This window comes from Rousettus aegyptiacus, unplaced genomic scaffold (genome assembly GCF_014176215.1).
Source record: "Rousettus aegyptiacus isolate mRouAeg1 unplaced genomic scaffold, mRouAeg1.p scaffold_m13_p_6, whole genome shotgun sequence".
Lineage (NCBI taxonomy): Eukaryota > Metazoa > Chordata > Mammalia > Chiroptera > Pteropodidae > Rousettus > Rousettus aegyptiacus.
The window spans coordinates 47,701,626-48,278,341 of NW_023416309.1; the positions used below are offsets into that span (position 1 = coordinate 47,701,626).

At 41.1% G+C, this 576,716-nt stretch overlaps 5 protein-coding genes, 4 long non-coding RNA genes and 4 pseudogenes across 58 annotated transcripts in view; 9 read left to right on the top strand and 4 right to left on the bottom strand.

Moving 5' to 3' along the window:
* Positions 1 to 11,567: 11,567 nt before the first annotated feature.
* Positions 11,568 to 37,693, bottom strand: LOC107518270. Of its 6 annotated transcripts, none has more exons than XR_004951528.1 (5): positions 18,172 to 24,402; positions 16,757 to 16,949; positions 14,426 to 14,539; positions 12,839 to 13,369; positions 11,568 to 12,414 (listed from the first exon to the last, which is right to left on the bottom strand). It is a non-coding gene; the product is annotated as an uncharacterized LOC107518270 (long non-coding RNA). The 6 variants fall into 6 exon arrangements; XR_004951529.1 differs by having other exon boundaries at positions 12,839 to 13,011; positions 13,265 to 14,539; XR_001598803.2 differs by lacking the exon at positions 18,172 to 24,402 and adding an exon at positions 37,523 to 37,693 and having other exon boundaries at positions 12,839 to 14,539.
* TECTB (tectorin beta) lies at positions 16,848 to 33,693 on the top strand. The gene is made up of 10 exons (XM_016159769.2): positions 16,848 to 16,923; positions 17,704 to 17,894; positions 19,227 to 19,369; positions 19,475 to 19,547; positions 25,067 to 25,170; positions 25,312 to 25,395; positions 28,998 to 29,160; positions 30,509 to 30,581; positions 31,616 to 31,648; positions 32,826 to 33,693. Exons 1-10 carry the CDS (start codon positions 16,848 to 16,850, stop codon positions 32,873 to 32,875), a joined length of 990 nt encoding a protein of 329 aa, XP_016015255.2. The 3' UTR covers positions 32,876 to 33,693.
* Positions 37,694 to 41,150: 3,457 nt separating the features above from the next.
* LOC118604535 lies at positions 41,151 to 41,268 on the top strand (annotated as a pseudogene).
* A 126-nt stretch (positions 41,269 to 41,394) lies between these two features.
* Positions 41,395 to 45,848, bottom strand: LOC107518260. Its single transcript, XR_001598792.2, has 3 exons — positions 44,482 to 45,848; positions 43,391 to 43,583; positions 41,395 to 41,673 (listed from the first exon to the last, which is right to left on the bottom strand). It is a non-coding gene; the product is annotated as an uncharacterized LOC107518260 (long non-coding RNA).
* Positions 45,849 to 54,268: 8,420 nt separating this feature from the next.
* Positions 54,269 to 65,263, bottom strand: LOC107518262. The gene is made up of 3 exons (XR_001598793.2): positions 65,041 to 65,263; positions 54,905 to 55,009; positions 54,269 to 54,395 (listed from the first exon to the last, which is right to left on the bottom strand). It is a non-coding gene; the product is annotated as an uncharacterized LOC107518262 (long non-coding RNA).
* LOC118604478 lies at positions 57,456 to 57,574 on the top strand (annotated as a pseudogene).
* A 13,182-nt stretch (positions 65,264 to 78,445) lies between the features above and the next one.
* On the top strand, positions 78,446 to 120,405 carry ACSL5 (acyl-CoA synthetase long chain family member 5). 5 transcript variants are annotated; one of them, XM_016159753.2, is made up of 22 exons: positions 78,446 to 78,583; positions 95,563 to 95,747; positions 98,590 to 98,698; positions 102,129 to 102,193; positions 102,305 to 102,406; positions 103,919 to 104,018; positions 104,980 to 105,158; positions 105,919 to 105,951; positions 106,039 to 106,090; positions 106,899 to 106,972; positions 107,529 to 107,606; positions 109,356 to 109,490; positions 112,306 to 112,440; positions 112,962 to 113,057; positions 115,056 to 115,128; positions 115,385 to 115,473; positions 115,781 to 115,897; positions 117,460 to 117,603; positions 118,197 to 118,298; positions 118,801 to 118,872; positions 119,251 to 119,397; positions 120,104 to 120,405. In XM_016159753.2, the coding sequence occupies exons 2-21, from the start codon at positions 95,592 to 95,594 to the stop codon at positions 119,389 to 119,391; spliced, it is 2,052 nt and encodes a 683-aa protein (XP_016015239.2). In that variant the 5' UTR covers positions 78,446 to 78,583; positions 95,563 to 95,591; the 3' UTR covers positions 119,392 to 119,397; positions 120,104 to 120,405. The 5 variants fall into 5 exon arrangements, with proteins under 5 accessions (XP_016015239.2, XP_016015238.2, XP_016015240.2 ...); XM_016159752.2 differs by lacking the exon at positions 78,446 to 78,583 and adding an exon at positions 80,482 to 80,652; XM_016159754.2 differs by lacking the exon at positions 78,446 to 78,583 and adding an exon at positions 80,495 to 80,749.
* On the top strand, positions 108,415 to 109,349 carry LOC118603805 (annotated as a pseudogene).
* A 1,252-nt stretch (positions 120,406 to 121,657) lies between the features above and the next one.
* ZDHHC6 (zinc finger DHHC-type palmitoyltransferase 6) lies at positions 121,658 to 136,039 on the bottom strand. 3 transcript variants are annotated; one of them, XM_016159757.2, is made up of 11 exons: positions 135,819 to 136,039; positions 134,352 to 134,827; positions 132,825 to 132,916; positions 131,472 to 131,631; positions 130,080 to 130,241; positions 129,476 to 129,529; positions 125,414 to 125,581; positions 124,397 to 124,438; positions 123,589 to 123,734; positions 123,455 to 123,501; positions 121,658 to 122,265 (listed from the first exon to the last, which is right to left on the bottom strand). In XM_016159757.2, the coding sequence occupies exons 2-11, from the start codon at positions 134,616 to 134,618 to the stop codon at positions 122,162 to 122,164; spliced, it is 1,242 nt and encodes a 413-aa protein (XP_016015243.1). In that variant the 5' UTR covers positions 134,619 to 134,827; positions 135,819 to 136,039; the 3' UTR covers positions 121,658 to 122,161. The 3 variants fall into 3 exon arrangements, with proteins under 3 accessions (XP_016015243.1, XP_036077932.1, XP_016015244.1); XM_036222039.1 differs by lacking the exon at positions 135,819 to 136,039 and having other exon boundaries at positions 131,472 to 131,541; positions 132,827 to 132,916; positions 134,352 to 134,534; XM_016159758.2 differs by lacking the exons at positions 132,825 to 132,916; positions 135,819 to 136,039 and having other exon boundaries at positions 134,352 to 134,534.
* A 123-nt stretch (positions 136,040 to 136,162) lies between these two features.
* Positions 136,163 to 456,018, top strand: VTI1A (vesicle transport through interaction with t-SNAREs 1A). 7 transcript variants are annotated; one of them, XM_036222044.1, is made up of 9 exons: positions 136,163 to 136,599; positions 146,982 to 147,040; positions 150,914 to 151,024; positions 203,841 to 203,918; positions 210,269 to 210,289; positions 215,013 to 215,097; positions 324,574 to 324,644; positions 325,249 to 325,321; positions 452,395 to 456,018. In XM_036222044.1, exons 1-8 carry the CDS (start codon positions 136,506 to 136,508, stop codon positions 325,312 to 325,314), a joined length of 585 nt encoding a protein of 194 aa, XP_036077937.1. In that variant the 5' UTR covers positions 136,163 to 136,505; the 3' UTR covers positions 325,315 to 325,321; positions 452,395 to 456,018. The 7 variants fall into 7 exon arrangements, with proteins under 7 accessions (XP_036077937.1, XP_036077933.1, XP_036077936.1 ...); XM_036222040.1 differs by having other exon boundaries at positions 325,249 to 325,310; XM_036222043.1 differs by lacking the exon at positions 452,395 to 456,018 and adding an exon at positions 387,061 to 387,306 and having other exon boundaries at positions 325,249 to 325,310.
* LOC118604224 lies at positions 256,708 to 256,827 on the top strand (annotated as a pseudogene).
* Positions 256,881 to 314,363, top strand: LOC118603780. Its single transcript, XR_004951242.1, has 2 exons — positions 256,881 to 282,836; positions 283,305 to 314,363. It is a non-coding gene; the product is annotated as an uncharacterized LOC118603780 (long non-coding RNA).
* Positions 456,019 to 555,227: 99,209 nt separating the features above from the next.
* The window catches only part of TCF7L2 (transcription factor 7 like 2), a 187,437-nt gene continuing 165,948 nt past the window's right edge, over positions 555,228 to 576,716 (top strand). For 5 of the 33 annotated variants that reach the window (XM_016146303.2, XM_016146309.2, XM_016146306.2 and 2 more), the window contains exons 1-4: positions 555,229 to 555,950; positions 556,232 to 556,298; positions 556,511 to 556,635; positions 568,423 to 568,491. In XM_016146303.2, coding sequence (XP_016001789.2) covers positions 555,762 to 555,950; positions 556,232 to 556,298; positions 556,511 to 556,635; positions 568,423 to 568,491 — 450 coding nt within the window. In that variant the 5' untranslated portion in view covers positions 555,229 to 555,761. Of the gene's footprint in view, positions 555,951 to 556,231; positions 556,299 to 556,510; positions 556,636 to 568,422; positions 568,492 to 576,716 lie in introns of all 33 variants that reach the window. The other 28 variants (XM_036223105.1, XM_016146332.2, XM_016146316.2 and 25 more) reach the window with 12 other exon arrangements.

A 576,716-nucleotide genomic window follows, 5' to 3' on the forward strand; every position in this document is an offset into this window, starting at 1 on the left:
ACATCTGAGCAAGGAAGCGACTGACACTTATTTGGCCATAGAAAAATTTTACAAAATCTGGCCGCCCCTACAATCTCTTTTTCTTAAGTATGAAACGATGTCTTCCCTCTAATTAAACCAGGAGACTGCAGTCCGAGGAGGAGCCGTGGGAGGCTGCTGCCCCTTTGTACTGGGACAGCTGGAACATGGGCCCAAATCAGCTTCACCAACTCACTGACTTGCCGGTGTCCTTTTTGCCTAGAGCCACTTTCTTGTTACCCTCCCTCCCTCTCCCCATCTCTCCCCTGCCCCCCGCTCCATCCCTCCTTCACATACCGATGTGTAAGCCACCTCTAACGGGCCACCTTGAAATTATTTAATATGAGTTCCAAAAAGCCTGAGACAATGAAGCCCACTCCATGGGAGATGATGCTATCACCTCCCTTGAAATCACAAACGTAGAAAAACAGGGATTGCCCGGAAAGATGATGGGTTCAGCGTGTTCGGAAAAGGAGACTCTGGCATGAAGTCATGGGCCTGAGTGATGTGGAGGAGAGAATTCCGACCATTCAGGATAAGCTTAAGCACAGACAGGAGAGGTCAACGTTTGCAATTATCCAGTGGCCATTCGATAAGGAACTTCTACTGGGCCCTGAGAGATTCCGGTGGGTGGCTTAGTCACCTTGCTCTCATCCCCACCCCGATCCCTTTCACCAACTGGAAAATAAAGATTTTTACTGTTGGTCACCCCTCTCTGGATGGTAATGAGGCCAAGTGAGGTGATTCTCTGAGGCTCCAATTCCTCAAACTCTACCTGGGAGGAGGTGGAGAAGGACAGACGAGAAACAGAATCTTGAACTGCCCCTCTTGCTCCATGGTCTGGGGATCAGGACACCCTTGGCAGTTACAGGTACATGTCTGAGGTTTATCGACTATCCACAGCTGATCCTGAACATCCACCACATGGAGCCGTTTGTTCTTTCTGGTCATGTGAATTTGACTTTCAAGGAGTTATGGAATCCAGTTCCAGTTAACAGGCCACGGCGCGATGCAATTATTATTACACACATACTAGTCCATGGAGAGCAGAGGGAAGTAACCACGAACAGAGAGTAAACTGCTGGCCAAACAGGAAGAGAAGTTTTATTGGAGAAATTATATTCTACATAAGTGTCAACAAATATAGGGATTCAAGAAGGTCCTGAGATCTATCCCTAGAGATCATCTAAGTTCTACTATGATCCCATTAGAAACGAGGGTGGGCAGGATACCAAACTTTCATGAGGAGTAGGCTTTCCATGATATTTTTTTAAATGAAGAGTTAACATAACAGTAACAACAACACAAGAAAGGAAATAGATCAGAGTCTTAGGGGTTGCCTCAAGGGGATGGAGCTATGCATTTTTGTCTTTAAGATTTAACAAACTCTAGATTCTACAATAATCAAGTATGACTTCTACAGTAAGAACATTTAAAAAAAGGGGGGGGGAGGGGGAGGATGAAGCCAAGAAATATGAAAGGAAGAGTTCAATAGAAGATGAGCTTAAGAAAATATCTCGACCTAATCCCAGCCATGCAAACCACAGCTCAGTCACCGCTTGAGGCCCATCTCTACTTGCACATACAATAAATGTCTAACGGAAGCCTTTCTTCAAGATGAAAACACAAGGCCATCTTCACTAATAGAAATGGTGGTCTCTAGTAGTGCCTGCATGGGTATATGTGACCTTATAGTTTTGAAAATGCTTTCACAACTTCTACTTATCTGTCTGTCTCTCTACTTAGTAGCAAGGGATGTCTCAGAGCAGAGAGAGAGAGAAAAGAGAGATTTTGCATAATTCTTAAACGTAACTATATACTTCGATATATAACTTCTGATTTTGTGCCTCTCCTCTGGCCTTCTTCACAACCTTTTAAGGCTCTTGATAGAAATGAATGGCCAGAGAAGCGAAGCCATTGCCCAAGGTTATGTAATGGGTTAAGGGCAAAACCAGAACTGGGGAAGAGGGGAGTTTCCCCCAGGGAAGACCGCATTGTGTTGTGGTTATCTTGGAGTGTGCCCAGAGCCACAAATAGATTTTCTATCAATTTTGACTGCCTTTTGGCTTCCAGTGACTTTTCCATAGAAATGGCCTGTCTTGCCTCATACTGCAGTTTCCTAAAATTTCTCAAAGGTTCACCAAGCCCGAACAAGCAGCATCTGGCCTCAATGTGCCCAGTACCTCTTGCTGAGCAGTCCCAAGCCCAGCACTAGTGGTAGCTGGCCTTGGTTCCCAGCTTGGCCTCTTGAAGCACCTCTAAGCCCAGCATGGGTGGTGGCCATCTGTGGATTGCTTGGTGATTCTTCCCAGGTGGCCCTGGGGAGAACACAAATTGCTACTGAACTAGGCCTGTGTCGGGGGCCCCTCCCAGGAGACCCTGGGCCTGGCACACCCGGTAGCTGGCTTCAGACTGTGCTGGAGTACCAACTGGGGCCATATCTAAGGATAATACACCCAAAGGCAGATTGAACAAGCACCAGAGCCCTGCTGAAGCAAATCTTGCTTCATAGGGTCAGCCCCTTACCAGCCAGTCTTCAAAATCAATCAGCCTGAGGGTCATTTCCTCCTACCGACATGCAAACGGTAGCCAAGGCTCAAATAAAACAAGAGGGCATATACAACCCACACAAGGGACATGCCTGGAGCACCCAGCTCAGGTGACCATGGAAAACTGAACCCTTGGGCCTACTTTATAAGCTACTCTACTAAGATCAGGAGGCAAAAGAGTTTTACCTAATACATAGAGACAAACAGAGAGAAGCGGCCAGAATGAGGAGATGGAGAAACATGTCTCAAATGAAAGACCAGAACAAAGCTCTAGGAAAAAAACTAAACCAAACAGAGACAAACAATCTGCCAGATGCAGACTTCAAACACTAGTTATGGGAATGTTCAATGAACTTAGGGGAAAAATAGATAAACTCAGTGAGAACTTTAACAAAGAGATAGAAAACATAAAAGCGGAGACAGAGAACATAAAAAAAAAAAAACAGTCAGAAATGAAAAATACAATAACTGGCATGAAGAATACATTAGTGGGAAACAACAGTTGATTACATGAGGCAGAGGCTCAAATCAGCGATTTAGAAGACAAGGTAGCAGAAAACGCCCAATCACAACAGCATGTAAAAAGAATCCAGTAAAATGAGAAGAGTTTAAGGGGCCTCTGAGACGACATCAAGCATACCAACATTCATATCTTAGGGATTCCAGGAGAGAGAGAGAACACGGAACTGAAAACCTATTTGAAGAAATAATGATGGAAAACTTCCTTGCCCTGGTGAACGAAATAGACATACAAGCCCAGGAAGTGCAGTGAGTTCCAAACAAGATGAACTCAAAGAGGCCCCCATCAAGAAACATCATTGTTAAAATGCCAGACGTTAAAGACAAAGGCAGCAAGAGAAAAGCAATTAGTTACCTGCAAGTGAGAGGCCGTGACAGTGTCAACTGATTTCTCGACAGAAACTTTGAAGGCCAGAAGGGATGGGACAGGAAATATTCAAATTGATGAAAAGTAAGGACCTACAACCAAGATTACTCTATCCGGCAAAGCCATCATTTAGAATGAAAAGACGAATAAAGAGCTTCTCAGACAAGAGAAAGCTAAAGAAGTTCATCACCACCAAATGAGTATTACAAAGGAATGTTAAAGGGATTTCTTTAAGAAGGAAAACAAATTATCAAAAATATGAATAATATAACAGCAATAACTACATATCTATCAACAATTACTTTAAATGTAAGTGGATTAGATGCTCCAATCAAAATTTAGGGTGGCCGAATGGATAAGAAAAACACAACCCTTAATATATCTACATTAACACAACCAATCTATAAGTGACTCACTTCAGATTGAAAGACATGCAGACTGAAAGTAAAGAGATAGAAAAAGATAGTTTATGAGAATTGAAATAAAACAAAATGAAGCTGGGGTAACAACATTCATACCAGACAAAATAGACTTTAAAACAAGGTCTATTATAAAAGACAAAGAAGGACCCAGTAATTCCATTTTCGAGTATTTATCTAAAGAAACCCAAAACACTGCTTTGAAAGGACATGTGTGTACATATGTTCATTGCAGCATTATTTATAATAGCTAAAATATGGAGGAACCTGGGTGTCCATCAACCAGTGAATGAATAAAAAAGACATGGTACTTATGTACAATGAAATGTTACTCGGCCATAAAAAAATAATAAAATCTCGCCACCTGCAACAACATGGATGAACTTAGAGGGTGCTGTGCTAGAGGAGTAAGTCGACAGAGAAAGACAAATACCACATGATTTCACTTACATGTTGAATCTAAAGAACAAAATAAATAAACAAAACAGAAACAAACTCATACATACAGAGAACATTTTGATGGTTGGCAAAAGGGAGGGGAGTTGGGGTGGCTGGGTGAAAAAGGGGAAGGGATTAAGAAGTACAAATTTGTAGTTACAAAACAGCATAATAAATAAAAGCATAAGGAATATAGTCAATAATAAATTTTTTTTGTATTTCAAAATCAATTTTATTACAGCCAAAACAATGGAATTAACTGTACATAATGAACTCTTCTATATATACACATTCTAAGTTATAGGGAATAAAGTTTATTTTGGCAGACAGTGTTAAACAAAATTAAAGTAGCATACATTAGTAACATAACTCAACATAACTATGTATGATGTCAGATGGATACTGGATTTATCAGGATGATCACTTTATAAGTTACATAAATGTTTAATCACAATTAAACATTTGCACACCTGAAACTAATACAATATTATATGCCAATTGTGATGGAAAAATTAAAATTCTTTAAAAATTTTTCAGTAAATTAAAAACAAGAAAAAAATAATTGATCAAATATTAAATAAGCCCCAATAAAACAATTTTTAACCATCTTTTAAGTCCACTGGAAAGGATCGATTTCCATAGCTTTTTAATACGACTGTAAGAGAGCGGAATTGGTTTCAAACCAGAAACTAAAACAATGTAAATGGTTTAAAGTAACTAGTAAAGGTTGTAAGATACAAAGATGAGAGCATGAAATGACAGAACTCGCCTACATTTGTCATACTTGGAAAGCATTGCAGGCCTAACCACGTAGCTCCTAAGTTGCTCAAATTCAAATTCTTAGGCTATGTAGTTTTCTTTTTATCTTCTAAAAGAAAAAAAAAAAGGTCATTGCACTATATTCTCCCATAAAGTATCTCACAGCTGTGCATACATGAACACAATTCTGGATGGTTCCAGAATATCAACAGTATTATTTGGGCCAACCTACTGGCTCACTGAGTCACTGCCAGATAAAGCCCTTTGGCGGTGAATTGTTAATGAGTTGGGGAAATATTCAGTAACTACAAAATCACTAAATCAATTGGCTCTGTAAAGACAGCCTATAAAGATGAAAGAAAATGGGAACGGAACCAGAAAGATGACTCATCTGTGTCCCAATCTGCAGGTGAAAGGTGGTAGGGGTTGACTTAAATTTCTCCTGCAAATTCTGATTTCCTGCTTTACCCTGATTTCCCAAACACATGAGCAGACACAAACTGATAAGATAGCTAGCTAAATGGTCTCATAGGATGTGATGTAAATGCAAAGTCAGCGTCAGCAAGACTGTGCTGGGGGCCAGAAGTACTTCACTCTTGACACACTCATACTCTTGAAGGTAACTGTGCTGGCACTGTGCTAAGGTAGGCCCCCAGCTCTTCATACAAGTGAGTCTCTGGGTTCATCTAGTAGAAGGGCTAAGGGCTCAGATGAAAGGTGTTCTTTAAGTGAAGGGAACTGAATCCCATAGAAGAAGGAATCAGATAAAACAATCCTACTGGGATTTCGAGAAATGATAAGATGATAGCAACAGCTACTATTCATTGAGTACTTGTTAGGTGTAAAGGACTTTGTCTGCCTTATCTCATCTAGTCTTCCCAACAACCCTTGGGGGTAAGTGTCATTACCACCTTTTTCCAAATAAGGAAAATAGGCAAAAAAGAGATTAAGTAGCTCACCCACAGACACTCAGCGGGTCTGTCTCTCTTTCATGCTCCGCCTCCTAACCACCGCACATGCCTTCCCGTCACGACGGCCCCTCCCCCTCATTACTGAAACAATTGCATCATACTTCTTGATACTCACTGAATTTTCTGATGAGATATCGGTGATCTTAAGGGATGCGATTTTTTATATTTGTATGAAATGTGTCAACTTTTGAAAAATCTGCATAACTCAGTGAACTAATATCTTTCAAAAGACTAATGCATAGTATTATCACGCATGGGTAAAAGAGCCATTAACGTGTAGTATAAAACAATTTGTATTTGAAGGAAAAGGAAGCCAAAATTCTATTATATATGATCACCGTACTGTATCCATCTTGAATTTCACCTTCTGATCTCAGCAGATTAGACCAAGGGTTTGTCCATCGATTGGCTGGTCTGGCAAAAGAGCTCTGTCAATACGGTACTGGCTTACCAATCAGATCCTCTCTTAGGGTGGATCAGTCATCCTCAGAGGAACTTAGCAGGCAGCAAAGCTGGCAGACATCTGCTCTGGGCATGAGAAGAGCGTTGTGCCAAGATGAACTGGTTTGGCCAGATAATCACCCAAATCCCCGCCTACCTTGAGTAAGAAGGTCTAGCTACTCCGAAATGTGTGCAGTCTTTGCATTGAACCCTATCCCCATGATCTCTGTAGGGCGTGCTCTTCATATTTCAACAGCGGAGGACAGAAAAGGGAAAATGAGCCCATTCGCTGTTTGTTTGTTTGATGTTTTTTTCCCACATAGTTGGCTGCCATCAAAGAAATCGCAACACTGTCTGCAGTTCTGTTAGGACAGGGCCCAGAAGGGTGGCTGGGGTTGTCAGGCATAACCTTGCAGTGTTGCCAAAGGAAGCAGGGCTGGAAATACGAGGTGAACGAGGAGGAGCAGGGAATCTAAGCACTGCAAAAAGTGTTTCTTAAACAGCAGTGCAAAATAGTAGAGAAGGTCGGGGGACCTCAGCTTGTCTATAACCTATCATTCAGCCTCCTACGTGAACAACTGAGATTTTTTTCAGTTGCATATAAGTTACCTTTAATCACTCAATTATCCCATTTTTCAACTAGATTGCTGCCTTAAATCCTTATAGAAAACCTACTGCCGCCATTGTGCATAAACTAGTTCTTCCAGGCAAATTATTGGATTGATGAAACAGAGCCCCTACACGGGCTCTGGGAACTTCTCTCACACTTCCCCTGCCCACAGCCAGTGTAGAGGCTGCAAAGAAATGGATTCAAGGGCTGTGCAGTATGTCCGAAGGAAATTTCTCCTCTCTTCCTTCTCCCCTGTCTCCTCTCTCCTCTCTCTGCCAAAGACCGAGGCCTGTGTGGCTAAATCTAGAGGTTTTCAAGGACTAAGCTATCTAACCATTCCTAGAGTGATATCAGGAAAGATGTCATTCTTTAACATCCCAGAATCTATGTTTCTGAGCGCAGCCTTCTCTAAGGCAAAACATACGATTTTAGGACATTCTGGGACCCAGCGTATACTCTCACACTGTTTCCACATACGTCTCTAATCTCGGTCCTTGAACCAAGGCCAAGACCTTTGCTTTTTATTCATTAGGCAGTCAGTTAACAAATATTTACCGAACATGTATTAAATATGTTCAGGCTTCGAATTGATAAGATTAGTGCTGTGTTTTAAGAAGAGCAAGTGACACCCTATTAATAATTTGCCTGGTTGACTGACATCAAGGAGCACAGCTTGAGACTATTATAGAATTATAGAAGTTAAGTTAGGATGTTGTGAGGCCTGAATAAGAATGGTGACAGGTAAATAGACAACAGTGGAATAGTGTAAGAAATAAAGTTAGTAAGTAATTATAGTGTGATGACTTTAAAACCATACAACCATGGGTTAAATTCGAGCACCAGCACTTACCCCAGCAAGTGACTTAATTTGCCCAAGTTTCAGTTTTCTAACTTGTAAAATAAGAATAATAGAACCCACTGTCAGATTGATAAATAGATAGACAGAAACACACACACACACACACACACACACACACACACACACCCTTCCAAAAGGTAGTTATATATATTCGATTGCTATCTGTTCACCAAAACCCACTTTCTCTACTCCTTGGGCAAAGAGCTGCAATTAATATTGTCACATGACTGAGTTTTAGCCAATAAACTGTGAGTAGAATAAAGTTGCCACTTCTATGCCTGGCCTTTTCAGATCCCTTCATACTCTTTCTCTACTTGCTGGCTCAATACAGCGATCTCTTAACATTCAGAGGAGAACAGAGCCATAAGATACAAGAAGCTCAAGTCCTTGGATAACCAGATAACCATGGGATGTCCACCTACCAGCTGGGAATAACACATGACGTTTTATGTGTTAGAGACTTCCTATGAGTGAGAAATAAATTTCTATCATATTAAGCCACTAAGATTTGGGGCTTTATATCTTTCTATTCGTGCACAGAACCAGATATCATAATCCCTCAAAACATGACTATTCTGACATTCGTTGGTATTATGGGAAATATAAAAAACTACAAGTTCTCAGTTTAAGAAGACATCCACGTAGCACACACTAGACATCATATGTATGAGGCAGACAACAGAAGTTCAGTCTCCAGAGGCAGGAGGATCTGAGATGGCTTCACATAGCAGGTAGTCTTGAGCTTGTCTTTAAAGGTTGAGTATGAATTGTCTGGATAATGGAGACTCCATTTAGTCATCAATCTTTAAAAACCTCAGTGAGCGATCCCCCATGATCCAGTATCCATTCCCATGGTCTGTAGAATACTTAGGCTCTTACCCAATATTTCTTCGTTGCTCATGTCTTCTGACAATGATATCCAATGTGGTCTGGCCCTGATTTCCATGCAATGGCCTTCAGTCACACACAACATTCTGAAATCATCTAATATCCATTTTCTATCCCCAGAACGCCTGACCAAAGAAAGGAAGAAACTCCAGCTTCAGAATTTTTGATACTTTTCCCCTTGTGTCCATCACAGCTCTAGGTTTGTGGCTTTAAGAAAACGGCTAGTAAATGAGACTAATTATTCATGTGTATTGATTGCTCTAGCATTTTTTCTTGTTTTTGCAGCTGTTGATCAGTTAATCCATTTTAATTACCATTTCCTTCTGGCTATCCTAGCAAAAGCGTCATTTCAGAAATCAAAAGACTGATCAATCCAAAGAAAGGGTTCTGTATTTTAATCATTACCATGCAGTGAAAGTTTGCAACATAAACTGACTGCTCTAATTTCCCTCTACCAAATAATGAATTCTAGATGATATGATAGAAATTCTGCCATGATTTATAACTTGCTCTAATCAACACTTTTGCCCTTTATTCTTCAAAAACTGTTAGGATGCCTATTTTATATGAAAAGTAGAAACTACCTTTGTAACTTCCCAGGTTTTCGACTTTCCCAAAATATTTAACCCAGATGTTGTAACTCTCTAGGTTCAGAAACACACAATGTATTCATTGAGATGTCAAGTAGACTATAAAGTGTCACATGGCATTCTGCCAGTTTATTTAACAAATGAGACCCACACTTGCAGGGTCAGGAAAAAAAGAAAAATGTACTCAGAATTTGGTACATGAGATCATTTAAAACTCATATCATCACACTGTCAAATACGCATTTTGCAGAGAGTGCTAATGGAGCTGCAGGTTTTGAAAACCTCCCTCCTCTGACCCTAGGATACACTTTGGTTCTTCGAGCAAAAAGAAAACACTGGCAGGTGCATACACTACAGTTATACAGAAACCCCTTTGATGTGGTATGGAAATGGCCTTTTTTTCAGATACAGTTAAACAACGATGCCTACAGGAGCTGCAGTCCACACAACTAGTACCGAGAACTAGTATTGACTGCAAATATCTGAATGAAAGAACATCAGAGAAGCACATTTTGTGGGCTTCAGAAAGAGTCCAACCAGGTCTTTATATACTAATTGGCCCAAATCTAATTGACTTCAGAAGGAAATAGAGAATAAGACACCAGCTGAGGCTAGTGTTTGAGCGCAGTTGACTTTCAGACTGGAAGAGTTCTTTGGCTTTTTCTAAAGAACAACTTTGTGTCATCCATTCATTCAGTATATATTTTCTATATCAAGCTAGGAGTTTAATGCCAAATAAACCGCAGATGTAAGACTCACCACGATGGACTTTCAGTCTGGTGAAGGGGGCTTCGTGTGAAAACTTGAAGCTACATGGTGAGGAATGCGGGTAGAAGGGCACTGTCCTAGAAGCAGTGTCATTGCTTATATCAGAGATAACCAATGAGTTTCAACTCATGAGCTAATTCCAATTGATTATTAGTGTCTGTTCGAAGTACCATGTTGAGAATGCTTCTGAGGTCTTGTCTGAGGTCAAAAAGGGAAGAGTGTCTTGATTAGTGATGTGTGGCATGGGTGCAGAAAGGGAAAGTGGAAGTACGTGTGACATGTATCCGACATGCCTTGTGTCCATCTGGAGCACATAGGCATTTGATAACAAAGTGAAGTATGATTACAATTGCACAGTCCTCTAGCAGTATGCAAAAGGTAATCACATAGCTTCTTTTTTCTGCTGCTTCTTCCTTCTTCCTCTGTCTGACTGAGAGCTGGACTGGCCAGCATTTCTACAGTAAACTGTCACAGACATGAAGGAAAATGAAACTCACTCCATCTCTGACATAATTACGAAGGCATCAAGCTTGGTTGGACTTCAGCTGGGAGTCAAGAAGAAGCCATAAGTGGCTCATTGGGTAAGAGAATGGCTTCCCATGAAGTTCCTGGAAAGAAAATTCAGTCAACCGAGACAGGCATGGGCCCTAAAGGGGCCCATGTTATCCGTCTTGATGTTATCCGTCTGTGCATTCGTTCTAGTTTCTATAAATCCAAGAGACGATTACTCTAATCTTAATTGCAAATATATAACTAAAGTAACACTAATTTTTTAAACAGGAAAAGAAATCTCAAGATGGCATTACCCACCAAAGGTGGGCATTCTCATGGTATGGAAGTTAAACAGGAAAACTTGCTTGGGTGTCTGGGAAAAGAGCTTTAAAAAGAAAAGTGTGCACAGGTTAGGGAATGTATTATCCCCATCCTACATCAGAGCCTCCTCGAGTGCCATAGCCCCTGCCTAAAATATTCTGCCTCTACAGAAACACTCACCCAAGCATGTGTGTACACACATGCATTCATCTCATCGGCACCCACCTTAATTCCTTCTCGTCCTTCAGGCTCCATCTTAAGTCTTTTCAAAAAGATTTCCTTGACCAGTCTGTCTAAATTAGATGCTTCTTCTCTGTCCCATTATTCTTTTCATGCAAAACCTGTTTGTGTCATTCCTTACTTAATATTCTTATATTAAGAATAGATCGTACACACACACACACACACGCGCGCGCGCGCGCGCGACTAATTCTGTCTTGAAGCTAATTTGCCATCTTGACTCTTGCCATCCCACTCAGCACCCCCCCCGCCCCACCCCCACTCCCAGATCTGTATTGTTTCTGGAGTGAGATGCCCTCGTTGTTATCCGTCTGTTAACCAGCTCTGATGCCAGAGCCTCTTGGCACCTGGTGGTCCCGCTCTCCTTAAACACACATTCCTGTCTGGGGATGGGAAGCACAGAGAATAACCATGTTGCCTTGCTGCCTCCCAAGATGAGCCCCTCTGTATGTTCCCTTAATAAACTCTTAATATAATAATGATGGAGTTGTCAGCCTCTTCCTCTGGTCTGTCAGCCCTGGGAATTTCACATTTTTTGATAGAAAGATAAGTAGATAGATACATATGTACTTATGTATCTATCTATCTATTTATATATGCATATGTATTTGATCACTACCTAGTACATAATGGATACTCATTAAATATTTGGTGAACTAGTGATTGAGTAAATGAATGAAATAATAAATGGATGTTACTCTGAGACATTTAGAGAACAGACTAAATTATTCACCGTGACTTGACCGGCAACGAGAGATCCCTGGTCTTGATCTGAAGAGAAGCTACTTTTTATTCTCCAGTCTTATGATTAGAGATGAGAACAGTGATGGGGAGACAGGCAAAGGAAGGGCTGCTGGGGGCTCGATAGGTCCTACTTTTCTGAGAAAGAGGGCAAGGCTTTACCCTCTGCCAGATAAGACTCCAGAATCTCTTGGAGGGGTCAGTTGATCTGCTTGGGCCAATCTTGTTCTCCGAGGCTGCTGACTGTGATGTCCGGAAAGGAAGAGGGGAGGCAGAGCTCCTTGCTCTGAATTCCTGATGCGCTATCAGCAGAGGGTCTTTTCTCACTTCTCAGTTCTCCTGTATAAAGTGCATTTTCTTTGAGAGGAACACCGCTTTCTCTGGAGAACTGTTAATTCCCGGAGGAGGAGTAAGCCATTGAGGCCTGCATGGGAACACCCACTCATTTGCAAATTGGCAAACAGACTCTCCCACAAACTAGAAGAAGGCTTAATTCAGGGCTTAGAGGAAACAATGAAGCCCATTTAACAAAGCCAACATTTAATGAACTCAAAACAATGCACTTCAAAAAATAAGTTAATAGAGGAGCCTTTTAAACTTGAATGCATGTTTATTAGCTTTATTTTAAAGTACCATCTGTTCACTTAGTAAGACTACTCATTTATCATCATGATTCATCACCTATATAATTCCCTGGTGATAAATGAAAACGTTGATTGGAGTTTTGCAAAGGATGACCTTTTTGCGCCTGAGCCAGCTTTCACAAATCATACAAGACCTTCAAATAGAAGGCTACCTTCTATTGCCTGACAATTTGCCAAAGAAAGATACGGGAGAAACAAGCTCACCTTTCAGATGAGTCTGTCTTAAAACCCTTTTATGGTCTTTCAAGATCCTGGGATTGTGAAAAATCTTCTCATCAGTTTTATTTGTGTGTTCTACAGAGAAATAGTAATGGGTCGCAGAGGGAGATGTTGCTTTTGGATCTCTCCCAGTGGCAGCCTCCACTCCATCTTCATCTCTGGAAGGGGGAGGAGTGGCAGAAAGTGGAGAGGGAATGGGGTAAGGCAGTGGAATGGTGAGTAATTACCAGGAAAAAAAAATAAGAGCCTCCTACCTTTGATCAGAGCGAGTATCAAATACTGCTTGGCCCAAGTACATTTTGTCCCATTCTGTTTCTTATGCAAATGAAACATCTAGAAACCAGCCTGCCACAAAAGTTGACTCTACTTCCCAACTTCATTCAACTTGCCCACAAAAGGAGTATCATGTACCTGATTGTGAGTTGGGTCTCCCTTCCAAGAAATTGTAGGCGAGATTTTATCATCATCGGGCTTCTCCAGAAATCAAAAGCACCTGCTCTTTGTTCAGGTGAGCTTCTAAAGAAAGAAATATTCCCACTGGAAAACACCCAGAGTTCATACGGGAACATTACTGACATGTCCTTCCAGCCTGAGGATACCAACCTCAAACAAACAAACTTTACAGCAGCAAACCTGTATTGAGGATTTACCATATGCCAAGCACTATTCAAGCAATTTACATGTAATGTTTCATTAAGTCCTTGCAGCAGCATAGGAGATAGAAAGTCTTTTTAGAGATTTGCAAACTAAAGGCTTAGAAAAGTCAGGTTACTTGCTCAAGATTACACAACTGGAAATGTGACAAAACCATGATCTCTTAATTCCAGAACCTATGCTCTGAGTTACATATGCATAATTAAGCTCTGATGACAATAACGCATGCTATAGGAATCCCCTCTTTGGATTTCCCAAGCAGAATTAAGCATAAAACAAAAATCTTCCCTGATGCCCTGCCCCTATAGAGGAAGACGAGGCATGCCTATGCAAAGTCATTTTTAGTAGGCCCCTTTTATCCATAATTTCACTTTTTGTGGTTTGTTACCCACTGTCAACCACAGTGCAAAAATATTAAATGGCGAATTCCAGAAATAAACAATTCGTAAGTTATAAATTTCACACTGTTCTGAGTAGTGTGATGAAATCACATGGCCTCCCACTCCATCCCTGTCTCCATCATATCAGTGCCTTATATACTACCTGTCTATTAGCCACCGAGTAGCCATCTAGGTACTAGATTGATTGTCACTGAATCGCGGTGCTGGCGTTCAAGTCACCCCTACTTTACTTAATAACGTCCCCAAAGCACAAGAGTAGCAATGCTGGCAATTCAGATATAAGTGAAATAGGTATGAAAGCATAGGAAAAAACATAATATGTACTATATAGGATTTGGAACTATCCATAGTTTGGAGCCTCCACTGGGGGTCTAGGAATGTACCCCACACAGATAATGAGATACTGAATATCTCATTTAATACTCTGAGTAACACTATATCATGGGCATGATCATACCCTTTCAGGAGAGGAAAAGTTAAGGCTCAGAGAACCTCAGTGACTTGCCTAAAGACATACCGCTAAGAAGTGGTAAAACTGGGCTTTTGATTTCAGTCCGACTGCAGGGTCCATCTGCTTGGTCTGACCCTAAACTCCTTCACAGCTTCTTGCCAGTGTCCATCAGACAGTCCTCTGGAAGACAGGAAAGGATCAGAAAGGTCGTTCCTTATGCGGCTTGGCTGTTTTAGGCCTCTGAGATTTGGCTTACTTGTTTACTTCCTCTGTCAAGCATATTGACTCTCCCTTTTTCCCCTCTTCTCCATCTCACATTCCCAGTACAGGCTTCCATCGCTCGATGTATCCCCCAACCACCCACCCAGTTCCTAGTTCCACTGCCTTGCCTCAGTCTTCACAGAGCCTAGTCCAGTGCCTGGCATATTGCAGGGGCTCAATAAATGTTTTTAAAAATGATGGAGAAGAAAAGGCTCAGAGTTAGTGCTAAGTATTAGGGAAGAGAAGCTCAGAGAATTCACACATAACTCGTGAGATTCACGTGCCTTTTTTCTGCTCCAGAAGTAATACCTATGATAAACTATGGAGATCAATTTAAACGTGGTGATATTCCCAGGCCACACTAAACTCAATCCTAGTGTAAAAAAGACAATTAATAGGTTGTCTCCTCCTCTCTCCTTCAGCCCATTTAGTCTTTATCCATAAACTATATTGTATGCATTATACAATACAGGTATGTCTCATGGTACATCAATCTACAATGGACACTTTGTGGGAATTTTGAAGAAAAGGAAAATACCTCGGGGACAAATACATCTTGCCGGAAGTGGTTAGTTCTCTGTTTATTTATCTAGCACCTTATAGTTTACAAGAACCTCACTCACGTCATTGCTCTGTCACCCTGTGAGGTGAGCCTAGGGCTACAGCCTCTGTTTACAGAGAACGAAACTGAGTCACAGAAATTTTTAATGGCTTGTTATATGGCTATTTCCTCAGTCCTTAGACACCATCATGGTAAGACATACTATCAATTTAACCATAGGTTTCGAGAAAATAAGGAAATTCTTGCATATTGCCTATAAAATGCATCGCCGTGTTTCTGAGACACTAAATTATATGGGTTTGGAGGGAGTAATGTGTACATGTATCTTAATACCAAAGAAATATAATAAGTAGCAAAACAATGACTTAACCCCATAGTCTGAGTCAATGTGTGTGTGTGTATATATTTATATATATAACTTTGTTTCTCAGCTACATTATAAAGCCCTGCAAGACAGGACATTTTTCTACAATTTTTACATCTGTCTCTCAAAGGGCTTAATATAGTGGCTTCTGTACGATATACTCAGTTGAGGGATAAAAGGGCCTGCTTCCTCCAAAAACAAAAATTAAAACAAACCCTGATTTCTTATTCTACACTTCTGAGTGCTAAAAATCCCCAGGAAATATATTTGGAAACTCCCCAGAAGCAGAATTTTATTTTGCTTTTCGGTGGGATCTTGTTTGGTGACTAAAGATTGACTCATAAGTTTGCCTTTCTAAGTTCCTTCTTCCAATGTCATTGCTCTGGGAGACTAACAAAACTTTAGACGCCTGGAGATCTACGATCAGAAGTTATTTTTCAGGAGGAGTTCTAGAGAAACTTTAAGATGAAACTCTAGCCATTCAGAGTTTAATTTTTAAAATACTAGAAAAAGGCTTTAATGTTTGTGTCACATAAACAGCCTGTTTTTTGTTTATCGCTGCCGAACTTGATAAGTTCGAAGTTTAGACAGCCCACATAGAAAAATAAGAAAGCAGGAAATAAAGCAAAGAAAGCAAGACATAAAGAAAAAAAATTGTCGCCTGGAACTGTGCGGAAATTAGTTTGCCTCCAATCGGAGTTAGTTTTTGTACGAGGGGCGAAAAAAAATCAACTTTTTTATTTCGATCTTGATAGAAATGGTTAAAAAAAAAAAACTTTTTCCAACTCTGTAAAGTAAAAGAAATTAGACTCAAGTGGCCGTAACTGAGCTTCCCATCAGATTATTGTGCAAGGTCTCCTTTATTCCCCCCACAGTGGATAATGCATGTTCATTGTGACTTATCTGGAGCCGGTTTCTTTTACACCCTCGGTCTATATAAAGTCGAGCCGGAACTGGGGCTGGAGATTTGGGCAGCATCTGGGAGGCAGCAGCATCCACAGTCCAGAGAGAATGAAACAGTTGGGAACATGAGCAATCGCATGGGTCATTGACACCCCCAGCGGTATGAGCCCCACTTTTTGTCTCCCAGTGCAGACCAGAAGCCATTCAAAATGGGGACGAATGGCATTATCCATCTACCTTGGAAATTCCCCTAAGACTGTGTGTGTTGCTTCGTTCTTGATTTTAATTTCTCACGTGTGTTTCTTACCTAGAATGATCGCGGCTCGGGCCACAGCAGGACAGTGAACATTTGGCCAGCTCGGTTTGGTCACCTGGCAATGACCAGATTCGGAGAAGCAATGGTGATGAGGGCCTTTGTCCTGCTGGCCATCTTTGTGGAAGCCTCTGCGAAATCATGCACTCCAAACAAAGCAGGTATGCCCTGGGGCTAGCCCCTTTTCCTGGAAAGAAAGGTTTCCTGAAGCTTCGCTTCGCAAAGCTCAAAGTTCTGTGCTGATATTGTTATACAAATGAATAATGTAGCCAAGTAGAAGCACTTAAGCCTCACTCCACCCCAACACCCCCGGCGGCACCAACCGGACTTTTCCCACAAGAAGTAAAAATGTTTTAGATCAATTTAGACATTTTTACAATTAGAGAATGCTGCATAGATGGATAAATAGAAAATCTCCACGTATTTTTCTACTTTCTACTTGACTATTGCATTTCTGTGCCAATACCGTTTTACAGCATTGTGCATGTAATGAAGACACTTCTTATTTTGTTATATGCTCATTTTTATGGGATTAAAAAATTTGTATATATGTAATTACATATGAGAGATATATATTATATATGAGATATGATATATAATATCATACGCGCGCGCGCGCGCGCACACACACACACACACACACACGTATCTTTAATCTATCCAGTCTGGCTTCATAGATTATTCCTTAAAGGAGATTAAAGTTTAAAAGTAGACTAATTTTCAATACATATTTAGTACAGATATTCCACAGATGTAGCAAAAACTATATAAAAGTGGAATTTCATTGACAGATTTGGTGAAAACTTTTAGCACAGCTCATGAAGAATAGTGGGGAAAGTGTTTTTAACCAATTGTTTTGCATGTTCAGATGTGGCTGGAACCGCTATTGTTTATGTAGATTAGTAGGATGACCATATCTGATTTGTGTATCGTCTTTCCAGATGTCATTCTTGTGTTTTGTTATCCCAAAACCATCATCACCAAAATCCCCGAGTGTCCCTATGGATGGGAAGTGCATCAGCTGGCACTCGGGGGAATGTGTTACAACGGGGTCCATGAAGGAGGTTACTACCAATTTGTGATCCCAGATTTGTCACCTAAAAACAAGTCCTATTGTGGAACTCAGTCTGAGGTAAGTCCAGGCCATACAATAAGGAGTCGCTAAAATGTGACAACTGGGTCCAAGAATAAGACATCTGCTGTTCACCCGTCAAAAGATGCAGAATTCACCAATTTCCTTTTAGGAATCGATCCTGACTCTTATTCCTGAGATGTTAGTGTTATTTCAATTCTTCTCTTCCGCCTAGTTTCGGTGACTCTTTGGATTTGAATTGTGTTCTCTTAATGTGTTGCTAGGGGCAGCTAGGTCCCCGTCTGCGAGTAGAACAACATGCATTCCCCACCTCTACCTTGCTTTGAGTTCTGAGCATGTGCTCACAAGCTGCCATCCTTCCTGGGTTGGATGGGAGGGACATCCTCTGCCTGAGACTTTAAAGTGGTGATACATTGCGTTTGGAAGGGCATTTTAAGTGAGTAACCAAAGCATAACACAATTCATAATTGGGTCTTGTGAAATATCCAGGAAAGGCAGTTGGGATTAAAAGGAACCACAGACAAACTCTTGCCAATATCCTACATGATAGAGGAGAAATCTGAGACCTCCCAAGGAAGTCACTAGTCCGAGGGTGCAGAACCAGCAGGAAGGGAGTCCCGAAGGGAGGCTGCTCCACTGACAGTGTCCAGTGTCCCTACTGCCTTGACTGGGGAAGACTTGACAGCAATCGGGGCTCAGAAAATGGGACCAAAGAGCTCGTAAGACCCTGCGAGGATTCAGAGAGTAAGTGGAAAGAGCCATGGGCATGATTAACAAAAACGTCGTGCCTTCGAGTTCCCTGGTAAGGTGAACTAGAAATTATGTGCGTTGTCTCAGGCTTTTCAGGTGGACATTCGAGATTCCTCTTGTCTCTAATATCCTGTGACTTTAGCATTCAGCAAGTCAGAGGGAAGCTTCTCAGGAATCACGCTCATGACTGGAAGAAGGATAGAGCAAATAATTAGACAATAATGTTCTTGAAATGGGGGAATTCTAGAAATCACTCTAACTGGGTGAAAGTATTCACATAAGATCATGTAGGCAGGTGAAATGGGTAAAATGTTGATGTTGGGAAAGAAAGACTCCTGAGCCAGTTCTTTTTGGCCAGAAGCCTAGTGGGTAAATGGATTTCTTTTAAGTGTACAACAGTCAACTCAGACTATATTAAACGATCTTAGGTGAACAGACTCCGGAACTCTTTACAAAAATGGTCAGCCCACCAGACAAAAAGCGTGAGTGCTACTCTCAATTGGAGACATTCCTGTCTCCCCAAGGGGCTTTTCTCAGAGCCATCTTTAATTACTTTTCCCAGAATCCTTATTCTCATCATGGGGGTACAGGACTACCCTAATGCCTTCTTCCTTTCTCCAGTACAAGCCCCCCATCTACCACTTCTACAACCACATCGTTTCCAATGACAGTACAGTGATTGTAAAGAACCAGCCCGTGAACTACTCCTTCTCCTGCACCTACCACTCCACCTACTTGGTGAATCAGGCTGCCTTTGACCAGAGGTAAGTTGCTCTGAGCGTGGAGCACGGGATGCTCTGTGTGTGTTCTACAGTCCCTGTCAATCAGGCATGTTTCAGTCCTTATGCAAAATTCTCTCCCCTTTCCAGAGTGGCAACTGTCCATGTGAAGAATGGGAGCATGGGCACATTTGAAAGCCAGTTGTCTCTCAACTTCTACACTGTAAGTGGTATCTTCAGGTTCCCATCACTGCCCTCTGGCCTTTCCAGGAAATGAATGGGTTGGATGTGATGGGTTGCTTCCTTGGGATTTGCTCTTGTATAAGCTCTATGCAGAAACCCACTCTTGAATTCAAGTTGAGACATAAGCTTTGGTCTAGCTTTAAACCTCTTTAAAAACTAAACACAGAAAGCCAAATTTATAAATGGGATAGAAGAGCTGAAAGTACCCCACACACAAAAAGAGATCACTCTTCCCATTCTTTAGATGAAAAAACTGAGGCAAGAGGAATCCTATGAGCTGCAAAGGTCAATAGACAGTAGACAGCCAATGTCTCTTTATCTAGATTAGTTTCTACTGCAACCTATTCTAGAGATTTATAGTAAGATGTAGCTCTCGTTAGAACATTTGCAGAGAGTAGCGAGCTTCCTACCTAAGACAGGGCCAAGGAGAGAGTTTGGGTTTGACCTCTGCTGCCTAGTTCTCTGGTCGCCAAACCCTTCACTTAGCGGGCTTCCCCCACCACCACCCTGTTTCATTTGGGCATACTGCCTATGTCGACATCCAGGCCAAAGGCACATTTTGGTCTCTCTCAAAATAAAATGCTCCAGAGAAATGAAAAATACAATGGCCTTTAGCCCAGCTGCCATCCTGTTTAGAAGGTAGAAGGGGAGCTTTGTTTTTTAAACCTGCAGCTTCCAGCGAGGAGAAATACACATAGCACACTAGCCCAGCTGGCTGGAGGAAGACGCGAGCAGAAATAGAAATCTTTACATAGAAATTAGAGCTAGAATTTATCCTTAGAAGCCATCTCACGTCCAACCCTTTCATTTCATAAAGAAAACAACTATATTAGCTGGAGCACCACTACTTTGGTACTCTTTAAACTGGTTTTATTGGGTCCCTGGAAGCTATTGACCCTGCAGGACTCAGAAGGTGAGAGCTAGAAGGGACTTTGGAATCACCTAGTCCATTTTACAGCCCAGGAGGAGGAAGTGATCTGCCCCAGATCCCACAGGTAGCTTGGAGTAGCACCCAGTCTGAGACACAGTCCTCCTAACCCTGTTCTCTGAGGGAGACTTACTATGAAAAGAATGAAGCTGAAGTTTCACGGCCCCTCGCCTGCACAGGCTCCGCTCAAGGCTCTGTATCTAACTTTGTATTCAAAAGTTTGATTCTTTTCATTAAAGAGGGCTCTCCAAATTAGATAAGCTTTAAGGTCCCATGAAACCTAGATCTTCAAGGTTCCACAAAACCCTGCCACATCCCACTAGAGGTTAAGTCCTGAAAAACAAGGAATCCCATGTGGCCCCTGGACGTGTAATCAGGAATGCTAACACAGGGCGAACAACCAGGGCGGTGAAGGGGAAGCATAACCACTGTAGAAACTGATGAGGCGCGTCCAGAGAGAAAAACGGGCTTCGTGTATTGACAACAGTCTCAGGGGACGTCCTGGTGACAGGCTGTCTTTACTACTGTGTCCTCGTCCGGAAGAACATGACTGTTATTTTAACTAGATAAAATTATGGATATGAACCTATGAAGATTTTTACGACAGTTGGAACTGGAGAGGCACCGGGATTGTCGAAAATCATCATCCACCGTCAGCCATGTTGGGCGAAGTTTCAGACATAAATATCAAATTTTAGAACTAGAAAAAGCCTATTCTTTTTTCATAAAAAAAAAATAATAATACAAGGCATGTCCTCGGCATCACCCAGGCCATCCTCTGGGCTGGACAGACAGACTTAACAGGATGCCCCCTTGGACTGTTCTAGAAATGAGGTTGAGACCTACCTCCCCAGGGGACTACCAAGACCCTTACAGGACAATCGGACTCAGCAAAGACAGGGCTCTGATACCGCGACAGAGAATTTATACTGATTAATATTCCCGCCATGGGCTTGGTTTCCTAAGCCTGACCCACATGGGTGGTATTTTCCTTCTCTTCCTTCTTCTGCTTTGAGAGCATTCTTGTGTGTTTCTGAAGCAACAGTTGCTCCCTGCATATATTTCCATCAAATTACCAGCCACCGAGCTGTGCCCTAGATGGTACAATGAAATGAACACACTGCTGATAGCTTAGGATTCCGAGAACTCCAAATGCTGGGCTCTGAAACCACCAGTTCTACTCAGGGAGCTTCTTCTCTTCTCTCTCTATTCCCTCCCACTCTTGCAACGGCCCATGGCTGGTATTTGTGTCAAAAAGTTATTGTGCCTCCCAATCCAAAATAAAGGAAAGTAGTCAGTTTGCCGGAGTAGCCTAGCACCGTGGTAAGAAAATAGGCCTTAACATCGGACAACTGGTTCCTCCATTTACTAATTGTGTGATCTTGGACAAGTTAGTAAACCTCTCTGGGCCTCCACCTACACATTTGTTAGATGGAGATAATAATAGCACTTACTCCATGCATTTGTTATGAAGATTAAACGAAATAATCCCATGAAGCACTTACCACAGTGGCCGGCACAAGGTAAGTACTGTGAAAGTAGCCATTCTCATTATGTTAGCCTTTGACCCCATTTAAAGGGGAGACTCTGAGAGCTCCTAGCACTAGCATTGTTGTCTTTATAGAATTGAATATCAATGTCCATATGGGATTAGGTTGATTTATACTCAATTAAAATAGTACTGACCATTTCTTGTGGCTAAAGATAAATGAAAGAGCTTGGGATGAAACAGATGCAAGCAATAGAGGCCAAAATTTAGACTTCCAGAGCCAGAACAAACCTCAGAATCGATCAACCTTGACCTTCCATACAAGTTTAAAACCCTACTGCAAGACTGCTGAGGGGCGGGCTTCCCACCTCTTCCCAGGACAGTGGCAATGTTGGCCTTCCCGTTTTAGATCAGTATGATAGCTGACATCTTGAACTCCGGCCCATTGGTCTTGATTCCAGCTTCTAAAATAATACTGCGCAATAATGTTGCCGACAGTCCTTCGCCTGTCTCAAGTTTGTCTTTCCCACGTAAGACATCCTCCAACTGCCAGTGGGCCATTTGTCATCCCAGTTACTCTGCTCTGAGTATGACCCACTTAGTCCATGCCCCTACTGAAAAGCAGAGCTCAGAATTGAAATGTTGTATTCTAGACCCTGTCAGACCAATGCAGGGCATTGTGAGTCAGAGGTGACCCTCTAAGTTCTAGCAGATTCTAGGGACATGTTCTAGGATAAGATTCGCTTTGGGCAGTTTTCTTTCACTGCTGTCTCGCATTGAGCTTGTGAGCAGAAGCGGCTCCCAGATCTTGCCCACACGACCTGCTGTTAATTTAGATGTACCGATCCCCACGTGTGTGACTAGCTAGTTGTGACTCAACCTTTTGGTCAGGTGAAGAGTCTGGATGGCAGGATTTTTTGAGGTGCTCTTCCATCCTGTTTAACGAATGAGTAGTTTACGTGGCGTTTCTGGGTTTCCACGAATGCCGGAACAGACTCTACAGGTACCATAGGGTGAAGCTATCTGGAAATAGGAATCTAATTTTCATGTTATAAAGAAAGTAGGGGGATAGCATGCTGGGGATTGCCTTAGCTGTATGATGAGAAGTGAAGAAACTGACCATTAAAGGTGTTTTGCTTCAGAAATTGAATTAACAGCGCTTTGAAACAGAATCGGGCAGTTTCCTCTGGGAGTAGAAGCGTTATTGCAATATTTCGAGATTCTGCTGGCTGGTCCCTGGGAGATGGAGCTGGGAGAAGCGCCTCTGGCTCGGCCGGAGACTACGTTACGGCCCCCGGTCTAGGTCTCGCACTTGAAAACGGTCTCCTGAAATATGAAAAATCTCAGAAAATAACAAGATACATTTAAAAACCACTTCAACCTGCTAGTAAATCACTTGGAATTAAGAACATTTTTGTTTCATTACTGCAACCATTTAAATGGTGCGGGTAGCTTACATATGGGAGGAAAATGTCTGACTTCCAGGTGACGGAGTCCAGGAACCTGGCCAGACTTGCAATCAGTAAAATAACATAAGAGGCCCTAGAAGACAACTCTGAGGCCTCTCGGCAATTCCCTGAATTTGACCTTTATGAGGTTAAAGTCCATTTTAACTAGATATCCTTGCTACAGTATTTACCTATTGCAGTTCTGCAAATCTCTAAGTCCATGATCCTTAATGTTTTATCTAGTATCCTGGTTTAAGCTTTATGCTTCTATTACGTAAAACCACCATCATAAAAAAAGTTTTGTGTAAGATAGAAGAAGGCAAAGGTTATTCCCCTTGTGTAAATGGGGAAATTGAGGCCTCAAAGGCTGACTCTGTGTGCCGCGTTAGTGGTGGGACCTAGGATTTGCTCAGGGTCCTTGTTCTTCCATCATGATGCTTTGGTCTCTGGAAGCTAAACTTTGAGAGTAGATAAAGGTCGTTACTAGAGTTGAATGAACCCAAGACACAAAGAATGGAGAAATCGGCCTTCTTCGGGTAAGTCAACTGGAAACACTGCTATTATTCCTAATAACTCATCCAGAATTGCCTGACGAAAATGACAGCCGAAGACCACACACACCAGGCCAGTGGACAAAGGATGCTGCTTCTGTGCTCAAGTCATGGCCATGACCTCCTATTGCACTTAGAGTTGAAACCACAGTCATCTGGATCCACCTCCGTGGCCTCTCTGGTTCATCTCCTGCCCCTACTCACTTCCTCCCTCCCTACCACTTTCCCCCTCGACTCAGTCATGCTCTAGCACATTTGTCTCCTTACTGTCCTGCCAGCCACATCCTCACTCACTCCAGGGCCTCCGCCTTGGCTGAAACACTTCCTTGGATACCTACATGCAGGTAGAAGGGTTTCTTAGTATCAGTACTTAGCCTGGAAGTGCAGCCCTCGTCAGCTCCCTCAAGTCTTGGTTCAAATGTCACATCCTCAATGAGTCTTCTCCACCTACTCTATTTATAATTGCAGTTTACCCCTCCTTGGACTCCCAATCCACCTTGCCCTGCTCTGATTTTATATAGTTTTTCTATATAATGTACTATAGACTATTCTAACATACTATGCAGCTTACTTACTTATTGTCTATCATCTCTTTCCCCTGCTAGAATATTGGGTGGTTAGAGACAGAGATCTTTACTTTGTTCCTCAGTAATCTCAAAAGACAGAACATCCTGACATAGAACAGTGCCTGCCACATAGTAGGTGATTGATCAGTGAGTTGTTGTTATTGTCATATTTGTTAACTGAGACTCAGATCATTAACTTTCCAACCCAGGCTGGAAACTGCTCAGACACATAATAGAGGAGCAAGTCTTGTTCCTCTTTGGCCCAGATGAGACATATATTATGTGTCTCCTTGTGACCAGCAAACCCGGACATGTGATGTCCTATCACTTCTAAGATGGCACCAGTGTCCTAAGGGGCAGAACATCTCTGGTCCTGGAGGTTTCTCCCTGTGGTCTCGTGAGCCTGTGCCTTTTGTGTTGATTCTTACCCCCACCCCATCCCAATTCATCTGCTCCTGTCCATCCCAACTGCTCAGTCTGAGAGGTCATAATGCCTAGTGTCCATTTCCTTCCAAAGAACGCCAAGTTCTCCGTTAAGAAAGAAGCCCCTTTTGTTCTGGAGACATCCGAAATTGGTTCAGACCTGTTTGCAGGAGTAGAAGCCAAAGGGTTAAGCATTAGGTAAGTAGATTTACTTTGTGTTTATATGTTTAAATACAAAGTGAAGGGGGAAAGATCAGCAAGAGACTTTTCAATCACCAGACATTTCTAGGCATACAACACTCTGGCTCAAAGTAATAACTTTTTTTTTTCCCCATCCAGGTTTAAAGTGGTTTTGAACAGTTGTTGGGCCACACCTTCAGCTGATTTCATGTATCCCTTGCAGTGGCAGCTGATCAACAAGGGGTAGGTACAGCTCTGGAGCCCAGGGCTGACAGACAGAGCTAAATAGATTCAGGGCTACTCTGGCTTGGGAGGAAGAGGCAGAGCTTCTTGATGTCAGAACAGTGACATCCTCTGTGCTTCCAGACTGAGTACTGACATTAGCAAACATTTATAGAGTGCTTTCTGGTACCAGGTAGTGTTCTGAGACTTTTATCACATATTAATTCATTTGCTTTACAGGGAAAGGTGGGAGGCGGAAAGAGGCGGTGGCAGCAAATGTAATAATATCTGAACTGAGCTGGAGCCAGGTGAATGAGTAGATCATCCAGGGGAGGGAGAAACGATTAAACAACAACAACCTCTGCAACCCACTGGATATGAAAGGAGGGAAGGGCAGGGCAAAAATCTGAGGAACATGTGACAAAGATGACTTTGCGTTGTTGAGTCTGTGGATTGTGAAGTGAGGACTTCTTTGCCACTGCCTCCCTAGCCAGAAAGCCCAGGGGACATTATGTTCTTCTAGAGCTCAGGAATGCCATGCCGAGCTTGAAGTCGTGATTATCCAGAAATACTGAGAATTATAACTTTGGAAAACAGGGGAGATTTAGAGCTAGGCTGGAGCGGTGGGCATTGTCCGTACCACGAACAGCAATCACAGAAGAGATCATTCCCCAAACCAAAGCAGACTGGTGTGACCTTGTTATTGCCACAATCCATCAGGGCTTAGGTCAACATTGGGGCCAGGGACAAAAAGGATTAGATAGCAAAGGTCGAGCCACTTTGGACCTTTAACTATTTATTTTCATTTAACGAACACTTGTAAAGTACTTTCAACATAGCAGACATTGCTTTAGGTAGGTGCTTTACAAATATTAATTTCTTCACATTTCATTAAATCCCTATCAAGTAGGTAGTATAATAATCTCTGTTTTATAGCTGAGAAAACTAAGGCCCAGACAAGACTGAAACTTGCTCCAAGTCTAGAGCTAGTAAGGGGATGGATGGTCTTGGGGTTCAAACTCAGGTAGCTGATCTCCTGAGTGGCATGGGTAGGACAGGCCAACAGAGCCACATCTGAGCCACTCAGCAAAACCTCCTGCAGAGATGGGAGCTTAGTTCGGGTGTTTATTTCACATGTGTTACTTGGCGAGTCATTTAGGATGTGTCGATGATGGTCCAATCAAATGACTTCAGAGAGATACAGAAATCAATCATTGACCTACTGGTACCTGGAAGTATCATGCGGCATTGGTAACCTCTCCCAGACGGTGGCCACGCAGGAGCAAAGTACTTTGCCACGCGATGGGATCACTTCCCTGCAGATAGTTCTGGTGCTGTTGCTTTCATCTGACAGATGTGTAAAATAGCAGAAAAAGGAAAGCTTGTGGCTTTGGGGTAGTTGATACAAGCATCCTTCCAACATGAGTGTGCACAGACGTTACCGAGGGCGCCTGTGACACATGGAGGCGCGCTGTGAGCCTGGCACACCAGGTTGCTGAGCGAACCCTGGGAATCTGCATCTAAGTGCAGTCATGTGGAAGAAGTTCTAATCTATTTCCATATTCCGCTTAGTCGGAATGACCCCTTGAGGTTGGAGATACATGCACGAAGACCAGTGCCAACCAGGAGGATGAGGAAATCCACCCCCACAACCTTCCAGATGCTTTCGATTCACTCTAGGCCTTTTTGGAGGAATATCTAGTGTTCAGAGTGCCTGGAGAGATGAGAGTAGTTATGTCATCAGGAAGTTCGATCCTGTACAGGGAAGGAGTTTCCTGTAGCAACGACGTGAACACCTCCCTATGGGTGTTCTGTCATCCGGGGTTTTCTGTCTCAGCCAGGCAGGGGCTGCAGCCAGCACCCAGAGGCACTTGCCTCCTCTCCTCCCCAGACAAAGCTCTGCTTACATTGTTTTCCAATGGCTGACATCAGGCTTTGGGCACTCCACCTGCAAAGAGCTGTTTTAAGGACTCACATCTGAGCTTGTACAAGAATCTTGGGTGTATTGACCAAATGATTCCCTGAGAGTCTTATTTCGCAACTCAGAAAATGCCTCCAGATCTGTCACTGCTCAAAGGCCACCACAAACAGAGGCCAGCTGCAGACCCCCGGTCCACATCTAAGGCGCAGTATTCGCTTCTGATTTCGCTCACTAACTCCGAGAGCTAACGTTGCTGCAGTCCTGTCTCTAATTTGGCCCTGAAGGTCTGGTTCCGGTGGAATGAGGTTGAGGAGAGCTTACTGTGAAGGTCCTCAGGGTAGCTAGACCGTCCCCTGGCGTGCGTGGAGTCTGACTGACAGTAGAGCCAGAGACACGCTCTGGCGAGGAAGAGAGCTAGTGATGCGTTAACTCGATGACCCATTGTGGTACTGTCCACTGGTCTTGAGCTTTTGAGCCCAGAGGTCTTTTTCTATAGAGGACAGATTCCGATGCTCCTGTCACCTGCAGACAACAGCGCCCCCCACCCCCTGCTTGAGCGGGCCTCGCTGTACGTTCCCAACACCTAGTCGGATGTCTGGCATTTCCATAGGGCATCATCGGTATGTGTTTGGTAAAGGAGGAAGCGTCTTGCTTAAACCAGGGCCTCTCGGTCTCAACAGCATGGGCGTTTGGGGCTGGATCACTCTTTGTTTGGGAGGATTGGTCGGGTCTGTCCCGAGCATTGTGCAGTGTCGTGCACCCTTCTTGGCCTCTACTCACAAGATGCCACTAACGCCTTCCCCTCAGTCATGACAACCACCATGCCAAATGTCCCCTGAGCGGGAGGGGCGGGGCAAATGGCTCCTAAATGAGAACAAATGGCTTCAACTCAGGCCTATCTGTGTCATTATTTTTTCTTTTACTACAACTTTTACATTTGGGACTTTGGAACTTCCCAGATATTACATTCTCATTATAGAGAAATTAGGAAATACATAAAAATACAAAGAAAAAAACAAAAGTTGTTCATAATTCTACCACGCCATAACGGCCAGAGTTAACACTGAGATGGCATCCTTCCAGTCATTTTTTTCTGTGCTTTATTACAAATGTGACCATATTGCTACAAAGGTAATTATGTAATATAATGTAGAATTTAAGTAGTAAATTCAATTTCCTAGAGGCAAAACCTCATAATACACAGGGAAAAAAATGCGTTGGATGTGACCTGGGTTAGGTGGCTGTGCCAGCACTTTGGGAAATGCTGTTCCCAGCACTATCAACTTTACCTTGTACACTTGCTGAGAGTCTGTACAAATCCTAGTTTGGAGGGGGGCGGGGGGTGGCGCTTTATCTCTGGGATTTCACTTTTTTGGGACAGAGGTGTGGTGACTTACTAGGTGTGTGGCTCTAAGTCCCCTTACCCTCACCCCCACCCCCCACCGGGGTAGCCTGACTGCAGAATGGGGATGACCACGCCCATCTCCTCTCTCCTCAACTTGCCACTTTAGTAGTAGAAGTAGTAGTCATTAGGATGGGTGAGATACCGCCAAACTGCCTCGAAAGGGTAGCATGCTGTGTAAAAAAAAAAAAAGCCCAAGGGAGTACTTGGTGGTGCTGCTCGGGAACCGCCCCCAGAAGCCCGCGCTGTCATTCACGAGGTGACATTTTTCTCTCCCATTCCCACCCCCGTGTGCTTTAGCTGCCCCACGGATGAAACGGTCCTCGTGCACGAGAACGGGAAAGATCACAGGGCGACCTTCCAATTCAATGCTTTCCGGTTCCAGAACATCCCCAAACTCTCCAAGGTTTGGTTACACTGCGAGACATTCATCTGTGACAGCGAGAAGCTCTCTTGCCCAGTGGTAAGCCACCTCGCTCGAGTGAGGCTGTCACCCCCGGGCTGGGCGGGGCGCTGGTATTTGAGAAGCTGCGTTTTTAGCTGGGAAACTGTAGCCAAACCAGGGTAGGTGCGCGCTGAGGACATTCTGGAGGAAAGGTCACGGAATATGGTGCAGACGTTCTGAGCCCTGCTCACGCTGCCACCGGCGAGCTACACAGTCTGGCACGTGTCACTTCACCTCTGAAGCCTGGCTTTCTCGTCTTTAAAGACAGGGCGGTGAGCATGTAAAAGGAAAGCAGTAACAGACATGGAAGGGCTTTTAAAAAGTTAAAAGCACAAGAGAAAATAATAATAAAAAAATCTCAGTGGTAGCAACAGGTCCTGCACGGAAGTCAAAAGGCGCGTTATTTTCAGCTCTTGCCTACTAGGCTCCCCTCCCCGCCCCCACCGAGAAGTTGCTGCCGCTGCGATCGACATGCGCAGTAAATGCGAGTGGGAAACAGTTTTCTGCTGCGACCTGGTCCTTCAAGCAGCTGCTTGCGGAACGGTGGTCTGTGGCAGCTTCAGAATCACTTGGGGACTCGATGTAAATACTCAGCACGCTGCGACCACCTGATTCTGAAACTCCCCGCATTCAGGAGCCCTTAGGGTGATTCCGAGGCGTGCTGAAGTTTGAGAACCTCTGCCTTAGAGGCCGGAAAGTGTTAAATCCCAAATTGTCACCTCCTCTGGTCTATTTGGACTAGAGATCTCAGTGAGGAGGGACATGGTATTTCTGAAAAGGGGCCCTGCTCACGTCGCCTATAGTAACCAACAGATACAAGAATATACTCTCTAGTTCTATTGATGCATTTAGCCAGGCAGTGGTCACTTATGAGCATAAATAGACAAGGGGAGGGAGCAGAGAGACATTTAACAGCTGATGGAAGGATAATTATTGGCAGGGGATTTTAAAAAGAGAAGAAAATGAACCAGAACACATTGCAAGGGTCCACTTCTCAAATCCCTGTGATGAGCGTGGCTGAGGTAAAAGCCTTACTTCTGACCCAAAGAAATTGTCAGTCCCTCCCACACCCAGTGACCTCATCTAGCACGAGTTCTTCCAGCCTGAAGCACTAACAAAGTTAAAGCTTTCTTCCTTTTTCTCAAGTTAAAGAAGGGATAAAAAAAAAAAAAATGTTTCTCTGGGTATTAAAAGAAAAAAAAATAAGGTAATTACTATCTGTTAGCTGGGGAATTTTGACTCTTTCAAATTTGTGTTTTTTTGTTGTTGTTTTTTTTTAATCTCGTCTTTCTCTCTTTTCTCTCCTGGGTCATTTCTCATCCTACCTCCCGTCCTCCTCTCCCCTCTGCTTCTCCTGGGTCTTCAGACTTGTGACAAACGGAAGCGCACTCTCCGGGACCAGACAGGAGGCGTCCTGGTGGTGGAGCTCTCTCTCCGGAGTAAGCGACCCTGTTTTCCAAATGGTTGAGTCCTCTTTGGGCTGCATCCACAGGCACAGCCAGTTGGAGCATTTTTGCTGAATTGCCAAACCAGTTGTGCCTGTAGACGCAACCTTCACCTGCAACTCTATAGTCTTCTTAACTGGGACCAGGTAGCTCATGTGAAATCAAGGAGTCGAGGTTAGTTAACTACCCTGAGAAGCTCCACCTGTGGCCTAGATTCCAATGCCCCCAAGGAATTAGGACATGCCGAGCTTCCAGGTGAAGCCTGCCATCAACAATCATGATAGAGACGTGTGCTGGGAACATCCGGTGCAAGTCAACAAACCTTGCACTGGGCTGGGCCCTGGGGTTTCAGAAATAAAGGAGTCCCACGTGGGCTTTTAACATCTAGCAGGAGAGAGGTGTTAAATGCTGAAGGGAAGGAATATGCTGTCAGGGCCGGGGCGGGGAGGGGGTGTGCTATGGGAGTATGTGACAAGGAGTTCAACCTAGTTCAGGACTTAGGGAAGACCTCTGTAGGTCACCAAACTATGGCTAGGGACCGGGTGGCGGTAACCGAGGCTGCCACCGGACTTTGTATCACCTTCAAGCGAAGAACAATTTTTACCTTTTTATGCAGTTGAAAAAAAATCAAAAGAATGATATTTCATGATACATGAAATGATATGAAATTCAAATGTCAGCGTCTATAAAGAAACTTGATTGGAACTCGGCCACACTCGTTCATCTCCGTGTTGTTTCCAGCTGGCGCTAACGAGCAGTTGCAACATGACCCGCAAAGCTGAAAATGTTTACTCTCCGGCCCTTTGCGGGGAGTTTGCCAACCCTTGTTTTAGAGAGTTGAGAAAATGGTGTGAGATGACGCCTTTGTAAACCTTGCTACAAACTTTGTTCCAAAGACGAGGGAGAGCCCGCTGGTTTAATCAGGGGAGAATACAGTCGGGTTCGCGTTTGAGAAACATAGCTATGAGATGTCTCCTTCCATGATCTTTCTGTAAACCTTCAGCATTCTCCCTCTTTACTCACTACAGGCAGGGGATTCTCGAGTCTCTATAGCTTCTCAGGTAAGGAAACAAGGCACCTCTGGGGAACGTCATGGGGCGACACTTCTAATAGGCAGATAGGTGTTTTAAAAGAAGCTCACCTTCGGCCCACGCGAAGCTGTTAAAAACTGACAACGACTCTTTAAAGCACACCTGAGTGGGGCAGAGGGTGATGGAGGTAGAGAGGTCTCTCTGCAGCCAGCCCCTGAGCTCCGAAGGGAGGGAGTGGGTGGGGACAAAGTGGATGAAGCAGAACTGGATCCCACAGGTCTTGACAAAGACATTGCCAGGTGGCCTCGCTTTGTTCTTGCATTTAGAGAATGTGAATTTCGAGGACCCGCTCCTTCAACAAATATTTGAGCTTTCTCTATGACTCTGTCCCCTCCCCCATTAACTGAGTGACCTTGGGCAATGACCTCACCCTCCCATTCTCCAATTTCCTCTATGAAATTGGGCTAATAACTGTCCCCCATCACACATGGCTGTTGTTTAGATTAAATATTACAGCTGAGGGTACCAAACAATGCCCAGCACATGGCAAACATCCAGTAAGGATCAGCCAGAATTACTATGACTCTGTACCAGGCACTATTCTAGGTGGTATAGTTATTGCAGTGAGAGGCAGGCAAAGTTCCTGGCTTTCCTAATACACGTGAAATGTTGGGGTCTGGGAGGGAAGGACACTGTAGATAGAAGCCAGGAAACTCTGGCAGGAAAAAAACATTTCAGCTAAGACCCAGGATCTCACCTGAATGATGAGAAGGAGGCAACTAGGCAACTGTACAAGGAGATGGGGTGAGACGGTTCTGTTTGCTAATCGACTCACAGATGTGGACTTTGCTCACTCAGAGGAAATCATGTAAACTAACTTTTTTTTAAGGCTCCTATCCAATCCCAGATTCTAATTTTTTAAAGGCAGTTCTACAGCTAAAGTCCTACAGTGAGATGTATCATCATTGTATTATTGAAGTTCGGATTCCCATCCGTCAGAGGTCCGTATCCTAGGTTTATCTGTTGGGTTCTGATCAAAGTCAGCTACAAAAACCCCAGAAGATGAACGAAACTGACTTCACATAAAATGTAGCATTTATGAAAAGCTGTTGCTTCACACCCCTGGTTTGACTCTTTTGTTGAGTTGTCCTTGCTCCTTGTAGAATTGTTCCTGAATGTGCTGTCTTCTTTCCTGTCTGGTACTTAGATGTTCTCTACCACGTCATCGTGATGCTGGGGATTTGTGCCGTGCTGTAGGAAGGCGGTAGCCAGGCAGGCAGCTGCAGCTCCTCCATCCATCGTCATCTCCTCTGTCAATGACAAACTCACACTTTGTGTGTGTGTTGCCAAAAAGAACAAACAGACGGCCGTATTGTTGGGGAACAGACAGTAGAGCTTTGCCAAATATGTGTTCCAATGATTTTTGTGAATTTCAGAGACTGTTTTTCTTTGATGGCCCACTTTCTCTTTTTACTTCCTGTGGATGCTGTAGTCTCTCCTGCAGCTGTTGGAGACATCTTTCCCCAAACTCAAGTCAGGGCTGCAGTGGACTCCTTCAAAAGCTATTATTTCTAATTTTAAAAGACTAGCACACCCGACCAAGTGCAGCTGAGCATTTTGAGGAGAATAACCACAAAGTCAGTGCTAAGAATGCACAGGAATAGCCAATTATGCTGAAAGAGCCTTTGCTGTCAACGCCGTGCAATTCTAATCTGAGGACTACAGCTCAGCCACCAGGCAGGGGTTCCAATCTTTCAAATGAAGATGTGGGAATCAGAGAGGAATATAATAGTTTTGCTCAAATCCGAGTTATGTAAAGGAAAACAGTTCCTGAGGGCCCAAACTGCTAACACAATTTATTTGATCTTAGGGTTTCTTGAATATGTATAAACATTATATAGGTATAAACTCCATATTTTTATTGCTGATATGTAGTTCTAAAATCAAAAGAAAATTACAGATTAAATAGGAATAAAGCTACAAAAAGAATGAAACTCACCATGACAATTCACCATCATAATGTGGCACTGACTAAATGAAACTGCTACTTGCACCATGACTGCAGGGTGACTGCCATAATAGGTCCTCGGAAGTGCGTCAATCCCATCCTACCATAGGCCTGCCCAGCTCTCTACTTTTTTCTATCTGGCCTAAGAAATCTTCATTTGTAGAGAATGGTCTGACCTCATTTAGCCTTTACTTCAACATTCAAATTCATAGTTGTTTTTAATCTCATGAACTTACGATCCTGAAAATGGAACCAACAACAACAACAAGGAAAGCAATTACAAACATGGCAATGGAATCACTCGGTGCCACACCCTGACAGCATCGCCACCCCAGGGACCCAGAACACATTAATATTAGCAATTTACACGGCTAACAAAACAAATACTGAATAAACCAATCCCGGCCGAGAATGGGCAGATCCCTGAGAAGGCACCATGGACCCCAGTTTGAGGCTAGAAGCCAGAGTAAGATAGGAAAAATCAGAGCTCTAAATTCTTTCCTTAGTCTTGTACAGGCTTCCTGAGTGGGCTTATGATTAGATACACCTCAGTTTGTATCTCTGCATTTTATGTATTTGAGAAGCCTTGAGATTTGTAGTTTGATGGTTCTTTTACACCAGGAATGTTCTCAAATCTCTGGAGCCGTGAAGTGCATGTTTGTTTCACAATAGGCTAGATCAAAATGACTCCGTATGCTGTACACTGGTCTCAAAGCTGGCCTCAAACCAGTACGGTGTCTCTTCTTCCTCTAAATTTAAAATTTGTGTAGTCAGGAAGGACAAAAGACACTTTATTGGTTCTAGTGAAATAGTGTATTCATAGCCATAATCAAAGTCTTTGGCTGTCAGAATAAAACAGTGTTGTATTAGGTCCGCTCTATTTTATCATAGTGTTTAATGATCTTGTATCTCTCCCTGGTGCTATGGGATAAATAAAATGCCTTGAAATGAATAACCATGACTATTGCTTACAATGGTAATATCTCATGTCGATTCTTCAACCCTCCCAATGCTTTCGACAGCAAGAGCTTCTTAGACTCACATGCATACCACTCAGACTTTACATTTCGAAAATTCCGGTACTGGGTTTCTGATGCAAGGAGATAAAGCCATTTCATATGATTAACATTGTGGGAGGGGGGTTCTTTTTGGTCACTTCTGTCTCTAAAGCCCTAATGTCTCTCACCAGCAACCAGATGTGTTTTGATTTGAAGTTAACTAATGGCCCCAGGATGTTCAGTTGCTCTTCATGCCTCATGACTTCTCTGTTGAGTTAAGAGAAAATGCTCTTAAAATAGTCTCTCTTGCAAATTCCCATTAGTGCTAAACATAACAGAGACATTAGAGAAAGAGGAAGACTACGTTCTTCCTCAGGTATCCTTGGTTGGCATAGAAAAAAAAAAATACTGGATATAGATTTTAGGAAATTGTTCTTAGCAAAATTCTTGGTTATCATCCCTAAAGACTCTCTCAAACCTTGAGTACTATAAAAATATATACATGTTTAGATATGAATATATAGTTATACGCACATATATACTGAGTACACATACCACATAAACCTCTATTGATCAATTCATAAATATAAAGACATATAGATATACGGATATATAAATATAGGTGTACGTATAGGTAGGGATATAGATAGATATAGATTTATATGTTTGTATTTAACACATACATATGTGTATCTATGCATCTAAATACATATATACATGCATATGTGCGCATATGATATCTGTGTATGTGTATGCACATGTATGTATATATGTTTTATGTGTATGTATGTGGTTGGATGCCAAATATTTATATTAAAATATTCAACAAAAAGGGCAGAAGTATTAAAGTTTCTATTATATGAATATAACTTCTGTAAGCATGTGGGCCAGCACACACATACACACGCGCACACACACACACTCCACACAGTTACAAAGATGGGATCATAATAGACAGTTGCCATATCCCATCCCATTCCTACATCTGTGTATCATTTTCTAATGCCCTTTTGATGTAACAATATTTGATTGCTTAGTTACTTTTACACTTTTGGACATATCTCTAGTAATCTTGAATATATTATATTACTACTATTTATGCCTCCTCGCTCCAACTAAACTGAGAGCTAAAGATCATAGAAAGCTTAATATTCCCTTGTATCCCCCATTGTGGTAACTGGCACAGAGTAAGTGTTCAATAAATAGTCCCTGAATTAATTAAATGTTCATGCAAATGGATGAATGGATGGATGGATGGGGACTGGCCCATTTCTCTAAGAGACCTCATAACAGAGGCTGCCTTATTCCCTTTCATGGCAAAGTAAAGTGTGTGGGACCCAGAAGCCTTGGTGCCAAACGAGGGAAGAAGTTATAAAGCACAAGAAGATACATTTTGTCCCATTCTCTCCATGCTAGGGTAGCAGGGGAGTCTCCCCTGTCATCTTCATATAAATGCATTTTACCTTCCCTCCTCTGAGCATCAGTCAAAAGCTGTCAACGCTCGCTGCTGAAGGCCTTTGGAAAGGTGTGGAGACTATCACAATTAAAATAAAATTGTGGTACAGAAAATGGAGTCTGTGCAGGGCTTAGATTTCAGCTGCCTACCTCTGGGCAGATGAAAAATTCTGCCGACAGCAACCCTTGGGGACTAGGGAGAGACCCTTTGTAAAGTGCTTCCCTTGGCCCCTATTACTATCTTTCTTCCTGAAGAAAGGCAAAAATTCCACCAAACCTTTTGTAAAATCGGGTATTAAATGCTCTCGACCCACCAAAAGGTCACGTGTTTCCCTGTACAGAGCTCAAAAATATCTCCACAAAGGCAGCTCAGTGATCGAGCAAAAAAAGAAAACACTCCCAAGACTTGCTAGGTTTCCCTTCTACAGTCATGGGACATTCAACAGGAAAAGGTCTCAAATATGATCCATCATTCAGATGGCTCTGCCGTATTCAGGGGCAGCCACACGGAAGAGAATCTGGATGTGAGGACTTGCAAGGGACAAAAAAGTGTTGTAAATGTATTAATGCTTCAGTAAATCTATTACAAGAACCACTGAATAAAACAACTTGGAATCTTATTCTTTGTGTAAAGGGGAAAATACTCACGGCAGAATGGACGGGCTCATCTTTGTCTGCCGGAAATTACCAAAAAATATTAAACATGTCATGAATGGATGAAAATTCCTACTTAGAAGTCAAGCCTTGATTGCATCCTTTGCTCCGTAGATGATAGGAAAGCAATTAAACCATAAATTGAGAATGGGACATTATCCATTTGGAAGCTGCAGTGCTCACAGAAGCTCTGGAGCCAGGCCTCCCCACGGCTGTCTGCGGGGGTCCTGTCTGCTCGGAGCGGCCTTGTCCTCCTGGATTTCAGTGATCACTCGCTCACACCTTAGGTAGAACTTTAAACCCTAAAAACATCTCTGAGGTGCCTTCTGAGGTGGGCTTCTCTCTCCTTGCAGGCTGAGTGACCGACAAGGAAAATAAGCATGAAAGGTGAGGGAACGGCCACTTTGCAAAGGAAGGTGGTGGACCTGTGGGTGGCCCCCCATTTCCTTCTCCAGCTTTTCCTTCTCTCAGAATGAAATTGGGTTCACTGCCAATGCACAAGCTAATGAGCCAGAAATATCTGGCAGCTTGGGCAGGCTCACTGGCAGGCCTGGGAGCGACAGCTCAACCTTTGTCCCCCAGAAAACGAGTTCACTATATACAGCTCATCCAATTCCTTAGTCGCTTCAGGCCACAGAACTCTGGACTAGGATGAGGCAGCCAGCTAGATGGCTTCCCCTACTGGGACACCGACTCAGTACCCTGGAACTACCCAGCCGAATGGTATATTTAATGCTCCCCACAGACTTTCGTGGGCTGCCACAAACATCTTTAAAAGAAAATGCTCACCTCAGAGGCTCTTTGGGACTTCAGCTTCCTCCTCAGTAAATTTGGGAAGTGGAATAGTGAAGTCTTTTTTGCTTTCGACCAGAAAGTTGCTTGTTCTCCTTTGCCCTGAGGGAGGCGAAGGAGACAGCTTTTCAGTCACAGAGGAGGGGCCGCTTTTGATGTTTGGCCTCTGAGCAGGCAACTCAGGTCTCCTTCATTTGCTTACTGAAGTGTTGTTTGTAGCCAGAACTGTTGCTGCTGGGCATGAGCTGCTTCAGAGAGGAAAGGCCTTAGTACACAGGAAAACTTGATGATTTCTTTGGACTTTGCTGAGAAGCCTAGATGGACAGTAATAAATGACCTAAAGGATGAAGGCTGATGGAGCTTAAAGTTGGTTGCCAAGAAATCTTAAGAAATAATAATATTTTTGAGCTCTTACTATAATATTTTTGAGCTGCTACTATGAACACCTGGGAAGGCAGTATTATCACCATTCCTGTTCTACGGATGATAAAACCAAGCCAACAAATCAGACAGCTAGATGAGCTGTATATAGTGAACTCGTTTTCTGGGGGACAAGGGGACAGGATTCAAAGCTAGGTCTACACTGCTGCCTTCTAGAAAAATCTTCCTCTACTTGAAGTCAGTTGATCAATACGGCAACCAGGAGCAGAGTCAACAAATGGGGGAGTCGATGACACCCCCTTCCCTCTTGCTTCTTTTCCTGGACCCCACCACCCACCAAATACCCAGCGTCACAGGCACCACCCACCCCTCTGGCTGTGACAGCGCCAAGATTTTCTTGAGAGTGTCTCAAAAGGAGAACCCCGCCTCCCAGAAAAGATAATGTTTATCAGAAGGATGAAAAGGTATCATGATATGTTTCTGTGACCAACTGAAGGCCAGGATGGAGGAGAAGACAGAGGGAAAGGGAAGACATATTTAAATGTATCGAGGTGAGGTCCTAGTTGCCCCAAAGCGATGGGTTCCTGTCCCCTCTAACTGGGCATTTTAGACTCGAGAGAAGGCGCAGAGAGGAAAGCAGACATTATGATGCCTGGGCTTGTATTTGCTGTTTCCTCACGTGGGAGACTAGATCAGGGTATTCGAGTGAAGCCACGAGACCATGTGGCCAAGAGAAAGGAGGCACCCGCAGGGGCCAGTGCAGGGGGGAGATAAGCTCTTATCGCAGATTCCACATGTGACCGTTTGAGGGGACAGTAGTCCTCTCTGAAGGAACAAAACTCGGCATCATGAGCACCTCCTCGTGGACCTTAGGGGTCCCTGCCCAACGCAGCCAGAGGATTGACTCATCTAGTTACGTTCCTCAGTACCTCCATCAGAGACCCAAATGGGGCAGGTGGGCACAGCTGGCCTGGTCTTACCTTGACTGGAATGGAGCCCGTCTTCTGAGAGCTGTGAATCCAGAGAGCTGCCATAAACCCGTTATTGCCTTGTTATCGCCTTGGTTGTCTCTCTGAAGCAGATGTCAGTGGGGGAAGGGCTGTGGTGGAGAGGGAATGCTACTCATTAGCAAATCATAGGCAACTCCCCTGCTTTGAGGCCCCGTACTTCTAAGACCCACACTTGAGCTGGGACCCTCCCCTCAACCATCCACGCATTGCTGACGCTTGGTGGTTGCTGCTTGGTCTTTGATATGATCAGTTTAGAATCAGAGAACAAAACTGACTCCATGTGCAAGTGGGTCCTCGTCATGGAGGGAGGTGAGCTGGGCTCCTCAGGCTTCCTGGGGTGGCCCCAGAGCTGGGACATACACAGAAATGTTGTTCGTAACCAGAACTGCGACTCGAGTCAGGTTTGGAGCCTATGTCAGCATTTCCGCTTTCAAAATTTATCCTTAAAATCTTTCCTTACAGGCTAAAAGAGAGGTCTTACAATGCAGTACAATTACTGTGAAGCAAAAAATATGATGTCCCCTGGAGTGCCTGGCCATAGATTCCTTCCACAGCACCAAAACAATATATCAGAGATGGGTAAATTACCACCCACAGGCCAAATTGAGCCCACCACCTGTGTTCGCAAATAAAGTTTTATTGGAACCTAGCCACACCCGTCATTTACATATTATAAAAGGCTGCTTTCACACACAACAGAAATTATGATCCCCATAAACCTAAAATATTTACTCTCTGGCCCTACCTAGGAAAAGTTTGCCGACCCTTGCTCTTCTTTAACTGATCTTATTATACATGTGTCTGACTATTTGGAATGAATAGTCTTGGGAGGAGGCAGTCATGCGTGTTTGCACAGCTCCATAGAGAGGACAGGGCCAAGTGCCCTCTACGAAGCTTGTGATCTGTACTATCTAAAGTGGATAATGATCTTGTCCTTCAAATGGAAACCAGTGGACAAAATGCAAATGGGTCTTCTAAAAATACCCTCTGGTTAAAGGTAGTGGCCTAGAGGGACAGCGATACTGTGTCTGCAAACTGCCGTAAGTGATACCCACGCAAACTGCCACTTTCCTTTCTGGATGCCATGTTCACAGTGTCTCTAAACAGACAGTATCTGGGCGTGGTGATTCCCACCACGGCGGCCACCGCAGGACCTGGAAGGGAAAGAACAGACAGGCAATAACCAGTCTGCACATCCCAAGGGATGGACTCCACGACACGCATCGAGTCGACAAATGCACTTCAGTAAGTATGTGCGACGTGCCCTCTCAGGGCAAAGCTTCGCAATGGATCTTGGGGTTTGCAAAGAGGCAAACTGTATAACCCACAGACTTCCGTTGGAAAGCGACATCATCGATGACTATGGACCGAATGTGTGTGTCCCTTCCAAACTCACATGCTGAAGCCCTAATCCTCACTGTGCTGGTATCAGAAGGTGGGGTTTTGGGGAGATAGTTAGGTTTAGATGAGGTCATGGGAGTAGGACCCTTATGCTGGGGTTAGTGTCCTAACAAGAAGAGGAAGAGACACCAGAGCTCTCTTCCCTTCTCTCCCGTGTGCACACAGCCAGATGGTGGAGGTCTGTAAGCCAGAAAGCGGGCCCCACCGGCGCACGATCATGCTGGAACCCCGACCTCAGACTTCCCCAGCTCCGGAACTGTGAGAAAATAAACGTCTGTTGCTTAAGCCATCCAGTTTACGGTATTTTGTTACAACAACTGAGCTGACTAAGAAAGAAATTAATGACAATGTTATTTGTGCACTAGAGATGTAAAAAAACCCAAACAAACAAAAAACAAACAAACAAACAAACAAACACAAAAAGAAACAGGAGCAGCACAAACATGAAAGTAACTCATTCTGATTGGAGTCGCTTTTATTTTAATTAAGCCATGGGAGACAGGCAGGAGCAGGTCTGGCTGCATAATTTGCAGGGCACAGTCTAAAATAATAATAAGGAACCCCCCCTTATTTGAAAATTATTAAGAATTTCAAGACAGTGACAAAAGAGCATTAAACCAGGTGCAGGTGACTTCTGCACAAGTCACTTGCCCATGAGATTGAAAAAAACACAGAACAAATCAAAAGGCATCTGTCACAGAATTGTAGAAGAATAGCAGTCCAATAGAACTGTCCTGGTTTGGGTCTCTTCCTCATTTGTGGTCCAACACCTCAGAGTCTTTGTGTGTCCCTGCTGTTACCAAGCAAGCTGGCTAACTAGAAATATGTATGCAGCCTATGGCCATGCCACCCTGAATGACCCGATCTCATCTGATCTCAGAAGCTAAGCAGGGTCAGGCCTGGTTAGTATTTGGATGGGAGACCACCTAGGAAGACCAGGTGCTGTAGACTTAGAAAATAAGGGATTGTAAGCTGACAAGGTCCTTGCAATCTGTGAGGTCAACCGAGGGTTGCCTCGCCTGAAATAAGAAGAAAAAAAAAAGAAATATGCATGCAAAGGAAGTTTGACCTTTTTATTTCCTTGTTTCAGGGTTCCTAAAAGCCTAGAACCCCGGACTTGAATTTAAGACTACCTGCCGCCAGACCCGGACCGTAAGGCCACCTGGCGCCAGTGTGTCTGCCTGTGTGCAGGCCAATCCAAAGCTCGAGCTTCTCCTCGGGCATGTGCCCAGTCTGGAGGTGGATGTTGGCACTGAGGAAATGCAAGGACGTCGTGGCAAGCCCGTCCTCATGCTCGGTTCCACTGCGGATGGGCAGTCTGCTGGCCACCACGGAGGCATCCCCAACGGTTTCAACCTAAAAATAAAGTGAGAGAGTGGCCCGGTATCCTCCATGAGTGTGGGAGTGGGGTCAGAGACCAAGGCCCCTCATTGCTGGCACCTGCTTTGAGGCCCCATGCCTAGAAGCATCGCACACCCTGACCTCTGCTCCATCCAAGTTCCAGCATCCCCTCAAGTTTGCTCTTGTCCTGGTTCTTCCACAAAGCCTTCCTTCCCTGAGCCCTCCTCTCCACAGTCACTGCTTCCTCCTCCGATAGTGGCAGTAACCCTATTTTGACAACCAAAGTTCAAAACCAGTTAGACAGGCAGCAGCGTAATGATGGAGTAAATCCCGAAGGATCATATGGAGCCATTATTGAACTGTCTTCATTCCACACAAAGGTTCTTATATTCACGTATATGTATACATTATACAAAATGTAGACATTTATGCACGTGTGTAAATGCATATATCAGCTCTATCTGCCCTGCCCTATTCTCTCTTGATCCTTTTTAAAAAATTAGGTTTCGGATCCTTCATTCACAACCGAGAATAAATGACGAGCATAAGCTTAAACTTATAGCCCTTTCCAGATACATTCGTGTTTTAGCAGAATCCAGAGATGATGTGATAAAGGCAGAATTTTGAGCTTTAGCTAGGCAGTAAGGATACCTTCATCTCCTGGTGACCCTACCATTACACAGAGTCAACCTCCTCTAGCCCACCTTTCCCCACTACCAGCATATCCTTCAGAAATACGAATTGATTTTTTTTTTAAGCATTAGCCCATATAAAACATAACTGAGAACTTAGCACTAAGAGGAAATCCCAGAGGCCCTCCTGAGCCAAGCCGCTTCCCTTTTTGTTGGGTACATGTGCCCTGCTCTTGAAAATTATCCACACCATCACTTCCTTCACCGTCGAACAGAGGCAACATATTTGGTGAATGTTGGGGGATAAGCATTGAGGACATGTCACTGAGGGACATGACCACAGTGTCCCCCCAAATCTCCCTGGCCCCAGGGCCACAGGCTGATCCCTGGAATCATGGTCAGAGCTGAGGCACTGTGGCTGCCCACCAGACATGCAGGAACACAGACAACCTAAAGTCAGGATCCAGTGCCATCTGAAAAGCCAGAAAACACATCAAGTGAAGCGGCCGTCGTCACCACCACCTGAATGAAGCCACTTTATCAGTTTTCGCTGTCCTCCCTACTGCAGCCCCAGCCATTTTTACTCCAGGTGACCCTGTTCATACATCCCCAGAGTAACACTGGACAGGTAGACGTCTCACCTTTAGCCACAGGTCTGACAGTCTAAACTTGGCTGGCTAGCTTCCCCTGAATTGCTAAAGATCACGGTAACAGAGGTGAGACACACAAGATCCAAAGAGAACAACAAATAGGAGACTTTCCAAATCTGAAGGAAATATTCAGGAGGCAACTAAGGGAATTAGTCAGTAGAAGGTTAATGCTTCTTTTAGAAATGCATTTACCGTGAGATAAAATAATGGAAGGAAACAGAGAGAACTACTGATATTTCTTGAAAAGTACATACATTTGTGATTAATCAAGACCTTTTCCAAGAAAACAAACAGGGATAAAATATTGAGTTTCTGCCATGAATCGAGCCAGCCTGAAACAGAGCCCTCATCCCGGCCGATGTCTAGCAGCGAGTTCATTCTCACTCACGCCCAGGAGACAGACAGCAAGGAGCACGTGTTCCCTTGCAACCCAGGAGCCAAGCATCTCACCTCACACACATCATATGTCTTAATGATGTGATCCAATCAACCGTACAGGTCATCGAGGAGCTTTACGACTTGCAAGGGGCAGCTGAGAGAACAGAGTTTTGTGAATCCAACAATGTCAGAGAAAAAGATGGTCACGGACTCAAAATATTCTGGTTCCACGGACCTTCCAGCTATGAGCTATTCTCCAATAAAGCTGAAACCAGACAAAAGGGTTGTTTTTGAAAAGTATCATATTCATTTTGTCTCCTACAGACTCCTACAAAGTCACCTAGTAGATCCTTTTGCTTTAGTGGGTTAGGTTATTGGTAAACAAAATCCATCATCTGGAGGGATTTGTTTGACACTTGTTTCTCCACCTGCATTTTCTCTAAAGAGAGAATTTAATTGGTGGATATAAATTGGGGGTGGGGAAACCACCAGGTCACATAAATGCCTTTACGAAAATATCTTTTTTTCCTGAAGCTATTTTTCATTTTCCTCTATTGGTTATAGGGTTTGATTATAAAGACTCGGCCTGCAGGTGCGGAAGCAAATGTAAGCATTCACTGATCCCTAAATCAATACATTTGCTTCCATCAACCAATCTCGCAGTAATAACATTCAAATACCCAACCCATTTCTTTTCTCAAGACAAATAGGAAGGGTGAAGAAATTTTAACAGCAGATGCTTCTGCCAAGTGTTTATAGAGAGAACAGATGAAGACAGAACCAAAGAAGAAGGAAGTTTTGAATCTAAAGCCATGGGTACATATTTTATAGTGCAAAGGTTTTGGAGTACAATCTGAAAATCCTGGGAAGTTAGCAATTAACCAGACTCATGGGACTCGAGCGCCATCTGGTGTTCGGTCTCCTTTGCTGCAGCCATCATCTTTCACGTGAAAGACAATACACCCTCGTTTCCTGAGGACTTGGAGAGCCTTTGTCTCTATCTCCCTTAACGGGATACACTACATTGCATGCAAAATGTTTAATCCACTTTAGAAGAACTTGATGTCCTCTTAAGAAAAGAACAAAGAAAATATTCTTTCCATTTGGGGATTCTTAGAAGGCAATGCTGTTCCTTTGTCAATGCCCCCAGTGCTCTGCAATACCTGGGAAGTGTTGTGGAGAGAAGCTTATCGACCTTCCTCTTCTCTGCTAGCAGCTGGTTGGTCCTCTCTTCCACCACCTTCTCCAGGTGATTGGCGTACACCTCCAGCTTGCTCACCATACGATGTAGTATGCTTACGTGGTTTTAAAAGAACACAGAGACTAACGCCTATTTCCAAGAACTTTAAGGCCACGGTAGAGTACAACTTACAACTATACATTCCTAGAAAACATGTGTCACCCTCGAGGTTTCCTACATAAGGCTTGCCAAAGGCCAGCAGTGAAATGACAATGGCAATGATGCCATATGGCAGGACAGAACCTGCCCTTCACCGGCTCTGTGATCTTGAGCTACACCCTTTATTCCCCTGAACCTCAGTTTCTTTATTTGGAAAACGAGGATACTAACACATACCTTGCAGGGTTGTTCTAAGGATTCAGGGAGATAATGGGTACAAAGGAGTCCAGCAGGCACTCAACAAATGGTGGCCTTCACTGGCCCTCCCCCACTTCCCAACATGCTTCATACCTTCGTCACGGCCAATCAGAACCGTTGGTTTTAGGACAAGTCAACCTTTTCTTTTCAGGTGACGACATCATTTCTTTTCAGATAAAAGCTATAAGAAGCCCTTCTAAATCTTCAGAGAAATCATTTAAATTCCCCATCTTTCAGATAAGGAGACTGAGGCTCTCATGGGAGGTAAACTTGCCTTAAAACTAGGGACCGTGTTATCTGAGTAAAAGTCATGACATAGCAACTGACCTGAGACATACCATTTAAAACTATTTCGATATGGAAAATACAAAATACAGGACCATCGTGTTAAGAATGCCTAGCAAAATGGCCAGATTAGGAGTAGACAGACACCTGACTCCCAGCACAGGGCCCCTTCCGCCAGCTCAAGCTACTTCTAATGTGGTTGTGCCTTCCTATGTTCAATATGACAAGAGGTGATAAAATTACCCCGATTTGTAGCAAGTTACTACTGAAAAAATTATTTGAGAGGCATGAATAATTTAAGTGAATAGCCTGCTTTAAAGTTGGTGAACCATTTCTTATGGCATAGTTCAAGCCCACTTGATTCTGAGGCCATGGTACATCTCCCCGGGAAAGAGGACCTTGATTGATTAGTGATGTCTGGACTGGAATGAGAGGGGTAAAGGGCATACGAATGTCCGATCTATTTTCGTAACTTTGAGAATTTATCACTCCTCTTCACCAGCATGTAGCATGGTGCTTTGCGTGTGGTAAGCACTGAGTGCATGTATGATGAAGGAAGGAAGGAAGGAATGCAGGAGTGTACGTAGGGAGGAAAGAATGGATGGGAGAATGACTGAATAAAGCAAATAAGCCACACAGAACCAAACCCCAGTCATGTAGCGGCAAAATTCTAATGTTAAATCATTAGGAGGAAATGCCTTGTTCCACACCTAACTCACCCTTTGGGACTGGCTTCTCGTAAAATCTTCTTGATGGAAGGGAATGTGGGCCTTTTCCCTGGGGATTCATCCCAACACGCCCTCTCCAGGACTGTGATCTTTTTATGGCCCTCCTCCTCTGACGGGGAAGGTTGACGTGGAACAGATGCCAAGGGGTCTCTAATTCAGCTGATGATTTTTGAAATTCATTTTGGGTTCAGATAGCCAAATGTCTGGACCCCGTGCCGTTTGGCACTCTTCAGTTTAAACACATGTGCTCTTAAATTTGTAAACTGAATTTCCAAGTAAATTGAACAGATTAGGATTTGAATGTTTTACAAGAGAAATCCGAATATTTTACGAGAAATATTCTGAATCATTCTGGAAAAATGAAGAATTTTCATGTAAATCATATAACTGCTCCCTGATTAATCTGTTTTTAGATTAAGTTTTTTTCTAATAGAACTTTTCTTAAAGTGAAGCATGTCTCCATATGATTTCAGTAGTGTATAAGCATTTGTTATTAAAAATCCCCAAAGTATGCTTTATCCAATTTTGTGTTTCATATAATATGCTATGTAAGAGATATTTTAACAAATAATAAATGTAACCATCATGTTCTGGCTCTGCGTCCACCTTGGTAAAACTACTTTCTTCCATTTCTGCATTGGCCTCTACCAAAATTTGTAAAACAGTCTAACTAGGCTTTGGAAAAGAAATAATATTTTGAGAACAATGTATGGCATGTTTTGGTATAAAATATTGTAGGTGTAACAACATGGATAAATCTTAAAAGTATATTACTAAGTATAAAAAGCCAGTCTGAAAAGGCTATATACTGTATGATTCTGTTAACATGACATTCCAGAAAAGGGAAAATTATAGAAACAGAACACAGACCAGAGGCTGCCAGGAGTTTGGGGAGGAGACAGGATTTAATAGGTGAAGGACCGAGATTTTTTTAGGGTGACGAAACTATTCTGTGTGATACTGTAATGGTGGATACATGATACTCCCTATTTGCCAAAAGCCATAGAACTTTACAGCAGAAAGAGCAAACCTGAAAGACGCTAATGTTTAAAAATATCAGTTGGGAGAGTGGGCGACCCCAGGATAGAATGCAGACTTGTGACTACGGACTCTAACTGCATCACAAATGCATGACATGGACTCTAACTGCATCACAAATGCATGACATAAACTCACCGAAGAGGGTGCGGGGAGAGTGTCAAGTTAAGTTAACTTCTGAAATGACTAAGGTGATAAGACTAAATCCAAAAGGAACTATCCATAATTACCCTATTCCCGTCGTTAAGACGGCTTCTCCCAGAGGTATAGATCAGCAAACTCGGAAAGGACGACGCACATGTATTGTATAGCCCTTAAGACAAAAGAAGACAAATTTGTACGTGCAAATACGAGGTGGAAGAATCCCAGGTGGAGGAAAATACACGTGCGAAGGCTCTGGGGTGAGGATGTGTCTGGCGCATACAGGCGTCCAATGTGATGGAATGGAGTGAGCCATGGGAGGTGAAATTAGGAAGGTGTGGTGGCCGCAGCAGAAGTAGGAACGGGGATTCCCCCATGAGATATGACCATGTCCTAATTTCCAGAATCTGACTTATTTGGGGGTGGTGGGAAGGAATAATAATAATAAAATAATAATGTCTTTGCAGATATAATTAAATAACTTGGGTTCTGAAGATCACCTTGGATTATCCAGGTGAGCCCTAATCCAATGACAAATGTCCTTATGGGAGATGGACAGAAGACAGATATTCAGAGGAGGAGGCCAGGTGAAGATCGAGGCTGAGATTGGAGCGACGCGGCCACAAGCCCACGAAGGCTGCGACAGCCACCAAAGATAGAACCGATCTATCTTTGAGCTTCTGAAGGGAGCACGACCCTGCCGAACCCTGGTGTTGACTTCCAGCCTCTGGAACTGTGAGAGAATAAATTTCTGTTGTTTTAAGTCAACAGGTTTCTGGCAATTTAATACGGCGGCACCAGGGCACGAATATAGAAGGTCGCTGAGGCCAGTTTAGAGGCCTTCGGTGGGCCGTTGTGAGAACTTAGTTTTCATCATTCCCCAAATGGCAGGCCAAGGGAGGATGCGATGTAGACCAGCAACATGTCCTGACTCATTTTCCAACAGGATCTGGCTGCTGTTATAGACTAAATGATGTAATTCTGAGTTCTTGTCTTTTTCTGGCTGAGTTAGTTCACTTAGCATGATACTCTCAAGATCCACCCATGTCATTGCAAATGGCAATATGTCATCATTTTTTATGGCTGAGTAGTGTTCTACTGTATATATGTACCACGTCTTTATCCAGTCATCCACCCAGGGACACTGAGGTTGTTTCCATGTGTCACTGTCTTTCTGACTCACTTCCCTTAACAAGCTTTGCTGAGTAAGCGTATATTCCTTATCATATTTATAACATTTTTTTTCCTTATAATTTAGAGTGGGTATTTACTTTATGTCATGCACCACCCTGTGAGGTAGGAATCATCGTCACCTGCGCTTTGATGAGAAGAGCGAGGCTTACAGGGGTAGGGTCACTTGCCCTCAAGTGGTAGGGCTGAGATATGAATTCGGGAGTCTGACGCAGCCCCTCACCCAAGGGGTCAACCTGGGCATGACACGCAAAAGGGAGAAAACGATTTCTAGCTTCTCAGTGTAGAGCCGTGAAGGCAAGGCCAACTTAAGATAAATACAGCCTAGTGTTTACCAGAGAGGAAGGGGCAGGGCCATGGCAAAGAGGGTAAAGGGGGGCCAAATGCCTGATGGTCAAGGAGAGGAGACTTTGGGTGGTGAGCACACAAAGCATTATACAGATGATGTCTTATAAAACTGCATGCCTGAAACTTACATCATGTTATTAACCAATGTTAATAAATTTAATTTTTTTTTTTTTTAAGAAAGAAAGGTAGTGATAATTTTCATTCAACAAGGAGATGAGGGCACAGTGGGGCTTAAAGAACGACCTAGAGCTGAGGAGAGAAAAAATTATTTGGGGAGTAGAAGCGATCCATTTGGAACAAGAGAACTGTCATATCTGAAATGTCATTTGAGAGACAGACGTTTGTATTTCTTACTCTTTCCAAGGACAGACCTAGAAGCCGTGAAATGGAAGTTGAGGAGAGAGGGCAGGCTGCATTTCAGAAGCCAACTGTAGCAGTCAGTGGTGGAGGGGACCCATTCTTTGCCGTTTTATTTTTTTTTATTTGCCTACCTTCCTCGAGGAAGCGTTTAAATAACAGTTACTCAATATTTCCAGTTTCTTGGAATTAAAATACTGACACAAAGGCTCCCATGTCTTTAATCTGAATCCCTGAATCATTCGTTTTCGGCATGCTTTGTTTGGAAGCTGGAAGGGAACTGACAGCCTTGGTATGTCCTAGGTTTGGGGTTGCCACGGAGCCATTTGACCTGCCCTGTCTGGGCAGCCTGGGCCTCCTCACACCTGCCTCGGCAAAGACATTTCTAGGCAAAAGCAAAAACGGCAAAGCCTCTCTCGCAAGGTTGATCCTCTCGAGGACGTTTTCTTTTCTAAGTTTAGAGTGCTAGCCTTATGCTAGGTTCCAACCTAAGTCCCTTAATGTAAACTGGCTCATATAACCCTAATGACCTTGTGGTGGTAGATGGCATTATTGTCAACCTCATTTTATGGATGAGAAAAGGAAAAAAAAACAGAGACATAAACCTGGCCCAGGTCACATGGCTGGCCAGCGGTGGGGCTGGGCCAGGAATTCTGTGGTGAGATTCCTGAGTTCACCCCCTTGACGCAACTGCCCTTTTGCCGATGAAAGAAATCTATGAAGCGCAGAGAGCGAGCTATCTCATTTTAGCCACAAGGTTCCGTGGACATCTGTACTGTAATATGGATTTGTGATAGCAAATAAATAACAAGAAAACTTTTTTTGAGACTTACTTGGCACTGCACACGGAAGTGCTGGGAACAGGATACCTTAAACACATTATCACATTCAGGCTTTCCAGAGGGAGGTTAATATTCTCATTCTCTGTTTCACAACCAGGACACTAAACCGCTCCCAAGGAGCGGGGGCAGAGCCAGGACATAAGCCCAGGCTGAGTTGCCTTGGAAGCACAGCCACTTGTAAACCACTAGATTTTACTGCTTCCGGTGTCCTAGGTAATTGCAGAGGAGGAGGAAAAAGTGTGTCAAAACACACCTATTCCCCCAGTACTTTTATAAAAGAACACCAGTGCAGGGACTCACCTCTTCCTCCAGCAGGGATGACAGGCTGAGTCCCTGTCCTGTGTTAGCAACAGCCCTGAGCAAATATTGCACTAGAAATATAAGCTACTATAGGCCAATGGATACACCATGCTTGCACCCTCCCCACGCCCCTCAAAAAATCAGGAGGTCATGTTTCTTCATCAATGTGGCTTGTTTGTTTCTTGAGATAATAAAGGTGAATTTCATTTTGGAAATGCAACCCACTCCACTGGACGTGGATGGGCCTGGCTGAGGCTGTCTCTAGAATTTTTCCAGGGAGGATCCAACTGGCAAGGTCTAATCTTGAAATCTATGGAGAACTGTGTCAACTCAAGAGTTCTCCCTGACCTCACGGGGACCTCTCCATGCTGCTGGCCTGCCCCCAACACACGTGACTGTCCCTGTCCTTGCTAGTGCCAGCTCACCCCAAGCCTGAGACATTTTACATTCTGGATGCCGCCGAACCCCACCCCACCCCCCACCCCGATACCCAGGGATATTAGCAGAGTTCATTCTATTAGAGCATAAGTGACTTGTTTGGGGACACTCAGAAAATCCTATCTATGTAGTCCTCCCTAGGACATAGGACGTATCTCTTTGTTATTGCTTTTCTATCTTGATGGACATGCGTAACTCCACATATATTATCAGAGAACAGATAGAACTACGAGAGGTGCGCCATTTTGGTAATTCTATCACCTGCCCTTCTGCTAGTTGCATTGATTTCCCTGCCGGAACGTTGGAGGTGGTCCACAGAGCTCCTGTCTCCGCATCCCGCACCGGTGCTCTCTCGTACGTGGCGAGGATGAAGCAGAGCATGGAAGAAAGACTCAGCCTGTGGAGACAGACTGGCTGCGAGCCTCATTCTGCCTCTTATCCGTTGGGCAGATTACTTTACCATGCTAAACCTCATTTTTTCCCCCCCTTGAAAGGGAGTAAATAGTAACGTTAATATTGGAGTTGACGAATTCATAACGAAGATAATTGCTAATTACTTAGAGCATGGTTCGAGCGAAACATAATACAAGCCACATGGATCATTTTTAATTTTTTCATTAAACAGGTACAATTAATTTTAATAATATCTTTTATTTAACCCAAGGTATTAAAAAAATCTTATCATTTTAACATGTGATCAACATAAAAATATTAGAAATCTTTTTTTGTTTTTGACATAGCACTTTTCAATTTGGACTAGTCACATTGTCACTGTATAGTAGTCACATGTGGCCAGCAGGGCCTAAATGTGCCTTGACCTTGCTATTATATTTGGATAGTGCAGACTTATCCTGTAGGACTGTCGGCGGGTGAAATAAGAAAGTATATGTTTATTAGTCTTAGTAATGGAGTTACCTTTGATGACAGTAATACTGCTATCCCTCCTAATCCTAACAACATTTATTGATACCTGTGACGGGGTAGGCACAGTGCTAAGCAAGTTACATACCTATTCCTCATAACAACCCTGTGAGGTAGGTGCTGCCATTGCCTTTATTTTATTCATGGGGAAACTGAGTTTCAGGGTAGTTAAGTAGCACAGCCAGGGTTCGAATCAAGATAACTTCTGTGCCAAACTGTCCTTCACCCTCTTAATCCATCAAGAATTCTCTTACTTATAAAAAAAGGCTCATCTCTAACTCAAGAAGAGTATTATACTCTCCGAAGTTGCTTCCCAGGCCAGCCACACTGGGTTGAACTCCTTGGGGACAGGACAATGAGCCTTATTCCTCCTATGTACCCTCAATGCCCAGAAGCAGGTTTGACCACAATTAGGTACTCCATCAATACACTTTTGCTATCTTGAAAAGTCTGTGGCATCTCAGAATCTCTCCACTACCTGGTACAGAGGAAGTTCTGATCAAATAGACATCAGGAGAGGAATCATTTTTATGATTAGTATGTGACGGGCAGAAGGGCGAGCTCACTCACAGAGCTTAGCTCAGTTCCCAGGTTCATTCAAAGTCACCATGGCAAAGCTTGAAGATGCTGCTGTGAAGTTTCTGTTACTCTGAGTTCCTTTCAAGGAATGCTGGCAGGGCCTAAACGTACGTTGACCTGGCTCACTGTGACTTCCTAACCCAGTTCCGTGATGCGCACATTCCATTTCAAGAGGCGGCAACCCTTCCAAAGCAGGGGGTCAACATGTCCTTCTGGCATGGAGCAGGGGACACTCAGTGAACTAGAGTAGCTAATAACCAACAGGGAGATTTTCCCCTTTGTCATTCTTGCCCAGCCCAGAATTTCTTTAGAGAATCTTTTGGCTTAAATGCAGAGGTCCCCAACCCCCAGGCATGGACCGGTGCCAGTCTGTGGCCTGTTAGGAACCAGGCCACACAGCAGGTGAGTGGCGGGTGAGCAAGCAAAGTTTCATCTGTATTTTCAGCCGCTCCCCAGCACTAGCATCGCCGCCTCAGCTCCATCTCAGACCATCAGGCATTAGATTCTCATAGGAGCACCGGCCCTTGGGGTCGCAAAGGTTGGGGACCTCTGGCTTAATGCTTCTTGAAAGCCAAATGCCCACGCTGAAAAGACTAAATCTATTGAGTGTTCATACCTTGGTGAGAATTTACTAGCTTTCTCTTCACATCCCTTATAAATGATGTCGACTGTTTTTGAATGAAGCAGGAGAAGATTCCTGGAAGTCTAGAGCACCTCCCTGGGCTTGCCGGGAAGGGAAGGGGAAAGCGGTTGAAGGGAAGGAGAGAGGAGCCCAGAGTAGGAGAGGAAGCCACCTCAGATTCTCCTACTCTGTACCTGTACCACTGCCATTTAAATGATTTTATATGTACGTTTCCTGTTTTTTTAATTTCTCTCTCTAGTTAGATTTTAAGTCATTTAAATTTGGAAACAAGTCCTTATCTTCCTACAAAAAAATGCCCAGAGTAAGACAAACCATTAACCGATGCTCAGTAAAATGTACCGAAATAATCACAGAGGTGGTCCAGGGTTGTCCCTGGAGACGCAATCACAAGGCATCCGTTTGTCTAAACTTGCTTGGTTACGACATGCTGGCTTCCCACTCAGGCCTAGAAAGTCAAAGTCTCACAAGGCCATCGAGATTCAGCTTCTCAGAAACCAAAAAATGCCAATCAGGCCAACCTTATCTATCAAACCTACATGGAGGCTGAAGTCCAGAGAGGGGATCAAAAATCTAAAGTCATTCGATGAGTCACTGTCCCTATCCTCCAGAATGACAGAGTTTACGTTTCACCATTGTGTCCCTCACCACACCCAGGCTGCGTCTCGCCCACAGGAGTCTACTGGTTAAGGGATGGACTGTTGATTGATAGATGATAACCAGCCCTTGCCTGGCTGCCCACGTGTCAGTCTGAGGGGCTTCTTCACCAGAACCCACTCCCACGTCAGTTGCTTGACCCCCTCTTATGGTAAAAACAGATGCAGTGAGTGTAGGAAGAGCAGCTGTATTTTAGTCCAGGTGGAGGAGATCAGCCTCAGGATGCTGGTTCATACCGACATTGCCCACCTGACTTATCTCCCATCTGTGAAACAGGAATAATAACAGCTCTACCTTACATTTTGTTATGATCATTAAGTAAATTATTATATACAGAGTGCTCAAAAGTTTTGGAGCCAAAGTAAGCACAAAATATAGTTGAGTAATTATCATTATTTATTATTGTTGTCATTATTCTCCCCTTTTTTTGCAGCCACCACAGCCCTCTTTGCCCAAAATAAAGATTCTGCCTGCTTATATACCTTCACAGATCTATATCTCTTGTGTAACAGCTTTGTGGTTATTGTCATACTGATCCAATTTTCTGGGGAAAGGAATCTGGGACTAGGGAAAAGAAAGAGATATTAGGAATTCCTCTCTCCAGCTTGCTTTACGGTCTAGTAATTAGATTTTCTTTGGGGTAAAAAGTTCTACCCTAAAATGTAAACACCCTGCTCTTTCCTGATTGGATAAAGGTAGTACCCCTTGTAACTTTAGTGTAAAATACTTTACTCTCTTATATTTACTTGAGATCAGGGAGAGAGAAAATATGGACAATCTGAAGTAGTAGATTTTAGAAGTGGGACCCCACTTCATTTGAAGAGAAGGTCTGAGGAGAACCAGAATTTTCTGGAATGATTGCAGTTTGATTTTAATCCAGTACACAGAACAACTCAAAAGCACTATGGTATTTGTTCTTTAAATAAGTTTATGCTATACTCACATTGACTATGTCATACGCCAATGAGAGCTTGAATATCCAATCCGTTTAATTATCTGAGTTTCTCAAAACATCCTGAAAAACACAGTTATTCAAAATATCACCAGTGATTCAACCTGAAGCACAGTGAGCTTCATATGTGGAATGAATTTGGTTCCAATACACTGGGTAGTTTTGTCCAAAACTAATACAACCTGAGACAGAGCACTCTAAATCTAGTAACTGGGTATTTTCCCTGGGAAAGACCACAAATGTGATTTAATATTGAGAAAGTTATGCAGTCTTGAGTTTTATGAACTTTTCCTTGCTCTTGACATAAAGCTAATGGTCACACATGGTAGGTAGGATGGTCCCAAGAATGCAATTTGGGGGCAGTTGTGACAGCTTAAGGGATGAAACCAAGCTCAGAGAGGTATCCACCCAGAACAAAGGAAACCAGACACTTAGCCAGCTCCGTGACTGTCCAAAGCTATAATTCAGGTTTTGCAATGAACTGTTATCGGATGAAGGGGCAAAGGCATTGATAACGTTCTTTACCAGCTGCTGCTTATCAAACCTAAGGTAAGATGTGTTGTTTCGCTTACCTTAAGACTTCCTTTTTTACAATACTGGGTGATGATACAGGTGTTGGGTGCTTTTGTGCAAATACCAAAGAAGGGAATAATGTTTTCATGCCTTAATTCGTACACCTGAAAATAATAATGGGAATAATAGCTTATGATTATAATATGTCTTCTGTGCTAGAGACTATGCTGTATGCTTTACAGACTTTCAATTAATTCTCACATAGACTGTGTGAGATAAGAACCGTGATGCTTGCAGTTTACAGATGAGGAAACTGATGCTCAAAATGTAAAGTAACATGTCAAAGATCATACAATTTATTAGTGGCAGAGTTGGAAGGCAAATCCAGGCAGTCTGCCACCAGCAAATAAACGAGAGGACTGATCAAAGTCCAACCTTAGTCATGGGGATTAACTAAAGTCACGTCACAGTAAATAGACCAGCCCTGGTGCCAATGCCAGTATGTGGGTCATGACAGATCATAGATTCAGAGCAAGAAGTCAGATCCCATAAACCTGACTCCTTCAAGGACCAGGTTCAAGGGAAGTGAGCAGCCATCACAAACACAAGGATGAAGAGGCACAATGAAGGCCAGGGAGAATTAAGGGGAAAAAAGAAAGGCTAGGAGGCAGTCCAGGCTTCGGGAGCCTGAGTCAGGCCAAAGGGCCTGAGGTCTAAAGTCAGGGGCTGCCAGGGGACAGTAAAGGTAGGTCCAGTTAAGGGAAGCTGCTTTCCACCCTTATTCCTTTGGACTAGGGCCACCCCAGATGGGAATGGGGAATTGGCAACAGAGGGCCAGAGAACACCACCACTTTATCTCCTCCCAGGGACGGAGGCCTTACCAGCCGGATTTCCTGCAGCACAGATGGCTTCCTGATCCCTAGCAGATGGCCACATGGTTTCCCTGGAACCAGAGACAAAGTGGAAAGTTCTTAACCTAAGATGATCCAGAAAAAGCTCTACTCAGAAAGAACTAGGAAGGGAAGCAGGAGGACCAGGAAGAAACCAGCCTATGATTACCAAGTTCCTCACTGCCCTGATCAGCCCTGTGTCCAAGCACTGAGCCAGCTAGTCAGCACAGTATCACAGTCCTGCAAGGTGGAAATAGTTAACTCCTTTCCAGATGGGCTCCCAAAGGTTAGGTAACTTGTCTAAGGTTATACATTTGCAGGTGGTGCAGCAAGAATTTGAACTGACTCCAAGACTACACTCTTTTTACTATACAATAATGTCCTTTTATCCTTCAAAGGAATAGTGAATGGAGGTCACAGAATAAGTCTGGAGTCAGATACTTAGTTCTGAGCCCATTTCTACCACTCACTACCTGCATAACCTTGAGCAAGGGATTTAACTCCTCCAAGCCTCTATCTCCTCACCTGTATGATGGAGATTAAAAATAATATTTATCTCATAGGGTTGTTTCAAGGATTAAATCAGTTAAAATATTTAACACTGTTAATTCAATGCTTGGCACGTATCAAGTTTTCAGTAAGTGGCGTATCTTATTGGGTAATATACCTCAATTGGTATATTGAGTCTGCTTTTGGAAAGTCACTGATAATCATCACAAAACTATACAACCACCTGGGAAGATCTAGATAGAAGAAGGGATAAAATCTGGACACAAGAGAAGATAAATCTCAGTAGGATTTAAATATCAAGCCAGGATGTGCTACTTTTAGTTGGAATTAATTACAAAGTACTCAGGATTGTGATGGGAGTTCCAAAAAGTAAGGGACTCCTGTGGGATGAAGGAAGAAGTGACTCTTCAGCTGAACCTTAAAGGATAAGAAGGTTCCAGACTGGGGGGAGGGAGAGGGAAAGGCAGCCATGGCATTGAGGATGAAACATAATACATGGCAGAATCAGCAAGACCAATTAATTAGATGACTATAGGATTTAGGCCTAGGGGGAAAAAAGTTTCTGAAAGTAGATTGGGGCTAGGCAGTAGAGAGCCTTAAGTCCCTTGTTAAAGAGTTTGGAAACTTTCTTATAAACAACAGACATGGGGAACCCAGTGATGATATTTGACGGAGATGAGGAAAAACATTTTAGGAAAATTAACCAACAGTGATATGCTATAGATTGTTGGCTCCCCGCTCTAAATGTCTAGTCGACCACAATATACAGTTTTGTATGAATAGAGATCCTTAGAGTTTGATGGGTGGTAATAACTATGGAGGTTTTTCATAGTTTGAAAAGTCAAGTAAACATTTAGAAAAACTAGATTTAGATGCCTAGGGAATGATTGGGCTCTAATCTCTGCTAAAGCCAATTTAGAGCAAGGAACAGGTCTTCCCTCACTTGGAGCTTTCCGCCCTTACTCCCTAAGACTTCCATTTCAAGAAATAAAAATAGATTTTTCTTTTCTTTGTGAAAATTTGCCCCAAGGAACTTAACCTTCCAAAGGAGTGCTAAGCACAGGTAGCCATAATGGTCCAGCGTGTGCAAGAGAGGGTAAGAAAGGGCAGGCAGGAATTACTCTGCAGGCTTCAGCAGCTGCCACTGTTTATACTGTAAAAGCATAGATATCCACGAGTGATTAATCAGTGCTAAAAGTGCCAGTGATGAGTCTACTGCCATGCCACCCTGAACAAACCCAATCCCATCTGATCTTGGAAGTTAAGCAGGGTCAGGTCTGGTTAGTACTTAGATGGGAGACCACCTAGAGAGACCAGGTGCTGTAGGCCTAAAAAATAAGGATTTTAAGCTGACAAGGTCCTTGTAATCTGTGAGGTCAACCAAGCGTTGCCTCATCTAAAAATAAATAAATAAATAAAGTGAAATAAATAAATAAATAAATAAATAAATAAATAAATAAATAAATAAATAAATATAAACGAAGCGCCGATGATGAAATAATCCGTGCTCTAGGACTACGCTGTCTAAAAAGATAGCCACCGGCCCCATGGGGCCAATTAAATTTAAATTAATTAAAAGTATATAAAATTTAAAATTCAGTTCTCCAGTCACACTAATTTTAATAGTCAGCTCATGGTAGGAGCTACAATATCAGACTGAGCGGACTTGGAATGTTACTATATTCTTAGAGTGTTCTGCTTGATAAAGCTGAGTCTAACATAGAGGCCAGCACAGGAATCACCCAGGAGTTTGTTAGTCAAAATGCAGTCTCAGGCCCCATGCCAGATCTGCCTAACCAGAATCTGCATTTTAACAAGAGCGCCAGGTGATTCATATGCATACGAAAGTTGAGAAGCACCAGTCTGGAGTCACAGGACTACAGGCTTTTACTCGGAGAATGTCCCCCTATTCAGAATGTCTTGCCTGACAGAAAGGACCCGCAGAGAATGGAACAGAGACACATACCAAGCCCTTCGAGCAGCCACCTTGCCCTCAGAAGTACCTGGTAAAGCCCTACCGGGGCCTAAAAGAGCTCTTGCCCCCTGCTAGCTCTTGACAAAGGAGCCGAAGTCCCCAGAAATCATCACGCTAGATGAGCTGCTGCTGTTCCCTCTCGATATTGATACATGTGTGCCTCTCTAGGGTGGCTATAAAACAGGACACAATTCAGTCGCTCTCAGTAGCATGATGAAGTACTGAACAAACTATGCATTTTATAGATGAGAAAAATAAATGCCAAGGCCACACAGATAATAAATGGGGCAGTTAGGACTTGAACCCTGATCGCTCTGACCTGAGGTGATATGAGTGCCTAGCCAGCCAATTCATGCATCCTTCTTGCATCTGCACCACATAGGTAGTGTGAGGGCTAAGAGAGTGGGGTCGGACCACCCAAATTCAAGTTCCAGCTCTGGCCCTTGGCTAGATAGATGTGTGACCTGATGCCAGAATTATTTTCCTAAATGAACATTTAACCACATTATTTTCTGTTTAATATCCCCAGCCCTACAGAATGTCTTTACAGCCGAGGAACCCTGTTTTTCAAAGAGAGTTTCTCCTGGAACCTAACATGGAAACCAGGGAGATTGAAAAGAGAGGGCTCAGAATTCCTCCCCACCACATCTGCATCCTTAACTATTATTCACCCCAAGATTAGACCAGTGAGCCCCAGAATCCCCAGGGACATTTGAAATGACTTATTAATGAAGCCCCATCTCCTGATCTTAGCATGTTGAAGCCTCCGGAGTTGATACTTACAAAGTCATCATTTTACTTATTTATTTTTTGAAGGTCATAACTAATTTATTAAATAATAGTATATACATAAACCCCAAGGAAAGGAAGCTAATTCTACAAACTACAATTCTGAAAATAAAGCCAATGTAACAGGAACAAGATCGATACATTATGAAAGGAATGTCTGATTTTGACCCATAATGCATTCCTTATCATTACCATTAACCTAAATGTCTGTTAGAACAAACCTGTATACCTGGGTCTGAATTTGGGGCTTGTTTAGCAAACAATGACATTCTAGAACAAATTTCTTTTGCTTTGCGATGTTCAAGATTCACACATTTGTTGCAGTACATTAATTTCGATTCAACAGTAGATCTGCATATTTTGTCAATCTCTTAATACTTGAGTATCATTCGCTCCTGAGCAAGTACTATCTGAAATAGTAAAATTGCTGATCTTTAGTTGTAGGATGTTAATAAATTGAACTGAAAGTAACATTTACCCCCTCCATACCCCTCCTCCCAAGAATAAAGGGCTCTTACTGAAGTATATAAACTCAACTCTTTTAACTCTAAAGAACATTGATTGCTTAAACATTTCTAATAAGACAATAAATGCTCCAGAATAATCAACATATGCTTACAAAATTTACACTGTTTAATTGTAACAACAACAACAAAAACAAAACAAAACAAAACAAAAAAAAAAAGTAAAAAGAAAGAAAAGACAGTTCAAAATTTCAAGCTAAAATATGTGTAAAGACAAGTCATGGCAGTACTTTTTGAAGTTATGTAAATGTCATGTACTTATCAAATAATGTAACCCTTATTAAATGTGTGCCAACCCTCCCAGTTATGAATACTCCACATCTTGGCATACTCTGTGTTATTTCTCTTCTGTTCACCACAAGTGAATTCAGTCCTCCCAAATGTCACCTCCTCTCTGAAGTCTTCACGATGCTGAGACATTTAATTCCTCACCTGCAAGGCTTCTGTCTTGCCTGGTAGACATCTCCTGAAGAATCTCATGTGTAGTGTATCCCCACGCCTTGCACTACACTTGGTCTGCAGTAGATGTGCAACACGTGTGTTGAGCAAACGAACCTTATTTTAGTCATCAGATTACAGGAGTTAATGTGGTTTGGAAGATGACTAGATAGTTTCCAGAAGACAGCTTTAATATTTCAGCAGGATATAAGAATTTTTACAGCCAAACGCTAATAAAGCTGAAGGGAACTTGAGAGATTATCTGATCATTTTTATATATTCAGTAACTGAGGCCCAGAAATGACATTCTCAGAGATATTCAGCAAGGAAATGGTAGGCCCAGAACCAGAATTCAGGGCTTCAGACTTCTCACTTTATAAACAAGTCAGCCTCTGCTCTCCTAAGCTCCTAGATGAAGTCCGCTCCACGAGTCACCAGCAGTGAACCGGAAAGATGTCTGGGCCAGGTGTGGCCTCAGCTTGTTTTGAGGCAGAATAGTGATGTCATCATATCTGATTCGCCACTAAACGTCTTTATTTTGCCTCAGCAGTTTTCCCCTCTGCATCTTTAAAATCAGACGGACGATGGCAGCGTCCAAGGCAGTAATCAGGAGGGTGGTGGTGAGAATCACAGCAGTCACACCGAGAGGGCAGAGACATGCCACCACTCAGGCCTGCCGAAAAGAAGCGAGCACATCCTGGCACTGCCAAGCAGATGCCGCAAAAGCAGCCAGGTGTGAGTCCAAGTTAAGACACACCGAGACCTCTTGGACTTGTCTTTTTTTAGAAATACTTTTCTGACCTCCTCTCTGGTTCCCATGGCAACTGCACTCACCTTCCCGTTTGTACAGAAAGTTCCTTTGTAGAGAAATAACTTCTAATATCACCACCGCCTTTTATTAAACATTTACTATGTGCTCTCCTTAAAGGTGTTCTCAGGTAAAATCCATCTCATTCCAGGGCTGGACTACCAAGCATCAGGTAACACCACCCCCCGCCCCTTCCAGACTCTTTCTACCGCCTTAGAAATGAAATTCGGGATCCTCAAATCTCAGGAGCCAGTTTCCCCTAGAGCAGAGGTTCCCATCAGGGGAGGTAGGCGATGTTGCCTCCCTGGGGATATTTGGTAAAATGCCTGCAGACATTTTAGTTTGTTACAGCTAGAGAATGCCCCTGGCATCCAGTGAGCCACTGGCATCCTAGCAGCCTACAATGCAAAAGACAGCCCTCCCCTGCCCCCCCCCACACACACACACGAAGCTTGTCCCACCCGAAATGTCTGTAGCACTGCTATAGTGAATCCTGCCCAGGTACCTTCCTCAAGCACCCGCGCTGACCTAAAAAAGTAGGCTGAGCTTCACAGAGCTCACTGTAAAATCCACAGCCAGGTCTGCCTTCAGGAAGGGAGCTGTGGAGCCAAGTAATAGTGGAGAAATTCCTCACAGGTCTTTTAAAAAAGAGAATTAAAGGTCCGTGCCCACTCGATGTATTCTACTTGTCTCTCTCTGCCTCAGGTATAACCGAGGCGAATAAAACACACATGTCATTTAAAAAAGCAGGCCTTGGTCTCTTAATCCACATGTCTGCTGACCCATCCAATTTTCCCACCTCACCTAGACTCTTCGAATCCAGTCTGCAGGTAATGTAATTCATGGAAAAGCAATATCTTTTTGCAGGGTAGAATAATTGACTCAATCTTTTGATTGAAACCATGGCACTTCTGATTTAAAAGATGATGTGTCAGTTCTCCAGCATTGCTGGGAGTTTCTCCCATGTTTGGTGTAAATCTCATTACAGAGCAGAGCACCTTGACACTTCACGGGCCAAAGCATCTCCCCCTTCATGGAGAACTCTTGTTTCTACAATCTTGAGGACCTAGTGTGTCATGGTTATTTTATTCCCTGGGCCCACCCATTTTGATACATTTAACTTCGTAAGAGTAGGAGAGAAGAAAGTATCATATCAGATCTGGATTGGGGGTGGTGACCGGGGAGGCAAGTAGAAATTGAATTAAGCTTTAGGTTTCCTTTTGGCTTTATCTCTGTTATGGCTGAGAGAACAAAAACAGATTTTTTTTTTCCCCAGAGATTCCTGAGTCCTGGCCAGGGCCTCTCTGCCTGAGACCATGGGCTAGTGTGACCTGCCTCAAAGGAGGACCAGGCCCCTGTGAAGGTACAGTTAAGTGTGCTGTGTTCTAAACTAGAGTCTGAAGTGACCAAGCCATACTCACAATCAAGGGTAAGATCACTTTAAAGGCCCAAAGCTGATCTTTTTTGAGTTCACAGAGCGCTAGACAGTGTGGGGTGGATCCCAAACTGGCCTCCCAGCAGGACCCCCAGCCCTCCCACTCCTCCCAGGTCTCTTCCTATAGCATGAGCTAAACTCGAAGAAATGTCCCACCGGTACCTGATCACTTTCTGATAGCTGTGATAGTGGAGAACAGGAAGAAAGAGAGACCCGTTTCTGGATTTCTGTAGGGCAGGGACTGAGTAATCCATATACCTTCCTCCCTGGGAGTCCACCAACACCGGCTGGTGACTCCCGGAAAGAGAGAAGATTGCACACAGTAAGAAAGACAGAGAGGAACTCAGAACTCAAACTCCTATGGGCGGAGCCCCCTCCCTAGCAACCCTCAAAACCCGGCTGTAAGGCCATGTCAGGGAATATGACAGAGTGTCTAGGAGAAGAGCAAAAAAAAAAAAAAAAAAAAAAGGAGCGCAGAGCAGGTACCCTGGTGGTGGCGCACTTTGGGTTTTGCTACGCCTATGCTGGGGAGGCCCACGCAGCACTAAAAAAAAACGTTTCCAGTTAATTTTACATTAAACTCAAAGTTTATGTTTCCCTAGAACAGTGAGATATGCCAAAAGGAAGCCAAATGGCATGGGGGCAGTTGGATGGGACTGGGAACAGCTACTTCCTCCAGGCTCCTACCCTCCCCCCCACCACACTCCCTCCAAAATGTCAGGCTCTGAGACGCGAGTTTGCAAGCTCTGCGCTCAGAGCAGCCCCTCCCTCCCGGCTGCGGTTCGCACTGGGGCATCGGCCTGGCCTGGCATTAGGTCTGGCGTTAGGTCTGGCGTTTGGTCCGCACCCAGGTGTGCTTTTTGTTCTCGCTTAGGATGTGCTCAACCCCACAAAAGGCACATCTGAGATCCCCCAGGAGTAAAGGACAGCTCCTACACACCCCATACTAGGACCTGTGGTCTGACACAGGAGTTATTGCTAATTCGTTTCCACTGGGGACAGGACACAAAATTGCCATCTATTAAGCACCTACTACGTGCCCAGCACTGTGGGTTGTGATGACTTCACAGGTCCAGTTCCCGTTGACCTTGCAGAGGAGGCACCATCACCTACTCCTAACAAACAGCACGTGGAGGTAAGACCCGCCCACTGCTCCCAGGGACAGGAAGAGGCAGGCCTATTGGGCCCCAAGTGCCATGTTCTTCCCAGAGCCGTGCTGTGTTGCGCACATGCGCACTGGAGCCCTGAATGCGAGGCTCAAGCACAGGGCCTTCCAAGGTTGGTACAGGGAAGGGGCTGGAGCTAACGTAGCAAACCAGAGTTGCTGGTCTTGGTCTACAGTTTGTTCACTGCACGAAGAGGGGATGAGGCCTTGTTTTCTAATTTGGCCTCCTTCCCCGGGGTCCTCTTCCCAAATGGTGGAAAGACCTTTGGCACTGACCGGTTCTATGGCTGTGGTCCTGGACACCATGGCAGAAATAAGCACAAGAAGCTAAAACAAATATCCTGAATCAGTCCTGCAGCCCATGAGCGAGCAGAAGCCAGTTTGGAAGGTGTACGGAGTTTCCCAGGCACCAGGACCCCAAAGTGAGAGGCCATTGGCTCTCTTAAAGGGCCTCGCTGCCTTTCACACTTGCCCTTAATTTCATCATTAGGAATTTCTAAAAGGGCGGGAAAGAGGGAATAAATCGGTCTAGCAGAGGAAAATAAACTGAGAACAGGAAGACAAATTCCCTCCCCTTTTTTTTTCCAGGCAAATGCTTCGGGGTTGAGAAGAAAAGAAATGAGGAATGTGGGTTAAAATTTCTCCTTAGAAAAAGTATCGATGCGGTAGATATGAACTGAGTTTATGAAAACCCCAAAGAGCTGGGCTTGGCTGTCCTCTTCAAATTTTACTCCAAAGTTTAGGTCATCATTTATTAGTGAATGAGAAGCCAAAGAAAAGATACACCTAGCTACCATGTAACGAGCGCATATTATATGCTAAGCCCTGGGTGTCTTTTAATTTCTCTTTAGTGTTACACGACAGTGAAAAACATGAGTGCTGGAGAAAAGTCTCATTTGGAATTCTGGCTCCACCATGTAGCAATGTTGTGACTTTGGACAAGCCCATAAAGGTTTCTACTCTCAGTTTACCCAACTGGATAACATAATACAGATAGAAGCAGTGCTACCTTATGAGTCACGTGATAATTAAATGCAGTAACACACAGCAGCTCTTGGCACCTCGACTGATATAAGCTCTCATCAATGCTGGCTATTATTATTACATGTCGTGGGAGGTATTATCTCTGTCTTACAAATGAGAAAACTGGAGAACAGAAAGATGACAGCAGTTGGTCAGCTCCCAGGGTGATTCTAAAACAGTTCACATCCAAGCTTAGCCTCACCCTGGCCAGGAGAATAGAATAGGATATAGGTCCCATCTTTGCGGGCTGACAGTTATGAATGAGGCCCAATGCCTCACCAGGGAGGACAGGGGACGGGAAGGGTCATGGAAGTGACCCCAGCAGACAGGTCCCACTCTCTCAAGTTTTATTCCTGATGTACCAGTTTGCAAGGAGCTGTGGGAGAGACTCTGGGAGGAGGAGGGTTTAGGGGATGAGGCGCCGCAGAGGCAGCCTTCTAGACAGAGCAGGAATTGGAGACTATGGCAGCTGGGAGGTTAAACTTCCACCACCTTCCAGAAGACCGAATTCCCACAAGAGGGAGGAATTCTGTGCCTCACTGTGAGTTAGGCCCTAAAAGAGGCTTTAATTCCAGAGCTCTACTGACTGGAGGGGCGGGCTCGAGTTCCAAAAACCCACCAGCAGTCAAGCCACTTACCCTGCACCGCAGTCTGGTTAGAACCTTTCAGAGTTCTGAGCAGCCACCGCCTGTCCCGGCCTTTATCACGTCCTTCACAGCCTGTGCATCGAGGGGGACCACGTCCTGAAGGTATGCAGCACAAGAGCTCCCCTTGGATGAGGGAAGCAAATGCAGGGTTTAAAAAGACCCACAGTCTCCTGAGTCACAGCCCTTAGCTCAGGCGGAATTACTCTCCATCTGATAACGGTATAACACAGCAAGTGTTCTCCACCCCTTCTGTAGGAAGCAGAGGAGCGGGGAGGAGGGGGTGGCGAGTCCTCCATGAGCCTGGGCCTGTGTTATTAACCTAGATATCACGGTCTTTGCTTTTCCTCTTTAGGCCTTGTTTTATCAATTAAATCACATGATCCTTCAGGCTCGGAACAGCCATTTGGGCCGTAGACACGAGCATGGTTTAATTGAAAGAGGATAGATTTTGGAGCTAGGCTGGCTCTGCTACTCACTGGCTGTGAGACTTGGGGTAAGTTCCATAACCTCTGAATCTCTCTGATTCCCAGTTCATGCATTTATAAAATGGGCATAAAGCCACTGTCCTGCATGCAAGGATAGTTAAATGAGGCAGGATAGGTATCCTACCTACTGCCCTCACTACCCGGCACATAGTAGGTCTTCAATATCTATTCTCATCTATTAATTTAGTCAACAAACATACTACTAAGTTCTAGACACTGTTTTCCTTATGAGAGCTGGTACAGGGCTGGCACTTAGCAGACATCCCCCCGAATATTTGTTGAATGATCATCCCCAATCGGCCACCTTATTCCTAGTGGAACTCGTGTCAACTGTGATCGCTGTCAAGCTCAGCTTGGCCTCACAATAGAAGCAGCTCCGGCCCGTGGTCTCTCTATAACAAACTCTCTATGAAAGCAGACCCTTGCCCCATCATTCCGCACACACTGGGACCGCCACTGTCATGGCCTGAGTGCCACTGGTTTCTCTTCCGCTGCTTCCACGTGCTGTTCCTGGGTACTCAGAACCGCAGCCTGGAGGCAGGCGCTGTCCTCAGTGCCATCTTTCAGGTGAAAAGACTGAGGTGCAGGGAGGTTAAGCAATTCACCTCGAAGTCCCACGGAGAGTAAACAACAGAACTAGAATGGGGGCCCCAGAGTCTCTGACTCCAAAGGCTACCTTGTCTCTCACCTGGCAACCTCTGTCCTCCTCTGTGGTGCTGGGACGCGGATTGTACGAGACAGTGTCAGACCGCTGTTTGTTCTGGGCTGTGGAAGATGAGGGTGTTCGTGTGTGTGTGTGTGTGTGCGCGCGCGTATGTGTGTGGACATTTTGCATAAGTAATATTATATTATAATGCAGTTTTGCAGTGTGATATTTTGCCCCCACTTAAGCTTATTCTGGGAACACTTTTATTGAATGGATCTATGTGATTCTTTTTCAAAGCAGCATGAATTCAATTGCACGAACATTGAGTGGTATAATTTTAGTTCTATATTCTTTCTGCCACTACAAACCAACTGGAATTTGATCAACAGGTTTGGGCAGAGAGCGACTAGGGAGCTGGAACGGCGTCCCTCCCAGTGGTAAGACTTGGCCCATTCCCTCCTCCTCTCATCTGTCTGAAGGCAGAGATGAGAGGACAAGTGAAGAGAAAAGGGTGGACAGCAATGAGAAAGGATGGTAGGAGGATGTTCTGGAAAGTTTGGTACAGGTTTAGAATCCCCACTGGCTGCCCAGAGTAATGAGACACTTGTGACAATCCAAACTAAGTCATGATAAAAAGATAAAAGAAATCTGGAACATTATGATACATCTTTCTTTACTCTCTTTTGTCCCATTTCAGCTTCTTAGAATTATATAAAACAAGCTTATTTTAGAAAGATAAAACTGCTGGAAAAATTATACGGCATGCCCATAGCGTATTGCAAGTGTCTTTTTTCAGAAGCCTACTAGTGTGGAGTGGTCCTTAAGTGTACAGACACCGAAGCCAGCCAACCTGGGTTTGAATACAAGCGTTTCCTCCTACTAGTCGTGTGGCCTTGGGCAAGTTATTTCACCTCTCAGGGCCTCAGTTTCCTTGTCTGTAAAATGAAGAAAATAAAAGTATCTCCTCACAGGGTGGTTTGAGCAGAAATAAGTTTTAGTATATTAAATGATCCCAGTGGGTCCTTGCACCCAGTAACGCTCCATAAGCTAGAGCTGATGGGGGAAGAGACTCAGTCCTAGAGTTTAAAAGTCTTGGTTTGGAAGACTAGCTATGCCCCTCAGGAGCTCTGAGATCTCAGATACGTTACTTTACTTATTTAAGCCTCAATTTTTTATCTAGAAATTGGAATGCTAATAATATCTACCTTACAAGGCTGTTGGAAATATTGAATGTGATGACGCATGCAGGTAATGCATGGAAGATCTACCTCGCGGGGCTCTTGGAAATAGCAAATGCAACATCATATGTGACACGTGTAACTCAGTCCCCACACGAAGCACACGGTATGTCGTAGCCATTCCCATCATTACCAAAAGAACCAAATCACCCATGAGTTGCCTCATCAAACCAATGTGTTGCTCTCTTCGGGCCTTTGTTAGAACTCCAACAGGGACACAGGGAGGTGGCCATGGAAGAAAAGCAGGTGAGAGCCACTTGTGTTTGAAAGTCCTCTGGGGAGGTCTCAGCTAGCTGGTAGGGGTGACAGTGTTTCCTCAGCTGGTGTTTGCTGAGCAGACTACAAAGGACCAGTCTCCAGAGCCAGCAGCCTATTTCAAGGTCTGGCTCAACCTCTCACTAACTGGGCAGAAGTACCTAGGGCAAGTTCTTTCAGCTTAGTCTCCCCATTGTAAGATAAGGACACAAGAACGCATGCCTAATAGGGTTGTGGCCAGTCTTCAGTGAGCTAATTCATCTGGCACCTGGTAAATGTTCCTGACTTCCTACCTCTTACTGCCAGAGCCATTCCAGGGGTCATCGACACCCACCTCCAACTGCTGCAAAACGATGAAAACAAATTCTCCTGTGTTGAGTCCCAGGTTCTCTGCAGCCAGCAGAATAATGTTTGCATCTTCTGAGCTGCAGATTAAGATGATAACTGCAAGAGAAAACAGAGTCAGCCAATCGCGCATGATCACATGCACACATGCATGTGCGCACACACACGTTTTAAAGTCTAGCCTAAAACTCCAAATGAGACATGAACTTGCTCTTTCCCTGAGCAAGCTTTAGAACAGAGGAATACCTCAACTATTCCCAGAGTGTATACTTCTTGAACCACCAGTGGTATACAAAGTAGCAGCTTTGCTACTTTGAAGGAAAGTCTTCGAAGCTGCTCTCTCCTGAAGTCAAAAAACTCCAAAACCATTTCTGTGCTCTACTTTCTCTGTTTCATTGACTCAGAACAACAGATCTGGCTTGCTAACCTTCTGCCACACGGGAGGAGTCGACAGAGGCCCTAGAATTAGGAACATGCAGACTTCTTGAGTTGGAATGTGGGGAAAGGATTAGACCATACCTCTTTTATTCCCCCCAAACACATCCACATGCATTTTGAGGGCACACAAATGAAAGAGGTAAATTATCATCTCTTTGAGCTCCAGCCATGTGTCAGGCACTGCACTAAGCACAGAGTACAGCAGTGAGCAGGACAGAAGGTCCCTGCCCTCAGGCAGCCAACAGTCAGCCACTGTACAAGTGAATCATGGGGTACAATTGCTGGAGCCAGCCGGCTCAAGTCGATCAGTATCTGAAAGAGGGGGGTGAAGCCTAAGGGAAAAAAGAGAAGACAGGAATGATCTTTCCGGGAGGGCATACAGTCAGAGCTGCAGCCCCGAGTTTATTTAGCATAGCCTTTTTATGTGATTTTTGAATACCATAATCAATCGCCACGTTACCATAGCAAAGCACACCATACATATCTAAATCAATGCTTGTCAATTACATAAGATCCTACATGTTCTTGTTTCCATGGTAGTATAACATTCCATTACCTTACAAGGTGACTTTATGAGGCTTACCAAGGTGATCATTGTATTAAACTCATCAGCCATACCATGGCTTTTAGCTACGGGACTTCTTCAGTGCCTCATAATGGCTTCTCAAAATGGCTCCAGACACCGATTCTCTACCTGTCTTCCTCAGTAGCCTTAGCACTGGCCTGTCTCAGAGGGCCATTTCTAACCCTGTGAGTTACAGGGATTGCTTTTCTCCAAAAGAAATTCACCATAACTGCTTCTTCACTGATCTTCAGATTCTCTCTCTCCTCTGCTAAGACAGTATAGCATCGATTTGCAAAGTCATCTGAGTCTAATCATAGGTAGAATTCCATGGGTTTTTAATTTTTTTTTTTTCAGATCAGAAGCATACTAGATGTATGTAGCCTTGGGCAAGTCAGTTAAACCTGTGCCTTAGTTTGTTCGACTTCAGAAAAAGTTTAACAATGCCCTTCTCAAGGGATATTGTGAAATTATGTAATTACTTAGCACAGTGCCTCACATTTAGTAGAAATTCAGTAAAAGAGTGCTCTCAATGGAACTCAAACTAGGATTCTGGGAACAGTATTTTATTATATATTCTATGTTCCCTCTCCGCCTTCCATATATAAACTTCTTAAAATCTGTACTCCCACTCTGGATAATTCCAGATTCTTTGTGTTTATAGATTTTCTTTCTCTGAGAATCTTTGAGGCCAGGTGACTGCCTGTTCCTCTTGGATCTTCAGATCCAGCACAGTTTGGATTATTTTTTGTTTCGTTGTTGTATTCGTAAGTGCTCACATGAGCATGGTCAAAACCAGAAGAAAAAACTGCTGACATTCAGCATTGGTGAGAGTTTAACAAACTGACGCACACTGCTGATAGGAGTGTTAATAGCCATTTAAAAATATATATATATCCAAATATATATATATATATATGCATCTTTGACTCATAAACTTTAACTTTGGAAATTTATCCTAAAGGAATAAGATCATGCAATAAGATTTTATCACAGTACTTTCTTATAACAGTTAAAAATTAAACACGAACTTTGTGTCCCACAGCGAGGTCCTGAATAAATAACATATAGTGAATCCATGTCACTGAAGACTAGGCTGTCATTAAAAATGAATGCATTTATTGGCTTAGATAGTCAAAATGTATTAATCAAGAAAGCACACTATAAAACAACATGTATAGTATTTCATTTTTGCTGTTTTTTAAAAAAGCATGTACAGTTGAATGATAAGATTACATACACCAACTCACTAAAAGTGACCCTCTTTTGATGATAGGAATTATGAGTGCTTTTTCTTCTCTTCGCTTACCTTAATTTTCATATTTTTTGTCTTAATGGTGGCAATAAGGAATAAAAGTGAAAGTTTTAATTAAAAATAGACCCTGCAGATTTGCATTTGTGGAGTGAAAGCATGGGGGTTAAACTCCCGCTTTTGGAATTCTTAGGTGAGAAGCATCTCACGCTGGCCCGGGGCCTCACACTCCTCACACTCCTCACACTTGGCTGACCTCTGTGGCCTCTAATTATTCTCTGCTGAGTTCAGCCCCTTCCATTTCTCCATTGCCCTCAGAGAAGGAGAGAGAGAGATGTTGTGATCCAGGTAATGGTGATCATCTGGGAACCATTGCCATAGTAACAGGCCCATCCACTTTGCACATACTTCTTCATTGGCTTGAGAGGAAATGTCTGAGGTTAAAACCAATTTAGCGGGATTTATAGGGACTGAGGCTGCTAGAGGGAGCATGGTGTTCTCAGCTTTATTTCTCTAGTCCTCTTCTCCTCTAGGAGATTCTCGTGCCCACGAGTTACTGGAACCATGGTGATTGAGGGAAGAGGTCTGTGGTTTCATAGGACAATGCCTTGGAACAAAGGCAGTCTGTGCTTGGCCAGCAGAAGTGCAGAGCTCGGTTCCCTGTCCGTGGGGGCAGTGCTTTCGTTCCTAGCTACTCTATCCCATCCCTGCTTCCTGAAGAGACCATTATTACAGAGGGAGGGTTCCGTCTGCCTGATTTATGGTTTCCTTGGTGCTAACCAGCCTAAGCCAGCAACCAGACACATGACAGCTGTTAAGTGTCCAAGATCAGAAAAAAAAATTAGCTTATTCAGGGTAGTGGGGTTTTCATAAAACCTCTAGCATTTTCCTAGCTGCCTGTCCTCCCCTCCTGCTTTCCCTTTGTATCCCTTCCATTCGTAAATCAGTGATCTGACAATGTTTAGAGAAAAAGTGAAGGTGAGGGGCGGTAAAGGTATATGACCTACTTGGAATAGTGAGATGAGCCTGTAACATCTTGGAGGGAAAAACTAAGGGAGAGGCAACACTTCTCGTGAAGTGTTCTGGGAAAAGGCATCAGCCTCAGGCTTCCCCATGTGAATAAAACGGTAATTGAGCCTTTTTCCTTTTCTATGAATTGGGGAAATGGCAAGGAACAGAGGCCTCTGACCTTACCAGCTTCTTGCCCTAAAATCCTAGGACTCTGGTGGCTTTATCACCAACTATGTACTCCACACTTGGTGGTGGCAATGAGTTTCTTTCCAGGTTTTGCTTACAGACTCCTAAAGGGAACATTCCTGAAGTTGTGGCACACCTGCACTGACCATCCGAGAAGTAAGAGCAACAATCTGTCGGGGTGCAGACTTCAAACTTCCCCGTTGCGTCCACAGCTCTTGCAAATAGCAGAGACACCTTCCCTGAATATGAAGCTCCTGGTGAGTAAACATTTGAGGGGCCATGAGAAAGTGGAGCAAAGGTCAAACTTGTATAAAGCAGGAGATCGCAGTTCTTAGATCTGTAACAAAGCAACTTCCTGGGATCCAAAAGCCACTCCTTTAGGTAACCATGCACACACCCTTCCTAGAAGGCGGAGGATGGGGCACTGGCCTTAATTTTCTGATGAGGACATCCCTCCTGTTTCTGAAGAGCTTTGTATGAGGGAAGAGGATCCTGCCTCCTGGGAACTCTACCTGACTCTTAAGCACTTCAACTACCTGGTGTTTATCCCATGCTGCTGACAGAGCCCCTGGGCCCTCAATACATCATTAGCATAAGGAGCAAAAACTTCCCAAAAGGACTGGGGAGGTGGGGCAGCTGCCTGCTCCCGGCTACTCAGTAACTAAAGATACTAAATGATTAACAGTGATAGAATTACTTCCCAAACCACTTTCCACAAAAATTCAAGTTTTCCAAAAACACCTTCATTGTCACAGTCTCTCAAACACTGAGTGAATAAAGAATGTGTTCTTGCCTTAATGCTTATTTCTCTGCTGATTGCATAGTTTTAACCCATGAAAATGATATGCTTCTCCATCCCAGCCAGTCAGGGACCTGTGTGGCCCTAGGCTTAGTGTCTCCGTGGCTTCTCCAAAGCAAGGGGAGATGTCCCTTCTGACTCCTCCACCATCCTGAGCTTCTTGTCTGGAGAGACCAGAACCCTTCCCATTTCCTGTCATTTCCACTCTGCTCTCATTCAATTCTCCCAAACAGCTCATTTAGTATCTTTAGTTACTGAGTAGCCGGGAGCAGGCAGCTGCCCCACCTCCCCAGTCCTTTTGGGAAGTTTTTGCTCCTTATGCTAATGATTTATTGAGGGCCCAGGGGCTCTGTCAGCAGCATGGGATAAACACCAGGTAGTTGAAGTGCTTAAGAGTCAGGTAGAGTTCCCAGGAGCAGTCAGAGTTGCTCTCTACAGTGCGAACCCAGGATACCGAGGGTGCGATGCAGAGGATGACATCTTTAAAGGCTCGATGAAGAGGGAGGGGTTGGAATGACCCCCAAAGTGTTGATGCTCCTACCAGGAGTTTCTCCCACACCTCCCTGCAAGGGAGCAGCTTAATAGAATGGTTAGGAGCACAGCTTTGAGATGAGACGCAAGCTGGTTTGGACAAGTTATGTACTTACATGAACCTCAGCTTCCTCATTCGCAGTCACCCTGATGAGCTCACTCAAGGATCAGATGAAATAACAGAGGCGGAGCACACAACAGCCTGCCTGATGTGGATCGACAGTCTGTGAGCGGCAAGAGTTTCAGTCAAAATCATACGCTCCATTCAGTGGATGCTGTGTCAACCCAAGGTGACAAACCACTGCTACTGCAGAAACCAGAAGAACAGGTTAAAGGCATGCTATCTTCAAGTTCACCTGGAGCAGTTACAATGTGTTCACTGCTGCTGCCAGGACTACTACCTTTTACTTAATCCTATAGGCATTAAGGCAGAGAATCTTCAGTCCAAATCGGTGTTGTCGAAGAAAAACAGAGTGTGGGCCACATAAGTAATTCAGAAATTGTCAGCAGACATAGTTTAAAAAGTAAAAGGAACGGGTAAGATTACTTACCTAGTATATCTTAAATATTATCATTTTAATATATAATGAATATTCTTAAATTGAGTTCGTTATTTTCTTCATACTAAGTCTCTAAAATTTGGTGTGTATTTTGTACTTAGATATATCTCAATGCAGACTCACCTCGGTTCAAGTTCTTGTAGCCACACGTAGCTGCTGGCTATGATACCGGACTGTACAGGTCTGTATCTTCACTCTGAGTCACCCTCCTCACCTGCACACAGATAGTGCTGTCTCCTGTGTGATTGTTGAAGGTTCTGGGACTTTAGAGCTCATGTCTCTCTCAGCGACCTGTACACTTTCCATCTGATTCTTAAACGCTCTTGGGAAGTTCTTGCTGATAAAGGAGTAGGTTGCCTTTGTCACTATGTTCTAACCTTGTTGACATCACGACCCTGAGAATAATAGTAGTTATATGGCACACTGAGACCTGGCCACAGATGAGGCCATCCATGAGCATGCCCTGCCACTCCGAGGGCTGAGGGGTTCAGTATCTCTTAGCCCACCAGTGTGCCATGGTTCGCCAGTTGGGAGGCTCAGATCAGATCTAAGTCTACAAAGCCATTTGCTCCGTGTGTGTGTTGGAGCAGGGAGAGTTTCTGGAGACGGGAGAAAGTTTTTGTTGCAATCTGTGCAAACACTTTTTTTGTCAAGCAAGTGCTCACACTTGAGCAACACTTCCTTCCCACAAAGAATGAGCCTCAAGAGTTCATGTGCCCAAGCAGTTGCTGTCAGAGACCTGAGTGAAACAAAACAAGCTGCTGCAGACGCCGAGTTGTGGGGCTGGTTTCTCCCCTGCGCGCTGTGAAGCCCCACGGAGCGGCCTTGACAGTGCAGCCCAGCATAGAGCTGTGGGCCCTCACAGTGCAGCGGAGAGCTGAGCAGAAAGAGCTGGGGCGGGGGGAGGGGGCGCAGTGCAAGGCTGAATATGCCATGTGGTGTCACCCTCCAGCTGACTGAAGCGAGGCTCTGTGTGGGACGCGAGTTCCGTGGTAGGAAGGCTGTCCAGGCAGATGGGATGCCCTTCTGTGGAGGGAAAATGAACCCTTGGCATCAGGTTCGTGTGACTGGAATTGGGACCTGCTTCCCCTAGGATAATGATTCTTAATTTTCTTTGAGTCGTGAATGAAAGTTCCAGAGATAAATGTATATAAAAATACACCGGATTGCAAAGGGTTTATGGAATGAATCATAGTCAATCATAGATATATTCTTGGACTCTGGACTCAACTAGTTGGACTCAAAATCTGACTCTGAGACTGTGCCAGCTTGGCCTTTCTTAGCTTTCCCGCTTCTGCAAAATGATGAGCATTATTTCTTTATGGGGTTACTGTGAGGTTCAATGAGATATTGCGGACAAAGCTCTTAGCACAAAGCTACCTCTTGGGAAGTGCTCAATGATTCTCCATGGTCGTGCTTGTCTTGAAAGCCTTCAGGAAGAAGCTGGTATGAGAACGTAAGGTTTCTACCCTGTGAGATGTACTCTGAGTGCCATTAGCCTTTTGAAACATCAGATGACAAAGGTGAGAGCGGACATGGGGCTCTGATCATTGGACCGGCCAGCTGTGGCTCCCTCATTCAGAGGGTAAGGAACTTCGCCCCTTCCTTTCACATCTCTGTTGAAGAGTCAACTTCAACGTCAGTTCTTCCACATGGGAAGCTAAAGGTCAGTCCCTCACAGCTTTATCTTTGCTCCCCCTTTTTGCCATCACAACCTCCGCCCTGCTGTACAGCTAACTGTAGGTAGGGACATCTCGCCTCCTTTCTTTCCAATCCATCATTATGCAGTTAATGTGAATCGATTGAGCCTATATCCCTAGGATGCCGCTTCGCTCTCTTCTTGGGTCACGTTGCCTGAATTCCAAAGACTTGGATCAGCTGTCAAAGCAGCCCAAGAACCTTCCTAAATTAGGGTTCCCTGTGCCCCACACGTACCAGCTACTCCAGACACCTCGTGCTTTCCCTTCGTAGTCGCATGTCCATGCTTTCTCTTCGCTCCCACCAGGGATGCTTACAATGAGCATTGCCGAGGGGCTCTTCCATAATCTAAGTCTGAGAAAATATTCTGAAGCAGAGGAGCCAAAGGTTTGGGATGAGTCTTCTGCCTTCTGAGGGCAACAGTTTAATTAAAAGGAGAAACTCCACTATTTTTTTTTTTTTTCGAAAGACTTCTTTCGGAATCTAGAAACACCCCGCTAAGACCTTTGGTGGCCTGACCGATTCACCCCCCCCCCCCCAGAAAATCTGCTCTAAAATCTGCTTTGCGACCATCATGCTCTCGAAAGTGAGGCTCTTTATCATAGACAGGCTACAAGTCACCTGGCTTTACAAAATAGCCTGAAGTTATTAAGAAATAGTGTTTGACACCCCCCTGACACACACACACCACCATCCCCGCCATCGACACCCCATGACCAAGCTATAGGATCTCTATAGGAAGGTGATGAACCTTCTCTAACTTACATGTGTACAAATCAACTACCTGACAGGTAGGGCCTGTGAGGGCCAAATGAAGTCCTCGTGACAAGGCCCGGCTTCCAGCAGCCACTGAAGGTTTGTCTACTGATGATATTATTCCCACTCACACCTCCCAGTTTTATTCAGAGACAGTTTGGAAGCGGTTTATAAACTGGGAGGAGCTACGTAAACACACAGTGGCACTGTGTAAAGCTGGCCCACTTACAAGGTCCGTCTCTCCCTGTTTTTAAAGATGGGGAAAACCTGATTTCTGCTTCTGAAAACCTGTCAGTGCCTATAATAAGAAGTATCTTGACTGTTTCCAGCTCCGTTACAAAACTCCGGAATGTTGGTCTCTGGTCTTCTAGAACTGTCATATATGAAACGTGTGGTTCCTTTGTCCCTCGCAAAGGGAAGAGAATGTATACAAACCAACCAGAGCAGCATGTGTCAGTGTGTCAGAACCATGGGACGGACTCTCCCACACCTCGGGAACTTCACCTGTGAATGACTTCACAAAATGAAGGTGTGCATTTTTTAGGGGCTACGGGATACCCGATTTCAAAAGAATTTTTTCTTCTTTATTGAATTCTAAATGTATTTGGCTGTGGGAAGGCAGGGAGACTAAAGAGTGTCACAAAGAAGTCTTTACCTAATACTTTTTTTTGAAGAGAGATGCTAAAGGAAACAATGATTAGTCAAGAGATAGGGTAGTGTATTAGGGAGCCGGAGACTTGGGTTCTGGACTTCCCTCTTCTACTGAATGGGCAGCTTTTCCTACTTCACCTTTTGTGGCTTCAAGGTTCCCTCAAGAATAAAGTGAATGCTGTTGAATCAGGTGATGCCTCCTAGCACACGCCCACACACATCTCCACGTGGGTTGTCTAGCTGTGATGCCCTGAGACTTTGATTTATGTTTACGTAAGAGAGAAGTGGGAGAATGAGTGGCAATATCTCCCACTGTTGCCAAAGCACTATCGTGGGACTTGGCCTGACTGGTGACCTTGTGTAACACCTCTTTTCTAGACAACGTAGTGAGTTCCACTCTGTGTCAAGTTGTCCTCCCAAGTGTAGTGTCCAGACTGCCCCAAATACAGTCTCTTTTAACATTTCAGTAGTTGAACCCACTGCAGGTAGGGAGGCTGCTTGGAGCAGTGGTGCTCCTGGAGTGGTCCCCAGATCAGCAGCATCCACATCACCTGGAATTATTAGAAATGCAGATTCTCAGGCTCTAGCCCAGGCCTACTGAACCAGAAACTCTGGTACCTGCCCAGCAGTGTATGTGTAACAAGCTCTCTAGGGGATCGTGATGCTTCCTAAACTTTGGGAACCACTGACGTGAAGCATCACGACATCAAAACGTGTTCTGTGGGTTGTGACTCGACACGATTTGGCATTAGAGCAATCAAGTAGGAGTCATGCTCCCTGTTGCCACTGAACTGTATCTTCTTTAGCCACTTTGGAGAAGGCTTTTTCTTTCAGGCTCTAAGGCAGGACTAAGGCTCTGTGGCAAAAAATGACCTTGACAGGTTAATACACCTAAGACCTGGAGGAAAATCTGGCCTAACAAGACCTCCATGTTAATGTGGTAGCCACTTGTCCACAGCAGAGTCAGCAGGAAGTGGTGCTGGCTTCTGATTTTGATACTGGCCACCTGACCACATAGTTAGAAGGAAACTATTGCATCATTTCCACAACGTCTGCAGGTCAGGTACAGAGAAGACATTCTAAGGTCTGCTGGTGGTTAAATAATGCAGCACTGTATAGAGGCAGAGGCACTCTACTGGTTGCCTGTGGCCCGGGTCGGGTCTTGCCTTGAAGTCTAACTGGTTATGTAATTCCGAGTGATTTTTCTCATCTGAAGAAATCTTTCATTTCCACTCATCATTTTTGTTTAATAGTGATACCTTGTCATCTTCAAGATTTTGCTATCAGGAAGCATGACTAGTGACCTCAAAATGGAAAGAGAGTATGATGAGCTGACCAGTGATGTAAAAGCAACTCTTTCTCCAGGACCTTGTTAAGACATGTGTGGTACAGGCTGGATCTAGAATTTTGCATTTGAAATGTGACTGAGGTAGGCTTGTCCCTTGGTCTAGGCTCTAGAGTGATTTGCTTTATTTGGTTGTTCTGAGACATTCTAATTCTGGAGGGGTCACTGGTCCCCTCTAGAAGAAGGCTGATCTCTAAATGGCGACCTTTGCTTCTATGAATCTTAAAGTTACAGCTTGAGTAACAATGAGAGCAGCTTCTCATTTTTCTCTCTAAATTCAGGGAGCACTTTTTCCCTCTGTTATCTAGATCTTCCTTTTCCTATCGCAATCTCAAGGATTCTGCCCCAAAAGCAGGTGCAAGGCCCTATCTCCCCGCTTTTCTTCCCCTGATGTATGAGGTCTAGAAAAAGTTATGCTTGTTAAATGTAAGCTTTCTTAATTGAGGGCTATTGTTTTCTTTTCTTTTTTTTTTTTTTCTTCCTCTTAAGCTCATTGCGTAATAATCTCCTGTTTTAACCTTTTGCCAAGCTGCAGCCTTCTCATTGTTGGGGGTTACTACGAGTAACTTCTACCTTTGAACCTTCATTGCAACAGGTTCAAAGGTTCCAAGAGGAGCTCATTGGGCATGCTCGGGACAGATCACATTGGCTTCAGGAGTGGCCCTACCCCAGGAGGTGTGGAAAAGGCAGAGGTGCCTGACTGCGGTGCTGAGCCCACGCGGCCAGCTGTGAGGAGGGCCCTTCCAGCGCCCAGGAAGTGAGAGTATTCTTACAAGGTAAGCTGCAATTGGAAACCGGTGGAGACATCCGAACACTCTGAATGCTGACGGGATAGACTGGGAAGAGAAAGTTGTTAATTTTACTAAATGTGACCGAAACAGACTTAAAACCTTTCAGGGTTATAGACAAAGCCAGGATGTGGGTCTCCGTCATCTTCCATTCAGAGATCTCTGTATCGGTCTGGTTAGAAAGGGCGTTCACCCGCTGTCAGTGGTAGCTATTCCCACGTGGAAAGATGAGGGGAAGGGAGATCTTAGCAGACACTCTACTAGGAGCTGGGGTCTCTACTAGGTGTGCAGCATGAGTTATTTTAGGGGCTCACTACCTCCTGTAAGGTAGCCGGTATCTCTCCATAAATAAATAATGTACCTCTGGGCTTCAGTAGAATGGTCTGGGATCCATAACTATGAGGTGGCGTGGCAAGGGGTCGATTCCTAATCTATCTGTTACAACAGGCAGTTGCATGATGCATAATTCTTGTGTGTTGTCGAATCTTCCATTATTCTCTCAAATCTTGGGTTTGTCATTCATGTGCACATAGGATTGGATAGGAATACAAGTCTGCTAGAACTTGAGAATGTCTCAGAATCTTCTAAATTTGAGCATTTAGTTCTGGAGGAACTCAGTGGAAAAAAAGAAAGGCTTGTCTTCTCCCAGCCCTGAGCTTTTCATGCGGTTGGTAAAAGAAGACAGCACCCTGGGGAAGAGCCTGGTGGCATTAGAGTGCCTGAGACTTGTCGCCCATTCTGACATTCTCTGCTCTCTGCTGGAGGAAGCTTCCTCTTGGGGAGACAGCTGCTGAAACTAAGCAAAGCCAAGTGTGCCTCCAGCCATGAGATGCACCAGAAGATGGAAACACCTTTCTGTGTTTCATCTTTCTCCCGTGTCTGAAGTGGGCTCCCCTGAGGCAAAGGGACCAGCCCATTTTCTCCGAGATCGTGGCACAGTTCACCCTGGCCTTTTTAGTTGGACCCTTTTAAGCCCTCCTCTCTGCAGAGAGAAGGAATTCTGATCTAGCTCTAGTAAAGGGTGAGCTAGGGAAAGTGCTGCTTAAGTCTGGGGTGTCAGTGGGGTGCTAGGGAGGGGTGTGGGATGGGAAAGGGCAGGAGAACTTGTTATTTCTACTTCCAGATCTAAGGACGGCCTCAGCCTTACATGAATCCCATGAGACTACTACAGGTCCTGATAGCGTGTAGACCAATCCTCATGACCCTTTTGGGGCCTCTGCAAGTTCAAAATGATTTTAAAATAATAAGAATTTATTTGCTTTTTCTACCATCATTGTCTCATGCGTGTGCAGTGGAGTTTTCCAGAAGCTAAAAGATGTGGGATCAGTGTGACAGCTAATGGCTTGTGTAGTCTTATGATTTAAAATTTCCCCGGTGTCAATTTGGAAGGTGAGGGAAGCAGCAAATGCATTTTTCATTTAAAGTTTGAAGTATGAAAAGAATGAGCTTGGTTGTCGGAGGAAAAGAACAAAGACTCTCCCGTCCTGTCCCTGACCCTGTCTTTCCTGACCTGATTGTTTCGTGGGCTTTATCAGAACTGCTTCAGGGACTGAGGCAGGTAGGCTGGGGATTAGAGACTGAGGGGCTGGGCAGGCCTCCAGGTGCTCCAGAGGTCTCATTCTCGGGAGGAATGTGAGGGCTGAGGTGCCTCTTGCTGGACCTTCCTGTCCTGAGCGGGAGCAGAGCCACTTCTCTGACACTGGTCATCTGCGGGATCACCCCCTATCATTTATTTGTTTTTCTTTGTTTGGAGACAGTTAGAGGAGAAAAGGGTGAATTGTACGGCTGCTGTTTCAGCCCTTAGGGGCTGGGGTTAAAGCGTTGGAAAACCAGCCGGGGGAGTTTGGGCAGGTTTCTTCCTCCCGCTCAGACACTTCCACTTTCAGTTGTGAAAGAAAAACCAGGAAGTGAAGTCCCCGAGCACGTTTGAAGTCCCCGAGCATGTTAGAAAGCCCGGCCATGGCCTGACTCCGGACAGGCCAGACGAGGTGCCCTGAGCCGTGGCCATCTGCCTGCATGGATGTTCGGAAGTCATCCAGTCCCTGGAAAAAACAGGGGTGAGGAAGAAGAACAGGGGCTTGTGTGCCAGGGAGAACTCGGAGCCAGGAAGCCCCATTTGCTGGAAGCACCAAGAGTTGCGACCCCCCTCCCAGGGTAAGGGGACCAGCTAGAGGGCAGAGCAGGGCGGCATTTCACTGGGGCTCTTGTGAGCACAAGGCAGAGGCCACGTGGGTACCCTGAGCCCCAGCTTCCGTGAATCTAGAGTTTGCTGTGTCCCAAGCATATGTCAGCGTTTTCTCTGCCACGTGTCGAAGGGACATCTTTAAAGCCCCCTTTTCAGGAGGGGTAAATGGAAGGAGGAATGTGAGGTATGGATCGGATTTTCTTTCTCTTGCCTCTCTCAGGGGAGGTGAACCACAGGTGAGACCTGTTTTTTCTGGGCCCGGGCATCTGCCACCACTTCCCTGAGGGCTGGGAGACACCTTAGTTTTCACGGAGGGCTTTGGCTCCTTCCTGGGGTAAGAGCTGATGAATGAGTGACTGGTGAGATGGTCTGTGGTGAAATTGGCTCTGTTTTAAGGGCTAGAGACACAGGTTGAGTCTAAGGTGAACTTCAGGGACATTCAAGGTGTGAGCGTTGGAAAGGGACCCCACCGGGACTTGACAGCTTCTGTGGACATCAACCTTCCTCGTGGTTTGAACAGTGGGATTGAATCTATGGCTTCAACATGTAGGTGATTGGTCGTCTCTAACAGAGGCAGTCTTTAAAAATGATAAAACGAGACTAGACTAAATTTAATCTAGCTTAATTTTAAAATAAGATTGGTTTAGTTAGAAAAAAAAAATAGAATAATTGCTTTTGCTTGCTATCCCTTTCTCTGCATTCCGGCACAGGACTTCCTCTCTGCTGTTTCCCTCTAATTGACAAGCATGAGCATGAGCATAGAATGATCTTGGAAGACATGGTATAAAATTTCATAAGCATCACTGTGTGCTTAGTGTAATAAAAGGAACAAATCCTAGATGAAATAAGAGTCACAAATGCTTATAGAACAGGCAGATAACAGAGCTATGTAAAGTATATGGCATGTAAAAATATGTAGGTGGTGGTGACTCTGGCAAAATGTAAGGCAGGGGTACCCCAGAAAAACACATTTCTTCCTTCCTTCCTGCCTTCCTGCCTTCCTGCCTTCCTTCCTGCCTTCCTGCCTTCCTGCCTTCCTGCCTTCCTGCCTTCCTACCTTCCTGCCTTCCTGCCTTCCTGACTGCCTGACTGCCTGACTTCCTGCCTTCCTGCCTTCTTTATCTATCTATCTATCTATCTATCTATCTATCTATCTATCTATCTATCTATCTACATACAGTATCCAGACCAAACAGAATGTTTCAGCCATGCATTTGGCTAGGTTCTGACCTAAAATGGTCTTCTCTCTCACGTTGTATTGTAACTCTTTGAGGACAAAGATATCTACAAAAAACAAGCAAACAAACAAAAACATGCATTGTCGAGGGCCTAATTGCTAAATGTACAGTGAGGGCCATAGATTCTACAGGGAGTATAGGGGTCAGGGAAGGAGAGAGGGCTGGGGAATGGGTGGAGAGAGGGAAGATGAAGCCAGTTAAGCACCAGCTCATTAGTATGTACAATTATATTTGATTAAGACAATCTTACGAGTTGGATGGTTTCACCATTTTATGGTCGAGAGAATAGGCTCAGAGAGGTAAAGCAATTTCCCCAAGATCACAAAGCAGCCAGTTGTCAAACCGGGACTGAAGCTACGGTCAGTGTGATGTTAAAAACGTGCTCCATCCGTCTACATTTAGAATTATCCTTTCTTCAGATTTCCTGGAAAATTTCATTTGTAAAAAGATTTCCATATATGGTGACCTGGGCAGATACTGAGTTCACATATTTATTAGATATTTTTCAGGTTGACATTTTTATAGAACAGCAAATATTACAGCTCCCGTTCATTCAATATTTTCTGCGGGGCAGCTCTGTGCTTACTGTCTTATGGGGCTTTTCTCTTTTGATATTCGAAACAGTTCTGTGAGGTAGGTACTTTGTTCCATAGATGGGGAAACCAAGGCTTAGAAATAAAAAAACTGGACACAGTATGAAGAGATCGAACTGCGACTCATCGAGTTCAATTTTTAATGAATCTAGTTGGGTGTACGGGCCAGTGAATTAGAAGCTGGGAGAAATTCTCCCGTGAAAATCTTCTCCTTCAAACCCATAGACACAAAGCAGACTGGTAGTTGCCAGGGACTGGGAAGGAAGGGGAATGGGGAGTCGCTCTCACTGCTTCATGGGACAGGGCTTCCTCTGGGGGAGATGAAGTGCTTAGGAGCTAGACGGAAGTGGCGGTCGTACAACACTGTGAATGGACCAAGTGCTGCTGAATCATTCTCTGTAAAATGGTTAATTTCATGTTACGTAACTTGGATCTCGAACGAAGAAATCCTCCCGCATCTAGGCAGGATTTGGTGATATTTTAGAAACCAGGAATGAAGTTTCTGCTCCTGTCCCTCTAAGAGGCCTGGCCAGCAGAAGCACTGACCACCCTTTGGGATGCAGACTGAGGTGACTCTTGTGCAGCATCCTGGCAGCATTCTGCAAGGGTGCCATGTCCCCAGCAGCTTGGAGTTCAGCCAACATTGCTCTTGTCACACTCTTCTGTAAACTATGCTAGGTCTGTTTCTCCCCTATGGGGCTCTGTGTCCTGAGGTCATGCATGGACTCTTGTCACTCACCCTTCTTCCTGGTACAGGGCCTGATATCTTCCAAGCTCTTAATTCATGTTGTTTGAATAAATACTCCAATTTTGGAAGGTCAGGTGGCCCTTGTACTGCTATGGCCAGGCCATGGTACCACCACTCCTCAGGGGAGTTGGCAGTAGATCTCTGAGTTATGAGGTTGGGAAGGGCCTGCGGCAGGGGTGGGGCGGGGCTGGGGGAGATGGTTAGGCCAGAGCTCAGAGGTGCAGAGGTGTGCCATGTTCTCCCCAACTAGAAATCCTCCGTTTCAATAAAAAAGAGAGGTTGCGAAGACCTTCGCATGTAAGTCGAAGGGCGGTTATGGTATGAAGACCATGATCATCCCTTCTTATTTGGGGCATCTCAAAATAAAACATCTGATGTTGACAAAGACTTAGAAGTTGAGGTAAGTAGAAGAGATGAAAGGGAGCTGGTCTACTGAGGACCTCTGTTGTACCCCCGTGTACCAAAAGGTCCACCCACAGTGTGTCCTTGAAGCAGGGATTGTCTCCCGCCTCTTAAGTGCAATTGAGGGAAACATGCTCAGCAACACTAAGTAAGTGTGCCCTGGCTCGCACTTCTAGTAAGTGCTAGTCTGTTGCTCTTGTACCCGGAAAGGAGATGGCCTTGAAAGTTTGCCCTTAGAAACGATAGAATTGGCAATAAAGTTTTTTGTTGGCAGTTTGAATCCGGTGACCCCTGACCATTGGCTGAACCAAGTAATACAAGGGCTGATTCTGCGGATAGCCCAGGCGGGTGCGCCTCTTCCCCAGCCTCTTGCATCACCCTGTCTATCCTGGCATGGGTGACGGCGACCTAGCACTTTGTCCAGCCTATCTTTTTATAGGCATTTATCAAATCCAGTGAACTTCTGATACTGGTTCTCCTGACCTCAGCCCTCTGATAATTCACTTGGTCAGCAGCAGGCTTAGGAAGGCTTGAGGAGTGGTGCCGGACTGTGGTTTGTTGAAAGTATGGTGGTAGATCGAGGCTGACTATGTCAATCTGTAATCCAGTTGGATCTGTCACTGCCTGTCGCCAGCCTGTCTATGAGGGGCTTAAAGGCTAGCCAGTGCTATCTTCATGGACTGAGTTATTTGACCTAAAGAGGGCTTTCCTGTTAAATTCCACTCAGCTCACCTGGCCAAGGCCTGGCACCTCAAGGTGCTCTGGTGTTTGTGACCTGAAGTGACTCCAGCGGTGTCGTGTCTACACCGGGCCCCAGACACTGTTTCATTCAGCCTTCTTGAAGGCTCTTTTCTTTTTTTCTCCCCTTTCAACTAAAGATGGGTCCTCTTCCTCCATCAGAAATACCTCTTCACCATTTCCTTCCCCAAATGTCTCGCTTATCCTGCTTTAGTGCCTGTAGCAATACTGCCTCTCACCCCACATCTGGATGTCCCCTTCTTCCCTTCCATTGAGGTTCATCCAACCTACTGTGGTGACTGGCCTCTCCATGGAAAAAGTGGATGGAAATACATAGACAACCGATGGTTGGTGATGGTGACCTTGGCTAAAATCGTAGTGGCGGGGGAGGGGGGAGGGAGGAGTCTTTCTAGCCATTGGGGTTATTGGCGGGTCATCATCCTTGATTAACCCTGGAAATGAGACTGTCGTTGGTAAAGCCAGGGGATCAAGGACCACACATTCTTGAGGGTCTAGAGTGCCATGCTGCTGTCTTCAGCTACTCCAGTGTACACTAGCCTTCCTTTCTTCAAACTCATTAGCTCGTGTCCCAAACACTGAATCCTTCTCTAAGTGTTTTTAGTGTTCAATAGACCCATAAGTCAGTCAGTCATCTGAGGTCAGAAATTATGTCTTCGCAGTTTTTGTCACTTTGTACATGGGCACATGTATGTGCTGGGCACGTAGTAGGTCCAAGATCTTTGTTTGCCTTTATACGTAAATTTAAAGAGGAGAGAGTAAGCCTATCTCTTACCACACATATACTTCTCTAGTCTACCAGATGCTCCTAAAGCTCAGATTCCTCCCACAGAGCATTGGTTCACTGCCTGGGGAACTAGCTTTGTCCCCCATTATAAACTCTAAGTGTGCCCTCTGCACGCTGAATACACTTCCTAGCAGATAGTAGGTGCTCAAATACTCAAATGCATGCAGAATGAGTGAACTTTGGCCTCATCCTGGTCAGGCTGCTTCACATGCCATGGCACAAAGCCCCTGCTGTGGCGCTACGGAGGATGATTCGGCCAGCGCAGTCCCCCTCTGCGTAGAGGTGCACATTGTGTCGCTGCAGGAGGGAATTCTGTACCCCATTTTCTTCCACACATTCCCTTCCCTGGTTGCCTTTCTCTGAACTTGTGCCAACAATGAACAAAAGGGGAAGGTGACTCGCTAACACTCAGTGGGTTCCTGCTGTATCTCTGGCACTGCGTTGGGCACAATAGAATCTGAAAGCTATGCCAGTCTCTGCCCAAACTCACAGCCCAAGGGGTTCCCTGAATCACAGAAAGTCTCCTTGAGACCCAAACCTGAGGAAAGAGCTAATCCTGCTCCACTTCTCATAACCTTCTTGAGCTCTGGTTCCTGTAGCTTTTCCTGTGTGATTCAGCAGCAAAGGTATCACCAGTGGATATGCATTGAAACCCTAATCATTTGTGCCGTGCTTGCCGGCAGGCCAGGGAACTTGTTCAAGCGTAGGTCTTGTGCTCTCTGCACCAGCGGCCTTACAAATTGAAACTGCTGGATGCCAACTAACACTCAGGCTAGGAAGAGTGAGGTGTGGGAGCTTCATATCACTTTCTTGTTTTAATTTAAACACTCACAGAATATTTCCATGGTATGGAAATGACTACTCATCCACCTTCTGGACTTTTCACGGAGACCTCCTTTGGTAACACTGTCTTCTTGATCTGCCCTGCATGACCGTATGGAAATAAAAAGGAGGCCCTTTCTCCTCTGCCTAGGGACATCCCCTGGTGTGTGTGCTTCAGAGCACACTGGGTGCCAGGCCCCTTGTCACCAGGCAACCTGGTGACAAGACCACGTTGTGTACAGAAGGCTGAAGTAAGGTGGCCTGAGCACCTGGGCACTGGTGCGTGGCTTAGAAGTTATCTGCAGACTCATGTGTCAGGAGCTTACGCCAGCTCAGCAACTTGAGGTGAATATTGAGAGATGCACTTTCAGGGCCCCTTTGGCCCTGTGTCTAGAACTTTACCTTTGCTCTGGTTTCTTATGTGCTAAAGAAATGAACTGCGCACACCGTGAGTGCTTGGAAAAGGGCATGTGTTATGTGTGGCTTAGGTGGTGGGAGAGTTGCATTCTCAGGTGTAATCACATGAAATGCCACCGGCCAAAGTAGGTGGTTTATTTATTTATTTATTTATTTTTAAAGCATGCTTATTTCAGATTTAGTGATAACTACCTACCTACTCTCAAGTGTTACTTTCCCCATGAGACCTACTCTAACCTCCTCCCCGCTACCCTGATTAAAACTCACCCCTTTCTGTGCCCTCGGTCCTCCTCCATAATGAAAAATTATGGAATACTTTTTTATTCCATAGTACTATATGATCTAGTTATTTTTCAGGCTTGTTGTCAAACTCCCTAATGAAACACAATTCCATGAGGGCAGGGTTTTCGCCACTGTCTCCCCAGCACTTACAGCATGCCCAATGCACAGTCAAGCCCTTAAATATCTTTGTCTGAATGAGCAAATACTCAAAACTTCCTGGGAAATTCATTTGTGATTTCCCCTCTTCCATCTGTCTTTGCCTATGAGGATTATGCCTTCAGAGACACAAAAGCATACATATTATCCAAGTAATTTGTGTCTTTCTACTTGGTACTGTATCATAGAGAGCTTTCCGTATCAGCGTATGCAGATCTGCTTTATTCTTTTTCATATCTACCAAGAGTTCCACTGGGCAGAAGTACTCTAATTTGTTTCATTACTCTCCTATCAAAGAAGGCTTTCCTGGTCTCTGGCATTGTAAATAAGACTATAGAGTTAATGATGACAATACTTGAGCCTATGCATCAGGCACTGTTCTAAGCACTTTATAGGTACCTTAACCTCTCTCTAGTCAGAGTGACAGCCTTCTGAGACAGACATTATTGCCTTGTTACAGATTAGAAACCACGCAGTGGGTTACCTATTCTAGGTCACAAAACAGATGACCTAGCAGGGTTTGCGCCCAAGTCATCTGACTCAGAGGCCACATCCTTCACTGGTACGTTAAACACCCATCAGATGCGCTTGACTTAACCAATGTCTTTCTACAGGATACCTTAATAATGGACTCATTAAGGCAAAGTGCATCTCTCAACATTTACATTGTGGTGGAGGGTGATGAGCGCTTCTCTAGAAGGCAGCGCCACAGTAACTGCATTTTACGGTTTCCTCATTGCTAATCTTATGGGTGGGGAAAAGGCGTTTCATTTAAATCTGATTTTTTTTTTTAAAACTGTAAGCAAAGCCAAACGTCTTTCCCTGGTTTTAAGTAACAACCTGTTTTGCTGTGAACTCTCTCTGCCCTTTGTTTTACTGGGTCGTGTTTTGTTTTTTATTGATTCCTAAGCATTGCTTATTGAGGAATAGAGCTCTTTGTCGTAAGCATTTAATACTTCTCCTAGTTTGTCTCTGACTTTGTCTTTGGTCTCTTTCCTGTAGGGCAAATATTTTTTTAAATTTGATGTAATCGAACTTTCAAACATTTTTCATTTATAGCTCTAGTCAGTCTTGTCTTCCCCATGCCAAGATTATTAAAAAAAAACTCTCAGCCTTTTTATCTCCAAAGGTTCTTATGGTTTTCATTATTTTATACTAAATCTTTGAGGCATCTTGAACTTATTTTCATTTTAGGAGTAAGATAGTAATCAGCTTTGTGTATTCTCTCTGAATGGCTAGCCAGCTGTCTCAATACCTTTATTAGGGGTGAAAAAAAAAAAAACTTTCTTGATTCGAAATGCAATTTGGTCATTGATAATTTATTATAGATCCACTGGGAGTATTTCAGGATTATTTTGTTACAAAGATTTGTCTATTTATAGAAAACTTCCCCATAGTAAGCAAATTTATGTTTACCTCTTTGTTACCCACTTAATTCCTGTTATTTTTCAAAACTTTTTCTAACTCTTTTTGTAAGTTTTATTTATTTTTGAACTTTAGAATTAACTTTTTAATTCCTAAGGAAATCCTGTGGGTCTTTATTAGGACTGCATTAAATATATATATACATTTAGGGAGTTAGGGTCATTTGACTATTTCTTTCCATTTTTCAAGCCTCTTTTGTTCCCCAGATGTAAATTTTTTAAATAGAGGTTTTACACATTTATTTTTATATACACTGGTGAATGGCATCTTTTCCATTATTTTCAAATTAGTTATTGGCATGAAATAAAAGATAGCTACTGACGTTCTAGCTATCAATTTGGTAACTGACCACTTTACAGAATTATTTCATGGTTCCTAATTGCTTCTTATTTTCTTACAGGGTTTTAAAGCTTCCCCTCTAACCTATTTTTGTTTTTCAATTGGGAAATATGACAACAATTTTTTGTGATATAACTGAATATTGGCCTTTCTGATCTTTGAATCATTTTAAATAGCGTAAATAGCTGGGATTTACTCTCCTTAGGAACCAATGCTTTTCCATATCAGGCTTTTCTCTATTTAAGTTTTTTGCAGCAAGATCATTGTCTCAAATCATGTTATCTTTTCTTTCTTAGTAGAAAACTACATTTGATGCAGAACAGTAAACTACTATTAAGAAAAGTCGAAAATCCCTTAGCTCCAGGGCTCTGAGGAAATTGGATGAAGGATCTTGCAGTGGAATGTATATCTGGTTCACATTCATTGCATATTAGGGAAAAGACTCAGATCCATCCAAGGATGCTTAGGAAGCTATTGGTTTGTAATGTCCTATTGACCTTTTGCCATCACCTTGGAATTTGTCTAGAGATATTGACTTTGAAGTTAAAGACAGAGATGATGGCCTCCTAAATTGGGAGTAGCAGGAATTCAGGAAAAATAACAATGGAGGCTGAGTTACAACTTAAAACCTAACAAAGAAAGCAAAACTTTCTTATGCAACCTCCTAAATAACACACAGGCCCCTTTGGAGTCATTATGAGTTGGGAAAACTTGTGACATAATCTCTAGGAGACAGTAATTCACTAAGAATAGAAGAATGTGTTAACTAATTAGGTATAAGAACTTGGGGACTCTGGACTCCCTTTCAATGAGCTTTCTATCACCACAGAATAAGCCCATACATGCAAGAGAACGAGAAACCAATTAAATCCAAATGAGTATGCCATTAGTAGGAGGCAGATTTTTTTTTTGAAAAGCTTACAATTATGATTTATATCTCATTATTACATAGAAAATAATTAGTTCTTCAGGCCTAAAAGCAAAGAAAATTTATCTATTGTCCTTTGAATCCTGTAAACCCAGGGTAACAGAATTATTTATTTCTAGGCTGGACTTTCTGCCTACTTCCCACCGTAGATGACTTTATTTGATAACATTTATCCTGTAAATTCTTCCAAGCCTGGAGGAGTCGACTGATCCTGAGTGGTCCTTGATGTGTGTTAGAAATATATCCTTTCACTGCCCTTCACCTCCCACCCAATACTTTGCCAAAATATTGATTTGGGAGTACCTATCTCAAGATTGGCCAGAATGGCTTTTGATGACCTAAGTCTTGGGAGTTTGGGGGTGGGAGAGTTTTATTAAGGGAAAATGGGTTAACTATGAGTATTTAAAACAGACAATTCTGAACCAGAAAACTGGTCATTTATTCAATGACCATTCCCTGAAAGTTTACTTTGTGCCAGGCATGATGCAGGCATTGGAGACATAGTAATGAACAGAATGCAAATCTCCGTTCCAATTAGAACATCATTTCAGTAGAGGCAATTCACGATAAGGAACCAGGACTATTTCAGATAATGAACAGTGTCATGGAGAAGAGAATGCGAGGTCTATGGGAGCAACTAGGGTAAAAGGGCAATATTAAATAGGGTGATAAGAGTGAGCCTCTGAGGAAATCACATTTGAAATCTGACCTATAAGCAATATGCAACCATTGTAGATCTCGGTAACAGTGTTCTAGGGAAAGAGAGAAGAGCAAATACAGAGCCTCTAAGATGAAAATGAACTTACGGTTGACCAAAATATGAAAGTTAGGGTAGATGGAGCCATTTGGGGACTTTATCCAAAATAAAATTACACTTAATGAAGAAATGCTGCTCCAAACCCACAAAGCGGCAAAACTCAAAGCTGAATATGGTCTGATCATAACGTAGACATCAAGGTTAGTGCTGGAGCTTGCAAGCAGGTACGAAGGCAGAAGGCGTCTTTCAGCTACCTTTGTAATTAAACATGCTAGAAAACAGAAGATGAGTGACTTTGGCCATGGCCACCCATACCACAGAGGAAGAGAGGGGCTTGGAGTGAATTAAGGGGAAGTGCTGAGGAGAAATGGGAATCCTGGGGTATGAGGCAGAGGCGTGTCCTTATGACCACATCAGAGAGTAGAGGAAGCTTTCCACTTGTGGCCATTCTGATGTGTACTGTGGCTTCCTCAGCTATCTGTAGATGACCTGGAATGGGAACTCCCAAGCACAGCATAACGCAACTCGCTTTCCTCCTTTCTTTACCACTATTGCATTTCTCTCTACCCCCCGCCCCCCCCCCCCCCCCCACACACACTTTCCCAACTAGGAGTGAAGTGAAAGGAAGAGGAAATACCATCACACCATCTGCTTGCAGGGGGTTCTGTGAAGTGGCCAAAAGATAATTGTTATTTGAGTGACACAGGACACATGGTGGGAGAGATGGTGGCTTTCCCCCTCATTTATTTGAGCACATATGTAAGTGTTAACAGATTCTAAAGGTTAGCATCAGAACTTCCCAGCCTAGTAACAGTGTAAAACAATCCAAAGGACTCACCTTCTCTCAAGCCCTCAGTTTCTCCCATTAAATATTGAGAGGGTGTCATGATATCATCACAAATCCTCTCTAGTGGTAGCATAACAGCATTAAAAGTTGTGTGTGTGTGTGTGTGTGTTGTTCATTAAAATGAAGACTATCAAAATAGTGAAAAGACAACAGAATGGAGAAAATATTTGAAAATCATAAATATGATAAGGGTCTAGTATCCAGAATATATAAAGAACTCTTACAACTTAACAACAAAAATATAACTCAATTTATAAAGGGGCAAAGGACCAGAATAGATATTGCTTTATGAAAGAAATACAAATGGTCAACAAGCACATGATAAAAAGTTCAATCTCTAGTCATTAAGGAAATGCAAATCAAAACCACAGAGATGCCATTTCACACGTATTAGGATGGCTGTTGTCAAAAAAAAAAAAAAAAAAAAAAAAAAGCAAGTGTTGGTGAGAATAGAAAGAAATTGGAACCATAACATTGCTGGTTGGAATGGTACGGCCACTGTGGAAAACAGTTTAGCAGTGCCAAAAAAGTTAAATGTAAAATTACCATGTCACCCAGCAATTCCACTCCTAAATATTTATTCTAAAGAACTGAAAATAGGTATGCAAACAAAACTTATATGCAAAGTTTATAGCATTATTTACTATGGCAAAAGTGTGGAAAGAACCCAGGTATCTATCAAAATGTATTCTATCCTATAAGGGGATATTATTCAGCCGAAAGGAGGCGTGAAAAACTGATACACGCTGTAAAATGGATAAACCTTGAAGATATGCCGAGCAAAAGAAGTCAGACACAAAAAAAGTCACATAAGATTCCACTTATATGTAATATTCAGAATTATTAAATCAATAGAAATAGAAAGTAAATTCGAGTTTTTCAAGGCTGCAGGGAGGAGAGAATGTGGAGTGGTTGCTTGATGGGGTCAGGGTTCCCTTTTGGGGGTGAAGGAAATGTTTCGGAATTAACTAAAGGTGACGTTTGTACAACATTGTGAATGTACTAAATGCTGCTAAATTGTACTTAAAATGGTTCATTCTGTGTTATGTGAATTTTACCTCAGTTAAAAACAATGTGGGGAAGCAGGTTGGAACCATCTGAAATTCTGTGCCTTTCCTATTTGAATTGGACACCTGGTCAGTAATAGGCAAGTGAGTAAGCTATTTCGGTCGACAAATAGATACATCCTTCAGTGTCTTCTGCATCCAGTGCAGGCAAAGTACTTCATTTTCATGAAACTATGGCCTCGTCTGTAATGAAGTGGTCAGTCTCATCTCATTTGTGGACAATATGACTGGAGTATTTCTAAAAGTGCTCAATAATTGATAGACCATGGTCCGCATTAAACCGGGCATGTTTTTTGTTAATCTCAAACCAGATACTTACTATTTGAGCCAATGGTTAAAAACAGAGGTTTCATAAACATCCAGTGTTTCAGGTTTTCTAGAGAGAAAAACATCTGACCACCTTGTGACTCCGGGCTCACATTACTACATGGTGACAGTCAGCCAGGTCGAGAGCAAGTGCCAACTTTCTCTCTCTCTCCCTCTCTCTCTCTCACTTCTGTCTGTCTGTCTGTCTGTCTGTCGCTCTCCCTCTATCTCTTTCCCTCTGTCTGCCTGTCTGTCTATCTCTCTGTCTCTGTTTCTGTCTGTCTGTCTGTCTGTCTCTCTCCTGCCTCCCCATTCTGCCTTTATGTTACTTGCCAGGATAGTCACCCTCCCTTCACACCCCCCACTTCATAGTGTCACACCTGAACATAAATTTCACCTTTAGATCCTCTTTTAAAGAATTGTTAGCAAAGTCTGCCATCGAAATATAAATCTGCCATCTGTGAGAAGAGGGCAAAGTCCCTGGTGCAACAATTCGTTCTCATAACTGAAAAGGGGAGCACAGGTAAGAATCTCGTAATTTGACAGTGGCATTGGGGCAGAGAGAAGAATTCTAAAGCTTGAAATACTATCAGACTGGTAGCAGCACTGCAGGCTGAGGGGAGGGGTTGATGGTGGGCAGGATGGGTGAGCACAAATCAGGTGTCTTTTCCCTTTGGCACTGCTACCCACTCCGCCAGTTTTGCAATCTTCCTTTCTTGGCTTGGGTTAAGGTGGCTGGCATAAAAACCATGAACTGCACAGCTGACTTTTGAACATACTCTACCTCTTAGATTGCCACTTCACCATACAAGTCAGATAAGGCTGGATTCCCCAAATCCCCAGGTTCCTAGAATCCCGGCAGGTAGTCACAATAGCACCCATTGTTAGGTACCCTAGCACCTATGGGGCTTCGTTTTATGTTTTGTTTGTTTCCTTTCTATTCTCCTAAACAATGTGGAAGAAGCCAAGGAAGTGGGGACAGTCATCTCCATTTCTGGAAGTTCAGTTTTCCTCCATAAAATGGAGAGGGACAACCTCAAATTCAGGTAATAGCCAATCAGGAGGCAGAAAAATGATAACAGTGACTTAGGGTTTCTTGAGACTGTTACTGCTGCCACACAGAGTCCCTAAGTTTTATAGCCTTGGTTGGAGCAGAAGGAAGCATATTCCTTGATGGAGAAAAGTCCCCATGTCACCTAATCACACCTGCCCCAGAGCTCTAAGAACAACGGCGACCATAATCTGATAAGACTCTATGTTGCGCTTGCTTGGCTCTCTTGATTTGGAGTAGGAATGTTGTCTCATCTCTGAGATATTATTCCATAGGGCATTGCAGTAAACTTTGAAGAATGCAAATTCTGAACTTCTTTTGCCATCACCTGTAAGTTGCCAGACAAATTAATCTTGTAGCTAGTCTTTCTGAGGAAAAAAATGCGTTGTGATTTTGTAGATTTTGATGGGGAAGCAGGAATGGAAATGGTGAGTGAACTTGGATAAGTCACTTTACCCTGGGGAACATCTACAGTCTTGCCTGTAAAATGTGGCTTCATGATATCAGTTGGATTAAATTAGATCCATGCAATCAGCCCAGCCTGTCGTGCAGTCAAGTGCTCACGTTTGCTGCTTTTACTAACCTGATCAAGTCTGAAAGCTGTGAGACAAGACTGAGCCCCTCTCAGCAGAGTGGTTTGAAGCTGAGTTTGGCTGGGAACTATAAGAACACCTGGACTGGAAAAGCCTTCGTTGTTTTTGTTTCCTTGAGATCTATCTCTTCCTGACCTAAATCTTCGACGGTCACCTGCTACCATGTGTCAGGTCCATTTCTCAGCACGCTTTCTGCATTCCTGATTAATGCTGTCTCTGGTAATAATGGTCCTCCAGACTCCCTGGAGGAGAGGACATTGGACATAGCAGGTTGTGATACTGTTGACCTCTGAGCACTGCTTGATACTTCAAAAATAGAACGCATGAAAAGCAAAGTAAGCAAGACAGAAAATGTTGAAAATCACATATCATCGCTTATATGTGAGATATAAACCTAAAAACAACAAATGAACAGGACAAACAACAGAGACTCATGGACATGGACTAGAGACTAGTGGTTACCAGAGGGGAGGGGGTCGGTAGATGGGGTAAAGGAGGTCAAATATAGGGGGGTAGCGGGAGAGTGAAATGGTTAAAGGAGATCAAATATAAGGTAGCTGAAGGAGACTGGACTTTGGGTGGTAAACACACAATAGAATATGCAGATGTCAAATTATAATGTACACCTGAAAATTATATAATTGTATTAACCAACGTTACCCCAATAAACTTAAAGAAAGAAAGAAGGAAAGGAAGAAAGCAAGCAAGCACTAAGCAAGGCATATGTGGCCAGCAGGAAATATCCTTCCTGCAGAACACTTGGTTTCTGAAATCTGTGATGTCACCTCTACAGGGGTTCTCTCTTCCAGCTGGAAGAGTCCTCCCTGAGCCTTGGTCTTCCTGGGCAGCGGGATCCTCCAGAGTGCCCTTCTCTGACTGCCAGCTTATGTTGGGTCCAGAAGGTTCTCTTCTAGGTTTTGTGGGCCAGCAATAAAAGGGCAATCATTTCTCAAAACTGTCTGGGAAATGATTAACTTGTTTTCCTTTGATCCTTTGCACCTTGTGGGAGGAGAGTCAAGTGTTGCGGGGAGGGAGACGCCTTCTATTCTATTCTAAAGTAAACGGTGGGAGAAATTCTGGTGCTAGGGCAGTCCAATTCTGCTATTTGGAGGATTAGAAGCCGTGTGTGTGTGTGTGTGTGTGTGTGTGTGTGTGTGTGTGTGTGTGTATGTGTGTCTTCTGTAAACAGAACTATTGAATAAAAATATACTGCTATTTCCTCTAACTTTTTCTTTCTTTCTTTCTTTCTTTCTTTTTTTTTTTTAAAGGCCTGAATTTCCTGCTGCTATTCACAAAGATGCTTTTTATCTTTAACTCCTTGTTTTCCCCACTTCCAACTCCGGCACTGCTCTGCATCCTGGCCATCGGAGCTGCCATCTTCCTGTGGCTGGTGAACAGACCTCAGCCATTCCTGCCTGCTGTCGATCTGAACAACCAGTCAGTGGGAATTGAGGTAATTACCAACGTCTTTTTGGTTTGTCTACCTTGATCAAACACAAACTGTAATACAAGATCTTAGGGTGATTTATAAAGGGGATTGGGTATAGTGTGGGAAGGTGAGCCAATTAAGTTAGCAATCAACAGAAAATCTAAAAATTTAAACTTCTGTTAATGGCATATTTTCTTCCATAACAAAAATGAAACCACTGCTAGGTCTTATGATCCAGTAACCTAGATTGGGGTTGGCAAATCACAACCCTCAGGGAAAATCCACGTGTGTGTGTGTGTGTGTGTGTGTGTGAGAGAGAGAGAGAGAGAGAGAGAGAGACTAGCAAGCTAAGAATGTTTTCTACATTTTAAAACAGATATGTAAAAAAGAATTTCTTTTAATTTAAAGAGGGACAGATCATACGTGTTCCACAAAGCCTACGCTTTTCACTGTCTAGCCATTTAAAGAAAACATTTGCCAACCCACAATCTGGGGTCAAAACTTTGGAGACAGGAGAATATTTTCATTGAGAAATTCAATGTCTGAAAACAGTAAAGAAGTTACTGAGTTAAATTCCAGCTTTGAGTTCACGGTCTTTCTTAAAACTGGTAGAAGTTAATCCCCTGACTTTCAGCAAATGGCGTGGCCTCTTACATCTCTGAGCAAAGAGAACACTCCAAGAGTGTTCTCTTCATCATTTTTCATCTTCAACCCTTTTCAGAGGAAAAAAGCATTCCCTTTTTTTTTTTGTAAAGCCGGCCCTTCCTGGTGTTTTTACGAACGTCTTTCCTCTGCTCAGAACTCCTTCTCGTGCCCCCACTCCTCCCTCCCTCTCTTACATTCAGGTGTGTTCGCATGTCCTTTGCTGACGTCGACCTCTGCTGCTGCTTCTGCTGCGTCAGGCCACCAAGGCCTTCCAATTGTTTTTCCCACCAGAGTTCTTGAAGGCTAGTCTGTTTGTTGATTTCCTTTTCTGAACTTCGACCCACTGAGATCCGACAATTACTACTACCATCTCCCCAAACTTCCCTGGGTCACTCACAATCTAACTTCCAAATTTAATGATTTCTCCTTCAGTCTCCCTCTCATTGGACTTGAATCTTCTTCTTTCTTGAAACTTCTTCTTTTGCCTTTCATAATATCGTTCAATGAGATTTCTTCCTGATTCTGAGACGGCCTTTCTTTGTCACTTAGGTTCTTTCCTTTCCTCATTCTACAGTTTCAGCCTCGTCGTCTCTGATTCCTCAAAAGTGGGAGTTGACAAACATGTTCTGTAAAGGCCAGCCGGTTAAGGCTCTGTAGCCTTCCAGGCTCTGTTATGTCCCAGCTCTGCTGGGAAACCACCAGGCAATGTGTAAATGAATGAACATGGCTGTGTTCCAATGCAACTTTATAAAAGCGGGTGACAGATTAGATGTGACCCCAGAGCAAAGTCTGCCTGTCAATCCCTGCTTCCAGTCCACACAGCTGAGAAGACCCCTCCTCTCCTAGGATTTGAAAATGGACCTGAAAGGCTATGACACCCAAATCTGACTTTCTAGTGGTGGCCTCTTCCTGAGTTCCAGTCCACCTCAGTGACTCCCGAAGAGCTCAAGCTCAGCCAGTGTCCTCGCTGCATGTCTTCTCCGCACACACTCACGCACACGTACCCACGTGTGCACTCTGTGTTCTTTCCTGTCTCACCTGCCCTATCTCAGTTAAATGCCTCTCTTCTTATTCAGTTACCAAATGTTGAGTCTGAATCATCTTTTATTCTTTCTTCTTCCTCAGGCCATGTATGAACACAGACAGCAAGACCATAGCTATCTTCCTTTACCCGACAAGGAATTTCATTTTTGACATTTTGAATTAATGTGACATTTTACGGAAATCTTCCCTGATGCTCTGGACCAGTCAGATCTCTTGTTACAGCCTCATGTGTTACCCTGTACTTTCATAGCCTGCTTTGTGTGCTTATTCAAGTGATGCCTATTTCTCTCTAATTTCGTAAGGGTTGGACCATACCCATAACTCCAATTGCAGATCCAGGATCCACCCTAGGGCCTGATTTTGTGGTTCTGACAGACATTTCTACATATCCCTATCTTCTACTCCTTCCTCAAATGACCTCGTTCTCCAGCTGCCCACCAGATTCTACAATGTGTTTTCTTTCCTCTGTGCCTTGATTCAGTCTGTTCCTTCACTCTGAATCATTCTTCTTTCCCTCCATTCTACTAAAACACATATTTCTGGAAAATGCTTATTTATCTTCAAAGTCTGTATTGAAATATCCTTTCTTCTCTGTAGCCTTTCTACTTCATACAGAATAGGTTGCTTCATTAGTCTTCCAAAACATATATGTTTATTACAGCATGCACATCACAGTATTATATTTGCACACTTTTCCTTCTCGTCCCACCCCCACTCAAAAAAAATAAAAAATTCTAGATAATGGCTCCCTTCTGAGGTGTTCACGGCCAGCGATTTTGTCTTAACTCACTTTTAACTCACTTTGCATCTACAGTATTTGCAGTGCCTGGAACACAGTATGCACTTCATAGATGTTTAAACTCGATGTGATCTTTTAAAAAATAAAAAGCTATAATGTTGTCTCTCCCATGTGTGTGCATGTTTGTGTATGCACGTGTGTGCGTATGCCTAGAGGGAGAAGGGGAGATTTCCAAAAACATAACTGTGACAGTCTCTGGGTTTCTATGACATAATGATACTACAATTTGAGATTTTAAAAATTGATCAGTTGAGTAGAAAGGGGTAATCCTTGTAACCTCAATAGTCAGCATTTACATTCTCTTTAATTCAATCTGTAAGGATTTAGAAAGGATCGGGAGAAACTCAGGCTTGGCCTAAACTTGATCTTTTGTCTTAGGGAGGAGCACGGAAGAGTGCAGTTCAGAAAAACAATGAACTGATCTCTTACTACTTCTCAGATGCCAAGACAATATATGAAACTTTCCAAAGAGGACTGGTTGTATCTGGTAAGCCTGACAGTCTCACCCGGTCTATAACAAGACCAGGAGGGGGACTTGTTGCATACCTTTGCTTCCCTGTCTCACTTATAAAACCTCAGTGTTGGCCTGAATACAATTCCAACACAGAAGATGGAGGGGACATTAGCACAGTGTCAGAATGGCTGCAGGAATCAGAAAAATCACAGAATCAGGAAACAGCGTAGGACAGCCTTAGGTTTGAAACCCAGCTCTTCCATTTCCAGCTGTGTGACCTTATGCAAACCACTTTGCCTCTCTGAATCTGTTCCTCATTTAACACAAGAGCTTCCCTGCCAAGTTGCTAAGGAATAGACAGTGCGGACCAGTATTTTGATTAAATCACTAGTACATTAGTACCTTACATTTGCTTAGGACATGCTTTTCATAGATGCAATGCCTTAGATGCAAAATCTTAGCCATAGTTAGCATTCAGGCTTCCTGACTTCTTACCTTGTCCTTGACCCCAGTGCCATGCTGCTGCTCTTAGTGTCACAGAGGTAATTATCTTTTGGTATTTCTTAGAAATGCCACCATATGGGCTTTGGTAGGTTCACTTGGAACGTAGCAGTCCTCAGTACTTTTATCTTTTATCATTAAACACAATGCTAGGTGCCCTAGTTTCCTTTCAAAATCAACTGGCCAGCAGCTCTCCCTACATCTTTTTTCCTTTTGGGCGGCATTCTGTCCAGGCATAGATTCGCCTGTGTGACTTCTTATCCCTCTCTTCCCTTTCGCCTTTATCTGTGACTATGACAATATTTACTAGCCAACTCCTGTCACATGATAACTATGCAGTAGGTGCTGCTCATATGCCATCTGCTTGACCTTCCCTAAACCTCTGGGATTACTTATTATCCCTCCCATACCTGGAAAATGTTGCAGAACATACTTCATTTAGAAAAATTTTTTCAACACTAAATTAAAATGAAATAAAGTCAAAATAGCCTCTCACGTAAGCAGATGTGGAAAATCTGGCCTGGCTATTTTTACAGGAAAAATGACACTTCTGGTCCTAACTGGAGTTCAATACATCAAACTTAACATATGCTTTTAACTCCTACCTGGCAGATGGTCTATGTTATGTTGCTAATCACCTGCTAGTAATGTTTAAAATATAGATCTTCTGGCTTCACCTTGTTAAACTGAATCAGATTTCTAGATAGTGAGACCTGAGAATCCGAACTTTTAACAAGGTTTTGGAGCAGGGTGAGGGTCTGCATGCCAGAGTTTCAACTCTGCTTAGCTTAGGGCAGCAATTTTGCTGAGTTGTTAATAGGTGGGCTCTTCGTAGAAGTCTACACTTTAGAGCAGAAGCTAGATCTGAGGTAAGTTAATCAAAGGCTAGGCTGTTGCCTAATCAGGACCTTGGCTAATTAGGCTAAAGCTGATTAGGGCACAGAGATTAATGAAACCTCAGTTGGTGGGCCTCTGCTAGAATTTTCATCAATAGGGATGTGATACAGAAGATGCAGTATGGTTTTTTCCACACTTATCAGCTCTGCCACTTACTGAGTGAGTTTGGAGAAGCCGTCTCTGTCTTGCCTGGCTCTTACTACCAGGGAGATTATGACAATTGGAAAGACCAAATGGGTGAATGTGAAGTAAGCATTCCATAGATGGTAGCTATCACCAGTGATTCATGTTAGTACAAACGATTGCATCGGTAAGCCGTAGGAGGCCCATACTCTGGGCTGGAGAGGTGGCTGTGAACTACCTAACAGGAATAGGACTTGCCCAGCTTCATAGAATATTGTATTCTGAGATTTTACTTCTTGAGCTATCATGCATCTATTCCAGCAGTAAGAAAAAGTACAACATTTCCTGTGGACAGTCTCCTCATTCATTTTCTGTATCTCTTCAATCAGAGTAGTTATCTCTTTCTTGCTTTCTTTCCTTTTTCTTCTTTCACTTAATCTGGAAGTTCACGTATTTACCTTTGCATTCCTAGTACCCTTTCTCTGACTGATTCCTTTTGGAAAGAACTGAATTGCTCTCAGGAGTTTGGCTAGAGCCTCTGTGTCAAATTCCCTTCCCTTCTACTTTTTTGATTTATAACTCCGTCTCATTTTGGCTTAGATGTGGGGCTTCTCAGCAAGCTAGACTTGTTCCTTACCTCGTTTCACAATTTCTGTGGTTTCTGTGGCTGAGATTGCTATTTGCTCTAGTAAATGGATGTTTCCACACTTATTTTAACTTTAATAAGGCTAAGTAGTGTAGATGTTTAATGACAAATTTAAAACACAACTGTAATGATACTGAAAGCAAATATACATGTGTGTACCTGTGTGTATTCATGTGTGTGTCCTGTGTGTGTGTGTGTGTGTGTGTCCTTGTAGTTCCAATGAGCCTCGATATCTCAGAAAAAACTCTCATATAAACAGGCGAAGTATGTTAACAGATGATGTGTGAGAGTAAACAAAATTTAACAAACAAGGGAAAGGTCCCGCTTTCCTAGCTGTAAAAGAAATGTAGACTAAAGTAATGATTTTTTGAAGATATGTTAAAATGTTACTATTTAGTGTCTATGACTTAATACATTACTTGCTGTATAAAAGAAAATTTTCACAATGAGTCTAGTAGGCAATATGGTGCTAGATATTAAAAACCTGAGCTATTCTGACCACCCCCACCCCTTCCCAATGAAGTTATTTCATTTTAAGGACTCTATTCTAAGAAAATGTTCTGAATTTGAAAAGATTAATTTGAAAACGTTTATCATAGAATTATTTAAGGTATCAACTTGGAAACAATCTAAATATCCACAATGAAAGTCAACTACAGTAGAACACTTCCTCAATTGGCCATGGTAATGCTGCTGAAATCTCTGCAGAGGACAAATAAGAACATGAGAAGGTTTATATCAAACAAGAAAAGGACGCGGGACAAATATATATATAAAAAATGGACATAACCCTGCAGAACTATTCAAAGGAACTCTGAAAAACAAAAATCAGTGCTCATATTGGTGTTTATTCGATGAGATTATTGCAATTTACATTGTGACCTTTTTTCTATTGCAGTATTATTATTATTATTATTATTATTAGGAAGTTCAATTCAAAATTATCCAATACAGGCTGTTTATATTTACTAATGGGCTTTTACTTATTCACATTATGCGGACAAGTCCCTGTTCGTGGCTTTCTCTGAACGCCTGTTACCATGGAAATCTCTTGTTCCAACACTTAGCCACCCGTTTTGTAGAATTTTCTAAATGTTTCAAGTGTAGTTTATAAGACTCTCTCTGCCTTTGAGAACTGAATACTTTCTGCCTTTGAATTTCCTTGGCACGTAAGAGAAGCTCGTATTCTTATTAGATTTATCCTTTGTGCCTTGTCTCTTCCTAATTCCCTTTTACCTTCTCTGGGCCAAAAGATTTGCAACTTGAGCTGATTTTCTTTTAATGTTATGTTTTTAGGCAATGGGCCTTGCTTGGGATATAGAAAACCAAATAAGCCCTACAGATGGCTGTCCTACAAACAGGTAAGCAGCCAGGCTCATGGTTTAGGAGAGACTTTTTTGCTAATGTGATATCCTGAGCGAATTTGGTCTCTTTTGGGTCTCGACTGCTTTCTCTATCTCTCTCTTTTGTAGGTGTCTCATCGAGCAGAGTACCTGGGCTCCTATTTCCTGCATAAAGGATATAACCCATCACCAGACCAATTTATTGGCATCTTTGCTCAGAATAGGCCAGAGGTAACCATGTTGAAGTTAACTCAAGGAAATGAGTCAGGCTAAATCTAAGGACTCTGCACCCCACCTCTAATCCAGCATTCTGACACTTGTTAATGATTCACCAAAGCTGTTTAAAGATCTCATATTCTTTAAATATTCTTGAAAATTTGTAAACACTTGAAAGAGTTATGACTCAGGGCCTCTTTAACTCCTGGTTGAATGTATAGCTCTCTAAGCTAGGTGTCACTTTAAGAAAGTCTGTGACATGAGAAAACAAGGAAGCAAATAAGGGACTGGCAAATAAGAGCTTATGGATGTTGTGGGAAGGGATGTAGTCACATTAGAATTGGAACTTGAGTGGTGTACCTGAACTGGTAAACCAAGGCATCCATTGCTACTGAGACTGGCCACTGAAAGCAAATCTTAGACATGAAGATGACTGGAATTACGATTATCCCTAAGTTCAAGTTAAGTCATGAGACCCAATGTTCTCAGAGAAAGTTTTGTATGCTTCATAATAATTAGCTGACGTGTGTAGTAGAGCCACTTGAAAATCTGAGAGGGCACTGTCTGCACTTTTTGGTGAACTGACATATTCTATCTTTGTTACGCCCAGCCTCTATGAGAAGAGACACCCTGGACTCCAGTTTAGGAACTTAACACCAAACCTAGAGTAATAGTCTGCTAGGGCTGCCAAAATGAAAAATACCACAGACTGAGTGGCTTAAACAACAGAAGTACATTTTCTCACAGTTCTGGAGGCCGATGTCCGAGATCAAGGTGTCGGCTGGTTTGGTTTCTCCTTAGCGCTCTTTTTGGCTTGAGGATGGCTGCCTGCTCACTGTATCCTCATGTGACCTTTTCTCAGTCATCTCTGGTGTCCCTCTTTCTCTTCTTGTGAGGACACTAATCATATTAGATTACAACCCACCCTATGTCTAACCTTAATTACCTCTTTAATCAGTGGCCTTGGGGTTAGGGCTTCATTCAGCCTGTAACACCTGACTGCTGTTTAAGGCAGATTCTGACTCACCTTTCCAGCTCACTTCCTGTCATTCTTCATTTCGTGCTTCCTAATGTATGTAGTAGAGTGATGTCATCCTATCCTGTCTTTGTTCATTTCCTCAACGGCTTCTCTGCCTCCACTTTTATAACCAAATCTTACTAGTCTTTCACAAAGCTCTGCCAAATTTTTATCACTTTCCCCAAACCAGTCCCAAGTAGACTTGACCCTGCCACTGAAAGCAACCTTCTTAAAACTCCTAATGGTTTCTATACCTCTTATGAATAGAACATTTTACTCTACCTTTGTTTCCTGGTCTACCTTTATATCTTAGTTGTCTCTCTGCCTATCTTATCTCCTTTACTTGACTGTACTTGGTAGCATTAGCAGTGACAGTCCTTAGGGCCCCACAGGGATTTTATTTTTTTAACACAAAGTAATCAAATAAGAATTTGTTGGCTAAATGACTAAATTCATACTTTTCTTTTCAAAGCATTCCCTAGTTCTTACTTGAATTTCTCTCCATATAGTGGACCATCTCGGAGTTAGCTTGTTACACGTACTCCATGGTGGTTGTGCCCCTGTATGATACCTTGGGACCAGAAGCTGTCGTGCACATTATCAACAAGGGTAAAACTTTGCTGTTGCATTATAACTTGGTCTTTCTTCATGATGAATAATTCCTCAGTATCCGCTCTTGTTAGCAGATTTGGAATGCAGTGACCAGACAAACATTCAGGTCTTTCTCGTCCTGTCGTTCTTAGGATATAATTTACAGGGAAGTTACGAAAAGTTCCTGAGGCAGGGATATGCACAATTAGAAGATTCAGTGAAATGCTTTAAAGTGGTATGGTATGACAATGTACTTTAGAAATAAAACTATTTACTTTGGCCAAACTGAATAAAAGGCCAGAGTGAGTGACTAAATCACTATGAAACTATGGATTAAATTTTCACTTCTTGAAAATCTGAGTCAGCACAGTTAACCAGCATGTACCAATGCCCATGATGAGTCTATAGAAAAAAAACTACCATTGTTAAAGAAACAAGTACAATTTCATTGTGCAAGTAACAGTCTGTTTGTATATCCAAGATGTTACTTTTTCCACAGAACTAGATTGAGTAGATTCATTTGAACTATACATAAAATTAGAGGTTTTCCATTTGTGTAAACAAGTACCAAACCAAATGCTAATATTTAGAATCCCAAATGCTTGTCTGCTAAAATCCCATCTCTCCCCAGCTTTCCCTTCAACTCCCTACTCCCCTCCCCAAAATAAAACACACTGACAGGACCATGCTGAAGTGATTCATACTCATTGTCTGTATTCTTAAGCAGAAGGAATTTGGGAGCTTCTCTAGAAACTGTAAACTGTTGGCAGTATGCAAGAAAATTCTGTGCTCTACTTCAATTAAGCTCATTTATGATCAATGGAATATTTCAGATTTTATGCATAATAAATCTGATAAGCAGATATAATATCTTTTGGGGACCCACTAGCTCAAAAATTTTCAAAACACTCTTCCTTTTTGCGAGGCAATTCAGTACATAGCAGAGCAGGATGACTTGTAGCTCTATTTCTTCTTTCAGCTGATCTTGCCATAGTGATCTGTGATACATTCCAAAAGGCATCGGTCCTGATAGAAAATGTGGAGAAGGGCCTCACTCCAGGTCTCAGAATAATCATCCTCATGAATCCCTTTGAAGATGACCTGAAGCAAAGAGGGGAGAAAAGTGGAGTTGAGATCTTATCCTTCTCTGAAGCTGAGGTAATGGTCTAAAACTCAACTCAAAGCTCAAAGGGTGGTCTGATGCCATGGGCACCTTACAGAACATCGACACCAGAGTGCAGGCTGTTGTTCTCCGGGATGATAAGAGTGGAGAAAATTAGACTCATGCTTTGAAGCTTTGAGAATAATTTCCCTGAGACAACTCAGAAACCATGCTGGGGAAGAGAAAAGTCTGTGGCCAGCATGCAAAGACTTTTCTAAGTAGAGAATTTATAAATACAGAGGTTAGTGGTCGTGAATGATATGGTCCTGCAGCTGGGCTTCCTGAGTTCACAGTCCAGCTTCACACCTGTCAATTAGGCAACCTGGGGCAAGTTACTCCACATCTCCCTTTCTCTTTCTGTAAAATGAAGATACCATAATCCCTACTTTACAGAGGAGTTACTTTAGAGTTAACTGGCTTAATATATATAATGTGCTCAAGACAGTGACTGGTATGTAGTAAGCCTTGAAATGTCAACTATTCATATTATTCAAAAAGATTTAGCAATGGTCCTAGATGACTGAACCTTAAGAGTACAATGGGAAGTTTGGATATTTGGGATCTGCCCCTTTAAGGTTTATATTCTAAGTAAACCTTATGCTCTTCCCTGGGGCTTTCTGGGCCTGATCCAGGATGGAATTTGGGTTATATTCCCACAGATGTATTCTCCTGGAAAAGGGAAAGAGAGGGCTGTATTTGTCATAAGTCTGTCCATCTTAAGTAATGTCTTTCTTTTTTGGTTTTCTGTTCATGTAGAATATAGGCAGAGAGAACTTCAAAAAACCCGTGGTAAGTTTCCTTCTGCTCAACTTTGAATCTTGTACGATCAACTTGCAAAGTTCATGGTAGACTAAGTCCCTGTGCTTCCCCCTCCAGCCACCTTCACCAGAAGATCTGTGCGTCATCTGCTTCACCAGTGGAACCACAGGTCAGTGCCCATGAAGTTGTCCTAGAGGCCTCTGGTCAGCCCAAATCATGGTTCAAGTCACTAACCACTGATAGCCTGGTAAATATACTCTACAATGAGTCTTACCTTTAAGGGGCTTAAAACCTAAAGCTTTTGAGTATGGATACCCAAATAAGAAACTATAAGCATAAGCAAATAAACTTCATTAAATATACTGGGACTCGTTTACATGCTGTGGATTTCAGGCGTCTTAAAGATGGCAACAGAAAGTCAACTTTCTTCCCAAACCCACCACTCTCTCAATTTGACACCACGAGAATGGTCACTCAATCAAGGTAACCCAATGATAGTTCTACACAAGTCTCTATGTGGCCTCTACCCTCACCTTGAAGCTTCCTATCTATTAGAATTCTTAATCGCTTTTAATGTGGCCCATGATGGACTATAGTTATGATAGGCACATTCCATTGCTCCCAGATCAGAAGGTGATTGCTGGGAAATATTGTTGAATCTGAAGTCTGAAACACAGAAACAGCATGGGGTTGGGGGGGTGGGGTGCTGGTGGTTACTTGGATTTTTCTTTTCACCTGTGTTGCTATCTGAAATTATAGCTATGTGCTATGTGCTGGTAGAAGGCTGTCAGCAGTAGACTCTGTGGGCATTAATCATTCATAAACAGAGTTATATACCATTCACATGAAGATACAGTGACAGGAGAAGCTCTTGAATCTCCAGAACAGAACCAATTGAATATAGCTTCTTATTTCAAAGCCAAAGGCTTCCTATGAGCTATATAAAGGATCTTTCTCTCCACCTCTTCTTTCTACAGGTTACCCCAAAGGGGCCATGCTAACCCATCAGAATATCATTTCAGATGCTGCTGGTATTCTCAAAAGTTTGGAGGTCAGTTGATCAAATGAAAAAGAAGTCCTGATTAAAATGTGAATTTGTCATAAGCTTTTAATCTTGAAGTCAGAGGAGGCAGAGAGGGGAAAAAAAAAATACTTGTGCATCTTTGTCTGGAGGACTGTGCATTTTCAAGCCTTGATCTTTTGGATCACTGCAGACCTTTGTACTCAGTGCAGTTAAGGGCACCTCTTAGAGTGATACAGTGTGCCACCTGCACAACTGTATGCGGCCCACCTGGAAAGAAGTAGCTTAAATTTTTTTAAGATATAATTGACATCTAACATTGCCTTAGTTTCAGGTGTACAACATAACGATTCAATATTTGTTTATGTTGTTAAATGATCCTCAAAATAAGTCTAGCTAAGAAAGATTACCACATGTAGATAAAAATGTTTTTTTTTTGGTGTGTGACAGACAAGAACTTTTAGCAACTTTCAAATATACAATAGAGTATTATTCACTGTCATTAACAGGGTAGTTCTTAAATCTCCTTTGGAAGAGAGAGTTGTCATTAATCCAACATCATTTCCTCTTTATTCCTTATCTATAGCTCATCTTCCAGCCCAGCCCCCAGGAAGTGAGCATTTCCTACCTCCCCTTGGCTCATATGTTTGAGAGGATGGTACAGGTGAGTGCCCTACGTCCCCAGCAGACATGAGGAAAGGCAGTCCTGACTTGCTAGTCCCATGTTTATTCCAAAGGCAGCTATACAATGTTTATGGCCTTTCTCTAATGAGATGGAAATAGGCAGAAAGTGGGCACAGCTGAGTTAGAACCCCGGTATTTACCCCAACTCTGTGTGGAGCCTTCCTCGGTTAAGTTCATGTAGCCGATTGGCCAATGCTTGCTCCTGCCTTCACTCAGGGTACCTCGAATCTACTGAGGTCACAGCCAGGAGCTTACTATCGATCCTTAATCCTGAGCTGGGATAGAAGACATTTTTCTTCTTCTTAATTTTATTTTGGTTAAAAATTTTGAAAAGATTTAGGATTAGAGAAAAGGGAGTTGCCCACAGAGGGGCAGAGAAGGAGCATCTGATCCACATAAGCTATATGCAGTGGAGCTGTTCAGGGTCATGTGTGTGCCAGAGGAGAGCTGCCTGTCTGTGGCGGGACCCTGGGCTCACCAGGCTACTCTAAGGCTGATCTGAGGAAAGCAGCGCTGGCTTTCCAGAAACACAGTTGGTAGTGTGGATGGAAAACCCTCTCTTAAATACCTCTTCGACTGGCTTATTTGCTGTTGCATGAAATGCAAAAATGAAAGATTTAGTTCCTTGGGCTAATGTGTTGACATCTGATTAATAAAATATTGGTTCTAATAAGCCTATTTTTTCACACTTTTAACATTCCTGAAATTGAGACAGTCTTACAATTAATAGGTGTTTTCTGGTTTAGTTGGCAGTGTTTTTTCTTAGTGTGGTAGCACTAAAAGACACCATGAACAGGAAAGTCTTTTGCAACGCCCTCTACGCCCTCTATGAGGCTGTATGAGAAGGCTTGCATGGGAACCAGCGCAAGTGCTGGAAGTTTTTGGAGACAGGGGAGCCGAAGATCCGCTTGAGGAACTATGACCCTCAGAAGGGCAAATGCTTCTTGAAAGCCTTCAGGTGGCTTAAGTCCGCTCTCTGCCCCACATTCTCTGTATGTGTCCTGGGGGGCCAGCAGCACTGTGACGAGGCTAAGGCTATGGTTGCCCCCCTCTGCCATGTAGACATCCAAGCACCGAAGGAACTTAACATGATGCCTTTTGGGCTTAAGTCTTTGAACGCACAGATCCTTTGAATCCTGGGCCCACGCTTGAAAAAGCCTGGCAAGTTCCCTTCCTTGCTGACCCATGAAGAGAATGTGGTGGCCAAAGTCAATGAAGTGAAATCCATGGTCAAGTTCCAGATGGAAATATTGCTGTCCGGCTGTGGCCATTGGCCACTTGAAGATGGCAGATGATGAGCTTGTGTTCAACATCCACTTAGCTGGCAATTTCTTGGTGTCATTGCTCAAAAAGAATTGACAGAACGTCCAGGCTTTATACATCAAGAGCACCACGGGCAAGCCCCAGTGCCTATACTAAGGCACAGCTAAATGAACAATTGTGCAACTATTAAAAAATAAATAAATAAAAGAATGATCTATTGCAAAGGATGATGTCTTAGGCTATTACCCAGAGCTGTGGCTGGAGTAGGGGTTGGCCTTCAGTTTCACAATCTGTCTTAGCTGTCCTGACACCTCAGCAGAAAAATGTTTCTATCCTGTCTTGCCTGCGGGAGGGTGCCGTAGAGAGAAAAGCGCCCGGAGACATTGACCTAGTTCCTTGATTCTATCCAAGACAGGCCAGAAACAGTCCTTTGGTTCTGAGCCACTTTCTTCCGTTTTGCTTTCAGATTATTTTGTACTCCGGTGGAGCTAAAGTTGGGTTCTTCCAGGGAGATATTCGGTTGCTGCCCGATGACTTGAAGACTCTGAAGCCTACATTGTTTCCCACAGTGCCTCGACTCCTTAACAAGATCTACGATAAGGTACCAACCTTACATCTGCTGGGCTGACCCTGAGATGAAGGAAACGTCTGTGGCTCAGGCCTGACTGAGGCTCTCAGGGACTCTATGCTAAGAAATTTGACCATTTCCACCCCACACTCCCTACATATGCCTACTTACAGTCACATTTTCAAATGCAACTGTGAGAAACCATAAAAAAAATGAAACCCTCTTTCCTTTGGATGCGATTACTTGGACCTGATCTGGAGAAAGAGCTCAATTCAGAGACTTGGGGAGCCCCTCAAACTTCAGCTGACTTCCTGGGAAGGTTTTGCTCTGCAGGGCTACACTTATTATCTATAATTTATAAATGAGGAGACTGAGCCTTCAGAGGTTAATTAACTTGCTCAGAGTCATATCTAATAAGGGGTCAGGCTCGAATTTGACCGTCACGCAATCATTTTAGCTTCATTAATCGGTACTCTATTTTTCATTAGGGATTGCGAAATGGTGATTTTTCTAATTCAGTCATTTCTCTTGCATTCAGTAGCTGAGATTCTTCCATAAAGGCATAACAAATATTTCATTCTTTTCCTTTATTAATCTTCAACATGGAGAACTGACGCACCAGTGATCTTCGAAACTAGCTAATGAGATTGTTTCCTTTTTAAAATTATAAATTCATGATTTTTGTATTTGTATGTTTAATCCATTTCAGTTATTCTTCTTGATGTTCAGTTTCCCATCTTGGAAGTTGGGAGCTTCGTCATGTTGCTCCTGTGTCCTTTTGACATGACCCCAGGAGCCTTTTATAGCTTCATTGCTTTCTGCCATAAGATGTCTCAAGCTCATCTTATATAATTCTCACCCAAGTCTTGGTCTGGCAAATTTATTTCCCAGGAGCTCTTGGAACTAGAATTTGAACCCAAGCAATATAATGACAGAACCCAAGCTCTTAACCATGTGCCTGAGCACCTCATAATTCCATAGCCATGGGAGCCCTGAGGAATTAATACATGGCCATTCTACACATTTGGCCCCTGCCCCTGAGAGTCTAGCATTCTCCTTCACACTTGTGAACTCACCAAGTGCTATCATGGGGCTCCGGTGATAGGACAGAAAGCATTCCAGTACATGATGATCCTTGGACATTGAAAGCCTCGGATTCTGCCAGACGTGTGAACAATTCGAACACTTCCTTCATCATGCTATAGGATTACTAGATTTGGTTATCATGATTTTTGTTCATTTTGGATTTTTGAAAGAGAGCTATTTACCGGAGCCAGCCGGCTGAGATCGAACAGCACCTGAAAGAGGGGGGCGAAGCCTAAGGGAAAAAAGAGAAGACAGGAAAGATCTTTCCGGGAGGGCATACAGTCAGAGCTGCAGCCCCGAGTTTATTTAGCATAGCCTTTTTACGTGATTTTTGAATACCATAATCAATCACCACGTTACCATAGCAAAGCACACCATACATATCTATAACAATGCTTGTCAATTACATACGATCATACATATCATACATACAACCATGTCTCCATGGCGGTAAAACATTCTGTTACCTAAAAGGTGAGTTTCTGAGGCTCACCAAGGTAACTCAACTTCTTGTTTCCTAGAACCATTGTTTAAGCAAACTCAGCAGCCATGTTATGGCTTCTAGCTACGTGACGACTTCAGTGCCTCACAATGGCTTCCATCATGTCTCAAAATGGCTCCCGACAGCTATTGTATAATATATTAACTTAAACACACAGTTTACTTCTGGAACTTATTTTTAATATGGAGGACTTTATTAGCATGAGTCTCTAAATTCCAGCTCTTTGTCAGCGACTTGTTAGGGGGAGTCTTGAGAATGTTGAAGATACATTTTTAAGGTTGAGAGAGGTATCAAGAATAACATGATGCAGGCAGCATTTGAGTATAGATCTTGGGGAGAGATGGTGAGATACTGCCAAAATGATGGTATAGACATGAGTGGATATCTAAAGCCTGGGGCACAGTTGGCATTACAGGGTGAGGACGTGCAGCCCAGTTTGGCTAGAGGCTCAGGAATGGCAGTGTAAGTATGGAAGATGGCTGGAGAGTCATCTTTGAATTTCGAACTGGAAAAGAACTTTGATTTCCTCGGATCTGACTTCCTGTAGGATGAAGTCATAAAGGCCAGAACATGGAGTTCGGGATTTAATTTTGTAAATAAGGTGGCTTTCTTTGTGTCATACTGGTAAAGCTTTCCTTCGGCAGGAATACGGTTGATGGATTATAGAATCCCAGCGAGGACAGAGTCAGGGTGACTAGAGAAATCATGTGAGCTTGAAATTAAGTCTGAAGGGAAGAAATAATCTAAGTAGGAAAGTCTGTTGGGTTTTGTATGCTGTGTCTAAGGGAACTTCAGTTACAGAGAAAGCTGGTTGTTCTCTAAATCTAGTATATATAAGCATCACTGAGACAAGGAGATAGAAAAGTGGTGCTTATTTTAAAAATCAGATTCCGAGGCTCTTCTTTGACCCACTAAATCGAAAACCCTAAGGTGGCTGCCCATTGAGCTTTTTTTAACCTAGCAGTCTCAGGTGACTTTGTAGGTAGATGCTGACCATCTTTTGAGGATGTCCTTATTTCAGTTGTCAAAGTTGTTTGCCAAGAATGAGGAACCTGGAGGAACTGGAGCTTTGTCTGTAGGTACTAAGTTCACTTCTTTATCAGTGTGTACAAAATTCTGGGCTCATCATCATTCAGCAAAGTGGTCCATCAATGAGAGCTGGTTCCTTATGAAACTAGAAGGCACCATCTCTTGCTCATTGATGAGCCTTGGTGAGTATTTCCAATAGGTTTCCAACTAAAAGGAGCTATCACCCTGCAGGTTCAAAATGAAGCAAACACACCCTTGAAGAAGTTCTTGTTGAACTGGGCTGTTGACAGGAAATTCAATGAAGTGAAAAAGGGTATCATCAGACGTGACAGTATCTGGGACAAGCTCATCTTTGCAAAGATCCAGGTAGGTTGGGTGAGTCCTGGACAGAGCCAGGCAAATATTTCGGGTGCCCACTGACTCAGTACACTTTGCTTTTCCTCTTATGGTCAAGCATGTCTTTAACTGGAGATCCTTTTGTATTTTCTCTGTTCACTCACCATTTAAGTTCTCTCTTGGGCCACTTTGTCAATAAAGGAAATTGGTCAAAAGTCAGGAAACAGATTTTATGTAGGTTCTGGCTCTCACTCTCATTCTTTTACGTGATCTGTTGAAAGTATAAGTAATCTGAAGGAGCCAAAAATACAAATTATCTGAGGAAATTTTTTTTAAATTTCAGATCTAGTCCCAACTATGGATGGTGGTGACAGTAATAATTAACATTTTAAGTGCTTTTCCACAGTGCCAGGCCCTATTGTAACTGCTTTGTAAATTACCAAGTTTAATTCTCCTAACAACAGTGGGTAGGTTGTTCGACCCATCTTGCAATAGAGGAAACTGAAGCCAAGGGGATAGGCTTCAGCAGGTCTTTTGTGTCTCCTGAACAGGACAGCCTGGGTGGGAACATCTCCCTCATTATCACTGGAGCTGCCCCCATCTCCGCTCCTGTCTTGAAGTTCTTCCGGGCAACAATGGGATGTGTGGTAAGCTGAGCACCTTTTGGGACAGCTTATTTCACTTTTGCACAAATGAGGCTCATGGTTTAAATAACAGCAAAAACACGGCCGGAAGGTACCAAAAAGAAAGTCACTTAACATCTCAAAAATCAGGACAAAATATCTTTCTAGTCACCTCTTATGCATCTGTGTATAGAAACGTTTACAAAAATGGCATTGGTTTTATAAAATACTTGTTAAACAGTGCCCCATCAACACTATTACTTGTCAAATAAGGAACTACATTATTTTAATGGTGTGGAAGAGTTTATTGAATGTACCTTAATAACTAGTCTCCTATTGATGGACATTTGAGCCGCTTACCATTTTTTTCCTGTTATAGGCAATGAAGTGATAAGGATACCTGTATATCCTTTAGTATTTATGCAATTATCAATTTGGGATAAATTTATGCAAATGGAGATTGTTTGGTCAAAGTATATATTTTGGGGTTGTTTTTATGTTAATGTAGGTTATCAAACTTCCCTCTGGTAAGGTCTTGTCTTTTTATACATTTCTGCAAATAATAAGACATTACTTCCCCACAGTCTTGCTAGTGACACCCTGTCAGTCATTTAAATCGTAGTCTATCAGATATGTGAAGAAACTTATTGCGGTTTTGTTTCTTTAATTAACACTGAACCTTTTTTTCTATCGCTTATCGACACTTGTATTTCTTCCATGAGTTATTCTATTACCTCCTTATAGGAGACTAGGCAAAGGATAATTTGGTTCTCTTTCACATTACTGAGTTCCTCATACAGTAATAAGACTAATCTTTGTCATGTAGAAATAGTTTTCCTAGTCTCATCTTTTGCCTTGTGTATTGCTATCCAAAAGCTTCAAATGTTTATGCAGTCAGAGGGATCAATCTTTTCTCTTTGTAGTTTTTGAATTGCTTAGACAGGACTTCCTAACCTCTACTATTTCATAAGACTGTTTTCATACATGTTTTCTGATAATTGTATAGTTTTACATTTTTCCAATTAAATCTCTGCTCCATCTGGAATTTATTACAAGGGCTTGGGCATGGATATTCTTTTATTTTCCCTTCAGATGGCTAGCTAGTTCACGCATTCAGTCAACATGCACAGCTCGAATGAAACAGTCAGCCTTGTCCTCGGTGTCCCCCTATCCAAATAACCATCATCAAAAAAGGTTCTGTGTTGATGACAGAGCCAGAGGTCCTGTAGCGTTTCAAATTAGCACTTTCTTGGCCATTCTTAATCCTTCCTTTTCCCTCAGCCCCCCCAAACAACAGATCAGAAGTTCCTGTTGTCACACCCCTCCCAGAAATGCCTTCCTCTCCATCTCTGCCAACACTGCCTGTCACAGACCACGGCCTCCATTGCAGTAGCCTATGCACTTGCTTCCACCTACCAGATGCTCTCCAATCAAGATTATCCTCTATACCAGGGCTTGACAGACTACAACACAGGCCAAATCTGGCCCATTGCCTATTTTTATAAAAGCAAAATTTTAATGGAACACAACCCTGGCTCTTCAGCTGCTTTTATGTTACTTCGGCAGAGTTAAGTAGTTGAGACAAGGACCCCAAGGCTCCCGAAGCCAGAGATAGTTACTGTCTGGTCTTATCCAGGAAAAGCTTGCCAGCCCTCATTCTATACCATGGTTGGAGATTTTTCTCTTAAAAAATGCTAATTCAGTTCCTTCAGAAGGGCTCCATTGCCTAGGTTCAAGTTCAGATGCCATTGGGTTGCACATCACTTAATGAAAAACTCCCATTTTCCCATCGACTTGAAATACAGCATTTCCTAAAATATGTTTCCGTACTTTGGTCTATTTTAGACCCTTTTGCTTTTTGAGTGAACCCCTAGTCATAAAAACTTAACTTAGCTCAGGCATGGACTCAAGGTACTGACACCAAGTGTTCTCAGCCCCTCAAAGGTCTGGTCTCGCCACAGGGCGGGGCCGGCTCATGCTTTATCGTGAGTCAGTTTCCCACCCCTTCTGTGGTTTCCCCAGGTGTTTGAAGGTTATGGACAGACAGAATGCAGTGCATGCTGTACAGCTACGGTATCTGGGGACTGGAGATCAGGTAGGTTCTCTGTCTAGCTGGGCAGGAGGTATAGTAGTTAAGAGAAGGGTTCTAACTGAACTTGGACTTGGGAGTTTAGAAAACCCCAGTGCCCTGGATGAAGGCGGCAAAGGCCAAACTCAGGTTTTGGTCCAGGCCATCCTATCTTGGCAGATTATTATTCAGTCTTTTAGTCAATCCATAACTATCTCTGAAATATGCCTAGAATTATTACCGTTTTCTGATTTCCCAGCTGATTCAGTGTGGTGTGTTCTAGGCCATGTTGGAGCCCCCATTGTTTGCAATTATGTGAAGCTGGTAGATGTGGCTGACATGAACTACTTTTCAGCGAACAACGAAGGAGAGGTGGGTAGGTTATGTATGCCCAGTAGTCACGTCCAGACGATCATGGGGGTGGGGCGTTTGTATCAGGAGGCACACACAATTGTGAACAGGTTTGGAATTGACTCCTTTGAGATCTTGAGCAAGGAATGGAATGCCTCTGAGCCTCAATTTTCTATCACAGACAATAGGGATTAAAATCTGGTGCTCTTCACGCTATATTGGAAACCATCAAATGATGTAAGGGGTGGAAGCAGGTGTTTTGTCAAGTACCCATGCTGGGAGTAGCAGCTTTTGCTATTGCCACTGCCTTGTGCCCTCTTCCGTGCAGATTTGCATCAAGGGAAACAATGTATTCAAAGGATACCTGAAGGACCCTGAGAAGACAAAGGAAGCCCTGGACGAAGACAACTGGCTTCATACAGGAGACATTGGTCGCTGGCTCCCGGTGGGTATTTCTTCAAAACTTTTGGGATTCTATGCTGCTGGATGGGGGAGAACCACCTGCTTATAAACAGGATGGGCAGAGATGTGAGGAGGCTAATCAGCTGAGTTGGCATGGCTCCTAGACTATGAAATGGATTCGCTCACAAAGGAAAATCAGGTGACTGTTCTAGGGAACAGATGCGTCTGGTCTTTGTTTACCTTTCTTGAGGCAGAAATTGTGACTTGGTAACTCCATGGGCCTGTAATGTCTGCCTTTTATGAGTTTCAAGGAAATACGTTTCTTTCCATTTACTAAATAAAGTCGTATCAAAACACAGAAGCAGGATTTCTAAACTAGGTGTGTGCAGAGGCTACGTTTTGCCTCTCAGAGATCTCTCGCAGCTGCTCTCTGGAAGACACGATTTTTTTTCAAGCACGGCTTGTGTACAAACGTTTAGCAGTAGTCCTTGCCAACCCCACCTGTTTTCCTAAGGAGAGGAAATTGTTGCATAATAATGAGGGAGCCTTAGAACCCCTGCAGGCGAGTTTCCAAGCAGTCTCCTCTCTGTAAGTTTTTCTCTACTATGTGTGGCGGGGCTGGGGGTGGGGGTGGGGGGTAATGTAACGAGATCTTAAAACTTCTTTTCTGGCTCAATATTCTCGATTTAAGTGACAATCGGCAAGAACGCTAAGAACACTGTTCCTAATGATGTATTTTTCATAGATTTGGGTCTAGTAGTATCTTGTTAACATATCCATTTCTGTGTACTGGGAGTTCTCTGCTCTAATAAGCATAGGATGTAGGCAATAGAGGTGTCCCTACTCCAGCCTTATAAAGGGCTGAACCTTATTCATCACTTTTAGATAATGTCTGTTAGGCCGGATGGCTAGTTTCTTGAGTCACCCTTGTGAATGGCTCCAGGGTCGGTTCAGTCGACCGCCCTCCCAAGGGTGTGATCATGTGGATCCTATTTGACACTTGTCCCAATTCTGCAATTCAAATCCCTAAGAACCTAAGCTCCTCAGACCAATTAGCTCAGGGAAATGAAACTGCCAATGACCTCTGGTGGCTGGTCAGGGACCTCCCCAGCCCTGCTTCAGTCCTAACAAGCACAATTATTGACTCTCTTAATTAGTATTAGCACAGTGGAGCTGTTTTAGCCTGATCTTGAATCTAACGGGAGGGACGTAGAAACGGGATTCAAATAGGGGGAGATCTGATTCAAAATCTTAATAAAAGGGAATCTATTCCCTATTTGTGGGAGTTCTGGAAATGGAGTAATTGGAAATCAAGTTATTGGAAATTTAGAGCTGCAAAATGTCTTCAGTAGATGAGGCAACCATGCAGACCCTGGACTTTTTCTCAGGCTGCATGATGACTCTCCAAACAGAAATACAGTATAGATGGGTTCTTGCTGAAAGTGGCTTCCCTCCACTTTCCCCAAAGCCATAAAAGATAGTCCAAAGGTCTCTGGAGATGTCAGCTTTAAAGATAGATGACAGACACCTGTGACTTTGCCACTTTCTCCACTGACACCACCCACAGGACTCTAAAACACTGATGCTGTTATCTGTCTCACGTAGAATGGAACTCTGAAGATCATTGATCGAAAAAAGCACATTTTCAAGCTGGCCCAAGGAGAATACATTGCTCCAGAGAAGATAGAAAATATCTACATCAGGAGTAGTACGGTGCAGCAAATTTTTGTACATGGGGAAACCTTACGGGTAATATATATTGTTTTAACAATGAGCCATTTCCAGGAATAGACCACACCAATTCCTGTAGCTAAGGATATCTGTATAGTTGGGTTTAGGATAAGAAGACCCAAAGCCACATTCCAAACCTCAAATAAGGAAATATAAATGGAAAAAAAAAAACCTAAAGACAAAAAAAACCCCCTAATTTTAATGAGTAGACTCATTAAAATGGTTACAGTAAAGGGTAGCAGCCATTTCGTAAGAGAGCTCATAGCACTGTTTCCACACGAGTGCCTCTGGCACAAACTGTTTTATATACACTGCGTTTAAACTTTGCTTTTTGGGAGTGGGGAAGGGTTGATCTGAACAGGCCAGAGATGCTTTAAGCTTAATGTTGAACACTTCATTTTGAACAACTGAATTTGAACAGAACATCTTTGTAAAGAGATGTTAGGTGGGAAGATGAGCTTAGAGTTCCATGAGAGTTTGAATCATATGGTGAGAAAAGAGGACACTAGTGCTGGATCTGAGGTCTTGGGAGATGCCTCTTTCAGACAGGATCCCTTACTCGCTGCGAGACACTGTGGTAACAGTTCTCAGAGGCCTCATTTCCTTTCCAGTCATTCGTAGTAGCAGTGGTGGTTCCTGACCCAGACGTGCTTCCCTCATTTGCAGCCAAAATCGGGGTTAAGGGCTCTTTTGAAGAACTATGCCAAAACCACGTAAGTCTCACCTAGGAAAGCTTTATGCAAATCCACGGGGCCCATCATGGGAGAGGGGAGGCCCCGCCCGCTTGGGCACCCATGAATTCCCAGAGCCTTCTCTCTGGAAGAACAGACTCGTCCCACATTTGTGACAGGCGGTGCAGCCCAAATAGATTGACTGGTTTTATTACACTGGAAGATAAGATGGAGAGTTTAAAAACAAGAACAACAACAAAAACTCCTATTCTTTTTATAGTAATATGTTCTTTGTGGGGGATAAAATTGGAAAATCAAAAATTTTTAAATGCCATTCAGAGGAAAAACCCTTTTGAGATTTAGACTTGCCTTTTCTTATTTTTTTTTTCCTTTGAATGATATTAGTCATAAAATGTGCTTGTATATAATCCTATAGCCTGCTTAGATCTCAGTGAACTTTTGTAGGAAGTCTGAGTGGTTCATGCTCAGCCTTTCATTTTGACTTTCAAACAGCCATTTTTTAAGCCATGTTTTGTATTCTTAGGTTGTAAAGGAAGCCATTTTAGAAGACTTGCGGAAAATTGGGAAACAAAGTGGCCTTAAATCCTTTGAACAGGTGTGTACTACTGATGTTATCTTGGTCTCAAGTCATACTACAAAGTTTTAAAGTTTGCATTTATAATGGGGTTTAAATGTAGTTTCCAAAGAATTGGTTTTAGATTTTGTACCATGACCCCAATAACTACAAATGGCAGTGACCGTTTTGGTTATTTGTATAGCCTTTTCTTGCTGCTGATTATCCATTCTCCCTGCTCATTTCTTTTCCAAATTATAAGTGTGAGAATGGGCGTGTGTTGTTCTCTTTCTCCTTACCACTTCATCAACTCCACTTTTATAAGGTGAAATATTCTTTAATGTTTTCCACATGACACGTAGATGGCTCTGCAGGAAAATCCAAATCACTAATAAACACGTGTGGTGGGGTGTCTTCCAGGTCAAACGCATTTATCTTCATCCAAAGCCATTTTCCATTGAAAATGGGCTGTTGACACCAACAATGAAAGCAAAGCGGACAGACCTTGCCAAGTACTTTCAGACCCAGATCAACAGCCTGTACGAGGACATCCAGCAGTAGGCTAAGGTACTTATGCTGGGAAGGGCTCAGTAGTCTGTCTTGTGGGAATATGACTTAAAAACTAGTCTCATGTGCACTACCTTTCTTTCTATTGTTCTACCTACTAAATTATAAAACCATAGTTTTGGGGCTTTTTAACAATAATATTAAGTGAGAACCTCATAATGTGAATGCTTGGCCCTGAACCAAATAAATCTCGTCCTTCCCATCTTAAATGTTGCTAACATTTAGGTTTTCGGGCTCCTTTTATCGACATTCCTTTCTTCAAGGTCCATTTGTATTCTTTGTTCTTTCCCCATGACCCCCAACCTATACAAGTGACCACTAGTTTAAGAGCCAAAGGGACCCTCTGGCTTCTTGTTTTCTAGTAAAACCTAACTTGTCAACGGTTCTAGCACTTCGGCCTCCCAGTGTTCAAGTTAAGAGACTTTTCAATTACAAAAAGCTGTTTGTAATTCATGTTTTCTTACTCCACAAAACCATGAAAATTTTAAACCAACCAGTCACCACTATTAATCATATCTGTGAGACTTCTTCTGTGTACTTCTGTGTGTACTGAGGAAAAAGTATGATCATACTGAACATTTCCCAGACTCTCCAGTGTCTCTAACTTGGGACAATTATAAACTGAACCTATGACTTGTTGCCTAAAAAGCATGTTCTTCAAGTGTTATCTATAGTAATATCTGGTAACTAATTCTGTTCCCTACAGTTTGCTACTGAGCTGGGAGCTGTGGGGGAAGGAGGTGAAACTTGCCAAGTACACGTTCCAGTAAATGAAGCAAGAACTGAGTAAAAATATGAAGTGGGCATTAAGTAAAAACCTCCAAACTGAGCACAAACATTTGTGGGGAAGCCTGATGTCTGCGTGACAGGCTTGGCTTTTGTGAAGGAACTGTATGATCTCGTCTCCCATGAAGTCCAGTTCCTGCTCTAGCTAAACCCCTGACAACACGTGTTGCTTCCACTTGCATATGTAAGGTCTTTAAAATAATAAACTATTGCAGAAACTCACGTTGTGGTGTGTTTCATCACGGACCATGATGAGAGTAAGCCTTAGATAAGGACCACTTAACAATCAAGCCAGCCAGTGGCTCTCAATCTTGGCTACACACTAAAATCACCTGGGAGTTTAAAGATCCTGATGCTTGGATGCCATCGCAGGGATTGTGATTGAAATGGTCTGGTGTATGGCCTGGGCACTGGAATTTTTGAAAGGTCCCCAGGTGATTCTAGTATGCAACCAAGCCTGATAACGACTGAAGGAAACAGCTATGCTGAAAGGGCCTCCTCGTCCCACAGCTGTGAAAAATAAAACAAATACCAGCTAAGCCCAAACTCCGACCAAGCCTGATTCAAGGTCTTTCTCATTTACCATCTTTGCCGTACTCTAAGAATCCTGAACAGTGCTGTTTTCTGGCCTCCAACTGGAGTTGAGAATGTTCTTAGATGGTCATTCTAGACTCTGAGTCCAGAAAAGCTGAAGAAACGTCTATTCTGCAGTAGCTGAAACAAAACGGAAGGCAGGAGTGATCTCATGGTCTTCTCTAGCTTCTGTTACCTCTCTGACTGCCTCTCATACCACCCCCCCTACCTGCCCCCCGACTCATTTCATCTGAGCCGCACTGGCTGCCTTTCAGTCCTCGAGCACGCCAGGCACATTCTAGTCCATAGTTTTTGTTGCCTCTGCCTAAAATGCAGATATTCCCAGAGGCACGTGACTTGTTCTCTCATTTGTTTCAACGATCACCACATCGTCCCACCAGCTCTCTTCAGATACATGACTTCATCCAACATATATTCTACGTGTCTATCTCCTCACCGCTCACTGAAACGGGGCAGTCATGATTCATTAACTGCTGAATCCCAGAGTTAACTGTTACAAGCCTGGCCCCCAAAGCTCAAGTTCCCTGTCTCGGAAAAAATTAACATCAGAATAGGTGACTTCTGTAATTGTACTCACGTGTTTAGACATGCCTGACTTTAAGTGTGCGAGTCCACCAGCTAGATTCACCACTCACACAAGCTTCAGGTTTTGATAGTCAAGTGTACACGAGCAGTTTGGTATCACTAGGTTGAAAATCTCCTAGAATGCTGTGATCTCATTATGCTGTTAATGGAGTTTATTTACTGAGGCAAACCTATATGTCTGAAGACTCATTGTTAAAGACATCAATTTTTCATAAGGTAGCAAAGCAGTTTTTCCATAAGGAACTAAGACAGATGTTTTCAGTCAGCAAAAAGATACTTTAAGTAAAAACTATGATTTATAGAGAACATCCATTGATCTTTATTTGACAAAAATCAGCATTATTAAAAGACAGGTAACAAAATCTGAGCTTATATTGAATTGGACAAATTAAGTTATACAGTATCTAGAACATTACATAAGAAATATCAACTGAGGGGGAAACAGGATAAAAGTATCACATGCAGAGACGCTCCTGGCAAAGGGGGAACTACATCTGCAAGTGAGGTCCATATTGTGCAGCGCGTAAAAAAAAATCCTAGAGAAAACGCAATTGACTTACCTGGGCGTAGTGTTTTCCCTTTTGTGGAAAGAGGTGGCAAAGAGGGGCAGGAATTCAAAGGCATATGCAGATGGCTTCTCCATTTCAAAATGGTCATAAAAATATTTAGATCATGGCACTAGGGCATCTTTCAGGAACAGAACACCTCAATTAGAGTAGGGTCATTGCATAATTCTTTAGTAATATGTACAATTTTCAAGTAATGGAGCGGACTTAAAGATCATTGGATTTAAGAGTGGCTATCTAGTTTTCTTCTCGTCTTCTGGGCCTTGATCCGTCTCAGCATCACAGGGACACTTTTCCACGCAGTTTCTAGGGAACCATCCTCTTATTCTTGAAACACCTGAAGGAGATATGAAATTGATGTGAAATAGTCAGATATCCTGCAACAACATTACTGAGATCCAGAAGTCCTATTACCTCAGATTAATAAGCGTTTAGCTACACTTCTTTTCTCCCTTTACAATCTTTTATAAGCACAGTTTGAAGAGGGAAAAAAGATTTTTAATTGTTCCCGACAAACTGGAAAACAGGTATTTTCCAAATTCCATTCTCTGGGAAAGGAGCTAATGTGGTTTAGGATGGTTCCTAAGTGGAGTCAGGGGGACCTTGTCAGTATGGGTATTCACTTTCACGTGAGTGATCGTGAAGGGTGTGTTTTGGCATAGTGTCACATACCATCTGTTCCAGGGAACTATCGTCTTGTAGCCATTGTGAATTTCCTTTTTCTAACATGTAAATTTCTATGTCAAGATTTCCTAAGCTATCATATGAGGTTAATTTATGATTAACTCCGTGTTTTTAAATGAGCATCCTACGTTAATCTTTACTTTAAAAAGGAATTCTAATGTGTCAATGTAAACTCATCAATGTTAACTAATGTACTACCGAGGCACAAGGATATTGAGGGTGGGAGAGGCTGTGGGAGCAGTGAGGGTGGGAGGTGGGAGAAGGCATTTCTCTGTGTTTTCCACTCACTTTTGCTGTGAACCTAAAACTGCTATAAAAAAAGTAAAGTCTATTAAAAAACAACATCGAAACATCAGACACAGAATGTTTCCATCTACTAGTTTTTATAACTTAACAAGAATGGTCAGAAGGGGAGCATATAGCTTAGGGGTTTACTGCACAGGCCCGGGGGCCAGACCGCAGTGGGCTGGAGCCCTGGCTCTACAGTGTGGTACAGCCTTGGGCAAGCTGCTCAGCCTCAGTTTCAGTTCCCTCACCAATAAAACAAACGATCGCACCTACTTCAGAGGGCTGTTGGGGACTTTCAAACCACCAGTGAAACATTTATACAAGTGTCTGTCACACAGTTAAGCATGAGCTCTAATGTTAGCCATTATTAAAAAGACATGATAAATGCAAGTGGAGAAATAATACAAGGAGCTTCTTTATGTTGCTTAGTGATGTGTCTTTCTAGTTATTTCTCCTAATGCATGTGATGTGATTACTTATAAAAGTTATTCTTGTAAAGTTTGGAATTATTGCTAGTCATCTTGTCTTTTAAATATCCTCCTCCATTTTCATACCTTCTGTAAAGGAATCATCAAGAATTTTGTCTCCATACAACCAGTATCTGAAAGATTTAAAAGATTAAAATTATTTTAAGCTAAATGCTAAATTTTGTCATTAAAGAAGAAACTCAGTACTTTGTATCACTTACCGTAACCCTCTTGTGGCTAAAATGAACTCCCCTCTCTGCAGTTTTATTCGGGGCTCTTCAGTGCAGGGGCTTGTGAAGAAGGTTTTGATCCCTTTATTCAAAGGACAGCAGGCACCACTATAATCTTCTATCACTTTATACCGAACCTGTTATCAATGATCAGAAGAACAATTTAACATTTCCCCATATCTGAGTTTTTTTAAGCTTGAATTTAAACTGTTAAAGGTACATCCAAAACATCAGGTGACAAGTCTTTCCCTCCTAGTTTCCAATCTGCCTGGTTCCCTTACATGAGGCAGCCGACATTTTAGTTCTCAAGGCTTTTCGTACCTGTCATTTTAAGCACATAGCTAATGGGACTTCCTGCAACGATGGCAATGTTCTGCACCCGTGGTGTCTGAAGTGGTAGCCCCGAGCCATGTGAGCACTTCTAATGTGGCTAGTGCAACCAAGGAACTGAATTTTTAAATTTCACTGAACTTAAATTAACTTAGAATTAAATAGCCACGTATGGCTAATTATATTGTACAACATAATTGTAAAGATGGGTTTCATACTAATAAACTATATTGAGGAAATTTATTTTTCTGTTGGCAATATAAATTGACTAAACTGTTTCCAAACCTACAGTCTAAACTATTTAAATGAAAACAAAAGTGAATTGCATTAAATCACAACAAATATTTTAAGAAATATTATTTAATAAAAGCTAACATTTGGTTTCTACTCAAAGGCAATTTAAAAAACCACATAGAATTGCTGAGCTTGACAAAAGAGGAATTAGTATCATTGCAAAAGAATTACTTACGCTTCTCACTCTTTTATCTGCTTTTTGTTTCAATTGTTCTATCTGTTTGGATGATATAAGAAGAAGAAAAAAAAGTCTTTTATCTCAATGCTGAAAAACAGCCTTTCCTCAACTACTATATCAGAGTGACATGATAAACCCCCAATTTACCAGCATTTCGAAGTGTTGACAATTTAAAGGCCACGTTTTTTTAGCATAGAAAGAAGGCCCTGCAACTAAACAGGGGCTAAAGTAGGGCTTTCTTCTTCGCATTCTTCCTGTGGCCTGGACCAGGGAGATGTGCTCTCTGACCTCATGGAGCAACCAGGCTAGTATCTAAAGTGACACAGAGGTTCACTGGCTCTTTAGAGACATGACAGACAGACTGCAAAACTCATCGAGTCTCAACTAAAAGTCATCATTACTACCCACTTTTCTCTACTTGTTCAGCAACAATTTATTAAGTGGTATTCTATTAGATATAGTTGGAGAAATAAAGAAAACACATGGTCTCTGTCCTAGAATCGTGTCAAGTTAAAGATATAAGATATAAGAATTAAATAAAAATATAAGCCCTCAGGTGCTACCATACAGCAGCATGGTAGTGCCAAACCCAGATGAGTCCGGAGCGCAGAGATCAGACTTTAGAGAGGAGGCGGGACCGAAACTGGCCCTAATAATTTCCAATAGAGAGGAGGGCATGTGAGATAGGACAGAACACCATGAGCAACGCTGGGAGGCGGGGATGTAGCTTAGGCTGATCGGAAAGGACGGCTCTTGCTTGCAAGTAGTTGGAAGGTGGTTTAAGCCAGGTTTTAGAAAACTAAGTTAAAGTGTCAGGACTTTATCTAAGTTAAGGAGAGATTTAAATAAAAGGAGAGATATGGTATGAGGAGTGCTTTAAATTATTCACTTAGATCCATTTTGCCACATACCAAAAAACAATTTTTTATTGCTTATTTTACTATAAAATGTCATCTGAATTAAGGCAAAGAAGGTGAGGCAAAAATGAAAGACTATTTGAACAAAAATACTCACTGTTAAGCTGTACTGGTGACAGCCTTCTCTTATTGGCCACTCCAGTCCATCTCCTTCAGGGACCCCTGACCACGTAAATACCTGTTTAAAGTTCTTCCATCGACTTCCCATATCATAAGGAAAAACAAAGACTTCGTCTAGTTGATAATACTGAATTCGATCTTTAGCCTATGAATAACAAAGACGTCAGATAGCAGATGTCTTCAATGGCTTTTAGTAATACACAGGTGAGAACTTCTATACCTCAAATTTGTATCATTCCTAAAAATATGTCCTTGTTGTAGTGTTAGTGTGTACAAACAAGCTAAAGAGATTTAGCACAATATAAAATAACTCGACATATAACAGTAGTCTCATGTGAGAATATTCAGAAAATATCTGACAGGGCTTATTTAGAATAAAACTTAAAAATACTTATTTAGTAACTTTATTCCATAGAGCAAAAATCCTCAGGGCTCCTGCTGTTCAGAACAAAAATATCCAGGTGTAAAGAAGAGATTTTGATAAAAAGAGGAAGCAAGGATTTTTCAGGATGGAGAAACTGTTGTGTGGGTGCACTATGATGAAACGGCTGTATCCTGGGTGACGGTGACACCTGAGAGAACAGCCAGGAATGGTGAAACAGGGGTCACCATTTTTAAAAAATTATTATTTTTAAATAATAATAATAATAATCATTATTATTAAAAAATAATTAAAATCATTATTAAAAAATAATAATTTTTAAAATTATTATTTTTAAAAGCAGGTATATGCAGATCTTATGGTTTTTTATATCGTTACACATGCACAAATACTTATTTATAAATGCTTTTGTATGTACATATTATGCATATACATATTCAGATTGAACAAATTATGTACTAGGCATTTAAATTATTAGCTTTAACCTGAGATGAACTGGCTTAGAATTTCTTCAGTTCTGCTGACACCTAGTGGTATAAAGGTACATTACTTATTCCTGTAAATGTACACACCCAGGTGAAACTTGTATAAATTTTAGTGTTTAGTAACATTGACAAATAGTCTATAGACTTAATAATCATTTTAATATTTTACTTAGCAACAACATCAGTTTTAAAATAACTCCTAGGCTTAGCATTGGCATTTTATAAAGGGTCTTGATCTTTAAAAAGAATTGTTAATCTCACATCAGTATATTATGCTAGCTAACTAGAAACTATACTTTAAAATATTTTATTAAAGGACAGTATTTTAAGTAAAGATTCTTAGAGTTACTTATGTGATATTGATATTAATTCAATTAATTAAAAGACCTAACAAGCCGTAAAATGTATGAATCTACCAAATTGTATAAACCCATCTACACACATAAAGAAAGGATAATTTCTTTTCCTTTTTTTATAAACAAAAGCTTCAGAGTCTTTAATAAGAATCTCAGACAACAGAGATTTAGGCTATTAATGAAGAAAAAACGGTAAAGATGAGAGTAGCTTACAAAAATTAATAAAGTATGGTCTTTAAGGGAATGGGGGGGAATTCCATCGATGCTATGTGTTAACAGGTGACAAAGATGTGTAGTACGTGCTACAGGAAAAGGCGACAAAAGTACTTAACCTCTCACAGGGGTCAAGGAAAGTTCCTTGGAAGGAATGACACCTAAACTAAGTCTTGAGGGACAAGAAATAAGGCAAAGAAACGAGGGTAGGAGTGTTCTAAACAAAAGGAACAACATGTGGAAAGACAGAGAGGTACACATGTACAACGAGTTACTTGGTATTAGCTGGTATCAAGTGTGAGATGGGGTGGGGAGAGTGGGAAATTCGGTTGAGAAGCAGATAAAAGAAGACATAAAAGATTTTATTATGTATAAGCTAAAGATCTTGGATTTAAATCTGTATATAAGTTGTTCTCAAAGCAAGTTTTGCATACCTCTTTGAGTCCCCAAGATCTTTCCTTGGGGTTTAACAAAGTCGAACACCTTTCATCATAAGATTAAGATGTTACTTGCATTTTTCATAGTGTTGACATTTGCAATAGTGGGTAAAATGGCTGGCACCTTAAGCGGGGATCAAGACAGTCACCCCAAGCTGTATTAGGAGTTATATTCTTCTCCACTATATAAATCATAGTTCAAAACAAAACACCCCACCAAAAAAAAGGTTTACAGAAGAATGCCCTCGGTAAAGCAATAAAAATTATTATTTTTCTTAAATCTGAACCCTCAAATAGATATCCTTTTAATATTGTGTGACAAAATGGGAAGTACACATAGAGCATGCCAAAGTGGTTATCTCCAGGAAAACACCTGTTTGAGTTGTGAGCTGACAAAAGCTATATAGCCAAGCTTTTTTCATGTAACACTATTTTTCTTCAAAGAATGACTAATGTTATAGCTATCTAAGGTTATTTAAATTTTGGTATTTGGTGGACATTGTCTCAAAAACGAACAAAGTCAGATTATTACTTCAATGTAAACAACTGAACATCTGTTGCCAATGAAAAAAATTAAGGCTTTTGAGTAAAAATTAGAACTTTGGAAAATCTGTATCTACCACTATGAGCTTGTCAGCTTTCCAACATTTAAAGATTTTCCCCATAAAATAGGTAGTGATATAAATTAATGCATCAGCAGTTAGAAAATCTGCATAACCCTGTAAACCAATATTTTAACTAATGCCTAATGTCCTAAAATCATGAATGGGTAAAAGATTCATTCAAAGAGGGAAACAGACTGATGGATTTAAATGTAAAAAAGTACAAGAAGTTCACTGATATAGTTCCAGATGTCATGTGCAACTAAACCTTTCAAGAACTATCGCCTGTCAAGTTTTAACGCAGTATCAGATTGTATCCACTATTATCTAAAAGGCCTGTTAAAATACTCTACCCCTTTCTATCTACTTATCTGTATGAGGCTGGCTTTTCTTCATATATGTCAATCAAAGCAACGAATTTCAACTGATTCAATGCAGAAAAAGTGTGAGAATCCAACAGTCTACTATTAAGCCAAATATTAAAAAGATTTGTAAAAATATAAAACAATGTCACTCTTCTCCCTATTTTTTATTTTGGAAATTGTATTTTTCAAAAAATATGCTAATTTTATTAACATATTATGGGTTTATTATTGTTATTTTATTATTTAAAAATGAAATAGATCTTCAAAAATTTTCTGAGAAAATATGGCGACTATCAATAGCTATAACATACATTAACAGAATCTCTTTAGTGTTCTTAACATTTTTTAAGAATGTAAAAGTGTCCTGAGACCAAAAAGCTCACGAACTGCAGCTGGAACTTAAAGTGCACAAAGTGGCTTTCAGGGGGCTAAATATGTCCCATAGGTGTGTTTTATTTGGCCCACAAAGGTTTGTGTTTTTAATTTGAACTGCTTGCTAACATTTAAAAATGGAAATGAGATGTCACAGAAATCCAGAATTCTCACTTTCTTTGAAAAAATATTAGATGATCTCACAATACTGGGTGAGTATTCCCCTGAGACAACGATCGGCTTCGCCTGTCAGGCAGCTCTGTCACGCAGGCTGGCTCCACTCATCTAGGTTACCTGCCTGGCCCCTGCGGGCATCTGGGTTTACAATCCCTGCTACGGTGATGAGCAGTGGGGAGGCTCTGAGTTTTAAGCAGGAAGTGAGATAGTCGAGATTACTTTTTAACCTAGAATCATAATAGATAATGTGATGTACTGGAGGTTGTGAGGTCTGTGGCATGCTTAATGTTATAAGCCCTATCTGAAGTCTAAAGCACCAAACAAAACCTGATGGCACCTTGGTAGGATGGAAGTTCCTTTCCAAATGGGCTACCTTCTCTGCTAGTCTGAGTGAGAATCGCGAAATGGTTTAATGTGTGGCTGAAAGCCCTTCAGCAACTCAGGGCATAGGAGCAGCATATTTCTGTGGGAGTTACGTCAAACCAGAGATGAATCAAAATGTCTCCTATATTAACCTTTTATGTGGCATGCAAATGACTTAAGGAAGCCATGTGGCAGACAAGTTTTCACTTCCAGGCATTTAAGAGTTAATCTGATCTCTTAGTTAATCAGTACTTTATTGATGTTGAAGAATTAAGTATTAAATTTACCTTTTCTTCAATCCATGATTCAATAGAAGTTTTGTTTCTGAGAATTATTTTCATCTGAAAATGAAATGAGAGCATAATGTTATAACGCCACTTCGGTTCATTTAAGGTTATTATCTTCATATTAATGCCATGTGGTAGTTTTTATTGCCCCATTCCACAGATGAAGCTATCAGGATAATAAAGGTTAAGCAACACAGAAAAATGACAATAATTATGTTTAATGAATATGAACAGGTGATCTTGGATAAGTCACTTAAGTTTCTGTGACTCAGTTAGGAAAAGAAAATACTTGTCTTCGACTTCATTGGTGGTTGATGTGAAGATCAAGGGAGACTGTAAATGTGAGAAGAGCTTTCTAACTCTTCATAACTTAGTGCTATATGACTAAGTTAACATGTTAAAGATTAAATCAATTACCTAGACATTCTGGCGAAGTTACTCCAAACTTATGACTAGTACAGAGAAGATTAGTTACCTAGTCATATAGATGGAATAAATAACAATTCCCATTTCATACTGCATACTTACATGCAGCCTTCATCTCTCATTATAAGCAGCCCCAACCACTTAACAACTTTTAGCAAGAAGTAACCGAGGAACTTACCTGGATGAAAAACAACATCCCAACCGCTATGGTTGTTCCTAAAGCTAATCCCAAGGCAAACAAGGTGGCAGCAAATGCAGCCAATCCAAATGGAATAATTGGCAGAGGATCTCTCCGAGCTGCACTCATATCGATCTTGACCGTGTTCCACCCAAAGGAGAGCTATAAACAACAACATGCACTTAAAATATGTGTGTAATAAATGGTCAGATGCTACTATGACATTTATAACAACTCGATCAAAAAGATCAACAAATGATGATTTGAAACCGGCCAAAGCAAACATAGCTGTTTCCGATTTAATTCTGTAGCTTGAGCTCATACTGATGAGCATGAAGTCATTCTTAGTTATTCTCAAATGTAATTTTTTTTAACTGTTTCTTCAGAAAGTGTTAGCCATACCCCACAAACATCAACCTGCATTTACAACACTAATCTAAATTCACCAATTTAGACACCAATCTAAGTTGTAACTATGTCCCCATCTTCTCCTTGTTTTTCAATATTTACAGTAACCTACAGCAACAAATATAGTCAGCCTAGGGTTCTGTTGATTCTTCCCTCATGTTCCACAACCAGAGGTTAAAAACTGGCAAAACGCAGGCAAATACGGCCTGCAGATGTGTATTGACTGGGCTGCGAAATGGTTTAAAATATTCAGTTAGGTGGTCACACTTAAAAATCAGATTTCACATTTTAAAAAATCCAGATTTTCAGTTTGTTTCTTAAAAAGTTAGAAGATTTAACATCACTGGGCTGGATTTCCAAATATCAAAAACTCGTGGAAGTCTGAATGGGCTGTCCCCTCTCTGAAGGGCACGTGTTCTCCGGCGTGCCGGTCCCATCAGGCCTCTGTCCCTCATTTACCTTCCAGTCCTCTTTTGAAGGCATTGAATGTATGACCCTTGAACTTTATCTAATGACTACCTGCCTTTAAATCAACTCAATCTGGTGCAGGATATTTTAGGACGCACACCTGCGCCAGGAGCCTCTTTCCCGGGCACTGGAATTAGAAACAAAGGAAGAACGACTTATCACCTGGGTTGGATGGAAACAGAAAGCCCTGGTGTTTTTTCCTTCTTGTTTTCCCCTCACCCATTATTCTTACCACAGCTATCAAGTTTGAAGGCTAATAAATTATACGTATAGAACTAAAATAATTAACAACTTCTATTAGAGATAGGAAGGTGAGTTTCCAGGACAAAATAATTTTTCCTCATTTGAAAAATTAAGTTTTAATGATTTTTTTAAAAAGAATTTATGTAGAGGTAAAGCCAAGTTCTGTTTTCCTAACTAAATCATAGAAAGCATATTTCCAAAAGGGACTTCTTAAATAATCTTGGCAACTGCTATTTAATCTGGCATGAATGATTTTAAAACACTTTTACTTACCCGGTTATAAAGCTGTGTATACATAGTCATAACAAAAATGAAGGCAGCATGAATACATCCCAGTGGTGCCAATAGGAGAAAGAGCGTGAACGAAGCATGATTCTGGTAACCGCAACAGTTGTTGATCCAAGGACAGTGATGGTCCATCTTCATCACACACCTAACAAGAAAAACGTATATAAAACATGAGACAGAAAATCATGTCTTCTTTAGGTAGCTTTGGTCTACAAAAGATCAAGCAAATAGAATCCAGCATGTCTGTGAGTCACAGAGGAATTATACTTATGGAACCTATAGAAAAATCTTTTGAGTTTTTAAACAGTTCTGAATAGTGACTTATTTTAAATTCTAAACAGCACAAAAAAGGACAGCCTTTGTAACAGCTTCCGAGGAAAAGATGTCTGCTACTTGTGAGTTTGTTTAAAGAAGGCAGAAGGCCCACTGAGAGGTTCATTATAAGGAAATCAGCATGATTCCTGGTTTTCCTCTGGCTCTGAAATGCAGGGAATGAAGTGCAGTACATTAGAGACTCAACAAAATCACTTATCAATCTCCACTGGGGTTGACAGGCCATAGCAGACTCTTGTAACTTCCTTCCTTCCTGTCCTCAGCCTTTAAATGTGGAATCTCTAAGCTAAGCAAGCAACTATGAAATATAAGATGTGCAATAAAGTCTTACTGAGCTTCGTTCCCTTTTTGTTGCTAGAAGAAAATGTCGTGGCCTCAAATGAACTTTATTTGCCTTCAGGGTTCTCCTAAACCTCAACAATCTCATCAGAAATTTCTTACTAATCAGTGGATTTAACTCTTAATTTTTAAAGTTTCTAGCTTAGTTCACATTTTTTGTAATGATTCCGTTTTCTTCCCATTTTTTTTTTTTTATTAAACACTTGTGATAATAGGCACCTGGAATCATTTATTAGATTTGTATAAAGTATAAATGTTAATTTGTACAAAGTATTATGTTAACAAGGGAAAAAGCAGCTCTTCGTTATAATTTGGACTCGGAACAATTCCAAAGCTAGTCAAGATGATAGTCGACAAGCAAAATTAATCTTGACCTATGGAAACAACCTGAAGGTGTAACTTTTTACCATGCTTTTGGCAGGGCAAGAAGCAAAGCAAATCTGTATTTTTCTAGAAAAATCTTTTCAGTCATAACAAAAGTGAGATGATCAGAATTGATAATTTAAGAATAAAACGGAGATTATGGGCACAAGTATTTCAATTATATTTTTTATAAAGTAGCCACCTTGCTGGGCATAAAACTAGGATTGATGTGGCAGAAAAAAACAACAAAAGACCAGTCTCCAAGGGGATCAGTCTCCAATGAATGGTAAAGACAGATGGTACCTGTTACACTTTCGGCAGTGATGTGACCGTGGCGCCTTGTATGCTTGGCAGACTTTACAATACTGGAGGTACATGCTATCCTGAGAATTTTCCTTGGTGGCAAAATATAAACAAAAAAAACATCAGATAATCGATCCTAAGTAATAACAAGCCTTACGAGCAAGAGCTTTCCTATGGCTTGATTTCCCTTTATGGGGAAGGGGGAGGGAAGGGATCTTAACTTCCAATTTCCAGCCCTTTGATTTGAGCTAAATTATTTTTAAGTAACGAATTTTTAGTTCAGCATCACTCTCTCAATTACCCTGAAATCATTTTAAATTTCTCTTCTTTGTGTTCCACCCAAATCTGCTGTCATTGAGTATAGTTGGTTCTACTGATCCAAAATCTGAGAAGAAAAGTAGGAGTTCAGGAAGAAGTCAGTTGACAACCTGGCAGGTACCTCAGAGTGGGGATTCAAACACCAGAGTTGATCCTCTTAATAGAATATTCCTATAACACAACTCTTGACTATGCCAGAGCTCTGCTGGAAAACCTCTAACTCCCTAGGTCTAAGAATTTCTTGTGTATTTGAGTCCTTCCATAATCTGCCTTTGTTTCAGCCTTATCTGCATTACATAATCTGTCTACTGTTTCTGAAGACAATCTTCCACCATTCTCTGAACCTAAAATGAAACTTCTTCATCGCCTGTGGAAATTCCCTCTGCTCCCTTAGGTCCCCAGCTGAAAATAATCAGTTCCTTCTAATTTCAGCAGCACTCACCACATTCTACTCTATAGTTTAGTTATTTGCACAAGTGCCTTGGTTTCTCTCCTCAGTTACAAGCTTCCAAAATCTGAACTGTCTTACCCATTTCTGTACCCATTTTATATAATACACTAGTGTTTCCCCAATTTTACAAACCTAAGAATTATCTGGAGATTTTGTGAAATGCAGATTCCAAATCAAAAGGACTGGAGTAAGCCCAAGAGTCTGTATTTCTGACAAGCTACCAGGTGATGCCCCTCAACAAGAAATACAGAAATCCATAAGCATAAATTTTCTAACAAATTTTAAGAAACCATAAGTGGATTCACATAGTACTTCCAATTTTCATTGTAATGATTTTAAAACTTTATGATTTAAACCAGCATTTTCTAGAGAATTTTTCTCAGTTCTGAGGATGTTAATGTTATTACATGTAAAAAGATCCTAGAGCCAAAGTGCACTGTGAAATTATAAAAGGTCTATGATATGCAGTTTCCTAAACTCATGATCATGGACTCACTTCCTCTCTCCATTTTTTTTTTTTTTTTTAAATGCCTGCATTAGTCAATGAAACTGCTTTGGAAAATATTACTTTAGATATTTTCAAACAGGTATGAAATAAATTATTTGAGCTTTAAATGATCAGGGACTAGAATATGCTTAATCTCTAGTAAGGCAGAAACCAGGGTGTGTTTGATATTATTAGTTAGAAGATAAAGCAAAAACTAAATATGTGATAATCTAATACTAGAATTCATCATCTAAAGGGATCTTTTTCTTACCGGTTTCCACCCCAAAGGGACAAAGCCGGGACCAACAAACATGGCATTGAAGTAATTATAAAGAATCATGACAGTCCAATTTATCAACATGATGAAATTCACGCTTCCTCCAGTTGTATGTAAGGGCCAATACCACAACACAGAGTCAATCATGGCCATTGTAGAACATATTGCTATAACACCGAGGGCTATAATGGGACCCCAGTGAAACAGTCTCTTTAATTCTTGGAGATTTTCAAACTTGATGACGGAGCAGAAAGTACTCATTTTGGTGAGGAAGAATGCCTTCCTAGCTTTAAAGACTTATAGATTTCCTTTTTCTGTGCACACATTTCCATTTACCACAAGTCCATATGTGTTCCTTAACTGACATGCCTTCATGTCGTGCGACGTTAATGTAGATTATGCCATTTTCACTGTTACACACTCAGAGGTCTTTAACTAGGAGATTCCAGTATCTTGGCTTGAAACCCAATCTAAAGAAAATAGAATGGGAAAGTTCAGTAAAAAAAATTATTATATACTATATTTAACTCCAATAACCACGTAAATAAAAATATCTCACAAGTGTACTACCATGGAGTGAGTATCTTGTCAAGTGCTGAGAAGAACTGTTTTTATCTTATCCAAAATATGATTCATCTAAATGGCATGCATGTAAACTGGATACATGATTATCAGGGGTATGACTGATTGTCCAACGTTTAGTGAATGGTTTAGGGAGACAAAGATTTTTCCAGCTGGGAAGCAGGGCTTTAGGGTTGACCTAATCCAACTATCTTCTTCATAGAAAAGAAATTGGCTTAGAGAGTCTATGTGATAACACCAAGGTCACGGGTAACAGCTGAACCCAGAATAGAAACCAAGTCGTCGAACTTCCTTTGTGGAGTTCTAAACTACCTCTTACCGAATCTCGAATTAAGTATGTGCCAGACATGGTCTACATTATTTGCCTCCGGTTGCTCCCGAAACACCCACGTAAGAGTCTATTTGCGCCAAAGGTAAGGAACCAAGATAGTGAAAACGGAGTGCACGGAGTGGGGGAGGGGAGACAGAGGTGTGTGTGAAATCATGTCTGGGGGCGTATATGAGAAAGAACATGAATGAGAACATTTGGGGGGCGGGGGAGGGCGAGGGTGGGAAGAGAAAAGGAAGTGCCTCCGGGAGCGAGGGGCTGAAAAGATCGAAGGTGAGCTCCGCGATTTGGAGACGGGTATTTCCGATGAGACTGCAGCGAGTCAAGGGAAGATCTGCGGTACAGGGTGAAAGACTTCCACGCAACAGATGTGTCTGCCTTGTGCCTCAGTTTCCCGCCCATGTCATGGAGTAGAGCGCTTATAAATCCTCACTCAGGGAAAGAACATCCTGGTAAGCGTGCTTGGTCCCAAAGTACTGGAGATTTTGACCTCACTCGGGTGCGGTGAAGACCGCCAAAATCATGGTTACATCCCCAGCCTTGACTCCCACCTCAGTCTGGTCCTTGGTGCCCGGTCTTCGGCCATCGCATTTCTGGGGCAGCCTGGGATCACCCGGAACAGGTTTTCTCCTTTTCGGGTAACTCCATCATGGGTACCTCAGTCCAGAGCAAGCAGAAAGCAAATCCTGACTGTAGAGGCTTGAATGAGGAGCCCACAAGGACCCGTTAGTCTCTCCGCTTGCGCTCTCACCGATCCTCTCCTGCTCAGGACCCGTGCGCAGTCTCCGTAAGAGCCACTTCCGGGAGTTTCGCCGCATCAAACTTCCCTCCGGAAGCAAGCTCCTATGACCTGTAGCTTGAGGAGAGGGAGCTACTTTGCAGAACTTGGAGAGGCAAAAAAAAAAAAAGAAAAGAAAAGAAAAAAGAAAAGAAATGCTTTCAGTGATCCCTGAGAACCCGAAAATTTTGGGAGGCACTTTGGGGCACTAATTAAAGTGCCTTTCCTTAGTTATTTTAATAATTTCGAAGCCTTCGCGGAAACTAAAACGCACTCTGTCCAATTTCCGGAGGACCGAGATTGTGTAGGACAACCAGGAAGCGGCCGGGCTGAGAGCTGTCCTCGGCTCAGCTCTGCTCTCGAGGGCAGTTCCCAGGGTCTTTACACTGTGTTCTCCTACACCGCGTGATTCCCGGCCCTGACCCAGGCTCCGGCCCGGGCCAATCACTCCGAAGCCACCATGTCGTCCGACTTCGAAGGCTACGAGCAGGACTTCGCGGTGCTCACTGCAGAGATCACAAGCAAGATTGCGAGAGTCCCCCGACTGCCTCCCGGTGAGAGCCCTGCGCGGCTGGGCAAAGGTGGCCCGTAGAGTCGCGACTCTCTGGTGTCGGGCAATGGAAAGCCGTCTGCACAAGTGTGTCTGAGGCGTGAGGCTGGAGTGAGGTGGTGTCAGGGCCCTCGCGGTGGGATGGAGCTTGTCTTGGTTTGAGGGTAAAGGGACAGTCCAAGCTGGCTTGTGGAGTGCAGTAAAAAGAGCCCTTCTGGGCTCCAAGTACACATTTCGCCGCCTTGTTACTTGTATAATCTTGGAAAAGTTTCTATGAGTCTTAGTTTTTTGTTGCTGTTTTTTTTTTTTTTTGGCATGGTGAAATGTTCGTTTGTAAAATATAGAGATATGAGAGTATTTAAAAAGAATGAATGAACGTACCTAGATTATAGGTCTGATGTTGTTTTATTAGTAATGACATTATTATATGTAGCAAAAAAGGATTAAGAACTGTAGTGTCTGGATTCAAATCCCAGCTCTTCCACATAGAAGTTGTGACATAGGCAAGTTTCTTAACCCCTCTTAACTTTCCTTCTTGGTAAAATGGGGAAAATTAAAATTGTATGTCTCTCATAGGGTTGCTGTGTAGATTAATTATTTAACATATATAAAGCCTTTCCTTGGTGGTAGTTGCCATTATCATTAGTGTTTTTCATACCCCCCCCAACCCCATTTATTATTTCTCATTTGTCTCGGAGGTGGGAGGGAGAAGTCTATAACCCGATTTCATGTAAAACTTGGTACAGGATAATTTTTCTCACTTTTCAACTTCCATCCAGAAGTGTTTTTATTTTTGTTTTTGTGTTTTAGCACCTCTTATTTTCAATGCTAGATGGTCAACTGTGTGAAGGTGGGAGTTATATTTGATTTTGTTGGCATTTACTTAGAAGGGGCTCAGATAAAATGTTTACGTGAATGAACAACTATATAAATGTGATGTTTTGTGATTTTTGTTTGTAAGACATTGTTTTAGGCGTTATCTTTCTCTAAATACAGATTTAATTTGAGAGTTAGTTGCAGATAATTGTTACTTTTTGGCTTTGTTTTGCTAGGGAAATTGAACCATCATCGGGATACTAGACTTGGCCCTACCTTAGCTCTGGAGTGTAAAGCATAGGACAAGGAGTGCTCGTTGATCTGTAAACTGATGGGCACATATCACAGATGCCATCAATTTCTCCTGGACCTAAGTTGTCATTCCTCTTTCCCTTTTCCCTACCTTGCCCCAAATTTATATGTTTAAAAATAATTTTTCTTTCTTCATTTGTTTTTCTTCCCCCCACCTGTTTCTATTAATAGGGCTATTTGCTTGAAGCCAGGATCTCTGAATTTACACCCCACTCATCTCCTGAAGTCCCAGTTAGTTCTGGAGGAGGTGGATGATGTCTTAAGGAGGTTTATGAGTCCAAGTGAGGGAACAAGAGGAGAGAACCAAGGTAGCATATACCACCGAGCTCTGCTGCCTCAGATTTTTGTGGAGAAAGGGGCTGATGGCCTCACCACTTCATGATATACCACCTCGCCTCTTCTCTTCGGTTCTGCTTTTCTTCCACTGCCCAACCAAGATCACCTTGATTTTTATTATTGTTGGCGACTACCTCCTTTGTCTTCAGTCCCAGAGCCTCAGATTATCAGGATTTGTGATTTCAGTTGGATTGTTGCTCTTTTTTAATTGGCAGTAGTTTTAGCAATAGAAACATTTTTTTATTTGGGCTAATTCCTTTTGTACTGGGAAGTTGTCTTATAAAGTAACAAAGTCATCCCTGGATACAAAGTTGTAAAAACTTTTCCAAGTAAATAGGTTTTGTTACAATTTATTTTTTTTGTTGTTATATTTAAATGTAACCATTTTTATGATACAGATGGAAATCTTCAAACTATCTTCAAAATAAAGGCTTCATTTTCTTAGCTATAGTATATCGTAAGGCCTAAACACTGCAGCTACATTAGAAGTGAAAAGAGACTGTATAGCTGGCACTGGAAGAATGCTTATTGACTTAAATATTCAGATAGTAGGAATTCTTAAAAATATAGCGATTTTCCTCTTAATAATTACTGCATTTGCTCATTTTATAATCTTTCTGGTTGATGAATAGAAAAAGATGAAAAATACACCTACATAGATATGAATTTCAGATGTATGCCTGTCAACTAATGGAAATTAATATGTGTAACCATGGCAAAAACAGTACGATTAAAAGTAATTATAATCTCTTGTTCTGGGCATCATTTGTACTTGACCCAGAGGAGGCGAACCACAATTTACTTCACTTAAGAAGGTTAAAAATTGGAGCAAACTCTTCAGCCAAAGCACTTCATTCTCCAGCATATTAACTTATATAAATTGAAGTAGAATGAGTAGGATCGATTGCAATTAACTTCACTCTCTGCTGTGCACGTGCAATGTATTAAAGTGTTACTTCCAAAGAAAATAGAAAGGATTGAATATCTTAAAGCTTTATTTAAAAAGTTTGATTGCTCTGTGACATGTTTTAAACAATAAAAAGACTTTGCTTTTAGATTAAAAAGTGTTTGAATCTTAACTAATTTTAGAAGTTGGGCTGAGACGGATCAATCCCTTTTAAAGTAATACTCTTATGTCACTGTGTTTGACATTTGATTTTAGTAATTAGTGTCCTCTGGTAAAGTCAGGAAAGTGGATGAGTGGAAACCGTAATCTAATTGTGAAGTTCCTTTTCTTCTGGTGATGTATTCTAAGTTAGGGGGATACTTTACAGGTGCAGAGGTTCCATTATATCACGCAGTCTTCCTGAAGGATCTTGAACAAAATGTTCTCTTGCAATTAGTTGTTTACTTCACCATTCAGAACAATAAATGGTCTACTGAGAATCCTATCACTTTGTGGTTTAGAATCCCAGCTCTGCTGCTTCCTAGATATGCAAATCTTGGGCAAATTGCTTGCCCTCTCTAAGCCTGCTTCCTCCGTCTGTAAAACTGTGTGTGGGGTGGTGGTAATACTTGCAAACTTATGGTGTGTAAAAATCAAACAAAGCGTGTAACATACTAGCACATTTTCCCCCCAGAGAAAGTACTTGATGAATTAGCCGTTAGTGATGAATGTTATTGCTGCTACTGAAGACAAAAGCTGACAGGGTTAGTCAGGACCCAGCTCCTCAGACTTTGTTATAGTAATTGAACTTTTAGAGGAATCTTGGACTTCTTTTCTTGCTTCTTTTCTATGCCTAAACTAAAGTCAGGTGAATCTCTCCTGATGAACACCTACCTTTGAAGGGAGGTGAATGATGAAGGACTTTGGGATATAAAACAAATTGGGATTTGAACTCAGGATATTAATGAGGGAGTCGGGGAAGAAAAGTGAAAGGGTAGGCCAAGACGGGTGTCCTTTCTGAGTCTAGCTGATTAGTTCTGCTAAGCCCTGGAGACTTTTGGAAACCAGACATAACTATGTATGAAAGAAATCATAAATGTGGTTGCATGATTTTCTCTTGCCTTTGCACAGTGGTCATAGCGAGATAATTCAGAAATGTCTGCTTTTATGGATGAATACTTTGCTTAAACTATATGTGGCTCTGGAGCTAAAATGTCTACATGTTACACATGAAATGTGGCTATTGTCATGTAGTGAAATGAGAATAATTTGGATATATTGGGTTAAATATTATTAAAACTAAAAATATGTATGTTAAAACTAATTTTACTTGTTTCTTTTTACTTTTAAAATGTGGCTACTAGAAAATTTTCAATTACATGTATGACTTGCATGCATTACATTTCTATTCTTGAGAGTTAGAATCGATGGGAGGTTCCGGTGCTAATTCAGGAGCTCAGGTGCAGAGTGAGTTGGAGTGGGTGGGACTTGAGTTGGGTGTATACACACACATACACATACGTACGTGTGCGCACACCCACGTACACACTAATCCCAGAGGGACCTCTCTCCCTCCAACAACTTAGTTAACCTAAGTAATGACTTCATTGATATTTTTAAAAATAAGGTTTAAATTTTAGAACGGGTTTAGATTTACAGAAAAATCACAGAGAATCCAGAGAATCCCTCTTACACTTCATGCCATGTTTCCTCTATTGTTAACATCTTATATTAATGTGATACATCTATTGTAGCCAGTGAATCCATATTAATATATTATTATCAACTGGAGTTGATAACGTATTATTCAGATTTCCTTAGTTTTTTTTTTTTTTTTAACCTAATGGCCTTTTACTATTCTAGGATCCAATCCATGATACTACACAACATTTAATAGTCATGGCTCCTTAGGCTTCCCTTAGCTGTCACAGTTTCTCAGGCTTTTTCTTATTTTTAATGACTTTACAGTTTAGAGGAGTACTGGTTAGATATTTTATAGAATGTACCTCAGTTGGGTTTTGCCTGATGTTTTCCTCATGGTCTGACTGGGGTTATAGGTTTTTGGGAGGAAGACCATAGAGGTAAAACACTGTTTTCATCATAGGAGTACATACTGTAACATAATTTATCACTGCTATGTGATCACCTGGCTGAGGGAATGTTTGTCAGGTTTCTCTATGGTAGAGTCACTCTCCTCTCCCCGCTTTCCATACTGTTTGGAAGGAAACCATATGCATTGCTGGCACTTAAGGAGTGTGGGCTGTGCTTCACATCCTTGAAGGCTTAGTATCTATCTAATTTGAAATTCTTCTATACGAGAGCAATTTGTCTATTCCAAATTTACTTATTCAGTCATATATATCCACAGACTCATGATGTATATTTTATACTTTGTATTATATTCCAATACTACTTTATTTTTTTTGCTCAGATAGTTCCATCTTTGACCACTGGAAGCCCTTTCAGTTGGCTTCTCTGTCCTTTTGATATGCCCTCCTCATTGTGGAGTTGTTTGTTTTTTCTTTTTAGTATTTTCTAACCTTCTGATATTAGAAGATACTCCAAGATCATCTTGTATTTTTCCTACACCAGTCCTAGAATTAGCCATTTCTCCAAAGAGTCCTGTTTCCTATTATTGAAAAATGGTGTTAGAAACCAAGATCTAGATACTAGATATGTCCATTGCTACTGGGGTATTATTTTTTCCATCCCTCTCAGTTGGCAGAACAAGTAAATACATTTGTGTACACTAACTCGTGTGTGTGTGTGTGTGTGTATGTACATATCGATAAATACCTATATATGTAACCATTTTTATCTATAGTAAGCTAAACATGAGTTCATACTGATAGCTCTAACTTAATCCATTATCACATGGATCATTCTAGAATGGCTTTGTTCTAACACTGAGCATTCTATACCATGCTATACAATGTGGCATTAGTAATATATTCATTTTTAAATTCTCTAACAGAAAAAGTTCCTTTGTTAGTGGTTTTACTTTATGTTTCCCAGTATATAATTGCTGCTGCCAGTTTTATTTACAAATACCTACATTGCACAAAAATAGGTACCAGTAAACTGAATTGAAGTGAGCTCTGAAACTCACTGTACTTTATGGGACATGCGCAAGGCTAACCAAGCACTTCTATTAATATTGAGAAAGAATCATACAATGCAAGGATTTCTGTGTATATCAGCACTTAGCATTTCTGTTAATATTGGGTGGGCAAGAAAAGATCATACTATGCAAAGATTTAGATTTGTATCAGCACTCATCAAGCCTATATGTTGGAGGGGCAAGGAGCGAGAAGTTTATACAGTGTATTTTAGATAGTACATTAGAAGTTAAAGGCTCAGTTCTGGACAATAGACTTCGTTGGAATTCTAATTCTGCCATTTATTAGCTATTTAACTTTGGAGAAATTATTTAATCACTCTGAGTTTGTTTGCTTGCCTGAGAATGAGACAATAATAAGACCTCCAAAGGGTTATTTTGACACTGATAATGTTCAATACATAGTCCCATGAAAATAACGATAACAGTTTATGAAGTTCTGAATCCTAGGAACGTGACGTTTGTGAAAGGAATTGCATTTGGGGTGGGCAGCATAAAGCTCTCTTGGGAATTACATGTGAATACTGCTAGAAGATTACCAAAATTTAATGTTGGTGGATATTTCCAAGATCACTAAAGTGGGTCCTTTTTCCTTCTTTTCATGTTTTCTTCCTAAATTGTCACCTCTTTAATTCTTCTCTTAAAGATATGTGGAACACTATAGAGGGTCAATCAAAGGTTGTTCAGCTCCATAATTATTTCTGATGGTGCCATCATGAAATGAATTTTATGAGAAAATGATCTACTGTATTACCCCTCTCACCTCCCATCCCAATTTAATTATTTCTTTCATAAAGGAAAGCATACCGTTCTGGTGGGAATATTTGTCCAAGTCCTTACTGATACACCTTTTCTTTTTCTCAGTTTCTCTGTGAGTACAAATGTGTTGCTAGCTGTAAGGCTGATTCATTCATTCAGTAAGCACTCAGTGAGCACCTACTGCGTATAGCTCTCTGTGATAAATACAGAGTTAAGACAAAGATGTGTGAAGACCAGTTCCTGCCTTCAAGGAGCTGGAAATGAGGCTGAAGAGAAAACTACAGAAACCAGTTTTGAATGACCATTGGGGCCACTGGTGCAAAGCACAGAAAGTCTAGGAATTCAGAGGAGATAAGGTGGTGTCCCAGGAGATTATATGGAAGGCCAGGTTGGACTTGACAGAGAAACCGGTATTATAAGAGATTGAAATAAGTGGGCGCCGTGAACATCTGCTGTTCCCAATTTCCCAGAATCCTCCTTTTTATGTTTTGATAGCAGCACCTCGATTTTTCCATCAAGGGGCTACCTAAACCTGTTTTTGATGGAACTCACAGACTGCTGCACCCTGTCCAGGTTCAGAGGTGAATGCATTGCTCAAGCAAGGACTTTCAGAGAAATTTTGCCCGCGATTTAAATTTTGAGCAGAGTGAGCCAAGAAGAGAGCCCTTCAGGACAGTCAGCACTAACCTGTGGTATTGCTGCTTGCTCCTTTTGCAAAGACTGTCAGTGAGTTCCTGCTCTGTTGGTACCCTGAGCCACCCCGGGTACTGTCTTCCTTGAGCTTTTGTGGGTTCATTTTTTCTATTGACTCAATCCACCTCATGTCATCCCAATAAATTCTCTCTTTTTTTTTTTTCTGGCTCGGTTTAGCTAGAATCAGTTCTATTATATTCAATCAAAGAGCCCCAAATGGTAGCTTGAACAAAGGCTTAGAGCAGAAAAGGCCTGCATTTGGGTAGTAATGGATAGTCTGTCTGGTTAGCATATAGAGCACTAAGTGGAGAGCTAGTATTTGGAAATAGAGTTGGAAAGGTTGTTTGGGTCTGGAACGTGGAGGACCTTGACTGCTAGGCTCCAGTAATCAGATTAAAGCCACATTTTAGGAAGATTAAAATGGGATGGGGGAGGGGTGTGGAGACAGGGAGACCAGGCTAGTTGATAGCATTAGCTTCTCTGTAAATGCTTGGACTGACCTAAATTATTTATTCAATTTAGCAATCATTTTTCAAGAACTGATTATATGCCAGGCTCCATGCTGGATGTTAGGCCTATAAAGATGATTAAGACATGATTTGTGTCTTCCCAGGGCCTCCAAGCTAGAAGGTAACTCAGACTAGTAAATGTGAGATAAATCATTAGGGTTAGATAAAAGTTAGAGGTGATTTATGTAAGTGAAAGTGGTTAACATTTTGTTGGATTCGAAAGGCTTCACAAAAGTAGTGATTTCTGAAGAGAGTCTTGAATAACAGTTTGCCAGGTGGTCACAGTGGAGGTAGGCATAAGTATTAGGATTGATGGTGCAGAGTCCTGGCAGTATATCAGGATTAGAGTTAAAGATTTGGGATCATACATAGATAATATGATGGTAAAAAAAAAAAAAAATGGGAGTGGATAAAAATGCCCAGGGACATGGATGGCAGTCATAAGAGAAAATAAACAAAGACAGAGCTCTGAGGAACTCCAGCCATTAAAGGATGGGCTGATAAAAAGAATGCCAAGCAGAGGATGCTAAGATGTGAGTTAGTATTTAGGAGAATCACAGAGTCGAGGTGTCCTGGAAGCCAGGGGAGAAGAAAGTGACAGGATGGGAGGCGCAGAATGTCAGATGACACAAAATTAAATAAAAATAGGGCCAAGGAGTGCCCATTAGTTTGGGCAAAGGAAAGGTCTTTAGTCTTAGTGAGTCATTGCAGTGGAATGGTGGTGTTGCAGCGAGATTAGAGGAGGGAGAAACGAGGGAGGAAGAAGGAGGAAGCCAGGAGGGGAAATGCAACTAGACAGAAGGAGAGAAATGTTAGTGACAAAGGGGAATACAAGTCAAGGGAGGCCGCTCTCTTTGTTTGGCTTTGTTAATGAGGAAACCTGGTGTGTATTAGTCCTGGAGGCCATGGGTGGACTGTCCTGACAACTAGGCACCTTAAAGAAAACAAAATGTTTTCTTAGTATGCATAAATATATAACCTCACTCTTGGTCCAAGATGGGCTTGTTTTGTTTTATATTCTGCTGTATCACAAAAATTTAGTGTGGTTTTACTTTAACTTGTGGAGATATTAGATGGATTAACACGTGCTAGAAGCAAATAAATTTGGGGTCATATAGTAAAAGTTTAATTTGGCCATATGGAGGTTTAACTTTTTCAAAGAGAGAAAATAAAGTTGAATTTTAATTCCAAATGTGTGTTTTTCTTAGGCAGAAATATTTAGAATACATACAAAACACCTTGTGTGATAGCTGCCCCCAAAGGCAAAGATTTGGGGTTAACAGAATGTAATTATTATTCTACTAAAGAGTTCCCACTTAGTGTTGACTGTCTTTCGGAAGGGCTAGTCAGCGAGTAGGTGTTCAACCCATTTCAAGCTTCATAACTTTTCTAGTCTGTTGTATTAGTCATTCAGTAATGATTAGCTTATACATCACAGAAATCCAGCTTTAAATACAAAGAAATTTGTTGGTTTAATAAATCTAACCATGATGAAGTTAAGCAAAAACCTGTTTCAGTTATCTAGAACCAGATACTAATTAACAAACTAAATCTATCTAATCTGATCTATTTTATCTATCTTCTTTCTTTCTTTCTTTCTTTCTTTCTTTCTTTCTTTCTTTCTTTCTTTCTTTCTTTCTTTCTATATCTATCTATCTATCTATCTATCTATCTATCTATCTATCTATCTATCTATCTATCTTCTTACTAGTTTTGTTTCTTTCTAAATGTAGGCTTTATTCTCAACCATTACAAATTGGCTTTCTAGGACTGGATGCCCACAGCTTCTAAACTCTTGTTCTTATCATTTTATCAAGATAGAGGAAAACTTTCCATTGCTCCAGGACTTTGATTGGTAGGCTTGGGTCATATGCCCCCCCAGACCAATGTGGCCAGAGAGACGGAGCTACTGGAATCAGTCCAGCTAGGATGATAACCCCATCCTTTGCCAAGTCAACTGTGATAGAGAGGCAGAGTCAGAGAAGGAGAGAGTGTCTCCCATTGACCTGCCTGATGAAGGAGGGAGCCTCCAAAGAGTTGGAGTTATTGCCTGAGAAAAGAGTGCTAGGCAGAGAAAACTATAAATGTTTAATAAATTTGGTTAGCATGAAACGGGAGTGCCGTCTCTGAATGCATGGGCTGATTGATTGAGAATGGGAATAGAGGAAAGCTTTTAAAAAATATCTGGCAGGATATGTCTCTCCCAGACCAGAAAAGGGAATTCCAGTTAGGTTATAACTTGATTTTGGTAGAGTTTGAATTAACCATGTACAGAGACTTAGCACTTTACATTTTAAAAGTAATTTCACCTACATCAGCTTATTTGAGCCAAAAATAACCCAGTGGGTATTTTTAATCTCCATTTTTGAGAGGACAGACAGTGTCAGAAAAAAACTGTTTCCTACTCAGGATTTCATAACCAATGAGTCGACAGAAATGTCGGGTTTGGAATCAGCAAGCCCAACTTCAACTATGTCTTCCAATACACTCGATTCTTAACGTTAATGAAAGAACAGATTTTTAAAGGATTGTAAGATCTTGCCCACTTTTAGGAACCGTTTTTTTTTTTCTGTGACTTTTAAATCGTATTTGCAAATCGGTTATTTCTAATTTATTAAAATTAAGACTTTACAGATTCCTCATGCCACCCCCTAAATCTGCTGTTGTTGACACAGTCTCTTCTAAGGAACAAAATAATTTTTGGTTTCTCTTTAAAATGTTATGGCATCTCTTAATAACTAGGTATTTTGTAGGATTTGTATTTCCAGATCGCCTAGAATTAGTGGCTTAGGGTGGTTTGTAACCCACCAAAGGATGATATATATGGTCATTTGCCTGACATAGTCATTCTCTAATCTGATTGACCAGAAATGAAAAAAGGTATACAAAAATAGAAGTTTTTAAATATTAAACTTATTCATATCTTTAGCAATTCCTTTTACTATTATTTGTTTCAGATGAGAAGAAACAGATGGTCGCAAATGTGGAAAAACAGCTTGAAGAAGCAAAAGAACTGGTAGGTACAGACTTGGTAACATATTTTAAAGGACACAATAGAGTCGTTTAAGCTGATGCCTTCCTCTGGCTTGTTTTATACGTTGTAGAAATGTGAAACATGACTAACCGGCATTTTATAATTTGAAATTCATCCATTTTTAAATTGAAGAGAATTTAATAGTTCCTTGGGATTTTATTCTTAATAAAGGTGATTCATTAAATGTCCACTTCTAATTTTTATTCCTTAATAATACTTTTTATAATAGCTATAAATGGCTAATGCTTGTTAAAGGCATACTGGGTACCAGATACTGGGTTAAGCATATTACTTGCTTTATAGCATTAATTTTCATAAAAACTCTGTGAAACAAGTACTATTTATCAAAAACCGTTAAGGATCTGAGATTTTCCCCTTGCTCACTAATAAATGAGCTTGCCACAATTTCATGGATGCTGATAGAAGATAGGAGATTCCTAGGTCAGAGATTAAAAAAAAAAAATGGTATTATAGCAAAATCAGCTGCCAAGAGTTTTGGCACGTTTGTATCAATTCCCTGAGCCCCAGGTCCTATAGGGATGATGCAGGTGGTCCTAGATGTACACCTACACATACAAGAGAGGAACCTGAAGCCAGGGAAACGTACTGCTTTACAGTGACCTATAAGCGTACCTGCTCTTCGTCCCGGAGGGACACATTGTTCCCTTCCCCGAGACTGTTCCCTGCAAATACAGTCTTGAGACATGCCCAGGGAAAAGAGTGGTTGGGGCCTCGCATTCTTGGCGTGTTCAGCAAGACCTATAGGAATCTGATAAAACCATGGAGGAGTGATTTTCAACACTTATTACACATCCGCCCCCATTTCATAGATGGGGAAACCAATACTTAAAAAGATTAAGGAACTCGTCTGACGTCCCACACCCAGTAAGTGGTGGAGTAAGGATTTGTGTCCAGATATGCTAAACCCGGAGCTCTAGCTCATCCTCTGCTTTTTGACATAAATTCATTCACAAATCAGGGAGCAAAAGCGTATGGCCCCATTTTGGGCTTTAAAAGCCAAATATTGTGTGGGTATGATTCAACTTGTTGCTACGTTGTGGTCCTAAACAAGTGTATTGCTCTTCTGAATACTGAAAGGTCTGCTTGGTGTTCCTTCAGTATTACTTTCTCATGTACTTAGGATGATTCCCAGAGTGCGTTTCTGTTAACTGATGTTACCTATTCAAATACGTCTGGGACCTTACTGGTTTTCGTTTTTCTACACAACCCTCTCGAACCCTTAAGTAGGCTAAGTGGTGTTCCGACTCTCTCAGAAGGGAATGGAACGTTTCCCAAGCTCACTCGCTGTGTAATGTTTATTAACAGTGGAGGTGTGTGTGTGGGAAGGGGGTGGCTCTGAAGGAGTGACCGTTGTCTCCATTGAACTGCAGACATTTCCTGTGTGTCTTTGAGGGCTAAGACATTAAGTTGCACAGCCGCTGCTCCGCCTTCTCTGTGGCTGCTCATTTTCTAGGTGTCAGAATGTCTGATGTTCTCCACACCCCAGAAGACCCACTTTTGACCTCTGCCGACTGCTGACACTTTCTCTACTGTGGCAGCTTCACTTCTAATCTTCACAGCTTCTGATGTTTTTACCTGTCTTTTGAAAGTTTCCTTCCTCACCCCCCCCAAATGCTTTTCTCCTTCTTTTATTTTTATATTCAACTACTTCTCTCGTGCTTCCTGTCCTTCACAAAAAAGGCTGACTTTTTTTACAAACCACAGCTACCAATCAGGATACTTCTTCCTTCCGGTTGGCAGGCTTAGCATAAATGGTATAACTGGTCAGTTCTTTGGATCTCAACTTGACTTTTTATGTTGTTGAGTTCTCAGTAGCACTTTTTCTTTTTTTTTTTTTTGCCATCAAAATTTATGCTTTGGTTTATTTGTTTGCCTTCTTTCGGAAACATCAGTTACTTGATGGTGTTGGAAAGCTGGTCTCCTGATAACCAAGGTTTTACAGTAGCAAGAAGTATAAACCACAGTCATGGAGCGCATAGTCAGCTTTAGTTGTTACTAACAGAGTTTTGTCTGAGAGATGTATTTGTTTGTTTAAAGTGATCAGAAAGCTGGTTTACTTAATTCTCATGACATCCATATTAAGAATACTGTTTATTATATAACTTATTAGTCTTTTGATGAGGACTCTGGGAGAAAAACTTTCTTTTGATTTGACTTATTAGGATTAGTTTTGTTTCTGCTGAATAATTGGTTTGTATAAATCTCTTGGACACTGCATGTTTTTTAATTGTCATGTCTTCCACTTTTCATTGGCCATGTGAATGTTGTGACAACACTAAAGAAATGCATGTTAATTAGCCTTATTCCTGGTTCCATTTTAAGTACTTGTGTTTCTTTTTTTTCTTACCTACTTTTAGTTTAGTGTTAAGCGTCCTTATAAAAGCTTACAAATGTACTTAACACTAGGATTTTTACTTACGTCCACTTTTGCAACAATTCGTCTGGACGATTCTATTTCCTTTGTTAGAAGTAAGTACTTAGTGATGATTTCAGAGAAGTGCATTAAATAATTGCCTCATGAGGGACTGTCGGCACCTTGCATTTATGTTGAGACGTGCCAGTAATTTAAGCAGTCACTGATTTAATCAAGGCTAATTAAAATTACCTTTCTTTTTCTTTTCTTTTTTTTTAAATTGAGGCCTATTAATTAAAACATGGTTTTCTGGCTTACTTATGTTCTTCTATACTATAGTTATTCAGTCTCTAACAGTAAGAGTTTTATTAGTAATAAGCTTACAGTGTTCATGGAGATACTTATTAGAATGCTTTAGAAGGAAAAATATTTGGCAAATTTTTGTGATGTGAGTTTATAAGACGTGACTTGAGCTCATTTGTTGTTTTCATTTTTTTAATACCAGGTAGAGGTACTGTCCTTGCTGTATTTTTTTCTGCATCAGTATCATCACTACCATAGTTAACATTAATCTAGCGATTACCATTACCAAATATGAGACACTGTTCTAAGCACATTATAGGAATTACTGCATTTAATCTTCACAACTGCCCTATGAAATACATACTATTTTTAGAAATGAGAAAAGCAGGGCCCAGAAACATTAGGAAATCTGCCAAGGGTTGCCTGACTAGTGAGAAGTGGAACCTATGATGTGAACACAAGTGTCTTACTTAAAAGCCTGTGTTCTTAAACATCATTATATCCCTGTATTGCCTCCTACTAAATGCTCATGCATCGTGTTCAAAGTGTTATATGATGACAGGTTGTTAGAAACTGCCCTGCTGTGATCTCATTGAGTCATTTAGCACATTATTTTACCCATTTAATTTCATATCAACATGGTTATAAAGTATAAGGAGTTAGGCTGGAGGTCAAGATCACACGTTGGTCAGTAGGTGATTCTTCTAATCAGAAAAGACTTTCCAGAAGAATTTTCACCAAATGACCAAGGCTGGGCGGATATTTTATGGGTTAACGATAGAAATAATGGTTTAGTTTACCTTCCCATAGTTTTGTTGGTTTAGAGCAGGAGACCAGACCAGGTTGGACTGACTGATAGGATACTTCGAGGATATTAAAATCATAGCTCTCGAGGATGTTGAGATTAATGCATAATGTTTTCATAGAAATTCTTGCCAAATTAAGCACTTTGGTACCCTGTGAGTCACTTGGCAGACCCTCAGTACCTATTTATTGACCTAAACAAAAAGCAAACACAAAAGTAGTCCTGTTGTTACTTGATCATGGGCATTTAGCTCCCTGGACCTGGTTTTCTCAACTGTAAAACGAGGGCTTGGAATTCAGTCTTTTCAGCTCTAAATGTCTGGTCAAATAAAGAATAAGCAAATGGTTAAATCATGTTTTTCTCACCCCTCCAGCTCGAACAGATGGATTTGGAAGTCCGAGAGATACCACCTCAAAGTCGGGGAATGTACAGCAATAGAATGAGAAGCTACAAGCAAGAAATGGGAAAACTGGAAAAAGATTTTGTGAGTCAAATTCCATCCTTTGTCACATTTGCCAGTCTTTAAACTGGATCTTGCTTACGCCTTTTATCATTTCTTCCACATGTCTCAGTCAGCATTAAGTGTGTTGTCTTTAGGAGTAGTACAAAAGACAAACGACACCTGCCATTGTTTGTGACTTGGAATCTAAAAATGCTTAGAGCTAGCTAATGTTGGAATTTAAAGGACATTGGATTCATGACTCACAGATATATCCAAATCATGCGGTCCTTTGAATTCGGGTAGTATTTATTAGTATTTAGGATTTATTAGAAGTTTGAAACCCAATTTTGGGCCTCATAGAGTTTGCAGCCTTTAAGATGCAGTGTTCGCGGATGGACTTCAGGGGCTCATGAATGTCCTGTGGTTACCTGGTCATGCGCTGTGTGACAGTGTTTCTGGCCAACAATGGACCATGTGCACTGTGGTGGTCCCATAACGGAGCTGCAAAATTTCTATCGCCTAGTGACATCGTAGCCATCGTAATGTCATAGCTCGACACATTACTCATGTTTGTGGTGCTAGTGATGTAGACCTGCTGCCCTGCCAGTCGTGTGACAGTGTAGAACATACGGTTATGTACAACACGTAATACTTGGTAATGATACTAAATTAGTGTGTTACTGGTTTATGTATTTACTGTGCTATACTTTTTATTGTTATTTTAGAGTGTACTCTTTCTCATAAAGCAAAGTTGACCGTACAACAGTGTGTCGTGCTCCACGGGCAGCAGCCTCGTACATCTCGTGTTTACTGCATCTTGTGATTGCTTCATTTCTCTCTGCTGGATTTAACCTCGTGCTGTTTTGGTCATTATGGTGCTGAGGCAGACAAAACCCACTGCTAATGTTGCCAGTAAGAGGTCACATTGAGTGAATGACCTGGAAACAAAATGGAAAGTAAAGGTGGAAAATTGGTGATGGTTATTGCTCGCTAGTCAGGCATGCCCAATTCCACCATAGTTATGATCTTAAAGAACAGAACAAAGTGACAGAAGCTATGTAAGTATCTGTTTTATTGAAAGACAGTGAGATTTAATAAAAATTAAAGAAGGGCTTATATCAGACATGGAGAAACTTCTAATGAGCTGGATTGAAGACCAGGCACAGAAGCATGTTTTTCTCGGCACCATGACGATCACGGCCAAAGCAAAATGTTTGTAATGTTGAAAGATAAGGCTGGACCTGACCATGATGTTGAATTTACTGCTAGCTCTGGGTGGTTTCAACAATGCAAGGATCATTATTCATTACATAATGTGAAAATGTGAGTCTGTGGGTGCTGATGTGAAGGCAACTGGAGAATTTTTGGAAACTCTAGATAAACTGATTGTGGAGGAAAATTACTTGCCACAGCAAATATTCAATATGAATGAATCTTCCCTATTCTGCAAATGAATGCCTAAAAGGACTTTCATTCATAAGGAGGCCAAGTCAATATCAGTTTCAAGACTTTTAAGGACAGTCTTCCTTGGGGGCAGTGTTGTAGGCCACAAATTGAAATCCTTTGTGATCTGGTACAGTGAGAACCCAGGACCTTCAGACATCAACAAGCACATGTTGCCGGTGTCCAGCAGGAGCAGTAAGAAGTCATGGACCACTTAGCTCTTTTTCTGAGACGCCCCCCTGAGTTGCTCTGCCAGTGAAATGCAGAAGTACTGTTTGGAGAATAACATACCTTTCAAGATTTTGCTTATTGTCGATAATGCTCCTTTTACTGGTGATCTTCATCACAATATCAAAGTAATGTTTCTCCCTCCAAGCACCATCTCTTTGATCCAACCTATGGATCAGAGAGTTATAGAAGCTTCGAAGGCCTCCTGCCTGAGGAGGACCTTTGCCCAGACTATTGCTGCAGCTGAGGAGGACACTGATGGGATTCTGGAATGATCGATCACAACATCCATGACTGCTTCAAGAACCTTGCTTGAGTTTAGGAGGACACCACCAAGAAGCACATGAATGGCATCTGGAAGAAGACATTCAAGAGATTTATCCATGACTTCAAAGGAATAGCCAGGGATGAGGAGGTGGCAAAAAGTCAACAAGGCCGTGGTTGATATGGCAAACGATTTTAACCTGGATGTGAATGCGGATGACCTTGGGGAGCTCCTAGAGGTGGTTCCTAAAGAGCTGAGTAATGAATTGTTGAAACTAGAACAGGAACTCATAGCTGAAGAAGAGGCAGGAAAAAAACAAACTGTGGGAGAAGAAAAAATAGAACCCCCAAGAAAATTCACAGTGAAAGATTTAGCAGAAGCTTTATAGACCTCAGCAAGGTCTTTCGAAAGTTCGAAAGCATGGTCCCAAACACTGAAAGGTTTTCAGTAATAGAGAGGAATGTTCATGGTGCATTATCTGCTTACAAGCAAATCTGTGACTGAAAGAAACAAACAAAGCAAACCCGTCATGGACATATTTCTAAAAAGAGTGGCACTTCTCAAGAAGAGCCTCAGGCGGGTCCTTCAAGAGGTTTTCCAGAAGAAGGCATTGTTATCGTAAGAGGTGACAGCTCCATATGTGTTACTGGCCCTGTAGACCTTCCAGTGGGACAAGATGCGGAAATGAAGGACAGTGTAGGCTTAGGCTAATATGCGTGATTGTGTCTCAGTTTTTAACAAAATATTTAAAAAGTAAAAAAAAAAAAAATTTTAATAGAAGAAAGCTTATAGAATCAGGATATAAAGAAAATATTTTTATATAGTCATACAATCCATTTGTGTTTTAAGCTAAGTGTTATTACAAAAGAGTCAAAAAGTTAAGTTTATAAAGTAAAAACAATTACTGTAAACTAAGGTTAACTTATTACTGAAGAGAGAAAAAAATATTTTTATAAATTTATTGTAGCCTAAATTGCAGTGTTTATAAAGTATACAATAGTGTACAGTGATGGCCTCGGCCTTCACATTCTCTTACCGCTCACCTACTGACCCACCCAGAGCAGCTTCCAGTCCTGCAAGCGCCATTCATTTCAGGTGCACTATATACATGTATCATTTTTTAAATCTTTTATACTGATTTTTTACTGTAAATTTTATATGCTTAGATATGTTTAGATACACAAATGCCTTTATGCTATAATTGCCTATATTATTCAGTACAGTAACATGCTGTATAGGCTTGTGGCCTAGGAGCAAACAGCTAGACCATATATATAGCCTAGGTGTGTAGTAGGCTATGCCATTGAGTTTGCATAAGTGCACTCTGTGATGTTCGCACAGTGGCAGAATCACCTAGCAACGTATTTCTCAGTGTGTCTCCATCATTAAGTGACATATGACTATCTTAGGATTTTTGTATATCTGTTTCTATGTACATTTTTTCCTGGGATAGTCTCCATAGACTTCATTAGAGTCTTAAAAGGATACATAACACTCCTCCCCCACAAAAGACAAAAGGAACTCAATTACTAATTTATATCAGTGATCCTTTTTATTGATTGCCCTGTGAGAATATAGCTTTCTCTTCCTATATATCTGACTTTCAGCTCTACTCCCTTATTAACAAATTTAAAAATGTAAATTTAAAGGTTTAATATAAACATTATTAGTAGTTGGGAAGTAATAGGAGTCAAAAAGATAACAGCTGAGCAATTCCACATCTCGGTATATATATCTAAAAGGACAGAAAGCTGGGTCTCACAGAGACATTTGCACACCCATCTACCAGTACTTGTAATACCAAAGGTGGGAAGCAACCCAAGTGTCCATTGGCAGATGAATGGATAAACAAAACGTGGTGCATGCATACTATGGAATACTTTTCAGCCTTAAGAATGAAGGACACCCAGGAGGTCCAGGTGCTTTAGACATTTAAAAAAAAAAAAAAAAAGAATAAAGGAAATTCTGACATATGCTATAACATGGACGAAACTTGAGAAGATTTTGCTAAGTGAAATAAGCCAGTCACAAAAGACAAATACTGTATGATTCCATTTATATGAGGTACCTGGAGCAAGTATATTTACAGAGACAGAAATTAGAATAATGGTGGTTGCCAGGGTCTGGAGGAGGGGGAAGTGGCGGTTACTGCTTAATGGGTATAGAGTTTCAGTCTTGCAAACAGTTCTAGAAAGTCGTTGCTCAACAATGGGAATATACTTAATAGTATTGAACTGGACACTTAAAAGTGGTTAAGACAGTAAATTTTATATTAAGTGTATTTTACCACAGTTAAAAATTAAAATTGAAAAAAAAAAAGATACAGGTAAGGAATGACCTAAGTTTTACCTGTAAGTGACAAGAGACATATGTTGGCATGTCAGTCAATGGTATTTTTGACCCTAGGGTCCAAATTCATAAAGAAAGTCAAGAATTTATAAGGATCTTTCTGCCTCTGTTCCTGCCTCAGTTGTTCAGGTGGCTACACCTTCTAGATTACAATATATACTTTTCCACTACTAGGCCAGTGGTTCTGGACCTGGTAGAAATTCCACCTTGGGCCTAGAAATAGGGTGATTTGCAGGTTTGCGTGTCTATTTTCTATCTTAATGGATATTTTCCTGAGACATTGAGACAGGCTGTGTCAGTGACTGTGAATGCAATTGCCTTTTAAATTGTGTTCCTCTTAATTAAAAAAAAAAAAAATTAGACTCCATGGTGGACCTAAATTCAGAAGCGAAATGTCACCGCCTAGCTTCTGTGTTCTATACTATATAAAACCTTCTCTAACTGCTTCATGAAAGATGGGTTCTCTCAGCAAGAATGGAAGATACAGTGAAGAGATTGGATTGATTTAAGAATTTCACAACTCAAATTTATACGGTGACAACTCTAAAGTTAATGATTCAATATAAACAATGAAAGTAAAATAAAATATAAGGATTATTTAGTTTGCTTATCTCATTTTTATGAAACTCTTTTCCAGAGAGATTTCTCTTGGTTTCCAAAACAATGGAGTAAGTCAGTTTTCTAGGGCTTCCATGACAAAATGCAACAGACTGGGTGGCTTAAACAATAAAATTTATTTTCTCACAGTTCTGGAGGCTGGAAGTCAGAGACAAAGGTGTCAGCAGGGCTGGTTTCTAGTGAGAGCTATCTCCTTGGCTTGTAGCTGTCCATCTTCTCCCTATGTCTGCACACGATTTTTCTTCTGTGCTCTTCTGTGTTCTAATTTCTTCTTATAAGGAGGCCGGGGATATATTGGATTAAGGCCCCCTACCAATAACTTCATATGAACTCAATTAATTCTTTAAAGAACCTATCTCCAAGTACAGTCACGTTCTGAGGTTCGCAGGGTTGATACCTCAACATTTGAATTGGGGGAGACACAATTCAGCTCATAACACTGAATTTAGTTTTAATCTTAAAATTTTTTTCAGAAATTAAATTGCTTCTGTGGCTTATAAATCACTAACCCAATCTTCAGTCTTTTTTGTCTCCTGAGGAGAATGATCCTAGGTAGCTTCCTTCAGGTATTTGGATATTGCAAGCTTAGGTAAGTATTTCTCAGGTATATATTCTATTATTAAAAACAAAACAAAACCAAAAACAAACAAACAAACAAAAAACAGAAGGAGCAACTATGAACTAAGCATTTATGCTCCAGGCCGTGATTAACAGTTCATGTGTTTATGTGTGTATTTGCTGCTGCGGCTTTCTTCTGCTGTTGGAAAACATCCTTCACCACAACCAGCACCTTCTGTCGTGCAGTGACTTGCGGTTTATAAAGTGCTTTAACATTTTATTTCTTGTCATTGCATGAAGAGGCGACAGAGCAGAGGTGGATTACCATCCGCATTTTAACGCGAGGTAGAACCAAGAGGCTCGGCTTGATTACGAATTTCCTTCCACAAGTCTTTCTTGAGCCCTAAGGTATAGCAAGCGCTGTCTTAGAGGATGGGAAAAGCTTTTAAGACAAGTTCTTGCTCTCATGGAATTAAATTCTAGTGGCGAAGACAAGAAACAAATACTTACATGTATATTATAATTTCAGGTAGTTATACATGCAAGAAAATAAAGTGAGTAACTGAATAGAAAGTGGCCAGGAGGGTGGTCTGCCTCTGCCTCCGAGGGAGTTCTCTGTGGCTTGAGAGAGGGGGAGAGAGGTGCGTGTGGGTGTGGAGGGGGCAGGGCGAAGGGCTGTAAGGGTGGGCGTGGTAAAGACCTGGCTCCTCCCCTCAGTCGATGAGAGGCCATTGGAGGTCTTTGAGAGGCGAGTGGTCCTTTGACTCCTGTTTTACACTTTCTCCACATTACCATACCATATCGCATGGAGTCTTTGAATAAGGTGTAGAAATTATCTACATAATTCCATTTCTTTTTTATCTTTTTATATTTAATTCTTTTTTTTTTTTTAAAGGGATGAAGAATATCTTCTTAAAGATAGTTAGCAACTTTCTTATGGTCATATGCCATATCCGGGGATATTGAATCCCAAGAAAAGGTAGCAGAGATGGTCCTTCCTCTTCCGTTTGCAGTGTTTATTGCCAGTGAAGCGGCCCTCCTGTTCCTCATACCATGACTTTGGGGAACACTTGTACCCATGGAGAAAGCTAGACGACAGCTCAGTGCTTTTTCTTAGACCCCGTTTTCCACTCGCTTTCTTTTCCTGGCCCCTCCTCGCCCGCCGCCTGCCGCGTGCCTGCCTGGGTTCTTCAGGTTGCTTCTCCACTTACTCTGCTGTCGTACTCCTTGTGTTGTCATCCATTCCTGTGGCTGCAGTCGCCACGTTGATACTGACCTGCACTTCTAACCCAGCTCTCTCTGTAGCTCTAGATTCATGTTTCTCACTATTTCCTGGACACCTCTACCCCAGAGTCCCTAAGACACAAACATTCATATTTGACGAGTACTCATCATGGCAGAGTTACCTTTAACTTTCCCCTCTCCATCATCTTACACAGCCAGTTGGTCACTGAGAATTAGCAATCCTGCCACTTAAATATCTCCTGCTTTCCTCTCCACTGCTAGTTTCTCATTCTGGATATTTGTAGTAGCCTTTCCTCCTTTCATTCCTCGCTCCTTCTAAACCGCCCTTTGCGCCTCTTTGAATCATCTTTCTGACACTTGTTCTGAGTATGTTACACTGTTCCACAAACTCCTACGGAGTCCTAATTGCCTGATGGATAAAATCCAGGTCAGCTTCTAGGCTTTCTATTTCTTCGTTTCTTCACATGTCTAGTAATTTTACTATCATATGCTTGATATTATGGATCGTGGGTTGAGGCTAGATTTTGTTGGTTTATCAGAGTGTCTCAGTCTTTCTGTCATGATTACCCCTCTAAGGAATTTTTTAAGATCCCTCTCCCCCCAACAAATCACCCCCCCATGTAATTTAATACCACAGATGTTCTGTATATATGCACATGTGCTTGAGTACCATGGCTCTTTGGAGGACCACACGTTTTTGTAATAGATCTAAGATTCTCTATCCTCCCAAGAACCAGTTTTTGCCTCCCTAGCCTTAGTAGCACCTCTGTTGATAATGCATGTTTTAGACGATGTTGAGCTTTATTTGCTAATATACAGATACCGTACTGATAGACTGATCCTTTTAAGGCTTACTGTTAAGCTTCATTAGGACATGTTTAGAATAGTTCTGCTTTTGGGGTATGGCCTTTCTTGTGTTCCATTTGAATGACTAGAGCATTCAGTGAATGCTCTGCCTTCTGTTTGGTCAGAATTCTGTCTCCCCGCTTTGGGTGACCTTCAGCATCTCCATTTTACCCATAACTCCCCAGTGCCTGTTCTCTGCAAGACCTCCTGGGATCTCGCCCTCTACATATGCAAGTTCATTTTCAGCCAAAGACTTAATAAGACCTCGTTATAGATTTCTGGAGCTCCTTCTCTGTGTGGCTCCCTTCTTCCCATTACCCTGGTAAGTTTCATCTGTCTCAGCAGTCTCAAACTCCAGTGTCTGCCTCCTGAGCTCAGCGACCTGCTGTGCTGCATTGGGGCTCCCCCCCTTCCCTGCTGTAATGGTGATTGTAGGGCTCATTCACGTGTTTCTCTTCTCTAAGGGATTTCAGTCTCATACAGCCTGTTGGCCAGTTTTTCAAAAACAATTGCTTCGTACATTTTGTCCATTTTTATGGTTGTTTAGAATAGGAGGGTTACGTGTACCAGTTACTCTGTCATGACTGGTATGAGAGTTCAGTGTGGTTTTGATGCTTATTATTAATCCTTAGAGGATAATTGTGTACATGTGAGAATTGAAAAATACATCTGCTGTTTACAATGACCTGTCATAGAGTTTAACTTGTAACTGAATAAATACCTACTTAAAAGATTTTAAAATTCAAGTGATAATTCGTATTGATGATTGTGGGAAGTTAGAGGACGTCATCGGGCATCTTCATGGTCCCCTTGATGCTGTTCTCCTCGTGGTTCTGTCCACTTGCCTAATTCCATTCTTCCTCACGTATGACCTCGTATAGCCCTCAGACCATTCATTTTCGGCTTCTTATAGTCTCAGGATAAGTTAGGAATATTAGGTCCAGAGAAGTTAAAATGCAGTCACTTTATTTTTCAGTTGGTGAAATGGAGGACCAGGGAGACCAAATGACTTACCTTAAAGTTGTACTGTTTAAAGCCAGGACCAGAATCAAATAACCTAAATGCGCTTTCTAACATTCTCCCCGTGATCCTTTGCAGCCCCCCTGGCTTCACGTTTCCATAAATAGCCTCTTTATGTATTTGAAAATAATTTTAAAAAATTAGAATTCATATATTTGAGCCGTTCTTGTAATTTCTCCCTTCAATATTGGTGTGAGGTTAGCTAGCGTATGGTCATGTGAGGGTATTTTAGGAAAATAAATCAGCAAAATGGAGGGAAAGTATAGTTGAGGATTTTTCAAGTTTGAGGATTATTTGCTCCTTAAAATCAAACAAAAAAAACCTCTAAAATTGTACAGAAAATCCTCTCTAACTTTATAAGATATTTGACCAAGTCTCAGTAAGTAAAAAACCAAGAGAACAAGTAAGTAATATACCAGGGTAAGGTTCCAAAAGTTATGAGGACATGAAGTGTTGAATGCCTGGCACACCTCTGATATTGTACTGTGATACTAGCACCATCTTGTGGTCGATTTGTATTGTTGCATATTACTTTTTTCTTGTAACAAAGGTGAACTTCCTTTAAGACATACACACACCTACAGGATTTGGGGCAGAGGATTATATTGTAATAAATGTTAGAAGTAGAGCTTTTTTAACCCCAGTATCAAGTTTGCTTCCATCCCAGGTCAGTGGTGCCCGAATGCTCTCCTTTTCCCGTTTGGCAGTCTATGTGATGTGATTGTTAGACCAGCTCCTGGTGCAGAGCTGTCTACATCAGAGAATGGCACTTCTATTGACCGTCTCAGCAGTGAGGCTGAATGGTCCTAGAAACCCAACTACATGCAGACTATCGGAGTTGGTCCCTTAGGTCAGGGTTCAAAGGATGTTGTGGAACAGCTTGATGCTTTTAGTGCTGCTACCTGCACTCACTTTTAACAGGTGAATGGGCAACTTGAGTATCCGAATTTATGAATGAAGCCAGTAGCCATATCCTATTTTTTATGTATAAGATAGACTAAAGAAGTGCTGATGAGAAAGATGAATTTCTTTTAAATTTTGATTTTTTGTTGTAAAGTTAAGAACTTGATGCCTCTTTTTATTTACATTTTAACTTTTCTGTTCTTATGATTCCTGGGATATTTTACTTCTATTCTGTTGAAGCTATAGAAAACCATGAAAGCATGTTTTAGAGATTTGCATAGTATCAGTGGTAAAATGTTGTAATTATAGCATCAGCTTATCTTTCTTACGGGAACCTAAGTATATTCTGGAAAGAAATGAGAAAGCGAAGCTAGACAGAACTATCCCAAAAAAGAAATTTTCTCCACTATGTGCATTTAGTAAATATGCTTGCCATTTAAAAATTATGTTTGTTGTTGTTGTAAAAATAATACTGCTCATTATGGAATATTCTTAAAGAAGAATAAAAAGAAGAAAAAAACACCTTAGTTCTATTACCCCAAAAGAGCCACATTTTATGTTTTGATTTGTTCCTTCCAATCTTCCCTTCCCCTCTCCTTTGCATAATTTATTGTTTTATTTTACATAATAATGATGTTACTCTATTCACATTTATCACCTTTTTAAAAACACAGATTCTAACCTTGGTATTTTCCGTTTCTATAAATTCTTAATCATTTTAACGGGTGCTTACTATTTTAATCAGTGATATTAGTTCATCTTGTATTGAATACTAATATACTTCCACTTCTTCCCTCCATAATTTATTGTACTACAATGAACATATTAAAATAGGATTATTTCATCAGAATCATTTCTCAGAAGACATAGTACCAAATCAAAGGGTATCAACAATGTTGTAGCTCTTATTAAAATATTCCTTGGAATCACATTTTTATTGTGAGTCATCAGATCATTTTGTTGTTCTTTTCCATATCTTCTCTGTTAGAATGTGATTTTAGAAATAAAAATCATAGACAGACCAGGGCTACTTTATATGCATTACTAATTTAATGCACAATTCTATGAGAAATATACTGTTAATAGCTACCATTGTGGAGATTTTACAACTTTGGAATTAAATACAATTGAGATTTTCCCCCTAAGATACTCTTCCATTGGAGACATATTGATGTTAGTAATGCTAGTAGATATGCATGGTTCTCAATATCTGGCCTCAAACTGAACTCATCTTATATTTTCAATATTTTTAAATCAGAAACCGAAGAATATTTTAATTACCTGGATATCACTATGACCTTTAAAGGAGAAAGTAATGCTACATTTCTGTGCACGCACATCACTTTCCTTGTTTACAGTCATTTTCTTAAGACGGGTGGTTCCTAAGGCCCCACTAAGTGAAACTGTTAGAAAATCCTCATGCAATTAGCTCCTTTGTTTGTAGGATTCTCATTCCAGGCTTTGACCTTGGTAAATCTTATACTCACAAAGTAGCCTCTAATAATTTCAAAGGCCAACACAGTAAATGGACCTACTGGATAGGGAAGAGACCAGAAGTCTATTTTCAGCTGCTGCGATATCTTCTGGGGGCTGATCTGTGCTTGCATGTCACTCTGGTCTCCCAATCCGTGATGCTGTAAAAGGTTCGTGTTCTTGACCCTTCTCCCCACTGTGTATACTTGAATGGAACAGTGGTTATGTATTAAATATTTTATTGTTGGTCTTATGTACTGAATTTGAGGTTGGCCTTAATAGATTTTCTTCACTTTGGAAGAAGCTCTGATGCCTCCCTCCAATGTGACTGTTTTTGTGATGACTTCTTTGGGCTTTAGACTCTTGCCTTTAGCTGCCGTAGAGCTTTATCACCTGCAGAAATAACTTCCATATCCACTGTAGTCAGTGGCAGAGTATTCCGGTATAGATGTGTGGCAGAAGGAGTCAACTTTTGTTACAACTTCTGGTATTTCTAGTGATTTGAGTGTTCTAAGCAGATGAAGTGTATATTTTCTGGAGACAGTGCTAAATTGCTTTAAAACAAAAATGAATATAAAGCTTATTGGTTTTAATGTACTTGTCTCTGCTTATAATCCTTCTTAAATGACTTAACAAATTATTATCGACTTTTCCGTTGTTTGTTTGTCTTTCCTAGCTACTTTGATCTTACCTAAGAAATAAAGAGGAAAGATAAAAACAGGTAAGATTTTTGAAAGGTTAATTATAAACCTGTGACAAATTTGGCCTCATTATTAGTCACTAGATGGCACTGTTTATTTGCAAAGTGCCATTTTTTACAAAGGAAACTGGTAGTAACTGAAATTACTGCCTCATGAATAAAATATTTCTGATGGGATTTGCATTTCTATATTGGCTGAAGACACTGTTGAATGTTTTATTAACCAGCCCAGTGCAACTGTCAGCCTATTAAAGAGATCCAATGGTCCCTGTTTAGATAAATAAACTAAATAAATCCATTTCGTCAAATTGTGTTCCTGGCTGTTTATTTTCCACTCTTTTGATGTACAGTTTATTTTAAGTTAAAGCCACATTGGTTTAAAAATTAATGGGAAAATGTTATTTGGTGTTTGGAACATGAAGAAGCTAATTGCTATCGTCAAAAAGCCAGCTCTATTTTAATGTTAAATTGTTTGCTCATAAATGGTAAACTTTTTAATGGTTGATTATAAACTGTCCCATGGTCAAAAATTGTCTGATAGTCTGTTAAATATACGGTTGAAGACTATGTTATGAATCTGTGGAACCCCTGTTTAATTTCCCTGGGAAAAGAACTATTTCACGCCTTTTACTTGGTTTTGTCTGTGAGTCATGCTCATTTTTCACTTACGGTATATTATTCCTTGGAAAGAAAAGTTGCTAATTGATTTTTAAATGAAATGCCTTTTATCAAAGTGCTACTTGCCAGTCACTCTCGTGGTAAATGCCAAACATTAAAGGGGAGACAGCCGTGCTGTGAGGCTGCGGCTGCCGGAGCACCCCGAGGCCTCGAGGCCGTGGCTCCATACAGGACCGGCGCCCACACGTTCACTGCCTTCTTAAAGCGTATGTTCCAGGCATCAAGAAACTTAACAATCGCGTTATTTAATAACACTGACTGAGCCAGAGATTTCATACTCAGGCCCTAGGGTTACAGAAATATTCGAATAAAGCATGTCAGTTTTGTGCTCTGCTACGCTGAAGTAAGTTAGCAACTAGAAATGGCACATCATGGTTCTGACTTTTACTTCTCATTTCTTTTTTTTCAGGAATCCTCACTTGCTTTTTCTTCCATTCCTATTATTGCCTTTTATCTAGTTCCACATTTGTGAGGACAAAAGTTAAAGCAGATTAGGCACTTCTGACTTAGCATATAGCTTTTAGGAGTATTCAGCTCCTTGCGATGGAGCCTGGGCCGGATCTGATCTCTAGGGTGAAGACTTTTAAACTGTGTAACACTAGCCGAAGAGTTGTGCTGTGTCAACTATTTTAAGCTTTCCTGTACAAGAAGTTAAAATAGGGCTAGAAAAGATTTCACCAGAGACTTTTGATTTCAAATCCTCAGAAGCCTACCAGGAAAGGGACCATGGGTCCAGATAGTCTCATTTTTTGCTTAGGTTTTGTTTGTTTGTTTGTTTAACTCTGTGTCCTTCAGGTCCCCCAAAATAGAAAAATAATATTTAAGAGTAAAAACAAATAACAAATGTGGAGTCAAATCACTCTTTTGGCATTTAAGACATTCATCGATTGTGGAGTAAAGACTACTAGAAATGCCTCTGAAACGCTTATGTGTGCTCGCATTGAAAAAGAGCAAGAGAACGGGCCCCCACCCTTTTTCCTAGCTCTGGAGTCTCCTCATGTCTTTGCAAATTCATAAAAGCTACTATAGGTCAAGCTCCATCACAGATGATTCTTAGGAAATGTCCAAATTTCCTTATTCTGTATTTGGTTTTGCTAACTATTGTTTAAAAACAAATTATGACTGTCTTGGGCCTTGAAATCTACTGCAAAAATGGAGATTTCGCTTATTGGTTATGAAGAATTTGGCCCTTAATTGCATTCTTAAAATAGGGAGAGTGTGTCAGGTTTTATGGTTTGGAAAGTCACATTGCATGGCATTGGCCTTGCCATGAAATATCCTAATTTAGAAATGAAATGTTTCTTAAAAATGTCTTTTGTACTTTAAAACAAATGTGCCCTTTGTTAATCTCTTCTGATTTTGTTGTTGTTGTTATTTGTGTTTTTGCTGACACCCTTCACTTTCATAATGGAACATTGCATTTTTGCATATTCAGTAACTGACATTTTTTTGTTTCTTTGATCTTTTTATATGACTCCAGTCTACAAATAAATTTCACCTGAAGACTAGGGTTGTTCTTATTTGTGGACATTATATGATTTTTAAAGTAAAGCTTCGAAGGAGGAATTTCCATGCTTAAAATCTTGCAGATTTATATTCTTTTTAGTTTTAATGAAGCTAAATTTTTTTCTACTTTTTAAACAAGAATGTGGTTCAGTGCTATTCATTTCAAATGCTCTCATGTCCAGGACCCCTATTTGATGGCTTGATTTACATTTTAAAAATTATATATATATATATAATTATATATATATACATATATGTGTGTGTGTGTGTGTGTGTGTGTGTGTGTGTGTGTATATATATATCATTAGATGTTTGTTAGAAATGGCCCATCCCATATTTTTCAGATATAGTATGCAAGCTAAACTTGGTCATGGACAAATTTGCTAAGAGAGGAAGTGTGAAATAGTGAGAAAGGCCAGGGACTATAGACCTGAGACCTCAGATGTGGCATATTCATTCTGCGCTTCAGTTTCTGTATCTGTGAATTTGGATCGTCATACCAGTTCTGCCCACCTGATGGGGAAATATAAGGGCCAATTAAGATAATAAATGTGCAAATACTTTGTGAGAACTGCACAGCCAACGACTTTGCTGGGCACAAGTAGTAATCCTAGAATTAAAGAGTTTAGAGGTTAAAATATCTCAAAGTCAGAAAATTCCTTCGATATCCTAAAAAGGTGAACCTTCTTTCTCAGTGCTTGAAGAGACTGACTGCAGGAGCTTATACAAAAGATTGATATGTGAAATCCATCTTAGTCTCAGATAAGACATTCTAAGTTAGAATGCTTTTATATTCTAGCACATTTTGTTTTTTAAAAGACACATTAGAAATTAATCTTTGCAAGCAAGTTTTCTCTTGACTTTGTGGTAGTAGAGTCAGAATTAAAGGTAGAAGAATTATAATAATATATATTTTATATCATTTTATTATATGTGTCATTACTAATTAGAGTTATATATGTACTGAGTTTTTCATCTAGTGTTCAAAATACATGTTGGATTATTTACTTCCCATTCCTTTCCTAGTTATAATAACTGACATTTTCCAGAAACTGGTAGAAGTCACTCTTTTTGCATTGTCTGTCACTGGCCTAACATACCAATATTGAGAAGAAAAGGGGAAAGATTCTATATTATCTGTTATATATTGTCATTAATATCAACAAAGAATTAACTTTAGTATACCTAAAAACAACCACCAAATAGCTTTATAATTAAAAAGTTCAAATATTGTCATATACTGAGAATTTGGTTTAGAATATGCCCAAATATATAAGGCAATATAATACACAGCTAGAAGTAATATGAAGGAAGCCAAAATAACTTAAATTCTGATTAGTAAAACAAATAATACTAAAATTAATTTCAAACTAAAGGGCAAATGAGGAAGCTGAGGGAGAGAATTTTCAAGCTAGTGTTCTTTCTATTCACTTTATTAAAGTAGGTTTTAATTTTGGTGGTTTTCAACAATTTGTTGTTTTGGTGTAGATTACTGTAAATTTAGTACCTCTTATGCATCAAGTCTTGTGCAAGGGATCAAAAGACGAATAAGCCATATTTTTAATGAGCTTATAGTCCTAATAATTATGATACAGTAGTAAGCAAAATTATGGATTTTCTAGAGGGTGCATCCACCCCAGGTGTTCATGTGTGATGAGGTGGGGTTGTGAGGGAAGGCACCCACTGTGGATAATGCACAACTGAGAAAGATGAGAAATTTGAGAGGAGCAGGATCTGCTCAAGGTCAAAGAACAACATAAACCATAAACAAAGGGGAATGGAAGGGAGGAAGGGGAGGCTTGGAGTGTTTGATACTGCTTTCGGTGTGGAATATGGGGCTAGAGCCGAAGTTCCCAAACTTTGTTACATATTAGAATCACCTAGAGGTCTTTAAAAACTCCCAAAACTCCTTATGCCCTGCGCCCCCTCCCAGACATTATGATGTAATTGATATGGGGTACGTCTTAGGCATCAGAGCTTGATGAGCTTGACAGTTTGACAAAGTCTTGGTTAAGTTGAAGAGCTTGGTCTTTATCTCATTTGTGATTAGAAGCAATTGAAAGATCACACATGCTGGGTAATGTGGTGGCTTTATATTTAATGAAACATTGAAAACAATGCTCTTTCTTACATATGGGTTGCAGTGCTATTTAACTTATTTTCATTTTTTTCCCCTAACAAATCATCAGTGCTATTATTTTAAGTACTTTTTTTTTTAACTTGATAAAATTCAGTATCTTCCAGTGACAGTTACCCACATTTCTTTTGTATCAAATTACTTTAAAAATTAATTTCCTTTTGGTTTAAAGTTAGGTACTATGATCACCTTGGTTGGGGAAAACAGAGAAGCCATAGCATGAATAATTTTTCTCCCCAGGTGGCAGATGAATATTTAAAATTTTCACTTGAGCTTAGAACAAAACAAAACCCTCAGCTTTTAATTTCATAATACTAAATAGCCTGCGCCTTTGACCTCTTACCTTAAGTCAAGGCCAATAGAACATCTTCACGTGAATTTTTTTTGTTTATAAATATGCACTTTTAACTGGTTTGGAAACAGGCATATTAAATCCTTTGTAAGAATAGAAATATAGTTATACAAGTTGTTTCTGGATTTAGCAGGAAAAGCTCCCTATATATTTTTTTCTTTCTTCCCCTTGTGAAGTCTTACAAGAGTGATTGTAACTTAATTTTGTACAAGAATTGTCAAGAAATTGCTAGTAATCTCTAATCAGAGAAAAAGAAGTAGGGATGTGATGGATAAATAGGATTCTGTTGTGGCCAGCATCTTCATTGATCTTAACAGAATTGCTCTTTGCCTCCCCTGTGTCTGTATTTTCTCTTGGCAGTAAGCCGAGTGAATTTGGAACAGAAAGAAAGAGAGAAAATCTAGTTGGTTCCAAATGATGATAGCTGTTCACTGGTGTGGGGAAAATAACTTACAACTTGATAGTGAATTACTGGAGGATTTCTCTTGTTTAGGGGAAAATTGAAGTTCCTTTTGTGGCCAGGTTGGAACATTTCTAACGTAACATAACCCGTAGCTTATGATATCAATTTAAATCTTATGATCATCATGTCAAATGGAAATTAGAGTTTTTAATTATGAAATAACTTGTAAACTGTTTCTGAACTGCAGTCAAAAAAGACTAAGATTAGAAAAAAGTACTGTCTTGTGCTTAATTGCTATTTTTCAATCTATTCTATTTCTAAAAGTAAAATAATAGTTATTTAGGGTTTTTTTTTTTAAATATAGTGAATTGATTAAAGAGTCTTGGTTTATGGGTATATCATTTTGCTATAGACTCTACAGTCAGAGATTATCCTCACGAAAATATGTAATTTTGAAATGTTTTTATCATAAGATTCACAAATTTACAGCTTTTTAGCTAATTACTGCTCACTCAGGCAGATTCCAAAGAAATAATCTCTCCATGTGCCTGTAAATAGAAAGTTGGGGTGAGATTTTTGTCAGTGCATTTTATAGCTCAGAGGGCTCTCTATCTTCCCTAGTCTGTTCAGAGACTGTCAAAGTAGCAAAATTATGCTTTCTAATTCAAATGGAATGTGGCCATAGATGGCACTGTGGCTCACACTGATATTTAAAATATAGCATATTGTGGCATTTTCTGAGAGAAATTTCCAAGACCAAATTCATTTACAGCAGCCCTTTGTATTGAGTTTATTTTTCACTCTGAAGAGGAATGATTTTAAACCCAGCAAAACTAGAAATACTAAGGATAATTTTAATATTACTAAATATATTACAAACAGCTCTCTTTCTTGACCCCTTATAATATTTTTCAAAATGGAATCTCTCTTCATACTATCTCTAAATCTGTTTACATAGGTGTAGTATCTAGAGAGCACAAATTTAAGCGCACCCATGATTCTCATCGTTATCTCCAAGGAAGCATCATTGGAACCTTGCTACTAAATCAAGGCATTTTGTCTCCTGAGTTCTCTCATGACTGGGGCTAAACAACTATCGCTGGCAAGTGACAAGAGGCAGAGACAGCAGGGAAAAGAAAGAGAGAAAAAAGAAAGTAAGAGTAGGGGAAAATAAAAGTGTAGGAGAAAGGGAGGGAAAGTACCAGGTATGCATCAGAAGGGCAAGGATGCTGGCAGCAACTGCCTCAGGTGCCAGTTCATTGGTTCCCGTGCACTGATCTGCCTTCCTGCTGCATCCCAGTACTTGTAATGGCTCTCTGGAATCTGGGTAGTACTACGAAATGGCTCAAAGTACAAACCAACGTCGTCATTAAGCTCAAATTTGCCTGAAGAATTTTCCAGTCCTCCAATTAAAAAAAAAAAAAAAATCCATGAAGATTTACAGATTTTTATCTTTTTAGTTTAGTACTCCCTCAGGTAGATTTTAGAGAAATAATCTTTCTATGTGTCTGGAAATACAGATATTCATGTAAATCTATCTCATGCAAATAGTCAGAAGAATCTACACAGCAAGAAATGTTAACTCAATTATATTTTTGTACTCTATGACAGAAACTTGGGAATCTGATGCATCGCTACCTTAAAATTGATGCTTTGGTAAAGTTGAGATGTTTGCCTTCGGGGGTAGAAAAGATATGATCTCTCTTTTAACTAAAAATTAGTGGTAATGGGTGGTCTTTCTCCTTGATCTAGAACAGTTTCTCAACCTCAGTGCTATTAAAATACTGGGCTGGATAGTTCTTTGTGCCTTGTAGGAAGTTAAGGTGTTATTTCTGGCCTATACCTACTAAATGCCAATAGATCGCCCCCAGGCATGATAATCAAAAAATGTCTCCAGATATTCCAGATGTCCCCGTTGAGGCAAAACTATCTCTGATTGAGAACCACTCAGTCTAGAATGGTCACCGATAGGGATTTTAGAGGAAGAGAGAATTAATTGAGGGCCTCTAACAGGCTAGATACCATGTCGTATTCATTCTTCACAGTCAGTTTATACTTCAGACGTATGAGGTTACGAAAAGCTAAGACACTTTCCCAAGGCCTTGTAATTTGGATCCAGGACTCCAAATCTATCGGGCACTAAAACCCCTAAATCATACTGCTTTATAGCATTTATCTTTAAAAGGCACTAAAGTCTCTGCTAGTTCCAATCGTAGAGTTTAAAGGAAACTTGGTTCCTTAACGTACATTTATTTCAAGTGAGCTGTAAATTAAGAAAGGCAGTGTGATGCAGTGGGAAGTACAGTGCACTAAAGGTCAAGAGTTCTGACTTGAGTGTCAGCTCTGACTCTAACTAGCTTAGTGCCATTGGGCAAGTCACTGTGCCTCAGCTGCTTCTACTCTGAGATGCAGAGGTCAGCCTCCATGTTCTTTAATGAGCTCCGTTGTTTGAGGATATTGAAAATTGTAATGCTTGGAGTTTCAAGACTGGCAGAAGTTTTCACATTGCTTTAAAATTATTCTTTATGCAGTTTAGAACAATAGGTATGCTTTGGAACTTTTGGCTCAATTTAATCTATTAGTCTCCTATTGATATGTCTTCTATTTCTGTAATCCCTAGCCCATTATTCACCTCCTTTGTGAAGTCTTTTCTAATTATCTTTCCTGTCATGATAGATTTTCTTTACTTCTCATTCGCCTTGGCACTTATGTTTATAACCTGACCACCCTCCACAGTCTTTTCTTGTCAGAGCTGAAATGATTTATTGATTTTCATTTACTTATGTTTTATTACTCTAACCAGGATATAAGATCTTCAAGAGAGAAGACTGGGTCTTCTGCTTTCATGTTTTCTGAAATATTTAATAAATGTTATACATAGTAGGTGTTCAATAAGTGCCTATTGGATTAAATTTAAGAATTTGTCATTTTAAAGCAAACTTTTTGAGAAGAAACTTCTATGATAAGTGATAGACACTCAGAACATAAATATTCCAACCAAACAGTTACGTCTACTGTGAAGTAAGTGTTCTTTGAGTACAATTTCTGTTTAACTTTAGTGGAGCAAAATAGTATTGCCATGTGTTGAAATATGTGTTTCCTCTGTTTGACTCCTTTTAAATTTCTCATGCCTGGGAATTAAGATGCTTTAAGGATGCAGTTTCTGAAATGCTCCATTGGCTACATCTTTTCAGAAATAGCTATATGTAGAAAAATATGACATTCATTGGCAGAGGAGAGCTGATAAATACAATTTGATATTAGTATTTTTGCAAATTTTTCAATAACTTTTTGACATTTTCCTATAGTCCTTATTTACCTTATCAATAGTTATAGTGACATATGATTGTCAACTTTTTATATTAAGACCAAACTAATAAATTAAACATGTTGTATTTATATCTGATGAAAGCTGACGTTTTGAAAGGGTGTTAAAATACACTGACAGGTCCCATTCATAAGCTCCTCTGCTATCAATGTGTAGATGACACCTTTAGATATTGTTTGTACACATGCCGATAGAAAGCGTTGACAACATAACAAATGCAAATGTCAACCACACAATTTAACCTTTCTGTGTAGGAAAAGGTGTTTTTCTTTTTTTTTAAGTTACACGTACCTTTTAAGTTTGTTTCAAAGTTTTTATTGTGTTTTAGCCTGTTATCACTACTGCTTCATGTACCACTGAAAGCAGCCATTGCAATAAGATTTACACTTGAGAGCTTTTCTCCGTAATGCTCCTACATGAACAATTGCAACTGCACAGTTGTGTATATTTTTCGAATTCTCTGTGTCATTTTCTGTGTTTTCTATCTCTCGAATCTTTTTGTAGCATCCTTCTGTTGACCTCTACAAAGCATTTGGGGTTAATAAGAGAGTCTAAGGAAAACATTCTGACTCCCCTCCTTGCCCCGTACATACTTTAAGTTCAAGCATTTCTTATAACACTTTGGCACACTTATGTCGGTGCTTAGATCCAACAGTTAAGAATGTCATGTAGCAATTAAAAAAATTCTTTTTTTTAGCTTATATGGGATAGCAGTGGAGTGGGCCAGAAAAAGCACTGAATATTCCAGTGGAAGACCTGAATTTAAATCCTACCTCTGCCACAGCTACCTTTGAGCATTTTTGCAGGTCACCTACCTCTTTGGAGCATCCCTTCCTCATTTGTAAAATGAAAATAATGATACCTCTTTTACCTGCCTACACAAAATAATGCATCATGAAAATGTTTTGGAAAATGTATTTTTGAAAGTTCATGGAAAAGACATGTCAGAAAATCCCTCTTATAGTAGCTTTATGTGCAATATCCTTGATGTCTTTTTTTCTGCTCTCTCTGTCTCTGAAGAAGTAGTCTTCTGCTTAAATGCTATCAAAAACTAGTCTTGGAAATCTGAGTATTGGACACCTTTAAATCCAAGATAGTGAAATTTTATAGGCATTGCATGCAATAACTGTTAGAAATAATATCACAGGTCCAAAGACTATACATGTACCAAAAAGGCAAATAACCCATAATGAGTAACGACATACTCACATTAAAGAACCAGATACCATAGTTTCTGCACCAACACAAAGACCTTTATTTCCCTTGACTTCAGGCTGCATCATTTCTGAATTTCCGCATCCACATTCTTCCGCATACAGCATCTCCTTAATTTTACCACACGTCATCTCTTCTTACTTCAATGCATTGTGTACATATCTGTTGAAACAGTAATATATCACTTTTTTATTAGAGACCATATCGCTTTCTTAAGGGGTAAAGTGATCGCAGCATAAGGGGGATAGTGTAAGCACACATATCTAATAAGTGTTCTGCACCTGGGTTGAAAAACACTGTGATAGGGTTAACAGGCTTAAAAAGGGGGTGAAGGGTTCCTACAATGTTGCTGCTTTGAGGATCGTGCAGGGTTTATCATTGCCAATGAGATCAAACCCAGATTTCACATTCGAGCATTCCTTTCACCCCCAATTCTCCCTAATCCCCAAGCCTCATCATCATGTTACAAGCTAAAATTGCCTTTATTTGCTTCCCATAATCAAATTAATCTTTTACTGTTATGTACAGTTGATTCACTCATTCTCACCTTGTTGCCTTTCTACATGCTGTTCTGTCTGGAATTCTGCTTGTAACCTTATGGACTTCAGCGTAGTATTCAGAAATCCTTACGCCAGCGAATCTTTCCGACTGCTGCCATCTCCTCTGCTGCACATAGCTTTTGTAATGAGTTTACCTAAAAGGAAGAAAATGGTTTTGTTCATGTAGTTCAACTTAAAAATTGGCCTTCATCTCAAAGTTTAACTTAAGCCTGTGCAAATATTTTAGGAATGACTAATAGGTATTGTCCTTACATTTTCTGCCTGTGTACATTTCTTATGACGACAAGGTGGTGATTATTACAAAGAAAGGTTCGTAGAACAGTTTGGATGGCAATTTGGTTTACTGGGTCACATTTCATCATGTTACGATAAATAAACCGAAAGAATACTGTGATGCTGTCAAAACGTATGTCCAACACGTTTCTGATTCCTTCATCTTCTATCTCTATATCATCATCCGCATATCTCAAACCTTATGTTGCCACATAGTTTGCTTCGTTTTCATGTGCAATTAGTATTGTTGCTCCAACTATATTATATACCGTTTTAGAACAGGAACCGTGCCCTATTGTGTTGTTGAGAGCATATAGATTCTAGGTAAATACTTGTGAATTAATAGATGAATAGAGATATCAAGTCTGATATTCTTAAAAAATGGAAATAGTTGTATAGGAAGCTAATCTCTGTGGCAAATGAAGAAAATCAAGATGGAGCGTATTATAAAACATACATTGCGAAGTGGAGCTCCTCTGAGTTTGTATATAATGCCTGTATTTTTCTTGGACTTATCTATCTCATATTAAGCAGAATCAGAACCAAAGATGTTAGTTAGTAGGAGTATAAGCATGTCCATTGGTTTCTAAAAAAATTTTTTTTCCTTTTAAAATAGTACATTTTTATACTTAATTTATCATACCCCAAGCCATCAAACAGTATTCTACATATAAAATATAAAATAAAGTAATTACAATACAGACTTTAGTTTTATAGACTAAGCAACTGTATTTGGTTTAAAATAGTCAGTGGGGCTTTGTTTTTTTCATCTTAAGTTATTATAAATTTTCTGAGTTTCTCCTTTGTGTCTGAAAATATATCACTTTCTGACAGGCAAGAGTAGCAGGACCTTTCTGTTGACAAATTGACACCCGTGATTTTAAATTCAGAGTGTGTGTTATCCAGCCTTAACCTCTTTTCTTCACCCTTGTCCATTTGGGCAGCTGATGGTTAGAGTCAGAAGTCAGGAATATGGCGCCCCTTTTCCAACCTTGAAGTTAGTACAGATTAGCAGTAGTTAAGAACCAGGAGTGTTGAATCAGACTCTCTGTGGCATTTGAAACACCCCTTGTGCGTGCACGTGCACACACATGTACATGCCAAAGACTTCCCCTAGGAGACTGCGATTCTATGCTTCTATAGATCTGACTTGAGGCCCAAGTGATTTCACTGTGCATCTTTAAAAAGGAACCATTAGGCTAATGTTTTCTAGTCTTTTCACTACCAGGGAAAACAAATCAAAAACATTTAGTAAGGATGCATTGATTTTCCCTGCCCCGCACCTTTTTTTTTTTTTTTCTAATTAACCAAGGTAGGGACATAGAATTTTAAGTGTGTGAGAAAAGTCAAAGTTTGTTAGGGTGAGAGAACTAAATTCATATAATTCCAAAACTTAAAAAATATATGCGTGTGTGTATATTTTTTTTGATGTTTTAATTTGGCTGTATAGTCTTGTATTGGCTAAGTGTTTGATCACCTTTAATCTTTCTGAAGTATCAGAAATGCTTGTAAGGGAAAGGAACTTGCAGTATGACTGCCACTAGAGTAGATGATCCACAAAATTTCTTTCAGCTCTAATATTTGTCTGACTAAACTTTGTCAATTTCCTGGACTCATCAATGGGAAGATAGCTGTATATTCCACTTTGAATATGTATGCCTTGAACATCTGCTTTATTTAATTGTTTGGTGCCCTTTGCATGAGCCTTGTGATACCTTGCTGGATATCCGATTGAGAAACTGGAGAGAAGCAGAGCTGAGGGATAATGAAGAGTGTGTTGATGTCTAGACAGATTAAGCCACACATTTCATGATGGGAGCTAGATAGAGTCTCTGAGCATACGAATAAAGAAAGCTGGAAACATCGACTTTCTTTCTGTAACCTCTGTAAATTGAAAAGAAAGAGAAAGAAGGGGCTGTTTGTTGAGTGCTCATGATGTACCAAAAACTGTTAAACACAGTTTGCATTTTATCTTTTCAGAAGCCCTGCAAAGTTTGGTGTTTAGATCATTTTAGAATTGAGAAGACACATCCTTAGAGATATAGGTCATCGAGATGGTCAGTGGCTGAGCAAGAATGAGGAACCAGGATTTTTTGATTCTATATCTAATGTTCTTTCCACTATACCACTTTGCCTTCTAAATGTACTTCTTGCAGTGGTCTGATTTTTTTTTTATAATGACCTGATAGTTTTTTTTTTTTAATTTCATCTGTGAGACAAGTACAAGGCAAAACCCCATCATCATCATCATCATCATCATCATCATCATCATCATCATCATTATTTTAGGGAAGCTAGAAGTGTTCTTTATAGAAGGGAACCTTTTTAGCCTTGTAGCAGTCTTATTTTTTTCAAAGTCATATAGGATGCTGGTTCATCTCTCTGGTCTTTGTTTATTGTTGCTTCAGTATTTGTGGAATATTATGTTGTACGGAATCTTATCATCAATACTCTAGGAAAGCCTAGGTATTTTGGTGCCCAGGAGCTTAGCAGCTAAGCATACATGACAGAAAAGAGCTGTCGGGGATCCTAAACCTCAGTAATCCCAGAAGTCATATGACACATCTTAGTAGTGTATATTATGTGTTAACAAAGAATTTTTTTAATAAAAGAAGAAAAGATGATAGTAAGTTCCTTGAGGTCATTCTTTAATTTTATTTTGTGTCTGGAAGTTTGCCTCTCAGCGCTTAGTTTTCTCATCTGTACAATGAAGTCAGATTAGATCAGTAGTTCTTAAACTATATCAGTCGATGAGAATCATCTAGAAGGCCAATTGCTGGGCACATCTTAGAGTTTCTGATTCAGAAGGCCCAGGTATCCCTACAAGGGACCTGGGGCTTTCCATTTTTAAAGAGTTCTAGGCTGATCCTTAAGCTGGTGTCATGAGATCACTTTCTGAGAGCCATGAGATTTGATGATCCACAGTCTCTTTCTGTGGATCCAAAGTCTGACTCAGCTTTGTGAATTTCCTGGATTATTGGAAGATTGTTGTATCTTCCACTTTAAATATGTGGAATCTCTGTTTTATTTCATTGTTTTGTGCCTTTTCCAGTATACTGCAAAGTTCCTTTCCCTTAGAAATTATTTCCTTTTTCCACCATTCTGTGTGTACTGCCAAACAGAATCTTTGTTTAACTAATGTCAGTGCAATACATTTCCAGAACTGCCCTTTGGGGAAATTTAAATGAAATTTTAAAGTATCATTAAGAATGCAAACAATAAATTCTTTGATTAGCTGTAGGCATCTTTACATTGGGATGACTAAAAAAGGTTCTGGTTAATTAGAAGTAATTTGTTAGAAACCTGAATACTCTTTTTTTCTCTCTCAGATTAAAACTCATTTCCCAGCTGGATGCTTATAAGTGCAGGAAATGTAATTGTCAGATGATTAATTGCAATAGATAGATAATTAGAGTTCATATGATGTGTCAAATATGGATAACCAAGAAGTTGACTACACATTGAGAAAGAGAAAGATGAAATCTAGAGTATGAGTTGTGGCTATTGTTGGATGATTTACCTTTATCGCCAGAGCTTATAAGAAAGAGTTAGGTAGAAAGAACGCTTGCCTAAACTTTGCCTTTTTTATCCTATTTTGGGCAAATTCCTCATAATAATTACTAGAAAAATTACTAGAAGAGTTCCTACCACCTGAAATCAGTCTTGGAACATTTGGGCTGATGCTTAACTACGTTCCCTAATGTCAAAATAAAGAATTGGGAATTGTAGCTGGTTTTTCAATGCCACATATATTTTTAAACTCTTTCTATTAAACCTACCTTAACTATTTCTTTCCCCAGTTGAAATTACTTATTTTTGCTTCCAAATTTTCAATGACCAAATCTTATCTCCTTTGCAATTAGTGTCCCTCGTTCTTGGAAGGTAAGTGTTTTCATCATTCGTCATTGGATTCCATTATGGAATAGTTTTGCCTTTAAAAAAATGTATTTATGGTATTTAAATTATCCATCGTAAATATTAGTGAAATGAAAAAACAAATCTTACAGCCTATCAGTAAGTTGGCCATCTCCAATCTGTCTCACCTGTTGGTTTATTTAAAATCACAATGAAATTAATAAAAACTAGATTTTCTCCTGCATTTTTAAATGGAACTCACTCCATCTTCTAAACTTTATATTTTTACTGAAGAGTTTTCAGCTCTCAGAAATACTGCCTTACAAATTCAGCTAATGACCCAAATCCAGCTTGTTTGTTGTGTAGGAGTTGTATTAAAATAACTCACTGGATGAGTATTGTCATTAATGATATGCTCATTTTGATAATGGGGCTACAGATTCTTAGTCTATAGTCCTTGGGGAGATGCTACAATTTTTTTTTAACTAAGTATTGTTCTGGCTCCTTTTCCTTGATTGGCCCAGAAATAGCAATCAGCTGGGGAGCAGGATGACATGCCTCTTAGCGATCCCTTTGATCTTTGAGATGAGTATCAACATTGTATGCTTCCTAATGGAAGTGTAATTTAATGAAATCTATTGGGTAAACATACTTCAGATGTTCAAAGGAGGTGACAAAATTTTTGCTGGCAGCCAGGACCTGGCGGCTTTCCAGCTTGCCTCTAGCTGCTATGCATATAGTATTGAGAAAGGCACTTAAAATGGGAACATAAAGTATTATTTTCATTGTGTTTCAACCCCCCTGCTTGCCCTCCCCTACCAATTTCTTTCCCTTAAGTTTATTTTTGTGCTATTTCCACGAGTGCCCTTTGACATATAACCTTTCCTAATATAAAGTGGAATGTGAGATTTGATCTTTTTATGTTTTTCTTGGTTTATTTTATGATACCAAGAGTAGCACATTGGATGTATGACACCAAAGTCAGGAGAAGTCGTAGGCACGGAGACTTACACAGAACATCTTAGAGGGAAAAGGACACTCTATAAAAAGTACATTATTTTGGTACTGGTTGGTTAAATTAAATATTCTATTTTGGAAGGAGATGTTAGAGCACTTTTATCTTAACAATCCTTGAGGAAGTGTGATGAAAATGGAAATAGCCACAGACAGCAAGGAGTCAGGGGACCTGACCAATCTCAGCTGTGTCACCTTCTGGCTGTGTCTTGTAGGACTAATCACTTTCTCTGAGCCTCAGTTTCCTTAGCTGTAAAATGAATGGACTGATTTAGATGATTTCGAAGGTCATTTTTAACCTGAAATTTTATGGCTCCTTTTTAAGTCTCAGTATTAGCGTTGTCCAATAAAAATATCATGGCATTTATATATGTAACTTTAAATTTCTTAGCAACCACATTTTTTAAAAAAGAAGGTGAAATTAATTTTAGTAATGTATTTTAACCCAATAGATCCAAACAGATATTATTTCAATATGTAATAAATTCAAAAATTATTGAGATATTTTACTCTTTTTCTTCTTACTAAGTCTTCAAAATCCAGTACATCTTTTACAAAGACAGCATATTTTAGTCTGACTACCCATATTTCAATCACACATGCCTGGTAGTTACCATATTAGACAGCAACTCTAGATGCTACGAGGCAACTATTCCAAACCACATTCCCAGGAGACAGTCGGGCATGAAAATAAAAGTTCTAAAACCTCTGCCTCTTCCAGTAAGACCAATGATTCTCAGCTGCGGCTCTACCACCCAGGGAGCTTTAGAAAACACTAATGCCTGGGTCCCCTTAGTCTCGGTGCAGCCAAGACACAGGTATTTTTAAAGCTCCCCAGGGGATTCCAGTATTCAGTGTTGAGAACTACTGCATCAGACATAATGCTCCTAACTGCACTTGTGTGCTTCCATAAGCTCCCCACCATCAAGGAAGCTTCCATAACCCCCAAATTCTCCTCCACCCTACTTTTTTGGTTATAAGGAGAATATAAGATTTTTAGATCAGATCCAAAGACACTCAATATACTGTAAACTAAGTATCCATTAAAAATAGGGATATGGTACATAAGAGACTGTGGACCCTGAAAGGTTTTCAGAGCAATATCAACCAAAAGAACATAAGGGATAAGAGGAGCCTTTGATATTAGTCTTAAGAGTCTTATAATCTCAGATATTATATATTGTATATACAGCAATTTCTAGTTAATTGGTACTTTTTAATATGATTTTAGATTTTTCTTACATAAAATTTATTTCCATATAGTCTAGCTTCTTTTTAAAAAACATTTATTGAGGTATAATTTATATACTATAAAATTTTTTATTGTGAGTGTATAATTCAGTGATTTTTTAGGCTCTTTTATACAATTATGTAATCATCACTACATCCAGTCCTAGAGATTCCCTCATGTCCATTTGAAGTTAACCCTCGTTCCCACTCCCAACTCCGTGCAACCACTGATCTGCTTTCTTTCTATGTAGCTTCGCCTTTTCTAGCAATGTCATATTAATGGAATCATTCACTATGTCCAGCTTCTTTCACTTACCATAAGATTTTTCAGGTTCATCTGTATTGTAATATATATCAGTAGTTTGTTTTTATTACTGTATAATATTGCAGCGGATAGATATGCATCATATTTTACTTATCCATTTAGTAGTTGATCAACGTATGAATTGGTTCTAGATTTTTATTATTATGACTAATGGTATTATGAAAATTTACATACAAGTCTGTGTGGACACATATTTTCAGTTCTCTTGGGAAATTACCTAGGAGTGGAATTGCTGAGTCATATGGTAAATACTCACTTTTCAAGAAACTGCCACACTATTTCCGAAGAGATTGTACCATGTTACCTTCCCACCAGCAAAGTATGAGGGTTCCAGTTTCTCTGTATCCTTGTCAGCACTTGGTGTGGTCAGTTTTTTTGATTATACCTATCTGGTAGTTATGTAATGATATTTCATTATAGTTTTGATTTGCATTTCCATAATGACTAATGATGCTGAGCATGTCTTCATGTGCTTATTGGACCTTTATATATCTTTGGTGAAATGTCTATTCAGATCTTTTGCCCATTTTTTATTAGGTTGTCTTATGGTTGAGTTCTTTGCACATTCCTTAAGATATATGGCTTGCAAATATTCTTTCGCAGTATGTGACTTGTCTTTTCATTTTCTTAATAATGTCTTTTGAAACAAAAGTTTTAAATTCTGATAAAGTTCAATTTGTTAATTTTTTAATTGATCATGCTTGATATTTATCTCACCAATCTTTACCCAACCAAAGGATACAAAATTTTTCTTCTAGAAGTTTTGTAGTTTTAACCATTATGTTTAGGTCTAGGATTATTTTAAATTAATTATTTTGGTATCATATGAGGTAAAGTATATCAGTTGTTGTTTTGTTTTGTGTATAGATATCCAATTGTTCCAGCACCATTTCTTGAAAAGTCTTATCTTTTTCTTCATTGAATTGCCTTGGTACTTTTGTAGAAAGTCAGATGACTATAATGTAAGGGTTTATTTTATAGTAAGTTTTGAAATTACTTAGTGTAGGTCCTACACCTTTGTTATTTAAAAAACAAATTCTAGGTTCTTGGCATTTCCATATAACTTTAACAATCAATCAGCTTGTCAATTTCTATGAAAACGTCTGCTGAGATTTTGATAGAGTTCATTGAATAGACTTAATATAGATTAATATAGAGGAAATTTCCATCTTAACAATATTGAGCCTTACAACCTAGTCATTTGTATGTTTTTAAATTTCTCTCAGCAATATTTTATAGTTTTCAGCATATGTCTTTTGGAAAATTCTTTCTAAATATTTTATTCTTTTAGGTGCTGTTGTGAATGAGATTTTTTTCTTAATTCTGTTTTTTGATTTGTTCGTCGTTAGTACCTAGAAATACAATCGATTTTTGTATATTGATCTTGTATCCTGCAACCTTGCTGAACTTGCTTAAATCAAGTAGTTTTTTTTTTTTTGGTAGATTCTTTTGAATTTTGTACATAAAAGATTATGACATCTATGAATAAAGGGTTTTACTTCTTTCCACTATGTGTATCTTTAATTAATTAATTAACTTATTTACTCATTTATCTTTTTGCACTGGGTAAAACCTCTATTACAATGTTGAATAGAAATAGTGAGGATGGATTTCCTTGCCTTGTACCACTTTTATGGGAGACCATTAAATTGATGTTATCTGAATATATTTTGTAAATGTCCTGTATCAGGTAGAGGAATTTCCTTTTTATTCCTAATGTGTTTTCCGTCTGTATTATAAATGGGTGTTGGATTTATCAAATACTATCTGTGTGTCTATTGAGATGATCATGTGGATTTTGTCTTGTATTAATACAATATATTATATTAATAGATTTTGAGATGTTAAACCAGCTTTAGATTCCTAGGATGAATGTAGCTTTGCTGTATTGTATAATCTTTTTTATATGTTGCTAGATTTGGTTTACTAATACTATGTTAAGGATTTCTATAGCTACATTATGAGAGAGATCAGTGTATAGTTTTCTTATCATAGATTTGTCTAGCTTTGACATCATGGTATACTGGTCTATAGAATGAGTTGGGAACTGTTTCCTTCTATTTTCTAAATGTCTTTGCGTAGATTGTTTATTACTTAAATGTTTGATAGTATTCATTAGTGAAGCCAAGTAAGGCTAGACTTTTCTACATAGAAAGATTGTTTACTAATATAATTTTTTTACTTGTCATAAGTCTGTTCTATTTATGTATTATTTTGAGTCCATTTTATTTTATGTCTTTCTAACAATTTGTCCACTTAATATGAATTTTCTAATTTGTTGACATAAATTCTTCATAATATTACCTTATTATTGTTTTTAATTTCCGTAGGGTCTGTGACAATGTCTCCTCTTTCATTCCTGATTTTGGTACTTTGTGTCCTCTTTTTTCGTAGTCTAGCTAAAAATTTATCAAATTTTTGCATCTCTTTAAAAAAACAACCTTTAGCTTCTTTGATTTTCTTTATTATTTTATGTGTTTTCAATTTTACTGATTTCTGCTCTGACTTTTCTTCTACATTATCCTTTCTTCTACATTATCATTTCCCCTTGTATTGCTTGCTTCTTAAAATGGCAGGTTAGATTACTGACTTTAGACTTTTCTTTCCTTGTAAGATAAATATTTAAAGCTCTAAAATTTCCTCCACAAGCTTCTTTTTAAATTTAAATAATAGCCATTTTCTGGATTATTTTCCAAGTGAATATTGCTGACCTAAAATAAAATTTGAAAATAGGCTTGGGAAGCTGAGACTCAGAGCTGAGTCAGATGCTCTCAAGATCCTAGTAAGTTTTTAAGATATATGATATGCAAAGCTGGTGGAAATTGAATCTTTCTAAATGCAGTGAAGAGACGTAAGTGTTCTGTCACAGTTCTTTTGCTTTAAAACCATTAGCTTAATAACAGAGGCCACCTACCCATAGTCTATTTAAATGAAGGGAATAATTCAGCAAAGGCTTTATTTTCTTTAACTTAAAAAAAGTTTCTCCTCAACTGTTTATTTTGAAAGTTCCCAAGCATATAGAGAAGTTTAAAGAAGAGTATAGTAATTGCCTATGTACATCTGCTTAAATTCAGTAACTGCTAATACTTTTATTAATTTGCCACATTTGATTACCCAGTGTACTGAGTGATACCACTTAATTATTGATCCACCATATTTTACCAGAATTGTATTTTACAGCTCTAGAAAATAGGTCTAGATGAATATGTAAATAGGTTAAAGTTTATCTGTAATGTGGAATCTCACATAAACTAGTGACAGTTTTGTATAGTTGTGAGCTGGATAATGATGTTTCAGTCACAGGTGGACTTCATATATAGCTGTGGCTCTGTAAGGTTATGATGGAGCTGAAAAATTCCTATTGTCTAATGACACTGTAGCCATTATAACATTTATAGAGTAGTGCATTACTCACATGTTCCTGCTGATGCTGGTGTAAACAAACCTACTGTGCTATCAGTCATATAAAAGTATATCACATCCAATTTATGGCGCATAACATTCGATAATGATAATTAATGGCTATGTTACGGATTTAAGCACTTACCAGACTGTACTGTATATCACAATTTTAGAGTATACTTTTTCTGCTTACAATTAAAAAGTGTGCCTTGTCACACCGGCAGCTGTCTCATACATCTTGTGTTTACTGTGTCTCTCAGACGCATCAGTTTCTCTCGTGCTTGATTTAATCTCGTGTCACTTTGTGAGTGACATGATGTGCAGGCCTGTAGCCTAGGAGCAGTAGGCTAGACCAGATAGCCTAGATGTGTATTAGGCTATACCATCTAGGCTTGTGTAAGTATATTCTAAGATGTTCACACAACAAAATCGACTAACATTTCTCAAAAGCTATCCCCCATCGTTGAGCGGAGCATGACCGTATGGGAAAAGATGAAAGATTTTTGATTACCCTCATAAAATTTATGGTCTTAAAATAAGAAATCATGTTCAGCAATCTCTCATTGTTTAAATTAAATGGCATGGAATAATGTAATAGATCACCCCTAAATTTTCATTATGATTTAGAAAAGTAATGTTCCTTGGTATTTCTTTCCTCCACTGGGTTACATACTACATATAAATGCTTTCTGTCTAAGCATTCAGTGTAAACTTGAGTTCTTATTTGAAACATGTCTTTGTCAGCAGCATAGCCAGATTTATACTGACCAAAGAGTTGCTCTTTCTATTTGATTAGACCATAATTTGCATTTTCTTCAACTGTAAGGGAGTGAGGTTAGGTTAAAATATTCTTAAAGAGCTTTGTAATTCCGAAATGATATTGTATGGTTATAAAACATTCACGATGTGATATTTTATTCTATAAGACTATTAAGGTGGTTTAATTTGCTTGAAAATTGATACTTTTCCTCTTATTTGATTTACCTACAGATTCCAAGTACATGGTAAACTAACTTCCTCATCGCCAGCAACAAATGAATGCAATGCTGTTGTAAAATTTTCTTTTTAGGAAAACATTATAAAATATGCTATGACTATTTAGGGAACAAAATGACTATAATTTACAAATACATTTAAACTTGACGGAAAAGAATAAATAAAGCTTGTGGGATATGTTCATCCAGATTGGCTATTTTTTAGTTTATTCATATGGGGTTCAAGTCAAATAAAGATTGAATAGATCTGTTTCCATTTGGAGTTTTGACCATCATTTTTTTTTCTCATGTGACTTCCAAGGGTTATTATATATTCAGATGAACGATCTTCTTAGAAATGCTGTTGCTTCAAGTGGTTTTCTATTCAGGTAGCTTGTCATTTTAATAAATGTCTTCCTTCCTAAGTGTCTCTACCTGAATTATTCTATTTTCACCAGAGGCACTAAAGTGTTATCCAGTAGAGCTTTATCCAAAGAGAATGGGGTGAAGGTAGTGGTACAATTAATCATTCATCTGCTAGATGTCAGCAAAGGTTTAAAGTACACGAAGAAAGTAACCAGGCTTTAGGAAAAGCAGCCTTATCCTGTCTATACTGTACAAATATTCCAACATTTAGAGGAGGGAGATATTGCATTTAAGAAACATGTGCATAAGGAAAAATTTAGGCATTTAGCTTTACATTATATTGTTTGACCTATGATAGCTGTCATACACCTGAAACTTTTTTGCTAAAGTCATACACGACCCCTATGTCTGAGGTCCTTTTCAGTTTTTTATCATATTTGTCTTCCGTGTAGCACTTGATTCACTCCCATCTTCTTGAAACTAGCTTCCTTGACACCATATCCCTTGGTCTCTTTCGGGCTCTTTGATTTATCACCTTCATTGAGTTCCCTTTTTCTGCCTTTCCCTTAAGTTTTGTATTTTCAGGTCATTCTAATTTTGACTTGTCATCTCTACATTCTGTCTGGTTAATTATATATATGCCCATGCTTTCTGCTGATGCCTGTATGCTGATGACTATAAACTCACGTCTCTGGCCCAGCCTTTCACATTGCACACTGTATCATTTTTTCAGTGGTCCATTGCACGTGTCCCAGTTCTACAGATGTTCGAATACAGTGTTCCAAACAAACTTACTATCCTTTCTTCAAAATCTGTTTCTCTTCCTCCTTTCATTATACTGGTTGATATGTTGGTTATGTTGGTTAATATACTATCTACCCAGTTACCCACATGAAAAACCTGGGAGACATTTCATACTTGTTTTGACTCCACATCTGATTGTCGCTGACTCTCATGGAAGGGAGAATGGCTCTTCCTTCCATCCCCAGTGTTGGTCGTTAGTTAAGGACCACATTGTCTCTGTCTTGACCTTTAAGAACAAGCCTCAGAGATCCGCCTTCAGTCTAGTCCTCCTGCCATCTATTTTTCACTTTGTGTCCAAAGGAAGCTGATCAAACCAGGTTTGTTTCCTCCTTTCTTCCACTGTACTAATATAAACCTCTATTTTGTAGTACAATTTTTACTTATTGTGATTGTCTTCATGTGCTCACCTCTGGCACATGAGCTCATAGTCTAGGAATCTGTTTTATTAATAATACTATATTAGTATACGGTGATAAATAGTGCTGCTCGAAAAATTTTTGTTAAATAAATGTAGAAATTAATGGACGAATCAGTGAATGCCGTCGAACTCCATGCCTGTAGTCTTACTTAATTTTGTTATCTTTTTTGGTTTGGGTATGAGATGGTTAATAAAACTTTGTGACTTCATTAATTATAGAATTTCTTCCAAAAACAAGTAGTGATCCTTATTTTATGTCATCATAACATATTCAGTTTTGTAACTATTTTGAATATTTATGGTCTTTCATGGTAAATGATTTCAATTTTAAATCTATTCTCTCTTAAGGTGAATTCTAGGTTAGTGTTCTTAAAAGTTATTTACAAGGGAAAAAAATGAGAGAAGTAATAAATGAGATATAGATATCACTTTAAAAGTTCTTTTCTCTCCTGGTGAATATTTTGACATACTTTGTTTTTAAAAGTACTATATCAATAGTTACATTTTTAAAGAACTCTGATTTAATTACTAATTGGTAAGAAAAACTTCTCTTTTGGCTAGCATTTTTTTTCCCCTGGAAACCTAAAACTTTTATACCAAAACTTTACTTTCAAGTCGAATAGTAAAATTATATTTGTTGGTCAGGGGTTATGAGCATCTTTTCTAAAATAATACCTTAAGTAAAAATGCATGAGTTTAAACTAGTGTTGAGCACAGTTTGTGTGTGGGAACCTTTAGAGTAGGTATTTACTTCAGTGTCTGTGGTCTATAACCTCCAATTTTTATGATCTTATATCCTCAGTGCTGTTTTACAAATAAACATAATGTGATTAGCCAGCTTCGAAGTAGCAAAATATGTATCTGCCTATGTTTCCCTTGAATCCTTGCTTTTTAAAGAAATCTAGTATAGATATTTTACTTGTCCTAGATAAATCAGAGATTAGTATATGCATTTATATCTGTGAACACCACTCAACAATCTCTTCTCCCTGTCCTTCCCGTCTCCCCCCCCCCCAAATGAATTGTTAACCAGTGTGACAAATGTGGTATATTAGAAGGATGGCTGCATATGATTTTTGCATGTGTTGAATTTCTTATGAAAATGACTGCTGACCCACTGTCATCAGGTCATGCATTTTTAATTATTTTTCTAAAAGTGAGACTAGGTTCATATATATCTTTTTAAATTTTCTCCCTAACTCCTGCTTGTGACAAATGGCATGATTTTGTCTTTGTTAGCATTGGCTCTAGTACCCAGAATCTAATGTCCACAGCTTAATCAGAGATGGGGAGATCTTGATCTTTTCAGGAAAGTGTAAATTCTAATCTACTATAACTATAAGTACCTTTTTAAAATGGTAGTTTAAAATTAAACCTACTTCTTTTATTTCTTGTAACAGCTAACTTGATTTCTTTTTCATCATCCTATTTTCAGTGTAGTTATCCTATAATCAACTGATTTCTAGGTTTTAAAATCTTGGTTCCTTAGGAACAAACAAAAGAAAGAGTTTCTATGGAGGTTTGGAATATGCTTTTAATTTAAATTGCCTTGACTATCTCTCATTCCCAAAAGAAAGCAAACAGATTCTTATGTTCCCTATTGTTTTTCCTAAGAAGGGAAGGAATTCTCATTTGATTAGGTGCTAATTTTGTAATTACTAAAATCTAAAATTAAAATTTTGATATTGAGCCAAGGTTTTCTTTGAACAAATTTCCCATTTTCTTCCACTAATAAGTGATGACTTGAAAGAGATTTGAAGAGGACAACCCTTATATTAATGTTTAACTATTATGGGATCTTTAATAGAAATCATCTTTTATAACATAAATGCTCGGTTTTGAAAGTTTTATTGCTTATTATTTATGTGAAATAATACATTTACATTGTTATCCCTTGAGTCTTCAGTTGCCATTTCTTATATTACCTGTGCATGTAAGTCTGATGTCATAGGTCTGCAGAAATTGTAAATGGAAAGATTCATTGGATAACTTACTCTTAACAGGGCCCAAAGTGTGATCACTCCTTATGCCACACCGTTCAGCATTCTGCCTGAGCCACATTACTCAGTGAGTCAAACATGGGGACTCCTTTTTTTCCCTTGATAAACTACTCCATGGTACAAAAGATCTCACTGTTTTGTAATTTTTCTTAGTCTCATGCCTAAAATTTCCCCATTATTTAAACTATCACGCAAGGTATTCATACTCAAGTGTTAAAAAGTCCTAAAAATATAACCCAAAGTTAGTTGTAGCACTGTTGGAAATCTTTTACCTAGCAGATGCTGGAGATTTTGGTGCTGGTAATGATGATGATTATAGTTATGACGATTACAAAGGTATGTAGGGAAAATTCTCCCTTCCACCTCTGTTGCCCATTTCAGTTCCCCATGCTGCTCTTGCCCAAATTCCAAACCTGGGAAACTACTGTTATTAATTCCTTGTGTATCTTTCCAGCTTTTCTTTATGTATTTACAAGCAAACACAAATGTGCATTCTTCTTCCTCTCCCCTTTAAATAAAAACTTGGCATACCATACAAAAGACAGCATAAACTACATGTATCATTCTACACCTTTCTCCACTTTTCAATTGATCTGGAGAGCTTTCTATATCAATATACAAAGAACTTATTCACTTTAAAATACCTGATTAGTATTCCATTGTATAGATGTACCAAATTTAACCAGTTCCACATAGATGGCTTTTGGTATTATTGCACATGGTCCTGCAATGAATGACTTTGAACTTTGTCATTTTTCATGTAGACAAATATCTTAAGAAATAGAATTGCTTCTTTATAGAGTATATTGCATTTGCAATATTGATAACCCTTTTACAGTTGTTCCAATTTACACTCCCGCGGTAGTGCATGAGAAGATTATTATTTATTTACAAAATAAATTTTCACTTATAAAATAAATTATCAGACTTCCGGATATTAATCAAAGTGATAGGAGTAAAGGGGTCTCACACTAGTTTTCATTAACTTTACTCACGAGCAAGATGGAATGTTTTCAGGAATTGTTCTTACCCTTTGCTGTTTTGGGGGCATGGGATGTCCAGTTGTTGGTTTTTTTCTCATTAATTTCTAAAAGTTCTTTATATGTCTTGAAGATTAGCCCTTGTTCGAGATAAAATTTGAAAGTAAATTTAAAGTTTGTATTTTGACTTTGTTCAATCAAATGCTACATTTATTCTATCTTTTTTCTATATTTTGCCATTCAAAATTTTTCATTTTTTGTATGGTTAAAATTATCCATCTGTTATGGTTATGTGTTTAGAGTCATAGTTAGACAGGCTTTTTCTCCTCAAGATTGTAAATGAATTAAGTTTATTCTTGGTTGTTTTATTTTTTGTTTTTTACTTTAAATGGTAACTTTTCTTCTGCTATATCTTCCAACTAGTCGTTTGTCTATGTGAATCGATTTCTGTATTTTAATTTTGCAGCATACTACCTTATTAAATTCACTTACTGTTTGCAATTTCAGTTTTTCTCTTGAATTTTTGAGATATACAATTACATCATCTGTATGTATTAATAAGTTTTTCTCTTCTTTTCCAATTTTATACTTCTGTCTTTTACTGGTGTAATTATGATTGCTAGTTAATAGTGATGTTGGTAGTTATTTTACTTTTTTTGAGAAATACCTTTATCGAAGTATACTTGACATATATTCTTTGTTCATTTAGTCCTGATTTCTTGCCTTCTCTTAACTAAATGACATTTTTATTATTCTATTTCCTTTATTAAGTTTTCAGTTAGACCTTTTCGTGTTATTTTTTAGTGACTCTTACAAAAGAGTACAATGTGTCTTTAGATTATTACAGTCTACTTTCAAACAAACACTACTTCATGAACAGTGTAAGACCTTCATAGTGGAATTCCATTTATCTATCTCCCACCCTTTGAACCCTTGTCGTCTTATAGTTTACTTCCGCATCTCCTATGAGCGTCATGAATTCCTTAGAAAAAGTATTTTATATTTACTCAGATATTATATTGGAGCTTTTTCATTTTGTGCAAACCACAATTTTCTTCAGTGTCATTTCACTTCAGTCTAAAGGACTCATTTTAACATGTCTAGTTGGACAGTTCTGCTGGAGATGACTTCTCTCAGGTTTTATCTGACTAAAAAAAGTATTTATTTCAGTATTATTTTGAAATGAACTTTTCACTTGATATTGACTTTTAGTTTGATACGTCCCCTCCCCCTACCTCTTTCTGCACTTTAAAAGTATAATGTCATTATCTTCTGGCCTCAATTGTTTCTGGTGAAAAATTAGCTATCACTTATTATTTTTACCTCTATATGTAATGAATGGTCTTTTACCTTCTGGCTGCTTTTAAGAGTTGCTATGCATCTTTGTGTTTTAACAGATAGTTTAATTACGTTGTACCTAGGTTTGTTTTTTCATAGCAGGTGTAAAGGTTTACTGAGCTTCCTCAACCTATGGGATGATCTTTTTCATCAGTTTTATAATGTTCCAGTTATTATTTATTCAAATATTTCTTATGCTCCATTTCTTTTCCTTTTATGATTCCAATTACAAATATGTTAGGTTACTTAATATTACTTTACAATTCTTGGATGCTTTTTTTTTCGCTTTTTTTTTTCACTTTTTTTTTTTAATCTTCGGGTTTGTTTGGGTACTTTCTGTCAGTCTCAAGTTTATGGAACCTTTCCTTGCTGTTTCCAGTCTGCTCTTAAGTTCATTTAATGATATCATATCTTTAAATTGCATTTTGATACCATGTTTTTTTGTGCTATTGTTTCTATTTGGTTCATTTTTATAGTCTCTCTTTCTCTATTGAAATTCCCCATCTCTTCATGTGTATTATGCATTTTTTCTACCATATTCTTTAGTGTTTTTATGATAGCTAAAGTCCACGAGTGATAATTCCAGTGTATAGATCCTCTTTGAGTGTGCTTCACTGACCATGGGTCACATTTTTTTGATTTTGAGGTACATAAGAGTTCAAAAACTTACTTATTAATCACAACTAGAAAAGGACGAAGCTGGGATTGGAGACTTTGGATCCAGATGCCCAAATTGGAGGCCTTTCTAATTTTTCATTGTTTCTTCAAAGGACAAGAAAATAAGAATTATAGAAACTAGCCTCAAAACTCAAATAAAAATTAATGTATGTTTATAATAGTAAATGTATTCCAAGCAGAAATAAGGATAAACAGAAAAAGGAATGACTTCCTCAACTTTGCATATCGTGGATGAGGTTGGGTACACTTGGCTTGTGCCAGACTCTGTAAGAATCTATCATCTTACATCTCTGAGTGTAACTGGAGCTACCATGTGTACAGATAATTCAGAGAAAATTGGGGGTGGGCCCCTCAGATGATTAAAAGGTTGGAAATTAGACAGATGAAGAAGGGTCTTGGGATCATTTTCCCTGGATGGAAAACTGTGGCGTTATTAAGTGAGTCTCCTTAAGTCTGTGAATGGCCAAGTATGGCCAGCAGCTGTTTCTGGTCTCATCTGTAAGTGTAACTATGGTACCATATACTTATGTTTAATATAGGGAAATAATTCCTGACAGTGACCAGTGACTGTTAGCAGACTTTATTTGTGAGAGTTAAGGAACTTCCTTCCTGAGATCTTTATAAGATACATTCAGTTTGCGATGATGTAAGGGAGTCAGGTACCCTAGAGGACCTCTCAAGGTCCCTTCTAGCCCTAAGGTTCTGTTGTCGCATATTTATAGAGTGCCAAAATTGGCTATGTTCTTTTCAGAGAATAGAATTACATCCAGTCCCTGTCCAGGACTATCATAGTCAAAATTAGACAGATCAGCAATACCTGGGTTGCCAAATCAAGTCAAAGTTTAGTGGGCACATGTCTAACTATCTGTGAGTGTGTATTCTCTTCAAGAACATTAGAGAAGGGCCTAATGGCATGGTAAAAGATCTGTAGTTAGTGCAAAACACTCCAATGAGGTTTGTGTTTGGTTCTTTTAGGCATTTTTATAAATAATAATTTATAATTATCTTTTAAACAGTCTAATTTAGAATTATTGGCCTCAAAACTTTTTAACTCAGAATGAAGGAGAAAAAGAATTGCACTGTATTACCAAACTGTTTTAAATGGGAGATAATATTCTGTTACTTTGAACTGATAACTTCTAACTTTTCTAACCATGGATGATTTAGAGTTCATTCTAATATCTAAACTATAAAAGAAAATTATGTTGCTAATTTAAAACTGTAAATAAAATCCTATAGTTTTACTGAAAAAGTAAAAATCACCATTATATGTGGTGAAAATGAAAAGTTTAAATTCTCTTAATTGGAAAGGAATAATGTTCTCCTATTTTTGTTTAACATTAACTATTTTGTTATATATCTAAGCAAAGATTTATTTTGACATTTAATCTCAGATATTAGCTAATTGCAGATTATTAGTTTACCAAAAACTTCTACTTCCCTCTCCCAATAATATTTTCACACATTTTAACTATTTTAAACTTTGGAAGTAATTTCAAACTTTCATAAAAGTTTGAAGAATAGTACAAAAAACACATATACTCTTTACCTAGGTTTACCTATTGACATTTTGTTCCATTTGCTTGATCATTGTGTATGCTTTATTGATCTTTCTTTCTACTTGTATTTTTTTCTGAGCCATTTGAAAGTAAGTTGCATATATCATCTGTTCATGTTTTTAAAGTAATGTAACTTTATAACTTTCTTCAAAGTAAAAATAACTTTTCTCAGGAAGCTCTATTATTTACCAAAATGTAGAGGCAACTTGGAGCATTATATTTCACCTTGCTTTTGTCCTGTTATCTATTTTATCTACTATTCATGAAGTCCTTTTCATGCCTTGTATCTGGAATGTATTATTTTTTTTCAGATTGTCCTTTAATAAATTCTCAAGTCTTTACATAAGTGCCTGTTGCTACAACATATGGTACAGCTTCGCCATTTGACGTATTACAGAATTTTGTAGAGTGCCAAATTCTTACATAATTTTAATTGAAGAAAACTCATTTTCAAAATGTAAATATTTTCATTCGAATAATCGAACTAGTTAGATTTCTATTTAGTAAAATTACATGGGTTCGGTCGAAGTTTTCGAATGTGAAGTTTCTTTATTTTCTATTTCAGTTTGATAAGGATTTATAGGGCTGGATTCGCAAGTTTGCATATTTCCCTCACAGCAGTTTCTGATTCCACAAATCTAAGACTGGATTTCACTGAAGGAGAAGCTACATAAGATCTAGAATAAAAATGCAGCTTATAGGAAAAGGAATGGGATTCAAGTCAGACAAAAATAATCAGGGAGAGAACTCAGCTATTTTATATACTGATGGGCAAATTGATATTATTTTCAAGTCACTAAACATTTATTACTGTATTTTTATTGATGTAATTTATCAACATCTTAAATGTCTGTGATTAACACCATCTTTGAATAGATTGACTCTGAATATTTTTTCAAATAGTCTTGAGCTACGGCAGAGATTAGGTGTAACAGTGGTGAGGTCAGTTCTCTAAAGTTTTCAATTGTTCTTTGTGAATGATGGTGACACAGGCTCAGTGAGAATGATGATGGTCTCACTACTCTAATTGGCCATTTTGTGGGGAGAAGTACTACCTGCATTCCTGGAAGGACCGTAGATCAGAAATCAGACTCAAAAATGCAGCATAATGTCACCTTCATCACGTAGCCACTGAATGTTGACTCACAATTTTATTATTCTCATTCTCGTCAGATAACATATAATTCCTGTCTGTTAGTGTTTTTTCTCATATATTTATTAATAGTAAGTGTACTACATGCTTGCTTTATGTTAGATCACTGCCAGAAAAACGAGATAAAATTAGTTCCAAGAATATTTTTCTTTCTGCAACACCAACACTCGGATGTACGATCTGTAGTAATTCTTATTCAATTGAAATACAGCAATTTGTTCCTGTCAGTAGAGGATAGGTTTGTTGTTTTAAATTGCCAGGTTTTGTTTTTGCTGGCATGTTCCCCAATACAAATTGAATGGCTGACAAAAATCTATTTGTATGATGGTTCAATCTAGATAAGTGCCCTCCGTTGCCTAACGGTACAACTTGGGGTCTCAGAGATAAAAGCAAACTGAATGCCAGGCTTGTGGCAGAGCTTCTTCGTGCAGATAACAGAAGTAATCCATATTCCTCAGGTCCACAAATCAGACAGACAAAGAAGAAATATGCATGTACATTGTCTCTTTTGAAATGGTGTTCTTTTAGCTTCTACTTAATAAAAAAAAAAGTGAGAATATCAAACTGAGGACAACAATAAAATACCTATTATGAGATATGCCTGTATATGAAATTAAAGAGAAATGTGGTATTGACTTAGTGAGTTGGAGAGAAGTCTGTTGCTTAGCATTTTCCCATAGTATATTGGCTTTCATCAAATAAATTTGCTTCTTATTTTAACGTGCCTATTCTGAAATAAATTGTATCTTTAGACAGCGATTCTTTTATAGCTTTGATATTTTGCTAGAGGTAGGGTCGAAGGGGTCTCTCTTACTCCCTAAGATGAGAAGCTGAGAATTTGAACCCGTTGGCTTACTTTTGCCTAAAAATACGTCAGTCTTTCCATACAAGTATCTCTTAAATATAATTCATGTATTTTAAAAAAGCTGAAATATGTGGTAACGAAAAGTTATGAGGAAAGAATTGTGACTAGTGCTTAAGATAACAGACATCCTGGAAATATGGCTAAAAGCCCCAGGTTTAGATATTATGAAAAATCAGAGTCTTTGCCAGCCTCTAGGTGGTATTGGTGTAGATGAGATCATTCAGATAAGTGATAAGATTGCTAAGTAAGGATGGAGACCTGCCCTGACTGAGAGAGGAGTTATGATAGAGACTGAGAAGGAGAGACCAGGATGGGAGGAATGGCTAACTGCTAAGGTGAAAGTGGTAAATACTGTTGGGTGCTATCAAGAGGTCAAATGAAAGAAAGGATTGAAAAGTGGCCATTGGAGCCAAAGTAGGTATCATTTAAGCAAGAAAATTAATAAGTATTGGATTATGAGCCAAAACATAAAATAAATATTTATGAGCCTATACTGTTGTTCATAAATGAATAATAATTAAATAGGTCTCCCGTATAGAAGAATGCCAAATAATTTATGTCGATACTCCTCCCTCAAGGAAGTGGAGCATAATTCTTTACTCCTTAAATGTCGGGCATGCGCAATGAGTACAGTATGGGAAGGAGGAAAAGACTAACTTTACAGTGGGGAAACCTGACATACACTCCTTCACCCAGGTGATCAAAGTCAACATCAACAGGGATCACTCATGTTGGTAGTATACACCTTTGAAAAGGTGTGATGAAAATAGCACTTACTCTGTGGTCTTCCTCCTCAAAACCTATAACTCCAGTCTAGTCATGAGAAAACTTGAGACAAATCCCAGTTGGGGGACATTCTGCAAAACACCTGACCATTACTCTTCAAAACTGTCCAGGTCATCAAAGACAAGGGAAGTCTGAGAAATGATCATAGCCAAGAGGAGCCTAAGGAAACAGGACAACAAAATGTAATGTGGAATATCAGCTGGTGTCCTGGAACAGAAAAAAAAAAACATTAGGCTAAGAAAATCTGAAAAAGAAAAAGTATGGACTTCAGTTAATAATAATGTAGAGTAGTGAAAAATTAATTCATTAATCATGACCAATGTACTGAACTGATATAAGATGTTAATAATTGGGGAAACTAGATGTGGGTTTTATAGGAACTCTGTACTAACTCTGTAACTATTCTAAAATAAAAAGCTGATTTAAAAAATGTAGCCAATGGTTGTGACAACTAGAAGTCTTTGGTGATCCAGGGGGTGCCGTGGCACTATAGGAAAGCATCCAGTTTGTTGCAGGTTGAGAAGTGGACATGAATAAGTGGAGTAGTGCTATAGAATACTCTTTCAAGAAGCTTTGCCAGGAAGGGAAGGATGAAGGGAGGTTGGGCATTAGCTGGGGAGAGCAATATAGGATAAAATAACTTTTTTAAATATATAAAGCTGGGGTACACTTAAAAATGTTTATATTCTTGAAGGAAAGAACCAGTAGAGTGACACATTGAAAATACAAGAAAAAAACCCCAAACATCTAATTGATGAAGCAAAGCCCCTGAGTAGGCAGGATTTTATTCTATTCAACGGAAAATGGAGAATTTGGGGGGGGAAAACATGTTAATGAATCAGGTATGAATATTTATATTTACTTTATTGTGTTTTATACTTTTGGGTCACCCTGGTATAGAAGTAATGTTCAGAATGTTTTTTATAGAGAACTTGGGCTAAATGAATTTTGTTTTATTGCCTAAGTATCACAGTTTTATTGGCTATATTCATAAAGCAATAAAGGGCATATTGTACATCTCTGAACTATGAGTACTGTAATCTCACTATAACACAGCATATTCTACAATAAAGAATCTGTCACAACATGGGTCCAAAAGTAAATACCATGGAAAAATTATTATAAAAATGTTTGGCTTGTTCCAATCTAGAATTTTAGAGCAACTGCACAGAGAGTCACCAGATCTCGTGGGTGAGCAGGCAGTTCTTAACACATCTTAATAACTTGTGTGGCTCCTCTCCTGCCCTATGGGTAGATTATTGTTGCTTTATGGTGCAGCCTTTGAAGATTCATCTTGAAATTTATGTAAGTTACACCCAAAGGTGTGGTTGTGACTCACCCTCTGAGATCAGATGTTTTATTCTATCAAATAAAAACATTCTACCTTAAGCATTTGTCACCCTTGAAGTTTCAAATTTATTGTCAATATTCTAGGTGTTGACTACAATATAAAAGTAAAGCTTTGGGTTGTTCGTTTATTTTGGAGGAAGGTAACAGGAAACATAACCTGCAGACTAATCCACTTTGTAGATGATGAGCGATGAGACGGCCTGCACTGGTGGTACCGTAAACTGCCGAGGCTTTGAGAAACAGACTCTGCCCTTGTTCTGCCTGGTCTTTCTCAGCTATTGGTCTTAGGTGGATCACCCAAGGCTTTGAACTCCTCATCACTAAATGTGTAGGCTGGTCTAGGCTATGTCTCTTGTCACTGTCAACCATAAGATTCTGTCATTTATGTGATACATAAATGTGCGTGGTATGTTCTGTGTCACTTGCTCAGAATCCTCAAATTCATTTGTTCTTGAATATCCAGATCTCTTGAAATTAAGGCTATGGACAGATTTTCGATGTCTGATCACTTTTCCTCCCTAATGCTAGGCAGATTACATAGAGAAACTTAATTGTATAAATGTATATACTCTATTTCAGCAGTTCTTTTAAAAATACAAATGAACCATTTGTTCCATAGCATTTATTTGAGTGTCATTTTTCAGTGGGAGCGTATAGGGTATTTATATATCATTATCAAACAACATAGTGAATGTTTTGACGTTTTCATTATTTCAGGTACAATCTATGGAGTTATTTTGTTTTCTATTCAGAAAGACTTTAAAGAATTAGATTTTGTCCGCTGCGCGCTTACACTATTCCAGATGTTGACGACATCTGGGCATTCTATCATGAGTTGATTTTCTGAATGAAGTAACTTAATTATTGATTGACAAGCTAACATGATTTAAGACACAGCCACACTGTGTTCAATAGCAATGGCAAAGTCATAAATACAAGCATATGCAAGCAAATGGGGCCGTGATACTAACTCATTCAAGTTGCATTTTGAAACACTAATACTGAACTTAAATTTCAGGTTTAAGTTTAAAAGTGCTAGAGAAGGAAATGAAGAGGTGCAGTTACACGATTTTGGAGCACTCTGTTTTACAAATTATTAAATGATGTAGCAGCAGTACAGTCAGAGTTCCTAATATAAATAAAAGTCTCTTCTTGCACTGTGAATCACAAACAGTTATTATTCCATATGGATTGCACATGGGTTCGTGTGAGCCTCTACGTATATAACCTCATCATATGCATGTGTTCACATGTGATACTATAGCTAAATTAAAAAAAATAAAATTAAGAGAAATGTGGTATAATTTATCTTATTTACAGCCCAAACATAAATGTCCATTTCAAAGTTGTAAAATGTTTTTGAAATTACAAGCAAATATAATAAATGAGAATGATTATAATAGAAGATGTTAGTATTTAAAATTTTTTTAAAAAAAATTTAAAATAGCTCTTCCTGGTATTACATACTCAAGAACAATGGGTTGTTTCAGTGTTCTCACGCTGACCTGCTTTTCTAACCATTGGTAGCCTAGCAGCGGGGCATATTAGTATTTTCTCTCTGGTGGCTTGCATATGGTCCATTGGCCATGAGTTTATGATGGATAGAAAGTGTACTTTCCCTTTATTAACGCTACAGTATTGGTGACATATGGCATGTGCACTTTCGGGCGAATGAGCTTGACCTTTAACTCTAAACAGTCCCATGAGCAAGAGCAAGCCGTGTTTAGTGGAATGATTACTTAAAAGAAACAGATTGGAACTTATTTTCTCTGATAACATTAAAGAAATTCAGTAAAGTTTTTACTTTTGAAAATCGTCCAAAAACAGTAGCACCAAAAATAAGGAATTAGGCAAAACGATGTAGTGGAATTACTGGTTTAAATAATATGATCTTTTAAAATCTATTTTTCATATATACTGGCACAGCATTTTTTGGGAAAGGTGGATTAATTTGTACTTTCAGCCATGTACGTGTACTAGTTTTATTGCATCTTTTCCAATATTATCAGCCAATATTTTGTTGAACATCCTTTGCTGGGTTCCCACCTCCAAGGTACTATGTATGATAGGTTTGCATTTGCTTATAATATTTAAATCCTCACAACAGCACTGGGAAGTAAATCACCACTCTTAGAGATTGAGAAAACTGATACTCAGAAAACCTAATTTGACCGAAATCGCAAACTGAAATGTTATCTCTGTTCTCTTCACTCAGTGCCCTGTCCTTTTTCATCCGAACAACTTTTCAAGGATCAAACATTTACCAAACAGTTTGCTTTGCTTTTACCTAAGTCATGTAGTATGGCATGTTTTAATCTTAAATTGCCTTTTGCTAGAAATTAATATAGCACAGAGAACACAGTGATAAACAAAATTTCATAAATATCTTTTTATTTTTTCTTCCCAAATTTAAGTTTCTTGTCCTGAATTGATGAGCCTTTTTAAAGTTATGGGTTGATGGTGGAGTGTGGATAAAAGGCTGAAATTGGCCATGGGAAATAGTAGTGAGGTTAAAATGGAATGCTTTGTGCCAAAGATAGGTACATTTTAGAAAATGCCATCTGGGCATTATAGAAGTATGATATTATTTAATTAGAACCAGATAAAATTAGGTAAGAAATGAATGCCAGAAATTATATGACTAACTAATAAATATTATTTCACAGTATACTGTAGATATCCCAGAGTGTTAATTATAACAGAAGCAGTTAAATTCTTTGGAGCAGTTAAATTCTTTGGCTATGAAAGCATAACAGTTTTTAATAGATGTATCACCTGGTAACCTTGGGCATTATTAAATATATGGAGACTGAAAGACATGGTAGAAGCAATGGAAAAGTCTGGCCAGACTGCGTAATTTGTTTTAGACTTATGGAGAAATCTATTAACCATTTCTTCTATAGACCAATTTGATTAGGACATAGGACAAACTGTTCTTTCATTACTTACCCAAACCATACTGTACTTGTATCAATTATTTGGCTGTCTGCAGCACATAGATTAGAATAAAGGCCTTTCTTAGTGTTCGTGAATGTTGTGGATTACTGATTAGTAATTAAAGTGTTGAATGAAGAAAATTAGGCCAAAATTGAATGGAAATGAGGAAGTCTTAATTCTGTGATACAGATGTTAAAAACAGATTGTCTTGAGCAGCCCATTCAACATAGTGACATTCTACATAACCATGGAGTGTTTGCTTCCCATGTAAGACTCAAGCCCAATACCTTGGAGATGGCTTCCGCTCCCATGCCTTGTGATGTAGCTGTATGGGTATTAATTTAGTGAAATATCCTGTCTGCCAGGTGTGGGAACTAGCTGATTTTATTGTAATACCAGATCATTACTTAATTCATATGCAACAGAGTGCAGCACATGGAAAGCATTATAAATCTATTTACAATGTGGCTGGTCTGATGATAACATTGTATTAAATTCCCAGGTGAGGCAATTTAAGCAATTGCTTTGCCATGTGCATGCCTTGGAAATTAAATTCTCATATATGCTTTAGTAATAAACCAACTTCATTGTTATGCTTTTGCTAGTGGTAGGTTGTAGAATCTTCATTCTGGTTATGTATACTGTTTCATATGTAGAATTGTACAGAAGGTGGTATCACAGATCATAGTTCTTAATTAATTTAAGCTAATTTATTTTGTCTTCTAGTTTAACAGTGCTTGTCCAGGAACATATTCAGTTCCATTGGGAAATGTTAAGGGTGGGTGGAGTAGATAGATTGTTTCAAGCTAAATTTCTAGATAGAACTGAGCAAGGGTATATGCTTGAACTTGGCTTTAAGAAAATCAGCCAGTCAGCAAAAGTTGTGTTCATATACCAAGTGACGATTGCTTGGAATCTGAAACTCTCACTTTCATAACCCAAGACTTACTTTTGTCATCAGTTTAAAATAGCCATTGAAACTTTGTGGATCTCACTTCTTAGGGATAACAATCAGTTGTTAATCTGTCTATTTTTTCTATAGTTCATATATGGTCTGTAGATTTTTCTGTCAGTGTCTAGTCCACCTAATTGTATAAGTTAGAAGAAATACGCTTCACACAAACACACAACTAAAAGTGAGGAATGTTCTTATATTTAACATTGTGTGTATGTGTCTGTGTGTACGCGTATGTGTGTGTGTGCACACGCAGCAAATAATGTCAGTTGAAGCTTTTTCACCCTTATGGTACAGACCCAAAATTGCACTAGATTACAAACTGCATAGAGCTTCTGTCTTCTCCAGAAGCCACATATAAAGCACCAGTAGACAGTGGTAACTGACAACTAAGACTAAAAATGTTGACAATTTCTTGATTTGCCTGGTTAGCTTATGTATAGAAGTCATTAACTATTTATAAAATGCATTATGAATTGGGTTCCTTCAAACTGTAGCTGAGTGTGTGACATTTTCAGCTCAAATTCTCATGCTTGCATTTGGCTAAAGTACAAATTTTATACAGTTGCTAATAAAGTAAAATTATTTTAGTGTATCAAGATACAGTAGATGTTTCCAGTTTCATTAACTTTGAATACTACAAATTAAAGTATCACATTAGTGTTTGGTAATGTAGAGTGAGGTTTTTAAAAGTTTCATAAAAGGTAAAATAATTTATTGATTTGGAGAGGAAAATTATCCATAAAATAAGCAGTTTGTCATTCAAAGGAATTTACCTTTGGGGGGGGGGGCGGTTATTCAATTAGTTTAATGATGACCCTGCAGGCTAAATTATGGTTGATTACAATCAGCTTACTTAAAACTTCAAACCATAAAAAATTAGGAGAAAAATACTAATGTAAGACATTTAAATATGGTTCTTAATAAAACAAAGTCTTGATTTAAAAAAAAAATTATAAAATGAGACTCGAATATGAAGTTCAATTTTCAGCATTGGTAGTATTCTTTTCATGAGGAGCCATTTCTGATATTTGAAATCAGTTGTCATTCTTTAGCAAAAGTCAGCCCTATCAGAGAGAACATTTTATAAACTGGGCATATCATTTATTTAATTACATCCAGAAAGCTAAGCAAATGACCAGTTTTTACCATCCCAATGGCAAATAAAGACAGTTATAGAGACCACCCTTCAACTGTGGATAGAGCCTTAGTTCTCCTCTGTTGCTGAGCGTGTACACCCCTAATTGCTGGTTTTGAAAAGCAGTGGATCCTAACCAAAACAAGATTAGATATTTAGGGATACATGTTTGTAATTTTCTTCTTCTTTTGAAGTACAGTAAATCAAAATAAGAATGTAATATAATTGAACAATCTATGCCAATTTGTTGGTATTTTGGTGAAAAAGGGAAAAACAAAAACAATCTCCATATGATATTCTTGCATACTGTGGAATGTTTTAGTCCCCCATAGTGCTGAAATGAATAATTAAAAAGGCAGCTCTGATACCACGGCCTGTTTAAAGGTTCTCGTGTCCTTTAATGCTGTAAAATACTTTTTCTTAGCTAGTTTGGAACTACCGTAGTGGGGATCTCCACATGGGCAAAAGAAAGGCTTGGCTTGATCTAAATATTGTGGTAAGGCCATGAAATGAAATGTCCTTGTAATTTAGCATTTTTCAATACAATTCTTTATGAAGTCAGTAGAAATAGATAATTAATAGCAACTTCAGTAAATACAGTAACAGAAACAGGCTTACTTAATATGCCGTTTGTGGTGGTAAGAAGATTGGCATGTTCACAAGTGAATGAGTTGGGTCACTCCTAAATTGTAGAAACCTCTGATCTAGAGGTCATTACTGACCTCAGGCTAATGACTTAGCTTTTCTACTTTGTCCTCTCTACAACATTGTTGTTTTTATTTATCTACTTACAGACTTATTGCATTTGCCAAAATATAAGATATATATTTGGAGCCTTGGATATATATTTGGAGGCTTGGGGTAGAGTCAGGGCAGGGATGGAATGCTACCATGTCCTTAATACTGCATCATTTTGCAATTTTTGTATCTGTTTCCTGAGTATATCCAGAGGCTAATAAAATGGTGAGGAAATTTTATGTGATAGAATGAGTTCTGAGCTGTGAGTTAAGACCCCAGGGTTCTAGTCTGTTTAACCAAAGCTACCAAAATAACTCCGTGAAACTTTTTTTCTCTTAAAAAAAAAAAGGATGTCTAAATTTATTTATTCTTATTTATACTTCATTCAGCCCTTTTCAACTGAGTTCTGCTGGAGAATTAATCCCCAATGCCCTAAGGCTTCTGTTCTATGCAATGAATTAAAATCTCTCATGTTTCATTCTTGGAAGAATTGAAAAAATAGTTACCGAAATCGTTTTCTGTGTTTTGTGGTTCAAACAAGGAACCCCAATTGAAAAAGGCTGTAACTTTTAAATGATGTAAAATCTATTGTTTTGTTTCTTCCCGAAAGTCCTTGTAAATTCTAATGTAATATGATTTTATATTTAAAATCTTATGGTCTCTGTGTGACAAAGCAGTGTTAGGCACTCAGTAGTTTAAAAGTCTTACTTAGAAATCTTGCTGACTTCTGCTCACAGATTATGGGTAGTCCTTTTAAACTACAATAATTTTACAGATCACAGTTGAATAGGTAAGACATTTTAAGTTCTAAACTATAGATCCCAAGTGAGAAAAAATTACCATTTTTCAACTGCCATTTTTTAAATTGACTGTTTTTGCTTAGTTCAGAAGCAGAAAAGGTAGCAAAGTGACCTGTAAATCTGCATTTAGGTGTGAAATAGTGATGCTGAAGTAAGATCTGAGGACTGTACTCTCATTTTCAGAGCCTTTTAATTTTTCCAAATGTGTGCGATTCAGACAATTCCTGAATTGCTTGCAGACATGTCCTCCTGACTTTACAGGTAAAGGTGAATTTCTTGTAAAACAGAATTTCAGAGTGTGAAGCGTTGACTCATAGCCCCCTTGTCTTTATTTACTGGGATTGTGAAAAGTTGACTCAGCCTACTTGCCTTGATTTACTGGGATTAGGAAATTTAATTTGCTTTACCAAACACACACACACACACACACACACACACACACACACACACACACACACACATATTCTCCCATACTTTTCCTTAGGCCATTATTTATAGAGGACTTAGAGACATTTAAATTATTGTTTGGAAATGAGATGGGCTTTTAAATTATCTTTTTTCAGTTTGTCATATCACAGTAATGAAGGAAATACAGATGTACTATTTGCCAGGCATTCCAGTGTACATATAGTTCCAGCTATGTTATCCTAGAATTAGTGATTTTAAAGATCTATATTATAAAATCCATTTCCTGCCATAATATTAAAGAACCCCATATACTTTTATTTTATTTACAGTCCAGTGCGTTTTGCAGATACACCTCTTATGTAACCGTATTTCCTTCAGCTTAGTATTTCTTTCTGAATGACTGTGTATGGAGTAACATACCAGTTCCGATCCATTTGTGAATATTAATGGTGTACTTACACAATGCAGAGTTTTCTCTCTGTATTAGCATTTGAAAAACTTCTAATTTACATTAAACTTCTCAAGTTCAAGAACTTTACACAACTTTGGCTTGCAGATTTTAGCAAATAGGTTTCCATTAGGGGGCTCTCGAGGTTTGATATGATCAGCATTGATACCAATAATGCTTCGAAGCTTTGCTCTCTAATGTTCATCTCGCTCTCTCCCTTTTTGTTTTGTTTTATAGAAAAGGTCACGGATTGCCTACAGTGACGAAGTGCGCAATGAGCTCCTAGGGGATGATGGGAATTCCTCAGAGAACCAGGTAGAATGCTAATCAGGAAGGCCCGGTGGGTGGCTGGAGGGTGAAGGAGGTCACTGGCACACTGGGCTCTCAAGCTGCTCCCTAACAGTGTTAGCAACAACTCATGTGGAAGTGATACTGTTTAATGCAAAGCTGGAGTCTTAATCAACTTCAAAATGTTTCTTGGAGATCTTACATTTAACCCTTTACCTTGTGATCACTGTCTGCTATCTTTAAAAAAAATCTTTTCTTCTCTTTTCTTTATTATTTAGTACTTAAGGAATAACTTGAAACACACTGTTTGCAGACAAAGCCAAGGTCTTCACCTCAAACACATGTAAAAGGAATAAAAAAGTACACAATGCGGCTTTGATAATAATGCAGTATAATTAAATCAACACTTGCAGCAAAACAAACGAAAGTAAGCTTTCAAAATTCAACAGGGCAGCCCAGTCTCCTATTGTGTAGCTTCTTAAAAATACATTCACCAAAATGCAAATCGTAAGCACCAGCGTGGAATTTGGATACTCTATATAGAGTTCCTGGCTCTGTCAAATGATTAATAATGATAATGATGGTGAATAAGAGTAATAATCATAATCATAATAATAGGAAATGTCATCTTGCAGTTTAAGATCGGCATAGGTCAAAAATAAGATACAATGTCTTCATAAAGGGGCCTTATGACTTGGCTGTCAATCCTCACTGGAATCCACAGTGATGCCAGGACTCTAATTAATGTCCCTCTTCTTCCTTTGAATTAAGACTGCAGATTTCATTAATTCATAGAGATCATATAGATGACTTAAAAAATGTTTCAAGAACCTCAGTACAGATATGATTTTTAAAATGCCTCAGACAACCCTGGCGACTGATTCTCTCCGACACTTTTCAAGAAAATAAATGATTGGGAACCTCACAAGCGAGACCCGAACATGTTTATTAATGTTACTTTGGCAAGTATTATAAAGGTCTCTACTCTGTCTAAATAAAAATGGACATAAATTATTCATTGAATAAACCAAAATTTTAATAAGATAGTAAAACAATATTTATACACATTATAAAAATTGCATAATTGTATTTATCATTTCAAATTGATTGTATTATTTTAAAACTACATTACTATCTACTATGATGTAATTATTGTAAGTAGGCATATTGCTTAGGTGATGAAGGTCTCCTCCATCCACTGACCCAAAAAGGGGGAGAAGAATCACCGAGCAGATTTTTTTTTTTTTTTAAGATCTCACCTCCTCCACTATTTGGATGTTATCAGCTTGAGTTCAGACATGTAAATACTTTAAGATTTGACTTGGGATTTCAGCCTCTCTGATTGAAATGTGAGAATAGCTAAGGGAAGAAAATATGGAGTGCATCAAACAGAAAAGGGTGATGTGATAAAGGGATTTTACTTAGATTAAATAACGAAAGGATGAGAGAGAAAAAATATTTTTTTCTATTTTAAGTGAGACTTAGGTCTCTCATACCTCTTGAATGAATGAACCATAATTTTATTTCTATCTTTACTGTAAAAAAAGCATTCTTTTTTATTTAAAAAAAAAACTGAATGCACAGTTCTCTTGTCAATTCTCTGAAAAGCTATAGATCTTTCCCTCACTTAAACCTACTGCCTAATCTAGAGGAAATGGAAAGGAGGAAGTATTCCTGTCTCAGACTCTCATTGTAATGGATGTTGAAGTACTGTGACAGGGATTCCTTTTTTTAAAGCATGTTCACTTCTCTTAATGGACATTTTCTATGCCGAAAACATTTGTCTTACGTACATATAAGTATGATTTTTGTATGCCTAAAGAAAACTATACCACAGAAATAGATTGAGTTCATATTTTCTGAAATTTTCAAATTATATTTCTGTCATTTTCAAGTGATTATACTTGATTACAGAACTTTCCACCGGACTTGTATAAATCAGACTTACAAATTCTGAAAGTGCTTGGAGAACCTGAAGTTCAGTTGTAAGGAGCTGTCACTTCAATAAACAGAGTATGATAAATTATAGTCATGAGACTATGTAACTGTTAGATTATTACTTATGTGAACTTTTCAATCTAAAATTTGAATCAGGTTTGAAAGTTCAAAGAAACCACACTTAACTTTTGGGATATTTAGTTATCAAATGTAGCAAAATTTCCATATCATAATGAAGAAATTAAATTTTGTTTTGAGGCTCTTTATCATAATAATATAGGAATCAAAATTCCTCCAATTAAAACATATCCTTAAACAGGAATGTCACTCTTTATTCTGTATCAGTATTCATTCAGACTAAGGAATCAAAACGGAAGCCCTTTCTTTAAAGGAAAAAAGGATTTTAAGTTGGGTCTTCATATTAATTTTTGCAGCTCAGTGGCTGAGAAGATATTTTTTTTTTTTCTGGATAGGGATTACCTGTAATTTATATAAGAAAATATTTTCTGCCTACAGATAAGTTCATTTTCAGGTTAATTGTTGATACATCGATTTTCAGAACTTCTTGGCTAATCATAAACTTAATATACAGAGAAAATGTGGAGATGAACAAAATAAGACAAAAACAGTAATATTCGTTTTATTGAAATTGAGATATCTCAATTTTTTAAAATAATAAAAAATTCATAGTAATGATTACAAATACTATTTAGTTACTTTTAATGCAATATATATATCCTCTCTTTGTGGAGATTTAGACAGATGTGAATGCCATAGCTATTATTTCTCATTCTAACCATGTAGAATGCATTTTTTTTAGGCATCTAAAACCTGGCTGTGTATACACATTATTATAATCTAACAATTAACTAACGAGTGTATTTTCTCATATATATACGAGAAATGTTTATATATGTGTGTGTGTGTGTGTGTGTGTGTGTATACATATATATATAAACATTTCTGCCATGAGTAGAAATGTCAAGATTTCAGAAATTAAGACTTTTTCAAATGCATCTTTAATGTCCCTCATATAGTACACAATTTTACTTAATTCTACATTGCTTTGTATAAATTCATTTCTGATTCATAGCTATTTCATACAATCAAATATAGCTCTGCTATACAAAGAAGGAACAAATTACCTACTTTGTGCATTCAAGTTGGATCATCAGCTTTCTAAGGACTATTGTCTTAGGCATTATCATTCTATTCTTTTTACATGTCATATTTTTCATTTCCTATGGCAGCATTTTAATATTTGAGAGAGTTAAGTTTTTTAAATATAGTGATGCTATATTTAGAGTGGAAACCTTAATAAGTTAACTTGATTTAGTTTCATGAAAACCATTCTTAGAAAAGGAAAAAAGCATCTTGTAGAATTAAATCTCTTCATAGTGAAGTATCATAATGAGGCAAATAAAATGTTCCAAGTAATACTTTTTAACACTAATAGGCTCCCAGTTTCCATATGCAAAATACATTGGTCAGTGAATAAATCTAAGTAAATGAAATTTGAGTAAATCCTAAATAGAAGGTCCAAATATGTATATATAAAGAGAAGGATATTTCTGAACGTGCCAAAAATTTGTGGTAAAGCAATATTTAGCAAATAAGATTGCTTAATTTTTTAATACGAGGTTCTCTTAAGTTCCGATTTGGGCTTGCTGCGCATAAAGTGTGTCAAACTTCAGCCACAGACCAGGGGGTGAAGTCGGTCAATTTAATTCCCCAAGATCTAAAGAAGGTCGGTATCATTTCATATAGCCCTGGCAGAGCAGATCATTACCAGGCACAAATCTGTTCGTTACGTGCTGAGGGTTTATAGCAAAATAAATAGACTGTCATCATAAGTTCAGAAAATTGTGTGTTCGACCCACGATAATGTGTAAAGGGCGTTTAATAGAGTTCAGCATTTATTCGTTATCTGTATGCGGACAGAGACGGCAGTCGCGTTATCAGCTTTAAAAAAAATTCGGTAGTTCTGGGGGTGGGGGTCACGTGACACACCTCACACACAGAGGCGCGCGCGCATGAACCCTCACATACTCTGCAGTGCAGTTTTGATTTTAGTCACAGCAGAAGGCTTAACCACAAGAGATTCCACTGGTTCAAACCAGCGTAAACCAGATTTTTTCAGCCCACAAAGGAACAGATTACCTCTTGTATCAAATTCTGCATTGGAGGGAAAAAAAATCTTTGTTTCAAAAAAGACGTTGATTATCATAACTCAACATGGTGGCATGGCACACTTTCATGTCGCCCATGATGGAGCTAGTAACTCGAGAAAATACGAAATCACTACTTTCAGTCTAGTCTAAGCATTGTTAATTTTCAAAAATAGACCATCTTTTGTTTACTTGAATGAAAACTCTCAGCCCTAAAAAAAAAAAAAAAAAAAGATAAAGATTAAAAACCCTCCCATTACCTAGCTTAGCTACAAATCCGGTGTAGAGCTTGAATGCAGCCATGCAGCACAAACAAGATAGAACGTTTTTTGTTTGGAACCTATTGAAAAAACAAATGGGTAGCATTTTTAAACACTCATTGATTATGGCAGGGTGGCATGCCCCAAATGGTCTCCATTGCTGAGGAGTAGTTTTAAACTTTGGCCCTATAAGTATCATAGTCAAGCGAAGAATGGTGTCCTCAGAAAGAAAAGATAGCTTGTGCGATCAATTCCCAGATCGTCTCCTTCTGAGAATGAATGTTTGCCTTTTTCTCCCATGATGTTCGCATAGCAAAGAGAAGGATTCTGATGTATGAGTGGCCAGGTATTTCAGTTTTAAATTTTACTTCTTCTGGGAAAGAATAGAAACTTGCCACATGAAACGATGAGGTGTTTTACTCATACACACTGCAAGGTTGATGAGAGAATGAGCATATTAATTAAAAATAATGACTTCTTGTTATATTTTGAAAGAACGACATTAAAAGTTTCAATTTCACTAAACATACTATGAGACATTATGTAATAGGTTCTGTACCCTTTTTATAAAAGATTCATAATAATTTTGAGATCTTATCCTTTTGTGCTTGCAAAACTTTTCATATAACAAATGAATTAACAGAATAAGCTGGAATGCATGCTGCCTTCTTTGAATTGGAGACAAAAACAGCATTAAGCACTGAGAAATCCGGGCAATAGTAAACATGATACTTTTAGAGAGACTTATAGCGAGCAATTTATAGCACGTTTCTCCCAAAGCAGTAGTTTAATTTATTGGCCTGCATGTGTCAAGTATTATAACAGATGTTACAGATAATTGGATGTTTAAAAATTATCAGTTGAAGACCCGAGTTGCTGAGGATGCACATTTCAGACCTAGAATGTGGTTTATAGTCTCTTATAACACAGGTTTCAGTTTCTATTCATTGAGAAATTATGGCAGTCATCTCAACAATACAGAAATATTTGTGGCTTACAGTTCTATCAAGCACATACCTACACACACACACACACACACACACACACACACACACAGAGAATGAACCAAATATATGGTTATATCCATTTTCTAGTTGCTGCAGAGTCAAGCAACTTGTTTTATCTGCTATATTTAAGGCAAAGAGGAGAACGAAAATGTTACAGGAAAATTTACTAACAAGTAAAGAGCAGTTTGTGTTTCAACTTCATTGCAGTACCAATGAAGTAAGAGAGCTCATTGCTTTGAGATGGCCCAGTTTACAAAATGAAGAAAATTGCAAAATGAAGAAACTTCAAATAAAAACACCATGTGATTGCAGTAGCCTCTTAAGCAAAACAAAACCATAGGAATTGACTCTAATATACACAGTATTTCTAAGGATAGTGACATATTTTCTGATTCCATGTCCTAATTATCTATCTTGGCATGCTTTATTCTCAACTAAAATAATGTTATCTCCAAATGCAATTTTTTTTACTAGGGTGAGTACAAGTATGACATTAACTAACATAATAGTTTGTTGTTAATTCTTACTAGGATACAAGCATGAACTATTAATCATTTTCATTTGTAGGTAAAATCTGAAATCAGTTGTCAAGATTCAAAATAGAAAAACGTCCTGAAAACTTGTATATACAAAACCTCTTCAGTGGTGGTACATTTTTAGAAGAGAGGAATAGTAAACTTGTTTTCTTTATAATATAGACTTCTATGAAGTCGTTCCCCTTTATTTCATGATGGTGTCTTAGATGTACTTTAAAAGAGAATTTCACACTATTCTCTTTGTTTAATGTGACAGTATGAGAAAGTGATCTTTATTCGTTCAAAAAACTCTGCATGTAGTCTATGTTTAGGTTCTTTTAATGTGTTTGTCTGTGATTTTTAAATGCTAAACATGTAAACAGATAAATTGTCAATGTTAATTCTGTATCCTGTCACACAACTGATCTTTCTTTCCTGCCATTCCTTTTCTTTTTATCTTTTTTTTTTTTTTGTGCATTCATGTTGCAGTTGATAAAATTACGTGAAGAGGTGAGTACTTACTAGCTTGCTTTTTTTAAAATTCTGCTTTTCCCTATAAAATTGAGTTTCTAAATCTGAAGTAAGATCTTTGGGCTCATTTTTCAGGAAAACCTACATATAGCAAAAGTATTGATTATATTGCTAGAAATGTTTTCTGCTGATTATCTTTTAAAAAACAAATATATCCAAATCATGCTTATCCCAGTGATCACTGTTCATTGGCATCGGAATAAAATTCATATTTTAAAGGCCCAAAAGGGAAGAAAACAAAAGAATATCTTAAAATTATACCTTGGTGTACTTTTAATGGAGACTAACCTCAGACTTGTTTTATTTATTTTTCAAGTCAGTATTTTTTTGACATTCTGATTTACTTTACTATAGAGTGCTTTTAAATAAACTTCTTTTCCCCACCCAAAATTCTTAGGTTCACTATAAGAAACCATGAATACGTTATCCTTTTGGGGAGACACACATATGTTATTAATGCTCTACTAGTCTGTGCACACAGATACCTAAGAATAGCAAAAGCCCTCGTTGTTGTTAAACACTCTTCTTTCTGTAGGAAATATTACCCACGTAAGCTCTCACTTTTCTGAGTTTGCTAGCCTGTTTCATAATGCAGCTTCAGATTTTTTTTGTAGCCCAGTAAATATTTATAACAATGTTTACGATTTTATGTCTGTATCAATGAAGGATGCTGGACGAGTCTATATATTTTTTTAATTAGGCCAGAATTATCAAATATGCTTTGATACTCTTTTCAGAGGTAGAATAGTTTTATTTTTTACTTAGTGAGGATGAGTTTTGGTACTTTTATAGTAGGGCATACAATAATGGCCTATAATGGAATTTAAAAATTGTCTAATTGCTTATAATAATCAGAGTACTGTGAATTATTTTCGAGTTTAAATTGACTTCATTGATTGAGATTTTTCTCGAAGTTATTTATTGTATGTCATTTTTTAGGTGATGTGAATGCTAATTTAGAGGCTTATAGACAGTGGTTTTCAATAACTGTTCTGATTGGAGATCCGTGAGTGATATCCTCTCTTAGTAAAACTAATAATGATATATAAAATGAAGGGTGAAGATACACAAAACCTACACCCTCTGATCTTTGTGTGTTTTTTATCTTCTCTACATGGAAGCAGGTGTATATCCTAAACAAATATAATCAATTGCAGTTTTGATAGATAAAATTATTCCTTGGCATGATGCATCAACATTATTTTTCTGCAGGACAGAATATCTGTGTGTATTTGCATATGCTCGTGCTTAGGTGACAAATCTGAATTTTCAAATGTTATTAGAACTAACAATAGACTTGAAAACCTCTATATGAAGAAACTGCACAAAGCTCTAGACCCTGAATTTAGCAATGACTATAATTAATAAAACAGTGTGCTTTATTACAATCAGCATTTTTGACAGACTTCTTTTTGTTACGCTGAATTTTGTGGACCTAGAAATCTTAATTCTAAAAGCTGAAAACATCCCTTCTGCATTTCTTTTAAAATATGTTTTCTCATCATCTTATGGCTTAATTCTTTTGCTGTGCCGATAGCAACAGTTTCATCAGTTATGCTTCTGGAATGCATGTTTCCAAAACTGTAACCTGTAATGGAACTGTACTCGGAAGAATTATAATGTTCAACTAATGGTATAATATTCTTGAAAATAGTCTTTTTACAATCTTTGATATGGACGTAGCATTGATATTTTTAGACTAGATTACAGTGATGACAGTGCACGGTTTGCTCAGAAGCGATTGTTTCTCAGCCAGGATTCTAATAGGAATCCAACAGCGAATGTACCCCAGATTTCTTTCTTGTATGTATTCTAAGAAGACAGGCACTCATCTCCTCCAGAATAGGATGTTTTGTTTTCTTTGGAAACAAAAGTTATGCTCCATCCCTTCCTTGTGATGTTCTTTTCGGGCTCAGTTCTGGAAACGGGCATGCTTGGAAGCAGGCTGGGAGGGCATGGGGAGCTGGACTGGCGTTGGCTGTGCCTAGCTCCCCGTTCCAGCCCTGCGCCTCCAGCTCTCCACACCGCACAGCTCCTCACACAAGTTGAGCTCTGTCTGAAGCTCCTGCACAGCTTTACTTACCTGCTTTGAAAAGGACTGAGAAGAGGGTGAGAGAATGAGTATGGGATGGAATGTGGGGGCGAGTTGAAAGCATCAGCTGCAACTGTAGTGTATTTCCTTTCATTTTCAGAGACCAGGGCAATGCACAACTAAGGGAACAATGTAAATAGCACAGCTGTTACAAGAACTTGATTTTAGCTTGACTTAAGTGAAGAGGTTCCAAAATACAAAGTGAGGTCCTGCTGGAAAGCTGCTGGTAAACCGATAGTCCTCTTGTGTGCAGATTTCCTCTGATAAGACTGAACTGTCCTGAAGAGGAGTTATTTCTATTATTTAGAATTTTTTTTAAGTTCTTTTTGAAATTTTGCTCCCCATCATGGCGTTATGCTGAATAATCTAATGTGGCCCCCTTTCATGGAATCCCCCAAATCATTCGGCATTTAAATGCTTTGTTTCCAACATTATATATTATCATCAGATTAGACTGTCTATTTCCAGTACTGATCTTGGATTTTTTTTTTTTTTATCTGCAGCATCAAAATATTTTCTTTTAATGTCGGGATTTCTTCCAGTATGAAAATAAACTAAAAATCTTTGTTCTGTTATTCTGGATTAAAATTCAGATTACTCTTGATTTCATAAGTCTCATCTTTTTAGAGAATCACCAATTTGAAATTAAGTCCTTTGTCATGATAAAAAACAATATTCAGAGAATGGAAGAGTAATTCTTACTTCCAAAAACCTGCATGTAGAAAAAATTAGGAGTAAGAAGGCTTTTTTTGACAAGCTGAGTAAAGTGTTTAATTTTATTTAGAAATAGTCATTAATGCCAAATACATAGAGCTCCCCTTGCTTTTCTTTTTCTCAATTACAGCCTTTAGTGATTTTGCATTTTCATGATATAAGCTTTCCTTCCTCCCTTTTATTTATTTATTTAGTTTTTTTTTTTTTTTTGCAGAGGGAGGGGTAGTTTTTCTCTTAATTTCTCCACCGTATATTAGACAACTCTATTAATTATTATAGACTGTTGTTGCAGCTTTCCTGACCTTCACATCAGGTCCTATCCCTCTGTTCTAAATGCATTGTTTTAATGATTCTTCCCCCTCTCCCTCCCAGCCCTCCCCCCCCTCCAAAAAAAAATTTTCAAGGAAAGCTTTGATGTGGCTTTAGCTGCCTCCAACGTCTGGCCGCATCTCAGATGTGTCACCTATGCCGGGAGGGAATAAGGAAATCACGTTTTGAATGGTAATGATAACATACTAATCACTTCCTTTCTTTGAAGATGGAAGCGAGATATTCTGTCAGCATCCCTGGCTGCTAGAGCTTGGAGGCACTGGTCTAGGTGTATTAGCTTAAGTGTGCATGTCAATACAGCTTGCATCTCCAAGATCCATGGGGGCTCATTAGAGCAAGGTAGATCGTTTCACTCGACAGCCACTCAGATAATATGTGTGGCACCTCCTTTTTTTTTTATTTATTATTATTATTATTAGAAAGCATTTCTTCTATTTTAAATGACATCTGTCAACAACACAAAGTTGTAGGAGTTGTGGTTGCTATATTTCTTTCTTTTTGACCAGATATCAAAACTGATTAGAGAGGGAAAGGTACTAATTTCTACAAAAACACATATGCACACACACACAAATATACACATATACACAGTCACATGTTTCTAAGTATCCAGATGTACTTGCACCTCTACATGCACACACATACATGCAGATATTCACATATGCATGCACATATTCTTACCTATTCACAGCCATGATTAGCTTACAAACCTGTTTGGCAACCTGAATAGATCTAGTGTAGTAGGATCCTTATGGTTCAAAAAAACAAAAACAAAACAAAAACCAACCTCCATGTAGAAAGTTTAAAAGCTGAGAATTTGGGGGGAAATCCTCTAATTTCCCAAATAGAAAAGAGTTCATATAATTATTATAATATTAGCTCAATGTCCAAAACATGATGTGGCAAAAGTTTACCTTGAATCTAGTGCATAAATCCACATTTTGTGCGTCTGTGTGCATGGAGAAGCGTATACCTCTTGTTTCTTGGTGGCTGCCCTGTGTTGTCTTAAACTAGAACTGATGTTTAGTATTCTATTTTAGTAGCATGTGTTGTTCTGTATGGCATCTTGCCACACATCCAAAATTGAGGGACAGACTCTCAAAAATAAAGTTCCTGCTTGAAAATGACTGTCTGTGGAAACTAAAAAACGAATATGTTTTTAAAATAATTGCATTTTATAAGAAATAAATACAAAATAAGCATCATAGATCTATGCAAATATCTTATACATCTACCTCTGCTGAAACAGGAAAGATCCAGTTAGCTCTTGTCTTAGGACATTTCTCAGTGTTTCGGGGTAAGATTTACTGTGATCACTTACAACATGAGTCTGCCTATTAAAAAAAAAAAAAAGTGGATGGTCCATACATGATTGATTGGAAATCTGTGTATTGTAGTAGTTCTTATAATGGAAGATTTGCTAAAAATTATCTATAATGAGTTGGGACTCCTCCCCCTTCCCCCTCAAATGTTAGGGCATACAAAAGCATTATTTTTTTTTTAAGGTAAAAAAAAGAACATTGTAGACGACTGTCTGATTTTTTTTTCCCCCTTTTTCTTTTTCAGAGGGCACATCTGCTCGATAACACAGAGAGGCTGGAAAGGTCATCTCGGAGACTAGAGGCTGGATACCAAATAGCGGTGGAAACCGGTAAGAACTCTGAGAGTGAGCAAATTGTCTTGCTTATGCACAGCAGTCTTCACAACACATGACATTTCAGGGTAACTTCAAAGCAGTAGCAGAGACAGCAGCCCGAGATGTGGTTTACATATTGGGGAGACAATTGGGAGCTTATTTGCGCTTATCTTTTTTCAAGTTAAAAGGCATGACATCTACTGAAAACAGTTCCTGAGGTTTAAAAGTATACATCTGAAAAGAGATGGAATACTTTGTCTAAATTCTACATTTGTCTTAATATGCAGTTACATGTTGTCAGTTTACCCACCCGCAATGATTGCTAGCACACAGTGCGGTCTCCATTTGCTTGCTCTATTACGTTTATTCATATATGTAAAAATTAACATTTTAATCAGTCTAAATGATGTGAACTAAGGGCAAAGGAGTAACAATCCTACATTACCTTGCTTATTTGTCCTGGTGTTGTAAGTGATTTCTAAGGATCCTGTTTGTTTGTTTGTTTGTTTGTATAATCATGAACAAGCCTATAATCAGATATCGGGGGAAAAAAGTCATAATAAGCAGCAAAGCTAATGTTTATGATAATCTTATTAGCAGTAGTTAATACAGTTCAAACTTTTGGTTTGAATTAATACTGTTATTTTCAGAAAACACAGCCATAATTTGACTTCTAAACCTCATCTGCTTAAAATAGACAAGGTTTTCATGATGAATGTTTCATGCAAAGACAGTTTATTTTTACACAGTAAATAAATATCCATTAACTCTTTTGTAGTCATCAGTTCCTTATTATTTGCCATCTTTTTTGTTGTTGTTTTGCAATGTATAGATTATATATAATGTTATTTAACATATTTAGGGTAGTTCTTATCTAATATGTGAACCACACAAATATCTGGTTAACAACATTTATTTAATTTTATGTCACAAGGAATGTTTATTTTGGAAGAGCAAGAATAATGAAAATGCTTCCAAATAATTCCTTTTGTGAATGGCCAGTGTTTTTTCTTGCCCTGGGTCCGTAGCGCTTCCACATTGGCTGGCTCATGTGAGGAGTTCTAAGGCACTGAATAGGAAGAACACAGATAGCATTGGTCTTAAAGTAATGGTGAGAAAACTAAAGGAAACCATAAACCCTCTAGAGTTTTTAGTAGTATAGATAGCCCTTCTTTCTGAGGTTATTGATAAATTAGCTTTCAGCCCTGATTGGAATAAAAGCCAGCTTTCATGTTTTTGTTTTTGTTTTTTTTGTTTTTTGTCCTTGGGCTCACCTTTAGAAGTGACTGTCCTTGTGAAGAATGTGAATAAAGCAAAGAGCCCTGAATGTGAGGTCAAAGGACCAGGCTCAGGTTCTAGCTCTTGTTTGTGTGACCTTGAGCAAATCACATACTCTCTCTCAGTTTTAGTGTCTTTTTTAATACAATAGAAATATATTCTGTCTTAGAATTTTCTGAAGAAACGATGACATATATGAAAATATTTTGTACACCATAAAACACTATACAAATATAAATATATGTGATATGTGGTCATTTGATGATATCAGGCATTTATCTTATAGAAAATATTATTGTGATTAAAACTTGTGTATATGAAAGGAGTCTTAAAGAAGTATTACTTTGCTGTCCTTGGGGAATGGAATACTACATCTATTGAACATGGTTATCATCGAGGAAACTCCTTTGACAAAATGTCCCATTAGTGAACCTCTTCCCACATAGGACCTGGTAGGGTTGGGGATATTCTTACTCTGACACCGACCACAGGGCTTCTTTTGGCTGATTGGGCTGGCTTTTCCTCTTCACTATACCATTCGTGTAGTTCCCTCCCAAAGCTGAAAGAAGTCATCAAAAAAGTTCAGAGATGCTAGAGGATCATGCATTGATCAAAGTTTTAAGACTGAATGGAATTTGGTCATTATTCCTTTTGGTGTGTGCTAAAATGGAACATCCATATCAAACTGTTAATATAGTCAACATGAAAAATGTCAATTTAAGAGTGGCCCACAAACCAACCTCAGTCCTCTTGGACATTTTAGTAGAATATAGCGGTAGATTAACTATAAAGTTTTATAAAATTAGTTCTTTGTCATATAAGACTTGGCATTTTCTTAGAAAACCAAGACTGAGAGGAGGAGTAAGGCTGGGCTTTGTGCAGGTAAAGACAGATGTGACACACGCAGCCTCTGCCTGGATGGGAGTCATCCCGGTAGTTCCTTGGATGAGTTTGGAAGTGGACTGAGAAATGAGAAAGCGGGCTCAAAATATTTTTCTTGCCCTTGCTTCTTACTGGAGTGATGCAGAAGAAAAAAAGAGCAATTATGATGGACACTGTATTGCTTGTACATTTTCTGCTTTCCTGCTAGCCCTCAGCCTACTTACATCGAGTCAATCAACAGCTCTGTGTTTGGATTATGATGTAAATTTGTGATATCAATCATTTAGTTATAGTAGCAGTAGAAGACGAGCATCTTTCAAAAGAAAAAACTTTTAGCACTTATTGGTTTCTTTTTCGTAAAGACCGTGAAACGCAAAGAGGAGGAGATGCGGAAGAGTTAGTATGAGTTTTGAAACAGCACAAAAGAGAGAAATGGATTCCAAGTATTGGTCTAAGAAGTAGTTCTAGACCATAGTGAATTTTTACCAGTCTACAGCAAAACGAGATTAAAAAAAAAAAAAAAGCAGAAAATAGTGACTTTCTCATAAAGCAAATTTTATTAATTTAAAGGATTACACTTTTTGTAAGATCATGTTTTCTCTATTTGGGGATGATAAAAGAAAAGAGAGTTTTATGAAAAGATAGAAATAATAGGGAGAAGTTATATATTTATTTTCTCTACCTAGAAAAATAACAAAATTATCAGACCTAATTTGGGCCCTCTGATTTTTTTTTTTTTTTTGATATTTTACCTACAAAATCTAGGAACTATTGTCTTATATTCTGAATTATAGAAAGACAAAAACAACCCCACCACCTGGCCCTGTCGTTAATCAGCTGTGTAATTTTAAGAAATCACTTTACTTTTCTGAATGTGCAAAATGGAAACATGACACCAGATTCTATGTATCCCATAAGATTGTTTTTAAGTAAAATGAAGTCATATATATTCAAATACCTTGAAAGTAAAGAGGGCTCTGTAAAAGTCATCTTTTTTATACATTACCATCAGCAAAAGTGGTTATCTTTTTCTCTTCATTAACTTGATGATCGTTATTGGCAAATATCATAAAAGACAGCTTGATTATTATGTAAAATCAATTACATGTACAATAGAATAGAAAGCATATTGTTTTGACTACTAATATCTTCCTAGCAAATAATTTAATTCATCTTCTAAAATCATGGAGTCATTTCTGCTGTTTTTAGATCTTGTCAAATTGGCAGTTACTGTCTCTTTAAGAAGAGCTGCTCAACAGAGAGACACATGTCCAGAAAGCATTTGGCGTGAGAAAAAAGGGGTGATCGTTTCTAAGTGTCATTTACACCTCGATATGTATTCATACCAGTGAAATTTCTTTCTTGGATCCCTTCTTATTTGAGAAAGTTAATCAAGTTATAAGTTAATTGAACAGCTTCATTTAGAAAAGAAGGGACATGTGGAGGAATATATGACATTAAACTGAAGAGCTAATGCTAGGGCACTTCAAAGACGGACATCAAGTGGGACAGTTATCAGGCTCATTAACGAGGGTTTCTTGTGGTAGCCATCAAAGACCAAATACTGTGCCGATCGTCTGAGCCATTGGCTTGATCCAGTTTGGTATTTCTTATAAGTTCTTGTCCTAGAATCTATGACGAAAAGGTGACTCTTCCTTTTATTCGTTATTGCTAGTAAGTATGACTCTTAGCTGTGCGGAGATAATCTATTTTGTTTAAGGTCAGGGACTTTATATTTAAAACTCCGGGCCATCTGCCTTAATTTTATAATTATGATTCTTTTTCTCTGAAGTAAGGATCCCAAAATGACATAGGCACAAAACTAATGGAAGCAGTATGATTAACAAGAGAAATAGACTGAAAGAGAAATTATGCAAGGGCAGAAGTGCAAGGCTCACTTTCTCTTTTCAATATGTAAACAGGTAGTTTAAGGCACTCAAGACTGTCCTACCTCGAACCCTATATGGATCCAGGACACCTGGCAGTACATCTCTGGAACCATGAGAGCGTTGTCCAGAGTCAGTCTCACATCTTTGAGGAGTCATTTGCACCATAGACTAACCCTGCTCCTCCCATCCCTGAGTACCCAAACCCTGAATACCCAAACCTCTCATTCGTCACCTCAGGCCGCCTAGCTCTGATGTTCCGTTTGGTCATCAATCTTCAGAATAGGGTGCTATACTTTTACCATCCTTCCTTCCGTGAAGAAAAGGTGCTCCATCCATCATCCAGGTCCCGTAGGGTCACCCTTGTCCCCCGTGAACTAGCGATTGGACATACATAGAGATAATACAGTGTTTATTGAACACTTAATATGGGCCACGCACTGTTCTCAGTACTCTTATCTCTGTAATCCCACCACAACCTGATCCAGTAATTACTCTTTTCTCATTTTATAGGTGAGAAAACAAGGTACAGAGAGATTAAGTAATTTGCCCACGCTTATACTCAAGGTAGAAAATAGTACAGCCAGACCATCGGATTCCATGCTGTTAGCCAGTAGATCACACTGAAAATTGAATGGGTCCCACATACCTACTTTTCTAAAGTGATCTGTTATAGTGAATATATGTCATGTTCTTACCTCAATTAACTTCCTCTTCATGTAATTTATTCAAAAACTAACTATTAGTACTGTGTGCCATGTGCTGAGGATGACACGCTAGTAACAAGACAGCCATGGTCCCTGTTCTCTGGCAGCTTATGTATAAGGGCAGCAGTGCGGGGCAGGATGAGACATTTTTTTATTTAATAAATTAACAGACAAGATCATTTCAGGTCATGGTAAAATGAAGCATAGTATTAAGGAGTAACTGAGGGAGGCTACCTTTGGTTGGCTAGTGAGGAAAGACCTCCCAGCGAAGTGCCTTGCATGCCATCTGGAACAGTACAGACGTGTGTCAATAAGTAAATTTTGGGCGGATGATTCCAAGAGGGGAGAACAAGCTCAAGGGCTCTGAAACGAGAAGGTGCTAGGGGTGTTCAAGAAACAGAAGGAACACCAGTACGACTGGAGTGATGTGAGCAAGAGGGTGCAGCGTACAGTAGGATCAGAGCGGAACAGGGTGCAGATTGTGTGGGGCCCAACGGCCTGGGAAAGGGTCCAAATTTGACTCGGAGGAGGGCGCAGTGCCTTTGGAGGGCAGGCAAGTAGGCTGCTCTGTATTGTGGAGAACAGGGATTGGAGGGTGGATTCGCAAAGGAGTAGAAACAGAAAACGTGACAGGAGATGTATCATAGTAATCCGAGACTTGATCCTTTTACCAGTTGAAACGAATGGAGGGATTTGATGGTGAAGATGCAGGAGAAATTATTGTAAGCTATTTTAAAAGACATTCTTGGAGCAAGGAGCTTGAAATGTATCAATTTCCTTAACAATTGGTATGAAACCCCAAAGATTCTTCTTTAAGTATCTCCCCTAAACAAATGAGGCCTTACTAGTCCTCGTACCTGGTATGGCTTTACACAGGTAACAGCCACCAATCAGGCTGGTGGTGATGGACCTTTGTGGTTAGAGATCTGAGTTTATAACCAAGTTTATGATACTATTTTCTCCCTCCCTCCCCTGCCCTTCGTTTCATTCTTTTTATATGTTTGTAAACATTTCAGTTCTACTCTCTTGGCAGATTACAGTCCTATAACACAGTGTTATCTGGTGTCATCACCGTGTTTACCTTGGATCATCAGATCTTAGTGATCCCAGAAGTCTGTGCTCCTTTTACCAAAGTTAGTACCGTTTTACAAATATTTTATAACTAAAAAATGTGGATTTTACTTTAATTTTAGTATTTCGGTACTATATTATAGTTACCTAATTTTAAACTGCAGATACTGACTATATTAGGAATATACTTCCACAGTCTTATTTTATATGATGTATTCAGATTATTTTTGCTTTTTATGATTACATCATCAAAATTTGCATTCATTTGCCCTAATAGCCAGAGAAACATATGGTGTACCTTTTTTCTTCTGGAAAACAAATAAATCTTAGCATTATAACGTTTTCATGAGAATGAGATAATTTATGTACACCTCTGTTTCTCTTTCTACTCTGCTTTTCTCTTTACGGGAAAAGCAATCAACAGTAGTATCAGCGTGTATTTTTAAAAATCAAACAAAATGCATTTCATGTTCAGAACTTTTTAAGTAATCTGAACAAATGCATTTAAAATGTGAGATGGCTTCTTTTTATAGCTTCAATTGTCTCAAAGTCTCAGCTAAAATACTGACAGAGTTTTCCTGAGCCCTTTATGGGTTACACAGGACTTAGGGAGCATGGTCCTGAAGCTTTATCTGTTCTGTCTTTTGGTTCTTGATACTGTCTTTCAACTCACCTTATTATTATTATTTTCACCATCTCACTATAGAACTCATTTGTAACTTTTAATCAGTTACAGAAGTATCTATGGAGACAAAGTTTTTATCAAACTCAAAGCCAGTTATTTTCATTGCCATTTCAGGAGTTACTTTCATGGCAATTGACATTTTCTTTTTCTTCTACCTGTTCTTCCTTATTATTATCAGTCTTCTTTCTTTTCTTCTTCTCTTTCTTCCTTTGCCCCAAGACTCTACTCCGAAGAAACATCAGTGTTCACTCTGTACAATGTAATAATTTGATTCATAAATACAAATTCTCAAATGTATTAATTTATCATCTACAGAAAAGATTAATGGATAAAACAGTTCACAATAATAGAGACTAATGCATAAAACTATTTTTGAAGTTGTAAGCTAGTTTGGAGTTGAGCTAACATCGCCTGCAGGGAATATGAGAAAGTTACCCACCCCCTCCACTTACTGATAAGTCATTTATAAGTCTCCTGGGAAAATAGACCCACAGAGTATTCCTTGCTGTTGGAGCTGTTATCAGTTGATAGAAGAATAAATTTCTGATTCTGTAATATTAGTGGGAGTGGTGTACATTATATGAAAGGAGGTAAATATTGTATTTCACTTATTCAAGAAGCTTTCATTGAGCTCTACTGAGTGTCAGATGATTCGCAGATACAGAGTAAGAATAATAAGATATCCGCACCCCACCCCATCCTGTCCTGGGTTATCTGAGTAGAGAATGCCAGTAAACACTTTAGATTTTTAACTTAAGTAATTTTGTTGAGGCACAGATTTGAATTCCATAAGGCATTGCCATGTCCATATTATGCAGCAATAACAAATTAACACTTTTTGTTGTTCAACAATATAGGAACAGAAAATAGGATTATACAGTTGGGTTGATTTTAATTATTTTATCCAAGCATATGTATTTTAGAGAAAATATTTTTTTATAGAGATATTAAACTATTTGACAGAAAAAGTTATCTTTAGAAAAAGTTTCTTTAGTCATTATTTTGGATGGCGTAGTGTGTGGTTATGCTTTCAGAAACAAAGATATCTCTGCTTGAATGTGTGGGATTTTTTTTGTCGTTTTTTTGCTTTTTAATGCTGAGACTTCTTGACTATGTTCTGCAAGTTTTAAAAAAATCTACCCAGTGGTAAAATAATCATTTTTAATGGGTAGTTATCACTTACTTTATAATTACAACTATGTTTAAGTCTTACATCTCAAACAACTGTGGTTCTGCTCTGAGAAAAACAGAGGAGGCTGTCATTTGGGTGAAGCTCTTAAAGAATATTTTCAAGTTGCACTTAAATTTATTTTTTGAGGTTCTCTGAGATATTGGTACACTTTATAGTGGTAAGAAAAGGATGTCATTTAAACCCTATTTGGAGAACCTTCTCCTTAGGTGGTCCAAGGGAATTCATAGGGTTCAGTTTTAATCCATTAGAAAGTATTGTACTCAGTTTTAAAGGTGTCTTATCCCATAATACCTATCACTTTTCCAGTTGGTTTGTTAGACACACGTGAAGCCATTCTTATTCTGTTGCATCTCTGTGAGTTGAGAAAAAGAATGACGACCAAAGCAGATCACTGGAATGCCAATTTACTTTCAAATATTACAGTGAAGGACGGATAAGCTTATGACCTTGTTGCACTGTGCTTATATAACTTTCCTTGGGAATTTTTTAAATCAGGTTTATTTGCCCTTTGAGTCTGATTTCTAGTGCCCAGAAGTTTTCTTTTCAGCAGTGTTTATGTATTTAACAGAATTTTCTGAGGTGGGTACTACAGAATTTTCACAGCATGGGTTCGTTGGACTAAGACTTTGTGTACGACTTATATCAAGTGGAAAAGTAGACGGACATGAGCTTTAAAAATGGCTTTTTGTGTGTGTTCTACATTTGAAGTTTTCATCTGTATTTCCTGTTGGGCTACAGTGTTTTCCAACATTGCCACGAGAGAACAAAGTCAACATTAAAAAATAATTTTGTATTGAAGAATATGTTTTTCCAAGTAAAGTCATTATCAAAGAGACTGTCATGGTGGGTCATCATTCATGTATGGCACTGTGTTGCCCTTTTGCATCTTGAGGTATAAACTCCAAGTCATAGTTAAATAAATATCTATTTATTTAGAGAGAGGAAGAACCCACCCTAAAGCCAGACAAGGAAAAAAGCTTTTGAAGGCTGTTTCTTTGGAGGAAAAATAAGCATGTTGTCAGGTAATCCTACCATTATCCTCCACGCTGTTAATCTCATCGTAATCAGTTGTCTAAGGTCCCGCCATACTTTAAAAGATTGATATTTATGTCAACATAAAATACACCTTTAAAATGGAGCTAATTTTCTTTGTTTCCATTTTTAGCATTGTTTGTAACACATGGCACTTGAGCAGAGCACAGTGGAGTCTTAGCATTTATTCAGAAAACAAATATAGGGTCCTAAGAAATTAGAATTAGGGTTCATTAGACGTGGACTGGGCTAAATTGAGCTCCGAAATAGCAAGAAAAATACTGCCTTAATTTAATTTTATTAGCAAGATTTGCATTTGGGAGTCAGGTAGGGGAGATATGCAACACACCTGAAAAGGATAGTAGATATATTATAATTTAGGAAGGACCAGCCCTTGGCCCTGTCCTAGGCACTTCGAATATAAAGTTTCTTTATTAAGCTAAAATATCTTGGCAAAATATCTCTTGGGGAAATACATACCTATAAATCCCCACGATATACATAATTAGTGTTTTTGAAGCAGGGGGGAGAAAGTATTAAGTCTATTTCTTTGTGTCAGGAAAGACTCAGAAGAGATGGGCTTTATGGAATGAACAGAGGGGGAGCAAGGGGAAGTAGGTAAACTGTGAGCAAACACATGGCTTATGAGAATTTCTAGAACGTATCACATGGCTTATCTAATGTTTATCTTAGTTATTAAGTATACTTGAAAGTGATAACATTTATTTAAAAAACATTCTCTTTCAAATCTTTATTATTTCAGAATAACCTCCCCAATTAACCTATCCATTTTAATGGTCAAGGGTATAATTATTTTATTGACTACTATCATGGATGCCTTAAATTATAAACTTTGGTAAATTTTAACCCTGAAGTATGTGCTAAAAATAACGCTAATATTAGAAATAACTGTATAATCTGCTTTGAAAATTTCAGGCTACTTGTGCATCTATTACCTTATAAGTCAATATAGTAACTTATTTGAAATGGAAATTATTTGTTTAGAATGTGTAGACTGACGCCCTGAATACTTCTCCCAGTGCCATCCGTTTTCACCAAATGGAAGGACCATTAAATACTATTTGGTTTCATGAGTGAGTCAGTATTTTTTGTTTCCCTCTTCCTCATTAGCATATCTATGAATCTTCTGTAATGTTCAGTGCTCTGTACAGACCCGTTGATGATTAGGACCTGCTATTTAAACAAACACAAACGAAGCTCTGTCATAAGAAGGTTGCATAAATATAAAGGACACACCAATTTTCCTCGCTGGTGTTAGCATAAGACTTCTTCAAAGTCATCTAAATTTTTCACATAGGTAAGTTAAAGAGATTGACTGGAGTGACTTTGTTAAAATCAAAAGGAGACCTTTTTTTAAACACTATGACTCTACAAGGTGAGCATGAAGATGGACCAAATATCTTACTGCCTCACTGATATTGCCTGCCAGCTGTGAATGTTCTTACTACAATGAATCCCCTCATTTTTATTGCTGTGTACAAGGTACAGTGTTTCATTTTTCTTCCTACCTGGGCTTCCTGTAGAATGCACACCCCATATAGTTCTTTAAATTCATACTGTTGTGAGAACAAGTCAGTCTTTCTGTTCTCTCCTTTGTTAACTGTAAACCTTGTGGAGGAACAGCTCTTTCGTGCCCTCCGTGAGTTGCCGGACTCCGCGCAAATTAAACACTGTAAGATTATCAGCAGGTTACAAAGGTGGAATGTATCTTTCTCTTTGGCATTTTTCTATTATAACATTGTCTTGATCTGGAAAATGCTAACAAATTCAAGTGAACTAATCGTCTCACGCCCACCCCTTATAAATTGGTAAAAGGTAGGGAGAACACATGGACAATTTTTGCTCTCCTTTGAGGATAAAAAAAAGTTGTACATATAAAATGCATAGGAATTATTTTTTAATTCAAGCACCAAGTCAGATCACCTGTCTTTCAGCTGCAGTGAAGCACAATGGAATGTGCGTGGAGCTTTGTAAGTATGCGTAACCAGGTTCGAATCTTGGTTCTGCCAGTTAATAACTGGGAGACCTTGGGCAAGTTCCTTAGCCTTTCCAAGGAGTCGCTCCTTATTGTCTGAAAAATTTTTCATGTCTTCTATATGGAGGTGGTTGAAACCTGCTAATAATGTTTAATTTGAGCAGAGTTCAGTCTACCTAGGGTAAACTATATAAAGCACCCAACACATGTTAAGTCCATCATGACGCTCAGTAATAGTTTCCATTTGTGCTAATTTGCATCACAACACTAGCTGCTATGACAGATAAACCCCCAATAGTCACTTTTGGAACAGTTCCATGCAAGGGTTTCTAGCAGTCAGACAGCGTTCAGTGTGGCGATCCAGAAATCCAGGGTTCTCCTGCCTTGCGGATCCATCCTGCATCGAGGCTTTGGAGCCCTCTACATTTAGCCAACAGCCAAGCAAAGAGAGAATGGAGAAGGCACACCCACTGTTAAAGCCCCATAGGCAAGCGACACTCTACATAGATTTCACTGGTAAGGACTAGTCAAATGGTGCCACCTAGATGCAAGGGGGCTAGGAAATATAGTTCCCACTGGACAATCACTTTCGAATTAGAACTTTCCAGTAAATAAGAGAAAGAACAAGTACAGGCGGGCGGTTTATCCTCCTCTCTGCCATGCTATTTATTCCTTGCCCACTCTACTGCCTCATTATCCATCAATTAAAACCGTGGCTGATAACCATGTAATGGGAGGTAGTGCAGGAGTAGATGGCTTATGGGTCGGGTCAGTGGTTGTAATCTTCTATAATTTATGACAAGTAAAACTTTCTTATCTATATTCTTTTAATAGACACATTGAAGATTCAATATCATTTCCTTTCTTCTCTGCCAGGCATTTATCTCTACTCGCTTCTTAAATTTATATTCCTTAAACCTGTAACAAAAGATAATTCTTCTGCATGTGTTGTCATCCAAGTGTTGACAATGAATACAAGTCAGCAAATTTATTTATACCGTTTCTAAAGTACTTGCTTAAAGAACATTGCAAACTGTCATCGCCAAGAGAAACCCAAGGAGATGTGGTGACTAAATGTAATGTGGTATCCTGAAGCATTAGACAAAATGTCTAAGGACGTTAGACAAAAACTAAGGCAAGATGAATGAAGTATGGACTTTCATTAACGATAAGTATCAATATTGATTCATTAACTATGACAAATGTACCATAGTAATGTAAGATGCTAATGATAGGGGAAACTGGGTTTTAAATCTATGGGAACTCTTTGTACTATTATAATTTTTCTGTAAACTTGAAACTGTTCTAAAATAAGTTTATTTTCTTAAAAGTACATTTCAATTACGGTCATCTTCATATTTATTGGATACTCATAGTATATAATATTGTCATTGCTGCAGACCTGGCTTCTCTTTTATAACTTATTTATTATCACTGTAGACAATTTTGCCTTTGCAGTAAGTAACTAATGGGACCTGTGTTTATTTAAAGCGTTTTGCTCAGATTTTGGTACTAATAAATGCTCTAGAAATATTTGCTGCTTCTTTCCTTGCTCTTCCTCCCTCCGTATTTCTAGTAATTCTAAAAGAAAAATACGAACTTTTGTTTGGCTATATTAAGAAACAGACTAATCAGTCACTTTTATGACCCTAGGAATAATAGATGCATATGGGGACATGGTTCCAGCGTTCATGTGGCCCGCCCCCGTGTGCTGTCTTTAAGATGAGTAAGAACGAAAAGACCATTTTACTTATTAGAAGAACGACAGACAATAGTCAATAGTTTTTTCCTTTTCAGTTTAGAAAGGTACAACAGACTAATGACAGAAATGGTTTCGTAAGAATGTTGAGATTATCATTTTTTGCTCTTCTAAATTTCCCCAAATGTTACCGTTTAATTTTTAAATTTAAAACAGAGTTTTCTTTATATTTGAAAGTGCCTAAAGTCTATTTTGAAAGTTTATTTCATATCATTGTTTCTCAAATACAGGTAAAGAGAGAGAAAGAGATATTTTATATGTTGAAACCATGAAGAAACAAAACAGTTATAAATACCTAATTTTTAATTATTTTTGTTTCTCCTTATTTAACTACCCAAATTGTATACTACTACTAGGATTTACATCTCAAAGTCAATGTCCCTGAAAATTCTATAGTAACAGACTTTTAAAACTCTGTTTTAAACTTTCTTGGCCTCCTTCTGTGGATTATTCTGGCATTGTAATGTCTTTTTCCTGATTTCTTCAAACACAATTGTACCCATTTCAGCAATATTCGTATGTGAAAAGAAGTGGAAGTTCGAATCCAGATTTGGTGACCCTTGAGATCTTATATTGATCTTAGTAGGTATTAACTTTTTAGATCAATAAGAGCTGTTATTGACCTCAAAGAAAAGTCAATATCTGCTTGTTAATTTGCAGCTCGAAAATGTTATACATTTTGTTCTTCATTATTACCCTACTTATTTCAGCCTTAAAAAAATGTCTTTACTATTTCTACCAAGAGATCATAATGTCAGAACATTTTAGTTTTGGTGTTTAAGGAAATACTCATTGGACATGGTAGTCATTCATGCGTAGTTCATTTTAGTTTCTTATAAAATTACAGCTGGCTGAGAGTCATGCTGTTCAGGAAAGTGAAATAGACATATTTTATTCAATATAGTTTTTAACATTTGAGAAACAATCAAATAATCTATAGCTCATGTCAGGAATAGTCTGACATATATGGGAAAAGAAAAGAAAGTTAAATTAGAAATAAGTAGTCTTAAAAGCAATTAACGTTTTTTGCTTTTCCATATATAAATGAAAAAAATCAGTGCAGATGAATGTTCAGCATGTACTTTTTATGTGGGTAAACATTAAAAGCTTTTAAGGACTTCTTGTGTGGGTTTGAATTTTAGAGACCCATGCTTCCAAAGTTTTATTAAGTGTTTATCTTTTAAGTATTGGTAGAAAAGTGACTTTTCACATCATTGTTTTGTATATTAACATGGAAATGTCAAATTTTGCATAACTTGAAATGTCTCAGAATTGTCTATTGCTGAAATTCAAATGTCAGAACAATACGTCTGCACATACGTGACTCTGATATTTCAACTCTTAAAAACCTCATAAATGATTCAGTATCACTTTGGCCTTGTCATGATATAACTTTAAAAAGAAGCAGAGCAGTTTAAATCTGGCTTAGGAAGTGGTAGTCTCATTCAGTCTGGGCATAAAGCACTAATCTGTCAACCTATTAATGGTCATTCATCTCTTTATTGAAAATACGTAACCATTTTGGTGAAGAATTTGAGTTTTAATGAGAATTTTTTCAGTATTTTGCACCATTGCAAAAATGAAGCTATTATATTTTTTATCAGCGGGGTTGGCTTATATCTTACCCTGTTTTGTGATATTAGTTTATCATCATAGAGTCCTCAATATTAAAAAAAGAAAAAAGAAATTTTTGTTTTTTCAAGAGATGAGTGTTTCCTAGGACATTAATGAGAAATAAAGACGGAATGGTCTATAGAAACAGACCTTCTATTAATTTACTTTTTCAGCTTTGCACAACGTACATACATTTAAATTTTCAATTTCAGGGCTGGAATGAGCCTCAGAGGTGCCGATCCTGACTTTGTCATCTTTTAGAGAGAACTGAATCTCGATGTCTAGTCCCTATTTATTGCTATTTGGTTTAATTTTTTAGTTAAAAATCTTAAATATTATTGACATTTACTGGTATATTAATAGTTTGAAATAAAATACCTTTACTAGCCCCATATTTTTATAGTAAGTATTACCTTTTTTATGCAAAAAAAAAAATGCTTACCCTGGGGGAACTTTATCACTTGAAGAAGCTTATTTTCATAGATGTTCCTAAATAGCCTGTTTTATGTCCTTTTCTCTAAGATACAAAGTTGTGATAATTAAAATATGCCAACATTTCAATATGATAAAATGATATGTTTGAGGTCTTACTATTCTAGAAATAAAAAAAAAACGGCATTAGGGTCATGGCTTGGAGTGTGTACCTTGGTGCATTTCATTTTTCCTCTGCCAGGAGATTAGTGGAAAATAAGCTCTGTAAATTAAATTTTATTGCAAAATTATCTTCCGATGTTCAGCAGTGAAGATAATATTGAGTGATAAAGTTGGAGTGGGTTTTGTATAAAGCAATTATAGCATGAAGACTATAATCTGAGTGAAAAATATTGCTCAAGACTTCCTATAATCTGTAGAAAACTTCATTTTGGAGATATGTTGAACATTGTTTCATTTTATACAGGTGATTGTAATAGTAAAGGTATATTGCAGTTCGAAAGCAGTATTTCTGAATGGTTTTAATGACCATTTATATATGGTAAGAGGTACAAATTTATACACACACACAGATACATATTTTTTCATATTTGGAAAATTGTTATTTCAAAAAATCTCTCCACTACTGGAGTTCTTTCTATAAAGTTTACATTGTCCAGCAAGCCTATCTCTCTCTTTAGATAACTGCATATGAAAATTCAGATCGAAATGTCCACTGTGACTTTTACTCTCACCTTGTCAAGAGGACTCATATTCCACATCTCCAGTATATAGTGGAAGAAGTGTGTGGTCCTTTAATAACTTCATTTACACTTCAGCTCTTGAGTTTGGCTTTTACATAGCAGTTACAAACAGATAGGAACAAAAACATTGTTCTTGAACTACATGGAAAATCCTTAGTGTGAAAAGGCCTCCAATGAATAAACTTGAAAAGGAAAATATGTGTATGTATGCACATGTGTGTACCCCCCCCCCAAAAAAAAAATCCAGTTTGTGTGTGTTTCCTAGCCTTACGTTCTTTCCTACCAGTCACACTCAGGACACATTTAGTGTGTGTCTGATCTGCTATGAGCTAGTTGGTGGCACAAGGTACTAGAATGATGGAGAGAGGTTATGGCTGTGTCAGCATTGGGGCTCCATCCCAAGGAATTGAACATCCAATAGCATTATGCAGCAGAAATTATTAAAGACGTCCTTTTGTTACCTAATGTGCAGAGGAAGCTTTCATCTAATTTTTTAATTAAAAAAATAAAAAAGCCACCCCCTTTAGTAAATAGTAGCCTAAAAGAAATAAATAACAGTTCAGAAGTTAATTTTTCCTTTATACAGGGAGCTTGGAAAAAAGATGGCTTATTGATTCAATGTACATAAATACTTACCATAGACTTATCTCATAACCATTACTTTAGGCAATTCATCCAGCTAAATTGACTCTAATACCATTATGAATGAAGACTATGAAAGTTTATCAAGATGAAAATAGCCCATTAAGAACTGATCTGAACCAGTTTCAAGAAGCAGAACCTGAGACCTGGCCTGTGAGGCTTTGGCTAGGAAAAGTTCACTCGATGCTGGGCATATACCAGCTCCACAGGCCCCAACTTTATTAGTGTGGAGATAAGCTGATTAGGTCTTGTCAATCAAAGGTGCCCATATCTCAATTGAGAGACACACTCTCTCGGTTTTCCTTTAAGCATTGAAGCAGGCAACAAAGAGAGAGATGTGTGGTATGCATCCCTACGGTTGTCGCCATGCAGGGTGCAAGGGTCCTGTGATGATGCGATGACTGTATTAAAGAGTACATCAATTTGTTTTAAAGTGTTTTGATTTTTTATGGTGGCATTAAGAGAGAGAACATTGTGGTTGCAGCTTTACTAGAAAGCAAAGAGTTCTAGAAGAAGAAAAAAAAGTGTTTCTTTGAAGCCTACCAGGGCTTTGAATCTTGCTGTGCCAATGGGCGCTTAAGTGCTCCCGTAACCGGCAACCTCAGATCCACCATCAGCTTGGGAACTCCCTTCCTCTCCAAATTATTCATTTAGAGGAAGAGGAGAAAAATGTTTAAATTGACTTAAGCGATATTAATGTTTATCGACCACAAGTTTTTATTTTTTTAAATGATTTAAGATTTTGGGTGAACATATAACCTGTATCGGTTATAGCAATGTACCCATTTCGGTTGTAAAGAACAGAGATACTTCTAAATGTTCCCCAAGTACAGATGTCCAACACTGCTCCATTTAATTGTTTTCCACACAATAAGGGATGCCTTCCCTTGTATTTGTGGACGATAAACCTGGCTAATAAATATAGGCTGTCAGAATGGAATTCTGTAGAGCTTCAGCTTGAGACCTCATCATCTAGTCAGTATTGAGAAAAAGGTGGAAGGATGGTGTAGGGGGAAAACCTGGCCTTTTGTTCTTCACATCTGAAGTTTGCTCACTGCATGCCTCCTTCCCACTTCAAATACAACAACAGAAAGCAGCCCTTCCCTTCCTCCCTCTGCCCACATGCACCCCCAGGGCTGCGATCCTGCACAGCCACGTTGTCACAGTGGATTATCTCTTTATCAGCTATTCTCCCCTTCACTCCATCCGTTTCCCACTAACCAATCAGGTAGCCCTCTTAGGAAAGATGAGTGCTTATTTCAATAAAATGTGACTTCTGTACACACGGATCCACACAGCCATTCTAGATGTTGCTTGTCATAGAACAGAAAGGCATTCATGCTCCCCGGACATGGACACCTTTATTGGGTGTCCTATGAGAAAAACAAAAATTTTAGGAGATGAAGACAAGACCGGCCATAGTGTCTGAAATGGAAAAGGCATTCCATTGCACACAGCTGATTAGCCAGAGTGGACACACGGATAAGTAGCTGTGTGTGCCATGCCCATGTGTGTGAACGTGTCTAGCTTTAGGATGTGAGAGTAATAGCCAATTTGTCACTGGTCTCTGCTGACCCAGACATGGGTAATTGCAGTGATAACTGTGTTCCAAAGAGTGTATGATCTTGTAGTGTCTTCTGAGTTAGAAAGTTGAGGGTCAGTGACGCTTAGGTGTATTTTAATATGTACAGATTTTCTGTGGTTTAAGACATTTTACTTTTGGATTTATCATAATCTCAATAAGGTTTTCAGCATAGTCATTCACTTTTATAAGAAAAAATTAAATTAACATGCAGTTTTCTAGAAACACTTCAAAAAATATATAGTGATATATTCACATATTGGACATGTGTATCTCTTGTTCTGTGTAAAGAACTTGGCCAAGCTCATTCTCATTGTTTAGGTTTCTAGCTTAATGTTGGTCTTTGAGAGAAGACTCCCCTGACCACTCCACTTAAAGCAGCTTTTCCCTTGTATCTTATCAGGCCCCTCCCTCACAGCGCCTATCATAATGAAGGATAGATAACCCATGACTCGATTTTGACTTGTCTTCTCCAGAAGACTGTAAGCTACCTAAGGAGCATTTTGTTGAATGACTGAAAGAAGTAGGCATCTCTGTTCCTTTATTACAATGAAAAGTGCTTATTTCCAAAAGTTCCCCACTAACCTTAAGCATTATAATAATTATAGCCATTTCCCAGACCAGTTTTAAGGAGATAATACTGTGGCTTTGTAACATTTTAGGATTTGGCTTTATCTGTCTCTCGCTGTGTTGAAATTCTTAATATGTTAAGTAGTTCTCTCAAAAATACTATTGTGTATGGTTTTTAAAAGAATATTACATTTTACTCAGCAAAGTGATAATTAAGAAAAGTATACTCTAGTTTGCTACTTTACCATGCAGCTGGTATATACTCATTAATAAGTGTTTGGTAGTAAAGATTTTAAGCCAGTGATGAGAATGGATTCCCTTTTTACATATACTGTTCACTATAGTTGTTGAGCTTAGTTTTTCTCCATCATTTACCAATTATAATTTTATAAGTTTACTTTGGTAATTGTTTTCAGTCTATAAAAGTAACAGTGAAAAGTAGGTTGCTATATAATAGTTTTGCCTTACATGAGCTCAGGTATAATGTTTGTTTCACTGAAATCCTAAAACAAGGAGTATGGGAAGAAATGGTTAGACCAAGAGGCATTTGCTATTCATGGCTTTGTCATTGTGTAAACCTCAGTTTTCCATTTTATTACACGATGAGTAAAGCATGTAACCATTTCTCTTTTGTTGCTTATAAGATTGCAGTGAATAACTGAATTATTCAACATTAAGCTGTAAACATTTTCAGTTCCTAGCAATGATTTTGGAAAATTACTTTTTTTTAAAAAAAAAAAGTGGAAGCTAAACTCAAAAGGGAATAAGATACTTTAACATGATTCTCTTCTATTCGAATAATATAGGGAATTGCATACTGAAATAGATCATGCTTAGAATCAGCATTTGAAAAAGCATTCTCAAAAAAAGTCTTTAAACAGTGAATTTAGGGCTACACTAAAAACGTATTGAAGAATATGACAAACAAAAGACTATTACCCTATTTTCCCCTCATAAATATTTTCCTTCAATAAAGAAACACTTTTTTGAATTGCTTTTATCATCAACATTCTATCCCTCAAATTAAAAAAAAACCTATCATCAAACTCTCTTTATAATGTACCAGAATTTACTAATGCCACTAGATGTTTTTAGCCCCTGAGACATGCTTCTTTTTTTCATAAAGGCATAAGGAGTATTCTGAGTCATTTGACAAACTTTTCTTTAGGAAAAACATTTTTTTTTTTGAATAATGTCAAATGCTTATTTTTTTGCTTCTCAAATGACCTTTCAAGTAGTTGTCATACAATATATTTCTGATTTATCACAAGTAAACAGATAAAACTCATAACACTGGAGGTTTAAAGTATCATCATTAAACTACCAAAATTCTAAAGCGACGATGTTTTATTATTTAAAAATAATACATGTTTTTTAAATATTCTTCCTCGGAGCATTAATACTTGTCCAAAAATTAGAGGTCCATGATGTTCTGTTTCTTTATGTTTACCTTTAGTTCCGCTTACCAGTGTTTATTTCTGATGATAAGTATGAAGTGTGAGGATATTAGGATAATTGAGTCAATATTACCTCAGTTTGATTTTCTTTTAGGATGTTATATTCTCCTAAGTAACAAAGATCAGGTAACTTCCAGAAATGGAAGAGTTTAGAAAGCAGTTTTATGTTTTAGTGTGTGTGTATATACAACTATATAAAATAGATGTTCTTTTATAACAACATCTAAGTGTCTCTTATTCAGATGGTTTTATCATAGCAATCACATGTCGTAGGGAGCTCTTTTGTACCATTAATAATAACTAAAGCACAATCATCTTTTTGAGGGAGAGAAGGAGAGAGGAGAGGGAAAAGGTGGAATTTAAAAAGGGCGGGCGGGGGGAATCTGCTCCGATTCCCTCCCTGAGGCTGGACTGTTTATCACTCTACCCTCATTCGATAAAAGTGAATTTTATAATAAAATTTTCCCTAATCGGGCCCTGTCAGTGGAGGTGTCTTATCGCTGAGAGGAAAATGACACCGATCCTATCGGAAAACAGAAACGATGTCACCATGTTCCCAATCACAGCTCTTCAGCCCCCATATCTACCTTCTCCACAAACACCAAGCAGTGCTTTTTTCGTAAGAACATCAAAACCCAGTAAAGTCATTAAAATTGCACCCGCGTAGAGTTGCAGGGACCAGCCGCACTAGCACAAAATGGGATGTGGGAAAACAGACTCTCTAAATGTGCTAATTCCATTGTCACGTGTTTACGGCTTAATTTTAATCAGTTAAAAAAGCCACACATTGCAATAAATTGGCATTATCTTCTGTGACACCAGAAGACACAGTTGGTTCAAGGATTTAGAGGGTCATTGGCACCAGTATATAGTATTACAGACAAAGTATTTTTACGCTTGAACTACGGTAGCTAAGGTACAATCCCCAGTTAAGACTGCAAACAAAGGCTATAACTCACACATTGCGCTAAGTTCAGCTTGCAGACCACCTTCATCCTTGGTGGACTTTGTATGCAAAACAAAGAATTTGGAGAATTTTTTAAAAGAGTAATTTATTCATCATATAAAAAAAATTTTAAAGTAGCCTTTTAGTGCTGTAGCCTTATTGCATACTTGGCAATAGACCAAATAGTCTTTCCATAGGTCCTCTCTGTACACTTGTTTTCCAGTCCTGATGTTTCATTGACTGTGTTTACATTGACCATTCGACTTGGGAGCCCAAACAAAGATACATTAACACGCTTGAGGAAGTGCAAACAGAAAATAGTGTCATTGACAATTGTTGAAGGCCAACAATGAAAGACTGTCTCTAATGGTCTTAATTTATTAACGTCAAATTAACACCAATATTTTTTACACAATTAAGTTCAGAAATTACTGAAGTAGAAACAACTGGCAAATTTAATTTTAATTTGTTCCATGGGGTTATTCTTAGGATATACATATCTTGATTTCAAAGCAGAATAATCCCTTGGACATAGGCGGGCTGTTCTGCATAAGAATATCTGTGAATAGTTTGTGGAGAAAAAGATTTATATTCCTTTGCAAGGTGTAAGATATCACTTTGGTTCTCAGACTTAATATTTTAGCGTTGTAAATTGTTGATACGTTTACTATATAGTTTAAAAATATTTGACATTATAAGGTTTTGATTTTTTAAGCCTAAGATGATTAAAATATCTCCTAATACGTTGAAAATTGTCAAACCTCTGTGGTTTGTGAAATAGCAGTGAGTAGGAAAATCTCAATTTCATCCTGAAACTAGTTTGTTTTCTTTTTTAATTGACAAATCTGCCCTTGAATGTAGAAAACAATAAATGCAACCACAACTTTTCTAGAATGAAAAGAGCTTTGAAATTAAATCATTTGGCAGTGATTGGAAAAATAAACATTTGAGTGTCTTTTGTTTTAATTTTTTTAATACTCTGTTGAGTTCTATATACCAAAAGCAATAGAAAGAAAAGATAAAATAATAGCGAACCAAATAATTTTTCAGTGCATCGTGCTTGTTTTCACTATGAGTTTAGTTTTCTATAGTCAATGTCAGTATGCTGTGTGACGGAAGTACTATTATTTTTTAAATCATATTGTGAAGTTAAAAACAGTTAAGTTGTAGTGTCACTAAGACAGTTTTTTTTTTTTCTAATCGCAGCAGCTTTGCCACTGAGGCCGTCTGAGTTATTACACTTCTCCATGTTTAAACAGCTTGAGTAAATTTACAGGGTCTCTCTCTCTCTCTCTTTTTTTTTTTTTTTACTTTTTAAAAAATAATAGAGAAGAATAAGTACAATTTTTGAACACAGTTCTTTTCTCTGTTAGGATTATCAGCAAGCTCTGTATACAGGGAGAAAAAGTTTGGGGTGTAAGGTAAGGACTTCCCTACGTGATGGCTCTTGGGGAGATACACACAAAAAAAATAACACAAAAGTTAACTGTGTACAGTGGAATGCTGGCTTTCATTACATGTCTAAAAAATGGTTTCGTTGATTTTGCTCAGACTCTACTAGTAGCTCTGGATCTTTGTTAATGATTTTTTTCTCCACCCCCTTTTTTTTTTGAACAGATGGGCTAGTTTAAATTTTCAAATATACCTATATACTTACATATTTTCCTCATTGTATGTCAATTTAAAAAATATGTGGGGGATGATTGTTATATGCAGCCTTAAAAGAAAACAGCCCCCCTTCTGTATTTGACTGGAGACCCATTGAATGTGTTGATTGAAGGAGATTTATGGAAGGAAATGCATTTATCAAGTTCATACATGAGGTAGGAGAACAAGTTTTATTTAGCCTTCCTATCACCACAAAACAATGGGTCTCTGTTTAATTAACCTAATACGATTACTAAATTGCAATAATGTTTCAGATTTAAAATTTGTAATGTATGTATTTAGTGTCTTTGGGGGAAAGACTTTTAAAGAGACTACAAATCACAATGTCCTATGCTAACCTGAGAGGAAACAGCTATTGAAATATTAACTCGGCTGCAAAACACCATGTTTCTTTATATTTTTGGTGATGGAGAAAATAGAAAAATTCTAAATTTATTCAGAGGCTATTTTTAATACCAGTTAAAAACTATAATGCCCCATGTTTAATAAGAAAGACATTTTTATTTACATTTTATTTGTTTACTCTCAATTTATTTTAAATAGTTTCACAAAAAGCATTGAAAGTCATGATGCAATAGAAACTGAATTCTTTTATGTGTACCTCTTATTTTTCAAAATCATATTATAATTTTAAACCCTTTTTATAACTTGCACGATTGACTGTACTTTGCACATTGCTAAATGTTGTATTATACTTTTCTACACATAGGCTGCGCCATTGAGCCATTAGTCAGAGGAATATTTCTTGCGCTGTCTGTAGTGCAGGGAAATGGAAATGTGGAGTAAATGGAAATGAAAAGCACGGGCTGTCCACTTTTTAAATGTTTGTTACCATAATTAATATAGAAAAAAAAAGCATATTTTGATAAACCTAACATTTTGTGGTATTTTAGGGTATTTTCAAAAAATTTTAAATTCGGTGCTTCTTAAAAACAGTTATTCTTTCAAGTTTTACTTATTTAGTATTTCCTACAGATATTAGTAAATATATAAGAAAAACATAAATCTAGGTGAAATACAATTTTTAACTTAAAAGTGAGGTCATTTTAATTTTTTATTTGAAGATTTTAAAATTGTTATAATTTTAAAAATAAACACTGTTTAAAGTAGCTCTGAAGTGTCATATAATAAACACAAACATGTGCTTGGAAATTTCATGTTAAAATTCTTTAACTTCCGTATCTGCATAAGAAATTTGTGAAGTCAAGGTGAATATTGTTCTTTCTCTAATGGAAGATAAGAAACTGTTAAATATATTAAAATAATAGATTTTAAATAATATTTATAACTTTATTATATTTCAACTAAAGTTTTCTTTAACTTTTTTATGTTGAGAAATAAGTTTTAAATATAATAAAAAAACTTGTTAAATAGATGTGAAAACAAACTTTATGTGTAGAGTTAAATATTATTCTTTAATCTTTGCTTTTTGTAGATATGCAGATTCTGTAAACAGTGCTCTGGGTATGTTTCTTTGCATAAATAAATTTTGTGTAAATCGCTGTTTCCTTATTTAATAATGAGAGTGATTTATTGAGGAAAAAAAGTGAGGTACTGCTCTCTGCTAATAATGGAGAAGTTTGTGATCAAAATTCTAAGTGATGAGATGTATCACAATTAACAGGTGGCAAAAGTTTTGAAAGTATTAGTGTTATTGACAAAAGCAGCTCCTGCACGGCGCGTCTGCATCCAAGTCCTCACATGCTCAGACCCGTAAATGCTGCCTCATCACACCCCATCGTTTCATATGTGCGTCTGTGGGGAAAAGTTTCTAGAAAGTATGTTTGTCAGCTAGTTACGTGTCGAGGTCTTCCTCAGTGCTTATACTGATGGTAACTTACTGCCAACTGGAACATAGTATCTAAGTTTATCATAAGAGAAAAGTCTTACTTGAAACTAATAAAATCTATTATATGTGGTACAGTATATTTTTGTAAAACACCATTTTTATAGTTTATAAAGTAATTTATTTTATAAAATGTGGCTTGTTAGGAGTATAATTTTTACCAGTTTATGAATTTATAAATGAATGGCAGTTCTATTTTTCATTACCTAGAGTAATGTAATGTGAAAATTGATTATTATTTACACTTATATTCATTTATTAAGAAAAATAAGTGTGATATCAAATAATTAGAATTAACAGAGTGATTTGAAATTTACAGAATCAAGCTAACATGTATTTTATTTCTTAGTATTTTATGCAAGTACTTTTTTTCTGATAGTGAATAGTGGTATCGAAGCAAAGGTAGTATAATGAGGAAGGATGATTCGTCTTGTAACTGAAGCTGTGTAACAACAATCTGCAAAGTTAGATAATTGGTTTTGTTAGTCTATTACATACAGAATACCTCCATGGGATGCTTTGAGATAGTAAGTGCTGTATTGGTGACCTGTCTAAATCTAAGAGTAACACAGTTATTTCCAAAGGTGTGGTAGAACATGTCACTCTGTTAATGACCTTAGATTACCTGGATCTTTCTGAAAAGGAGGACCATTTTAATTGAAGAGGAGTATTAAGAATTAGCAGTTAACTAGGGCACACATCTTTGTAGACAGAAAAGATTGGCTTTTGTTTATATGTTAACTGCATCTTACAGTGACTAGATGGATTTTGACTATTTGGTAGTTAGTTTGTGATCATCTCACTTAAAATAAGGCTACGTAATGAACCCAAAATTCATTATGGGCCCCAAGGTGATAGTTCATAGCTGTTTTAGAGTATCTGAAACTGTGGTATCAAGAGAATATGCTATACATGTTAAGATACTGTGGACAGAGTCGGGGGAAAGTACATGTTTTCAAATATAAGCACCAAATTACAAGTCCAAAAGGAATTAATTATACACGCCAAAATGTGATGGAGCTGGTTTTCATATTAGCAGCTCTGTTTACCTATGCTCCAGGTGTGGAGCCAAGAGAATTGTTTACTAAGTAATGGCAAACGATTCTCTTTTGAAAGTTTGGAGAATTCCGGATAAGAGCCCCAATCTTATCCTGTAGCAATCACCAACAGCTAAAAATTACCAGATACAATTATGTTCTTCCTTGAAATTTGTTTAAATGGTCATATTTTACTTACTTACATTGTTTAGTCAATTGGGGGATTATGCTTTTCCTCCTTTTCTCTATAAATCTCCTTTGACCATCTCTTCTTTATGCTTTTCTGCCATGGGTCAGGCCCACTCAAGAGATGAAACTCAAATAGGTTAATTACTTGCCTTCAATAGATTTGTTGAGAAGGGAAATAACCATTTGTTGAATGCCTTCTGTGACCTTGAGCATACACTGCATTCGATAGTCACAGTTATCTTAGAAGGTAGGTGCTGTTGTCCCCATTTTACCAATGAGAAAACTAAGGTCCAAAGAAGTTATAATCCAAATGAAAGACCATCTGAAGTCAAACCCCTTACTTTTTTTCATTATCACATGCTAAAGACAAAGTATTTAATTATCCCAATTGACTTCTAAACTAGAAAACAATTAAAAGGTGAGTTGGAATATCTCTTGAGTCAATACTTTGAGGACAGAGGTAGGCATTTTGCCCTCTCCATGGAGCCAAATCACATAACAATATTATGTATAAGGCTGTATAGTGGTGAGAATGAGAACTGACTAGCAAGGAGGACCTCCAGGGAAAACTTTCAAAGGTAATGATGTGATATTGCTGCGAGCCTGCTTCTGAAGGTGGGTAAACACCTGCATCAGTACCACCTGAGTGCTTACCAACAATGCGGCTTCCTGTGCCCCAGTGCTAATTGACCAGATCAGATGCTCTGGAGGTCTGTGCCAGGCATCTTCACCTCCAGGAAGTAACTTCAGGTGCTTCTGAAGCATACTAACGTCTAAGGGTTACCGCTGTCATGTACGAAGCACGTATGAACCTGCGGGACCCTGCACTTTGAAACCTCACAGGCCTGTCTGCAAAGTCTGTTTTTCTCTAGAGTGTCGTCTTTCCTGTGCAGTGTCCATTTGGCATCATCAGTTCCCTGCATCTTGGTCCTCAGACATTCAATGACATAATTAAGGGGATTTCTGCTTTCAAAGCCTACTGCGTGGCATCTCACGCAATTATAAAGCTTGTTTATTTGTTGGCCCCTTTTTTAAATATAGAGTGAAATGTTGCCCTGAACAGGATCATATTAAAATATAAGACTATCTTTTGTGAAAAAATGGAGTCAGGGCATACATCTGGGAATCCAGCAAACTCTAAACTGTGTACAAAATTTTTTTGTTAAGTTTGGAAACTGAGCTGCCTGAAGGTCTCATATTTAAGGTCAGTTTCCCTGTTTCCTTCATTTTTGCCCTGTGGCCAAGAAAGGCAAGACTTCCAATGGGGGGAAAAAAAATGAAAGAAAGAAAAGAAAACTCAATATTGGCATCCCAATAGTAAAGGAATGATAAAGATGGAGCCTGGAATTTGTAATCTTTTGGATATTGGATTATTCTAGTTTTCAATTGGATGAATTAGTAAACAATATATTTCAGATGAAAAATTCAGTGAATATTGACCCATATTTTGAGATATAAGCAAAAATGGTAGTGCCTATAATGAAGGTAAGCAAAGTATTTAAATAAAGTGTTTAAATTTCAAAGTGAACTATTACTCATACAGCAGCCTGAGTATCTCTGCACATTTCTCTGAAAAGCCTAAGCCAACTGGATTTTCATATCCATTTTCTCACCAAGTTCTGGTGTCAATAAAGAAAGCACATTTCGTCTCATTGAAATTATTGCCCATCTTAGAATTTTTCCACATCCCTCTGTCCTAGCTTTTGCTGAAAGAACTGAGGTAAGAGAGTTAACAATAATAGACTAATAACAATACTGGTAAACGTTTATTGAGCAGTTATTGTGTGCCAGGCGCCATGTTAAAGAGTTTACACAGATTATTTTGTTTAACTCTGAAATAACCCTATCAGTATTTTCTCTTTACAGATGAGAAAATCAATAATCAATGCAGCTAATATTTATCAAGCATCTTCTCTGTGCTGGGCACTCTACTGTGCTATTCCCTATGCTGTGTTAATCTTCATTGCATTCTATTTGTGGTTTACGGGTATTTATCTCTACTTCACACATGAGGAAACTAAAGTTGACAGACCAAGTAACTTATTCAAAGTGACATAGCTGGTCGGTATTAGAGATTCTAGGCCTCTTGACTCCTCATTCTACTTTATGTTTGTCCTAAGCTGAATTTAAAACATCATCTCATCTTGTTTATTCTTGCCATGTTTAAAGTTTAAAGAAAAGACAAGTAATATCTTATGTATCCAGTGATTCATCTTAAGGAAACTTATTCATCTCTAGGGGAACAACAGTAGCCTGGGAAGATATCTTAGGGTGCCTAAAAAAAAAATGCAACAAAAGCATGTATTTTAGGGTAGCAGATGAGAGCATGTGCCGGAGTTAGACCTCGGTTTAAGTCCTGCTCTACCATTTTCCTAGCTATATGACTTTGGGAAAACTGACCTCTCTGTGCCCCAGTTTCCTCATCTGTAAAATTATGATAACAATAGCACTGTTGTATACCCCCTAAGCTCTCAGTGAAAGGTATTAGTGGTGGTGGGTGTTCTTGTTTTTTCTATATTTAAATCTTCAGAAAGGTTTTGTTTTTACAGTTCTTTAATTGTTTACTCATTTTATTTCTCTGCCCTCAGCAGAAGGGTTAAATTAAAGTAAAGAGGATAGGCACACTGAAATAAGAGACCATTAAAGAAAGAAAGTCATAAAATGGCCTTTAAACAATCAAATAATGGCTGTTTGTAATAATGACTCGAGTTAATAAAGAAATGGAAATGTTCTCTATCTTTTGTCTAAGGAGACAATAAAGTGTATTTTAGTGGTGTATTCTCATTAATTAATCAAATAAATGTTGCTTGAAGTTAAGTCAGTTTTAATTATCTGGAAAGTTCTCTTTCTAGAATACCCTGTTTCACTGCAGTACTAGATAAATGAGTTGTTACTCAACTCCTGTAGTGCTTTAATTTTATTAGGGAAGACAGACCCAAATGCTATGAGGTTTCCACCTGTGATGTAGCAAATTGTGCTTATTGTAGCTAAACTTGAGAGAGCATACCCCCACCTAGAAACATTTGATATTTAAAAACATTGTCCTGGCCAAACAGATGTGATGGGAGCCAGCAATCAGCTCAAAGTTCATGGTCCCTGGAATAAATTACATTCATGGCCCTTAATACTCACTAGCTATGTGCATGTTCACCTTGTGTATTATCTGCCCCATTACCTGAAATGGTCTAAGCACCTTGGAAGTCAAGACTAAGCCTCTTTATTCTCCCCTTTTCCTGACCAGTGTCCTGCACTCAATAGGTCTGCAGCTTTTGCTAATGACAGGGGGTTGTTTATTAGAAAAAAAAAAACATTCATGAAATCCACCAAACAATATCCATGCAATAGTTTCATTATTTTATATAAAAGGACTATGATATTTGTATGTTTGGTGAAAATAGTCAATCCACAAGAAATGAAAAGGTAGCACTAGATTACAAAGGAGATTTACTCAGCTGCTATGGGTCCTCCTTACCTGGGAGGCAGTGTACTACACGTGACAAGGCCATGGAGTCGAAGAGATTCCAATTTTAATTCCGGTTTTACTATGTATTATCTATGTGGCTTGAGGAAAATTCTCCACTTCCTTCTACTTATGGAGATCCTCAAATAGTCCGGCAATCTCAGTAACGTCTTAAAAATACATATTAGTTGAGGTATATTCAAGATCCAGTTGTGCGAGAGCTCTTCAGAACAAGTCTGTCCTTGAGCCTTGAAGAACTGAGGTACTATTCTTATTCCAATAATCAATAAAGTCCCCAATTAACCCCCCTAGTTTTTCTTTTTCTTTCTTTTTTTAATGAAATAGAAATCATGCCAGACTCTACTTTAACTTTGGTGTTGTACCTTAACAATGTTCCCTGTAAGCTTCAGGATATGGTAAAATAAGTTTTTTTTTATTCTTTTTCTGAATGTAACTTTTCATTCTTATATACCTCTGCTGGTTTCTAGTGAATACTAGTGTTAATTCAATTTTTTTCTGAATTATAGTACTCGCTATATTCTCTAAACCATTGCTTCCTAGATATCTGAGTTTTAAAAATAAAATCAAGTAAATTAAGTGACAAGTACTGTATTGGGCGCTGGGGGGGGGGGGGGTTGGGGGAACATGAATCTGATAGGCAGGACAGAGAGGAAAATTAGTGAGGACAGTGTACAGGGCTTGATTGGGTCAGGGAAGGTGTCAATGTCCTGGTCTCATGGAAATTCCCAGTTGTACAAAGGAAAATGCTGGGTGAATTTGACTTGTCTCATACGAGACTTTATTGCTAAATTATTTGAATGGTGGTCTCCAGTATGAACCCCAGTATTTGCATTTCCTCCTTGAAATGATTTTGCTCAACCATTTCAACAGATAAAATAATTAAAGCCCTAATGTGTTAAGTGACTTCGCCATGTGTACAAAGCCAGTTAGTGGCAAAGGAAAGATCTAGATTCAGGATCACTGTGTACTTTCTTCACTAACATACAATTTCCATGACCACGGGGATCTTGTATGGTTTGCTCACCACTATATCTGTCTTTGGGGCTAGTAGTAGGCACTAAATAAATATCTGAAGAATAAATGATTTCTCTCTTGAGATTTCACCGCCTAAAAATTTTTTTGCTTTCCCTCACCTAATGATGTCTTTCCCCAGGCACTGAAAACTGATGAAAGTTGGGCAGTGTTCCTGTAGCTCATTTTCAGTTTCTGATTTACTGATATACATATCTAATTTATGGACCATTTCATTATAATCTTTGTAAATGTTTTCATAAGAGTACAAATCGAGATATTCTTCCTGTGTATTTAAACATCGCTGATATTCATCCTCTGTTTGCAAGAGGGGATTTTGATAGCCAGAGGTACAGCAGTTTTCTGCTTTCTTCAGTGGGTGTTTGTTCTTGTCCGTCATCTTTTCAAGAATGTTTAGTTCATCGTAATGTCTCTCGTATGTGCCCTACAGGAAAACATGCCGACTCTATTTTATAGTTCAGTTGAATTAATACCGCCTTCATTTAAATCGGAAATATTAAAAATAATTACAGAACTAAATTATCTTTTACTTTATGAAATTAATTAATGTTTAATATATAACTTGAAGGATGGCATTCAGTTATTCTCTTGTTATTTATGAAGATATAGTCATAAAATCATTTCATTGCTTTTTTTTCTAAGCAGCACTGGAGCCATGTAAGCCATTTTGCCTGATAGACTCTATATTTTTAGCATTTAGATTGTTTTGTTAAATTAATGCTATTACATTATTTTAGATGATGTCTTCTTGAAGTGAATCATTTACAATTACCTGCTTATTGTACAGGGCAATTTAAACATCTTGGTTTCCTTGAAGATTTTCCTTGTTTCATTCTATATGTTTATCTTTTGCCTATTTCCATCCTACTTCTTTTAAAAGGGCCAGAACTATTTATGTTTATTTATCAATGGCTCTTGCCTACATATGTTCTACATATATACTATTTTAGAATACATTTAATTATCAGATTATTTCTGAATACCTAAAAGGTACTATGTGCTGAACTAACATGCAGGCAACACCCATATATTCAGTAGCCTCAGAACTGTGCCATTCTCCAAATAATAAACTTTGGAATCTGAAGAAAAGAAAATATATTTCAAAGTGGAAGTTTGGTATAAAGATTAATCTATAGAGTATTTATCCTAGGATGGAGTGCTAGGGTGTTGATTACAAGGTACTACCCCTATCATCTACTATAAATTTTTAATAATGCATTACTTTCAAATTAGAAAAAGATTTAAAAATAAGATGTTTTCTAATACCTACAGCAAGAAATCTTTTCCTGGCCTATATTTGAGTGCATAATTTTTACAGGGTATCAGGCTATACATGTCAAGGAAGTATTTTCCAAAATTTTTGTTCTTAACTCATGGGTAGAAATAACATTTAATCAAAATTCCTATTATACACGTACACACATACATAACTGAAATGAATATATCATAAAATAATACTTACCCCGTTAATGATGGGTAATATATACTACTATGTTTTTGTCTTGTTTTCTTAAATTTGAAATTTTAGTCTTAATTTCTAAATTGATTTCATAATCCAATCTACAAGGTCACAATCCATAGTTTGTGTTAGGGATATACAGATAAATATTTTTAGCCCTAATCTATAGCTTGCGTATTCTACTAGGGAATAGAAAACGTTCATACAAAGAACTTTACTGAAAGACAACATGTTATAAATTCTATAAAATAGTATTTCCCAAATTTACATCATTTATGAACCACAGTCACAATTTTCACCTCATTTATGTAACACCATGCAGTTTTACTTACTTAATATTTTTTTATCAATCAATTTTAAAGTGACTGAAATTTTTATTAGTCTAGTTCTATGTGAAATCATGAGTTAGATGTTCCAGCTAAGTTTTTTTTCAAATACCTAGAAACATACATAATTATGTAAATATGAAAGTAAGGATTTTGTGTACCACCAGCAATAAACCTAACACTCTCATAAACAGTTAAAAGTGAAGCATGTAATAGGGGTTTGGGAAGAACTTAGCACTTGGGGTGGCCCTTGAAGATGGGATTGGTTACAAAGGGGCCATCCCTGTGGATAAAGCATTATGAAGAAATGCACGGTGGGTAAAAAGTTATCTGGGGAACAGCAAAATGTAAAGTTTAGCTACAGCATTGAACACAGATGGGGTTTGTAGGAAGTAAGAAAGGAAAGGTAGATGAGAACTTAGAGGACTATGAATGCCAAAGATGTGAGTTTTCATGTCCTAGGCAATTAGAAGCTATTCAGGGTATCTGAACCATGGGGTGACATAATGAAGCCTATGCTTAGGGAATATTATTTCTAGCAATAGTGTGGGAAAGGAACTGGAAAAAAGACTGATTTAAATTATAGTTTAATTAAAAATTGTGTTTTTAAATTACACATAGATCTTATGGCTTTCATTAGATCAAATAAGCAGCCTTACAGGCTGTCAAAAATTACAAGAGGGCACAAGGCAGGGGAAAAAACCACCAGACCACCAAGTCTGTTTGCTATTTGACTTTTAACAAATAATTTACTCATTGTTTATTTCTATTTCTTCTTGCCAATGGGATTAATAATGCCTACCCTTCCTCATTGACTTGCTGAGAAAATCAAATGAAAGGAAGTCCGAAAATGCTGTTTAAATGTAAAGTAGCTTTCTGATTGTACTTGAGCTTTGTGAGCAAAAGAGGTGACCTGATAATAATTATGCATTAGGATAGGAATCTGGCCAGTGGCACATAAGATAGCTCAAAGGAGAAAAAAATGCTAAGGAAAAGCATTTAGAACACTATGGCAGCAAGGCACAGAAGTAATCATTGAGACTTAGACTAGAATTGTGAAATCAGGAATGAAGAAGAGAAAACAGATGCAAGAAACATTGCCAAGGAAGAATCACCCAAGACTCAATAATTTGGCTATGAGGATGGGAGGTGGAGACATGGAGTCTAGAGACAGGTGGAGAGAATGCCAAGGTGGTTCCAGGCTTCTGGCCGAATAAAGGGTGTGCCATTAACAGTAAAGAAAAATCAAGAGAAGGAATAGGTTTGGGTGGGGGGGAGAATCTGAGTTTAAGGTATCAACAAGTGCCCAAGTAACTTTGTTGAGCAGGCAGTTGAAATTTGGAGATTGAAATTTAGGAGTGAGGTTATAGCTGGATATATAAACATAAATCATTCTTGGAGTGATGATAATTTAAGATAATTTAAACTCGTGTATCCTAAAACATTAGCTATTCAAGTGGTACTTGTAAGCTTTTGGCCGTATTTGAACAATACTTACGCTCTTGTTTAATATTTTAAAATCTGCTTTAACTCATTTTTTAAAAGCATAGGCCTATTCTAACCAATCATATTTGTGAAAACTTGAGTTTGATGCGATGGATACAGTTCTTTACCACCCACTAAAATAAATGAATAATTACCATATTTCATGATCGTAAGATGCACATTGTTTTACAATTTAACATTTTTGAAATTAGGGTGTTTTACGATTAATGGCATTTTACGAACTCTGTTGGTCAGACAGTAGTGGTGATATACTTGTCATTGTCATCACATGAATCAACCTTTTTCTCATTCCTTTTTCTCATGTTTTAAATCTTGTCTAAATATCTTACCTCTGGTGTGATCAAGAAAGCGCTAACATGGAAATTTGCAAAACGGGTATCGCCAACATGGAAGCGAATCACAGAGAGAGAAGTCTGAGACACTTAAAAAGTGCTGCGTCCCTGACGCTCTTTGTGGCTCTGAGGACATTAACGACTGTGAGCTGAAAACTGGTTCGGAAGAGTTGGACGCTGACTGTGAGAAATTTTAAGAAAACCTCAACCCATTTGTTTTACCTGATTTCCTTTGATGTATGTGCAAGATATATATATATATATATATATATATATATATATATATATATATATGTAGATAGATATAGATATAGATAGATATAGATATAGATATAGATATATAGATATATATAATCTCCAAGTGAGTAGCCTAAAAGAGCTCTTAGAATAAGTACAAAATAAAAATTTTAAGAGCTAAGAAAGCATTATGTCATAACGTTATTGACAGCCATTTTATAAGTTACATGTGAAAAATGGGGCATCTTACAATGGATGCTGTCCAAACTCAGATTGAACAAAATATCTAAATTTTTAAAAAATGTCAGTTCATGTTCCGCTTAAACTCACCTCGTAAATACTACTTTATGGAAGCACATTTAAGCCATCAATCAATAAGGTCACCAAGAGCATGTCTGTAAAGAAGAAAAGGGCCTTAGAAACCTGGGAAAGTCCACATTTCATGGGAGAAAGAGGAGTCAGATAAAGGGACTGAAGCAGATTAGTAATGACTCCGGACAGTGGAGTGTCATGGGTGCCAAAGAAGGAGAGACTTTTAAAGGAAAAGAAGTAACTTGGAGTAAGCAGATACTTCGGAAGGCCTGGAGAGTATTCAAACAGATAAGAAATAGTGGCTTTGAGGAGTAAGAGAGCTTGAATACTGGGGGAGTTGATCCTAGACTTTTTATGAAAAAAAATGAGTAGAGAAAAATAAAAAGTTGTTGATGCTTGGTAAGGATCAGAATTATTACTTTTTCCCTCAAGCTAGAGAGCCCTGAAGGGGTTTGGGGGCCTAGAGGTAGGAATAGGTAGAGGTCTTGATGACAACATAAAGGAGAGTAATTGATCATTTTAGCACCTGGAAATACATGCAAAATGATAGAATCAACAGCACAAGTTGCAGATGTAACCTTCGAAGGGAGGGTACTTCCTTCGAAGCAGGAGTAAAGGAAGAGGAAGATAGAGTGGATTTTGAATCACGTTGAATTACAAAGGAGAGAACTTCAGAAGGATCACCATGGTTCCAAATGGGGAACGAGGTTACTCTCTGAAGACGAAGGGCAGGGTCCAGGCCTTAGAGAGAGGGTGGAAAAGGCTCAGAAAAGTTGCCGTAGGAAATGTCAAGGGCGCTCAGCATGAACAGGTTCAGAAATGACTGAGTTACTGCAAGAGCCCCGCTGAGGTCTGGGAGCACGAGTCTCTAGTGGGCTCACTAGTGTGATTTCACAAGTCTCCCCAGGATTACATGGTCAACCAGAAGTAGGAGCCAAGAAAGAAACAGCGGAAAGTCGATGCCCGTTGAGAACTGGCAGTAGGAATGACAGGAGAACAAAGGGCAGTGATTGTAGGGTAGTGGTGAGTGCAAAGTTGAAATGGCTGACAGTGGGAGGTAGGCCAGATGGGGAGGCAGTGGGAGGCCAAATCAGCGTAATGGACAGGAAGAAAAGAGGGGCCTCAGGCGATTGACAGGGTGTACGCAGAGAACCTAGAAGATAGAGAAGGAATGTTGAATCCAGTTGGCTGAATGGAGATTTTGAGAACTTCAAGAGGATTTTAAAGTAGAGGACAGAAATAACTATGTGCCAGAATTCTGAATGTACGTGTCTTCTTAGAAGCCTGGCAATTAACAGCAACGGACTGAGGTTTAAATCCAAGCCCAGCTAGCGTTTGCACGCTGTGTGACTGCTTGGATATACGTTTGCCCTCCCCACATTCACTTTTCTTTGTTCCTTGGGTGACTGATGCTGTGGACCATGGGCTCCCTTGCCCTCTGGGTTTCAGTTAGGTTCGCTCAGTGGGGGGCACTGGCAGGACATGGACCACAGGGAGGAGAGTGAGGTTGGGGTATGGATTCTCTTGTAGGATTGCAGTGCTCAGGCTGCATCATTCTCCCTCCTGGGCTCTTTCTTCCAGAGTCCTGGTAACTACTCTCCCCCCCTCACCCCCTGCCCCACCCACCCATTCTCAAGCCTAGTGGTGGTAGCTTGCCCATTGTTACTTGCCCCAGGCAAAGGCACCAGCCATTGTGGTCTCTTTATTAAAGTCTGCTTAAATTACCCAATTTGATTATGTGGTCTGTTTTCTATTGGGGTTCCGATAAAATCACCTTGGGCAAGTAACTTAGGCTCTCAGTCTCACTTTTCTAAATCTGCAAGATTGAGATAATAATAGCACCTACTTTATAGGTTTGGCAGAAGGATTAGATGTGATAACGTAAAATCTGTACACAATGCAGGGCAAATAGTAAGCTCTTAATAAATGATGATAATGATGTAGTATAAACTCTGGAATTTCCATTTATCCGTTTTTAGATGTATAGAGATTTTTGGAGATCAGGGACTGAATGTTTATATTAGCAAGTAGCATTTCCTGATGCATCCTCTTCAGTGGCAGAATTGAAGGGACAAATTGGAAAAGAAACTCTAGCTACCGTTATAATCTCTGTTAGTTCCTCTTCCCGAAGATACTTTAGATTGATGGTACCACAACTTAATTTGAGAGAAGAAACAAAATATGCATAATGCTCTACACTACAATTGCGCTATCTCTATTATAAGTCTAAGTAAAAGTGCAAGTGCAGATTCAAGACCATTTCTCCAACCCACTGCTGTGACACACCTTTCCAATAGTCGCTATTAAATGTGGAAATTGTAGAGCCATCGCTGGTCCTCTTGATTGGGTCGCCTTCTCTGGTTCTGATTATATGGCTAATAGAAACCTTGGAAGGCACAGCTGTGCATTTTAGGTGACACGAAAGCAATGGTTTTTAAAACTTTTGGTTCAAAAACAATTTTGGTGGAGGAGAACCCAGAAACTCTCACCTTCTTTCACTTGTTGTGACTTAACAAGGCAATACTTAGACTTTGTTAAGTGGACCGAATTACTAGTCCGTAATAGCAGTGTCATCTTAGACTTGATTAGAGCCCTTTAATTTAAAAGCGTTTTTGTCGCTTTGCAGAAGTGTAGACATTATTATATTTTAAACGTGAATCCTTCGTGAGGCTGACCCCTGGGAGGCCACCATCAGGGAGGGACCAGACTCCGAAGGACACCAGTGAGTCTTACCTGCAGCAACCTCTAGGAAAATAAAGGCCTCTTAACCGCCAGCAGCGATCCACTCAGGTTTACCAGTGACCATGGTGGTCAGCAAAGACGGCATTTTTGCTGATACACGTATTCCCTGGGGCAGTTCTGTAAACCTCACAAATCATTTAGTGGTTTCGTGTTTCATGTGCTATGTGCATGTAGGCATCTTGTAGAGATAAAGGAAAAAAGGGGGCACAGTAAGAGGGTAAGCAGTGATCAAGAGCAGAGCTCCCTTGTTCAACTCGTGCTCTCGTGATTCTCTGTGCTTTTTGGCCCTGGGTGCTGATGCTAACAGCAGAGGATTTGTGTGGCTTTACTCACCTACACGCCGCGTGTAGTTTTAAACCTGGGATAACAACTTCAGTTTGGTAATGTCTTGTTTTTCACTCTTCCAGTTCCCTAAGTTTGATTTTCGAAAAGCCTCAAATCTGGAGGCCATTTCTCCATTGGATATATTTGTGTGTATATCCGCTGCATCAGGAATGTGGTTGCATTCAGGTCTGTTGTCCTAAGCGCCTTTGTTTGTGGCTGCATTCCACGCAGTTCAGTCTTTTAGTCCCATGTATTTACTAACTATTCAAATGCCTTGTGGTATTCACACACAGATTATGTAAAATAAAAAAAAATACATTATTAAGGCTGTGGGTGCTGTGAATGGATTATTACAATTTGCCTATCATGGTAATGGCACCTGTTAGAGGTGTGACACAAAAGGCAGTGACAGGCAGTGTAATTTAGTAATTGTGGCCATTGTACTGTATGGCTGGTCAGTTCACCAGGCAAGTACAAAGGAAGCAGTGTTATAGCAGAGCAGGGGTGGGTACGCTTAATAGAGAGAGCTAGTTGTGTACTGAAAGAGACTTTTGGTGGAGGGCTAGCTCCCAGGGGGGCAACTTCGAATGAGTTGAAAAGAATGAACAAAAGTACAAAAAATGGTACAGGTTTTCCTATTTCAGCTCTTAAAGTGACAGACGAGTTATGTTGGTGCATATTGCCAGCACTTTCTCCTACTGCCAAAATAGCCTATTTTCAAAATACTGAGTCAAACCTGCCTTGTCACATGCCAGTCACATATAACGTACTCTATTCTTCTTTTATAGATAAAACATACTGTGTCAAAGTTCAGATCTAACTGGCATAGGGACAAACACACTAGTCTGCGAAAACTGTCTGTTTACAGTCTACAACAGTATTTAAAGAGCACAGGAGCAGATTCAGAGAGGATATAAATATATACCCTTTTCCTCTATTAATTGCCCTGCCTTTTTTCTTAGTATTATTTTGATATTATGGGCGGTTTTGCTACTAGTCTGAAAATTCTATCAATCTAATTAAGGCTGAACTTTTGGCATCAGAATGGGTGATAGAAATTAGTAGTAAGAATTCACGAAGCACATTTTCTCCTCACCTCAAGAAGTCATGAAGTGAAACTATTTCTCAAGGCACTGCTGAGAAATCCTGGAGAGCGGAATGAGTGAAAGCGCAGTTAAAAGGACCAAGTATGCCAAGATGACTTTTGCTTCTCAAAATAATACGTCCTGGGTTCACTTGTAGGAGGATGCCAAATTGACTATCATGTATCACGTGCCTCTGTGACGTCAGACATAGTATAGGATGTGCCGTTGGAAAAATTTCCTTCACATGTCTCTTGCTTCCTTTACTGTCCCAATTTAAATGACAAACAGAGCTCTTCTCACATTGGATATCGAATACTTCTTATAGATGAGGAACCATACTAGGTTCTTTATGAGTATTTCCTCATTTATTTATTTTTATTATTATTTATGCCTGCAATACCTGGTCTTCCAGGTGGTCTCCCATCCAAGTACTAACCAGGCCTGACCCTGCTTACCTTTCAAGATCAGACATCAAGCTTGTTCAGGGTGGCATGGCTGTAGACCGTGCATCGTGGTTCCACTAGGGTGCGAACCCAGAACCTTCTGTGTGTAAAGCAGATGTGCTAACCGCTACACTATGGACCACGTCCACATTTCCTCATTTAATCTCTGCACTAACCTATGGATTATAGGTAGAATTACTATCCCCATACAACAGATAAGGAAACAGAGGCTCGGGGATTTTCCATGGCCTCCTTGTATGCAGTGAGTTAGGGCAATACATTCACATTCTCCATGTCTAGATATGTTTTTTTTTTTTTGCATATGTATATGTGTGTGTGCGTGTGTGTGTGTGTGTGTGTGTGTGTGTGTGTGTAGAGAGAGAGACAAAAATACTTTTAATTTTATAGCATCTTGGAACAAAGTAACCATGAAATATTTGTAATGATAGTTGACAGGGTCTTGAAAACAGATATGTGAAAATTAGCCGTAAGATTCCAGAATCTTATTATGGAATAAAGTATCAGCATTTCATCCCACAAATCATTTAAATAGCATGGGCAGCAATAACGAGGTCCTTTACTGAGGGTGGATCACCTTATGTAGAATATGCGATGCCGCTGGGAGTCAGCCCGGCTTAATAAAGGGCCACACAGAAGAAAACTTCTGCTACAAAATGTCGATTCATATCTCTAACTCGTGTAAATAGTATCGCAGACAGTACTAGACATGTGTGACTGGGCGAGGTGTGCCACTGTTCTGACTCACTCATGCAGCTCTGGCCATCGGCCCGACGAAACGGGCGTGCCCCTCAGGAGGGTGCCAACTGAATGGAGGCAGTTGTGTGATACTTAAAACATGATTTTGTACTTCTGCTATGTAGAACAGCTATTACAGCTTGTTACTTTGCACCCGTTTTGACATATGAACATTCTTAACTGAAAAAGAATGTCATTTTCATGAAAGAACTTGCTGTACAATAAAGTTAGCGTTTATAAGTTCTAACAGATGCAATGATTTGATAAAGCTTGAATGTTCTCATAGGCAGAAGATCCTCCTTATTCTGCTTCCTAGAAATTATTCCAAAATTTGCAGAGTAGCCATAGAGAAAGGTATAGGAGGGTTATTTCTGGCATCAAGTTGTACAAAGAAACAATTAAAGTATGGGAGTTTTTTTGTTTGTTTTTTGTTTTTTTATTGTGTCACAGGCTGTCCTCTGCCTCTTGGTATCATATTGTCAGCACCTGTGGAAAGAATTAGCACATTGACATGCTGCATGTAAACACTCTTCCACAACTGTAATCTAGCACTCAAGCAGAAAAAGTGGTGGGTGTTTTAGACAGACAGAAGCAGAAGCAGAAGCAGAGATCAATATTCTCTAGTTTAAAGATTACACTTACGTCTGATTAAACCATCTGGGTTTCCTCAGCAGCTGAGGTCAAGGATGTGGCTGCAAACCTGTGTGCTCATCAGACTGCTGGAGTCAAGTCCTCTGTTTGTATACAGTGTATAAATGGTAATGTGGATAAACACTGCCCTCTCCAACCACATAATTACGTCGATTGCTGAAAAAACCCAGAAATGTACCAAAATATCACAGGGAAGCTATTTCTAACACGACTTTGCTCTTTATGGCTAAGTGGCAGCCACTGGTTTTTTTTCCTTCTTCTCCTAAATTATGTGTTCTTGTTTCAAGCATTTAGATGATGCAAAACAGATTTTTGTGGCAACATTCTTTTTCGCAGCCAAAAAAGCATTCAAGGAAGCTCTATACTCCTAAGTTGCTATTTATTCTGGACCTTTCGCATTATCGGCATAAACTCATTGCGTTTTAAAATGAGAAATAACCTGCTTAGGGTTGTTTTTTAGAACTGCTAATAATGCCAGTAAAATATCTAATTATGACGGAAAGTGGAAGTTTTTAAATGATTAGTTACAAATGAATAATAATAAATGAACATAATAGATGCAAAAAAATAACAACAGTTCTCTGTTTTCCCACAGTACTCTAAATAAAGCAGATTCTTTCCAACAGAGACATACTGGTTTTTCATCCAGATAAAATAAAGGATAACTTCGTGATTTCATGTGGCCCGTAATCTCAAAAACAAGTAATAATTTTATTACGTCTTTTAACATCAACTTCCTTATCACTCTTTGTCCCCTTTTCATCTTTTTTGTTTTGCTTTCCTGCTGCTTTTCTCTGTACCTCTCCTCCTGCAGCCAATCTCCTTAGAAACAATTGTGGTGAGCAGAGTCGGAAGTCAAAACAGTAACTCTCATAGCCACGGTAAAAAAGACCAAAGTAAACAAATTCACAATTTCTCATTTCCAACATCTCCATTTTGCACATCCTATTATTATGGCACTTAGTTTTAGGGTAACCACTGGTGATTTAGTCGTCTAAAAATGGCCAGTGGTTTTTAGCAGCAAACATGTTTTATTCTTTCATGGACCTTGAAATTTAAACTCAGAAATTCCACATCCATAAACTTAGCTTGTTCTAGCACTGTCCATTTATATATGTAAGTTCACGTTTTCATCTGTTTGTCTGACTTCTTAGGAATTAGATTTCGGATCCGGGTAGGGTTTCGTATGTTTCAGCGGTCCCTGATGCTGTATGTGGACTACATACCCCTTTTAATAGGTATAAGAGTCAATTGTTGCAAGAATGTTTTAGTTAAATAAAATTTGTCAGAAATTATTATTTTTCTCTTTGTCATGTTTACAAAAGCATATTCAAGGTTCCTTGGCTCTATACATTTTCTGATTGAACACTATTTTCTAAAAGTTTATTTTAACACGTTAATACCTGCCACGTACATACCATTGCAGTAGTCACTGTGGAAGCTTCAGGGGAGTATAATGTATATTCTTAAAAGCTTATGACACAGGAGACGGAAAGTTAGACAATACCAAATCAAAAGCTGGGCTGGAGACTGGCGCAGAGGGTAAATGAGTGTGATTAAGGGGAAGGAACTGGAAAGGATATCAAGGAAAAAGGAGCTAGCTCTAACTGTTATGTATTAATGAAGAGGAAAAGAGAAAGGTAATACGTTTTGATGAAGGATTGCATATGAAGTGGCTATGTGAAATGGAATTCCTGGAAATCTAATTATCAAAAGGTACCTTTGGTCTGCGGCCATGCTACCCTGAACAAGCCTGATCCTGTCTGATCTCAGAAGCTAAGCAGGGTCGGCCCTGGTTAGTGCTTAGATGGGAGACCACCTAGGGAGACCAGGTGCTTACAGGCGCAAAAAATAAAAAATAAGGGGTTGTAAGCTGACAAGGTCCTTGCAATCTGTGAGGTCAACCAAGGGTTGCCTCACCTAAGAAAAAATAATAAAAAATAAAAATAAAACAGTTAAAAAAAAAAGATGCCTTTGCAAAAACATTGAAAATTAACTGTGATTAAGTTATACTTTTTAGAGCACTGAAGGTAAAGAGTAATTTTCTAGACCTGTTCCCATAATTTGAATGGATTAATTAGTAAACATACAAATACAACTAATACAACTCAGAATTACATTCCAGGTGGTATAACTGGAATTATAAAAATGTATTACGAAAAAGTAGCAGGACATTTGGAAGGTTATTTTTACCTCCGTGTTAGAAAAGAAAACGACTTTTGGACCCTTTCTTCTCCCCCTCCCTCTGAATTCCTGAACTGTTTTAAGTGCTTCTGATGCTTTCTTACATTCTTAATGTATTGTTTTAATCAGAAGGATTTTTTTTTTTTACCCTTAACTTGTGCTTCGTTGGTTTTAGTCAAATAAGGTTTAAAAGCCACATTGAAATGAAATTAAAAACCACTACTTCTCTGATGTCATGAAAGAAAAACGAGGTGGATTTAGACAGGAAAATTGTGTAAAGAAAACTTCATGGGGCTTTTAAAGGAGCTTGTGCAGTGTCTTCTAACTTGAACTAAGCTGCAATTGTATGTTCAGCGTCTCTACCTTGAAATTAGTTTTATGAAAAGAAAAAGTAGACAGGCAACAGAAATATACATAGAAATACGAGTAGCCTGCAGCAAAAAGCAATAAATAGAGCTTGTTTTCCTAGCTTCTCCAAAATAGTTGTAATTCAGGCCATATCATTATGAAGTTATTTTTTTCCTTTTGAAAGAAAAAGCCTAATTTCTAAAGCCAATCAGTACTAAAAGTAGTAAATATAATAAATTTCAGAGTGTTACTTCAAGATAGAATGTTTATAGGAAGTACTACTTATTGAATGTTAAAGTCATTCAGTGAAAGACTGAGAATATTGTAACATTTGAAAATTAGGTTCTATTCATTTCAGAGCTACTATCCTTTTTTTTGTTTTGTAAATGAATGATAATACCCTCTTACAAACTAAGATCACAAAGAAGGATGAGGCTTTGTTTTACTCTTAATGGTTTAAAGGCATTTCCTGAGTCTTTCTTAGAACTGCAGGTAGAAAGTGGTGGGAAGTAGCAATACATAAAAGGTAAGTTTTATTAGCTTTGCAAGTTCATGTCTCTCACACAGGCTGTCGTTGTGCAGGGCTTTCATGCATTATAACATGTGCTCAACACTCTCTGTTAACTGGCAGCATTAACTTCCGTGCACGTCATCACTGTGTCCTGAGTTCGTTTAATCACCTCGCTCCTTTATTCCAGGCTTTGTCCAGCTTTCTTACCTCTCCTGACACCTTCACTCACTTACAGAACACAGCTCCTGGCAATGATTGGAGGTTTTTATTTCAGTCAAGGATCAGTGCAGTTTTCTATAACCATTTTTCCTACATATTTCGACCCTTTACATTTCTCACTTTTTTTATTTTCAAAGTTTTATAGTGAAGGTGCCAATGTCGAAGATCTTTGCTTTTAAGTGAACTGTTTTCTTTGCCTTATTGTGTCTGAGAACTGGTTTGTCTTATTAGAACTAAAACCTCTTTCCTCTTAATGGGGGGGGGGGAGGTGGGAAGAGGGGAAATGAATAGCAGTGAATTAACATCTGACGTATCTAAAAATAATAGCGATGATAATGGCTAGCATTTGTCAAGCACTCGCTATGTGTAGACACCATTCTAAGTGCTCTACATGTATCAAGTCCTCACCACAACCCTCTGAAGTAGGTAGTATTTATACTAAGGAGGCCACAGAGAGTTTAGTAACTGCCGAAGGTAGCACCTCTAGAAAATGGCAGAACAGGGACTTCAGCCAGCAGTCCGACACAGGATCTGAACTCAGGACCAAGCAATTATTACTAAACACGAAAGTATTAAGTCAGAAGAGAGACAATTTTATGTTAGAAAAACCTGAATATATTTCATGAGAATTGCAATGTGCATTTCCTTAAAAGATGATTTATAGTTTTCTTCCTTTTTATAGATTTAATGTGTGTAGGGATTGAAGGGCCAAACCTTAATGTTAGGGTGCTATTTATGTGTAGATTTCTAGTTTTCATGACACAATATTTTTGTACTCAGAGTATGAACTCAGTAACTGAACACAGCTTACTTTTCCGCCCAGATGTTTTTACACTAATTTCTATTAGGAATATTTTGAGTACTAGCCGTGTTTCCTGATACTTAGCAAGAGATGAAAGTTGGTAGCCACTCAAAGCTTGTATATGGGTGAGCTATTATTAAGAATGTTTTTTTCATTACTTAGAGATGATTATGGAAGTGTATGTTTAGTGAATCAGAGAAAGTTATCAAGAGGAAAGTAGAGTATTGAATATATATATTCAATATATATTCTGTATATATAATCTCTATATATGTATTTGTATGTATGTAAGAGAGAGATATAATTTCTTTATTGCATTAGACCAGAGATTGGGAACAAGATCAGAAGGTATGGCCAGGATACTAATTAGTGTACAGGAAGATAAACACCACACAAGACAGAATTAGCTTCAGCTAACATAGCTCTATTTTGAACTGTAATGGTAGGAGCTGAGCATGTAAAGCACAGGGATTCTTGTATTCTCAGAATTATGTCACAAGAGATTTCTGAAATATTTTTATATTTTTCAGTATATGAAATTTACCTTCTCAGAGCCTTTCCTGCCTCTTGCTGGCAAGATAAAACCCTGACATTGCAGGCTGCTGTTCAAAGCCCTCAAGCTCCTTCTTCCTATCCCTCAGCATCTAAGCCGCAGCCATATCATACTGACTCCCTTGCGGGTTACTTGGCGTGGTGGACAGAATGGCCCTCAAAGATGTCCACGCCCTAATCTCTGGAACCTGAGAATATTTTGCAATCCATGGCAGAGGAGGCTTTGTCGATGTAATTAAGGTTATAGACCTTAAGATAGTTTCTCACCCTGGTGGTCCCAGTCGAATCACATGAACATTTTAAGCAAAGAACTTGCTCTGGCTAGAGGCAGAAGAGATGCAGCTGAAGGAGAATTTGGACAGAGTTGAAGGATACGAAGGACTTAGCTAACCTTGGCTGGTTTAAAGGTAGAGCAGGCAGTGTGTTAAGGAACATAGACAGTCTAAGAGGCTGAGACAGGGCTCAGGCTGACAGCCAGCAGAAAAATGGTGACCTCAGTCCTCCAACTGCAAGAAACTGAGTTTGGCCAACAACCTCAATGAGTTTCGAGTGGATTGATTCATCTTCAGAACCTTCAGAAATGAATGGGACCGAAGTGCCACCTTGATTTTGGCCTTGTAATACTCAGAGCAGAAGCAACAGCCATGCCCCTCTGGACTTCTCGCCTTTGGAGCTGTGAAATAATGAATGTGTGTTGGTTTAAGCCATAAGTTTGAGGTAATTCGTTATAGTAGCAAATGCCCTTTCTTCGCCCATTCTAACTGTCAACATCTGTTTATCTTCCAAGGCCTGACTCAAATGACATTTCCTCCATGAAAGCTTCCCTGAAAGTCCCAGGCAGAAAAATTACTCCTCCATTTGTCAATGCCATGGAGTGTCTGCCTCTGCAATGGTTTTGTGTTGCATTTAGCTGTTTGCATTCATCTCTCTCCTACTAAATTATGGCACTTGGAGTCTGTGGGTGCTTTGGTTTATGTCCACACATTATTCGACATAGTACTTCGTAGAGTCGGTGCCCAGTTCTGTAAATGTTGCATTCTGAATGTCCTCAGGGGACCTACAGATGATAAGACGTGGTACCTCTATACATTTACTCAATCTGCAAATCATGGGGCTATGTGGGAAATAAAACCAATGTTGTTCTTAACCCTGTGGGGCTTACAGTTCAGTGGTGGGATGGAAGGTGTTAACCACCGGGGGCTGCCGGCGGACCTAGAGTTAGGCCTGTGTTAGACCTGTAGTAGGAAAGGGATGCACAGTTCTCTGATATAGTGCCTTATAATCAAGGGTTCACCGGATGAAGGAGTACTCGTATGGGACTTGACAAAAAGGAAATAACTATTCAGGTTATTCCACTTAAAGGAGAGAATGCATAGTGATAATTTCAAATAGAAATAGAGATGGGCATCTGATACTAAAGAGTGAGAAGGAGAAGCCTTCTTTTTCATCTTAAAGAATGCATGAGGAGTGAAATTAAGCTGCAGTCTGAAGAGTTTAAATCTGACTAGGAGTTTTCAACCCTGGTTCAACATTAGAATCAGCTGAGGAGCTTTTAAAAATTGCTATTGCTTGGGCCCCATCCCAGACCAATTGAATCTGAATCTCCAGGGTACAGTGTAAGCACCGATAGTTTTTAGAGCTCCATGGCTACCTCTGATGCCAGTGAAGCCTGAGAACCAGCACATTAGCATTTTCAGTGCCTTTTTGGATGTCGTGGTCAAAGGCTAGCCAGGGTTGTGACACAGAGGCAGTGAGAACCCCTTCCTCAGAAAGAGCTCTATAAATCGGGTAGAAAACAGCTCCTCCGAGTGGGTTGATGTTGGTAGTTCTGTCTGAAAGCAGACTGAAGCTTCCTGTCTTTTCTTTTCTATTTTGTAATATTTATTAGAATTTTTTCTAATTTTAAAAGTAAGGTGGTTGTTGTTGTTTTAGAGAGAAAATTGAGGAAAAATAGCTAAGCAACCAGAAGAAAATTAAAATTACTCATAATCCCACCAACCACTAAACATTTTTTGGCAAATATTCAAGGGTCGCAGGCTGGTGGCCATGTGTATATGTTTAAATACATTTATACAGGACATGTGGTCACATCACACCATGCATTTGTTGCTATGTTCTATAAACATTTAAGCTTGTAACCCCAGAAATATGTCCTTTTTTAAAGCCTGCTTTAAAATAATTAATAACAGTATGAAGATATTTTATATCATCAAATATTCTGCTGAGAAAAAAAATTAATGGCTGACTACCACTCCATTCCTATAAGGAAACCATAAATTTATTTAACCAGCCCCCTATTATTGAACATTGTCTCTAACTTTTTTTTTTTTTTTTTACTATTCTAATGTCGCGATAAGGATACTTGTTCATAGTTTTGTGCATAAATTTCTGGTTATTTCTTGATGACAGATTTCTAAGAGTCAAATTGTGAGGCTAAAGAACATGGATATTTTCAAGATTTTTTTATATATATAACACCAAATTGTCCTCCAGAAGGCTCTACTAGTTTAATGTCTCTTTCCCTAAACCTTTACTCACACTGAGCAAAAAATATGTCTGTGGTTTTTATTGCGTCTCTCTATAACTAGGAAGGCTGATATTTTCTCTGATGTTTATTAATCGTTGTAATTCTTTTGCTTATTTTTTCTTTGAAAGTTAATTTTTTTCTGTTGATATGTTTGTGTTTTTCTTCTTGATTTACATAAGAGCTCTTCTAGTAACTGTTTTGTGTGTCATGTTTGTGGCATACTTTTTTCAAATTTGTCAGTAAGCTTTTTATTCTGTTCTTGAAGTATTGAGATTTTAAATTTGATATGGTAAAATTTTTCCTTTTTTTATTATTTTTCCCTTTGAATTCACGCTCAGAGAAGGCTTCCCTGCCATACGTAAGATCAAAAACAAACTCATATTTTCCTTCTAATTCCTTTACGGTTCTATATTTTACTTATTGGGTTGTTGTCTGGTTCTCATTCTTTGAAGCTAACTTGAATTGGAGGTTTGAAAACGAGACAGATCTGGAAGAGAGCCTGGACACCACCACTTACTGTTACTTTTGAGAATTTATTGGACCTCTCTGGGTCTATGTTTCTTTGTCTGTAAATGTTAAAAGTAAGACCTGACCTGTGAGGGCTAAATGAGGTGACATATAAAATACTGAGCACAGGGCCTGGCACATAGTAAATGCTCCAAAAAAAAAAAAAAAAAAAAAAGTGATTTCCTCTCGTTGTGTTCGGACTAGCATCTGAAGATCCAAGAACATTTCTCGGTCAATTTCCTCCAGTAAATTCTGACACCTTGATTCTGGGCCGTCTGCAGTTTATTAACCCCTTCCTCTCTTAGGTCTCTAATTATGGAAAGTATATGGTTGCATTTTCATCGATGCAGCTAGTTTACGTACCCTTTGTTGAAAGGCCTCTTTCTTCCGTGTCATTGTTTTCCTTCTGTCTAGGCTTCGAATGTACTTTTTCTATTCTCTTCAGCCTTCAGACTGGCATTTCTGTGAAGCATTTTGTGATGTGCATTTAGAATACTATGTAAAAAAAAATAATAAACTGCATTGTGTTATTTAAATATTTAGAGGGCTTTGTAGCCTTGCAGGCTATTTTTAAAATGACCTTTAAAACCATTTGCAAAGAAGACAAAAGTAATGGGGGAAAAGCGTAACTTTTTAATGTTTCCTTCATTAGCCGTGTTGCCTCCCTCGGATGTATTGCCTCGCTTTGATAGCTCATAATGTAGGACACATCAAAGACCCAAATAATGGAGAACAATGGGGAACAATTTTTAAAAGCTTATTTTGTATTATTGCTGCCGCCATTAGGTGTCAGATCCCTTTCTTTTAAATAACCCAGACTCGCAATTGATTTTCTATATGCTGTAGACCCTCTCCGTAATGCTGGTATGTAAAGAAAGGCCTGCTACATATTCATACATGCATCGGGCTTACCCAGTTTTCTCAGGCTTTGCTTTTGTGAAATGATTTTATTTTTGAAAGGAGAGCATCAATCTATATTATATCCGATTTCGTAATAACGAGAAGCCAGATTACAGTAAGATCCTGCTCTATTCCTTCCTTCAATCCCCCGTTGACCATTTCTTCAAAACATACCAGTCACTCTTTGACTATGTTCTGAGGATCTGGACCCAGAGCAAGAGCCACCCTTCCAGGAACTTCTCTGAGAAACAAGAGTGACAGAGACAAGAGGCCAGGGCCACTGTGTGTGGAGCCAAGGTCCGAATGCCTGAAAAGGCCCGAAACAAGAAGCAGCTGGCAGGGTCGGATTTAAAGTTCAGTGCGGCTGGAGTGAAGCATGGAACAGGCAGGAAGAGGAGTCCGATGGGGCTGAAACCACATTAGGCCAGAGAAAGCAGGCAGCCAGCGATGGTGGGCGCTATGGGGCAGATGGTATGCAGGCACATTTTACATTACAGCCAGGGCTTCGGGAAGATACTGCCCTTGGATCTTCTCATATAGCTAGGGCATACATGTATAAGAAGTTAAATATTACATGTTAAAAGTGTTTATGATAAATGCCAATGAGTGGATAGCCAATAGGCACTAAAAGACAAGGCCTTCGTGGAAGTTTCCAATACCAGAGATGATGTTCAGTGGTCAAAAAGAATAATAATATCCTAGCACAGCACAGAGAGGGCAACTCAGTAAGTATTTTAAAAATAAATTATGCTATGTATTTTTGCATTCATTATCGCATTAACATCATGAATTAGAAACTATTATTACCCTAATTTTATAGGATGAGAAACTGAGGTTTACGAAATTAAGAATTGTGTCCAGGGATCACACAGCTGATGTGTGATGAAGCAGTTTTAAATCCAGGGCTGCGTGATCCCAGAACACCAGTTATTAGCTATCACAGTCACAAAACATTTTTGAGAAAGGAAACGTGTGAAAACAATGTGTGGTGGATATGATCATGCCCCTCTCCCCCAGTGGTGTCCTGGGAACACTTTATCTTAATGGCAAAAGGGACTTTGCCGATATGATTGCTTAGTGATCTTGAGACGGGAAGATCACCCTGGGTTATCTAAGTGGGCCACATAGAATCAGTAGGGTCCTCGTAAGAGGGAGGCAAGAGCTCCCGGGTCAGAGAAGGAGATGTGATGATGAAAGCAGAGCTCGCACAGAGATTTGAAGAGACTCTGCTGCTCGCTTCGAGGATGGAGGAAGGGACCACAAAACGAGGAATGTGGGCGGCCTTAAGAAGCTGGAAAAGGTGAGGAAACATCATCCCATGGAGCCTCCAGAAGGAAGACAGCCCTGCCGACATCTCGATTTTAGTCCGCTAGGATCCATTCCAGACTTCTGACCTCCAAAACGATGTGAGAATAGACTTGTGTTCTTTTGAACCATTACATTGGGGGTAATTTGTTACAGCAGCAGTAGGAAGATAGCACGCAGTGCTCCAGAAGATTAGTCCAAAATGAAATACAGATGACTCAGCACAGAGAGACTGAAGGCCAGACCAAGGGGGAGGCTGTTGCAGCCAACCAACCCTCAGGCGGCTTGGAAGCCTATTTTTCTTCACCTTCTATTCCTTTCCTGATTGGCCACTCATATAGTTAGGACAGGCGAATTTTCACTTTTTTTTTTTCCTTATTAACAATCTCATTTAAAAATAACTGAGGTGAATTATTTTGGGGGGAATTGTGGATTTAGGCAGGATTTCCTAATTTTCTCACTAAGTGGAGAAAAGTACTGATTTCCCACGTCTCCCTACATCTTCCTTTTTCCACGTGTATGACACACCAGACGAGTGTTTACACTGGGCTGGCTTTTGCATTGAATCAGTGGCACAAAGCTGGCCAGGACAATCTAAAATGCATTTTCATTCTCTTAAGGATTCTTTGTGGTATAGCTTGGGAGTGGGGACAAGGGATAAAGAAAAAGGTGGCTGTCTAGTGGGGAAGTATCCCTTTCAGTTAGACATGGAAAAACTTGACTGCATTTTAGAATTTGCAGAGGAAATCACAGACATCACAGACATTCTGTCTAACAGCCAGTGACAGAGGTGATGTCTAAGTTAAACATTCATGTTCCTTCCTATGACTATTTGCTGAAATATTCATGGTAGAATATACTTTTTTTTTTTATCCTTTTTTAAAGTTCACCCAAAATGTACATGCTTATTTATGCCACTGGGGTTAGGATCACTGTTGATGTGATAGGCAACAGATTGAAGTAACTTTATTTTTTAAATTCAGCATGCTTTAACAGTTTGTAAGTGTGCTTAAAAGTATACCAGTTAATGTTAACTTTATAGCCTAAAAGCATGTAGATGGATGGATGGAAGGAAGGACGGGTAGATGGATAGATAATAGATACATTACAGCTACATTCTCATGAATCCGACATTTGTATCTCCAGCTTGAGCCGTATATCTCCCTACCTACTCGACGTATCCGGTCACATGCTATTTGTCAGCTTAAGCTTAATGCGACCAGAACAGAATTCGTACTTTCCCCACCAAACTGCTCTTTCTCCACTGTCTACCATCATAGTCAATAGTAACACCTTTCATTTAGTTGTTCAAAACCTTGAAACCAACTTGGATTCCTCCCTCTATCTCCCGCCTCACACCCAGTCTATCAGCAAATCCTAAAGGCACCACCTTTAAAGGACATTTCAGATCTGACCATTGCTCTACAACAGTGTTGTGACTCTGATCTAAGCCCCCAGGGTAGCGCTGCTCCCTGACCTGCCAGAGTAGCCTCCTCATTGCTCTCCCTCCTGCGAGTGTCCCAGGACAGGCTTTTTCATTCTGGATCGCAGCCAGAGTGATGCCTCGACTACTTAGATCAAGTTATCCTCTGGTCTGACCATCCAGTAACTTCACATCCTACCTGCATAAAATCTAGTCTTTACCGTGTGTAGTCCACAAGGCCTCCCATTATCTGGCCTCTTATCCCTCCAACAATAATACCCATGTCTCTCTCCTTTACCTGTTCCTCTAAAATGCCTAGCACATTCTTGGCCCAGGTTCTCTGTTCTTGCTATTTCTTTGGCCCAGAAGCTCTTCTCCCAGATACTAATGTGGTTCACCCTTCATTCAAGAGTGGCCCCCCAAGAAAGCTCCTTCCTAACCTCCCTGCCTGAAATACTGTCTCTTTCATTCTCCCCTTACTCTATACTTAATCACTACCTGGCCTTGTAGTCTGTGTCTCTTTGCTTATTGTCTTGGTTATCAAATTGACTATCATGGTATCACGGTGCTTGTGTTCAAGTAAACCTCATTTTACTCAATAATGGCCCCAAGGCGCAAAAGTAGTGATGCTGGCGATTCAGATATACCAAAGGGAAGCATAAAGTTCTTCCTCCAAGTAAAATGGTGTGCATGTATAAGCAGTAGACATAGGACTCAGTGCTGTCTGCCGTTTCAGGCACCCTCCGGGTCCTGGAACGTGTACCCCATAGACAAGGCGGGACTTGTCCTGGCCAAAGCTGAATGTTCAAAGCATCACGAATGAATGAATGAATGAGTGAGTGAGTGAGTGAGTGAGTGAGTGAGTGAGTGAGTGGATTTTTACAAATGTTAAGAATTAGCGTTTGGTATGAATTACCTATGGCAGGTTTTTTGCAGTCATTCATTTAGAGCATAGATACCTACGCACAATCATTCCATCTGCTGTCTGCAGCTCCTCCTACTAAGGCTTCAGGATGCAAATATGAACAAAGTGCAGCCCTTTGCCTGCCCTCAAGGCATTTGTAGTCTGTTAAAGGAGAGGGATTTCAGTAAATGTTGGGCTGACCAGTTTATAAGTTGCAGTGACTCTGAGTACTATAATTGTGTTGCGAGGGTAGCTCTCAGACCTGCCGTCAAAGACCGGAACACTCAGATGCAGGGGTTAGGGTTAGAGAAAGTTGTGTGATAGGGAGGGGTGAAGTTTCACTAGGTTTGGACACTGAGTAGTATTTAGATGTGTGGGACTTAAGGAAAAGGCATTCTGGGTGAAGAGAACTGCTTAAACAAAGGTACAGAAGCAAAAAAAGTTCAAGGTGCTTTTCTAAAGGAAAATATTGACTGACGAGAAACCAGAGTCAATAATACCCCAATGACAGTAAATATTGATGTTCAATAAAAACCAGTTGGCATGTCTGCTATGCATAAACAATTTTGCTAATATTCAGAATGTTCTGGCCTAAATTCTAGTAAATTATTTACTGTATTTTTTTTTTTTAATTTAAACATCGATTTCTATAGGGAAACTTTCATAAATGTGTCTGGTCTAATTTATTGGTTCCAACCAGATGCTCCATGCCTGTCGACACTCTTTTTGTTTACTGTTTCTCTGGTATTTGGTAATTTTTATTGGTTGTTTCATGCCTCGTTCTAGGAGGCAGGTCTGTCCTGTTTGTGTTCATTATAAGCATGACTGACCAGCATCACCCTTGACCTTTAAGCTGATTGAGCAATAGGAATTCACCAGTTATTCCATCATGGGACAAGGATTCTATGTTGTCAGAAAGGCAAGAAAAGAGAAGTTGCTTGTGCTATGAGGTATCATTATCAATTAATGAGAATGGTCCACATTTCAAGGGTTTAAATAAACACATCTGAAATTGGATTTAGATTTTGATAGAGCATCAGTGATCACAACTAGGGCCCTATGGTGGCCTGGAGCTATTCAAATAACAGATAAAGATATATACACATTTCCATAAATTCTTAAGAAAATGTGGATGTTTTCCGAACCATATTCTTCCAATTGCCGGGGTTAAAGGCCATTAAGAATGGGAAGAGCTAAAATAAACAAATGCAGGCATGACTTCCTCACATGACAGTTGCTCTAAACAAAAGGCCATTTTATAGACTGCATTTTTTAGTGTGAGCCTTTCTATAGTTATCATAAGCAATGGATGTCGAAAGTGGAAATTAAGTCATTAATTCTAACTTATTCCTCTCCTAATTAAGAGTAATTATACCTGGGACTAGGTCTTATTCACCCTTTGACTTCAGCCCTGCCAGTGCCCAGTACTAAATGTTCATTGAGGGAATGAAAAGTGTTTTTTCCTCAAAATCTTTTGCTTAGGCAGGTCTGCAAATGGCAAGGGGCATAGCCTGGATATCACTGAAAACGAGCAATTGATATGCAAAATTTTGGCAGAATTCAGCCAAAGCAATTCAGGGCTTAACCAGTAATAGCTCAAAAACTCCAGGAAGATAGAAATTCATCAAAGCTATTTCTCAGATTGATCCTTAATCCTGAAATGTTTGTCTTTAATTTTAAAACTTTTTAAACCCTAAAATACCTTTTAAAATTTGTTTTATGTTTTGGTTACAGTTGGCTAAACTACCTTTTGATAACTAATTTGAAAGGCTCAATTAATTTGAAATTCTAACTCATGTTTTTAATATAGAATGTTGGCTGACGCATATAAGACATTCAGTTGGACTTACAATGAAGAGTCTTTACTTTCAGGCAGCATTTAGGAAGCAGCTACTAACATGTTTATAAGGGCCACATACGCTGGGAAATTGTGGTCAAAATGTCAAACAGTAAAACAGCAGAGTTCAAGCTAGTTCACATCAATATTTATGTTAATTGTGTAAACATTTGTTTGGGTGATTTTTCCTGATAGAGTAAGCTTTAGAGAATCACCTTTTTGGAAACATATCAAGAATCAATTTTTAAAAATCATTTGGCCACATGGAACTTCTTGATGGCCTACTAAACAAAAGAGCTACTTAATTTTAAAAACAGTTACTTGGAGTCAGGGGTGTTTGTTATTAATAGTATCTTATTTTTAATCCATTAAATAAACTGTGGAGAATGGGTTCTCTTCAGGCTTCTGGTAATTAATTACGATACATTTTGCCTAAGTTGTAGTGCCATGCTGGCTTGTAACTCAGTCATACTAGGGGGGAAATGACTTGGACTTGTGGCATTTAATTGCAAGCATAATAGGCTAAACCCAAATGAATGTGGACACTGATTAACTGGGAACTTGTTGACAATTTAATGAGATTAAGAGCCTGGTTCCTAATATCACAAAGGCTTTGAGGAACATTTGTTCCACAGAAGCCTTTTGGTCCTACGAGTTGGGGCTACTCATGGCCATTGATGGACAGTAGAGATGTGGAGGGTTGTGTTTCATTTTTCGATAACATTTATTGTGGTTTTTATGACTATGAAAGGTCATTATTTTATTCTGTTTTGTTTTATGTTTGGTTTGCTTTGGTTTTTAATCATTTCAACAGTACTAGGACTTTTCTTAGTTGTCAGGATTTTTCTCATTTAGATTTTTTTTTTCCCCATAGGAACCAAATACTGTTTTACTTCTAACTGATGTCTTTACACCGTGTCTCTCAAAATATGTCCTAGGAATTTCCAAAATCCCATCCACTTACTTGAGATGCTCCCAGATTTCTTAGTCAAAGGGGGCATTGAGTCTTCAGACCAGCCCAGTAAACGGTAAATAAGAATAGCTTTTATTCACCTATCTTACCACCCCACTACCTCCCACCTCATCCCCACTGCCTACCCCACCCAGACTTACAAGGCCTGGCTATGTGGTTGCCTATAAAGAGAAAACCGTTACTGTTGGCTTTTGACAACACCCAGCAACAATAACAAAACATCCCCCTTAAAAAAAACATTTAGTTAAGTCCTTCTGATTGACAATTTTCTTGTTGTATTTCCCTATGGTCCAGTTTGCTGTTATTTAGGGTTTGGGGCTGTCAGTGCCAGATCAATGTATTTTAGAAATAAACTCATTTTTTGGTCTGAGAGTTAACCAGGGATTCAAGGATCAGAGTAAACTCATTTAGAGCAGTGACCAAGCCCTTTAATCTATTTATTAATTTCGCTTAGTGGGTGCTGTGGAACCAGACTGCCGGGTTTGAAGCCCATTGTTGCCTCTTTCAGCTAACTGTGTTAGTTTGGGTAAGTTACCCAATCTCTTTAAACCTCATTTTTATCACCTATAAAATCGAGTTCTTAACAACTTCATGGATGTTTAAGAAGATATATGTAAAGAATTACACATGTGAAAGAATACAGCTCATACATGTAAGGAGAACGACTCACTCAAAGTTGGCTCTCGGTCTGCTGTGATGGTCTTCATTTCTCTGTCTCCCTCTATTCACTCTCCATCTTCCTCTCTTCCTATTTTTGCTTTCTCTTGTTTCTAGAAAGAATCTAAGGTACACTAGGATTGAAGATAATCAAGGCAAAGAGAAAATAATAAAACCAAAAGGAAAGTTAGTCAGGAAAGCATTCTCTAAGCCCTTATTCCTTAATTAGAAATGTGTAATAAATTTGCTTCTGAACTTCCTATTGACCAGAGAGGAAAGTCTAATCGGTTATTAGAGCCAAAATAACCAAACGATAAAACACACCAACTGGTTTGCAGAAGCACGAGCTTTTCTGAGGCCCAAGTTTTACGCACAGTTCTTCTCATGGCCCTCACAGCAGGAATGCTGTGAGATGTGATGCCCAATGTCTCCAACATCATCCTTCATCTTATTTCTCAAGTTCAGACAAATATGGGATGAGGGCAGAACTCTCAGATTTATTTGCTCGCAAGCCCTTCATTACAGAGCATCTTGCTAAACTAGCATTCCACCAGATGCAGTATTTCTTTAAGTGAGAATGACCTGTGACCGTTAACATGGTAAATTATAAGTTTCAAGAAAAAAATTAATCCAGCTTTCTGATTGAAAGGGTCGCATAGTATGTATATATGTTTACTATCCACAACCCACAGACATGTGTGCCTTCGAGTGTTCTTTGTGGCTTTCAAATAATTTGAAACTCTATTGACACAGAAACTACTGATTATTTTGCTTAGATTTCAGTCTGGTTCTATATATCACCTCTTTCTTATGAAGCTATTTGGGCATATTTTTGTATAACAGGCTATTTCTAGAAAACAAACAAGTGAACTTGAGGGAAAAAATATTGTGTGAAAGTTAAAAGCCAAAAGAGATATAAAACATCAAATTTCTGATTCTTCATGTTTAATTTATGATCTGATGATCTTGTCTAATTAATAGCACATTTCTTAGTATACAATGGTGATCACCAAGTACAGTTTTTACCCATTTAGGTAGTTAAGGTATTACCCTCATTTAAAACAGGATAATAAAATGTGTCAAAATGGACATTGTTCACAAATAAAGCAGATTCCCAATGTAGAAGTTGTCAATTTTGAATTAATTTTTTAGTTAAATATATAACCGTGTACCTCTCTGTGATGAGCCTCCTCTGAAAATTTGTGCAGGGTGAAAAAAGTGCAAAAATTCCTTTTGGTGTACATTATAACCTTTTTTCCCCCAGAGGCAGGTTATTTTGGGTGCCGGCTGTGTTCCCAACCCCCACAAGGTTGCCCAGCTGCCCTTCCAACCTGATCTGGTCCCACTCCCGGGCTCCACCCTCCGCAGGTTTTTATTTTACCCCTTGCAGTTCGCCTCATGTCCAGGAGTGTGACAAATCCAGGCCTGGCCCCTGGGGTGACAGAGATAGAACAATCTGTACAGTGTCTCCTGCTTTCCTTTCACCCCCCCCACCCCACCCCTACATATTTATCTAGGGGAGGGTGGGCCGTAGTGTACACTAGAAACAGTGTTGAAAAGGAAAGAAATTTACAGGAAGGCAAACAAGTAATCTAAGAGGCAGAGGAAGGGAGGAAAATTGGTTCCTTCCACTTTTCCAGGCAGGAGAAAAAGAACAGGATCGTAGCTTTACTGTTTTTCTACTAGAGCCTCCCCTGCTTAACGAGCCGGTAGCCAAGCATGCTGCTTTTAACAGTGTAGATTTGCCTATCTTCAAAGACAGTTCTGCATACAGTAGAAGCTTACCCCATGTATCTGCATCAGGAGTCCAGATCTCAAACATCAGGAACCGGGGAGGAAGTACACGTGTGTGAAGACAGATGGGGTAAAAACAACAGGTATTTGCAATGCAACTAAGGGTAATACCTCCCTAGGCATGTCTAGCTTGTGTTTACAGTCTCGAGTGATTCTTACCTCCACAATAATGATTAGTTAGAACGGCCTGACAGGTAGAGAAATAAGGGAAGTAGAGCAAGTGTCGTAGAGCAGTGTAAATGATTTGCCAGAGAAAAGTGATACACAAGGGCCACCGGCCCCTTGGACCATAGTTTTTAAGTTTGTAGGTATTCTTTTCTATATTTAGGTCACTGAAATAACCACTTAAACCACACATGGACATACTGGCAAATATGTATAATCAGTGGCATAAGTATTTATTTCATGACAGGGAAATAGGCCTTTTCTATAATGACCTTACAATAAGTGTCATTTTTATATGTGGAAAAATAAGCACCTGTCATTTTCTTGTTATTCTGTGGTCAGAGCCGACCACAGAGCTTTTAATATTTGAAAACTCTTCTATTCACTGGAATCCCAGTATTTAAAATAATGATTTTCTTAAGATTCAGAATCCTGATGCACTATATCTGACCTTTCTTGGTCAGGAAAATAAAATCTTCAACACCTCTTGTGTCTTATTCTTCTCATTCCATATTGCTCGAAGCTGGTATTAAATGATCGGGGTGCATCTTCACTCCTTTGGCATTTTAATTAGCATTTGTATGTTAGTGTAGCTATCCTGAGACTTAGCAGCTATTGCAGTTACTATACCTTCAGTCAAATATTTGTACTTTAGACATCATTTTAACTAGGTTAACTAGTAAAAAATGGGGTTGAACCTAAAAATCTATGGGAAGAATTCTCATCGGAAAATGTTTTTTTTTTTTTTTTTTTTGGTGGGATATATGGTTATGATAAAGATTTAGCGGATCTTATTTTTTTTTTTATCAGTAAATTTTAAGAAGTCCCTTTGATACTATGCTGTTTAATGCTACTGAAAAACTGGATATATGCTTTGGGGAGGAATTAAGTGATGAGGTATATTTTTGCTCTTTGAAAGAGAATTCATTAAAATAAGAACTTTAAGAAAAGGAAGTAAGTATATTGAACAAGCATTTTAAATAGTTAAATGAAGATGGCCTCAGCTTTGGAACAAGATCATTAGAAACATAAAAACTTTTTTTTTTGGTGGTTAAAAATAACTTTAAAAATAATTACACTTATGGTAATGATGAAAAGAACTCCAAAATAATTTAAGAATATCAACTGTGAGGACAGAGATCATATCTTGTTAAATTTTAAAGTCCCCTTCCTAAATCTGACACTTTGAGAACAGTAGGCAGACAATAAGTGTTGAACAGATAAATAATGTGGTAGATTTTAATAATTAATTACATTACTTTATTTTTGCATAGAAGCCCTTTTCTTATTCTAAGAAGCATTCTAATTCTTAAGGTCTTTCTTCTGAATAGTCTGTCATCATAAAATTGTTTCGAGCATTTATCTAATATGCATCCCTCCCTGCCATATCATCATTCCTCAATTTAAAAAATAAAATGAAATCATGTGGATGTCCTACATGTCCTGGTTTCGTTTGGCAGATTCAGGGGTCCCACAGTGGTCCCACAGAGCAGCGGTCCCAAATCTACATGGAAGGCGCTTGCTGCTGCAATCACCACACCCCACATGGGACTTTAAAGCTCGCTAATAACAAGATGGAGGTTAGTCTTAGTATTACACAATAAAGACAGTTTATTCCCAGACATTTTAAAACACTGCACTCCAGCTTTTAAGTAAAATATTTTGGGGGAAAACGTGGTAAACACATAGAAAAGAAAAAGTGAAAAGATGACCCTTCGCACAGATTCTGAATTCACAAAAATACATACTCTTGCGAGGCAGTAGGCTGAACACTTTTTATATATACCTGTAGCATCAGTTTTAAATGAGGTGCATTCACTGATCTTATCCTGATTTAAAATCATCTTCAGCATTCTGGGGAATCATAGGAAGGGTCTATTTTTCTAGCCTTTTTTTTTTTTAAGTTTTTTTTTTTTAAGATCATCTGCTGAGGACCATGCTGTAGCCAAGCCTGTGGAAAGCATAGGCAGTCCCAGCAGAGTTTCTAAGAGCTTCCAGAGGGTCAGTGCTTACTGTTGATGCTCTAAGTAAAAGCCCCCAAAGTAACCTCTTGAGTCTCGTATTCTCATGTCTCATTCTCCTTTCAGAGGCATCTCCCCAACCAAAATGCCAAGTAAAATGGAGCATAACGTCAAAGAATTCTTGATTTGGAAAGGAGCTTTGAAGTCATGGAGTCCAATTATTATCTCCTACCAAAATTCTTAGATAATCGGCTCTAACATTACAACCTAATGAATAAAATAATTTTGACTAAAAGGAATCATTAAATTTGCATTTATTTTTGTTTTGCCTTGGTAGCTTATTTCCTAGCACTTTTGAAAAAATGCCTATTTATGAAATTTTTTCTTCTAAAGTTTAGAATGCATTTAAATTATCTGGACTGTTCAGCCAACAAATGAAATGACAATGTCTATTGTTTGTGGTCAGGCTGATTTTTGCTACTTTTTAAACATGCCTGGCTCTAACTTCCTCCTAGATTTCCTTATGTTAACTGTAAAAGACACCTGGAACTCCTTCTAACCCCCCCACCCCCCGCCATCTTTGACAGCTGTCCCAGCATAGTGGTATTGACAAATAGTAACTTTATATACAAAACAATAATGGAGTAATGTTACTTGCTTGGGCTGAAGTCCAGTGGTTCTAGAAATGGCTTAAAATAAGATCTCTTGTCAGACACAGGTAGAACAGAATAGAACATGTATCTCCTGAGCTCTATTGTGTATTCTCTTTATTGCCATTGCTCTTCATTGTTTTCATTATCATGCTATCGAGCAAATAACATATGAAAGAGCTACAAGTTATGAATGGATGCCCATGCTTCTGGTTTGTAAATTCCTTAAAAGCTTCCTGGTAACTGAGCAACCTGTTCTGGTCATTGGCATGTGTGTGACTTTCCTCAGTGTGTGTAATAAGAGTGAGTACGAAATTCTGTGGCAATCCTTCTGAGTTTCTTAGAGGTAATCAAGAGGCTGTCATTAGAAAATATTTTATATTAGTGTCAGTACCTTAAATTGATATATTTGGAACATAAAGACAAAAGCTAGAAAACAAAACAAAAGAAGTCATTAGAAAATATTTTATATTGTCAGTAACCTAAATTGATATATTTTAAAACAAAATCTAGAAAACAAAACAAAAAAGTGAGTGTGCTTATTTTAAAATCTGACAAACCTGTGGATTCTTAAATTCTTTTAAAATAAAAAAGCCATTTTATCATGAGCTTGGAAACTGAGATATCAGGATTTTCATGTGACTATAAATGTATCTTCTCTCATATTCTGTTATCAGGACCTAATCTGGTCAGATAGAGGTATGTCCCTAGAGAGGATGAGAATGGTAAATTCGTTTTTAGTTATGATTAATAGAAACTGAGACAACAGAATTTTCAGTCTAAGTTAAATTGTAGTCCTTATCAAATAAGTTCCATCTTTTATACTTAGAACCCATAGTGATTTCTTTCTCCCTTTCGCGAGATATACTAAAATCACAAGCACTTTGTTAAAGAAATCTTTTGTAGTTAACCTGTAAAATATAGACTACATATGTGTGATTTTTCAAGTACTTAAAATATGTAAGTAAAATGTGCAATTAAGAACTTTTCTATATTGACAATAGGATAAGTAAAACAAGATAATACAGACTTATATTTGCATGTCTGGACACTCCTCAATTTTTAACATTTATTTTGCATAATATAACCTGAATATTTCATAAATGTGGCTGTGAGATAAGAAAAAGTCTGTTTTCTCCTTTCTGTTTTATGTATAATGGCCATGTTTAAAACCGGTGATAATTTTTTCCTAATATTAATACTGTTAGGCAGGGCATATAACAATTATTTTTTCTTTCCATTAACGCACATATTCAGTCATTTTGGAAGACCTCCCATGATGGGGCAATGAAAAAAATGTTTTAAAAATGGAGTATACAGTAGTTTTGTAGTTGTTGAAAAAGTCTATTTTTTTTTAAGCTACAACTGTGTTTTTTAACAAATGTTAAATTTTTCCTCTTATATTTGTGTTTTCATGCTCAGGTTCCTAGAATTTTTATACTATTGGAAGAATATACGAAAAGTGTGTTTTATCTCTTGGACTCCTTACGTTGGTATGGCCAACTTTACAAAATTCTTTCTACAAAGATGTCTGAAAAGACTTAGTAACTTCTTATGCCCTATTATTCCTTCTACCTTCTTCCATATCTATAGAGCTCATACTCACTCACTCTTTTTATTTTCTCTTCTTTTCTGCCTTTTTCTCTTTTTGTCTCCCCTCTGTTGCAGACTCTTTGCTGTCTAACTTGAAATTGATTAGAATGCATTAAATTTTAAATAAGTGTCACATATCCTTAACTGAGCACTAAAAGGTTGAGAAGGCTTCATGGTGTAGAGTCTGATCCAAAACTAAGTGAGAAGAATTTTAAAAACAAGGGCTGCCCTTCATTAGCCCTCGTGCTATCTCCTGACAGGCTCCGCGCACTTCCATCGCCATGCCAGGCCAGGGCGAGCCCCGCTGCCGTGCACCATTTACCCTCTGTCAGCAGCTTCAGTCGGGGCTTGGGCGATATTGTACATGCGAGTCTGTCATGCGTCAGCCTCAATTAAGCTCATATTGCTTGCTTGGGAAAGGCAACAGCCTCCTCCTGTTAACCATCTTTTTTGTTGTTGTTCCATTTTTTTTCTTCCATTTTTTTTTTTTATTCAGTTCTCCTAGAAGCCTGTGTTTCATTTGGTGAAAAGATGTTCATGTTTTTTTAGCCTTTTACAAGGAGAAATGGTTTTTAGAGGAAGTAACTTCTCCACGTAGGTTCCAATAAGTTGATTATAATCATGGAAATGTGCTCAGTTAACACCTGAGTTTGTTGTTGAAAGAAGGCAATTATAGGCAACCGTCACTGACATTTTGTACCTGTGCCAAGCCTGGTCCTGAGTCCTATGAAGTAATTTTTCTTCAGGCCTTTTAAGAACACAAGAGCAATAGACACCAGCTTTATCAAATCTTGAAGTATTTCTCTTTCTTCTCCACATCCTATTGTTTACTCACGCCCTTGTCATCTACGGGGTGGTGGCTTTCTTTTTTTAAGAGAAGAATGAAACCTTACTATCTTTGAAGGGGGAAAAAAAGCGTAGACAGCAGCAGTTTATATTTGGTTCACTATTTTGTGGTTTACCGTAAGTTTATGGGAAAAACATAAAGACCACCCATGGCTTCATTATACCGGGTGGTTAGCTGTCCAAGTTAGTCTCTTATGAGAAATAATCTTTAAGAGGGCATTCTCAAAAAATAAGAGTCTTTGAGGAGAATTCTCTTTTCTTCCTCTGAATAGCTCCAGAGTACCCAAAAGAGCTCCCGAGTGCTTTCATGGACAGGTAAACACTGAGGTAGAAGGGCACCGTGAGGGTTTATAGAAATTTTGTGGGCCTGGTCAGTTTGTTAAGTCAGGTTAGCCCGAGAGGCTGTTGTCAGGTGTTGGTCACAAGGCACAGCATGACACAAATCGCAAAGATGTAAATCCTGTGAGGTCTATGACAGCAGAAGGGGTTGGTGGTGAGTGAAAAGCAAGGTCAGTTTCACAGATGAGAATGGAGACAAAAAAGTATGTTGGCATTTTTTTTTTTTTTCATAAGCACACCACCCGCCTGGTGAGTAGGTTTTAAATAGAATCATATTGATGGATCAATCCAAGGAAACAGATGGAGTATACAGATAATAGGATTCAGATTTCCAAAATATGTAGCAAACGGGTCATTGTTGAAATTATTAGCTGAAAAACTTAAAAATCCACAATGACCCAAACTTTATATTGGCAATAGGTTAAAGATTTCTAGTAAGACTGCATGAGCTTGGCTTCCTGCAAGATATATATTAGCATTAAGTGTGACATTATTAAACATCTTGAATAAAAAATACTTTGCAGGAGTCAACTCACACTTAGCAAGGAAAAGTTTTTGTTTTTGAGATACTCTTGACTAAGAGAATTCCATTTGTTAATATAAATTAATATTTAAGAATATTTCCCTTGCACCTAAGTCCTGATGGATATTGTCGAGAGTCTGCGCTCTTAACTTTTCCTAGAGAATTACATCCCTTCTTGTATGGATGGATGGATGGGTCACACATCAGTGACTTTTTAGGTTGCTCATTTATTTAAAAAGTAGTTTTGAGCCCCTATGATGTGGATTGTTAGATACAGGTGAATCAGTGGTGAACAAAACAGATATTCCTGTGGACTTTATTTATAGCCTAGTGGTGGAAGTAGCCATTATAATATATAAATTTTAAACCATATTCAGCGAGCTCACAGATGTCCAGAGGGCTATTGGAGCGTGTAACAGGGGATCTTGATTCTAGTCTGGGAGCCAGAGAACCTTCCTCAATGGCATTTGATATGTGATCTGAAAGATGAGTAAAGGTTAGTAGGTAAGGGAGTGGGGAAGGGTGGGGGAAGGAAATAGTCCAGGAGGAAGAAGAAGGAGCCAGTGCAAAGGCCCTGGGACAGGAAGGAGCATGGCACACCAAGGGACTGAAAGACAACGTGCGGAGCACAGGGGGTGAGGCGGGATGCGGTGAAATGAGCCTTGAGGCTAGAGAGATGAAAGATAGATCACATTTAACTTGTCCTGGGCCATCTCTGGGTTTTGCCCTTTATCTTAAAAGCAGACATTTTTCCATCTGTAAAATGAGAGGATTAAGAATCAGAGTGCTCAAGTTAGGAGGCTATTGGAAAGGAGTGATATTTTTAATCATTTCAATTACCTGTCTTTATCAGGTAGAGAGGTCAGGGTTGTTAAATGTCTTACAGCATTTGGGACAGTACTACTAGGCAAAGAATCATCCTGCTCAAAATACCAACAGGAAACACTGAGCTAAATAATCATCACTTGGATGCTTTCCACTCTATTATTCTGTAAGTAAACGTAAAATGCAGACCTCTAGAAAAACAATGAAACTAACGGTAGTGATTTTATTGAATGCTCAAACCTTAGAACTTTTGTGCTGAACAAGAAATATGACAGCTACATTAGTTGAGACAGAGGAGGTGTTGCAATCTATGTTATAACTGGATGTTAGATAAGTTAAAACATTATTCGATGCATCGAAGAATTTTCTAGAAAATAAGGAAAATCTCTGAAGAGGGAAAGGGGAAAACAGTGAGCTGAAACCAGACTACAGAGCAATGAGCTGTGACTAAGAAAGCCTAAGACAATGAGGACCAACTGCCGTCAGCAGCAAGCACTGCAGTTGGGAATCAAAAATGGAGGGGTGCACACACACTTGCAAATGCATGCGTATACACGCATGCACGTGTGTGCGCACGCACGCACACACACACACAAAATGGGATAGCTAACCTCGAAACTCTTCTATTTAACCAGGACGCCAAAAGGGTTAAGATAGTCTTGCTTAAGTTATACCTGCTGGCTTCCAGCAAAAGTAAATGTTTGTGTTTTGTTTTTTTTTCTGGGAAAAAAGCATCCCTAAATTAGGCTCTTAAAGATTAAATTTAACAAAACCCGAGCATATATTTAAAAATTTGCACATGAAGAAAAAATTATTACCATGAGTAAGAGTCAATTCAAACAGCAAAAAATACATTTTGACTTCCCAAGGTTTTTAGATATTGGAGTTAATCAACATAGAATACAAAACAGGGAAATACATATATATGTTTACAGAAAATAAAAATGGAATTTTAAAATGATCACAGAACTACTAATATGACCACAAAGAACTTTTTGGATGAATGGGTTTAAAAGCAGATTAAAGTAAGCCGAGGAGACAACTAGAAAACTGGAAAATAAATCCAGAGAAATTATGCAGAATTCAGCACAGAGAGAAAATGAGATGGAGAATATCAGATAGATGTTAAGACATACAGAATCGGATGAGCTGTAGAAAGCATCAAATCAGAGTTCTTCTAAAAGGAGAAATTAGAAGAGCAATATTTAAAACGATAATACATAGAATTTTCAAATCTGGCAAATAAGTGGCCTATACCAGGCGAAATAAATACAAAGAATTTCACATCTAGACATGTTGTCGTGGCACTGCAGAACACTAGAGCCAACAAGAAGTAAATACAGCCAGAGGTAAAACGACACCTAACCCATAAACAAATGATAAATTAGACGGAAAGTAGGCCCCTCAACAGAATCAAAGCCAAAAGACAGGAAAATAATGTCTGCCAAGTTTTAAGAGGAAATAAGTGCCAGCCTAGATTTTCTTCTCAGGAAAGTGTCTCTCAATGACAAGAGCAAAACAGCATTTTTAGATAAAGAGAAAGTAAGAGATCACTGTCTGTGGATTTTTAATAGAAGTACTTCAGAAAGAAGGGAAATGACTTTGGAAGATCTAAGGTACAAGAAGGAAAAATGAACCAAGGAATTATTAAATTTAAATGCAAATCTAAACACCTATTGTAAGATTTATATTTATAATTCAAATGTAAAGATATTAACAGTGTTTAATTTGGGGAAAGGAGTTAATTCAAAGAAAATAACTAAAATCTTGCTACTTGTCATCGGAAGTCAGGAGAGGAGTGGTCGGATTAATGTTATCGAAGGGCTTGTAATTTTCAGGAAAGGAATGAAGATACTAACTTTAGATTTCATTCCATATACATGGTGAAACTTCACCTATAACCATTGAAAGAATAAAAATAGAATTGTCTAGATTCCAAAAATTGTACAAAAACCACTTGCATTCCTATATAATTGCAAAAATAAAAAAGAAGACAAATTTTAAAATAAAGGTACCATTGACAATTACAAAACGCAAGCTGTCTGGGGGCAAATATAACAAAAAATGTATAGGTCCCAACTCTCTACTTACTAGCAGTGGTACTGAGCAAGGCAATTTCTCTGAACCTCAGTTACTCATCTGTAATATGGCAATAATGGAAGTACTTACTTAATAGGATGGTAAAAATTAAATGAGAAAAGTAGTGTTTAACACTGTGCCCAGTCCACAAATAAAACTCTCAATAAATATCCACCTCTGTTGTCATCGTCATTATTGTTAGGCTCAGAGCCAAAAGGCATGAGAGAGCAATGGCCCCAGCACTCAAGGCTCTTAGGGCCTAATAGGGATGATAACGCAATAGACAAATATTTATACGATATGTATAAAATGTCAATGTCAAAAGTTGATGTCAACAAACTGTTAGGGAGGAGAAATCAGTCTGGGCTTAGGGAAGAAAGGAAGACTTCGTGAAGTAGATGATTTTTGAGCGGAGCCTTAAAATACTGATAGAATGTATATACTGCGAGCAGGGCACTGGGGACAAAGTCTACCTTGACTGGATATTATTAAGGTATCCAAGATGAACAGGTTGGTGGGAAAGTGTGTTGGCTGATGGGGGTGGATCAGCTTGTCTGTCTGAGAGGAGGTGAGAGGTTGGAAGGATAGGTTAGTGGGAGCACACTGAAATTACAGAAGAGAGTTCGTTGTTAGAAAAGCCCCTTGTGACACAGAGCCAAATATTAATTAGCTGTCAGAGAAGTAAATGTCTGGGAGACTCTAAGGAAAGGTAAATACATCCTCTGGAATAGTGCCTGGCACATTAGGAAAAGTTTTGTTTCTGTTTTTGTTTTTAATAATATATACAGTTCAGTGAGTTTAGAAAATTGTCATATGGATAATGTCATGTCAAACGAAACTAGGCCTTTTTTCCAACTGACTCCTACGATTGAAGGGATAAGTATATGCATGGTCCGAGCCAATCTGCTGCATCTGGAGGAAAATAATTCTTGTGGGCGAAGCAGCGGAAGGGGACGTCCTGGGCCGACGTGCCATGATGGTCGTTCCTCCAACCCGCACACCCGTGCCAGCACAGATAGCTGCACAGCACAGCCTGGAGGGAGGGGGGCTTGCCAGGGTTGGAGGAGCCAAGGGCCTCTGAGCCCAAGGATCTTAGTCTCATTCAGGAGCCGTCCTGACTCTCCTCCTTTGAACCACTAGCTGCCCCCTAGCGACAGAGATGGCCTGGTGCTTCTTTAATGTTTGCAGAATACACGGACTATGTTTGTTTTTTATTTCTAAACCGTACCTAATTTTTACAGACCTTTCTTCTTTAATGTTTTGCCCAGATGCACATAATCATCCTTTTGCTCATGACTAGACACAGCTGGGGGAAGAATGTCTGCTAGATGAGACTTTAATTAACTTCCTCAGGAGTACGGCTTGGGATAAAACTACAAGAATCTTTCTTACCTTTTTCCTGACAGTGGAATCATTTCGTTTGCCAACTCGTGAGTAGTGGGATAGGGTGGGGAGGATGGAAGTTAGAGGTGAAAGAGAAGGAGACGCCAGCTGGGGAAGGACATCACTGAAAGGACACCCCGCACCTGGAATATGGACAGCCAGGTGGTGGGAAAGGTCTTGACCCCCTGGGTTGTATTTTTCAGTTTTGGAACTGTTCAGCAACAATCTGGAAGTGTTCCCAGAACTTTTAAAAGTCTCTGCTAAAGTAATTCTGGCAACAATGTGGACATCTTTGTGATAGGTAAAAGCACACTGTGTTTTTAGGCCTGGTAAATAACTGCATGTAATATCAACAGTGCGTGCTGTTCCTTTCACTCAACTATTATTGGACTTTAAGAGAATTTGTTTCATTATTGGAATATAATCTCTTACTCTTTGAGCTGTCACCATTACTGATCAGAATTGAAGCCATATGATCCAACAAGCACTTTATTCTTTGTTTATGTGCAATACAGTGTACTAGGCACCGAGGACCTGTGAAGAGGAAAGATAGCCCTGCCCTCGAGAAGTCCACACTCTACTGGAGATGTGATTTAAAAAATAGCCCCAGGAAGCCTTGCGTTCGAGGCTGCCAGCTACAACACAGGTGCAAACTACTTACCAACGGCTTGTAGGAGAGGAAGAAATGGATTCACATGGGGAAAACTGGGAAGACTTCTGATTAGGGGTTAGTTTTAATCTTTCCAGTAAGAATGGGACTTCGATAGGTAGGGGAGAGTGAGGAAATGCTTTGCAAATGGAATTTTGATCCATGGCCAGGAGACAGGAAAAATAAGAGATGCTTAGGAAAAGTGGGGGTCTTGGAGCTTGAAGTACCTTGGAAGTGTGGTTTGGGGTGCAGATGGGGAGCACAATGGAATGGGCCAAGGCCAATGGTGGAAGCCTTTGCTCATAGGCCAGGACTTGATTCTCTGTCGGGCATTGCGGTTTTTCCTCATTGTGTGCACACAGAACTCAGACACCCAGTTGGTTGCCATTTGCTAGCCAAAGCTGAAAGTTGTTGGGAAATGACCTGTTCTCTTCCATCCTCTTATTTTGGTAGTTTCCAATAATTGTCATCTGCTCCAATATTCACTTGTAACCTCTAAGTAGATATATACATTTCAGGACTTAATGGCATTGTTTCCTACGTGAGTTTCTGTGTGTGGTAGGTGTTCCACTGGATGAGGGCTTCATGGTCAAGTGACTGTGCTCACCTCTGCACACTGTGCCCCTGTCTGGAAGAGTCGGGTTATCCAATAGCATATTCATGGTTCTGAGGAGTAAAAATCCTTTTAAACTCTGCATGCCAAAGAGCCCATTCATCTTATTAACATCTCACAAAACAAGATGGGAGAAATGTTGCATTAAAGTACACTTCATAAATAGTTTTTATATGTTTCTCCTAGTCCCCACAACATCCTTATGAAATAGATGTTGTTGTCCCCACTTTTCATATGAGAATGGAAGGTTAAGTACTTTTCCCAAGTTCACGGGCCGAGAGAAGAGCCAAAATTTGAATCCGAGATTTCCTAACCTGTCACCATTTCGCCATTTTGTGCCACCTCCTGGATTCATGTCTGTCATTTCATCGAGCACCAGTGTGGCCTAAACTAGCTGACTTTGGACTCTATCTTCAGCAGTCCTTCCAGTGATAGCCTGTGCCCTAAATTCTTACTCGTCCTGTTCAACACCTTTCATGCCCCACACTCTTTCAAGGGGACCTTGACCATTCCAGAGTCCCTAGTATCACTGTATTTTTTTTTTCCCACACACTCATCTCTGTTTTCTGGTTATACACTGCTTAAATTCGGAGTCCATTTAGTAGGTCCAGCATCTTGCACAGTCCTTGGCCCATGGTGTTGCCCAGTACTCGTTTGCTGAATGAGCACGTGACAGCGAGCATTTCTCAGGTGTGAGTGTAGAGAGAGAGGCTCTGGTGCTCATTCTAACTCTGGTTCCCATTGTGCTAGTTAGTGTCAGCTTGCTAAGAAACATATAAGATGATGTTTTGTGTATGTAGTCAGTCATCTCATAGAAGATAGTATAGTTATCCTATCAGAATGTGAGCACAAAATTGTACCAACACCATGTAACAAGCCAATCAGTATACCTAAAAAGCCAAACTGGAAACTGGGAAATGTGCTGCCCAAAGGGACCTCAGAAAATAGTTGTTTTTACAGGTTTTGACAGTAATGGGCATGAGGCACGCCCAGGTGGAGCAAGGTCTGTCCTTGGTTTCAAGCTTCCTCTGACTTCCTTTTACTTCTACAATTTTTAGCTTTGGCTTTGGTAGATTTTAATGCAGACCAAGAGTGCTTTTTTTATGCATGAAATCTTGTATTTATAGAACAAAAAGTACCTTAAAAAAAAGAGGTGTAATGAATCAGGTAGAAGAGCCAGGACTATAAACAGTCACATACATATTTCTTTATAGGACTGAGGAAAAACTCAGGAAATAAATGCAATATTTAAAAAAAAAAATTAGATTTGAAAATTAAAATGATAAATTCCTGTATTTAGATTTTTACTCAATTAGTTCTTATAATCTTTGTTCTTTTAAGCATTTGTTGCAGCAAACCTCCTTTAAATATCTTAAAACTTCTTGTCAAAATAGCTCTAGTTTCTAATGCTAACTTGAAAACTGTGAATTAAAATATCTGAAATAGAAGTTAAGGGGTAGCTTAGTAGAAACTAAGTTATAAATAAGAGTAAGCTCTAACTTAAGTTTTCAAAACACCAATTATGGGTATTCAAGTGCATTTACACAAGCTGGGTGTGTTATTTTTGGAGTTAATAAGCAATTTTGCAATGTTCTATATATCACTTTTTAAGACATGATAAATTGTCCCTAATGGCATTGTGTGTATAAACTAGAGCTGTTTCTGTCTTGTGTATTAGTCCCGGGATTGGGTGGTACACCTGAAAAGGCTTGGATTTTAATGGGGCCTTTTTAGCACTTTTGCACCTCGTATGTTCAGGATTATGTTTGATTGATGACTTTAAACGTGCTGGCATGAGAGACATGTAGACCTTAATGCTCTTAAACCATTTGTTTTCCAGTCTCTGTAAAAGGCCCCTCTGTTTGGGGGTAACACTTTATCCTTCTTAAGTAAACAGAAATAGGTTTCTGGGATTTTGCTTTTTAGCATTGTAAATCCAGCAGGAAAGAGACAGGCTAGAGGCTTTTAAGAGAAGGCTAAATACACTGTGTTCCCATTTTATTAGGGTAGTCTGAAAAAATCAGAGAGAGAGAGAGTGTGTGTGTAGATATATTTTTTCTCCTAAATTGTATTCAAATAACTTTTTTTTTTTAACCAGAATCTTTTCCTTTGGACCACTCGATGCCTCAGTCATTATCCTCAGCCTGCTGGCTGAGGGCTGTCTTTGGATTCCATCGTCTTGAACAGCTACAGGGTTGGCTACTGTGTGGCCAAGGGGATGTTCTCCTCAGCAGACCTAAGAATAAGAGTTTGGGGGCTGTAAATTGAATCTTGCTTCCCAAAAGGCACTGGGGTTCAGTTCCCCATGCCCGGCGGTGTTTTCTAATCCATTCCTGTAGGATTCCTCCGACTTGGACAAAATCTTCAATGCTTCCGGAGAGGCTCAAAAAAGCTAGCAGCGAGGGCTCCCAGATTCTAATTAACAACCTAGGCACTGTTCAGGAAAAGGGGGGAGATTGCTTCTGCTGAAAGAACACATTGTTTTAAGATTTTAAGAACTGATTATAAACAAGTTGCTCAGGGAGGAGAGACCTACAACAGCAGAAGCGTCTGCACCGGCCTTCAGCACTGGCTCCCAGTTGTCCATCATCTTTCGAGAAGAGAGACCAGCATGGTACTGACAAACACATTTTCACTTCCATCTAGGATATGAACTTAGGGGCTTGAGAATTGAAAGACTAGTGCATTTGCCCGTCTCTATAATATGTTGCTAATTAGCAGTCAGTGTCCTTGTGATCTTTTTCTTTGTCGTCCTCTTGAGGCATCCTATGTCTTTCATTTCCTTCCTCTCCATCTTCAGAAATGCTAAATGGAATATGGATCATTCTGGCAGCAGGGCAGTTTGAGCCCCCTGATTAGTCTAGAATAAAATGTGAAGGGGGAAAAAAAAATGTATGAAATGAGCTGTTGTGTCTCCTTGCTCTCAAGACGTTATTTTGAAATCTTCGTGGGTGGTGATGTATTTGCCGGTGATTCGTTTTCCCTAGCGACCTCTAGGATTTCTGGGAAGGGTGTTCTTTTTTTAAAAAAATACTTTATCATTTTTATTTTATTTTTTATAAAACAGTTCTTATTAGGATAAATCTTTATAAATGAAGTGTGAACATGATAGCAGAAAAGATAAAAGTCCCAGATACAATCTTAGGGCACTTAACATGACTCACAGCCTCAGAGCCTTTAATCACCATTTTGCTGCTGCTGCTGCTGCTGTCTTAAGTCTGAGTGAAAAGTTTCTGAGACCTTTTTCACCAAGTCATCCTAAAAGTATTTTTCACTTACACTCTTGAAATTGTTTATCATAATGGGTATTTTGTAATAAAATGGGCTAAATACATATATCCGATTTGGGTCTGTTAATAACTTCTGTGTATACACTATATTTAGTGAACATGTTTGGTAAATACAATAAGTGTAAAAGACTATCGAAAGTGCCTCAGCAGCTGTCACACTGGAAGCACCGTGAATAGAAGTACCGTGTAGAATGCGAGGGAAAAGCTTCTGTGTGTGTAGATAAATGGACTGATGGAGCCAGAAGAGATCATATGGTCATCTGAGTCAACTCGAGCAGCGTATAAGTGAGAAAAATTAGTCCTAGTGAAAGGACATATGTGATGGTCAAAAGGGGCTGGAACTAAGGTTCCTCCAACTGGGGGTCCACTGCTCTTAATGTGCGCCAGGGTGTACTCTGGCCTTTGTTTTTAGATGCCATGCATTCGCCATCCCCCACATAAACAGGTGAAGGTGTATCAAAATAATTTTATTAAGTGTCATTTTTATTTAAAAGTTCACACAAATGGAACCACAGAATCTGCCTCATAACTTTTCACTTCTGAGGTATTTTGTTGTATTCATACTGTTACAGTGATGAACCACTCACAAGTTAGTTACAAATGCAGCTAGTTGAAATAGTCATCCATAAATAACCAATTAATTAAACTTACCTAATGTCATTTAGATAATTCGCCTGGCACATAATTGATCCTCAGTAAATATATGTTGATTCAGTCTTCCCTGTCTCAGCTCCATCTGGAGCCAGTTTCTCAAACAGTGCGCTTTGAGTCAGTCACTTTGGGTGATATTTTTTAAAAATGCAAATTCCTGCTACCTGACCTCTGTTCAGAATCTGTGGGATAGGCCTTGAAATTCTATATTTTTAACAAACTGGGCAGGTGATTCTATGCACATTGAAGTTTGAGAACTACTACCTAAAGTCAAGAGATTGAAATCATAATTGATTAAGTTATCTTAAGTTGATCAGTTAAGTTGAGGAACTAGATACCTAAATGTAATTACCAAACATATTTTTTAAAGCAATTATGTAGGTTCTGTAACACTAGTCAGCATATGACAATCTTTTTTTTGTACTTGTTACTTACAACATAATTCATCCTTATAGCAAATTATTTAAATAAGATAGAAGTCTATAAAATAAAAAATAGAGGCTCCTCCCATGCCCCCTGCCCTTCCTTCCATCCCTCCTATTCTCACTCCTCAAGGATAACCACTATTAACAGTTGGTGCATACGGTTTGAAATGATTTTCCTTATGTATTTATATGTTTTATCTGTATGCGAGGACATATTTATGTGTGTTAATATATATGCACATATATATTCATTCATTTAACACATATTCGAGCATCTACTGTACACCAGGACTGGGTACTGAGTAAACAACAGTGACCAAACAAATGAGATTCCTGTTCTCTTGGAACCTGCACTGTCATAGGGAGATAGGCAGTCAATGAAAGTGCAGTGTTAAGTGTGGTAGTGATGCATGCTCTAAAGAAAAACAAAATAGGATAAAAGGATAGAGAATTCCAGGGGGTTCTACCGAAAGCGGGCTTTTGACACGACCAGACTGAGGAGAGAGAATGAGCCCTATGCGTATCTTAGAGAAGAAAAGGCCACGATCCTCCTAGGTTATGTGTGCAAAATCATACTTTTTTCTTTTAATACAAGTATATTATGTGTACTGGCCGTGCATCTTGCGTTTTCGATTCAACAGTGATTTGTAGACTTATTTCCGGCATCTGCATACAACATCGGAAATATTCTTTTTCAGTGACTGCTTAATATTCCATAATGTGTCTGTGCCGTACTTTAACCAATCATGTATTTTCGGACTTTTTTTCCTTTACGTTTTACTTTCACAAGCAATACTGCATAGAATTCCATGGGCTATAATTTTGATATTTATAATAGGATTAATATTATATATTCTATTGTAAAGTGAGTTTATTTGCAGTATTTGGATCATATCAGCCAAGTACGACATTACTTACTGTTCAAGAATAAAGGAACCAGACCTTGGGGTACAACAGTGTGTAATATTCATTTTACATGTAGAGGTAAGGGTCCCTTAATTACTTTTAATTTTAAATTGGGCCATCAAAGAATTCTAAACCATGTTTTTATCATAAAAGATCATATTTTTACGGTGCGCCGTCTTTTAAAACTTATTCAGCCAACTGTGCGGGCGCTGGTTGTTATTCACAGGATTGGGATCTGTGCGAGTTTGTTTGTTTTTATCAAGTCTGTTCTCTTACAGTTGGGTCGTCATTTATTCTTTAGTGCTGCTGCCTTTATGTTGTTCTTGGCTCCAGAAGTATTTAATCTGAACTACATTTTGTCCTTTAAATGTGATATATTCTTATTAATTTTTTTCTTAATTATAAAATTAGAACTATATTACCTAGAAATAATCGTTGTTATAACATTTTGGCATATATCCTTCCAGTTTCTTTTTTCTTCAGTGCACTGATTTCTTTTTTCAATCCCAGCTTTCATTGTAGGTTACCCAGTTCCAACATCTGTCTCATAACCCGCGCTGAGAATAACCCATTACCTCTCTCACAGCACCTCTCTGTTGCTAGTTACTTCGCTGTGAACGACCCAGCGGACTGTCTCCTCATTGTCAGTTGCATAGACATGTGCCTTACAGGTTGTTTGCCAAGTGAATGGCTTCTGGGGTGGCAGGTGATGTCACTGCAATGCTCCGAACCCCTGGATACTTGCCCAGTGGCTGTCATCATGGCTTCAGAACAGTCCTGCATGCGGAGAGCATTTGTACCCATGATTCGCATTCTTCCTCAGGCACGGGGATGGGGGTGACCAGAAAGTTCCCTTATGCCCCTCCTTATTGCCAGGCCCTGAAGGAGCATGCTTTGGATTTTCACAGAAAAAAATTTTTGCTCCCACACTATTTCTCATACCCCCTTCATTCTTCCCACTCCCTGTTTCACCACCACCAGGCTTGTGGGAGTTGGCATTTGACAGGAGGCTTTTCCCCACCTTGGAATTAAGAAGAAGTAAGAGCTAACTCACCTCTCCAGTTAAGCTTCTCTTAGGAAAGGGCTTTTTGTCTTTGAGTTTCTGCAAAGCCCACAACGGACCAGAGTAAAACACTCTGTGATTTGGGAATGAATATTTATTTAATGCAGGAATTATTTAAAAATGAGACTATATGGCAGCCATTTAGCAATTAAATGTTTTAATTTGCACCCCAAGAATGGCTTAAGCAATATTGAATTAAGTTTGCTGTATTCTGAGTTACCGGCGTTAGTAACTTAGCTTATTTTCTTTAAAACCTAGATAATTTTCCAAGCAATTTGTTTTAGATGTAGATAAATCTGTTGGTCCTCAGTGTGCTCCTTCATCATGTGACCCAAACCTCCCAAACTTGCCTTATGCAATTCATCAATCCTTCTGTGGAGTGTAGCGTGCAGTGTGTAACTACTGGATTGTTTTTAAATGAAGGTGATTTTTTGATATTTTTTTCTAAAACACCGTTTTATAGTATTAAAACTGAGAGTAGAGGTGAGAAAGACCATAGTATATTAAAGAAACACATTAATTGTGCCTAAAGGTGTTTGTTTTTTCTTGAAATGCCCACTTAGTTCCCAACTGATCAAAGGATGAAGGTTCCAGAGAGTCTTTCTTCTGACAGACGTGCTTATGTAAGGGGTTCCCTTCTAGAGAGACTTGTTATTTTATAAACACATGCATATGCATAAGAGATTCTGCCCAATACTCCCACTTTCTGATCTGCACAGCATAGCGGAGCACCCCATGGAGTCAGAGAACAAAGAAAATCTTTACTCTGAAATTCTTTCCTGGAGCTGAATATGTCCTCAGCTTCAGAAAGGAAATCCCTGGCATGGATCAGGTCACCCCTCTGGCCTTCCGAAGGCAATTCGAGGCACCACTGGTGTGCACCCCAGGAAAACAGTACCCTTGGAGGAACTGGAACTTGGGTTGATTTCCTATTAGGGAATCAGGTTTTGTTACATTTTATCTACATCATTGCAATTAACTCCTCCAAAGACCCTGTGTGGTAGGTATTAATTACTACTCCCTATTTCACATGAGGAAACCGAAGCTCTGAGAATTTGAATAACTTGCTATACTTATATAGCTATTAAGTGAAGGAGGCAGGATTTGAACCTCTGTTCACCTGACTCCAATGCCCTATTTCTCTTCTGCAAAACACAGGCTATAACCGTAGCAGCTAATGGACGGAAAACCACTCTACCCCATTCAAAGTGGCTGGGTTATCTTTTTCATCCTATAATCAATCTCCGTAAAATTTTTTTCATTGCGTTTATGGCATCCACTTCCTTACACAATAACTGGAAAATGATATGAGAAGGCAAATGGAAAAGATCATACTCCTGTACTACCCTTTAGTATATTGGAGAACTCAAATTGATAAGAACATAGTATAAAGAATATAATTTTTAACCTAGTTTATTCATTTTAATGAGATAGAAGTCACATAACATAAAATTAACCATTTAAAAATGTACGGATCATTCACATTTACAATTTACAATGTTCTTTCGCAACGTTAGATAACCACCGTTTCTGTCTGGTTCCAAACATTTTCATCACCCCAAGAGGAAACCCCATATTCACCAAGCAGTTGTTCCCAGATAGCCCCTGGCCATCAACAGGTCTTCTGTCTGTCCCTATAGATCTATTATTTATTCTGAATATTCCATATAAATGGAATCATATAACATGTGGCTCTTTGTGCTAGTTTCTTTAACTTAGTATACTATTTTTGAGGTTCATCCACATTGGAGCATCTATCTCATTTAGTTCCTTTTTATTGCAGAAAATATTGCTTAAGTGAGGGTCCCAGGTCTAGATCTGCTACTAAATCAATGAAAACTTTGTATGAGCTTCTTACTTTCTCTGAGCTTTAGTGAGCTCATCTGTAAATGTGGGACGTGCTGCAGGAAGCTCTGGAACAAAGGCCTCCTGCTCCATTTAGTAGGGAAGAGTGCATGCCGCATCTCCTTTGCGGAGATTCACAATGCTCCAGGTACCGAAGGTTCTGAAACCTGCTTTACACTGTTGAGCCCAGCATTTCCCAGCTGTAACCAGAGAACCCTTTTAATTCACCTACTTTTTTTACATTTTGTGGGATGTAGTCCAATAGTCTAAGATACTGTAATCTATAACCTACTCATTAGTGAAACCCCACAGTATATCGATTGGCCAGTCAAGTCCATGTTGATCTGGTAGAGACATGGTTACTGGCCTAGAGGTATTCTTTGCCTAAGGGAAGTTCCAAACCTTTGTTGGAAGCATTTGATTGTCCCAATGTTAAGAGTCAATAATGAACATTCTGCAATGCATTGGACTTTCTTTTACAACACAGATAGTCCCTGGTCTACATAGATTCTCATAGATGTGTCATACTGGTCATGTATGTCGATAAAAGCACTATTTAGAATTTTCTGAATCCAGTTTTCCATATAAACACTAAGTACTTATTGCATGGTTTTAGTATCCACTAATTTAAAGGAGCTGTTGACCATTGAAGGATAGGCAGAGCTATGCTGCAGAAACAAATTACCGTAGCTACCTGGTGGCTTAACATGCCATTGAGCATTGGCAGGCGCTTCCGATCACAGTTAGTCAGGGTGTAGACTCACAGAGGCTCCACCGTGGGGCTTGTCACCAGGCACCTTTGTCACAAAAATGAGACACATTATTTCTGGCTATGTAGTCCAATGGTCAGAGTGAGTACATAGCATAGTCCTCCTAACCATAAGAGAGCTAGGGAACAAGAAGCAGGTGCAAAGTTTGGTGAGTACAGTGTTCACGGTATTGGAGTCATTATATATAGGTCCAAGTCTGCTGGCATACAGTGCCTGTGTACTTACATATAGAAATACATCTTGTTATAAATTACTTTAGATAGCGCATTAGATTGATTTTCTAAAGTTATTTGTGTCCAAAGAATATATTAACTCTGAAGTTCATAGCAAGATAAAAAATTAAAAAAATATTCGTTCTGAAAAGGAGGTTGAATGGGGAAGAAGGCTGTTTTTCCAGGTCCTCAGCTTTATCCAAAGCATGTATAGGTTGTGGAGAATTATAGGGACTTAAATAATAGTAGTAAGAAGAACATTCGCTAACACTCCCTATGTGCCAGGCATGATACCAGCCCTGTAAGTAAATTCTATGCTTTAAGCCTCGCCAGACTTGTATGAAGAAACCTCCGAATTCTCCATTTTACAGGTGGAGCTGCTTTCCTCATTCAGGCATATTGGGAAAGTGTGTGTTCCCATCATTTCTGTTCACCCCCTGGCAGCGTGTGGCTACGAAGTAGGACCACACACCGCCTGCTAAGAGGATAATTGATCTTCAGACACTGTAAAGAGACAACAAGCAAAGCCCATGGTTGTGACGATGCAACAGGGTTATCGGAGCAGCTCTAAGGAGGTCAGGGAAGAGATGGGAGGACAGCGGTGATGAAAAGGACATTACTCCAGAACGAAATATCCCCCCACCCTGAAAAGATGGGGGTTGTGCAAATGCGTCACTCTGAGAGTTGCCCTAACTCTTTAGCCAGACTTCAGTAAGTGCCTCTCCCATTTTATCCCTGTCCCCGTGCCTCCCGATTTCTCTCTGATTTCATGAGCATAGGAGCTTGCATTAGCAGTTTAATCAGTTGGAATAGCATTTTCATGTGTTTAATGTGTTTGAATAGCGTTTTCCAGATGGTTCTAGGCCAAAATAAGACCCAAAATGTCAGGACTCACCCTGGAGTATACCATCAGTTAACAAAAGACAAAAAACAACAACCAAAAAAAAAAAAAAACGTACACAGTTAACTCAATTAGAAAATAAAGGCTCTTTCAGACTCTTTGTTCGTGGTTTATCCAGACACCTTTTTTTCCCAGAGTGATACTTCCAATTTTTGTTGAGTCCTTGCTTTCATTACTCAGTCTTTGTTTTCTTTTTTAGTCTTTATTGTGTAAGAAATATGCTTCGGTGGCTTATGCATTTGGAATTGACTTTGTGGAGTAGCCGGCCTTTTCCTTGCCTGTGGCAAGACCACGTTGGTTCAAGGCTAAGAAACCAGGCTGGTCCTACAGAGCCCCTCTGGGTGACTCATGTCTTCAGAGATCCTGATTGTCCGTTTTTTGGTTGGTGTTTCTAGCAGCAGTGTGTGTTGCCCCGAAGGCACCCTCTCATGTGGTGTTGGCTGCACTACACTGTGCTGTTTAATTCTTGTTTTGGATTGTGCCTCCAGTTTTAAGTCTCTTGACGGCGCAGACGGTTTCTTTCTCCAAAGTTTATCAATAGCATTCCATTTCCTCCCGATAACTCCACGCATACACACAACACACACAAACACACACGTACAACTAAGCACAAATTCCATGTTTTCTCCCTTTCGAAAACTAAATATAATCTGTCTGACCTATCTGGAGAATCTGCTGCTTTCTAAGATTTATGTCCCAGTACCCAGGTGACTTGTCACGCTATTGGTCGGAATCACTCAACTTCTTCATTAGACACGCTATTTAAAAACCTTCTATGTAATTATCTTTTTTGACCCTCAGGCTTCCACATTCTTATCTTTATTGTAAACTTTCTTATGGCCTTTGTATATACCCGTCATATATACCTGTTCCAAAAGGCATTTAAGCCTGCTTACGTAGTCGTGTCTGCTTTTCATTAAGTTTGCTACCCATTTGTAACCTATGCCCATTCCCTCCTCCACAGTCTGACTGTTTGTCTCTCTGGGAGATGAACCCTCGATAGAGTGGTCAGGATTTGCTCCGTATGTTCCTTGCCCTTTGAAATGGGCAAGCAGAAAAGCTAGTTCTGTGGCTCTCTTAAGGACACTTGCCAGAGTCGTTCCTGCCTTGCCATTATCTTACAACTGCAAGGCGTGGAAAGCTGGGGCTAGAGGTGCCTTCATTCACGGTATGAGCCAGATGCAGGGAATAAAAGATGGCACGTCCTGCTTTCAAGCAGCATTCACTCTGATAGAATAACGTAGACACATGAATCCTGTTGAGGCAAGACAGGGTGCTTAGGGGTTTGAGGAGAAAGAGATCTCTTTTGGCGGGGCAAATATAGAAGAATTCATGACAGGTACAGCGTTTTAGCTGACCTATGATCAGGGAGTGAGATTGTAAAGAGTAGAGATTGTTAGAGGCATTCCAGAGAGGGAACCACGTGGGTTAAGGCTCAGAAGGGCCCAGTCCAATTTGACTAGAACAGCGGTTTTCAACCAGGGCTGGTTTAGGCCCCCAAGGCCTATTTGATAGTCTCAGCGAAATATCTTATGCTCAGGACAGACCCTCCCATACAACAAAGAGTTATCCAGACCCAAATGTCAATAGGTACCAAGGTTGAGAAACCCTGGAGTAGAGCCTAGACTATATGCCAGAGAGAATTAGGAGAGAAGCTTGAATGAGTATTTAGGCCTAAATTCCGAAAGGTTCTAAATGGTAGTTTAGGGCTTGGGTTTTACTTGGTGAGCAATTAAAGGGTTCTGAGCATGATCAGACCGATGGTTTAGGAAGATTAAGCAATCAAGATGTATTGATAACAGGAGACAATGAGGACAGGGAGACCAATTAGGAGGAAGCACTAGTCTGTGTGAGAGTTTACAACAACAATGGAAAAGAAGAAACAAATATGAGAGAGATTTCAAAGGAAGGTCTCAGGAGAACTGGTGACTAGTTCAAAATGGGAAGCAGAATTTAAAAAGATGCCAGCTGAATAGATGATGTGTCAGCCCTGGGAGACTCCCTTGGCTTGCCTATCCTTAGCTGATTAAAAGAGGTACATAGTGAGAAGACACGCATTTTATTTCATACCTGTTGAATTTAAGGAACTGGGGAGATATCCAGGATGAACTATCCAGCGTGTAATAGGAAATATGGAGTAAAACTCGGAGTAGGCTAAGACAGATTAGGCTTAGAAACAGGGATGATATTTAAAAACCATGGAAGCGAACGAGGACCTCGAATGAGATTATTTGAAGAATGTAGGGAAGAAATATGAGATCAGAACTTGAACTGCCAGTGCTTATGGGTTGAGATGAGGAAGTAGCACCTGCAAGGGAGGGAGGTCGAGGGGTGGGAGAAGTGCTTTGCTCACAGTAGGCAGGCTGAACAGTTTCACGTATGGATGAATGGCCGTCAGTCTCGAGGCCAAGTCTTTCACTCCTTAACTTCTCCTAAGTATGATAAAGCTTTTCATAGTGGCATTTTATAGACCAAAATTCTGGAATTAACCAGCTCATGTATTCGATTTTATTTTTCAACATCAGGACTACATAGAGGGGTACACAGTCACAATTAATATTACTTAGTACTGTTATTTGTACCTACTATCATTGCTTGTTAATTTTCTTCTGCCGTTGGACAGTGTGTTGGAGTGGGAGCCCAGTCCAATATTTTCAGATTAATTATAAACTTCATCAAGGGCTTAAATTGTGTCTGTTGTTCTTTGGCATATTACTGCCAGGCACAGTAGGTATAAATGAAATGCTAGGGACTAATTCTTTCCCAAAATAAAGAGAAAACAAACAACCATAACGAAACAAACAAACAAACAAAGAAAAAAAAAAACAAGGTCATTCTGATTTACTTTCATGGATATGGTATTTGGGGTGGGTTGTAAACCAGAGGAAACATTTCAGATTTCTTATTTATCAGAAGACTAGTGTATTCTTCCAGAACCTAGAGGCCTCTGTGTACTTATTACAACTCAGAATAGCCTTAACCAGACAAATATGTTTAATTTAACTTAAATAATAACCTGAAAGCTTTTTGAACTGTTCCAATAGAAACATTAGGAATTGTTTATAGCTAGCTTTCATTTGGTTTTTCTTTTTCTAAAAGCAAAACAATTTGGGAACTCACAGGATTTTATAGGTGCCATCTATTTTGGAATGCTATTTACTTTTATGATGTTTATTCTTCACCTACTGAAGGGTGTGAACATTATGGGTTTTGCTGCATGGCTACCTAATGCTATTTTTACATCATACTTTATATATAGTGTCCGTTTTTCGGTGCTTCTTTTACGGTTCCCTTGTTGCATGTCAGCAGGAAATCACAATTAAGAGTGCTATGTAAAAGTCTCTCTTGTTTTTTTTTTTTAGCATCGAACTTTTAAGGAAAGAAGAAATTTTTAAGTATTGTAAAATTATAAATAAGTAATTACACATTTATTTCTTTGCTGTGCATTACATAAAGACAGATGATATAATTGCCCTAAAAGATCAAAGCGAATAAACTGAAATCTGAATGTGAGGATTATGGAGTGAAATGGTTAATACTAAAAAAACTGCCTTGCATACACTTGCTTTTTGGTTCTCTAAAAATGATTTACTAGACACACATGCTTTTGAATTAATCAGATATGCAAGCACGTGAACAGGAAGGGCCCCATCTAGTTTCTACATATGTGAATCAAAGATGGGATTTGTTTGAATTACCCTTTAGCCTCCATTGTTAAAATCAGAATTAAGTTCTTTGTTTAGTGAAGCATTAATAGCAATCTTGAGATTGCTGAGAAGGGCTGGTTGCTGGCAGAGAGTTCTCAGTGTATTATGCTGTTTACCTAAGGGTTATATTCAAGAAGCGCTCTGAACAGCTGGGCTGATTATTGAAAATGCCTCATAGTAACTTCCAGCCTAGGCTGATCGATATGGGTGCAAAGCTTTATATGGGAGGGAGCTATTTAAACATTGAGAGCCCCGGGGATAAAAGAGAATGAAAAAATAATGCTGGACAAATATGCTGAAATGTTCAAAGGATGAGAGAAGTATCTTGTCTTGCTGTAGGGGGAAAATTCCTAAACAAACAAACTAGAAAATTTTTTAAGTTTATCTTGCAACGGCACCCTAAAATTTTAGTTATTTTACCTTATAGCAATGCCTTAAATATTTAGTTATTTTATAATAGCCTCCTAAACATTTAGTGGGAGGAGGAAAGACTAAATCAAGAATATTGAAAAACAATTTTGTTTTTATTAATTTGAAATATAATCTGTTACATAAAAGTACATAAAATTCTTTTCAGTGATACTATAAGGAAATATTTAACTTCATTGTTAAGTAGATCAAGCTCCCTGTATTTTAAATCTCTTAGGATCATTGGAAAATCATAGCGTGGTTGATAAACTTAAACACCTATATGTAGGCAAAAAATTTTTATTTCTTAAATATTTTCTGCTATAGAGATTTAGAATAGAGATATTAACACTTCCTTTTGTCTTAGTCCTACCAAAACAAGTTTGTTTGTTTTCTAGTTGTGTTTTTTAATGATTTTATACAATAAATAAAAACTATACTAGTTATATGAGATCTTATCTCCTAAAAACATTTGGTGAAATTATGACATTGAGGCAAAGGTATCAGCATTTGAAAGCCTGCTTCTTTCTACAAAATGGATAACAGAGAAATGCTCCAAAAAAAGAAGGTGGAGAAAAAACTCAGTTTTTCAAAGCAGAAACCTTTGTTGAGAAATCCTACATCTTGTTACATTCAGGATTTCTTACTCTTACTCTGCACATGAACAACAGACAGGAAGTTCAGAAACACAAAGGCAATCGATATGAAAACTGTGAAAGTCTCCTAATTAATCAACTCACACAAACTCTCCAAGTAAGAGGATTTTACAAGCATTTCAATTAAGGCTTTCTCTTTTTATTACCAAATTTCATTGACAATTAAAAATGAGTAATCAGAGTTGACATGGTTATAAAAAGCAAAATATTATTTAAGCACTGAGCTTTTAGACTTATAGAAGACTTTGATATTCTGATGTTTATTCTTTTGATGAATCACATAGACGATTGTTAATTGGATAGTTATTCTGTAACAGTGATGTTTTAAAATTTAAAATGGGTAAGTCTTTGAACATGTTTGTATTTCTCTCCTCATGTGAACATCATCATTTTGGCATATTCATACCTGGAAGCTACATGACTAACGTTATTAAAATTTAACAGTAATATATATGCAAAGAACTACCTTACTGAGTGAAATGTTTAAGAACTGATGTTCTGTGACATTTTTTTTTACTTAATGCTCTAGAATAGCCTGTAAACATTCAGGAGGCCTGGCAGCAATTCTGTTTACCTCTGAATTGATATTGAAATATAAGAAACTTATTGACATTGAAAAAATATATACAGAATATAGAAAGTTTTGTAAAAAACAAAGGTCAGCTTAGTTTAATACTTCATTTCTGATGTTAAAAGAGAGATCTATTTGAAATCATCAGTGATTATCAGCTCTTAGGCTAAACATCTAAGAAGTTTTCAGAAATTACGTGCATTGCCAATATGGTTTATGTTGGCTTTCTGCTCTGAAGACTAAAACATAGATCATGAAACAACATGGCATTTCATGATTCTCTCCCTCCCTTGGGACAGTGGGAAAGTTATTTAACTCCTTTGTGCAGTGTTTCTTCACCAGAAAATTAGAATTAACCATTTCCGTCTACCTTCTGCAGGGGACTTTGAAGAGTGAAAATCCATGGCCATTTAGAGTTAAAGAGATGCAATTATGTCTCTTTAACCAAGAATTAAGTTCATAGAATATACAAATATATCTCGAATTGTTTTCATTTTCAAATACTCTTTTAAAATGTCATCATATTAAATCTATTTTATATTTCTCTTGTAAAAGTACTAAAGAGATGTTAAAGATGTCATATTAGGATGTCTTTAATAGCAAGACTCACCAATATCATTAAAATATCATCTACCTATGAGGCATAAAATTCTGTTTTAAGAATGAAACATGGGAGTTGTTTTTTTTTTTTAATAAGCAGAAACTGCCCCATTTATCAAGAATTATAGCAGTCAGTCTTTGAATCTGACTGAAACCTCATTTTGCCCAAAGCTTGCCCCCTCCCATGCCCCAACTCCACAGCCTCTAATGGAGAACCAGCTCCTTTGGGTATCAGGCCTTGCAAAGCCTGGAGGTGGGTACAGAAGATCTCAGCACTTCAAGAAAACACACACAACACTAGCTTCTATAGATAAATATTTAACTGGATCAGGTTTTCCACTTTATAAGTTATTTGTTCGCCTTTATTAGTGTACTGTGTTAAGGGCTCTGGTGTGGAGTTCCGATAGAAAAACATGTAAAACATTTTAATATCAGCCCATCATTGGGCAACTACCGAATGAGGCAGTCGTTTTATGTAAAGAGAATCAATATTCTTTTGCATATAAGAGAGTAGTAGCCCTGAGGGTAGTCTAAATGCAAAATACAGGGCTCAGTCTGGAAACAGATCTTAGTGTCTTTCGTTGTCTGGGCTCTAGAAAGATGGTGATGAATGCTGTGGTTTAGCATGCATGTGACTCAGTAGGAAGGCACAGGTCTCAGTTTTCTAGCGACAGTGGGCAATCAGGCACATTCTCATTGGCTGTTTTGTATAGCTTCAAAAGAATAGTAAATATTGCTTTGTTGTGACTTACAGAAAAAGCAATCGCTTTTTTTCAAGGTAAACATTCTAAAAGGAGGCGGGGAAAAACAGCAAAAGTCACGGATTTTCTTCTGTTGGAAAAAGCAATATCTGAGCAGGCTTGTAGAGCTGTCAGTCGGGCACTTCAGGCTCTCTCTCTGATCATGCTGTTCGAACGCCTTCGCAACTCTCCTTCCAGTCCTCCTGCAAGCTCTCGTGATCCCATACGTCCCATATTACCTCCCCACTACCCCACCCCTCACATGCCAAGCTTGCTGTTGATAAGAGAAAAACCACAATAGCCGCTTTCCATATTTTTGCCCAATTCAGAGACGTTGAGAACTCCCACCAGGGCTCATGTGGCCTCAAAGTGGGGGATTTAGAGGAACTCTCAGAGGCCATCAGAAGTGACCAGGTGATGATGTGCAATGGCAGTGTGGATTCAAGAATGACGATAACCTTAGCAAGTAGTAGCGGTAGCGGTCCTGATAGTGTGGACGTGGTCTCAGGCAGAAATTCCAGAGAGAATTGACCAGCCTCAGCACTGAAGCCCCACTTGCAGAAGGTCGCCCTTACGGGACCTTCTGTACTCATTACCTTTAGCAACCCTGTCCCCTCCCGATGCTCACTTCCCTTTTCCCTCATCATCTCTTTTCAGGGGATCTCTAGATTACCCAAACTTCCAGTTGTATTTTACGTGCTGCCCAAAGTGTTTCCTTTTGTAAACCACATTTGACACATCCCTGTGTCAATCCATTATATAAACTGTGTAGGGTTTTCAGTTGGCAGGCTAATTCCTGCCCTTGCACCCTTTGTGCACAAATGGACAAGAAAAAGACAGGAACCATGTTAGCCTTCATGAATGACCAAAGTCGGGGTGCCACTGAGCCCAACTTGATAACACAGTGTTAAGACAGAAAGAGTCTCAGATAACCAAAATCACTCTCTGAGCACCAAGTTAACAGGTATTGCATTTAATATGTAATAAATGCAGTATTCATAAACTTATATATGCCTCGTGACTTTTGTGTCAGCAGGGTTTCTGTAGGCCTCTATTTATATCAAATAAACTTCAAATATTCCAAAACGTAGTCTACATCTGGCCTCATTTTTGAACCATCTCTCTAGGAACATTGCTAAAATAGTAGATTGTTCCAGTTTTTTTTCCTAATGAGAAAAATCCGTGTGTTCCGTGATTATTAATAATAATGGCTTCAAATAAATTATTAACTGGTTGCATGGGAATGTACTTTCTAGCAGCTGAGGAGCTCTTTGGAAAAGAATTCTGATTCCCACTGCAAAATGTCTAAGTTGTGTTCCTCTGACCTCTCTCCTTCATCTCTTCCCTTAGTTATCAGCCATCCCAAGCAGAGTTGCCAGAGGGTCAGCGAGGGAAAGATGAGACAAATGTGAAGGCTTCATGGTTCAAGATTATAGTGACATTTAATAAAAATTTAAAAGGAGTTAATGATTCTTATATTTTTGACATATGAATGTTGGAGCATTCTATACATTTTGTATTCAGAAGAACTCCAAATACTGGCTCATATACACACACTCATAAACATACTAAACTATATCTATATATTCATCTCTCTGTCTCTGTGTACCTATATATATCGCTATACATAGAGATGTAAAGATAGAGATGGGTATGCCAAATGACCACCATTTACGAGGCATTATGAGGTCGGGGCGAGTGAATAATGTTTAAGATTTATTCCCTGCCCTGAGAGAGTTACCTGCAGTCTGGGTGGGACACAGGCATGAGCACGACCAGTCATTCTTTAGCAGACACACTTTGTGTGCTCAGTGTTAGGCAGTCCACTAGACTCTGGGCACAGAAGAGCAAAGCACCAGGCCTTGGGATATGTGTCGTCATTGTGGTGCAGGTAATGAACTGATCCATGTTCGGAGAAGGGAGAAACGTTGCCAGCAGAGTTGATCATGAAAAGCATTCTAGGCAGCATTTCCCTTACGCATAATTCTCTGTGCATGTTTTCGATTTTGATTATAATACATTTTGAGACATGTAAGTCAATGGTCATTTATAATTTTTAAAAGGTCTTATGATTTTGTAAGTAAATCTTTAAAACTCCAGTTTTACTCAAAATAATCCAAAGCCATTTACTATGATTTAAAATATTCATAAAGCAAGGTGATGATTACTCTCGAGACCATTGGACAAAGCCCCAAAGTGTGTTAGATATAGGCCAGAAGCCTCTGTCCTTTGTTATATCTTATGAGTCTATTAGGTTTAAAAAAAAAAAAGTCTATCCATTTTTACTATTCCTGTTCTATCTTCGACACTTAAAAAATAGAATTTTAGTGCAACAGTCCAAGAGGATGATCCTTGAGAAATTCTCTTTCTGTGTTGCATATACTACCAGAGATGTAGAAAATCAAGGGAAAAACAAACAAATATGCTTTGCCTATTAGCATACCACAAGTCCATTCTCCTAAAGTTGCATAACTTACTGAATTAGGCAAGTGCTATAAACATTGCATCGCTGTTGACATTGAACATTGCATCGCCGAAAAGAAAGGGGTGTATGTGTTTTTCCATTTGCTATTTCAATAGTCTAAATTGCAGTGGCAAATGAAAATACAATTGAATCTCAAGTGAATGGCCAGGAACACCATATATTTTATGAAATATGGCAGCATAATGAATACGAAGTAAAAAAAAAAAAAAATGTCCTGGCTTTCAAGTCCTGATGGTTGTGATGTGATTGAATCATAGTGCATTCTGTTTGATGTCTGGGCTTTGCTATTCAGATACGCTGCAAAGTGTGTGCATCGCCATCTGAAGGTGCACCTGGCAAACCCGCACGGATGTAGTTTGTTTGTCCTGCACCTACAAGAAACATATATATTTAGAGTGGAATTTAAGTAGGAGTATTTAAATTCTCCTAATTGTGATAGATTCCCCACACAGAGAAAACTATCAGGTGTAAAAGAAACTGCTTAGGATTTGAAGGAATTTGACAATTTTGTTGTAGTTCCTAGCCTGGCAGGTGGTAATAATGCCTATGCCAGCACTGTCAAAATATGAAAATTAAAGTGACGATGGGTTTTAATGAAATCCATTTGACAAATATAATTAAGGTGTTTTAATATGAAGTCCTGTAATAAAGACTACCGGTGGACTCCCTGAGGTCCTGACTAATTGTGTAGATTGCTTTTAAGCTTTGAATAGTTTTATTGGATAATGAACTGTTAAGAAGTGTTAGATCTTTCTTAAGCAGAATTTGGTTTGAAAAAGAAGAGGAGAGACAGGCCTGAGGTGTGGCATTTTAAACATAATTAGAAGAGAGATTTAAGTTAACATCTTTGATCTTGCTGTCAGTTTTTGATTAGAGCTGTAAATGCTTTAATCAAGTGTAGTGTAGTCATTACATTTCTAACTGTTTTTTAAACTGCGAAATTACTGAGACATTGACATCAATTTTTACGCATTCTGAAAATTTGCAGCAAAATTGGGTTTATCTGAGTGTTTATATTAGAATATCTGATTATACCGGCTTACCAACCTTAAACACCATGGCAGAATTATACTGTGCTGAGGACTAGTTTCATTTCCATAGCAGTTGGACATAGCAGCTAAAGAGTACCATTATTTGATATTTATTTTGCTTTCTAGGAATGTGTTTGCAAGTTGAAAGCACTCATCATATGGAATTATTCCATTAAAGTGTGTAGATAAGGGAATAACCTCAAACTGTTCAATCAAGAGGATTTTATAATATTGAATGTTCTTAACTTTCACTTTCCAAGAACCATTGTTTGCTGGATAGCTCACTACAATCATCTGATGTCATGTTTGGTTTTTTGTTCCCATCCCTGGTACATAGTAAGCACTCAGTAAATATTTGTTGAATGAAGAGTACTCACTTTACAACAGCTGAGTATGTAACCTACTTGAATTATTTTCCCAAAATTAAATAAAATTGAAATAAGTGAACTGTAAGGAAAAGGTACGTTTCCCCTTCCCTTAGCTACCTGCCTTGACCCAGTTACTCATTATAGGGTAGAAATGGGTATATATTTGGTATTTCTGACTAATTTCAGATAGCAGCACTAAAATGATGAGTTAGACCAGTGTCGTGTGGGATTCTCCTTAGTGGAATTCTGCCTCACTAGCATTTCACCCACAACTGCAGAAGTGATTGGGCTATTTTAAGGAGCCATGCCCCAGGGCCATTCATTGACTCTAATAAGGAGTCCACACTGATTACGTGGTCTTTAACTTTGCTTCTTGTATCTTATATATTACATAGGATATGAAATGAAGAGTTAAAAAATCTGCGTTCTAATCCAAACTCTCAATAATACACCATTTAGAAAAATTGCTTTTCTCCAGACAATCTAATCCAACCCCTGAGTGGAATAAATAACTTCTAAATCGCCACTGACTCTAAAATTCTATTGATCAGTGTCTAGCTATCTAAATAAGTCTCTTTACAACCTTTACCCTTTTAGCCTTTCTCTGTCTTAATGCTCTCTCCTTTTTACTTTTCTTTATACACCTTTATTTTTTCTCTTGGCCTTCTCATCATTCATTTACTTATCTATTCATCCATCCATCCATCCATCCATCCATCTATCCAGAAAGTTTGTATTAAGTATCTGTTATGTACCAGAAATTATATGGGAAAGAAACAATACCAAGTAGCAATATATTATTTATTGGTTACCCGCTGCCAGAGATGGGAAGTGAGTAGACAGGAGAGAATACTATCTTTTTACCATCTGCCTTGATTTATGTGCCATTGAATGGAACCACATCCCTTTCAACACATGCCTTTCAACAGTTTTACCTGCAATACAGCTAGAAATAAAACCTTCCATATATAGCATTCAGCAACCCATTCCATTGTTTTTAAGTATGTGCTGTTTGCAGTTATTTTCATGTCAGTATTATGTCCATTCGGAAGCTACGGTGAAAAAAATTAGCAGTCATTGTTTCCATAGGTCTTTACTTTTGTCTTCTAAGATTTGAAAACAAATGTGAGTTTTACAGGAGGGTATCAGTGTTTGCTGCTGTAATTGTTAGGTTATCAATAGGTGGTCAGTGCTTAAGTTATATCAGAAGATATCAACATTATTGTGAGGCAGATAATTACGAGTGTAGGGGCAAGAAGCTTGGGGTGGAAGTCATGAAATGTGGAGTCCTGGAGACCTGCAAAGATGATGATGAACAAATTGAGGAAGATACCATATTTTTATGTTAGTTGATGCAGCTCATTTGCTGCATTACTCTACTTAGCACCTGCACGGTGTTTTATTCTTTCTTGTAGTGGTAGTGATTTTTATATCATTCTACCCCACTTAAGTGTGAGCTGCTGTATTCTTTATGTCTTCACAGTCCCTGCCACGTAGTTGGCTTTCAATAACATTTCTTGGATTGAATTATAATCCCACCTCTGATATAAAATTTGTCTCCATGAGCAAATTGTTTAACCTTCCTGGGAGAGTTCATTTCATCAGTATTTCCAAGAAAAAAATGAATGGAGAATCAATCCACGGACGAATGAAAGTGACTGCAAAACTTTCCCATTACTATCATGGGCTTATTGTAAACTACTACTTACCTCTCCAGCCCACCCCCAGATGAAATAAAGATTCTCCGATGGGACCATGGCAATTTTCACTTTCGGAGTGTTTGACCAGTGCTTTGAGATCATGATGAAAGACGTGTAGGGTAGGGAGGGGTTGTTTAGGTGTGATCACTTCTGAATCCAGAAATATAATCAGAGTCAGTCTGCTTATAAAATCATCAACACACTATTTCCCACTGCACTAGGTGTTCTTTTGAAGTCTCTCATACCAGGCTTTGACCTCATTTCTCAAGATGTATCCACAATTTCTAAATGGAAGATTTTGGTAAATATCAGGCAGCCCGACATGTTTTTGAGTGTTACTTTCCATTTAACACTTAAGGATATCAACGAGGTAAAATACGATATGCATATTCTGCAGTGCTAACCGGCATTTCAACGAAGTTGTCAAGACTAAAACTGTGTTTTCCCTGTAAGTTATATATAGATTTGTTTATCATTAGTGCAGAATGTTTACGATCTCACCTAGAAATTTTTTTGTTACATAATTCGTATGTTATACATCGTCTCTACATTGTTTTTTATTTTTTTATTTTTTAATGCATTGCTTTTAAAGAGAACAAGGAGATAATCTGCCTAGAAATTACACATCAGTGACTCATCTAGATTGACTTAATAGCTTCCTATGAATAAAGTAAAACAGATTTTCCTACTTCATTGGAATTAAGGTTTAAGAGTAAAAACATGGGAAATGAAAATCAGCTCAAAGCATATTTATTCTCAGTCCATCTTGTTCTCACTAAGGAAAGAAAGTTGATGGTTTGCGCCAACTTCTGCCTCTATGAAACTGGTCAGAAGTGGCATCTCATATATTCAAGGGTAATCTTAGGACATGGTGTACTTCCTTGTCACTGATGGCTCCATCGTCAGGTTTCTGAGAACAGTTCTGATACCGGGCTCGGTGTTCCAGATTCTAAAATGAGCATCATCCACTATAATTACATTAAATCATCTATAGGGTAAAACAACATTGAAGTTTATGAAAGCATTGCAGACAGTTCAAAAAGAGTTGCATGTTTCTGTGGTACTGAAAAATCAAAAATAATTTTGAATTTATTCTCTCTCACTTTTTAAAAGGCTTGTTGTTGTTATTCTTTTGGTGGGACCCTTAAACATTCTTTCTATTCAGCAGTCTTTTTTTTTTTTTTTAATTATTATTTTAGTATTTTGAGCCTCTAATTTAGTAATGCAGTGTGTTAAATACAGCATCTTGCTTTCAAACAGGAGTTCAGTAGGAGATAAAAATCCCTAATTAACAAATTCTCAGCCTGGGCGAAATGGTAGTGGGTTTGGGTTTGTCAGTGGATATAATATATACCTATTAAATAATTTGTTTAATCACCTGTTAAGACTTTGAAAGATCTCTCTTTACTTGCTGTGTACAACAAACATTTTGTCTGTATTTAGATGTGTGTGTGTTTGTGTTTTTAAGGTTTCAGTCACTTTTCCTGCACCTGAAGAGGAGAATGGGTTTTGCCAGTGATAAATGGGGAAGTTGACTAGCTAACTAATAAAGATTTGTCTTAATCAAGTATGATTTGTCAGAACAGGAGCGCACTGGGGTCAGGGCGCGCGCAATGAATTATACAGCATTCACAGGAGGAAAGGACCCAGCAAGAGACCTCATAAATATGCTGCCATTACCCACTGCTAATTCGTATTCAAAGAGTGCTCTGCACAGCCAGTTTCTAGGTTGCTGAGCTGTTCACCAGCTTCCTGAGCTTTCTGTCAGTGTGAAAGAAAAAAAAAGAAGGAAGTTTCATTATGTTTTGGCATCATCTGGGTTCTCAAGGTGTATCAGTCCCCAACACTGAATTGCTACCAATAATTTGACGTGTGGCTTATAACATTGCATCACGTATATTTATCAAGTGCCCACTGTGAGCTCTGAAACTCGCCGGAAAGATGTGGTAGGGAGGAGCCAGATACACAAGACACATTCTCTGCCAGCAGAGGTTTCGGATGTTTTCCGATAATCCTTTGAGTGTTTTCTCTGTAAATTCAAATGTGGCTGCGAGAGGAGAAGCCATCTGCCTGCACATTAAATGTGTCCTCCTAGTGAAGAGTTCGAAAATTAAAAATAACTTTTACTATTTTCTGAAGTTTGACTTCCATGAAATATATGGAAGATACTTTCTTGTGTTTCTACTCAGCTTAGCTTTCTAATCTGTGATTCATATTCTCACTTCGTATCTATGAGTGATTACTTTGATAGGTTAAAAAAGTCTCTTTTTTTCAGTCTTTATTTTGTAAATCACATGTTTGATTTAGAGAGCTTATTGTTTCTTCTCTTCGTATTGACCATAATTTGAAGTACTGCTTTGCAGCTCAAGCAATATTCAAGGCCGCCTGATCTGCTGTGTTCAGATAAAGGTGGAATGATGTCCTTCTTAGCTCTAGGAAGTCACCATAAGGGAGCAGCGCTGTCTTCAGAGCTTCTTTTATGCTTTCATGGCCTATCAGATGGTTTTCAGATGAGATTATAATTATGACAAAAGAGTTCATAGTAGCGCAGTGGCTAAATTGGTTAGAAAGAAACTGGCATCATATTTTTAATGGATTAACCACTACAGTAGTTGACCATGCCAGTGCCTTTTGATGAGACCGATGTCCACATTAAAAATAGTATTAATAATAATAACTCTTAAAAATTGTTCGAAAGTATATTTTCAGTATATCGAAGGAAAAATGAATGGGCCGTAGATGGTCCCTCCAGGAAAAAAGGTTGTAAGAGAATGTTGGCAAGATCCACTTTATCTATTCCTGCTTTATCAAAGGAAAATTTTTATCAGTAAGGTACTTGGTATGTTTCTTGAAACCTCCTTAGGACACTGGCCTCAGAATAGGAACACAGTCCTCCAATTTCGGCCATTTAGAAAGCTATCAAGTCTCCTAACGTGTTTACAGTGGAACGTAATAGAATGTCGAGAGGTCAGTAGTGACAGGGATTTCTTTGCTTCAGGTAGAAAACAACAGCCACCAATTCCGTGAGTCAGAGGTGACATGAAGGGGCTTGGGCATGTGGATGACCAGGGCTTACTTAGAGCAACGTCCGAAATCCATACGGACAAGGCCGCAATGAAATCAAGGCCTGCTGCCTTCGTAAGTGATGCCATGAAGATGTTAACAAGGCAGTGCAGATAGACGGGCAGTGAAAACAGACCAGAGATCATTCAGTCCTCAGAAAGGAGTCGTCTTTATATTGGCAATCATGATCGTCTCAGTGAGTGTGCAGTCACTGCGTGGCTCATAAAAAACAAAATGCACAAAATCCTGGAGAGGGATTGGGAACTCTGAAATTGAAGGAAGAGGAAGAGTTGGAAAGACAGGCCAGCTGAGCCTGGGAAGTAGACCATCATGTGAGAGGCTCTTCCGCCTTAGAAAACTCATCTCGCTTTTTTTTTCTTTAAAATATTTGGTTTATGACATTCAAAAAGCCATAAAATGTCTAGCATCCTTTTTTGTTATGTTTTTGACCAAAGTGCTGCTCCAAAATGCTAGGCCAGATGCCTGTGATGTTGGCCATTTATAGGTTAGTGAAAGTTTGTGCCAGTGGCTGAAACCACTGGCGTGCAGATCAATCAGACATGGTTTTGAATACTGGCCAACTTTGGGCAAATTACTTAACCTCTCTGAGCCTCAGATTCCTTGTCTTTAGAAGGGGTTAATAATACTCTGCTTCATATAGTGGTTGTGAAGATTAAATGCTTTATCTGTCAAGTACTTCAAGTATTTAGCACAGTGGCTGGCATACAATGAAACAGTCAATAAATAGCCAAAAAAAAAAAAAAAAAAACCTTCCCTGGAGGGAAATATTCATTGCAGTATTTTACACACAGTCTGTAAGCAATAAACTTTAGTTGGATATATATTGAATGAATGAAGTCATTTTTTCATCACCAAGGGTTTAAGCCTACATGCCTTTTTCCCTCAAGAAAAGTCCCATCTCAACTTGTTAAAACTCTTACACAGAAGTTTTAAAAAAGACTCTATTTTAGTGGTTCCCTAATAGAGCCTGTTGAGATATAATTAAAAATTCTTCCTAGCAGTATGCTAATAAGTTTAATATACAGCCTTGTCGATGAAGCCTAGTAAATTCTCTATTGTATTTAGAAACAATAGTGGCTTTGTTGTATTCTGTATTTTAAGAACTTCCAATGTCATAGTGCTTGCTAAGAAAGGCAAACCATAGTAAAGTTTTTTAAAGGAGCTTTACTAAGAGAAGTCTCTAAGCGCATATTTGATTATATACTATCCTTCTAGGGTCAAACCAATATTTCAGTTTACAAAATTGATTAATTCTTTACTGTCCTTCACATGACATTGACCAGCGATTGCTATATGATGAGCAAGATTATCAAAATCCATATTTATTTAGCCTTTTAATGTCAGAAGGAAAGAATAAATATTATGGAATCTTGAGCTTCATATCTTTTATTTTTTTAGGAAGACAGTAATTCAGGTTCAGTTTAGATCTTTCATCAGCCATACCTCTCTAGTTTATAAAAAATACTAAGGTCATTTTACCTTAAAATTGCACCAGAATATACCATAAAATCATCGATCCCATTTTTTTTTTGTCGTTATGCTTTTCTCCATTTGTTTACTAATTATCTTAAGTTTTATTAATTTCGACCTCTAAAAGTGTCAGTGTCTCAAATGCAGGGCCTTTCTGCTTTAGAGTTATTCAGAAATAAAATGTTTTCATATTTTTGACTGCTTCATGATATGGTATAAATTAAATTCTCCCCTTAGATTTTAGAGTTTTCTGTAGATTGCTCTGGCTTATTTGTGTGTGTTTCAATTAAACTTTATTTCTAAAAACAGGTCACAGGCTGGATTGGCTTAAGGGCCCTAGTTTTCAGACTCCTACTCTAGACTGGCAGTTTTCAAGGCATAGTCCCAAGAAACCAGCAGCATCAGCATCTTTCAGGAACATGTTAGAAACGCAACTTCTTGGTATGGGCCCAAGAATCTTTTTTAACAATCTAGCTTATTTTCATTTATCGATTAATCAAAGCCCCATCTACTTCCCCTAAAACACATGTTTTGCAATAAAAGATCAGGTAGGTATATCAAGAGCAGAAAAAATTAACCCAGGACAGAGGACAGAAGCCAAAAAGTAAAGGGAGGATTTGTGTGGTCTGGAGTTAGAGGTGGGGTTGGAGGGTGCAGGGCCGTTGCTGTATGAGGAAATCCTAGAGCAATGTTTTAACAATTAAGGATTAAACTCACCTAGAGCTTCAGGCCAAAGAAGAAAATATATTGGATTATATAGCTTGCATTGTTCAATGGTACAAAATGAATTATTTCCTGTACTGTCAAAAAAAAATTTTTTTTTAATCAGGAAGGGGAGGGAGTATGGTGATTATTTAAATTAGACCAAGAAATATGATGAATCCTATTCTTGAAATCAGCTTGACTAAGTATAGCAATATTCTTTGTTTTGTTTTGTAATTTCTTAAGTAAATCTTGTGAGTACTGGAGACTCAGAGTGAAAGGGATAAAGTTCTCTATTGGAGCCAGATATGTCATACTAGAGAATGTTGAGGAATGAAAGCCAGCAGTCCCTGACAAAGAGTTTAACATGATTTCTGGAAATATTTAAGAAAATACATATCCGAACCCCACTTGCAGAGATTCTAAATCATTAGCCTAGAATGAGGTCTATACAACTCTGTTTGTTAGAAGTTCTATAAATGCATCTGATCCAGAAACAAAAAAGCACACTACCAGATGAGAACCTTTGCCATTAACTGTCCCCTTCAAATTTCAGTCACTTCATTCATGCTTTTAAAAGAAATGAATGGCAGATAATTCAAGAATGAGAGCACTAGCTGAAAGCTGAGAGGTGGGTGTTTGTCAGTCATAAGAAGATCCCAGTGCTGTAGATCCAGGATGACAGACGAATAGGTCTTGTCCCCCGTGCCAACTCTGATCAACTGGAGCTGATTGCCTGGAGCGTTGCGAGGAGAAGGGTAGCTGCAAGCAAGCCATGTTCAGAGACAATGTAATTGATTAATGAAATCTACTGGGTGTGTGGGATTAAAGAGCGACAGCATATATGGCATGTGTGTGTTGACTGTGCTCTCAAGACTAGATATGCGGGTAAGCAGAAAGGACATTTTGTTGAAAAATTAAAGAAATGGACTTATTTGGTCCCTCAGAATTTCTATTTCCAAATGTTGATTTCTTTAACTTCTAAGCCACCTTTAATATTAGTCATCTTTCATTCTCGATTTTCCCCTCTAAATTTCCAACATGATCTCCTGCTTGATATTTCTTGAGTGCTGATCATCCTTTAGGTCAAAACTTTGTGTTCCTTAGTGCTCAAATTCGGCAGCATTAATATTCAAGGGCTGTTTTCTGCCTCTAGCCATTGTACTGTGTTTCTTCAGACTCAGTAACTTTCTTTTTTTGCATTTATTCAGTACGGGCATAACTCAGAGGTTTTGCAGGTTCAGTTCCAGACCACTGCAATAAAGCGAATATTGCAATAAAATGAGTCACAGGAATTTTTTGGTTTCCCAGTGCATGTAAAAGTTTTGTTTACACTGTACTGTAGCCTGTGAAGTGTGCAATAGCATTATGTCTAAAAGAAAAATGTACACACCTTAATTAAAAAAGACATTATTATTAAAAATGCTAACCATAATCTGAGCCTGTTGGAAAAATGGCATCAGTAGACTTGCTCGACACAGGGGTTGCCCCAACCCTTCAATTTGGAAAAAAATACCAATAAGTGCAATAAAGAGAAATACAGTAAAACGAGATATTCTTGTACATCCATGCTCTCTCCTCCTGTTTTAACACAGGTGTCTGCTTTCAGTGTGCTTAGAAAGGTCAAGATGATAAAAAAAAAATACTGTATAAAACATAACATTTTAATTTATAAATCAGTGAAAACATTGGTCCAAGGTTTGAGTTAGGGTAAAAATTAGATTTTTTTTTTTTTTTAGAAATATACAAGATATATAAGAAGATGGTAACTTCTTCCAGATGAATTCTAAATATGTTGTGTTAATCAATAATAGCTCTGTGGGCGCCTTCCTCACACCATAAACAAAATTAAATCAAAATGAATCAAAGACCTAAGTGTGAGAACTAAGACTATAAAACTCTTAGAAGAAAAACTCTAAGAAGAAACATCAGGATAAATCTTCATGGCCTGGATGTAGCAGTGGATTCTTAGATATGACACCCAAAGCACAAATAACAAAAGAAAAATAGATAAATTTAACTTTATTAAATTTTAAAACTATTGTGCATCAAAAAAACACTATCAAGAGAGTAAAAAGAGAGCCTACAGAATGAGAGGATATATTTACATATCACGTATCTGATAAGGGTTTATCTAGTATCTGGAATATATAAAAAACACTCTTACAACTCCACAACAAAAAGACAAGCCAGTTAAAAACTGGACGAAGGACTTGAACAGATATTTCTCCAAAGGAGATATACAGATGACTAATAAGCCCATGAAAAGATATTTGACATTATTCGTCAGTAGGGAAATGCAAATTAAAACCACAATGAGCTGTTACTTCATACCTACTAGGATGGCTATACTTAAAAAGAAAAAAAAACAACAAACAATAGGAAAGAAAGAACTGTGGCTGAGAAGAAATTTGAACCTTTGTACCTTGCTGGTGAGACTGTAAAATGATTTTTTGTACTATTGTGGAAAATAGTTTCGTGGTTCCTCAAAAGGAAAATACAGAATCACCATATGATCAACCTTTTTCTCTCCTAGGCATATACCCGAAAGAACTGAAAGCAGATATTCAGACAAATGCTTGTACACAAATGTTTATAATAGTACTATTCTCAATAGCCAAAAGGCAGAAAACAACCAGAATATCCATCAGAAAATAAATGCATAAGCAAAATGTGGTTTATCCATACAGTAAAATACTATTCAGCTGTAAAAAAAAAAAAAAAAAAGGAATGATACCTACTATAACATAAATGAACCTTGAAAACATTAAGCTAAGTGAAAAAAGTCAATTTATATTTTTCAAATTGATGGCTTTCAATAACTTTTAGTGTTTAAACCTGAAGATCACAATCTGTGTGTGTCTGTTACTCATGTATTTATACATGACATGCATCTATTGCCACATGCCTCAATCAAAAGGAGAAAAGTGATTCTTCTGTCCTTCAGGATCTTTCCCTTATAGCTTCAATTCCAACTAAGAATAGGACTAAGACCAGAAAAGGAAATATCAAGAAAAGAATGCCAAGGCCAGTAATTCTAGTATCATGCATGTGATGGTTGAGTTTCCATGGGTTTTTTTTGCCTTTATTTCTGTTCTAAAACACTGAGTGATGTGATCTCCTAGTAGGCCCTGAACACAGGTCTGAAGCCAAGTAAATATGTTTTATTCCATAAATGTATGTTTGTGGGATGGCAGGGAGGTTGGAATGTCATCTTCTGATTACCTGCTTTTCACAGCAACAATGATACATTAAATACATTAAATTTCTCTTCTCCCTGATTGATTTAAGAATAACAAATTCTCAGTTCGTAGGGTATATAAATATCTAATCACTGTGTTATACACCTGAAACTAATATAATCTTGTATGTTAACTGTCACTGAAAAATTTAAAAAAAAAAATAGCAGCTTCACTTGCCATTGTGAATAGAGTAGAGAAGGGGGCTAGTGGAACGGTCATTTTACAATTTTATGTGAGAATTGGCCTCTTATTTTTTTTTTTAAAGAATAAAAATATACCAAAGTCAAAAGACTGTAAGGCTTGGGTAAGAATATAAGGCTTCTAGGACTTTTTTGCCATTTGTATAATTTGCCAAGAAGAAAGAGTTGTTAAGTCAAGATTATGAAATCGCAGCATATTTCCCTGCAAAGTGCTGTCATTCTCATGTAGCTATCATGTTAGGGAAACGTGGAGACTGTCTTCTGTCCAACTTTTGCTCACATTATTGCAAAGGTCCTTCTTGAGCACTGATGTTTAAAATATGTACTAAAGTATTAGAATGCCTTGTCTCCCACATTGTAATGCATTTTGGACAGGACACTTTTAAATTTATTTACTTTTACTGCAAAGATCACTGGCTTAGGAGTCAGGTGACTTAGCTGATGGTTGCAGCTCTGTCGGTAATTAGTAAAGTGACCTGGATGTTCTCCACCTCAGGATCCCCACATCCTCATTTGCTTGTCTGTACAAGTAGTCTGAAGGCTCATATTTTTTCTAAAAATCTGTATTTCTATTATTATAAATTTATAGAAAACAACCATATTTTCAAGCTCAGTGGTTTCCATGAACAAAAATTTGCTGAACACCTGTATATGTCAGGCATTGCCTGTTAAGGTGCTGTATATACTAAGAGTAATAAGAAACGGCCTCATATTTAAAGTAGTTTACAATCTAATGGGAAGGAAGAAATACAAGCAAAGAGTCACACACTCAGGTCCTGCAGCCGCAAAGCAGGAACATAAATGAGTGAAACAGGTCAGGTGAGGAAGTGGCAAACTCTACGGTACACGGCTCTTCTCAAGAGGGAAGTTCCAGCCTGTGTTCACCTCGTGGAAATGGGGACTCAATATAGCCTCATATTTCAAATTTCAAAAGGAGCTGGAAGTCCAGCTTTTTATATGAAATCTCCTGTTTAAAACAATTGTTGCCAACCAGTTCAGAAATGCTTAAAATCGTAATTCATAAAAACAAAGCATGTTTGGTACTCACATAAGTTCTCCAGTTCATCCAATAAAGACTTCTGAACAGGGAGATTAGAATGTTCTGTATTCAGTGATGGAAAAGAATACAGTTTACAAAGATTATAGTGATTAACTCTGCCTATGATGATTTCTAAAAAGGCTTTCTAATTACTTTTTATTTACTCGTCCATAGTTTCTGGCACTTTTTGTGTTTTTTAGAATGAGTAATTCATTTCACCCAGAGATCTAGATGATGCCGTGTGCACATCTCCCTTATCTATTAAGTAAATACATATTTGGTAAATTTCACAAGTGATCCTTTGGGATATGTTTTGACAGTTTTGCTCATTCAGATTTGCTACTGCTTCATCTCCTGGCTTTTACATTCTTTATTGAATTGTGAAAGTGGGATGTCTTTCCTGGGGCTCTGGTCTTGTTTCATAGGAGAGAGCAGATTCATTCTCATTTTTTGAATGGAGCTGTAATTAACGTGGTTCCTTTTGTTCAACAACCTCAATTTACATAGTACCTGCTCATTCCAGAGCATCATTATTGATAGCAAAGCCTCACTGACTGATGTCTGAGGGCTCTGGGAATAGTGTTTGTTAATTATCTGCAGCAAACCAGGTAACTAAGGGGAGGTTCTGCTACTATGACTTTGATGAAAGTAGCGCTGATGATTTTTTTTTAATTGCTTAAAAATAGATTTGATCATCTTAAAGCAAAATGGAGTAAGTACTCACTCACCTGCTAAGGAGATAGTGTTAAATCACAATCGCTTTCAAAACAAGGAAGGGAGGGAGGGAGGAAAGAGGGAAGGAGAGAGAGACCTAGACCCTGGGCACTCTTTTTCTATATTTCTATGAAGAATGCATAAGTTTACCTTCAGTTTATATGAATGTATAAATTCCTGTAATAATGTCATCATCAAAGTGCTTGTAAATATTTTAAACTACACAGTAAATGCAAATGTCCTCAGAGGCCAAATGGGCTATTGTATAAAGCAGTCCATGGTTGCAGACTTGGGCAAACTGGAGAGTGTATAATATAACCTTATCGAAAGCATTTAAGTTTGAGTTGTTTGTCAGGTTTTGTTTGTTTGCTCGTTTGTTTTTTGCATTGTTGGGATGGGGAGACAGGAGATGGGACTACATCTATGGGCCTCATTTGACTCTTTATACTCTAGTTTACTTTAATACTCTGTAGAGAAAAAGAGGCATTGAGATTCTATAGTCACAGAGTTCTCATATTTTAGAGCCAAAAGGAGCACTAAGGATTATGTAGTCCAAGACTGTCATTTTACATTTAAAGAAACTGAAGCCACTAAGGGAAGTGTTTTACCTAAACTAAGCCCCAATTGAATACTTATTTCTTTTAAGCGGGTCTTAAAGACAAGGGGAATTTGGAGATCCTTCCTGAGAATGTATTTCTGCGTTTTCCAACACGGTAACCATTAGCCACATGTAAGTTCCTGAGGACTTGAAATGTGACTAGTGCTATGGAGGAACTGAATTTGAAATTTTACTTAATTTTAATTGATTTAAATAACCTCATGTGGCTGGTAGGAACCATACTGGACAGAGATGCTCAGGGATTATCATTTTTAACCCTAACTTAGGATAGTCTACTTCGAATAAATCTTATGCTACTTCACATGTTACTTGAAACCAGTCAGCAGTATACTTCTATTTATCTACTCTATATCCTTTGTGCTTTGGTTTTCATGTTTAATTCTACATATATTGTTATTATTTTTACTTTATTTGAATGTAAATTCTATAGATCCAAATTTTATCTCCATCATTTTCCTTCAGCCTAAAGAATTTTCTTTAACATTTTTGTGCCTCAGTTCTGCTATATATTTGTCTCAGTTTTTAACTAACCAAAATTGTCTTTATTTCACCTTCATTTTGAAAGTATTCTTTTGCTAGATACAGAATATTAAGATGGCTTTTCTCCCCCCGGCCTTTGGATTGCTGTTCATTGTCTTTTCGTATTGTCTCTGGTGAGAATTTAGCCCTCGTTCTTATCACTGCTCTTCTGTATGTTATTCATCTTTTTTTCCTTGACTGCTTTTAAGATTTATTATTTATCTTTAGTTTTTAGAAATTTAACTATGATGCGACTAGGTGTTGTTTTCTGTGTATTTACCTTGCTCAGAGATTGTCGAACTTCTTCGATTTGTGCATTGACTTTTTTAAAGTAAAATTTGAGAAGTTTTAGTTGTTATTTCTTTAAACATTTCTTCCATCCTGTTGCTTCTCTCTGAGAATAAATTTTTCTGGCACTCTTATTTGCATGTATGTAAGACCACCTGTTATTTCACAGATTATTGATACTATGTTCTTGTCTCTTTTTTCTTCAACTTCTTTGCCTCCTTCAATTTGCATAATTTCTATTAACTCGTATTCAAGTTCAATGATTCTTTCTTATATAGTGAAATAAATTTTATTTGGTCCATCCAGTACTGTGAATTTAGATTATGTATTTTTTTTTATTTTAGAATTTTATTTGATTCCTTTTTAGAGTTTCCATTTCTTTTCTGAAAAACCCATCTCTTTACCCATTATGTTACCTTTTCCTTTAAATTCTTTAAGACAACTGTAATAGTTTTTTATATTTTAAATCTACTGCCTCTAATGACTAAGTCTTCTATTGGTATACTTACTTAACTGTTCTCACTTCATTATTCTCCTTTTTTTCCCTGCTTCTTTGCATGTCCTGTAATTTTTATAGTATTCTAGACATCTTGTGAAAAAAGAACAGTAAAATCTAAAATAGAAACATTTTGAATTTATTTTCATCATGAAATATTTTATTCTAGCCTGTATTTGATTAATGGACTAATCAGATTCTTCCCAAAATTAAGTTGAGCTGGTACTGAGCTGAATCTCTAATCGGATTGGCTTCATCTAATGTACATCTATGCTGCTTTTTTTAAAAAAAAATCTGGTCAGTATTTGATCTGAGAGTGGGTTGCTCTGCAGTTTCCCATATTTTTGGCTCTCGTTTAGACTTAACTCATTGTCTCAGAATGCGAGCACTGTAAGAATGTGTGGGAATGTATGATTTCTCTATACTAACCAGCCCCTCTGCTGCCTTCTTCAGCACATTTGGAGATCAGAACAGAATTATCAGACCAAGTGGTTTGTTTTTGTGTTTAGTGGTCATCTAGATTTCATTCTGTCGAGTAAGACTACATTTTTATATAATGTTTGATTGATTTCTCCTCATCCCCAAAAAGTCTCTCGATGGAAGTCTCATACTCAGACCAGGTATAAACTTTGCCACACCTCTTTGTTCACAGATGAGGTGCTTGCTTCTCTCTAAAACCTATCAAAGCTTCTTTGCCTACTTTAGGCTTGGGCCAAACAAGGATAATAATTATTTTGTCTGGGTTTTTCTTGTTTCTATGAGTGTAGTCAGACATCTTTCTGCATCTTAACTGAAGGCAGAAGTTCCTCATGTGTTTTAAATGGTCAGGTAATGAAAGATGGTGAAAGATCTGCCTTTTTCATTCTCTCACCTTTCCAGGTATCAGGAATTTAAAAGACTTTGTGTATGAATAACATCTATATTGAGGATAACATACCCACTCAAGGCATGATACCAGAATCAATATCTAAGAGGTGTGCCAAATACCAAAGAATGGCTGACTCACCCAGTGCATGAGCAACTCTCTCCTGGGAAAGCTGTTCATGACTCCCTTTGCTTTCGCAAAGTAATAAGTTTTCACTCTTATTAGATTCGGTGACCAAAAGTTTTCAACCCATGTCCAAAATTGAGTACTCCAAATTGTTAGGAAATGTCGCTTTGTGTTTTTCACTTGTTTGATTGGTATTCTGCAATATACATATGAAAAGATGTGTCAAAAATAGCTCTTTTGCAGTATTTCTTTGCACTCTTGCACTTCACAGGAGTCCCTGTGTGCAATCAACAGCTGGATAATTTCAAATACCTTTTGCCTGTTACTAAAATTGCTAATGAAGTTTTCTTGAGTGCCAGAAAATAATCTTACCTTCTTTTATTACTTAAATAAGACTCATTGGGCTATTTTCACGTTTACAAATAATCCATCGAAAACCACATCCTTGATAAAGTTTGTAAAAAGAAAGTCAAATATAAGTGCACTGAGGAATGACCATTAATTTCTGGGGAGTGCACTGCTTATAGCATAATGGCTAAAATCCTTTTATAATATTTTGAATTTATTAAAGGGAACATTTTCTGGTGAATTATATTTGAGGCTTTTCCCCTTTCGGCTGTGTTTATGTTATAACATGATATAAGCATTGGTCAATTCCGCCTTCATATAGAGAATATTTTAATCTGCTTATCTCCAGAATACAAGTCCTATAATTTTTTTAAAAAAGTTCATTCAGGCCAGGCTTATGAGGGTTCAGGCAGCATTATTATTTTATGAATGAAGAGCAGTGATGCTTTCAGCAGTACAAGGTCCTCAAACTAGGTCTTATCTTTTATGATGCAAAGGCCAGTCCTTCAGGAAGTATCTTGGTAGATTTGTAGTTCCCTGCTTCTTTCTCCATTTCTTTATGGGGCAGGAAAGTGTTGACTGCCTATTTTATTACCCACCCTCCACATGTATTGAAAAGGAATTTGGGACCCAATAAAAAGGGCCGTGGATCAAGGATATGATTCATTCTGGGTAATTGTGAAAACAAAAACTCCCATTGTAAATTTGAGTGCCATACTCGCTGGATGATTCCCGGACCCCCTGTGGAAAGGACAGAAGTGCAGGAAGGAACTTTTCTTTCCAAGAATTCATTTATCATGCTCATACTGACATGTAGAATTACAGCATGCAGCATCCATTTTGATTTGTTATGCTTCCCATTGTTTCTTACTCTCAAGAAGATCCTACACAGTCAACAAGTATTTATACAATTTATGATTTCTCATATTATTTCAATAGAGGGAGTATAGCTATTCCTATTCTAAAGGCACTATGAAAGTTTAAAGAACTGAGAACTCCAGACTAGCATATTATATCTATACTCGTGTAAACCTATGAGCTTCTGTTCTTTCTTTATTGGTTCTTTTGGTGAGTATTTACATCCTAAGTTAAGTTATTCAAGAAAAGTAAACCTAACAATGTTACTAATTTTGTAATGAAATAATCCCTAAATATCTAATACTATTCTGCCCAAGGACAATCTATTTTCAAAATAATCTTCACTAATTTGTTGTGTTGTTTGATTTTGGTTTGGTTGGAGTAGGGTAACACAATGTAAAAAATATATACATAACTTTATTCGTGTGAATTTTTTTTCATTCTAAGAGTGAGTATTTCTAACGTGTTTGGCCTGGAATTTTCTTTATTATGGTATTAAAATTAAAGGTAGCAAGTAAGAAATTTTTAAAAATCTGTGTCCAATAAATATATGTTATTTATATGTTAAGGCCAGGACATGTACGCTCTTTCCAATCTCTCTTGCCAAATGGGATTAGTACTTTGGATGCTGAGTTATATCTTAAGAAGCAAAAAGATTGAGAGGTAAATTTATGACTCCTGAAAGGCCTGAGCTCTTTACTTCTCGTTCCATTGATTCCTTCAGTATCAGACTATAGATCCATTCAGAATGGAGTTTAGATACTGGTGAACCTGATAGATTTGTGGCTCTGCTACCTGCATTTCAATGCGGACTTCTCCAATGCTGTACTTGATAAACGTTGAAAGCAAGAATAGATCACAACCCTTTCACGTACTCCATTTTTCACTTCATTTCATTTTCTCGTTTTGTTCCTTTCACAAATACTTACTGGAAACATTACTGGTGACAGACACAATGGTGGTAATAATAAACTAGGAGTAATAATCTCCTACTTCCTATTCATTTGAGGTTACATATTATAATACCATCAATCTTGGTAGGAGAAAATATTGTATAAATAGTATTTTGCTGAAATAATCCCATATTGATGGTGTTCATTAATATTAGAGATTTTTAAGTAAAAAAAATGAATTAAATTGCTATATTATATTGATTAAAGGAATTCAACATAATGGTAGTACCTAACAGAATGACAGAATTGAATATTGTAGTTATTATGAAATAAAAGAAAAAAATCATCCCTAGTTGTGTCTTCCCTCTCAAGCATTGGTATCATCTTCCAGCTTTTATGATGCCTCCACTGGGAACCACACATCTTATTCAATTTTACCTTAAAGATAAATTGTATGAAGGTTATAATAAAAAGCTAACGTCTATCTGAGAGGAAATAGTATACTGGGAAGTTACTATATTTGAAAGAATTTTCAGAGTTTGTAGATGTCAAAAATGTTTTTATGTTATTGTATTTAAGCCTTTTTTCTATTATTTGTATTTTCTATTACAAAAGGAATATGTAGTACCATTTCTTTTCTGGTATGCTGTGAAATACAACTTTAATGTAACATTTGCCCTTTAATGGCTAAATCTTCACTACTGACATGAAAGTTCCGTGAGTGCAAGGATTTGATCTTATGTACTGGCCATGTCCCCAACATCTATACCTGGTACAGAGTAAGGGACTCAATGATTATTTGTTGAGTGCATTAATTCTCATGTACTATATATACAATTATATGTATTTGTATGGTACCCTAAAGCTTTCAAAACATTTTTACTGAGGTTATCTCATTTGGCTATAACAACAATTTTGTGAGAAAGGTAGGACAGATATTTCATTTTGTGAATAAAATTGCAGTTCAAGTGGGTTATGGCAGACCTAGGATAGGAGGGGGTCAAGATCATAATAGTTCATTGTTTTTTTATATCAATCACCATCATTCAGTAAACGCTTATCATTATAGGCCAGTCACTATGCTAAATATTTTAACTGAATTATCTCACTTAACCCTTCTGACAACTCCATGATGTAGGATTATTATTATTATCCCCATTTTAGAGGTGAAAAGAATAAGGCACAAGAAAGTTAAGTAACTTGTGCAAGGCCACACATCTAGTGTCAGCGCTGGAGTTTAGGCTCAAGCAGTGTGAGTTCACAGCCTAAGCTCTCAATATGGCCTCATCACTGCTCTACAGTTTTTAGGATGTCCTTCGAAAATGTTGGTCAGTATACATACATGAATCAAGTTACTACCATTGGTGATCTTTTAATGAGTTAATTTAATTATTTACTGTTATTAAAATGGATGCTTTTTTAATGTTTCTAGAAGTTCGTAAGCCAGACAGAGACGATTGTTGTAATAGGTTATAGTTGAAGAGATAAGAGAAAAAGAAGTGTAGAATAAGGTAGACAAGTTTGCAAGATTAGGAGAGAGTCAGACTGTCATTCTTCTATTATAGAATAAGGCACCTCCCAGGTGATGGAGAATGAGTCTGAAAACAAAGTTTATTCAAGGCAGCTGAATATGTGTCAGATATTGTAAAAGATTCTACAGCCTTGTAAAAGATTCTGCGGTAAGAGGAGAGCGAGCCAATGCCAACCAGACAGCAGGGGAAAACCTCATTGGAACTCAGCAGTGTGGCTTTATAATGAACGTTCCTACCTGCCTGTATCAGCATAACAGTTTGGAAGTTCTCTCTCCAGCTTGAGCTCTCCTCAACTACTGGTTAGGGAGTTTACCTACCCTGTATCAAATATCCACAGTAGCTGAGAACACACTAAACAAGCCCTTGCTTTAAGAGAGCAGAAGCCTAGAGCTAGTTCCACTACCAGTGAGCTTCAGTAATTGACAGTATGAGGTCTATTTATGTAGGACAAATACATTAAAATTAAAATTATTCTAAATAGAGTTTCACTTACTTATGCAAAATAGTACAATAATGAAGTAGAAAAGGTAGAGTAGAATCATGAATATTATTTATAACCTGTAAAAATCAAAGGCTAAATTTCATGATGATCATAAAGAAACCGTTGGACCTGGGCTCTCCGTCTTGACAAATAAAAACTGAGGTGGCCTCAGACAAGTCATAGAACCTGTAAATTATCATTGCCGTGTTAGTCATATGCTATAGGTTGAATTTTAAGTCACATCTCATCATACCTAAGATAAATAGGTAAAGTTATCAAATGTTTTTTTCTGTTTTTAGCCTGCAGTGGTTAGTTTTTTTCCCTTTTTTTAAATTTTTACCACATCTACCTCCCCACTACCCCTAACCCCTTGCCCACTACCCTCTGGTAACCACTAGTCTGTTGTCCATGTCCATGAGTCTCTGTTTGCCCCGTTTGTTTGCTGCTTTTAGGTTTATATCCCACATATAAGTGATATCATGTGGTTTTCGACTTTTTCTGTCTGGCTTATTTTGCTCAGCATGATTATCTCAAGGTCCATCCATGTTGTTGCAAATGGCAGTATTTTTCAAGAACATGACTTGAAATGTGTGTCTGATGTATAATATACACTTAACTTAATATTAATTCTGAACCCATTGTCATTTTGGTACTTCTGAAAGTTATTCTCACTCGCCCCCAAAGTCATCTTTTCTTACTCAAGTTTCTTTTCCATAGAGCAAATTGGCCAGGAGATGTTGGAAAACCTCAGTCATGACAGAGAAAAAATACAGAGAGCACGTGAAAGAGTAAGTAGAAGTTTTTTCACAAATTCAGCAAATGATAAGACATAAAATCAAGGGTCTTTAGCACATGCATACACAGTAACAATTATATAGATGTAAATATATTTAAAAATGGCTAGGGTGACAGAAGGATGTAGGGCCTGAGGAAAGGGAAAAAGAGTGTGGAATGGAGTAAGACTGTGCTGAGATTTTATGCCCCCATCCTGAAATGTCTCCACATAGATATTTTATTTAGGTCTATAGCTGAGAAAAAGGTCATGGATGGGGATTTTGGATTATGTCAGGTCTTTCAGGGTAAAAGCTAAAAACATTGATCTCAGCCTCCCTTACCAGTATATATTAAACTTTATCAGCTTATGAGATATTTGCTTTTATATCCAGTTCAAGTATCCCATTTAAAACTTCTGGAATTATTCGTTACATGTGATTTTCTAAATCTAAGAATTTTCAGAGATCATATAGGCGTTAAAAATGTATTTTAGCATACATGGCATTTTTTTTATGAATTGGATTGTCTATCATGAAAGGAAATTATTATTTGCCAGGGCACTTTAAAAATAATCCAATTGCATGAAGTTTTGTTTCAATGCTGTTCTTCTCCTCCTAGCTTCGGGAAACAGATGCCAACTTGGGGAAAAGCTCCAGGGTTCTGACAGGGATGTTGCGAAGGTAAGAGCAAGGTAGGGACTCATCTTCCTCTCTCTCTCTTTTATTAACTGTGTTTTTCATCTTGTTGCAATTGGGCATTTTCCATGTATGCAAGTTTCTACTCTTAGTACCGTGTCGAGACCTTTTTGAAATGACAACACCAATATTAACTCTTGTTTGGACAGGGACACATATGAGTACCTTAGGTTATGGAGAAGGTCTGAGATAAAGGGGTTACCTCAAGCTACGGAAAAAATTAGGTTAGACTTGACGTATTTTTTCATTGCCTGAGGAAGGCACCGTGAGCCGATTGACTTTATTTTCTATTTTGATAACTTGTTCTTATAGAGGGAATGCGGGCCTGCGGGATCAGGAGCACCCCTGGTCTGAGCTCTGCTCTATGTTGCCTTGTTTTCGTTCCTTTTTGAAGAGACACCGTTTGGGGAAACATTTGGATTTTATGTATGCTTAAAGATGGTTTTGGAAATTTAAAGAATATCTGAATAATCTGATTTCATATGTGCGAGCAAACACACCTTAATGTTTTATACATGTAACTAACCTTTGATTAATGAAGAACATTAGGGAGAGTTTGTAAATAAATGAATGAATACAGGTAATATTCTATATTTTGTATTTTTTGGAGGGGAATGAAAATTTTTTCGCTGGTCTGAAAATTGGAGCCACTTTTTACTTAGGTAGATTCAGCATGGAATTATTTTGCATTCAGAATCTACCAACTAAGATTATCATGTAGCATAACCTTCGGTTTTGAACTGTGGATGGAAAAGTGGATGGAGAAAGTTGGGAATTGCTGCTAGGATAGTTTAATTAGAATTTGAAAAAAGAGGATCTCTTTTTCTCATTTATACTATAGAAACAATAATTTGAAAGTAAGTGAAGTCTTCTCTGATCATGTATTTATGTATGGTAATTTGCTAAAAGTAGGTTTGCTGTGTTAGAGATTGAGTGCATGAGAATCAATCAGAGGTGTAGCTGTTGAGTCTCCAAAGGCTGAGATGATTCCTCTATCAGGCAGATCAGTAGCAAGTCTAAAGTTCCTGGGACATTCCAGCCCATGCTGACCTAACGCCTCTCCCTTCCTGCAAGTACAGTCCCAATTCAGAGCCATAAACCACCAAATTCTCTGATTAAGAGTAGTATGTAAATAACCTAGAAAAACTCAAAATCCACAGAGAAGTGGCAAATGAAAGGAATGCTTCAGTGCCTATAGACAATAAAAAGGACAAAAAAGGAAACAGCCCTCCATGGCTTCCCTGGGAGAGCCCTGCGATGTGAGCTGTAACGAATACTCTGCTTGTGTCTCCATTTTGTCAAATCTCATTAAAGAGTCATCCTGCTTTATGTCAATTGAGCTGTCCAGAAATCATTCATCATTTTTAGTGTAAAAAAAAGTCATGTGGTTATTTAAATAATATCATATTAATGTTAAAGTTCAGCTGTCATTTAATGGTATGGCTTAATCAGATGTAGCATTTAGGAAAAATAGTTTATTCGGGCTCTGTTTGGCTTTCAGGTTGGCAGATTCAAATAAGGATTTATGAGTTTCTGAACCAGTGTATTTCTGTCCATGTTTCTGCTTGATGTACCTCACCCTTTTGTGCAGGACACTGCAGACAGTTATTTCAGCAAATAAAGCATCTCCTCATATTGCGTTTGAATAAATTTGCAAGTCATTTGGAGAGGGTGAAGCACAAACAACTCCCGCGACCTTTGACTGGGCTTTCTGTAAGGAAATCATACTAACACCGTTGATTCAAAAGCCTACTGGAGAAAATTACTCCGCTGACGTCTGCTTGGGGTTTTCTTTGTAGGCAAACTCAGTCAATCACTAACTCATCACCTTTGGGGATCTGTCTAGAGTATGAACCGAAATAAAATTTCCAAGTGGACATCACCTTGCTTTGTCTGCGCCGAGGAAACTCTTATGTCCACCTGTGCATGTTGGTGACTGTTTTTTACTAGGTACAACTGGAATCTTGGTATCAGCCGAGGTATCCAGGTACTTTTAATCAATACTGCAACCTGAGTCTTTGGGAACCAAATGCAGACGGTGGCTTTGTTTTAGTTTCTGAATACTATCCCACAGAATATACAATTTCTTTTAGACTTGGGAAAAGGCAAAAATATTTTACCAAGTTCTTTATTATTTCTTATTATTCCCTGGCAAAACAGTGTCTAGAGAAATGGAATCAGGGTTGATGTGCCAAAGTCTTCTATTCAATGCTCTGATTTTGCTTCCTCTGTTCCGTCCGTCCCATCTACATGCCATTGCTCACTTCCCGCACTGGCGAGGTTTGTTTCAGAAGGAGAAGTCACATTCTCTTATCAAATTGCATGGCCACATCACGCTTCTTATTTAAGAAGAGTTCTAATATTGAGCCATGTGCTCTGTCATCTTCACAAATGTATAAAGGAAATGAATATCCTCTCTGTGAACTGTCGGTGTTGACCTGCATACAACGTAAGCTAATTTATTTTCACCTGATAAATTCTGTATGACTGAGAATAGGTAAATATTCTACAATACACCAAATCAAGGAATCATTTTATTTAAATGAAAGATCGGTGATGATTTTTAAATTTTTAAATTTAGATTGCTTTTAAGTGTGTGAAATGAATGGAAATGGCATGGCATGGGCCCTCATTTGGATAATTTTACTTATAGTGATTAATCTTTTCTGAAGACAGGTGAAACCAATGTTTCATCAACGCCAAAGTCTGTATATAAATTGACCTGATTATATGTAAAACTGACCAATAACAACAGATGGGAAATAAAATGAGTAAGGGGCAGTCACTACCATTTATACTTCTTAATCTTTTATTAACTTCAAAGGAGGTTTGTTTTTTTTTAAATCTATTTCTTTCCTTTGTTTCTTTCTTTTTTTCCACTTATTCACTTCCTCAGTAAATACTTAATGCCTATATTACAAGACCTCAGGGATCCTCAGTTTGATTCTTGACTTCACAGTGCTTCAGTCTAGTAGAGAATGGATGCATATAAAATGCTGTAGGAATTCATAAAATTATCCCATCCTCAAGGAAGCTGTTGAAGATTCTGTAACTCCAGCTAATCTTTACTGGTCATTAAAAAAGGGTACCAGGAAAACAAATAACCAATAGGAAATATTATTTCAAAAGCTGTAAAATCAATATGTTTGGGGGAAAGTAGAAAAATAGATGATATGGAATCATAACAGAAACAGATACTGAAAGGAGCCGAATTATGCTGAAAATATTGAGACATATCTAATTAGTGATATAGCAACTGATTTAACCAACATAAATAAATTATTTGTGTAACTACACAGTATTACCAAAAGAGAAAACAAATTGGTCTATTCAAAAATATAGTAGTAAAATAGACAACAAAATACAGATATAGCTCATTTCCTATATTTTTCTTGTCTTGACATAAGATAGAGAGCTACCTAGAGACACAGTGTTCATTTCCTGACACTGTAGACAGAGTTTAAATAAAGTGGTATTCAGATAATAATGAAAATGGTCATAAAACAAATGACTACTCATATGGTGATTGGGGCCAAAGAAATGGATTTTTCATTAACTCACTAAATTTAATTATTATATTGGTCATGTTAAAGTGTCACAAGTAACCCTGAGGGCTTAAGTGTTGCTCTTCATATATTTGCGTGTATGTGCATGTTTATGTGTTTTTCCTTATGCATTCGACTGGGAGGTCTTATTAGATCAAAAAAGTGCTGGTTTTGTTCTTTGGTAGAGTGACAGGTAAAACATCTGGAAAACTTAAATATATTGTCAGAATAATTCCTAAGGGTAAGTATACCAGAAATACCGATGTCAGATCTATAAACAACAGAAATATAATTTTTTAAATAAACAGGTTTATCCTTAAAGAAATAGGCCATGACTGGATTTTTTTTTTTGAATCTTATTTAAAAATATATTCTTTTTCCCATCTCATTTTGCCTAGGAAACACTTTGTTATATTTTAATTGTTCTTATTACAATGTCTGAAAATTCAATAGTGAGGAGTTTTCAAGACTTGTGAGAAAAATGTCCTTGAGAATTTACTCTCTATATTTATGCGCCGAAAATGTATATATTCTCTCGAAGTACCTTGCATTTACATTTTCACTTTTCTCTGTTTATCTCATTCCTCTTTCTCGGCCTGTTTTTACTAGTGATAAACATGGGCCCTGACCTGAAATTAGTATAGCAAAATCTTAACCTCTAAGAAATTCTTGAGCTTTTAATCAAGTGCTTATTATTTCAGAAGAAAATGATTGCATTTGCTGCAGATTCTCTAGACGTAGATTTAGGATCTGAGCTTAGAATAATGCTACAAAGAGAACTTTAAAAAAATTCTTGGTCCTTTTTGTGTGAGTAAATTTATTACTGCACACTTGACTCATTGCCTTTGTCCTATAGCCTCTTCAAGGCTGACATGGGTGAGGTTTTTACGAAACTAAAGGGCTTTGGATTTCTTTGTGTATGTTTCTCTTTAATAGCATTCTTGTAGCTTTAAACATCGAATTTTGGTTCTGTTCCAGATATTTGGATGCAGCATCTAAAGTTATCAGTGATAACTCTATAGCTGCCCTAAGTCTGTGCCTGACCCTAATCATACTTTATACATATGACATGATTTAATCCTTAAGAACCATGTGAAGGAAGCATCATAGCCCATTTTACAGATGAGAATAACTATACTTAGTGAAGTAAACTATCCATAGTGACATTCATAGAAAGGTACAGAGTATGTATATATTGTCACATGTAACTACATAGTTCAAGGGCAGAAGCAACTCCAAACACAATGGAATATAAGGATTCAAACCATATCTTCAGGACCGGCTTCCGCTTTTCTATCTCTCAGCTCGCTTGTCTGTGGGTTCCATCCTTTGTCGGGGTTTCTCCTTGTGGAGACACAGCTTCTGGTAGCCCTCTCAGAGACATTCATTGAATATAGCAAGTTTTTCTTCTAGTTCCAAGAAAAATCATAGCAGGGAGTATTATTGGTTCTGGATGTCTCTGGTTATGTAAAAATCCCATCAATGTCTGTCTGATGTTTTATCCCTGGGACCTCATGCAAGAGATTGACACACAGACTGAGAATGGACCAATAATACTTCCCTCAGAAAAATCTAGGGCTTTTACTAAAAAGGGGACTAGATACTGGGTGGACAAAAACAACAGATATTATCCTCAGACTGTTCCCGATGAACTTTGAGGTATACTCCGGATCTCAGGTGCAATACCACTCCCAACATCAAGCCTTCGGCAGTCTGTCTCCCAGCCAGAATGGTCTGCCTTTACTTCACAGGAATTTGTACCTCTCAAGAGGCACTAACATCTTCTGCTTCACGTTGTGTATATTTTGGTTATTAGTGCATATGTCTGAATTTTCCTCCAGGCCTTTTTTATCTTCTGCCTCATCCCCAAAAGGATTCTAGACCATTCCCCCACAATATTGTGCAATCAGCTGAAATAAATAGAAGAGGATATTCAAATGAAAAAGAAATTTAAAAAGCCAGGGAACCACTCTAGTACCCCGAAGCATGGACGTTCAACAAACTCCTATGTGGATATCCAGACAGGTTGAAATGTCCTGCCTGAATGGAACGCAGGAAATACAGTCAGGATCACAGTGTTTTATAAAATGAAAATAACCTTTAGTTGAGGTCAAACATAGCCTTTCTTGCCATCTAGCCACCGAGACAGGCCATGGACAGAATGGTTACTAGAAGGTGGTGACATTTCTCCTGGCACATCCTTGCTTTGAAGGGCATGAGGAGTTTCTGTACGACCACTTCTCTCCGGGGTCCTCAGGTCTTAATCGTAAGCTGCTTGCCATCAGGAGCCTGGTGGCATTTAGCACCAGGCCATGTTACCCTGGCACAGGCCTGGTCAATGAGTAATCTCTGGAAGGATGGCTAAGAATAGTTTCAGAGTTGCTATCTAGGTTCACATGTAATTTAGTTGAAACCCTGCAGGTTTTTCTCTACTGCACTTTGCCTACAATGTAAACATGTTCATTCAAAGATAAAATAAGTGACTTCACAATAACAGAATATTTTTGTCCATTATTTAATCACAATAGAAAAGCATCTTATATTTTTTCCTCGGTTGTGAGCCACAATTTGACCTAATTCTTGAATTACCTTTCTTTTATGATTTTTCTTTTTCCTCGGGATCCATGCCATCCTCTAATGCGATGTGGGGTGGGAGGGTGCCCTTTACCTTCGCCATCAATGCTGTCTTTGAACACAGCCTTGAGCTTGTTAACTAGAAGCAAGGAGCCCTAGGCCTTCCTTATAAACAAGTAAAGGAGCCTTCAGCCCCCCTTGTAAATGGCTATTTATTAACATATACCATCACCAAACAGCGTTTTACAATCCCAGGCCCCCACACCATTACACCACTGTCTGCTCCATTGTAAATTGAGGGAGGCCTTCAGCCATCTGTTTCATTAAATGCCAGAGGCAGTGAACAATATCTGAACTTCATAAAGCGAGTGTCAGGGCTTCTCTCTCCACAAATCTCCCCCTTCTTCTGCTGCTGCCACCGCCGCCACCACCACCACCACCACCACCACCATATTTTTTTGTTTGAACGCTCACATTGTAAAGTAGTGTATTCACACATCAATTTTAAAAGGCTCGCTGTGTTATAAGATGGGACAAAGGGAGCTCAGTAACAGCTCATGCACAGTGCAGGTGGTCGAGCTAGCTGCTACCCAGATCAAAAGTCAAACAACTGTGAATCTTCTTTTAAAAGTGCAGTTAGGGAGACAAGGCAAGGCTTATCTGCACAAACAAGGACGAGTTATAGATATACATCACAAATGCAGGAGGACAAAAAGGGGTTTCATAATCTTGCAGGATAAGAAAACTTTCTAATGCTGACAATTCTGAGGGTATCTCTGGAATATGTAGCTTGTTGAGTCCCCCCGCCCCTTGGTTTCTTTCTTTTTTACTTTTTTTTTTTTTAATTAGTCTTTTATTGTGCGGCAATTGATAATTATTATTTATGTTTTGGTGCTGTTCCGAAAGTAGCTAAGATTTTTTTTAAGCCACCTTGGGGGCAGGAAATGGCTCCTTTTCATGGCTGCATTTTATTTTTCAACAGCATTTAAGGACAGACTCCTATTTATACCACACAAGCAGTTTTGTCTGTTGTAAACAAAGTAAGTGGCTGGGAATTGTGCTTTCCCAGAAATGTTTTCCAGGGAAGCCATAATAAGAAACAACTGTGTACATCTTGAGACTTTGTCATCTAAGCATTAAGAAAGAATTCTTTGCTTTTATGGGGGGAAAAATCACTTTGTAAAGAAACATATTCACTATCAAAAAGTATAATTCAAACATTTGTTAAATTCTAAAGTTTGGCACCTTACTGATATCAATTGTGGTTGTTTTCTTTCTTTCTTTTTTTTTTTTTTTACTTTAAATTGTCTCTAACATTTTTAATAAGTTGAAGTGACAAGAAGTATATAATCATTTTTTTAACCTCAATATCATATTTTAAAAGTTAGTGACTTCTTTTGCAGTTATGTGAGGGACTTTGAAACTACGTATGACTATCAATGGGAAAAATGCCCAAAAGGTATATTTTATAAAAAAATTTTAAAAAGAGAGTTGATGAGGCTTGGAATTATGAAAGAATGGTTGGTACCCAGGTTTCTAGTACAATTATAGTTTACCTAGGAAAAACCTCTCTCTTTCCATCTTCTGAAACCTGAATGATTCTGTGATGAAAAAAAAAAAATCAGCTTTTCAATTCTCAAGTTAGTTAAAAGTATCTGAATCAGGTGTCCACGTGCTTTTATGAGACCACACTCTGTCTCCAGGCATAGGGTGACGGTTGCTGGCCGGGGTAGGCTTCCCAGAGTCTCTGAACCACTGGGGTTCTTCAAAGATTTTTGTATTTGTGTGTATAGGCACTTTTCTGGGAATTTTTCATAATATGTTTAAGAGTCCATGACCAACTCCAAACAAGTTGAGAAAGGAGGCATTGTTCCAGAACTGTGTACAATGTCCTAGCTAAATACCTCTTAATTACTTTGATATGCGGGCTCATTTGAAATCTGTCAGTCTACCAGAAACACTTATTATGAATTTTCCACAAAGTTTAACAAGAAACTCTGCAAGAATATCTTCTTTGAGAAATCAGATCATGTGTCAAAAATAAGTCCTTAAAGACAATCATAGCAATTAAAATTTATACTATAGGGCCTCCTGGTTTGTAGGACATATTTACATGCATAATTTCATTTAACATAATCATCCTAAGGATTCTATGAATTGGTATTGCCATTATTATCCTTATGTTGTAGATCATTGAGACCTACAGAAGTTGAGTCTTGTCCAAGGCCATTCCACCAAAATGGAGAAAACTTGGACCAATACCCAGTTCTTAGCAGCGTCTTAGCAGTAACAGCAGCAGCAATCTCCTTCAGCAGCAAATGTTTAATGTTTATTGTATAAAAAGGAATATGTTAGGCATCAGAGATTCAACAAACTCAGCACTTTGCTCCCAGGTAGATGAATATTTTTAAGAAACAACAATATATAGTAGTTTGTGCTGTATGTATAGTAAGCGAGAGATAACTGCAGTAGGCCATGACAGGAAGGAGAAATTCTTAGGGCCTGTGGTCAGGTAAGACTATAGAGGAGATAGCAGGTATCCAGTCCTAAAATTTACTGCCTAATTCTGAGCCCACACATGGGGGATGCTGCTTCCCTTTTTATGACAGCTTCAGGGTATAACTCCCAGTAGAAAAATTTACATTCTGGGGGATATTGTTAGAAAGATCTGTTTGTCCACAACTGTGTCAGGGGTACATAGGAAGTTAACAAACAACTTGTAACTGCACCTGCTCATAAAGTAAATATAATCCAAGGCTTATTGAGAATTTTTTTAATTGCAATGGCTTTAAGAGTTTCTTCAAACAAATTAGAAAGTCTTGAAATCACCTAAATAATTCTAATTGTAAACAGTTTTGAAAACCCTTTTCATATGTTTTACCCCAATTTCAGAAAGATATTGAAAATTTAACCTTCTTAACTAAAATTACACATTTTTATATAACTTTTATGGCCTCCGAAATTATACTGCATATTGATTAGACCTACTATACATATAATTTATGAATAGATACAAAGAATATTGGCAGAGTACATGGATTATTTTATTGTAGCATATTAATTATTCATAAGTGTATAATTTTTAAAAACTGAATTTTTTCATATATTCCAATTAAATTTTTCTCATCAAATGAGCTTATAGAAATTTAGTTAGTAGAAAACTTCCCCAGCCAATAAAGAAAAGCATTCATTTTCTATTATGTATACATGATCTGAAGCCCTAGTCTTTTAGGTCTTTTAATCTGTTTGTTCAAGGCCAAGCCATTTATGGGGATAATTTTTAAAGCTTCTGTATAAAAAAAAAAAAAAAGAACATTTTATTTATTCACTGGGGTTTTTATGTGCCTTGAAATTGCATAGATAAAGTATTTTCAAGCTCATGGATCTGGAGGAGATAAAAGGTCTCTTATTTTATAAGGCTTTATGTAAGCTTTTCAGATGTACAGTTTTCTCGTGGCTAGAATTTTTTAAATAAAACATTATTTCACTATTATATTGGAGTTTGATGTGGGCATCTTTTTTTCTTCCCTGAATTACATGTTAAATTATGCGTTTAAGATCATTTTTATTACGTTTTACCTTCTGTATTTTAATAACTCTCTTGTTGGAGAAAATAATTTACCAATCCTCATTTTTAGTCCTGGGTAACTATTTAATGTGGCTTAGAGTGGAGCACGACTCCCCTTCCCTCCCGTCTCCCCCTCAATAATCAGATTTAAGAGACAATGAGTGAAAGACATAACTTGGCTTTGCAACATAGTGGTATAAGGATGAAAAATTATTTACTTCCCCATCCTTAAGAAATTGTGCTAAGCCTAGAAGATTGTGGAAAGGAAAAGAAGAGGCATTTTTTAACTCTCGGGCAACTGGACCCAGGCCAGATTCTGGGTGAACATGAACTGCTGTTAGCTCTGCCATGCCAGGGCCAAGAAACAGCCTTCCCTGGCTGGAGCATTCCCAAGCTATCACGGCCATCAGACAGGTGGGGAATAAATATTGTAGAACGGTGGGACATTTGAAGCGCAAGCTCCTGATCCCCAGGACTCAATTTGGAGAGGCTTCAATTGGAGCAAACAGGTGTTCCTGGGAGGAACTGTCATCAGGTGGCTGGGGGGGATGCCATTCTTTCACACACATAAAAAGTTTCCCTTCCCTCTGCCTGCAGGAAAATTAGAATTAACTACAGCTTTTTCTTTTGAAATGGAAAAAGAGAAATAAAAATATGGCACCAGGTTTTGGCTCCAACTGGATTTCCATGGAGCCTGTAATCTAGAATAGATGATGAGAATTCTTGAAGCAAAGCACCCTTGTAGTTTTCAGCCGTGGAAATGCTGTAAAAACTGAACGAATGCAAAAAAATCTTTTGACCAAAGCTGGTAGCTATAAAATGGAATAGACTTTTCTTCTGCTACTCATTTGTTTATTTATGAAATGCTTATTTCATGAGCACTTGCAATTTTCTAAACATGAGACTAAGTGCTGGGAATAGAGTATAAGACAGAAAAAGGTTCTGCCTTGAAGGTGCTTAGCTTAAGTTATAATAATAGCAATTTGTCAGAACCCGAACTTGAACCCGACTGGTCTTGGGGAAACTGTGGATAGTAGATTCAGGTTTTTTTCTGTAATGTCACCATATAGAAGATATCACTAACATATCTTTTAAAGCATTCTTTTTAAATCATATTTTCCTATAAAACATAAAATAGTAATATTAAATGAAATTTTTAGAAGAAAATATTGTTTTTAATCCTTCTACCTTGAAACAACTGCTCCCTTAATGCAGTCTTTCAGGCACAATCCATGTATAATGTTATATTTTTTTCTCACTTAATTCTGTATCTTAAATATATGTTTAAATTTCCACATAATCTTCATAATTGTATTTTTCATGATTTAAAAAATTGAATAATATTTTTAAGGCTATTATTTCGTAGGAAAAAAATTAAAATTTTATCAAGAAATAGGGAGAAGGCTATCCATAATCACACTGGTAAAAGGGAGAAACTGTTAAGTTTTCTCGTATTTCATTCCAGTCTTTTTCTATTTATATTTCTATGTATTTTATTTATATATTTGAAATCATACAATATATGCAACTGCAAATTTCATTAAGGTTATATAGAAATATATATATATATATTTTCCCATGCCATTAAAAACTCTTCATAATTCTCATTTATAGGGGTTGTATAATATTCTCTCATAGAAATATTTCCTTTATGTGAAAACACAAGTTTTTTCTCGCTTATACATTGATGCTATGTATCTTCATTCATAGATTATTCTAGTTTCTTAGTGTGGCATCCTTGAAGAGAATAAGTGCTCATCTACTTTATGATTTCCTCATTCTTGAGTTTTTAATTTTCTAATCTTGTAGTCAGCTGGGATATATCATCGAGTAACTTTTTCAATAAAAATATGATTTCGATACACAGATGGTCCCCCGACTTATGATGGTTTGACCTAGGATTTTTCAACTTTATAATGATAAAAAGATACATGCATTCAGTAGAAACCATATTTCGAATTTTGAATTTTGATCTTTTCCTGGGCTAACGATCTGCAGTATGACACTCTCTGGAGATGCCGGGTGTCGGCAGTAAGCCGCAGTTCCCAGTCAGCCACATGGTCATCAGGATAAAAAAAACCGGAACTCTACAGTGTGCTGTGTTACCAGCATTTTTTCTGGATATCACGTTTTGTGTTTTCTCATCCCATATGGCCGCAGAATGCCCATCTGTGTCTCCGGCTTTAAAATAATTGCCCAACTGTGGACTAGCATAAGTGTTCTGAGCATGTTTAAGGTAGGCTAGGCTGAACTATGATGTCCAGTAGGTTAGGTGTATTAAATGCATTTTCAGCTTATATTTTCAATTTACTGTGAGTTTTTTGGGACTAACCCCATCATAAGTCAAGGAGCATCTTAGTCCGATCCTCACAAATAAAGAAACTGCCACCACTGCATGTGTGACACGGACATTTGTATGTATCCATGTATATTGGGCTAGGTATGCTCTTTTCAGATCCTACCCTTCTTAGGAATCTATAGATGTCGAGCTACTATTTTCTAGTATTTAGTGTTTTAGATCCTCAGAAGGGTAGAGCAATGTATGAAACTCTATAGTAACATGTCTTTAGGTTTTGCTTCTTGGGGATTAGTTTTCTAAATCTTTGGAATTGAACTTTAGAATTAAATGCTCTACACAGGATGTGTCTATATATGAGTCTTTCACTCATTTTGCGTGGATCGCAAGAACTTTAAATCCTCAAATTCAGGTCTTCCCTCTACTCCTCAGGATTGTTTCCTTTATCATGTCTTGGATTTTTGTTTCTATTCCAAAATTTCTAGTTTCAGAACACCTATGATTTGCACATTAGACCTCTTTTTTATATCTTCCATGTTTGTCATTTTTTTAATCATTCCTTCTCTTCTTTCCTTTTAAGTATCTTCCAACATCATTAATTCTACTTTTTGCAGCATCATTTCTACTTTTTACTGTTTATTATATGAATATTAATTCTGCTATTGCCTTACTAGTTCCCCTGAAATCTTTTATCTTGCCCATCGCTATTCTTTTACTTTTTTATCTTTTTAAAATCTCGCAAGTCCTTACTTTACAGTTTCCTGTCCTTTGCTTTACTATTTTTATCAACGATGCCAAACAATTTTCAAGAACAGTTTTTGATTTCTTTAACAATTTTCAGAATTGCGTTTTTTCCTGACTCCTTAGGCTGTCATTTCCTTACCATATTCTATAGCATCTTTTTTCTATCATCCTCATGTTGTTTTGAGTTTTTATTTGGTTACTTTTTAAAACTTCTTACTAGATCTGCAAACAAATGGTAGCTTTATGTGCTCAGCTTTGTCTAGAGATTGTCTTTTGTCTCCAGACTGTCTTTATGGGAATGAAATGGGGTTCTTCCTTCCCCTACTCCTCAACTCTGTGAAATGTCCAACCCATGTACAACTGTCATCTCCTTCACATTTTTACCCCCACCACCTCACACAGACACATGTGACTTATGAAGACCACTTTTCCCAGGATTCATTGCATTGCACCATACTTTGCCTATCGCTACCTAATATTGATTTCTTCTTTTCATGGGAACTCTAGTTTCTTACCTGCTATAGAAAAGAAACAAGATGAGGAGTGTAAATAAAGGGGAATGAATATAGAAGTCCAAATGCCTCCTGTGTAGAGACAGCTGCTTGATTTCTAGTTGTTACAGACCTTGCATTTTTTTTTATCTAGTAACAGACTTTGTGGGAGGTGGACTACTGCTTACATTTGCCAGCCCAATTCATTTTTTTTGTAGTAGTACAAAATCCTCATAGGCTATGGCAGTTTGTGATGAAAGTTTTGGTGTTGTAAGTTTTCATCATCTATTTTTTCATTCCTGTTCAGTGGGTGCTTCGATGGGTGTAGCATCAGGAGCCATCAACCAGGCACCATTTTAAACTGGAAACTGTGGGTGATCTTTAAAATTGCCCGAGATAAGGAACCATGCAAACCATTTCTATAACCCAAGCCTTGGGCCTGTATTCCTGGGTAGTCTTGTTTTAACTATTGCTATTTAATTATTGATGATTTACTGACACAAGACATGGAAGCCTTAGGGAAAATGAAATCCCATGTGCTAGTTTCTTTAGATGAATCTTCTTTGAGGTTTAAGTGTCCCTCTAAGGAATATAGTGAAACAGGATTTAGGGGGGGTCATTCCAAATGCTGTCTAGGAAAGGCAGCTGAGGCATCTTATTCATTGATGGAATCTACTGATGCATCTTGAAGACCAGACATGTCTGCCTTGCTTCACTTCATGACAGCCTCATATAAGATGGTCTGCTGTAAGCCAGGCATCCTCACACATTTTCATACTCTGAATTTTCTTTCCGTCTCACTCCTAGGAAAGCGACCTACTTACAGGAACTGATCTTCTCTATTAATGTTTCTACCCTGGGAAGCATTTGTTAGGAAAATCATCATTCACTCCACAGATACGTGTAAGGAACTTTGCTGGATCTGTAGGGATGAAGGATGACTCTTGCCTTCAGAAAACTCACATGCTGGTCAGAGAGAGATAAGGAGTGTGGAAGAAGGTGTAAGTGAAGATGGACGATGATCAGAGACCTCAACACACAGGTCCTGGAGTCTAGACATTATTACCGGTTTGGAGGAATTAGGATGAATTTTGTGAATGACATGGCATTTGTAATGGCCCTTGAAGGAGGAGTAAGGTTGGCCCAGGCAAAGTTAGGTTCCAGACTAAGGAAACAGCATAAATAAATATAGGGAGGTAGCATTTTGCAAGGCAGTGGCAGATAATTCAGATCAGCTCTTTATTGTCAACTCTGATTTTTGCCTTTTATTTCTGGTGTTCCCATTTGAATAGTAGAATGTGGGTCACCTCACAACACATTTGCAATTGTGCACAACTGTCTTGTCCTTCTCAGAAGATAAAAGTTTGGCAAAGTCATAGTGATAAAAAAAAAATCTAGGGTTGACCTCCTCCCCGTCATTATTCCTTATTGAGCACCTACTATGTTCTCCCAGCAGAATGAACCTTGTTAAAGGGCCAAGTTCTTTCACAGTTTTCATGTAGCCCATTGATAGGTTTCTTTTTACAAGTTCTTATTTCCTCTTGAGCATCCATGATTTCACAGTGTTTTTTTAAGGATTCTGAAAGGCATTTCGAGTACCGTGGACTGTATGTAGGCAGAATAGACCTCCAGCGGAAAGTGAGATTTTTCTTTAGGGCCACCAAGCCATTGAAAACCCATGAGCCAATGCCCAAATGCCTTCTTTAGAGCTTGTTATCTTGATCATTAGGCTTTATTGTCTCTTCAGATACTATTGGACATCACGGTGACCCGTTATCTCAGCTCTGCTGCATATGATTTAATCAGATTATTCTCTGAGAATAAGTTGATATGGGGAGAGAGGGGAGCTGATCCTGGAGGAATTTAGGAGACCACGTTCAGATAGCCTGGATAGGCTGCAGCCAAATGTCACAACACTGACTGAGATGGACCAGGACATACTTCTGCATATTTTCTTTTTTTTAAGCAACAGTTTTGCTTTAATAGGACTCGAAATTTTTGGAGAAAATATATTAACCATTTGTCTTGTCAGGATATCACTTTTAAAAATTTTTCTGAATGAAAGTCTCTCGTCTCTCAGAGCTGGCATTCTTCCTAGCTGCACACCTGCTTTGTTAATCAAGTTTTCTGGCTTTTTTTATTCCTATTTGCAAATGGGGATGCTTAGCAGCCAGCCTTAGAAGGAGTGGCTGTCCTCATCAGCATGACTAAAGGGCTGATGAAATACTTGCAGGTACCTGGCAGGGTACTGTGAAATCGATCCCTTGGCCTTTCAAATCTCTAAGAAGGAGGAAGTGTGAGTAGGCGACACAGATGTTAACTGATGGGTGACAGGTGAGCACGACCTCTTGGCTGGAGATCCAGGCTGTGATTCTCCGACTTGGTATTGGTTACACAAATAAGATTGTCAGAGGAAAAGAAAACATGTTTTAAAAGAAATCCCTCATTAACTAATACACCTACAATTATCTTTTCCTCTTTTTGTTGTCTTTATTGATATGTTGACATTTTTCTTTATGTGACTTTAATACAATTTTAAGTTCTTCCTTTTTTTTAAACCTAACGTGATACTTGATTTGATATTGTAGTTAGTTTTTTATTTGCTGTTATCAATTTATTATGACATTTAAGTTCGGGAAAGCTCAGCATCATGTCTTGGCATTCATTTTTTTGTTTTTTCCAGAAAATTGAAGGGCTGACTCTAAAATGTCGTAGAGGTCCTCATCCTAATAGTTCAAAGCACTCAGAGTTTTGATCATTGAGTACCGAGATTAATTTGCACCATTCTATACTACCCACTCAAACCACTTGCATATGTTAATTTGCATATGTTTTATGATAATATCGAGGCCGAAATCTATGTATGAACAAAAAAGGCAGGTCACCCTGTGATGGAGATAAATGTGGTGGGTTCCAGAAATAGTTCCATTTTCCTAAAAAGTAATAACTGAACTTAGGTTTAAGGTTTCGTGTATCGTCTTCGTCAAATATCAGTACTTGATCATTTAATCAGTATCAACCATGGTACCCACTTGGTGGTGTGCTAACCAGGTAAAATTTGATTCTGCTTTGCACAGAGCACTGAGGGACAGCCTAGAATAAAGACGGCTGGAAGGAGAGCCGACCAAAGTGTGGTTTCAGAGCTGCCTCTGAAGAATGAGATGTGAGCGGGCGATGTGGTAGGAGGTGCTGAACAGCCAGGGGGCAGCATGGGAGCATTTTGCACCTTGAGAAGGGGGAGAGAGAAAGGAAGAAGGGGAATGAATGCAGCGTCACCATGTTTCCTGAGCCCAGCCTTGGGGAGGAAGATGGATGACTTTGTGTCATCTCTGTATTCCCTCAGGGACAGCTACAACAGAATCTCTCTGCTGAGACTAGAGGTTGAAAACGAGTCATCTATGGGCTGTAAGCGGCCTGCAGAACTTTTTTTTTTTTTTTTTTGGTCTACACTGTTTTGTTTTCAAAATTGAGATATTATTTACATATAATATAATTCATGCATTTTAGATGTAAAGTTTGATGAATTTTGGTCATGATATATAATTGCATAACCACCACACGCATGAAGACAAAGACCAGTTCTCTCTGAAAAGTTTCGTCCAGTCTCTGTCTGTACTCAATTCCCTTCCCCCACTCTTCTCCCAGGCAGCCACTGATCTGTTTCCTAACACTAGAGTTTGCCTTTTCTAGATAGAATTTCATGTAAATGAAATTATAGAGATTTGTAGCCTTTCGCATATGACTTCTTTCATTTAGAGGAGCCCATATGCTTTTGAATTCATTCATATTTTCCTGTATGTTAGTATTTCATTCCTTTTAATTGCTGAGTAATATTTCATAGTAGGGATATACTACAATTTATTTATCCTTTCACCAGTTTATAAACACGTAGGTTGCTTCCAATTTGGAACTGTTGTAAATAATGGCGCCATGACATTGTGTACACATCTTTTTGTGAGCATAGGTTTTTATTTCTCTAGGAAGAATATCTAGGGGCAGGATTGCTGAGTCAGGTGGTAAATATATGTTGAATTCTGTATGAACCTGCCAGACTGTTTCCAGAGTGGCTGAACCATTTTGCATTTCCATGGCAGCATCTGAGAGTTTCAGTAGCTGTAATTTGAACAACTTACTTAATTTCTCTCAGCATGAGTTTCTTCATCTGTAAAATGATAAGGTTACCTTATTCAATGGTTTGTTCTACAAATAAAATAATACAGAGCATCTCAGGCACCTAGCACCGGGCCAGGTCTATGGAAAACATGCAATAGATATTGTATTGCACATCTAGTACAATTAGTATCATGGTATAGTCCAGCGATTCTTGTATGTGTTAGTATATATGTGTTCGATACTATATGTTATTATGGTTAATTTAGGATGTGTCTGTGTGCACGCACATGCGCACGCATGCATCAGAGAGTCACCTGTGTAGATGTTTTAAAAACATAAACACCTAATCTTGACAGAATTATAGTCTTCTGGGCCAGACCTGAGCATGTACATTGTTTACAAGTTCTGCAGGTGATCAAAATGAGCATCCCTGGACACCAACCTTTGGTTTACCAGGAAGATAGTCACAAGGAGCCTTACAGTCTAAACTATGTTCTACCACAAACTAACTGTGTGACCTTAGGCAGCTCACTTAACCTCTCTTAGGGAGCCAGTTTACCTGACATCTGATGACGCTAGCAAATTTGATCTTTCACCATCTCTAGCTTCTTTCTGGTAGACAGTGGCTACTGTTGGGGACACATGAGTTGGAGGTGGTTGTGGGTGATGCCTGCTTCCCAAGTAGTATGTCAAAATGAAGGCAAGGCTCAGACTGAATTCTGCCACACCTAGACATGTGTGTTAGTAAGCAGGCACAAAAACAGCCATCAGTCTGTCCTGTAGGCCCAATTAGGTCCCTGTCCTCTTCTGGAATGGAGAGGGCATTGACAGCCACTTGCATGAAGGATTCACTCAAGGCAAATGTGAGAATATTCTAGCAACAGGAATTATCTAACCTTTTAGTCAAAGTCAGGTAATAGACTTTTTAAGTGATGGACCAGGAGTAAGTCAAAAATCCCAAGTCGAGGACATCATTCCAAGGGAAGTAGACAGTTGGAGTCACTAGATTCTGATGCCTTTTCTCTGCAGCCTGTGGGTGTTCTGATGACATTATTTTTAGCCAGTCCACATAACTTCAATACCGTTTCTAATGTCCTTGTTAATAATTATTAGTTATGCTAATTAAAAGTAACTAATTATAAGATAAATATGGCTGCCACACTTGTAGCTGCCTCTGCAATATGGCTTTCATGAGGCTTTTAAATGTGAACTAAACACCGCTGAAGTGTGTGTTTCTATTAGGCCACTACTCTGACATGTGGATTTAAACTAACGCACGCATGGACGTTACACTATCTACACGGAAGTATTTTAAAGTTAATGACAGAGTATAACAAATGATACTTGAGATTCCAAACCTAAGATTCAACAGTTCTACATATGAAGGGGCCCGATCAGTGTACTGCTTTTCAGCAAAACGTCCTGAAGTCCCCTTTTCAGAAAATTCCTATGAGTCCCCTGGCCATATTAGTGTCCTTCCCCTCCCCATGCTGTCCTAGGGACGTACCTCTCTCATGGCGACTTATTCCAACCTATATAAAATAACATCCTTTTCGATTTACCACCTTGATTTCCTTTCTTTCCTGAACTTCAGTGATTTGAGTAGTACCATCACAATTGTTTCTGGTCCCATCTGCATAACACCTCTGACTGCTGTTTTTCTTTAAATTTGGGGCACTTTTGTTTAAACTTAAATACCTTCTTTGGGTTTATCATGCAGAGAATTCTCCATGGAATCATGGCTCGAATGTGCCAGTTATGCATTTTTCACATATCAAAATAAATGCATAAGTAAATAGAATGTTAAGAACATTAGTAAATATTTAAACTAAACAAATATTCATCTCTGTGCTGCCTAAAGTCAGCTCTGGTGCCTGCAGCGGCCTACACGTGGCACCGTGGGAATCCTTGCTGTGCTCGGGGGTTCCTTGTCCATCTCCCCCGCTAGACTGTGAGTCCCCGGAGGGGAGGCTGGCTTTCATCTCTGTTTCCCCATGTCAGGAAGCCTGGCACCTGGTGCATAGTAAGCATTCAATAAATGTTGGATGGACGAATGTCTCTGTCACTATCGCAAGTGAAATACCATTAGCAAATAGAACTATGTTCTATTTTCTCTCACTTTGAGTCCCAGCCTCCGATAAACTTGGGCATTCGAATGGAATCAACACATAAAGAATTATGAAAACATGTAGAAGTGAAGTGATGCCTGTTTCTTACCTCCTAAAACTTTTCTTAAATGACAGAAGTGTTATTCATTTAATTCCCCTAATATTAAGATTCTTAGAGAAATATTTATCTTAACATAGTACCTACCTTGAGTTTTTCTGCTGTCATTTCGGATTGAAGCATTTGCATTTAATTATATAAAGTATTGTAAAAGTTCAAGATTTCTAATTTGGGGGTTGATAAATTCTATAAGCATCAGTAAGAAACATATTGAGTAGGAGAAAAGGGGTGTGAGTATTTAGGTATATATAAAGCATCTAATTTTCTTAAGCCTTTTCAAAATATTTTTGAAATGCTTAAGGTGAAAAAGATAAACAGACTATTTGGTTTATTTGCATTGGTTTTGCTTTTTTCCCATAATTGCTGAGGCTGTTTTGTTTATAAAAAGGGAAGTGGTACCAACCTCAAGAAGCAATTGCCCAGTCTCGATTTGGGACATTGTGAAAGTTCCTAGCTGACTCGAAACACACACATTGCAAATATGGTGCCAGCTGATTGTGGATAGTGGCTTCTTACAGTGTTTAGACTCTTTAGCAGCCTTATTCCAAGAAAGGCACCAGAGCTCGGGGCAGAGGGAAGGAAGACTGAGGAGGCATTGTGTGCCCAGTGGGCCAGCACTTCGCCTCACCCATCAGCCCTGGAATGAAATGCTCATGCTGTGAAACTGAGAAAGTTGACTTCTTCACTCCACATGTGACCCATCCACTGAGGTTAATGATGCTTGCTTAAAATAGAAAGTAGAAGAGGCCATAATTATGTTTGTAATAGTTTTTGCTGCCTTTAGAAAAGTTTGATTAAAAGAACAAATTGTCATGCAAGATGTATTAAGTACCCTTTCACTCTTCCTAGCATTCCATAAAGTGCTCTAAGGACACATTGTTACAGAAAGACCCTCTCTCCTCTACTTGTCTCCACCGTGTTTTGTTTACTGAGTATTCTATGTCTAGAGAAAAATAGTAATGAAAAAAATGATTATATGTATTAAAATGGGCACATCTAGGGAAATTCAGAAGTGTTATCTCAAGGTCTGTATCTCCATTGGTACTGTTTATTTTCTTCTATTTTCTATGAAGTGGGGTGTGTTTGCATGCTTGACTGATACTGGTGGCCTTCGATTAACTGGACCTGACTAACAATTCCAGCTGGTTCTGAGGGCCGAGGAGCACTGCTTCATAGCTTTTTCCTCCAGCCCATGAGATTTACCGGTGTTGTGTCATTTTTGTAGCACAGACATTATTCCTAAGGCTGAATTACATGCATTTGGAGACTGACCTCAGTGAAATAGCTTCAGATTTCTGGGCATGTTTAGTATTGACAGAAAATAACTGGCCTCCATTTTGTATTTGTTTGTCCACTGTTGAAAGCAAAATGTCATAATATCGAAGAAACACAGGATGACTGAAATAACTTTTCTCATCAATAAATTTGTTCTGGTCAAAAATAAAACTATTAAAGATAAACTAAGAAAACCTATGCACAACCTTCCTCTGTTAATTTCCTTGATCGGATTCTGTTTCCTCGGTTTTCTTAATTTGGGGTGAGTCTCCAAGAAGAGAGAATAATCATCGCCACTTTGTCCATGTGCATTCTGGAAATTGTTTAAGCAAAGAGTCAGGTCATAGCACCCAGAGACCGTGTTGTTTTTTTCTACTGAGGAATTGTGTTTTCTTGAGTATATACTGAACTGTATGAACAAATCATTAAATGACACAAGTGAACAGGAAGAGAGAAGGATTCAAAAATTCTATGACCTCTGCTATAAGGGTGGCTGATGGAAGACACTAGTTTTAATTGCTTGTTTCTCTCTTGCTAGTTTTTATTTCAATAAAACATTCCATGATCTTGAGGCAAAAGGTGATTGGGAAGGCAATATTTTGATTTTAATGGTTATATCAATTTTTTTTTATTCTGAATGATCAAAAATATTTTCCTAGGTATAATCAAATAGCATTTATACACAAATCATTCTAGTTAGACAGAAAGAGCCATATTAATTAGTGCTGCACAGGAAATAGGATTCAATACAAACTTGCAGATCTTTTGCCTTTCTTCTGTTCTTGGTATTTTTAAACAGAATTTGATTTTATCTATCTGCTCCCAACAGTGGAACAACAGAGCTTGGTTTTATAAAAAGAAAATAAAGTAGCTATCTGAAAATTTTGTCTTTGTGTTAGCGTGTATATATTTGTTTTAAACTCTTTATCCTGTGGAAAGGCATCAATAGCACATTCTGATTTTTGTCTACTTTCATTCTGTTTAAAGTAACATCCAGGTTTGTGTATTTACATTTTAAAATAAGAGGATTCATTTGCTTTGGAATGGAAGCTTCCAGCGGCACTGTAGGTTCATAGGCTAATATATTTAGCAAATAATGACAGAAAAACCTTAAAGCCGGTCTCTATCACCTTTTACTGTCAATAGAACTGCCAAAATCTTTATTCTCTAGAGCAGTTACACACACACACACACACACACACACGTGTGTGTGTGTGTGTGTGTGTGTGTATAATTCTTTTATATTTTTTTAACAAAAAGCGGAATTCTAGCTGTGGCAAGGTGCCCTAGATGCAATAGTCACCCCAACTCAGTGGGCGACGTGGCTTATCGAACTTTGACGTTGGCGTATTTGCCACTGTATCTTCCAAACACTGTATATTGTCCCACCACGCTGGGCATGGATTGCCCTTGATCTGTGGCTGCTGCCTTCCTGCACATGGAGCCTCTCACCCAGTTTTTGCTGACACCAGCAGAACACCACAGTGTTTATTGAAAACTATAGATGTAAATTCTTTGTGATGAAACCAAGATGGGGAAAAAAAGAATTCTAACTTCAGGTTTTTGGGTTTTTTTTGTAAGTTTAATAATTTATTGTGTTAAGTTGGGACAACACAGAGCTATTGCTTAGCAACACTGGATTAGGCAGAAAATAATTTAAGCTACCAAATGAGAAACATTTGTAATTGAATCTGCTCTAACACTTGTTTTACCACATGGCTTAACACCCTTTTGCTCACACATGGTTAAACACATGTTTGAACTGATGTTTTAACACCCGCCTCACACATCTTTATGCCCTTTGTTCACATGTGCTTAAACACATGCTTTGACACTCTTTGCGTCCTCATCGTTGAACACAGGCAGAGTATTGTCTTGGGTCTCATTTTCTAGAATTCATTGGTTAGTAGCATTCAGCCAAAGACTGGTGCCTAGTAAAGTCACAGCTCTCTCTGCAGATGACCTCCACTCTTGGGTTTCTTCAGTCTGTCTGGAGAAGACAGTCCTCATGGTGACGACCCCTGCCTGGGCCTTAGTGTCTACTGTATCTCTGAGTGGTGGCCTTTTCTGGTACTTCAGCAATGGGTGTGTCATGTCACAAAAGATTGTTTTCCACCCTGGCCAGTCTACTTGTGTTTTCCCAAGCTGCCAAATTCTAAGGTCTTATTCATGGCCAGATGCAGAATTGAGGTGATTTTTTTTCCCTCTTAAGTTTCACTTGGCAATTTCAGCGAAGTGGAAAATATATATACCAGAATAGGGTACTTGTGTTGCAGGAATCTGAACATAAATGGAAAAAGTTTGGCCTGGCCTTTCCTGAGTCTGATTATTTGGACCCTCTCTCTTATTTTTCCTTATGGCATCTGCCATCACCTTAGGCCACATGACTGTCCCCTCTTCACTCTGATCATCTAGACCAGCCATTGACGGATTCATAAAAGGTTGCCTCTTCTTCCTAAGAGTGTAGGACTCAGTATGCGACAGCACTTTAGAGTGTAGGCAGACTGCTTGGGTTTGAGTCAAGGCTAGGTTTCCTCATCTATAAAATGGGAATAATGATAGTACCTACCTTATTGAGTTGTTGTAATGATTAAATGACTCAGTGCTTATAAATCACTTACACAGTATCTAGCACATAGTAAGCACTCAAAAAATAGTAGCTCTTAATTCAGATAGAATAAAATAATGACAATAACCTAAATTTAAACAGTGCTCTACAGGTCACAAAATGTATTTTATCTATATCTTGTTAGATCGCTATCAGAACACTGGGAGGTAAGACAATATCCCCGTTTTACAGACAGGCAAACAAAGACCCAGATATCTTAAGAATTCTGCCAGAAATCGTATAGCTAGTAGTTAGTGAGGTTGGATGTTGAATGCTGGTGCCCTGACATCTAAGTCAGTGTTTTTTTCTACTGTGTTACAAGGCTAAGTACCTGGTATTCTCTGTAAGATGTACCAGGAAGTACCAGAAATAGCCCTCCCCATCAAAGAGCTTTCAGAAAAGTACAGATACTCAAAAACCAAAAATAACTTCCATTTATTGAGAGGTAACTATTGAGAAAGTCCTGTACTAGGCACTTTATAATAAATCATCTCTCTTAATCTTTCCAACTGATTTGACAGGTGAGGAAACTGAGGCCTAAAAATCATAATTAACTTATCCAGAGTCGAAGAACTGATAAGTAGCAGGACTAGAATTTGAACGCAAGCCCGATTCCAAATAAAACCCATACCTTTAACCATTACTCATATTGGCTTTCCACCAACAACAATAAATGAGTTCATAGACAAACTAAAGCTATTGTATAAATCCATTTTGGATGAAGTATATTCTTCCCCTAATCATTTCTGGTTATGTTGCTGGGTGATTGATTGTCCCCCCCCCCCATTTTTTACCATTATAAAGGGGATAAGCATAACAAGAAATAAAACTTATGGCTAGTATATGAGAGCATTTGTGAATTAAATCCACATTTAGTCTGTACCACCACCTTGATGAAATTCAGAGCTATAAAATGAGCTGCCTGGCTAAATCTTCATGGAAAGTGTCTTTTACAGGTAACCAGTGCTTGCAATTATCTGAATTTAAGAGTCATTTAAATTCTGTGACTTTCAGGTTCCAAAGAGTGTTAACCAATGCTAAATTAAATTATTTGAAAATAAATTCTACCTCATTGGCTGGACTCTAAAAGGTCAATAGTAAGGAAACTGTATTAAGAATGATCCCCTTGAGTTTGGTGAGTTGGAAGAGCATTTTTCATTATTGTACATTAATAACTCAAGCTATCTTCATAGTTGGCATTGAAGATAACTTAAAGGTGACTAGAATCCTTGAGCTGACTTTCCATGTTAAATTAGTTTGGACCCAGATGCAGAGACTAACAATCAGACCACTAAAACGGAACAAGACCAGCCAGGAATAGCAACACTTGGATGCCTGACTTGTAGATGTAAGTGGGAATTAATGATTACTTTGAATGGCTAGAAGATCCCAGGGGAAAATTTGGGGGTTCTTCATTCCGTTTTGCCCTGAACACAGAATTGTTAGTGCAAATACCTGGCAACATCAAAATACAGGTGCAGGTTTGGAATATATAGAGCCTCACTTTGGTTTCTTTGTAGTTTAACTGAATTTCACTATGTTGAGGTTCAAGATCAAATACTTGTATTTTTCATGTAGCATTTGCCAAATTTCCAAACCTCTAAGCACAAAATCCTCAGCCTTCATTTTTTTTGCTTGCCTGGAAATCTAGGTAGCACTGAGCCAAAAGTAGAAGTTATGAAGTGAGATTAGACTTGATTACGAACAAAAAAAGTCCTATGTCCAGAAATGCAGATGTGCGCAGCAGTCCTGGGGGAATGTTGGTATTTGATCTCCAAGTCTTAAAGGTTCATGTTCTCAACGTTAAGAGGTGCAGGGAGCCAACTTTTATTTGTAACTAATGCTGATATTACTCTGGAGATTCTAGAAGTATTACATTACAAATCATTCAGCTTTGGAAATCCTACAGCTAGTGAGTTACAAATATCACTGTGTGAGAGAAAGGGGCAATAAGTGAAGGACGTCATTCATAAACTAAATTTATACTGTTGCAGCATGACCATGAGTATACTGTGTGAGTTTTCGTTTTAGCAAGAAAAGGCAAAAGGAGCATATGAACTCCACTGAGTCAAGACCCTAACTAAAAGAACAGAAAGTAAAGGCCTCTTTGTCAAGGGGAGTTGGGGGTGGGGGTGCAGCAGTCAGCTTGGGCCTCAATATCTTCCTCCTTTTTCTAATATCTAACTTCATGACCTGGGGCTAGTCGCTTATTTATTGAGCAAGGCTTCCATTTTGGTGAAAATAAAACCCTTCAACAAATGCAGCGCCTATGGCCATCTATGAAAAAGATACGCGTAGCAGACATTTCACCGCAAGGGGAGAACTTTAGTGGGACCGTATCCAACATTAAAATCAAGAATAATTAGAGGCATTAATATGTCACACAGCTGCCTTTTTTTTAAACCTTAAACTGTTTGTTTTTTTTTTTATAATAGGTACCTCATACTCTCTGATATTAACTAATTGGACTTCCTTTTGGGCTAGACCTTTATTTTAAATTCAATAGTGATCTAATTTTTTAAATTAAACTTTAATTACAACAACAACGAAGAAAAGATGGATAAATCTTTATCTTGGTTACAGAAACAACCTATTAAAGGCAAAATTATGCCTTTTATACTTTCACCAATAATATCTACTCCTGGATGTGTTTGTTTTCATTGTGAGGTTAATCTGCCCTTGCTATGAAATGTTTTTCTTTAGGAATTAAATGCGTCAAACCGTCACACTTTGGGAAGAGTTTTTAAAGCAATCAGAATGTACACTATTAAAAATATTTATAAAATTTAGAATATAATGGATTATATAAATTATTAATGTATGGTATATTATAAACTAATTGCAAGTATATGGTATATTTTAAGTGAACATTCTATAAGTAAAATATAGGAAAATGAAACACCCCATACATATCATTTATAGCACCCTAATAAATTCAAATTAGGGTTGTGGCATTTGAACATTTGCTACTTCACTCATCCTCACTAATGATATTTTTCAGATCTTAGATTTTGGTAGATGCACTGTGGACTGTAGAAATAATCATTATTTAGGTTGCTGAAAATAGCTTGCCAAAATTGATAATGAAAGTTATTCAAGATATCCTGTCAAAATCCTTTCCAATTAGCGTCAAGGTCTTGAAGGGCCAGACTTAGCTTTTTATTAATGTGTTAGGTTTATGAATGTATTTTTTGATATGTGCATAGTGTAACTATCTAATACATCTTATGATATTACATAATTATAATACTTTTAATTTGTTATACCCCAGTCTCTTCCTTGGTCTTATTTAAAATTCAGAAGACGTACTTCAGAGTTTCATAACTAACAACTCATTAGGAAGCCATGCCCTGTACTTAATGTTACCTCTAAGGCAGTCCATATTTAACAGTAAACTAGAGAAATCTGACTACTTGACTGGCATTGACCAGTTTAAATATTTCAAGTTATCATCTGACCCATTGTCTAACCACTTGAAGAAAATAAAGGTTGTATTCATTTTCTAAATGAAGAATACTAGTTGTACTGTCAATAATCAAATATTTAGATAATACATATATATATGCACATACACACACACATATGTGTGTGTGTGTGTGTGTGTGTGTATCTCATCATGCTGACTATATATTATTTTTAAAGGTAAAAGTCCCAGTTTTTCTTATTATTATTTTTCGATAAAACATAAAAATTTAAGCACGTTTTTCTACAGTGGTCAAATTCAAATTTATTAATTATCATAATTTACTTTCCTGTGTTTTCTATTATATCTTAAAAGATAGCTTTTGTCTTCTTTTTTTTTTCCCTACAAACGATGAGAAATTGAGACTATTGTTTTTAGTGCCTTGCTATCTTTACCCAGATAAATGAACATAATTAAAAATTACAATGGTTCAACTCCTTGATTACTGAGATATTTCTAATCCCTATTATTTAGACCTGTGTCACTAATAAATGATGTTAAAAGTAGTCTAGCATAATGCTATGGCTATAGTAGTGTGATTTAACTGACATTTATTCAATATCTACATGGTAAAAATAGCATTAGGTTCAGTAGGAATCCAAACGTGGGGTGATGTTGAAGATACCTCACGTGGGGCAATGAGATAATTAGAGTCTGTTTTTAGATGCTGTACTGGTTGGGGTTCTTAGATTCGAAAGGATGGAATCATCTAGCTAATTTATGCAGACAGAGGTTTATTAGAACACGTTATAGACTCTTCGAGAAAGCCAGAGAATCCCTTTCGGATGCTACACAGCAGCAGAAGGGACCAGTCAGACTGCCTGGGAGAGCTCACTGCTGCAGTCTAACCCCCATGGCACACCACGTACAGAAACTAGGCTGCAGAGCCTCTGCCAGAGGTGTCCCAGAAGAGCTAAATGCAGCCACCTTCCTACACACACACACACACACACACACACACACACACACACTCACACTCACACATGCCAGACGTGGCCGTCTCCTCCCATGCAACTGCCTCCTTTGCTCACACCCACTTTCCAAGTGTTGCACAGACATCTGCCTTGCAGAACCTGGGCCACACCTGGAATCTGGTTATATAAGAAAATCTCGAAAATGTAGCTGGTAGCTTTCTAGACTCTGCACTCAAAGAAAGCTGCTAAGGGGGATCTGAATCTGTGCAGAATGACCCAATTCACAGTACTCCCACCACCACCACCCACCCCACCCCCGCCCCCGCCACACCCCAGGGATGCTGTGAAGTGGCAATTCTCACAGTGTGTTCCAAGGAACCCTAAAATTTGGCCCACCCACCTAACGATTGCCAAGGAAGAAGAGACCAAGCAGGCAGGACTTCATCTAGAGCAGCTCCATGTTAGCCTGGTCACCCGTTAGGAAGATCCATAATCATTGGCTTGAAAAAAAGTTTCCTCCTCATTTTTTTGTTCGTGTTTGTTAATTTTAAGTTTTGAAACCACCACTAACGTGCATATATTCCTTAATCTTCTATCTGCTACTTTTCGTGTTAGGCAGATTATCACAAACATAGCTTAGCATTTCATTCCATAGCCAGCTTTTTAATAAAGCATTGTCACTTTCTTAGCCAATATTTGAAAATAATTGCAAATTATACTCCACTCACAGGCATCGTTAGGGAACGTGCTACTAACAGGCCCATTCATATTAGAATTTTTAATGTGAAGTCACCACCTCCTGAGAACATGCCTTTGAATTGTTTCAAAGCCTTTCCAGCATCTTCTCAGGAAAACCTCAGCAGTGGAGGGCTATCCAGTCATCATAGCCATAGGGATGAAGAGACTGGACACATTTAATTACTCTTCAACTACTTTATTTCATTGGACATCAAAAACAAAATTAGCAGTAGCAGAAGACGGTGGTTACATGGGGTTAAATTAATTCCTGTACGCTAATTAAATAACTCTGATGACTATGCCAGTAACGCCTGTTTCTGATGGTGGAGAACTCTTAGGAAGTCTTACCTACTTCGGTCTCTGCGCTGTCAATACTTTACCACGTAGACTAAATCGAAAGGAAACAATTGCCAAGCGTAGTAGGGGAGAGACAAAGCTACTACCTGTACATGTATTGGTCTTCATGAAAGGGCTCCGGTGAAGGGTTTTCTCCCGCGGTCCCTCTAGAGCGTCTCTCACCACGTACCACATACGGCCTTGCCCACTCTGAACCATAAGTGCTCACAGCCGATAGATGCTAAAGAAACTTGCACTTCTGCTGCCAGTCGCTGCTCCTTCTTTCACGTGTTTGCACAACGGCCCAACCTCACCCCTACCTGTTATGCAGCATCATGACCCAGACCTGCTCTGCTACTCCAGAAACAGACCAGCAGGCCAACATTTCTTTAAAGCAATGGGAGCTTTCTTCATGTACACAAGGCCATGTTTGTCATGTTCCTACTTGCTTAAAATAGGTTTCAGAGTATTTTGTTTTTGTTACATTTTCCATAGTTTTCTTATTAAAAAAAAAAAAAAGACAAGTCTGTTGAACTATTCATAATTTAAAAAAATAGAACTCAGACGTTTTTTAAATATTAATTTTATGTTCATTGTTGACTATCTTGAAACTTCAGAAGAGTATAGAGAACAGAGTAAAACTCCTTGTCAGCCTCATCAGCCATTGAACCGTTGCTAACACTTTAATACGCATTTTCTATGCCTTTTTCTATGCATATTTTACATACAAACAAATTAATGTTTCATTCGTATTTTAAGTTTTAGAAACCTGTCCATGACTTACTGTTACTATAAATAAAATATTTTAAGTTATTGTCCTAATTTGGCAGATGATGTATTTTAGCCTAAAGAATATAGAATCTGCCAAAATTACTTATTTGAGTTTGGCTTATAAACTATAAAATTCTGTTTGGCTCACTTAATTGCCTGTTAGGTTTTTTCCCCTATCCTCAGCTGTAGAGCATCAAACCCAAATTAGCAGCTGCAGTTCTAGTTGTACTTTATTAAGTATATAAGTCAACTTTTTAACCCCTGTTCCCGGCGAAGTTTAATTAGGTAAGAGGTTGATAACATTCTTCATCCCAGAGAAAGAAGTTGTTTCTTTTCCGTTAGACAGTTCCATCCTGATAACATGCAAGAAGTTAAACATGAAGAGTCATCACTTCTCCATCATATAAATGGACCCATCGTTCCACTGTGTTCATCAGGCTTATAAAATAGGGAATCTCACACGCAAAATAGAAAAAGTCTGTAGTAGTGTCTATACAGGCCATGTGTATTACTATGAGTTTGTTGAAATACAAAACAGTCTAGAAACGTTTGTGTTTGGAAAAAGTCCGGGCCTCCGCCAGGCACTGATGTGCAGCGTTCATTGTTTATACGTGGGCGTATTTAGATAAGTGGAGTAACTGGTCCTTATAAGCAAGTTACATTGATTATGAGAGCAGATATAAGCTTGGGAATATTGGTGTGAATGCTGCAGTTTTTTTTTTCAAGGAAGACCCTGTATGTCCCTTACATAGAGGACCATTTTTACAGAAACAGTAAAAGTGGAAACCCTCATCTCTAATATTTTATGCCATGCCAGCTACATCTTCAACAAAACTCTGTTTTAGTTGTTCTTCTTAGAGATGTTTCTAAAGGGTTGTGTTCTGCATAGTAATTGAAGCATTGCACAGCGTTCATGACAGAAAAGAGTCACTGAGTATTCCGAGCAAGAATTGAACAAATTTTTTTCATGACATGGCATATTTCAAACGTTTCCACCATTCGGTGATCTCATTTTTAATGGCCAAATGCACTGATAGATGCTACTCATCAGTAGCATCTATACAGAAGTCATAGTCTACATGCATCCATTAGGTAGCCTTTCCCACTTAGCAGTTTACTGTGAACATTGCCCCTTAACATTAAATATTCTCCAAAAGGGATGTTTAATGGTCACACAGTTTCTCTCATGGGATTACAAGGGCAGTTCTTAGTTTATGGGTAGAAATCCACAGCTAGCAAGTTGGTGCTGTCGCCATGGTCACCAGTGGCTTTCTAAACCATGGGCTTGCTGGCCCTCAAATGTGTATAGTAAGTTTTTTTTTAAGGACAAATCCCAGGGCAGGGCTGGGGCAGGGGGGTGTAGCAGTGATGAGAGGGGCCCCTGTTCAACCCTCTCCTCGCCTCCATCTTGTTCCTAATTAGATGTCACCTTTTTTCCAGCATATTTTCTCTTTTACCTCACTCACCTTCCTTTTTTGAAATTCCTGATTATTCTCTGCCTTCGTTTTCTCTTGGTCGCCACTTCTTCCCAATAATTGATTCCCTTTTGGGGGCCTCCTCTCTTGTCAGTGTCTGGTCGCTTTGCTGACAGACACCTCAGGAAAGGGACCAAAAATTGGAGCCCTATATTTTTGTAGGTAAAGAATTTGTGAATGAAGATGTTTGACCCAGTTCCCAGTGCCCCTAACAGTGTCTGTCTTCAGACAGACCTGTCCCCTCGACGCCTTGGGCAGCCCTCTGTTGGCCTTCTGCATCCTTCCCAGCCACCCCGCTTTCTCTTTACCTGCATTCCAGCCAAACCACTGCTCGCCACTCCCAGACACGCCTCGCTCATGCTGTTTCTCCTGGCTGGACATTTACCATCCCCTCTCCCATCAAAATTCTACCCATCTTTCAGCATCATGTCTTCATGCTACAGCCTCAAACAAAGGAGATGACATTCTCCTGATCCTGCCAACAAGAGGGGCTCCACGTCACTCTGATTGGACTACTCCTATTGATGTATCTCATATGATTTATGTTTTATTTATGTCAGCACCTGTCTCATTCCCCCCCCCCCGCTCTATAATAAGCTCCTTGAGAGCAGGAACTGTACCTCTCATATTTGACTCTCGTAAAGCCCCAGACACAGTTCTCTGCACATAGAAGATGCTTGGTAACCACTGGCCCATGAATGTTTAAACCCCTGACTTGAAACCATTGATTCTCCCCCTGTTAATGTCGTTAAATTTTATTCATTTAGTGATACTGTAGAGTAAATTCGGAAATCGTAGGTGGTTTATATAAAAGCACATAATGACTTATCTTGGTTATGTTTTGAAGCAATGCCCAGAGAAGCCAGCTCCAAGTTTTACTCGATGCTCCTGCTCTTTCTTGCCTGTTGACCTTTTCTCAGACCAGTAACATAACTTATCTTGGAAAATCTGGAGCCACATGCCTTAGCTGAGATTTCCAGAGTCTTCCTCAGCTTTGTTAGTCAGTCTGCATTATTGTTCTTTTGTATGTGTGTGAGCATGGGGACCGTGGCTTTTGGGATAATATTACATTGCAAATCAAATTCTTCCTCAAAAGAACTTTTTTCCCACAATTTTCTGCATTTCTGAACAGGTTACAAAATGTCACAATTCAGTAGGGCCAATTATTAGATTTTCATTTAATGGGCAGTTTTAATGTTCTCAGAGAATCTGAATAGTAATAGCATTTTAAACGACTGCATTCCATTTAAAGACTCACAACCAGTTCTCTCTTTGAGCACACCTAGTTATATTTTTGGGTATCATTTAAATTCAGGCTCCCAATCCGTAGAAAAATCAATGAGTTAATGAATAGCCTCATTTTTTAAACTTTTCAAATATTTTATCCTAATTATAAGGCATATCTAGTGACATTAATTTGATGAAATCCCAAATCATCAGATTGTACAGAATAGCCCTTACCAAGGAGTAATTTAGAGGGTTTTCGGTTTAACAAATGTACTGTGTGTGTTTTTTTTTTTTTAGGACCAGATTATGGCTTTGCTTACTTTGAGAAAAACTTTCTACTGTTAAGGTTCGGGGACTGTGTCAGTATAGGTCAAACTTCGTGCTTTTTTTCATAATTGTATTTGTTTAGCATGTTTTATTTAGCCTATTAAATGAAAAGCATTTCTACTACTAATAATAATCACCCCTGGCATTTGTATAGCAAATTCTTATTAGTAAATCACTCCCACATGTACTGTCCCCAGGGTTAGTAAGGTTCAAGGTCATACAGTGAGTAAATGGCAAAGCCAGCAGTAGAACCAGCGCTGGCCAAGTCCAAGACCAGTGACCTTAGACACACGACTGGTGTGTGTTCATGTAAACCAGAGATCCCCAATCTTGCTGGTACCAGGGACCCTACTGCTTCTATGAGGATCTAATGCCTGATGATCCGAGGTGGAGCTGAGGCAGTGATGCTAGCGCTGGGGAGCGGCTGCAGATACAGATGAAGCTCCGTTCGCCGGCCAGCCACTCAGCTCCTGCTGTGTAGCCCGGTTCCTAGCAGGCCATGGACAGGTACCAACCTGTGGCCCAGGGGTTGGAGACCCCTGATATTAACTACCTTGCACCCTGTGGAGAATAAGTAGGAGAAGAAGCCAACTAAGTGAGGACTAAGTCATTTATTTCCTACAACGTCATCCGCAGCTCATCCACTGTCCTCTGGCATAAAACAAAAAGCGAATTCTCAGAACAACTTCAGGCTACTGTGTGAGAGAAGCCCACGTGGCAGCCATCACCTCTGTCCTTCGTACTGTCCAGTTGCCTCTGCATAGTTCTCTGTTTTCATCCTTATTCTCTTTGTCCTAAGTGGTTCTCTGTCCATTCCCCAGCGGAGGACACCTGACGCATGCATAGTCTCAGGAAGGTAGAAATCACTGAGAAGCGCAGCTTGGTCCAGCCTCACAGCTGCCCAGTAGGATATGTCCAGGGTAGAGATCTCAAACCCCTCGCTGTTTCTTCAGCATTTGGATAAATGACCAAATTAGTAATCAGACTTGGGTGTCCTCGCTCTCAGTCTGCTTTGCCGTCCATGTATACCCTGCTCCATCTTCTTCAGACGCCTCCTGCCCGAGTCACTTCACTCTTCCCTCACCCTCTCTCATCGATCAGAAAGTCGTAGGGTAACATTGCATTGGGCTAGCCAGGCAATAACCTAAAACCTACTCTTGCAAATCTCCTTTATTAGACCAGTGCAGAAGCAAGTCGGAGGCCTCACACATATTTTTGATAAAAGCTCGGGACTGCGGAATTACGAAAATCCAAGTCTTCCTGGGAATGCATAATCCAGAGGGGAAGAAAGAAAAAGAAATAAAATGGGGGGAGGATCGGAAGAGAGGCATTTTCCCTCCTAGAGAAGCTGTCCTTAGTGTAACGTACCTGTTAAGGAGAATCGGGCGTCGGGACGGACTTGCTCACCCCAATTTTCCACTTGCATTTCACTGCCACCCCTCCCTCCCCCCATGTGAACTGACTCGCTTCTGTCGCTAATGGAGACTGGTGCAGGTTCAAGAGATTTCGATTACAGAACACCTCATTGTGCTATATGCAGATTTAATGGATTCAGGTTCCGTCAGGATGTGCTCTCCTATTGTTGTTTTTAAATTCGGGGTGACAGACGTTGAGCACCTTTAAAATTCAATGGAGCAAGAGCTGCAGCTAACAGCGAGGATGTCTCTAAAGCCAGCCCCGATGCAAGGGACACATTCCACGGACCGCCTGTCTCCTGCTCCTGATATGGGACTCCCGTTGTACCCCTTGGGGGTCCTTTTCTTCTGTGTTTCTGTTTCTACCTGAGACTGCCTGGCGTGGCCCCCACTGTCCGTTTCATCCCGAACCTGTTAGATTGGAAGCGGGGCCCGTGGTCCATGTCGATGGCCCCTCCTTCCCTAGTTCCTGTCTCTGTGTGATGGTTGTTCTGCGCTGACCAGCCAACAGTGCTCACTTACTAAACTGTCAGTTATTCCTTAGCCTCCTTGGGAAGCTAGAAGCCAAGGCTTCCCTTCTCAGTTTCAGAACCGAAGAATCCTGCACGTGATTTCTTAATCGTCATCATCGTCATGATTGTTGATAATGATGATATCATGTTGTCATCTTGATTACCATTGTCTCCTTTTGTTTCATTTAACGTAAGAGCAGACTTGTGAGGGAGGCATTATTATTTTCTTTTCCAGATGAGGAAACTGAGGCTTAGAAAAGTTTAGTAACTCGCTCAGTCACACAACTATCAAGTCTCAGCCAGGATCACAGCTTCTCGCGTCCATCAGCCTTAAGAGCTCAGCTCTCCTTTTTTGAAAGCTGATACCGGCTGGGTTCTCATCATACAGTCAGCCTCCAAGGAACACAGGAAACTGTGTGGTCGAAGGAAAACATCTGTTTAATAATCAGACTCTGCCGCTAGTAATATGTTTCATTTGTAGTATCAATGATGTTTTCAGTCAATCGCTTAAGAATCAGATTTTTGAAAAAGTATTTAAGGAGCATATTTACCAGCTGCCCTCACCATAGTGCTGCAGTGATCCTGAGCACCCCACATACACGCGCCAGGTTCGCATATGAGATCATTTCCTTTTGGCACATGGAGGTTATACCCTGGCCATAGGAGAAATGGCAGAAGAGGTCCTTGGTGTTCTCCGTGCCATTTGACACCAGTCCCTGCCTTCTATTCTTCCAGCACTGTTGATCACCTTCTTATGTCCTAAATCTCTCCACCGTGACCCCTTCTAAGCCAGTCTGTCCCCAAAATGAGGTCCCCAGTAAAAAGTCCTCACCCACTAGAGGTGGTAATTTCCAATACTGGGAGATAGTCTGAAGAAGGAAAATCACCCTAGACTTCATCTTGGGGCATAACTGAGCTTTTTAAGAGTGAAAATGGACAGGTAGTAGCATGAACTCTCAGACCTTTACCTCTGCTTCCAACAGTCCCCTGTTTTTTGTGCTCTGTTAGATCTCCTCTCCGATGCCCCCCTCCCTACTCTGTGCCTTTCCCCTGCTTCATTTTCCTTCATAGCACATGTCACTAACTGGAATTATATACTCGTCGGTTTATTGTCATCTCCCTCTGTAGAATATAAGCTCCACGAGAGCAGGAACTTCGTTTTGCTCGCTGCTGTAAACCCAGCATCTGCTGGAGGGCTCGGCACACAGTGGGTGCTTAACGAATAACTTATCAAAGGTCAACCACTTGTCATGCCTCTTCTGAGCAGGGTGGTTTTTACTTTAACCCATTTTTTTCCCAAAAGAACAAATTTAAGTAGCCAGCAGATCCGTGGTTTGACTGCTGTTATTGCTTGAGATGAGGTGAATTTTTGTTGTTGTTGTTGTTAAAAGGCTAATCTCAAGTTGAGATATGGAAAATAGTTAAGTAAATACTAGCTCAGGTGGTCCTCAGATGCAGGAAAGTCAGGAAAATGGTATCTGAGTGTCTGGAAGATACTGTGCAATCAGAAAACACTGACCTAACAAAATCCACCGTCATGTGAGCAAAAAATTGTTGTAGTCTACACATTTCATCTTGAAATAATTATGAGCCAATCTTTTTAATCTCACATGATGTACATTGTGTTCATGGTTCTCTTAGAATTATCTTTGGCTTTGGGAGTTATTTGTAATGTGCATAAAATTAAAACCAAAATTTATCTACGTTTGAGTCCAAATATTTAAAGGTATACCCATCACTGTGAAGTCACAGTTAAACCACAGGCTTATGTTTTCTTGTAATTTTTTTTTAATATTTGGGTCCGGTGATACCTAGTAATTTGGCATGTAATCATGGGGTAGGCTCGAGATTCTTCAAGAACAAATTGTACCATATTCTTAAGTTCTCCCTAATCATACAAAAAATGAAAAACCACAAATTACTGAATTTTAAAATTTCCTGTATCTCCCAGCAAAAAGAAGAAAGACTATGCTAATGACTAATTTAAACACTAAGAGAAAAAAAAAAAAACTGGAGGAGGCAAATAATCCCAAGTAAGCCAAATTATCTTATTTATTTTGATGATTGTTTTTTAAATCACAGAGTTTGGGGGGGGATGTATTTTTGTGGCACCAGGTTTAAGGGATCCTCTTTATTAAAATCTTTATAACTGAAGTTATATAATCGAGACTAGTTCCTTTTGGAAGCTTCTTACTTGGAGGGATAGGGCAGGTGAATAGACAGGGTGCAATAAATAGTGGGGATGGAGCCCTCTTGTTAATAAATATATTGTTTTCCATATGTTAAGGGGAAAAAAAGCCATCTCATGCTCTCGGTCTGGACCTGTCATCAGTGAGCCTGTGTACTTCCTTTTCCCTGCCAGATATTTGTTCCTGGCTGGAACACATTTTGTGATATTTATTTGATGACACACACCTGCTGGGCAGATGAAACGCAACCGCTCCCAAGGATGACCTACTTCAAGGGCACAGTAAGCTTCTGAGGACTTTATCAGGTTCTCCTTAAATCATCGAGTGCATCTTGATATCACCTGTTGAACGTATCTAAGACTAGTGCATTTGCAGACTTGTTGGAGGCGAGTCGCTAACCCCAGGGAAGAATTCAGAGTCAGTGATGACTTTGTGACAGTACCGAGACAGGGAAAACACGCTGCTTTACCAAACCTGCCCCAAGCATACAAAGTGCTGTTCTTGGCACTTGGGATGGGAATTATCCCAAGAGCCTGCCACCATGGAGTAGACCATCTAGAAAGGGGATCTAATAGGAATACACATAAGTATGGTCCAAGGTAGAGAGATGGTCCCAAGGCGGAAGGAAGGGAGGGTGAGGGTTCAAGGTGAAGGAAAATGCTATAAAAGGAATTCTGATGAAGTCTTTTCCTGGAATCTTACAGGACAGAAAATTTTCCAGTTGAGGTCAGGCAGGAGCTCAAGATGTTTAAAATACATGGAGACACTGCCACCAGATTCGTCCTTTGAAGCCAACTTGTCTTTATGTGTTCAGTTCCACAAACATTTATTGAGCACCAGCTTGTGACAAAGCAGTCCTTAGGTAGTAAGGATACAAATGTAAATAATCGATATCTAGTTCTCCATGTGCACAGTCTAGCGAGAAAACATACTAACCAAGAATTTTATCATAAAGTTAAATATAACGGTAGATGCGCACAAGGAGTTCTTAGTCCTGTTGGGCTTCCTGGAGTTGGTGATGCCTGGCCTGATGAGTGCGAGTTAGCCAAAGAAGAGAAAACAGGGACATGGAGGTGTTAAAATAATATGTTGTGCTCAGGAACTGTAAACTGTTCAGTTTTACTGAATAGCAAAAAAGGCAGGGTGAGAACCAGGGATGGTACCAGCGGGCGCCTCAGAAGGGCCGGTGATTCCCCACCCATCTCTTGAGCCCCTCACCACCACTGTCAGAGCTGCCCCGAGCAAACATGCAGAGGGAAAGGACGGCGCTTACTGCATGAATGCAGCTTCATGGCAGCTTCCCTTATACCCCTTGCCGCCCTAAGCTTCTCTGTATGGAAAATCTAGAGATTCCACTGAGGGGACCTTGACCCCTGCTGAGGAATTATGAGCTCTGAATCCAGACTGAGTTGGGGCATTACTTGGTGATTTACAAGGAGCTTTTCTTCATTACTTTTATCTGCATGTCTAGAGGTCATAGTTTGAAAGACTTGGCTCCAAATGATATATGACCTCTGTATTATTTATGATGAGTGTCCTTTCGGGTCTCCTTTCCTCCTCTTCGAGTTATCTATTGCTGTATAACTAATCACCCCCAAAATGCAGTAGCTTAGAACGGCAGCCGTTATCACTCACCCTTTCTGTGGCTTGGGAATTGAGGAGCGCTTGGCTAGGTGTTCTGGCTCAGGCTCTCATGAGATCGTCTTCAGATGGAGCCTGGAGCTAAAACATTTGGAGAGAGACAGGATCCAAGAGTATAGCTAGGGACTGGCCGGGCACCACTCCCTTATCTCTTCATTTGTCTCAAGGCCTTTCCAGGTCGTCTCTTGTCATGAGCTAGTTTGGGCTTCCTTATAGCGTGGTGGCCTCAGGCTCAGCATCTCAGGGCCCCAAAGATGAATTCCCAGAGCAAGACTGGCAGAAGCGACATGGCCTAATCTAACCCAGCCTAGGAAGATACACACTGTCATCTCTGCTGCACTGTATTCATCAGGACAAGTCCCAAGGGCCCGCCAAGTTTCAGTGGGATGAGGCAGCCTTTGCCTCTCGGTGTAGAGTGCCTAGGTTGTGGAAGACCAATGGGATGAGAAATGCAGCCAGCGTTGGAAAATGCTGTGTGCCAAGACCATTGTCCCCTATCACATAACCCTTTAAATTCCATAAATATGAATTCACCTGTTATGGCGTTGCCTGCAATCTTTCATGCTCTCTTCCCACACCAAAATGCAAGGCTTCAGTCCGCTGTCAGAATGAGAGTGAGTCACCCGAGTGTGCAGTGTGCCCCTCAAGACGATGACACCTTATAAGCATGTATTCCATTGCCCCATCTTCAAGGAGGGGGGGGGCTATACCTCTATCAGGCATTGTTAAAGCCAAACATGGCTTGTCTCTTTCACTGACAGGCCCCCTTTTATCCAGCCACAGCAACCTAGAAACTGAGGAGCAAATGATTTCAGGCCTCTCTTTTTGCTGGCCATGCACTTGGTGGTCTGTTCACAACCAGACTGATCAGCATTGTTTGGCGGAGTACTGGATATTTCAGGAAGTGAAAAAAGAAAAAAAAATAAAAGAAAGGCCCACATTTGGGACTCAAGGAACCTTAAAAACTGAAGAAGCATTAGCATGTTCTTGGTAGGAAATCTTCTGATGTAAAGTTAAACTATTGATGTAAATTTTACATTTTTAAATAAAGTCAATTACAAGTGTGCTATCTTTAATAAGGTCTTTAAATCCAGTTTTTACACATAGGTAGTGAACAGAAGTTGAATTCTTCATATATTTTCTGTTAAAAACATATGATACATAAGCACTGAATTGGAGGGTGTTTTTTTTCACCCTGGGATAACCTAGAAAAGAATGTAGCTCTATTTAAAAATCCCTTCCAGCTCAAGAGTTATCCAAGCAAGTAGTGTTGGCCAAGGTGTTGAATGCACCACTAATAATAATGCTACCCTTTCATAAAGCTAAGTAATCAGGAATAATGCTGAAAATAAGAAGACAGTCATTTATTTACTCTATTTGGCATTGTTAGTACTAATAATGCATTTCAACACAGTGGAATTGCTAGATAATGCTTTTGTGACTTTTATGCAGGTTATTGTCATTTAAATGAACAGTCTACTGCACTGTAATGAAGAAATGCATGCTTTTCCCAACTCAGTTATCAACCAGGATTCTAGGAAAATGAGAATTTGTGTCTGCCTTCATTCACAGTGCAAACTGGAGGTCACTGTTTTCAATATGAACCTTTTTTTAGCTTTTCAACAGTGAATAATTAGGAGCCGCTGCTTCTGAAATAACCTGTATTCACCGGAGAGAAGGGAAGACTTTTATCTTCCACGATGAAATACATTTTCTCATTCAAACTTTGTCATTCTTTTTTTAAATGGCATTTTACACTGCTGAGTCAATCCTAGGTAGTAAAATAAAAGAAATATATTTCGTGTGCCTCAATAGCCTTGTTTATTCAATTTTACTTCCTTAAATTTCAGCTCCTCCTTGATAAATGATCCAAATACAAAGTGGGTTTGAGGCAGTTGAACATGTAAAGCAATTGTGCACATAAAACACTATTGTACAAACACATGTTTCTTGCACTTTGATTTAAATTGAATTGATACTTGCTCATTATAATTTAATGATTACGTGCTTCTATTGAGTTTTTAACAACTTTATTGAGATATAATTTAAATATTGTACAATTCACCCATTTCGAGTACAATTTAATGGCTTTTAGTATATGCACTGCATTGTGCAACCATCGCCACAATCAATTTCAGAACATTTCATCACCCCCAGAAGAAATCTGGTACCCATTAGCAGTCACTCCCCATTGCCCACCAGCCCTTGACAACTACTAATCTACTTTCTGTCTCTATGGATTTGCCTGTTCTGGACATTTCCTATAAATGAAATCATGCAATATGTGGCCTTTGTGTCTGGTTTGTCTCACTTAACATAGGTTTTCAAGGTTCATACATGTTGTACCGCGTGTGAGTAGTTCATATCTTTTTATTGCCGACTAATATTCCATTGTATGGATATACAAATTCTATTTATTCATTTATCAACTGATGGGCAGTTAATCAGATTGTTTCTTCTTTTTGGCTTTTATGAATAGTGCCGCTGTGAACATTCAAATAGAGGTTTTCATGTGAACATATGTTTTTGTTTCTCCTGGCTGTATACCAAGAAGAGAATTGCTGGGTCGTATGGTACTCTATATTTAATTTTTGAAGAACTGCCAAACTGTTTCTGAAGTGACTGGACTGTTTTACATTCCCACCAGCAATGTGTAAAGGTTCCAATTTCTTTACATCTTCGCCAACACTTGTTACTGTGTGTCTTTTTGATGATAGTTATCCCAGTGGGTGTGAAGAAGTATCTCATTGTGGTTTTGATTTGCATTTCTCCAGTGGCTAAGATGTTGAGCATCTTTTTATGTGCTTATTGTCTTAATTGTATTTCTTCTTTGGAGAAATGTACATTCCTATTGTGTGTGTGTGTGTGTGTGTGTGTGTGTGTTTTAATTTTGTTACCTTGCCTCAGGAAAGTGGCTAGCTGAACTGAGTTGGAAACAAATAGATCTTCCTAAAGGGAGCAATTTTCAGACAAATTTACAAATTGAAGACATTGTTTTTACATTGATAATGTTTTTGGATTATGGAATAATTGAATTGCTCTCAGGAGTCAATTTACTTCTGCAACTTTTTTCAGTTTGGTTAGTAACATGGATATTGGTAGTCCCAGATTCATACCTAGAAAATGACTTAGTTTGTGTAATTAACTCATTTTACAAATTAGGAAAGCGAGGCCTAAGAGGTGAAATATATGGGTTGCACAGAGAATTAATGATAGGGTTGGAATTCCACCCAGGCGGAAGCCAGATAACTGAGCATCTCTGTTTGCTTTAGAGAAAATATAGTGCACTCTTTAAAGGTGTTTAATTTTTTAAATTTATTATGGCAACATTGGTTAACGAAATCTAGTGTTTCAAGTGTACAATTATTTGAACAGTAAGTCATATATATAGTGCATTGTATGTTCACCACCCATAGTTAGATTTCTTTCTGTCACCACATAACACTGATTAATTTTTAAAAGTAATAGTGAAATGCCCAGAAATCAGGATTCACAACATTTATTGCTGGGCACTCAACACACATTATTTTATTTGTCCTTATAGTAGCACATGTAAGATTGATATCATCCTCTCCTTTTGCGTGCGGGGGAACAGGTTAACTAACTCGTTCAGTGGCACCTACAGAGTAGATGGCAGATTCTAACCCAGACCTTCTGATTTCAAGTTCATAGTTTTGTTTCTTCTGGTCTGTCAGACAACTTAACAATAGCATCAGCACATTGTTACCCACGTCACCGTCAAGACTTATATTTCCGATCACTAAATCACTGATGCAAGTTACAGATAGGTGGTATCGTGGAGCATCATTAATATAGCTCCATGTACCATCATTAATATAGTTATTCAGCAAAACGAATATATCTAACTTTGGAAGTACAATATAAATTTCAGTTGACAGAATAATTGTTCGCATATAAAAATATATTACCTAAAAACATTTACTAATAAATAACATGTTCGTAGCATTTGACTTATACTTTTGATGTAGACAATTACGCAAGACCAGTTTTTCATGCTCTTTGTTTTCCATACTCATGATGACACGAAGGCCTGAGGGCTTTAGCTGCTACAGTCAGAGTCTCAGGCAGAGCCAGATCTCACATCCAAGTGTCTCGGCTCCTGTGTAGTCCTGTGTTCCCTCTAATGTACCATGCTCCGCCTTAATGATGTGCTGAAGGACACTCTTTTGAAAGAAGAGGAGACTTTATGCTATTATTCTAGACAACAACAGAGCTATAAACAAGTAGAAGTTGTAGGGAGGCAATTTTGAACACAGATAAAGAAGACTTGATCTGCCCAACAATGAAATGTGTTGTCTTGTGAAGGAGTGAGGTCTCGTCATTGAACTGTTCGAGCTTGGGCTTGATGACCATCTGGGAGGATAATCTAGGAGGGGTGTGTGTGTGTGTGTGTGTGCGTGTGTGTGTGTGTGTGTACACTAGTAGTACTGAGGGAAATCAGCTGACATTCAAGGCATCTTGCAAGTGTGAGATTATGGATCTTTGTTTGTAATTAAGAGAGTAAGCTGGTTAAAGGGGTCCTCTGTTTCCTTATCGAAGAGAGAGACTTTGTCTCTGATAAACTCTCATCCTGCACCATTAAAGGTGCAGGGCTTTCTGTTTGAAAGAGAGTAACCTGATTTATTAACTTTTAATTCCTGGCTTCCATTGCAAAGCACTCCAGAAGCATATCTCAGTCTTAGCTCATGGTTCTCAGCGCTGGTTGCACATGAGAATCCCCTGGGGAGCTTTTTAAAAATACAGATGACCAGGCCACACCCCAGGCCAAAGGAACCTGAATCTCTAGGTGTGGGTTCCCAGCAGCAGCATTTTCTCCAAATGATTCCCATATGAAACCGGGGCGAAGAAGAGCCAGTCCATGCTGAGCATAAACTCAGGCAAGAGCTGAACATTTGCTTTCGTAACTCAGGTTTTCATTTAGCATATGGGTTGTAGGAGTCCCCCTACGTGGTTTTGGTTTCCACAGTTTCAGTTACAGTCAACCGTGGTCCGAAAATATTACATGGAAAATTCTAGAAATAAGCAATTCATGAGTTTTAAATTGGGCACCATGGTGGGTAACGTGATGAAATCTCACACCATTCCGCCTGGGCTGTGAATCATCCCTTTGTCCAGAGTATCCAGTCTGTATACACTACCTTCCCATAAGTGACCTAGTAGCTGTCTAGGTTATCAGATCAGTTATCAGGAAGAGGGAAATCACATGCACATAACTTTTATTACAGTATATTGCTATAATTGTGCTATTATTGTTGTTAATCTCTTACTGTGCCTGATTTATAAATTAAGCTTTATCATAGATATGAATGCATAGAAAAAACATAGTATATATAGGGTTCGGCGCTCTCCACGGTTCCAGGCATCCACCGGGGGTCTTGTATTAATTCACTGAAGAACGATGTACTGATTCCGAGTCAGTGCTCATAAGTGTGATTCGAGGCAGTAACTCGCAGTGCTTTACACCGCTGCTCTTGAGCCAGAGGCCTGGCTTCGTCTACTTACTAGTTTTGCGACTTTTGGCAAGTTATTTTAAACTCTCGGTGCCTCGGGTTCTCGATCTGTAATTGGAGATAACAATAGTACTTATATGATAAAGGCTAAGGTAAAGGCCCAAGAGGCCACAAAAACTCTACGTGTCATGTTGGTACAGTCATCATCATCGTCCTTGTTTTGTCATTGTTAGCTGCAGCTGTGGCAGTGGTCCTAGTAGGGACGGGAGCAAAGCACCTGTGGGAACATGGCCTGCTTGTATCAAGCTACAAACAGGGCGTGGCCTTATTGAAAACTGAGGCCTCCCGGCAGTGTTAAGGGCATGCTTCCGCAGATTTCGAACTTCCCCGTGAAGTGGGATGTTTTTCGTTGGGTTTTCCAAAGGAAGCTGAGGCTTAAACCAGGTAGTCTCCCGCAGTTCCATCCAGCTCTGTGTTCTCCGTTCTGCACAGGCCGTAGTTCTGCCGGCCAGCGCTCTGGACCGAAGGGCCCCACGGGGTTTTGCTGAACACCTGTGAAAGGCACGCGCCGCGCACGGCGGGCCGGCTTGAGTCCTCAGGGCGATTTCGGTTTCCATGGTTCTCCCTGCCCAGGGATAGGACCCGCCGCCCAGAAAGCACGGCTGCTATTCAGTAGGAAGCAAGGGCTCCACAGACCTGTGCTCTGGGGTAATTGTGCAAAAATAAGTACAATTTGAATATGTGGGAGAGCCTCAGAGAAAAACTAACGTGCGCGCTTCGGCATAATTTCTATTTAGTTTTCAGCTGCTGAAGACATCGTTTGAGGTCACTGCAGTCACTGAGAGCACAGCAGCAAGAGCCCCTGATCGGGCTTAGGGCACGTGTGGGCCTCGCGTGGATATTACAGGTCTTTAACATGCAGTTCCCATCCAGGCCGCCTCCAACTGCATTTGTGGCCATTGTGGAATATTCCTAGGAGGAGCTTAAAGGGTTATGAATCTGAATAACATCTTTGTCTCAAGAACTTATACAAGAAACTGGGTTTCCCCCCCCTTTTCTCCGACAAGCATTTTGCGGCTCACCAGTGCAGACACTGCATATCTTTGTATCCCACACAGTCCCCATGTTAATAGTTGTTTGCTGGTTGTGGTCATTTAATTGGAAAAAGCTGGCATGAGATATTACAAGTCCCAGTAGGTCATTTTTGTATCAAGTACGGTGTTATTGCCTTTGACCAAGCCTTTCCAAGTCCAAATTAATTGCAGTCCTTTAAATGTATTAATAACATATAAGAGGATAGACGGAAGGGTGAAGAAAAGATGTGTGTGGCCTTCAGATATGCCAGTCATCTATGGTTCTGAGGATTACTTGCCGTGGCATATTGCCAGCAGCATATGATCGCATTCCAGATGGCATGGTTCCGTCGGTACTTGTTTTGGATTTGCTCTGGGGATGAGGTTAAAGAAGATGCTGGGCTGAGGCTGGGATCCTCTCCCTTCCCTCTCCCAGAGTGGATCCTGGAAGCTTCCACGTCCTCCCACCAATCAGAAAGCTGCTCCAACCTCTCTTGGGGATTGTGGGCTCAGCACAATTGCTCTCTCCCCACGAGTTCCCATGCACCTAGTAACCCCGGACTACGGAGGCCAGTGAAATTGAACTCCCTCCTGTGACCTGTGCATTTCCTCCCTCTGACCCCAGGGCCGGGGCAAATGTGGGCATGAATTCAAAGAGTCAGTAGATAAGGGTTGTGTTTTTCATCAGCTTGCCTGTCTTACTTGCTTTACTTTCTGTGAGATTGTCTCTCTTAAAAAAAAAAAAAAAACTTTTATTACAGAAATTTGCACATGCATGCACACACACATACACAGAAAATCGGGTAGCGAATCCATACATCGCAATAATAAAGTCAGTCCAGCTTTAACAGTTACCAACATTTTAGCCATTCTTGTTTACCTTCCCTTCCTTTTTTTTTCCTGTTTTGCTAGAGTCTTTTAAAACAAATCCCATATTTCTGATTTTTCCTGTAAATATGTTACTATGTAGCTCTAGCACATATAGCATTACTTTTTGAAAACCTAACCGCAATACCCTTATGACACCTAACGAGTTTAATAATGATCGCATACCCTGGCCAGCTTCAGTTTTCCCTAATTTTTTCACAAATGTTCACGAACAGCTGGGCAGTTGAAACCAGCATCCAAATATGTACCTATTGCATTTTCCTGACTATTTAGTCTATTACAGATCCTCCTGCTGTTTTTATTGTACTCATTTGTAGCAGAAACCAGATCATTGTCCTGTAAAAATGTCCACGTTATGTATTTGGCCTCTCGTATCCTCGCTGTACAGTTTAATATGTTTCTCTCTCCTCCATACTTCCTGTAAATAAGTCATTAGCTCTAAAGACTCAATAAAATTCAGGTTCAGTTATATCACATCGGGAGGCATAACAACTTTTATTGTTGTCAGGATTGATCAGTGGGTTCGGGTATAGTCAGCCTGATTCATTCATTATGAAGCTCTCTATCTACCTGTTAACCTAATAGTTTTAGTAACCATTGATAATCACTGTATCCATCAGAAGTTACAAAATGGTGATTTTCACTTCTATCATCCTTTCTGCATTTATCGGCTATTATTCTGTATAGAAAAACTTACCAACTATTTGGTTACTCTGAAATACAAATCATACAAGAAAAGCATGATAAATGCCTCTTTCCATTTGTTTATCGATTTTCAGAATATTGAATTGCACCATCAACTTCCAAAAGTAACCAATGAGGCTTGTTTGTTCACTGTCGAATATTATTATAAATATTAGGGTTTTTATTTGTTTCATATGTGTCCATTCATTGTACTCATTACTCTTTTCGCTGCTCAAATATCTCATCTCTGATCAATGGGAGCCCCTTCTAGTTGCCTCTGGTCACCTCTTAACATAATTTTCCTAGCCTTTTCTGACAGGATAGACTACCCCTCGCTCTTGGCCTAACCCTGGAATCCACTATTACTACCAGGAACTCTGGCTCCTTTACATGTATGTAAACACCACAGTCAGGGCACGTGGGGTAGATTCCCTCTTAAATTGTTGTTTGTGTTGGAATGGCAGCCTCACTCTTCTGGCATCTCATTAGTCCTGCGGCCCGTGGGTGTCTGGTTCTACCTGCAAACTCCCTCCCCCGTGCACACTAGTAACGGCCAGTACTTGCTTCTCCTCCAGCCAGACCCCACCTCCACTCTCAGCCCTTTCATCCTTCCTTTCTAAGTCAGGTGTCCCCACTCGTCTCCGGGCTCCTAAGACACCAATGTGTGGGGAATACTTCCATAATGCTGAGGAATAGTGATACTTTGGTTTTTCTCATAGACTTTTTTTTTTTTTTCTCAAAAAGAGTTAACCTCCGGTCGCTCTCCAAGCCTTTGGTAGACAAACCCAGTCTCTTTCTGAACCCAGAACACAGCGCTCTGACATACCATGGAAATGGTCAGCCCGGTCACCACAGCTGGGGAGGCTTCATAAAACCAACAATGCCCTCAGCTGTGTGTGTTTTCCTGAGAAGCATAGGTGATTATATGTTGAAATTTTTAACTAGAGTTGCTGGGTAATAAAAAAAAAAAAAGTGTTGAGGAGTTAGTTTATCTTAAGCATCTTTACGCCACATACCCATTTGAACATCAGATGAAAACTGTGGACCTTCTCTCTAGAAAACTGCATATAAAATTTTATAGACAATTTTGTGGGTTTCACGGGGCCTCGAACTATCTTGGAGTTAAATTCATTTTCACAGACTGGGTCCTGGTTTGCGCCAGCGTGTCGGAGGCAGCAGGGTTTGGAGGTATGGCGGGAATCTGGACAAGAAGACCCAAAGCTGGAACCAGGGTGCCGGCTTTAACTTGCTCCACGGAATATTATTCATTCTTTGGTCTAGAGCTATTTCTGGTGACAGCCCATGAACTGTTTGCTGATATTCTATGACATTATAAGTATAGAAATTGAGAGCAGGCATTTAAAAACAGCACTTTGACATCGCCACAACACCCAAGCGCATGGTCAGTGGACTTGTCTATTGAACAGGGCATAAACTATTTTAGGTGCTGCTGAGTACACATGGTGAGTTGCATGTGGCAAGAGCTGTCTGCTGGTCATGAATAGGACCCCTTATCAGTGCTCAACAGGTTGGAAATTAAACACCAAAGCAAAAAATCGGTCCTTCATCTCAACGAGTCCACGAAGCAACAGCAGTGAAAACCAGAATGCTTTGGCTTAGCCTGATCTCGTGTTGTTGTAGCCTGCCTTCCTCCATGTCTCCTCTATAAAGCTCACCTAGAACTAGGCACACAGTAGGCATTTCAGTAAATCTGTGCTGAGAGAAGACAGAGCAGAATAAAACTCTGTCTCCAAGGAGAAGCTGCATTCTTTTGCTAATGATACCCTGAGGAGTGGATAGCTGCTAATTCCTAAGAAGTTGAAGTTGCTTACGTGAAAAAGTATGATAGGAAATAAACTAAAAGCAGTCATTATTCACTCCGTAGTCTCACAGAGCACGAAATAAGTAGAGTAATGTTAAGCAGTGGGTCCTCATGTTGAAGTTGTGAGGTCTTTGGGGTGGTTTGTATTTCAGAGTACACATCATGTGAATGAACGAGTCACAGTAACGAATGTGGTCCATTTTCAGGGCAGAAAAACTAGAGTAGTATCAAGTTTAATAATATAACTGTACAAGAAAATAATCTAATCCTCAGAATAAGTTTTTATAAATGAAAGGAAAAAAGATACAGGAGTATATTCTATGCCATTTCTATAATCTCTTTCTACCCTATCTGATGATCCAGATTAGTAAAGTTCACTTTTTGAAGGAATCCAAAATCTTGTCTTGAAAAGTGGGCTTATGAAAAGTCAGCCTTAGCTCTCAAGACTCCTGGCTGCCTGAGGACCTACCAACCTGAGAGGGACCCTGGCCTCCTCCACCCCCACCATCCTTGGGCCCCAGTAGAGTCCGTTCCACACTCCCAGCATGCCTTGGTCCATTTTGCAGCTGCCCTGACACTGTGCATGCAACACATCTGTGACATAAGTGGGCTGCTGAGGGAACGGTGTGAACTCAAAGTCACCAGCTGTCTTACTTACCAGAGAAAGGAATTTTAACTCAGGACAACTTCTCGGATTCTGTGGAGCCAGTCTCTGCTCCAAGAGATAGTCTTTCTTGCTCTTCTTTCTCCCCTTTCTTTCCTTCCTTCTTTCTTCTTGAGGTATGACTGACATGTTATATTAGTTTCAGGTATACAGCATAACGATTCTGTATTTGTATGCACTGCAAAACGATCACCACAGTAAGCCTGGTTACCATCTGTCACCATGCAAAGTTACAGTTTTTTTTTTTTCTTGTAATGAGAACTCTTAGGATTTCCTCTCTGGGAACTTTCAAGTATGCACTACAGCATTATAATCACCAAGCTATACATTACATCCCCATGACTTACGTATTTTATAATTGGAAGTTACCTCTTGACCCTTTCGCCTGGTTCATATGCTCCCCTGTCCCCTCTTACCCACCAGCGACCACCATTCTGTTTTCTGTATCTATGCCTTTGGTTTTTGTTTGTTCATTTGTTTTGTTTTGTTAGATTCTGTATATAAGTAAAGTCATAGGAGTACTTGTCTTTCTCTGACTTATTTTATTAGGATAATTCCCTCGAGGTCTGTTCATGTTGTCACAAATGGCAAGATTTCATTCTTCTTCGTGGCCGAGTAGTATATCATTGTATGTATGTACTACATCTTTATCCAATCATCCATCGATAGACACTTAGGTTGTTTCATATCTCGACTATCGCAAACAACACTGCAGTGAACATAAGTGTGCATGTATCTTTCCGAATTGGTGTTTCCATATCTTTTGGATAAAAACCTAGTAGTAGAATTCATTGATCATATGGTAATTGTATTTTTAATTTTTCGAGGAACCTCCATGCTGTTTTTCAAAGTGACCACACCAGTTTGCTTTCCCACCAACGGTGCCTGAGGGTTCCCTTTTCTCCACGTCCTCGCCGACACTCGTTTCTTGTCTTTCCGATAAGCCTTTCTAACAGTTATGAGCTGATATCTCATTGTGATTTTGATTTACATTTCCATGATGATTAGTGAGGTTTTTATTGAGTAGAATCAGAAATATTATCTGCTAATAAGAAGAGCAGAAGAAAAATTGAGAATGTCTCACACAGCTGATGAAATCGGAAGTAGGCGACGCATGGGTCTGCGTTGCAGAGTGACAACTGGTTTGTGTTTATCAACAACTATTAAGTGAACTAGAAATGTCTGGAAATAATACTGCATTTAACATCCCTTCTGAACTACACAGGCTGTTTGTTCTATCTCATGAAAAAGAAAAAAGGTTGTCCTGCCTCCGTGTACAGGGTACTGAGGAGATTAAGGAGCTTGTCCATAGGATGTGGGCCCAGAAAACGCACAATCGCTAAAGTCTGATATGACCTTTGTCTCCGCAAATAAAAAAGCCAATAACCCCATGTGTCAGCACCACATTTTTTAAACACGTACATCAAAAAGGGCTCAGTTTAATGACTGTTTCCATGTACATACTTATTTCCTGAAATGGAAGAGAAGAAATAGAATATACCACGTATATGTAAAGAGGGAGAAGATCTGGGGTGAACGGGCGCTTTGGTTACCCCTAGTATTCTCCAACAACATCTACCAATAAACTTGCCTTATGCCAACGCCCTGACTCCTATATGGGAATTTTATGGTTATTGATAGTAACGTGATTATGGAAACCTTTCGTTGAGCACTTCTAAGTACCAGACATGGGCTCAGCACTTTACATTAGTGGATTTTTAAAAACCTTCGCTATAGCACTAAGCAGTAAATGATTTTATTATTTTATTTTGTAAGTAAGGAAACAACTTACTCAGATCATGTCCCTCATGAGCAGGCGAACTCGTCTGGGAACCGGGTCTGTCTGACTTCTCAGGTTAATCATGCTGGCCTTTAGGAAGGAGTTGTTTGGTTGGTTGGTTGTTTTTTTTGTTTTTTTTTGTTTCTAAAAGTTTAAAAAGAGAGGCTCCTTTGCTCTTTGACTAGAAAGGTTCCAAACTACTCTTTATCCTAGAACTCACATAAGCCACCAGGGAATGGAAACTGGCCACAGCACTATCACTGAAAGGTAATAATTAATGAAAAGGTGTCACTTAAAGAGGTCAGTGACACAAAGCATATGTTTCTCTTGGATTAACTTTACTAACACTCTTTAAATAATGCGTTGATATCAGCAGAGACCAGAAGGAATGCAAACAGACTTGAACTGTATCAACCTCTGGGAAGAAAAATATAAAAATAAAGCTGTTCTCATAGCTTTAACCAACTCCTTATACTTCTTTTTCTGTGACGATAATTGTGATAATTACCACTTATTATGGCCCTTTTTTGTGCAGACCAATGTACTTATCTTGAATGATAAGCAATCCCAAAAGATAGGAATTGTCTCAGTTTTGCAGTTGAAGAAGCTAAGACTCCTTGTGGGGAAGAAGTTACATCTCTGTGTCTTAGGAAAACTTTCCATCCACGACATTGAGCATATTCCAAATATACAGCAGAAGTAATGGGAAAAAGCACAGAATGGTGAATACTTCCCAGGGATCAATACAAAGATACCCTCTCACAAGTCACAAGCGATGAAGAATAGTATCTTCTGTGGTGTGCGACATTGCTATTAATGGAAACATACAGCAATTAAAATGCAGTCAGGTCCACGCTCCATTTGAAAATTGGCTGACAGTGGGCTGGACATCCTTGGTATAACCTATAAAATGCTCTCTACGAAAAGTTAGAAAAGGGGACGGTGCCTTCCCGGGGTTGCAGTGGTGACTGCCAAGGGTCATGTACAGGTATGATTCTGGAGAGTTCCTCCAACCCTCTTTGTGAGTAACAAACCTGATACCCCTCAGAAAGTTCCAGAGTCAAGGGTGGGGCATACTGACCTCCAATCCAGGAGGCCCTGCATCAGGACCTCTCTCCCAGCATTATTTAACTTCTCCAGACCTGCGTCTCATCGACTACAAAAAAAATACAAATAAAAATAAAAACACTTTTCACCAACAGGACATGAAAATAATGCTAACCATTTGTACAAATCACACTGAGCTCTGCAGAAAAGCACATGAATTATTTGGATTATTTTAAGGGTGGAAATGGGCTTGTTAAAACAAGAGATTACAGCTACTAGTAACCATAGATTTCCTCCATTCTGTGACCCTTATTTCTCTGCATCCTTAAAAACTTTACTAGCCCTTGAGTTTTTCATTTCTACTTGTGAGAATGTGTCTTTCGGAGTTTACTGGTAATTCCTGCCCTCAGCACCCCTTTGTAAAGCAGAGGGAGGGCCCTGCCAACTGATAGTCACTTTGCAGCTTGAACCTGTCAGTCCAAAAGAGCAACTGTAAGAGGTCCTTTTAAATTCATTTAGGCAGAGGGACGTATGGAGCCAACGTGCCTAAGTGTCACTTCCTGCCAGTTCACCAACACATGAAACCCCTTTGACAGGTGACCTGTTCACATTGTCAGTTCATTTCTTATCAGTCTCTGAGACAGAGCGTTTTTCTTTCTATTTATCACAACTTGTACGTTTAGGATTTTTTTTTAACCTCTTGCCCCCTCTTCTCCTTGTTCTCTCTTCCCTCTTTCTCTTTCTTTCTTCCTCTCCTCACCATTTTTGTTCTCCCCTTCCCTTTCCACTTTTCTTCTCAGCATTTTATTCAACCACCATATCAGTAAGTCCAGTAAGTGACCAGGAAAAGATAGATTCCAGCCGCAAAAAAATGGCGTCAACTTGGAAAAGACTTGAGAAAACGAACTTAGGTCATCAACGACATAAAAAGAGATACTAGAAAGATGGAATTTGCTGTGAGATATACCTTACAATGGAAATTCTGCTAGAAAGAAGAATCTTTTTTATTTTTTTTTACCCCCGAGATAGTCTGAATAATTTATACCTAATGCCAAGAAATTATATATAATTAGTCTGGGTAATGTATAATTTCTATTTGATTATATATATTAAAGTGATTAAGGAACTTCAGTTTTTCACTAGTAAATATCTGCCTTCTTTGTTCCGTTCTGGGTCTGTAATGACTGTTTGTATCAAGTGTAGGACTCGTCCAGAACTGAAGGGAGCAAAAGTTGGAATGCTTTAACCAAGTTCTGTTGACTGACGTCTGTGACTCTGGGAGGTAACATGAAGTTAGCTCCAAGTGGGGAGGAAACTGAGGGGAGATTTACATCCAACCCCAAACCATCAGGTAATTGAGTAAAAGCGTAGATGGAAAGCCACGTTTAAAGAAAAGTTACCCCATAAAGTGTGTGACATCGCTAATGTCTTTAGTACTGCATAGAATAAAATGAAATTTTTGACATTTCTGTTTTTAATTAATGACTTCCATTTGCTTTTTGTAGAGTACTTCTATATGTTTATTACCGTGTGTTTTATAGCAGTTTTTCTTTTTTCAGTTAGAGGATAGATTTCGCCCTTTATCTTTGCAGGTAGCTGATCCAAGACATTTTTATGTAAATGGATTAATTAATTGGTAGCCTTCATTTGAAACTTAAAAAGAAAGTAATCCTTTCTGAGAGGCATTAACAGTTTTTTAAAGCCATAAACAGTTCTTTACTTAAGCACCTTGTCACACAATTAGAAATTATTTGACAGCAGTAATCATAATAAAATGTATTACTCCTACCAAATCACCTTTTTTTCAAGGTAATTTAAAAAAAAAAAAGAAAACCTATTCATTAGAAGACTGTGTAGAGACTTCGCTTGTAGAAATCACGATTTTTGGAAACTTAATGACACATAGTGACAAAACTTTTGAGCAAAAAACATCACAAGTTAAACTTCCTACTATACAGTCTTTGTGAGTAGGCATCCAGCTCCCGAAATGTACTGGATTCAAGGAAAAGCAGCTACACCTGGCCCCCTTTGAGAGCCCTTGAGCCTCTGTGCCTTCCAACCCTAGGATTTATGCAAATCAGAAAGCTTTGCCCGTCTCCACTCCCTGGCCCAGCCAGCATAATCCACTTCCTTCGGGTTCATGTGACCATGCAAATTTGAGCACTCCTGAATAGTCCCAGGGGGGCTGTGCCTCTCATTATTCCTGCCCCATTCTCTGGGCAGTGCAAGCATTCAGACGATGAATGGACAAGAGTTTAATTACTCACCACATCTGTCAGATCAGATTCAACTCGAGAATGAAGAGAGTCCCAGACAAGCCCAGTCGTTTCTTTGCAATGTTCTTCATGGCCGAGGTCATCCAGCCTCGTCTTCCAGGGAATATTTTCTGTTCCTTGTTTCGTGACCCTTCTGGAAAACAGGGACTCCAGCTTTTGGCGATCTGTTACTGGGCCTTTCACATTGTGTGTGGCCTTTACAAATGTTAATTAATCTTCCTGATGATGCACTGAGCATCAGGGAGCCCTTTATTCCCCCAGGGCTACTGATGACCAATACGAATGCCAGAAAGTTTTCCTTACTGTTTCCTGACCTACATGCTCCCCTCTCTATGTGCTTCACTTCTTTCCCCTCCCCTAATATGTCTCCCACATGACAGATTGACTACTCACATTACCGGGTCAGCCAGAGTTTGACATAGTAAAGGTGGATGGCCCCCAAGTAGAGGATTTACCTGCAAAGAATAAGGTTTTTGCAAATTAAATATTGTCAAGGCTTTCAGCCCAGGACTTCCAAGGAAAATGCACCGTAACAGGTAGGAAAGAGTGTGTTCACGGGGAACAAAGGAGACAGTGACTCGCAGAGAATGGGCACTCCCATGCCTTCCCTGTCTTTCTGTGTTGGTATTATTTGGGATTAAGAGGAGATTCTTGGTATTTGCAAATCTGGAATACAAGGTTCTATGGATTGCCCTGGTGTATTTTGGGTTTTGTTTTCAGTTTTGTTCCTGTTTGGTTTTTTTTTTTTAACCTTTTTTTTAACTGAAGTGAAATTTACATCAAATGAACCCTTTAAAAGTGCATCGTTAATGTGATTTGGTACAACCACAATGTCATACAACCATCACCTCTGTCTAGTTCCAAACATTTTCATCATACGAGAAGAAACCCCTATCCCCGTTAAGTAGTCAGTTCCCATTCCCCCGGCCTCGTCTCTGTGGATTTACCTATTCTGGACATTTCACCTAAACAGAATCGTACGATGAGACCTTTTTATGACTGACTTCTTGCACTTAGCATAATGTTTGGGAGGCCTGTCACAGTGTTTCACTATAGCATTTTCTGGTTGTGTGTGTGTGTGTATGTGAGATTCTTCTTACCCTGTCAAAATATTCTTCTTCCTGTGTTCTTCGTCTTAGATAATGTCATTACCATCTACTGAAGCCCGAGAATCAGCTTGGACCCATCATCTTTTCTAACTCCTATTGTCTTCTTGTTCTTTAAGTTCTATTGATTCCACATCTGAAATACCCACTTCCCACTTATGTTCTTAATGACCCCACCCCTTTTTAGACAGCATTTATTCCTCGGCTGCTCTTCTCAGGCACAGATTGTCGATCAGGCCTGATCAGGTCACTGCCCTGCTTACTACCCTTCGCCGGCTCCTTTCCACCTTTAGACCAGGGTTCAAGCTCCTCACCATGCTGTCTGAGGCCGCCTGCAGTCTGTTCCTCAACACTCTCTGTCCTCACTCCCTTCCTCACCTGATACATCATATCTATCCAGCCCCACTGGACCGCTCGTACGTCTCTGACCAAGGTGCATACGCACTTTCGCATGCCTTTATGTGTCCTGTTCCCTCTCCCTAAAGTGTCCCTCTTCTCCCTCAACTGCAGGGACCCATTCCTCCTTCACCATCTACTGCATTTTAACTTCTCATCGTCTCTGTTCTGCTAGTCCTGATAGAATCTTCCTTTCTTTCTAAACCGTAGCTTTTTACTTGTATAATACTTATCACTCCCAGTCTTTAATAAGGCGCTTTGTAAAGCTCCATCTCTTCCCCACTAAACTCTGATCTTTTTTTTTTAGTACACGATATTTTTTGTTAGTTTCAAGTATACAGTACATTGGTTAGACATTTATATAGTTTATGAAATGACCCGCCTGATTCCTCTATCTTCCCTCTGCCTCTCCACCTAGCCGTTACTTTACTGCTATCTGCATTCCCTATGCTGTGCTCCCCATCCCTGTGACCCTCTAACAACTACTAATTTGTACTTTTTTTAACTTCTATGTCTTTCTCCCAGACCGCCAACCTCCTCCCCTCTGGCCGTCAGCCGATTATCCTCTATATTGGTAGGTCTGTTTGGATATGTTTGTTCTTTTTATTCCTTAGATTCCACATGTAGGTAAAATCTTATGGCATTTATCTTTCTCTGTCCGACTTATTTCACTCAGCGTAATCACCTCTAGGTCCAAGCATATCGTGACACATGATAGGATTTCTTTTTTTTTTTTATAGCTGAGTAATATTCCATTGTATATATGAACCATAACTTCTTTATCCAGTCTCCTGCTGATGGACATTTTAAATTGTTTCCATATCTTGGCTATTGTAAATAGCGCTGCCATGAACCTAGGGGTGCACAGATCTTTACAAATTATTGTTTTGGTTTTCTTCGCATAAATACCCGGAAGTGCAATAGCTGGGTCAAAAGGCAGATTAAACTCCGACCTTCCTGAGGGCGGAAATCTTTCCTCACTCCTTGAATAATATCTCTAGCTCCAACCACTGTTTAGATCCTCAATAAATATTTTATTGAATTACTTGAATTTTCTTCTCCCAGGAAAAAAAAAGTATGAACAAAAACAAGTCTGATGCAAAGTAAACAGGACCAACATTTAAAATAATTATTTTGATCTTCTATTGAATTTAAAGTTACTCACAATGGTTTATCAGTTTCAATTAGCAGAAAATGCAACTTTGCTTTTTTTCCTCCTCAGATTATGTTCCTCATTACAAATCTCAAGAGTTTTATATGCAGTTGCCAAAAATCTTCTTTTTGACAAATTGCACAGGAGGCATTTTGGGATTGTGTGTTAGAGATGATTGAATTTAGGCCAAGTTCTGTACCCTGATATCACTTAAAACAAAAATACAGATGTAGGGCTACTCAAAAATTTGTCTATTTTATCCCTACCTTCCAAATTCATTGTCTTCAAAAATAATCAATTGGATTCTTTTTAAATTAAATGCTAAGTAAACAATGCAAAGAAAACTATTTTGTTTGCCGAGAAGTAATTGAAAATCTGCAACTAATTACAAATTGGCAAGCTCTGAGCCTACAAAGAGCTGAAACACTGTGCTGATGCATTGTTTACAGCTGAGTTCAAAACTGGTTTTCCTACACCAGCCATCCACGAGTTATTAATCAATACTTTGCCAAGTTCCATACCTCACCTTCAAAAAATGGTAATAAACATTTGACTTTCAATATGAGCTTCATAAACAAAGCTGTTAAAAACTAGAAGAGGAGGTGTAATTGGTTAAAACATACAAAGCCTGTTCTTGAGTTATGTGAACTGGCTTGTCGTTTAAATACCCTCTTCTTCCTTGACTGCTCAGGAATCCTGCAATTTAGTTGAAATTCATATTTTGTCGCTTTGGTCATTGAGTCCTCTATGACATTCCACTGATATATTGCAAGACACTTTTTAATTGAAATTATAGAGAAAAGCAACATATACATGGACAGAGAATCAACAAATTTCATTTGCCATTGCTACAAGCAAGTCCAGGTAAATTTACAAGTGACTCTAATCTGAGTGGTGCACTTTAAAACAAACAAACAAACAAATAAATGTATACGTATACGTATATGTATATGTAATCTGACCCTTCCATACCTCTCAAACGCCATCTCCTATTATCCTTTTTCTTCCAACTTGCTCAGACTTGACCCTTGCTATTCTATTTTCCTGGAATGTTCTTTCTCTAGTTCTTCACTTGCTTGGCTCCTTCTTCTCTTTCAGGATTCAGCCTGATGTCACTCCTCAAAAAGGCTTTCCCTGACCACATTACCTAATAATCTTATACTTTATTCTCTGTCTTCATTTATTTACTTGATTATCACAAGATGCCTCCCCTGGATTGTAAGCTATTCAAGGACAGACACCTTGTTTTCATTGTTCACTACTCAAACTCAGCCCCTAAAATAGTACCTTTCACATGGTAGAATCTCAATAAGTATTGGAGAGGTGGATGGATGGATGGATGGATGGACGGACGGACGGACGGACAGATGGATAGTAGGTAAATGGATACATGGATGGATGGGTGGGTGGAAAGCTGAATAGCTAGATTAGAGGGATGAATGGAGGAATAAAGTTATATTAGTTGGGATAAACAGCAGAGTTAAAACAGAAATTGCGTGTTAGGAAAGGCATGACTCTAAAATCAACTCCTTTGATAAGAAACCAAAATCTGTTCTAAATTCCAAAATTGGAGACATTTCTCCAACCTAGGGTGCATTCAGAGGTGAGAGATGGTGAGAAGTACTACATAATGAATTCTCTTCAATTTTCACAAGGATCGTTCTGTAGAAAAATGATGAGACCTGTCGCTGTGACCCCAAAGGTTTGACCTAGCAACACTGGGTGGAAATTACTGGAATACATATTGTGACTTAAGATGAGAGAAATTTCTCATTGAATGAGCTGCCCTGAGTGGAAAATACATAGTGAGATGATGTTGGTGGGAATATTTATATATACAGTGCCTGCATACTTGTCAAGGATGCTTATCCTAGAGGATATTGGCAACAAATGTGCTGTGGATCTAGACGACTTGTCTGGCCCCTTCCCACCCTGAAGCTCTGTGATACCATCATGATCAAAGGAGAAGCCTGCTCAATAGTTGACAATTATTTTTAAAAGGAAAAATTCCAATGAGATGTGGATTATTCATTTCTGTCCCATAAGGAGATAACTAAAAAAAAAATGATAAAAATGAACTGAAAGAAAATGTTCTAGCAAAATAATAAGGCTGAATTCTGAAAGTCTCTTTCCCATCTTCTGTTCCCTGGGATGCCTTAGACAGGGCATGCAGTATTTTAGGCACATTGTGAGCAAGGAGCCCGCATTCCCTGAGGGTGGCAGGGACGGCATGTAAGGTCTCAATCCAGCTCTGTGATCTTAAGGCAAAGCCTCTATGTGTGAAACACAGTGGTACCTCCAAAATAGAACAAGAGCACTTATCCATGTGAAGATGACTGTCAAGGTCACTGAGACCTACAGTGATCTGGCAAATTAAAGCTATCTGTGGCTGCCTTTCCTTTCAGGACATACTTTTGAAGATCAAAAAAAAAATTTATAAATTGATGATTTTCTGTTGCTGAGTCATTATTCTTGCAGCTCTTTTTTTGCTTTTCCTCCTAATTGTTGGTTTGATACCTGAGCCATAGAATTGTTGCCTTCCCATTTGTACGAGGGAGAGAGCTGAGATGGCGACCTGCCCCCAGGAGCCAGACCTGGGCATGGATGTGTCAGCCCTTCCGCAAGCCCACAGATGTCTGAGATCAGGATTAATGTCCTGTCGGGTTAATGAAGTTGGGGTTATTCACTGCCCCACAATCCATTTCTTGCCCTTGCCGGTGACTGGGGCGAGTGGGATACTGAGAATGGGGGGTACGGGAAGGGAGTTTAGATTCCTCAGCTGGTTTCTGGCCAGTCCGATTCGCTGTCTCACAGGGACGGCTTCATGCCCAGCGGAGCGGTCGCTGGCAAAGGCATCCCTGGTGTGCTCTCCGCCTGGCCTCCCTTCAGCTAGGTAGAGCTCATCTCAGAAGGCCCAGCTTAAATATCACCTTCTCTTTGGGGCGCTCCCTCAGGAAGAAAAGCCATTCTCTCCTCTGCGCCTACTCACTCTCCTCCATCTCACATTTATTAGTTCATATTATAGATTATTCTGTGCAGTCTTGGCTCTCCACTGAGGCCGTGACATTCCTGAGGGCAGAGACTGTGATTCCTGTTCCTTTATATCTCCAGGATTCTGCACAGTTCCTGGCACATCAAAGAATGCCTGACGAATTGTGTGGGGGGGGGGGGCTGACTAGATACTTGAAATATTAAAGAAATTAATATTTTCTGGGTAGAGAGTAATCGAGACATGAAGTTCAATGTGAAACCAATCTTTTCACCCTAGTACAACCTGATTAAACAGTGACAGTTTCTCTTGTGAGCCACCTGGATCGGATCTTAATGGTTATTTTATTACAAGGTGGTTGAATTTACAAGATGACAGAACCGTATTTACCTTGGACTTGGGGCCGTCCTCTAGTAAGAAGCTTTCAGCAGAGCCCAGGAGCTAAGTCAGGGCACTGTGGGCATAAAGCCAGTGGGAAACGCCTGGGGGAGAAGCCACGTGGATAAGAAAAGCTTTATCATCTGGTCCCTGAGTCTTGCGGAATTAAGCAGTGACCTGGCTGGACGGTCCCACAGTGAGGCCTCAGTTGTGTTCCAAGGCCTGAGCTTGCTCCGAGCAGGCCCCGGATTCCCAGCGATGCGTGCAGCCTCTCAGCGTCAGGGGCCACCTTGCTGTCAACCAGACGGGGCCGAGGGAGTGTCGCTGAGCTGCACCCCTGGTTGCATTTCCCGACACCTCCCTACCCCGTGATGATGGGTGGTTGGCATGCTGTTTCTGCCACCTTGTCTCCTTAATGGCTTGTCTGGGGTCTCTGTGGCTCTGCGTGTGGAGAGCCTGTCCCCAGTTCTTTTTTTTTTTCCCCCCTCAGGACAAGCTCAACTTCACTTCCTCTGGCCTTATCAAACCCTTTGTTTCCAAAATTGTTACTCAGCCACTTGGGGGGTGGAACCCACTCTTCCTTCCCTACGTCCCCCCAGCTGAAAGCAATGAGAAAACCAGTGACCGTGGCGAGGATGTCCCTCCTCCCACCGCCCCCAGTCTACCACGACCAGGGCCGGCGAGCCTGTAGAATTTTGTCAGCTGCATTCGGTGCTGCTGGTGGTCGTTTGTCCATCTCTGCTTCGAGCTCAGCTTAAAGAAACATATGGCCCCAGACTCTTCAGTGCCACAGATATGGGACTTTCTCATGTTAAGAGACTTACCAGATGAAGCATGGTTTTCTGAACCTCTTTTTTATTCACCGTCAAAATAACAAGCGATGTCTTGTCTTTCAACAGAGACACTCTTTTTACTCAGCCATTCAACGAAGAATGTGCTGTTGTCTTTGCTGTAGATTTTTATTTTATTTGTAAATTGTGCGTGCTGCGTGCTATGGAATACTGAAAAGCCATACACCCTGGCTTGTTAGCTGACACAGAGTATGTGTGATTACAAATTGTTTGAATAACAGTGGACTATTGAACTGCCATCCAGATGTGTGCGGAGTTAACTGTGGGAATATCCACAAAGGGGGATTATCTTGTGGTCCAAGCCCCCAGAAAGTAGAAATGTAAGCGTGGAAGCTACTCAAATAGAACAGTTGCTACAAATGGCTCCTTGACGCAAACTTAATCATTATTGAAAGTTGTACGTTACAATTAAGACTGAGTTTCCTCTCCTGAAGTAAATCGGGCAGAGAAGGTGCCAAACAGCAATAAAAGAATTTGCAGCTTTGAATGGCCTTTGGGAATGGTTTAGTCATTTTATGTTTTTAAATAGAACTTCAGAATATTGTTCATCCCAAGTCTCTTAGCCGTCTTCTAATGCACTTTGTTCATGTTTCCGACCCTTTTTCCATCCTGTCTGCTGTACAGGATACCACAACCATAGAACGGTTGTCATCTGTAGTACTGACAATGGGGAAACAATACAGAAATTCTCTGAATGTTTTCTTTAAAGGACATTTGAACCACAGTGAAGTACCACCTCACACCCATTAGGATGGCTAACATAAAAAAGACAGTAACAAGTGTTGGCAAGGATATGGAGACATCAGGAGCCTCATACACCGCTCATAAGAATGTCGAATGGCATAGCCACATTAGGAAGCAGCATGGCAGTTCTTCAAAATAATAAACGTGGAGCTACCATATGACCCAGCATTTCCGCTCCTGGGTGTGTATATGTATGTGTGTGTGTGTGTGTGTGTGTGTGTGTGTACACACACACATATATACATACGCCCAAGAGAAATGAAAATACATGTTTAGACAAAAACTTGCGCATGAATATTCATAGCAGGACTATTCATAATACTCAAAAAGTAGAAACAACTCAAATGTTCATCAACCGATGAATGGATAAATAAAATGAAGTATACTATTCAGCCATTAAAAGGAACGAAATACTAATACAACCTGTATGAACCCTGAAAACATGCTAAGTGAAAGAAGCCAGACACAAAAGATCACGAATCCATTTGTAAGAAGTGTCTAGAAGAGGCGAATCTCTAGAAACAAAAGTAGATTAGTAGCTGCCTAAGGGTAGAGGGCTTCAGGGGAAATGGGGAGCACTGCTAACGAATATGGGACTTTTTGGGAGGTGAAAATTTTCTAAAATTGATTGTGACGATGGTCATACAACTTGGTGAACATACTGAAAACCATTTAATTATATACTTTAAGTGGGTAAATTGCATGGTATATGAACTATGAAGCTGTTTAAAAATGAAAGCAAAATGAAGACATTTTGGGGTAAAAGTTTTAAAGGTATTCGAAGGTGACTTTTTTAAAGAAAATCATGCTCAAATTACAATATCTTCAAAAATCACATATCTGAATTTTTTTGACAGCATGAGAAAGAGGGGAAATGGTTTTAAATATAATAGCTTATACCCTCGTTTTTTGTTTTTTGTTTTTTTTTCCTGGAATGAAAGATCTGTTACTTGTTCAACAGTGTCAACACTTTCTATCTCTAGTTGGAATCTACAGCAGTAAGTTGGCACTCAGCCATCAAATACCTAGATTTACCTTTGTGCGATCAAACCCCCTTTAGCAATGTATATTGAAATCTATCATTTTGAGCCTATTTTAAATTCTGTAGCAAGCAAGTCAAAATTTTTTTTTAAATCATGAAACATCAACCCCAGGTCAAAAGAAACAAAGAAACGAATAGGAAATCGACTCTAGATTCTGTTCGCACTCCACTTTCTATAGTTTAATCTAAAGAAAAATGTGGAATTTCCTGCACAGTGATTAATAGGCCCGTGTGGTGACATACAGGAACTCCGAGCTTGACCCCGCAGGTAAAGGCTAACTGGTATGTTAAGTTGATTACACAATTTCCTCTAAATAAGTTGACAAGTGGTTAGCACAGTTGCCTTGACTTTTGCCCTTATAAATGCACACTTATAAATGACTTTGCTTTTTCAGCTAAAGCCGTCCTTATTTTAGATGTGACATGTGTTAAGTAAACAGCCTGATAGAGAACCCCAGCTTCCTAGTCTTCATAGCCAGGTCAGATTATCGAAGTTGCTAAGGGTCGAGGCTTTGGGGAGCCTGAAACTCAGTTTTGAGATGTGGCTCCATTTGTAGGGCATGAGAAATCCTCCTTCTCGTATGGTGAAGTAGACAGGTGGATTTGAGATGATGATTCCACAAGTGGATTGAAATAATCCAGGACTAGAGGATGCTGAATGGTTTGCAGTAAACGACAAGTAGACTTAATTCTGGTGTTTTATACGGATCTCCTTTCAGTATGTCAAGTCTCTAAGACTACAGAGTCTCTAAGATTTCTTCAAAAATATCATGGAGAAAGGTTTGTAGTCAGCATTTCTGTCCTGTGATCATTTTCCCAGGAAGAAAATGTAGTTCTTTTATAGTCTAGAGAATATAGTTTATTGAGATATTTTTGTTCACAAATGTACTGCTTTCTTTTATTTAAGGGGAAAGTTACAAAAAGCCATTATGAATGAACAGGAAATGTAGTTTCAGATGATAAATCAAAATGCTACTTAGGAAAATTGCTGTTTATTTGTAGATTTATAAGTCATGCACCTTTATTGAACCTAATATATCCTGATTTGATAAGCGAAAAGAGCTTTGCTAACATTGTTGATTTAGCTGGGATCTATTCGTGGGTGTGTGTGTGTCTTCCTGAATGAGTTAAATGTTTGGAAAATGAATTGGTTTTTATTTGTATATACAAAGATAATACCATTTATGCTTTCCACATCTAGAATATGACAAGCCTTGAGCTCATCTGGAAAACAGAACATTATTGGGACTCAGAGGTTAAATTTACCATCCCACCATAAACTCTATGAACGTTCGTTCCTCTGAAACAATGTGCAGACCCCATTACAAATCATCTTTATTCATGTTAACTCTTACACAAGATGAAATGTGTCAGCCTGAGAATGTTTACTACTTGCCAGAGATGACTCACTCGGTAATCTTTTTATTTATTTCATTATTTCATCAGTCGTCTGTAGGTATTTGTAACAAAAGGATTGTCATCCCCTTTACGGCTGGCTGTGTGCTTGGGTGAGGACCGAGCTAACCTGCCATGCCATGTGGCTTCTCCTTGCAAGTTGTCAATGTGCGGTAACCATTAACTGTTAACGACGACGACATCCTCGACTCGTGTTGCTGAGCCATTTCACTTCCTCCCCAGCTGGCCAGCACGCCGTTCCACATACTCTCGAGGTGGGGGAGATTTTTTCACACTCAACCCTCTCTGTCTGTGCAAAGTCAGGCTCTCTGGAGGTTTGGCTTTAAATTCTGGGTGGCAAACCCAAGATTCATGAACTTCCTACCACAGCGAAGTTTCTGCTGCCTCTCCATGATCTCACAAGAGTATCTTCTTTAAAAAACAAAAAAAATACTTCCGTTATATACGTTTTTAGTCAAATATTTCAGAAATAAAAAATATAGGATGTACTATAATGAACATCCTTCTTCCCAACTCAAGCTTAAGAATTAATATTTTATAAATACAGATGAAGCTCCTGTTCAGCCTCAGGAGAAATATATAACACCAAGTCTGCAACACTCCAAGGAAACCCAGATGAAATGTGGGGACCTGCCCTGTGAGAGGAAAGAGACGTGATATTCTCATGAAGGGGAAGTGCACTTTTCCTTCGCTGGTTTGAATTTCTTGTATCCCAAACATTTGAACCATAAGAAGTTGGCGATAACTCAATTATTTTCCAACTTCAAAAGTGACAGTTTTCTACGGTTAGCCTCATAGCAGAGAGATCGATGTCTGTCGCACGTTACCAGAGGAAGCTAAAATCAAGCTCGCATCTTCTCTGGTCTAGTACATTGGCTTAGACTCAGAATTGGCTTCCCTACCTCGATTCTCTACCCTTTCCAATTCAACCACCAGTCTCTTGTCAAAAGCATGTATGTATGGGGTTAAAATCTCACTACTGGCTATACTGCAGAGGCTGCACTTTACGTAATCCATCTCATTTTATCCTCACAGGAAACTGAGATATCCAAGGGCAGATTCATGTTTCTGGGATCTGAAGCTTGTATGGTTTAAGTAACTTCTCAGTAGCCTCAATGACAGGAGATTAAATTCAAAATTAGTTACAAAAGTTAATGTTCGTTTAGGTCAAGAAAGAAAGTACAACAAAAATTTTAAATCGGGGCAATACTACCTACACCACAAAGTCCAGAAAAATCACATCAGTATACTAATCAACTGCTTGACACACAGTTATAATACTTTTTTCCTCTATATTCTTTGGTCATTTCTTCATATGACAATTATTTCATGGTATTTTCTATGGAGAGAATAGAAAGATATTTCAATCTTTTCTCTAACATGACTGAGCAAAGCTTGTTTTTTTTTTTTTATTATTGAAAGTATTTTTTTGAACTTCTTTTTGCTTACAGTTCAATATTAGTCGTGTCATATAAATTTTTAAGATGGTTGTCAAATGGAAATACTTCTCACTTTTTTTCCAGATATGAGCTGTAGGATTTGGAAGTACTTTTTCCCACAGACTAGTCTGGGGCTCCATACACTTATTTTCTCTTCCTCCCACATAGGTGCAGTGCCAGGTGCTCTAAGACATGGTCATATGACCTCTGACCCTGCCCCTTCAAGTCCCAACACCAGATATGCTGCTGCCCAGCCCAGGACAGCTCACAGTAATTTAACCAAACACAGAAATGACCGAAACATATAAACATATCCCACTGCATCCAAAGTAAGTCATCCCTAACTCAGCTTTCTCTTGGCTGGATCCCAGAATTGTCCACGGTCCCTCCAGTGCTACCCAACACAAGGAGAAGTTGGAGTCAAGAGAAGACAGTGGTCCTAACGGATTACCATTGATTTATTCTATTTTTACAATTTGTGCAAGGTATTTGATGAAGTGAACATATTTCTAGGGACTTCCCCAGGGCCTAGGAAGGAACCCAGACAAGTGACAGACTGACCCCGAAAGCTATTAAGGGAGCTGAGAAGCTGCATTCACTTTGTGGAAACTTGCTCGACATCACTCGGGTAGCAAGTGACAGAGCTAGGAAGTGAACCCCGTCTTTAGAGGCCCAGCTCTTATCTATTATGTTAATTCACGTCTGATTTTACAAAAACTTTCCCTTCCCTAGCCTAGCTTAGCACCGAACATCTAGCCATTGGTCAACACTTGCTCCACACACACACAAAAAAATGGGCATCCACATCTGGAAACAGATTGGTCACGTTTCTGAGCACCCTTGGGCCGACTTCCTTTAAGACTCCAGAATTTAACTTCCATTTGAAACAAAGATTATCGTGGTGTATAGAATTTCAGATAACTGTACATGAAATAAAACTCGCTGCCTCTACTCCATCCATGTTCTAAAAATCATGTTGCTCCTCATCCAGCTGGGGATGTTTCTCAGTCCGAGATGATAAATACAGTGGCATCTTCTTACATTTATCCTGTGCCCCTAAGAGCCATAGCTGGTAAACGATGGGACGGTCCCAATGAGAAGAGGACGGCCAGCAGGGGCCCTGCCCTCAATGCCCCGGCACCTGCAGAAGAAAGGCTTTCTCTGATAAGCCTTCCCACGTCTGCAGCCGCGGTTGTGCCCATGGGTGGAACTCTCTCTCTCACAGAACAAGTGTGTTTGCCAAACCGGGGGTGAAGTATCTTGCAAGTCCACTTGTTCCAGAAGAAAGACAGGATAAGGGAAGTGGCAGGAGCAGTGATAGGAAAGGAGTTTTTCACACAAACAAGTGTGAACTGATAAGCCTAACCTGTAAGGCTCATGTTGAGGGTCCTAAGTACACCTCTCAGGCCAAAATTAGCTGAGCAAATTTGATTTGGCTTTCCATTTTATAATGGAAAAAAAAATTCCTAGGGAGAAAGACAACTCGGCATGTATTGCTGTCATGAATAACAGTTTCGACTGCGTATGTGCTAATTTTTCTCCTAAATAAGTCAGTGGAATAATCTCTCTAATATGCCTGAAACGTAAGGTGACATGATAAAAAATATATAGTAATAATACTATTTTATTACTAACTATGCTCCAGTCCCTGAGCTGAGTTTATTTACATTGCTCGTTTCATTCAAGCCTCACAAGAACTGTCTGAGGCGGTTTCAATTCACAGATGAAGAAAATGAGACTCAGGGAAACTCAGCCATTTACCCAGCCCAGCCACACAGCCAGCAAGTGGTGGAGGCCAGATTTGAACCAAGGCAGCCAGACTTGGAAGCCTGCACACTCACCAGTTCTGTTATACACGGAAAGGTCCAGCTCGTCCTATCCCCGACTCCCTGCTCAGGACTCACGCTGCCTCTCTGAACAGGTCCCACAACAGGGGGAGTGCTTTGAGAAACTCTCTGGATGTTATTCTCTAGTATGCGTAAAGCAAACAAGGGCTATTTTAATCATCTACCACAAATACCCTTCTGAGCTAATTTTTTAGGGTACCTAGAAGAGAATATTGGTAAGGGGCAAAATAAATATTTATTGAGCCCTGAAAGCCTTGATATATGCTTGATTCTTCTCCACCCCTGCTTGGAGGCCCGGGCTGTGTAAAAGGAAGCCTCAGTGATGGTTAAGGAGAGTGTGGTTGCATCCTTCTGGCAAACTCAGGTTACTGTAAGTATCTGAGGTCAAGGTGCTACCCCCTTGAGAGCTAAAACCCATTTACACATTAAAAACTCCACCAGAAAGTTTTTGAAAAGTTCTCAGGAGGGGCAGCCATGTCCACACGGCCCAGGTGTAGGCCACAGTGGCAGCCCAATGCCCAGACCTAGGGTTCCAGTCATGGAGGCACCAGCACTAAGATTCCTGCTAAGCCACTCCTACCGGAGGCTGATGACGTGCCTGCCGAACGGCAGCGTCACCCATCCAGCGGCAACCTTCCATAACACACCCTAAATCCTGCATGTCAGGTTAGTCGTCCTGGGATCCCATTTGGGGTGGCATTTCAGGAATATACCGAAAAGAACGACTACCGGGAGAGGCTGTGCCCTTTTTTCCTCAGATGGTTAGATTCTCAGTGTATAGCAATAAAAGAGCTATTTAAATAAACTGTTTTATTCCTACAGTTGGTGACTCATCTGCAGTAATACGTGTTATCATCCTAGCTGAGCCGATCGAGTTTTCTCCAGACTTATATTCCTCAGCAGAGATGCAGGGAGATTGCCCAGCGAATTCTGTATTGCTTGTCCTGAAAGCAAAGTGTCCTAGATGACTATACACATGGACTAGGATTTCACAAAAGTGACACTCGTTGCTCTTTTTCTCTTTGAGGAATCTTGTCGAACTAAATATACTTGGAAAGAGTTGGGGAAGATCAAACCATTATTCACATCAATCCATCTTTGCCAATAGAATCTTATTTTAGGAAATGCATTTATCTTATATGCTGTAGATATATTCTTATCAAAATCTTGGAGCAACAGATTTAGCTCATTCAAATTATGGAAACGTTCAGTGTAAAACCCGATTAGCAAAACCAGTCTTCACTGTCAAACCACACAACCAAAATAGACTCATTTTCTGATGGAACAAGTGTGACTTCATTTTCTCAATTTAAATAACCGTGTTAGTGTGTGTCCCTAAGACAACTGTATCACTTCTAAATTCTAATTCTGCTTCTAGGTGGACAGCTAGTAGATGTGTAGAACATAGGACTTCAGACTCTCTGCGAATTTGTCGTGTCGGGGGGATAAGGTGCTGCCGCCATCTGTACATCTCACTGACACTCTCTTTGCTTCATCCTCACAAGACTCAAGAAAGCTGCATGCTTTGAAAATAAGAGGAGATGGGACAGATTGATAACCATTACATTTTCGATGGACAAAAATTGTCAAAGCATGCGCTATTCCACTCAACCGTATATCTGAACTCAGACAATCCCCACACAAGCTGAACGCTGGGCTTCACGACAGGGATGCGTGTGGTTCTTGATTGAAGGAGTCGCCGCTTACAGCAATAGCTCATATTGTCTCTTAATTTGTCACCGTGGAGTTTTTTACATCCCAGGGCAAGCAACTTAGCAAGGTGGGCGAAGGCCATCGAGGAAAGACAGTGGTGAAGAAGAGCTGGCATGAATCTCGTATCACAGGCATATTGTCAGACGTGGTCTTAGCAAATAATATATATAGAAGTTAGGGATCTAGAAATTGCTTCTCTTAAAGTTAGTTACATTCCTATTTGAAGACTAAGAAAAATCCCTACAGATATTGACAAAAGGACTTGTACCATGACGTTCCTTGCAACATTAGAATAATGGGAATTTAAAAACATAAATGTCATCATCAATAAAATAAAATGCATACAACAGTGAAGTGAATCGCACAGACGCATACACATATATGCATCTTGGAGATATAATGCTGCCTCCTCAAAAGATAATTTTCAAAGTTCTACATGTAGAGTATCATGTTAAAAATAGTGCACATGTTTATAGATGCATAGTATGTTGTAAAAACATACTACAGAAACACGGGCAGAAGCATACCTACCAGGGAAGGAGCATTAACTGTATTTGTAGCGTATTATCTTTTCAAAAGAGCAGCTCAGCCTTCCATGCTATTAAATTGATTGTTGTATTTCAAAAGGAAACAAAGAGTCTGATTTTTAAATATGTGTTTTGTGCAACATTCCAACGGGAGAAAGGGCTTTAGAGTTTCAACTTAGGCTTTCATGGGAGAATAAATGAAATGACCTTTCACCCAGAACACTCCAGCAGCCCCAACTACAGGTTTAAGAAAATTTCTGTCTTGGAAGAGGCTGAGTCTGGTTAGACTGCTTATCCCAAAGTCACCCTTGATTTTTGTTTTTAATGAAATTTGACAAATAAAGTATGTACATGAAGGCTCCTGTAGAATGGCCTTAATTTGTGTTTAGGAATGCATAATTTTATCAAGGTCTCTGTAATTAGATATTGTGCAATAGAATAAAAAAGCAAATACTGCTTGTTCCATGGCAACAGCGGCCTTTCGTACCTCGCTATCTTCGAGATAAGGAGGGTTTCCATAGACACACGTATCACATGGGATTAAATAGTCGTTTGAGAAGAAAATGAAAGTTTCCCAACTGGTTTTCCCCTGTGGTTGAGGGCGAGTGTATGAACATGTGTTTTGTTCTCTTCTTTTTCTCCTGACTCCTAGATTTGGGTTGTTTCCTCTCCCTGCCCCCAGTTTCATCTGTCTGAGCTGTCAGTGTGGATATGGAAGGCTTCGTAGGCCTGTAGAATAATGTCACTGCTTAAACTGATGTTTGGTGTAAAGCGCTTATGTTTTGAGGGGAGACAAAAGAATTAAGATTGTGGTCGCTTTCTGTGTAAAGATTGAAGAAAGATTAGCTAAGAATGTGGTCTGTGTTTTGGCGGAGAGAGCACCGACATGCCAGGGCATGGACGAGAGAACAAGCTTCCAGAAGGATGTGGCCTCACTCATCTCTGTGAGTCCAGCATCTCGAATTGCAGACACACAGTAGGTGCTCAATAATTAACTCCCTGCTGGTTGGCTAATCATGTAGAAAGAAGATAGCAATGATCAATAGTTACTGAGAAAAGACCCCACAGGGCCCACCGTCACTTCCAGACCAGAGGTCAGATGCCCGTGGATGCAGGCGGGTCCCATAAATATGCGGGGTGAGGCTGGCAAGGCATCACACAACAGGGGTGAACCACAGCGTGGATGGCCTGTCTGGAAGCGTTCAGTCCAGGCTTCGTTCAAACACCGAGTAAGCCAAACAATTTGTATTTCTGCCTAAGCTATGAGGAAAGCTCATTTCAGTCCCGTATTGTTTCGGTGAGAGATGGCCAGATCTCAAACAGGTTAAGGACCATTTCTACCAAGAGCTAGTTTTACACAGGTAACTAACTGTGCAGGGGGATAGCTATAAGACGTTGGACCAAGCCAGCTCTGTGCAGGGCCCGGCCTGGAAGCACCAGGCTCTCATTTCTCATCAATGTAGTTATCTGGTTGAAGTCCATTTGTAATGTTTATCAGGAGCAGCCTAGAAATGGGAAAGAATGCCCAGCAAAGCAGGCTGCACCTTACCAGGAGGGGTACGTAGAAAGCAAGAGTAACCCATGAGTTTGTGATCTGCTAACATGCACGTGACCTTCTTTAAGCTCCAACTGGTCAACCACTGCTTTTCTGTCCAGCCTGCTGCCTCCCTGGGGTGATTTCCTAGAGTCTGATTAACCACACCACCAAGAGGAAAGCCTGATTGGTCGTATGTAAACATTTTTAATACAGGTCCTCTTAGCCTCCTGTTGGAACACTTAGGCTGAATTCCGGTAACTATTTCTTTTATCTCATTTATTTCATTAATTGCACTTAATGGTGTGATTGGAATTGTTAGGGCAAAGCCTTTTGCGATTTAATTAGCATTGACCAATTTTATATGTGGCAGTGAAGTGTGTACCTTGAAAGCTCATGAAAGATGTTTAAAGTGGGGAAGAGATATTGATATGGAGTGAGGCAGGTAGAGGAACACATTCTCTTCTGAATAGCTCAAGAGGCAGAGCGGTTGTCTTATCGTCATATGATCCAGAGAGATAGGGAGGTGCGACTTTAAAACAAACTATTCAGGCCCCAGTAGGCATTATAGGAGAACATTAAGACATCATTTAAAATATTGTTCATGCCTTCTAAAATTTATAGTCTCATTGGGGGTAATTATAGTCACCTTTATAAATAAGATCAATAAAAGAATTAAAATTGTCCATCTCTCTATTAAAACTAGAATGAGAGTCTGGAACTCCCAAGTGCCAACCTAGTGATAACAGTTTTAGAGTGGTACCAAAAGCAAGCTGCAAGAAAGGATGCGTTTAATACCACATACCTGCAAAGCGAGGAGTTGATCTCTAACTACGCATTGGTTATGCAGTCGCTTGAAGGTATATAACCCTTGCAGGAGGTGGCAGCCCGTGCTTCCTTTGCTCAGCAATGAGTCTTCATGACGGTAGAGTGGGCAGAGGTTGGGCAGCGTTCTCTAAGGGCTGTGATTTACCCAGTCTTATCCAGTCAGGGACCAGGTACATCTCACTACTGAAGAGTTCTTTTAACTCAGAATTCAGAGAGAAGGCAGATCTCTCTTCTCAGGTGGAGAAGACCAAAGTCATAGTGTAGACGTGACTATATGCATAGGTCACATAAAGGACTGGAAACTGGAAACAGGTACAGAGAATCCATCCTACGCAATTATGAGTTCACGGGTGTTGATTACCCATCCGTCCGCGCTGAGCTGTGGCGAAACCCAAGGTCAGGAGCTGTCCAGATGGAGCCCAGCCCCGAGCAGAGCCTCCTCCTCTGTTGTCACGCTGGCTCCATTTTGCCCTCCCATCCTCCCCCGTGTCCCTTCCCGGTTCTTGCTGTTGAATCGCACCATCGACTGCTCCGAAACAGTCACCGTCCTGACGACGGAGGGTCCCAAGTTTCCCAGCCACGGTGCGCACAGATGTCGTCCTTCTGACCTTGGTGCTATGTGAGGAATCTTGGGAAATGCTGAAGGTGTGGGTCTCCCTCAGTGGGACTGTTCTTTGGGAAAATGCCCGCTAATAGTATATTTCTTCCCGTGCTACGGCAGCCAGGGTTCTCTACGGCCCTCTTGCTTTAGGTAGGTGAAGGACAACTTTAGGATGAAATGTTTCCTCCACTTACTACACCATGGGTTGTTCTCTGAGTCCGGCTCTCCAACCCCAACATCGGTGTATTGCAGAGAAAGAACTCTGGTGCCCGGTTGTTTTTCTGCTGTTTATCTCCTTACATTCCATTTCATGGGGGTTGTGGTGGTTTGGCAGTCTCTCCTTTGGGTACAGTGCAGACTTATTTGTTTGTTTTTTTTTTTTTTTGTCCTTTATTGCACTTAACATGGACTTTCCCCCCCACACACACACTTACTTTTTTTTTTTATGTGCATGCGTGCGATACAGGCCTCTAGTTTGCAGACTCTGAAACCATATTTTACAAATCAGTAAGTTAGACATGTGGCCTGGAAAAGGATTTCCCCCCCTGATTTGTATGTGTATTTTATAGAACATTTCTTATAAATTAAATCACATGTAGTCATCTGTTGAAAAACTCACCTTTTAAAAAGGTAAGATTACATGAACAGGACCCTAAGATGGCAAAAGTGGACCTTCTACCTGTAACATACACAGAGCGAACTGTATGACCGGCCACCTGTTAGGCTTACACCTTAATTTCTGCAAAAAGAATTCCTTCACCGGGTTTATGTACATGAGAGAAATAACCAAGAATCTTCACTTTTTTGGATATAATAATATAACTGCTAATCCCATAATCAGAAAGAACAAACATCTTCAAGCCACTTCTCTCAGCTTTGGAAACAGAATGAGTTGGACTTTTTTCTTTTTTTCAGAGTTATTGTTCTCTGGATGGTAGACAGTATTCAAATCATAGAAAGAGTTTATTCTGCTCAAAAAAGTGAGCATTTTCCCTTCAGAGTAATTGTTTGCTGTTGAGATCAAACCTATGATTACTCTCATCTAATAGTTTTATAGCATGTCATGCACTATTTGCAAGGAATTTTTTCCATCATCTTTTCCGTTAGTCATTCAGAAATATAATTCGGTGATGAAAATTAGCTATTTTCCCTTGGTATGGGAAAAGAGACTATGCAAGGGCAAAAATATACTTCCCCCCTCCCCAGATTTATGTTCTGCCTACCCATGAACGGAGTAAGATTATTCTCTGCAAATATATTATATGAAAAGAATTTGGTATTTCATTCTCTTATGGATGGGAAAGCCTCGATTTCAGCCTTTATCCATGACTTCATGGGGATTATAAAAGAGAGAGCAAATCCTCCCAGGAAGAAACCCTTTAGGTCAGAGTGAATCAAAGCATCAGAGAATTTCCATGTGTCCTTTCCAGGGTCAAGTCTAACACTGTAACACGAAGAATTCTTGCACACAGCACAGGTAGGAATCTAGCAGCCAGGCAGAGAGAGCACACAAACATCTTCCCGTGATTTGATGTAGCCCATTATTAATAAACATGCAAGCTAGGCCCCCAGAGAAAATAGGACTGGCACTCTATTTGGGGTACTGCACTTCTGCATAGACCAAAAAAACTTCGGAGAAAAGTCGAACCAAATGCAAGAACACAGACATTTTTTAGGAGGGGACGACCAAGGGGGAAGGGACTGTTTACGTCTCAGGAAGTTATGAAATCTCAAATGTAAAACACAGTCATATTTTTGTTATTACTTGATTTAACACTCCAGGGATGTAGCCCAAGCCAGCTGTGACACTCAAGCTGCCCTGCTCATTAAAATTCTCCCCTTCTGATTCAGACCCCCTCCTCCCATTACTGGATGTTGCCTGGCCCAGAGTCCGCTCCATGTAATTCAGGAATGTGCCTGTTCAGTGCTCCCAAGAAGTCCCTTTTTCAAAGCACACTTCATACCTACAGAAGTTAAGGTTCACTGTAGAAATTTTGGAAAATACTGAAAAGTACAAAGAAAAAATACATGCACGATAATTCTATCACCTATACATAGTGCCACCATTAAGACGTTAGTGATTCCAAACTGTTGTTATTTTTAAGCATTCAAACTAATCTTGATGGTACCAGGAAGAGAGGCGTCCAGACCCTGTCCTTGAGGGCAAAGGTCATGTCTTCTCTGTCTCGGTGCCCTGGCAGCATGCAGGGGGCACACTGTGTGTGCGCCAGCCACACCACCTGGGTTTGGGGAGGAAGAGGTGGGCAGCACTCTAGAATAGGTCTAGAAGAGGAAACATGGCACCGCTTTTTCTCAAATAGCAACTATAAAACATAACTCTCAATTATGACCTTTTCCTAGAATCATCTAGAAATATCAAAAAGGTATTCTTAGGATGATTGGGGAGCTGGGGGTTGAAGAGACGGTAAGATGTTTTGTGGGCTTCGTGCAGAAGATACGTTTACTCAGAATTCTTTATTACCCATGACAGTAAGATGCCCACTTAGAAAAGTGGACTGTCCATAGATGAGCTGAGCCCCACGCGGTTTGAGAAGGAGCCAGCATCTCCCACGGCTTGGGCCACGTGATCCACCTTCAGTATTCGATTCAAGGTGGAGCGTGCTTTCAGGGTTAGTGGAGGGGCTGGGGCGTTTAGTGTCCAGGCCCTGTGACCCACCCGGCCCTGGACATGGACCAAATGGCCCTGCAACGGAGCAGCGCCTGTAAACAGATCACAAAACCACCATTCGTTAATCCCAAAACAGTTTTCTGTCATTTAATTAGAAAATTTATCTTATTTTGCCTCCAGGCCTTGTAGCTTTATTGCATTTGCACATATTTCAGAATGTTTCAAGTACTGACCAGATAACATTAATGAATATATTAGATAGGCAAACAATTTTAAACAAAAAATAATAAACATACTTGTGTGTATATATTTAAAAAAAAAAAAAAAAAGAATGTTAATTCCGTCTGGAGCCAAACAGGTAATTTTCCCTTCAGCATTTTTTCAGTCGGCTAAGACAGGTTGGCCTAGGAGTGCAGTCAGCCTGTCTGCAGACTCTGGCTTGACTCGCATACCGGGGTCAGATTTTTCTTCAGAAACAGACAGCGAGATGATCTGATTGGCTCACGTCCAGAGCATGCTCACAAGGGCTTCTTTGATGAAAGGGTTCTTGGTAAGTACTGTACCAAAAGCAGCCTGCCATCCTCCTTTCAAAGATACCCATTTAGAGTAATTCCCAGAAAGAGAAAAAAAAAAAAAAAAAAAGCGAGAAAAAGAGAGAGGGAGGGAGGGAGAGAGAGCCGAATTACCGCGAGAATAATGATGCGCCCTGGCATAAAGAAAGCGGGGGAAAGTTATTACAAGTAGACTGCTGGGTGCTGAAGTAGCTGCTTGGCAATTCTGCAAGAACATAAGGAATGTGCAGTTAAGCTCATTAAAACATCATCATTATGCTTATCGATCTTTTTTCCAAAAGGGGTGGGGCGGTGCCGTGAGTAAAGGCATGAGTGCTTCTGCAGATAAAGATCCGAGTTGCCTCTCTCGGCACACAGAATCACCTCGAGTCCCCTGTGGCTCTTACAGATGGGCACACCGGCTCAGAACAGTGCTCGAGCTCTGGGAGGGGCCTCCGGGGGGCTGGGTCCTCTCAGCTCCCTTTGGCTGTGAATCCCCATCAGACAAGCAAGGCTTTATTAAGCAGCTACTATATATGCCCAATACTTGTTCAGGGAAATTCGAACACACTACCATCTGATGTGAGCCCTGCCCTCGAGGTACCGTTAGCTTGGCTGGGGAGGTGAGACCTAAATCATTCATTCATTAAGCCAAAAATATGCACTGAGAGGCAGCCATGTGTGAGCGCCCCGCCAGGTGCTGTGGGTACGAGGGTGGCACAGCCCCACCCTCAGTCAGGCATGAACCTGTCAGGGACACAATTGTCACGTGATGTGACGGTGCTGGGAGGAGGAAGAACCAGGCGCAGGGGGAGCGCAGGGCCGGGGTAACTCCTCCAGACACAGCCTGCTCACTTTCCTCAGTAAATTTTAAGCTCCTTGAGGAAAAGCAGTGTCTCTCTTTTGCTTTCATTTTTTCTTCCTTTGCTGCTGTTTTCCTTTTTATGGCACTTTAATATAAAAATCATGTTCCAAAGAAAATTAATCATATACAGAAAAATATAAGAAGGCAATAAAAATTACTCATAATCTCATCACCACCAAACACCCATTCTAACATTTAGATATATTTTCTTCCAATCTCGTGTTTTTATTTTTGTGTTTTACAAAATCATACAGAGTTGTATTTTTTTACTTTTTTCCACTTGACATATGTGAGCATTTTCCATATCATTAAATACTCCTCAAACCATTACATAGAATATCTATCTGTACAGGTTAATCTTCTACTGCTGGCCATTTTGTTTACAGTTTTTCACCATTATAAATACTATTCCTCTGAGCATTCTTGTATGTAAGAATTATCACTTATTTTATATCCCCAGTTATTTACAAATAACATTTAAGCAATAACCACCTGTAAAGTAAAGGAAAGCTACATAATACAAAGCAGAGTTTAACGGTGGGACCCACCCTGGAGCAGAATAAATCTGGAGGACCGGGAGGAAGGCTCACAGAGGAGCTGGGTCTTGAACTGGGAAGGTCCAGTGTTTTGAGTCTTGTATCACCGCAGACGATGCGAGAATCCCCAGGTTACATTTTCTTCTGAGCCTCTGTAAGGGGCACCCCTTCTTTTCCACCAGCCCAGTCCTGACAAACTCCATCACCCACATCTACACTATGTCTCTAATTGTTCAGTAATCCGCAAATCTTCTCTGCTTCAGAATTACCCAGGGCTCAGGTTAAAAAGACAGATTCCTGGTCCGCACCCCAGACCTGCTAAATCAAAACCTGTAGGGTGGGGCCCAGGAATCTGCATGTTAAAAAATATGCACCCAGGTAATTCCGTCACAAGGGACCGGAGACCCACCAAGGCTGGAGGAAGCGCTGGCTGCAGCTGTGACGCTGGGCGCACGGCAGTCAAGATGTGGGTTCAGACCCTGTCCCTGCCCTTCACGATGTGGCCTTGGCCAAGCCACTTTGCTTCCTGAGCCTGTTTCCTCATCTGTACAAGGAAGGTAACAACGGGAGATCCCTCCACGTGTAGCTGTGAGGATTAAATGAAGTGTTTAAGACTGAGGTGTTTAGCCCCAGCCTGGCCGGTTTGCAATGAAGGTTTTTAGTAGTTGTTGTTGTTCGTATGTATCATTTCTCTTTAAAACACGAGCAGCACGTGGGCCTCCTTCCTCAGCCTTTGGTCTTCGCTGAGACCCTGTTGGCAAAGTGGCCTCAGAGATTGGTGACTGTGCAAGGCTCCTGCTGTGATCCCCCCCATGCCTTCTGCTGGTCCTGCGCCGCTGCCCGCTTCCCGTGGCCTCCCAGCCACGAGAGGGGGGCTGTGGCATCTGATTGGTAGAAATGCATCTTTGGTTGGGAGCCAAGTTAAGCTAAGGTGGGAGGGAGAGATAAGCCTGAGGGAATGCTGATGTGAAGTGTGACTGGAGAAACACCAGCACCCCCAGCACTGGAGCAGGCCAGCTCGAACTTTAATTCCTGGTTTGATCAAAGTAGTGTAAAAATGGACCCCAAAGGTCCTTAGATGGAAAACTGGGTTTTAGGTTTCACATATTAGCTGTAGTTAAAGCCAAATGTTCATTCCTCTCAAATTGTGTGGGTGGATCACTTTCCTCCCACTGTTGAAGTATCGTGTTTTTAGCTGCTAATAAACTTAATAAAATCCATTTCTGATTTCCCCTAGTGTATTAAGTTCGTTCAAAGCACGGCTGAACCAACGTGCAGTGACACTGTGTTAGAAAGTGTTTTTGTTGGAAACAGACAGCGGACACAGTTCAGCTGCAAAACGCTTCTCAAAAAGGCTTCTTTTCTCTGTCTCGAGCTTGCAAAGAGCCGTTTGCATTCAGGGAATCCTCCCAGTCGATCATAACACCTACACAAAGTACGAAGGAATTTTGTTTTTTTGGTTCAAGAAGCAGATTCAAAGGAACTGCACGCTTTCCTGCTCCCACCTGTCCCCGCCCCACCCCCGCCCCCAAACTCCCAAAGCCACTCATGATCCCGTGTTCCCTCACCGTGTTCCGACACTCCGACACTCTGAGGCTGCCGGGATCGGAAAGGTCAGGGTGCATTCCCATGGTCTCGCCAACCCCAAGTATCCTCAGCACGCTTGGTGATTGACCATGGGTGCTGTAATCAAACAAACAAACAAAAATAAGCTTTGGACAAGTAGGATGTGGAGATCATGGTGGGGAATACTGGAGTCTTCTAAACCTGGGTTATAAACCAGAAATCAAGAAGGGGAATCATGAAGCTGTAAACAGGGAAAAATACGCAGAGCCTCCATGAAGAAACAGACCCCAGGGAGGTGGAGGGAGATGTTCGACAGTTTCAGTAGTTCTGTTCTGAACCTCAGATGTGGTATTGAGACCATCGTGAGGCGTTCTGTTTATGGTACGTTGATTGTTGGGGTGTTTGTGTGTGTGTGTGTGTGTGTTGAGGTAGGGAGAGAGATGACGTTTTAAGAAAAACCGAAAAACTGGAAACTGGCCAGATGTTTGTTGATTCATAGCACCGAGTCAGTTCCCATTTGATTCAAGAATGTGCAAGCAGGACCGAATGCTCTTCCTTGTCAGTCCTGGCCTAGTTTGGTGATAGCTGAACCCGTTTAACATGGAAGCATTAATTTATCTTTTTACTTTTAAGGTCTAAGAAAAAGTCTCCCATGTACTCAGGCCGATGCATAGCATGACTGTACATCTTAAGGAATCGCCGATTTTTAACCACGTACTTGCGAGATCTTTGCTCTTCTGCCAGGTGAAAAACTAGAAAATTACAATGCCATGCCCGTGTTTGCTGAAGTGATCGCCCTTAGATTGTGTGGGGCTTATCTCCTGGTACAATCAGCATGGCCCTCTTAAATAGAGCTGTCTTAAAATCCCAGATTTACTGGTAAGATTTGTTTTAATTTCGGTCTAACAGCGTTAGGATTACCCCTCAAGACTATAACATCAGGCTTTTGTACAAACAAGGAGCTTACACAAAACTCCCATTATGATGGCGGCTTGAGGGGGGTGGAAAGCCTTGTTTGGTTGATTGAGTTATGATTGTATAGGGAACAAATAAAGGCTTTCTTTTCTTAAACATAACAGTTATGTCTTACTCTGGCAAATAATGCCACATATTCTTTTTTAAAAAAAAAAATATATACACAGTCTGACATTATTCTTAATGTCAGTGCAGTGTGTTACCTCTAGGTTGAAATCCAGTTTTAATCCTATAAGCTAGAAAAATAAGTTCGATTCTACACAATTGAGTTTTGAGACTGTGGATTCTGTTGATGTAGTTATTACCGATTGTTGGTCTTTCCTTCCCTCTCCCCCTTCTCCTCCTTCCTCTCCCTCTTCCTCCTTCTCTCTCCATATATATGTGGATTAAATTCATTAGATGCCCTTTTGTATGTACCTCTCTGTCTACGTGTATCTATACACATGAAACAATTTCATTCATGCTATAACAAACTATCTTACTTCGTTTTCTGGGTAGCTACTCTATGGTGTTGATCAACTCTCCTACAAGGAACTGATTTACTGCACACCCAGACAAGTATTATGCTTTTTCCTGCCTCCCTCCCCAAAGAAGTTCAAGGTCTTTGACAGTTGTTGCACTGGGTGCATTACAGTTTCACTTACTAGATTTTATTTAACGTCTCTTGTAAATAAAACAGATTGGAAAGTTTGGGTGTTGGGTAGGTTATGCGATTTCAGCTGAGGGTAACCAGCCCCCGGTGTTGTGGCTGCTCAAGGTCTCATTGTGGGTGGCGTTCAGGGCCAGGGGCATATTCTCCATGGTTGTGCTCACAGCATGTGCCAGAGCTGATGGCCCTGCAGCCAGTGCTCCCAGTGCAACTCTACAGGTGCAAGGTGGAGGGTGGAGGCCAAAAAAGAACCAAAAAGTGAAATCAGGGATGAAGGTAGATGAACTAGGCTGAGAGCTCTTTTTTCTTCTTCGTTTTCCTGGAAATGGAAAACAGATAGCAATCCAGAAATAGGAAGACGAAGTAAGGCTTCTACAAATTAAGATAGGAGCCATGGTGAAGGCTCTTTAAAGTGACTTTGAAAGGATTTAGGCTCTATATTGGGCACTGAGTGCCTTTTGAGTTCTCTAAATCCATTTTAAACATAGGTTCTGCGGATATATTTGGGTGAGAAATTCGAATTAGGCTACAACTTCAACAGGACTAATTTTAATTAGCTAACCTGGCATTTTGAAAGGACTTCAGGTCATTGTCATTATGCAAAGGATATGCAGTCATTAGCTCTCTGTGTACCACTTGCTCATTAATATCTACCTGGAATAGAGCTGATTAATACGAGGCTATCACTGCCTCAAAATGAACATCCTCACTTGAAAACATGGCTTCTTTTCACTCCTGGCTGCTCCCAGAAGTGATGTAAGTGCCAGGACTGGGCAGAAGTGCCTTTTACATTTCAGGACCACATCTCACAGGCTTTTAATGGATCAAGACAGTTAAATATGACTGATCCAGCCCATCACAATAGAAAGGTCTGGGGGAAGCCTAGTTTAACAAACAAATTAAGAGAATAGGTGGGGTGTGTTTTGCAGAGCCCCGACCCCTGCCCTCAGACACCAAAAACTCCATACCCGGAAACTACCTGCCACTTGGCACCAGACTCAGAAACCCATTAGCGGTACCACTTTGGTTAGTAGAGAATCAATGACTGAGCGTGTGGCCTCTTGGTAGACTTTAATATACCTCTGGCCGTTGTTACAAGTCTCACATCCACGCATAATTTTACACGCCCTCCTGCACCAAGGCGATAAGGAGGAGTTGAGTTCTTGCTCGTTTGTACTAATAGCATGTTGCCTTGCTTCGCCGCTTCGAGAGGTGAATCTGATGGCCTGGTGGCAATTGGGACAGTGCTTCACTGAGTCCTGGGACTTCAGAGCCCCATTTTCGGGAGTTTTTATGTCACATTAAGTTTAGAGCTTATTTTATGCTTAAACCTCCCCTTAATTTAGCTCTCGGGCATTGTTTTATTAAAATATGCTACCAGGTCAGTGAGTTTCTGCCGCTGACCTCCAGCCTCGCTCCTTGACCACCTGCCGCCCTATGACACCAAGGACATGTAATGACCGGGTCCCGGTCAGACACCCGTGCGATGTGTTTTCCCCTCTCAACGGTTTTCATTTGACTCGTGATTCATGCCACCCTTTCTGGGAAACAGCAGGCCGAGAATATGTATGGTTTCAGGGCAAGAAAAAGGAAGAGATGGAAGGAACAATTGTTAAAAGCTGCAGTTATGCCCACCAGCGAGTGTCACCGGTATCTCTGGGAGTTATTTAGAGGTTTCCAGTAGTCCAATGCCCAACCCGCTGCATTGGGGGTGAACAGTCACCCTCCGTGAATGTGGCACCCTCAGGAATTCTTAGTTCAGGTGAGGAATTTTTCGTCTTCTGTGCCAGAAATTCTTGGACGCAGTTTGCATGCATACTATCAGTCACCAGCTACTTAATCCCAGTCAGTGCCCGTAGTACCTGATGTATTGGTCATTGTAACCAGCTGCAGGCAATTCTTGATTGTCTTTGGGAATGGAGGTGACTTGCAACGTGGTTAATCCAAAACAGTGAATAATGCAGAAGAGTCAAATTTTGAGAATTAGCGTCAGTTGGTTTTGTTTTCATAGAACTGCTTCACCTTCCTAGTTATATTTTGCCTAAGCTACACTTAATGCTTCACATGTTACAATTTAAGTTTTTATATTAAACAATGTATTTTAAAACTAAGAAAATTATAAGAGGCTGTGAGAAAATATAATCACACCCTTCAAAACCTTTTGCTAAAGATATGTCTAGAAATTTTTTTCTTGCTACCTATACATATAGATATAAATTTTTGAGTCGCTGAGCTTTTTTTCATTTTACTAAATACTGTGATCATTGTGATCATGAATTAATTGCGATAAATTAATTCATCTCAGCAGCATCATCTTTTTCAGCAGCATGGTACTTGACATTGTGAGTGCACCACAATTACACAAACGCCTACTGAATATTTGCATTATTTCAAAGTTATAGTTCCTAACAGTGTTACAGCGTTTACTCTCATGCAATCCATATACCCGTGCACACATTTTCTAAAATGTCCTTTGAGTTAAAGACCAAGGGTAGCACTGCTGGGTGATTTTCAGCGTGAATTTTCGACAGCAGTCCAGAGAAGCTGCGCAAACGCACAGGCCTGCCACGGCGGTTCTTCGTGGGTGCTTGCTGGTGTTATAATTCCCTTTCATCATCACTAGGCTGATAAATTAGAGAGATGGGGTGGCATCACATTGTCTTAGCAGCTTCTTTGTTGACCAGGTGAGGTTTGAGCATGTTAAAATATTTGCCACTTCTGTTTCTTCTTTTGTGAATTACCTGTTCCTCTCTTTAACCTATTTCTTCTATCATTCGTCCTTTTATATGTTACATTTGTTTATGTTTAATTTATTGAAAAATTTTTCTTAGACACCTATTGTGTGCTAAGCCCTGCTTGGTGCTGGAGAAACAGTGGTGAACGAGAAAGACACAGTTCCTGCCCTCGGTATGGCAGGGAGGGGAAAGACAGCAATGAAACAATTACACAAACACAAGAAAGAGTGTAATTGTCGTGAATGCCACAAGGGAGTGCTTCATGGTGCAACAGCACTTATATTAGCCAGTCGCTCTCCAAACTGAGCGGGCATCAGAATCACCTGGAGGGCTTGTCAAGGCACACGTTGCTGGACCTGACGCCCCAGAGTTTCCGATTCAGTGGGTCAGAAGTGAGCCTGGTGATGCCTGTCCAACGACCACATTCAGAGAACCTCTGGCCTGGAGATTTCCCCTCGGCAGGTTTCCTGAGGAAGCAAGTAATGCTTGAGCTGAAGTCCGAAGGCAATACCTAGAAGTTCCTGTCAGAAAGGGTTTGCGCAAGAACTCTGTGGTAGAGCAGATTGTGGAGAGAGCAAGAGACGGGCCCATGTGTCGGCCGGGAGCCGTGTAAGTTGAGGCAGAACGAGTACCCAGGGCCAGACCACAGAGAGGTAGCAGGACGTGTTAAGGAATGTTAAGGTATTTTGATAAGGCCAATCATAAAAGGAAACCTTAGGCAATAAAGTTGTTTTGTAGAAGTAAACAAAAATGGAAGCTAAACATTGACTATAAGTCTATGACCATGCCACCCTGAACAAGCCCGATCCCGTCTAATCTCAGAAGCTGAGCAGGGTCGGGCCTGGTTAGTTAGTCCTTGGATGGGAGACCACCTGGGAATATCAGGTGGTGCAGGTATAAAATATAAAAAATAAGGGATTGTAAATTGACAAGATCCTTGCAATCTGCGAGGTCAACCAAGTGTTGCCTCACCTAAAAAAATAATAAAATAAATAAAATTGATTGTAAGCAGTGCATCAGGTGTGTGTTAAGTATACATAAATAATGAAAAGCTGGTACTTTCAAAGATAAACATCATTAAAGAGCTCCTTGAAAATTTCTATTGATAAATTTTACTAAATTCTATTAAAAGCTGATTTATAAACTTAGGTTCAAATGTAATTTTAAGCCTAAGAGTTAAAAAGAAGCTGTTTCTGAAAGCCATTGGTATCTGATTCTACCCGCTAGTCGCTCCGGGCTACCTTACCTGAAGAGGAAACCGTTGGATTCAAATTAATGGTCAGCAGGATACTCAGGACCCAGATTCTCATTGGAAGGAAGAAAGTGTTCACGCCCTTCAAAAAAGGAGAGAAAAGCAGCTTGCTTTGGATTAGCAAAAAGTTAGGACGAAAACCTCCGTCTGATTCCTGTCGGAAGGAAGACAGGAAGTGGCGGCTTTTAGCGAGGGCTGGAACGTGCGGCCTGAGTGCTTCTTCAGCAGCCTTCTCGGTGGGTAGCTGGCAAAAAAGGAAACTCGGGCTGCGGTTGTAAGTGTTTTAAGAAACTGTGAGACTGGTTTAGTGGCAGGTAAATTGGATGAGATGGAGGCCAAGGGTTTCTTTCTTTGAAGCCATAAGGGGAAAAGGAAACAGGACAAGATCAACACCAGTTGTGTTTTAGTGAGAAAGGCGTAGAGCGATATTGCGTTCAGGTGTGTGGGCTTTAGATCGTGCTCCATGTGTATGTGTTACATATACAAAACTTCGAAACGGAGTTTAAAAGCTACTAATTTCACAGCCATCTGAGTTTTTAGTCTTTGAAAGGGAAATGCTTTCTGCCAACTTCCCAGTCTGTGGCTTAAACCTGACTTTTCAAACCTTGTCGTAATAATAAAAATAGTAACGGTAGCTAATATTTATCGAGCGCTTGCTATATGCCAGGTGCTGTGCTAAACTCTTTATATGTGTTATCTCATTTTAACTCTCGCAACAACCTTTGGGGCAAGTACTTTTATCATGTCCTGTTACAGATGGTAAAACCAAGAGCCGAAGTCATGCAACCTGTAAGTGGGGATCTGGGGAGTTGAATCCGGGTGGCCTGGAGGCAGAGCCCATGCTGTGAACCATGTGGCTGTTCCGCTTCCCCAAGTCCCTTGGCCTGGGGGCAGCAAGCAAACCCTAATTTCAGACTTAGTGCCTAAAGGAAATAAGTGCCTATTCAGTGCTGAGTATGAAGTAAATCCTATCAGATTAAAAAGCACAATAAATTATTCTAATATGTGGTCAAAAGATATTTGCCCTAGTCCTGAAAACAGGGAGGCACAAGCTAATAAGAACAGCGTGGAGTGTGCTGGAGCAGCGGGAGCAAACACGCTCTCAGGGCAAATGCGTTTGTGTAAGGGTATTCAACTGCGGGGCGGGGCGCCTGCCTGCCTCCCTCCTCCCCTCCTTCCCTCCTTCCCCCTTCCCTCCCTCCTCCCTCCCTCCTTCCCCCTTCCCTCCCTCCTCCCTCCCTCTCTCCCTCTCTCCCTCTCTCCCTCTCTCCCTCCTTCCTTCCCTTTCTTCTCCCTTCTTCCCTCCTTCCCTGCTTCCCTCCCTCCCTCCTTCCCCCCCTTCTTCCCCCTTCTCTCCCTCCCTCCTTCCTTCCCTCCTTCCCTCCCTCCTTCCTTCCTTCCCTCCCTCCTTCCCACTTTCCCTCCCTTTCTCCCTCCTTCCCTTCCTCCTTCCTTCCTTGTTTTTCCATATTCTCCCAATTTTCTTAGTTACAATGAAAAAGTAATTTTAAAAATTGTTTGGAGATCCATGGGACATTTAACCAACTTGTTTTAAACAGTCAATTCCATGCAAGACATGGTAAGATGGTGTAAAGGCCAGAATGTTCTGTGCACTCAGGCCCTGCCAGGGACCAGTCTTATCATCAGGCACCTTGGGGGCAGGGTGACCTGAAGGTGTCTAGGTGACTCTTGCTTCTCTTTTTACTGAACTGAGTCCTGCTTGGGGGCAGCTGCAGAGTGACTGTGTGGATGGGGCTGCGGCGTCTGCTGGGGTCCTGCTCTCCCCCAGAAGCTCAGATGAAATGCGCCGCCACGCTCTGTACCATGGGCCATGGGGCGCTTGTGTCAGGGGAGCGCGACCCCACATCGCTTCCCCCCTTGCGTCCCACTACCTTTCCCGGGACTTGTGTGCCCCGAGTCTTCTCTTCCACCCCAACCACTCACGTTAGGTGACCTCCAGGACAAGCCAGGCCTCACTCCGCCCCTCCTGTCGGTACCCCGGTACCCCGTGTCTGCAACATTCCATTTGACCTGCAGTGGCTTGCTGCTCTCTGCATATATTTGAAAAGAGAATGAAGCGATTTGCATAATTAAAACAAATTGCTTGACGAGTGTGAGAATCCATTGTTGTGCTATAATGGAATGATTTAGATGCTTTGTGAGACACAAGTCTGGGGGGAAGCTGCTCCCCTACCCTGGAAATGTAATTACAGCTCCACGAAACCCTCTCCGGAGAGACTTAGGGTGATTAGAGCCGGACAGGCAGTTGTCTCTGGAAGAAAGCGTTGAGACTGAAATAGAAGATTCTTAACTCCGTGAGTCTCTGCCTTCTCCACTCGAAGCATATGATGCAATTCAACAACTGCTGGAGCCCGAAGGAACGTTCGGTATTCCCCCGCTGACCAGCTTGCCATTACATCAGGGGATCGTTTTTTGTTTTTTTCTTTTCTTTTTTTGCATGTTTCCGCCCTCTACCTCTATCTGTCCTGGTCCTCTGGTGCCACAGAGAAAGTGTCTTTGAAACGACATTACGATCTCAGATTAGAGGAGACCAAGGGGTCACAAAAACGAGCCAAGTAAATGCAGTGTGTGGTCCTAGATTGAATTCTGGAACAGGGATGCGGGGTGGGGGTGGGGGTGGCAGGAATCTATAAAGAACGGCATTAGGACAATTGGCAGAATTGGAATGCAAGCTGTGGATTTGATGTATTATGTCATTATTAAACTTCCTGATTTCGGTAAAGGGACTTCATGTCTGCAATTGACTCTCACGTGGTTCCCAATAAAATATGCCTTTATACAGAAAGAAAGGAGGGTGGGGGAATGGCAGAGCTCATGGGCCAAAATTATAGCAATCCGTAAACCTAGGCGAAGGGCATAGGAGCTCATTTTATTATTCTTGCAACTTTCGCGTTGAGTTTGGAATCATTTCAAAATAAGGAGTTTTAAAAAATCACATTAGGAAGTAATTCTGGGCTTGTAGGACTGACAATTACTCATTTCTTAAAAGAAAAAGTAGGAAGGCTAGAAAAGATCAACAACATGCATGCTCCAAATAATTTCTGCATGAAGTAGGGAGAGCTGAATTCGCAATTAATTGTATCCACAAGTAAAATGAAAATGTGGATCCCCGCCGCAGCCCTGCTGACTTTAGAACACAGGACACAGGACTCGCCTGTGCCCCTCCGGGGCATGGCCGTCTCAGGGGCCTCATTATAAAGTCAGCACAGGTAGAAAGTGAGCCCTTCACATGGGCAGGGACCTGCGCGTCTTTCAATGGTGTCGGAAAGGCTTCGTCATGTAGTTCGCAGGGCCTGTTTGTCTCCCGTTCTTATGAGGAAGCAAATGAGTTGACTTGGAGTTCAAGTCCATTTGTTCTTTTGTTTGTTTTTTTTCTGTTTTAAGTTTATTGGGGTAACATTGGTTAATACAATTGTATATTTTTCAGGTGTACGTTATAATTTGACGTCTATATAGTCCATTGTGTGATTACCACCCACTGTCCACTTTCCTCGGACACCATATATTTGATCCCCTTTACCTGCTTCGCCCTCCCCCAAACCCCCTATATTTGACCCCTTTACGCTGTCTACCTCTTCCCTCCCAAGTCCATTTGGAATGTGAGATGAAACCATGGAATTTCCCTGTCTTCGGGTCTTTAGCAAGCCAGACTTGTCGACGACAGCCTCCTGGTCTGCACGTGGATGTACCCACCTCCCCACCATCCATGGGCCCTCATAGGGGAATGGCGAGGGCTCAGCGCCCTCCAGGCATCTCCCTTGGGTTCTGCCCTGGGCGTGGTGTCAAGCATCAGGGCCAAAGTGGTATTCACAGGGGCTCATCCGGCCTTGTGGCACTGTCACCAGTCTGTGCCTTGCATGGCTCTGCACAGTATCTGAAAAGGTACGTGGCAAGGTCCAGGTGGCTCACCTCGCTTTTACCTCCATGTTGGAAAACTACAGAGCCGAGAGCATACAGACTGGGAGGGCGGGGAGGAACCTGGAACGGGATCCAGGTCAGCAGGCGCATACTCAGACAGCCATGGGGACCCGGCAGGCACCCGAAGTGGCTAAAACGAGCCAGGAGGTGATGAGGCAATCTTGAGAATAAGAGGTCTATCGAAAAGGCTTCTCAGGACCCAGGGCCCGTTCCACCGATGCCACGGAGGAACGTGGGCCTGCCGAGGTCAGATCTTCCACGTTTTCCAGGATGCCTGAATTCTAGATGACAGAGCTCCTTATTTATAAATATTGGCAAGATTTTTTTTTTCTAATTAAAAACTGAACAGGCCAAACCAGCACATCTGGCAGGTGGGATCAGTTCACAGGCTAACAGTTGGCAACCTCTGATCTGATCCAACCCGCTCACATTACGTATTTGACGATTAGATTCCCCAAACGGTCATTGGACTGCAACGGGGCGCTATCACCGGGGCTGGCCTGCAGTCACACCCCAAGTTCACTGCAGAGGTAGACGCACTGCATCGAAGTGTTAAACTTGTGTAGCGAGTGTTCTGGTTTGACATGAAAACAAAAATTTGGCTAAAAGAACCAGCGTCATGCACAGGAGTAATTAATTCCAAATGTTTTTTGGAAAAGAAAATTAATTCCATCGTGAAATCGTCCAGCATCCTACTTCTGCCACATGTTTATGGAAACGCCTCCTTAAAACTCAATGAGTATGTTCCTTCCTAACCACAAACAAACCAGCTTTCGAAAACAAATATGAATAAAGATAAGATTCAAAGTGTCAGCTACAACCATTATAGGAAAAAAGGGCCCCTGGCTCCATTTTCAAATGACTTATTGGATGGAACGTCTCTCGAAAGACGTCTCCTGCTTCTATCTCAGGACATGCCTGGCTCTCCCAGGGAGAGACATTTCGGAGAGGACTTTGGGACGCCCCGGACCCCAGGAAGAAAGGGAGCCTTCCACGCACGCACACTGGCCCCTGTCCCAACGCATCGTCACATGTCCACACGCAGCGAAGGCTCACAGGTGCCCAGATTCTGGAGTCAGTCGGACTGGAGTTCAAACCCAGAAGCGGCCACGTGTTCGCTGAGTGACCTTGGGCAAACGTCCTTGACTCCTTCAGTTTCCTCATGTTTAAACGGGGATGGGAATGGAACCTATCTTGGAGAGCAGTCGTAAGAATGAGAACACTTTTGCACAGTACTTAACATGGTGCCTGTCCTGCAGCACTGAGGGAACAACAGGGTGAGCAGCATGTCTGCCCGGGGCGGGCAGACCCTCGGAGCTGGCGCGGGCACGCGCCAGAGGATTCGCCCGCTGCCCAGCCAGGCGGCCGCGCCACGAAAGCCACTCCGAAGGCACAGTCGCGTTTCGGGTGGCTTTCGGGGGTTTTTTGGTAAAGTTTTATTCAGATATAAATCGCACACCCTTCAGGTCACCCATCACAAGTCTATAATTCAGTGGTTTTTAATATATTCACAGATACGTGTGGCCATCAGCACAGACAATTTTGGGACATCTTCATCAGCTCAAAAAGAAACCCCGTAACTTTTAGCTGTTGTTCTCCAATCTCCGCATCCCCCCAGCCCTAAGCAACCACTAATCTACTTTCTTTATAGGTCGGCCTATTCCAGACATTTCATATAAATGGAATTATATGATACGTGATCTTTCATGACTGAGTTCTTTCATTTTGCATGTTTTCCGGGTTGATCCATGTCACAGTACATGTCGGTATTTCATTTATTTTTATGGCCAAGTAACATACCGCATTTTATTTATCCGTTCATCAGTTGCTGGGCATTTGCTTTCACATTTTAGTTACTGTGGATAATGCTTCTATGAACATTCATGTACAATTTTTTGTGTGAACATATGTTTTCATTATTCTTGGGTATAAACCAATGAGTAGAGTTACTGAGTCTAATGGTAACTCTGTGTTTAACTTTTTGAGGAACTGTCAAACTTTTTCAGCGTAGGCGTACCATTTTATACTTCCACCAGTGTATAAGGGTTTTGATTTCTCCACATCTTCACCAACACTTGCTATTATCTGACTTTTTGATTCTAGCCATACTCATGAGTGTGAGATGGTATCTCCTTGTGGTTTTGATGTGCATTTCTCTGGTAACTAATGAGGTTAAGCATGTTTTCCTGTGCCTATTGGCCATTCGTCTATCGCCTTTAGAGAAACCTCTACTCAAAACATTTGCCTATTTTTCACTTGGGTTATTTGTCTTTTTATTATTGAATCGTAAGATTTCTTTATGTGGTCTAGATACAGGAAGCTTGTCTGCTGCGTGATATGAAAATATTTTCTTCCATGCTGTGAGTTGCCTTTTCCCTTCCCCGATGGTGTCCTTGAAGCACAAAGGTTTTTTAACTTTGATGAAGTATGATTTATCTATTTTCTTTTCTTGCTTGTACTTGAGGTGTCATATCCAGGAATCTATTGCTAAATCCGAGCTCACAAAAGTTTATTTGTTCCTGTGTTTTCTTCCAAGAATTTCATAGTTTTTTGGCTCTTGTGTTTAGGTCTTTGATCCATTTTGAGTTTATGTTTACATATGGTGTGAGGTAAGGGTTCAGCTCTCTTCTTTTGCATTGGATATCTGGTTGTACAACCATGTTTTAAAAGAAGATAAAGAACCATCAGGGTGATATGGTCATCCACTAAGACATACCTCAGCCCAGTCCACCTTGGAAGCCCACTGGCTAATCAGAGCAGAACAGGAAGGGTTAACTTTCTCAACAGGAGAGCCACTTCAGCTATAATTTTATAGCTCGTAAATTATACCCATTAAGTGGATGAAATAATAACCAATAGGGTAGTGGTTTAATCACCCTAATTTATACTTGTCTCTTAACTACCTGCCATCTCTGGGCCTTTCAGGCAGAAGTAGGATGTAATAGAAACAAAATCAACCTTTTCACCAAAGACTAAGAGCCGATTCTTGGCCACGTTTGTGACCCTCGATGAGTCACTTACCCTCTCTGGACCTTGAGCTCATTTCTAAAGTGGGATAATGATACCAAGCTTCCAGTATTATCAAATGGGTTAAAGAAACATGGGAAAGCATGCAGTGCTTGACGTCCAGCTGCCACACAAAGCAGGTGTGCTCACTCTCATCGGATTTCCCTCCACTCTTCCACCGGTGGTCAAGCTAAAAGCTAGGCATGTGTCTGCTCCTTCAGATCACAGAGGCCAGAACCCTAGAATTCCATACAGTAGCCAATTCCAGAGGCACAAACACGTCCCACAGGCTATCCTGTGCTGGCCCCATTCCTCTAAAGGAAACATTAACCCTGGGAGTCTTAGAAAAGGATGCTGCTCCGATGCACCTCTCCTCGGTTGTGCTCGGAAGGTGCTCAGGCCTCAACCAGCTCAGTGTTGCAGGTAGTTCCCCTGCTGCCTAGCAAGACAGTCAATTGAAAAGGAAACTTATAGCCATAGGACTGAGTGATTGGGGTGGACAGCAGAGAGCTAGCATGTGTGAAGACACCGGGAACAGTGAGAAAAGCTATGTAAACATGACAGGGCACGATAACTCATGAGTCATCATTGGTATAAATAACAGGATGTTTGAGCTGAAAAGAAGGGACCTCAGAAATCTATCCAGCTCCCTCAGTTGGCATAAGAAGACAGCAAGTCTGAGAACACTGGGTGACTTGGCTGGGGCAAGGCAGTAAGCAGCAGCAGAGCTGGGTACTGATGCATGTACCATCAGGCCCTGAGGCCGTGGCATCTGGGGCTCAAACATTTTGATGCGGAGGCTGTCACAAAAAAGAGACCGAGGGTTCAGGCCAGAGCTGAGGGTACCAGAGAAGCAGCTCAGGAGCTACGTCGTTGGGGGAGGGAAGCCAAAATAGACTCGAGGCAGAGGCACAAAGGCTGGAAGGTGCTCTGCATCCACGTGTTGGCAGAGATGCTTCTCGTAGGGAGATTCCATCTCGGCTGAAACTTCAAGGTGCCAGAAAAATATGGCGGGACATCTGTGACCCATATAGCCTGCCTCAGCCACTGACTGTCCAGGGGCTTCCAGGGACCACCACTCCACTTCTGAACCTTGGTCTTCTCACGGCAAATGAGATAAGAGTAAATTAGGTGAACTCCAGAGGTCCGTGGTCCCGACCAGTCTTCAAGCTTAAGGCCAGGTCGCGCTGGGGCGATAAATCAATCTGAGGTTAGATGACTTTTTGTGAGCCTATTCAGAAGTAAGTTTGGGTGATGGTTTTAAGTTCCACTTTCTTTTTATGCATCTATTCAGGTGATGCATTTAACCTGATTAATAGAAAGCCCACTGGCCTAATGTACAATATTAGGAGATAATTGCAATGGATGAAAGTCTCTTGAGTCAATTAACTCTTATTACCTGGAAACCATTTATAAGAGGCAATAAATTATTGGGACAACACAATTAGCAGTTCCACAATAAAACAGTTTTCATGTGTGTGCCTGTACGTGCCCCTCCCCCGGCCACCTCCTGAGGGCCTGTCGAGGTAAAGGGTGCGTATCTGAGGGGCCCGCTGTGCCCTTTTGTGTTCACAGGAGTGTGTTAACATGCAGCAGGGCTGACATATCCCAGGCTAGACCGAAGCAATGAAATAAGCTTTCCACGCCTGGGAACAATGACGCCTGTGTCACAGCCAGTCAATGGCTGTTTCAGCGCCTTGTGCCTCATAGACTCTCACCAAACGTTGGCCAATCTGCTGAGTGATATTCGAGGTTGGATCCTGTGATTCGGCTTAAAGCCCATTTCTAACACTTCCACCTGGAATTTAAAAACCGAACTCACTTACTATTTAGAAAAAGTTGTTTTCCATCAAGCTACACGTCCTATGCTAGCATGGATAGAGTTGAGACCAAAGAAAAGTTTAGTATAAGGATGCAGGTAGGTACCAGTACAGTAGCAAATAAGCTCTAAGAGCCCCATTGATCTCTTACATTTGTTTTCAATCTGTGGAAGAAGATTGTCTTGTCCCCAAAGGGACCCAAGCTTAGTTCGCTGTGTCTGAAGGCAATAGGATTCTGGGCCCCTTTTCCACTGAATCTTCCCGCCATTTGCTTATGAAGTGAGGAGAACTGCTCTGGAATTCTGCATTCATCCACCTGGCATTTACTTTCCCTGACCTTTTAGTGTCTCTATCACCTGAAGCATTTTCCCTTCCACTGTTGCATTATTAGCTCAATCCAGATTTCAAAATTCCAAAGCAGGGGGGAAAAATCCAAATCCCACAGCACAGCAATGCTAATGATCTACGTTTTATTTTTATCGCGTTGACTGTTTTAACCACAAGCTTAAAGAATTATCAAGGCACACCGCATTCATCCAAATAAGCTGGAAATGATAGACTGACCAGAACTAGTGCTGAGAGGGCAAATTTATAAGTCGAGTAATTGAAAATGTAATAAAATAAATAAACAAACAAACAAACAAACAAGTTACCATAGAACGAGGATCTCTTTTGTGTGTACGTCCAAATTTGTGGGGTTTGGGGTTTGTTTGGCCTTTTATCTATTTATTTTTTTACATCACCAGATAATTCTATGATAGCCTATCTGTCACTTCTTCAATGATGATAAACGTGCGATCTGATCTTTTAGAAGAATAAACAGTTCCTTGTTAATTAATTTATACAGCTGTCAGTGAAGCTTTCTCTCTCTTTGCACTCTAAGTGTTTCCCTGCCATAGATTTTCTTGCCGTTTCTGGCAAACCTCCAGCGAGAGCCTGGGATTTATTAGGCTGACTTGGTGCAAAGTCTATTGATTGTGGCCCCGAGGGTAATAACTAAATAGAGCCGGAGCAACAAGTCAATAACACCATTGTTGCTGCAGCCTTCACTCACTCGAGGAGCGAGACTGTTTTACAGCAGCCGAGGGTGATCACGGGCAGATCAGTGTGTTCGACACATGCCGCATGCCCTGTGTGAGCACCGAGGACCGTTTGAAAGCTTTCAGCGGGATCACTGGAGGATCGGGCTGGGGTACTGGGATTATGAACCCCGTGAACTCCTTCATTAGAGCTTAAAGGTTTCAACTTTAGTTTTTAACATCTGCTGCAACCTTGGGGAGCTCTGCAAGGGGGTGCTGGAACGGGCTCTGGGCCTTGGCGCTAAGTGGTCTGTTCCCACCTGTGTCCTGGAAACAAGATAGTGGTGAGCAGAGAGGTTCTCTCACAGCTGCTGTCTGTCATCCATCCATCCCTCCGGCTGTCCATCCATCCCTCTAGCTGTCCGTACATCCATCCAGGCGCCCATCTGTGTGAGGTCTAGCCAGTGGCTCCATCTCTATGCTCAACGTGAACCATCTAAACTGGAGCGAGGTCCTAACATTGTAATCTCCTCACTTCTCAGTCTTGAGTTGTACTGACTTCATTTGAGAAACATTTTGTTAAGGCTCGCTTAGAAAAAGAAACCAGTCATGTCTTTCCAAGCTCTACTTTCTTAATCGCTAGAAGTTCAGAACTCTGACTTTCACATGCCCGATGACGGGTTTTTAAATTACAGAAAGCAGAATCAAAGTCCACATCATTCTCTGTCTGTCTCTTGCCTTTTGAAGAATCTTCACCATGGGAGAAATCTGTTTCCATGCCCGGAGGACTAGAAAGTCATGGGACAGGTTCTGCATGTGGCTAGTGCTCACCAGCCTCCCGACCTCTCAGACTCATTCTGCCCAAGCGGTGTCTGAATCGTTGAGGTGGGATGAGCTTCTTAGGCCCACTGCATAAAACTCTGGGACCCTGGCCCACAATCCAGGTACCAAATTGATCACTAATGAGGAAGTGCCTTCCCTTTCAGGGGGCAGTGCTAACACAGCCACGAGGCAGCCCTTTATTACACAGACATTCGTCCTTCGAGTCTTTGACATAGAGTGTTGTGGAGAAAAGGGCAATCTCTGGACCATAAAGTAAAAACAACAACAACAACAAACAAGACTTCACCAAAGGCACTTATTCTGAATGTAAAATCTGCATGGTGGAGATGCCTTTCCCAGTAGTCCCTGGTGGTTATCACATTTCGATTCCATCCCTGACCGTCATCACCCAGAGACAAAACTCACCTGCAGGGAGGATGCCTAGCCATCGAGGGGTCCAAGATCACGAGCGCACAGAGCTTCCCACTCGGTCTCCACAGGGCTCAGGTTTCTGGGCGTGGCATTTGCCCTCTGGCTCCTTTCCTAGGAAGTGCTGACATGAAATTAGATTCTACCCGTGTTGTCATCTAACTTCCACAGAAGCAAATAGAAAAAATCGATGACAGCCAACCCTCTAACAGCCTCGGCACTCACATCACTCTGGAAGGGGTGACCTTTTAGATCCATGACCTGGAATTACCTGTCAACTGGGTAAACACCCCCTCGTTTTTAACTTAATACCAAGGCCATAGTCTCCAGGTTATTGAGTGGAAGAACTACTGGCTGGCTTCAGGAAAGGCAGGCACCTCTGAGCAGTTGTTAGGTTCTTCTGCTGAGGCCATTAGCCATTATCACCCACATTTGTCCTCCTAATAAGAGATGGCAACCATCGTAAGCTGTGCCCAAATGCGGCTGCGTGAACCAATTACCCACAAATAACCACACACCCCTGTGTAACCCAATCTAGACTGAACACAAATCTTTCACAGCATTTTATATTTTAAAACAAATTTAAGTATTCTGTACAAGACTAAGACTGTTTCCTGTTCATTCCTATTTTGTTAAAAGAATCCTTGGCAAATCTGTGGCAAAATAAAACGTAGGAGGGTTTTTCTAAATTACTTTCATGAAAGGTTCAGAAGCATGGAGCAACTCCATTAAGTAGCATTCCTTCTGAAAGAAAAAAAAAAACTTTTTTGAGAGTTTAGTCAATGCTAACAAAACTTACAAGCAAAGATAGGCCACTTCTTCCTTCACTGGGAGTTAGAAGTAACTTTCTCGTCAGATATTTTTTTTTTTTTTTTTTGGTCTGAATGAAGAGATCCCTGTCCAATCTGCTTATGTTCAACTCTGTGATCCGAACCATTTTTGACACATCAAGATGACCTAAGAGTTGATAAGCTTTAGCAGAGGAAAGAAATATGCAAGAGAAGTTCAGGAGCTGAGGGGGAAAAAAATGATAATCTAAGTTGATTTTTAGAATTCTTTCGGATTCTCAAAGATGTTTTTGTTTGGGTGGCTGTGGAAACCTCAGGTCTGTTTTATCACAGCTTGAAAAGGGAAAAGAGGAAAAACAGCAAAGAATACGCACATTTGCAGTTCTTTTGGATTGTATTACCAGCATCTCATCTCAAGGTTTCCAAGAGTGGAAGCCAGATATTTCCGGTATTATGTACTCTTCCAAGTGTCAGAGGTAGTCAGAATCATCTCAAATGGAATAAACAAGGGGATAAACAGCTGAATATAATAGCTTTGTGTATTTGCTAGATGCCGAGAAGTCAAAGGGAGTGATGTGTAAGCTCATAAAACAGTGGCTGCCGGGTTTATCTTTTTAAAGGGAGACTGGATTTTGACATGGAGACAAGCATGACAAGAGTTTTACAGTTGTGAGCTGACCAATGATTTTTCTAACTACCACCAATAAAACAAGTCTATGGTGAATACACCTCCCTAAGAGACGTCACCTACTTTTTGCCTCATGGGGAAGATTATTCCAAACTCATCACTCATGAAGCCAATGATAGGAGTTGGAGTTACCTTCAGCCATTTCAGATAATCCAGACATGAATTTAGAGACTATCACTTAGTCTGTTATCACATGCTTTCTTGCTTCTCAAAAAACAAATGACCAACTAGGAAAAAACTTTGACAATCAAATCTGCTTAAGCAACTATAGCCAGCATTCAATTTTCATCACTTTGTATGTTTTTTGTTTCCTGCATGTCATAGTTTGAAATAATCTGAAAATAGGTATCTGAGAGATTACATAAACAGGTGAGATCGTAGAGGGCAAACTATCTATATTTTCAGTTTGCTGTTATGCAGATGACGTCATGCTCTGTATAGAAATATTCTTTCTTTATGATATGCTTTTGTCTCAAAGAGTTCTACTGTTCTTTAGATTTCTCGTGGACTATTTTTCTGTTACAAGCTATTTATTACTTATCCAGCTCTGAATAACCGATGTTAATTGCTTAATTCTAAACTTATATGTATGCCTGGAATTTCAATAATTGAGGATTTGGGCAGCACCATGATCTTGGTAGCAAAGGAATTTAATAATATCACCTATAGTTTGCTCAAATGCATGCACATTAGTTCAGAATAAAACTTTAAAACCTTTGAAAACAAAATTTCAGAGTAAGTTCACTTTTCTCCTTTGACTTGTTACAGAAGGCTTATTACAGAAGGCATTCTATAATACCCACATTTACCAAGTATTGCCCAGGTACTAAGTGCTAGATTAAGAGCTCACTATGTGTAATTTTATTTAATCCTCATGTTAACCTTATAAAGCATATTACATTGTTCCCATTTTTTAGATTAGGAAACTAAATATTACTAAAGTTAGTAACTTTCTCAAAGCCATGTGGCCAATAGAAAAGAAAACCCTTCCAGTGTCCCACAAGGCCAGCACGATCTCATCTCTGCCTCCCCCCGTCCCCCACCAGCTCACCTACTTCCCATCATTCTCTGCTTGGACACAATGCCTTCTCTCAGTCCCGATAGCATGCCACTCCAGACAAAGGACCTCCGCTGTTCCATCTACCAGGAATCTCACTCATTAACTCAGTGCATCCTTCACATCTCAACTCAACATCATCGCCAACTCAGGGAAGCTCTCCCCAGGGCCCCTATCTGAGCTCAGTCTTGTGATGGTCACAGGGGTGCAACCGTCAGGCTGGGAGGCACACGGTTGCTCCGGGTGTTAGTGCCGTCAGGTACCCAGCTCAGCATCAGAACCGAGCCAGCCTCTTCCCAAGCAGCTCTCAGCCATTGACTGAGTGCAGGAGGGCCCTAGGGCCAAGCCGCGTCTTCCCATTGTGAGAGTCCCCTAATGGAAATGAGCTGTCTTTGACCCGGCGCTCCTCATTGGGTTGCCCAGACTTGGTCACATATGCAGTGTCCAAGGCCCTCCCTGCCCTTCTTGCCTCTTCCCCCCTTCGCTTTATAGGGGTCAGATCTGCACGATGGGCGGAAGCCTCTCCCTGCCCAGTCCTGTTCACAGGTGGCCCCCTCCAACAAACTTCTTTTGCTCCTAACTCCATTTCAGCTTCCGCTTTCCGGGAAGTCTCAACTGTCACCAGTCCCCTCTTCTAGACTCTCATGGTGTCCCGTCTGCTTCTTTTGTAGCACTTCACAGTTTGGTGGCACTTAGAGCTTGAAACTGTGTGCTGTGTGTGCGTGATTGTTTTGTAGAGGTCCGTAAGCTCCATCAGGCCAGACCCGTGTCCGATTTTGCTTATCATCGCATCCCGAGACCCAGGTCTCTTTCCTTTTACCCCAGAGTAGAGACTTGTGCCCTGCGCTGGACCCACACCACATCCCACCGCCCTGCTCTGGTGCTTGCTCCACCCTGTGTGTCCGGGGCCGCGTCACCGACTATAGCCGGTCGAGTGCGGAGACTGTCCGTCCGCACAGCGCGGAGTGACACGTGGAAACCCAGTGTTGACCGGGAGAGACCCCTGGAAAAGGGTGTTGCGCCACAGGCCAGATCAGGCCAGCTCCCGCGCTCAGGCCTCTGGCTTCCTTTCCCTGCGCGGAAATGCGTGCCCTTTCTCCTTGAGGAGCAGATAGGACTTTAGTGTTTCCAAGGCCTTCCGAGTGAAAACATCTGTATTCGATTTTTGCTATCGCAGTGTATTAGTGAAGTCCTGCTGAAGGGCAGCTTGTAGTTGACAAGACTCTCATCAGAAGGTGTCACTGCCATCAGCTGGAATTATAGTGGGGCTGTTAGCGCTGGTGCCCTAGCCAGGTACCAGTCTGGGTAATTCCATTAGGCCTACCTAAATTCCCTCCAGACTTCTCATCGGACACAGTGTTCCTCATCTCTGCCTCGCGCGAGGGAGCGTTTGCTAAGAGCCTTTCAGCTGCTGCCATAGTTCATTCCAAAAATGGATGCATTCCTGAAGGACCACTTGTCAGGGGGTGTTGTTAGGGGCGATTCCTGCTTGAGAGGCTGGCCTGGTTAGATCGCCCCTGAAGCCCCTTCACCTTCCAATTTCAATTCTGTGATTCGGTGATTGCCACCTTCAAAATACAGTGTTCCTGGAACCGTTAAGAGCCTTGTAAATGAAAATGCTGCCAGATCAAAAGAGTAGAACTTAGTAAATGAGATGTTTACATGCACACACACCAAAAAAATGTGGACACAAACCTGGACATGCCGGGGACCCCGAAATAGTCACGGTTGTATTTTCTCTCCTGAGTGGAGTTGGAAGCCATAATTAAGTGAAGACAAAAGCACATATACGTTGAACGAAGGGCATGTAATCTTGGGGATAATTCTGATGTAATTAGCACAGCAGAGCTGCATTAAGGCCTATGTGCAATGAGTGGAATTTTCCAACATTGATTAAGCCAGACCCGAAGAGAACTAAGTCTTTGTCTGAAGCTGCCAAAAGAAAACAACTTTGGGATATTTAAATTCAGGTTGGAAATTGGTTTGAGTAAGGGATATTTTAACCACAGCTGTTCAAGGGCTAAAAACATATGCGTGTACGTGCATGCATGCACACACGTGCGCACACACGCATGCACACACACATACGCACATCCACACTCTGCCTCCTCTAAAAACAAGTTAGCCAAAGGTGTACATTCCTTCTAAGTTCTCATGATCAACAGATGTAAATGTTCACGGTGTTCAGATGAATTATGGACCCTAATGAGATTTCAATACTGAGCAAACAATAAAAATTTATGCATTGCATAGTTGCCGTGGCCTTTGGCTCCATGGCTAGTGTTCCACCCTTTCAACAGCTCCAGTAATACAATATCCAGCTGGCTGTAGAGGTAAGGAAAATTCGAGGGATGAATTGAAATTGTGAGAAATTATTTGATGGATTACTTTGTCAGGGTAATGCATGGCCTTGGCATAATTACCATGGCCACCTTCACCCTTGAGGCAGGTGGTGACAAAGGCCTGCAGGCCTAGGTGCTGAGCCAGTTCCCAAACGTGCTCCTTGCCCTCCTGGTCCCCACCCCCCTCCCCGCCCCGGTGTCCGTGGTGTCTAGGCTGTCCTGAACGAATGCCAAACAAGCACATTCCTGTCCCGGTCCAGCAAACGTGCAGGACAGCCGAAGGGCTGCGCTTTTCCCGAGAACTGTCATCTGTGTCAGAACGAAAGGAACCAAACAAAAGGCAGACCAACCTTGAAATAAAATGGGGCAAAGACAGGGAACGGGATGAATGATATCTTTTAAAGAAATACGTTTAAACACAAAGGCGAACACAGGCACGCTAAGCCTTTTTCTCTCTTCTCCTTTTTTTTTTTTTATCAATTCAGACCTTGAACTTAATGGTTGTCTGTCTTGTACTTTATAATGTTCAAATCTTAACATGTGATTAATAGCAGATTCCTCGTGTATACGTGTCGGAGACCACATCTGTAGTAAATCTGCCAGCATATTTCTTAAACTAGTTTTACTTTGGAACCATAAAGTAATTCCTGTTTAGTGAATGAGAATAAACCTATTATACATGAATATAGCTACACCCAGGATCCGCTCTTTGGGGAAAAGAAGTTTCTTACATGATACGGCAGCTCACATTTCAGCGTTCTGAAGTACTTTTCAGCGTGGCCTTCAACAGTGAAACACTGCTCCCACCCATTGCTCGGTTTTATTATGATAACAGAAAGATATTTGCAGCATGTTGACAAACTCATGCGGAGTAAACAGAGTAGTCTTAATTGTCAGTTCTAATGTTTTAATGCTAAATCGGGCGATAAGTCAATGTTTCAATTTGGCACAGTCAACCACATGTTCTTCAAAAATAGCCGTCGACACTTTTTAAAGCAAGTCAGTGGTGTACTTAGGCTCTTCACAAAAGGCTTCATTCTTGTCTACAAATGGCAAACCTCCCCTTCATCCCAAGAGTGCCCAACTCAAGCGAGGTTGGAGAAAAATAGACATTTCCTCTGTTTTAAGGCATTTCTTCAACTCTTAACTCTCGTCAAAAAGTAAATATCTCAGGGTATACAGGGAAAGCCTGCCTGAGAAAGGTTATCTTGATTTTCATTTAACATACACTCCCACTGATTTTTTTTTTTAAAGACTCGTCGTAAGTATTTCTGCATAACTGAAAACATAGATTCTACCCTGGAGAGAGCTCAGGGCTGTTCACGTTACACTCTGAAGCCATGTGTTTTCACATCATGGCAAAACCCAAGACGTAGGCAGATCCCTCGGCCCCCGTTGGCTTCGCATTTAGTCTTTTCCTTGTTCTCTACTGTAAACCTATACAGAGAAAGACCTTTGCACCCTGAATATAAGCACCATCAGCAGTGTTTTCCCACAGAGGCCAGCAGGGTGGCAAAGCAAGACTTAGGACTGATGGGGAAAAGGGACAGAAGTCCATACGTGCTATAGAGGAGAATGAGGGGCTCGCTAGAGTGCTCCGCATGCCTTCCCAGGAGCGCGGTCACTTCTTGATGAGGCTTTGTCACCAGAATGACCATGCGGGCTGCTGCAAGGAAGCCCCTCCAACAAAGGCAGCTCCAGAGTTTACGAACCCCGTTTCAAAGCCACGTAAGGGGATGGTTACAGAAATGATAACAGCCCTTTACTTTTAAAGTGGTCACGATATGCTGATCACTTCGTATGGTTTAATCTCATTTAATTCTTACTACAAGAACCCTGTAAGATAGATATTGTTATTACCCGGAGGCCCAGAGAGGTAAGGACTTTGTCCAAGGTCACACAGCTGAAGAGTGGCAGGCAGAGCCGGGATCACACCCAGGCAGTCAGCTCCGAGGCTCACATCCTTAGCCTCGTGCTATGCCATTTTCCATTGTGTAGATGTCGTCTACTCTTGTCTTTTAGCATAACCCGACTTATATTTTTCTGCCTTGTACATTCTCTAACTTTTAGCCATGTTTTAATAATGGCTACAAGATTTTATTGCAAGTTACTAACTTCAAATAATTCACGGTTCTCTTGAATTGTTTTGTTTATAAAGTACCAAAGTGCATCTGTGCGATTTTGATAGCTGGGGTAAACAAGCGCATTGGCCCAATCATTACATGTGACATGAGCTGCAAGTTTTCCATAGACGCCTTATATTAGGTTGAAGAAGTTCCTTTTCATTCCAAGTTTGTAGAGAGTTTCTATCATGAAAAGGTGTTGGATTTTCCCAAATGTATTTTCCGTGTCTAATATGATGATCATGTGAGTTTTGTCCCTTATTCTATTAGTGCAGAGTATTACATTAATTGATTTTCATATGTTAAACCAACCTTGCATTACTGAGATGAATTATACTTGGTCATAGTGTTTAATCCTTTACTATGGATTCAGTTTGATAATATTTGTATTTTGGCGTCTTATGTTCATGATGGATGTTTCTTGCGATGTCTTTGTTTAGCCTTTGTATCAGGGTAAGACTAGCCTCATAGAATGCATTGGGAAAAATGTCTTCTTTATTTTTGAAAAGAGTTTGTGTAGGATCAGTATTATGTCTTCTTTAAATACAACAGGTTCATTCAAAGCTGTTTCATTTTAACGTTGATGAGATGCTGCAGGAACTGAACTCTTGATTTTATGAATTAGCCTACAATAAAATTGGTTTCATTATATGTCCTTTCATTTGAAGTTGCAGGACCTATCAATGATGTTAAATGAAGACTTCATGTGATAAAATTCATTATTTAAACCACTGGTGCTGGGCTTTTGTTTGTGGGAAGACTTTAAATTATTAATCCAATTTATTTACTTATTATAGATCTATTTAGCTTTGTATGTCTCCTTGAATCAACTTTGATAATGTGTGTATTTCTGTCCATTTCACCTAAATTGTCTAGTTTTTTGGCATAAAACTGTTCAGAATATTGTCTTATAATCCTTTTCATTTTCATTAAGTCAGTAGTGATGTTCCTCTTTCATTCTTGATTGACGATTTTGTCTTCTTCCTCTTTTCTTTGTCGTTCTAACTAAAAGTATATCAGTTTTGTTGATCTTTTCAAAGAACCATCTTTTGGTTTCATTGATTTTCTCTACTTTCTGTTTCCTATCTCATTGATTTCTGCTCTAATACTCCTTTTTTTCTGGTTGTGTTGGACTTAATTTGCTCTTTTTCTAATTTCTAAATGTGATAGATTATTGATTTGAAACTTTTATTTTTTTTCTAATTCGACAAATAAATTTCCCTCTAAGTTCTGCTTTAGTTGCATCTCACAAATATTGATATTGTTTCATTTTCGCTTATTTCAAAATATTTCCTAATTTCCATTATTTTTTGTTTGACTCATGAGTATGTGAAAAGTGCGTTACTTAATTTTCTAATATTTGGGGATTTCCCAAATTACTTCCTTTTGTTGTTGATTTCTAATGTAGTCCTACTGTGATTGGAGAACATGTTTTTTATGATTTCAGATCTTTTCAATTTGTTGAGATTTGTTTTATGGCCCCATATATGGTCTGTCCTGGGGAATATTCCATGTGCTTTTAAAAGAATATATATTCTGCTGTTATTAACTAGAGTGTTCTATAAGTGTTAATTAGGTCCAGTTGGCCAATAGAGTTGAAGTCTTCTATATCTTTGCTGATTTTTTGTCAAGTTATTCTATCAGGTTTTTGAAAGGACAGTATTGAAATCTCCAAGTATAATTATTAAACTTTTTATTTTTTCATATGTCAGTTTTGGCTTAATGTATTTTGGGATTTGGTTGTTAACTGCGTATATATTTATAGTTGCCATATCTTCCTGATGCACTGACCCTTTTGTATTTCCGAAATATTCATTTTTGTCTGTGGGATGATTTCTAATCTTAAAGTCCATTTGTCTGTTATTAATATAGACATTAGGGCTCTCCTATGGTTACTGTTTGCATGGCATATGCATTTCTATCTTTTAACTTTCGAACTTTATGTGCTTTTGAATCTAAAGTATGTCTGTTGCAGATAGCATGAAGTCGAATATTTTTATCCAGTCTGGCAATCTGCTGTTGGACTGGAGTATTTACTCCAGTAACATTGCTATGATTTTTTATCTTGTTGGATTTATGTCTGCCATTTTGCTATTTGTTTTCTGTATGCCTAATGTGTTTTTCTCTGCTTCTCCTTTTCTGCTTTCTCTTTTAAAACAGATATTTTTGGTATACTATTTAATTTCTTTTTTATAACTACATTGTTATTTTTTTTATAGTCTTTGCTCTGAAAGTTGCAATATGTATCCTAACTTTTCACGATCTACTTCAGCTTATAACTGACTTAATTCTAATAAAATATAGCAACTTTATAGTCTTCTTCCCTCTTCTTCTGTACTATAATTGTATCTATATCATAAACTTGACAATATCAAGTTACTATTGTTGCTTACTCAATCTTGATGTTTTTAAGAGAAATTAAGGAAAGAAAGAGAAAATATATGTACAGTCTTTTCTATTTACCATTTCCAGTGTTCTTCATTTCTTTCTGTAGATTTGAGTTACCACTTGGTGTCATTTCCTTTCACCTGGAGGACTTCATTTAGTATTTCTTTGTAAGGCAATTCTGCCAAAAAAAAAAAAAGATTTTTTTTTTCTCCTTTGCTTATCTAAAAATGTCTTTATGTCACCTTCATTTTTTTTAATTTATTTTTTTATGGCAACATTGGTTAACGAAATCCAATAAGTTTGAGTTGTACACTTTAACAGTAAGGCATACATATAGTTACATTGTGTGCTCACCTCCCATAGTTCGATTTCTTTCTCTCCCCACTACCCTTTCGTAACCACTAGTCTATCTATAGTCCATGTCCATGAGTCTGTTTGTTTGTCTGGTGTTTTTGTTTTTGTTTTTGTTTTTTGTCACTTTTAGGTTTATATCCCACATATAAGTGATGTCATGTGATTTTCAACTTTTTCTGTCTGGCTTATTTCACTTAGCTATGATTATTTTGAGATCCATCCATGTTGTCATAAATGTCAGTATTTCATCTCTTCTTATGGCTGAGTGATATTACATTGCATATATGTACCACAGCTTCTTTAGCCAATCATCTATGGTAGGACACTTTGGTTGCTTCCATGTCCTGGCTGCTGTGAATAATGCTGCTATGAACATCAGTGTGCAAATATCTTTTCAGATATGGTTTTTCAAGTCTTTGGAGTAAGTACCTAGTAGAGAAATGGCTGGATCATATGGTAGATCAATTCTTAGTTTTTTTGAGGAACCTCCATATTGTTTTCCATAGTGGCTGTACCAATTAGCAGTCCCACCAGCAGTATATGAGGGTTCCATTACTTCCACGTCCTCTTCAACATTTGTTATTATTTGTCTTGTTGATTATAGCTATTTTAACAGTCACCTTCAGTTTTGATGGATAGTATTGCTAGATACAGCGTTCTTGGTAGACAGGTTACCCCCAGCCCCACCCTTTTCACCACTCTGAATACCTCATTCCAGTGTCTTCTCCTGCCATTGTTTCTGATGAGAAGTCAGCTATTGTTGATACATTATTTATACTATTTTATTATTTACACTATTATTTATACTACATAATATTTCTAATGAGTTAATTTTTTCTTGCTACTTTCAAGATTTCCTCTTTCTGCCATTATTTCTTCAAAGATGTTTTTCCACCACTCTCTCTCTCCCTGCTCCTTCTGGGATCCCATTATTGGTATGCATGTTATTGTCACACTGGTCTCTGAGGCTCTGCTCATTTTTCTTCAGTCTTTTTTGTCCGTCTTCTTCAGATTGGATCATTCTGTTGACAAATGTTCAAGTTCCATGATTCCTCTTCATTTCACTCATTGTACTTTTCAACTTCTAGACTTTTTTTTTATAGCTCCTCTTTCTCTGTCAAGATTCTCTATTTGTTGAGGCATCGTCATCATAATTTCTTTAAATTAACCATAGTTCCTTTAATTCTTTGAATATATATATAATAGCCGCTTTGAAGTCTTTGCTAAATCCAACATTAGAACCTCTCAGAGTCAGTTTCTACTGACTATTTTTCTTCTCCTGCTAATAGATCACACTTTTTCACTTTTTCTTTTTCTTTTCTTTTTGACCTATGATAGCTATTGAAAATGAGACATTTTAGATGATATATCGTAACAGCTCAGGGTTCTGATATTTTTAAGTAGCTTGCCTGAAAATAATCTGCAGGATATCTCCCCTGCAGTGTGCTCAGTTGTTTGTTTTTTTATTCTTATTTTTATTTTATGAGCTTGGCTTCCTAGGGGTCACCCCTTTGTGTGCATAGCTTAGCGGCTAGGCAATGATTAAGCAGAGGTTATGCTCAAAAATCTTGAACCCATAAGGCTTCCGTCCTCTGCCGAGTGACTCATATGTGTGTTGAGCAAGTTCTCAAGCTTGACTTGGCTTTGCCTTTTCACAGGTGTCACTCAGGTCTCCCCAGCGTATGAATATACTTTGCCAGTCAACAAGAGATGTGCAGAGAGCTCATCTGGCACTTTTATGGCTCTCTCGTTTCTGGGATCTTCTTATCAAATTCCTGGTTGGTCTGTCACTCAACCGAACCAGGACTGCAACCTCAGGCTAGCAGAACTGTGGATTTTCGTCTGTTCATTCTCCTACCAAGTTTGCTACTTTTCCTGACAGTGAAACTGGGCATGGGTTTTGGCCTATGCTCCAAATCAAGTCAGCCTTCTCAGCCAGCCCTGCCCTGGCAAAACCATCATTCTGGCCAATTAAGCGAGGGGGAATGAGGTAGGAATGTTCTTCCCTGAAGTTCTGCCAGCTTTCTATGGATAAACACTTCTGAATTTGTTTTTTGCCCTCGGTCATTATCCAAAGCCCTAAAAGGATTGTTTAACAATTGTTCAGTACTATACTTGTTATAGAGAGAGTAAATTTGCCAGCCTCATAGCTGGAAGACCCTTGGTAGAAGGATTTTGCTAGTCTATACAAAATGTTTGTATAAAGTATTTAAGATGTGGTCGTAATAAGAGATCTCATCTTGGCCTGAGATTCCCTGAGGTGGCTAACGGCTCCAGGAGCTTTCATTCCACTCATTCTACCATGGACCATCTGACTACCGATGTCTTACCTGCAAGTGTTTATATCAGCTTCCAATCCAGGGTGGCTCTCTGCCCATTAACTGACCCAAAGGCAACAGGTGGAACCTGTTTGGGGCAGAACTGTTGAAGAAAAATGACCTAGTCATCAGCTTGTTTCACTTTCATTTATCTCTGCCATCTGAGAATACAATACGGATAGTATCAAGCCCAACAAAAGGTACATTCTGATATTATTTTCAGTTTTTTTGTCTTGACAGAGAAGACTAAGCATGGATATCAGGAATACATACCACAAAAAATAAGAAGGATGGACTCAGTGGAAGGCCGGAGGGGGGTAGCGCTGCTTGTTCTCTTTCTCTATACATATTCTTTTTTTAAAAAAGAAAAAAGTTTAAACCCCACCACCCACTCATCAGGTGATCGGAGACTGCAGTTGTAAAAATGTGCTGCAGGCAGAAGTTCAGAAAAATCCCAGAAAGTGTTGAAAACATCTCTAAACAAGGTATTTTTCTCCTGCACCTTTCTTGCTAAAGGTCCCAATTGCTGCCAAGAAAACTAGTGAGAATGTTAGCTGCCAAATAAAAAATTTATGACAGTGTTTGGCAAAGGACTATCTCGCCTGCTTGTTTTATACACTTCCACAAGGCCCTTGAAGGCGGCCTCTTTTTCTTCTCCTCTTCCTCCCCCGCCGCCCCCCACTTTGGGTACGTATACCTTACTGATCACTGTTCTGGGTTTGTTCTCTAATAAAAGAGCAAACTCCTATAAAGTAGGATTAAAACTATAACTTTTTTCCCCTTCGGTAGCCTCTGAAATGTGAGGGAAATGTTTTCAGATATGATGTTTGCCAAGGAGGGAGAAAGGAGATGCTGGGTGTGCTTGTTTAGAATAGATGCGTTTATAAGAAAATGAACCAGAACCTTTCAATTAACGACTGTGGACTCTACGTGGCAGAAGGAATCTTCAAAATTGCCCGGTCCTCGCATACTTCCACACCCCATACTTTGCAGACAAGGAGATGCGGGCCCAGAAGGAGACGGTGTTCTGCCTAAGGTCACACAGCCAAGGCCACCTGGGATGAGAGCCTGGCTGCAGCCTCAGTACCACTCTACCTCTGCCGCTGTGCAGCACAGCGCATCGCTGCTTTTATGTGTTAGGGTTTTCACGTACACACGCGCTTACAGCATCTTTTACGAGCATTAGAATTCTAGGCTTCCCAGCTTTATGAAAATTAAAATACTTCCTTCCCTAAAAGTTTTTTTAATCAAACACATTAAAACTGAGTCAGGATAGGGCTGCGATACTCCTGAAATGTCACCACCTGCCCATATCCACTAAGCCTCCTGGCTGTATCATTACCTGCTTACATCAGCCATTCAATAGGGCAGAAGGGGCGATGCCGTATTTAGAAAAAAAAGTTTTCTTGAATGGAGTCTGGATGTTGATAGTAATAATTACACAGGCTGGTGGTGAACTCCCTGAAATATTTTGCCTGGCTGTCTGAGAAAGCAAAATTATCTGTCTCAGTCTTTTCAAAACAGTGATCGGATTCTGCTTTCAGTTGTTAATTAGTGCCATTAGCACTCATTTCATCACTCTACCTTATTCAGAAGCTTCGCTGCGCGCTGTTCTTTGCCTCACTTGTCGGTAGAGGCATCCGCCGTCACTGTCGCATGGTTCAGTGACGAAGCACCCACTCGGCCATGCTGCGGCTGCCTTTTCGCTGTGGCTGTAGTGGGGAGTGCGTGTTGTTTGATATAAACTAGTGCGGACAGAGCAGGAGTAAGCGGATTATTTCAGACAGCATTAGGAGGCAACCGGAGGAAGATTAGCCCAACATGAGGCAGATATCATAAGCAAATTAGAAAACCTTCCCAATTAGTACAAGAAACCCAGATTTGTGCTGTTTGTGATCTTCCGCTGAAAGGCAAAGTGTCGATGTTACGGGCTCTAGTCTTGATTTAAGTTGAAATGTTGGCATTTCCTATCAGTGCGCGTTAGCATCTGAGGCTGTGTACTGGCCTCATAAATGAAGTAAATCCCTATTCTCTGTGGCTGCCAAGTAGTCCCGATTCTGAGGTTCTATACGTTGGGGACTGTTTTATTTGGCCCTGAAATAATCTCTAGGGCATATTATAATATTTCTATACTGGGAATATCTGACATGACTCCAGCATCCCACACTTAATCTCTCTTTTGTTTGTTTGTCTTGCGAAACATGTATCATGCTGAAGTCATAAAAATGGAGTATGCAAAATGCCAGATGCTGCAAACGCGATTAGATACTTAAAAATAGCTTCCTCGGTGGCACTGCTGGATATCTGAACTGGGCCTTGTTTTTCTAAACAAGGTGGCACTTTTCTGCTAAGCAACTGATTGTGTGCTCCAACAGGAGGTCCCCTTTTGAGGCCACCAAGCAAAGGACCAGGTCATCCTAGAAATCAGACCAGGCACTGGACTGCCGGCTTCATGGCAGGATGTGTGCTTTTTTCCTCCAAGTGTGCTATGTAGTCACCTGCTTCTTGACCACCGATGATCTGCAGTCAAGTGTTATATGGCAGAAGCCATCAACAGACGGAGCCCAAATCACGTGAAGAAATGGGGGTGCATACGCACGTCTTAGAATCTGAAATGCGTTTCACATAAACTTTCATCTCACCAGAATTAAAACAACTACAAAACTCAAAATGTATTTCTCAGTCATATCCAAAGAATAAGATGAGGCTTTTGTATATGTGTGTGGAGGCTGACTTGTTTTCTTCCAGTTGTAAAAATAGCGCACATTCATTACCAAAGAAATTATGTGGTGAATCATAGATGTTTTAAAACTCACCGTGATCCCAACTCCTAGGTACAATCATTACTATCGTTTTGATCTATATCTTTCCCATTTTTATTTTAAGTTTATATATGTATTTTTCTTTTTGAAAAATTGGGGTCATAATATACATGCTATTTATAACTTTACTTTCTAAGTAATATATTATGGTCAAGAAAATTAGTGGTCGAGTGACGCATAGGATAGGACAAGATGTCCTCACACCTCTGAATCATCGAGAATGAATATTTTCAATGTAGTTTTAGTATGTATTCTATTTTAGTATGTTTTTTATTGGAAAATTATCAGTATCCAAATGGCATCTGTGGCAACTCTCAACTCATCGGTGTTATATGAAATATTACCATATCATCATATGCCTTTGAGCATTACGTTACACTTTCTGTTTTTACATGCGCGATCTAATTTGAACATCGCAACAATCTATAAAGTAAGGGGAAGAAAAGAACAGATGTTGTTACCCCTGAATTTGTTCATCAATGCAAAGTAAGCTAGAGTAGAAGACGCACCGCGATGCCCGCCGTTTCTTTTCCCATCACGTACAGCATGGGGTCTTTGAAATAGGCCCCGACTGGCTACATTTCCTTCGAGTCTTTTTTTCCTGTGCAAAGGCTTGCCATTTGTTTTTCAACACATCAACTCCTGTCTTGAACTAATGAAATGTAGATGGTGGTTAAGGCACATGTTTTAAAGAGTGTGCTCTGCACGCTGTCACACTTAGCCCTTGCTTCCGGGTTATAAAAGAGATGCCCCTTTGGACTCCTCCTTCCATTGGCAGGAAGCCAAAACAGGGGGTCAGTTGGTCAGTCACGGCGGAGGTACAACGAGGATGTCTCACAAACCTGAGGTATCTGAATGTGCTGATGAGTCCATCACCCACTGACCCTATGGCCTTGGGGTGAACTGTGTAAAACCCAGCCCGCCCATTCACAAAGCCAGCTTCTCTGACATGTAAAGAGGGTCTGGACAAGACTTCAGCCCAGGCCACCACCTGTGAGGTCCCACGTCAGCCTTATTGTCACACAGGGCTAGGCAACCCAGAATTACCACGCTCAAGTTTATCTTCAACCACTAGGAAGAAAAGCTTTTTTCTAGACCTTTAAAAGGTGTTCTGTTCGTGCTGAAAGGAAAAATTCCTACAGCCAAGCATCTCCTTTCAGCTAATTTGATAGTTCTCTATCAAGTAAACCATTAGTGAATTCATTGATTCTTTTTTTTTTTTTTTTCCCATTTTTACAGTTCTGCCTTGGCTATTCCCAAGATTTCTCTGAACCAGTTGGGCAAAATTGATTTTTATTAGTTTCACTGGCCTTGTGGAAAATTATCTCAAACTGGTTTTTATAGGAGGACTCAAAGCACAGCACAGGGTAAAAAAAATAAGCCTATAGCAGTCAAAGCTGTTGTCTGAAATGTCTTCAGATTGGAAGGCTGAATTTATTGCACAAAACAAGTACCAGCAAGGCGGAGGTGTGCAGTCCTGCTCATTACCACTGGAAAGGGGAACCAAAAAGCTGAGTGAAAAATTAAATTTTAATAATGCCAGTGATATTTTCTAAATCTTTCCTGACAGAAAGATTCTCATTATTTTTATCTGTCTCCGAGTAGGTTCTTTTAGTGCCATCTCAGAAATGGCCTCAGCTATGATTGTTTTCCAGGCTTTAAGGCATCTGAAAAACCAAATATATACGGAGAGAAATATGCTTTAGATTGTTCAAGGAAGGGCTGTGACCGTGGTAACATTTCAGCTAGCGTGTCTGTAGCCAAACGTTTGCTGGGAGCGCCATCGGCTTTCACAAAAAAGGTCCATGTTGTTAAGAAAATTGCTATGAATCTCCCAAACAAAGGGGACCCAGGATTCACTGCAGCTAGCTATGGGAGGAACTCGGGGGCCCCAACCCCCAAGTTTGGGTTTATTCTGGAAATCGCCCCTTGCTGGCCATGAGAGGAAAGTCAAGAAAAAAATGGGAATATCTTATTATTTTGATAGATGTGCAGACTTGCCTTCCAAGTCTCACAAAATTATTTGGGTATATGAGAAAAAAATAAAGCCAGAATCATTAAAGTAGGCAAGCCAGAAGGATATGAATTCTTTTTGTTTTCTTAGTTCGTCAGTGCTTGTGTATAAACCTGTCTTGGTACCAAAAGGATTTATAGCAATGTACTAAAATATATACCAAACAGTAGATTTTCTACATATGAAATGAAGTCAGGAGTAAGGTGAGTGCACAGACTGTGGACTTGCCTATCCGATGGTAAGAGGTGGGCCACAGATTGCTCCCTGGGCCTCTGGCAGCCGACGTGGAGAGGGAGATGGTTTCAGTTACAGGAGTCAGTATCCTTAAGATAAAAACACAGCTCTCTCCCCTACGAGACAGGAGAGAATGCCTTCCCGTGGGACGTCATCGTAGGGACACCCGCTGGGCAGGGTAATAAACAACACGTTCAAGAGCATCCTTACAGGAAATACGAGTTCCACAGGCTGTCTCTTCCTGTCCCTCTGCGTCAGCTGGTGGCACAGCTGTGAGCACACGTGCGAAGCCACACTGTGCAGCGTGGACTCCGGGGCTCTGCCGCCCCAGGGGGAGCGCGGTGTCTCCCAGAGAGAGGGACCCCCTTCGTGAGGCTCCTCAGTCAACACTGTTTCTCAGCTGGAATTCTGACCAGTGTTCATCAGGGGGCTTTGCAATTGTCACCTCTGCCCAGGACCTGGAGCGGCACCATCTCATGTTGTAACCAGGTGCCCTCATGTCTGGGGGCCAGTTAGGGACTGGAGTTCCCCATCCACTTGTGAAAATTAAGGCCAGGGAACTCGAGGGCAGGACCTCCAAAGAATGACAGAGGAAAGGGGGGATCCTTTGTGTTTTGGCTCAGTTTCCATGAAAATCCCTCCTCATGTAGGGTTGGTTTTTCTATGTATTGCAGCTAAATACAGGACCTAAGAAAATGTCGAAAGGACACTCCACTCCTTGGCAAGTTATTGTCTTTGTTTTCATCGAGTCTCCAGACACGGTCCTCAGTGTCCATCTTCAGGATTGCTTGGGTTGCATAGATTTTAGAGGTGGGGAAACTGAGGCACATTTACTCGTTTGTCACAAGCGCACTCAACAGAGTGGGAGGAGAGGCAATCCTGTAAACCAATCTTTGCCACTCAGCCTGCAGCGGAGGCCGCACGGTTTTCCATCGCGGGCCTCCTCCCGGCTCATAAGACATCGCGTTTAACATGCACGCCATCCTCCTCCTCCAGAATCGCCAGCCAGGCTGTGAAGGTCAAGGGGGCTGCAGGTGCGCACACAGCCCTGACCTCTGCTCGTGCTTTGCAGCACCTCGTGAAAGGTCCGAAAGGCACACACGGGCCGGTTTGTGGCTTCTGTTGACTACTCCCTGGCCTCTGACCCTGCGGTTAGGAGTCGGTTACGGGCTAAGTTGGATGCGCTCACTGCGGACCCTGGTTATTGATGCTCACGCCAAGGCCGAACTTCAGACTTCTGCAGGGTCAGGAGGTCTGGGCTCTCCCAGCCTCCTAGGGAATCTCCAGCAAAGCAGGGCGGGGATGCGCTTGCCCCCCGCCCCCTTCCTTTCCATTTGTTCCTTAATAAGTAGTCAAAGGTCATCGACTAAAGGCCTGCACCTCGCTCGGGCTCACCAGCAGATGTGTTTGGCTTGGCTGTCCAGGGTTTTGGAAAACTTTTACTTAGTTGCCAATATTAAAAATTTGGGAGAATGCGATTCCTGGCTTCTCTTGGAAGATCAGAAGTTCCGGCAGCACTGAAACTACTTGAGTCTCAGCATTGATCAGGAGCAGCCCCTCACTTTAGGAGAAGGGTCAACACGCCCATTCTCCCGGCCCCCTCTCCCAATGCCTGCAGCAGGGACCACGCATGCCCCCTTGGCCCCGAAGCACTTCATTCATTTCTTAGTTAGAAGAAAAATACGAGTTCCCAGGCCAACAGGTGCCGTGGCTTCACTGGCACAAACCTGGGGATCCTGAGATCTGGCCATCACTGCACCCCACCCTCCTCCTGCCCAAAGAACTAGGAGCCAACCATTGTGTTATAATTAATGAGCCTTCAGAGGAGGCCTTCTTCTTAACCCGGCTTTGGAATGACTAATGCTGCTTTGGGGTATGTAAAATCAGTTTAAGGTAAAAGATGTGAAAGAGGTATCATAAGTTTGAGCCAACAGCACACACTCTGCTGGATGTCTCATGCACACTCCACCCAGGAGAACAGGACAGCCCCAGGCTTAACATCAACAGAAAGCCCGCCCACCTGGACTGGGGGAACAAAGCGGGGAGCAGTTTCCCCAGAGCCCAGGACAGAGGGTCACCTGATGGAAGCTGGAAGTATGGAGAGCCTATTAGAAGCCACAATGTAGACGGGGCTGCTGGAAAAGCAGAGAAGGAGAGGGAGGAACAGCCTGCTTCTCTGTGTCCCCGCTCACCCACCCCTACGGCACCCTCCAGCCGACAGGGGTTGTGACAGTGGGAGTCAGCTTCTCTATGATACAGAGCAAAGCGAGGATGGGACAAGAGGAGGATCCGAGGGGAAGCCGCTCCAAGACTGGCACAGTGGTGACCCAAGTTAAGGCAGATCCCACTCAGCTTGTCACGGAACCAAATCTGGATGGCAGACAGAAGTTCTCGTGTTATGATCTAGAAAATGTCACCACAGCCCTCAAGAGTTGACAGAGATGCAGATGGCTGATAAACCTCTGCCAAAATGTTGTACGCCCTCTGACATCTGGAAAGAAAAAAAAAGTGTAAATCCATGACTGTTAGGAGGTAAAGTATCCAATGTCAGATCTCTCAGGGAAATAATGTCAAAGCCGAGCAGCCGCGTCTCCACTGATGTGACCTCGACTAGCCATGATCCAGAACAGGAATCCTGGCCGTCAAGGCATGTCCCCATGGACACCAGCGGAGCTGGAAAGGGCAGCCTGTACCTGAGGAGCTGATGAAAATGGGGTTTCTGAGAACGCGGCTCAGCCTGGACCCCACACGGCACACACTCAGCAGGGCCAGCACGAGCATGTGCCCTGCAGGAACTGGAGAGGAATCCACAGGCTTTCCAGACCCAAGACACCTGAAGTGGGGGGTGCCGTCCAATGGAGGTGGGGCAAAGAGGAGTTTCAGGGCTCATTGTGAGGAGATCGGTGAGTGAGGATATGAGTGGTAATAATTATTATAGTTATTTACTGCTCGGTTACTATTGCCAAGCACTGACCTAAGCACTTCATGTTGAATTAACGTATTTATTTATTCACGTGTTTCACTGACGAAGACACTGCTGTTATCAGCCCCATGCTCCTGATGCGGACGCCGAAGCACTGGTTCTTTGGAACTTTCCTTGTATTAGGACTTTCATTTTGCTCATTTAAATAGAGGACCAAAGGAGGATTGTTGGCTTTTTATTTTGCCAAGAGTAATTTCCAAGGAGAGAGTACGTTTCCAATATCCAAATGAGGACACTGGGAAAAAAAACCCTGCCAGCTCCTATCACCCTCGCTCCACAAAATAAAGAACATTTTCGCTTTAAAGGAGTCAACGAACATAATCTCAGAGGATGAATGAGGTGACTCGCCCAAGGTTGCACAACTAGTATGTGGCAGGTGCTGGATCTGAATCCAGGCTGTTTGGCTCCAGAAATGAAGGTGGCTGAACAGCGTCTGCCCAGATGTAGTTGATAGCTTCTCTGGATGGTGGAATGAGGGGCCCTCGGCCAGGAGGAGCTGGTGGTAGCTAGTCGAGGAAGGCAGTAGGGTTACTTCGTAATACAGGGGACCTTCCCTCAGGCACCCAGCAGAAGGTGGAGCAGGGAGGGTGAGAAGCACCTAAAACTGGGGTTTTGGAAGGGTGTCATCCTGGCCTGGACACCAGTGACGGTCTGCCTGCCCTGAGAACTTTAGCCACATCTGGAGCGGGCTTACCCTTCTCCCTGGGTGGGCCTGAGCCACCAAGTCTGTCTCCTAATAAATCAGGATCATTCTGAAGATTAAATGACATTACAGATGCAGTAAACATCCAAGACTAGAGAAAGACACCCCACCTTCTTAATTCTGTCTAGAAGTTATATCACTGCCCACATCTTATCCGTAGAATACTCGGGAGAGATTCCTTTATTACATTTTATGGATAGCCAAAGTCACAAACAGAGACATTTAGTCTTTTTCCAAGATCACACAGTGAGTCTAGCTGATCCACCCAATTTTCTTTTGTGTCCAGCACTCTATTCCAACAGATGCATTAAATTAAATCCTCAATAGATGCAGATTTTTTCTGCAGCACATTCATAATAAAAAATCGTGTGGTGCAAGGTCACGGGTAATGGGCAATCCCTGGTGAGCGTCCTCCAGAGGATGACTGCCATTCTCTCTGTCCGCAAATCTGGTAAGGGATCAGGCGATCATGCCTTTACCTAGAAGAAAGGCGGAAAGGACACAGCCAATGTGTCTGTGACTGAAGAAAATTGATGAAATATGCTACTGAATAAAAATGAACATTATCTTAATAAGTTACTGTATATTTACACCAGGCACTAAAGAGTTCTTTGGTTTGTGTTGGGTGCTCTCAACAAAAATCAACTTGCATACCCAATTACTATGTCTAAAAAGAAGAATATAAAGATGGAGATGCCAAAGACTCACCCTCAGACAACCGGGAGAGTCTGCTAGAGAATGTACGACAGATCGGTTAGATCGGTAACCAGTTTGTAAGTTGCGTGACCTGCAGGCATGGAATATTGGACTGGAGACGGGGGTTAGGGCTTCGGGTAAGTTCTCTGCAGAAACAGGGTTGATAATAGTCTCCAGCTCCTATGATCATTTTGAGAACAGCTCCCGGCCAGGAGTAAATACCCAGTTAACAGGCGCTGCGGGTGGAGTGTCGCCGCCGGCATCGACGTCCCTCGTGTCACCGGTGTTGGTGCTGTTGCCGTCACCATGGGCCCCACGCCGGAGAGGCCCAAGGAGGAATCACCAGAGAGCAGAGCTTGGTGGAATGTTCTCGCCCTGGCTGTGTGAGCCTTCACATTTCTTTGATTAGGACGTTTTTTCTTTCCAAATAGAGGACTGGCAGAAGATTTTCCACTTTTTATTCTGCCAAGTAACAGCCGTTTCTAAGGAGAAAGTCCATTTCCGATGTCCGAATAAGTGCATCAGGGAAAAATCCCTGCCGTCTCCTTCACCATCTTCACCATCGCTCTGTAAACCAGCAGACATAGGAACACGAAAACAGGAGAGCGGACACAGTCGCAGAGAGCAGGGCAGCTCCTCACGCTGAGTGACCTTGTTTCCGAGAAAACGCGGCCTTCTCCGTGCTCTTCTTTTTCCGCTTCGGCCTCAGCCTGGAGTTTGGGAACCATGTTCCTGATCGTCCGTGCCTTCTTCATCTCACGTAGAGGTGGGACTGCGTTGGGCTCAGGGAGAGGTGGGGAACCCCTGCTAGGTTGTGAGTTGTCTTCCTTGCTTTTGTGTAATGGTCCCAACAGCAGCAGACATGTTTTGAATTGTCGTCGTGTGCAGCCGTCCTCATGGGACTGGCGACTCGAATGAGAATGAGTATTACGGGGAAACAAGGCGCCTCCGGGTCTGAAGACCTGGCTGTTTCCCATCCGGTTGACCTGGGTGCCTCCCTTCACCTCTCAAAGCCTCAGGGTCTTCAGCTCTAAGATGAGCTATCCAGGCTAGGGTGTGGAGACCTTTTCTAGCCTAGCCAGCTGCAAACTTGGGAGGTTAGGTATACCTTGTATTTCTAGAGCATCGTTATTTAATTCTCTTTTCAAGTCCTTCCCCAGCCCCTTGATTGAAGCAAACTGCCTTGATCCTATATGAAAGCCCAGTAGCCAGCAAAGGCGCTCACAGGCCCCCTGCCATCAGTGACTTTATATTGAAGAATGGCAGTGGCCTTGGTGCCCAGGCTGAAATTCGATGTATATGTTTGGCAACACCGAGGGCAATGTAACTACATATCACTGATCAAAACCCATCGAACTTCTCCATGGGCTCTGACAGGTGCGTGCTGGCTGCCTTCCCGGGCTGGGAAGGGGTCCCGGAGCCAGCCAGTGGACGTCCTGCCTTCGCTTTTGATGTTTTTGCCACCACCTCAGGGAGAAGCTTGGCCCTGCTGGGGAGAGTGGCAGCGTGAGGCCCAGATAGACAGCAGCCTGTGGGAATGTGAAGCCTGGAGGGCTTCGGGAGGCAGCAGCTTCCGCCGTCCCACACCGGCCACCGGCAGTTTCCAGTGGCAGTTTCTTGGCCACTGACAACTTTCCTCTCACCTCTCACCTTTCCTGAAGTGACATCTCCTTTCACAGAATAATTTGCTGACTGCACACATGTAAAGGGCTTTACCTTTTCAAAGTGCTTTATAATCTTTAATGAGCTAATCCTTTTCTCCCTGGGGTGGGTGGTGAGCTGGCTTGTTCTGCTTGGGAAGAAACTGAAAGCCAAGTGTCACGGAGTAACTCACTCCAGGTCACCCCAGGCAGATCCAGGATTGCGGGCACACAACAAATTGTCCTGGCCTTGGCATTACTCTAATTACGTCCTTTGTTGTAAGGCTTCTGTAATTGATTGCTCATTGTAACACCATAAGCTCTCACAGAGAAGGGACTCAGGTTTCCTTTTTTCTTCAGAGGGACTTGGCTGGACCTGCCATACCCATCTGGGCGGGGTCCTGGAACCACCCCCCAATCTCCAGGGCAGGAGGGCCCACCTTAAGTAGCTTTTAGATGACGAGTGGACAAGCCGCAGATGACAGGCCCTGTCTGGCTCATTGTCTGTTCTCGTGTGACCCACAGGATAAAAATGGCTTTTACATTTTTAAATGGTTGAAAAAGAATCAAAAGAAGTATATTTGTTGGCCTGAAAATTATATGAAATTCAGATCTCAATGTCTGGGAAGAAAGTCTTAATAGAACACAGCCATACTCACTCATTTACATACTATCCTCATCTGATCTCTCGCCAAGGCCAAGGTGAGTGATTGCTATGGGCCATATGGCCCGCGAAGCCTAAAATATTTACTGTTATGGGTTGAATTGTGTCCCCACCTCCGACCTCATGTCTTCCAAGTTTATATGTTAAAGTTCTAACTCCAGTACCTTAGAATGTGACCTGATTTGAAAATAATGTCTTCGCAGATATAATTAGTTACGTTGAGGCCTTCTGCAGCTGGGTGATCCCCTAATCCAAGACTAGTGTCCTTACTAAAAGAAGGAATTTGCACATAGAGGCACACGCAGGCGGAACGCCACAGGAGGATGAAAGCGGAGATCAGGGTGATGCTTCTACAAGCCAAGGAACCTCAAAGATGGCCAGCAAAGCACCAGAGCCCAGGAGACAGGCCTGGAACATACTGTTCCTCACCTTTCTCAGGAGGAACCAACCCCGCCAGTACCTCAGTCTCAGACTTCCGGCCTCCAGGACCATGAGACAATACTTTTCTGTTATTTAAACCACTTGGTTTGTGGTACTTTGTTATGGCGGCCCTAGCAAACTGATAACTTACTGTCTTGCCTTTACAGAAAAAGTTTGCTGAGCCCTGTTAAACTGAGTAGAAATTTGGAAATGGGGTAAAGCTACTGAGCCTTGCTCAGAACCAAACACAGGTGTGCTGTGGCTCAGGTGCTGGCTCCTGTGTGCTCATTTCGTCACCTATCAACCCCTATTTCTCCTGTGTCCTCTTCCCTCGGGGCCCCCTGAGTAACTGACGACTCCTAAACTCAGGCTGGTAAACCAGACTATTAATGGTGGATGATGGCTTAGGAAGTTGGACCAGAGATAACGTCTGGTTCTCTTCTCATTTTAAATGTCTCGTCCCAGAAGCCGGAGTCCTGGTGGACAGTCCTCTCAGTTCCCTCGTCTCACATAGCTTTGGGCAGCTGCCTGCTCGGCTCACGATTGGAAATTCTCATTCCGTGATCTCAAAGAACCAATAGCTTCTAAAGATCGTGAGCCCCACAGCTGCTGGCAAAGCTTTCAGAGAAACGCCGAGACCATCCTGTCCTTCGTCCAGATCCACAGCAATTGGGTGATGCAGCAATGGGGAAGCAGGTGGGGACCTGGAGAACGGGCATCCTGAAGGCCTGTCCTGCATCCTAGGACTCTGAGAATCTGTATCCGAGGGCTGCAGTGGCGAAGTACCATAAACGGGGTGGCCTAAAACAGAAATCTGTTTCCTCACAATTCTGGAGGCTTGAAGTCAGAAATCAAGGCATTTTCAGGGCCAGGCTCCCTCCAAAGGCTCTAGGGAAGGCCCCTGCCTTGCCTCTTCCAGCTTTCGATGGCCGCGGGCATTCCTCGGCTTGTGGCAGCATCACCTCAGTCTCTGCTTCTGACTTCATGTGGCCTTCTTCCCTGTGTCTCTCTGTGTCCTCTCTTCTAAGGGTACCAGTCATTGGCTCGAGGGCCCAACTTACATACAATGTGGTTTTATCTAAAGATCCTTAATGAATTACATGTGCAAAGACCGTATTTCCCAATAAGGTCACTTTCTGAGGTTTAAGGTGGACATGGATTTTTGGGGAGACACTATTCAGTTCAGTACAATCGGTGTGGTTAAAAGTGAGAGAAGTCCCAGCTGCCCCTGGACTGGGAGCGGGCATGTGACCTAAGCCAGTGCAACAGAGTGAGTCTCAGAAGTGTTGCTTGGGGTGCTGGGTCACCCGGCTCCTGTAACTGGAAAGTTTAAAAGTGACTCTTCAGGCACACAGCAGGATGCCTTCAAGAGTCCATCTCTTTTTCTCCATCTTTGGGCTCTGTGTTGCTGTGTCGGGATCCCCCGGGTGACTCCCCTCCTGCGTGGCGGTACGAATGGCTCCCAGCAGCTGTAGGCTTCCCTTGTCCCTACAGTCAGTCCCAGTGAAGAGAGCACCTTTTTCTTGGTTTTCTAGGAGTAATCCCCAGAGGACTCTATCTAGCTTGAGTAGCATGCCGAATTCCTGAATAAATGGTTGAGCAAGGGATAGAGAACTGCAGTTAACTGGGCCTGCCCGAGCCATTATGTCCACCGGTGGGCTCAGAGAGTGGTATCAGGCCCCTTTGAAATCCTGGGGCGAGGCTAGGGATTTCTCTCAGAGATGCAGGATCTAGAAGACTCTGGATGGGTATAATCAGGGGGCATAGTAGCCACACAGCTCTAGCTCAGAGGTAACCACATACCCAGCTTTGAAAAGAATGCTTCAAATTCAAGGTGGTGTTAGAGGCTGATAACAATGCATCATTTTCTCCTACCCTTGTTTTCATTTCTTTCAACTAACATTGGCTTGGATACAGAATTGAATAGCCTTTCCCTTGGCCCTCGTTTTTGGGGAAGTTCCTAGAGACACACAGGCATCGGTTCCTTTGCGAGGAGTTTATCTTGTGCTCTCGTGGTTGCTAATTGTCCCGCCAACTGTTACTGTCCTGTCAGACCCCGAAGGTGGGGCATCATTATACGGGCCCGGTCGGCCAGGCAGGAAGGCGTGTGCAGGACGGGGCGCTGAACCTGTAGAGTGTCGTGCACTCTCCAGCTAATGAATGCAGGGCTTGTAAAAGGGTTTGGACACTGCTGGCATCCTTAATAGGGGGGTAGCTAATAGCTTAACTCCGAAAGCTCTGCTCGTCTGCAAGCGGCCCTCAGAAACCAGGGAGAGTACCGTACGAACCTTCAGGGAGCACGTGTGGGTAGAGTCTCTCGTTCGTGCATTTGGCAAGCTTCCCCCCCCCCCCCTTTTTTTGAGAATCTCTACGCTAAGCTCTGTCTTAGGCACTGGGAATACAAAAGACAAAGGGGATTCGGACTTTTATTGAAGAAACCTGCGCCGAAACAGAAAATCGTAAACTGTGCTCAGGGTGAGAGAGATGCATGGGGAAGTAGAAGGGTATCAGGGGTGAGGCCAGAAAATTCTTCTCGGAAGAGGTGGGGAGAAATAGATCATGGACTTGGTTTTAGAATGAGGGTGGATCAACCTAAAAATGCTCTTTTGGTCACAGATCACAGAAAAGCTAACTCAAGCTAATTTGAAAAATAATAAAGTGTGTTTTCTCATGTAACTAAAAGTCCAAAGCAAGGGTGGTTTGAGAGGGAGGCTCCGCATGTCTCCAGGACCGGGGTTCCATTTCTCTGCTGTTCGTTCGGCCCCGCCGTCCTCCAGTTTCCTTCTCGGGCTGGCTTTCCTCGCGGAAACAAAATGGCTGCAGCAGGCCTCGGCCTAACGGCCGCACACCGCCCGGTCGGGATGACCCCGCATCCCAAGCAAAGCTTCTGAGATTCACTCTAGGGGCCTGGCCTAAGTCTCATGCCTGCTCCTCCTGGTCCAGTCACTGTGACCAGCGTCGTGGGACACACCGGTCCTCTCGGCCTAGGTCACAGCTCTACCCCTGGGGCTAGGGTAGCGTCAGATGTGTGGAATGGATAAATGAATGCAGCCAGCGTACGACTGTTGTATGTGGGAAGCAGAGTGCCTGGCTGCACATCAGGTGTGGGATCCCCGTTCGTCAGCACAGGGGCATCGGTTACAGCTAGAGGAAACACCTGAGTCTTTAGTGAAACAAACGTGGTACAACAAGTGCGGACAGAAGAGGGTCCCAGCTGTTGAAAATCACGAGGCAAAAACTTATTCTTAAAGGAAGTTCTATCAACCGTCATCATACGTTGGCTTCTGGAATGCATGAAACCAGATCCTCTCTTGGCTTGGCGAGACGCCCCATCTTGTCGGAGCAGGGGGGCAGTAGCGCATCACTCAGGATAGCTTATGCCGTGCTGCGGCAACAAACAACCCCCCAAATCTGATTGGCTTAATACAGGTTCACTGTGAGTCCAGGTGAGTCTCCAGGGCAATGGTCCTTCATGTGATGACTCAGGGATTCAGGCAGAAGGCGTCGCTGCCATCCTGTAACCACACGCCTGGAACATACAGCCTCCTGAATCAGAAGCAAGGGTAGAGCCAGCTGGAGAGTCAAACACTGGAAGTGAAGTGCCTCCACCCGGAAGTGATGCCCGGTCTTTTGCTCACATTTCATTGACTTAAAACAAGTCGCATGGCCACGCCTAACATCAAAGGACAGGTGAGGGCAGCCTGTGCCTAGAAGTAGAGGCGGATTGGATACCCGTGAGTGGTGGCAACGCCTGCCACAGTGGAATTTCTGGACTCAAGCAAGAGCCGAGAACCGTGCCAGGTGCCTCGCCTGCCTCCTTCACGCTAACCAGTCTTGTGTGATTCCGGCCGCCACACGCAAGAGCTTGTTTCCAGAGGGGGAGGGGACCGCAGTGGAAAGGTTCGCCGCTCCCCGGGTTCCACGTAGGATCAGTATTTTCAATAGTACTTTGTGAGCTCGCCCTCAAAGTAAATGGTTAATTCATCTTGTATCAACAGCACTGTGATTCATAATGTAAACTTGGAGAATCCTTGATGTTTCGGGCCCACATTCCTTTTAATTTGGCTCTGCATTCTTTTAAAGCCACAGTGTGCTCACTTAATAGAATGCAGCATGCCAATGCACAAGTTTTTGCCTGGAGGCAATTTAGCCTGGCTGGTTCAATGGATGTCTTCTTTCAAGTGTATATTCTTTCTTAAATTATTTACTGGGTAAACACACTTTGCATTTTCAAAAGGGAGATTAAGACTGCTTGCCACTTACCTAGTTGAACATAAATCTAACCACCCCCCACCCTTGCCCAAAGTTAAGAAGGAAGATACTTTGGGCTTCCCCAAAGTTTCTTTTCTGGCTCACTAGCCGGGAACCCCTCTTCCTGTCTGTTTTTCTGATTCTCTTCAAACTCTGCATTCCTCTCTGCTTTCCCTACAGCATCACCTGCCAGCAGCCTCTGGCTCTGACAGCTCAGGCTTCCTCACAGATGGGAACGACCAATGCCAGCCTTTGTTTCCCCCGCTCCAGGCCGGCTCCTTCCTGTCCATTCAGGAGCCCCAACAGCTCATTTTTCTGGTCCTTAGAGGCACCGTATCTGCCCGACGCATTCGAGGTCCAAAGCTGGGTTCTTGGCCCAGCCAGAGTCAAGCTCACTTCCTGCTCTGGCTTCTCCAGCTCTCTCTTTGCCCCTCTATGCCCTTCATCCCAAACATCTGCCAGCCTTTGGTTTGAAAGCCAGTGTTCACCCCCGCTGATCTCTGCTACAGCCAGCACACTCCTCAGTTCCACAAGGACCATTTCCTTCCCTAGCTTCGCAGAGAGGACCCAGGAGTGCTCTGAGAAGGCACAATGGTGTGAAATTTCATCTCTGGGGGGTTTTTACTTCTACTTTCAACGTGGGCCTTTTTTACTCAGACTCCCTGAGATTTTCCTGCAAATCAGATTCGCACAGATCTCCGTTCTCCTTTGAATGGAAGGATGACAGTTGTGGAGACTGCGTTCTTTCATTAGCCTCCTTGGCACAGTTCCGTGCGAGGGCCTCTGAGTAACTGTACCGTAGGCTGGGGCTGGAGAGGTGACCGTGGACCCACCCAGGAGGGAGTCAGCAGTTCAGTCTGTGACCCAGCAGTGAGGTTGCCCTTCTTGGGATGGGGTGTCTGCTGAGCGAACTAAGGATGTGAGTTGTTAGGAAAGATCTCAGGTGAAAGGCACTCCCTTTTGCTTTAGATGATGGAAGGCCCGGGAAGAGCCAAGAATTTAGGATTCCTGTGTATTCATTTTTCTAACCATGCCTCCGATTAAACAAGTAACACCCACAGTTAATCCTTTATAAATGAGCATCATGGATGCCTTGGGGCCCTCAACCCACAAATAAAATGGTTGTCAACCAAGAGACACGCTACCGAAGCGTACTTAAGGCAGAATTTTAAAGAGTTTTCATGCTTTTAATCTGTTTCACTGCTGAGTTTCAATTTTGCTGATTTCCTTTGCAAGTCTGATGAGGGTGACTGTGGTAAGTAGAGATTGTGACAGTGACTTGGGCAAGCGGGATGTGTAGGGACTGTTCTGAAGACTTCTGCCCCTTCTAGAAAAAAAGGGGGAAAAAATCAATTTGGGTTTTAAATCAAGCCACCAAGTAGCACCGAAGAGCATTCATAATTAGCTTCAGTACAACAAGCCGTGAAGTCCCGTTCTTATTTATTTATTTTGGGGACAGAGAATCTTCCTGCCTCCTGAGTAAATACGGCCTGTTAAGTCTGAATTAGCTGTCATCGCAGAAGAATTAATGTCGGGGCGCAGCCTTTCTAGTGGGGAAGGGAAGAAATAAACGAGACAGATCTTAGCCGAGCCGTACGTGATGAATGAGGACGGAGCGGGCCATTCATCTCCTTCGAGGAACGTGGACACAGACGCTAGAGCAGTTGTGCGGAAGACGTGTCAGCAAATGTGATCATTTTGTAACCTGTCAGGAGGAGAGGGAGCCGGTCCTTCCGGGGCGCCACGAGGGAGTGGGCCTGTCTGATGTGAACGTCGGCCTCCATCCATTTAGGCTTGGGGAACAAGGGGCTGGGTAAGGAGGAATCTGACTGAAACCACAGGGGTGTCGTCATCCTTCCAAGTGAAAGAAACTCACACAGAAGCCAGAAAAGGCTGTGAACGCCCCACAGAGTCGGAGGGTGGGGCCTCCGTTACGCTTGGGGCCTGGCTGGTCTCACCTGGCTCTTCCTGTGGATGCCCAGTACAGCGATCCAGATCTAGACTAAGACGGCAGACCTTTTTCTGCTTCATATTTGGAGGACAGGTGGATGGGGTTGCTGTGGGGTCTTAGCCAGGCGGACGGCCAGCTCAACTGCCAAACACTCTGTCTCTGTTCCTGAGTGTTTGGTTCTGTAGGAGTGGGCGCGGGTGAGGCCGTTTGACCTCAGTTCCCTTTGAAAGTCTCAACAAAGCTTTCTGATGTTCGACCTCTCCGCTCGGAATGAGGTAACAAATTACGAAACGACTTCATCAGAAGCTCTCTGCACGCATCGTGGAGCGGGTGTCTCCACTCGGTTCTCCTGACTTCACGTTTGGCAGAGGCAGAGCCGAGGGGGTTGGAGTCCCTGGGGATGAGGACCCACCAACCAAAGTACACGAGGCACTTGGGGACTTTGTATTATTTCTCATTTCCGTCTTTTTTTGGCTGTGGAGCAAAATGTAACGTTTCCTCCTGGCATCGCGGAGAGTGAACCCCAGTGACAGATGACGGTTTCGCAGCCTGAGCTGCACATTTGACACTTGCTTCTTAATCCTGTCCCTTTCTTCCCAAGTCTTTCTTTTACTTTTCCCCAGGTATTTTTGTACAGGTAAGTACCTCACTGACATATGTTTCCTTGGGAGTCTTTAACCTTAATGAGAAACACTGTAAAAAATAAAATAAAATGAGGCTCGTCTCACATTTTAAATTAAAAAGAGAAACTCCCGTGGGGCCCCTGATGACTTAAAGATGACTGCGTGGTACTCCGAACCTAGAAAGCCATTTGATTCGCTTTAGTTTCTCAGGAAGCCTTTCTCCAAGTGCAGCGTGACGAGCACCGTGGAGTCATTCATTTCCTTGTGGATCGTTTGTAGAACCAAAAAGCTGCATAGACACACACACACACACGCACACACACACATGCACACACGCACGCACGCACACGCACACACAGACACACGCAGCCCACATAGCGGCTTTCTACCTCCACCTGCAAAGCCATCATTTGATTAGCCAACTTGATCTTGGGTGATCTTTGTCAGAATGGCCTCCAATGATCTGTATGGTTTTTTTTTTTCTCTTTGCTATCTCCTAGAATCATCCAGAACCGCATCCTGGTCGTCATCCTGTCCATCATCCTGGTCATCAGCATCCTGATGGCGATCACTTTTTCTGTCAGAAGACACTGATGTATCTGCTCTTCCTTGAAAAACAGCAACAACGGCGTGCTCTGAGTAATTAAGACAAAACGGTCACATGAATCATTCTTTTGCGATGACAGGCCCTGAGTGACCCTCCCTCTCTCTCACCACTGTTCAGCTGAAGTGCAAAGAGTGTAAAAATATTTTTTGTTCCTGTTTGCATGTGGGTTGGTTTCCTTTTCTAGGTTTGTCTTCACCCAGATTTGTTTTTTATAAGGGAAGGTAAATGTTTATTTGCCTTTTGGTAATTTCATCTACTGACCAAAATAGCCTTGGCGACATTCTTTCTTGCCCTGTGGACATGTTAGGGGTCACGGTTTGGAAGAGGGCATGACGAGTGAATCACTGGGGCTTCTGACAGGCTGTGCTGTTTGTCACACACCTCTTGTCACCGAACTGCCCTTCTGTGATGTCCGAGGACAAAAATGCAGAGCAAAGCAGAGGCCAGCACAAGTGACCGGCTCCAGCAAACCAGCCCTGTTTCTACCCAGGCATAATGGACAGAGTCAACCTGCCTGAGTGCTTTCATTGTAAAGGTGGATATTTAATGTCAGTTGTGCAGGAAATTGACTTAGCACTTTCTCTGTTTTTCTATGCATAATTTTTTTCTACGCCCAAGAATATTTTTGCTGAGCCTGCCCAATATCCACTTTTCACAACTTTGATTACTGGCTACAAGAAATATTTCCTTACCTTCCAAAAATCCCATACTCCCTGGAATTTGCTGGCAAAGTAAGCCCTGGCACCATATTTAATTGTGACCTCTTCTCCCCTGACCTGTGTAAGCATTCCTGTATCTTTTCGGTTTTAATATTTGCTCTGCCAAAAGCAGCCCTCATACATGCAAAAGGTCTGACAAGGTTCTCTCCACATCCACTCCAGTATGTAAAGAGAACATGAATATTTCAAGAAGAGCAAGAACACGACTCCATCAGTGTGAAATTTCAAATGTGATTATAAAAATGGTAGAGTCCTACAGGATGATCCACTAGAACTAAACTTCATGGAAAATGTACGCTAACCTCCTTTAAAAGAATAAGGGATTGCAGCGTGTTGCAAAAAGATGGCCTGAGTTGTTCACTAACAAATGTCAGCACAGCCTTCCTGAATTCACTGTGTATTCAAACCTCTAATATGCTTTGTGATTTTCTTTGGTTTCTTTCCGTCCGGGGTAACCAGGAATTGTGTTCAAAATAAGTTCATTTATGATCAGGCTTTGAGTTGCCCACGCTGAGGTCATTTTCCCCCTAGTCATGAAGCAAAATGTGGTTTTCTGTAAGACTTCATGGGCACTTACAAGGTCCATGCTATCTTTTGAAAATAATTGGAAGCTTTGAATCCTTGAAACACAGACCCATTCTCTTCATAAAAAATGCTAACCACCTGTGCCCATGGATGGTGATCACCTGGATACAGCACTAGATTTTTTCTTCAGCTTAGAAGAGAACCATTATGGTTTAGGGAGGAAATGCAGAATGGCAAAATCCACCAGAGAAATCGTTCTTACTGAAACAGGCCAGGGCCTGCAAGTGTTCAGATAAATCATTTAGTATTGTGTAAATAGAGCTGCAGCCTTAACTTCGCAGGGACGGTGTGGGATTTTGGCAGGGCGAAGTGAGACAGTGGAGACGTGGAAAGGCTGTGCTGATTTTCCTATCGGCTTAAGGGATTCGTCTCAGCGAGAATCTTTTATTCCGATAACGGAATTCTATACATGCTAAACACCTTGAAGAAACCGTTAAAAAGCAAGGAAACAACCAACCAACCTCCTTCTCGTTTTGAAAGACTAATGGTGTGGAAGTACTACCCCAGCCTCTCTGATGGCTGCCTTCGAAACTCTTGATCTTAGCTAAAGCTCATAACCACTTTTCCAACTACGCCCCACGCTTTCGGACTTTTCCCAAGCACCTAGCAAACCGGGTTATTCTGGTCATCTACTCCAGCCTGCTCCTAAATGTGTCGCTAAAGCCTCGCGTTCATGTTGAAGGAGATGACATGAGAAGTGAATTGCTCACCTCACAATGCCCTTTTCTTTGTGGTTCTAGCTCCTTATCAGGGCTTGCCAGAGATTTTGCCCCAATTCAGCTGGAGAGTGGGAAGAACATGAACAGATAACCCTCGGCCTAACGGCCCCATCAAATCCACCTTGAGGGCGACCCCCTAGGATGTTCGTGAGTGCCTTGAAGGAAGCTGGTCCAAAGGTCCCCTGAACTCCTAGCTTGGCCCTCCTGGATGCTGCAGGGGAGACTCAAAGGAACCCCAAGGGAGGCATATTGTCCTCCCCCACTTCCCTGCTCCAATGGAGAAGGAAGAAAGCCCACAAATTCAAAGCAGGTCATAGATCTGTGAAAGGTTCTAGGAACTTAATATGTAGACTTCAACTGATGAATAGTTCTAAGGTTGGGAATATTGTTTAAAAAGGATGTTCGGGCCAGAGTGGGGGTGGGGGAGGGGAAGTGATGATGAGGACTTGGAGGAGGAAGGCGAGGAAGAAGCCCTTGCCATATAAAATTCATGCAGACTAAACAGTTTCCCTGACCGAATAAATAAAGCAGATGCTACCCTGCTCCAGAATCAAAAGCAATTTAATTAAAGTCTCTTAAGTTGTAAAGAGTTTTAAATGCTCCACGTTGAAGGCGAATGCCTGCAAAAGCAGTGGGCTTGACGTCAGCCGCCAGCCTGGGCTGGGAGGCCATTTGCTATTCTGTTTAAGGCAGGCTGGATTGTCTTATTTTGGAACTAGCTTGGTGGGGGGTTTGCTTTGCTACTGCTTCTGAGCCCTGAGCTTCAAAGGCTGAAATTAATGGTGAACAAAATTGTGCGGCCCTGGCCGTCCCATGCGGGGCAAGCCCATTGAGGGTTATCATTAAGTAAAGAAATAAAGACGGGGAAAAAAAGCCTGCCTGTTCCAAAAACCTCATCAGATAATGACCTCAGTGATTGGGTTTTCATTACCAAACAGCATCCAGAGATTATCTACTCCATGGAAGAAGGGAGGGGGCAAGAAAGAGAAAGAAAGGAAAGCAACTGTCTTTCTCTCCCTCTCTTTCCCTTTTTTTTTTTTTTTTTTTTATTGCACATCTTTTCTTTAAAACTGTCAGATCATTTCAGTATTTCAAATCCGAGGAAAACAGCCTGCCTGCTGCTGTATTTGAAGTTGTAATGGTGTCAAAAAGTCACGACTGACTGACAGCCGTCAGTCCCAGAGGGGCTCATTAAATCATAAAAACTTGACAAGGAAATAATTGCGCATCGCCAGCAACTTGGCGCCTGTTTAGACGTTTTTATTTTCTTTCATTATTAGTCCCCAGCATTACGTTCATTAACAAATTGCATTCAACAACTGTTAAGGGCTAATGATTTGTTTATCGCTCTTTTTATTATTATTATTATTATTATTTAAACATCAGCTGTGTCATGTGGTACCCCGGCAGCCTCTTGCCATCACCTGACTGAATATTTTTCCACCCCGAGCTCTGGGTACTGTTGGAATATGAAATAGATTATTCATTACTCTCCTCTTTGCCACTGATTTGGTTTCATGTAGCGTCTTCCACAGAGAAAGATGAAAACTTGTCAAAAATAGGTTATATCTTATTCGAAGGGGCAACAATAGCAGCAGGTACAGGCACACTTTAATATTTAATTAAGGTTGATGTTAACCCCTTTCAATGACTTTTGCTGTAAGTTCTGCTCACATGCAGAAGAGGAAAATAATTGTTCTTAATTTGCAACCTGTTCGGCAGGCGCTCTTCATGGACTGAGCTGGAAATTTAGAGCAGAATTTTTAAGTAATGAAATTTCCCATTATAAATATTTATAGCCATTCGTCGACGTAGATGAGAGTTAACTATAAGCAGCGATTTCCTCATCTCTTTGGTTCGAACCGCGAGCCTAATGGGTCACTCCGTGCTTGGGAGTGGACATGGCTTTCCTGGGAGAAATGGATATTCAGAGCCAAGGACAGTTGTTTGGTTGTGACTGAGGCTAGTTTCAAAGGAACCACTGTGAGTCCCACTCGCCTGCCCCTTTAGCTGAGTGTGTGGTTGGAGGACTGTGGTCTAGATGAGAGTGAGGAGAGACCTCTTAAAAGAACACCTGTGTGTCCAGTCGGCTCGTGCATAGGGCGTGAGGAGGCGACGTCTGGGCCATCTCTGTGCAGTCAGTGAGCTCACTGCAAACAGGGCTTCCCTGGTAGACGACAGGAACAGAGCTTCACTGGGACCGACCTTCCATCTTTTCTCCCTTCTGTGACTTGCCGTTGGTGAAATGATCGCTGTTTCCATGGGGTATAAGCCTGAGGGGAAAAGCTCCATCATCATCATCATCATCCCGAGTCAGAAGTCAATGGCTTTCTCTATGCCGTGACTGCCAACTGCATTTGGTCACCCTGTTTGATTCAGTAAGTTCACATAATCCTGGAAGCCACTCTCAGCGGCTTGGTTCATTGGCGCTTCACCGCTGGGGCATTCTGGTCAGTATCAGGGAATGGGGAGTCCCCTTCTCCCAACTCGTTTCTACCGCCACCTACCCACCTCCGGAGAGGCAGACCCCTTAGACTCCGTGGATGTGAAGAGAATCGATGGTACATGTTTCGTGCTCAGCACAGCGTCTCTCAGCGTTACCTACCCAAGGACAGATGGTCTTACAGGGCAAGGCCAGCCTAGGAGGCATGAGCCTGGGGTGGCCTGGCCTCAAGCCTCATCCACTGCTGTGAGCGTAGAAATGGCAGACGTACGGCGAGGGAAGGGGGGAGCTCCTCACGCCTCCATTTCAATCCATTCCAAATTAGCTTCATGACAACTTGCCACCTTTGGGATGGCCTCCACAACTCAGCAGAAGACACACTCAGAGTCATTTTCTCAGATGCAAGGATAGCTCTGTGGTGAGCTGGCCCCAGTCAGATTCCCAAAACAGTGGTCAAGGGTACAGAGACAAGCCACCAACCTGCGAACTTGACTTCACCCTGTATTGTGACTCACTAACCTTAAACTAGATCCCAGGAGACATTTCTGACTACATGGCTTTATTCTGCCTGTGGCCCATCAGACTTAGACCAGAAGCCCTCCACGTTATGTGACCAGTCAGGTGGCTGACAAGATGCCAACCTTTTTTTAAACGGGGCACGTGACCGTGTGGACAGCTCGGAATAGTTCCTAAAATCACAAGCATTTCACCCAAGAAGGGAGATGTTGACGGATAACCAGGTGCAGCCAGCCTCAGGGAAGAGAATAGTATATCTCATTGGAGCCAGGGCTTGAAACGGGGTGATGGAGTCAGGGTCCTTGTCCTCTCCTGTTGCGGAAGGACACAGAGCATGCTGAGAGAGGCGGCAACAAGGCGAATGTCCCTGGACCAGCTTCCCACAGGCCGGTAGGGCAAGACCAAGATGGCGGGGCACCCAGGGGTAGCCTGGGCCCATCATCGCCTCTTTCCGGAGGAGCCAAAGGTAGAGAAAGACAAGGCGGTTCTCTCCCGGGGCCGGTGCGTGCGCCGTGGGGAAAGCACTTCCTCGGCCTGAATCCCCTCGTTTCTCGCGCCACATAAATAACTAAGCATCACAGAGACGGAGGGAAATGCCAAGCAGCGCCCCAGACTGTGATTCTGTGAACTCGCGCGCCCCTCCCTCCCTTCATCCAGACAAGGCCCTTTGGCGTGAATAATAGCTCGGGCGGCCCGAAGCCCGTATTGATCGGCTGCACACGCGGCTCCGCGGAGAGCGGCCTGGACTGGTCCTGGGGGCGGATGCGCCCCGCTCAGCGCAGCCGCCTCCCCTGCCGCCCCTGCCTCCCCCAGGTGCGCTCGGGCGGGGACCAGGGACGGGGACGGGGGGCGGGAGCAAGGCCTTCCTCCAGCTCTGTTCTTCGTTGCCTCAACTTTTTTTGATTTTAACTTATTTTGCCAGGAAAAGTACCTGAGTTGGGAGAGAAATGTTTTTGCAGGGTGAGGCCCCACAGTGTAGAGAATAAATACATCCTCAGGCTCCGGCTTCTCTCCAGAAGTTTCTGCCAAAGACCCAAGCCGCGGCCGTACCCTCAGCTGACACTTACAGAGGCCCACTGTACGCCCAGCACTGGGCTAAGCACTTTGGCTTGCCATGTTGCGTTTTCCTGTGAACTTGCCCTGTTTTACACCATCAGAAAGGGGAGGGGCTGAGAATGCAGCTAGAATCCTTCACCTCTGTGGGGACCGGAGGCTGTCGCCAAATCCAGTGGAGAAGCATTAGCCACAAGCCGGTGTGACACACAGGGACTGGAACTTGCCAGCCCCACTCCCTCGGGCTCTGACCACTGTCTCTGCCCTCCATTCGCTTCTCTCTGGACACAGGTAGAGGCCACAGCTGTGGCCCTCAGGGATGTACAGTCGTAAGGTCAGCCTGGCCCCTGCCCGGTGTCGCCCTCGATGCTGGTAGGTAGCTGAAATCCCAACTTTAAAGACACGCTACTTTGGTTTCTGACCTCAAACCGTGGGAAAACGGCGATTCATTTTCCCCAGATAGCTTCAGTCCCATCAGAAGCTATCTGGGGAAAATCCCATCGGTTGTCTGACCCTTTCCTGTGGACAGATTTTAGATTTGGAGGAGGAGAGATCCACCACGTGAGGGAGCAGTTAGTGGTCTTTGGGAGAAGGGGTAGAAGGAAAGGGGGCCTTGGTTCTCTACAACCAGCTTTCTGGAGGTTTCCCCCGGGATCGGCTACCATGTGGGGTGATAGATGCGTGTCTGGGGACAGCTTTGCCCTAGGAGCCCACACGCAGCCTGGCCAGGGTGAGTTCTCAGAACACACGGGCTCTGCCAAAGGAGAGGACCGTCCCACAGCGGCGCCCTGGCCGAGAAGAAGGGGAGAGAGCAGGATCGCAGGGGGTGGAGTTCGGACAGTTAACCTCGGGGCCCAGCAGATTCCCGCCCTCGGTGGACTGGCTGCTCCAGCCTTGTGTCACCCCAGCCCTGCTGAGGGCGAGAGGACAGCAAGGTGGCCGCAGTGCACAGCAGTTGGGGAAGAGGCCGAAAGGGATTGATTACACCCTGAGCAGACCCTCCCCGTCCATGGGCCATGGCACAGGAGGCCACTGTGACCATGAGAGCATTTGTTTGCTTGATTTCCATCTCCTCCTCTTCATCCGAGCCTACCCCTCCCAAGAAATTACAGAGCAGGGAGAGCTAGATGGTTTCAGTGAACTCCTTATTGTCCCCAAGACTTCTAAATAAACCTTCCCTGTTTGCAGCATGAAAGGTGTAATCAGATTTATTCATCTATTTAGTAAATATTGAGCATCTACTATGTTCCGGGCCCCAAAGACACATGGTAAGAAAGACAGGTAAGAAAACAAGATCGTCCCGTAGGCCTGGGGATGGAGGCCAGAAAGCTGTTTTCATTCCCAGAGTCCCGACTTGCTGCCTGGCCTCAGGGTGTGGAAATCGCACCTCGAAGCCCCTGCCTCTGCTGCCTCCTGCTCCTCACCCCGGCCGTGACAGCCCCGTCTCTACAACTTGCTTGGCAAAGCGACGGTGCTGTGTGTTCATTCCTCCTGGCAACTGTCATGACTCCACTTGCAAAATCGCCCCATTCGAGTTCAAGTACAGTTGACACCTGCCTGCAAGTGGGTAAGTCTTACCAGCATTAGCCCCTTGTCCAGGACCAGCCGGGAGAGGCAGGGGCCAGGAATAGGGACCATTTAGTCTGAGAATGACTTGGAGAATTTTTTTTTGCCTGCTATCAAATGATAAAGGTTTCACTTGGCAGGCAATCGGAAACCCAAAATATCATAAAAGGGAAAAAAGTTGCCGAGCGGCTGAGAGGCGCGCCATGGGAGTGTCGCTGGGCTCAGCTGCAAGGTGAACCGCTGAGCGAATGGCACGGGAGACGTTTTTCAAAGGCGTCTCTCTCCTTCTCCTCTCGCCGACCCCCTTGTGGAAAGGGGGAAATAGAAGCGGAATCCAGATTCGGGCATGTGGCTGGTTTGAGCACCCTCCCCACCTCCCACCCACTAGACGGTGGAGAATCTTTGATGTCCGGACACGTGGCATTTGGGGACAGGAGGAGCTGGGCATTCCAGCAAAGGCATCTGCACGTTCCAGGCCTCTGGACAGGCCCCTTTGTGAGGAGAGATAAAAGCCACGGAGGCTGGGAGAGAAGGGTTTTCAAAGGAGGAAACGTGGGAGCTGTGTGGCGGCCACCTCCGTGACGGTTTGGATGGCAAAAGCCAACCAGGCAGATGAGCTCAGATTCACTGCACGCTGGAGCCGTGGGGGATTTAGGGGACATTCAGGCCAACCTGCTCATTTTCGGATGGGGAAATGGGACTCAGGGGACGAGACCTGCCCGAGATGACCCAGCAAATCTGCTGGCAGGGCCCGAAGTGGACCCCAGGTCTTCAGCCCCCTGTTGGGCTTCTGTCCTCTGTGCAAGGAGGTGTAACTTCAAACAGCTCCACATCCGGGAGCCACCGGCCTTCTCGGCAGTGCTGGCCCCTTCACACCGCTGGGCCTAATGCTCCTCAGTTCCATTTTTTAAACCAACATGTACAGGAAAACTCAGTTCTGTCCCTGTTAGCTCTGATCTTCTTTTCCCCTGAATGTCAGATCTTTCCTCTTTTGAGGAATTGGCAGGGGACATCCTGGGTCTCTCCTCAGCCGAGCTACTAATGTCACCTGGGAAAAGCATTTCTGTCCTCAAGTCTCTACAATCTCTCCTTACCGACCACCATCCCTGGCCACTCCCTCCATCAAAAGAATCTTATGAGAAACAGAGTCTTATGAGAAAAAGAATCAGAGACCCCCGCCCTGACACTGAGCCCACAGGGGACTCCCGAAAAGGCTTTTGGGTCTTGGTGGCTGTGGCTGAAATGAATGCAAACCCAGGAACAGCCTGGCAGGGAGACCCTATGAGACCTGGGCCTTTTGCCACAGTCTGGCATCTTCCATGCTGAGTTGGGCCTCAGGTACTCAGTTCTGTGTCCTGCTGTGCCACCAACCTGACAAGTGGCCTTATGCAGGTCATACCCTGTTCCAGGCTTTGGTTCCTCATCCAAAAAAAAAAAAAAAATGGGAAAGCTGAGCTGGAAAGTCTCAGGAAGGTAGATCTCTGCAACTTTGGTCATCCACGGCAATGTAAAGGGAACATTCCTGACAAAGCAAAGGCCAAGGGCCTCGGTGTAATATGGCAGCCCCTGGTTTATAGAACCTTCTAGAATCCCAGGAGACTGGTGTTCCGAGCTTCTGAATGGTCTTGGATGCAGGGCTGATGACATGGGCATGTGACGAGTGCAGTCACAGAGGGAGCCACACTCAGAAAGGCCCCAGGCTTGAGGTTTAATGCTCTGTAGCCACTTTCTTGAAATTCTTGATAATTTTATCTTTCTAGTTGCATTTTGTAAGTGAAATCCAATGGGACGATGGACCACGAACTGGGGCCTTGGAGCCTCAGCTCACACACAGCCCTACCACCTCCCTCCTCCCTGCTCCTGGGGTCTAGTTCTCAGCCGCTTGCTCCTCTGCTGCCTGGAACCACAGTTCCACAAGGCTTTCCCCTCCCCACCTCCGCCCAGCAACTGCTGCCCACCTATCCCCAGCCTGGGCACAGTCACAGGAAGGATCAGGGTCGGGCGTGTGCACTCCGGAGCATCTGGAGGGGCAAGGCACAGAACGGCCGCAGTCCCCTCCCTGGGCTGGCACATTCAATGGAGGACTGAGTGGGGCTAAGCGTCCAGCCCCACCCGAGCCAGGTCCCTAGTGTGCCTAGTGCACCCTGGCAGTAAGGCTGCAGTGCCCCTGGGGTTGCCCATCTTCTGAGGGTTGGAGCAGGGGGACTGTGGAAGGCAGAGATGCCCGGCTTGACCTTCTGCCCTATGCCTGGGGCACAGCATGCTCCTCCAGCTGCTGGAGAAAAAAGGAACCCAACCCCTAGGCTCAAGTGCAAGTTTAAGCTCTACCTTGGAGAACCCCCATGCCTGAAGGAATACCCCGCTGTCCAGCCCTATGCCTGGGGCAGCCCTCTTTTTCATTCTTCCCGAGTCTGGCTTGTCTCTTCAGACCTGCTCAAGGCATCCTCTTGAGATGCGCCACAAAAGACGGTGCATGATTTTGGTGAGTCCACACACATGTTACATATTCTGATATTTGCCCTTAACACTGGCCAGAACAATATAAAAATTCATGCTAACAATATAAATTTTGACTTGACTTCAAACGACATTAACTAGGACATTTTAAACACCGTGACAAGTAGAGAGAGACAGACAGGCAGACTATGGAAGAAAGGAAAAACTCATTTTTTTCTTGCCTTTTGAACAAAAGGCCCCACATTTTTGTCTTGCTTTGGATCTCACAAATTGTGGAGTTAGTCCCACCTGGATGAGTCAGTTCTCTCTTGGGCACCGATTTCCCTACCAGGAAACCAGACCTTAACATTGTGTTGGCTCCTCCCTTGCTCACGAGCACATTGTGATTGTGCACTTGGAGTGACTTAGAGTCCAGTGGGCGGCGCCAAGCCTCGGCCTTGGAGCCACAGCCCTTCTTTCTTAAAAGGCCATCTGGCCCCTGTCACATAGTTTAACCATCACCGTCAAGACCGTCTCTCCCCCAAGTCTTCTCCCCAGGTACCACGCCCGAAAACTGAAGCCCCAGTTACAACCCCCCTGACATACAGAATAGAGGCATCAGCACCCAGAGAGATTTAATTTGGAATCCAAGCAATTTGTGACAGGGAAGGACATCAGCCAGGCTGAGATCCGCGGCCTTACCGTGTGCCAAGTCCAGTCATTCATCTCCGCGCCCCCCATTTGATGTTCAAGTGCAGCCCAGGATTTCAGAGCTCAGCGTGAAGGGACCAGCACTGCAGAGGGTGGGTGCCGACCAGGTTCGAGAGGTGTCATCCTATTGAGAATGGTAAAAATCCTGATTCCACTTACCCTTCCAGGGGGAAGGTATCTCCATATCCAAGTTGTTTCCAAAGATACCATCAAAGAATGCTGCTCAGGTGCGGACTTCTCTCTGACTTGAGTGGCATTTGAGGACCCAACTGCCCAAGGGTTAAATGGATCCGAAGTAGCAACCTGTCCTAGTCTATAAAAGTGCTATCCCTTTAAGATAGTATCTATTGAATGAATTAATTAATCAATGAGTCCATCTAGATCAAATTGCCTCAGATGGAATCCCAATTGCAAACTTAACGGTGTCGTTTCAGGAGAGAAGGAAAACTAGATGACCTCCACTGGGCTGCTCCTATAGCTTTTCCCCAATAGTGGATTATCTCGCTATCATTTTAAAGTTCTGTGTTTTTTTAAGTTTATCTTATTTTACTTTATTGCATTTTGAGTGACGTGTTCTGGCTGTAGCTCAGCTTCCTCCAGATAGTTCATTAGGCCTGAGAACCGCTCCAGAGTGGGATTAGAACCAGTGTACTACATAGTCGCTTTAAACCGAGATCTGCTAATTAATCGTTCTTCTCTGTGTAAGTGAGTGAAAGCGCTCCATCCCCAAGGAATTGCAATTTCATGGTTCCTAATGATGGTGCGATTCCATTATCTGGACCACTTAGACTGCAGCCCGTATCGGCGATGGGGCGAAATTGCTCCTAAAACCAAGGGGACAAGGGGAAGGAGCTAGAATGTCCATTGCTAATTTCCATAAATGGACTACTGTTTCTTATATCTCTTTCAGATATTAGTTTCAACTTCCAATTTCCCGCCAGCTCTATGAGGGCTCCTTCCCCACAACCTCACATTTCTTTTCTCATATATACAGGGTTTTTTTGTACAAATCTATTTATTTGCTGTATTCCACAAAGTAATTTATTTCCAACATTTATTTTCATTAGATCTCTTGGAAATGTGGTTCTAACCTACTGTTAGCACGATACACATTTTGATTGTTGTTCCTGAAACTAACTTGTATTATTTGATGAGTTAAATAAAATACCTAATTCCAGAGTCCACTATTCCCATCTTTTGCACTTGATTTATTTATCTTACTTCCATTTTATTTCTACTTGAAAGAGAGTTACAAATCTTCAGGTCGGTGCTTTGCTGTAGTTTCCGTACTATGAATATAGCCACTGTCCTTTTTTTAAATGATGAAAATTAGAAGGATCATGTTCCAGGTTGCTTTGAATGCAGGTATTTTCTTCTTCCATTGCCCTGAGAGATGGCGTTGCAGTGATCACAGATCCGAAAGTGAGCTCTGGTTCCCTTATTTGTGGGTTGGGATAATGTACTCAATTCCTTGCTGAGCCTCAGTTTTCTTAACTGTAAAGTGGGGATAATATCCTCTACCTCAAAGACCGATGTGAAGATTCAATTAGGTAAGCCATAGAAAGCACAACCAGTCATGTGATACACCATCACCACCCCTCTCATCTTGATTAAATGAGCTGTTCTGTAACAGCATAGTACACAAATACTACTGGGAGGGTGGGGGATTTGGGTGTTTTGGTTTTGTTTCCTTAAGATTATAGCCTTTAAAATCCCTCAGAAACCTCTTCGACCAATAAAAGAAACATACTCATTTTTTTGTTCATTAACAAAATACTTTAAAAATGTTTTGAAATTTCTTTTTAACACTAGCTGTCAGACAGTGAGCCACAAAACACTGTCTGTGTCTTGCCCAGAGCTCACAGGCTGGTGATGGAGATCCAGCAGTTACCTGGCAATTACCTGCCATAGGAATTCAGTCACAGAGTCACCTTGGAGAGGTAAGTCTGTCTTGATTAGTTGGGCTGATTTGAGCCTGTTCAGTGCCAAGGGTATGGCATCCTGATGAAAATTTGAAGACATATTTGCAACACTGTATGGGGGAAAATTGTATGGATTAAGACTGGATGGATGGAAGACAACTTCGACCATTCCAGGCGACCAGCTCAGCCGAAATTTCACCACCAGGAAGGTCCCCCATTGTATTATTGTCTGTTCCCACATGCGGACAGAGATACGGTGGACTTCACGGGCAGAAGACGCGTGGGATCCGCCCTCCTGCAGGACAAGAAGCAGGGCCGTGGCGGGACACTGAGCCACCAGCCACACCTGCTCCTGGCACAGCAGGTGTTTCTCAGAGTATGTGGCTGGGCCGCCTGCCTTGGACAAAATCTAATCTGGTCACCGAGACACTCCCCCGTCTTATGAGGGCGCCGGGCAGCTTCGCAAGGCTCACCTCGTTTGGATGCACAGCACAGTGATTTCGTACCCACCAAGCCTCCAGCGCTGATATTTCAAAACCTACAGTACACTAAACGTGAAACTTTTGTTCAAATTTCAAGGATTTTGATAGCCCAAGTGAATAGACACTGCCTATTGATTTTTCCCTTACAATGACTCTTGGATAACCTATTTTCTCATTTATTTTTAAAGACAGCTCATGAGATTTCATAGCAATTCTGCCCAACCTCCTAATATCAAAACCCCTCCTTGACCCTGAAAATTGTAATTCTGCTATAGATCACAGCTGCTGAATATTACCTTTTACTAAGCTGGTTAAATAAAATATGTCCAAATCACTAGATCCCACAAGCCGCGGCCTGCAAGTGTAATGATGCGAGGGCCGAGCTTCCCGCCGTCTGCGCTCTCGACCGGCGCCAGAGTGTGGAAACGGGGAATATCGGCTCGGCTTCGGAATTTAAGGAGGAGGAGAGGAAAAGGATGGCTCGCCTGGTCTTCAATGATTTTCTTGTAAAACTTTTACAAGGGAGACTTAGGCCGTTTGATGTGTTCTAGACAATCAAATGCCCTCAGAATCTGCGGGAGCGTGGCTGGGGTTTTCTCCCGAATGGAGGACAGGGCGTGTTTGATGTGGGGCAAGTTCGACCCTCCCCCCCACCCCCACACACACACACACACCACCTCCGCGCCTTCCAGGATGGTAAGTCAGATTACACTTACAAGGTGGAGAAACGTACCATGCGAAAAGTGAAAAGTGCCACCAGCCAGGAAGTCTCACTCTGCCACACTAGGTGGCCGGGGCTCCTGCTCTGGCTGGAGAAGGACCATGGAGACTCTAGACCGAGGGGCTGGTGCCCGCCTGAGCCCCTGGCCTCTCTGCATCAAAGGGCCCCACAGAGCTCCCGCCAAGCTGCCCAGAGGCTCCTCCCCGTTGGACTGCCTTTTTCTCTTTCTCGGATGAATGAAGGACAGCACGGACCCAAGCCGGCTCCAGGGGAGCGCTGAATATTTCAAAGCCGGCACTTAGATCGAAAGTCGTAACCTTTGGCTTTTCGATTGTCCTCTTCTGTACCTGGGTGGCCCCCGCGTCCACTGTGGTAACGTTTCCCAGAAAAATCTCACTCATTACAGGTGAACTGAATCTGCAGTGGCTCTGGCTCAGCAGGAATGTGGCATCTCTTGGCAGTGGCCGTGGGGGCCCATTTGAAATGCATGAGACGAGAGGTTCTTGCGCGGGCCTGTGGAGGTGGGCAGCTGCGCTTGCCCCCTGCCCACGGCCCCCATGACTGCTGGACCCAGTGCCTCCCATGCAGGGTCTCTGGCTTTGGCAGGTGATGGGTCCCATGGAACAGATGCGGGAAACGTGCTGATATCGGCACTTGATGAGTCAGGAAATTGAATGAGCAGGAAATTGTCCAAGAAAGAGAAATTAATAAATGACTGTGAGTTCCCCCCTCGATCGCCCCCCCCCCCCAATCAGGAGGTCAAAAAAGCTAACATGCCCTACTGCCCTTTAAGTGCACCTTATGCCAGGGATGACAAGCAGGCAAGGGCGGTCACTTCCTTCCCTTCACTGTCCTGGTCGACATTGCTGATTGATCCTGGCTCTCTTTTGTCCCAGAATCCCCTGCAACCCGGAGTCCCCTGCAGTCCCTATTCATCAGTAAGAGTTGATTCAGGGATGCAACCTATCTACCACCCAGCCCACCATGACTGCACACCCCACATCCTATGCACCCCACTTCCTCTTCCTGCAAGGTCCTCACGTTCCCTCCCCAGTAGCCTGCTTCTATTCCTTCAAGGTCCCACCGAAGTCCCTAGTTCCTCGAAAAGTTTGCCAACCACCGTTTCCTCTCCATCTCATCGGCCACTGTAGACCCAGAGGAACGGATAAGACACTGGGAATGTGGAGACCTCTGAGTTCTGACCCCACCTTTGTCGTAAGCTAGCTGGATGACTCCGGACAAATTGCTTTCCTTCTTTACACCTCTATTTCCCCGCCTGTAGATTAATGATTAAGACGCTATAATGATTAAGACACCAAGTTAAGCATTGTTCCAAAGGGACTGATTCCAACTTCTACCTCTCCAAGGAGTTTTGGAGCGACCGTTGGGACCACATGACAACGGACCTATGGGAAGCGAGGGAGGCGGTTCGGCATGGTGGCCAAGGCCCAGGTGCAGGAACCAGGCTGCCGGCCCCTTCACAAGCTGTGTGAGCTGAAGCAAGGAAATCAACCTCCATGCACCCCGCAAGTTAGGCATGGCAAATTACCCGCAGTCAGGGCTGAGCGAGAGAACCATGTAATGCGCTTAGCTCTGAACTGGGGCAACGGTAAGTGCTCAAGAAATGGAAGCCATTCTCACGGTTCCCACAGGAGCAGCCACCCTAGGACTGGCTCCGCCATCAAGGCCCCTGGCCTTTTCATGAGACTGTTTATTACCCGCAGGGCCTTGTTCTCTCAGTTCACTCGAGCTGACTGCCTCCCTCCTCTGTGCCGGCCCCTGGTCTAGGAATGTGAAGGGGAAAGAGCAATTCTTGGCACGAAGGGGGGATTTACAGCATCAGGAGCAGTAACTAGACAAGGTCAGACAATGGAGTCCAAATTCTGACAGTTCCAACCTGACCAACCTGTGACTGGCTCCATGCGAAGACCTCTCCCTGTGGCGAAGGCAGTGCCTGGTGGAGCAGAGACCCTGCTCAGTGGGCAATGCCACTGGCCTCTGGGGAGAGTGCGAGCTTCGGGGCAATAAATTCTAGCTCTCGTTACCCCTTCTCTATCCTGTTCCTTTGCTCCCTCTTGATCTTCCCCTCTCTGCTGACAACAAGGTATGGTTGGCATTTGGTTGGGGATTTAAAACGAGGAGAGCTTCTCTCTCCCTTCGGCCTGGAAGCTTGCTCCCTGGCCCTCTGAGGCCTCTCGAAGCTGTGAGCCCGACAAGTGCCAGGAGACGGGCTCCCAAAACCGGAAGGGACCTGCATTGTTGGACCAAAATAGCAAATGTGCAATGCGAGTCTCTTCAGGGGCCCTCAGCTGGCCGACAGCTTCCCATGGGTGCCCAACGCAGGCCAGCCCCGGGGAGCAAAGCACAGTAGCCCTCACTGCACTTGAAAGAGCCCTCCTAGGCACACGACTCTCTGTCCCTAGCTAGATTAGTTCATCCAACCGAAAATGGGCTTGAGCTAACCTTAGCAAAAAATATATATATACGTATATATACATATATATGTATATATACGTATATATATTATATATTATAATATATATTATATAATATATAATATATTATTATATTATAATATATATTATATTATATTATATATTATATTATTATATTATAATATATATTATGTTATATATTATAATATATATATATATTACCTGTATGGGTCAAATAACCAAACTTATATACATGAGCTTCCTGAATGACTTAAATCTTCTCATCTGCAGTTTTGCTGACCCTGAATCTTCTGGACTAAAAAAGACCCTGAAACCCCACTCAGGAGGCCAGATTGCAGAGTTCCAGGACGTTGCTTCTCTCCCCTGGCTGGTACCCCATCCATTACTAGTTAATTTCCCAAAAAAAAAAAAAAAAAATGTTTTCATCCTTGGAAGAAACAGTGCACAAAAAAAAACAATTCTGAAAGAGGAATGAAGAGGCTTGTTAGACACGGGCCTTGGGTCAGGGTAGGTGGCCTAGCTGGGGGGCCTTTGAGGAGGCATGCTGGGGTCTTTTCAAGCCAGCCCTCTCCCCTGCCTTTCCTGCTTAATGAAGCTGTCGTGCAAGCCCCTCAGAGGGCCCATATGCTCCGAAGAGGTAGCAAGTGTCCCATTACTGTAAACGGCCTTTTATTTTTAAACTAATGCTATATTTGGAAAGCAGTAATCCTGGGGAAATGATACTGGGACTAATGGGGAACATATTACCTTTCATGTGTTTTTTTTTTTTTTTCATGTTTAAGGTTTCTTTGTTATTATCTGAGCAGTGAGGCTCTGAATACACTCTTGGGCAAAAAATCAAAATAAGCCTTAAAGCAATCATATTTTAATAAGCATCAAATGTCTTCAATGAGATAAAAGTATTATATGGTGTTTTGATATTGGGCTTTAGTTAAAACCTCATTTAAAAAAAAAAAAAGGAAATTTCTCAGATCTGTTGGGGTGTGGGGGTAGCGATGTATTTTTAAATTCAGGTGGAGGAAAAGTTCCAGCGCAGGTCAATTATGCTAATTAAATGCCACAAACGACTGAAATTTGCCAGCAAATGGATGTTATTATTTGTTGCTTTCACTGTTTTCCATTGATCAAAAACAGTGGCTAATGACACTTGAGCCTCCAAAAGCTGAAACTCCAGTCTGAATAAACATCCTTGCCTGGGTGCCAGTCACAGCCCTTGGGTGACAGGGCTAAGCTCTTGTCCCCCCTGCATCTGGCCATCCTTTTCTTGGGCTGAGGTTTTGACTGTAGGGGCTGCTGGCCACCTCCCTGAAACTCAGATTAGCTTGGTCAGTGAGTGCCTGGTCCTGTTCCCAGCCCCAACTGGGAAGTGCTGAGGGGCCCAATTTATGAAATGAAACCGAGTCTTTGATTTCTTCACCCAGGGTCCGGAGCCAAGCCAGAATCATGGGCTCTTTAGAAGTGAAAGGAGGAGCCTTGGAGAGCCTCCGCTTGGTTTTATAAAATGAGGAAATTGAGGCTCAGAGAGGGGAAGTGACCTGCCCAAGGGCACACAGCAAGCTCATTGCAGAGCCAAGAATAGGACAGCAGTTTCCTGACTTTCGGTCCTGTGCCCCACGTGCTCTTCTCTCCAACAACATAAATCAGAACTTCGGCTTTTCACTCCTCCATCCTCAGCAAATTCCTCTCAGGTTTCTGTTGTAGTTTCGTGTCGAATCTCGGTCGGGTGACATCAGCGCAAACCCGGAAGTCTTCAAGGTTGGAATCGGGCCATGTGTAGCATGACTTGAGTTTGTCTCTTCCCCTGGTGGACTCCTCCGCAAACGGGAGTCAGTTTTCAGTTGCAAAATGAAATGTGCTTAACTTTGGACAGACCGACCATCAAAAGGGGTAGGGGGACCGGTGGTTTCCGGCTGACACAGGGACTCCACTGTCCTGGCTTTATTGCCTGAGTCAGAATAAAACCCATACTCCAAGTCGTTGCTACTTCAGGCGAATAAACAGTCTTAGGACAAGTTTGCTGCAGAGGAAGGAGTAGGAGGAGATCAAGAGCCTGGTGGGGAGCTGGTGGGAGGCTTTAGACGGGGTGGTGAAGGGTGCCTCGAAGCCACCCCTTCACTGCCCACCTTACTGACGTGGGTCCTGAAGGCCACACCCAGGAGTCTCCCTGATTTTTGGAGGTCATTAAGTGGGACCCACCCTCCACTTCTAAATCAGAACTGCTAGCCATCGTGGAGAGAGCACCACGTTGGGCCCCAGAAATCCCGGGTTCTGCTGCTGGCTCTGAAAACAGCTGTGGACCCTGAGCAAGTTGCTCTCCCTTCTGGGTCTCAATTTGCTGCCCTGTGAAATAAGGGGACTTGGTTTGGAAGGCTGTAAACGGAGTGGCTCCCCAGGAGCAGTTGCTGGTCTTGGGGTTCCAGGACAAGCAGCTCTGTCACAGCCATGTACCTAGAGATGTATAGACAATTCCCAGCCGTAGATATTCCTCAAGTGGTATTCGGGGGCTCTGCAGAGACTTTGGTTTTGCCTTCGAAGCAATAGGATCAGATGAACCATCTGAATTTGATTTGCCTCTAGGTCATTATGAGATGAAGCCATCTGAGGGTGGTTGTAGAGGAGGAAAGGGAGCGAGCACCCAGAGATACGGGTGTCAGGAGTGCTCAGCCCACCCTGGGCCTAGGCCAGGAATCTGAGGCCGGAGCTGTGCAGCATTGAGGAAATGAGTCCATGCTCTCGGCTTTGCAATGCTAAGGCTCAGGCGCACAGCTCATCAACCTGGCCATGGGCACCGAGTGCTTCTCCCTCTGCCTAGCTCTCCATAGCTGTGCTCATGGGGCCTGGACCAGCCCTGCCCTGGACAAGGACAGACACGAGAAGTCTGAGGCAAAGCCTCCAAGGCCAGAACCCCAGCTTGGCCTGCCCATTCTACTGCCAAGTGAGGCCCAGGTAAGAGAGAGAATCCCCAGGAGGCCCTGGGAGAGCCCTCAAATCCCCTGGGGTTGGAGCAGGAAGCCACCCCAGACAGCTGAGTGAACAGCGGAATGGTGTGCCTCCTGGGAAGCAAATTTGAGTTTTTGAAAGTCGAAAGTGCTTATAATAAACTGCATGATATTATGTCATGTGTGTTGTAGAGATTACAACTGGGAATGATCCCATAATATGGATTTTCTTTCCTCAACTAATTTGTATTTAGTGTCTAATATTTTGTTGAAATCCCTTACAGACGCCCACCCCCCCTTATAGTAATATAGGGCTGAAGGAAGGTGGGGGCATCCGCTGTTGGAAGTACCCCACTTTCTCCCCTGAGAGCTGCTTGGTTAGTCACTGCCCGGCTCACCCAAAGAGGGAGGCCACAGGCAGCTAACATAGTCACAGCCTGAAGCTGCCTCTGCCTCTCACCCTTTCCCTCCGTGATGGGGTGTGGGGGGAGCTGGAGCACCATCTCAGGAATATGAAGAGCAGCCACAGGAGGAAGGAAGCAAAGACTCCCTCACTCGTTCATTCACAGGATATGTACTGAGCCGCCAGCCATCGTGGAGAGAGCACTTACTACAGGGCGAGTCAATGCCCAGTCCTCACGGAGCCGTCAGTCTGGTAGTGAGGGCAGGTAATCCATAAACAACTTTCGAATCGTGAGAAGTACCATTCACGTGATGAACGGATGGTGAGGTCCTGACCTGCAGGGGCAGCTGCTTGGGCTGGAGGCCGTGACGCCTGAGCTGTGTCCTGAAGGATGCTGAGGACCAGGGAAAGAGTTCCAGGCCAAGGAGAGGCAGGTGAGAGCGAAGGTCCTGAGCTGGGAAGGCGCAGAGTCTCTGGAGGCCCAGGGAGGTGCCCTGGGGTCTGGAATGGAGCGTGGAGGAGCCTGGGGAGGAGGTGAGGCGCCGAATGTGGGCGGGGCTCAATCTGCAGGCTGGTGGGTCTCAGAGGGAGGCTGGATCTTATTCTAAGAGAAAAAGGGGAATGATGCCGTCTGGCATATGTCTTTAAGGATCACTGGCTTGTGTATGGTGATGGATTCAAGGGGGAACAAATGTGGGATCAAGGATCAGGCAGGCCTGGCTGCTCAAACACAGGTGAGGGAGTTCAGGTATGTTACTCGACTGCCTTGGGCCTCCGTTTCCTCATCTGTAAGATAGGCTGCTGTGGGAACTCAGTGCCGAGAGACCAAAAACACAGAGGCACAATGGCCGAACCATATGTAACAATAGAACTTTGACCCACAACCTGCAGCAACCCCCAGCTACCGTACTCAGCCGGTCTGTTATGAATCAGAGCCGCGCGAAGCCAGGCCGCTATCTCTAGTGACGATCCAGGATGCCGAACAACAATTTCTGTAACAGTAGACCCCAAATACCCAGGACTTGATTAAGAACTGGCAACTTCCCTAATTTTTGTCCCTGCTTCCAACTTAGGACCAACCAGAGAAAGCCAAACGTGCTCCCCTAACTAACCACACGGGCTGCCGGGCTTCGATGAGCCCAGCTCCAGCTTCCCCAGCCCGACAGCCTGCAGTCATGGCACACGTGAAGCTTCCTTTTTCCCACTAAAAGCTTTCCCACCCCTCTGTCTGCCTTTGAGTCTCTGCCAAAATGCAAGGGATGGGGGCTGCCTCCCTTGCTGCTGCGAGCTCAGGATAAATAGCCTTTGCTTTTCTTGTTCGGTCGGTTCATTTATTACCATGATGCCAACATACGAAAAGCTGCTGGTGCCTCCCCAGCACTTAATGGGTCCTTAGAGGGATTCTGTCCCTTTCTCTCTACCCACGGAGAGACCCCCTGGGCAGCTGCCCTGCTGCCTGCCTCTCTGAGAGGGTCCAAACCCTAGCGGTCAGGCAGGCAGTCTTAGGTACCCTAAGACTTAGCTGGTTCTCAGAACATCTGGACCCTTGGACACCTTAAATGTTGGATATGTTAAATACAAATTAGTTGAAGAAACAAAAGCCCCCAAATACGACTTCGAAAGTATCTGTAGCTATACGCTTCTATTTCTTTGAATACAGGGTGTGTGGGAGTTGGGATGAGGGCTACGTTTGGGGGAAAATTGCCTAGGATTGTGGGAAGGGACTGGGTTTTGCCTGAGTTCAAATCCCAGACCCAAGCTGGCAGTGTGGCTTTAGGAAAAAGTCATCTTCTTCGTCAAGTGGAGACGATTAAATGAGCTACTTTGGGTTCGATGCTTAGTGCACTGCCTGGCACCTAGGAAATGTGCTATAAATAGAAACTGGCGGCCAACAGTGGTGTCGACGACAGGACTGTGTGGCCACCTTGGCCAGCGCCAAACCGAGTCGCCCAAGGCTCGGAAAACTGTTCGGGAGGGCGTGTGTAGGCTTCGTGTCCTCGGCGGGCCAGTCTTTACCCCAGGACCGTCCTAGGGGTGAGGAATGACAAACAGGGCATTCCTGGGACGTACAGCTGTGACCCTCACCCCACCTAGGTTTCCGCCTCCGAGGAGGCAAGGGTCTTTTCCCCGGGGGCTGACAGGTGGGTGACATTTCGCCATAAGATGTGTTTCACAAAAATGTTAGTGCAGCATCTACGTAAGAGGACTAGACTGGGGGCGGGGGGGAGGGAACAATTGCTGCTCGTTCACACTGAGTTTGAAAAAGTGATGGAAAGACTCGGTCTTTGTATTTTAATAGGTGGCAAAGCCCTAAGTCCAGAAAACCCCCACTAATGTGGGCTTTCGGGCCTCCGGGTTAGAGGCAGTAAGGCTAGACTGAGAGAGGAGGGGGCTCTGAGGCCACACCACCAAAGTGGAGCCTGCAGCGGACACCGGTCGTGTGGCCATCTAGCATCAAAACCCACTAGAGGACCCCTCCAGCTGCTTGGGATCAGGGAAAAGTGGGCATCTGGCCTCTCCGGATGCCCCAATTGGATGATGAATCTGGAGCAGGCCTCTCAAAATAGAAAGGTAGTGAAGAATCCATGCTGAGGGTGCCCACAGCAGCCACGGCCACTCTCGGAGGCAGCTGCACCGGAAGGGGGAGCAGCACCCAGGGGCCGTGCACAGGTGGGCGCTCACGCAGCTGGGTTTGGCCGTGTCCTGGGGCCCCCACTGTCTAGGGCATGGTTTCCGAGTACAGTTCTCCTGCCTTCCTGGTAATTCTGTCACTGCCCAGTAACCTTCCAAAAAATCCCTCCTCTGTGAAATCGGTTGTTTGCCTCTAGGAATCTGATCTGATGTAGCCCACGACCCCAAGGCCAGAGGAGACAAGGAGATGATCACAGTAATAAAGCAACGCCATTCATTGTAATTCCATAACATGTTTTCCAACAGTTGGATACAGAAACAAGGATTTCTTTAAGATGAGTTGCCTATTAATAGACGGAAATGTGATAGGGTTCCATGGTAGGGTTAGGATTAGGGCAGTGTGGTTTTCCTGTTCTCATGCTGTCATGAGACCTGCCCCATGCTGCTTTCCTCTCCCCTGGCAGAGTTGAGGACTCAGGTCTGATCACTCCACTCACCTTGGCTTCCCTTCACAGCCAAGTGTTTACCACCTCACATCAAAATAGCCAGCCTGTCATGGGATACGTTTCGGCTTGACTGTGTCTTACTTGCAAGCTCACATGAATCCCCTTGTTCGAGACGCTAGAGGCCAAGGACCAGATCTGGTCTGGGTCAGCAGGCCTAGATTCTAGCTCCGGATCCAGGACAAAGTGCCTGTAACTCTCCTCTCTGAGCCTCAGTTTTTCCCAACAGTAAAATGAAAACAACCCACGTGTTTCTGTACAAAGGTCTTTCCGGCTCCGAATTCCATAATGCCATTATTCTGATTCTTTGGAACATTCCTTCCCATTGCTTCCTTTTCTGCATTCTGTGTAGGCGGACCACAAAAATAACGTAAAAAACAGGAAGGCTAACCTCGACAGGAACCCGCCTCTCGTGTTTAGCAAGGTGAGGAAGGTCCATCTTGCTGCCAAGTCCTGTTCCCCGCCCTCAAGGTGTTAATGTTATTGTAGCCGCCAGGGGCGTTGTTCAGGCAAATGGAAGCCAGTCTAGATGTTCTAAGTAGGAAGGGTTCTAACACAGGGAATTGGAGCCTGGGACGATTGCTGAAAGGCCTAGGAGAACAAAGGTCAGGCCAGCAGCTGCCAGAAGTGGGTCATTTACAGGAGCTCACCCGGAAGCTGCAAAGAACTCAGCAATCTCAGCAGTTGCTGCCACACCGACCTCAGCAGCCTGAGACACCAGAGCATGTAATTCTCAAGAGACTGAGTTTTGCCCAGGCATCTAGTTGCAGCTACCACCGGAGAAGACGGCAATTCTCCTTCTCCTCCACCTCCAATTTTTGCAGGAGTGCCTCTCATTGGAGGACCATTACTTGAGCTGTATAGAGAAAGGATTCTGAGAAATACAGTTCCAGGCTTCTCCTCTGAGGTTCAGGCTGTCAACGTGTGTGGCCATGATGTCAGGGGACAAGAGATAATGAGTTTGGTTTAACAGCCACAAACCAGGATGAGCCAAGAGATCTCGTCCTAAGGGGCAGCTCTTGATTAATTGGTGATAGCTGCTTGAGTGCTGTGTTGCACATAATTTCGAGGCTGTACATAGGCTCGGCAGGAAAAGGTCCTGTGATTGATAGCAATGCTGTGGAATGTGAGTGGAGAATCGTATGCAACAAATTTGCAGTGGTACTCTAAACTCATGACTGGAAGGCTTTCTAAAGATGCTGACATTTGTATTTATTCTTTTGTCCCTGGGTCAAAATTTTAAGTCGTAACCATCCATGGGTAGAGTTATCCTGATATGCCTTGAGCTCAAGAGGGACATCAGAATTAGAGCAGCTAGTGAGGAGCAGTTGAAGGGACAGGGGGATCCTACAGGGTCTCCAGCCTCCTGGAACCGTGCTCTACACCATCCACACAGTCACACCCCTTAAGGTCATCTCAGAGTCAGCTGTTTCACCATTACTTCCACTGTCACCTGCCCCCCACCTTACTTCCTTTCCAAGTTTCTAGACCCATCTCTGCCAGGTCATTACTACAGCACCTTGGAGAGACCTTCCAGCTCTTTTCCGGTGCACTGCTCCCCCTCTCAGTACCTCGCTTTCCTCATCAGCGTATTCAGGAGTTGGATTGCATTTCCAGTTTTCAGACGGTGCATCGAGGAGCCTGGGGTGTTCAGGAGGAGGAGGAGGGCTGGAGGAAGGACGAGGCATGGGGCTCCGTGAGGCACCATTTGTATAGCTTTTAGGTATTGTGCTCTTGCTTAAGATGCCACTTGGGGTAAAAACAGGGTTCTGCTGTGATAGATGGGTGATAGATGATAGATAGATGATGATGATGATAGATAGATGGATGGATAGATAGATATAGATAGATAGATAGATAGATAGATAGATAGATAGATAGATAGATAGATAATAGATAGATGATAGATAATTGATAGATAGATGATAGATAGATAGATAGATAGATAGATAGATAGAGATAGATAGATAGATAGATAGATAGATGGTGGATGAACGGATGGACAGATAGATATAGATCATAGACAGACAGACAAATAAAAGGTCTGAGAACCTCTGGACAAGTCCCCCCTGGGGTCCCTTCCAGATGTGGTATTTGTCGGTGCTGCTCAGTCTGTCCGCCTCTGCGTACGCCAGTCCCCTTTCTCTCTCCTCTTTCTTCCTTTCTTTCTCCATCCCTCCCTTCCAAAGATAAGATGGCAAAGTCTTCATCTTAACTTCCAAACAGGGGTTGAACTTGAGAACCGAATTCGGAGTTTGTTTCTTGTCATCGTGAGATGCCGTGCGGTCACGTAAAGAAGGGGACTATAAGGTCAATCTGCAATTTCTTCCACTTTCCAAACATCTCATGTTACCCTTCTTGTCATTGGAAGGCACACTGAACCGTAGGAAACCTAGACCTTGACATCCCGGAGTCAAGCGGGCTCTCGTTCTCCCCTCGCCACATGGTGCAGTGCGAGGTCTTGAGAAATGGAAATAAGCGGCTTCGAATTGTCATTGTTTTTAATGACACCGCGATGACTACAGGGTTTTTATCGTTTTGGGGTTTCGAGTTTTTTAAGGCAAGAGGAACCATCAAATAGGCTTTTATGCTCAAAATGTGCTTCGGATTCCATCTCGGGGAATGAGAACGCTTCTGTTCCTCTTCCTGCTGCAGTTTCACTTCGTTCCCACTAATACCGGCTCTAGAAGAGCCTGAGTCAGCCATAAAATATGTCCATTCAGGAAAATGCAAGTTCATTTTCATTATTCCCTGCTGGAGGGAAAAGGGCAAATTCAAAGAGAGCCCCGTGGGGAGGGGGAGTTGTTTGAGGAATGGTGGCTAGAGCCTACCATCTGTCCCTGTTCTGCGGGGTCTTGCTAGGCCACAGGGCTCGGATGGAGGAGGAAGTGGCTGGAACCAGGCTTAGCCCACCGGCAGCCACTACCTGGTGCAATTCTGGGCACTGGTGGAGTCAAGACCAGCCTAGTACATGACCTTGACTGAAGCCCTTCTGTCCTAGCTACGCACAAGAAAAAGGCCCAGCCAGATGGAGACTGAGCCTGTGCACACCTCGCCTGCTGATTGGCTGCAGTCTGAGTGGCTGAGCCTTCTCCCATTGGCTGGTTCAGATTGGCATAGGTAGCAGGATTGGGCAGGGCTTGTGGTGAGCCACCTGCCCTACCTGTTCCCTGGGTCCCGAATTCCCCCACTGAAAAAGAGTGCCCGCATGAATTTAACCAATGCCTGGCTCTGGAGAAATAATTTCAGCACCCTTCCTCAGAAGGCATAGTGATCCATGTACGGGAGAGGGGGTGGCCTCGCCTTTCTGAGAGCTCCTTGGGAATAGAGCTCTCGCTTCAGGACTCCTGAGGGCAAGGCCAGAGGAGGTGCCTCAGGGAAAGAAGGAGGGAAGGCAAGACCATTTTTCTTGGGATCCACTCCAGGTTCACCCAGGATGGAGCTCCTCCCCAGAGGACAGATGTGGGGACCCTGGTGTCCTTTCTGGAGAACAGAAGAGGGTCCAAGGCAGAGCCTAGCATGATGCTAACTTGCCTCATGGTCTGGAGGGCTTACACCCCACCCTCACCCCCAAAGTAAGCAAATCGTCTTCCATCCTGTTTTCCATTTCTTTAGGTGGGAGGGAGAGAAGTCCTTCCCCTGGCACATGAGGCCTGAATCCCATTATCAGAGCTTTCCTATGCAGTTGGATCTCCTCTTGAAACACAATTCCCTAGAAGGGCCATACTAAGTCACGTCTTACAGAAATAGACACTTCATTGCCCTGGGAAGTGCCCACATGTGCACGAGCAGGAGGGATGTGAGGATGGACCCAAGCACACATTACTGATACTAGAACAATGATGATGTCCAATAGAACTAATTTGTGCTGTGCGATACTGTGTGGCAATTGAGCTTGAAACGTGGCTGTGTGACTGAGGGACCAATATTTTTAAAAATGTAGTTGGTATATAGTTTTACATTAGTTAATTTCAGGTGTACGATATAGTGATTTGACACTTTTATACCTTACAATGTGACCACCCCACTAACTCTAGTAATCATCTGTCGCCACGCTGTTTATTCACACTGAGGAGAAAGTGACTTCTTGGCTCAGCTCTCCCAATCCCTTGCCTGTCAGCTGCTAGTAGTTCTGCCCTGTGAGCACCCGCCCAACCAGTTCTCTGGGTGGCCAGGTATAATTAATTATTAGCCATTTGTGAGCCCCAGGGAAGAGGTGCCATTGATACTCAGTTTTCTCCTTCAGTGAGGAGCCCTTGGAGTTGGAGGCATTAAGGGTTAGGCAAAGACGACTCTCAGGCAACCCCAGACACAGAGCCCCACCTCATGCTGTCAGTTACAAGAGATGCCCTGATGACACAGTTGCCATGACGACAGGGCCACTGATCCCCCAAATGCATGAGCCCAAGAATCTTTTCACACCCTTTATACTCCAAGAAGCAGAAGACCTCAATGTTGCAAAGTGTACGTAAGGCAGGGGCCAGCAAAAAGACCTCAAGTTTCCATTTTCCCACATGAAAGTAACAGCTCTTTGAGGGGCAGAGACCAAACTCATTTGTCTTGGATGAACAATGTGGAGGAAGTTAAAAATCTCACCAGCCATCTTGGGGCAGGACTTACTATTTAGAGATGAATTTCTTGAGGGACATAGGTAAGTTGAGAAGGCAGCCCCTGCCCTGCAGGGAGGGGAAACAAACATCGTATGGCCCTCAAAGGCTGCTTCTCTGGTACCAAGCCTCTTGGTATGCAGGGCTGATCGCTGAGGGGGCAGTAGGCAAAGTTACATAAGAACCAAAGAGCCTCCTGGGAAAAAAGAAAAACCTAGACTCCCATTTTTTCCCTTTTGAAGACCACCATTTCTGAGATCTCTTTAACATATCTGGAGGGTCCCAGGTAAATTAATGGACTAGAAGAATAGGAAAAGACATCCAGGGACTGAAGAGGTCAATGTAAAGGAAGAGAGAGTTTGGGCAAATGACCCTGCTCAGACCCTGGGCAAAGAGGAGATCTCAAGGGTGATTCCCAATGTATAGTGTCATGAGAACTAATTAAGAAATGAAAGAGGTGTGACCATGTTTAGTACCACAAGCTGGAAAAGTAGATCTGTTTGGGGAAATTATACATTTATGGTGGATAAGGTCACCAGGCTATTACCTTAGTTAATAAACAATTCAATTTTTCAGTTCAGTAATGTTTATTAAAGCTTGGTGATCACAACCAGAAAAGGGAAATCTGAGAAGTAAAAAAAATGATTATGAAACCATGTGATAAAAGCAGAAACAGAGGTAGATATAAATCCCAAAGAGTATTCTAGGGAGAAAGTGAATGACAGTTTCAGGAAGAGGTGACCAAGGAGATGGGTTTTGAAGGGTGAATGGGAGTTCACTAGTCATGGCAAAGTGGGGCGGGGCTCATCGTTAATGATGGGCAGCCCATGGTTGGTGGGTGGGTCTACCTGGCTTAAAGATGGAGGAACAAAGCCAGCTTTCCACATTCGATTTCCAACAGACACGCTGATTTGATGGTGGGCGGAGGTGAGCTCCTGGACCCATCATCTACTGTAAAGATGATAACACCCTCCAGGGCCCTTACATGAAGCAAACTTAGAAGTCACGAGTGCTAGAGAGATCGACAAGTCACAGAGGTTGTAGTTTTCTCTGAGTCATTGTACGTAGATAGAAGGAACCAGAAAAGAACAAATCCAACACAGCAGGCCTGAAGCTGCTCGTCAGCAACTGATGAGACTCCAAGTGGTGGCAGTGCTGGCTCAGGGAGAGGTTTCTACTGTTGTCTTCGTACATGGACATTCATCCCTCAGTGTGGCTCTCTCTGCCTGAGCCCTGAGGCAGGGCTATCAATTCTGATGCCCCATTTATGAAGATGGCCTCTCCAGAAAGCTGGTGCCCATGGCAACCCCTTTCCTTACTCCACAAAGTAAAATAGACTGAACCTCCAGCACATTGACCAACACAGGTCTTGAATGGCGGCTCAAGTCTCCTCTTCTACAGCTGGTCCCGCCTCAGAAAAGCCACCTTTGACTATGGAAGGCTCTGTGTGGGTATCCATTGAGGGGAGCAGCCCTGAAATAGGTATTACCCCTTTGAAAAGAGCTGATGTCATTCTTGTCACTTTAAATTAACTTTAGCTAAGAGAGACTGACAGAAACATGATGCCGGGTGAACTATATCTGACTGATATTCTGTCAAATATCGCATGGGGTTGTGATCCACAACTTTCCCCATCTGCTGCTCCAGTCTGAGTCGCTGAATGCACAATGCCATAATTACCATATTTTGTTCAGATTTCCCACCATCGGATCAGAGCCCGTGAATGTGAAATGTGCCCACAGAAAAAGGACGGCCTGGTGGGGTGGGTGCGAGGGCGGGGGCATCCCTCCGCTCTTCACGAGGGGAGAGCGGGGAAGGGAGGAGGGCTGGCTGCCCAGGAAGGTGCAGATCCTGGAAACAAAGGAGGAAGGTGGAGGATCAGGAGTAAGGAGCGGGATTAAGATCACACAAACCTGCAGCCCTTAGAAACCGGCTTAATCCATTTTATAAAGAGTTGGGAGGGCTTTTCTCTCCGTGAATATAATACCTTGCACATCGGATCAGCTTTTTTCCCAGAACATTTCAAAGCTCTCTGCAAATACAGCAGAGTCTCCTTAGATTAGAGCACGGCCTATTATTACCTGGCTTTGGAGACACCCCAAGTCAGCGGGTCACCTGGGGCCCTCTGAAATAAGACAATTCCTTACAACAAAAGACCTGGTGTGATGTGGTTTGTCTAACTAGTGGTTTTCAAACTAAGTGAGTCATGGGACCCTTAAAAAAAAAAACAAAAAAAAAAAACAGCCTGAGCTCGATTGCTAATTCAGAACAAAGTGGAATTATTCTGGTTAAGGCAAAGGTGGGACGTGATGGGGAGCAAAAATGGGTCGACCCGACACCCCCATCCACCGAACCCCCAGGACTCCCCCAGCTGCAGCGGGAAGACCATGCTGGAGGTCAGTGGGACCCCCACCCCCAACGCAGAGGCAGGTTTTCTGTGAAGCTGATGGAACTCAAGTTTCTTCGGGGTTCTTTCTCAGGCTTGGTACCTAATTTTATCTATTATTTTGTGTCAGTTTTATAATGAGGGACCCCCAAATGAGACGAATTTGGCTACGTAATTTGGCAAAAGCAAAATAAAATGGGCCCTTCATTCAAAAACAATTAAGAATTTCAAAATGCTGACAACAGGGCGTTAAACCAAGCACAGGCTCTTCTAAGCTTGGGGCCCCGTGCAACTCACAGGTGGCGCACCCATGCAACTGGCCCTGGTTTCATGCCCTACAACAGCAGTCCCCAGCCTTTTTGGCACCAGGAACCGGTGCTCCTATGAGAATCCAACGCCTGGTGATCTGAGGCGGAGCTGAGGCGGAGATGCTAGCGCCCGGGAGCGGCTGCAAATACAGATGAAGCGTCACTCACTCACTCACTCACCACTTACTTCCTGCTGTGTGGCTCGGTTCCTAACAGACCATGGACTGGTACCAGTCTGCAACCCGGGGGTTGGGGACCCCTGCATAAAACCTAGATCTGCCCCTTTCTCTAACTATCCAAAGAAGTACCAATAGATTCTAACGAACCTCCGCCTCCTCTGAGAATTTTCTTCCATCCTAGTGAGTCAGGCTGGTCAGCCTCACAGCCCCAGGAGACTGAGGCTCCTTCTAGCCACAGGGCCAAGCTACTTTGTACCTTCACTTTCATATAATAGAATGGCCTTAAGATGAATGACTGCAACTGTAAACAGAAACTACAACAGATCAAAGAACCCACTGTATGTTCAGGGACTAAGACTGGAGAGGCACTTGGGGGAAGTTGTAGATCAAGCCTAAAACTCCCCAAAGAATTGGACAGAATTATTTTAGGGCGTTCCTTCAGGGCCTGGGCCTCATACACTTCTTTTCTAGATTCCCCATGATACTTGGCCATGGCATTGCTGAAAATGTGTTTATTGAGTAAACATAACCTCTGTTCCAACCAGACAAAGTGCTCATGGTTCTCTGACTACTCACTACAAATGACAGACCTTTGTACATTTCTTCTTCTGCCCAGAAAGTCCCTCTTGCTCCGTTCATTAATCCAGGTCCTATCCACATGTCGCACCTTGCTGAAGTGTTGCCTTCAGGTGTCCCGGCCTTTAGATGAAACACGCCCCGACTGGGCAGTAACGAGTATCACTTCCTGGGTGTTTGGGTTGAGGCTGGACAACCAGTTAGTGACTATATCAAGCAGAGTCTACCCAGGAAATAGAAACCAACAAAGTATTAAAAACAGGGCGCTTGAATGGAGGAATCAATTTTGCTGGACATGGGAGAGCTGAGAAGCCGAACAGGGGGCATCGAATCAGCCTGCTGATGAGCAGAGTGAGAAGCCACCAGTGCCATCAGCACGAGGGACCGAGGGCTGGGGGTTCCCAGAGTTAGCCAGGGCTCCTGGACAAAGCTGCATCCGCAGAGTCGTGTCCGGAAGAGATGGAGCCATGGAGGAAAGGAGATGCCGCCACTCTCTATCCACAGTGGAACGGGATGGGAGAAGCACTCTGCGACCCTTCCTCACATCATCCCCTCTTCCTCCAGTGCCACCCACCAAGCGGGAAGCCAGTGGATAAGGCTCCTGAGAGATGCAGCCTGCAGGGAGCCAGCTCCTCAAAGACAGAGCGGCGCATGGAGGGGATCGGAGGACTGCATACAGGGGTATTGTGGAAGGGATGCAGCGAGACGCATCTGATTTGATAACCTCCAGCCCTGAGATGGACACTTGATAGGAATACTCTTTACTTTTCACATCACATCGTGATAGCCTTTGAAATATAATGTTTCTCGGGCTTAGTAAAACTACAGCAGAAAATCTTTCCATTGGATGGTTAATGTCCCACTGGGTTAGTTTCTTTTCATAACTTAGGAGAAATGTGTTTTCTGACTTGCAGATTCACTTCCTTTTGTGAAACGATGAAAATTATATAACCCGTCATGTTTCCCTTTTTGCCTTAGCTACCAGGAAGCTCTGAACTAAATTTCGAACTTTGCAAGTACAGGTTTTAATTATATCCTTTCCCCTTCTACATTTCTTCACATCTACAATTTCTAGTTTAACCCTCTCCTTGGTTAAATGTTTTATAAGACACTTCGAATACCTTTCAGTAACAGACAAAGCATACCTTGGTTTCTTTTTCATTTAAGATGACCCCAACAGGTCCTACATCTCTAATTCTTCCTCACATTTAGTCCTTGCCTGTTTCCCTTCCCCCATAAAACTTCCTGGTGATTTGTCATTTTCCCACGTTGAGAAAGCCACAAGCCCTTTCCACTTCTCCATGGCACTCTCTAACTCTTAAATTGTTGCTGTATCTCTTTCACTTCCCCTCCCACTGCCCTCTTTAGAGATTTCCTCTCTAACAGGGCATGAACCTTTCCCAAGCAGTGCCAGCATCACGGGGCCCACTAAAGAGGAAGCCAAAAGTCTGCACAGAGAAGTGAGGGCCCCTGGAGGTAGAGGGTCAGCATGTGGGCATGATGGGCAGTCCTCATGGGCGCTGGGTCACTGACCTGGTTTGAATCCAGTTCTGCCGCTCACCTGTTATACCAATAAACATTGGCTGAGCAGTGCCCACAGAGTCCCTTCCCATGCTTTTGGGAAAAGCACCCCAATTTTCCCTTAGGGATTACTCCTCTCCCTCTGCATCCAGTCTCGCTAGGACTGTCCTTCGAGGTGCCATGTCCTCCCTTCCCAAGGTACAATCAGGTGACCCAGCTAAACTCATGAGACTTTCTCCTCCAAGAGGGTAAATTTTGAATGGAGTGATGAGTGGGGCTCATTCATCTTGCCCAGTGAGCTTGTCTATCATTTCCTACTCCCTCCAACCCCGACGCGGAATGCATCCTTGTCCCTTGTAAGGCCTATGTGCTCCGATGTGCCTTGAGTTTTTAAGAATGAGCTTATTTTGCTGCAACCGTCAAACTCTGAGTGGTGCTGGGCCTGAGCCTGGGCAGAACCTTGAGCCCAAGGTTATGCATCCGTATAATGAAGATACCAGGACATATGTCATGGGGTAAAGGGTAAAGCACTTAGTCCAGCATGGGCGATTCACAAATATTTCATCCTTCCTCTTCTGTCCTGCGGAGCAAGTGACCTGCAAAAGGTAATAGGACCTGCCCCGATTCCACAGGTGGCCGGTGGCAAACATCAGTGGTCAAGTCTCCTTAGATCTCATGCTCTTCTTCAGGACCTCTCTGCTTTTCAAGGAATTCTCTGGGCTCTCACTGAAGGGTGAGCAACAGCTTACGCATTTCAGCAGGAGAGAAGAATTTCTTTTAAGAACTCATCACGATATAGGAAGACATCCGATTCCTCATCTGCGGCCTTGCGGAAGCCCCAGCCCCAGCTCCTCCACGGCGGAGCTGCTCTGCTCAGCGGCTTCCTCTCTCCATAAAACTGCCACCAGTTCTGTTTCAGCAGCACCTGCATGAGTGAACTTGGCTTTTTCCTACTGTTTCCCACAGTGACTCACCACTGGTGGGTACTAAAGATCTCCAGATCCTCCGAGAGGACCAGCATGAAACCGGAGCTGGGTGAGCTGCACACGCCCAGCCATGTCCCTGGGTCCTTTAGCACACTGAGCTGGTCCGTGGTGCACACCGTCCCCTCTGAGAGAGTGGGAGCCCATGGTGGGCTCCATGGGGAACCCATGGGATGTTCCAGAGAGCTGGCTAGCCACAGCATCTTCTTAAAATAATAATTACGAGCAGTATTCCTATTATTTATTGCTTCGCATTAGTAGAAACAAAGTTCATTAGACTTCTCTTACAAATGTAGTAGAATCAGGCTTAAGCAATTAAGACATTTGACCACGGACACGCAGCTGTTAAGGGACAGGGGCGTTCTCAAGAATCTCAGCAGGTCTACCTGACTGCAAAGCCCGTGCTCTTAACCACTTTGCGATATTGCATCTCTCATGCTTCTGGGGAGAAACATGCCAGGGCCACCATTCACAGTCACCAGGCGGACACCAGCCACCTGGAGTCATGGGGAGTGAAGAGAACTGACTTCTGATGCTGCTGCTCGGTGGCTAAGTGGCTTGAGAAGGTCGCATTTCCTCTATTTCTCAATTCCCTCCTTTGTAGGATGGAAGACACTCTACCTCCTCTGCCTCAATGGAATGGGATCATGTAGAATATTCTACACAGACGCACCCTGACAGCATCAGCACCTCGGAGAAGTGTTCGGAGTGAGGAGACACCAGCAGGCAGGGAAAGTGATGAGAAAGCAGTGGGAAGGAAATGATTCTTTGGGGCTCTGCTGGGGTCCTGATGCTGCGCTGTCCCCTGCCTCCTGCTCTCGAAGCTGGTCTTCCCAATGATGGTATTGGCCTCGGAGGGGCAGGAGCCAAAAATGAGTCAGAAACAATAGGGTCCCGCGAGTTCACGGGGAGTCTTCCTGCTGTGAGCCTCCAGACGGTTCTGCTGATTATTTTTCCCAAGTCAGCTTGGGCTTAAAGATCTTCGAGAAGAAGTTAGAGAAACTTGAGATGGGATGGGAAGCTCAGGCCTCAAACTTCCTGTTTTGTCCTGTTTTGTCACTCTCTGCAGACCCAGTGGCCACAGTGTTTTCTCTGCCCTGTTCTGACAAGCCAAGTGGCTTCCCCTTGCCCACCCCACCCCCACCTCCTCATTACAGAACAAAGGAACCTGGCTCTTTCCCCCCTCCAACCCCTAGTCCAGAGAGGGTTCCTAATTGGCTTTCCATTAAAGGTAAAATAGACTACTGTTTCCACCTCATTATTTATGAGCCTTTCTGGAAGTGCATTTCCATGCACTCTGGGATTACTCACGCCCATTTTGCTTGGCCATATTTTATGATCTGTTTTATTTATTCAGGGCCTCTATTGGGTACTCACATCTGAAACCAATTAAAAACCAAGAAATAGGAAAAACCAAATAAACACCTGGAGATGTCCAAACCCAGTCTTTCTGAAACCTGCGACTGGGGGCACTGGCATGGCCATGCCAGTAGAGTAGGCCAAAGGAAATGGGGATCTCTCTTCTAGAGACATCAGGTGACGAGGCCACCCAAGATGGCAACACATAGATTCAAAGACCTCCTGCTGACCGAGCTTGGGCTGTGGCACCCGGTTCCTTGGTTCACCCGGGATTTCCCTGTGCAGAACAAAGGCAGCGCTAATTCATTTTCAAATTCCCCTCTCTGCCTGGTACAAAGGAAGAGCTCACAACTTTTTCCTCACCCTTGTCCTCCTCACCACCATAACTGCTGTGAGCCCATAACGACTATGTACACATCGTCGCACAAGTCTGAAGCAACAATACGGAGAACCAGCTCTATGGATCTGGGAATGGTTTGCCTTTTATAAAAATTGTCTCCTGGGGGATTCTTAGGGGGTAAACATGCTCCTTTTCAATCTCAGAAAAACAGCTTCCAAGCTTAGTTTTCCCAGATACCTCCAGTCTCCTCAAGACTTATCCAGGGAGAAGAGGGCAAACCCTCACCTCTTTGTCAGGGAAGTCTGAAACCATTTCACACATCTTCATAGGATGTGCTTGGGAGGCTGTGTACATGGACAAGCCTGCCTGCGTTTTGTTTGTCCCTGCGAGATGCAGACAGGCCCCTCTTTCGTTCCGCCTGCGCGTCGCCTCCCCCAACGTCAATCCCTGCTGGGGCTGGAGGCCTCTCTCTGCCCCACTTCCCACCTCCGCCCTGGAGAGCCAGTGCCTTGGTTGGCGGTCTCTCTGTCCTAAAATCGAATGTCCCCATCTTCCCCTGAGGCTGAGCTGGGTGTGCAGAGGGACAAGAGCTGGGAACACCAGCAGCTGTATGTGGAGGCAGGCACACGGATGGTGTAAATGCTAGTGCACGGGGGAACTTTGTTTCTGTTGGGACTAAAAGAAATGATGCACATCACATCTCTGATGTCCTCTCTTCTCCGAGATGTTTGTGATGTTTACTATAAACTGACTTCATGCGCGTGCTCGTGTGTGTGCGCGCAAACACACACACGTCAAGGGATGGGATTGGGTGAATTCTTAGGGATAATGCTGCTTACAGACTTATTCTTGGCAATATCTACCTTCCTTTAGTGATTTATAGAAATCCTTCCTTCCTTCATTCATTTGTTCATTAATTCAACAAGGCACAGGCTAACAGTTCAGCCTGTGCCTTCTCTTGGGATTATACATTTCAGAGACTTACTTCCTGCTCTGAATGTAAGAACTACAAAAGTCATGAACTCTGGAGACAGGAGGGGAATCAGGAAGCTGACACGATTCTACTTGTCCACAAACTGCCGCTTCCAAATTTGAGGTCTATCTTCCTATTTCTTGGTCACATTCTGTGACTGGGAAACTAGCATGGCCATGCCAATAACGACAGTTTTTCCCTGCTACTAGAAAACTGGCCTGAGGTTTCCAAATGTGAGAAGCGAACTTCATCTCCCCATTCTCTGCTTTTTTCCAGCAGCACACGGGGACTGATCATGGTAAAGATCCAAGCTGCAAGTGGGCATGTGAAGGGTGGGAATGAGGGAGAGATTGCCAGCCCAGCCACAGACTGGATCCCACGAGAAGGAAGTTTCAGAGTGTGGCCATGTCAAGGTGGGCTGAATGCAACTGGATTACTCTATGATCCACTGACGGTGAGGAAAAAGTTTGGTATTCCTACACCATTGGTGTTAGAGCTCCCACTGGCTGCCTAGGGGAAGCTAGGGACCCCTTCCTAGATTAATATTTGTAAATACACAAAAAATATATATATATAGAATGAGAAGGAAACCAATTACATTTAGCATGCAGTTATCAAAATATTTTTTTAGATTGCATTAGAGTAATTTATGTGCTACTTTATAACTACATTTAAATGACAAGGCAATACATTTAAAATATAGGCAATGTGAACTTAAATTGTTTTTTTAGAGAAATATCCATATGATGGCAGTTTTTTTCTTTTTTTTACTTTTTTTTTTTTTTTTTGGGCTATAGTTTCTTAGCTTGATCCCAGTCAATATGACATGTTTGTCTTGGAAAAGGCAATACCCATGTAATGTCACTCAACTGACTTTTTTTTAAATTTTGGTGGTTCTTATGGTTGAAAATCCTGATTCACAAAGATAATTATTGCAAATGTATTTTAAAGGTTCACAGCTTGCTTTACAAGGAACAATTAAATCCACCAAAGTTTATGGAGTTGAACTCCCATTGTGAGAATACACAAATTTACCATTGGGTAGCTGACCTGCTAGGCCAAGAGTTACTTAAGAGCTGACAAGTTATGTCCTATAAGTATCTGCAGACAGGAACACTGCAACATTCTGCAGTCTAGGAGTCCTCGAGTAACTAGAGTCATATCAAAGTAGAGCATAAATGATATTTCAACAGCTGCAATAAAAAAAAATCAGGGTTTCTTGTGGTGACAAAGTCACAGGTTCTACTAATACTACTCTGCTACAATCAAGAGTAAAGGAAATACTACAAAACTCAGTTGGAATCTAGTAAATATTTTGACAACTACAATTTCTTCCCATCCAAGTTGACAGACCCCACAGAGCACCTTGGATGTGTGAAGGATGCCAGACGAAGAACCATTCTTCTAGAGGAAGGTGGTGAGGGGCAGAGAAAAAAGTCAGCCGGACAGCACAGACCCGGAAAATTCCAAACGCAAGGCAGCCCACAGAACGATCTCAACCCAGGGTGCATGGGAAGGCCTTTAACGAACAAGAATGCCTTCATTGGAGCTGCAGTGATGCAGACCTGTCTTCTTCTGGCAAAATCCTCAGCCATGTCTCCCCCAACTCTCACATGTGCTTAGCGTGAGTGCGGTTTGCAGCAGAAATCAAGGAAGGGGCTGAATTTCATATTTGGGCCAATCCAAGAGGATTGTAAATCCATCTGTCAATGGAACTAGTTCAGCCGAAGTGGATACCAGAGGCAGGCGGGAAAGTAAAGTTCACCTGGAAATTTGCAGACCCTTCAGGGAGGGCTTTGGACCGCTGAGGCTCATGGGTAATAAGTCCAAGTTGATCTCATCTAGATCTCAGGGGCCTGAGGTCCCCTGCAGACACTGGATGACATCTAGAAAGCTCACAGGGCCTTTTGCATGGGAGGAGGTCAAAAACTTGAGGCGGCTCTGATGTTTGGGAAGTTGGAGAAGGTTGAGGAATGGGCTGCGATAGCCTCCCGCCTTCGAAATCGCTTTTTCGTGGCGCACTACCCTTCCATGCGGTTTAGGCATCCAGAAGAGAGGCGAAGACTTGCGCTCTGTCACTGTGGCTAAGGGATTAGCCCTTTCAGAAATCCAAATAAGATGCTGGCTCCTGGCAATTGCCAACCCGGACAGTGGTTGCTAAAGAAACTCTGCGAGACGCTGACAGATGGATCCCCCTTTGCCCTGCCCTGCCTCCAGCAAGCCCAGCGCTCCCGCAGTCTTTTCCACGCCATGTCGTCAGTTTTTCTCCTAATCTCAACCTCAAATCCTTTTTCTCATTCTTCTGAATGTTAAAGTCACGACCTTTGCGGTTTATGGGCCACCAGAGACTGAACTAAATGTGTTAGCTCTGAGTCCAAACAAGTAATAGCCGGCCAATTAAATTAATAATCCATATTGTTACAATGTTTAACCACGGCTGTTTCCTCAGCGGTCTGTTTAAATCACAGCCAAGGCCTGACCTATTAAAATGAATAACTGGAATTATGAGAAACTCCATTTAATAAACACAGCGAGGAACGCAGCACAATTGGGCATGAAATATTTATTACCACTTGAAGCAGAGAGCTGTTTGGGACTTTAAGATGGGATTAATGAATGCGTTTTAATTTCTGGTTCACAGCATGGGAGGTGGGGCTGGAACCGAAGGCTCGTTGGCAGATTCCTGGGAAAATCCTCTCACGTTATATTATCACATTGTGCTGGAGCTATTTGTTTATGTGACGACCCCTACCAAGCCACTGTAAGAGCAGGAAGGTGTGCGTCTGACCGTTTTCTTCTTGGGGACTTAGTACTTGCTCAGTAAATGTTTGCTGGGTGGGTGGATGGATGGATACATAGATAGATAGATAGATAGATAGATAGATAGATAGATAGATAGATAGATAGATAGATAGATAGATAGATAGATGATAGATAGATATTAGATAGATGATAGAAGATAGATAGATAGATAGATGATAGATAGATAGATAGATAGATAGATAGATATTAGATAGATGATAGATAGATAGATAGATAGATAGATAATAGATAGATAGATAGATAGATAGATAGATAGATGATAGATAGATAGATGATAGATAGATGATAGATATAGATAGATGATAGACTAATGATAGAGGAAACATTTGATACCTTAGTATCTACATTTCAGTGATAAAAGACAGAGAAAGCACTTAGCACAGTGCCTGACACTGCATCCCCAACATGGTAACAGTCATTACATGCGGTTAGGACAGCAAGGTCTGGTTGCCTTACTAGAAAATCGGTGCTCACATTTGGCACCTCCTCGGGGGTCCCAGAGCTGCCCAGGACTCGAATGCCACCCTGACTGGCCCATTTATCTTCATGTGCACTTGGAAGCCTCTTTTCGATTAGAAGTTTTCGTTCGACGATGTTCGGCTTTCCTCAGAACCAGTTGCTCCTTCCCCCGTTTTCTCAAAGCTCGGTGTCTCATCCCGGCATCCGCCCCGACACGTCTTATTTTCCCAGGTGGAGCTGTGTTTCACAGGGTCTGTTCCCTTTGTCCAGACGTCAGCTCTGAAGTTATGATAATGGGTTTAGAAAATGTGGTGGCTGTAATGACAGCCCTTAGCAAGTCCTATAAGTGGGGTGGTTATCGGGGCTCTATGCATGAGACAGCTGGGTCTTTTCTACAGGGGAGCCCCAAATGGGAAAAGATGTGTCCACTCCTGCCAGAACTTGCTTTCCAGAGAAGGGGAGAAGCAGGCCGACCGACCTGTGTGCTGGCGGAGCACACTTGACCTGGTGAGGGCTGGAGAGCAGAAAAGTGCAGAGGGGGACGGCCTAGCCCTGGCTTCCCCTTTGAGAACCAGGGGGCATCTCCTGGAGACCACAAAAATGCCCCTCAGGCCCAGTCACCATATCCCCAGGTCCAAAATTAAATACCTTAGTGAATGCAAGGCAGGCAAAGAGCAGCATCGTTTTGAATAGGCAGAACCTTGAAATTGAAAATAAAAAAAGAGAATTGAGTTTTGTAAAGAAGGAGATCTCCTATGTTTGGGATCATGTTGTGTATTTTCTTTTTCAATGAGAAAAAGGTGGTTCTAACCTTATGGAAGTTTAATGAAGTCTCCCCACCTCGCCACTACACTCAAAAGCTAAGAATGGCCCCAAATAGAAGGAGTCTCATAAGTGGCCAACATGGCCTCACGGGATGTGACATGGGAAGCTTGTCTGACTCCAGGTGACCTTCAAGAGACTGAGGCTTCAAAGGGCTCTGTCTGCCTGCACTCTGCAGATCTTGCATTGTCAATGTTACTGTCTGGTACTTTGATCTCTTTAATCCTTAAGGTTGTTTGCAGGATAGTGGATATCGTGGCTGTCTTGGAGTCCTGTTTCTCTGTATGTTCAAGGGGACTTCTGTCAAATAGGATAGAGTTGCTTCTGTATTACCCAACCCTCCTCTACTAGATTATGTCTTCCTGAAGTTTGGAAGTGCAGGAGACTTTATCAGGGGCTAAAGTGTGTTCCATAGACAAGATGGTCTGGGAGAAAAAGTTCGGTGAAGCCGGAGGAATCAGAGAAGGCGTAAGGTCCACAAACATTTGCTGAGCCCCTACTGAAATCCATGCAAGACCCCGAAGCCGACAGGTCATGCAAGCACAGGGGTTAAGAGTGCTATTTTGTGGTACCCATCACAGAATCATGGGCAACTGATAAGGAAACTGCAAAGCTGAAGAACAAGAGAAATAAAGTAAGTAAACAAGTACCTGAGATGAGTGAGTGATCACACAGACCGAAAGAAAGAATAACAAAAAAAAGAGAGAGAGAGATTGAGAAACCAGACGTGACCAGAGCAGATGAAAAACAGAGGGTAATTGTCCTGGCTACCATATCAGAAAGTCATTCGTTGCCTTGAAATGACACACGCTTAATAATAAATCTTTCTTTACTTAAGCCACCTCATAGTCTCTAAAGATGCACCTGAGAAAGGAGGCATTATTTTAGGGGTGGACAATCCAGGATCCCAGGGATGCCAATCATACCTGCAAAAAGCTGTTCCCAAACTCAGGCTGCCCTTAACCAAGGGTGGTACTGTGCCTTAATCTGACCTGGTAAAAAGCAGCCCTGGAATCATTGTTATCTCTGTGTGTAATTATGGAAAAATAAATGTTCACAGGACTTCTTCGAGAGTTCTGCTTTCACAAGATTTTAAGCCTTAATCTTCATAATAAATTGTTGAGTTTATGATCAGCTTGGGCTTGTCCATCAGCAGTGTTTTCTGGAGGGTATCTACACCAGTACTCCTAACTTCAATACATAGCTTTATTTAACTGCTTCAGAGTTAACACAATATTAGCATTTCAAGATTAGTCTTAAAAAGAAAAGAGTAAATACATAACACAGTTGTAACCTTTTCAGATGCAATAAATACGATTTTGATGTGCCAATAGCAAATCACATATACTTGTATATGCACATAAATGCCTATTAAAAGCTTACATGAATTTCTTACCTAAGACATGGCATCAATCTTTGTCCAAAAGCCCTAATTTTAGTGAGAAATGGTATTTAGAGACCACAGTCTGGGCAAACAAAGCTTTCTTTGCTGTGTTGGTCATTGTTTCTAGGTTTTCAAGTGGAAAGTGCTGGAAAATATTTTTTTTAGGAAACTACATTCTGAGTTTATAATGAATATTCAATTCTAACTTATAATTACTGGGTTTTAACTTAACTTGTTTGATTTTATGTATATAATTCTTTGATGGTGAAAATATTGGTCCCTAAGATCACTAATATAATTATAAATGGAATAGTTTCAAAATAACAATATTGATATTAATACTAACAATGTTTTTAAAGATGCAAAATGAAACTGGGACATTTGAAATATTAGAAAGCAAAGTTATTAAAGACAATTATGTCACTAATTGTGTCAAAAAGATAGGGCCAACCTGAATTGGCCAAAGACAGGTAAATTTGAGTATGAAAATAATAATAACTCTATTGAATCAAAACACATCATATATGTTCAAATTTGTGAGTTCATAATTACACCTTAAAAGAAAAACCCTCATTGATAAATTTTGGAAGAGGCTAGGGAACTAATTCATTTTCTGAAAACTAGCAAATTAAAAAAGGATTGAGTATTTGCCTGCCTTTCTACCTATAGTTCAGAATAGCCGATACAGGAGAGTTCTTTTTTATAGAAGATTTTCAGTCAGTCAGTGCAAAAGAATGACAGAATTAGAATATCGTCTTTCACAACCACGAATGAAATGAGAGATACAGCAATGGTCAGCAATGGCTCCCAAGATAATTCAGTGAAAAGCTAATGGGAAACTTCAAAGGCATTGTCAGGCTGACGACATCGGAACCGACTATCAATCTTTAACAAATAATGTTTAATGCCGCATCATGTCCAGTACTATAAACTACCCAGGACTGTTTATGAAAGATTCTTGACCAAAAAAAAAAAAACCACAAGCCTGAATTGGATCTTGCTTTTAGCTCTAACGACCCATTTACAGAAAGTACAGGGGACAGTGGAACATGCCAAACAACACCCTGGTCACGCGACCAGCAAAATCCAGAATGTAGGAAACTCTACAAGACAATGGCCCAGTTTTCTCAACAAATAAAGGTCAAGAAAAGGAGAAGGAGAAGGAGAAATCTGTCAATTAAAAAAGGCTTAAGACCAGACACAAAAGGGCACACATGATATGATTCCTTTTATATAAAATCTCCAGAATAGGAAAATCCACAGAGACAGAAAATAGATTTGTGATTGTCAGGGACTAAGGGGAGGGAGGAATGGAAAAATAGCTACTTAAAGAGTACAAGGTATTCTTCTGGAGTGATGAAAAAGTTTTGAAACTAGACAGAGGTAGCAGTTGCGCAACATTAGGAATGCACTAAATTATGCTGAATTATGCACTTTAAAATGGTTAATTGTACGTTATACGAATTTTGCATTAATTTAAAATAAGAAAGACGTTAGAGACATATCAACCACGTATATATGTGTGAGCGTTGTACGGATCCTCATTCAAATAATCCAACTATTTAAAAAAACATGAAACAATCAGAAATATATGAACACTGGATACTTGCTGGTATTTCAACAAATTATTATTATATTTAAGTTTGATAATAATATTATGGTCATGTTATAACAAAATAAAAAATCCTTTTGTGTTTAAAATGTATACTGAAAATGTTTAATTACCATGATTTCTAGGATTTATTTTAAAATAATTTGGTGTATCCATCTATGTGAAGGAGGAGAAGGAAGATATAAGTGAAACAAGATTGAACGTGTTTTGATAAATTTTAAAATTGGGTGATGGCTACATAGGGATTTTCCCCACTTTCCTATTTTTTTTTTTTAAATTTCCATAGTGTTAAAAAGTCAATCTGAAAAATTGGCCGACAAACATTTTAAAAATAGTTAACCTCCCTGGTGATCAAAGAAATGCAAATTAAAATGACAAGATACAATTTTCAACCTGTTAGATTGGCAAAGTTATAAGAATGTTAAGACTCGGTGCTGGCAAGGATGAAGGTGACAGGTATTCATGCATCCCTGGTTTGCTTGGTATGGTCTTGATGCCACCGTACTCCAAAGCGTCTTGGCAATACGATTAAAAACCATTAAATTTGTAGGTGCTCTTTACCCCAGGAATTCTGCTTCTAGTAATTTATCTAAAGAAAATGATCGAACAAGCATACAAGATATCTGGTCGAAAATGTTTATTACAATATAATCAAAACAGCAAAAAATGTTTTAAAATAATTTAAATACATACTACAAAAGAAATGGCTTAAAGACATATGAATACATATTAAGAACTATGATGCAGATGTATATTTATTAGCACCGAAGGATGTGTCATATATTTATCAAGAAGGGGAAAATCAAGTTTCAAAGGCTATATATAGTAAGATACTTTTTTGTTTTTTTAAATGTGGAAAGAAAGACAAGGGCTATCTCTTGATGGTGAAAACGTGGATTATTTTTATTGCCTTTCTTTCACTTAATTTTTTATTTTTTGAAATAAATTTTGAGTTGTTTTTGAATTCTAAAAATGAGTTCCTTTGCGATTAAAGTAACCTTTGCCTGATAAAATGACATGATATCTGAAATTTACTCTGACGTCATCGAGGGTTGGGCCTTGAAGGAAGTAACTTTGGCCAGGAGTTGAGCGCACTTGAAGCTAAGTGACTGGGTTTCTAGGGGTTCGTTTTACTTTGTCGTCTACTCTATGTGTTGGAAATTTTTATTCTAAAGTTTTGCTTTGTTCTGTTTCTTAGTAATCTTTTCCAGTACAAAATGACATCTTACTATCTCTGGTCTCTGCTCCTCCCACAACACACCTCCAGAGATGGCAAATAGCTAGCGTCATGCTCAGAGACACTAAAACTGTCTGATATTTTGATTCTTAAAATGGCTCGCCTCTCCTGTGGACATCAAGATTCCCTTCTGCCCACCTTTTCTACCTACACAAGACATCTGCCTGGGGCCAGGGGTGCAGATTTCAAACATGAGCTAATCGGCCCGTGCAAGAGATAATCGCACAGTCTCAGCATCTTCATCAGTCTGATTCTTGTGTCACCCTAGCTGTGATGGCCTGTCATTGCTCCCTCCTGCATGGGACCATCTTTGTCTCGGATGAAGGAAACATGAAGAGATTAGTGGGTAGGTTTGGCATTCCCAGCCTCAAGGTTGGTTCTTCTCACTTGGCTACGGCCTGATGCTTTCTCATCCAGCCATATTACAAATAATGCTCCTTTAAAAAGTAATAGTCTTTTGGATTGTCTCCCTGGAAGACTGAATTCTCCTCCCACACTTTGAATCACCTGGAGATTATTAAGAGCAGTGGTCAGCAAACTATAGCCCATAGGCCAAATCTGGGCCACAATCTATTTTTCTATGGCCTGCGAGCCAAAAATGGTTTATACATTTTAAATAGTTGAAAAAAAACCCAAAAGAATAATGTTTTGTGACACACGACATTAAATTCAAATTTCAGTGGCCATAAATACAGTTTTACTGGATGGAACGAAAGCCACACTTCATTTACATATTGCCTGTGTCTGATTTCTCGCTACAAGGACAGAGATGAATAGTCGCAATAGAGACTATATGGTCCATGAGGCCTAAAATATTTACTGTCTGGCCCTTTAGAGTAAAAGTTTGCAGACTCTCGTCTACATGGGCTTGAGTTTCTCCTGACACTGATTTCTTCTTGTTTAATAGAGCTGAACTGCAACGCCGCACATTGCCAGCAGGTGAAGGTGTCGCCACAGATCAGCCAGAAGCCATCCCAATTTGAAGCTTAGGGTTTTAGACAATTCATTCACACGTTCAATAAAGATTTAATGAATGTTCACTTGGGCCACATACCGTGTCAAGTTCTGGATTTACAACAGTACACAAAAACCTCTGCTTTGGGGTCTGCTGAAGAGAGGTGGCCGCAAACAAGACGAATAATACCCAGCATGCCATGTGGCATTAAGTACTTTAGCGAAAAACAAAGCCAACAAGCAGGGGATACAGAGAGTCAGGGAAGGTGAGACTAGCAATTTCAAATTGGGCTGGGAAAAACTTCATTACGGCAGGTGACATTTGAGTAAACAGTTAAAGGAGGTGAGAGAGCAAGTCATGACTATTTCTAGGAGAAGCAGCTTCTAGAAACAGCGAATACAAAGGTCTTGATATGCACTGTGCCCATTATATTCAAGGAATATCAAAGGCAATGAGTAGTAGTGATTTAGGTCAGGGAGGCGAAGGGCAGAGAACAGAACATACGGGGGCTCGTAGGCCATATTAACGATGATGCTTTTATTCACAGTGAGACGGGAAAGCAGTGGAGGATAACAGCAGAGAAGTAACATCGTCTGGCTTTCAATTCCTTATCAAATGTCTGAAATGTTTTACAACGACAAATTAGACATATCTTTCATTTTGTCGTGATTTCTTAAGTTTAACAAAGACGTAAAATGTATGAGATCAAGTATAAAAATTGGAGTAAATGGAAAAAAGCCCATTGGTGAGTGTTTTAGTTATCGATTGCTGCGTAACAAATCAACCCAAAGCTTAATGGCTTAAAAGAACATGAATGGTTGGTTATTTCCTATCACTCTGTGAGTTGAGTGGGACCAGCTGAGCAATTCTTCTGCTTTTTCTGGCATCAACTGAGATCACTCATTGAGCTGAACCAGGCTGGAAGGTCCAAGCCTTCACTCACATATCTGGAACTTCATTGTTCCTTCATCTGGCCTCTCTTCATGGGTAGCTCGGGGTTCTTCACAGCATGGTGGTCTCAGGGTGTAGGATTTTCAGGGACTTCTCCTGTGGAAGTTGACTTCAAGAGGAAAGCAGAAGGTACCAGACCTCGAGACCCCAGAACTGGCACGGCCTCACTTCTGTCACGTTTTATTAGTCACGGCAACTCAAAAGCCAACCCAGATTCAAGAATAGGAGAAAAGAAATCCCACGGAGTGATGGTTGTTGAATGGGGTGAGCAGCGCGCATGTACCTGGGGAGAAGAAATTGATGGTGGCCGTCTTTGGAGACTATCAGAGAAGGCAAGAAACACTGATTCTCCCCACGTGGATCCACAAAACTCTTGGGGTCCCCTCCTCTCCCTTTGACCACTGTACGTGCATGATACTGATAAGTATGATTGATTAACTTTATGTTCTGGTATGGTGAGAGTCCCCAAGTCGTGAAAATCATCCTGGATGTGGTTCCATAGTGTAGCAGTTAGCATGTCCGCTTTACACGCAGGAGGTCCTGGGTTCGCGCCCCAGTGGAGCCGCGGTCCATGGTCTACGGCCGTGCCGCCCTGAACAAGCCTGATGTCTGATCTCGGGAGCTGAGCAGGGTCGGGCCTGGTTAGTACTTAGATGGGAGACCACCTAGGAAGACCAGGTCCTGTAGGCATGAAATAATAAAAAAAAACAACAACAATCATCCTGAGAAGCATCTGGAGCCCTGTGTCCACAGAGCCCGTGTTCACTTTTCTCCTCGCCTCTGCTGGCCGACTGAGCTTCCTCTGAGCCTCCTCGATGTTCTTGGACAGTGTCACACTTCCGCAGGCCGCTGGGCTAATCTCAGAAAACGGGGTGGCGGCGTGGCGTTCCGCAGCATTTTAGGGAATGTGATGCAGCAGAAGAAGCCAGAGCTGAGCACACTGGCCGGATGTGCTCCCCAGCCATGGCACTGCCCGCCTCTCGGAAAGAGAAAGTCATGGAGGACTAGGTGTTTAAATTAGAGGACGAAGCGTTTAAATTACCTCTGGGCTTTAAAAACAAAACCAAAAGGTTTTTTTTTGTTTTTTGGTGTTTTTTTTTTTTTGGAAATAATTTTAGATTTATAGAAGAGTTACAAGGACAGTACAGAATCTTCCCATATACCCCTCACCCAGCTTCCTCTAACATCATCTTTCATGAGCCTGGTATGTCATCAATACTAAGACATCATCATTAGTACAATACTATGAACTAAACCACAGGCTTATTCAGATTTCCCTAGTTTTCTTACTAATTAATTTTTTTACTAATGGTCTTCCTCTGTTCCAGAATCCCACATGACGTTTAGTCATCACATCTCCTTGGTCTCCTCCAGTGTATGACAGTTTCTTAGTGTTTCCGTGGCTTTCGTGACCTTGACACTTTTAGCTATTTTTATAGAATGTCCCTGAATTTGGGGTTGACTGATGTTTTCTCATAATTAAACTGAGGTTATAGGGTTTGAGGAGAATATAACAGAGATGCTACACCTTTCTCATTGCATTGCATCGGGGGCACATGACATCCGCCTGTCTTATTATTTGTGATGTGAACTCACATGTTAACCTTAGTCCATGTGGTATTTGTGAAGTTTCCTCACTGTAAAGTTAATACATTTCCCTTTCCATTCTCTGTTCCTTACAGTCCACACTCAAGGGGAGGAGAATTGAGCTGATGAGCGGAGGAAACTCTGAGCTTTTAAAAATACACAGCACACCAGGGCAGGGTTGCCAGGAGCAGGGAGGGCCCTAGCCCTGCCCACTGACTTGCTGGTGACCTTGGATGAGTCACTCCATCTCTCAGATCCGGGATTTCCCTCCCTCTTGTAAAATCCGAGATGGCATGCCTGCCCCGCAGCTGTCTCCCAGGAGCCTCAGGAGCTCCCGGCTGGTAAAACTTTGAGCTACTGGAGTATAGATCTACTGGGGGACCAAGGGCTCTTGTTAGTAACAGGTGGTGTCCCGTTCCTGGTCTGTAAGTATTTCCTACCCCTGATACCTATCACCCTCACAACAGGAGCACCCCCTAAAAGTGACAAGGCCATCACAATTTTTATAAAATGGTCTCACGTTAACAAGGGGTAAGAGTAGAAGGAAATACTGCAGGGAAATACTTTTATAAAGTGAAACATTATTTTGTAAAGTGAATAAGTCCCTTTAAGAATTAGTCTTTTTATATAAAGTCACCTTTCACTTATTGGATTTGACTTAAACCCCGGATCTCAAAGAATTTCCTTCAAAGTGCACACTCTCTTTGTACAAATGATTTTGAATAGAGAGAATGTTTTCTCCATTGACGGTGATGAGTTACCTTAGATTGTCGATTAGAGTAATTATTTCAAGTCCTTGGAGGGAGACTTTTCTAGTGGAGAATCCTGGCCAACCTGTATTTCTGACACTTGATACTAGGGAGGACTCAACACCAAAATGATGGCTGTTTGGTGATTTTAGCTAAGACATGGCTGGTGAGCTATTTTTTTGATGGAGGTAGGTGTGTCTGCTGGGATTGGATGTCTTCCTTCCTCCCACTCTGCCTGGACCACCATGACAGGGCACACAAGCGTTGCCCTGCCCAACTCAAGGACATCATTCACATGGGTTCAGTCACATGACATCCCTGTGTCCCACCTGCAGAGAGCATTGCTAAACTCACCCAATCGTGAACCCAGGGGTCTAGTCCTCTGATGAGCCTCGAGTAGGGTGATATAGAGCAGGGATGTAATTTGGTCAAGACTTTGATGTTATCTTCAAATTCAGCTCCACAATCTCTGAGGTTCTATGACAAGATGAAAGAAGTCGTTCATTCTGTATCTTTTTCTTGTGGCCACGACTGGGCCACACAGTCCAGGCGATATGCGATAACGCACCTTGTAAATTCTCTAATTGTCTTGAGAATGGCACAATTCCCTGGGTTGTGTTTGGGGAAGGGTGTTATCAAGTGTGTCTTTGTTAAATATAAAGAGATAAGATAGACAAGATAGACCTTCAGCATTTCTTCATTTTATCTACGGAGAACCTCAAAAATGAAAGGAACCCAGCATATCTCTCAACCTCAGAAAGGCTCAGGCCAAGAAAACCCACCCCACTCTTCCAGCTTCTTGCTCCTCATAGCCATCTTTGCTCTACTGTCTCTGCTTCTAAACAGTTCCAATCCCTCGCCTTGACCATGCCGCCCCCTAACTGGTAAGCTCTCCCTCTTTCTTTCCCAATATCTAATTCAGAACTTTACTTCAAGACTCAGTTTAATCATCTCGGTTTAACCAAGTTTAACTCAGGACTGTCTCTTTGATGAGGAGGACATGCCACCTTCTTATCCCAACCCCTTCCTGCAGCTATGCCCCATCTCGTTAAAAGAAGTGTAATATGGACGTGCATTATTTTTGCCAGTTCAGCATCCACTCCCCTTTCTTCTGGTAAAGGATCTAGTTTTCCTTAAGTAAACCACCTCTCTCTCCTTTCTCTCTTGCCTCCCAGCCTTCGTCCGGAAAAGCCCATGCGAGCCAGGCCAATGGGCACGTCCCCTTCTGCTGGTTAAATGCTTGATTCTGGAGCTATCAGAGTCACTATATAAAAACGGTCCACCCAGGAATGGAGCCATGCCAGGGAAAAGCAGAGAAAAGAGAGACAGAGTCACAAAAAGAGCGGAAACAGAGATGATGGCAGTGTTTGAGACCCTGAATTCAGCTGAACCTGAAGTCAGAATTATACTTTGTACATTTCTGGTATTTAAGCCTATATATATTCCTCATTTGCTTTAGCCAGTTTGGTTTCTGCCACTTGCAATGTAACGTTCTTTGTAGGCAGGGATCATGTCTTATTTATCTTGACATTCTACTCATGGCAAGGACAGAGTTTTGTGTGTATATATATTATATATATATAATGTTATATATATTATATATAATATATATAATGTTATATATATTATATATAATATATATAACATTATATATATAATATATATATGTATATATAGTAAGTGCTTCATAAATGGTTACTGCTGATATAGGGGGAAATATGCTAAACCAGCCAATTCAAAGGGGGTAAGTTTTACGTTATGAAAACCAAACGAATCCCAATGTTGCTTTGTTGCCGTCGTTGATGTTTTTACCCAACAATACAGAGGTCAGGGAGGTTGCCCGCAGCCCTGGGTGCTACCTTTATTTCCCTGCCCCTCCACTCCTACTTCTCTGACTTATGGCTTCTTAACGAAGACTGCGGTCTCTAAGTTCAGGCGTCCTGGCTCCAAATCCGCATTTCGCGCTTTTAAGACCTGTGTCCTTGAATGAGGCACTTAGTATTTCCAACCTTCGATTTCTTCAAATGTAAAATGTGAAAACTAATAGTGCCTATTACCTCTTGGGTTGTGATGTTGATTAAATGAGCTATGCCTCACATCTAGAAAGGGCTGACTTAATGTTATTGTTATAATTCTTGAAACACCAACGTCTCTTCCCATGTGAGCCCTTTAGCCTTCCCCTGTGGCCTCCTAGGTGGGACTTTGGAGCGGGGCCATCCTGTGAGGGGCAGGAACAGTGTGAGAGTTGGGAGAGAGTTGGCTGGAAGAAAAGTAGGTAACCTCCAGGTCGTAGCTAAAGAATACCTCACATGTGTATAGCTGCAGCCAATCTCTACCAGGAAGGAGGATGTCACACCCTCAGGCTTTACAGGTCTTTTGTTCTCCTTTATGGCCGGGGGACTAGCAGAGAGAACCTGAGCTTGGGAGCAAGTCTGACAGCCCAAATTCTAGCTCTGGTCCTTCACAGCACTATGACCTCTCTGAGCCTCGGTTTCCTCACCTGCGAAATGGGGGTATCTTACCAACTTCAGTAAGGAAATCATTTAGAATAGTAGGTTCTGAGGTCATTATTCAACGTGGGTGTTTTGAAGCTCATCGATGCCGTGACACATGACAGAGTGAGTGAACAGTACACACACGTACTCTACCCTCCCGGACCTTAGATTAATGAGGAAGCGAGTTATGGGTCAACAAATCTAATAAAATACGGTGAGTAATTTGAGAGAAAAAAGTACAAGGAACTGAAGACTCTAGGATGGGAGGTTCAACACAGCTTACGCGGTTAGGAAGCAACTAAAAGAAGAAGGGCTGATGCGGAAGAGAGTGAAAGAGAGAAAAACGGGGCGAGCGGAGGAGTGCGGAACACTGTGACCACTCCCCCGCCACCCACCCTGCCCCTCAGCCCTGCCCTTTGAGTGGGATCCCCCTTATTCCTAGCAACAGGTGTATTCAGCCCCGCATCAGCGTAATTGAATGAGGCAGCCCAGGCTTACGCCAAACAGCACATTGCACTCCCCTGGCCATAGCAATTGATTAAGGTTGGTACAACGAGGACAACTATAAAGACTTTCTCCCCCCCGGCTATGACCTAAAAAGCGTTATTTATTGCTGGAAGCCCTCTTATGGCCACTAAGGAAGCCATACTGAGGACAAAGCCACCACATCGTAGAAGGCAAAGCTAAGAGAACTGCAGAGCCAGAGCCCTGATCAAACTGTACCTGAAGGCCACTTTTGACCGATACATGAGCCAATAAACTCCTTTTGGTGTTTTGGCCAGCCTGAGCTGAACTTTCTGCTATTTTCAATGTGATACGCACAGGAAGAGTAGCTTGAAAAGTAAGGAGCAAGCGCAGCAGTGCCTGATGATATCAGCACGTCAAGCGAGACATAGACAGAAAAAGTGTCCATTAGATTTAGCAACATGGAGGGCATTTGTGACCTTGGCGAGGTCAGTTTCGGCGGTGGGGGCGAGGTGGCGGGAAGAACCGTGTGCAGGCTCTGCCGGACAGCTAGGTAGGCAGAGGGCCATGAACCTTTGACTGCTTTGAGACAACTCTCATGTCTGTCACTACAGAGAGATTGAATTTTTAAGATTTTATATTTTCTGTCTTACTGTCTCCACTGTCCATCAAAACGTTCCCTCCTAAATCCTTTAATTATTTGGGTTCTGTGCTGTCCTGTAGGATTAATTTGTTTTGTTTTTGTTAAAATTATTGGAATAATATTGATTAACAAAATCGAATAAGTGTTAAGTGTACACTTCAATAACATATCATATGCGCGTATGTGTATATATGTGTGTGTAGTTTATATATATGTATATATATCTTTGCATGCTCACCACCCAAAGATTTCCTTTCGCCACCAAATATTTGAGCCCTTTTACCCCTACCTACCTGTAGGTTTAATTTGGAAAGAACAGAATTTAGAGTAAATTGCATAAGAGGCTTCCAGCACAACTGACTAGTTGAATTTAGTTTTGGCTTTTTCCCTCTTAGGTAGTTATTTTTCCTCATTTCTTTGGGGGCAGGGAGTCCCACAGGCATTGGAGAATTAGATTAAAACCTACGACCCACTACATAAGAGAGAAAATGCCCAAAATTCTGCGCACATTTCTAGGGCTTCATGATTCCTGTGAAGCCGGCCTTACAAAATGTGTAGGACCCTGCTCAAGTATTCTATGCTTTGCAAGCTCTGGTGAATCAAAGTTTACTTACCTGGCATCTTGTTCTGATGAAAAAAGAATTCCAACCTATCAAACTAGTTCCCTCTTCCTGCCAATCCTTCTAGAACGTGTTTCTCCTCTAGCCTTCAGGGGTTAATTAGGGAAGGGTTTTATAGCTTTATTACCCTGTCGAGACTCACTCAGGCCAATATCACCTCTCCTGGTTCTTCTCCCAATCTCTTTTCCCCAGGGCACCAATCTCCAGTCACCGCCTTGGTAAAGGCTTTGGATTTAGGAGGTGTGTATATGTTTGTCACTCTCATTCGTTCATGCCTTTACTCCAAGGCTCCTACCTGCATAGTGACCCCCAGTTCTCAGACATCTGTCCACACAGCCCCTAAAACCACTTGGATTAGAAGGTGGCGAAGATATTCCAGTCTCAGACATGACCTGCCCCTAACACCTTCCTTACCTATTACCTCCATTTTTCTCTTTAAGAAGACCCATCAGCATAAAAGAACTCGCTCTTCCCAAAGTGCTGGTTTCAGCCTCATGCAGGGACTCACAGGTGAGAGGTGAAGAGCCGTAAGATATGAGGACAGCTCTGGCTGTCTGCCCTGGAGCAAACTCCTTTGCCCCAATGGCGCATACTTCCCACCTAAACTGAAGAAAGGGATCTAAAACGTTGCGTGTGGACCTCTGTTAGCACTTCTAATTATGCCCTGATTGTTTGCATAACGGCCAGCCATCCTCACTAGCTCCTTGAGGGAGCAGCCATGAATAATCCACCCTTGCGCCCTGCAGAGTTCCAACAGATCACAACATCTTCGAGAGGCGGCCGCTCTGAGAATGCAGTTCTGCGCCGTCTGTGCATACGTCCCCCACAACACGATGCAGGACCATCTCTCATTAACCCCAGTTAATTATTTTTTAACCTCTCATTTCGAAATAAGTCCAGACTTACAGAAAAGTTTCAAAATTAGTCAAAAGAATTTGTATATTATCACCCAGTACCCCCTAATGTTCATGTCTTGAGTAAATCACAATACAATAGACCAAAGCAGGAAACTAACACTGATACAATCCTGCTAGCTAATCTACAAACCGTATTCAAATTTCACCAATTCTCCCGCTACCGTACTTTTTCTGGTACCGAATCCAGGATCTCATGTTGCATTTGGTTGCCATGTCTCTGGTTTCCTTTGATCTGAGACAGATGCTCATTCTTTCTTTGTCTTTTATGTCCTTAACACTTTTCGTTTTGTAGATCGCAATGGAGTTGGTGCTGAAACACTTGTAACACATGGAAGGTGAGAAAAAAATACAAATGAAACTCAGATTAGGTTGGATATTTAGTACCTTTGAAGCGTATTGGTCAGTTAGTTATTTGTAGAATATCTCTCTATTTGGGTTGCTCTGTTGTTTCCTCAAGATTAGATTCAGATTACTCGTTTGGGACAAGAATACTGTGAAAATTATGCAATGCCCCTTTCAGCGCATCCTACCGAGTGGTCCATGATGTCAAATATTTCATCACTTAGAATGGCAACTTTTGTCATCAGGTGAGATGCTTTCCGCCAGGATTCTCTACCATAAAACTACCACTTTCCCCTTTGTAGTTAGTAAACAGCCGATGGGGAAATACTCTGAGACTATACAAATGCCCTGTTTTTCATCAGACTTTGGCCCACACAGTGTACCATCTATTGGTGATCCTTGCTTGAAAACAATTACGACTGTGATGTTTGCCAAATACTGATTCTCTATTTCCATATTTCTTTCTACAATGAGCATTGGAATTATGCTGTAAGGAAGATCTTCCCACTTCTCCCTATTATTAACTTACTTAATTATTCATTTGCACCAGTATGGACTCCTAGAATATTAATTTCATTTTTCAGGTGAGAAAAGTGAGGCCAACAGCTATTAGGCAAGGAACACAAGGCTACAAAGCTGGGAGGAGGGAGAACTAGGATTTCGTCTTGGTCTACCTGAGTCCTTAACTAACACATTCTTCTTCCTGACAACATCGATCTTGTAACTTGGCATAGTTACCTCTTTGCTTTGCTTACTGGAAAGTTCAAATTCAAAACCACCTTTAGTAACATTGCTGGTTCTCACAACATGCAAACTTTGCCTCCAACATCCTCATTTCATTGTATCCTATTTCTCTCTCGCTCCTGTCTTTATCTATATTTTATTTTAGTTATCATATTTGTTTTCTTTGTTTCCTCATGAATCACTTTAAATCCCTCTTTTGGAGAAAATCAGTAATAAAAAAGCATATCTGTGAGACAAAATCATGGTAAGTCTTTTATTATCATTTGAAGTAAATCATTTCAATTGCTGAGAGAGTGTCTCTTGGCAATGGTGTCCATGGAGTGGTCCTTGAGACTTGTCCAAGTGAACAAATTCACATAATGTGTGGAAACACATACCTCTCTGTGCTTCCAAATAAATGAAGGTGTCCAGATGGGGTTATCAGAGAACATAACTATGACAACCAGATACCAAGTGCTGAATGCCTGAAGTTGACATATGAAGAAACCATTTTTAATGATGACCATGCATCTTTAAGATAAAACTCCAAATGGCTCATTCTGGGGCTTTTTTTTTTCTTTTTTTCTTTTTTTTTGAAGATTAAAGGGTTTTTAAGGCAAGCAGTGCGCTTTCTGAAGCTCCATACAGTACTCAAGCAGAAGCCTCCAGAAGATGTAATACAATGACAATTGCAGAGTAGGCCAGTGTCACCTGAAAGATGCAGGTGGTAAACCTATGTGCTTTGCTTCCCAGGATCTATTTTCTCTACTTCTTGGAAGTGTATTTAAAGTTTCTTTGGAAACGCATCTCTCTTCTACTCTCAGCTATATTGTTGGGGTAAGCCGAATTCACCCATAGCTCTAGGGGTTTACACCAATAAGCCTAACCCAACCCCAACCATAATAACTGGTTCAGGCATGGGCAGGTAACAAACAGAGTCAGGGACATGACAGCTAGTTCCTGGGGTCTTCTAAGAGAGAAGAACTTATCTCCTTCATGGAACTTTATGGAATAGTTGCTCTCTCTTCCTCCAATGATGGATTGAGGATGTGATGTCAAGAACCAGTGCAGCCATATTGTGATCTCGAGATGGAGTTTGCCTGAGAATGAAAATAAACCAGAGAACTGAAACTAAGAAATGGAAATATGATCTGGACTGTGTCTTTAGCTCCATCAGAAGCCAGATTATCTCCTAATTGTTGTAAGAGCCAGTGAATTGCCATTTTTTTTTATTATTGTAACAGTTAGGATAGAGTTGTCTATCATTTGCAAATGATAAAACTAGATAGACTAAAAGTCTTATTTGGTTTCAGAATTACATTACTGGCCAAGTTTAATAAACACACAGATGCTCAGGGGGTCTGAGTGTTTAATAAACATTGCCAATGATTCTTGTGCATACCCAAGCCTGGGAATCAGTGATCTCTGCTCATACACATTAAGATTGGCCATTGGTGGTCCTCGGTCCTCAGTCCTCGGTATGGCCCTTCTGCTTCCTTCCCTCCCCTTCTCCTCTGCCAGGTGAGAGACACCCAGGGAGGAGGCCTGGCTTCAGCACCCCCAGCTTCAATGCTTTCTATTTATATGGGAAATTGCTTGCATTTTCCTAGTTAGCGGCAGATCTGCCGTTTGATGTTAATGAGTTTGTGAACCCAACAAAAACATAAAAGACGAGGCCCTTCCAAAGAGAGAAAATAGAAAATAAAGTGCCATCCAGAATGGGGCAGGCTTGAAATCCGCCTGGAATCTCACCAGCCCCTTCCTCTGTCTTCCCAAGGGGGCCCCTTTCATCCAACTGAAGAAATCAAGATAAAATACCATCCTTGTGACGATCCTGCAAAACCAAACCAATCTGATTTGTCCAGACAAAGAAAATGAGGAATTTGGCTGATCAAAGTGGGCACAGCTCCCCACTTCAACTTCTCCCACCCCATCAGGCCTCCCGTAGACAAGAGACACAAATTTCTCACACATCAGTGATACTCCCATACTTATTTTCAAACAGCCCCTTGCATCCTGGTGCAAATCTTAGCTGTCTCATAATAACCCACTTTAGGACATGGATGTTCTGATCTGATATTATTAGATGGAAAGTGGCCGCTTTCTAATCTGGAGAGAGGCAGGGGCATTTGTAACTGCTAGAATCAAAGGCCTGGTCTCTTCTGTTCCTAATTATCAATAGTGTTTTATAATCTTATTAATATTGATACACAGTATACTGAAGATCTGTTAAGGCGTAATGTATGTGGAAGATAATTAACAAGATCCGAGTCAGATCAATCGCCTATTTGACAGCCAACGGTGTGTGGCTTATAAATTATACATATTCTAGGTATTGCTCAAAATGTTTAAAGTTTCAGTCCAATCCTCCCCATCCAGCACGGGGGGGAAGGCATGAACCTAAAGGTACTGTCCCCAGCCTATTGGAGCTTCCTGTGCTCACGCGGGACTCACTCTTGCTTAAAAATCAAAGGGTTCCATTAACCGCCGAGATCTACACACAGCATAAAAACACATCCTCTCCTTGTAAAGTGCAGAAAAACAAAAGGTGAAATCTTGTAAGAAAAGAGATGATTAATAAAAGGAAGGTAATTCGCCTTTTGATTTCCGGAAGAAGGTAACAGTTGGATGTTTCAAATGGTAGAACTGATTTTTCCTGCTGGCGCTAGTCTGTAACAGGGTGAGGTATCAGGTTGCAATAATTACAAGGAATAATCCCAATTAAAGTGTATGTTTGAGTAGTTTGAAGAGCTTAAAATCACCTGGTCAAGTACAGTGTGTGTACATATGTGTGTACACGTTTGCACACGTGTATTGTAAAGGCAGTGGACATTATTTTTTCTCTCAGCATACCTTTAGGGACAACCCCTCCCCCATTCAACAATAATCCCATTCAGTCCACTGGGTTCAGATGGGGCTGACCCTACAGCCCTGCCCCAGGGGCAGGCACATGACCCAAACTGGTCAATCAGAGCCCTTCTCATGATTTATTTTTCAGAGCTATTGGAAAAGAGAGTGCAATTTCCCAATGGGGTTTTAAGCAGGAAGGTATGAGTGTCCTACTGCTGACAGTCACTTTGCCACAAGGTGGGAAGAGCTTGTCTGAGCAATCAGAGGGAAGCACAACCAAGCCATGAAGAGAACTGAGTCTCGCTGGCATCATTTGAACTCCTGGATGCAGCTGCACCTGAAGTTCACACCTGAGCTCCCAATTACCGGAGTCAATCATGAATTCTCCTTCCTGCTTAAGGCAATACAAATTGGGTTTCTATCACTTTACTCATGAAATTCTAGATCAAGGCAAGATTTCTGGCCCCACCACTTTCCACAAAAGGGCTGAGGAAGCTAGGTTGAGAACTCAGGTTCAGAAGTCAGAAATAAAGATGAACCCCAAAAAACATAGGGTGCGGCAGGACTGTCACGACAACAGGACTGCAATGAGGAGACTTAGATCTGGTGCCGAGCCTTTCAGAATCTCCTGGCATCTATCCTTCAGCTGGGGAGATTGCAGCATTCTACTACAGAGCTTACAGCCCCCATGGGAAGGGAGCCTTGCTCTCAGAGAGTCCCCAACAATCAGTGTCCTAGCTTAGGCTGAAGGAAGTCATAACTCCAAAGGGAGAGCTCCAGGAGCCTGGACCGTCCTTGGAATTTGTGATGGGTCATTGTGAGGACACTCAGTGATTCTGGTCTATCCCCCACATTGTGGCGTTAGGTTCATAGAGGATGACCATGGTAACACAGGGAAGCCTCATCTTTGTCGCCGGCCAGTTTCTAAGAGCAGTGTTAAGGGCAAAGTCACTGTTGGAGGAGAGTGTGCTGCTAGCCTCTACAGGGCCTTGGCACAAATTAGAAAAAGTCACCCACTTTGGGCAGACGAATTAGGAAGACTCCCTAGCAAGTGGGTGCATGCTCTGGACAGAAGAATCAACAGCAGAACACAGGGCTAGGAAAGAGAAACTCGAACAGGATTGTAACCCTCATTTCCCTGACGCCCTGTGCATTGTGCAAACCGGACAACGATATGTGATAGAACTGAGATTCCTCAGTCAGCCTCCCTCGGCTGACTGACGGACTGGCTCCTCTTCCTGCCCTCTGTAAAACATCCTGGGGCCCGCGTGCCCGTGATTCTCTGAACGCTCAGGGTTACGAGGCTGCTTTCTAGCGTGTCCACACACTTCTGCTTCTTCAGCTGAGATGAACGCTTGCTGTGAGTCCACGAGGTTCGTACCCAGACCTATTCGTGCCACTACACTGCAGCCATCCAAATTAATTTAGAGGTGTGGTAACCGACGAAATAGAAATAAGAAAAGAGAGCATTGTGATTTCTATGAGTACTAAATGAATACTTTGGAACGATAAAAGGCAAGTTGCTCAAAAAAAAAAAGTGCTTAAAATTAAGCAATCTTTTGGAGGTGATGAAAATGCATTGGTTTTATACAACTGTATAAAAATGTATGCAACTGTTAAAACTCATCGAATCACGCACCGTAACTAGATGCAGTATATTATATGTAGATTATGTCTCCATGAAATTGATAAGAAAAAGAGTAAGTGCAAGTGAGGTGATGTAAAAGGTCAGGGAATATAAAACATAAAATTCCTCAGAGTCTTGCATTCTGATTGTTCTGCAAGTGTCTTTAAGATCTCACTTTAAGATCTTCCCTAAAAAAAAGAAAAAAAAAAACAAATCACACATGCACAACAACTGGAAATTGTAAATGATGTGCAGTGGCTTCGGGAAGAAAAAGAAGCTGGAACAGCAAAGACCAGACCCAGACCCCAAGAAAAGCCTCGGTTCTACCTCAAAAGATTGGCGAAGAAAATGTACACTTACCCTGTTGAAATTTTTCAAAGTGTTTAAACTTTGTATAATGTGTCTATGTATTGTTTTAGAAAGACTCTTCATTTCAGCTGACTTTTTTGTGATGAATTGCCCACTTCTGGCCCGATCCCACCTTAGAGCAAAGCTTCCATAGTGGTCTCTGTCGCCCCAAAGATCCCCGAAGTCATCCTTACAGCATGTAACAGCGCCATATTTCAATAAACCCGGCACGATCTATTTTTCTTCCTTCCCCCCCTGCCCCCATCCTGCCCCCGGGGAACAGGTTGCTGTTTCTTCACTTGAGCTTGGCGTAAGGGGAGAGTTGCGCAAAAAGCTGGCTCGCCCCTCGGTGTGGGGAGATGCTCGTGCCACGGGCGGCCTTTGACCAAGCACAGGCTCACACGGCAAAACGCAATCGGCTACGTATTTAAGTTGTGTGCTCTCTCTGTCTCAGTCTGTCTGTCTCTCTGTTGCTGAGTCATTATAACTATAACATAATTTAAATTACATAATTTGAAACCACCACATATCCACTGACACGTGCGGTCAGTAAGAGTATCATTCCCAGCTCTTTTCTTTCTCCCTTCCAGAGAAGTGTTAGCTCCCTCAGATGGTGTCCCGGGGGGCACTCTACTTCTCTGCCTTAATATTCGGCTGAACCACTGATTTGGCCCATGCAGACGTGGCATGAAAAGAACTAAAGGTGTGTGTGTTTCTGGCTTGCCGTCTTTTATTTCTGCCATATGCCGTGAAAAGAACATACCCTGAGAAGTCGAGAAGGATAAGAAACACGTGAGGCGAACCTGGACCTAACCCACTGCCTGGGGCCACGCCCGGTCAACTCACGGCCTGGAGCAAGCTGCCTGGGTCAGCTCATATAACCATGAGCCAAACACACACACATTTGTTGTTGTAAGCCATTGAGACTTAGGTGGCATTTGTTATGCAGCACTGTCGAGTGAAAACATGACTGATACAGGGTGGCGGGGGCGGGGGTAGGCGAGGGTCGGGGGAGTGGTCGTATTAAAAAGCTTCCGGTCCAACCCATTGATTTTACAGATGAAACTATTTACTAACTCTGTGATACCGGACTGCACAGTTTCTGGCCTCAGTTCTTTCATCTGTAAAATGAAAATGCAGCACCTGTCCTACTCAGCTCTCAGGGATGTAATAAGGATACAATAACAGCTACGAGAAAGTTCGCCTAGTGTCATAATCGCCATAATGCTGCTGTGAACCCTAGACCGTTGATAGCTCCCCGCTGCCCACAGAGCACAGCCAGCATCTCTTGTCATGGCTTGCAAGTCCCCCGTGTCTGCTCCTGCCTGCCATAACCACTTTTCTTCTCACATCACGTCGCAGCCACTGCGATTATTTCCTACTCCCCGAACTGTCTCTGATCTTCCTTTTTCTCCATGACTTTTCTCACCCTGGACCCTCCCTTTAGAATGCCTTTCCTTGTCATCTCACCTTGTGGAAACCTCCACTGTGCAACTCAACTATCGCATCCTCCAAATGGCTTTAACCAACCCCTTTAGCGAAAATTCAGTCATATTTCCTTCTGGGCACTTAACACGTTTTACTTGGATTACAGGCGTTGAACCCAAGTTCATCACCTACGACAAGTGAAAATAAGCTTTGTGAGCACAAGGATCAATTTTTGCTTCCCATGGACACCCTCCACCAGTGAAGTATTCAATATATGCTTGGCATTCATTGGTAATGAAACGAAGTGTCTTACCCAAGCGCCAGGAAGCAAAGCTATGCCAGCCAACTCTGATGGTGTAATTTGTCATGTTCTGGTGTACTCCACAGTGATAGAGAATGGTACCGATTCACCCAAATAACTGCCACTTATCATACCTTTATCCCTGGGGCAGGACCTGCACATACTGTCCTATCTAAATCTTCCAACATCCCTCTCTGAGAGGTCCTCAGTTAACATGTAGCAGAGATGCTATGCATTTTCCCTTACCTCCTGGGTACCCAGCTAGATTACATTTCCCAGATTCCCTAGCAATTGGGTATAGACATGTGACTGAGTTCTGCCCAATGAAATGCGAGAGGAAGCAGCATATGCACTTCCAGGCCAGACCTATAAAACCTCTCCTGCAATGCTCCGTTTTTTCCTGACAGTAAGTATAAAAGATCCAACCGGTGACCTGGAGGAGCCACAAGATGGGAAGAGCTTGGTTTTATGAATCTGGTTCCAGGTGGAAGGCCACCTGCTGAATACTCCTATATTGGATCATAATATGATTGTAAAATAATTTCTGTTTGGTTTAGCCACTGAGATTCTACTTACTTGCAGCTGTTACATGAAGAAACAGATTCAGGTTAAGTGACAGGCAAATTACATAAAAATTAGGGCTGGGATTTTAACTCAAACTTATCTGTCTTGACTTCCTGTGATCCCAACTACAATACATACTGCCTCTCAGCTAAGAAAAAACACGAACAGGTGGAAACAAACCTCTTATTGGGGCAAAATCAGGGCTTTCTAAACCATGACTTCCTGTGGCTCTGGAATGTTGCGCCAGCAGAGGTGCCATGGGGTGGTTTTGTGAAACTGCTGAGTTGTCGTCTACTTTAAGGCAAGGGGGAAGCAGAAGGAAGTGACAGGTAATGAGTGCCCACACATGCAAGGCACTTTGGACACGTGTTATGTCATTTACTCTCCACAATAACCTTCCGGGAAGGTATTACTACCCTCAGGCTCAGAAAAGCTAGCGATTTTCTCACGGTTCTACTGCTAATAAGCAGAAACACTGAGTGAGATTCAAACCCATGTCCGTCTGATTCCAAGTCTAGTCTTTATATTTTCTATTACCGCCCTTAGGAGGATACCATTTCCGGATCCGTTTCATTCATACATTCAATGTTGGTTGGGTGCCTACTATGAGTCAAGCGCCCTGCCGGTCTCTAGGGATGAGGGCCAGGACAAGGTTGGTGTAAGAAGGGCATCTAAGGAGGTACTAACTGTCAGGTGTTCACCCTACACTCCCAGTACTCTGAAGGTGAAGGCCTCCTTAAATTTTGTGCCTCAGTCACCTTAGTCACCTTACTGTACCCCAGTCTCAGTCCTGATAGAGCAGTTAGCAAAGTCAGACATAGATTCTGCCCTTAGAGAGCTTACAGCTTAGAGAAGAAGACTGACAAGCAACCAGTATTCCACTCGTTATTGTAAACTGCCCCAAATGTACTGCCGTCGTGCAGTAAAAACCACACTGTTTTATTACGCTCACAGTCTGTTGTCAAGAGCTTAGACAGGCACAGGGGGGATGCTTTGTCTCTACTCCACAATATTTGGGGATCCAGCTAGATGCCCAGATAGGACAGGGGGACCGGCACAGATCTGGAGCTTTGTCCTTCACATCTGGCATCTTGGCTGTGAGGAGCCGAGGGTTGTCCTTCAGCACTGTGCGAGGCTTTCCTGTACGGCTTAGGCTTCTGACGAAAGTCACTAGTCTGCCCAGATCCACAAGGAAGGGACAGAGCCCCATCTTTCAATGAAAGGATAATCAAAGTGTTAGTGCTCATTTTCAAAATCATCACAATGACAAAAATGAATGAATATATTTTCTATAGAAGAATGGAGCAAAAAGTCAACCTACTGAATGGGCAGAAATATTTGCAAATCATATATCTAATAAGGGGTTAATATTCAAAATGTATACAGGACTCGTACAACTCAATAGCAAAAAGACAAACGATTCGATTAATAAATGGGCACAGGATCTGAATAGATATTTTTCAAAGAAGACATTCAGATGGCCAACAGGCACATATAAAGATGTCCAATATCACTAGTCATCAAGGAAATGCAAACGAAAACCACAATGAGCCATCACCTCATACCTGTTAGAAGGGCTATTATCAAAATGGTAAGAAATCACAAGTATTTGCGAGGATGTGGAGAAGAAGAAATTCTGTACACTGTTGGTGGGAATTAAATCGATGCAGCCACTATGGAAAATAGTTTGCGCGTTCCTCAAAAAATTAAAAATAGAACTACCTTATGGTCCAGCAATTCCACTACTAGGTATTTATCCGAAAAATATAAAAACACTAATTTGGAAAGATATGCGCACCCCCATGTTTATTGCAGCATTATCTACAATAGCCAAGGTATGGAAACAACCTACGTGTCCATAGATGAATGAATGGATAAAGAAGATGTGGTACATATATATAATGTATAAAAGTTATATATAAATATATGTTATATATACATATAATAGATATAATAGATATATCCAAGAGACAATTAGGCAGGTGGAGATCAAAATAAGAAGGAGCATTATTTTATGAAAATGTGTAACAGAGGATTCTTGTAGGGGGGCTGAACCGGTCACAGCAAAAACGCCTCATTCATCCATCCATTCATTCGACCAACAAACCAACATTTACTGAGCACCTCCAAGGCACCAGGCGCTCCCTCAGCTCGTCACTGGGGGGAACGATTCTGCCTGGGGACAGGCGTGCAGATTTTGTGTGACTTATTATCTAGCCTAGCCCAACAGGTGGTGCTGACCCATCACACAGAATCCGTTCGAATGGGTGCATAAAATTGCGTCCCAAGTCTCTCACGTGCACTTGCCCTGGAAAAGCGGTTGAGGGTGACAGAGACGCGTAACCCTAATCCTGGAGAACTTGTCATCGGTGCTGTTACCATCAGCGGCACCACTATTATTATCATGGATGCACTGCAATTGATGGTACTTTGATGTTTTTAACAAACCCTGACATTTGTAAAGGGATTATAGGTTCCAAAGCTCTTTCATATTCTTTACCTCACCTCGAACCTACAGGGCAGAGGAGGACAAGCATTTCTCATACCACGTGTCATACAAAGCATTCGGCCTACACTAGCTCACGAATCTTCCCAACGCTCTAGGACAGAAGTAGACCAGCTTTCAGATGAGGAAACCGGGCTTATGAAGGCAAAGTGAGTTTCTCAAGGTCGCCCCGAGAGTAAGGAAGCTGCGGAGAGGGAAATCAAGGCCCAGGTCTATCTGACTTGAAGCCAACTTGGCCCCCTATGCCTGGAACAGCCCAGGGCTGTCCCTCCTCCACCTCCGGCTCCTCGGTTGGAAAGAGGAGCCAGGGTGCCTTTGTCGCCAAAGTACTGGATTGAGGTGGATGCTCAGCGACCCAGACTAGAATGTTCTGCCCTTGCCTACGACGGATGAAGATTTACTGTCTTTGCCAGATTGGGGAAAGGGGCCTCACCGAGCTTCTACCGGGGAACTGAAGAGAGAAGGTACTTCCGATGGGAGAGTGGCAGCACCTTGGTCACCCGCTTCTCACTTAACTCTTTCCTTGCTGCGTCAGCACTGGCAACAAGGGTTTGGGCCTGGAGTTCAGTTTTGTGTGTCTCTGCCAGGGTTTGTGTTGGGCAAGCAACAGCTGGATTTCCGCTCCACGGTGTTTCAACACGTTGGCCCAGCCGGCTAGCCCTGGCGGTTCCATTCATTGCGGGCCTCATTAGTGCCGGCAGCTCGGATTTACACAGATGTAAATCAGGTCATTAGCGCCTCACAGTTTGGCGAGGAGGTGTGGCCAAAAGGGGATTTAAGGGTGGGACTAAGGGGGTGGGGGGTAGGGAGCCCAACTTAATGTTTAACCCCTCTGACAATGGGATCGCAAGCCTTCCCCACCCTTATCCCAAAGCAGCTTCTTGGGTGAAAGAGTCTAAACACACAGATGGGGCTGGGTGGCGGGAAATGAATTGCTGAATTGTACATCGGATGCTAGGGGAGTTAGCCCAGGCCAATAGGAAGTAACTTCTCGAGTGGGGGTTTTCTTGAGCCCCCATTTCTCTCCCTAAACACACTTCGCCAGTCTTTTGTCTGAGAAGAGAAGCCCCTGAATGCCTCTTATCACAGTGTTAAGTTGTTGTGAGGGGGTCAAATTGAAGGGAAGATAATTCCAGGAGGGGGAAGGGGATGAGAGATGGGGAGAGGAAAGGGAGAGAGACCCATTTCTGGTCAATAATTAACAACAAATGTCTCCTTCAAAAAAAAAAAAAAAAGTATCCCGCAGAATTTTCAACTTCCCTTCTTTGGAAAGTCAAAAGTTTAACCGGGCGCCAGGATGCTGATGGCAAGACCAGGTTCCAGTCTGCTCATGTCACCCAGCTGTGGTCATCTTCTCGGGAAGACAGCAGTGTCTGGCGACAACAGGTGGAGGCCTCAAGCCTTCCCTCTGGAGTTCCAGGCAGAAAGGCAGGACTCCAGCGTCTGTCATCTTGGGCGTTGAGGATCCCTCCACAGGCTAGTCTCAAATCAAGACATCAGAAGCACCTGTTTTAGAGTCTAACCTGGGTTTTCATTCTGGCTTGGTCGTTACCTGCTGTGCAACCTTGCACAAGTTACTTAACTTCTCTGAACCAGTTTACTTAGCTATGGAATGGAGCCAATACAATTGCTTTTGCAGAGTCGATGCCAGGATTAGACACAATATACATCAGGGGTCAGCAAACTAAGGCCTGTGGGATAAATCTAGCTGTTGCCTGTTCTTTAAATAAAGGTTTATTGGAAAACAGCCACATCAATGTCTGCTTTCATGTTCCAAAGGCCAAACTGAGCAGTTGTGGCTGTGACTCTATGGCCCACAAAACCTGAAGTATTTTCTCTAGCCTTTTGCAGAAAATTGTTCTGATCTCTGGGATACATAAAGGGTGCAGACTGGTGCTTTGTAAAAGATCTCCACATGGCAGAGGTGCTAGTTAATTTCATCAATGTCATCCCAGGGCATTCAGGGATTTGTCCTTCCTGTTGAGAAGGGTGGGTCTTCTCTTGGGTCTTTCCCTCCTAGAAGCCTGTGCTCTTCACTCCTACGTTAGATGCTGACAATTGCACTGGGGACTGGGGTCTTTTCTTATTCTGCCAGAGCATACAGTAGATGCTAATGACAGCATCTTTCTCCCTTGTTGGGACCAAAAGGGCTTCAGCCTTTGGAGGCCACCAAGTCAATTGACAGATGGCAGCCCTGGAGCCCAGGAAAAAGAAACCACAGAGGCAGGTGAGAGCAGAGCAGGCCCGGGAGGCAGACCTGTGGGCTCAGCAAGGCTGTGGCTAAACGATTCTTGGGAGCCAGTGTTTGCCTTGAGATGAAGGACGGCGAAGAAAGAAGGAAGCCACACGGTTCTTCTAGACCAATCCCTAGAGCACAGCATGCTGAGCTGCCTTGGCTGCACAGACCTCTCCCCACAAAAGAGCAGGACAAGTTCAGGGCCAGCTCCCTACACTCCACTCCTGCCTTCTTGAACCCAGCACCAAATGGACGAATTCAGCAAATCCTTACGAAGTCAACTAAAGCAACTGTTGAATTTGACTGACCGAGAAAGAGCCTCTCAATAAACATTGGTTGATTAATAAGACCTTTTCTTTGTACAATTTGCCCGTCTCACTAGGGGTATCTCATTTAATTCTCACGGCACCTTGAGAATATTGTCTCAGTTTTACACTTGAGAAAACTGAGGCGTGTGTGGTTGAGACAAAAACTCTGCTTTCCAGGACCAGGCAGCAAGATTCAAGCAGAAGTCCTCAAAGTCCTGCCGGTCGCCTTTCTTTCTTTCAACTTGCTTTGTGTGATGTATATGCTCTGGCCTAAATTGCATGAATCGTTCTCTCAGAGTAGGAACAGGACCTTGCAAAGTAGCCTCGCCAGCCCTGCCCACAAATACCTCCAGCCTGCAATCTTGGCCCATTTGGACTCCTGCTGGCCTTCCCCTATAGGCCCTGCCTGGAAGAACTGCAAGGCACAGATCAAGAGCCTCCTGCTAGAAGTGCTACAAATGGTGTTTACACACCAGTATTTTTGCAAGGCCCATAGGCCTATCCAGTAATACCAGCTAAAAGTGCCAAGTCCTAACCAGTGGCTCTTGACGCCATAATTGAACACTTACCACGTTCCAGGCATTATGTTAAGGGCCTTACACACACCAGTACTGTGGTTCTCAAAGTTTCAAAGACTCTTTTGGGGGTCTGGGAAACCAAAACTATTCCCTAATATTTTCACAATATTACCAAGGCATTATTTGCTTTTTTCCACTCTCATTCTCTCTTAGGTATACAATTGAATTTTCCAGAAGCTGCGTGATGTATGATGACGTCCCGATGGCCCATGGTATGTGTTTTCTAGAGTCGACTCAACTGGGGTATTTGGGGTGCTCAATAAGTTGTAAGAGTACAAAGGGGTCCTGAGGGCACGATGTTTGAGAACCGCTGTACGATCACATCTTTTTTTTTTTTTCTTACCTTCATAACAACCCATGAGGAAGGTACTACCATCTCTAGTTTATAGATGAGGAAACGGAGATAGTGAGGGGTAAAGTGACTCGCCCAGGTCACGCAGGAAAGGAAGGGGAAGCTGGTTGTGCGTTGGGCCGAGAACGAGCGCCTCACGTCTGTGCGGGACAGCCTCTCTCCGCTCTGTCTGAGAAGACCCTACTCTGGAGGTTGGGATCCTGACTCGAGGATGCCCTGGGTAGGTTATTTGACTGGTTTCTTCCCTTCTGAGAACTCAGGAAATGTCAGACTTTTGGGGCCTGTTTTCCGATGGTTCAAATAAGAGTAGGGGAGTAGCCCCCGGGGCAATCCCTGAGGTCTTTTCTAGCTGGGCTCCCCCAGTCACAGAGCTCCAAGTGCCACCTGTGAGGACAGGTGAGAGCAGATGACAGAGGGGCCAGCTGGGATAGGGCAAGGAAGTCGCGGGACCCACTATTGCCTTCCCTGAGAGTTCAACTTCACCCTTTTTTAAAAATTTAGATACAGAATCTAGTCAGATTTCAATCCAGTGGCTTTGCCAAGAAGAAATTACTTTAAAAAAAAATCAAAACAAAACAAAACCTTTTCAACGCTGAAAGCTTGGCCCAGCCTTCCGCTCTCTCCGTTCTCGCGCTGTTAATGGCTGTCCCCAGCGGCCTAGGCCAGGACTCGGCTTTGTTCCTGGTGTGAATGAGAGAGGAGAGCACCTGCTCATCGCTTAGACAAACAGCACCATTTAGAATGGGTACTAGTGCCATCATTGGCTAAGAGGCCCCGAGAAACAGAATCCCTGACTTTTGTTGGGGTTTTCTGTGTGTCTGTTTCATTTTGTTTTGTTTCAGATATTTTGTTATTCTGTATGCTTCAAAAGAGGCTTGGGTGGCCCTGGGAAGGCCTGTATTCTTTGCTCATTTCCCTCCCATGGGGCTTTTGTCGACTCGTTTCTTGTGTTGGTCTTATTGTTCTTGCCCAGAGATTTGGGCTGTAAAATAAAGAGGCTGGATTTTTAAAAGGAGACAGAAGGAAGGTGCCCTGAGTGGCTAAATTACACCTGTAAACATACAGTGGTGGTAGCCCTTGGGGCCTGCATCCCCCTCTCAGCCAATGCCCACGACCCATCCCAGAGTCAAATCAGCCTGAAACCTGGGACTCGCCTTTGACCTTGCTCTTCATTACCAGCCTATCCTTTCCACGTCCAAGACCTGTACATTCTATCTCCTTAATTGGTCTTAAGTGTTTGGTAGCACAGGAAGCAAATGCGTTTGTGCACGAATCAGGCCTGAGTTTGAATTCCAGTTTGGCTCCTTGACTGAGCATGATCCATATTGCCCCAGCTCACCTTCAAGTTCACCTGCTAACGGTCTCCTGCATCAAGTGCCCAAAGTTTCTCTCTGCTTGGTCACCAGAGGGCTTTTCCTGATACCGAGGGAGCTTGCCCAGCCCTGGAGCAAGACAAGTAGAGTGCTCTGGATTTATCACCCCAGAGAAGGCGTCTCCCGAAAAGGGCCAAGTGGTCGGCAGCACCTCGGCTTCCATGCCCCTTTGGGGGATGGCATGATACTGGGCACGTGATTGCTCAGGAGTCCGTAGCAGGATTAAGCCCCAGTTGTCCAGAGCGATGCCTGCAACACCTCTCTCTCTCGTCCTCACTCCCTCGTTTGTGCTTTCTGGGATGTCCTCCCAAGTAAAAGTCCTTGTCTTGGGATCTACTTATAAGGGTGAGGCCCAAAGTATTATAGCAGATTACTTATGCTCCACGAGCCTCAGTTTCCTCAGTAGTAAAAGGGGTTGGCAATCCCCCCTTGCAAGGCTGTTAATGAGTAATAATTTGTACTAATCCTTAAAATGGCCAAATCCAAAATCGCATCAGCTGTCTCCACGCACCCACGTCTGCTGCAGGCGCCACAGAATCGAACTGGGGATTTTACGAAGGCTCATTATTTTCCAATCACTGCGGGTTAATATCCAGTGCACATGTTCTAGGGTTTGGAGACTCCGTGTCACACGCTTGTACCAATGTACTGATGTTCTTATTTGGGCCTCTGTGACAAATGAAAAATGGCTACTGTAGCAAAGAAGGGAAATGCAGGTCTCTGGGTGAGAAGACAAATTCACTATTCATTTGTCAGAAAGATTTCTAATCCTCTCCGAAGTAGCATGGAAGAGCAGAGAGAGAATTTGAATCCTGGCTCCATCGCTTAAGGGCTGCGTAAGTTTGAAGAGTTTACTTGCTGAGCTTCTGTTTTCTGCCTTGCAGAATTAACGGTGAAAATTATAAATGCTATCTCTAAACCCTTAGGGGCAACTCTATCATGGATACAGAAATGAATGATCCAGTCACTGCTTTCACAGATCTTAGAATCTCATTGGGAGGTAAGTTCAGACACAGGAATAGCGGAACCCGGGGATGACCGGCCCCTTGGACACAAGTGTTTACTGAGCCTCGCTGCTCCCTGGGCACTGGAAGGGAAGTGCCTGCCAGAGGCGTCCTCAAGGGGAGTCCCCCTTTCTACTGCTATCATATAAGTCTCCTTTTTTCCCTCTCTCCCTCCCTTTCTTTCTTCCTTCCTTTATTACTTTCGTCTTGAACCCTGAGGAAAAACAGATCTAGGAGACCCCGAGCCTTGTAGATCCCATGCGTCTTTCAGTGTAAACTGACGGTCAGGCGTCTTCCACCCTCGGGGGACTTCAATTTGGATGGATGCAGGAGCATTATAACCACTGAATTCATGAACTATCTCTTGTAAGGTATTTTGTAAACGGTAGTATGCTAAGGCCAGCTCATAACTGGCTTGAAAGAGCTGACTATTAAGTGTTCAGGAATTTGGCAAGTGATTGATTTCACACGGGTAGCTCGCACTCAGTTGTGGTGAGAGTATTCACATTACAGAAACTGGCAAACGCTGAAATCAAGGATTTTCTCTTCTCGGAGAGCCAGTTGTTAAACATTGACCAGCACACAACTGTATAAAATGTAGGTAACACAAGAGAGACCGCGTTGGATAGAAACAAGGAGCCACACAGCGGGCTTGATGATGATTATGTAGGGAGCATCACTGATTTACAGTTAGGAAATAGATTTCGAGTTCCAGCTGAGTGACTCAGAGCAGGTCACCTTCCTCCTCTGGAACTCAGTTTCCTATCTGCTAAATGGGAATGCCGGCGACACCTCTTGCCCTTTCTCACTGGGTTGTGAGGTGACTCACCAGAACCCCCGCTGTGATCTATACAGGGCTGCTCCCATCATCATAGAAACAGCTGGAGAGTGTGAGACTATCCTCTTGAATGTCTCCAAGAAATGATTTCACCGCACACAGGACCTGCCTGATAAACAATTGGAAACCAAGAAAAACAGCCATTCGGCTTTCTCTCCCCTGGTTGGACGAGAAGTGGCTTGACGGCACAGCTCTATCAGCTTTCTCTTTGTGCTCCTCACAGAGCATGACTGAGCAGATGGGGAAGGGAGAGGGCTTGGGGAGCCTGCGGTGACTACACCCACAAACACAGTGCTCAGGGGTGGGGGCAAAGAAAGAGCCCTGTCCTCCCTGATCCGCTCTGTGGAGGCTGTGGGGTTTATGAGCTATTTGAATGCTCAGTGGAATGTCCTTGACAGATGAGGACTACCAACACATGGGGATCTTTTATAAAAAAAAAAAAAAATGCTGATTTAAAGAGTGAAGCAAGAGCGATTTATTGTACAGACTGGAGATTTCCGCTTGGGCCACTGGCCTGGCATTGTCTTCAAGGTCACTGAGTCAACCGATTGCCACACTCGCCTTCTCCCAGCACCCCATCTCCCAGTTACCCTTTCTCCCTCCACGACGATCAGGCCTCGGCATTTACACCTGGAACCACACGCCCTGCAGTTTAATTATAGGAAAGTACTGATGTCTTTTCTCTAATGATTTAATAGCCTGTCTTCCCAAGCAAATTGCAAAAACCTTCAGGGCCTGGAATACTGTCAACTGAATGCTACCCCTGAGCCTCTCGGTGCGGGGCGGGCGCTCAGGACACCCTAAGAGCTGCTCCAGGCTGCAGGCTCGCCCGCGGGGAGACCCTGTGTGCCCTTTGGATGCGTGTGTAAGCCGCTCTCCTTGATGGCCAAGGAACCTGAGGCCTAGAGAGGCCCCAGAGCACGGAGTAAGCGGCAAAGCCAGACTTCAGACTTCCGTCTGTCTGAAAAACCCACGCTCGCTCTCGTGACTACCATGTTGTTAAGCAAAACCGAGGCAAAGCCGCGCCTCCCACGGAAGTGCCAGAGGGGCTGTCGCGAAGACAAGCAGCAGCTGCGGGGCGGGCGCCTCGGCCGCCAGCACCCAGGTGAGCACGGCGACATTCCTGCGGGTGGCTCTCGGCTCTGCCTGGCGGCTCGGCCCGCTGCGCTAGGCTGGGCCCGAAACCTGGTGTGACTTGGTGCGAACCTCCGTTTCCGACCTCTTTTCCTTTCCTCCTTCCCTGTGCTCTTCCTCCTGGGGAGCCCAGGGTGGTCTTGGTTTTCTGTGTTTCCACTTTCTCTCCCGCGCTGTGTGACGGGGGCGGAATGTTGCTGGAACATCGGGTCAGAGAGCACTCGGTGTGCCCAGGGCGCAGAGACGTGCTGTCCTCCCTGGCCAGGTGGCCACCGGGGCTACAGACGCGCCAGCAGCGCCGGCCTCCGAAAGGTTAAGGGGAGCAGGACACTTGGGGTGGGGGCTGGCCAGGTCTCTTAGGGCAGCCCCTGATAAGACACCAGGGACCAGAACTGAGGTGAAGGCCGCAGGGCTCTGCTAGGAATTGTCATTTCTCCCCCCAGGCTACCTCTGCTCTAGGCTTCTTTTTGGCCGTTAGAAACAGCCATGAGGTCCAAGATGAGGTGACTTCCAGCGTCTCCCTCCGAGCCCGCTTGCATGTCCTACTCCCCCCCCACCCCCCCCCTCCCCCACCAACGTTCATGCAGAGCTCACTTCCCAGCCGGAACACCCATCATTTCTGGATATCCCTTACAGGCACTGTGCTAAGTACTCAGGGTTGCCAGTTAAAACTCAGGCCACCTAGTTAAATTTGAATTTTAGATAAACAATGAATGGCGTTTTTTGTTTTTGTTTTTGTTTTTCAAGTATAAGTATATCCCATGCAATATTTGGGAAATACTTACACTGAAAAACTATTCATTATTTATTTGAAATTCAAATTTAACTAGGTATGCTTTTCTATTTTTTATTTGTTTGCTCATCTGGCAATCCTAGGTCTTATCTCAGTTAATCCTCACAGTCTCTGTACCAATAGTTTCTGCTAATATTCTTATTTTACAGAAGAGAAAACTTCATACAGAGCTTACTAACAACAGGGCCAGGATTTGAACCCGGTGTGTGTGTGGGGTGGGGCATCTGATTCCAAACCCAAGCCACCCCCACTCTGCTGGATGGCCTCGGGTGGCAATGTGTCCTGACTAAGCCTGAGGTATCTGAGGTCAGCCTAAAGTAACTAAACCACTCCCTGCCTCAGTCTCCTCCTCTGTAAATAGAGACGTAGTGTCTGCCTCATAGACGTGAGAATCAAATGAGTTCACACATGTCAAGGACTTAGATCTCTGCCTGGCCCTTGGTAAATGCTCAGGAGATGTTAACAGAAATGCCTCTTTAAAATGAGATAATAACGACTCATCCATTGGGGCTTTTTCTGAATCCTCACAGCATCCCAGGGAGGAAGGATAAGCAGGCATTGCCCTCAGGTTCCTTATGCATGAGGCACAGAGAAGTTGGGCTGGATCCACAAAGATTTGGGGCTAGAGCTGGGATTAGAACCTCAGTGCACTATTTCCTGGCCCAATATTCATTTCCCCATTAAACCACCATAAGCCAACATCTTCGTGGGGCCAGATGAGAAAGTACAAAAAATCTTTTAAACCATCATAGGAGTTCCCTCCTCTCAATGAGGAGAAACAGGTTATGACTTTTTTGGTCTCACATTTCCCCTTTGGGGATGGGCTGTGCACGTGTGTGTATCCATAGAGTTAAAATTCAAAATATGAAACATCCTGTTGGGCTCAGACACAACCAATCAGACCCAGGCCCTAGTGCTGGAGCAGGGTTCTGAGATCCCTCCCCATAAACCAGGCACTAACCTTCTAATGATTAGATACTTAGGAAGTCTGGGGAAGGGAGGAGGTCCAGGGTGAAGGGCAGGGACACATGGGGGCCATTGGGAAGCTCAGGGCAGTGTCTCTTGGCCAACCAGGACAGACATATTTTAGTATTTTAACAGCCAGCACGGCCATAGCCGTATGTGTTGATGAAGCTCACACTCATGTGTCAGGGTGTTCAGCCAGCAGATGGTCTCCGCCCACTAAAGGAAGGAAGGTTGAGGGCTGATGCTTGTGAGCCATGCCTGGTCAAATCCCCTGTAAACTCAGGACAGTGCGCGAATCATAACCGCTGCAATTAGAAGGTCAGCTACGCAGACACCAGTTCCCGCTGAGCCTAAGGGGTCTTTGCCATCGAGGTCTCACAAAACATCATTAGCTCATGTTATTGTGATTTCGGCAAATCTAGGATAACTGTGCGATGCTGCTTCGAACAGGAAGAATAGCTATGAAAGGCTTTCAGAAAGAACCCACGATAGGACGTCAGGGAGCTGAGACACTCGTCCAGTTTTGTCCCTGACTACGAGACCTTCCGCAAGCCATTCTCTGATTTTGGCTTACAGAAGGAACGAACCAGGTGGTATATTAGCCATGGCTCTTTAGGCTGAAAATGAAAAAAGAACCAACGCAAACAGGCTGAAGCCAAAACCCGATTTATTGGCTCACATTACTGAAACATTCGGAGATAAGGCGGGCTTCATGTGTAGCGGTACCAGGAGTTCAAACGGAAACACCTATGATTTGGGTTTTTCCTCACATTTTCCCATTTGCTCATTCTTTGTGATGACTCCAGTAGCTCCAGCCAGACACCATCCTTACAGTCAGCAATTCCATCAGAAATAGGTCTTCTCTATCCCAATAGCTCCAAAAACATTCTCACTGGACTGATGTGAGTTATGTGTCCATTGTAAACAAGTCACTAGAGCCAGAAGGACAGCATGTGCCAGGCCGGAGCCATGTGTCTGCCCCTTGAAGCCAGGAGTAGGTTGGCCCTAACCAAAGAAAAACCAGGGTGCCATGAATAAAAGGGAGAAGGGATGCTGGGAAGGCATGACAGTCAGGTGTTCACCACAGATGGCTCTCAGGTGACTTCTGGTCCTTAACATCTATGATTTTAGAGAATAAAATTGCTTTCCACCTTTTGGTACCTTACGAAGATGAATGCATGGGGGAGAATGTTCTGTTCTTTTTGAGGCTCCTTATTCTTCTTATCCCACTCATTTATCATTGTCATATGTCCCCTTGGGAAGAGAACAAAATTGAGAATTGACCTTGTAAAAAGTCAAAAAGCCACTCTTCAGTGGGATTTATGGAAGAAATTCTGGATTATCCTTCCTGAAGACGGATCTCCACGCAAACAACGCCCATACTAATCATTACAAAAAGGGAGGGTGGCCCGCCTCCAGCATCCACTGCCATCTGAGCCACCACATTGTCACTCATGGAGCAGCAAAATGTTGCTCTTCTCCTTTCCCCACAGCATTTACCCTGAAGTGTCCCTTGGTCCTTAAATCCAGCTCCAGGCTGATTTGTATGCCGCAGTGGTGATGTGCACCGTCTGCCTATCACCAGATCCAAACACCAAAGAATGAGCTTGTTTCAGGGCAGCTTTGTGAGCAACGGTAGAAGGAAAATGTTAATAAAAGGCCGTCTGCTGATGGGAGGTTAAATACTTTCATACTTCTCGGCTAACCCAGAGATTTCTCTGAATTCTCATTAAAAAAAAAAAAAAAAAAAGGTTCTCTGTAATCCGAAGTTTTACCTCATTAAATGCTGCAATCTGAGAAACGAGAAAAGGACTGAGATAAATATTGGCACCTAGTTCGGGTCACAGAGCTGTTATTCTGTGCCTGGCTTGCCCGGCTCCCCTGTAAGGGAGGGCTCGCCGAGCGACAGGGAGCAAACTGGGCAGGGTTCATGACTTCCTGTGGCCTCCCAGAACCTTTTCCTCTCTCAGTCCCAATCCACAGAGCCCATTCTGGTTTCTTCCTCCATAACTCTCCACAGTCACACCTTGCCCGTCTTCGGAGGCAAGGCCGCCCCGTGGAATTTCACAACCTGGCTAAATGACTGAGAACCCCAGAAGCAGCCGTCTCCTCTTCTTTGAAAGTAGTCAACTTCCCTTTTTTTCTGTCCCTGACTCATTTTCTTTTTTCTTTTCTATGCATCTACTATTATTTTCTCCTATATTCAATTTTCTTCCCTTCTTCAGGGACAGTAGTAAAATTTTTAATAAGAAAATATGGACCAATAAGAAAATTAATAATTTAATATACGAGAAACCATTGAATTGAACACATTAAATGGGTGAATTGTCTGATGTGGAAGTTATATCTCAATGAGCTGTATTTTTTTTTTTAAAGGGGGGAAGGTAGGAACTACAATCTGGTCGAATGAGAGGGAAGCTGCATCTACACAGGTTCAGACTGAGGAAAGGAATCGCAAAGGACGTGCATCACAAAATAGACATTTGCTCCACTTGGAGCCCCAGATGTTTTTCTTCCTCCCTTCTAAAGGCCGAAATAGCAGATGAGTCTATGGATATGGCCGAAATTAGGAGGGTCTGTGTACTTAGCACATTGGCGTGGGCGACGACCTTTTCACTGCCACATAAAGTCCCGCCCACTAAATGTCTGGAATCTGAGAGGCTAAGTTCAGGTAACGTCGGTTTCCCTTTCTCAGAACTAGCTGGTGAAAAGGTGCATGACTCATATTTGTCAGGGACAATTTTCTTTTATCTGTCTACTTTTTCCCGTTGCCATCGCTTCCTCCTCCTTTTCCACTTCTTAGAGGCGGCAATGGGATTCGGCCATGTGAACACAACAATTTACGGGGAAGCGATACGGTGTCTCTCGGATTCTCGGGACCCCCTCGTGCCACCCCAGGCCTCCACACACCACCTGCCCCACCTCGCGCACTCTCGGCTTTGCATAGGAAATTCACCACTTTATGGCCTGACGTAAAAGTGCCATTCCGAATAAACACAAAGGCAATCAAATGCTCTTGAGTCGTTGGTCTTAAATATCAGTCATGCTTCATCGCAGACGTACGGGACCTGTTCCTGGCATGATATCGTCGTATAAAGAGTGAGGGCCTTGGGGGCATCTTAATGAGGTGATAATAGGGAAAATAATGTTCTGGTTTCAGGGGTGGGGGGACTAGTATTCACTATAATTGTCAAAGCGGGCTTCATCTTACATTGGACTCCATGCTATACAGTATTTAAAAAGAGGAGGGGAGGGGAATGAAGATGTTGGGGGGGGGGGTACTCTGCACGTGCGAGCACATGCAGTGTTTTGAGTTTTGTTGCTTAATCTGCCTTTTATCGCTCCCGGAGACCTGCTCAGAACATCATGAGGCTTATGCACGTGACAGTCCTAGAGCGGTGGCTCCACGGAGCGTCCTTCTCCAGTACCCAGAGCTCTTTACGTGCCTTTCCTCTGCGCTCACGCTGCCTTCCCTGCCGTATTATGCTGTTATTTGGTTTTGCTTTGTTTTCTAAGATACCCTTTGTTACTCTTAAAGACCTGCCACTATTTCAAAACCTTTGCTCTTTGTATGATCCATTATGGAGCAATGGGGTGAGGGAGCTTCCTACTTTGCCATACAGATGGTCTTTATTCTCCCTTCCTCCTTCTTTCTTTTCAGACACTTGGAAGAACCAGATAGTTGAGAAAGTTCTTTGAAATGGGAAGTGACAAACCCTGTTCTTTATTGAGTGGTTTAACCTCTTTAGGACAAAAAAGATTGTCTAGAAACCAAGGTGGCATTGCTACTATTGAATAAGAGCAACATATAAGTTAAGTTACTCATTCATTCGTTTGTAACTTAAATATTCCCCTGCGGGGGCGGGGGAGGGGGGGAGGGGGGCAGGGGAGGGCCTGAGAGGTTTTTATATCTATGCCAAAAATTATATTTGCTCTGAGTCTTCATCTATTTTACTAACAGGATTCCTGAGTCCTATTTTAAATTTTTGTAATGATTCTCCTTTTCCAAGAATTCCAAAGTTCTCTTAGTCATGCTCGTGAATCAGTCCTCATTTTTTGCTCCCTTGCTGCTATAGCAAGTCAATTCAATCCACGGTCAATTATCCATCCATCCATTTATTCATCCATCTGTCCATCCGTCCATCCATTTATCCATCTTTCATCTGTCCACTCATTCATTCATTCAACAGATATTTACTTAACAATTAGGATGAGCTAAGTACTCAGCGTGGTGACTTTCTAGTGATACACCGATGGGTCTAAGTATCTGAAAGTTATAGATTTGTGAGGAATGTAGACAAAGATATAGACAGATAATTACAATACAGTATCAGATAATTACAGATAATTACAATACAGTGCCGAGCTCATTGGGAGCACAAAGAAGGGGAAGCTCCCCTGAGGGACTCAGAGAAAGTGCCCCTAAGGTAATGCTATTTTAAGCTGAGACCTAAAGGATAGAAGGAAAGAGAATGGAAAGGAGTAGGCCATTTGTCAGGAGAAAAAAAAAAAAAACTCAAAACATACCTGCTATTTCTACTGTGTAAAGGAATTCATCTTGCCAAACTCAGAGCCTCTTAAGTAATGATGGATTTTTGTGTAGAAAGAACAAACAGACCTCAGTGACTTAGGACAATTTGCTTAAACTTTTCTGGGCCTCAGTTGCCTCATTTGTAATGAGAACAAAATAATAATTCTTGGTCTACAGTGTTTGTTGTTGGAATGATTAGAGGTATTATAGGCAAATCCCCAGCCCATGAGAGGCCTTCACAAATGGTAGATTTTATTGCTATGAAAAGCACAAAGATATATCACTGTTCTTAAGAGTTTAGGTGGGAGTGGGGTGAGTATCCCAGAAGCTTAAAAGAGAAGGAGGAGGAGGAGGAAGGAGGAGGAAGGAGAAGGAGGAAAGAGAAAAAGGAAGGAAGGAAGGAAGGAAGGAAGGACGGAAGGAAGGACGGAAGGAAGGATGGACAGATAAACACACCCAGACTCCATCCTAGGAGATTCTGAGTCATTAAGACTGGGTTGGGTCTCTAGCATCTGGGTTTTTCTAAAAGCTTGGTAGGTGATTCTGTTATTAGCCATGGTTGTGAATTGCTGCCTATTTTCCAGCATACAGCTGCCCCTTTAAATACATTAAAGCCACAGCTAAGAACCTAGTAACCATGATTTAAAGTAACAATTAAACAGAGTTGGAAGAGCATACTGACAATCCTCCCAAGGTAATTGAGAAGGAACTTATGAATCAGTGAACATGGAACTGTAGAATTTCTCAGGCTCTTAGAAATGATGCCTGTAAAAATGTCTGGCTTGAGTCAGAGTGGAATTTAGCTGTCATATTTCTCTTGACTGACCACCGTAACCCTTTGGAAATTGATCTAGTAAATTAGTAACTCATATCATAACAGTAGCTTAAACTTTCTAGAGTTCACAATTGCTTGCTGAAAATAGACATCTGGCAGGAGAATTTCCAGGGTAACTAGTAAAGAAGAATCCAGACAGGCATTTGCTCATGCAAGGTCTCAATATTTTAATCCATGGTCTGAAATTTCAGTTGTTCAGGGTGGAATTCTTAAGGGTGTGTTTGTAAATGTTCCCCTAATGGACAGTGTCCCGGCTGTTTATTTCGTATGCACTTTTTCCCTCGAAGACAGTACGATGCGATATGGCTGAAATACGGATTTGCATGGAGCTTGGGGACCGTCACTACCTACACGCTGATGGAAAAGTCTCAGGAATTAGCAAGGTTTGATCTTCGGAGGTGGCTCTGTTTACTCTGGAGATATTTTAAGAGGAGACTAGATACTCTTGATTTGGCCCAAATCAATTCAGAAAAGAATAAGCTTAATATCCAACTCTCGCCAAATATGGCTCAAGGACCCTGCCTGAGACTAACCTAGGGGAATTCATGAAACATGCAGAATTCTGGGTATCATCTCAGCCTTACCAAATCCGCATTTCTGGGGTTGAGGGCCAAAGTCCCCCAGGTGATATTTATAGTCATGACCGCTTTATGAGAAGGTGAAAAATCTCTTTTTAGGACACTCTTGTTTGGTACATTTCATTTTGGTATATTTCTGAATTTAGATTCAGAAAAAAAATGGATGTGAGGCGAGGAGCCATCCGTTTCTGCCCCCTGTTCCTTTGCTAGTTCCCTTAGAAAAGCCCCACTCACTTTGGACTTCCTTTTCCATAAATAGCACTCATACTGTCATAATTAAAAGGGAGGTTATAACTCCCGTCCTCCTTACCTTAAAGACCAAATGAGAAAATCGATATGAAAATGCTTTGAAAACTAAAAATACACGGTTCCAGCATTACAGTCATTTTACATATGAAGGATCTGCGGATCAGAAGCCCAGCTAACATTTTTTCTTGCCAAATACTAACCAGACTTCTTAATCTGGCGGTTTTTACTTTTATTCAAAGGGAGAAGGATGCTTCTATACACAATGAGCCATCTAGCCCTAAGCATAAATAAGATTGTTCAGATGTTGCAAAGAAGCAGACAGGGATCACTAAAGACCTTAACATATCAATCCAGGATTTCGAAGTTCACATCTAGAGCAGCTACCAAGGGGTGGGGGTAATTAAAATATGTTCCCCCAAACCTGTTATGTTATCTACATCCAGGAAGCTGCTTAAGCCACAGCTTTCTCAAACCAAAGCCATGTCCACTATCTTTGACTGCTTGTCTGCTAAGATTTTTTTTTTTTTTCCTGGCAAATAAGAATCTGGCTGTAGAACAAGCCAGCTTGATACGTTTGTTTGTGACAGAGCTTTCCTAATATTCTAATCTCTCAGGCCCCAGACATGAGTCCTCCGTAGAGGTGGAAAGACTGTGTCTAACATTTAATTGATGTATTAAGAGCCTTCTATTATCTTCTTTCAATATTCCATCTGATGAGGCTTCGGTCTAAGACAGAAGCTGTCTCCTTCACAAGCTGCATTCCTTGACAGTTTTGAAAGTTTACAAGGTGCTCGATGGAGACTGAGTAATGCATGCAATAGTTCTGTATATAGCTGTTCATATTTAGTCACCTGAGATCTCTTCAGTACTAGTTCTCTGGTGTAATCCTATAGGTGCCTGGCCAGTATTTTGCTTTGAATAGATCCATTTGGTAGGCCTAGGGGAAATCTCCACTGATGACGTAACTCTGGAGAGCTCCTACCTAGCCCCGGGAGCAAACAGGCTGGTGGAGAGGGAAGAGAAAGAGAAGAAGGAAGGGGATCTATGGCTTAGACTCCTTGGAGGATGAAATGATTGCCTGTATTACAAAGAGGCCTTGCATTCATTCTGCTCATGCCCTCAGTCATTCACTTAATTTATTTGTTCACAGGCACAGAAGAAGAGGGCCGCTCTGCTCTCCTCGAGTGAAAGTTGCTTAGCTCACTGCCATGGTGAGGGTTCGTAGCCATAGTATTTACAAGTTGGGAAAGTTTTCCTCTTACTTTGAGAGAACAAAGGACTATAGGACAAGCCATGCTGAAGCAACAGAGGAATAAAATCCAGTTCCACCGGGCTCCTTGAACACAGTCCCACCCCATCCTGGGGGAGACGGGGCAGACAGAGCCCCTGACCACCAGAGTGGAAAGGAAAACCCTGGAGTCGTTTGATGCAGCTCTCAGGGCTGCTTCTACCACGAACTAGAAGGTGCCTTCTAGGGAGCGAACCCTTTCATTCACAAGTACGGGGTGTAGGACCTTCAAGGCACTGAGAGGACACATTATATGAACTTGAAAAAGATGATGATGAGGAGGACGATGATGATGATGACGAATAGCTCCCGTTTACTGAGCCTTTTCCACATCGCAGGCACTGTGCTATGTGCTTCACTATATGTGTGATCCCACTGCATCCTCACAACTTATGAGGTAGGTACGATTATTATCCGCATTTTATAGATAAGGAAACTGAGGATCAGAAAGGCTAAGAGTCTTGTTCCAAGTCATATCACTAGCAGGTGGTAGAGCTGGGCCACTGTCTGTCTGTCTGCTCTCTCTGTTCTTTTGGTCCATAAAATGTGCTCCCTTCTACTTGAAACATCCCATGTAGCTCCTCCTCTATGTTCTTCTGTGTCAGATTATCTAGGAGTTGTCTGTGTGGCATTGATGGGCCCTCTGGTCTGAGTAAACTTTCTTGGTCCTCTAATATTAGTTCCTCATTGGCGAAGGGAGACACAAAGGAACGTGAGCTTGAGGTTTCTTTCACCAGAGTCTTGAGGCCTCCCAAGGACTCAGCTAGCTCTCAGTGCTGAAGACCGAAGGACTCAAAATCCCAGTGGGGAAATTGCGGCAGTGAGTGGCATCAACGAAAGAACAGATAAGGAGAAAGAGGAAGCAGGAAGGAAACCCATGAGAGCCAAAGAGAAAGTAGAGGTTGTCCTAAGTACATCACTACCTCTTTTCAAAGTCTTCAGTGGTGACCAAGTTTTGCTCTTTCAGAGAAAAGGACAGCTGTGTGAGGGCCTTCAGAGACAAGTCTGTTGAGCCAAGCTGGGGACAGAGATAAGAAATACCTCCATATGTTAAAAATAAAAATAAAAACAAATCATGACAACTCATGAGTTTTTAGGGAGTTACGGAACATGGCACAGCTCTGGAACGAATGTCTTATTTCCTTTGAAAGGACACATTGTCCACCTAGATATTTCCACACGGGTGTCTCTGTAAACAAGTCGAATGTAAGACTTCCATCTTCCATCCTATTTGAGGTGGAATGTGGTGTTTGCAGCCTAAGTACCTGTCCGAGTACCTGGAACTGAGAAGACACCCAGAAAATATGTGTGGCTTAAACGAGAAGCACAGCCCTTAGATTTGGCAGAAATCGAGCTTGGGAGATGATGGAGCAGCGCAGGAGGAGCTAAGAGTGCCAGCAGGCAGGCGACAATGGCCAGACCACTGAATGCGCAGGTAGAGAAGGACTAAGAAGATGATCTCAGGTGGAAAATTCAACAACATAGAAAGAAGTGGCATAGAGGGACCCTAAGTCTAGACAACGAAACCAGATTGTGAGTTGGAGGTCACAACAGAGAGAAGGCAAGGGATGGTGCTTGGATGTCAAGGAAGGACATAAGGACCCAGGCCTTCAAGAGTAGTGGGAAAAGTCTAAGCTTTGGAGTTGGACAAACCAAGATTGAATCCTGCCTCTGCTATTTACTGGCCTGAGCTTAGTTATTCCTATCTGCAAAGCGAAAGTAATAAAGCCAACTTACGTTGACATTGCTGTGTAACAAAGTATCTCAAAAATTTAGTGGCTTAAAACAAGAACCGTTTCATTGTATCTTGTGATTCTAGACAGGGCTTGGCTGGGCAATGTTCCATGTGGCATCCGTGGGAGTCACTTTGGCTGGTAGGCTGCTCTGGAGGCTCTTGATGGCATCATCACCTGCATGGAGCTTTAGCAAGGATAATTGGCAGGCTGGGTTCAGCTGGGCTGTCAGTAAGAACACCCACTCCAGGACTTCCAGCATGGTGGTCTTGGGATAGTTGATCCTCTTCACGGCTCCAATGAATGAGGAGAAAGGCACATAACTTTTCATGACTAAGCCTGTTACCATATTCTCTTGGCTGGAGTATTCACAACTCTACCCAGATCCAAGAGGGAAAAATATAGACCCCACCTTTATTTTAATGAATCATTTTATTTAAGAGAAAAAGCAGATTGTTATTATTTGTGCATACAACTTCATAAATTACGGTTGAGCTCAGTGACTATGAAACTTTATGGATTAAATACGAGCAAAAAGATTAGTTAGGAAAGAACAACCCCACCTCTTGTTGGGAAAAGGGTTAAAGAATTTGAAGCCATGTTTTAAAACTGATACAGTACTTTATGGTGAAGATTAATGGAAAGCATTTAGCACACAGTAGGTGCTTTTCATGTTAGTGTCTCTTCCTCATCTTCTAGTCACAGGTAGAAGAATAGTCTAAGTACATGATCCGGGGTTTCAAAACAAGACGACTTGTATCATTTGGATATTTTAGTCACACGCAGTAGAAAATTTACATAAAGTGCTTTAAACAATAAGATCATTTATTATCTTATAGAACTTAGCTTATAGAAATTAGCTGGAGTTAGTAATTCGCTAATTTTATTGGTAATTTTATTGTTCAGTACCTTCGCCAAGGAAGCAAGGTATTTCCATCTCTTCATTTTATCATCCCCTCACCTGTTCACTCCTCCTCTTAGGTAAGATATCTTCATAGTCCCAAGATAGCTGCTACAGTTCTGAGAGTCTTATGAAAATGAGACATCCACTAAGCAATCCATGTGAATGTTGAGTCAGGCTCTCGTAGTCCTTTTCGTGAGCAAGGACCACTTTCTGAGAAGCTCCTCAGCAGACTTCTCACATCTCATTGGTTCTAGTCCAAATCATTCATGTGGCAAGAAGGATGAGACCACCAGGACTGGCTTAGATCAATCATCAAGCTTTAAAGTCCTGGGGCTGGGGAGGAGTCCAACCTTCTGGAAAGGCTGTGATCACCTGGGTAAGATGAACAAAATCAATATTCTGTTAGCCAGGAAGATAGGAGAGATGGCATTGAGAGAGAAGCCCAAAGTGTCTTCCACAGTCCACCCCAATATTTACTCAGCACATCCATCCTTTGTTCTGTAAGCAGCCTCTCTGGTCATGGCTCGCAGCTGGACCTTGTTCTTAGTGGGCACTGGAGGTCGTTCTCTTAGCAATTTAAGTAATAGGGAACAGAGACCGAAGGAAGCGTATACAAGATCAGAGCATACATCTAAATCCAAACTTTCTGAGACATAGGGTCAGAACCAAGCCACTAGAATGGAGGGCTTGAAAGGGCAAAGGGGCCTAATTGTAGTGTGATCTTCACTCTTAACCATCTTTTAACTGTTCTAAGTTAAGGCAGAACTGTGATTAGTATGTAGAAAGAGTTGAGCCTATAAGTGGAAGAAATTACCTCCACTTTCATAGAAGGGAAAAACTGAAGAACAGGAAGCTTTTCTCCTTGAAAATAGACCCTGACATCTATGGGAAGTAGCTATTGGAATTCTCTTGGGAGCCTCTGACCTTAAGTGGTAGGAATCACGTCACTGGGCCCTTTACCTGGTTCCCCATAGCTCCTAGAATAAAGACCCCAATCCCTAAACCGACGCCTTGCATGATGGAAGCAGGGGCCTAAGGATAGTTTACATGTGCCCTGGATAAGCACACTTGGCCGAGGGCTAAAATCCAACCCTCGCTCCACTTGCCAAGCCATATGCCCCTCGCTTGCCCTGGGGTGGGGGTGGGGAGCTGTGCTACTGCCCCCTGGCTATTCTGGATATAGCCCTTGCACCCGTCTGCATCCTCAGCTCACAGAGGAGTGCTCTGAGCTGTGTGTGCGCCTGCCCACTGGCCTTCTCTAGTGCCCCATACACATATATACATACATACATAAATATGTACATAAATATGCATATAAACAAAAATATATATACACATACAAACACGGCTACAGAACAAAACACCCCCACACTTAGTGGTTTAAAACGATGACAATATTTATTTTGCTCATGAATATGCAATTTGGGCAGGGCCTGGTTGGGGCAGTTCATGTCTGCTTCACCTCATGTCAGCTGCAGCAGCTCAAAGGCTGGAGCTGGAATCATCCTAGGTCTCATTCGCTCACATGTCTAGAGGATGACACCCTTTGTCAGCTGGGTCCTCGGCTGGGACTTTTGCATGTGGCTTTGTGGCTGCCTCACAGTATGGTGGCTAGGTCTCAAGGGATCAGATAGAAGATTTTTGGATTTAGTCTAGGAAGTCATACAGTATCACCTCTGGAGCAGTCACAGGCCCATGGAAATTCCAGGGGAGGGAACATAGAGCCCACCTCTCGATGGATAGATATTAGGGTCACATTATAAAAAGAGCTGTGAGGTGTCCCATTGTGATATGGTCAGTCATTATCAGGAAATCCAGTCGGACACACACCTGCATCTTCAGCCCACAGGGCCTTTGTACATTCTGTTTCCTCTACTTGTGACATCCTGTCCCCTCTTTCCCTAATTAAGCCCTTCTCATCCTTCATATCTCGACTGAGTCATTGTTTTTTCAAGGAAGCCTTCCCAAGCTCCTTGACCAGGCCAGTTCCCCCTAGTTTATAATTTCTGATTTGTATCACAGTTATATTTTTACGTCTGTGTAAAATATGGTTTGTAATTCTTGTCAAAGTTATATTCTGTATGTGTATATGTACATTTAATTATATAAGTGTATATACATATAAATATATACACACATACAAACAGACGAAGATGTGTGTGGATAGACACATACACCAACATCTGTCTCTCAGTAAGCCCCACACAAAAAGGAATGGCAGAGTTTGGTTTCACTCATCCTCAGTACCTAGTATCGGAACTGGAGTACAGTAGGTGCTCACATATTTATTAAATGAAAAAAATGCCCAGGCTGGATGTTGGAGCCTTGAGTGCCAGGCTAGGATTTGCTGATGGCTGTGTTACCCATGGGACAGGTCCATTAAATCCAAGCAAGAAGAGCGATTCAGAGAAAGGTGCTTCTGAGTTTCTGAGCTGGAGTAGAAGTTTAGCTCAACTGTGGGGACTTATCAGTGTTAATCTCTATAGAATGAATCTCTCCTGCCTAGCTCCCACAGACATGCTTACAAAGGCTAATGTGTTCATTTGATTTGTTTCTACAGAGCAGCCCAGGTAGTTCCAGTCTTCCAAAAAGAATTAGGTGAGACTTGGACTACTGGGCAAAATACAGGACTAATGACTAGTTTCCAGGTGGGAGCCTGCCCCGCCTCCAGCTCCTTTGTCAGCCAGAGGCGGGGGAGACCTCCAACCTGTTCTGACTTTGCACCAGGATTAACAAAACGCGCTCTGCTAGGGTGTGCGTGGATTCCTTCACCAAGAGAAGGATCAGGAGCTTAAGCCCTAATTATGGAGGAAGGGAAAATGGGGCAGAGTCTGCAATGGGATGGAAAAGATTTCCAGGAAAAGCATGGAGAAATTTTTTTAAAAAGCTTCATAACAAGTTTTCTGTGAAATGAAACTCCATGACACATTTGCCCACAGCTTGCAGAAGGTTTACAAATATCTCTACAAGAAGCAACACGGAGAGACAAGGTGTGGAGTGGAAATCAGGTTTCTTTTGTTGCTAGTATAGGGGAAAACCCGGGAGCCCAGGCCTCCCAAAGACCACACTTACTTTCTCATCCATGCTTGGACCCCAGCTTCTGAGAGCCTAAAAATACACAGGCCTTGTCCCATCTGTCCCAGGCAAAATCTGTGCACCACAAAGGGAAGGATGTCAAAAATATATGAACTAATGCCTGAGGTACTGAGCAGCAGTTCTCAACCTTTTTTTTCATGTCCTAGTCCCCTCTGGCCATCTGGTAAAGGATATGGGCACCTTCTTAGAGCGCATTAAAAAAAATACATAGAATCGATTGCAGACTTCCACTATTGGCCAAGATTATAAAGGGATCAAATTTACCCTCCTGCCTGAAACAACTAAAAAGCCAAGAGAGTTTCCAAACTGTGTGCAAGTAAGGGAACTAGTTGTCTTTCTGAGTCGAAGAGAAGCAAGAAGAAAGAGGAGGCCAAGATGACTGGAGTTTGCAAAGCAGAGTACCCAAGAGAAAATTCACACAGAAAGAGAACTCTAGAGGTCCACGGAAGGTCTCCCTTGAGTCTTTAGTTGAGTGCTGATCAGCACGTGTGTGTGTGTGTGTGTGTGTGTGTGTGTGTGTGTGTGTACTGCTCGTCCAGGAAAAGAACCACCCGAAAGGATTAAAAGGAACAATTCTTGGGGCTCACACAGGATCAGGGACATTTCCTTATCCTAGCTTATCAACCAGACAAGAAAACCTCATAATCCACAGAGCAGCAGGTAGAGGAGGACTCAGAATAGTTTTGTCTCAGTAGTTGGGCAAATTTAGCTCAAACTAAATGCTGCTCTGTTTTCCCAACAAGGCTTAAAAATAAGACCGAAAAATCAAACCGATTACAAGTAACTTAAGTATGTCTCAGTACAAAGCCAAGAGTATTTAGAATATTTATAAGAATACTAAAATATCTAGTACTCAAAAAAGTAAAATTCACAGTGTCTAACATGTGATGGAAAGTTACCAGGCATGCAGAAGCAGGACAATTCAACCCATAATGAGTATGAAAATCGATCAATCAAAACTGATTCAGAAATGATACCAATGATATAATTAGTATAAAGGGACATTAAAACAACTACATCCAAGAAGCTATAGGAAAGGTTGAGCATATTAAATAGAGACATCATATATATATAATTTTTAAAGACCCTATTTGAAATTCTAGAGGTGAAAACTATAATGTCTGAGATGAAAAATGTGCTAGATGGAATTAATAGCAGATTATACACAATAGAAGAAAGATTAGTGGACTTGCAAACATATGGATAGAGACTATCTAAAATAAAACACAAAGAAAAAAAAAAAGACCACATAGACAAAGCATTATTGAGCTATGGGACAACTTCAAGTAGCCCTAGAATATGTAATCAGCATCCCCAAAGGATAAAATATTTGAAGAAGCAATGATCAAAAACTTTTCAGATTTGATAAAAAATATAAACTCAAAGATCCAAGAAGCTCAACAAACCCACGCACAAGAAACATGAATACAATTACACCACCAAGGCATATTTTAATCACATTGCTTAAAACAAGTGAGAAAAAAAGAATACACTTAAAAGCATCCAGAGGTTAAAAAATACAATGAAAACCACTACATACATAGGAACAAAGATAAAAATGACAGCGAAATTCTTTTCTTTTCAGAAATAATAAGGCAGAAGACAGTGGAGCAAAATCTTTAAAGTACTGCAACTAAACTAAACTAAATTAAACTAAACTAAACTAAAATAAAATAAAGTAAAATAAAACTAAACAACTCACACTGGCAACTTAGAATTCTATACTCTGCAAAAATATCTTCCAAAACAAAATGAAATAAGGAGTTTTTAGATGTACAAAAGTTGAAAGACTTCATCACTAGCAAAACCATGTTATAAGAAATGTTAAAGGAAGAAGGAAAATTATATTAGTTGAAAACTTGAATCTACACAAAGGAATAAAGAATACAAGAAATGTTAACTATATGGGCAAATATAAGACTTTTTTCTTAATATTTAAATATTTTGATAAAATATTTGACTGTGTAAAGCAAAAGCACCAATCATGTATTGTGAGGTTTATAATACATGTGGTAAAAAACGTGACAATAATAACACAAAGACTGGATGAGGCGAAATGGAAGGATACTACTGGAAGTTCTTATATGCACAGAGGCATAATATGACTTGAAGGTAGACTGTGATGTGTTAAAGATGTATACTATAAATCCTAAAGCAACAACGAAATACTACAGCAAAGAGTTATAGCTAATAAGCCAGTACAGGTGATAAAACAAAATCATAAGAGTGGTCAGTTAACTCAAAAGGAGAAAAGGTGGGAGGAAAGCAGAATGAAGATATATGATGAATAGAAAAGCAAGTAGCAAGATGACAGATTTAAACCCAATCATAGCAATGCTCGGATTAAACTTAAGTGGTCTACACACTCCAATTAAAAGGCAGAAATTGTCAGATCAAATAAAAAAGCAAGACTTATCTACAAGATGCCTACAAGATATGACTTTAAGTGTAAAGACACACAAATAGGTTAAAAGCAAAAGGAACAAAAATTATATATAATGCTAAGACGAATTGAAAGAAAGCTGGAGCAGCTAAATTAGCATTAAAGTAGATTCAGTAACAAAGAATATCATCATCAGAAAGAGTATGATTTCATAACTGTATTTCTACACGGTAGCAAAGAACAACTGGAAATCGAAATGTAAAAAATACCATTTACGACAGCATAGAAAATATAAGTTATAGGCTAGCACCAAATATGAAATACTTAGGGATAAATCTGACATAAATTTGTAAGATCTATACACAAAAAAACCCATAAAATTTGTTAAAACGGTTTAAAGAAGTTCTAACTCCTCATTCCTGAGGTGTAAGCTGAACAGAGTGACTTCATACAGTTTGGAAAGATGGGAAAAAGAGAGTAACTTGGCAGCAGAGAAAACTGACAACATCAAATATTATAAATCATGTTAATATATGTGTGTTTGATAGAATGTAATGAAAATGGCACTTTACCCCTGTGGTTTTCCTCTTGCTAATCCACATCCTCGGTCTTCTAAGAAAAACACCAGAAGAATTGTAACAGTGGAGCATCCTCAAAAATACGTCACCAATATTCTGCAAAGCTGTCAAGGTCATCAAACAAGGATCATTAAAGCAATTGTCATAGCCAGGAGGAACCTAAGGAGAGGAGACAACTAAATATAATGTATTCTGGATGTGATTCCGGAACAGAAAAGGACATTAGATGTAAACTGAGGAAATTTAAATAAGCTATGGACTTTAATTGATAATATATTAATATTTGTTCATTAATTATAACGAATGTGTCACACTAATGTACAATGTTAATAACAGAGGGAACTAAGTGCAGGGCACATGGGTATCTCTGCTCTACTCGATTTTTCTGTAAATCTAAAACTGTTCTAGAAACTAAAGTCTATAAAAAAAATAAAATAAATAAAAAAGGCCTAAATAAATGGGGAGATTTTCCATGTTAATGTGTAAGAAGACTCAATTTTGTTAGGATGTCCATTTTCCACAAACCGATATACAGTAGGGATAGGCAAATTATGGCCTGTAGGCCAAATCCAGCCCACCACCTGTTTTTATAAATAGCATTTTACTGGAATGTAGCCACACTTGTATGTTTCTGTGTTGACTATGGCTGTTTTTATGTTACAAAGACAGACTTGAATAGTTTCAGCAGAGACTGTATGGTCTAAAATATTTATTATGTGACTTCGTATAGAAAGTTTCTTGACCTCTAATCCAGTGCAATTCTCACTAAAAGCCCAGGATGCTGTAGAAATTGCCAAGCTGATTTTAAAATTCATCTGCAAATGCAGAAGACTAAGTTTTAAAAATCGAAATCAAGTTAGGGGACTAACGCTATCTAACTTTGAGACTCATTATAAAGTTATAGTGATCAAGACAATATGGTATTAGTGTAAGATAGGTAAATAGGTCCATTTTACAGGAAATACATTTGGGCCTAGTAGTTATTAGGAGAATTGTAGATTTTTGTTTTTTAAAATTATATTATGAATTATTTCAGTTATATGAGTAATATGTGCTTATTGTAGCACATTCAATAATTAAAAATGTTTAAACATAAAGTTAATAATTTTGAAAAAAGATCACAGTTATTGCTCATACTATTACAGTTTGTTGCCTACATTACGATAGAGGGAAATGCTAAATTTCAGTAGGAGTTCGGTAAAAATAAAGATGCAAAGTTTTTTCTTAAAGTTCTACAGACCCCTAAATTATGTTCATGTCAGGAAGTCCTAGAAAACCTTTGGGATCAAGCTCTGGCAAGAGGCTCAGCTCAGTGTGTAAAGCTAGTTCTCAAAAATGGCACTCACCAGTTTTTTCCTCCTTTTCCTCATTGCAGTTGACTATCCTAGGGTATAGTAATAATAATAACAGCCTGGCCTAGGAACAAGTAGAATGCTTCTTCAGGAGGATGAATGGTGAATGCACATTCCACCCCCTTGACGTATTCTCCAGAACAGATCTCAACAGCCATCCCTATGTCAGAAATGAAACATTTCCTTCATAAAGGCCACCTCAAGCTGGAGTTCTTAGGGCAATAGCTTATCCAGTGGAAATTAAGTAAAGCAGAGTTAAATAGAGCCTGGGGTTGTTAGGGTCCCCTTGGCTCAGCTATGGAGAGTATAACAGTTCTCTTTGGTTCCAGCGCTTTCTATGGGCTGTGATCACGGGAGTGGGCCCTCCTGAGTCCTTTGTTTCTGAGGAATGAGGTCTTCCCTGTTGAGTTTCCAGTGGGAGCCTCTCCAAGCGACTAGGCAACGCATCATTGCCACCACTAACTTGGCTGGAGTGGAGGCTCTTACTTGGCATAGGGACCTGAGAGTGACAAATTATCCAGATTTCAGTCTCTCTCTTTGAACCTTTGATCAGAGCCATCCCCAAGGAACACTTGGTGAGCATGCCCTCCATCTTTCTGCCCAGACTCTGGAGAATAGGTGTGAAGCCCCAGCCTGAGAAGCAAATCTAAACGGACTCTGCCCCTAAAGGGAACCTGAGGAGACATGGTGGGCAGGGAGCAGGAGCCCTGCATGGGTCTGGGCAGACCACACGGAGCAAGATGCTGGACTGGGAGCTCCAAGAGAATAACTGCCATGCTAAGTTCAAATTTTAATTCTTAGCATTGAACGCAATGCCTTGGCACATGCACATATACTTAGTAATTTTTTATTGGATCGAATGGAACTATCTAATGATGATATTAGTGAATATGAACATATATTCTATAGGATTATGAAGCTTAGAAATAATTTAAAAATTAATAGGATGGTATATACCATAGACCAAACAAATATGTCTGGTAGATCTAAATGTAAAAAGTAAAATGAAAATAATTCTAGAAGATAACATAGGAGGTTTTCTTTATGACCTTGGAGTAGGTAAAGATTTCTTAAACAATACACATACAAAAGGAATAACCATTAAAGACATTAAAATTAAAAACTTCTGTTTATCAAAATGTACCATTCATGAGAATGAAAAGACAAGCCACAAAGAGGGAGAAGATCTTTGCAAAACCTATATCTGACAAAAGACTCATATCTAAAATATGTAAAGAATTTTTATACATCAGTAGGTGAAAGACAGACAATCTATTTTTTAAAATGGGCAAGAGAGTCAGGCATTCCACTAAAGAGGACATCTAAATAGACAATAAACATGAAAAGATGCTCAATAGCAATAGTCATTAGGGAAATGCAAATTAAAAGCACATTGAGACATGACATAACTATATCCTCACTGTAAGAAGAGAGAGAGTGATAATGCCAGGTGAAGCAACTGATCTCTGCATACTTTCTTGAACAAATTAGTTCAACAACTTTGGAGAAATTTGATACTATCTATTAAAGCTGAACACATTCATATCCTGATGTTATAGGAATTTTACTCCTAGGTATATATCCAATAGAGATATATTCATATATTAACAAAAAGATATGAACAAGAAATTTATAGTATCCCTATTAGTCTTGTCTAAAAACAACTCAAAGTTTCATCTACAGTAGAGTGGATGAATAAATTCATATTCATTATATGTGTGTATATTTATAATATGCAATAAATATAAGTTTATACGTTTATATTTCATTGTATACAGTGGAATACTATGCAGCCATGAAAAATAAACGCTGCTACGCTGTTGACTCTCATGGAGATAATGTTAAGCAAAAGAAGCTAGATCCAAAAGAATACGTACTATGATTACATTTCTATGATATACAAGAATAGGCAAAACTAACCTAGAGTCATAAAAGTTGTAAAGGTCAGAATAGTGGTACAGGCCACTCAGTGAAATTTGAATTTTAGATTAACAACAAATATTTTTTATTATAAGTATGTCTTATGCAATATTTTTATTTCCTAAATCTGGCAACCCTAGTTGGAAGGGGCAGGACGTTGACTTGGAGAGCACATAGGATTGCTCCTGTGGTTTAGGTAATATTCTATTATCTGGGTGATAGTTACGTGGATGTGTCTGTTTCTAAAAATTCATCAAGCTCAATGTTTAAGATTGCTGTACTTTATTATATGAATGTTATGCTTTGACAAAACATTTTAATAGAGAGGTAGAGCAATAGATGAAGGGTCAGGAGTCTTGGGTTCAAAGCCTAGGCCTAACTTAAGTGAATTCGATCCATTTTTTCCAAGTCTCAGCGTGTTTATCTATAAAATGGAAATAATTTTAATAAAAGCTGTTCTACTAACTCCACTTTATGCAAGAGGGAATGAAGGTGTAGGGAGGTGAAATACCTCGTTCAAGGCAACCCAGCAGGTGAGTATTATGGACAGGTTCAAACCCATCATTCTATAACCCGCATAGTTCGCCTCCACACCCTACTGCCTGCCTATTGCAAAGTGCTTCTTAAATTGTAAAAGACCCAATAAACATAAGACTTTACTTATGATTATTTAGGGCAGGAGATTTTAATAAAATGTCTAGAGAGTATGTGCAAAAATTGAAGTGTGAGTGCATTTCCTAATGAGAGAGACTTAACTTGGCCTCAGATTCTGAAAGGGGTATCTGAAACCCTCCCCTGGGAAGTAGACAAGTTAGAAGAACCCTCATCTGAAGGAGATGAACCATCCCAGAGAAGCCGGTGGTAGCCTTGGCTGGGCCAAGTCCCTGAAGTCCTTTGACCTGGAATTCCTCTCTTCCCTTTTGACCCAGCTTTCCCCTTTCTTTTCTCTTTAGCCCCTGGCAAACCACTTCTGGGAGCTACCTCTCCTTCTCCTCCTATTTGAAAGCAGGGGCCAGGGGGTAGGAAGGTGGTTGGCTGCCCTCACCAGGGAGTTTTGCTCTTGCTTAATTAGTGTTTGCATAGGGCTGCACATTATTAAATTACTAGACAATTGAGACGAAGCCTGGGGGGCTTTTGAAATCTGTCAGTTGCTACCCTCTCTAACTGAGTGGGAGGGAATTGTGTGTGTTGTGTGTATGTTTGGGGCGGGGGGGGGGGGGAGGAGGTGGGGAGAGAGAGAAAGAGAGAGAGAGAGTGTGTTAGGGATCCTTAGGGTGGGGTTGGCCCCCTCCCAATGGACAGCGCCACAAAGAGATCCTAGAGTCTTTGCTGCAACTTCCCAGTTTGTGTTTGATGCTTAAAGCCACCATTCCAGACAGGGGTCTTTTGAGTTTAGACACCTTTTCTTTTTATAATGCAGCTACTCTTGAGAAGAGTAACTAGGAGGATAGAATAGCAGTGATAAGAACTAAGGTGTATCTGGAGAGAAAAGAAGAGAAAGGAAACCTGCCCTGATTGAAAGCCTTTGTGATGGAGGCAGTTTTACACGTTGTTTTACCGAATCCTCATGATAACACTCAGATGTAGTAGGCGTTACGTCCCCATTTTACCTGGGTCAAGCCCCAGGTCACACATTCTTTGAACCTTTCTGGTGAGACCAAGATGCCCTCTTGTGCAGGGCATAGGTTCTCAAGGAATGAGGTGGCAGAGTTTGAAAAAATCCCCCAAGCAACTCTGATACAGCCCCCGTTTGGCTGGGGTAGGGGTAGGGGATGGTGGCCCCCTCACTAGTCAGGGAACCAACTTATTCAAGTGAATGAGTTTATCTTATTCCTTCCAGAGAAAGGGTTCGATGTAGAGTCGCAGTTTTCCACTGGGGGGTCATTTTGCTTCTCGACATACATCAATTTCTGGAGATATCTTTCCTGTCATGACTTGCAGCAGGGAGGTGCCACTGTCGACTAGTGGGTAGAAATCATGGATGCTGGTCAACTTCTGACAGCCCTGCACAACAAGGAATTTTTCAGCCCCAAATGTTGATAGCACCGAGGTTGAGAAACCTGGCCCTCTTTGGGGGTAATGGGATGAGGAAGGGGGTAAATTGGGGAGCAAGCCATGGGCATCCCAGAAAAAGCATAAGTGAGGGGGAAGAATGGATGGGCTGTGAAGGGAAATGTTACCTACTTCATCATGTAGCTGAAGCCTAGGTGTGAGTTTTGCCTTAAAAGAAACTACTTATGTTTTTGCTGAGATCTTTATACTCTCGGAACAGCACAGAAAAATGAGGGTGATTCTGTTGTTGGAATTGACCCAGGAACTAGTACAAAAAGGGGCTTGGACTCGGAGTCAGGAAACTTGAATTCCAGTCACGTCCTGGTCATTACCAGGATCTCGTGGATCTCGTGGAGCTTCAGTTTCTTTGCCTGTGAAATGAGGACGATCACAGTTGACCCTTGAACAATACAGGCTTGAACTGTGTGGGTCCACTTATACGTGGATTTTTTCAATAAATACATACAATACAATGTGTTTTCTCCTTGTGATTTTAATGTTTTCTTTAGCTTACTTCATTATAAGAATATAGCATATATTAAAACATGCAAAATGTATGTTAATCGACTGTTTATGTTATCCGTATGGCTTCCGGTAAACAGTAGACTATTAGTAGTTAAGTTGTGGGGGAGTCAAAACTTGTTTATGGGTTTTCGACTGTGAATTCTTGACAATGTCTGAGAAAGGGCTTTGTAGAAGGACCATCTCCTTAAAGGACAGAGAATGCTGCCAGTGTGACAACTGCATGTAGGTCTCAGAGCACATTTTGGGTGGGGAGAGGTTCATTGTTTATTTTTAAATTAAAGGAGTGAAATGGAATCTTTTGTCACTCATGGGCTTTGAAAGTCAAATATGAGAGTAGAGTTGACAAATCTAAAATTGTATATTAGCTGCATTGGAAGCAACAGGTATCTTGAAATATCCCCAATTTGAGCGAGGAGGTATGTATGGATAGGAGGAGGAGGAAAGCCAAAGAACTTACTTCTTAAAATAGAAAGAAGAGCATTATCTTTCTTTCTGAAGAGAGTTGTTCAAACAAAACAAAACAAAATCAGATAGTATAGAAAAGTATAAAAATGAAAGTAAAAGTTACCCCAAATTTTATTAGCTAGAAAAAAAAAAGCATTTGATGTTTTAGAGCACATTCTTTTAAATATTTTTAATAAACAATTATGTTTTTTAAAAAAAGAACTCTACTGTACATACTTTTTTTGTAGCCAGCAATGAGATAACATGAACATCCAGAAGACCACATTAGAAAGATGCTTCTTACACAGAGGGGTATGCGAGCTTCCTTTAAAGAAGAAAAGCCTACAAGACATGACATCACACCCTTCCCTAAGAAATGCCTCATCTGGCTTCCAGGTAGTCATCACCTTTGCAGCGGAGGGGTGGGGGTGAGCCACAGGGCCTGGCAAGGTTAGGGCCAGCCCCTCACAAACACTGGTAGGAGGGAGAAGGGTAAGTGGGTGGGCCTCCGCTGGTTCTTCCCCACCCAGGAGTTTGGTTTCCCAGGGCTGAGTGGGAACAAGGAATATGCATGCCTGCGCTGTGAGCAGACCATCGGGAACCCGGGCAATAGCTAGAAAGTATAGGAGAATCAGGGTCTGAGTATACATACACGCATAGAGAAAGACATTTCCAGGCGATGATGGGGTGCTGGGAACGGCACCTGTGCTTCTTGTGGGATTTTGGGTCATTGTAATCTCATACTCTCAGCATCCCAGAACCTTTGAGAAGTAACGATTAATGTCTTCCCTCCAGCTCTAGGTATTTACAGTGTGCCCTCTGGCTACCAAGAAACCTTTCTCCTTGTTGCCGAACCCTGTGCCGCGGGCTGTCGTCTACACTGCGACCCATGCCCGCTCCAGACCCCAGAATTCAACATTTTCCTTTATTCCTTTTCCCTGTCCAAATGAGTGTTTCATTAGGAAATATAATCCACAAACATTGGAATTCACTAAAACAATTGAAATTTTTGCAAGGGGGAGCTGATTCTATTCCAGTCTCAAGTGATTTGATCAACATACATTTAATCCGTCCTCAAGGACGGATGGGAGCTCAAAGCTGCTGTGGACTCCTGGGAGGGACCAAGTCTGAAATCTTCACACCCTGGACCTGGGAGTCTCCTTGGATCCTTCACTTCCTCCATCCCATGATGCTTTTGGCCAGAAGCAGGTGTGTCAGCCCACACCTAGATAAATTACAAGGGGGAACAATGCTATTGTCCTCTCCTGAAATTTTACCTGCTCTGTCCCTTGAACAGACAGATGTGAAACACCTTGTGAGATTGCTCAATATTGGCTGACGTCGCCTCTGCCTCTAGTTAAAGGGCCCATGTTTTTGTGGAGGGGCCTTTGGCATCTGTGACAAGACATTTCTGAACATAACAATGGGGTTGAGTGGGCAGGGCTGCTCCATAAAAAAGGGTGGGGGTCACTGAAGCTATTTTTCAAAAAAAGAAAAAAGAAAACCTCAGGCATTTTAATATGTTAAATACACACCCAATTATTAATTCTAAAAACTTGTACAAATCAACCTAGATGAAACTTTTTTTTGACCTTTTTCCTGCCTTTTACCCCTTTCTCAGAAACATTTAGACCTACCCTATGGCAATGACTATCGGGAAGTCTCTGCCCTGTATACCAGGGTAGCACAAATAATTCAGCATAAAGCAGCCAGTTCCTGTAGCCTGGTATTAGGATAAGTATATCTTAAGAAAGTTCTTATGCAGACTTGGCTTCAGGCAATAAAACGTCACAGACGTATAACTGTAGCAAGGGAAATTTCTAGGGAGCAAATTAGGCTGAAAACATTTTCTAGAGACTGCTAGAAAGGAATCATACACCACCCCAAAATAAGGCAAGTTATGCAGTAAATGTTTCATTTATTGGCCTTCTTCCATTACTATTAGGGTTAAAAGACATCTTGTCAATAGGAGCGGTATATTTATGGAAGACTGATGTCTTTCGAAAGGCTGTCACAAATGCCTATAGCAGTAGTGATCAGCTTATGAAAGCAGGTGATGAGACTCTGTACAAACGCATACATCTCCCCATTAACCCTTGGATCATCAGGCATTATCATCACTTTATTACCTGGACCTGTCATTAGCTGAAGCAAGGTGATCAAGCCAGGCACTGCAGGAAAATGCCAGAACAGAACGGTGTTCCTCAGGGTTTCAAGAAGAGGTTGTGTATCTTTCCACATCCCTTGACAGAATCATTGGGGGGAAGTAAAAGGACGCCTGTGAAGCGGGCTCTTTTTACCTGCCTCTTCTTCCTGCTAAAACCTCTTAGATGTCCAATTTTTAGTGTTTGTATGTTGGCTAGGGGAGTAGCTTTCCTCAAGGTCCAAATAAGGAACCAGCACCCAAGCAGAACAAAAAGCAAACAGAAAATCTCACAGTGGAATCAGGATTTTGGCTTCTAAACATTTCCCCATTTTATAGCTTCCTTATGTTTTCAGATTCTTTTTTTGGCTTCCCTCAGTCAGCACACTCCCTGCATAGATAAGTCCAACACAGTGGGTAACAGATCATCCATCTTGGAGCCCGGATCTTTAAAGAAAAATCACACAGAACACATACATACACATCCGCACACATGTACACATCACTGTCAAGGGTGATTTAGTAGAATCTCGCCGAGCGACTGGGGATGCTGAAGGTGGTTGTCAACGTGTATTCTCTGCTTCTGGTGAATCTGAGCACACTGTCCTTGCGTCTTCTAAATTCCAAAGCCGAACTCCCAATACGTTTTGTCCCTTTTGTGGGTGCACTGGTGAACCTTTTCGCATAATGGGTGGAGGGGCTGAAATTATGGAATCATGGACCCTGAATGTGATGGATACAAGAAAATACCCCGTCCAACCCCCTCAACTCCAGGTGAGACAGGACGAAGGGGCCACAGGTAACGCGGCCTGTTTCTGCTGTCCCCATCAAGCACGTTCCCACATTTTCAGGGAGTACCTAACACTCTGCCATAACTCTGCAGGAGGAGAGGTGATTTCCATAAACTCCCTTTTCACACTCCCCAATAGGAATGCACAAGGAAGAACCCCCTGGGGAGGTAAAATGCATGTTACTAATATCAACACGCATCCACAGAGAAAGATTTAATAGAGGGATGGCTGAAGGGGAGGAGTAAACAGAGAAGTAAAGGATCAGAAGGCAGTGGATGCAGAATGAAAGGGAGGCTGAGGGACAGTCTACCTGGAGTTCAGGACCTGAGCTGGCCCCAGAAGTCTCCCCCAGCCTGCTTACACTTATATGCATACGCCAAGGTGGCAACGCCCCTTAGTTCTGGCCAAAGTCAGAACTGGTCTGGTTTCCTCTCTGTGTTTTTAGAATCCCTGCTATTTCGGCAGAATTCTTGGTCCCAAAGACCAGGAGTCATCAGTATCTAGAGAGAAAAGTTGCCTTAACCTGGACATGAGCCAACCGTTGTTTACAATTTCACACCAAATCTATAAATTACACGTCTGCATTGTGGGCCAAACTGCTCCCCGCTCTTCCCCCGCCTTTTAATATTGTTACCTTGCTTTTTGCCAGTTGCTGTCCCATGCCCACCCAGCTCCTTCCCCCACTCCCATCGTGACACCACCTGAAGCCCTTTCAGAGACTTAGGGGTTACTGACCCTCTGAGAGCCTGCTTGTCTCCCCAGGCCTTTTTATGGTATGAGCCGATGAAATTAAATGTGGCACATGTGCTATCACGAATAACTTTTAAGTGCTTGATTAAATCATATATTTCAAGAAGGAAAGATTCAAGAGTTTCCTTTGAATGAGAAATATAAGGATATGCCAAAATGTTATGAGGTTACTGATTATGGGAAGGAAGCCCTTAGTATTTACATATGATAAAAATGCAGGCCAGGACATTAGAAACAATAAGATCGCTCTTTAAAATTTCAATTCAGTATATTTATAAGCTTTTATTATCCAGGTAGTCCTATAAAGACATAGAAGACCCATCAGCCAACTTAATTCAGATCAGGGTTAGCTTAAAAAACAAAATGCCACCACACTGGACAAAGAAATTGCCATGAAATTGAGATAATATAAATGTGTTCCAGTTTAAGTAAATAAGTCCTTAAAATGGGCCTTGGGAAAGTCTACACTGTACACACAGACTCTCGGGCACACTAATGATACAGGTGACAATTAGCAAGTGTGAAAAGCAATGGTCGTTCGCTAAACGTGTAAATCTAAAGGCAACCAAGTGAAAAGGCCTAAAAAAAGAAACTCTTAAGTCCATTCATACATGGATTTAACAGTGAAGCATTTCATTCTTCATGGTTTTACTTGGTGTCTTGAAATAACCCCCTTTCTGTCTCCACTCTCCCTCTTAGAAACTGCGCCCGCCTTATTTATTTATGAAGTCTGAAGGTTAGTCCTACCTGCTGAGACTAATTAGTCCTGTGCTTTGTATCCTATTCAATCCTGTCTGATTAAATGTACACATTTGTTTTACTTCTTTTCAGGCTTCTTCTCACTCTACTTCTGATTTCCTGATGGATATTAAAGTTGGGAGTTAGTGATTCTCCCCCATCGCCCTCCCCCCACCATATTTTCATTTTCCTTGTATCTCACTCTTCAGTGTGTAAATGTGGTTGTGGATTTTTTCCATTGCAGGGAAATTCTTGGGTCTTGTCAGTCTTGGTATCATTATTTTTAGTAGTCTTCTTTCTGAGACCTTAGTTTCTAAAACAGTTTTGCTGAAATCCCAAACTCTCTAAATGTTACACGGTAAATTTGCTTTCTGTTTGAAATCTTGGGTGCTGATGGGCCAGCTGAAAAGCAGGTGAGATTTTTTTTTAGGTATGGGTGGGATAATTTAGTACATCATGGACTCTAGACCAACACTGTTCCTAATAGACAATTTGCTAATTTCTGTTGATTTCTTCCCCCTCCCCCCTGATTCTTTTTGTCCCCTTTTGATGTTGTAGTTTCCAGTCTACTTCTCATTGGATATTTGTAAGAAAATGAGCGTTCTTGCTTCATCATCCAGGAACACTTTTGGAAGCCAAGCCTTCTCCCCTTTAACATAATTCTGTTCCCCATTTTGTAGCAAATCAATCTGCTCCCCAGGAGTGCCTAAAAGCAACAAATACCTGCTTCGAACCCCAGGTTTTCCATCTCCTTCCTGAGGTCTTCCAGCATCAGCTTGGTTAGCAATTTCCTGCCAGAGCCATCTACATCTTGATTATTTGGTCAGTCTTTCCGGGATTTCATTTCAGACCCCCCTGGAGAAAGACTCCAGAACCTCTGATCCCAAGGGTTGGCGAACTTTCAGTTTTATTTTCCCTCGTGGTGTTAACGCCCAAACTTTTCACCTCCAAAGTCAGAAAGGACTTTGAATCCTAGCTCATTTCCTACCACCTCCGACATCAGTTAAAAAAATAACAACACTCTGCATTTAAAAGCATCATGCATTTTTCCTTAAAGATATTTTTAATGCCCCTATTAAACACAACAGTATCTGATTGTTTTCTTGGAGAAAAAGTCATCTTGGCATATTTATTCTAGCGAGACAGTTAATAAAATGATTCACTATTAATCAAAAAAGAGAGGGAAGACCTCGTGGGTTAATAGTTTCTTTTACTGCAGATGACCAGGAACTCTGCCCAGCCTTCCACTTCCCCAAGCCCTCTGAAAGTGGAAGGCTGATCTTTGCTTTTGACCAGTCACTTCTGTTACATCCCGCCCAAGGGTGGCTGGTTTCACTGCTGGATTAACCACTAAGCACCCCTTCCCCACAATACTCTTCTCCTTTCCCCTTTCTTAACACTTATTTCTAATATTTCTAAAGTGCACTTTTTCTGGGCCTCTCCCCATCCCCGCCCCCCAAGTGGGCTTTCCTTCCGCTTTCCTCGGCTCAGATTCCAGACTTGGTCGCCACCCCCTTCTCCTCCACACCCCCTTCCCCTCCACTCCCCCTCCGCATTGTCTTTCTGAAGCCGCCCCGCTCCCGGAGCGAGTCCCGGTCCCCTCGCTCGGACTCCCGGACTCGCACACTCAGCGCGGGCCTCTCCCCCTGCACACTCCTCCCCGGGTCTCTCTCCCCCCTCCTCCCCCGCCCCTCTCCTCCTCCCTCGCCCGGCGCCCGAAAGGATCATTGTTAGCCGCCCCCGCCCCGCCCGGCTGTTTATTTATGCACACGTCACCAGGCCGGCCCCGCCCCCCGGCATCTCATTAAGCGAGTGTGTTCCTCTCGCCCTGTCAATAATCTCCGCTCCCAGACTACTCCGTTCCTCCGGATTTCGATCCCCCTTTTTCTATCTGTCAATCAGCGCCGCCTTTGAACTGAAAAGCTCTCAGTCTAACTTCAACTCACTCAAATCCGAGCGGCACGAGCTCCTCCTGTATCTTCGGCTTCCCCCCCCCTTTGCTCTTTATATCTGACTTCTTGTTGTTGTTGGTGTTTTTTTTTTTACCCCCCTTTTTTATTTATTATTTTTTTGCACATTGATCGGATCCTTGGGAACGAGAGAAAAAAGAAACCCAAACTCACGCGTGCAGAAGATCTCCCCCCCCTCCCCTCCCCTCCTCCCTCTTTCCCCTCCCCAGGAGAAAAAGACCCTAAAGCAGAAAAAAAAGTTCACCTTGGACTCGTCGTTTTCTTGCAATATTTTTTTTGGGGGGCAAAACTTTTTGGGGGTGTATTTTTTTTTTTTTTGGCTTTTCTTCCTCCTCCATTTTTCTTCCAAAATTGCTGCTGGTGGGTGAAAAAAATGCCGCAGCTGAACGGCGGTGGAGGAGATGACCTAGGCGCCAACGACGAACTGATTTCCTTCAAAGACGAGGGCGAGCAGGAGGAGAAGAGCTCCGAAAACTCCTCGGCAGAGAGGGATTTAGCTGATGTCAAATCGTCTCTAGTCAATGAATCAGAAACGAATCAAAACAGCTCCTCCGATTCCGAGGTAGGAAAAGCCCCTCGGGCTGGTGGGGTTTTTAATCTATTTCCTGGGCTTGGCAAATGTTGCTTCGAGGGGAGAAATCGGGGCTGGGGGCGGCGGCGGGGCGCCGCGGGGCCGGGCGGGCGGCGTGAGCGTGCGGTGCCACCATTGCAAAAACTTGTAACCCTGTTTTTCTCTCCCCCCAACCTCCCCCCCCCCCAAACCCGCTGGTTCTTTTTCTCCCCCTCTCCCCCCTCTGCGTGGCGTTTGCCCCTCGCCCTCCCCACCTCCACCCCTCCGGGAAGGCGGAAAGACGGCCTCCGCCTCGCTCCGAAAGTTTCCGAGATAAATCCCGGGAAAGTTTGGAAGAAGGTGAGTACGCCCCGCGCGCCCCGCAGCCGCCCGGAGCGGCCCCCCGGGCCCGCCGCCCCGCGCGCCCCGGCCCCGCGTCCCGCTCGGCCCGGCCGCGCGTCGGCCGGGCCGGGGCGCCCGGCCACTTGGGCCACTTTCTAAAAAGTTTCTCCTTGCTCTCTCCCGCTCCGCGCGGCCGCCGCCGCCGTCCCCTCGCCGCCCCGCCATGTTAGCGGCCAAGAGGCAAGATGGAGGGCTCTTTAAGGGGCCACCGTATCCCGGCTACCCCTTCATCATGATCCCGGACCTGACGAGCCCCTACCTCCCCAACGGATCGCTCTCGCCCACCGCCCGAACCGTAAGTGCCTCCGCGCCGGGCCCCCGCCCTCCGCCCGCCCGGCCAGCCCCGCACGCGGCCCCTGCCCTGCCCCCTCCCCCCTCCCCGCCTCCCCCCTCCCCGCCTCCCCTCCCCCGCTCGCGGCCCAGGCCGCCCGAAACTCTCCAAACTTTTCTGCCTTTTGTGGACTGGATTTGTTTGCACTTCGCCATGTTCTTGCTTTCAGTTTGCTGCCTCGTGATGTTGGGGAGACCTTTCTTTCCCAGCAGGGCTTGGTTGGGGGAGGCGGGTGGAAATTAGAAGAACTTTTTTTTTTTTTTTTTCCCCCTGCGCTCTGATCGCCCCCTCCCCCTTTGGTGGTGGTGTTTGTTTCTTCACCCTGGGAAGATGACTGTGTGGCTCTTTCTTTTCTCTCTCTCTCCCGTCCCTCTTCTGTGGCGTCTTGGGCTTTCCCCGGTTAACCCCTTGGCTGCCGCTGCGGGGGACTCGGTGACTGGGCTGCGCCGACGCGCGGGGTAGAGAGTGGATTTTCCTCCAGGCGTCGGACTTGGAAACTAGCGAGCGAGCGCGCGGAGCCCGGGGCCCTGGAGAAGCGCTGCGGCTTTCTCTTTCGGGCAGTTACTTATTTAGCTCTCTAGTGGCGATCGCAGGCCCTCGGCCCTCCTCCCCCTTTGCCCTGCAAGGTCACGCTTGCCAGACTGGTCCCACTGCAAACTTGCGGACTCCGGGCTTCCTCTCCTGCGGCCACCCCGCAGGGCCGCGAGTGCCCTGGGCGCCGTGGCGGGCTCGGCTGCACGGCGCGCGCTGGCTGCGGGCTCTCCCGGGCCGCGCGGGGTGGGGAGGCCCCTGTGGCCGCGGTTCTCGGTTTGTGGGCAGCTGGGATGGCCTCTTCCGAGCGGACTCGATGTATTTCTAGGGAATTTTGGTGCCTTGGGGCTTACAGCGAGGTCTGGTTTCGCCAGCTTCGGTGAAGGCCCTCAGTGGGCCCTGGGGGGCCAGAGACCAGGGTGTGCGGGCCAAAGGGGGTGCAGAGGCGAGGGAGGCCAGGAGCGCCTCTCCTTCAAGGGAGTGGGCTGCTGATCGCGGGCTTTCCAACTTTGGGTGCCCCAGGGCGGCACAGGGTGCCGGGGTGCCAGGCTTCCGGGGTTGCTTCTCGATAGGTGCGTCCCGTGCCCACCCACATTTGTTAAAGCTCATCCCCTTCCCGGACCCGCCTCTGCCCCCTGCCCTCGCTCTGAACCCCCTCCCCCATCCTCTAAAATGCCTGGATTGCGAATCTCTAGACGCAATCTGTAGCCGTTTGTGCCTGGTTTCCCGGAGTTGTCAGTTGCACCTTCTCTGGTTTGGACTCCCTACCCCTTATTTTACACATACTACTTTTGTTTTTTCTTTTTCGGTAACTGGAGATGGCAATTTGAAATAATGCACCCACTGTTCAGTCGTGGATTCGGTACTAATGGCCAAGGGCTTGCCGGACAGGAGTTGATCAGATCTACAAGTGTTTTTAAGCATTAAAATATTAACTATCAGGTTTGACTTGTTTTTTGGGCCGGGGCAAAAATGGCAAGGGCATGCTAGACCGGTCATTTTTTATGGCTAGGAAAGAGAAATAATTATTCCCCCCTCCCCTGCGCCCAGGCTTCTGCATGCTTGGGAAGCTGGGAAAGCGTTTCAGTCCGACCTCCTCCTGCAGCCAGCTCTTTCAGGCTGCAGGGCCTGGGCCGTGGGGGGAAGCACAGTCCGGCTACGTTGTATTTTTCTTGGGAGCTTGTGAGCATCTTAAATCGGGAGCATTTGCCTCAGAATCGGAGGAGGGTTTGTGTACTCACTAACCCGACTGAGCAACATTCCAAAGTAACCATGAGAATTTCTTACTCTCCTCCCCTCCCCCTACGATAGAAGCCTCCCTGGTATTATTTTAAAATCCACTTGGACATCTGAAAGGCTATCTGAATATTGAGCTGTGATGGCGGGCTTGTGGCTTGCTTGACTCTTTGCAAACTCCCTGTCTGTGTGACTGCTGGCAGTCTCACCATACTAGCTCCGAAAACTTGAGCAGTTGTGCTGTGATTCAGAAACGGGGAAATTGTTAGAGGCAAATAAATGGTTTTCCGGTGTGAAAAGGAAGGCTCCCAACCATCGGTCCCTTTTGTGGGCATTATAGGAATAGACGGCGTCTAGTTATTTTAATTGTGGACATAGCGGGTGGCCTTGTGCTGTGACATCAGATTGAGAAGACATTTCTGAACTCAGTAGGCAGTTTTCATATTTGCATGTCAAACACCAACGGACATCTTTGTGTGAACTGCCCCCTCCGCCTTCCTATCTTTTAACCGGGGTTAGATTATGTGCTCCAAAATTAAAGTTATTTATTTAGGTCGGGCAGCAGAGCAATGGAAATGAGGACGAGAGGCTGTTGTATGTCACTCTTGACGTCTTCGATCAGAGGGGCCAGCTTGCAATTCCAGATTTGATACAGCTGCCGGAGGAATCTATAGGGAAGACAGCAGTCTTTTCATGCTCATCTGAAATTCTTAGTGCTTCATAGAGAGTGTTTCAGAGGGCAAGGTGTAAAGACAAATTAGCTGTGTGTGTTATTCTTTTCCGGACCCTCCTTGGTGATGTTTTTGCTACATTTTCTGTTAACTTACAAAAGTGTACCTGTGAGCAGCTGCATCCTTTAAAAAACCAACTCTATCCCTGATTTCTGCTTTTCTATATAAGAACGGAAAGAATTAGGGAGTATCATTAAATCGGCTTATGGTAAATAATACGTTATCTCAAGAATAATGCTTTAATTGCTGAAGACGCCATAAAGCTTGATAGTAATATTTTTATTTTAAAACGACAAAGATTTCTGCATAACATTAATTTAGTCTTTGATACAGTAATAGCAACAGCTTTTAAAAAGACTGATTCGGATACAAAAATGCATTAAGGAGAGGTCTAGTTAAGTAGATGGGAAGTGATAGACCTGCAAATATTAGAATTGTAGTAATACTTGTATGTTGAAGATAAGATACTGTTACCATGTTAAAATTAATAGGAAAAAGTAGTGTTATGTTTCTTTTTCCCTCCTGCCAAAGGAGAAATGGGGCTATGGCGGTCGAAAGTCCAGTTAGGCTTGAAATTTTTTTTTTCACCTTTTTATCCCAAGTTACTGCTTTTCAACTGAGCTATTTGCTACTAGTTTGAACAAATAAATACGCAGCATCTTGAATTCATTTTTGAACTTGGAATCCAGCATTTAAAGGAACCCGAGAGGGGCCTATTCACTGGGGTTTTATTTAGCTGGGCAACTTTTCTTTCTGCCTTGTGAAAAATGGATGTTTTCTCCTCGCTCAAACAACATAATCCTTTCTCATACAAAAGATCTAGACCTTGGAGTGTGAAGGGTTAATGGTGGTCCTTCCCTGTTGTCCTCCCACCCCCCACCTTCACCCCTTGATTGTTTTGACAACACTTTTCAAAGTGTGACATTCCAAGCCCCTACATAACAATGTAATATTACTGTAATTACACAGGTCATTACATTTTAAATAGAGAACAATAAAATGCTTATCGCCCTGAAAAAGAACAGGTGTTCTTGCCCTTCTTTGGTATTTATGCTAATTGTTTTTCATCTCCTTCAGAAATATTTATGGTGAACATGTTTAGATTTCAGTCTCACTGCAACTGTATTAATTCTGTGCTAATCTTTATAGGTTGGGGTTTAGTGTCTGCAGTATGGATTATAGGTTCAACATTCAGCCAGTAAGTCATATTTTAATGATTATAAGTTTAATATGCCAGCGCGTTGCCATTTGCTGCATTTAAAGCTTTCTGAAACTCCAGAAACAAACTATTAAGCAGTCGAGAGAGCCTAAAGTGCTTCTCTGGGAAGAAGTGTTTTTGGAAACTTGCAGGCTAAAGGGAAGTAGCTTTCACTGATGCCCCCTATCTGATTGAGAAAAGATTCAGAGGAAGACATCCTCGTTCTTGCTTAGGAGTTTTCCATGTTGATTTGAATTTTACTGATACGGATTCCATCTAGAGTCACGTCAGCTTTCTGTTTCTTAGCAAGCCGTGAAAAAGTTACAGGAAGGTTTCCGGGGTTTGGCAGATCAAGAATGCTCTTCTGTGAGCAGCGCAGGCAGTTCTGCACGCCGTTACAAAAATATTTGCTTTAGAAAACTCGCATTTTAATAGTTGTACCAGAGGCTGTGCTTTTAAAGATTACAGTCGAAGTCTTTCCAGGTATTGAATGCCTCCTCCCATCCCACGAGGTGCCTGTGTGCCTACAAAAAGTGCCTGGAAGTTCTTGGTGGAGAAATCCTAATGCAGCTTCTCTTACACATCACAGTGGGTAAACTAGGAGGTATCTAAGAGGATTTCACATTTTGTCAGATGTTTCACAACGGGGGCCCCCTGAATCACATTAAAAATGCACTGGAGAGAGAGGACAGCTGCAAATTTTTGTGCGGACGCGTGTTTTTGGACCATGACTAAAACTCCGAGGACCCTTTTCCCCAGCTGTCTGGAAGTTATGTGGAAGTTGGTTTATTGGTAGTTAAGTATGAGACAACCTGGATTTAGCAAAGGCACTCTCCTACACAGGAAGTAGATGACATTATATTGGGGGAAGGGACGAGACTTCAGTCATGGAATGATTTACTTTTTTTTTTGTTGTTGTTGGTTTTTTTTTGCTTCTTTTTAAATCATGGAGTTGCCAAATAAATAAGCAGTTTCCAAGGAAGTAGGTTGTAAGCTTTTTAGTCTTGGTAAGTGGAATTAGATAATATCTTTAACCACATTTATAACTGTTTTGAGGTGACACAGTACAGAAGTTTTGAAAAAGAGGGGTGAACCAAATTCTTGAGGCTTTTCTTCTTGAAGGGAGTGTGATGTGGGCATCTGAGTTTCTTCTGGGAGTGAATATTGGCAACTGTGTAAGTAAATCTTCAACTCTGACTTATAATTGAGCACATTTGTGAAGGAAATGGTTAATTTTACAACCAAAGGCAAACTTGCACCTCGACAGGTCTGCTGAAAGAAATGTGCCCCAGTCCTTTGCTGGCAAGCGCCACCGGGTCATAAATCCACAGGCTTTATTTACAGCCCATAACACTTATGAATGTTAAGATATTTGACGCCACGTTGGCCTTATAATATTCAAGGTCCGCAGACATTGGCAGTAGCTCAAATTTCTCTCACTAATTATAAGCAATGAGATGGAGGGGGTTGGGGGGGAAAGCCCATCGCAAATGCTGCCCTCTCTCCCCTCTGTCCCCCACCTCTGCAATCTGAGCTTACTGAGGCAGACACCCCCTCCTTCAGCAGCTGACTTGTACTTTTCCTCTAGGCTATTGTTATACGCGTTTATAAAGAGCACTTTCAGGGATGGGGGCTCTGCACAAATGCCGTTTTCAAAAGCAAAGTTGCTCTAGGTGTTTGCATCTTTTTCCTTTTCCTCTGATTTCTCGCTTTCTCCTTTCTTCCTTCTGTTTTAAAAGACCGTTGCATATATTGTGCATATTTCCCAGAATACTTCAAGAAACCTGATCCGGAGACTGCTCTTTAATTGTGTGATGTTGCATTGAGCTGGAAGGGAATACACACGTTGCATAGAGCAGTAGTTAATGCGAGGGTTTGAAAAAAAGGTGAGGGTGAGGAGCGTCGATTAAAATAAATTAATAGATGGGAAGAAAAAAAAATCAGGTTTATGTTAGGGATGGCAAGGCCACTCATTTGAGAAAAGTGCACTGGGGTCTGGGGAGGAAGCACAGAAAAGTCACAGGAAGGCGGAAGAAATGCTTGACTGAGAACGATGGGAAAAGCGAAAGAAGATGGGACCCAGATTTGGGCTGGGGGAGGACGGGCAGTTTCTCATGAGGGGTGGGAGTACCACGGAGGGGGTGCTGTTAAAAACTAGATGGCTTGGCTCAGCGAAGATGGGTTCCAGCCCGCTCCACCCAGAGTGCACCATCCAGCAACATGAAGTTTCATATCAGTTCTTGTGCGAGAATCTGGGGTTGGGGCATCTATGGCCAAGACCCTGATGTAGGAGAGAAGGCCAGTTATTTTGCCACTTTTAAATTATTTAAAAGAAGTGGGCAGCTCTGTGTGTGTGTGTGTGTGTGAACAAGCTGACCACAGGTAAAGGGGAGTGGGGTTCGGAGGTGTGTGAAGGGGGGCTGGTGGCTCATCATTTCTGGCGGGATCCTTTCCTCCATCTAACCCAAACTTAAAGACCTAGGCTGAAAGGTTTTATTTTCTAATCAATGGAATGCAGAAACTTACTAGCCCTCAGGGACAGATATGAATCCCTTAACAGCTCATTACAAAGATGGGGCTGTGGGAGCTTTGAACGGGTTATCAGCCTTGGTGTTCTTCCGTTTTCCCAGGATAGCTTTTCTTCCTTAGGCACATCTGATTTCGGGGGTGGTAATTCAGCCCGATATATTGTATTTTTTTTTTTTTTCTTGTCGTGAAGTAGCCCCAAACAGTTCGGTGTACAGGGGAAGGAATGGCTATTAGTGGGATCAGCTCTGAAGGAGTTAAAATTGCTCGCTAAAGTTTGGCATCATGAAAATAAATTTGAGGCCTGGTAGGCATTAGCAGGGCACAGCACATTTACAGAGCTTAATTAGTACGAACTGTAATTGTTCATGGTCTGCCAGAAGAAGTAATGTTGAGGAAAAGTGGAGTCCTTCTTTTGCAGTCTTCAGTTTGAAACCGATAAATCACTTGCATATTTGTGTAGTGATTCAAATGGAGCTAAGACCTCTCCCATCCCAACATGTGGTAAATTGTAAAGTCAATGAATTGCAGATGTAGGCTACAGTGAGATTCTCTAAGAAAATGCAGAATGAATGGGAACGAGTGATGCTATAAATATTTACTGAGAAGATAACTAGGTCCCTGCGTGCTGGGTCAATTATGATGTACTAAATATATTAGTAAAATGCTTAAAAAATGGAGAGGATTTGTGTGGGTCTTGGTGTGGGTTGGTTCGTTTTAGAAAGTGAAATAAAAGGCACTATATTATTGTTGTGTCAGTTTTATTAAGCCTGAATCACAATGGCATACCCAGGGAAGGACACATGAAACCCACATTAATGCAAATTAATTCGTTATGAGTTGCAGCACTGTGACTGCTAAGTGGAGTAATGATGGGGCATCATTTTAAGAGTGTTAGTGTGGCAACTTCTAATGAAAATGCTGTGCTAGGAGCATGTCTCAGCACTTGAGTCCACGTGTTTTTGTATGCCAGAATGTATTTTGTACAAGAGCAGGGAACTCAATTCACTTTATATCCCCGCCCCCCCAAAAAAACCGTTAAGAACTTTTATGTTTTGATGTCTAAAGAAAATCATGTAGATTTTTCTCAAAAGTAAACCTAGAAATACTGATCACCATAACTAAGTTCAACTTCAACATTTCTTTTTTTTTTTAATTTTTATTTTGCAGGAGATTGTAGTACAAAGTAGAAAACCAATGAATGTAGCATCCTCCCCCCATAGACCTATAGATGTAACTTTCTCGAAGCAATTTTTTTTTTCTCCTTTTTTCTTCTTAGAGGATTTTGGTCTTAGGCAATGTTGCAAGTCAATACTTCTTTCCCCAAATGTGAGTAGGTGGATGTGTGTGGAAGCTGTAAAAGTTAATGATCGCTCTCTGACTCATAGCTGATGTTTTCAGGTTGAGGAAAAGAAAAGAAAAAAATTAACGAGGGTAAATAGACATTTGATGGAACATGGAGACAGTAGGAGAGGTTGTTCTTGCATCTGAAGGCATGCGTTTTGTTGCAGCAGGATTTCTGGAGGATGCCAGGAAGCGGAGAGGGGATGCCTTTGTTTAAGTTGTTGTTTTAGGATGGTGCGAATGTGCGGTGTCTAGATCTTCGCAGGAATGTTTAAGCCCACGGACCTGCGAGTCAGTGCTGGTTTTGCCTTCCCGGTGGAAGTCAGGGGGCCCCCTTGACACCTCTCTCAGAAGGGCAGGCAGTAGCCCGAAGTCCTGGCCAGAAGTTTACTTTCCATTCAATGTCCGAGGCTCCCTACGAAAAAGCCTCAGATATACTTAGAACAAAAAAAAATTCTGTCTTTTAAGCTAATGGCATGGAAATTACATTTTAAGTGGCTCATGGTGGTAGCTACTGGGTAGAAAGAAAAGTGGACCAAAAAAAAAAAAAAATCCCTAAAACCAAAATCTTTTAGGAAATGAGTCTGGATTTATTTATTTTTTAATAAAAGAGAAAGCTAGGTGATTCATAAAGCTGAAAATAAAGCAAATGCTCCACCTCTTCCCAATTTAATGGAATGAATAGGCATATATGTATATCTATATATACATCTTTATCTTTTATCATCACATGGGAAGTTCACTTAGTTCTGGAAAAACTAACAGGGTTTCAATTTGTTTAGTCGCCTTTGAGAACGAGGCCTCTGTGGTTGTAAAAGCCCAGCCCCTTTTCTCCCATCTCTGGAAATCTCTGATATTTTTGTATCTGAGACACCAAATTTAGGGCCAGTAGTAGTGATTAGAAATAAAACAAGAAAAATTAAGATACGCTAATAACAAGTGAAGCGGTTCATCGCAAAATGTTGTTTTTTCCAGTTGCTGGAGAATTGCGCGCGCCTTTGCAGAGCCCAGCCACATCTTCATGGTTCTTCCTTTGCACAAGAGGGGGCCGGTCACCTGGAGGTGCTAGAATGGGTGGGTGGGCTTGGCCACTGTAAACAAGCACACAGGAAGGGAAGGTTTATTTTGCTGAGAGTTCTGCAGGAAGGAATTAAATGAAAAGTACCTTGGAGATCTCATTTGGTGACTGCCCCTGGATACCCCTGGGAGGGACTCACCAGGTTGAGGGCGTGTTGCATGCCCAGGGCGTAACAGCCACTGTCCTGGGATGAGGAAGTGATATTGGAGTGCTACAGGTGACCAAGGGCAGGGTGGTGCCAAGAGCTGAGGATTGTGGGAACCTTGTTCTTAAACTTGGATAAGCCTTGGGTAGCCGTCTTGTCCTGGATCCCTTAACCTCCCCATCTCTTCCAAAAAAGCAAAGGGCCAACCATCTTTTGTTCTCTCCTTCCTTATAGCTTTTCACAGAGATATAAATACTATTATTGTTCCAGATTAGAATGCCAAGCTTTTACAGGGTCCTTGTATTTTATCTTTGTCTTAAAAGGCTAGATTCTTAACAAACAAGGCATATTTGTGTTTTACAGGGAAGGAAAAAGCAGTTTAAAGCGTGTTTTAGAAAAAGAGTATTTGGGAAAAGAGGGGGTGGAGACCCAGAGGAGAAACAAGAAAATTGTTAAGTCGTCATCACTATAGCTGGGGGAAGTTGAGCTTCAAGTTGCTCCAACACAGTGGTTACTGGCTGGGAGTAAAGGCCTGATTGGAACTTGTGCTGTGGGTGTTTAGGAGCTGGTGGAGGTCATTCAGTGTGGCTGGACACCTGAGGAGGGAAGTGACATGCTTGGGGGGGCGTTCGGATGGTCTGTGTGAAGGTTAGATTAACTTTGTCCTTCTAGATTCTTCAGGACCTTGCAGCTAGCTGCATCTTTACTGTTTTAATTGCAGCTTTGTGTCGGGGTTGTGGTGGTGTTTGGTGATGAGGGCCAGGATTAAGAATGGAACCCGACAAGTGAAAATTGAATTTGGATTAGCCACAGTTTCATTAATGTATTCATAAGGCTGTGATTATATGAAATTTTGTTTCCGCGACCTATACTTAGTTATCAGGTGTCCATTCAATTTTAATTGACAATATAGGATTCCTGTGGTTGCCCTGAGTACAGATCGCCTAGGGCTGTGCAGGGTCTGTGGGAAGCAGAGCTCAGACAAGTTTCCATTAAGCTCTGAATCAGGCAGTTGGAAAAGAGGAGAATAAAACCCACTGAAAAGGGGGACACGTTGTTAGTGTTGCCTTCTCTACTTAGAAGGAGAACCCCCCGCCTCAGACAAGAGCTGCTTGCCAGCCAAGAATTCCAAACTCGCAGAGGAACCTGTCTCTAACACAAAAGTTGTTTTAACACGATGCAGGATTGTCACAGTAATTAGTGCAATCTCTTGCTGACTGGCAGTTTTCACAAAAAGGACAGGGGGGCAAAGGGTGCAAATTCATCTTTCTTTTTCAGCGATTCACTTTCGATGACCTGCTTCTCTCTGTGTGTATGGGGGACTGTGGGTGGGTGGGGGGGCGTATCTTCAGTTGCTCAGCGTTCGTCTGTGCTTGTTTTGGGGAGTGTGGTTGGTTTGTTACTCTGGTTTGACAGGCAATGGGATACTTTTTTTTGGCCCACCTTTGTGCCCTCTTTTAACTTTGATTAAGATTATGCTTTGGGGCAAGTGGACTCATAATATACACAGACAGTGTTTTTGTTTATTTTGAACAGATAAAATGATCCCAGAACTCATTATATCCCAAAATGGGGACTTAAAACATTATCCCATGAGCAATGTGGATTTAGACTACTTGAAAAAATTTGATTGTGTTTATTCTGAGTTGCTTTAAAAGATCTTACATGAATTTCTCCCCCCCCCCTCCTTTTTTTTAAAAAATAAAAACCTGTGACGACTGAATGCTTTTTCTGGCAGGGAGCAAGATATAAAGCAATTGGGTCTACAACTCCCTTGCAGGCTGAGTTACACTTCGCTACACGGAAGTGTGATGGTGATGGTGACGGTGCAGTAGCAGTGACAGTGGTAGATGTGATTGTTCGATCTGTGGTCGGAAACCCAGCTGACTGGCCTGTTGCTGCAAGGGGGGGATGGGCAGCGATTTCTTAGGGCCATCTGAGTCCTCATCATTTGTTCATAAATGGCACGTTAAAATGCATTTTCAGATATTGTTGAGATCATTGATTGGTGGTGGTTTATAAAAGAAGTCAGCAGGTGGTGTTGGTTTTCTCAATTGGTAGAATCCCAAGGTTAGCAAGTGTTATTTGGGAAAAGAAGAATTTGGTGAGGAATCTCAGTATTCCATTTTAGTTGGGGATACCCACTTCGATGGGGGAGGGGGGCATCTGTCGGGCTTCAGAGGGATTGGAAGGCCCGGGATAGACTTCAGCCTTCTTTTGTGGAGGGGTCCGCGTGGACTGGGATGGACATTCACCCAGGGGCCACTGAGTAGGTGGTCTCTGTTTAGAAAACTTGGCGGCTCTTTGGCAGTGGTTGGCTCCTCTTTGGGGAAGTGTGGGCTGATTCCTAGAGTGCGGGCTACAGAGCTGTCCTGGGCCGGGTGACTTAGTCATTGTGAAAGAATGTATAAGGCATTGGGTAGCCCCTGGATTCTGCCTGACACATTTGTTTTCCCCAAAATAGAATTGTGTTTGAGAGCTAGAGCCCAGTTATTAGAACTGTGGGGGGTTGTGGGGGGGCGGTGGTGGCTTGTTATACCTGTGGCAGTCTTGTGGCTTTTCATAATCCTCTCTCTCACAGTCTTTTCCTCTTGCCTACATGTTGCAATTCTGATGACTTTTTGCAGCACAGTTAATTTTTCTGCAGCATCCTCCTCAGCACACTGGCTTCCTTTATGTCTTAATGGGCATCCGTCTTTCCTTTTCATGTCATTGACTCTCACTCCTGGTCCCTACCCCCTCCCTTTTTGCTTATTGAATAGGGCTTTTTTTTTTTTTTAAACTTTACTTTAGATTATTATGATCTTATCCATAGCAACAAATAAAAATACAGAGGTCTTGATTGAATGCCAAGGCTGCAGTTCAGTCTAGGAAGGTTTGTCTGCTATTCATAAACTGCTTAAGATGTTTTCTTGTAGTTTGTGACATAAGCAGAACGCTTTGATTTGGTTTCTTTCTACAGCTCCATTTTCAGTCCGGGAGCACACATTACTCTGCGTACAAAACGATTGAACACCAGATTGCAATTCAGGTAGGAAATGCAAGAGATCCTTAAGTTTGAATTGTCAATATGTAGGTCTCTTGTGTCTTTTATTCTCCACCCCTTCCCCCAACCTAGGTGATGATGATGGTGGTGGTGGTGGTGGTGGTGGTGGTGATGATGGTGATGATGATGGTAGTGATGATGATGATGGTGGTGGTGGTGATGCTCATGGTGATGCTGCTGCTGCTGCTGCTGCTGATGATGATGATGAATGGTGATGATGATGATGATGGTGGTGGTGGTGGTTGATTCATTGGGGGAGGTGGGAAGCAAAAAAGAAACATGAGCAGAAGAAATGCTAAAATGATTTAAAAATGTGGAAAGGAAGAGAAGCCGGGGTTTTTTGCGAAGAGTCTCTTTGGGTTTAATGGGCACCCCCCGCCCCCCTCCCCCTGGAAGCTTGGCTACTCTCTTTGCTCCGGGAGGGGTCTTAAATTGGGAGCGAAATGAGACGACAGAAAATGAACTGGAAGAATTAAGGAGGGGAGATGGGAGAAGAGGCTATGCGACAGCCAGAGAGTTGTTTCCGATGCATCAACATCATGTTAAGTGGTGCTAAGAATATCACTTTTGACCTGATTGTCCTGAAATGTTGATTTCTCCTGGGCCTCTTGATATATGACACTGAAAGTGCTGGAAGGGAAAGGCGACAGATCCCAGCTTCTGATGAGTGTCCTGTTTCCTGCTCACGTAGTACTTCCATTCTCTCAAATCCAAAGGCTAAACAAATCACGGACTAATATAGACTCAGAGCTGAACCAGTGCCAGCAGAACGCAGTAGTGGAGGGAGAGCAGACTAATACGATTTTCGTCTGTCTGCCTGGCCTTGCCTGGCTTTGCCAGGATGGGAGTACCTCGTGGTATAACTGATGGTACTGAAACTTCTTGAGTCTTCTCGTTTAACCCTTCGAAGGGGGGCTTTTGAAACTAGTCATTTGTGTTAAAGTCTGGCCCTAAGGTTTTTTCTTCCTGGAAGTTGATGTCTGTTGGCTAAGCGATCTGTGTTGTCGCATCGTTCTTTCTTGTAGGTACTCTCTTGCAGATAATTGTGTACGTGTATGTGACGTGTATGTGTATGTATGTGTGGTCTCAATTGGAACTACAGCCACATTGCATCCTTATATCTCTGCTATTTGAAATCTGCATCTTCCTGGATAAGTAGCCATTTGCCCCAGGTAAAATATGTATCATTCCACCAGTGATAGGTATGACTCAGCAGACATTTTTATTTGGTAGCTTCCTAATATTTTTGTACCCATTTCGAGGCAATGGTAACTTATTTAAAAATTATTTTGACTCCTTCTGCAGTTGTGCTGGCTGGTGTGTGTGTGTGTGTGTGTGTGTGTGTGTGTGTGTGTGTGTTTGAGGGGAAAGTGCGACCTCAATTTCCCTCCTCCATCCCTAAATATGTTCAAGACTGGTGTCTGTAACCGAATCCTGCAGTTGTTCTTGCCGGCACTTGCTGGTGGACCCTGCTCTCTCTTGGTTAATGGCACAGTGAGTCTTGCTTCCAGAAAATGGTTTCGACCTGGAGCTTGGTTAGAGAACATGCCCAAACCCTAACTCCTGGTGAATGGATGAGGGGCCCGGTGTCCTGAGGCCTGCTGCATCTGAGGAGCGCTGGAAAGTCCTGTTGCCCGGGGTGTGGGAATCATTGAGATTGAATAGCATAGCGATCCCTATCTTGGTGTGGAAAGGCTGGCTGGGGCCATGTCACTGGGAGACCAGCCGAGACCAGACCAGCTGTTGTGTCTTTACACCCATTGCTGAAGTGTCCCTTGTTAGGCCGAGCAGTTCGTCTGTTCTCCAAACCACCTGGCACGGTGCAGGCCATGTGAAGCTCTTTCTCAGGAGGAAGATGGAGTAAATTACAGAGCTCATTGTTTGGAGGACTGAAACCATTACTATTCTTCCATGAACAGGTAGTATTGTTCTGCCCCGCTTCTGTTTGCGAAGGCTTGATGCCCATGTGGGCAAACAGAGAGACATTTTATTAGAGACCCAGCACCGGCATGCTATGCTTTCAGAGTTCATTCTCCCCCGTCCTCTGCTAGACCAGGACGAGGCCGAGCCAAATGGCAGCTAGTTGTAATTCTAGTTTGATTATCAAAGGATAAATGGCAGAGAAACAAAACAAAAGAAGCAAAGGGAAAAAAAGAGGAAACCTCAGACACAAAAATATTGTCCCCAAGGCGCATGGCAGCGCAGCCCCCGAGCGGGGGTTAGAGGGGAGGTGGCGCCGCTTTGGTGTGGACGAGAGCAGACGTTCCCTGCGCTCCGTTCCCCAGCGTAAGGCTCACGCATGCGATCGTCAGGGCCGAATTTTCTTCCCTGGAAACTTAGAACGGTTTAACCTTAAATACTGTATTTCAATAGGAGCTGAGCCTGTCGCTTTCCTAAGCTATATCCTAAAATAACCTCGAGTAGCATGACACCACGTATCACATGAGATTCATTCCGCGCCTGCCCCCCCATCACCACCCCCTTCCCGGCCATGATCTCAGGCTTCTCCGTTTGTATGAATGGCCTCCGAGGGATTCTGTGGGCATGTCCTGCTCTTGTAAAAGCTTTGGACACAACCGTCAATTGCTGCGTTGGGATCGTCCCCCACTTTTGACAATCGCCTAACTCCTCTCAGGTTTGAAAAGACAAAAGTAACACGAATGCCCAGATTCTCTCTAAATGGGTATCACAAATAAATGGAATAAAAATTGAAAGGCTTTTTTTTTTTTTGACAGTTATTTAATTATTGACTTTTACAAAGTTTTATTGAAGTACAATGTAAATACAGTAAGTGCACAGATCTTTGGGGGAAAGGTGGATGAGCTTTTACTATCAATGAAAACTTTAGCCGAGTCAATATGACATAGAATGAGATTGGAATACTTTTTCTGTGAAGGGCGAGATAGTAATTATTTCAGGCTTGGTGGGCCATAAAATCTCTATAGCAACTATTCAACTCTGACATTGTGATGCAAAAGCAGCCAAAAATATTACCCAAAGGAATAGGTGTGTCTGTGTCCCAATAAAACTTTATTTATAAAAATGGTGGCTGGATTTGGCCCACGGACTGCTGGCCCCTGAGAATGAATATTACTAACTCTCCAGAAGTCTTCTCTTTCTAATGATCTGGCTTCCCCCACCCCCAACAAAAATTTTTGCCACGGATTAGTTTTATCTATCACCATGGACTAGTTTGATCAGTTTTTTAGCTTCTTAGTAGTGAGTGGAATTGTACACAATATACCATCAGATAGCTGTCCCTACTTAGCATCGGGTCTGTGTTTTCATCTCTATTATTGTGTGTAGCAAATTTGCTCTTTTTTATGGCTGCATAGTATTCCACATAGGAATATGCCACAGTACATATTTTTTCTATGTTGTCGGATATTTGGAGTGCTTCCAGTTTTCTGTTAGGAATAAGGCCCTGGTAACATTCTCACTCTCACCTGTTCATACACAGGGTGGACTTGTAGAGGGATTGAGTAATGTGTATGCTTAGCTTTGCGTTGACCTTTTAAGAGAAGACTCAAACACTGGATTTCAAGTGTTGCCATGGGAATACAGTAGCATGGTTGTTGTTAGGTATGTGAGTGATGTGAGCCGTAAGATAAGATGATCTAGGTGTGATTAGAGGCCACTTTGCCCAGGCTCCAGTGCAGGCCCCTTCATGCGGTGGTTTGGCCTCTGGCCCCAGCTCCCAGGAACTCCTCCCACTGTCCCTGTTAACCTGGGAGAGATTTTGCAGGCCGAATGCAGAGGTGCACCCGCATTGCAGATGACTCCCTGCAAGGGACTGTGGATAAATATTTAGGCATCTCTGTTGCCTCCCAGAAGAGAACTCTTCCAACACTCTCCACTCGTCATTATTCCAACCCCAAGAGCAGTGTTGTAATCAAGGTCAAAACCCACAGAAGATATTTCGTTTGGTTTTCAGAAGGGCTGCTTCAGAACCAATTAAGCCTTTGTTTTAAGAGTATTTTGGCCAAAGGTTGATGTTTTAACACCAAGTCAGATGTGATTTAGAAGGAAAAAAAAAAAAACCTCCACATGTAGCAAAAACAAACTGAGTAGACCTTTCTTGGTTGTTTTTCTTTGAAGATATGAAGTGGTTTGTGTGTGTGCATTTGTGTGTGAGAGTGCACGCACGCGCGTGTGTGCGCGCAAAGACAACTAGGAGAGGATCCAGGAGAAATGGACCATGTTGTTTGTTTATACAGCTGAGCGGTAGAGCCTTTGCTGCAGTGGGCGTTGCTTTCCCTCTTGTCCTCAGCCTTGCAGGTTCTCATCCGCGCTGGACCAAAGCATTCCTCTGCTGCTTGGCCTTGGAACGCATCTGCCATGATTTAGTGAGTCCTGGAGGACCCTCCTCCAGGGCATGGGTGCCTTCTGACGCCAGGGAGAGAAGGATAGAAACTGGAGAGTGCCCTTGTCCCATACTGACCCCTCATTCCTGGATGTGAACTTGACATTTAGTTTTGTCCATGTCTTAAAATTGTTACGATTCCTAAGGTGCTATGGCTTAGAGTCCATCTCTTTGCCCAAGTAGACCCTCAGTATTTGTGATAAAAATATTCAGAGATTACTACCAGTGGACATGACCAGGATGTTTGTTGGCTTTCTGGTGGTAGTCTCTTGTATTCTAAGTCTGTCCTCTCATAAGTTCCCTGGTTGTTTAATTTTCATGGAGATTTGCAGTCTCGGTTGAGGGAACCAATTTTGGCCAAGTGGGAAAACTCCCAGAAAACAGTTTCAGTTCTTGGTAGTCACTTCCTTGCCTTTCCTTTAGTCCCATCACCAGACCTGTCTGTGAGATTCATGTTCACTTTCTGCAAAGAACGAAGTGTGTCTCTGTGTGTGTGGGGTGTGTGTGTGTGTGTGTGTGTGTGTGTGTGTGTGTGTTGGAGTGGTGGGAGTGGTGAGGGAGAGGAGAGGGCGAGAGATGTCATTTCACCTGCATAGAGTTTGACAGAGTCTGTGGATGCCAGTTAACTCATTCAAAATGTTCATTCACTTGGTATAGTTTTAAGTCCATACCTTATGAGCGCTCATTCATTCATTCATTCGGAAATATTTATTATGCATCAACTGTTTGCCAGGGGAATTCTTCGCTGAGCAAAACAGACAAAAAGTCCCTTGCTTTCACTGAACATAAAGTAATGTTTTAAATATGGGTGTATAAGCACCCTACTCCCCTTGGTTTGATTGAATAGGTTTCAGGTGCAGTCCAGGAGGTTGCATTTTTAATCAGGGTTCTAATTTTCGGTCTACTAAAATTTGAGAATTGCTGCCCTAGAGCCTTCTGAAATCAATTGATCGATCATTTGTTGGCTGCTTGGTCATTTTCACTTTGCCGAATAAAACTTGAGGGCTGGTCAAGTGTTCAGTTGGGGTAACTTCCTCACTGTGGATGAGAAACTGGACCGAGTGCCTTGAGGTTCCAACGAGCTTTTGAAGCCTTTCCTTTTCCGTGATAGGTGAAGAAAGCCAGATACTTTTGCAAGGCTCAAGAAGAGGCATTTGTTTATGAAAGAGTAGCTTAGATAATCATGTGCTTAGTCCTAGGGGTCTGAGGCAAAAACAGGAGTTAATAATAATAGCTTGTGCTTATTGAATTCTCTCGATGCGTTGGGTCCAGCGTTAAGTGCTATCTGTGAATTATTTATTGATTCTTCATCATAACACGGAAGGCCGAAAGGTATAGTTACTCTTAAGGTGTAGTTACTCTTATTATGACCATTATCCCATTTTGTAAGTGAGGAATCAGAGACGCAGATACCTGAGGTATTTTGTCTAAGATCAAGGAATTAGGATTCAAACCCTGGGGGGAGACTGTACCATACCTTCTCATGCTTACGACTGTCTGCTCAAAACAGCTCAAGGAGACCCAGGAGTTTCCTTGAGCAGTGGCAACCTGCTAGCTCTGCCTATACAAAGAAATCATCTGGAGTTGGATTTTACTCCTGGGAGAGTCCCGTTGATTAGGACTAGGCCAGTGTTTGGTAAACTTGAGCGAGCATCACCTAGAGGGCACCTGGAATGTTTGTTAAGATGCAGATTGCAGGCTACCTCCAGAGTTTCAGGTTCTGTATGTAGGTCTGGGGTGGGTCTTGGCATTGGCAATTTTAACAGATTTTCAGGTAACTTTGACGTCCCTTCTCTGGTGATGGACTTTGAGAACCGCTGGACTAGGGCAGTGGTTCCCAATTCTAGCTGCATGTCACAGTCCCGTGGAAGCATGAAAACCAGTGCGAGGCCCAGGCTCCACCCCAGCCCACCTGGACCAGGATGCCTAGGGGGTGGGATCTGGGCATCCCTATCTCTGAAAAGCTTCTCAGTTGGCTTTCCTGCGCACACGGGGTTGAGGAGCACTGGTTCGGGGGATGTTAGAGTTTGCACCCTCACCCCACACTTTGGGTGATTCTGATGCATGTAGTCTCTCTTCAGAGCGCAAGTGTTGTAAAGTCTTCTATTTGTTTGCTTATTTTTAGCTTGACTCTCTTTCCTTGGGGGAGAAAAGCCTGGTTACCTTCAGGGTTCTTAAGGATGTCTGTTCAATGGTAGGAGTCTCTAGTTTGAGAACATAGCATTAACAGGTGATCAATGGTAGTCAGTGGTCCCCTGAGTTAGTGAGAGAAGGTGGGACTCTGCTGTCACACACAACGGGCTATGGAGCCCTGAAGCTTGGGAGGCTTGGCCTGGCAGCCTAGTGCAGCTCACACTTTTGTGTGCTGTTAAAATGCAAATTTGGATTTTGTATGTGGTGGTGGTGGGGGGTGGTTAGGGCAGGGCCTGAGAGTCTGCATTTCTCACACCCCCAAGGGGTGCTGATGCTGCTGGGCCCCAGACCACTCTTGGGAGCAGAACAAAGGTGAAGTCCATTTTGAAAGTTGAGGAAACTGGGGTGCAGAGGGGCAATTGGTTTGTCCAGAGTCTCACAACACGGTGGAAACAGGGCCAAGACTATAATGCAGGAGTCCAACCCAGCTTTATGTGTGTCTTCCAAGAAGTTACCGTCTTGTCTAAGCCAATAGCAGTCACATTACATCGGCCAGATAGAATAAAACAATCTGGTTTCGCTGTTTTTACTTATTTTTTTAAGAACTCGTATCTGTTCTAATTGTGTTTATGCAAGTTGAGATGTTTGCATCTGTTCACGCGCCACCATGTTAAGGCACGTGGGGCCCAGCCTGCGTGGTTCGTACGAGGGCTGGGCTGGTCCTGGACTAGAACAGCTGGAAAGAATGAAAACAGCTGTTCTATCAGCCACATGTGTCCCCCTTATGGTCCACAGCAAGTGTTATAGAGGACCGACCTGTGGTATTCAGCCGGTTGTATTTTCTGAGTAAACTCTACAAGTTGCACTTTTCTAAAGTTGTTGAGAATCACGGGGCTATTTTATTAAGCACAGACATTTTTAAGTGGGTCGTGGCTAACCTTTGCAGGCTTATCAGGGTTAGCACTTAATTTGTTTCTGGAGTTGTTTGGTTGTATGGTGTCAAATCCTGATGAAACAGATAAGTGGTCACAAAAAAATTTTTTTAATGGTTTATCTTGAAATCTCAGCAAACTCTTCAATTTAACAGAAATGACAGCTGACCATTACTTCTGAGGATTCCATCAAAAGCACTGGGTGGTTCACAATGTATGTAATATTTAATGAATAATAATACAGTGAAATTGAAAAAATGTATAAAGCTTAAAAGTAGGCAACCTGTACTATATCTCTATGTAACATGTTATAAAAAGAAACATTAGAGTCAAAATAACATTTGTGAACTCTTTGAAGCATCTTCACAAATCCAAGTTTTTAAGGAGTACAGCTGGGAAAAAACTTGGTTACAACTAGATTCTCCACTGAATTTGGCATGTCTTCGCCGTTGCTTAGTGGTGAGGGCTGGTCAAGATAGGGTGGCTTAGGGCAGCATTTCTCAGTGTCGGCATCATTGGCAGTTTGGGCTGGATAATTCTTGGTTACACAGAGGATCATCCCGTGCATTGCAGAATGTTTGCCTGGCACGGTCCCTGGCTGCTACCTTCTCCATGCCACTAGTACTCAACAGAATTGTGACAACCAGAAATGTCTCTGGACCTTACCAGATGTTTCCTGGGGGTCCACATTGCCCCTGGTTGGGAACCGCTGACATGGTACAACCGTTTAAGGTGTGCACCCTGCCACTGAGGCCGTAGTAGCCAAGGCCTTGGCATTTTAA

Excerpts from the sequence above, each read along its gene's own strand:
- TECTB (XM_016159769.2), top strand. The coding sequence starts at position 16,848 with ATGGTGATGAGGGCCTTTGTCCTGCTGGCCATCTTTGTGGAAGCCTCT. Across the intron at positions 25,171-25,311 it reads GCCAAAGGGTTAAGCATTAG|GTTTAAAGTGGTTTTGAACA; the intron begins GTAAGTAGATTT and ends TTCCCCATCCAG. Across the intron at positions 29,161-30,508 it reads AGAAGCTCTCTTGCCCAGTG|ACTTGTGACAAACGGAAGCG; the intron begins GTAAGCCACCTC and ends CTGGGTCTTCAG.
- ACSL5 (XM_016159752.2), top strand. The coding sequence starts at position 80,616 with ATGTTCGGAAGTCATCCAGTCCCTGGAAAAAACAGGG. Across the intron at positions 115,474-115,780 it reads CAGCGAACAACGAAGGAGAG|ATTTGCATCAAGGGAAACAA; the intron begins GTGGGTAGGTTA and ends TCTTCCGTGCAG. Across the intron at positions 118,873-119,250 it reads GCCTTAAATCCTTTGAACAG|GTCAAACGCATTTATCTTCA; the intron begins GTGTGTACTACT and ends GGTGTCTTCCAG.
- ZDHHC6 (XM_016159757.2), bottom strand. The coding sequence starts at position 134,618 with ATGAGTACTTTCTGCTCCGTCATCAAGTTTGAAAATCTCCAAGAATTA. Across the intron at positions 124,439-125,413 it reads GTCACCAGTACAGCTTAACA|ATAGAACAATTGAAACAAAA; the intron begins GTGAGTATTTTT and ends TCATCCAAACAG. Across the intron at positions 123,502-123,588 it reads TTAGCCACAAGAGGGTTACG|ATACTGGTTGTATGGAGACA; the intron begins GTAAGTGATACA and ends TAAATCTTTCAG.
- VTI1A (XM_036222040.1), top strand. The coding sequence starts at position 136,506 with ATGTCGTCCGACTTCGAAGGCTACGAGCAGGACTTCGCGGTGCTCACT. Across the intron at positions 215,098-324,573 it reads CCAAATAGCGGTGGAAACCG|AGCAAATTGGCCAGGAGATG; the intron begins GTAAGAACTCTG and ends TCTTTTCCATAG. Across the intron at positions 324,645-325,248 it reads TACAGAGAGCACGTGAAAGA|CTTCGGGAAACAGATGCCAA; the intron begins GTAAGTAGAAGT and ends TTCTCCTCCTAG.